Source organism: Phocoena phocoena, chromosome 17, assembly GCF_963924675.1.
Source record: "Phocoena phocoena chromosome 17, mPhoPho1.1, whole genome shotgun sequence".
Taxonomy (NCBI): domain Eukaryota; kingdom Metazoa; phylum Chordata; class Mammalia; order Artiodactyla; family Phocoenidae; genus Phocoena; species Phocoena phocoena.
Genome location: NC_089235.1, coordinates 66,202,102 through 66,778,817, shown reverse-complemented (window position 1 = coordinate 66,778,817; position 576,716 = coordinate 66,202,102). Strand labels below are relative to the sequence as shown.

Sequence of the window (576,716 nt, the reverse complement as noted above, 5' to 3'; positions counted from 1 at the left end):
AGTCCACCTGCCGATGCAGGGGACGCGGGTTCGTGCCCCAGTCCGCGAAGATCCCACAAACCGCGGAGCAGCTGGGCCCGTGAGCCATGGCCGCTGCGCCTGCGCGTCTGGAGCCTGTGCTCCGCAACGGGAGGGGCCACAACAGCGTACCGGGAAAAAAAAAAAAAAAAAAAAAAAAGAACCGGGCTGGTATTGAAGTCCAGGGCTCTGTCACCACATGAGGAGTCCCCAGACTTTTGGCCTCAGGCCCTCTTTAGTGTCTTAACAATCACCGAGGCCCCCAGTGAGCTTTCATTTTTGTGGGTTCTATTTACTGATATTTGCTCCATTAGAAATTAAAATTTAAAAATTTTTCATCTTTATTAATTCACCTAAAATAACAAGAAACCCATTTCACTTTAACATAAATAATACCTTTTCATGAAAAATAACCCTATTTTCCAAAACAAGACAAGAATTACTGAGAAGGGTGGCACTGTTTTACATCTGGCAAACCTCTTTAACGCTGAGCTTAAGAGAAGACAGCTGAGCTTCCGCCTCTGCTCCTACATTCAGGATTGTGCAATACGCTGTTTGGATTAAAGTCTATAGGGAAAATCCTAGGGTCTTACAGAACCCCTGCAAGGGTCCCGAACCAGACTTTGAGAATCACCACGCTACACTGTACTACCTCATTTCTGACGCTCCAAACCCGTTTCTAAATGTGTGCTTTGCACAAAACAGATGCTTAACGTGTTTGTTGAGTGAATAAAGGAGCAAGTCCAGGGCAAAGCTGGGGGAGGAAAAGGTCGAGTCTTAGGTCAAAAGTCATCCGTGAGCTTCCATTATTGAGACTTTGCCTTCATGGGGTGGAAGGGGAGAAAGAGAGTTTGCAAAATGTTCTACGTTGGGGTTGCTGTGAAAGGTTGTATAGGTTGTGGACTCTTCAAGAGCATCTGAGAGGGTGTGTGGAGGCGGGAATCCAGCCCAGGTTCTGTTCGCCAAGCCTTGTGCCCTGTGACAGGGCTAAGGAAGGGGTGCATTTTCCTAATCTGTCCAGTGCTGCAGGGAGTGCTAGCAACAGCCCAGGACTCATCCCGTAAGTATGAGTCTCCCAAACACATCTGGGTGCAGTGAGGGACAAGCAAACCCCAAATTCTTAGAAGGGTGCCAGGAGATGCTACAGCCACCCATGGGTTGAGCCAGAGACTGGACACAAATCCTCATTTCTGTGCCTCTTACACAGCCTGGACCTGCCTTTGGACCAACCACAAACCCAGACAGCAAGGGGCCCTAGCAGGCAGCCCCATGGATTGGCACCTACTGTATATATGCCGCCCTAAACCCTGGGAAAGGAAATCAAAGAAAGGCAGCACGGTCTGCTAATCTTTACTGTATTGCGGTGGTTCTCAGTCCTGCTGGGGTAGTTTGTCCCTTGGAGGACATTTGCCAACGTCTAGAAACACGTTTAGTTGTCACAGTGGGTGGGGGTGAGAGCGCTACTGGCATTTAGCAAGTGGAGCCCAGGGATGCTACTCAGCATCTTACAATGCACAGGACAGCCCCACACAGCCAAGAATATCCAGCCCCAAATGGGAATAGGGCTGAGTTTGAGAAACCCTAGTGCAATGAAAAAACTATGGGCTCTAAACTCAAAGGTCCTAGGTTCAAATCTCAGCTCGGCCACTTTGTAATTTTGGGCAGGTAAGCGGCTTTCCTCTTGTGTAAAATGAAGGGAATAACACCTAACCTGCCAGATTGTTGTGAGGATCAAATGAGGGAGGGGGTTGCTTCAACTTGCCAAAGGAGGGCAGTGATCTCAACCTCTGATTCAACCAAGCTAGGAGTGATAGCGACAGTAACAATAACCCTTGTATCCTGTGTCTGCCACCGGCTGGCACCCTGCTGGCCTTCAGGTGAATGACATCGGTCTCTGCTTCCTTTCAGGAAGCTCAGAGCCCAGCAGTCAAGTCAAAGTTCCACAGTTGCAGCTATTTAAGTTGATATGCATGTGAACAGAGACTGGAATGTTCAAAAATAAGAGGGCTGATGGGTGGAGAGGTTTTTTTCTCTATTTTCCAAAAAAAGAAATCTTTGGTGTTATTTTTATACTGTTTTCCCATCAAAAGGAGAAAGGGGGAGGGGAAGTGAATTCAACTGGTTTTGGAAAAATAAAACATGTAAGTGATTGAATCTGAACACATGTGCCCTTCATTGTAGGCCTTAGTAGTAGCCTGGGCTTAAGTCTCATTTCCTCACACCGAATCATTTTCTAGTGTATGATTGATATTTGACTGGCTCGTTTGTAAAGTGAAGAACAGTCCTCCCCTTTATTTGTCTTCTCTGAGCACCTTCATACTGTGTAAAGCAGGACCCACCTGCAGAAGCCAAGTGCCCTCTAAGCACTGATGGGTAGCAGGTGTGTGTGGTGGGTGGGGGCAATCAGAGAAGGCTTCCTGGAGGAGGCAAGGTTTGGGCCACTTTTGTGAAAGCAGCCATCGGTGGGGAGGAGGGAAGGCGAGCTGAGAGCCAGAATGACATATGCAAAGGCTCAAGGACAAAAGCCCCAAAATGACCAGCCCTGGTGGGGGGAGGGGGAGGCCTTGGAAAGATACTCGGAGCCCCCCAACCCTCGCACCCCCGGGGCTGCTTGGCCTCCAGAGCGCTCAGGTGGAAAAGCCAGTGGGCCAGGTAGAAATGAGTCACAAAGCTTTCATCACCTCAGTGCCCTTCAGTCTCTGCCTGGCTTGCCACTGGGAAGCTGGGAGCCCACCTTCTCACACACAGTCTCCCACACCCACCTGCGCCAGGAGGCCCAGCCCCAGCTGATTCTCCACCCACCCCCATGCCCCAGGACGCCCTGGGTTTTCCTCTGCCCTCCAGGTCCCACATAAACCCCAAACTGTGGCATCCCGAACAATGAGCTTCCTTCCCCTCTCTGAGTCTCAACTTCCTCGTGTTGGGAGGAATGATGATGACATCCACGTTCTAGGGTTCCTCGATGGAACCATGAGGAAAGTGCCAGACAGCCTGCCTCACACCCACTTCTTCTCAAGAAGGGGTGCATCCAGCCCCAACTCCCATACCCCACCCCTCCCGGCTGTCTCCTCTGTGGGCCTCTGCCCTAAAGGGGCCAAACACCGCCCCCTACCCACCCCACGAGCTCCTTTGAGAGACCCTGCCTGAAACACAAACACAGAGGGACCTACGACTTAAAGCTGAATACGAGAGCAAGTTTTTGATCAAGACAGGGATGGGGGAGCCGACACTGAGCATCCCTCCCCTCCTTGCTAAACCCCACTCCCCATATACATTCACACAGGTTATAACAAAAATCCCCTTGGCCAGGCACCAACTAAGTGCTGGGTGCTGTGCTGGGCATTTACACACGGCAGTGCCCGTGTCCTGAAAGGACGAAGCAGACGCACATGGAAACCAGAGCTTAGAAAAGGCAAGCAGCTTGCCAAGAACTCCGTGACTGCATCATGTCTGAATAAAAAGGTCGTGTTCCTTCTGCTGGACCACCTTCCCAACTACCCTCTTACCTACACTGCAACCCATCCCCACAGCATTTCAGTCTCCCATTTGGGGCAGCGCTGGAGTTGGGCCGATCCACACCCACACCCGCCTCCTTTTCCCATGTCCTCCTCTAGAAGATAGGTGGGAAAACCAAATAATCAACTTCCCCATCTCCCTTGCTGTTAAGGGGTTACCACATGGCACAGTCGTGACGGGTGAAATATAAGCAGAAGTTTGCTGGGAAGTGAGGATGCATCTGGGAAAGTTTATGACTTTCCTAATAAAAAGTAAACAGCCCCAGCTGGTGTGATCTCTTGCTCCTTCCTCCTGCCTGGCCAATGGGCACGATGCCCACCTCGTAACCAGAAGGCTGAAAGTCAACACACCGAGATGGCAGAGCGCGAAGATCAAAAAAGCCTGGACCCGGATGACACCGTTGAGTTTCTGTACCACCTCTTGCCCTCCCACCTCCAGACTTCTTGTTCCGTGAGAAAAATAATCCCCTTATTATTGAAGCTGCTGAGTTGAGTTTTCTGTTACCTGTTGCCCAACACACTGTTAATACACTATTCGAGTCATAATCCTACACTCCAGCCAAAACACATATATACCCCCAAGCCCCACCCTAGCACCATCCCTTAATACTACTGACCCATATAATCACTCTCCCGCTTCCCACAATACACCAAACAGCCCACCCTAACCCCAGCACCCAGTACACGCACACACCCTTAAATCACATGCCTTTCTCCACAGGGAGCTGAACAGTTCATCCCATCATCCACTCCCCTCATCCGCCTTCCCACCATTCAGCCTGCGGTAATCACCTCTTCCCTCACCATCCCCAGCCCCCAAGCTTTATAAACTGCTTTATAAACTTCCCATCATTCAGCTGCTCTGGGAAGAAAAATGCTTTCTCCCAAAGGCCAATGGACAGTCTAATCACGTTTGTATTTTCTGAGTTAGGACAGGTTTCTTTATCTATCTGAGATCACGCACCCCTCCCGCAGAGCAGAGAAATTCTCTGTGGGGAAAAAAACAAACAAAAAAAAAATCTTTTGCCTGCTCTTTAAGAACTTTATTTCAAAACACCAGACCATGTCGATCATTTGACAAACATGGTGTTGGGCAATGCCTCCAGGGGCCAAGAGAGACTCTCAGGGAACATCCCTCCATCACGGTGAGCAACCTGAGTTGCAAAGGGCTTTGAAGTAGCTGAGTGGCTCACTCACTTTGATGGGGAACGGACGAATGGGGGAAAGAGGAGGAAGAGTCCAGACCCCCAGACACAGCACCCTGTTCTGTAAGGCCACCGCCCCGAAGACGGCAGGATTTATTACTGCCCTTGGGGTGCAATGGCAAGAGGTTGGTGGCAAGCCCACCTGCCCGCAGCATTTCACCACTGGACACCCCATCCCTTCCAATCCACATCCTGAACTTCTACCCACCTACAGCGCAGTCTTGTCACCCACCCACAGCTCTGATTGCTAAGAGAGAACTGGCCTGCAGGCACAGACCCAGGCCAGAAAGCCCCAAAGAAGGGGCCAGAGACCAGGACAGCACCAGGGCAGGATCCCTGTGCCATCGCTTCCGAGTTACATGGTCTTGGGCAAGTTACTAACTTTCTGTCTCAGCTGTGTATCACTGTAAAATCTGGATACTAATAGTATCTACCTCCTAAGACTGCTTTGCAAATTCAAAGAGATTATATAAAACACTGAGAAGAGCAGCTGGTGCATGTGGGCATTTAGGTACGGCGACAGGGGACAGGCATTCAGTGGCAGAAATGTCTCACCTCCCCCCGAGACATCTGCCTTCACCCTCCTGAAAGCTGAGATAGGCAAATGGCTGGGGAGTTGGAGATCCCGGGTTAAAAGGTCTTGCCCAGTTATATCTCAATCCATGGAATAAAGACAGAAAAAGTGTATAAATGAAAGCCGACGCCAGGATTTCTCTGAAGGACAGAGCTGTTTTTGTTTGGGGTGTGTGAGGAGGGGGGAATTATAAATACCTTGATGGGTACTTGCGAGGCAGGGTGAGCCTGGGAGGGGATTTGCAGGGGAAGACCAGTAAGAGAGAGGTGATTTGCCTTAGAAATAGTAAGACTTGGGAGCGAGCAGGGGATGGGGTGGTGGGGGACAGGGGAGAAGACGGGGCTCCTCCCTGTGAGCCCCAGAAGATCTTCAAGAACATCTCCTAAAGTTTCAAGATCTTGGGGATTTGGGGGGTACAGAGCAAAGAGATGGTCCAAGACTCACACTGAGGATGATGAGGTACAGGATGGAGGCTCCACCTGGAAGTAAGAGAAGTTGGGGGAAAGCTTTGCGTTTCCACCGGCAGAGGGAACAGAGGATTTGTAAACTGGAAGACCAAAACAGCAAGGTGTGCGCAACTGGCTCTCAGCAAGGAAAACTGCATTTGGAATTTGGAGAAACGGAGGCAGAATCCAAGGGGCTGGGGAGATGGACCATGAAGAAGCATGAAGCTTTCTTCCCCAGGGCACCCATCCTTAAAAGGACCATTCCACATCCACGTGGGATTTCCCAATCACCCTTTTTCTCTGCTCTTTGCCAGAAACCCAGGCCCCAAGGATTCCAAAAACAGAGAGATGGCCCCAAATTTGGCCTGGGGGAAGGGATCAGCCCCTTCCTGAGACCATCACCCAAAGCCATCCCTGTTGCAATGGTGGTCTCGTAACAATCGCTTACAAACCCGGTTAGGCAAGTTGCTTTTGCGTGATGGGACTATCTTGAGTAAATAGCATCCTATGTCCCCTGCCGGTCACTTGCTCAAGACATTGCTGGACATTGCATTAGAGTCACTGACACACAGAGTTTTGAAAATGAAAACAGGCCCTCTGGCTTCTGATCAGATAGCATTTAACTCATTCATGATTGCGCCAGGGTTTCCCAAGGCTCTGGGGCCATAGAATGGATATTGCTACAGCGCAGTCAGAGGTTGGTGGGGACAGTTGGAGCCTCAGGCCCCTACAGGATGAGGCTTCCAAAGGTGAACAGGCCAGTTGGGGTCTGCATCACCTTGGCCCCAGTAGCCCCCATGTGGGCCTCCTCTGGGCTGTTTAGCATGTTGGGCTAAACCTGGGAGCCAGGTTCAAACCCCAGGGGGTTAGGGGTAAGTTTTGTTCCAGTCCATCAATTTTGGTCCCCTTATTCTGGGGACCTGTCCTGATGATAGAAATCCTGAGTTGAAAGGGGTGGATAAGATGTATCTCAGACATCTGTTGTTATGTAACAAATCAGGCCAAAACATAGCAGCTTGAAACAATGACTGATGATTTCTCACGCTTCTGCTGGTCGGCTAGACAGCTCCTCTGTTGGTTTTGTCTGGGTCCGCTGAACGGCCAGTGGAGTGGAAGGTCCAAGACGGTCTTCCTGATGGAAGAACATGAGTCTGCGAGATGGTGCTGGCTGTTGTCTGGGGAACCTCATTTCTCCTCCGTGTGGCCTCCCATCCTCCAGTCGGTGAACTGGCTGCCTTACACGGGGGTTCTCAGGGGAGCATCCCAAGGGGCGAAGGTGAAAGCCACAAAGCATCCGGATGCCTGGGCTCCAGAGCTCACACAGCCGCACTTCCGCCACGTTCTGCGGGTCAAAGCGACTCCCCCAAACCAGCTCAGGTTCAAGGAATCGCGAAATAGACTCTTCCTCTTGATGGGAGTTGCTGCAAAATCTGTTTTTCAATCTACCACAAGGTGAGAAAATATTGGGTTGGCCAAAAAGTTCACTTGGGTTTTTCCATACGATGGTACGGAAAAACCCAAATGAACTTTTTGGCCAACCCAATATAAACGGCTCCACGGAAAAGTTTCCTCACCATTAGAAAATAGTTTGGCAAAGTTATATTTTCTGAATCAAAAATCCAGATTCCCAGACTGGCAACTTTCCTCTGATCCGTGAGTGCGCATACAGAGGTAAGTCAACAGGCTCACATCAAGGGCGGCGTTTCTCTGTCCTGGCTGAACGTGAAAGTCCCTTGAGAGGCGTTTCCAAATCCCAAATTCCTGGGCCACACCTAAGACCTGCTGCATAAGAACTCATTAGGGGTGGGGCAGTGGGAGGGTTAGGCCTGGTGATCTGCATTTTCAAAAGTTCTCCCAGTGATTCTGATCCACAGTCAGGGTAAAGAACTGCCGAATTAGCTAACAAGCTTTTAGGGAAAAAAGATCAAGGAAGGAACTCTAGAAATATGGGCTATGAGCCTATCGTTTATAGAGAGGCTTCTGGTTAATCCAACCTAACAGGTCACTGCTGGGGCTACTGGACTCTAACTCGAGGGTCTGGAGTGAACAAGACTCAGCCCCTGCTCCCATGTTAGAGCCATCATGCACTGCGTGCCAAGCCCTATTCTGTAGACCTTCCAGGCATTACCTCCTTCAGTCTCCACAGCTCCATGAGGTAGGTATTGCCATAAGCCCCAGCTTACAAATTGGGGAACTGAGGCTCAGAGCAGTCGCATAATTTGAACCCAGTCACACAGCCAATAAAGAGGTAGAGTTGGAATTCTCCAGCCCACCTGGCTTCAGAGTCCACGCCCTTAACCTCTAGACCACCTGCCTCACTCAGAGCACACCATCCGGGGGGAGCACCCCGGGCAGGTAAAGGAAGGGACCAGGAGGTAGGGGGTCTCTGTTTCTCCGGTCCACTGGCCCTTTTTAAACCAGTGGCTCTCAACTCGAGCTGCACATTAGAACCACCTGGGAGGCTCTTTTACAATAGGGAGGTCCTGCCCCCAAATATTGTATTCTCTGCTCTCGGTGGTGCCCAGTTATGGAAGTTTTTGAAAAACTCCACGAGGAAATTCTAGTGCACAGCCAGAGGTGAGGTGAGGACAGATGCTCTGCAGCTGGGCTAGAATCCCTGCTTCTCAGCAGGGAGGATGGCGGCCCCAGTGTTGGTGACACTTGTGACCACCATATCTCACCAACTTCCAAGAAATCTATCAAGCTTAAGCCAAAAGGGACCCCTCCCGATCAACCAGATAGATGGTCCCAACCTTGGCCAAGCATTGGCAACAAATGGGTAGCTTGGAAATGACCCTGATGCCCCACGCAGATATTCTGACTGAGTTGGTCTGGGAAGGGGTGGGACGTCTGTGTCTTTATACCCGTCCCCCAAGTGGATTCTAATGTGTAGCTGGTTTGGAACTACTGATCCAGCCCCAGATGCTCAGTTCATAGATGAAGAAAACAAGGCTCAGAGAGAAGTGACTTGCCCAAAGTCACACAGCATGCTTGCTCCAGAGGCCAGACTAGAGCCCAAATGTCTGGCCAGCACTATTTCTATGTTGTAGCCCATAGAGTTTGCAAAAGTATTTCACATACATTACCTAGTCGGTCTATAGCTTGCCACACAGTGTTGCTTCCTGCCACCATCCTCTCATTTCACAGAAGATGAAACCAGGGCCCAGAGAAGGAAAGTGACCTGCCAAAGCCCCACAGCGACAGAAACCAGGTAAGAACTCTTATCTCAGGTCGGGGATGTGGCCGCACCTCTAGTGCCCACAGCCAGTCTCCTGCCGACCAAGCTCCACAAGCATGTGGGGTTCTCCTGAGACTCTACACCATTAGCTGAGTCTGGACAGCCCCACTCCCCGCACCCAGGACAGGCTGTGCAGGAATCTCCTGGTGGAAGTTGCCAGTCGCACTGGCAGCTCTACTCAATGATAATCCCTTACCCACTGTTCTGAGCTTCCCTATTTACAACACACGTTTGCCTCTATTGTCTCTGACGTGTATTCATGACAATCCCTATTCTACCAAAGGGCAGACTGAAGCTCAGGGAGCTTTTAAGACTTTGCCCCAGAACCAAAGCTACACCCAGACCCAGAACCAGCTCTGTGGGCTCCAAGTCCAGTGCTCTGTCCACCTGAGGCCAGTCCGTGGGGTCTGGGCATGGGACCTCCTGCTTTGTGCTTTATGGAAGTGTTTTCCGCCTGCCTGGACAGAGGGCCAGCAGAGCTTATAACCAGGGGTCAGGAGGGGGAGGGGGAAGGGGGGTGCAGGGCAGGTGCCCTGGTTTGACCAGTTCTGGTTTCTGGTTACCTGTTGCCGAAAGACAGATGTTCACCAAAGTGGTAGGTGCAGAAAGCAGACCTCACTTCTCACTTTAGATGAAGCCCAAAGCAAGCAGGTAGTTTTGACCTTCCTCCTTTCTTCTCGCCTAATCATTTGAGGATGAGGGACATCGAAGCCTGCTTTCTCCCTGTGTCCTCACTTCCCGACAGTGGCCGGACACAGGGGGTCGGGGCTTCAGGAAGGGCACAAGATGGGTGGTAATTTATTTTACTTATAAGCACTGATGTGACCCTACTCTAAGTGCTCTGAAATTAACTCATTTCAATCCTCAAAATAACCCAAGAAGAGGATACTGCTATCATCCCCACTTCAGAGATTAGGAAATAAGGTACAGAGAGGTTCACTGACTTGCCCAACGGCACACAGCTAGGAAGAAACGGAGCTGGGATTGGAACCCAAGCAGCCTGGCTCCAGAGCCATCTTAACTGACTATGGTTTACTGTGCAACGTCGGCCTGGGTTTCTGGCCTAGGACAGTCTCTCCAGGAAGCACAGCACAAAGCAGGACCTTACACCCTGCTGGCTCTTCAATCCGTACGAAGACAGCATGAGGACTCCCCATTTCCCGGGGGGTGCTGTAGAGCATGCAAGCCCACACGGATGCCCATTTCAGGCCCTGGCTGTGCCCTTCACCCTCCTCACGTGACTGCTGTGATCAGAGTCTACAACCCCAGTGGTTGGTATGATAATTCCCATTGTACAGGAAGGAGCCCTGAGGCTGGGAGAGGATATAAGTCACTTGCTCAAAGGTACAAAGTTAATAAATGGCAGAGCTTGGAGTTTGACCTTCACCTTCTGCCCCTCACTCCATCTGATGCTTTCCAAGACCCCTCGGAAGGATTCAGCGGGAACTGTGCTCACCATAATGGGAAAACTAAAGTGCAAAGTTATGTGATCGGTATGAAAGTCCAGGCCTCTTAGCTGCTGAGTGGGCCCTCTGCCACCTCCCGCTGCCACCATTGGTCTGTGAGTGTTGTTGCCATTTCAGTAACCCCATTTCTGGGATGTGGGAACACATGTTAACCTGCATGGTGTAGGGTTCAGCAAACGGCCTAACAGACACTTGGTCTTAAAGGGAACAGGTCAGGTCTTGCCTGGCAGCTAGGTTAGGGCCTGAGAGCCCTTCCTGCCCCTCTCAGGATGTCCAGAGGACCCGTTCCACCCTCCTGGGTGGATGGTGGGACTGGTCACCAAAGGAAGCGGCAGGGGGCAGAGGGCCCTGTTCTAGTGGAGGCAGAGCTTAGCAACGCCAGGCACAGGGTTCTTAGTAATCACAACAGCTAACACGGCTTGAACACTACGTGCCAGGTGTCACTCTAGGTGTGTTAAGCCTGACATGACCTGGGCTGTGGGTTCTACCGAGCACTTAGACGTCGGCTGCCCTTGGAAGCAGTGGCACCTGAGGATCACCTGTCACTGCAGCTGGCAGGGCACTTGGCTGTTTCTGGAGGGTCTGCTGGGGTCCAACCACAGCCCTGAGATCCTGGGCCCTGCCCCCCACTCACCCTTTCCCAATCTCCATTTTGCAATCAGTCCGCCTGACCCAGTAAACATCCTCAGCCTGAGGAGAACCCATCTTCCTGACCCTTTTCTATGTGTTTCAAAAAAGAGTCCAGGGGTGTGGCACAGAGGGCCCCAGCCATCCGTCGGGAGGCCAGGAGAAGGCCCCTGGGTCCTGGCCGGCCATCTGAACACCAGCCACACTGCCAGAGCATCCCGACCAGCCCCAAACCCCGCGTAGAAAAGGGAATCACTGGAGAGGAAACTGGGCAGCGGTCTTAGATAGGTATCATTGGCCATGCCTCTAGGGCACCTTAAGTGAGTAAGTGAAAAACAAATAATTCTATTGAGAAATGGGCAGAGGACTTGAAGAGATGTCTGCCCAAAGAAATCATACGAACGGTCAAGAGGGATGTGAAAAGGTTCTCACTGTTACTAATGAGGGAAATGCAAGTAAAACCACAATGAGATACAACCTCATATGTGTTAGAATGGCTCTTATGAAAAAGACACGAGATAATGGATGCTGGTGAGGGTATGGAGAAAAGGAAGCCCTCGTGCACCGTTGGTGGGAATGTAAACTGATACAGCCAGTATGGAAAACAGTATGGAGGTTCCTCAAGAAATTAAAAACAGAACTACCATAGGATCCAACAATTCCACTGCTGACTACATGTCCACTGCTGACATGAAATCATTAACTCAAAGAGATATATGCACTCCCATTTCACTGCAGTACTATTTAGAATAGACAAGGCATAGAAACAACCTAAGCGTCCATCAATGGATGAATGAATAATATATATATATTCAATGGAATATATTTAGCCATTAAAAAAGGAAATCCTTCCACTTGCCACATGGGTGAAACTTGAGGGTATTATACTACGTGAAACAAGTCTGAGAAAAACAAATACTTCATGATCTCACTCACATGTGGAATCTAAGAAAACCCAAGTCAGAAACAGAACAGACTGATGGTTGCTGGGACAGGGAGGTGGGGAAAAGAGGTGAAAGTGATCAAAAGGTACAAACTTCCAGTTAGAAGACGAATAAGTTCTGGGGATCTAATGTACAGCATGGTGACTGTAGTTAACAATATAGTACTGTACACTTGAAAGTTGCTATGAGAGAGGTAGTAAAAGTTCTTACCATAAAAAAAGGTAATTATGTGAGGTGAAGGATGTGTTTACTAACCTTATTCTGGTAAATTTCACATCAGATACAGGTATCAAACCACTGCATTGTACACCTTAAACTTACACAATGTTACATGTCAATTGTATCATAATAACAGTGGGGAAATTTTCCTTTTGAGAGAGAGAAAGAGTGTGTGTGTGTGTGTGTGTGTGTGAGAGAGAGAGAGAGAGAGAGAGAGAGAAAGTGCGTCCTGGAAGCCAAAGGAAGAAAGCATCTCCCGATGGCAGACATGGTCAGCTTCATCAAACGCTCCCAAGTGCCTTGACCCTGTGCCTCTTTTTCTGAGTCGTGTTGCTCCTGAGTCCGTTCAGATAAGCTAGTGACTCCCTTCAATTCTAAGATTCGCTTTTTGTTTTCAAATGCTAACACTGAGGGAATCAGGGTACCCCTTGCAGTCAATATTTGTCCCCACCACACACACCAACCTTGCCAATAAATAAATAAAGAGATAGATAAATAAATAAAGGCTGTTACTAAATGAAAACAGCATGTTATAATCAATGGCGGGGGAGGGATATGTTGTCATGACAACCAGGAGAGAAAGGCACTAAAAGAGAGCCAGAAAGAGATCTACCATTTATTAGACGTCTACTGTGGACAAAGAACTGTGCTTGAATTACATTTTGTCTCATCAAACAGCAAGAGAGGGAAGAATCTACAAGGGAAGGAGAAACACTTTTCCAGTTTAGCATGGTAAAGAATCAGAGCCTTATTCCTGAAAAGCAACGGGCTCTCCAGCTCAAAAAGAGGAAATGCCAAGGTCACACTGGTTTGCCCATCCCTCACCCTCACTCCCATCCCCCCAAAACACCAAGAAGTGACACTCTCACCAAATTCAGTGTTCTCTCAGAACTTGTAAAAAGCTTTTAATACATAAACACAGCAAATGCTTCCCAAAGTCATAGGTGTTCACAAAAACCAGGGGACACATTTTTAAAATAGGTGGGAGATACACCACTTGGTTTCCTGAGAGCTGTGCTTAAGACTCTTCCCAAAGTTTTGGCTTATTTCCACTTGACTAACTAAGTCACACCGACTTGCTCTTGGGCTGGGTTTGCTCAGATCTCCAAACTGCTATCTTTAAGTAGAAGACTCTCTGGGGTTGGAGCACCTACGGTGAGGGCAGAGATACAGGGAAATGGACTGGGTTTGTTTTGCCAATTTGTAGTTTTTTACTCACTGTAAAGTGAGGTCGGTAGTTTCGTGAATGACACTGATCTTTGGTTTTCTCTAACTTTTTTTTTATTTTAAAGCTCCAGCATAAGCTGGTGCGTCACTAGTCTTCACAGAACTTTATAGGTATGGCCAATTCCAGCCATAGAGAACAGGAAATAGAGCCTACACTTTTATTCTCTTCAGAGCTAGAAATAAGATCAAGCCCAGATCAATAGTGAAAACACACTTGCCCTTCTCTGGGATCAAATACCCTACAAGGACTTGTCCTTGGCAAGTTTCTTCTTTTCCCTACATCCAGGGAGCGGCATTTCCCTCCTGACCTGGGAGGTGTACCTTTTGATCATTATCAAGCCATCTGTCAGCGCCACTCTACCTGGCCCCAGAGTTTCTCCTTCCCGGAGGGCCCGTCTCTCCCTCTGCAGCCATGCCAAGATCATCCCAGAGACGCAGACTGTCGCAGAGAGCAGCTGTGGGGATCAGCCACCTCAGGAACTGGCTGGGGCACCCCAGTTTTCCCAAACAGCACATCGATGAGCACACCGAGGGCTGGGTCCCACAAGGGCTGCCTTCCCACTGCGACTCCCAGGGCCCCATCATCTCTCCCATCTCCCAGTGAAGCAATCTACATAATTAGCCACATTAATACCCAGGCTACCTGAGGCCACCTGTCTCTACCTGGGGCCCAGGTGCCTGTCACAACGAGCACGTAAATGATTATTCAGCTCCCTTCCAACCAGCTGCACAAAGATAAATGGGGTCTCACTCTGGGATGGCTGCCTAACACCCTGTTCCCCTGGGCTGGGCTCTGTCCCCAGAACAGGTTTTTCCGGAAAGCCGACCCCTGTGCACCACAAGGGTACTGTTCTGACATGGCAGCTGAAATGCCAAAACAGCCCCAGGGATTCTGGACTCTGCTTGGGCTCTGGACATTCTTTGAAAGGCCGTTTTGTTAACCAACATCTTTTGAGCATTTTTGTATGGGCAGGACACTCCCAGGGTTACTGAAATGCTCTAAGCAGGATCCTCTGACCTCTAGTTTCCTACCACTTCATAGAAGAAGTGGTAGGAAACTTTTCGTAAATCTACAAAGATAAAGTGGTGGGTGGGAAGCAGGGCTAATTTCTACATAGACTGAGCACGGAGGGAAATGCCACCCCTGAAGGTATCACGGTCCCCATTTTAAAGGCTCAGATTAGTTAAGCAGAACCAGGAAAGGGATTCTCTAATAATTCTCCACGTGACCTAAGGAGATTTACTCTCCGTCTCTGAACCTTTAATCCTGGACAAATCCAGGACTAGCTAAGTCACTTGCTTAATTCCTCTACCAGTGTCAGTGCAGGTGGGTCTGCCTCCACAGCCCAGATATTACCCAGGGCTCAGCTGGCCCTTCAAGAATGATGTGGATAGGGCTTCCCTGGTGGCGCAGTGGTTGAGAGTCCGCCTGCCGATGCAGGGGATACGGGTTCGTGCCCCGGTCCGGGAAGATCCCACATGCCGCGGAGCGGCTGGGCCCGTTAGCCATGGCCGCTGAGCCTGCGCGTCTGGAGCCGGTGCTCCGCAGTGGGAGAGGCCACAACAGTGAGAGGCCCGCATACCGCAAAAAAAAAAAAAAAAAAAAAAAAAAAAGAATGATGTGGATAAAGGTGCCCACAGCCTGCTGGCTCTGCCCCAGGGAGGGAAGGAGGGCATACAACCGTCACAAGCAGTGAGGGACCTTAAAGGGCAGATGGAGACTGGAGGGGCAGGGGGAGGGGAGAGTAAGTTTCATAGGCAACAGAAAAGGCTCAGAGGTGGAGAAACAGGCAAGGTAAATTGAGGCTAGAGGGAGAAAATGGAAGGGACTCTCAGATCTGCGGCTCTGCCAAACTCCCAGAACCTCCGTTTCCAGATTTTTCCATTCCCCAAGAGATGAAGCTGCATTGCTCAACTGTTGCGCTCAGTTTCTCATGGGTGTTCCGAGCTGTTCCCAGAGATGTTATCAACCCTGGGTGGTGGATTACCATATGAACTGACTTCGAGGTGGGAAGGGTTTGCTGGATACCTACTCATTGGTACCCAGCTGCATGCATCTCCCCTTGACCTTTTCTCTTTCAAAGCCCATTCCAAATGCTACCCACAGCATGACTGCACCCTGCAAAGCTGCATGGGGTAATAGCCTGGGTGCAAATGCAGGCTCAACCATTTAGGAGCTATGCATCCTTATGCAAGCTATAAACCTCAGTTTCCTGAGCTGTAAAATGGGGATTAACCCTAGCACCTATCACAAAGGTTCCCTGTGAGAATTAAATAAGTCTAACACGTGCACAGTCTCTAGAATAGCACATAACACACAGTAAATACCTCATCAATGTCAGCGATGGCCAGTGATTGTGTGTAGCTTTCCTTTATTCCCTCCTCTGGGAATCATTGCATCTCTGTATTAGCATAATGCCTTTGCCAGGAGGTGCCTGGGAGAGGTGTGCTGAGTAACTGATGTAACTTGGGTTGGAAAGCCTGGGACAGCATTGCACAGAGGTTCATGTGTGGGCTTCAGGTCCCACGGCCTGTGCTTGAATTCCAGCCCTGCTCCTTACAAAGAGCGACCTCAGCAAGTTACTTAACCTCAGTTTCCTCATCTGTAAAATGGAGATTAAAATAGTTCCAACCCAAAAGGATCTCTGGGCAGATAAACAAGAGAACGCCATGGAGAGTTTGTCAGAACCCTGGGACGAGGGCATGGTGAGGGCTGGCATTGCTCTAATGCACGTGAACTTGCTCTCCCAGGGCTTTGCGTCTCAGACGCAAGCTGCAGAGAACAAAATAAAGAAAGTGGCAGGTCTGGTGCTTTCTTTGTCCCCTCTCCTTCCCACTCCACAACAAAACACCTCCTTCCCTTAGTCAATCAGGTGGCCGTACAGAGGACAAAAGTCCTTGTTCTGTCAAATACCGTCTGCATGGCCTCGGGCAGGTCCCTGCATATCTTCAAAGCACAGATGCTGGTAACCACTCCACCAAATAAGTCAGTCACATCATTAGTCTACAGGGCCTTCCCTGAAAAGAGCCAGAGAAGCTCCTAGGTGTTGGCTTCTGCACAACCTTTAGTGATCACTGCTGTGTCCTGCCCTGGGCTAGATGCTGGAGATACAGAGCTACGTGGGACCTTCAAGTCCTTTCCAATCTCCTGCAGGAGGCACATGCTTAAGGAGAGAACTACACTAAAGGGTGCTGAGTGGTTGACAGGCTGAGAGCATCCTCTGAGCAAGCCACTACGCCGAGAGCTCCACAGACATGACCTCTCTCCACCTGTCGACATCTCTGTGCTGTCCATACAGTTCCTATCACAGCCATTTTACAGCTGCAGAAACTGAGACTCAGTTAGGTTACACAATATACACGGGGCCACACAGCCAATCAACGGCTCTGAGAGAGCACAGAGCGGGAGCATGAACCCAGCAGGAACAGAGGGTTTTTTGGGAGAGGGGGCTGCCTGGAGGAGGTGACGTCTGCATCTTGCAACATATGGAAGTCAGCAAAGGGGAGGGGGTTTGGGAAGAGTGGACAGTCAGGGCAGGAGGCAAGGGAACAAAGAGCTGTTCTTTGTTCACACTGTTCCCTGTGAACGGTACAAGAAGCATATGATGATGGGTGAGGCTAGAAAATAGAGGTCAGGTGACTGAAGTCTCGATTGCCAAGCTGGTAAGAATTTGGGGTTTTATCTGGAAGGCCATGAGGGCCTGTTGAAGGGTTGTAAACAAGAGAATGACATGATCAGGTTTACAATTTTGGAAGCTCTGCTCACCTGCCCTCATAAACATCCAGGCTTCCTTGAGCTCCCATCTCCAAGAGGGAGGCTGCAAAAGGTTAAGGGCACCTCGCAACCAGTACAAGGCCCATTTCCTTTATGCCACCCCGGTTTGAGCCTATTCCCTCAACTCCATGCCATGTATTGACCAAGCTACTTTATCTCTCTGAACCACAATTTCTTCATCTGCAATGTAAAGTAACAGCAGTTCTGTGGTCAGAACCTGGGATTACATCTGTGAATGCTTAGTCCAGCACCTGGCCCATGAGACAGGCTCAGTAAAGGAGTTTCCTTCCCCTTTCCTTTTCCTGAGATGCATTCTTCCTGTTCCTAAGCTGAAAATAAACAATCTCTAAACATGTTCTTTGATTGATTGATTGATTGATTGACTGATTGATTGATTGGATGTTTGATATTTTCCACAGTCAGTAGTTTTGACTATCCATGAACAACTCCGAAGGCCTCTGACATGGTAGTGACTTTGAATTTAGCTGAAGTCTGGATTAGAATTACAGAAACAATAAAGCTGGTGAGACAGGCAAATGGGTCTGATCATATCAATCAGGTGAAGACTGGGCTGCTGTAACAAGGAAGTCCAAAAATGCAATGGCTTAAATAATAGGGAGGCTTCTCTTTCATGAAACAGTCCTGAGACGAGCTGTCCAGGTCAGCAATGAGGCTATGCTCCACTTGGTCATTCAGGGACCCAGGTTCCTATGTCCTATTGTTCCACCATCCCCTAGACTAGAATATCATTGCTGTCTGCCTGATCCAAGTTGGGTCACCATCACAGCTGGGTTCCAGTTGCCAGAGTAAAGAAGAGTTTTCAAGTAACTCAAGTCTCAGACCCACAAGTGGCGCACATCACTTCCACTGGCAACCACTCAGGCCCGTGGCCACACCAAACTGCTAAGAATGCTGGGAAATGCAATCTAGCTGTCCATCTATGTGCCCAGCCACGATTCTCACAACAGGACAAATGGAAGAATGGATTTTGGAAGCCGACTCACAAACAGAATCTGCCTCCCTGGCTGACCATCGAGCATCTACAGAATACGAGACTTTGTTGTAAGTCACTATAGGTACTTTACAGATGCATTTTGTTCACCCAACACAGGGGTTTACGATCTGGGGGAGTCGATAGGCCATTAGACAGGATATTGTCTCTCCAGCTCAGCTCTAGACTTCACCACTCCCTATTTTTATAACCCAGTCCAAACTCACAATTATTTTATATTCTTGGTCCTGTGGGCATTTGAGTCTGGGGCCCCTGTCCTATAATATAAATTATAATTATTATTGAGGCTGGGATAATATTATGGAGATGTTATGACTGACATTCATACCAACCATCTTGCCCTTAGTGTGATGTTATATGCCACATCCTTTTATCCCAGTCTGCTTGCTGCTCACCAAAACCCATGTCCTTCTCTTCACCCTGGGCACACAGCTAGACTACATTTCCCAGCAGCTAGGTGTGGCTTGTGACTGAGTTCTCTCCACTGTAACATGAATAGAGGTATAACTCAGGCCTGGCCCATGAGACCTCCATGTACTCTTTAACTTCTGGTTGAATAGGTGGCTAAAATGACCCCCAGGGTGACCTTAGAAGCTACATCTGTAAGACGACAAAACCGCTGGAAGCCAGCATCCCCAGGTGACTGCATGGAGAACAGCCAGCACCAACTTGGAACCACCTTAGACTGTAATGTAACCAAAAACACTTTCTTGAACTATGACCCATTTGGGGTCTATTTGTTACAGCAGTTAGCCTAACCTGACCAATACACTCAATTTTATAAATGTACCAATGGACACACGAAGAGGTCAAGACATCTGTCCAGTGTCGCAAAGATAACATGTGGGAATGCAGGGGTTCAAACCCAGACCCACCAATTTTAAAGCCTGTGCTCAAAATAGCTTTTATGCCTCATATTTAGCCAGGTTTATTGAGGTATTAGTTACATGCAACAAAATTGATCTTTTTTAAGAGTACAGTGACTTCCCTGGCGGTACAGTGGTTAGGAGTCTGCCCGCCAACACAGGGGACATGGGTTCGATCCCTGGTCTGTAAGGATCCCACTTGCCGCAGAGCAACTAAGCCCGTGCACCGAAACTACTGAGCCTGCGCTCTAGAGCCCACAAGACACAACTACTGAGCCCGCATGCTGCAACTACTGAAGCCTGCGTGCCTAGAGCCCGTGCCCCGCAACAAGAGAAGCCACCGCAATGAGAAGCCCGCGCACCGCAACGAGGAGTAGACCCCACTCGCCACAACTAGAGAAAGCTTGCACGCAGCAACGAAGACCTTACGCAGCCAAAAAAAAAAAAAAGAGAGAGAGTATAGTTTCGTGAGTTTTGACAAATGCAGTCACGTACCCATTAACACAATCAAGATATAGAATATTTCTGTCATTCCCAGAAGGTCTCCTGGGCTTTTTGGCAGCCAATCTCCTTCTCGTCCCTCTTCCCCCAGCCCCTGACAACGGTTCACCTGATTTCTGTCTCTGTACTTTTGGAATCACATGTGTGGCCTTTGAAGTTTGGCTTCTTTCACTAAGTGTAATGATTTTCAGATCTACCCGTGTTGTTGCTTACATCAGGAGTTTATTCCTTTGCTGAGTAGTATTCCGGTGCATGGAGGTACCACTATCTGTTTGTCTATTCACCAGCTAATGAAGATCTGGGTTGTTTCCAGGTTAGGGCTGTTACGAGTACAGCTGCTGTGAATATTCACGTACAGGTATATGTGTAGACTTATACTTTCATTTCTCTAAGGACTGATGGATCAGACAGAAAGTATATGTTTACTTTCATAAGAAAGTGCCAAAGTGTTTTCCAAAGTCGTTTCCCAGATTTTTACAAAGATGGCACCAAAAGTGAAAAAAGAAGCCCTTGTTTCTACCAAAACCCAATCCAAAGCAAAGGCTTTAAGGACCAGGAAGACAGTGCTGAAATATGTCTAAAGCCACCAAAACAATGAAGAGCCATATGTCACTTACCTTCCAGCGGCCCAAGACACTGTGGCCCAGAGGCAGCCCAACTAACTAAGGAAGAGCATCCCCAGGAGAAACAAGCTTGACCATTTGCCATCATCAGGCACCCTGACCATGAAGTTGGCCAAGAAGATCAAGTTCATACTGGTGCTCATCATGGATATCAAGCTCAATAACCGTGAGACCAAACAACGCTGTAAAGAAGCTCTACTGGGCTTCCCTGGTGGTGCAGTGGTTGAGAGTCCGCCTGCCGATGCAGGGGACACGGGTTCGTGACCCGGTCCGGGAAGATCCCACATGTCACGGAGTGGCTGGGCCCGTGAGCCATGGCCGCTGAGCCTGTGCATCCGGAGCCTGTGCTCCGCAGCAGGAGAGGCCACAGCAGTGAGAGGCCCGCGTACAGAAAAAAAAAAAAAAAAAAAAAAAAAAAGAAGCTCTAATACCTGGGCTGGCCAAAGCCAACACTCTGACCAGGTCTCATGGTGAGAAGACAGTGTGCATTTGATCCCTCCCTACAATATTTTGGATGTTGCAAAAAAAATGGGATCATCTAAGCTGAGTCCAGTTGGCTAATTCTAAATATAGCACATTTTTTTTTTACCACCTTAAAAATAAAATGCAGTCATTCCATTTTGCATTCTTACCAGCAATGTGCAAGAATTCCAGTTGGCATTGTCAGTCTTTTTAACTTTAGTCATTCCAGTGTCTGTGTATTAGTATTTCACTTTGGTTTTTATTCACATTTCGCCGATGACAGTGCAGAGCGTCTTTTTATGGACCTACTGGCCATTTGTACATGATCTTTGGTAAAGTGTTTATTAAAAAATTTTTTGACCATTTCTTAATTAGATTGTTTGTCTTGCAAATATTTTCTCCCAGATTGTGGCTTATCATCTCATTTCCTTAATACTGTCTTTCAAAGGGCATATGTTTTCATTTTGATGAAGTAGAATTTATCATTTTTTTTCTTTTATGGTTTGTGTTTTCTGTTGTCATTTTTTTTTTTCATGATTTAAAATTGTGTTTACATCTCATCTAGAGAGCTTTCTCTGCAAGATGAAATTGGATGTTTTTAGAAGGTTAAATTTACGCATCAGATTTACTTTGGCGGGGGAGTGAGGGAGTGGCTGGGTTTTCATTTGGTATGTTGTGACTTTCTGAAATTTGTGTTTATGACGGTAACCACCACCAAATGAGAAAGAAAAAATTAGGGCAATTTGAAAAGGCAGTTCAGAAGTTTTGTGAGCACAAGACTCTCTCAGCAGAAGCCTGATTAAGGAGGTAACAGAGGAGGGAGTCTTGTTAAATGAACAGAACGCAGCAGACAAGATCCACAGGCCTGGTACCAACTATTTTAAACCTGTGGGCAGGTCTCCAACCCCCGACCTGCACTTGACGGAGAGAAAATGATTTCTACTGCTTAAGGAGGCTCCCTCCTGGAAGGGCCATTTATTCCCTCCCACGTTGGGCAGACTTTAATAAGCAAAGCACACAGCTTCTTGCGAACAGCCCAGACAGGAGGATTAACTCATTCTTTCCTCTGCAGTTACAACCAGCCAGATAATTCTGGAACAATTTGAGTCCCAGTTTAACAGGAAGGCCCGACAGTAGATAGCAGATTTCCCATGGCTCTCACAGTGTCCTGCTGGCTGTGGAGCCCACTGGAGCCTGTCCAAGGAATTTCAGGGTTGACATTACGTGGCTGCCAAGACTGCAACTGCTGACCCAGGCTAATTCGAGACAGTGTCTGTGCCTGCCGCTGTGTTATGCGTCCATTCTGCAGCCATTCCCATCAGGGCCTCATCCCAAAAGATGGCATAAAAGGTCACATGGTCTGGACTCATTGGAACTAAAAGGCCATCTGTCTAAATCTGGATTTTTAAAGAAAGAGATACACAGGGTAATGAAAAAGAGAGTGCCCGAACTTTGGTGTCAGGAGGCTTGAGTTAAAGCTGCCCTACTGGGGCTTCCCTGGTGGCACAGTGGTTGAGAATCTGCCTGCTAATGCAGGGGACACGGGTTTGAGCCCTGGTCTGGGAGGATCTCACATGCCGCAGAGCAACTAGGCCCGTGAGCCACAACTACCAAGCCTGCGCGTCTGGAGCCTGTGCTCCGCAACAAGAGAGGCCGCGATAGTGGGAGGCCCGCACACCGCGATGAAGAGTGGCCCCCGCTTGCCACAACTAGAGAAAGCCCTCGCACAGAAACGAAGACCCAGCACAGCCAAAATAAATTTTAAAATAATAATAATTTTTAAAAAAGCTGCCCTACTTACCAGCTGTGACCGAGGCACTGCATTCCACCTCCCTGGTCCCCCAGTTCCTCACCTATAAAACATGGATTGATGAAATCACAAAAGAGTACATGCAATGACAAGAAGGTGACCAGCTCAGTTAGTCCCTGGCACACAGTGAGTCCTCAATAAATGTGAGTCCCCTTGCTGTACCTTGTCTCTTCTTTCCCCTACAGACAGTTTGCAAGCAAGTCGGTGAAATAAACAGCTGGAGTTAATACTCAGCCCCTTCGAATGTAAATTGGTGCAGCCACTATGGAAAACAGTATGGGGGTTCCTTTAAAAACTAAACATAAAGCTACCATATGATCCAGCAATCCCACTCTTGGGTATGTATCCGGAAAAGATGAAAACTCCAAAAAGATGAAAATTCCAAAAAATACATGCATGCCAGGGTTCATAGCAGCATTATTTACAATAGCCAAGACATGAAAACAGCCTAAGTGTCCATCAGCAGACAACTGGTTTAAGAAAATGTGGTGTGTATACACAATGGAATACTACTCAGCCATAAAAAGAATGAAATATTGCCTTTTGCAGCAACATGGATGGACATAGAGATTATCATACTAAGTGAAGTAAGTCAGACAAAGAAAGACAAATATTATATGATATCACTTATATGTGGAATCTAAAAAAAAATGATAAAAATGAATTGATTTACAAAACAGAAACAGACTCACAGACATAGAAAATAAAGTTAAGGTTACCAAAGGGGAAAGGGAGGAGGGGGAGGGATAAATTAGGAGTGTGGGATTAACAGATACAAACTACTATATATAAAATAGATAAACAACAAGGATTTACTGTTTAACACAGGGAACAATATTCAATATCTTACAATAACCAGTAATGGGAAATAATCTGAAAAAAATATATATGTATAAATAACTGAATCACTTTTCTGTACGCCTGAAAGTAACACAGTATCGTAAACCACCTACACCTCAAAAAAAAAAAGAAAAAATACTCATCCCCTTCATAGTTGTGAACATGGACATATTACTTAACCTCTGTGTGTTTCAGCTTCCATATTGGTAAAGAGTGTTCTGAAATGGGAGACCTGGGCTGGAAATATTGATCTGGGCAACATCAACAGCGGAAGGAGAAGAAACTGTTTAGGTTGCCTGTGTTTCAAGAAGAGGAACAGGGTGAGGTCAGAACAGGGGATACACCAGCACTCGAGGGTCAGCTGGAGGATGGGGTGAAAGTTGAAGAAGACAAGAAGAATGACAAGAAGTGTCTGGGGTAATGTGGATGCCACAAAGAGCACCAGGAAGAGAAAATCTAACACATCTCCAGGGCGCTTGGCTCTCGGGAGCTTATTTATTTCAGGGAAGTGATGGTGGTGAAGGTAGTGGATTGAGGTGGTGGATATACGAGTTGAGAATGAGGGGAAAGAAAAGGAACTACAATTTAAAAGCTAAAGCCAGGAGACTGGGACTTCCCTGGTGGCGCAATGGATGGGACTTCGTGCTTCCAATGCAGGGGGCCTGGGTTCAATCCCTGGTCAGGGAACTAGATCCCACTTGCATGCCGCAACTAAGGAGCCCACATGCCGCAACTAAGGAGCCCGCCTGCAGCAACTAAGGAGCCCACCTGCTGCAGCTAAGACCCAGTGCAACCAAATTAATTAATTAACTTAAAAGAAAAAAAAAGCTAAAGCCGGTAGGGTTAAGTCATAATGTCAAGACAGGAAGAGCTTGACGCATTAAAATGTCACAGGAAGGAAAAGGAGAAGATAAGGACAGAAAGTTACAGAAAGACGTCAGGAGCCAAGAGTTTGTTGGGTGAGTGTGGGAAGCCAGCGTCCAGGCCACTGCGGTGTTTGGTGAAACCATTCATGGCGGGGGTCGGGGGGGACGCGGTGTTGGATGAACTTACACAACATTGACTCCTGAGTGATAGGGAGCAAGGTCAGGGTAGTAAACAGCCCTGGTGACCCCGTGACCTGGCACTGGCCCAAGGAGTGAGTACATACATGGGGATTCCACCTGAAGCTCCAGTCTCTAGAAGGTGCTAAGAGTGGGGGGGGGGAAGATTGGAGACTCACTGTATTTGTCCATGGGCTGCTCAGAAGGCAGAGAGGATGAAGTCCAGTCATGAGGTGGACACTATCTCCATCCCCCCTGGAATCTGAGAAACCTCATGGGCCGTCAGGTACAGCAGGGCAGGACGAGGGGCAGAGAATTTGAGATTTGAGGAGAAAGCTCAATCTTCTGGGGTTCCACAGTAGTAGTGGTTTTGACTCATATCTGTCTTGTCCTTTGCAAAGTGATTTCACTGGCATTATCTTAATTTTGGAAGAATGAGTCCCATTTCACAGAATTGGGAAATAGTTTTGGGAAAGTTCAGTGGCTTGCGCAAGAGCACAGAGTGGGGAACGGCAGGGCTGGGATGGAGACCCCTGTTTCTCTGATTTGTGGTCCAACTCTCCCCACCAGTGTGCTTCTGAAATCAACCCAACCAAACACACATTTCTTAGGCACGCTTGTGCGCTAGGCAACACATGAAGGCATTGATGCTGAATTTCATGAGTGGCAGACGTGTTAGTTGTTGCCCAATACCCACTCCACACTCCTTGCTGCTACCAAGCTCTGATTTCACTTGAGGTAACCGAGTGTCTTTGACTGGACCAAACCACACATGACAATCCTCATGCTCGGTTTCCTGCAACTTGAGGGTGGTAACATGACCCATTTCTGGCCAGTGAGGTATAAGGAGAAATCCCCCAGGTGGGGTTTCTGGGAAGATTCTACTTTCTCCCTCTCTTTTTTTTTTGGCTGTGTCATCTTAGTTCCCTGACCAGGGATTGAACCTGGGCCACAGCAGTGAGAGCACCGAGTCCTAACCACTGGACCGCCAGGGAAACTGCCCTCTACTTTCTTGAGAAGAGGGGACAGATTCAGCTGTGTCTCCCAGTCCTTCTGCTTCCCTAGTCCCCTTTCCCCTGCCTTGCTTGTAACCTGAGGCCTCAGGATGGCGACCTTGCATCCTGCAACCATAATACCACAGCAGGATGTAGAAGATGAAGAGGAGAAACAACTCAGATCTCTGGTGGCACCATCAAACAGGGGAACCAATGCCAGCATCCCCCACCTCCAAACTTCTTGCCATGTGAGGAGAAAAAAATATCTGTTTACTGCAGCCATTGGTATTGGACTTCCTATTACCTGCAGATGGATGTATTCTAATTGATGAACAGGCCCACTCAGGGAGGCAAGCCCTGAAGCCAAAATCAATAATCCAATTGGATTATGTTTATTTGTGTGTTTACTGATACCAGCTGTGATGGCTGATTTGATATGTCACCTTGATTGGACCACAGATAGTCAAACATTATTCTGGTTGTTTCTGTGAGGATGTCGTTGGATACAATTAACATTTAAATCAGTAGACTGAATAAAACAGATTGCCCTCCCTAATGCTGGTGGGCCTCGTCCAATCAGTTGAAGACCTAAATAGAACAAAACCTTGACCACTCCCCCAGTGAGAGGGAATTCCTCCTGCCTGACTGCCTTTGATCTAGGACATCGACTTTTTTTACTGCCTTCAGACTCAAACTGAAACATCAGCTTTCCTGGGTCTCCAATTTGCCAGCTGCAGATCTAGGAACTTGAGAGCTTAGATAATTATGTGAGCCAATTTCAATAACTAAATAATAGATGACAGATAGACAGATAGATAGGTGAGAGATAAATCCTATTGGCTCTGTTTCTCTGGAGGACCTTGAATAATACATCAGCTGTCTTTTATTTTCTACATACAAACTTGTATATAAATAGAGCAGTTATATTCATAATAGCCCAGAAATGGAAATAGCTCACATGTCTATCAACAGGAGGATGAACAAACAAATTATGATATATCCACACAATGGAACACTAAGCAGTAAAAGGAACCACTGCTGGTATACATAGAATCACGGAAGCATCTCAAAAGCATTGCGCCAAGTGAACAAAGCCAGGCACAGAAGACCGCATGCCGTATGGTTCCATTTATACGAAACTCTAGGAAAAGGTGAATCTGATATACAGTGGCTGTAAGCTGATCAGCGGTAGCTGGGACCAGGTACAAGGGAATGTTGCGTGATAGAAATGTGTTCCCTGTCATTATTGTAGCGGTGGTACATGGGTGTATACTTTTGTCAAACTCATCAAACTATATACTTAAGGTGGATACATTTTATTTATGTAAATTATACCTCATTTAAGTTGATAATGCAAAACAATGTTTTTTAATTTGAAGTGGGTCACGTAGATGGAGATAATCCAAATATATATAAACAAAGAAATGAAGGAAAGAAAGGCTGCATGTAAGATAAAGCCAGGGAGAGTCAATTCACAAAGTACATACACATCAATCCCTTGACCGTGTGAAGTTACAAATTAGGATTTGAGCTTCCCAGAAGCCAAAGCAAAAAGAGAAAAAGAAATACAAGCTTTCACATGTCCATAGGAGAAAAATCACAGTGTGTGTAAAATAAAATTGGACCACAGAGATATGGTGCCTTCTGAGTGTGATGGGAACACAGAGAAGGAAGTGACTAATTCTGTTTGGGAAAACCAGGAAATGCTACAGAGATGAGGGTAGGAAAAAAAAATAGCTAATGTTGACTGTTTGGGGAGTGTGGATGTGAGAGGGGTGGGACTGGGCTTCTGGATGGGAAACAATCAGCTTTACTCATTTCCTAGATGTCCTTCAACTCTGAAGTAGGGGGATCAGAGGTTTCATTCTCAGGAAGCAGGAAGAAGCCTGGGGCCTGAGCCTATGTCTCTGCAGGGCCTGAGGAAGGAACTGTTACCCCACAGCCAGGAGGGGTGTGTAATTTATTTACTCACCAGTTTGCCACAGATCCAGCCAAACGAGGTGCAGACCCCAGCTGGACCTCGTCTGGAAGGCCTTTGCCAGGTCAGCACTAACCCTTTTGCTGCTGGATTGTGAGGTGGCGGGGGTCCCTGAGGAGGGCCGGAGCCGCAAGGGAGGCAAAGGGCTCAGCAACCCATACAGAGCACTTTAGTATTTTAGCAGGCGCAGCCAGAGTCATGCCTGATTAGCACCAGCTAATGAGAATTCCTGAGCTTGGTCAACGGCCCACATTCAGGAATTTGCTATTCATGAGAAATGTCAACTTTATGAAAACCCGCCCTGTGTGTCAGCTCTTTTTCCCACATTCAGGGTTTACAGCCGATGAGAGTTGGTTTCACATGATTTGCTGATGGGGGAGAGGTTGTAATCCAGGAAACTGCTCTGGCAAATCATCCCTGAGCCAGCAGAGCCTTCTGGAACATTCTTTTTATTTTTCCCCTTAGAAACCACTTGGAAAGGGAAGTGTTGGGATTTAAGCAAGGCTAGAGTGGAAGACTTGGTGCCCAAAGGAATACTAGAGCAGACCGATGAGGCCACCAGAACCTGAATTCATTTTTCCCAGTGTACATACGAAATGGCTACCAGATTGAGAGGAATACTGGAAACTTGGCAGGAATCCCAGGGTGATGAGAACTGTTATTCAGGAGTGTGATGTTTCATGATATGACATTACTTTCTTCATTTATAGGATTGACAGTATAAAGTCCGCTCTGTATGATATGCGACCTTTCTGGCCCTGGGTACATAACGGGACTCATTTCAACAAAGCACCAGCCCCTTGGAGAGCACTGCCCCACATCTGGTCCCTTGACTTTCTCTTTTTTTTTTTTTTTTCTGGGAGTGGGGGGTGGGAGAGAATTTTAATACATTCACCAAATTAAAGGACAAGAACATACTGTAGACACAACTTAAGACAATTTAGAATCGTGAACAAAATGTGAGGTAGACTAGTGAAATTCACCAAATTTTGGTTAAGAAAATTTTACAGTAATAAAGTAACACAGGTGCCTCCTCTTCTAAAAATCACAAAAAGCATTACAGCCAAAAAAATTGAATACAACAATTCTCATTGTAATTTTAGTTTACATTCAGTATTAACCTATGTGAACTGTCACATGTGGCAAAGTTCAGCAGGTCTAGAGGTCAGTTATTATGCAGGCCTAGTGAACACATTCACACCACAATATTCTTAAGGGATGACAAGGCTCAAAGTGAAACACACCAAGGTACGTATTAACCAATCATGGTGTCCTGTGCTTGTGCAGTTTTATCCCTGCAGGAGAACGACCTAACATTCTCTAAAGACTTATACTGATAAGGTGATTTTAAAAGATCCAAACCTTAGTAAGATATGCATTGAAAAGAACAGGCAGGTCCATTTTAATTCTCCATCATTGCGGTGATGGTCTTTTGGTTTTATTCTGGCATTTCTCTTCCCCAGAGTGAAATAGTATTTAAGAGATCATAATCATTTGAATTTTCAGAGTACAGCCCCATACAGAGTATGAGGTCCCCTCAGGTCAAGTAACTACTTTAAAATTTTTTCCTTAGACTATGAAGCCATAAAGCCTGAAGAAACCCTGAGAGGCCATCTGCCCCAGGTACAACTGTTTTAGGATTATTTCAAGTATTTTATTTGCCCTATATAGTAAATATTTTTGGAATATTGCACAAATAGTGGGTTTCTTGATATCATCTGCATTAGGCCCTTTCAACAAAACAGGAACAACTGAAACACATTCATATATAAATCAGCCTGCTTCAGAACGTACCTCTTTGCCAAAAATTCTGCTGTACTAAAATTGAGTATTTTTAAAGCATCTGTAAGGCAGGTCCTCTTTCAAGGTCAGTTAAACATGGAGTTTAAAGGAATTGTTCATTTCAAGATACATTTAGGGCGTCCCTGGTGGCGCAGTGGTTGAGAGTCCACCTGCCGATGCTAGGGGACACAGGTTTGTGCCCCGGTCCGGGAAGATCCCACATGCCACAGAGCGGCTGGGCCCGTGAGCCACGGCCGCTGCACCTGCGTGTCCGGAGCCTGTGCTCCGCAACGGCAGAGGCCACAACAATGAGAGGCACGCGTACCGACCGCAAAAAAAAAAAGGCCATTTAAAGTGGGAATAAAGTGGTACATATGGGCTAATGAGAAAAACGCCCTTGACTTTCTTTTTTGCTCCTAATCTGACTTCTGAACCAACAGATAATTACCTTCATAAGGAAAACAATGCCATCCTGTGGAATTCCAGCAGGGCCTGTCCAGAGGATGTATATTCTAGGCCACAGGCTGGGAAGGGATATTTCTGAAGGTGAACTTCCTTACAGGCAGAGACCCTGGATTTTCAAGGTTTGGCATGATAACTCTGGACGGAGCCAAGCACAGGAAATACTAAAGCTCTACAAGCACTCAGAGAGAACAGGAAGGGCTGGGCTCCCACTGCCCCAGCCCCAAGCAGTGCCAGCTCTCCTCGAGGGCCCGGCCAGCCCCTGCCAAGTTCCCAAAGGACTGCGACAGCATAGAGCCAACTAAATCCTAATGACTGGGTTTGTATGGCACCCCAAGGTTTTCAAGGGCTCTCAGCTAACCTCCCACAGCCCAACAAGGAAGGTTCAGAAGGCTTTACTGAGATTGGGAAACTGAGGCCCCAGAAAAGTGCCCCGCGTCACACAGCTAGTCAACGGGGAAATCGCCTAGTTATCAATAGCTTGGTCTTTGCAGTCAGAGGAATCTCGCTGAAACCCTGGCTGGCTGCTCTCAGCTTATTACCTCACTCCCTGGAGCTGGTTTCCTCTCCTGCAATATGGCGCACGCTCCGGGATCAGGGTTCCGGGGCCACACTGCCAGGGGTCACAGCTCCACTGTGTAACAGTTGTGCGATCGTGGGCAGGTTACTTAACCTCTCTGTGCCTTGGTTTCCTCATCTATAATGTGGGGATGATACTGGTACCCACGGCACACACAACACACTGACTCTCACAAACACATGTGGGGAGAAAGAAGCCAAGCCCAAAAGGCCACAGTGTATGATTCATCATATTCGGTATTCAGATACGAGCCAGCTGCTTAATGAGTGTAGGGTTTCCCTGCGGAGTGCTGAAAATGTTTTGGAACTAGATAGAGCTGTTGGTTGCACAACCATGTGAATGTACTAAATGGCACTGGATTGTACACTTTAAGGTGGTGAATTTTGTTATATGAATTTCTCCCTAATAAAAATAATTTTTTAAATGGGTCAAACTCGTCTTCAGTGCTGCAAGTCAAAAGAGTGGTCACTTCGGGGTGAGGAGAAGATGGGAGGGGACACGAGGGAGCCTGCTGGGAAATGTCCTGTATCTTAATCTAGGTGCTGGGTGATCACAGAGGTAAAAACTGATCGAGCTCCGTGCTTGAGATGTATGCCTTTAGAGGGTTGTTGTGAAAATGAAATGAGGTCATCCGCAGGAAGCTCTTTAAACAGCCCTAGCACGAAATAAATGCTCAATAATTTGTAACTATTAGTGTGATCATCTCATACTGTTAGGAGGATTGGATGATACAGTACACACAGCTTCTTTAGTAGAGAAGCTGGCTTTTCATATGGCCCCCAAACAGAGGCAATTTTCATTAATTTTAATTTGAACCCAAACCTTCTGGCTCAAGATTCATAACATTTTGCAAAGCAGTGTGCTGCCCACTCCCGGGGGTTGTTTTGACATTAGCTTTCTGGAAAAGAGGCAAGGACTCAAGGATTAGGGGTTGGTACAACATAGCGCTGCCTCTGGATAAACTGGGTTACCTCCCCCAAGCCAGCTTGGGTACAAGGCAAACTGTTTGCCATCACACAGGCAGAACTTGGAAGGGAAATGCATCTCTCGCTCACCCAAAGCCTGATGGTGTGCAGGGAGAGACTGTCCTTGCTAACTCCTGCTTCCATCGGCCCCTGGCAAGCAGAGCCCACCCTGCTCGTTAACATGCTCATTTTATTTGCTTACTATGCTGCCCAATTTCTTTTGATTGGCAAGCTTTATACAAACCCCAAAGAATGACACCCCCCCTCCACTGGGTCACCCAGTCCCAGGTACATCCTTACTTCCCCAGGACCTGAAAGGTGTGACAGCTTTCATTCATTGTGTGTCTCTCCTTCCAAACCCAACTCTCTGCAGGCATCCGTCCTGCTAGGGCTTGGTCATCTTTTCAGCCCAAGCATAGCTCCTGGAACTTAATAACAGGAACTTAATAAATGTGTGAGGAAGGAAGGGAGAAAGTAAGGGGCTCCCTGGCTGGACAGACCTTTGAGAACAGAATGATTTCCCTACCTTCTGATCCCAAGAAGATTCATTCAGAAAGAAAACCCTGAAGCAGAAAGAGCTTGATCTCAGGAGGGAAAGGCAATGGCTTCCTGGTTCATTCTGAGTCCATTTAGAAAAAGTTATCAAGATCCAGAAATTGCAGTAATTGTTGCTTTGCAGGTGGGGAGTTGGGTGTGTGAAATTAGGTGCAAAACAATATGTGTAATTTTTTTGTTTTGTTTTCGTTTGGGGTTCAGGTTCTCTTATCTCTTATCAGCATGGTAATTTTGCGAGCATATAATGTCAACCACAACACATTTTCATCTAAACTAACTGAATTTAGATCTTAAAAATAAGTGCAACTCTTTACCTCCATGGTCTTCCTCCCGAAAACCCGTAACTGCAGACTGATCATGAGAAAAGCATCAAGCAAATCCCAATGGAGGAACATTCTACAAAGTACCAGACTGTTACTCCTCAAACCTCGTTAAAAGGTCAAACTCAAAAGGTCATCGAAAACAAAGAAGGTTTAAGAAACTATCATAGCCAAGAGGAGCCTAAGGAGACACACACACAAAAATGGAATGTGCTATCTGGTACAGGAAAAAGACATTAGATTAAAAACTAAGGAGATCTTGGGCTTCCCTGGTGGCGCAGTGGTTGAGAGTCCGCCTGCCACTGCAGGGGATACGGGTTCGTGCTCCGGTCTGGGAAGATCCCACATGTCGCGGAGCGGCTGGGCCCGTGAGCCATGGCCGCTGAGCCTGCACGTCCGGAGCCTGTGCTCTGCAACGGGAGAGGCCACAACAGTGAGAGGCCTGCGTACTGCAAAAAAAAAAAAAAAAAAAATTAGTGTCTGAAAATCCCAGCCATTTTACTAGCTCATGGTTCTGTGGTCAACAGTTTGGGCTGGAATCTTCTGCTAGTATCAGTCGGAGCTGGAGTTACTTTTGCTACTGTACGTCTCTGGCATCTGGACTGGGGCTGGATGATCTAAGATGGCCTTGTTCACAGTTGGCACAGGATGTCAGCTGGTGGGGCTCAGGGGACACAGCAGGGACAGGCCCGCATACCGCAAAAAAAAAAAAAAAAAAAAAACCTAAGGAGATCTAAATAAACTTTGGATTTTTAGTTGCTAATAATATATCAATATCGGTTCATTAATTGTACAAAAAAGAAAAGAGTCCCATTCTAATTTAAGACATTACTAATAGAGAAAACTAGTTGTAGAATATATGTGAACTCTCCATACTATCATTGCAATTTTTCTGTAACTCTAAAACTATCCTTAAAAAATGAAATTCTTTTTAAAAATTTTTCTACAGAGCATTGTCCAAAATGTCAGTAACCCAGTCCCACTCACGACTCCCCTCCAAAATGTACCTGGTCATCAAGACTTTAACACCTCAGAGACGCCACCTCTCTTGTGTTTCTTACCCCCAAAGCGTCAGACCACCATTTAAGGTTAAAGACAATTGGGGGCAGGATGGGGAAATGACCCCTGCCTGGGCTGCCCCCCATTCCAGAAATTAAAATGACTCTAATATGTTTAGCTACAAACTAACAACTTGCTTATTCCAGGTATCCAAACTTGACAATTTAGTCATTTAGAAGAGCTGTTGCCATTCTATTGCATGTCAAGCATCGAGAATTATCTATGAGAAAGACAGATAAGGTCCCTTCCCTCCTGGGGATTCTGGTTACATTCCAGGATGCATGATAGACAGCTGGGCCAGGGAGGGGATGAGGGTGTGATGGTGACCAAGAGACCCTCTGCTCAGAGTTTGCTCCAGGTGCAGTGATGTGTGGTCAGGTCCCATCTGCACCCTCTGCTCTCACCTCTCTTCAGACCAGAGAGCTGTTTAACTGAGGTTTGATACAGCCTGCAGCATTTGGGTCAGAGATTTTTCCAGCCAAGTGATTGGGGGCTTGAATAGGATGCTGAACGCAAGGAAAGGTATCTCCAGGTGGCTCCGTTACTTTTGGCAAGTCGTTAACAGCTCTTCCTTAGCCAAATACTCCTTGCATGTCCAGTGAGTGTGAGCCACTGTGCTCAGTGATGGTGATCGTGCAAGATACGTCTCAGGGAGCTCAGAGTCTAATGTGAGACACAAAACAGAAAAAGTGATGTGAGTCTGAAAACAGACTGAGAAAATACAGCACGAGGAGGGTTGGGGTATAGAGATAGAGATCTGCAAGGCTTCCCCAGGCCAGACCCCATGAATAAAGTTTTTTTTAAAAAATCAACTTTATTAAGGTGTCATTTACATAAGTAAAATAATCTGTTTTAACTGTTCTATGAGTCTGACAAATGTATACGCCTGTGTAACCACCACCACAAGCATGATCTAGAATAATTTTATCACCTTAAAAATTTCCTTTGAGGGCTTCCCTGGTGGCGCAGTGGTTGAGAGTCCGCCTGCCGGTGCAGGGGACGCGGGTTCGTGCCCCGGTCCGGGAGGATCCTGCATGCCGTGGAGCGGCTGGGCCCGTGAGCCATGGCCGCTGGGCCTGCGCGTCCGGAGCCTGTGCTCCGTAACGGGAGAGACCACAGCAGTGAGAGGCCCGCATACTGCAAAAAAAAAACAAAAAAATTTCCTTTGGGGGCTTTCCTGGTGGTGCAGTGGTTGGGGGTCCGCCTGCCGATGCAGGGGGCGCGGGTTCATGCCCCGGTCCGGGAAGATCCCACATGCCGTGGAGCGGCTGGGCCCGTGAGCCGTGGCCGCTGAGCCTACGCATCCGGAGCCTGTGCTCCACAACGGGAGAGGCCACAACGGTGAGAGGCCCGCATACCACAAAAAAAAAAAAAAAAAAAAAAAAATTTCCTTTGTTAGTTCTAGGAGTCCTTTTGCAGATTGCATAGGGTTTTCTATATAAGTGGTCATTATCTGTGAATAAAGAGCGTTCTACTTCCTTCTTTCCAAAAAAACCAAAACTTTCCTTTGTGCATCTTCGTACACAATCCCTGCCCTCTCCACCCCTAACCCCTGGAAACCACTGATGAATTTTGTTATTATAGTATTGCCTTTCCTAGAACTTCCTGGAATCATACAGTCTTTTGTTTCTGGTCCCTTTCATTTCGCCTCATGTCTCTGAGAGTCGTCCACATTGTTGTGTACGAGTACAGTCCTTCTTGTCGCTCAGCAGCACTCTATCACATGGACGTACCACAGGTGGTTTATCCATTCACCTACTGATGGACACTTGGGCTGCTTCCAGTTTGGGGCTATCCTAAGTAAAGCTGCTATTGATCTCAGTCTTAAAGGGTTAGTCTGTCAGAAAAGAATATTCTAGAAAAGAAGATCAGCAAAGGGAGGAGGAAAAAGAAAGACTGGAGAAAGAGGCAGAGGAACAGCCATGGCACCAATACTAAGGGAAGACATTGAAAAGACACGGCAGGATTTTCAGCAGAAGGATCACTTGATACAGTTTGCTGATTGGAGCCTGAAGATGACCTACGAGGACTGGAACTGGTTGTTTGTGATATGCACCAGACGTCCAGGAAGGGAGGTTTAATGAGAAGTGGGAAAAGATCTGTCTGAGTACACAGTTGGCATACAATGGTTGAAGCCATGGGTGGTGGCGAGATCACCCAGGCAAAGCACATAGAATGAGGAGTTATTTCAGGGGTCCTCTGTCTCCCCCATGGGCACAGAAGAACCTAGTACAGTGGTTAAGAACATGGACTCTGGGGCTAGACTTCTGGGCTTCAAACGCCAGCTGTGTGACATGGGTAAGTCACTTGGTCTCAGCTTCCTTGTCTATAAAATGGTTTAGAATACATGGGGTTGATATACGGATTAACTGAGTTCATTCATGCATAGCTCTTAGAACACCATCAGACATTTGCACATGAGAGGTGCTACTATTATTAATGTGTATTAAGGTGTTAGCTATTATTAATACAAAAAGAAGAAAAGTCCAGGGTATAGGTAGCAGGGAGACCTAAACTTGAATGCCGTCTCCATGCAAGGCAAGCCGAATGACACTGAGAAATCCAACATCTCTGAGCTGAAAATTCCTTACCTGAAAAATGAGGATAATGCTTTCTACCTCAGTAAGTTTTGGAAGGAGTAAATGAGTACCGGATCAAAAGAAGAAACCATCAAAGAATTCTCCCTACAGGGTTAATCTTTGTTCCCTCCTCTACTCCTTTATGTTCCCATGAAACACTGTTTTTCATTTCCAGCACTTCCCTCACCACCATGGTGGACTGTTTCCTGGTGTATTAGTCAGGATGGTCTAGGTTATGCTGCAGTAACAAAGAGCGCCTGATTCTCAGTGGCTTACAACAGCCCAGGTTTACTTCTCACTCACCCCATGTGTCCAGCACAGATTGGTTGCCCATCTGTTCAGCTTCACTCAGGAACTCAACTGGACAGTACATCCCATTTTGGGGACATTGCTGGTCATCATGAGAGAGAGAAAAGAAAAACACATTAAAGAAGGTTGTTGACTTTTAAAACTTCCACCTAGAAGTAATACACATTTATTCTTTTGGCATTTCATTGTTCAAAGCAAGTTAAACGACCACACGGGTGTTTAACGTGGCAATGATGTGCAATCCTACTCAAAGGTGACAGGAATACTCTATCACACCTGGGCCGCTAAACTGAGAGCCTCAGGAAGACAAGAACCAGGCACTAGTCACAGCCACACCTCCACCCTGGCATAGTGCCCTTGAGGTTTGGTGAGTTAAGACTGAGAGCGCCTCCATTTGGCCTAGGTTTACTCTGCTCCAAGGTGAAAAGCCCTCCTTCAGTCACTGCTCCTGTAGAAAGGGGAGTGAACCTGCTGTCATCAGAGGACAAAGCAGGCCCCCTTCCAGGTCACCAGAAGCCAGTGCGTTTGCTGACCAGTGAAGCAACTCCCACAGCCACCAGCTGCTCCCCAGTTTCCCAGGGGACCAAGCTCCTTTTTTATGTGGGCACGAGATAATAATTCACCACGTGCTTTACAAGCATTGTTTCATTTGGCCTTCAAAACATGCCTGTGAACCCTCTGATGCAGGCAGGTAGCAGCATCCCCAGTGGGCAGATGAGTCCATCAAGACAGTGGAAACCCTTGTGCATGGCTTCCTCCTTCCGTCTGTCCATCCTCTGGGGAGACCCCCTCTGTCCTCTGCACTGAAGCTGCCTTCAGCCAGCCCAGCGCACAGGGGTCTGACCTCCAGGCCCAGGATTCCAATGGGATTTCATGGACACCACACAGCACAGCCTTTCATGTCACACTGCTGTTCATCGTGGTCTGAGCACATGTCACAGCTCATCCATCTCCCACTCAGCGCCCGCTGCATAAGAGGCCAGGCCTGCATCTGGGTAAGTCCCCTCCCCCTGCCACCCACCCCCACCTCCCCAACCCTCATACAGACTGCAGCTATCCGTGCCCCCCGGGGTAAGGACAGAAACCTCCCATCCCCTCTCCAACCTACGATCTTGCTTCCTCTCGGGCATCCCCTTCTACCAGAGTCATCTGCCTGAACACAGGTTGCTGACATCACTCCCCTACCTCAAAGCCTCCCAGAGGTCACCAAGGTCACAGGACAAAGGCTGGACTCCCCAGCCTGGCGTGTGAACTCTCTGGGAGCCAGCCCCAGCCTACCTTTTCAATCTGACCCTCCGCCCTGCTGCCCCTGCAAATATGACACTCCTGGCTGACTTCACTTCCCCCTCCAGAGCCTGGGTTTAATATCTGCTCTATCATCTACCAGCTGTGTGACCACCGGCAAGTTATTTAACCTTTCTGACCTACCGTAAAATAACGATAATAATCGTATCTACCTCCTAGGACTGATACAAGGATTTAATGAGTTTGGATTTGCAAGGCATGACAGGTCTTGGCACAGAATAATGCTGGGTGTGCTGTTATTATTCCTACCACTGTTCTCTCCCTCCAGGGTCTTCTTCCCCAGCCCCATATCTGCAGAATACAGGCCTCTGTCTTTCAAGACCCCTCTGACATGCCACCTCCTCCACAAATGCTACCCAGACCCCCCGGAGCACCATGGTACTGTCTGCATTACTTCAATATCATAGTTATTTCTGTTCACCCTTCACCAGACATCAAGGGCCTGTAGTTAGACACTGAGGCTCCTTCCCCTCTGTGACCCCCACAGGCCCCAGAGGAGTTCTTAGTACATAATGTGGCAACATGATTAGTGAAAGTACACAGGCTCTGGGGTCTGAGAGTCTTGAGTGCACACCCTGGCTCTGACACTACTAGCTGTGCAATCTTGGGTAAATTACTTAACCTCTCTGAGCTCCAGTTTTCACCTTAGGAATGAGAATGACCATCTCGGTCTCATAGAGTTGCTGTGGGAATAAATCCGATAACCTCTGGACCCCCTGACACGGTGTCTGGCACAGAGGAGACCCTCAGTGAAGATTAGTTTCCTTTTTACCTTTAACCATGTGAATTCACATCTTCCACAGCTTGAACGTAAACACCTAGAGGGCAGGGGTCATGCCTTCATCCTATAAGATGAAGGGAGAATTTGTGAGCTCGTCCAAGATGCTCCCCAAATGTTTGAGCATCAGTCCTCTGAGTGGTCCTGAGGGAGGTCAGCAATGCAGGGACTGGGGCAGGGGCCGGTGCAAGCAGGAGGGCTGGAATGAATTTTTATTTGTCGCTAACTTTCCTCTAGGCAAAGCTTCTGCACCATACCTCCTTCTTTTTATTTTTTAATAGATAATTTTAATGTCTATATTCATTTTGAAAATTGAGTCAATAATCAAAACCTTCCAAAAAAGACATCACCAGGCCTAGACGGTTTCACCAGTAAATTACACCAAATATTAAAGGGAAGAAAGGCTACAGATCCTCCATAATTTTTCCAGAAAATAAAAGCAGAGTAACACTTCCTAATTCACTTTATGAGGCTAGTATCACCGTAAAGTTAATCAGATCAGTTTGCCGGATGGCACTGCTTAGCGTATCTATGTTCATATGATTTTTTGCCGGCTTGATCTATCAGCGACAGAGGGATGCTAATGACTCCAACCGTATTGGTCCATTTCTCTTAAATTTCTCAATATTTTCCTCGCTTCCTTCTCAAAGTGGAACGAATTACGCAGCTCCCAGGACCTTCCTGTCCCACAGTCACCTCCTGAGGCTGTGAGACACTGAGGCTCCAGAGACCAGCCGGACCCAGCAGAAGCTCTCTTCTGGCTGCAGGAGGGAGAGGGGAAGTCATCCCGTCCAGGTTCCAGCTCTGTTTGACTTGCTGAGCATGGCCGTCCCCGTAGGCTGCATTCCGTGGCCTCAGGCCAGCCTGGTGTGTAATACGCTCCAGCCACCCTCTCATTACCTAATGCCTTCCTAATCTGCAGTTTACGCAAGATGAGTGCGAATCTCTGAGAAACACTAAGAGAAACACCAGACCAGGCACTTCCCCGGCCGGCCTGCACCCTGCATTGGGGCTGGCGGTTTCATCGTGGAGATGCCTGCTTTTCGTTACCATATGGGCCACTTGGTACGGGACTTGGAGCTCCGCTTCTCACACGACGCTCCCCCCAGTCTGTACCTTCACCCCTTCTCTCTCATCACTCACATTGGACTAAAATGTCTATTGTACATGGAATGGTGGGCAAAGCCTTATAACTTTCAGTAAAGCAGATCTTTCAACCAATGGTGCTGAAACTATTGGCCGATCAATATGGAAGAAAAAAAACAAAAAAGCCTTGCCCTTTATTTCATATCATATATGAAAGTTCACTCAAAGTCTCAAGATGTATCATTGACCCAGATATAAAACCTAAAACAAGGAGCTTCCCTGGTGGCGCGGTGGTGGAGGGTCCGCCTGCCGATGCAGGGAACACGGGTTCGATCCCCGGTCCAGGAGGATCCCACATGCCGCAGAGCGGCTGGGCCCGTGAGCCATGGCCGCTGAGCCTGTGCGTCCGGAGCCCGTGCTCCGCAGCTGGAGAGGCCACAACAGTGAGAGGCCCGCATACCGCAAAAAAAAAAAAAACCTAAAACAATAAAACTTTTACAAGAAAATAAATGCGGGATAGAATCTTTGTAACATTGAGCTAGGCAAAACTTTTCTTAGAAAGTACATGAACCATAAAAGAAAAAAGTGGTAAATTGGGCTTTAAAAAAATGTAAAACTGCACCTCCTCAAAAAGCATTCTTTAAGAACATGAAAAGACAAGTTATGTTCAGGGAGGAACTATGTATTTGCAAAACATGTATTGGATAAAGAACTTGCATCTGGAATATGAAAAGAATTCCTACAACTCAACAAGAAAACAAACATCCCAACTGGAAAATAGGCAAAATACTTGACCAGATTCACCAGTTCACCAAAGAAGAGATGCAGAGGGCAAAGAAGCGCTGGAAAAGATGCCAGACCTCACTAGACATTAGGGAAGCGAAATTTAGAACCACAGCAAGCTACCACTACACGTCTACTAGGAAGGCTAAAATATGAATTAATTGATTAATTAACTAATTAACTGACAATACAAAATCTTGGTGAGGATGTGGAGCAACTGGAACACTCATACATTGCTTATGGGGATGCAAAACAGTATGGCCACTCTGAAAAGCAATTCAGTGATTTCTTACATCAAGTCAAACATATGAGCCAGCAATTCCACTTCTAGGTATTCACCCAAGAGAAATGAAAACATACATTCACACAGAGACATGTACATGAATGTTGATGGCAACTTTACTCATAATAAGCCCAAATTGGAAACAACCCAGATGTCCTTCAATTGGTGAAGGGGTAAACAATAGGTTTCCAGCCACACAATGGAATACTATTTAGCCGTAAAAAAGAACGAACTAGGATACATACAACAGCATAGAGAAATCTCAGAAGCGTTTTGCCAAGTGAAAGAAGGTAGACATAAAAATTTTTATCTGTATGATTCCAAATCTCTAGAGACAGAAATCAGATTAATGATTGCTAGGGGCTATGGATAAACAAGGAGAGTGACTACAAAAGGCACAGGGGAACTTTTGTGGTGACAGAAATGTTTGAAATCTTTATTGTGGTGGGACTCATACAGGTGGAAGCATTTGTCAAGTCTCATCCACGTGTACACTAGACAAGGGTCAATTTTACTGTAGGGAAATTCTACCTCAATGAATATGACTTTTAAATAACAGAAAGTAGAATAAAATAAAATGCAAATCTGATGGAACCTGTCCTCATCATGGAGATAAAATGACACCAGTAATTGTAACAGTCAACCTGCAGCAGACACTGTCCTAAGAAATTTACACCCATTGTTTCATTTAAGCCTCAGACAATCCTTGCAGGTCCTCAGACACAGCAAGCACTTTCCTGTCTCAGGCCCTTTGCACTTGCTGTTCCCTTTATCTGGAATGTTCTTCCACTAGATGACTCCATCTCCCACATTCCTTGGGTCTGTATTCAAAGTCACCTCCTCAGAAGAGACCTTCTGTCCCCATTCTATCTAGAATAGTGCCTCAACCTATCACTCTGTATCCCTTACCTAGTTTTACTTTCTTCCCAGATCTCAGTAGTACCTGCCATTACATTGCACATGTTTTGTTTCTATCTCTCCATAAGAATGTCATTTTTTCATTTGCTCCTTCTTCCATTCCAACACCCGCTGCGTGCCTACCCTGCGGTACGTGTGGGCAGAGCAAAGCTCCCAGAGGCAGAAAGTTCCCACAAGGCCGAGATAGTGTTGATCGGTCCTGTCTCCCTCCCAGCACCCCTTCTCATAACCTGGGAGGGGTCTCTGCAAGGGCCTCACCTGTTTAAGAGTCACAGAATTTGCAGCATGAAAAGAGCCCTGGTCTTGGAGTTAAGACACCTTTACACCAGCCTGGGAGCCCCTGAGCCGGGCACATCACCTAACAAGGTCTCAACTTCCCCACTTGCAAAATGATTTGAAGCGTGTTCTTTGGATGTTAGCATGAATAGGAATCCCCTAAGAAATTGATTTAAAATGCATGTCCTTTCCCAAGAAAATGGGATTCAGCAGATCATTGGTGGAGTCAGGAAATCAGCACTCTTAACCCTCACCCGGGGCAATCTTGACAGTCTAGGGACCAAATGTTGGATATTGATAGTTTCAAATAATTTTTGAGCTGCAAAAGTCTTCCTCTAAATATTATTTTATGTAGAAACCATAGATCCAGCGCATAAATTGGAGAAGCTCTGGGCGGGCGAAAGGAACAGAATGATGCTGACTCCTTCTCAAGTGTTTCTCCCTCCCACTCCCGCCAACTCACCATGCAGTGGCCCCAGACACCCTAGCGTTCCTTGGAACACAGTTTGAAAACCACACTCTAGAGCTCTCTGATTCAATCATTGCACAGATATTCATGGGCATCCGCCACTCTAGTCATTCTTCCAGGTACTAGGTATCCAACAATAAAAACAGGTAAGTCCCTGCTCTGACAGATTTCACATTTTATGGAGATGGCCTGCTTGCTTGCCATGTGCCAGACACCGTTCTAAGGGCTGTTCGTGTATTAATTCATTCAATTCTCACCACATCCCTATCAGACGACTACTACCGTTAGCCCCATTTTACAGAAGAGGAAACGGAGGTCTAGGGAGATTAAATAAGTTGCCCAAGATCACACACTAGAAAGTGGCACAGTCAGGATTTGAACCCAGAGATTTTAGCTCCGGCCAACATGTCCTTCTAAACTCCTGCCCAGTTCTCAGAACCTCTGCTCTATGAGCCCAGGAGGTATGTGTGAGCCCACCTGAGGCATGTAGGTGCCTCTGCCTGCCTCACCAAGTGTGAGTTCAAACAAAACCCTTTAGCACCCAGGCCCTGCGGGGTTAAGACTCCAGCACTGGGCTCCAGGTGAAACCGAACCCCACATGACTTCCAGTTGACGCAAGTGGCCTTCTCTACCTGCAGGGACACCGAAAGCCTCATCTCTGGGGTGTGGAAGAATGTTCTCTTTGGCCCGGGTGCTGAGTTTATTCTCACCACTGCACCGCCTTGGCCAGCTCTTGGGAAGATGACTGGGTCCAGCAGCTCTGCTGGTGTTCCCAACTTGACAGGGTGACATTGGTGCATCTGCAACCAGAACGCCAGCACCAAATAAGGAAGCAGCACAGGGACACAGCCAAGTGAATGCTGAGTGAGAGTAGAGAGCACACGGACTGGCAAACTCTTCCAACAGGAGGCTGGGGAGGGAGCTTAGAGGTCATTTACACACAGGCCACTCATTCTGCCAACTGGGAAACCAAGGTCTTATTTCAGCTGTGTTCTCAGGCTCTGGCCGTTGCCTCTCAGGTTGAGAAAGGTGATGGGACTGGAGGCAGGCAGACAAGTCCATATCCCAGTCCTGTCTTTAGTGAGCCCTGTGACCTTGAGCACTTCACATCTGAGTCTCCGTTCCCCATCTGTACAAAGGAGATGATAATATCCCTCAGAGATGCCGTGAGGATCGCAAGAGATGATTCCTTCAACACACCCGATGCCAAGCAGCTACTCAGTAATATTAGTTCCTCGCCGCTCCCCTCTCCTGGATTTACCCCAAATATACCCATTTTCAGGAATGACCTCACCTTAGCTGAGGCTTAACAGGTCTCTGTTTGAAAATGGGTGGCGATCTCATGTTGCCCTAATTGGTCAACAGCGTCAGCTTCACCCAGGAGCTGGTTGCAAATGCAGAGTCTCTGGCCCCACCCAGCCCTGATGAACAGAATCTGCATCTTAACAAGATCCCCAACCCCACTCATGAGAAGCACCACTAAGCATATTTTTTTAATGAGTTGACTTACTGCTTTTGGCCATCATTGACCCCAGTTGTCGGGAGCCAGCACCTGTTGAGACTTTGGTACATGGCAGGCACGTGGGGCCAGCACCTGTTGAGACTTTGGTACATGGCAGGCACGTGGGGCCAGCACCTGTTGAGACTTTGGTACATGGCAGGCACGTGGGGCCAGCACCTGTTGAGACTTTGGTACATGGCAGGCACGTGGGGCCAGCACCTGTTGAGACTTTGGTATATGGCAGGCACGTGGGGCCAGCACCTGTTGAGACTTTGGTACATGGCAGGCACGTGGGGCCAGCACCTGTTGAGACTTTGGTACATGGCAGGCACGTGGGGCCAGCACCTGTTGAGACTTTGGTACATGGCAGGCACGTGGGGCCAGCACCTGTTGAGACTTTGGTACATGGCAGGCACGTGGGGCCAGCACCTGTTGAGACTTTGGTACATGGCAGGCACGTGGGGCCAGCACCCGTTGAGACTTTGGTGCATGGCAGGCACGTGGGGCCAGCACCTGTTGAGACTTTGGTGCATGGCAGGCACATGGGGCCAGCACCTGTTGAGACGAGACTTTGGTGCATGGCAGGCACGTGGGGCCAGCACCTGTTGAGACGAGACTTTGGTGCATGGCAGGCACGTGGGAAATGCTTTACGGGCATGATCTTATGTAAACTGCACTGCCTCAGGAAGTGCGAATGCTCACTAACCCATTTCACAGATAAGACAACCGAGGTGGGTGAGTTCCCTCCGCGGGTAAGTTCTAGAGCCGCGCCTCAAACCCTGGGCCTCTGCAACTCCACGCTCCTCCCTTTGCCACCCTGCTGGCTAGAACTAAGCTACCTCTGCCTCTGCAGAAACTGGGCATGGGTTAATTTTTTTAATCCCTGTTCTCCTTGTGGGGTCCCAGTGAAGCCTCTTGGGTATCTGTGAAATGGCAGTTTCAAGTCCCCCCGGGCTCCCAAGGTGGGTTTCTGAGACGCTGGAGGAGCTGGCCAGCTGGGCGAAGCCAGAGAAGCCAGACTGCTCTCTGCTCACTTGGACTGACTAAGGCCAAGGTCACCAGGCGCCCCCCGGGGAAGCAGGTAGTGGGAAGGCTAATGCTCTGGGCACTGCCCTGCTCCCCGAGACTGGCCCTCCCATCTAAGCTGCCCCCTAGAACAGTCAACACTCTGACCTGGCAAGCCTGCAAGCCAGAAGGAAAAGAACAGTTATGACAAAGGAGAGAGGGGGACGTGTAATAATGACAATGGGAACATGGGAACACTAATCTGTGACCGAAATCCCAGGCCAGGCCCTTTGTGTGTTTTATCACCGATCCTGCCCGCAGCCCTGCAGCTCTGCAAAACACTTATTTTTATGTACCCATTTTACAGATGAGGAAATGATGCGTCAGAAAGATTTTGCAACTTGCTGAAGGCCACAGACCAAGTAAAGAGGGAGGCTGGGATCCAAATCCAGGTCCATCTGACTTCCCAGCCTGGATTCTTACTACTTTGAAGGGATTTGCCTGAATTTCAAGCCACCTACAAGGCACCTTGACCTAGACACTGAACAGCTTTACTTCACGTAACCCTCACCGCCACAGCATTGGGGACAGGTGGCATTATTACTGCAACTGAAGCAGGGAGCAGTCACGTGACTCGTCTGGGTCGTACAGCTAATTAGCTATGAAGCTGGTATTTGCTACCAGGTCTCTCTCACCCCGAAGTTCAAGCTCTTTCCTCTTTCCTGCCAGCTCTGGGAAGTATAAAGTGTTTTACCCCAAGAGATCTCAGGGTCTACTGACGTGATAGGACTTTAGTTGTGGGAATAAATATAAAAGATGAACATCTGCCAACATGGGGGACCAGGTCACTCACACGTTAAGAGCATATTCATTAGCATGAGACGCCTTATGTTCAGATCCCATTTACTAGCTGTGTGACCTTGAGCAAGTTACTTACCCTCTCTGGGTTTTCATGTACCCACCTGTAAAATGGGACAAATAAGAGTGCCTTCCTCACAGAGTTGTTATAAGAATGAAATGAGGCCATGCCTGTAAAGGGCTAAGGCAGTGCTGGGCAGGTATGAGTACTCAGTACACGTGGGCTCCTATCATCACAGTCATTCTAATTATTCCCTTTCTGTGTTCATAGTTGGCACAGGACATCCAGCAGTGTGTCGAAAGCATATTGAGTGTTCAGGGGCTATCCGTGAAATGTCCTCCACAAATTCACTTCCCCAGTGAAGAAGTGAGAAAGGTGCTGATCAGCAAGAACTTGGAAACCAACTCTGACTGCAGCTACTGAGAAAGAAAATTTCAAATACAAGACGAGCGTTGGCTGCGAATCGGCTATTCTTTCCCCTCTCTCAGGCTTGGCTTCCCCATCCATAAAATGGGGGGAGTGTGGGTGAACCTGCCTCCCGGCTGCTGACAGCTACAGCTCCACAGGGAGCGGGTTTGGTGGCTCTTCACCTCCCAAAGGCCTCCTCGCGTGTAACGGGATGGGAAGTCCGTTTGGAGTGTACTTGAACCCTGACCCCACAGGCCCTCGCGGTCCAGCCTTCTACTGGGGATGCGCCTGCTGCCTTCTAGCTAACGAGGCGTGGAGTTGAGATCATGACTGAGCTGCATAGCCACGGGCCTGGCTCGCCGGGCTGTGCTGACCAAGTGTGACGGCCAGGTGAGGGAAGTGCTGGGGACCCTCATGTAGTCACTGTCTGAAAGGACAGACCTCAGAACCGATGTTTTCAAAATGCCGTGCCTTACGTCCAAAATTTTTCTGGCTCACTCCATGGACGTGCCTGACATTGATCTCATTTGGGTCCAGACACATTCTAGAAGGTCACGCACAGCACACCAGCTTGCACCCAGGAAGCTGAGCTGCAGGATGCAGGCGCGGGGGTGGGAGCTTGGTCAGGAGTGGCCCGGCTGCTGTTTGGCTGTGGCTTCCCCAGTCTCAGCCTTGGTGTCCCCTCCTAAAATGGGATAAGTGTGGACTAAATCTTTTTTTTATAGTAAACATTTTATTTGGAATAATTTTAGATTTACAGAAAAGTTGCAGAAATAGTACGGATAGTTGCCGAATATCCCTCCCTCGGTTTCCCCTGATCCTATCATTTTCCATTTCCGTGGTACATTTGTCCCAATTAAGAAACCAACAGTGACACATTATTACTAATTAAAATCCAGACTTTATTTGGATTTCACTCATTTTCTCATTAACGTCCTTTTCCTTTTCCAGGATGCCACGTCGCATTTAGGACTAAATCGTTCACAAAGTCTCCCAGTTCTAAAAACCAAGAGGCAGTAAGCCCTCATGGTTAAGAGCTCTGGATGAATGCTGTGCTGTGTGACTTTGGATAAATCCCTCACCCTCTCTGAACCTCAGTCTCTTTATCTATAAAAAGGGGATGATACCAGTACTGCTTTATAGGGGTGCTGTGAGGTAATTTGTTAATTCACGTGAAGCACTTAGCACAGCTCTTAGTACGCCATGAGGGCTCTGTTGATAAGTCTCAGCAAGTAGACATCATAGACTAAAGCAAGGAGTAACCCAGCATATGGTACACTTCCTGGCAAAAAATCTCCCAGCACAATGGCTGCTCCAAAAAGAAGATATCATGTTGCTGGTCTAGCACATCAAACCCAAAGTGTAAAGCACCGGACTGGAAAAGGCAAAGATCTGGAGTCAAATAGGCCTAGGTTTGAGTCCCATCCACCCACTGCATGAATTTGGACACACCGTTCAGCCTCTAGGTCTTGGCATCCATATCTGCTAAATGGGAACAAATCATTCACTTCACAGGGTTGCTGAAAAGATAAAATGAGACGCATACTGTCAAGCATCAAGCACGACTGAGGTGTGATATTTGTGAAAGGGACCATCTTCCTCTTTTCCTACCTCTTCTAGGAACCGTAAGTCATTGACTGCTACTGGAATCTTTAAGAATCCGCTGAAATCTCATATGGGTAGTTCCCAGGGCTTGGTAGTGAGATCCTACTCCTCTTTTTTTTTTTTTTTGGAGGGGAGCCAAAGTCATATTGAACAGCCAGTTCCATCATCTTCATTGCTACAATGCCCTTTCTCATCCAGTATGAAATTTTCATTCTAATTTCACGCTGCCTGTGACTAGTTTTAAAAGGAAGCATAAAGCTATTCCGATGGTCCCTCTGACAAAGATTATTGTAGGCCCTGTTTTCACAGAATCAGTCTCTTTTCACAGAATACCAGCTGAAGAGGCCGAAGAAGTCAAAGAGTATCACTCCTGTTTAAAGATGAGCAAATGAGAGCCAGAGAGGTAGATCTGCTTGTTCAAGGTCAAATAGTGGAAGAGCTTCAGAGCTAGGAAGAGACCCCAGTCACAAGATCCCAGCTTCTGTGCTCTCGGCTCTCTGACTTGGAGGCCCACTAGGCTCTGAGGTGCTGGAGGACATCCCTCCATCTATCCATCCACACATCCATCCACCCACTCGTCCATCCACTCATCCACTCACCCACCCACTCGTCCATCCGCTCATCCACTCACCTACCCACTCATCTACTCACCCACCCACTCGTCCATCCGCTCACTCACTCACCTACCCACTCATCCATCCGTGTTGGTACTGGACACCTTCCTGTGATAGGCACTGAGCTGAGTGCTGAGAACCAGGGGTGACAAAGACGGTCACAGTCCCCAACTTCATGGAGCTTTCTCTTCACTGAGCTACGACTGAGTCTTGGTCATCTGTTTCCCAAGGGTCTACCACAGTGCCTGGCATATGGTAGGAGAACAGTAAATGTTTTTTGAATAATGGATATCTCTCATTTTCAGTAATGCTCCCACCTTTATAACTGACGTACTGAATCCCTGTGAAGACCTTGAGGGGGCTAAAATCTCAGTATCTGTATTTGTCTTGAACCGTCTTCTCCAGTCGTCATTCTTACCAAAAGAAGTTAAGCAACCGTGTGCAGACATAGCCGCAACATTAGACAAGGAGTAAAAGACCTGAGTTTATGTCCCAGCCCTGAGCTTACTTCTAAGTAGCTCCTGAAAGACATTCGAGCCTGTTTTCTCATCTATCAAATGGAAGAAATAATATTTGACTCGCCTATTTCACTCGGTGCTGTGAATATAAAAGGAGAGAGAGAAGGAGAGGGAGAAGGAAAAGGGGAGAAAAAGAGTGAAAACTTCTAGAGAGTACAATATGAATAAACAGTCATTGATATGTTACTTGAATGATTTATGTTGAGGGTACAAGAGAAAATAAAAGTGATCAGCCTTTTAACCAGTACTCGGTACACTCTCCTTCCAACCTTCTATAATGTAACTGGTTGTGATTGCCCCAGATTTGTTCCAACCTTTGAAGAGATTAAATTTATGGATTTGTGGCATCACGTGTCATCCCAGCCAATCCTGACCCATATTTCTCTCCACTTTGTTCATGCAACGACAGTACAAAAAGGTGCTGTAACCTTAATTGCTTGCAAAGTATTTTGAAATCCTTAGATTAAAAAGCTCTGTGAAGTCCAAAGTATTAGCCTTCTGTGCGCCCAAGGAGTTGTGCAGAGCCTCGCCTGGGTTCATCAGGGCAGGGAGAAATTGCAGTGTATGTTCTGAGGACCCAGGAACTTTGGGGTTTAAGGGTCTTCTTCGTGGAATGGCCCTAGATCAACTCCCAGCTTCCTAGTCTCTTAGCCACTCAGGCATCTGACCATTCCTTGTGTTGCTTTGTGCTTTTTCCATTTCTTAAGTCCCTGGGTCACGAGGCCTGAGTTGCACTTACTTTGGTGTCATAGGTCTCTTTCCTGAGTGATCTCAGCCTAAGTCCTAGAAAGGGTAACTGTGTCACCTGTAATCTCTGTATACCTTTTCATTTAAGCCCAGAGTGATGACTTAATCCTCATTCTAACTTTTACCATTAGAACTTAGAGTTAAAATTCTGTCCCATGGTGGTAACCCTTGGAGGAGGTGTCAGGTAGGGACTGAAACGGGCAGGAGGGGGGTCCTGGGGTCCTGGCAGTGTTTTGTTTCCTTGCCCTGACTGTAGGTTAGGCCAGTGTGTTTGTTTCGTGAAAATTCAGAGCCACACACTTCTACGTGCATTTTTCTATATACTTGTTACACTTACAATGAAAATATTTTTTTAAAAATCACTCTGGGGCATCCCTGGTGGCGCAGTGGTTGAGAGTCGCCTGCCGATGCAGGGGACACGGGTTCGTGCCCCGATCCGGGAAGATCCCACATGCGCGGAGCGGCTGGGCCAGTGAGCCATGGCCGCTAGGCCTGCGCGTCCGGAGCCTGTGCTCCGCAGCGGGAGAGGCCATAGCAGTGGGAGGCACACATACCGCGGAAAAAAAAAAAAAAAAAAAAAAAAAATCACTCTGGATGCTGACTTCATATAGAATAAATTCTGATGTGATAGTGAGGCTATACACCTAATCAAATCAAAATCCTTTCTTTCTCTGCCTTTGTAATTCAAAATAATGTTGCTTTCAGTTTTCCTTCCTTTAGTTCCATTTTCACACTTACAGGAAAAAAGGAAGAGCCTCAGCCGTTTTAATTAAGTCTAATGGGGGAGGTAAGCGGGGAGGTTGGTTCTCATCAGAAGTCCTGTGATGCCTTCAGGGATGTATGTGGACCTCTGAAATTACAACAAAATTCTGTTGGATACACATGTACATTTTTCTGAGAAGTGTCCACGATTTTCATCAAATTCTCAAGGGTCCCTGAACTAAAAAGGACCATAAGTCAGAGGGACTCTTACAACTCAAGACTCTTTTATGTGTGCTCCTCTTGAAATGTTTCTCAACTCTAAATTCAACCCATAGCCCTCACCAACCTGATTCACCAAATTGGTTTCACCCATCAAAATGAATGTGCGCACTTCAATGGAAAAAGTGAATGGGCTCAGCTGTCAAAGGTCATACATAATAATCATCATCTGTTTACTTCTCCGTCTCCTCCTTGAGATCCCAGGCCCTGATGCCAGAGACCTTTGCAGCCTCAGTGTGAAAGTGCACCAGGCAGTGGCAGATTGGACTCCAAAGAAAGTCACTGCACCCATTTACGAAACCAGATTTATTAAAATTTCTCTACAAGTCAGAAACAGCCGTCTCACATATATACACATGTACAGGAAGGATCTAGTGTTTCGAAGCCCCAGCCAGCCCAGAGTCCTCAGCCGGGTCATGTATCACAGATACAACATTCAAGCAACCACAAGAACGTTAGTGGGACAGAGGCTTCTGTCCTCCCTCTTCTCCAAGTCCCATGATTCTGTCAAGGTAATATTGCCAATGATCATTCACATTTCACGTGGCCTTAGACACGCAGGTTATTCAGACAGACACAGACAACAGAACAAGCGTCAGAGCCAAAACAACAACAAAAAAATCGGACATATGTATAAAAGGTACACTATATGTACAAAGTACACAGTACGTGAGGTATACACGGTATTCTCACAATGCATGTTAGTAGTTTGCCTAGGCGTAGCCCTTAAAAGTGACTGCCTGTTTTTGTGCCATTTCTCAAAATACAGTATGTTTGGTTTACCCGTTTAATCACCTGATTTCAGTACTGTCTATTTACTGATATTTCATCTGTACTTGTTTTTTTAATGCAAGTTGCAGTTTCTTTGTTAAGCTCTATCTTTTGTAGGTAGTGAGTTCCCATCTCTGGAAGCATTCAAAAAGAGGTTGCAGACCCAACCTGTGAAAGAAGCTGTGTGTCGGGGGGCGGATTTCTGCATTGGGAGGTGGCAGAGAAACAAAAGAAGTTGGACCAGATGACTTTTAACGTCCCTTTCAAGTTTAAAGATTTGGGGCTTGCTATTTCATCCCAGATACTGATGATACAGATGTATTCATAAGCCACACCACATCTGAAATATTCACAACCTGTCACGCAAAACTGCAGACCATACCCATGGGGGTGGTTAAAGTATAATTCTGGAAGTTAGTCCGAGAACTAAGACTAACCAAAATTCACTTTCTCTGAAGCACAAAGATGTTTAACATTTGCTCTTGGGAGAGGGAGTGGAGAGCCTTCTTATCTTTCTCCTCCTAGACAAAATGCTCCACCCTGAGATGGTCTTGGGGAAAAAAGTGAAGGATAAATGCTAACATATTTGAGGGGAACCAAGAAAGCTAATGGTTTCCAAGTGCTCAAATTCTTGTTAAAAGTCTCCAGTCTCTCTGTCTGAGCTCAGAGTTCTAAAATAGCCAGGAGTTTGAATCTTTTATGATACTTTTCCACAGTTAGCTGGTAAGTGCTTTTATAGTGAAGGGATGGGAGGGCGCATTTCAAGGTCAGAAAAGAAGGCATTAGTGCAAATGAGGTCTTGGCAGGAAATGGAGGAGAAATTCTGGGTTCGTGGTTCAGGCAGGCTTCTCTGCCCCTGAAACAGTCTGCTCCGAAAAGATGAAGAAAGGGTGAGTGTTAAACCAAACCAGAAAAAACAACTTTCCGATCAGAGAAGCTAGGGTAGCAAAAGTCTGGCTACCAAAGACAATTTCGAAGATGGCAGGTTTATTGGCCCAAATTATTTGTCACCCTGTTAAAAATATGGTTATTGCCCAAAATGCCATTGTGCGATTCATTTCCTCTCCCTTTAGAATGTTCATTTCACTTGATCACATGCTGCAGGATATCCATACTCCTTGCCACCTGTAAAAGATGCGGAACCCCCATATCTGACACAGGGACAGCTGGCGAAGGTTCACTAAGGGAAACAGCTCTGCAGGAAAGGCCTGTCCATCTTTAGAAATGGAAATGCCATGTGTGAGAATTATGAGGTTTCTGAGGTTTGGGGATTAGCAGAAGAAGGAACTGATGTCACTGTCCTCCTGGTACTCTGGAACAATCTGGTCGGAAGTTCCTATTTCTGAGTCGACGTACCCAGGCTCCAAGACAGACTCGAACCAGGGATGGAGTAAGATCTCCGGAGCAGTGAGTCTTTCTGAAGGCTCCCGTCTCAGGAGGCTGCGAATGAGGCACCTGGCTTTGGGGGAAATGTGGTCAGGAATGCAGAACTGTCCACGTCGGATTTTGGAGAAAAGGGCACTGGGGTCTGAGTCATGGAAGGGGTAGCGTCCCACCAAAAGGGTGTAGAGCATCACCCCGAGGCTCCAAACGTCCGCTGCCTTTCCGGAGTAGGTCCCTGTGGTGTTGAGAATCTCGGGGCTCACGTAGGCTGGGCAGCCATGTTTGTCTGACAAAGCATCATCTTCTCCCTTAATTATGTGTGTATCTTCTAGACTTTCCAGTCTGAGCTGGGTTCTGTAGGAGAGAGGAAACAAGCCATTACTTCCAGCTACTATGAAAACCAAGGCCTTCCCAATAATAGCGCCCACAAGTACTCATCGCAAAGGCCCAAGGAATGCCAGTTACCCCTTCATCCAGTTAGCAGTGCCTTGCATCACCCTGGAGGACTCAGGATTTCACAAACCAATACAAACTGCAATAAACATTAGCAAAGTATTGAGAGAGAGCCTGGGGTGGAGGGTATGATGCAAAGCCCCAAATACTATTCATTATGCTACAGCTTATAAGACATATCCTAATAGGGGTTACACAATTTACAAAGTTCACATTGCAGCAGTGGGAGCCTGTCTCAGGGGAATGCTGACATTTCTCCAAAAGCTATCAGGGAAGAGCAGCTTCTCCTACTGCTTCAGGGAGAGCCTGGGCATCCTACAAGCCGATCTTATCTCTTATCATGCCACTGACTGCCAGGGCTACTTGGACCCGTTGCTTGGCATTACAGAACACGGAGCCCAAGGTCACTGTTACTGCACACAGGTTGTTAGCACTCCTGTTCACATCGTTATATACACACAGAGGGGATTCTGTCCACCTGAGCCCAAGCCATGACGCCATGACGGGAAATGTACATGGAATGTTAATTACATTTATTGGGATGTTTAATTGCAAAGAATGCTTAGCCTGGACAGAAAGGACAAAGAAAAACATCCGGTGGATTTGAAAGATGCAGGAGCCCTAAAACGCCCTCATATGTGTGCACACACACACGCACGTACACACACACGCACGCACACCCTAGGATGGCACATCAACACCTGAGCTCATTTACTCAGGTAAGGGTTTATCTCTTCAGGTTAACAACTAAGGTTTGAAACATCTTTAGTTAAGGCTCTCTGATGAAGCTGCAGGTGCCTCCTTGTTCAGATCCAACCATTCAAGCCTCTTGGCTCCCCCAAAGCCCAGAGCCATGTGGGGAGTCTCCAATACATGGTGATCACTTATGCTCCCCCCAGCTTCTCTGAAACAGCCCTGTGTCAGTAAGTCACTCGTTGTGAAGTTAGACGCAAACATTTGGTACGGGCTACTGGGTCAATTCCTTTTCCTCTCAAAGGTCTAGTTCTTTTTTGTTTTTTTTTCTTCTTCTTCCTGCCTTCCTGTTCCCTGGAGTGTAGTATACATGTGCTAACTTCAGTATGTCCTCAGCCTGACCTCCCCCGCCCCCCGTCCCCCGCTCCCGTCGTTATGTAAAATACCCATTGGTTCTGTAAACGGAAAATATGACTCAACCCACACTGTCTGCCACTGATTGGCTGCTGTAGTGCTAAAACCCTGCACCTGTGCTGGTTACACAAATAGCGTCAGCCTGTCATTGCTTAACCCTCGGGTTGCCAAACTCCACGCACATGACATTTGCCTGTGCAATAGCAGATTTCAACAGTAAGCAAGGAGGTGTGTAAGGTGTGTTTCAGAAAATACATCACCATATCAAAAGAGAGTGTTCCAGGAATTGGAAACTTCTTCAGTACCAACACTTTGCTTTTCTTTGCTAATCAGTATGATCCAATGACTCTTGCAAGGTCAGACACAAAACCATGCTTTCTGGCAACTCAACCCTATACTTTTTCATAGGACCTGAAGTCAAGGGTAAAAAAAACACAGGTGGGGTGAGCCCTGCATGAATACCTACAACGAAGTAACACACACCCACCTGTGCAATTCTACAATGGTATTGCTTTTAATCTTTCCACAAGGGATGTGGCCCACCTCTTAAAATCAGGTAAGGTTTATCTCCTGTGGCTTCCTGAATTCTCAACTGAAACCTCAACTCTGAATCTTAATGTCACATTATTGTCTTACCGAGCTCATCTTGTTCTTTATGAGGTAAGCCATGATCTATATTTAGCAACCAATTCTAGCCAGCTTCCATTTCTCATTCAACTGTGGCTATCTTCTGAAGATACATCCAAACAAGACGTCTAAAAAGTCAGCGGAGAATGGGGAGAAAATATTGGGGGCCAAGCCTGACTCATAATAGGAGTGTAGTGTGAAGGAAAGGGATAGGTTTCTGCAACTATGACAGTCTGACCAGCTCTGTGATACTTACTAGGTACAATAAATAAATAAATAAACAGGGGGGGAAAAAAACAAGAAAAAAAAACCCACTCGGTATAAACAAGGATTTGAAGACATCCTCTAGGAATGGATGTTGTGAAGGGCAGACTGACATTTGTACCCCAGGAGAACTGACCTTTCTGACAATGATGGGGAATAAACCTGATCCTGGGGTGGAAGCAGGGAGGGCATCCTGTCCTCACGTGACATCCCACAGATGCACCAAGGTGTCCCCAGGCCACGTCCACAAGGGTGCAGAAAAACCAACTTTGGCTTTGGCCCCTCTGGAGAGAGGATTTCTAAAGACTAACTCTGAGACAACTGAGCCCTTGGTGTTGTTTTGAACCAACACCCTGCACCTAACTGCTCGACCTGCACCCTCATTTTGGAGTCAAAAGGCACAGGAGAGGCTGTGGAGGCCGCTCACCTCTCCTCCGTGGAGAAGACAAACTTCCTAAGCTTTAGGTCCCCCAGCACGATGGCTGACTGGTGGCAGTGGGCAACGGCAGAGACGATCTGCTTGAAGAGCCGGGCAGCCTCCTCTTCCCGCAGCCTCTTCCGGCTGCGCACGTAGGAGTGCATGTCCCCAAAGTCCCTCTCAAAGAAGACATAGGCTTTGGTTTCCCCAAGGATCACTTCCACAATGCCAGTGATGTTCCTGTGTGAGGGCAGCTGGATGTAAGGCCGGATTCTGTCCTGGTAGTGTTTAATGGGAAACACCTGCAGAGAGAAGGGGACTCACTTAGGAAGCTAGAAAAGCAGAGGCTGCCTCCCAGATCCTGGGCTGGGCTGCAGTTCTCAGTCTCTGGGCTTTGGTTGAAAGTGAGGCTCCATTCATTTACCCCAACCTCCTGCAACCCCTGTTAGCTCTGCAACCCCACCTGATGCAGCCTGGGCTACTCCTAACACCCAAAAGCAGTAGCATCTAGGGCTAGCAAATCTCCAAAGAGCTACCATATGGATGGTTTAAAAGACATCTTCTAGGTATGGCCTTCCGGCTCCAGAGAGCTAAGCTCCTCAGTCCCCACCCTCTGTGGCCCTTTCTCGTTGGCAGGTAATGCTGTGCAAAGTGGCTGATAGAGGTCTCCCTGGGATCTCCAGGAGCAGCCTCTGGAAATGCATGACCTCCTGCAGACCAGAGAGAGCACAGGACATGGTGACTCTGCAGCCTCCAAGTGGAAGAACATACAGCTGGAGAATGTACCGCTCTGTCATTACTCAGAAGGAACAGATGACTCCAAGCGCAAGACTGTCAACACAGCCCTAAGGAACCTGCCGAGGCTGTGACTCAGGTATAAGTAGTCTTGAGTTAAAATTCCCACAGGAGGGATACGGGATCCTCTCGGGGGGGGGGGGGGGGCGGTTCATTTGTTTACTTATCTCCCCCCCCACCAACTCCCATCCCCACTTTCACTCGGGACATGGGTAGCATCTTCTCTAAGAAGCTGGCTGGTCTCTTTAAGGGCCTTTTGTTTAGTCCGGTTACTCATATCCTAGACTCAACTGGAAACGGTGACACACGGGCTGTCACCATCTGGATTCAGCTATTATCTGCTCGGAGGAACTGGAAGGGGTTGCACAATGACCAGACCCACCCCACCTCTGACGCTCGGTTGCTCCGGCACCAGCTCGAAAAACCTTTCCGCTGCCCCCCTCCTCCCACCCCAGCCCACACTCATACCCTCTGAGCTCTGTTCCCCAGCCATCACGAAGAAAAGATTTTGCCCCCCTTTAAACTGGGCTTGATCACACACGTGAAGTTTCGTTCGGGTCGGACAGTAGGTGGCAGCAGCGAGGCCAGGGAAGGGGAGCTCGGGGGGGTCAGGTGAGTTGCGGAAAACCAAAGAGCGACTTAAACTGAGGGGTGACCCTATGTTTCCGGTGAAAACGAGCAGCCCGGAGGCTTCTCCAGGATGTCTGAGGCCCGGGTGTCCAGCTCGCAAAGGGTGCATGGCCTGTGGGAATGTTCTGCGTCTGTGGGCGCTGGAGGAGAGTGCGGAGGATCCTGTTTGCAAGAGTTGTATCCCCTCCAGGATGGAGCCCCTTATGTTCAAAGGAAAATTGCGGGCCGGAAAAGCAAGACATGAATGGAAGCGAGGGTTCCTAGTCGGTGTGGGCTTTCCAACATTTCTATTCCGGCCAAATACCCCCCGCCCTCGCTGGAAGACCCTCTCAGACTACTCTCTGGGGAGGACAGGGTTCCGGTTCCAGCGCGGGTTCCAGCCGGAATCCCCAAGACCGGAGCCCAACACGGACTTCCCGCCCCCTTACCACCCACGGCTGAGCCCGGGTGCCTCGCAGCCCCAGCAAGAGAGTTGCCAGCTGCTCCAAGCTCCAAGGAGGCACCCACAGCAGGGCGTCCTTCCAGAACGAGGGGCGGGGGAAGCGAGGAGAATGGGAAAGGGGGAATGGCATGGCCCTGGAATCCATATCAATTCCACAACTTATGTGGAACGCCACGCACTAAACTCGGCGCTAAGCAAATAACATAGATGTTGTAAAGCAACTGAGCACCGCACTTCCTCTCGACCGCCAAGCCCCCACTATACCACTCCATCCGAACCCCTCAATCCCCAATAGGGTGACCCTGGTCAAATGCTGCCTTAACGGGCTCAAACCCCCTTATCCGCCTTGCCCCAAGCCCAAGCCCTGATAGCACCTTCGGCCCCCGGGCGACGGTGGGCGAGACCCCAAACACCTTTGCCTGCCACCGGGTCCCCTCACCCCGCGACCCCCCGCCGGGTCCCGGGTCCCGGCCCCTGAGTGCCTACCTTGCAGCGCAGCTCGCGGCCGGTGTGGAGGCACAGCGCCCGGGACACATGCTCGCGCTCGGCCAGGGGCAGCAGCAGGTAGTCGGCGATGCGGCTGGGCCCCGGCTCGCTCCCGGAGCCGCCGCCAGCCCCCGGAGCGGCGGGCGGAGGCTGCGGGCTGCAGGGAGAGCCAGGGGGGCTGAGGTAGTCCGGGGGGCTAGAGCACTCGGAGAGACGTGGGCACTTGGCCGCCACGGCCGCCGCGTCGTCCGCGTCCAGCAGGCGTTTGGCCGGGGCGCCCCGGCCGACCGGGAGCAGCAAGGCCGGAGCGCGGGGCTGCGAGACGCCGCTCATAGCAGAGCGCACGGGACCGACCCGCATCCCGTCCCCGGCCGGGGCGGCCCCGGCTTTGTACGTCCTCGGATCGGCGCGGGAAGGTGCAACTGGGTCGGCGCCGGCGCCGCGACTTACTCCAGCCCGCGGGATGGAGGTTGCAGACGGAGCTTGGTTCTGCCCCCACGGGGGGCAAAGCCGGAGCCGCTCCCGGGCGCTCGCGGTACACGCGAGGACCACGGTGGCCGCGCGTCCGGGGAAAGGAGGCCGGTTCGGGTCCCCGGATCCCCGTGGGTACCGGCTCGGGGAGCCTCGCTATTGTTGTAGAGGCGGCGGCGGCCTCCGAGGTCCGGAGCAGCGAGAACAGGATTCCGCAGGCTCGGCGGAGCCACGGAGCAAATGCGCTTCCCGAAGCAAGAAGTGCCGGAACGAAAGCCGGACCAACTTTTCCGCGGCGCCCGGGATCCTACGCGCTCCGGGCTCCCGGCGTGAGTGTGCGCGAGACAGACGCGCTCGGAGAGGGTAACTGAGTGTGAGTGAGTGTGTGCGCCGCACCGATCCCGGCCAGTGCACTCCTCCTTCTCCTTTTCCTCCACCTCCTCCGCCTCCCGGTGACTCACGCTGTATACACATACACTCACAGGCCGGGCTGTGTAAACAGTTGGGAAGCCGGGTTGTGCAATGAGGTGGCTGCGACGACTCGGGCCCTGCCGCCGGGCGAGCAGTCACCGGAGCGGAGGGGAGGTGCAGCTGGGCCGGCGGGGGCGACGGGGGTGGCCCGACGGCTGGGGATGCTTCGGGCAGAGCGCGCTCCGGCGCAGGTGGCGTGTCCTGCGCGCGCACACGCCCCCCGAGCCGGTCCAGGCGGGAGGAGGCGCGCGCCCTCCCGCAGGCCGCGGGCTCAGCGCGAGAAGCCGGAGAAGGGGGCGGAGGAAAAGTTCCCGTGACGTCAGGGTCCCGGGGAAGTGGGCGGGAGGGGAGGGGCCGTGGGGGGCGAAGCAACCGTTGATTGGTGCGCGCTCCCCATTCACTCCGAGCACAATGGACTGCGGGCGCGCGCACCAGGGCTCTCAGCACCCGCCGCTCGCTGCATTCGCGGGGTGACACCTCTTGCCCCGGGGATCCCCCCAGTGCCCCAAGCCTTGGGACCTCCGGTTGGAGCCGTGGGCGTCGCCGAGGCCCGGCGGTAGCCGGAGGAAGGGAGGAGAGAGAAGGTGATGAATTCCAGAATCAGTCATTCACCCCCACGCGGTGGTTCCGGGGAAGACCTGCGCGTGGTAGTGGATGTGGGTTTTTTTTTTCCTTTTCCCGCCCCCTCCCAGCTCTAATCCCCAGCGTCTGTTCGCTTCCACAAATAGAACCTTCTGTTGGATGAAATAAGAGCAAACACTGGGCCTTCTGCGCTGCCTCCACCTCCACGCCCCTCCCGCGCCTGCCGCCCGCCTGGATTGCACGGAAATAGCTCCTCCGGGCTCTCGGGCCGCCCCTTCGCGGTGACTCGCAGAAAGAGCTTCCTGAGCCGGGGCCGGTGGGAAACAAAGGATGTGGGGAGAGGGCGGAAGGGGCCCACGTGGCCGTCGCCGAATTCCTGCCCTCGCCCCAGCCTCCACACGCGCAGCAGGGTCTAGGACGCCGGGGCCAGCCCGGTTCCGTGGTGGCCGGGGAGCGGAGTCTAAGTCATCCCGGCCACCGACAGTGATGCTGCCTACACCCGGGCAACCCTGCCAGGGCGTGTGCATGCACTCGTGCAACGTGATTTGGGTGAGCTCGAGATGTGTGCCAGACCCCGCACAAAGCTCCGTGAAAAAACAGCCTAGAATCTGTCGGTTTTCTTTCTTTCGAGAACCAGGTCCATTTGGAGTCCCTGGACACCCAACATAGAAAACTGTTATCAGACAGTTACTTCTGTACTTCTGCTAAATACTTCATTTTCTAAAACCAGGTCGAGCCCCAAGGATAAATCCTTTTCCATATCAAATCTCCATTCGTTCAACAAATACTAATGAAGCATCTGCTAAACTAGACGCTAGGGATTAGAAGATGAAAACTAGTAATAATAGCTAACATTAATTGAGGTCTGTAACGTGCACTTTACACACACTGCAGTTTTACAGCCACCCAGTGGGGTTATTTTTTGCCCTTTTTCACACAGAGGAAGCCTGCAAAGTTAAGTTACTTGCTGTGGTCAAATAGCTACTGAATGCATTCAAGCTCTTAAGCATTTGTGGGAACTCAGGGAAGATTACAATTTGTACAGAGAAAAGAGAAGTCAGGGAGGATTCCCCCTAGAAGGCATTTGACCTGGGAGGATGTGTGGGATTGTAAACGAGTTGCTGGGGTGGGGTGGGGGGAGGGCAGGGATGTGGAGAAGGGTAGGGTCAGCTTAAAGAGGCCAGGGTGGCTGCAAGGCCGGAGCCGAGCCTGCACTGCACGTGTCATTGGGGGAAATGTGAAAAGCTCCAATGCCTGCTGAGAAGGCTGCACTTAATCCTGTAACCAGGCGAGAACCCACCAGAGGTTTTCCTTCTTTCAAGTTCATTTTGTGCTATTTATTTAAGATCCATTGAGCTGCCAGCTGGGCATCAGCACTTGGATGGCAAACTCAGCATGGGCCACCAGCATCTTCCTCCAAGGTGTGCATCTCCCTCAGTGCCTCTTCTGAGAGAAAGGTATCACCACCACCCATCCCCAGGGCCAGAATCCCTGGCAGTCTTTTCCCCTTGAATCCACCGTTTTCCTATCCCCCACTCAGTTGTCACTGGGTCCATCCTAGACCTGCTAGGTCTCACAGCCACCCCCTGCCGCCCCCTCCTCAGCTTCTTGGAGCTGCCCCTTGCAGACTATTTCTCATGCTCCCTTGCCCACTGGCTTACAGCCCATTTTGCCCAGAGGGAGACCCTGGAGGGAGATGGGAAGGTGCTGCTTTGGGCACTGGCTGCACCTCCTCTGTGGCCCAGGCCCCGCTAGGCAGCCCCTCTGTGTAGTTGTTGCCATGTGCTGCCAGATCTCCCTACAGGAATGAAGGATTTATCCACCCACACCCCCCCAATCCTCCATCCCGGGACTGCTAGGAACGCCTTTTGGGAGTTTTGGAAACTGCCTCAACTGAGAAGGGCTACCTTGCCCCAGTTCACACTCCCTTCCCAGGAGGTCCACATCCAATGACAAGTGATTGTGGAGTCCAGCCTCCTCGCCCGAACTTGAGCCAACTCTGAAGGGCAACCCAGCTTCAGCCGCCCATTTAGGGTCAACTGAGTTCTTCCTTGAGATTGCCTCCAGCACAGCTCTTCTCTCCAGCCAGTCCTATTCCTTCCCTCCCCTTCCACAGGCACTCCCTGATAAACCTCCTGCATGCTAATCTCCATCTCCAGTCGGCTTCCTGGGGGACCCGACCAAGGCACCGCCTCCCTCTTCCTGGCCCTAGCTTGCTCTAGGCACTCTGGCTCCTGGGATCAAGTGACACAACTTTCATCCCTCCTGCCCTAGGGTGGAAGCAGCTTCGCGATGTTGATAACCTCTGGGCCCACCCCGCACGCTGTGTTGTTTTGTTCTATGTTTGTTTCTACTCTTCCAATACCTTCATAACTAGTTCCTCGCTTTAATTTTTTTCCACTGTACTTCCTGGCCTGGGTTCCATTTTCCTGACTGATACAAACCCTGTACCTTTCCCATGTCAATCCACTCTTCTCTACTCTCATGATCTTAGTTCAGAAGCTTCTCCTGGTTTTCTGCAGTAAGCTGCTAACTGGATCACTCATTCACCCTTTCAACATACAAGGGCACCTACTCTGCCAGTGTACCTACTAGCTGCTGGAGATATAATGGTACACAAAACAAAATGTATCCTTGAGCTCCTTAATCCATTCCCCACACTGCTATCAGAGTACTTTTTCTAAAATTTAAATTTGATCACATCAGGCCCTGGCCTAAAAACCTGGCAGGGACCCTCAGATGATAAAATCCAAACACCCGCTTTCCTGGCCCTACTTCCCATTCCAGTCTCACCTTTCTTGTCTCCTCACTAGCAACATACCCATGCCAGCTCCTGGTAGGGCCCTAAACAGATCTTACTAATTCACACCTCTGCATTTTTGCCTGTGCTCTTTCCTCCCACTGGAATTCCCTCCCCTCCCACTGCCAATCTGATGAACTCCTATTCATCCTTCAAGACCCCACACAGATTTCCCCTGCACAGCAGTCAAATTTAAATGTCCTGCCAAGTGCTGTTGAGTCCTCCATCTAGCTTTTTCTCATGGCACTATCCACTCAGCTGTGTTCCAGAGGGCAGAGGCCATGTCTTATTCAGCCGTGTGTCTCCAGTCCCCAGCCCAGCGTCTGTTATAAAGGAGGGGCTTAGTAAGTGACAACCAAACAAATGTACTCAAGGGCAGAGGGTCACCCACAGGGAGGGCCTGAGATGAGAGACAGGGATGGAGAACAGGCATTTGGGCCAAGACAGGGGACTGGAGAATAGGGCACAGATTTCAGAGTTGAATGTCTAGCCCTGGAAGGCAACAGGATATGGAAAAAGAAAGGGCTGAAGCTTTGGGGGCCTCCAGCCTGCATGCCTGGGAGGACAGACATGTACTCTTGACAGGTCCTGAGATCAAGTCAGCCAAGGGGACAAGTGGGCTAAAATTTTCCTGACTTCATTGCTGGGGCTTTCCCTGCTGGCAAAGTCTAGACTGAACTTCCGTCAGACTTTTCAGATACTTATTTGAGGAAGTCAGTTACTCTTTATAGGCCTCAGTTGCCTCACCTGTGAATGGGCATAACAAAGGCCTGTTTTTCCTCCCCTGCAAGATTCTTATGGGAACAAATAGCTATAAACTATTTGTCTGTATGAGTTATCTACCCACACACAAATATGATTATCAAATATGGGCATGCCTTGATTTTGAACTCTGTTCATTTAGTCAACAAATATTCATTATCGGTTTACCATATGCTGGAGTTGGAAAAGGCCTTTACCATGAAAATTCAAATTGACAAATACAAATATATAAGTAAATAGGATGTGCATTGGATAGTAATTCTTCCTGTCTTAAAAGGGTTCTTTGCTTTATAAAAGGGTCTACCATGTGATGCCATTTAGCAAGCTCCTTTGGCACATTTATGGTGTGGTTTGGTAAAAATATAGGAAACTTGGGGCTTCCCTGGTGGCGCAGTGGTTGAGAGTCCGCCTGCCGATGCAGGGGACACGGGTTCGTGCACCGGTCTGGGAAGATCCCACATGCCACGGAGCGGCTGGGCCCGTGAGCCTGTGCTCTGCAACAGGAGAGGCCACAACAGTGAGAGGCCCGCGTACCGCAAAAAAAAAAAAAAAAAAATATAGGAAACTTGAAAGCAAGAATCACAGTTGGTTGTGCGTGTGTGTGTGTGTGTGTGTGTCCCCTTTGTAGCCTCAGCACAATGCTGAGCTGGCACCGGATGCTCACTGGATGACATGATGAACTGGGGAAGAAATTGATTTACCTCCAACGTCTCAGGAAAGCACATATTACATAATGTGGGGAAAACCTGTATGGATTTTGGGGGGACAAAGTTGGGCTACTGATGAGCTCAGGCTTGATTCATTTCCATTCATGCCCAGGTAGGTGCCTGGCAGCGCCATTAGGAAGGTTCTGAATGTCGTACCCATTCCAAAAAAATCGGGACATATTTAAGAAAAACAATATTAGTGTTTACGATAAGGTTCCAAAAACTGGAAAAGAGATGAACATTTACTGAGTTCCTCCCATATGGTAGAACCTTGTCTATTTTCTTGTTTAACGTTCAAAATTATCTCATAAACTAGTTATTACCGCCATTTTACAGATCCACAAGAAGGCTCAGTGAAGTCGATTAGCTTGTCTAGTATCACGCAGCAGGAAGGTGGCCAGTTAGAATCGGAACCCTGATCCAGCTGACCTCAAGTCTGGCTCTTTCTGCTTTATATACCACCCAGTCTCCCAATGAAGAGAAAGTTTATCCATATATTTCTCCTCCTGTATCTTTCTTTTTTTAGTTCAGTAAAAATCTTTATCTTTTAAGAACTTACCCTTCCCCCACCAAACATTCACATACACAGATAGAAAATTTACATTCATAGAGCCTCAGATCTGACCTTAACATGATGATTTCACATTACTTCTTTTTTTTTAATTTTCTTTTTTTTTTAATTATTAATTTTAAGAACACAGGAAGCCTTAGGTCATCCAGGCCTCCCCCTAACATCTGTGGGGGGCTGGACGGAAGTGAAAATGAGAGTCTGTGACCTGATACCCCTTCTCTCCCCCCCGCCCCAGCTCCTGCCTTCCCCCTGTAAGGTCTCCAGGGCACACCTTGGCCATGCCAACATCTTCATCCGTGGTGCTGCCCTTGGCCCTTCCTTGACCACCCACAGTCCTAGAGGTGCCCACAGCAGGTCACGTTGGGAAAATAGACCCAGGAAAGAACTCTTGGACCCTAGAAGCATGTTCTGGGCATTGGGGCAGAGGATTCCCCAGTCCTGGGTACCTGGAGTTTGGTCTAGGCCAGCAGGTACAGGCTCTACACAGGCACAGCCCCTGGCCATGTGGGGACAGATGCAGCGGGCAGAGGGCCAGGTCAGGGTTGGATCGCCCAGGGCTAAGAGAGAGGCACTGGTCCCCATGGCGGATTCCTGGGAGCTCCACCAACACCTTCTCTCCCACCTCCTCGTATGCTCATTTCTGCCCTTTGCCTTTAAAATGCTCTTCCAGGGCTTCCCTGGTGGCGCAGTGGTTGAGAGTCCGCCTGCCGATGCAGGGGACGCGGGTTTGTGCCCTGGTCCGGGAAGATCCCACACGCCGCGGAGCGGCTGGGCCCGTGAGCCATGGCCGCTGAGCCTGCACGTGCGGAGCCTGTGATCTGCAACGGGAGAGGCCACAATAGTGAGAGGCCCGCGTACCACAAAAAAAAAAAAAAAAAAGCTCTTCCAGTGACCTGATTCATAATTCGCATAATCCCTGCCCTTCCAGAATGAGCCTTAGTGGAAAAGGCAGAATAAACAGAAATATAAACAAATGGCTGCAGTCTATTGCCTAGAAGGCAGAGAATAACTTGGCAGGGAGAGGAAGGAAGGATCAGGGCAGACTTCACAGAAAAGGTGGGCTTGCAAGACCACGGACAATCTATTACTTATCTCCATGATGGCCTGTCCAGGGTTTACATGCACTTGTCAGGGTGGCTGGACTGGAAGCCTCTCAGGGACAGAGGCTGGAAGTTTCCCGGATCCAGGGGCGGGCACAACTCCACAGCTGCCTTAGATGAAATGGTGAAACACCCCTCACTTTCTTCAGAGTTATTTGCTGTACCTTTCATCTGTGAGTTGTCCCTGGCCACTGGCTCTTGGGTCATTTTTGCTTTAATTCTTCCAGCACATGGACAATGGCTAACCCTCTCTACCACTTGGCTGGGGAATCACCTCCCTCCCCCAGCCCAGCCCTTAACTGCTGAGCTGGTGAGTCACTTGCCCTCACCAAGATCACCTGTAGGCTGGGAAGGGGTTGGGGGACAGACACAAGGCAGCACGTTGTCCTAATACAGGTGAGAACACTTTGTCGACTATTAAGCTTCCTGCACATGTAAGGCATTCATTGTATTGCCTGTGGAAAGGGCATAGGTCGTCATGTCAGAAAAGACCTGGGTTCAAGGCCTGGCTTTGCCATTAGCTCACAGTGTGGATTTGGACAGGTCACTTCCCCAGTTTGGGCCTCACTTTTCTCCTTTTTTGCACGAAGATGGTAAACGGGTGGTTCTCGGGCTGGGTTCCTTGGAACCCTGGGCTTCATGGCAGTAACTTAAGAAGAGAGCAGGAGGCCTTCCCTGGTGGCACAGTGGTTAAGAATCCGCCTGCCAGTGCAGGGGACACAGGTTCGAGCCCTGGTCCGGGAAGGTCCCACATGCTGCCGAGCAACCAAGCCCGTGCGCCACAACTACTGAGCCTGTGCTCTAGAGCCCGCGAGCCACAACTACTGAAGCCTGTGCACCTAGAGCCCATGCTCCGCAACAAGAGAAGCCACCGCAATGAGGAACCCGCGCACCGCAACGAGGAGTAGTCCCCGCTCGCCGCAACTAGAGAAAGCCAGCATGCAGCAATGAAGACCCAACACAGCCAAAAATAAATAAACAAACAATAAATATATAAACTTATTTTAAAAAAAGAAGAGAGCAGGAAGCTGATGTGGGTTTCTGGGCTGCCCATTCCAGTTTCCATCACATGTTCCACGTCATGCTGCTTCTGTAAGATCGTGTTTGAGAAAAGGCTTCCACTGTTTTGGAGAAAAAGAGTTTGAAAACCATTGGCCTTTGTATCTCTGAGGCCCCATCTCTGCTACTGATTCTTTTATTTAATGTCAAGGGTTACAAATCAGAAGCCCAGAGGCCAGATCCAATCTGCAGCATGTTTTGTAGGTCATTGCAGTGATGATGCACCGTCTAGTTTACCACAGTCCCCATTGTTCCTTATTGTCTAACACTTGCCACCTCACATATATGTTAGCAGCATGGCCCCTGGAGCTCTTTGAGCTTGCATCCTCAGAAGTGCTCCCTTGAGATCCTCTTTTCCCAAGAGATGCTCCAGATGGCAAAAAAGAGAAGGGCCCATAGCCTGGAAACAGATGTTCCCCATCAGAGGGACTGGGGTAGTCTAGGTATAAGGGGTGCCCCTCTTTCCTCCTGTCTGCCCAGCCCAGAAGACCACTGTGATAGTTATAAAAACATAGCTGCAACTTCTTTGCCACTTTTTTCATTGAGAGGCAGAGTCTCTCACATCTGGACAGGCTCAGGACTGCTTTGACCAATCAGGTACAATGAAAGTGCCACTCTGAGGCCTCCAAGGTTGGGTCACAAAAGTCCATGCAGCTTCTGTCTTGTTCTGGAGGACACTTGCAGTTGGAACCCTGTGTGGCTAGGTAAGAAGTCCGTCTACCCTGAGAACGCTGTGATGGAGAGGCCACAGGTAGACCCTCCAGAAGAAAGACCCAGCTGAGACTGTCCTGCAGCTATCCCAGCCCAGGCGCCAGATAGGTGAGTAAGGAAGCCGTCCTGGGGGTGAATCCTCCAGCCTCAGCTACCCTTCTTCCCAGCTGAGGCCCCAGACATCACAGTGCAGACAAGAGCCGTCCTTACCTTGCCCTTTCTGAATTCCTGACCCACAGAATCATTTACCCCCTAAGCTTTAGGGTGATTTGTTACACAGCAATGGATGACCAGTATAACATTCTGAAACTGTTCTAGGTAAATTAGGAGGTCTGACAGGCAGGGCCTCACCAGCCCATAGGACACCTCTAGAGGCTGACGAGAAAAGGGAGCTCCCTCCTCCGTATGGTCACAACCCCACACCTGGCAGAGGGCCTGGCCAGCCGACTGCAGGCTGGATTTCACGACCAGGTGGCCCTACTGCCTAGAGACACTTTCTTCTCTTCTGCTGGGATCAGCATGAGCTGAGCTGACAGGAAGGAAAAGGCATTTTCTCAAAACTCAGATAATTGGCCCATAAGCTCCTTGAGCATCTCCCAGGATCTGGGGAGGCCCCTGTGCTCAGACCTTGCTAGCTCTGCCTCACAGTGAGTCATCTTGACATATAAAGCATTCATCAAACCACACACACACACACACACACACACACACACACACATCCTACGGGCTTCTTTTTCCCTTTTCTCATTAAAAAAAAGCTCCACCCTACCGTGATCTGATCTGAGATCTTCAGGCTATTTTGAAGTAATTCATCTTGCCTCTTCAAACATACCATTTTCCCTCACTCAGCTTGAATGAGGCCCTGGTGGCAGCCAGCCAAGCCCATCTCCCTTCATTCTCAAAGGAAGCCTGGCCCCGTGTACAGGACTGCTTGGTTTCTGGGATTTCCATTTAAAAAACGCGAGGCCTGTGGCTCTTCTGCAGTATTCCTGAGGAAGGCTGCAGGCAAGAACTGAAGGGCGGAGGGGGCTGGGGCAGATCACGTGGGGTCGCGGCAATTGCGTGGGGTGGGAGGGCCATCTCAGCAGTGTGGCAGAGAGGCCTGCCGGCTCCCAGCGTGGAGGTCCTTTCCCCTTTGGTCTGACTGGCAGCTGCAAATTCAGTAGGGGCAGATGTCAAGGGGTTTGCAGACTTTATAACTCATCTTATGCAAACCTGGTAGACAAAAGTCTGGCTTTCTGTGAAAGATTGCAGAGGGGTAGTCGTCCACATAGCCTGTGGGTTCAGGCCACCTACTTCCCCGGGAGACTGTCCAGTCAAAGATGATTTGCCTTTATTGGAGAAGAAGACCCACCTCTGCTGGATACCCACTCTATGTGCTTTGCATATGTTATGTCGTTTATCCTCACAACAGCCCTACAGATTGATATGATCATCTTCACTTGTCAGCTGAGGAAAGAGAGGCTAAGTCACTTGCTTAAAGTCACACAGCTAGAAAGACTGGGAGCCAGAGTTCAAACCCAAGTTTGGACCATCTCCAGGCACTTGTCCTCCCTTGTTCCTCTGCTCCATTCCCTGATCTCTCCCTCTCTCCCTCTCCCTCCCTCTCTCTCTCTCTCTCTCTCTCTCTCTCTCTTTCTCTCTCTCTCTCCCTCTCCCTCCCTCCCTCACAGTCTCTCTCTATCCATTTCTCTTGAGGAAACCATAGAGTCAGTGCCTCTGCTTAACGTATGGGTATGGGGGGTGAGACTACACATGGCTTCACCTGTGGGTTTGAGGGAGGGCTTACCTAGTGCATGTAAAACACAATTCAACTTATCAAAACTTGTTTCAAGACCTTTGGGGACTATTCCTATTTTGTATATTGGGGTGAATCTGGACTGGGGCTCGGGAAGGGATCTCTGTCCTTGGCCAAAGTCAGCCTTCATTGGGCCCATACTTACTGAGCTCCTCCGGTATACTAGCCACCGGTAGTGGAGTGCAGCCCTGTCCTCTGTGAGCTCCCAGTGGAATGGGAAGGAAGTCAGTAGCACAGAGCACTGTGGTCCGAACAAAATGAAATACATAATAGAAGAGGGACACACAGGAAGGAGAGATTAGTTCTGCCAGAAGCCTCCTCATGGGCCAGGCTCTGGAACCTGACATTGTCCTTGTAGAGTCTGGATACACGTCAGAAGCAGATTCACTTGAACCGGGTTCTGTGAACTTGACACATAGTGAGAACTACATTGATAAAGGCAGGCATCTGGTAGAGCAGGATGTACGCATCAGCAGATCAATGAAAGCGTTCCCTTTGCCTGGACAAGCCGCCCACAGGAAGCCACATTATCGGAAACTTACTTGCACAAATGGAATCCACAAAGGGGACTTGGCAGTATTAAGAAGTCTATTTCAGCCGGGGTGGCTCGAAGCCATCTCTGACCCTAAAGGGAAAGAAAGTCCTCTGCAGGAAACATTTGCCATCAAGTTTGCTCTGGCAAAACTCTCTCCACCTTAGAATAACGATGATGTATTAGTTAAAGCAAAGCTCTACTGCTTTACCAAAGATAGCCAGGAAGAAGCTGTGTGAAGACTACAGAAACTGTTTCTCTCCCCTGTAACTTTCCGAGGTGACCATTACTGATTGACAGATTTTTAGGGACCTAGGTTCCCTCCATGTTGGGGGTCTAGCATATCATCCACATGGTCAAGGCCAGGTCTCAACCACATCAGGTCCTCTCTGGCTAGAGGGGAGGAACGGGTGAAGGAGGCACACCCCCTACAGCCTGGAGAGGGCACATGTGCCCTGCGTTCATATTCACGTTCCATTGGTGAGAACTTGGTCACATGGTCCCACCCAACTCCAAGGGAAGCTGAGAAATGACATGTGTCCTGCCATGAGCCCAGGAAGATGGAGAGAGTAGGTGTAGGTGGACCCCTGACTATCTCTGCTTCAAATGGCAGTTAGGGTGTTTTTCAGGTGTAACCGAAACCTTAACTTAAACCAGCTTAAACCCAAAGGACAACTTTGGGCCGATTCCAGGGTTGGCTGATCCACCGACTCAGCCCTGGAGGGTTCCAGGTACCACCTTCATTGTCGGCTCCAGCAGGCCTGGGTACCACATCCCAACATGACAGTTTTCAAAGGAAGAAGAGAGCATCTCTCCCTGTGCTCTCCCATAGGAGAGATGAGGGTTTCCCCAGAGGCCCCCGCTCCACCCCCAGCAGACATCCTCTCTTATACCATTGCCCTGAATTGGGCCATATGCCCATTTCTGAATCCATTACTGCTGCCGTAAGCTAAATTGTGGTCAACCTCCTGCAACACCCACCAATTCACATGTTGAAGTCCATGATCCCCAGTACCGAAGACTGTGACCTTATTTGGAGATGGGGCCTTAAAAGAGGTAATGAAGTGAAAATGAGGTCATATGGGTGGGCCCTAATCCAATATGCCTGATGTCCTTATAAGAAAAGAAGATTAGGACACAGATAACACACATTCCAAGGGATGACCATGTGAGGACATGGTAGCCACGTGTAGGCCAAGGAGAGAGGGCTCAAAACAAAGCAAACTTGCCAGCACCTTGATCTTGGACTTTGAGCTCCAGAACAGTGAGAAAATAAGATTCTGCTGTTTAAGCCACCTGGTCTGTGGTGTTTTGTCACAGTAGCTCTAGCTAACTGGTACACCTGGCAATCAGAATGGATCAATCCAGTTCACTCCCGGGGTGCAGTCGGTGTGAGACACAGCTCATGGGAGAGGGAGGTCCGGGTTCTGAAGAAGGAAGCTGATAGGAGGGACGCCGGGCGAACAGAGGGCGATGCCAGTGATAGACAGCATGGCTGCCGTCCATGCCATGGGTGCTGCTTGACCCCTGTCCTCGGACCAGCTCCCTTTCTATGCACTCCAGCCCCCTGCCATCCTTCTCCAAACAGACATCAGGACAACTGTCTCATTAGATTTCTGCTTCCCAAACTACCATCACTCTCCAGTTCTCTTTCTAGAAGTTACCGCAGTTGACCTTGCTAGGAGTTTGGCAGGGAAGGGGGCGAAGGTCCCCCAACTCTTCTCTCACACCTGTATGGTCTGCCCCCCGGTTTCCTCCACTGAAAACCAATCCTACTTTAACTCCGACGTCAACCTCATTTCCAAGTTGCTGGGGGACAGAGGGGTGCCGGTGAATGTTTAATAAGCTGTGCAGCGCTGTAGTATTTGCCGATTTCCATGGTGTAAATACTCCCCTGTGGCCCATTCTGAAGGACCCACATGAGGCCACTGAGCACAGAATTGTGGGAAGAGACGTGCACAGTGGCAGCCCCAGCCCGCTGGTGCTTAGGAAGACCTCCGCGTTGCCTTCGGGGATGACTTTTATCATCTGAAAGTCCAGTCCCTCATGATGTTTGCGGGAAAAGAGTTCCTGGGGCAGGAGAGGGTTAAAAACGTTTTATGAGCCCGCGGGTGGGAACCTGCGAGCAAACAGAGGGCATGGGAAAATCCTGAGGGTGTCCGGTGCGGCATCGCGGAAGGGCTCCCTCCCTCGCTGTTCCCAGGCTGAGAGGATGAATGCCGCTGTAGAGAACGAAGTGGAAGTAGGGCTGCGCTGGGCCCCGGCAGCCCAGGACTGTCACTGCCCGCCCCCGGGGAGGCTCCCTCCCCCACTCACCTCTGTACAATCGCTTCCTCTGTTCCCCAGCTCCGCTTCCCTCAGGGTCCCATCCAAGCTGGACTCATGATAAAGGCCACCATTGACGGGCACTTCCTCTGCGCCAGGCACTGGGCCGGGCCCTCCAGACCCATTTTCTCATTGAATTCATACCACTGACCCACAGACTTGGTGAGTATAGTCCCGTCCCTAAAATAAGGTTCACGGAGGTCAGAGGAACGGTCTCAAGGTCATGGTGGCAGGGCCGAGGTGACTGAAACTGCGGGTTTTCCATGGTGCTGCTGGGGTCAAAGAGGCCAGGCAGAGTCAGAGAGTAATAATAACAATGACTGTGGCTAGAGCTTAGTGAGGACTTAATTTAAAAAGTGAGGGTGGGGCTTCCCTGGTGGCGCAGTGGTTGAGAGTCCGCCTGCCGATGCAGGGGACATTGGTTCATGCCCCGGTCCGGGAAGATACCACATGCCACGGAGCGGCTAGGCCTGTGAGCCATGGCCGCTGAGCCTGAGCGTCCGGAGCCTGTGCTCCGCAACGGGAGAGGACACAACGGTGAGAGGCCTGCGTACCGCAAAAAAAAAAAAAAAAAAAAAAAAGTGAGGGTTCAGGGGTTTGAACCCTGGTCCGGGAAGATCCCACATGCCGCAGAGCAACTAAGCTTGTGTGCCACAACTACAGAGCCTGTGTTCTAGAGCCTGCACACAGCAACGAAGGCCCAATGCAGCTGAAAATAAAGAAATAAATAAAAAGTGAGGGTGAAAACACACATTGATCTCCCTATGGGATCCGGGTGAATTTGTCTCCCGTTCTGCCGATGAGGAGCCCAAGGCTCAGAGAGGGCGTGCTGCTTGCCCTGTGTCACAGCTGCTTAGTGGCAGGGCAGGACTGAGGACCCTCTGAGGTGGGGTGGGGCAGGGGGCTGCTGTCCAGTCCATCCATGTTCCCCACCCCACTTCCCAGGCTGGCTTCACTGTCCTGGTTCTCGTCATATCCCCCCAGAGGACCAGCACTTTCCTGGGGGTGTTTGGGTTAGATCCGAGGTCCAGCTGGTCCTGCTGCAGGTGCTGTCTGGGTGGTGGGAGAGGAAGCACCTATATCCTTCCCCGCAATGCCCCAGCTCCGGCTGGCTGAGCCAGCACCTGGGTGGGGAAGAGGGTAAAATGGTCCCACCGAGAGAAAGTCTTCCTGATGCAGTAACTGATTGCAAACCCCTTGCATTCCTGAGTGTTTTATGGAGGGTGGTAATTTCCCACAGCATCAGGAAACCCCAAACTCACCTGACTGCCAGAACAAGGCCCTGCACGTCAAACGCTAGTCTAGAAATACAGTTACCCCAGGCTGGGGCATTAGAAAAACAGCAAGAACACCACCACCAACCCCACAGTTGATCCAATTCTTCCACACCCCTAATCACATTTAATCAACAAAGTCCACTCAGGTGGGAGGGGCAAACCCAAGTCTCCATTTACAGCCAACGACATCGGTTTGCGCAAGGTCAGAGGATGAGGAAAGGGCAGAAGTAAGGCTCAAATCTGACTTCCACACACTGGGTCTAGTGCTCATTTCTCCACAGTTGGGGGTGATGGGTGATGCTGTCAGGAGGGTTCAGAGGCAAACAGAGGTGGATGTCAGGGTAAGAACAAGTACAGGAACCTGTAGCCAGACTGACCCAAGTGCAAATCTTGGCTCTGCAACATCAGGCAGGTTACTTAACCTCTCTGAGCCTTACTTTCCTCCTCTGCAGGTGAGAGAGGGTTGTGGTTAAGAGTCTGAGCTCTGGAATCAGAATGCCTGGATTTTAATCCTGGCTGTGCTACTTACAGCCTGTGTGACCTTGGACAAGTCACTTAACCTCACTATGTTCGTTTCCTTATCTGTCAAATGAGCAATTTTAAACCCACCTACAGGCTTGCTGTGAGGATTTGCTTAGGTAATACCAATGAGGCTCTTAGCACAGGCCTGGCTTATGGTAAGCAGTCATTAATGAGTAACCGTTGTTGTTATCTACAAAATGGAGAAGAAAAGAGCTTTTGTAGATGAAAGGAGAGAAAGCACATTTCCAGTGTGCGTGTGCGTGCGTGTGTGTGTGTGTGTGAGTGTGTGTGTGTTTGGAAGGAAGTGCAGGGGGGTTCTTCACAGATGGAATTGGAACCTTCTAGGAAGGAGGAAGGAGCAGAAGGGGACCTGGGCTGGCCCTGCTTTGGGATGTTTCCTGCTGAAACAACCACCTGGCCTTCACCTGTGTGCTCCATCGACTCTTTGCTATGAGTCAAGTGCAGCTTCTTTCCGGCCACTCCCCAGTCCCAGCAACAATTCCTTTGGGAGAACAACCTAAGGCTGGAAATCTTCCTGCCCAGAGTAGTGAAAGGGTCCAAGTGTAAATAAATACGGGCCTCAGAGTTTTGTGACTGTCCTGAGTCACTTCTCTTCAAGAAGACACGGCCAAGGGACAAGAGCTCCAAGTCTCATCAGTGAGTCTGAACCCAGGTGTCTTTCAGACATTCCTCATTTGGGTCCTTTCCAAGTTCTCTCCACTGGAAGGAGGTTCTCTGGATGTTTATGCTGATGGCAGGTCAAGGTTCAGAAGCAGGAACCGAACACGACTGGGACCCAGGTTTCGAAATTCCCCCGTCAAACATCATTTCTGCCTTCTTAATTCTTAGCTATCCCTGACTCTTTCCTAGTTGCCTCAGAGGCCTGACAACTTGCCGTGTATTAGTGAGATGTTATTTAGTTTGCAAGTAGCTGGAATTATAGTATTGCATAAATACAGGTTTATTTTCTCACGTAAAAAGAAATTCAAAACTGAACAAGGACTGTTGTTATTTTGGCAGCACAGTGATGTCAAAGCCATACTCATCATGATTCTGTTGGTCTTTCCCTCAAGTTGCAAGATGGCTGCTGCAGCTCCAGATATCACATCTACCTTCAAGGCTGAAAAAGGAGGGAAGGGCACAAAACAGTGGCACTGTTGGTGTCAAATATTTCTGTATCGGTCATTTATCGTCACTTAAAACACCACTGTAAAATTTAGTAGCTGGAAACAACAATTATTTATTAGCTCATGTTTCTGAGGGTCAGAGTTTGGGCTGGGACCAGCTAGCCGTTCTCCTACTGGTCTATTGGGCTCAGTCATGTGACAGCAGTCAGTTGAAGGCTCAGTAGGGGCTATATTGTCCAAGAGAGCCTAACTCAAATATCTGGTACTTGATGCTGGCTATTGGATATGTGATGACGGAAGCAGAGGTCAGAGTGATGCCACTGCTGAAAGGCGACCACTACCCACGGAATGTGGGTGGCCTCTACAAGCTGGAAAAGGCAAGGAACGGATTCTTCCCTGAAACTTCCAGAAAGAACAAACTCTGCCAACACCTTGATTTTACCCTAGTAAGACCAATTTTGGACTTGGAACCTCCAGAGCTGTATGATAATAAATTTGTGTTACATCACTTATTACAGCAGCAGTAAGAAACAATCTCCCTCCACTGCTCTCTCATCCTCTAAGGTAGAGGTTAGCCAACTATGCCTCCGCTGCCTGATTTTGTAAATAAGGTTGTATTGGAACATACATTCCTTTCCGTATTATCTGCTTTCATGCTACAACAGCACAGTAGTTGTGACCGAGACTGAATGGCCCACAAAGTCTAACATATTTACTATCTAGGGGCTTCCCTGGCAGTCCAGTAGTTAAGACTCTGTGCTTCCAGTGCAGGAGGCATGGGTTCGATCTCTGGTCAGGGAACTAAGATCCCACATGCCAAGGTGAGGCCAAAAAAAAAAAGTAAAATATTTACTGTCTGGCCCTTTATAAGAATAGTTTGCCAGCCCCTGCCTGCTCTAGGAGGCTTGCTGAGGCCTCCTTGTATGGTGGTTTCAGAATAGCAAGAGAACAAGAGTTTGCTTCAAAGTTCTTGGAAATTCAAAGCCTTGGAAGTCCCACAATGTTATGCTCTTTACATTTTGGTCAAACAAAGCAAGTCACAAGGCCAGTCACAGGGGCGAGAAATAAACTCCACCTCTTGATGGAGGAGCAGCAAAGTCACATTGCAAAGCAGTGTGGGTCCAGGAGCAGGGGATATTGTCCTGGCCATCTTCAGCCAAGAGTCTCAGAGCCCCCTTTCACCAGGAAAGCAAAGCCCACCCACAGACTCCCATCCAGACATCCTTTCAATCTCATTGGCCAGAACTGGGTCACGTGGCCACTCCCAGCCACTAGGGAAGCTGGAAAGCAGGAACAGGATTCTTATGATTGGTTTAGGCGAATGGCGATCCACTACTTGGCGGGCATGCTGTGTTAACGAGGAAAAGGGAAGGGATTTAGAGAGGCAGCTAGCACAGTTTGCCCTATGTGTGCTGTCTGGGTGGTCTTGAACTTCTTGAATTCACCCATTCAACACACAAACATCCAGGGCTTCCCTGGTGACGCAGTGGTTAAGAATCCGCCTGCCAATGCAGAGGACACGGGTTCAAGCCCTGGTCCGGGAAGATCCCACATGCCGTGGAGCAACTAAGCCCGTGCGCCACAACTACTGAGCCTGTGTGCCACAACTATTGAAGCCTGCACGCCTAGAGCCCATGCTCCGCAACAAGAGAAGCCACTGCAATGAGAAGCCCACGCACTGCAACGGAGTTGCCCCCACTCACCGTAACTAGAGAAAGCCCACGCGCAGCAATGAAGACCCAATGCAGCCAAAAATAAATAAGTTTATGAAACAAACATCCAAATATCAGAACCTGCTATGTGCCCATCTCTAGACAGGGCTGGGGGAGGGGGGGGGCTATAATCCCTCTCCTCAAGGAGGCTGCGAGACCCTGGAGAAACTTCCCCATAGACAAGAGAAGGTGTGCACAAAGATTTTCACTGCAGCCCTATTTTTAAAGGGTGTAAGCAGAAGCAACAACACCTCCATCAAGGGTGGATAAAGAAACTCTAGTTATATGATGGGTGCGTTTATAGCAGATGAAGTAAATGAAATAAGTTCTTACACATAAACATAAATAATTCACGAACACGTTAAGTAAAAAAAAGCAAAGTGCAAAATAATGTGTGGTGTATAGTGTCATTGATGTGAACTGCAAAACATAAAACATAAATTGTTTATGGATTAATACTGTATAGTAAAAGAAGATAAACATGGGAGGGGGAAGGGAAAAGGAATGGATATATAGCTGAAACTCTAACATTTTATTTCCTTAAAAAACAGATAAAATTCAAGAGAGAGGGAGGGCATACAAATATCTGATTCACTTCATTGTATAGCAAAAACTAACACAACATTGTAAAGCAATTATACTCCAATAAAAGAAAAAGATAAAAGTAAAATAAAATTTTAAAACAGATTTAAATAGCAAGGGACTTCCCTGGTGGCACAGTGGATAAGAATCCGCCTGCCAATGCAGGGGACACGAGTTTGAGCCCTGGTCCGGGAAGATCCCCCGTGCTGCGGAGCAACTAAGCCTGTTGTGGCACAGCTACTGAGCCTGCAGTGCTGCAATTATTGAAGCCCATGTGCCTAGAACCCGTGCTCCACAACAAGAGAAGCCACTGCAATGAGAAGCCCGTGCACCACAACAAAGAGTAGCCCTCACTCGCCGCAAATAAAGCAAGCCTGTGCGCAGCAGTGAAGACCCAACACAGTCAAAAATTTTTTAAAAATAAAATATGGTGGGGCTTCCCTGGTGGCGCAGTGGTTGAGAGTCCGCCTGCCGATGCAGGGGACACGGGTTCGTGCCCCGGTCCGGGAAGATCCCACATGCCGCGGAGCGGCTGGGCCCATGAGCCATGGCCGCTGAGCCTGCGCATCCGGAGCCTGTGCTCCGCAACGGGAGACACCACAACAGTGAGGGGCCCGCGTACTACAAAAAAATGAATAAATAAATAAAATAAAATATGGTGAATGAACTGACAATGATTCTTAAATATAAAATAAATATGAAGAGTATGTTTATAAAAAAATTTTAATAGCAAAGCAAAAAATAAAATATGATAAAGTTTTTTAAAAAGTAAAAAAGAAAGACATACAGATGGCAAACAGGCACATGAAAAGATGCTCAACATCACTAATTATCAGGGAAATGCAAATCAAAACCACAATGAGTCGCCACCTCACACCTGTCAGAACGGCGATTATCCAAAAAACAACAAATAAGTGCTGGTGAGGATGTGAAGAAAAGGGAACCCTAGTAATGTCATGTGGGAATGTAAATTGGTAAGCTGCTATGGAAAAGAATATGGAGATTCCTCAAAAAATTAAAAATAAAACTACTATACAATCCAGCAATTCTACTCTTGGATATTTATCTGAAGAAAATGATAACACTAATTTGTAAAGATATACGCTCCCCTATGTTCATTGCAGCATTATTTACAATAGCTAAGATATGGGAGGGACTTAAGTGTCCATTAATAGGTAAATGGATAAAGAAGATGTGTTATGTACATACAGTGGAATATTAGCCATAAAAAAGAATAAAATCTTACCATTCATGACAACATAGAAGGACCCTGAGGATATTATGCCAAGTGAAATAAGTCAGACAGAGAAAGACAAACACTGTATGATTTCACTTATATGTGAAATCTGAAAAACAAAACAAATGAACAAACATAACTAAACAGAAACAGAGTCATGGATACAGAGAACAAACAGGTGGTTGCCAGAGGAGAGTGGGGTGGGAGGAAGTGAGGAATAGGTGAGGGAGATTAGGAGGTACAAACTTACAGTTACAAAATAAATGAGTCACGAGTATGAAATGTGCAGTGTGGGGAATATAGCCACTACTAATGTAATATCTTTGTATGGTGACAGATGGCAATTAGAATTATCATGGTGATCATTTTGAAATGTATAGAAATATGGAATCACTCTGCTGTATACCAGGAATTAACATAGTGTCGCAGGTCAGTTTTGCTTCAAAAACAAACAAACTCACTCATAGGAAAAGAGGCAGATTTGTCTCTACCAGAGGTGGGAGGTGGGGGAGAGGAGATTGGAGGAAGGTGGTCAAAAGGTACAACCTTCCAGCTGTAAGATAAACAAGTACTAGGGATGCAATGTACAACATGATAAAGATAATTCACACTGCTGTCCGTTATAACTGAAAGTTGTCAGGAGAGTAAAACCTAAGAGTTCTCATCACAAGGAAAAGAACATTTTTTTTCTATTTATTTAATGTTGTATCTTCATGAGATGATGGATGTTCACTAAACCTATCGTGGTATCATTCCATGATGTATGTAAGTCAAGTCATTATGTTATAGACTTCAAACTTATACAGTGTTGTATGTCAATTATGTCTCAATAAAGGATAAAAATTAATATTTTTTAATTTTTAAGAAAATTTTAAAAATAAAATTGTATTTAGTAAAAAATATATATATACTGGGATTTCAAGGGGACAGCTCCAATGAATATGAGGGTGTTTTTGTTTTGTTTTTAAATATTTTTTTTCTGTCATTTCATTGAGAGTTAAGCTAGAGCTCAATTTTGCCATCAACATTAGAGTAGGACGAGCCAGAGGTCAGCCCAAGTTCTGTCACTGGTGCAAATCCTTACTTCTAAGCCTCAGTTTCCTCTTCTGTAAAATGGGCTTGTGGCAGTGTTGTCCAAATGAGAAATGGACACAATAAACATTTTGGGCTGAGCTGCTCAAAAATGTGCCTTGCCCACCTTCTTGCCAATTTCTCTTTCCTTCTCCATGCCTGGAACCTAAGGTCAGGGGCAGGGAACCCTGAGGTAGACTAAGGCATCTCCCATCTTTACCCAAAATACACCCTCTGAGATGTCATTGCCTCAGGGAATGTGTCCCCAGAATAAGTGACACCACCAGGGCCAGTGGATGCTTCGGTGGGAATTGGGGGAGATTATGGACCACCTGGGTAGATAGTGAGTGGGCACCGCTGCATTTTCTCTTTTGGGGCTGCAGCAGGGATTTCCCTCGAGGAGACGTTCTTTCCTCCTTGCCTTCTGACCAGCCCGTGGAGTCTACTTGCCTGGCGTTTCACATCCCCTAGGCAGCTTCTATCCCTTTCAAGGGCAGTGCCCAGGAGGCCCAAGTCACCTACCCCAGAGCAGCCATTGTTTCCATGGTGTCCCCTGAGCCTCGGCAGAAGCCAGATTTGGGGGGAGGCATCAAGAACATTCCCAGAGGTCCCTAGGCCATCCGGTGGCCTCCCACATCCACAGAGCATGGCTCCAAACACCACCATCATCATCGTATCCATCATCATCATCCTTGCCAATGTCTGCACAGACTTCCTGTCGTGAGCCCCTCAATGTGGCAGATCTTCTGTAGGCACGAGGACACTCAGACTTCACCAAGCCCTGTGAGGAGGGCTCTGCAGTCTCTCCCTCCTGAGCGTCTTCAGAGAGTTAAGCTAAATGGCCAAGGTGACACAGCTAGTAAGAACAGTTAGGACTTGCCCTAGGGCATCAGTAACCATCTAGCTGCAAAGCTGGAGCTTTCACCTCTTACATTCCTCACCACCATATTGCCTCTCTTCCCCGGGGAGAGGCAGGATGTGGGGTCTGAACACGCTCCCCCTTGGGGAGGCAGGGGAGGCCGAGCCTACTCTGGCACTGCCCTGAGGGTGACTCACAGCCCTCAGCCAACTCCTCGCAGGAAACACTAGGTTAATTGCGGTCCATTGTTGCTCTCTCTGCATAAGAATAAGTGTGAGTAACTGCGGAACAGAAAGGAAGCAGTTCCTGAGTAGGGGACACAGATAGAGGAGGGGGGATTCTTGGGAACATGGAGGTGTCCCTTTCCGGAGCTAGGAGGCATGAGGTCTGCCTCATCCGGGGCAGAGAGAAGGAGAGCCAGAGGGCCTCTGCCCCGCACTCAGGGATGCCCTGAAAGTATATTCTGAACACCCTCCGTGTGCCAGGCATGGGGAGATGTGCAAGAGTGGGGACTGGGGCCGAGGCAATTCTGAAGCCTGATGGCAAGGAGAGAAGTTTGAAATCGCTTCTGTGGGCAGTAGAGAGGGTACTTGGGAAACCAAGGAGGTTGCCGGGCAGGCTTGAGAAGCAGGAGTGATGGAGAGCACAGATCTGTGGAGCAAGGGAGGGCCTGCGGGCACGGACAATGCGACTGCATTGGGGAAGGAAGAAATGAGTCCAGATTTACAGAGGCTCTTGACACCCTGCCAGCCTGCTCCCACAAGGCGGGACACACATGTGAGTGGCCCCTGGAATTAAATGAGGCAGCCTGGGTTCCAGAGCAGGTGCTGCCTCTTGCCTGGAGTGGGGGAACTTGAATGAATCAGTGCACCCTCTGTGGGCACAAAAAACACAGACATCAAGGACAGCACGCCTGGCTGGACCCCAATGGTCAATGGCTCAGAGTGAAGCCAGAGGGAGGGAAAGTGGATGGTCAATGGGGGGGCCTAATGCTACCTCTCAGAGCATTCACCAAACACCTCTGTCAAATATAATAAAGTCTGGACGCCTCCACGCCCTCCCTACTCTAACTTCATCTCCTAGTCATGTTCCAGACACACCTTCTCTATATAAACGTGGCAGCCACTTTCTGTCTCACGGCCTTTGCACATATGCTGAGTCTGCTTCTGAAAGCCTCTATCTCACCACCTGCCCATTTCTCCTCCCCACCAACTCCCACTCATCCTTTAGGTTTTAGCTGATATGTCCCTTCCCCAGAGAGACCTCTCTGAACCCCCAAACTAAATTAGCTGAGTCACTGTTACTACTGCTCCCAGCATCCAGCGTTCACGGTTCCTCTATGTCACTGATCATCATAAGAAAATTATCTGTGCAATTGTTCGATTAGTGCCTGCCCCCACTCCCCACTGCCCCAGACTACAAGTGCCGTCAGGCCAGCAGCCACATCTATTTCACCTACCAGTGTATCCTCAGTTATCCTTTGTTGATAGGAAGAAAGGAAGGGAGGGAGGCTAACTGGAATGGTGGTGGAAAGAAGGAAGCAGGGAGAGACGAGGGAGGGGTCCCTTGGTGGGGACAGCGCAGGCCACCTACAGCGCATACACCCCGTTGTTGCTCTCTGCCCTCCCTAGCAGTGTTCAGCCATGGCTGGGTGCCTCAGGTGGGAAGGAGGAGACAGAGAAGGGCAGGCCAGAGTCCACCTCCCTCAGAGCCTCACCTAGAGCCCCTGGCCTGTGTAGCCCCTTCAGAGGCAGCCTCTGAGCTCTGCCCCACAGCAGCTCAGTATGGAGAGCAAGATCCTTGACTTCTGGGAGCCTCACCTGGCTCTTCTGTCAAGCGAGATAAAGCACCGACTTCCCACTGACCCTGAACTCTGGGAGACGGAATGAGATGGTGGCCCTAAGGCACCCAGCACCTTACCTGGCCCAGCACGTGTCCAGCAGCTGTGAAGCCCCCCGGTCCTGTCTCTACACTCTCCTCGGGCCCACTTCTCAGCCCTCGCGACAGCCACCGCCTCCTGCAGACGAGCGTCTGTACTCAGGGCCCAAAAGGGAGAAAAGAAGGTAAGAAAGATTGTGGGTAGCTTTAGGGAACACTTGACAGTAAGGATTCCAGAGACCTGCCTATCCTGAAGTCATGACTGCCCCTCTCCAGCTGTGTGACCTTGGCAAGTGACTTAACCACACGGTGCCTCAGTTTCCCCATCAATAAAGTAAGGATTATAACAGTGCTCACCTCAGCTTTAAATCAGGGCGTGCCACCCACGTTTCCCTTTGCTCATTCCCCTGACCTTGAGTTCAGCTGCTGGCTCCCTTAGAGTTACTGCTCTGTAAACCCAGGGAAGCCCTCGGCCCCTGTTCCTTTTCCTGGTTCAGTGAGGAAGGGTCTGGGAAACAGAGCTTTGGTCTGGGGGCTGGGGAGCCCTGGCCCTCCTCCTAGCTTTTGTACTAAGTCACTTCCCTTCTCTTGGCCTCAGTTGGCCCCATCTCTGAAAGAAAGGGGCTCAACTTGGGAGTGGTTCAAAACCTAAACTAAAAATTAGAATTACTCGAGGGGAGAATTTTTAAATAGCTATGGCTTCCTTCTGTTTAATAACCTGCCTTTTCCACTATTGTATAGACATCTTTCCATTTGAGTAAATGTAGTTCTACATAACTAAAACATAAAATACAAATAAATAATAAAATTAATCTCCCTGTTTGTACTTTTAACAATATGTCACCTAGACAATTTAAAATTACACATATGCTGGAATCTTAAAAAAACAATATAAATGAACTTATTAACAAAAGAGAAACAGACTCACAGACCTAGAAAAACAAACTTACGGTTACCCAAGGGGAAAGGGAGTGGGGGAGGGATAAATTAGGAGTTTGGGATGAACAGATACACACTATTATATATAAAATAGACAACCAACAAGGACCTACTGTAGAGCACAGGGAACTATATTCAATCTCTTGTAATAACCTATAATGGAAAAGAATCTGAATAACCTATTATGGAAAAAAAACTGAATCACTTTGCTGTATGCCTGAAACTAACACAACATTGTAAATCAACTCTATTTCAATTAAAAAAAGAGCCCCCCACCAAAAAAATAAAATAAAATAGAATTACATACACGCTCGCATCTGTGGCTTACATTGCACTTCCTTTGGACAACACTAGTCTAGTTGACCCCTTAGGCTTTGTCCCACTTAGACGATGGGATGACAGCCCGCCCCTCCTCATTCAAAAGTTCTTCCTCCGGGCAGAAGGCAGCTGCATTAATTAGGCTTTTGTTGCATAACAAACCACCCCTAAATGTAGTGGCTTAAAATGAGCATTTATTTAGCTAACAGCTCTGTGAGCCTGCACTTTGGGCCAGGCTCAGCTAGACCGTTCTTCTGTCCATCTCAGCTGGTCATACTCCGTGTCCACAGTCAACTGGGCAGCTCTGATTCTAAGGAATGGCCGGCTGTGGCCAGGATGACGAAGAAGCTGAGTCTGTGTCTCTCATCACCCATCAGGCTAGCCCAGGATTATTCCCACAGTGGTCCTGAGGTTCCAAAAGCTAGAGAATGGAAGCTGCAGGACCTCTGGAGGCCTAGGCTCAGAACTCACTCCATGGCACATGTCCAAAGCAACTGAGAGTGCCAGTCTAGATTCAAGGGCTGGAAAAACAGGCTGCCTCTGTAGTGAGAAGAATTGGGACCATTTTTGCAAACCACTTTCACAAGCTGAGTGGCCCCAAACCAGGAAAGGACTCGCCTTGTTCCCCAGACACTGTTGTCTGCCAGGACCTTGCTGTGACTTTCATGGGCCTTAGGTAGTTTGCCTCCATGGGCCCCTTCCTCCATGAAATAAATTAGTAATTAACGTTATATTTTATGAACACATTGGTATAATGAGGAACATATTCATTTTTTCTTCTGATTTTAAAAGAAATGAAAATTGAACCATTTGCGTGGGCCCCTAGAAGTATACTGGGCCCTAGGTATTGGGTGTTGTGTGCCAGACACACTAGTCGGTCTTGCTTTTGGTGGCTGAGCTGGCACAGGGCACCCCAGGCCTGAGTGGCTCAGAGGCCCAGCAATTGCTCAGCCACCTGGCTGACAGAGGCAGGGCAGGTGTCCTCTGAATGAGTTACATGTTTTCCCAATTAACTGTGTTTCTAACACCTTATGAGAACATCAGTACTTTGTCCTTCCTTCACTTAAGTGATGAGCCACTGTTAGACTCCCAGGGAACTTCCTGGAAGCCAAGTGGAACCAGAAAGTGCATTCAGGGCCTCAAACGGTGATAATGACATCAGTACGTTTCTGGTCTTGTCAATCACTTTCCAGTCTGCGAAGGGCTTACCCACGCTTCCCTGCCTTTGAACCTCACACCATTTCTGCAGAAACTGAGGCTAGGAGATGTAACAGGACTTACCCATGTAGAGGCAGAGTCACCAAGCAGCCCAGGTTCCCAGAGTGCGCTGGGCTTGTTCCCTGACACCCCATGAATCCCAGGTGATGTGACCCTGGTGGTAACTAGTATGGCCCACGGCCCTGGTAACTGGAGCTTCCTGTCACAGGGGAAAGGGGGACGGCCACAGAGCACAGGCCTTGACTGAGTGACTTGTGAGAAGATTCCCCGATGGGCCAGGGGTGTAGGCCACATGAATTTGGGGTGGGGGAGGGCTGGGAGATTCTTTCTTGAGGGAATAATTTATGGCAGCTCTTCAAATTCCAAGCTTGCTTTCTGCTTCTTCCCAGATATGTATACTAGTCTGTTGTTTTTAACAAGGCTATATTATCACTATTCCTATTTATTTTTAAATAATTTTATAAATTTGTTTTTGGCTGCGTTGGGTCTTCGTTGCTGTGCACGGGCTTTCTCTAGTTGCAGCGAGCGGGGGCTACTCTTTGTTGCGGTGAGCGGGCTTCTCATTGCGGTGGCTTCTCTTGTTGCGCAGCACGAGCTCTAGGCGTGCGGGCTTCAGTAGTTGTGGCACACAGGCTCAGTAGTTGTAGCTCGCAGGCTCTAGAGCACAGGCTCAGTAGTTGTGGCTTAGTTGCTCCGCAGCATGTGGGATCTTCCCGGACCAGGGCTCGAACCCGTGTCCCCTGCATTGGCAGGCGGATTCTTAACCACTGCGCCACCAGTGAAGCCTTATTCCTATTTATTTAAAAAGCGTATTAAAAAAGACAGAGCTTGGGGCTTCCCTGGTGGCGCCATGGTTGAGAGTCCGCCTGACGATGCAGAGGACACGGGTTTGTGCCCCGGTCCAGGAAGATCCCACATGCCGCGGAGCGGCTGGGCCCGTGAGCCATGGCCGCTGAGCCTGCGCGTCCGGAGCCTGTGCTCCGCAACGGGAGAGGCCACAGCAGTGAGAGGCCCGAGTACCGCAAAAAAAAAAAAGAAAAAAAAAAAGGACAGAGCTTGAAAGTCAGATGGCCCTGTCTTTCCTGCCCTCTTCCAGCAGGGCAGCTGATTTAACCTCTCTGACCCAGTTTCCTGAACCTGAAATGATCACCCAACGCCTAGGGCTCCTTTGTGAGGATAAATGAGGAAAGAAGTGGCGAATCCCTAGCCCAGAGCTCACAGGCCAGCGGCAGGGTCCGGACTCTCTTGTCTCCGTTTAATTTGCCCAGGCCTTCCATCCAGCATCCATGGGGGCTGAGATGACCCCAGAGCAGGGCAGTCTCAAAACCCCTCCCCACTGCCCTGTGTCTGGCCATGCCCATGTGGCCTCAGTTCATCACCTCGGACGAAGGTAGAGTAGGTATTCTAAGCATTGTGGACATTTTTCTGTGACAACATGAAAAATGGGGATTCTTGCCCCTCAGAGTGCCTGGCAGGGAGAGCTGGGTCCAGCCCTGCCCCCCAGGGCCAGACCTGTGTAAACTGAGATGCAGGGGGAGCGGGGAGGGCGGGAGCAGCTTGGAGCCTGCATACCAGTCATACTTCCCACAGGCGCCTGCCCGCCCAGAGCCATTCCAGCTAGCTGCGAAGGACGTGAGAAGGTCCCCCTCTCCACCGCCCCGCCTCCCCTCCCCCCAAGAAACCACTCTCTTCCTGGCTGGCCCCGGTGTCCCTCAGGCCGTGGTGACAACCTGTGTCCTGCCATGGCAGCTTTGGAGCCTTACGTAAGGTCAGATCCCAGAGCAGAGGAGAGGGCTTCAGCTCAATTTAGTGCCGCTGTCGACCTGCCAGACTCAGGGGTATAGAGACAGACTGGACAGCCAGGCCCCTGGGGTCACCTGCAGATGAGTTCAGTAGAGTGTGGAAAGGAGCAGGGGGCCCTGGAGGCTCAGAGCAGGGCCACCTAATAAACCCAGCTGAGATGGGCTTAGGCAGGGTGAGATCAGGGAAGGCTTCCTGGAGAAGGTGATAGCTGAGCTGAATTCTGGTTATCGCACAGAAATTGGGACGGGCATTCCAGGCAAAGGGCTCGGCCTGAGCAGAGCCTTGGAGGCACCGCGGCTGGCTTAGTGAGGGGGAGGGGACAGGAGAAAATGCGGAGGGGGGAGGGATATACTTGGAGGGGCCTGAGTGTCAGTATAAGTTGTAGACTTTGTCCCAGGGGCCCTGGGAAACAGGCAGGGAGGGGTGGATGGCCAGATCTGTGATTCTAGGTCTAACTCTGGCTGCCTCGAGGGAATGGACAGAAACGGGTAGGAGTCTTGGAAGCAGGGAGGCCGCTTAGGAGCTGCTGTCAGAGGCCAGCCAGCAGGAGAGGGCAAGGATCCCATGAAGGCAGTGGCACTGGCAAGGGGGTAGTCAGAGAGGAGGGGACCCGGATCTGGGTGCCTCGTGTGGGGAGGGGCGAGGGAGGAGCAGGGGACCCAGGGGGGGCACAGCTCCTGACTGGCTGGGCTGAGAGACTGACTCCGCACCTGGAGGGCAAGCCCGTTTTCCAGACTGTGTCGGAAGGTGGGGCTGGAGATGAAAATCTCCTTGAGGTACCAGCGTGCCTCATTGTATTGCACTTTGCTTTATCGTCCTCGCAGATACTGTGTTTTTTACAAATTGAAGACTTGTGGCAACCCTGCATCAAGCAAGTCCATCGGCGCCATTTTTCCAACAGCGTTTGCTCACTTTGTGTCTCTGTGTCACATTTTGGTAATTCTCGCAATATTTCATCTTTTTCCTTGTTATTAGATTTGTCACGGTGATCTGGGATCAGTGATCTTTGATGTGACTGCTGTTATTTTTTGTTTTGTATTTTTATATTAAGGTATGTACATTGCTTTTTTTTAGACATAATGCTATTGCACACCTAATAGCACTACACAGTATAGTGTAAACATAACTTTTATATGCACTGGGAGACCAAAAATTTCGTGTGACCCGCTTTATTGAGATATTCTCTTCACTGCGGTCTGGAATCAAAACCACAATACCTCCAAGGTCTGCCTGTGTTTGTACAGGACTGTGCCGGCAGCTCCTGGGTGTCTGCTGTGAGAGCCAGAGCTCAGGAAAGCCTGAGCTGAGGTGGGGGCTGGCAGCGGAGCTGGGGGTTGTGCAGAGCCCCCAGGGTGCCTAGTGCACGGTAGGCGCTCCCTGCAGCCTGGGAGTGGATGAGACTCAGGGAGACCCTGAGGATGGAGCGGAGAAGGGAGGGCCTGGGAGGGGCAGGTCCTCAGAGGGGATGCAGGTGTCCCTCCAGGGCTGCACCACCTGATTCGAGGTGGCGCTTGAATGGATCCTTTTCATATTTCTGTGTTTGTTTTCATGAGTATTAGAAAATAGAGAACATCACGCCTTTTAAAAGTTGCCTTTTAGAATTGTTCAAGTGAAAGGGAGGATTAATATCATCAAGAGCTGGGACTTCCCTGGGGGTCCAGCGGTTAAGACTCCGTGCTCCCAATGCAGGGGGCACGGGTTCGATCCCTGGTCGGGAAACTAAGATCCCGCATGCTGCATGGAGCGGCCTAAAAAATGTGTGTGTGTGTGTGTGTGTGTGTGTGTGTGCGCGTGCGTGCGCGCGCGTATCATCAAGCACTGATGAGTATGTGGGGCAGGGTGGATGTGCATCCATTGGAGAAAGGGGACAACCGCTCAGGAAAACCTTTTGGCAGCATCTACTGGTGTCAAGCTCAGCTCAGCCAACAAACAAAGAGCTGGTGAACAAATGAAGCAGGCGAGGGGCCCTGGCATTCACGGGGCAGGCAGGGGAGGAGTGAGCAGAGAGGTGGGTAGACACCCGTTGGACATATTATACGATTTTTATTCCTTCTTTTAATCCTCTTTGCCACAGTCATTCATGTTTTCTTCTACTCACAAGTATTTCTGCAGCACCTCCTGTGTGCAGGCACCATGCCAGGCACTGAGCATCCGTTAATGACCCAAAAAGGCACAGTCCTCACCCCCACGCAGCTGACAGACTGGAGTAGAGATAGAGAAACAAGCAGACAGGTACACGGAGCTGTCACATTCCCGCTCAGATGTCTTCCTGGGTACTTCCCTGGAAAGTGGAGTCATATCAAAAATAGTAATTACGGGCTCTAAAGCCCTTTCACTCTGCGATCCCATCCACCTGTCACCATCTCCTTGAGGGTTGAGGCAGCTATGATTATTCCTATTTTACAAATGAGGAAGTAGATGGCAGGAGAGGGAGGTGACCTGCCCAGGGTGACAGAGGCTCTCTGTTACATCTGCTATAGCCCAACCCTGGGCCCCTTATGTAGGTTGGTAAAACCTTCGGGGAAAAGTTGTAAGGAAGTTGTAGGGGAGCAGGCCCTGGCTCTATAGATTTGCTTATTCTGGACATTTCAAATGAATGGGATCATATCAGACGTGGTCTTTTGTAGCTGGTTTCTTTTGTTTTCAATTATGAATTTATTTATTTATTTATTTTTGGCTGCATTGGGTCTTGCTCGCAGGCTTTCTCTAGTTGCAGAGAGCATGGGCTACTCTTCGTTGAGGTGTGCGGGCTTCCGTAGTTGTGGCATGTGGGCTCAGTAGTTGTGGCGCACGGGCTTAGTAGCTCTGCGGCATGTGGGATCTTCCCGCACCAGGCTTGAACCCATGTCCCCCTGCATTGGCAGGCGGATTCTTAACCACTGCGCCACCAGAGAAGTCCCTGTAGCTGGCTTCTTGTACGTAGCACAAGGTTCACCCATGTTGTAGCATGTATCCATACCTCATTTCTTTTCACTGCTGAGTAATATTCCATTGTATGGATAGACTGTTTTGTTTATCCATTCATCCATTGATGGACATTTGAGCTGTTTCCACCTTTTGCCTATTACAAACTATGCTGCTGTGAACATTCGTGTACCAGTTTTTGTGTGGACACGTTTCTCTTTGATAAACACCTAGGAGTGGAATTTCTGTGTCAGATGGTAACACTATGTTTATATTGCCAGTGTTATGAAGGAGGCAAAATCAGTCCCAGTTTTCTAATGAGGAAGTAGAGACTCCAAAAATCCAGTGACCTGCCCAGGTTGTACAGAGAATAAGTGACCGAGGAGGCTTTATAGTTATGTCTGATTTCAAAAGGCAAGCTCTTTCAAGCAACTCCACTGTGCGTTGTAGGATCTCAATTCCTATAATTTTAAGATGTGTGTGGGGGAATCCCCTGGCGGTCCAGTGGTTAGGATTCCATGCTTTCACTGCCAAGGGCCAGGGTTCGATCCCTGGTTAGGGAACTAAGATCCTGCAAGCCTCGTGGCTCAGCCAAAAAAAAAACCAAGATGTGCGGGGGGAAAAAAGAAGATGCTGTCAGAATTAAACCAATGAGTTAAGCAGGGTCTCTGCCTCTGAGTGACTTACCATTACTGTGTCACTCACCATGACCCTTAACCAGCGCCTGCCCTGTGCTAAGCTTTGCGCTGGGCATGATGGTGGCCACAGAGGTAAAGCCTGTGTCCTTCTGGCTCCCAAGGAGCTCTAACTCTATTGAGGGAGGCCCTGGGCATGTCAGTGGGTAACACTGATGGGTGACAAGTGCTCAGGACGTGTGGAAGATCTGGCGAAGACCACCCTGAGGTTCTGGCCAGTCTGCTGGGCACTGAACATAAATAAAAGGCATTTCAAGGTGAGAGGACAGTTTGTCTAAAGGCCTTACAGCTTTGGTGGGTCAGAGTGGAAGGTGTAGGCAGAGGCCTGGACAAGAAGCTGAGCACTGCTCAGGGCCTCAAACACCACACCAAGGAGATTGGACTTGTCCTTTTGAAGTGTCTAACGCAAGAATGATACAGGGTAATTTGAGGGTTAGAAAAATCCCCCCTGGAGCAGTGAAGAGAATGAGAGGAGGAGATGAAAATGGGGCAGGTTAGAAGTCTACTGCACCTGTCCCAGCAATAGAAGAGCGAGTCTGAACAGGACAGCAGTGTTGGAATGGAGAGGAAAGGACAATGAGAGAAGCATCAAGGAGGGAAGCGTCTGTGCCATTAATTGGCTCTGACAGAGGCAACTTCTGGGATGCAGCAGCTTGAATGGTGGCCCCCCAAAAAGATTTGTCCACTGGGAACCTGTAAATGTGGCATTACTTGGAAAAAGGGTCTTTGCAGATGTTATTAAATTAAGCATCTTGAGATGAGATTATCTTGGATTATCCCAGTAGGTCCTAAATCCAATGACAAGAGTCTTTATAAGAGACAGAGAGGAAATGATACAAATGAACTTATTCACAGAAACAGACTCACAGACATAGAAAACAAATTTACGGTTACCAAAGGGGAAGGTGGGGGAGGGATAAATTAGGGGTTTGGGATTAACAGATAGACATATATATATAAAATACATAACCAACAAGGTCATACTGTATAGCACAGAGAACTATATTCAGTATGTTTTTATAACCTATAATGGAAAAGACTCTGGAAACAAATATAAATATATATATATATAACTGAATCACTTTGCTGTATACCTGAAATTAACACAATTTATATGTAAATCAACTATATACTTCAATAAAAAAAATTAAAAATAAATGGAAAAGAAAAAGAGAGAGAGAGAGGAGAAGGCCATGTGAAGATGGAGGTAGAGGCTGGAGTGATGCAGCCAATAAGCCAAGAATACCTGGAACCACCAGAAGCTGGAAGAGCCGAGGAAGGATTCTTAGAGCCCTGCTGGGACTTTGACTTTGGACTTCTGGCCTCCAGAACAGTGAGAAAATCAACATCTGTTGTTTTAAGCCACCACATTTGTAGTAATTTGTTACAGCAGCCCTAGGAAACTAATACATGGGGTGATGCAGGTTCCCAGGGTTTGGGAAGGAGGAAGCACCCTGCTTTCAGCCTGCAGACCCAGACGGGGCAAAGCTGCAGGGAGAAAGCTCTCACTCGGGCCGGGCCCTGCCTCTGGCTAAAAAAACAGTCGCCAGTGTGTTGCCACATGAGGATTAGTCAAATAATGATGAGCTCTGACTTCCCCTGAGTAATTCGGTCGGGCTGGAGACTGAGGCCTCCAGAGGGGCGAGCGGAGTCATTGCCCGGTCAGCCAGCGAGGAAGAGAGCATCAGATACCTCCCAGAAAAAGCTGAGCTCCGTGGGAACCCGCGAGAAACCCAACCAGGCTCACGGGTGGCACACCCCAAACACAAACCAGTCCGGCCACCCGGCCTACACACCGCACTCCACACAGTGAGCTCACCCCCTCGTCGGCCACAAAGCTCTCTTAGGGGCAACCCCGCTGGGGGCAAGGTGAGCCTCGCCAAGCGCTCTCTAGACTGTCTCATGGGGTCCAGCCGGTGGGGGTGGGGGGAAAGGCAGGCAAGGTCGTCCCCTCCTCAGAGGCTGGGGGAGCTCCATGGGGCAGCAAACCAGGAGCTTTGGAGTCTAATGAGCCAGGGTTCAAGTTCCAGCACCACCTCTTAATAGCCCTGTGTCTCTGGATGACTTCGGTCATTTCACTCAGGCTCAGTTTTCTCATCTCTAAAGTGGGGACGATGAGACCCACATTGCAGGATTGTTTAGAAAATTAAACGAACTGTCACATGCCAAGTGCCTAGCACGTAGCGGCTGTTTCGATCACTTGGCAAACACGGGTTGAGCACCAACTGTGTGCCAGCTGCTGGTGAACAAGCAGGTCGCTGCCATGATGGAGTAATCCCATAACAAGGCAGACACAGCCCAGCGTGGGAAGGCTCTGATGGGAGGGTCAGGGGGTCAGGAGGAATCCCAGAGGAAGTTGAGTTAGAATCACATTTCTGTTGTGCCAGAAAGATTCAGGGATCAGCTCGAGGTCATAGGGCAAGTAGTGGCCAGGTCAGCACTCAGACTCATACTTCAGACTTCCACCAGCTGCCACCTCTGCTCCGGGCCTGGCAGTCTCTGAGGTCCAGGTGTGCAGGATTGGACCAGCTCTATGTCAGAGAGTCAGCCCACCTGGAATATCACCCTCAGGCCTCCACCCTGAATGCTGGGCATCTGACCCACTGACGGCCCACTGGCCCCTGACCAAGGCCCTGGTACTCCATGTGATAGAGACACCCCAGTTTGTTTATCCATTCACCTGTGGACGGATAGTTGGGTTGTTTCCAGTTTGTGGTGATTACTAGTATAGTTGCTGTGAATATTTGTGGACAAGTCTCTGTGTGGGCCTATGTTTTCATTTTTCTTGAGCAAATTCCTAGGAGGAGAAAGACTAGATAGCGGTAGGTATGACTGAACCTTGTAAGAAATGGCTTAACTGTTTTCCAGAATGGTTGCACCGTTTATATTCTCACGTGTGTGAAAGGTCTAGCTGCCCCACTCCCCTGACAACCCTTAGCCAGTCTTTTTAATTTTAGCTACTGTCTTGGTCCACTCAGGCTGCCATAACAAAATACCACAGACTGGGTGTCTTAAACAACAGAAGTTTATCTTCTTACACTTCTGGAGGTTGGAAGTCTGAGATCAAGGTGCCAGCATGGACCAGTTCTGGTAAGGACTCTCTTCTTGGCTTGCAGACAGCTGCCTTCTCACTGTGTCCTGAAACATCAGAGAGAGAGTGAGAGAGAGAGAGAGCAAGAGAGCGATCCCTGGTCTCTTCATCCCTTTATAAGGGCCCCAATCCCATCATGGGGGCTCCACCCTCAACACTCTCAACACCCCAATCCCATCATGGGGGCTCCACCCTCCACCTTCATCTAACTCTAATCAATCACCTCTCGAAGGCCCCATCTCCAAATACCATCACACTGGAGGTTAGGACTTCAACATACGAATTTGTGGGAGACGCAAACATTAGTCCATGACAACCATTATAATATGAGTCATGGTATCTTACTGTGGTTTTAACTTGCATTTCTCTGATGATTAATGATATTGTGCATCTTTCAAACCTGCTCACTTGTCATCTGTTTACTGTATTTGGCGATAAAAGATCTGTTCAAATCTTTTGCCCACTTTTTATACTTGTTTGTTTTCTTATTACTGAGTTTTGAGAGTTCTTTACATATTCCGGATACAAGTCCTTTATCAGATGCATGATTTGCAAATATTTTTTCCAAGTCTGTGGCTTAGCTTACCATTCTCTTAATAGTGTCTTTTAAAAAGCAGAAGTTTAAAAATTTTGATGAAGTTCAATTTATCCACTTATTTAATGGGCTATACTTTTGAGGTTGCAATTAAGAAATCTTTGCCTCACACAAGGACACAAAGGTTTTCTCCCATGTTTTTTATTCTAAAAATGTTATTGTTTTAGGTTTCACATTTAGACCTATGATCCATTCTGAGTTAAATTTTGTATATGGCACAAGGTATGGTCCAAAGTTCATTTTTTTGCATATGGACATTCAATTGTCCTAGAACCATTTATTTAAAAGACTATCCTTTCTCCACAGAACTGCATTTGCACCCTTGTTTTTTTTAAAAAAAATTTAGTTATTCATCTATGTGTAGGTCTGTTTATGGATTCTCTTTTTGTTCCATTGATCTATTTGTCTATCATTAGGCCAATACCACCCTGTCCTGTCTACTGTAGCTTTATAATAGGACTTGAAATCAGGGAGTATTAGTCCTCCAACTTTGCTCTTTTTCAAAATTGTTTGGGTCTTCTAGGTCCTTTGCGTTTCCATACGAATTTTAGTTTGTCTATTTCTCAAAAAGAAAAAAGATGTGGTGGGACTTTGTACCAAGTCATTGCTCAAGGAATTGTTCAGGATTTCAGTCTTGACTCTTCACACTACAATAGTGCTTCCTGGTTTACTGGGCTCTTTCATGCCCTCAGCTGAACTCTCTCAACAAGCCTGTGACCCAGGCAGGTGTAGCTGGTGTACAATAAGGAAAACTGAGGCTCAAAGGCAAAGAGCCTTTCCCACGGTCACCTTGCTAGCAGGTGGCAAGTAGGCAAATATGGCAAATAGGCTTTTTAAAAAATAAATTTATTTATTTTATTTATTTATTTTTGTCTACGTTGGGTCTTCGTTGCTGTGCATGGGCTTTCTCTAGTTGCAGCGAGCAGGGGCTACTCTTCATTGTGGTGCACGGGCTTCTCACTGTGGTGGCTTTTTTTATTGCGGAGCACGGGCTCTAGGTGCACGGGCTTCAGTAGTTGTGGCTCACGGGCTCTTAAGAGCGCAGGCTCAGTAGTTGTGGCACACGGGCTTACTTGCTCCATGGCATGTGGGATTGTCCCAGACCAGGGCTTGAACCCGTGTCCCCTGCATTGGCAGGCAGATTCTTAACCACTGTGCCACCAGGGAAGTCCGGCAAATAGGCTTTTAATGCATAATGTCAAACTCCAAATCCACAGCTCTCTGTACCAAGCCACCTCTGAGTAGGGTCTCCAATATATTCTTAGTACTACAGAATTTAATAAACGGGACAAAAAGGAGAACTCACTGTTTTGGTTACTTTTTAAAAAAATGAGTTTCAGATGTTGGTGCCGTCCATGCAAATGTATTTCTGTTGCCCTATTCTGAACTCTTTCCTCTGACTCTCCTAAACTGTGGGTGTCAGTCTGAATAGGAAAACCATATGTCTTTGTTCCCTTTTAACTTTCTTTCTTGGCAAGAACACAGCTCCATAAAGGAAAAGGGAGAGGAAATGGGGATACATCACAGAAGGAGGGATTCCAATTTGAAGTAAGGAAGAACTTCCAGATGGTGAAGGCTGCCGATCACTGGATAGAAATGCCAAAAAAAAAAAGAGAGAGAGAGAAAATTTTCCAGCTTGGAAATCCTAGGGTCCATATGTCCCCAGGGAGTAGTGATGGCCTGGACCCTCTCTGTCCTCAAAGGCCATTAAAAGTCAGTTGTGTGGCTCTCTGAACGCCTTCTCCCAGGTACCCAATGACAGTCCCACGGGTTCCCAGGCCAGCCCACGCTGCCGGTGGGATCCCTCATGGAATTGACTCACCGTGTACGTAACAGTTCAGAGATGCAGGTTTTGCTTTGCGTCAGGTTCCCCGCAGTTTCTGAGACAGAGATTTGCATATGGGGAGTCTGTGGGGAGCATTCTTGGGAACCACAACTGTGGGGCGGGGGGCGAAGGAAGCACAACTGGGCAGAGGGAGATGAGTAATGCACCTGCAACAAAGACTCTGGAGCTGGGGTGGCCTTAAAAAGTTGGCCCCTTTGTGATCCCCTGTCAACCAGCAGCCCCGGGGAAGGCGGAGGGCCTCAGCTCTGCAGCTCGAGCTCCTGGCAGCTGCGGAAACAAATGCCTTGGTCCTGGAGGGGCCTGTGGTTGGTGTACCACACAGTCACCAAGATCTAAGTTTGTTCTGGAACCCATCTTCCTTGGGTCTTCAGCATGTCGTGGAATGAGACCTCTGATGTTCCAACTTAGAACAGCAGGAACACCTCTCCAGAAGCCCTTTCTGAGGCCACAAGTCCATCATCGCCCCCTCCCCCCAGGAAGGGTGGAGTAAAAATTACATCAATGCCTCAATATCACCACCTGACACTCTCCTTCTGGGGCCTTCGCGAGACTCATCTGCACCCACGTGGATGCACGTCTCACCCCCCTGCTAGGACAGGGACTTTTCAAGCTCTGCCTGCTCAGGACCTCGGCAGGCGGACGCAGGTCCGAAGTAAAGCTCAGTTCTCGGCTCACAGAGCTACTCCCCATGGCTTAGTGTCTCCTCGCTCTCACTGTTTTTTCACTAGATTTTTTCGGAGCTTTTGCTTCCATTTTCACTAATCTCAGGGCTCCTCTTGATATTGACGAAAGACAAGATGATTCTGAACTCTGTAATTTCCTTTATGTCACCCATAGCGATTAAGAAAATCCCTCGGCTGGTTTGTGGACAAGATACAGTACCCAGGGGTTCTGTATCCGTGGATGCAACCAACCAAAGATTGAAAATATTTGGGGAAAAAAGTTCTGGAAAGTTCTAAAAAGCAAAACTTGAATTTGCCACATTGGCAGCTATTTACATAGCATTTACATGGTATTTACGTCGTATTTATATCTACATTGTATTAGGTGTTATAAATAATCTAGAGATGATTGAAAGTATATGGGAGGATGTGCGTAGGTTATGTGCAAATACTGTACCATGCTATATAAGAGACTTGAGCAGCCTCAGATTCTGGTATTCCCGGGGGGGTCCTGGAACCAGTCCTCCCCGCCCCCAGCTCCCCATCCTGAGGGAATGTAATTGATTAACCACCCCAGGAAGGACCCACCCACTCTCCACTCCCCCACTGGAGAAGACTGTGCTTCTTCCTCCACCCACACTATCGGGAAGCTTCTGGAGGAAAAAGGAGATGCCCCGCCAAAGTACGCTACCCCAGAGGGCAAAGTTTTACCTGAGGCCTAGAGGGGGTTGGTCCTGATGGAGCTCCCAAGAGAGGCTGTTGGCCCTGGGGGAGGAGACATTTTCCGGCTTTCCTGCGATCCTTTCACAAATACCCTGCCATATGGCAGCGCGAGAGCCTGCTCTGAAGGAACCCACGGTCTAGCGCATCCCTGTGTCCAAGCTGGGATGGGGACCGCGCAGGCTGCAGGGGGAAACCAAAGACGGTACCGCACGCAGACTCCGGTGGGGCGGGGGTGGGGCGGGGATGGGGTGGGGATGGGGCGTGGATGGGGGGCGGTTTACAGGGGCGGAGAGGCTTCGTGGAGGAGAGAACAGCCAGGCTGAGAGCTGGGGGAGGAGCTAGCAGGTGGAAAGGAAGGGCGGTGAGGGCGCAAGGAAGGGTCCAGGCTAATAGAGTAGCACCTGCACAGGCCACAGCCAGGTGAGGGCCTCGGAGCTTCGGGGAAGGCGGAACATTCTGTCTGGCAGAGTGATGGGGAAAGCCATAGACTGATGGGATGGAATAGATGGAATGGGCCTGAGGGAGACAACTGGTGCTGAGACAAAACCTTCCGGGGAGAGTCCCGAGCAGCACGCATCTCCCCCACATAAAGCCCAGCGGGCATGGAGGCCCAGGGCTGCAGCAGTAGCGGCATTGCTGCAGCGGTGGGGGTCTCCCTCGCTGGACCACACTTCCCTCACACCCGCATCCGCGTGGCTAGGGCTTCCTCACCTCTCCCCTGTCTTTGCCTAAACAGCACGTTCTCCTGTGGCCTGTCCTAATTACCGTATTTGCAACTTCTACACTTTTCCCTGGTCCTGCTCTGTTTTTCTCCTCGGCCCTTGTCATCATTCACACACTATGCATTTTGCTCCTCTGCTGTTTATTGCCCAGCAGCTCCCTCACTTCTTGTCTGTTTTGTTCACAGCCTAGATGCTGGGCACATAGAAGGTACTCAATAAAGATTTCTGGGATGAAAACTGCTCATAATAGCTCCTATTTATCGAGCACTTATAACGTGCCAGGCTCCACCTTCACACTTCACATACATTCCCTTATTTATCCTCACAAACACCTCCCCCCATTTTACAGATGTGCAAACTGAGGCCGAGGTCCATAAAGAAACTTGCTCCAAGCACACATCTAGTCAACGGCAGAGCTGGAATTCAGAATCTTAGGTCGGGGATCTGCAATTGCTACTGCTGGGTTCCCTCGGGAGACGGCTTTAGCATTTCCAAGAACAGACGATATGTAAGAAGGGTGTGTATTTTTACATCCCTCCTCATTGTGTGCACACACACATAGTTCAGAAAACAAATTTCAACAACTGCATGTTCAAATTCAGAGGGCAGATTTGCAAATCCAAAGCGGTAGTGTTGGCTAAGTCCTTGGCATGAACCTCCAACCCGCGGACGTTGGTCAAGAATTTTTCGGTAAATCTGTTGGGTGGAACTCCAGTGGGGTGGTTCCCAGGCTACCCTGGGGAGCCTGTTAACTCCTGCATCCCTCCCAGAGTTTCAGGCTTTGCCCCGGACACCAAGAGTCCAGACGGGAGGCTGCCTGCGGGGGAACTGACAGAAAAAGCGCTCTTTCTCCCTAAGAAACAGTCTAACAGCCATGGCCATGACCAAGTGTCTTATCTGAGCTGTGAATAAACAACAAGGACAGAGAACAGTACCCTGACTCATTTCACCCTTTCAACCTCTGCTCGAGGGTGTGAGGGGTTCTTGTCCTGTTATCTCATGGGTGGAGGCTGAGAGGTCAGGGACTCTTGCCAAATCCCAAGGCCAGGCTTGGGGCCCTGGACGGGGACTCAGCCCAGGACAGAAGCCCTCAACGCCCTGTGTGTTCCTTGGAAGGTGTCGGCCAAGCTGGCATCCGTTGTGAGGTCCAAGCGCATCTCCTGCAAAGCTCCTGAGTCTGAGAGGGGAGGGGTCAGATTTTATCTGCTCTCCCTCACCACTTCCCCCATCAGCCAAAGCCCAAGCTTTGAGTGGCTCTCAGTTGGTTTCCCTGGGGGAGACAAGGATGACACAAATGACTGTTTTTCATTTCCCAGACCCCACCCAGTGCACTTTTAAGATGTGGAAATTTTATTAAATCCCTGGGCGCAGCTTCTTTTTATATGTTCTGTGGTTTAACTGTCCCTGGGTCTTTTTGCTTATGGTTTGAACTTTTTTCCCTCCCTCTTAAAACCTGAGAGTTTTCTTTCTCCGCTGTCTCTTAACTGCCCCAAGTGCTAAATTCCTAGTATTTGCTATAGGCCTTGCACACTCGGACAGTACATGCATATTGACCCGCGTCCAGTGGCTCCCTCTGCGGGCTCGAGTCCCCAGTAGGAGTCTGGGCTCCCATCCGCCTGACCTCCCCTCACTCCTGCCCCACTGGGACCACATGGGGCATTTGTTCCTGCTGCTGCCCATTGACCTTTGCCCCCCCCCCCCAGTCCATTCAAATTTGTCCCTTCCTCAAGGCCCAAGGTGAGTCTCTCCGGTCCACAAAGTCTTTTCTGACCACTGATGCCCACAGGGCTTTGTCACTCCTCTTACATCCTGAAGGATTGTGTCTGCCTCACCGAGCTGGTGGCACAATTTGACTCTCGAATTACCCTTGAAAAAAGATGTAATGAATTATAAAGACATGAATGTTTATTTTAGAAAACTGAACTACCCCACCCTCAAACCTGGTCCAAACCCCCCAATCCCAGCCCCCCAGGTAACCCATTATAAATTGGTTGGTACTTTGCATTATTTAATTTTCTTCGTTCACACGCATTCAAATGAACTGTCTTGAAAGCAAGAACAGGAGCTGAGGCAGGCTTCCCTGGTTCCCCAAGCATCCAGCCAGGCTTCAGCCATTAGTGCTCAATTCCTTCTACATGCACTGTCCCCCTGGCTCTGGACAGCCAGCCCCAAGAGCAGGGGGTAAGACCTCCTTTTCACAGGTGAAGCTACAGAGACACAGCAGACTTCATGGAGTCACCTGAGGTCACAGAGCTAGTGAGAAAGAGAGTGAAATTGGAACTGGCGTCTTCTGACAAGCCCAGCTGTTCTGGGAAAAATGCCGAAGGATGCTTGACTTCCCTAAACCTCACTCCCTGAGTGCCCTGCTCTGCAGAGCTGAGGTTAGCAAAAAACATGTTGCAATCCCTCTTCGCTCCGGGGGCAGCCAAGCCGGGGTTCTCATCTGTGACTTGATACGGGCCTTGGGTGGCAGTCCCTTTCACGCCTCTGGTTCCGTGTCCACCTGGGTGAATCATCAACCATCCGCCAGCTGTCACTTCACCTTTAGCTCGGTGCGGTGTGAAGCTTGTTTTCTTTTGCTGGTATTAAACAGTCACCTCTGACATGTGGTGAGATGCAGGACGTTGCCTCCAAGGCAAACACGGATCCGCAGGAAAAAGATCTGTAGAATACAAGTGCTCTAGGGTGCCAAGAACTGGTTTCTCCCTACGAAGCTTCCACGGCTGGCAGGGATGTCACCTGCCTTCAGGAAACAGATGGGATGTGTGGGTAAGCTCCTGGTTACTGACTCGGGGGAGAAGCAGGAATGCCTGGCTGAGTGCTGGGGGCATGAACCAGACCAGGCAGCCCCAGGGGCCCAGAAGGCCCTGTTCCTGGACTCACACTTCTCATGTGAAACTCAGATCTGTGGGTCAGCACAAACCTGGTCCCGGGCCATCTTTCTGCAGTGCCTGCTGAAATCCCAACCACAGTGGGTGGGCGGGTATGTCTTGATGATTAATTGCCATAGTGGTGTCAATGTCCTCTCAAGGGACTTGATTTCAGCGCTGGCGGCCTGTGGAGGGTGGTTCTTAAGAGAACCCTGGTGAGTGTGGGAAGGCTCTGGGCCCTGGCCTGGACCCCTAGCCCCGCTCTGTGCAAGAGTTTCCCAAAGGGCCACTCGGGATGATTGCAGCTGCTTCAAGATACCTATTTCTTTGATTTCAAGAATTACCTATTTATTTTAATATGTTTTAAAAGATACTTAGCACATCAAACGCGCAATTTCATGTATACTATTACTTAGGAGGAGGCTAAACATTTTTTTTAAGTTGGCTTGATTAAAGTAAAAAAATTAAGCAAATGATAGTACAGGTTATGAGAGTGTGGTAAAACCAATGGAGGAGCTTGAACAATTGGCGTTTGGGAAACACTACTTTCTGGGAGAATCCGATATTCATGCCAAACATAGGGACCAAGCCTAGATCCAGATGAGGGGATGGTTAGAGATTTCTCTCTGTGGAACCACATTAGTCCATTTCCAAGCTTTCAACGTGTATGAAAGCTAGATTGGTAAGGGGAAGCCAGTAAGACGGGTTTTTTGTTTGTTTTGGTTTAATTGAGACTTTACAGTATATGGGGCCCTGGGGGATAGAGATGAACAGCTGCCACCAAGCGGGGCGATTAAAAATAGTCTGTGCAGTGAAATCTGAATTGGCAGGGAGGGCGTGTCGCATACAGTCAGGATGAAATGGGTCATCAAGCTTTCAACTCAGCAGATGATTTTTTTTTTTTTTTAAGTAAAGAAAGAAAAATAGGTACAACTCTTTGTATTTACCTACGGTCTTTTTTTGAGCTTTTGACATAAGAATGTGGTGTTTAGGGCTTCCCTGGTGGCGCAGTGGTTGAGAGTCCGCCTGCCGATGCAGGGGACACGGGTTCGTGCCCCGGTCCGGGAGGATCCCACATGCCGCGGAGCGGCTGGGCCCGTGAGCCATGGCCACTGAGCCTGCGCGTCTGGAGCCTGTGCTCTGCAACGGGAGAGGCCACGACAGTGAGAGGCCCGTGTACCACAAAAAAAAAAAAAAAAAAAAGAATGTGGTGTTTAGATAGCTGTAGCTCTACTGTGTATACATGCCATTCTGTTTGGCTTTATTAACCCAACACGAATTCATTTGGGCCTCTCCTTATATGTCAGATGTCTACAGTCCTCATGTGAAGTGTGAATCACAATCAGCTGGAGAACTTGTTAAAACGCAGATTCCTGGACCTGCCTCCCAGGATTCTGACTCAGTTGTCATCTGCATTTTTAACAAGCTCTTCAAATCCCGGGATAAAGGTGTTCCTGGACCTCCCTTTGAGAAACCTTGAAGCTTGGGGAATATACACGGTCCAGATGTGGAGTCCACCCTCAGAACCCAGTCTAGGGAGGGAGATGAGACACCACAGTAAGTCACAAGGTAGAAGGTACCCAGTGCAGCTGGAGAGCATGAGATAAAGTGCAAGGAAGCTCTCACCACCATCTCCCACACCCAGGGGTGCTGAAGCTTGACCCTCGGTTCTGAGAAGTTTCCACACTTTTGCTGGATTGTATTCCAGCCAACCTGGAAGTACATATTCATAGTATTACTTCTACCTCTAGCAGAAGAATCATTTCAGTGATGTGGGAGCTTATCTTTCATTTTGGTGAAGGGTAGTGGGGAGGAAAACACTTGTCTTGGATAGAAATCAGACTCGGGTTGCAAGAACTGGGTGCTCTTCCGAAGCTGTATGGAGGTGACATGCAGCCTGAAGAAATACAGCCTCCCAATACCCCCCACCCTCTACTGCTTACCAACGGAACCAAGAAGGAGGTCCGGAAGGCTCCTCTGAAGGGAGTTAGAGATCTTGTGAGAGGCTGAGGCAAGACCAAGAGCTGGGACCTCCTCTCACAATATCTGATTCATCACCACCCACCACCCCTCCCTGAGGGTCCGTGGCCTAATAAAAGGGAGTTAGACCCGAGTGTTAGAAGACTCTGGGGACTCCATCTGAGAGGATCTGAACCACTAAGGCTGGTTCCTCAGGGACTTCACACACTTACTTCATGGTTTGGCCCAGGACTTGGTCTGCCTTCACCCAGCAGTTCTTTCCTGTCAAACCACAGCCCTGACACAGGGGAATGTGCTTTGGGGGTTCTGGTTCCAACCCCGGTCCCATCACTCACAAGCTCAGAGACCTGGGAAAAGACTTCATCTTTGGTCATCAGTTTTCTTATCTGAATCCAGGGCAGTTGGGAGGATTAACGGGATAATGTATGTGAAATATGTCAGATGAACTCTCACAGATGCTAACTACCACGGGTCTGGGAGAAACTTTACCTTCATTAATTTATGCATACTCCTTCTTATTTAATCTTCCAAGGACATAGAGAACATTCTTCTTTTTTCCAAGTCCTCTTTACTAATCAGTGAGCATCTGTGAGGTGCCAAGGCTCTGTGTTAGGGGCTGGAGATGTGTGAATTCAGCACACCCCGCCAGAGGATGCCCCAGAACTGTGGGAGAGAGAGGGCCACAACAGAGACAGGTACAAGTGTCCACAGGGCTGTAGACCTTCACTGTGCCCTGGACTCCTGGGTGGTTGAGTGAAGTGTTCCACCCCTGTTTAGAACAATGCTTTTGAAAACATAAGATTACAAAGGAAACCAATAATACTGAAATATAGTTATGGAACCATTTTGAAAAATGAATTTGTGATCTAGTAGATATGGTTCTCTTTTAACACAGTAAATGAGATCTAGCAGATTCAGTAAGTACTGTGTTTTATTTCTTCACTTTTTCTGCTTCCTATCTGTCTTCCTTCCTTTGGGGGCTCCAAATACATGTGTGCCAGTCTGCTTGATGCTGTCCCTCAGCTCACTGATGCCCTGTTTACTGTTTTCTGTGACCTTTTTCTCCCTGTGTTTCCACTGAATAGTTTCTATTGCTGTATCTTCAACCCCACTAATCTTTTCTACTACAGTGTCTAATCTGCTGTTAGTCCCACCCAGTGTAATTTTTTTTTTTTTTTTGGCGGTTCGCAGGCCTCTCACTGCTGTGGCCTCTCCCGTTGCGGAGCACAGGCTCCAGACGCGCAGGCTTAGCGGTCATGGCTCGCGGGTCCAGCCGCTCCACGGCATGTGGGATCTTCCCGGACCGGGGCACGAACCCGTGTCCCCTGCATCGGCAGGCGGACTCTCAACCACTGCGCCACCAGGAAAGCCCCCACCCAGTGTAATTTTCACTGCAGATATATTCTTTTATTTCTAGGAATTTGATTTAGCCATTTTTATATCTTCCATGTCTCTCCACAACATTCTGTGCTTTCCTCTAACTTTCTAAAGCACATGGAGTATATTTTTCGATAGCTCTTCTAATGCCCTTGCCTACTAATTGTATTATCTGTGTCATCTCTGGGTCTATTTCTATTGAATAATTTCTCTCCTCATTACGGATCATATTTCCCTGCTTCACTGCATGCCTGGAACTTTTTCACTGGATACCAGACATTGTGAATTTGACATTGCTGGGTGCTGGCTTTTTAAATTTCTTTTATATTCTTTTAAATATCTTTGAGCCTTTGTCTGGACACTGTAAATCAGAGACAGTTCAATATTTTTGATCAGAGGTCAACAACCTGCAGTCCAGGGACCAAATCTGGCTTCCCTTTCTGTTTTTGTATGGCTCATGAGCTAAGGAAGGTTTTTCTGTTTTGAAATGGTTGAAAGAAATTAAGAGAATATTTTGTGATGTGAAAATTGTATTAAATTAAAATTTCAGTGTCTATAAATAAAGTTTCATTGGCACACAGCCACGAGCATTCATTTCCGTACTGTCTGTGGCTGCTTTCGTGCTACCATGGCAGAGTTGAGTGATTGCAACAGAGAACCAAGCGATCTGCAAAACTGAGGATATTTACTGTCTGGCCCTTCACACAAAGAGTTGCCTACCCTTGCTTTTGAGGCTTGCTTATAAGCACTGTTAAGCAGATAATTGCATCCTTTAGTCCAGGGCTAACTCTGCCCCGCTTTGGCTGGTGGGAGAAGGAACATCTTAGGCCTGTGTGAGCTCTGGTTTTTGTTCCCGCTGATCCTCTGGGAGGTTCTTTCCCAGCCTCAGGTAGTTTCCTCACAGGCACGAGCTGATGATGACTCAGCTGAAGACTCCAGGGGGACCCTTCTGCAGGTCTCCAGAGCTCAATCTCTGAGCAGCTCTCTGCTCTCTAGCTCTCTGCTCTGCGAATTCTAGCTACTTGGCCTCCCTGATCTTCAACTCTGTCTCCTCAACTCAGACAGACCTCCAGGCTCCAGCTAGGTCCCTCTCCCTCTATGGTAGCCTGGGAGCTCTTTAGGCAGGAAGCAAGGGCAGCATCCAATGTCTGAAAACCACAATTTCATACATATTTTGTTCAGGTTTTTAGTTGTTAAAGGTGGGAGGTAAATCCAATTTCTGTTAGTCCATCATTGCCAGAAGCAAACTAAATACTGTATTTTAAAAGAAGAGATGAGTATAAACTTATCTTTACAGCAACAAGAATGCTATGTGAAAATGTCATTTTTATTGGTGATGAAGTCAGATACTGCTAATTCTCCTGGAGTTCACTGCCTGCATTCATAATTGTAGGGAATCAAATTCCGATTAGAGGTTAGTAAAAGTAAAGATGTCCTTTTCCTCCCCGTACTAATTTGTAAACCTTCTGAATTTTTTTCACAGTCTCATGGTTTCCTGGATAAGAGCTCTTGTGCTGAGACGCTAACAGTAATTATTTTCTTCTGAGTACCAAAGGACTTTTAATTGGCCCTCTTATGGAGCTTATTGTCAATTGTCCTTGGAGTATTTCAAAAAGTCCCATGTTTTGTGTAAAACAGAAGCCTCAGTTTTTTTTCTCCGTGGGCAAAAACATCCCAGTGCCTTCCAGCATAGCATCCACGTTTCATCATCCTGAGCCTTGTTTGTGCTGATCTCTGGACTCATCAGTGTCGCCGCATTCCTTGTGAACTGTGGGGACCGTTATCAGCTCAGGGCCCACACAAAGCCTGACGGCCAGAGTCTTCCCTGACTCTGAACGACAGCTTTTCCCGTACATTCCAGCAGCCTTCTGACTTCTTTCTTAACAGCACTGCACTTCTGGTTTGTATTCTGGTTATGACGGAGGATGGTCCTTGGGCTGCGCTTCCTTTCGTAAGTGTGTCTTGCTTTTTCTTTTTGTTTTAAAACAAATTCTGTATTTGTTCATGAAAACAAATCCCCACTAAATGTTCCTTTTAGTGGTCATAAATGTTTATGGTCTTGTTATAAGTTTGGGTCATTCTGCCAACCACTAAATGGTTACGGGGTCGTTTTTGGAGACTCAGTTTCATCCTTCCCAATGGCAGGATGAACAGAGAAAGGAACTAGCCAGGGTTTTCACTCCATTATGCTTAAAAAAAATAATAAAAGTAGCTAATTAGAACTATTGATTACTATTAGTGATCACTGCGGATAAAATGAATCTACAATTGGGAGATTAAGACATAGAAATAGGTAAAATCAAGTTCCTTATTGTTAGCAATCCTATTTATCTTATCCTCTCATTAACCCTTAACAGATTTTTTGTTTAAGTAATTGCTTCTTTTTTCTTGGATTTCTTGAGGCTTGAATAGAACTCTTTTTTATTTCACGTTAATCTTTAAGATGCAAAATCGATTCTCAGAATATTGATAGAGATGTGGTTACCAGCTGAACTGGGGGCATCAATGGCTGTTATAGCTGTCCCGTCTTTTCAAATGACCAGGAGGAAAGGCCTCCCCTCCCTCTCCTGTAAAGCAGTGCCCCCCTCAGCTGATTAATATCATTTATACCCCATAAAATTCACCTGTTTTAAGTGTTGGATTCAATGACTTTTAATAAATCTAGAGTTGTGTAATCCTCACCACAATCCGGTTTTAGAACATTTCCTTCACCCCAAAGCAATTCCATCCTCACCTCCAGCCTCAGGCCACCAATGATCTACTTTGTCTTTACAGAGCTATCTTTTCTGGACACTTCATGTAAGTGGATTCATACAATATTTGATCTTTGTGACTGGCTCCTTTCACCAGCATCACATTCAACCATGTCACAAGCATTGATACTTTATTCCTTTTTATAACCACATAGTATCCCATTTGTATGGACCCACAGCTTCTGTTTAGCCACTCACCAGTTGGATATCTGGATCGGTTCCACTTTTTTGCTATTCTAAAGCATGCTCCTTATGAACATTTACACACAAGTCTTTGTGTGAACATAGTTTTGACTTCTCTCGGGTAGATACCCAGGACTGGAATTGATGGGTTGTGGGGTGAATTCATGTTTAACATTTTTTTTAAAAGCCAAACTTTTCAGTGACTGTACCAATTTGCATTTCCACCAGCAATATATGAGAGTTCCTGTTCCCACTCAGATTTAACTGCCTTCCTTTCAGAATAGTTACCCCCTTCCACAAAGCTTGACACAAGCTAGAAGGCAGATTTCCAAAACATAACAGATTTCCAGTACCACTGGATTATCCACCCTCAGGATTTATCCCCCATATCCCAATCAGAAGGTTTCACAAACTTTTGATTAACTTATTTTGAATCTTGTGACCTGATTTACTAAAACACAATTTTTACTTACTCAATAATTTTCCTGTATTTCCTTTCTTTGTTCTACTGTTCCCCAAACATGGCACTCACATAACCCTTTATGCAATTTATTTTTTTACATATCTGTCTACCCCAACTAGACAAGAAGCGCTCTGGAAGGAATATTTTTGTATCCCAAGTGACCAACACAAAACGTGGCATAAAGTGGGCCTTAAAAAGTGTTTGCTGAATAAATACTTAAAGATGCAACATATACATTGGGTTCAAATATACTCTAATTTCCAAGTCAGCTTGTTTTCCTTCAAAAGGGCCATATACTTTGCATAGGACTGATTCATTGAAGAGGAATCTTAGGGTTTAAGAAAACCTTGGCAAGAAGTCCAAACCTTTTAGCTTATGTGACAAATCTGAAGGCTGGATCAGTAAAGTGACTTGCCCAAGGTCATCTGCATGTGCTGGTTAGGAATATGCCATTACTTCTGGAAGAAACCCTGCCATGAAGAGAGCAGGTGAACTGAAGTGTTGGGGAGACAGAAGTGGGGCTGGTCTGTGAGTAGAATCCTGAAGGCCAGGCCTGAAGTTCATTCGGTAGGAAAGGATATAGAATTACCCAATCAGTATTCTAGTAGATTAACATGGGAGGGGGCGGCTGTGAGGTGGGAGACCAGCTGGAAGGCTAGAAGAACAGCCTAAGTGCGAAGCCAGGAGGGAGGGCCTGGACTTGGTGGGGTGTTTGCAGAGGGGACAAGGGGAGGAGCACAGGGCTATGCAAAATGCACCCGAGACTGGAAAACGGTGCCCCCCTCCTCCCCCGCCGGAAATGGCGGTCTCAGGAGCAGAAATAAGGAAGATGGCACAGAAGTGCAGGTCTGCTGACCATTTATGCATCCTCTACGGCCCTGGGGCAGGGAGCCCAGTGGGAGCCCAGTGGGTGAGAGCACTCCCTCTGCACTCATGGTTCCATCCCAATATAAGCTCTACCACCACCACTCACAAGCCAGTGACCTCAGGCCAATGACTTAATGACCCCGAGCCTCAGTTTCCTCATCTGTAAAATGGGGCGATAATGCGTCCCTCTAGGGTTGTAGGGAGGATTCACTTAGGTGATACGTTTAAGGCACTTAGACCTGAGCCTGGTGTGTGGCCAGCGATCAGTTCCCAGTGGCCTTGGTTCCCCCAGTCCTGTAATCTCTCTGTCCTCACAGAAAACTTGAGTTGAGGCATGTTCAGTTGGGAGCAGTGCTCCCAGCAGGAGTTGCTTCAAACTGGGCACTCCATGTTTGAACTTCTATATAAGGTGAGAGAGAAATCATCTGATTCTTTGGAGTTTGTGGTAATGTTTTAAACTTACTCAATTGGAAATTTCTTAAAGGAACTAGCAATTTTTTAAAAATGCCATGTTCACACAATTATCCAAGTCCTAAACCAGTCATCCGAAAGAAATGGTTTAGCTACAATATCTGGTGCAGTTTTCAAATGTCACTCATGGGGCCTTGGGTGATCTCAGATAAGACTGGGGCTGCCCTGCGGAAAAGGGGATTGAACTCCCACCTCCTCTTTGACTAGAACTGCTCCCCTTCCAGCTGTCATATTATTATTGGGTTTCTCAGTAAGACAAATACGACTTCATTTGAAGAAAAGGTTTCACTTTTTTGGAAAACTCTTGTAATGGTAATTTAACAAATATACCAGATTGATAATGACAACCAAATGGTGAATCTTCAAAGATAAAAATAAGTTTTATATAAAACTTCAAATTCGTTAATTGGCTGGACAAGTATATGTTTCTGGAGACTAAAGAAGGAAAAATGTCACAGGATACAAATACCTCTTCCGTAGTAGAATGGTGTTTGCATTTTTCTAACCGATATCAGTGTCCACACCAATATTCCGGAATCCTCTTTAGAAAGAGTAGGGGAAAATGCAAATCCAACCTTGGGCAAGCATTTCATGCTTGCCCCTATCTGTTTAGGAAACAAATTATTTCACAAAAGAACCACATTCCATGAAAAGTATGTTTGTTCTCTATTAAACATAATCATTTCCTCTGGAAGTCTGATTCAAGTAAAGCATCTTAAGAAACTCAAAATTAGTTTGTAGACAACTGAATGTCATACTCCTTTCTGAATTTCACGAAAGTGTTTTCAAAATTAATTGCTCCATTTTAGACTATGCTTTGAAACTCAAATGTGTTATTATTTCATGGCCTTTACTGCCTATTAGATATCAAATCCAGTTACTTCCTGCATTTTAGTGAACTTTTTGTTTTGCACAAACATGTATATGCTTGTTTATTTACAAAAGGTTCCATTTTTAAATGTGGACTCTGAGTATATTTTTAGATTCTAACTAAATCGATAGGGAGGAGGAGAGCATACGATTAAGAATCCAGGGCTTCCCTGGTGGCGCAGTGGTTGACAGTCCGCCTGCCCAGGCAGGGGACATGGGTTCGTGCCCTGCTCCGGGAAGATCCCACATGCTGTGGAGCGGCTGGGCCCGTGAGCCATGGCCGCTGAACCTGCGTATCCGGAGCCTGTGCTCCACAATGGGAGAGGCCACAGCAGTGAGAGGCCCGCGTACTGCAAAAAAAAAAAAGAATCCAGACCCTGGGACCAGATGATCTAAGTTCCCATCCCAGCTCAGCCACTTACTAGCTCTGTGACTTTCCACGGGTCACTTCACTTCTCTGTGCCTCATTTAGTGGGAACGATAAAGTGGGAATAATAACTGTACCTCTCTCATCGGGCTGTGAAAATTATAGGAGTTAATATATATGTAAAGTGCTTTGAATAGCACCCGGTGTACAGTAAGTGCTCAATAAATGTTAGCCATTATTAGTTATTCTTGGTTTCCTAGTGTAGTCAGGGTATGCTTTGGTAGGTTTAATTGATTATTCTAGTTGATAAAAGGCTGCTATGTAGACTATGAATCGATTAGCACTTTTTATACAAATGGAATATAAATCAACGGTATTCAATTTAAAGACCCTGCTGGTCATAAGTCTACAGACTTTCGGGGCTGAAGGGACAGTACAGAACATCTTATTCAATATCTTTATGTCGTGGCTGAAGACCCCCCAGCCCCACGGGGCTGAAGCCACTGACCGAAAGCCACGGAGCAAGGCCGAGAACAGCCAGGATGTGGTTGCTTCCGATGACGCTTCAGGATCTCAGCAGGCTGCAGCGAAGTTTCCATTATGGCATCAATTATCATCGCACTGATAAGCCAGCTACTGGAGCATTCTGTGCCCATCAGAATGACAAAAGCATTTACATATTTGGAACTGTCAATATACAAAGTAAATATAGGTAAGGAAGCCAGCTTTGCTTTACACCCTCATGCTATTCTTTACTATCCTGATAGAAAATGCTTGCAGTTGGGGGTGTTTCTATGTGTTTGCATTTCAAACATGCCTTGCAAGACATTTTTTTTGTTAAAACTATAATAAAAAGCAGTCTGAAGGATTAGAAATAGAGAAGCCTGGCACCACCCAGGCTTTACCACTGGAAGCATTTACACCTCGGGAGGCGCACAGATAGGGCACACGCAGATAATCAAAGTTTTATTTAAAATTGCAGAACACTTAAAAATAAACAATATAATGTGCTTGAATGTTTAGTGTAACATAGAAAAAGGCTTTCAAATACACTAAAACCTTCAATTTTACCCCAAAGTATGCTATGCAGCCAGTCGAAGTGCTTTGACAAGCATCCCTCTCTACAGATGGCTGGGGTAGGAGGTAGGCTGCGGAGTTCCCTGCAGGCAGGTGGTCTTCCTAGTCAGACTGACGACGTTTCTTCTTGTGGCTCTCAATCGCCCTTCTCAGCACCTCGTCCTGGATGAGATCAGACATTCTCACGTCTGTGTGGCTACAGCCAATTTTCGGGCAACTGTGAGGGATGAGAAAATCAAGTCAGGCCGCTTCACCTTAATGCCTTCAGCATAAACTTCTCTCACATGGAAGAATTTAAGTGAGAGCATTTTTTTTTTAATTGAATGAAAGATTCTTTAAATTCTATAGTGTTTTACAATTTTCGGAAGTTTCTCACAGGTGATTTCATATAATCCAAAAATAACCCCTTGTTTTTCTTCTCACCCCTATCTTGCCCCTCCCCCTCCCTCTCCCCACCGAGAGCCACGAGTTTGTTTTCTGTATCTGTAAGTTGGCTTCTTTTTTGTTTTATTAGTTTGTTGTATTTTTTAGATTCCACAGGTAAGTGATATCACACAGTATTTGTTTTTCTCTGACTTATTTCACTTCGCATAACGTCCTCCAAGTCCATCCATGTTGCTACCAATGGCAAAATTTCATTCTTTTTTACAGCTGAGTAGTGTTTACGTGAGGACATTTTACCAAAAAAGGAGCACACTTTAAAAATCAGGACCGATATACACTTATTCATTTGTTCACCGGGTCATTTGTTCACTGAGCCAGGGCCTGTCCAGCACCGGGGGCAGGGCAATGCCCACTTCACAGCACTCACTTTGCAGTGGGGGAGACAGACCTTCGCTAACTCAACTGCATAGATGCTTGCTGTGAGTTCACGTGGCATTAAGTGCTACAAAGGCTAAAAAGCAGGGTCAAGGGAGAGAGTGTGAGCTAAGGGGCTTATCTAGAGGGGGTCAGGGCAAGGCTCACTGGGAGGTCTTATCTAGAACAAGGGCTGCGTGAGGCTCTGAGGCTCGGGCTGGGGCAGCAGCACGTGTAGAAGTCAAGGAGATAGTCGCTTGGTGCCCGGGAGTAAGAACAAGGTCAGTGTGGCTGGAATGCCCAGGGCAAGAGGGAGGGCATTTGGAGACTTGGTTGGAGGGCGTGTGGGGCTTTGGATTTTATTTTAAATGTGAAAACAATGGAGGGGTGGAGATAGGGGAGGGATGGGGTTTGGCTTACATTTAGAAAACATGATTCTGGCTGTTTAATACAGAACACAGGCAGAGGGGAAGCAGGGGAGAGAGGGGGGGTTGTGCAGCAGCCAGCAGAGTGAGGGCAGCTTGGATGAGGGTGTAGCAGTGAGCAGCCTTGGGATACAACCGGAAATAGAACCTATGGGACTTGCTGATGGACCCGATGTGGAGGGTAAAGGAAAGAGCTGAGCTTTGTGCAGAGTCTGGCCCGAGCCGAAGGGGACTGGTGATACCCTTCATCTCCATAGAAACAACAGGAAAGCTGGGATGGGATGGAGTCAGGCAGGAGTCCTGGTTGCTACATGTTGCCTCTGAAATGCCCACTAGTCCTCCCAGTGGAGAGACTGAGTGGGCTGATGGGGACTCAGGGGAAAAGCTGTGGCTGAAGAAATCAGTGGGTGAGTCACGGTTCTGTTTACATGTGGTCTCCTCTGAAGGCAGTGGGCTGGATGAAGTCACCTGATTTCTTCTCAACATGAACCAGACTCTGGTAGAGTGCCCAGTTTTGGAGTCAAGCCAGCCTAGGTCTGAATTCTAACCCCAATGCCTACTTGCTTATTATGAGACCACCGGCAACTCACTTGACCTTTTGGAGCCTCTGTGTCCTCAGATTTATAATAGGGGCAGAATCCCAATTTCACGGGGCTCCAGGCAACACAGTGCTCAATAACTTTCATTCCCTTCACCATCTCCTATGACTATCACCAGTCTCCTGATGAAAGTTGCTGATCTGTCTATAGATTGCATACCTCCAACACAGACGGGCGCACATTCGTGCATTCATTTGACCCTCTTACGTGATTGGCCCTGTGCTAGTTCCAAGCACCCAGCTGTAAAATACAAATATAGGTTCTTGCCCCACACAGAGCTCTGGCCCAGTGATCTGAGACAGCCCTCCAAAAAGCACAGATCAAAAAGAACAGATTCAAGACAAACGCTATAAACCAGAAGGGGAAGGAAGCGGATCATGGGAGCTCTAATTTGTCTAGCAGTAGAAAGCTCCACAGTTCAACACAAAAGTGACACTTTTTCTTGGTCTTGATTTCTGGACCAAGGCCTCTTTATATTAGAGGAGCATTAATCAATGTACTGAATAGTATGCTTGCTAACAACGTTTATATTCAAAATACTGAAATGTGTCCTGTATGGTTGGGGACACGTGTTAAAATGTGATTAAAGAAAGGCAATCATATGAAAGACGATGGGGGTGATTTGGCCCAGGTATGATGATTTGGCTTTGCGTTAGGGGAAGGATTGGAGGTGCCTGAGAAATGCTTTACACTGGTTTACAACACCCTGCTGTCTCAAAGTGAATTCTTTCTTTCAGTATGAAAGTAAATAAGGTGAGATTATGAAAAGGATACGACGCTTTCCTGACTTCAGCAAAGGCAGTTTTCATCACTTCAACTTCCATGACATGGAAATGCAACCTGAAGTCGGTGGCTGGGATGACCCTCCATTAATGCTTATCAACCCACTGATCATTCGCACTGACTGCCAGGCTGTAATCCCCCCCACTTCACAGAACAAAGTCTTTAATACCAATAGTCAGACAGTGAATAAGCTGCTTTAGGGAAGTGGAGAGGGAGGTGGGGAGGACTTCCTGATGACATCAGTGGTTTTAGTCAGTAAATGAGAGCATTCTGAGAATGTGTGATGGGATTAACCACACCAGTCAGTTGCAGAGCTGGCGTGCACTTTAACCCAGGGCCACCCGTGTCACACAAAGAGGTCTGAGCTCACTTAGGGTATCAGCCCAGGGGACAGAGGCATTAAGCAAAAAGCCCTCCCAACGGGAGCCAGATGGCCTAAAGACACAACTACAGGCTCAAGGGTGAAAAAGACCTGGGCTCAAGCCTCCTGGCTGTGACACTCTGGGCAACTGACGTCATTAATGGGTCTCAGTTTCTTCCTCTAGGAAGGCAGAGCATAGGGTTGCTGCGAGAATGAGAAGGATGCGTGTAACAACGGTCCAGGAATTCACTCAGGTGCTTGATAAGCTGGTTCCTGCTCTAGGATACAACTTCTGTTCTCTCTCGAACCTTGTGGAGAAGAACCGGGCCCACCTACAACGCTGGCAGGAGGCAGGCGTTGTGGGAGCACAGGGGCGGGGCACCTTGTGCAGTACAAATGGGGGTTCCAGGAAGGCTGCCCAGAGGAGAGGTCGCTGCAGGAGAACCTTGTTTCTCACGCCGTCTCAATTAAACAAACACAAGTTTCTCAACTAAAGAGGAGAAGACAAGGTCATAATGACATGATACTGAATCAGGGCACTCCTCCTCCGGAGAAAGAACACTCTATAAGCATTAGTGCATCCATCCCCACGACATCCTGGTGAGCAAGATAGGCGTGGCAACACACAGTCTTAAGCTCTCGTGTCATTACTGTGAAAGAGTCAGACCTACAGGCCTGGAAGGAGAGGCTGGGTCCTGAACTGGGGTCACTGACGGGGCAGAACATTCCACTGCAGCAGTGGGCAAGCGTGTAAGTGTCTGCTGAGTGAAGGGACCGAGTCTTAGGGGGTCCCAGAGGCTCTGGGGACCCTAGGCCTCAGCATCAGCTCAAAAGTACAGGATTCTGGGTCTGACGAGCTCCTGGATCTGGGCCCCAAGAATTCCAAAGTCCAGCCCAAGCTCTAGAAAGCAGGTCTGGAAATGTGAGTGGGATGGATTCCCATCATACCTAAACACAGAGTGTAACTCTATCCTACATCCTCTGAGTCTAAAATAATGTGTCACCAAGCAGTGAGGTAAGTAATACAAACATGAACGGTCTTGACCTCAATAACCCGACTGCTGTTTGTTCAGCGCGCTATAGTCCAAAAAGAGCTTTCTCCTGAGTGCTTTGCTTCTCCACTGCCAAGAAATTTGCTGGTCCAGACCTAGACCGGAACTCCCCACTGTTCCTTTGATCCTGAAATTCTGTGAGACGTCGGTATTTCCATTTTACAGATGAAGACACTGAGGCTCTGAGAGGTTAACGGACTTGTTGGTAAACGGTTAAAATAGGGCCTCCAAGCGCAATGCTGGAGTTCTGCTATTCAACGACACCTTTCTGTTCAACTTAATTGTACTCTCCGTACTCTTAAATGTGACTGTTTGTTAATATAGCCTCTGTTCTTAAACAGAAAAGGAAAGAAATGACTATGGATAACAGGAAATATCTTATTAATATGAAAATCATAAGGCAGCTTTATTAGTAAGATAATAAACAGCCTGATTATTAAGAGATGTGTTTTAAGGAATTATTCTAACTATTGTATTTAGTTAGGGCTAGAGTCTCAACAATGGAGACTTTAAAATGGGGTCAGTGCCAGTAACACAATGTAACTGGAACTCCTGTCTGACAAAACATAGTTGGAACCAGCAAGGAGGAAAAACTGAGATTTCTCAGACTGGATGTGTCATAGACATTTTTAAACAAGGGGAAGCTAGAACTGCTCATCGCCCTAACATGTGTCCTGGGAAACAACACGAATTCGCGTTTAATCAGGAACCTCTGGAGTAGGATTTGAAGAGGCCCTGGATTCTAACCTGTTGACGAATACAATGTACCTCATCCTCAAGATCCTGGCACTCCAGCACTGGCTCCTGTGATACCCAACTCGCTTATCTCTCATCCCTTCTCTCCTGGCTACGTCTCAGACTGCTTGGTTGGAGTCTTCTTCCTTTGATTGCCCTTTCAAAATGGCAGAATGCTTTTTTGTGGGTCTATGTTAGGTGCTGGGGGAACGCGGTAAGCAGAGCAGAGCTGGATCCTGGCCTCGCGTTGCTCAGAGCCAGGCCAAGGTCCCGTCCTTGGGGGTTCTCAGCTGGCTGTCACATCTGGTCCAGAGCTGTACCTGTGCTGCTCTGACTCCTCTGTATCAATAACCTTACAGTCAACATCTCACACTCAGAGCTCTCTCCTGAGCTCAAACACCCACATTTTCTGTGCCTCCTGGATACCTCCAGATGGCTGTATTGCTAGGACCTCAAACTTAGCATGACCCAAACTGTGCCTCTTATATTCCTTCCTAAACGTGTTCCCCTTACGACCTCTCTGTCGGCTAATGACATCGCCATCCTTCTAGACACCCAGTTTAGAAATGTCAGTCGTCCTTCCACTTGTTCCCTTCAACTTCCGGCTCCCAAATTCTGTCCATCGTACCTCCACGATCGTGTTCCTCCTCATTTCCCTCCACCTATGACTCCTGCCTCAATCCCAGCTCTCATTATCTGTAACTTAATCTACTGCAAAAGCGTCTGAATTGACATCTTCACCTCATGCCTTTATTCATCCATCTCTTGAACTGCTACTGGAGTAACTTCCTAAAACCCAGGTTGACTCGCCTTATTCCCTCAAAACCCTGCAGTGTTCTCTCATGCCTACAGAATAATGGTGGCAAGAATGATGATGAGGATAATGATGATGGGGGATAAAGTTTACTGACCACGTGACAGGTACTTTAAGTGCTCTACATATATCTTATTCAAATTCCAAAGATACCAATGAGGCAATTACAACTATTATCATCAATTTATAGGTGAGGAAACTAATGAAATCATGACATTTAACACCCTCTACAATGAGTATAGAATAGAGAGAGAATTTACATACACCATTCCCCTATTGCTATTGTCCAGAGCATCCTTCTAGTCACCCACTAACATGCAATAACCATTGCTGCACCTACTATCCCCCAAGGGGAACAGACTCTGAATAGGGCGAGCCTCTTGGCTAGAAAGAGTCTTCTTCACCATTCTCTGAAATCCTTCTCATTTTTCAAGGCCCAGCAAACATAGTACCTTCGCTGTAATCCTTCCAGACTTCCTCCACTTGGACTTAACTGTTCTTAACTAAGCTATGAGAACCTGCAGAGTTTGCGGAATCTGCACCCAAGTTATAGAAGTACAACAGAAAAATACCCACCTTTTCCAAATGACGGGTGTTACTCAAGTGCTTCCAAACATCATTTACAATTCAAAAAAGGCAAACGACATTACAAAATCAAAGTATATAATCAAGAAGATGCACTTAAATGTGAGCCTGCTCTGGGAGTTGCTCCCAGCCATCCTGGGACTTGGGAGAAATGTGCTTTTGTATCAGTGCCTGCCCTTTTCAAATCTGACTCGAGGAGAATGTCACAAACTTTAAGGAAGAAGACCTGTGACATAGAACTATCTGGGATACCTATTCTTAGCAATTATGTCAACAAATTAAAATTTTGTTTTTCAGAGACTAAACATAGAAAAAAGGAGAAAAAGTAGCCTTAGAAGTCCAGAAACAAAGAAAATTACACTCATAAGGGAAAATGAAAGGTTCCTTAGGGAAATATGGTATCTCAGTTGTAAGCTGGAAAGTCAAAACAGATAAAAATGTGCTCAAACAATCTCGATTTTGTAGTCATTAGGCAGTTCTTCTAGAATAAATAGGCCAAGCTACTTGACTGAATGACCATCAAGATATCTGCAGTCTCAAATGCCCTATCTTTAAGTCCACACCCAGATGAGGAGTGGTGGGGAATTCCAGTTCTAGGTCTGGACCAGCAAACTTCTGGGCGATGAAGAAGCAAGCCACACATCAAAGGGACCTGTTATCACAAGTCCACTGAGAACTGGTCACACCTGCAATTCCATTCCTTCGACAAATCTGTGATAAAAGCATAAGAAATGCCAACCAAGTCAAAGCTAGGCTAGCCAACTCAGGTTTCTAGGTTATTACAGGAACGGAGCCATGGTCCTCCAGGGTTGGAGCATGTGTGCATGTGTGTGTGTGTGTGTGTGTGTGTGTGTGTGTGTGTGAGAGAGAGAGAGAGAGAGAGAGAGAGAGAGAGAGAGAGAAAGGGGTAGAAATATATATATAAAAGAAAGATTCTCTAAACGTTCCAATTAAAATTTTTTTTCTCATTGCAGTCATCCATGAATTTACTTAAACCATTTGGGAAGTTATTTACGTAATTAAAGATATGAAAGGTTTTCCCAGACAATCAAATCTTGATCATCAAGACCAATTGGATACGAATTCTTATCTTAGGATGATGACTTAATATTTTTTTTAAACAAACTACCTGTGTTGCAGGATGCAAAAAAAAAAAAAAATTATTCTTTTAACCATTCCTTCTTGTTTGGGTAAGTGCATACAGAAAGGGGAAAAGAAATCTCTCGGTATCACAGTTCTCTATTTTTTTCAGGCTCCAGCACAAATTCATAAAAATTCCTATTATCTAATGATTAACGTTACATCCAATTCCTTTTTCTTGTGTTCTGAAGGTGTGGTTGAAGCTCCTTCAGTTTCTTCCTGAACAGATTACTAATTTGTTCCCTCATGTCCTGCTTTTCCATGTTGACACTATCCCTCCGGCTGAATGGACTTCAATGGAGAAGTTTAAACGCCTTTTCCTCCAGCATGAACGCACAGCCTCGGACTGACCACCCCTGGGAAGGTGTCACTTCCCTTCCCGTGGCAACTCACCAGGCCTTTTTCTTCCGCTTGTGCTTGGACTCAATCATGCGAACAATGGCTTCCTCTTCATAGGTGTGGCCACACACTTTATTTTTCACTGGCTTCTTCATTTCCAACTGCAATCAAGGAGACATCAGGCTTTCAGGAATGATAGTGATCAGCTTCCAGTAACTTCTCCAAGCCAACAATTATTTGGCACTATGTTTGCCTAGACCTGGGGCTTCCGAGGTTTAACCTCCCCGTCTCATGGCTCTAGATAACTCTTAGGGCAGATGACCACATCAGAAAATGCAGGGAGACCAGTGGCACCAATGACACTTGGCCTGTGGGCCAGGAATTTATTCCTAGATCCCTAAGGGCATCACTGACTGAAAACTCTTTCCCAGGTATACTCTTCAACTCTCATCCCTTTCCTTTCCTCCCTCCTCAACTCTAGACATGAAATGAAGTCAGAAAGCAAACAGGAACCCTTTGCCTCTATGAAGTGAATCGCTTTTTCTTTCAGGGGAAGGAGAAAACAGTACCTGTGTAATGGGGCAGATGAAGTTGGTCTGACTTTGGGTCACAATCATATCTTCATCAACTCCTTCTGTGCCGTCAGCCTCTCTGTCTGCTTGAAGACCATCTAGAGGGAAAAAAGGGAAGTTGCTGAGTCTCGTTGGTCTAACATGTCAAGGACAGGAAGGGATGGAAGGGTCTCTTTGGTGTTAGCCCCTGTGCTAGGCGCTTGGATGCATATTAACTCTTCTGCAGGGGAGGCAGGACTCTGCCCATGTTTGGTAAGGAAACAGATTTGGAGCAGCAAAATAACTTTTTCAAAGTTACAGAGAGTGAATTTGTGAGGGAGTACTGTTCACTAATCAAGAATGTGGCTTTGGAGTCAGAAAGACGTGGTTATCTTTGTCACTTCCAGCTGTGAGACCTCGTGCTAGCAAGGTCTGTTTTTAACGTCTCTATAACTTTGTTGCAAAGATTAAGAGGTGAAGAATTTAGTGTGCTCTGCATAGCTCCTGGCACAAAGACACATTCAATAAATGATAGTTACTGTTGGACAATATAGCAATTCTCAAACTTTTTGGTCTTAGAACCCTTTTGTACTTTTAGAAATTATTGAGGATGCCAATAAACCTTTAAAATGTGGTTTATATTTATCAAGATTTGCCATGTTAGACATTAAGACTTAGGAATTTAAAAATATGTATTTATTAATTCATTTAAAAAGAACAACCCCATGACATGTGAACATAAATGACATCAAAAAAATTAAAAGTAATTATATTTTCCAGAACAAAAAAAAGTTAGAGGTAAGAGTGGCATTGATTTACATTTGTGAAAATATCTTTAATGTCTGGCTTACTAGAAGAGGTTGGATTTTTTTTTTCACGGTTTGCATACTATATATTTATTTTTTCGTCAGTCTAAAAATGATGTCTACACATTTAATTTCTGTCCAGTAAGAAGTGATAAGAGGTTTAAGAAGGCCTAGTTTAAACAATTTCAAAGAACGAAAATAAGTGAGCAAAATTATATTTATCCTAAAATATGTCTTTCCATCCACTCCATAGTGTAATGGCTCCTTGAGGCAACTTCCAACAACAATGACGTTTCTGATGCTTTCTATGGTGGCAGAGAGGTGAGTATCACGGTCTGCAGGGCAGAGCAATAAATATAACTCTAGTAATCCATTGTACATCGAAAGTCAGGGAATACTTCATTGGAATTATTCTCATTTTGGGGGATGAATAAAATTAAATCAAAGGACACAGTACCTGATAAAGGAGCAAAAAGTTTGTAGGCTTTGGTCAAAGAAAGAAAAGGGCCTAATGAGTGAAGAACTTCACTAATGAGTGAAGAAGAAGTATGTATTATAGTTTTCTTCCTTCAGTTTCTCAGCTAGATTCCATTAGTGGAGTTTTCTAAAAGATTTGGAGGAGATTCCACTTCAGATATTATCAGAGATCATCATAAGGTAGTTGGATTTTGATATCTGTGTATATGTGTCCGGTCTGTCGTGATATCACATCACATAGCCTCTGGAAAAACTCACTTATGAAAAGAAAGAGAGTGAAAAGGGCAAATGACATCTTGGTATTATTATGAAGATAGTTTTGACCTTGTGGGTACCCTGAAAGGCTCTCAGAGTACCCTAGGCGTTCCTGGCCCACACTTTTGAGAACTGCTGAGTAAATGAGCGGTAGGGCTAGCTTTGAATACAACTTATTTGATTCTGGTATCTGTGTTCTTTTCATGGTCCTTGCCCCTCACCAAGGGAAACTAGATAATAGATGGCTTCTGGATGGGGTACTGAGAGAATCTCATATGAAAGCCTTTCCTTCTGGAGAAGGCAGACTTGTCATTCTGCACTGAAATCAAAGATCAGTAGTGTTTTAAACACAAGTGTGACAGTGCAGTGACAGTGTAGTCCTTCCTCCTCCTTTTTCCCCTCCCTTTCTCTCTTCTCCCTTCCCTTCCTTCTTTCATTTTGGCAAAATATTGAATATAGACATTAAAAAGTGCCTCGCTTTTAATGTGTGAGGGAGACCCTTTTATTAAGTTGAGATGGTTCTGCACATCTTTTAGTTCCTACAACTGCTGGCCCTGGCCTTCCCCCTTGGCCAGATGAAGTATACGCTGGAAAAGTACTACTGGGGACAGGAAAAGGGCCACAGAGCACTTGTTCAAGGTCACCCAGTGAACTTATGGCTGAGACCCAGGGATTCTGCCCCCAATTACTCTGTTTTTTTGGTAGGGGTTTCTCTTTGTTTTAGCAACTAGTGCTATTTATATGACAGCTTGTTGTATTTTCTTAGAGAAATGTCCCCCAAACAGCGCTTATTCCTTGAAGAAGGCAAGAGTGAAGCCCTCAGAGCTTAGGATTTCTCAGACAGAGCGTTTTCTAACCATTGGTCATTAAGGTATGATGCCTGGGGCCTTTCAGCTTTTCAAGGGCCGATAAAAAGGTCTGAGACCTTGAAAACCATTTACTGGTTTCAAAACAGGATAACTACAAAACGGAAAATAATTTTAAAGGTCTACAAAATGTAATGTTGGGTTAACTTCATTAATTGTTGATTTGGTAACCAAAAATATTTCCTTCGGAAGCAATATATACGCTGGATTTAGGTTTTAATTTAATAATTCCCAAGTATGCTAAGATAATTGCTGAGAAATTAATAGCCAATTATAGGTTAAATCACTTACTTGTAGCCAACCGTTTTCCAAAGCAAAATTGTAAAAATACCTTCAAAAAATTTTGCCAGCCATAAAATTATATTTAATGTGGAAGTTGCCATAGCTTAGTATGTTTGCTATGATGTGAGTTGCGGCTTCTGAAATAATTTTCCTTAGATCTATGAAGAGTCTTTGTGCTTCCCAGGACCTGTCTTTGGTATGAATAGCGCAAGAGTCAGACTCTTAAAAAAGAGTCCTCTTACCAACCCAATGATTCTTTTTTTTTTTTTTTTTGTGGTACGCGGGCCTCTCACTGTTCTGGCCTCTCCCGTTGCGGAGCACAGGCTCCGGACGCGCAGGCTCAGCGGCCATGGCTCACGGGCCCAGCGGCTCCGCGGCATGTGGGATCTTCCCGGACCGGGGCACGAACACCGTGTCCCCCGCATCGGCAGGCGGACTCTCAACCACTGCGCCACCAGGGAAGCCCCAACCCAATTATTCTTCACGATGGTTCAGGAAAGTTGGACAGGTAAGGAGAAAAGTCAAGGAGCAGAGCTGAGAGGTATTCTGATTCTCTTGACTTTCCAAAGCCTCCTCTTGCGGGCTGCTGCCGCCCATTTCTGATTGTGCGTTTGACAGTCAAAATAAAAGTATCTGTTTGTCCATTTCTCACAGGGCTTCCTCTGAACTGATAGATTTCTGACCGTATACGTTATACTGTGGAATTCACCAGAAAATCTGTTGGATGAATAACAGGGTTCAGCCAATGTGAAAGACTGTGGGTTTTTTTTTTTTTAATTTTCTATTTTTAAATTTCAAAAAGTAGAGGAAGCAAGAAAGCGCAACTCAAATGCAATGCCAACCACTAGGGAAGGCTGAGTGGGGAACTTAGAAGCTGTAGGTGGCTATCAACAGCAGCGATCACGAAAGAAGAAGGTGACATAAGTGAGACTGGGAAAGAATGCCAATGGTGAGTAATAGCCCACGGACCGAGAGTCTAAAAAGAGAAAGAGCCTCAACAGCTAAAGTTCTCTTGAGCTAGAACATTTCCTCACCCGAAATCTATATTTATCGAAAGTGATATTAACGTTGGGATTCTACAGTGTGCTAAAACAAAAGGTCACATCTGGCAATAAATGTCACTTAACGCTAATCTATACAAAAAGACAAAACTTCTTTTTTTTTTTTTTTTTTTGCGGTACGCGGGCCTCTCACTGCTGTGGCCTCTTCCGCTGCGGAGCACAGGCTCCGGACGCGCAGGCTCAGCGGCCATGGCTCACGGGGCCAGCCGCTCTGCAGCCTGTGGGATCTTCCCGGACCGGGACACGAACCCACGTCCCCTGCATCGGCAGGCGGACTCTCAACCACTGCGCCACCAGGGAAGCCCAAAGACAAAACATTTTGATAAGGCCGCTGAAAGGAAGATTGGAGAGAAAAAATACAGATCGTCTACTAGAATCACAAAAGTTTTAAACTGAGGTTATTTATCCTTATTCTCTCATTTATTGGAGAAAATGGAGATCCAAAGACATTATAGGTTTTGTCCAAAGTCAGGCAGGGAGTTAGTACAGTAAATCAATGTATAGCTCTACTTTCTTGGCCTGCTTAATTTGAATACTAAAACCAGTGTATAGGTTCTGGGAGCCATCCCTCCCTCCCCCAGATTATTATTTTATTACTAATAATACCTCAAGTTTACTGACTGCTACATAGCAGCTACTATGCCAAGCACTTTATATACATTATTTCATTTAATCTGCACAAAACACCCACGAAGAACAACTCTATTGTTGTTCCTACTGAATAGACAAGAAAACTGAAGCCTCCACGATATTTTTAAGGCAAAAGTAGAAAATATCACCATTATAACAAAGAAGTAAGCAGATTAAATCCGTTTGTTATTCAAGAGATCTCAAAAAGAATTTCTGATTAAAAAAGGAAGAACAAGATGATGAGTCACACTGTTTTCCATCCACATAAACAAGGCATATGCTGTCAGAAGTATACGCGCCAGCTGTCAGCTTCCGCCCAGATGGGTCTCAGACCCACACCTAACATCCATGCCCGGGGCCCAAGGCACCCAAGCGAAGTGCTGAGGAGGGAAACCTGGGCAGGAACTAATATCTACAGAGCACCCAGGAGGGATGTATCAGGACTGAGTTAGTAACTTGAATGGGATTTTTTTTGATGTCATAAAATAAAAACCAAAAGGAGAAGACATGAAAATGCTTGTAGTAGTAATTAGGTAAACAATCAAGGATTTCCAAAAGTCTATGAATATTCCCCAGTGATGTGAGGTTAGGAGGTGGGGGAGGGCATTTATTGGATCCCAAGATGTGGGTTCACGGTTAATCAGTGATGGCTGTCAGTGAACAGCTAAATCCTCATCTCAGTCATCCTCCTCCTAGGTGCTCGAGCCCAAACCTTTGGAATCTATCTATCTATCTATCTACCTACCTATCTTATTTATTTTGGCCGTGCTGTGAGGCATGCGGGATCTTAGCTCCCCAACCAGGGATCGAACCAGTGCCCCCTGCATTGAGAGCGTGGAGTCTTAACCACTGGACCGCCAGGGAGGTCCCTGGAATCATTCTTGATTATTCCTTTCCCTTCATTCCTCACATCCAAACCACTGGCAAGTTCTGTTGACTGGTTCTCAACTATATTCCCTAAATCGAAATCTAGCCTCTTTTCTCGATTTCTACTGCATCTTAGTCCAAAGCACTATGGCCTTCTGCCCAGACCTCTTCAGGAGCCTCCTAACTAGAATCCCTGCTTCTTACAGGGGGCACGACCTCCACCCCTCCACCCCCGCCTGCTTCTTACAGGGGCCTACACAGCCAGCTCCTCTGACCAGTCCCCCTCTCACCCACCGTGCTCGAGCCGCACCGGTCTTTCCTCTGCTTCTGGAACATGCCAAGCTCTCTCTCGTCTTCGGCTGCTATCTTAACCTGCCTGGGATGTTCTGCCCTCCGGATCTTTGCTTGTGCTACTCCTCCTTGTCATTTTAAAATGTCGGTTTCAATGTCATCACTTTGGAGAGGCTTCTCTGACCTCGTAAGCGAAAGAAGACACCAGCCCTCCTCTACCCCATCGCTCTGTTGTGGCTGCACAGGGCATCTCTTTAAGGGCTACTTTCTTGTCTGTCTCCCTCTCTTCTACTCTCCCCTACTCCTGTTCTCTTCCAGGAAAGCAGGGACTTCACTGTCTTGTTCATCGCTGTTTCCTAGGTTCTAAAATGTCCTTGGCATGTAGTGGTAGGTGTTCAATAAACATCCCATTAGTGAAGTGCTTCATCCAACAAGGCAGGAGTGGGCATACTTTTCACAAGGATATACTTAACATATTTAACAGATGCGGCAACACAGACACACACAGACACAGACACACACACATGTCTCACACAATAATGATTTTATAGGTTTTAGGCAAATAACAGAGAGGACTTCACTCTAGCTTGGGGTACAGCCTTGGACCCTGAATTCCACGTCAAAGGCAGCAAGTAAATGTAAGTGTTACGATTATAGCAGGCCGTGTAGTAATTACAAAGGAGAATCCAGACATGGTTTTGTGGTCAGAAAATACACTTGGGCCTGGCCACACACAGCCCTAGTATTAGTCACTTGTCTGTCTTCAGGCAACCCAAATTTGGCTGACAGACAGTCTTACGTCAGCTGGGAATAAAAGTTGATTGCTATGTGCTTTTTCAATTAAGCCTCAGACATTTTTCTAAAAGCACTTTTCCCTTAAAAGTTAGTAGCAAATATTTTACAAATATTTGTTGCCTGCCTGAAATGCTTATTGGGCTGCCTGGATTATTTTACTTGCACTGTTCTGGGATGGCGTATTTGGAGCAGCTCAGCTGGTACATGGGTGATCCCCTCCCTGACCTGCAAAAGAAGGTTGATTCCAAGTTGGAAGCTCTGCAGTCACAGTGTCTGCATATGTGTCTGTGCCGACTCCTGAGTTGTTGCCCCACCAAGCAGCCCACAGGCGGCGTTATGAGTGGCCTCATCTGTGAACTCGGACATGTCTTAGACTCCAAACGGAAAAAGAAGTGGGTCAGCAGGCTCAGTCTCTTTGGCTTGGAATTAAGAGAAGTGTGTGTGCGCGCGCGTGCGTGCGCATTGTTTCAGGGTCTACTCTACTACTAATGGGTATCTAGCCTTGTTCTTAGTTTCTTCCTGGGATGAGTGGCCTGTCCTGAATGCTTCTTAGTTTCTTCCTGGGATGAGTGGCCTGCCCTGAATGCTAGCACTTTGGTTGGGTCAAGTTATTATTGAGGGAATCCTAGTTTTGAAACTCTCTGGCACTGGCTAAGAGCTAAGACTCTTCTGTGTGTGAACAGCTTTTGCAGAATTAAAATGCAGATCACGTCCAGAAAGGGCCTACAGAATTAAAAATTTCCTAGGTGTTATAATCTTCATAGGATAGCAAAATTCAACAAACACAATTTCAACAAAAAATATTCAGCAAAGGTAGATTGAGTTAATAATCAGAACAATGGATAGAACATAGTTAGGTTCTGATAAACGTTATTTATCATGTATATATTTTATTATAAACCAATGCTTTATAACTGTAAATTGTTGCTGCTATTGTTATTTTTATCACTACTTTGTGCCAGGTTGTATGCTTGGTATTGGCAAAAAATAATCCTTGCCCTCAGGGAGTTCAGTCACACAGGACAGATACATACAACACAAAGCAGTCTTGTGAGGGCTATGCACATACAAGATACTGTGGCAAGAAGCTCCCAGGAACGAACAGGGTCAGCCTCTCTGAGGAGCTCATAATTGATCTGTGACAATGAGGAGGACCTTTCAGCTCACATTGTCTGAAACAACTCTGCTGCCCCCTTAAACATGAGCATTTAATTCGCAGCTACCTCAGGTCAACATTTTGATCAGTATTCTTCCTTCTTCAGTTAGCTATAATCTACATTCATCTCAGATTCTACGCATTTGGAAGAAGCTATATATATCCAATACAATTCAATCCAACCCAATCCAATCCAATCCAGTCCAACCAAACACAATCTGATGCATCCAAACTCAACCCAACCCAATCCCTGCAGCCAATCTCCTTCCTTTGAAATCCTATAACACCTACTGTATATACCATACTCTTTTAGCTTAAATTTCTTCATTATTCAGTTGTTTCATGTGGATGGAACTTCTTTTCTAGGTAGATTGAAAGCTCCTTGAGGACAAGCATTGTGTGTTCAAGCCAAAACAACTCAACTCAAGTTGTATTCATCGAACACCTGCTCTGTGCCAAAGGCTACACAAATGCCCGTGGATATGAAGAGGATTAAAATCACGTCTGGTGGGAGAGACAGATACAAACACTTATATTCTGTGCAGTGAGTGAAATAACAAATATCTTTTGTACAAAGAAGAGGAGTAACCTAGAAGATCTCGGAAGGTGGGGTGAGGAATCAAGGTGAACCTCCCTGAGAAAGTGATGACTAAGCCAGGCTCTCCAGGGAGGTGTGATAAGAAGAGGGAAGGACACTCAGGCAGTGAGGATTAGCGTGTTTAGGAACATGGGCTCGGAGACAGCTTGCCCGGGTTTAAATCCTGGTCCCATCACTTTATCAGCTGGGAGCTCTTGGGTGAGTTACTTTACCTTTTTCTGTTTCCATCTTCTCAGCTGTAAAGTGGAGTTTACAGTCTACTTCACAGAGAATGAACCTACTTCACAGAGCTGTATGAGGATTAAATGAACTAATGTATGAAAAATTCTTCGAAGGGTGTCTGGCAAATAGCAGGGGGTCAATAAATATTGTTATGATTATTAATATTATTACTCAGAATTCCCACGGAGCTAGCAGAGTGGGTACCTGCAACATATATGCTCTAGTAAATGAAAACGATGTGCTATGGACTCACCCAAAGAGAAACCACAAGATTGCTCGACCCAGGATTCTGAATGGGATGAGCCCTTCCATGCCCAGGGCAGAGGGAGGCCTAAATTAGCCCAGTTGTAGTTAGCTGACAGGGCACTACCAACATCTTTAGTTTCCTGGCCGCTTTCACTTCCACAGCTCTTTCAACAAACTCCTCTAAAGATCTTGAAAGTAAACTGAATAAAGAGTTTCAGCTTGTAACCTCCAAATGAGCTGAGATTCTCATAAGATGTACCCTGTCACATTATCATGCACTTGTTAATTTATCTGCTGTTGTTTTAGACACGTTCTTTGTCCTCAGCTGACATCATGTATTAATTTGCCTCCATTTCTTTAAATACTGTCAAAATACGTCATATGTCAAAATACGAGGGTTTTAAAGTAATCAGAACCCGGTGCATTCTACTGGCGGGACAAAAACCAATCCTTTGAGATCTGGTCATACAATATCCACTTTAAGTCAATAAATACTGAAAATATCCCCAAATTCAGTACATGCATTTAGTACTTGTTATGCAAGTACAGAGAAGGTTTGATGCCCATCTCTAGGTTTCTAAGAAAAAGCAGACCACCGAATGCACACATTCTATTTCTTTGCTTTGGGCAATTAACTAGAAAACCACATGATAGGAAAACTGACTTGCCAGCATCGAGAAGGTATACAACTCTCAATTGTTTAGATCCACGGAAGAGTATGAAACAAGCAAAGATCAGAAGATGAGAAATCCCATCTGGGTCCATCTTACGTTTCCTTATTTTAGAGGGTTGCGAATACCACCTATCCAGGTACCCAACACAGTAGATGCAACTTATTTCTATATGCTTTCCAATCTCTATCTTTAAACTACCTTGACTCTGTCTCCTTCTTTTTTTCATGCTCACTGCTGCTGTCCTAATTCAAGTCCCCAGCCTTCCTATTTAGAATATTGCAAAAGTTCTTTATTTATCTATCTGCCTCAGTCTCTCCCCAACCTCCTTCTACACCCTAGCTCATCTTTCTAAAGCCATGGCCGCTTAAACACAAGAACAAGACTTTTCATTAGTTGGCCCAGAGCATCTTCATCTCCCTCCTCAATCCCATTCCCCATATCCATCCCAAACTCATTACAGTTTGCTCACACTTGCCAGGCTATTCTACTTCTCTGCTAGCCCTTCCCCTAGCAATCTGTGACCACACTTCAAGACTAAATTAATTCAAGTATTTCCTCCGTGAAGCCCCAAAGCAGAGGTGATACCTCCTTCAGCCCCCAGAATATCTTTGTAGATGCTGTAACCATTTGTTTACTTCTCCATCTTCCCTATTAGACTATGAATTCCTTGAGGGGAGGAGCTCTGCCTTATTTATCTTCATATTCTCAGGGAGCCAGGCAAGGTGCTGGAACTTAATAAATGTTCACTGAGTGACTGGTTGCCAAAGCAAGAGAATGCTTTGATTATTGTTATCTATAAACTGACTGTGATAATAAGATGAAAACAGTAAAGAAGGCTGTTCTGTAGGCAAATATTTTAGAAAAAGACAAGCCGGTCTTTGATCTAATTACTTTTTTCCAGAAAGGCAGCCATTTTACACCGTCTAGGTCATTCCACTCTCCATTCTCTGTTCCAAAAGAGAATGCAAAAGCAAACTACCAAAAAGCAATAGCAAACTACCAAAAGGCAAGATGATAGAGGTCGGATTCCAAGAAACAAACTATTCCACACTATGTCTTTATATCATCTCTGATTCTATTCCCTTGCCCAGGGGAAAGTACAATAATGATCAGTTATGAAAAATGTGTAAATCATCTTAAGTCTATTGAGTTTAGCCAGACTGTACATGTAGTGACATTCAAGTACAGCAGTTTTTATAACAGAGAAAAACACTGGGGAAATCTAGATATTTGACTGACAGACTGAGAATTTCAATGAATGGTGACATCACCACTCAAAATCTGATAGAAATTAAGAACAATCTTTATCATCAGAAAATGCTTATAACAAGAGGTGGGAAAAATGAAATTAAAACTATATATGTAGTGTGATTAAATAATCTTAAATATGGTATACAGAAAAAAGACTGAAAGAAAATATGACAAAATATTGCAGTCCACTGTGTCCTGGTGGCATAACTACTGTATATGTGAACGGGCAGTAGAGAAGGAATCAAGGGCATTTTTTAATTTTTGAAGAATAATTATTTCATTTGTACTTTTTATAACCGGTACTGTTTATGAGACCAAGTAATATTTAAGAAGAAAGTAGGACTCATGGCAATGGGGATGGATGGATTTGTTTATTCAATTTGTCAAAATGAAACAGATAACGAAATCAAGTCTAGAGATCATAATATTTTAAAAAGGAGCTTTACAATTTTTAGTTGCTCAACCTTAAAACTGCAACACTTCAGCTTTGGGTAAGACAGGGACTATGACACCATTTCCATCCCTGATACATTCGAGATTTATTATCCTAATGACAGTTGTAATATTTCAAACTTATCTGCTCCCCTACAAGGTAATCCAACACAACGTAATTTATATAACATCTTCTCTTCCACCTCCTCTAATTTCGAAGCTCTAGACAAAACAAAAATGAAATTCCTGTGTAGAATGCAAGACTTTAATAACAGAATAAAGCCAGCACCAATATCATACTTTGTTTTGTAAAGCTTCTCAAAATAAATGATAAATTTTGATCTTCAGACGATAAAAGGTAAAGAGGCACTGAAGACGTCCATTGTGGGATAAAGCTCAGTGAAGGGGGAATTATTTGTCTTACTAAGTGAGGGCAGGCCTCAAGTCTAATCAGGTATGTTACTCCGTAGGATTTACCCAGCATGGTAGTTACAAGACGCCTCAGAATCTGGCATTAATTAAATATGCTTATTTTTCCTTTCTACATGCATCTGATAAAGAGTATCAAGGTTTATTTTTGATCCATTTAAAAATTCTTCTTTATGGTGGCACAGTGTAGTCATTTTTAAACAAGAAAAAAAAAAGAATAGAAAAAAGAAAGGGGAATAGGGCTTCCCTGGTGGCTGAGAGTCCGCCTGCCAATGCAGGGGACACGGGTTCGTGCCCCGGTCCGGGAAGATCCCACATGCCGCGGAGCGGCTGGGCCCGTGAGCCATGGCCGCTGAGCCTGCGCGTCTGGAGCCTGTGCTCCGCAACGGGAGAGGCCGCGGCAGTGAGAGGCCCGCATACCGCAAAACAAAAAAAAAAAAAAGAAAGAAAAAAAAATAGAAAGTGGACTAATCCCCAAAGTGCATTCCATATGAAAGAAATTTTAAAAGGTGAGAGCCCGAGGGACCAGATCTAGTGAGGCTCAACAGTCCTGTCAGCCGCAAAGTCAGCGAAGCCACCCAAAACGCAGCCCGGCTCCCAGCCTGCAAAGTGCGCAGAGCCGGTCGGGGTTTCAGAGAGTGATGAACCCACAAGACGCTCTGCGTCACCTCGACATCTGTTTTCAGTTTTCAGGGTCTTGTCTGAAGTTAGCCTAACAGAAAACATACCAAAGGGGGAAAAAATCCCTGCCAACTGGGAGGAAGAAGAAAAATGACAGAGACAGAGAGAGAAGGAGAATGGGGAGGAGGATGAGGGGAAGGGGGAGGGGGAGGGAGGGAGGGAGAGAGAGAGAAAGAAGAAAGGAAGCAAGGGGTGAGGGGTATGGGGCATCTTCCACACCACAGAGCCCGAGGAAGGGCCCTGGCGGCGCTCACACACCTAGAACCAAGTCCTGTGGCCAAGCCTTCCTTCTGTTCCCCGCTCCCCTTTCCACCCTCTATAAAACCTTCCTCACATGCAAAGGAAGAAGACACATGACTTCAAAATCGGGAGCAGCTTAGGACACAGCTCTTGTGAATGCGTGTACAATAGATCTGAGTCATTTGTTCGTTTTGTAAACATGGAGAAATCACACTTTTAAAACTTCCTCGTCCAGTGACATTCACAGCACTTGACAATATGCTTAGCATTTACTCTTTTCCATATTCACACCTAAAGATGTCAGGAGGGATAAATTTTCTTTCTCAGTGAGAGCTCACATACTCCAGGCCAGGTGGTAATTAGGAGCGAGCTTGCTAAGGGAGGCAGAAGCGGGCCTGACAGTGGCTGGGCCACGCAGAAACACAGAGAATCTCACCAAGGCCACTGCCTTCCCCTGGGAAAGCTTCTCACTCAGGGGCTCCCCCATCCCTCCCAAATTTAAATCCTCGGTAATTACCTGTTTCTGCCACTGTCTCCCTGACTAATCTGTAAGCCGCTTAAGAACAGGGACCACCTTTGCTCATCATCTCTGCATCACAGTGTGTAGCGCATGATAGGGGCTCAGGGTTGATACCTGGCATCCAATCTTAAGGGCGGCTTAAAAATTACACCGTTCACCCCCTAGCTCTTCTGCAGAAAAGCGGTTCTGCGCAAGACCCAGAGAAGAGCTCTGTAAGGCATGGACTTCAACGGGGTGGGTTAAGTCTAGACTAGGTACCACGGGGCTCTAACCATAAATTGGGGGATAGGTGTTGAAGTTCCTTCAGGCGAACACTGTCTCTTCTCAACTATTTCATTAGGATACAGTGAAGATGAGATGAAACGTTTTGCCCTCTTTGGAAAAAAGGACCTAACAAATACATCCAGGCAGTAACAAGAACATCATGAGGAAGGAGAACCCTGGAGACAGTTTCTGAAAGCGCAAAGCAGGGCGACTGGCTGATCTTGTTCATTTTCAAAGCCTTTGTGGGGGTCCAAGTTCTAGTGCTGCAGTGTACGGTCTACGGACATTCACGAGCTCCAAAAGGTAGCACTAATGGGAGTGAAAGATGGTAAGGAGGGACAAAACAAAGGAAGGAAGGAAGGAAGGAAGGAAAGAAGCAAAAAGGCTCTCAGAACTTGCTTTACAAACTCTATAGAAAAACTGAAAGGTCTCAACTAACTACCTTTCTGAGCTTCTAATGAGGGTGATGCTGTTTGAGCCACAGTCTCCAGCCTAGAGTGTGGACCTGATCTGGACTGTGCAGGAAGTAGTGAGACAGCATCGACTCATTAGCACACATCCCCCAACATCGCAGAAGGACAAGGCTGTACAGTAGCTCTCCGGTTTCCCTGAGGACAATTCTCTTCCTCAGCTGAAAACTGAGACAAAAGCCAAATGTGGTGAGACAGCAGGTTAAGTGACCGGGGAAGACTCACTCTGAGTCCCTCAACCAGCAGCCCTGTGAGGGAAAAGGTAGCAGGGAATTCAGGGGCCGATAGCGGAGGAGGCTAAAAATACATAAAGGGGGAACATCAAGGAGCAAGAGACACTGTGCCGGGGAGGTAATGAGCACACTAATTACAGGGCTCATAATTAGGAGCGATGGAATGAAATTAAGAAAAGGAAAGTTTTAATTGTCGGGAAAAACGTGGTTGGGTTCATCGTGAGGGAGAGATGAGTTCTCTCATAATCTTCACACAGTCTGAAGGCCATTCAGCTGTACAGAGTTGGTTCAGAATGAGCTAGAAATTATTTAAAAGGGAATTTTATTTTTGTTACCAAAAGTAGACGAGGGTACTTGATGACACACAGAGGGCCTCTCGTATTTAATTTTATCATTCTGTTCCCTCTTCTAAATTAAATTGTAAAATAGCTAATGATAAAAAAGCCTATGACTATTTCATTCCAAAAATATGATTCAACATGTAAGGAGATTGACCAGCAAAGTGAAAACAAGTGAGGAGAATGGAATACAGTCAAACGTGCTTCAACTGACAAGAGATTTACAGATGATGGCAAACTAGAAAGGAATAAGTGCTAAAAATACGACTGGTTTCTCTTATTTTTCAGAATGAATTCAGTTACTTTATTTTTCAGAATTAATACAAAGATGGCAATTAAACTTAATTAATCATTGTCAGGACACGGTAAAGAGCATCAGCTTTCAAATTTTAACCCAGTTTCAGGATGGCAGTTCTGGTAGCAGTCTCACAGCTGTCAGATAACTGAAAGTTGTAGCCCTAAATAGGGTTAAACCTTAGGTTGTAAGAAGAGACTACAGTACTGAAAGCTTATGGATTGGGAATAAAATGTCAAGAAAATCTATTTTCTCTTCCTCATTTGGGGGCTCAAGGAATGATTCATGTAACTTTCACTGAGTAAATGTCTGCTGACCACCCCTGTTTCCTAGGCACGGAGGATGCCAAGGCCAGGGGTTGAAATGGACCAGAGAACACATGACTCTATCCTGGTGGGCTGAGTACCAGGATGGACGTGAGCTTAGGGGGTCCAGGGGAGCTTACCGGGAGGCTTCCAAACACGACTGCAGGAGGGACAGTGATGCTGGGAAGAATCGTGAAGGAAGAGGAGGTAAGATGAGCACAGGCAAAAAGGTGAGAGAAAGCAATGCTTGCCATTCCATCATCCTCAGCGGATGGGTTTAAGAGCAGCAACTCCAGTGATTTGCACAGATACCCTATTATGTATATTACACTAAAGGAAGCAATATTAAAGTCAGGTTTTCTGATATTACCCCAGTATTATTATTATTACTATTATTATTATTTAAATGCATCCTAAAATGTAAGCTACCCAGGAGGTTGTCTGCTTGCTTCTTCCTCTTCCCCCCACCCAGCCACCACCATGAACTGAGGGCCTGTCATCTTGGTGGGTACTGTGTTCACCAACATCAGTAAGGCTGAGCAGAGCTCCTGACCTAAATGACTCACTGTCTAGCGTCAGGGGAGAGAGTGCCGTTAAAATACAGTGGAATAAGTTCTACGGACTTCAGCAATGGCTTCCAGAGGAGAAAGGGGATTCCAAGCAGGGTGGGGAGCTCCCGCAAGGCCTACAGGCAAGAGAGGTCCAGGTACATTTGGAGAACTCTAAGTGCTTGGCTCAGGGATGCTGGGGGAATGAGGCAGACCTGGATGACACCAGATACTGCTAAGCAGTGACCCTTCCAGAGCAGCAAGGTGTCAGGGCGCTTGTTAAAAATTTTTCCCTCCGTATGTGAATTATCAACGTGTAACATTTTGGACAAGATTTCTCAGGACAAGTTATATCTTGTGATGAGGTACTCTGTGTTCTCCCCAGTTGTCGGCTCATCCTTGCCCCTTCAGGTCAACTGCAAATTCAGGGACAGAGCTATAAATAAGTTTTCAGAGACTCTCTTAAAAAACCTTTGGTCTTATTTCATAACCAAAGATGTCTTGAGCATTGTGATGGCCTGATTCGGTCCTTATCAAAAAACCTTTTCCATAAACATTCAGTTTCACCATACACACTGTATTTATTACTCCTGCAATGAATTTCATTTCAAATCCTACTCCCGCCAACAGGCACCACATTTTGAAAGGACAGACAGTCTGAAGGCAGATTCAAAAGTAGAGTTTACAGCACTCAGGATTTTCTAATGCAGGCTTTCATCTTGTATAATGTTAACTATATAATTGCTAACTTGATTTTTCTTTTCTTCTCTGGATTGCTTCTGAGGTTCTGATGAAATGTTTGCTGCCATTGCTAATGAAATTCAGAAAAGGACTGTTGGTTTTTTTACTCTGCTTGGGAACTGTGATGCAACAGATGTTTGCATACTGCTGTCAGGACAAATAAGATTCGTTCTTCCTAAGTGCAAAGGGAACACGGCTTTTCAAAAGAAAAGTGAGAAGAAAATTCAAGCAGAGAGGACTTGGGGACATTTGGCAGGAAGAAACTTTTGTGTTCTGCTGATATGATGTATGAGAAACATTTTCAAGAGCTTTTATGTAAAAGGCAGCTTCTTTTTTTTTCCAGCCCAACATCTAGGGTAGAAAAACACAGTGCCTTCAAGTGAACTGTTTGCCAATGAGAGGAAAACAGTACTTTGGTGGATAGTAAGTGGAAATGACTGACAGTTCTGGGTTCTGCCACTTGGGAGGTCATATGCCACTTAAGCTATTGTTCTTTCTCCAACCTGAAAAATAAAGGAATGAGAAGAGGAAGGGAGGTGGACTCTATAGTTTTAAAAAACCATTCCAGTTTTAAATCCTTTATCCTTATAATAACTATCAAAGTTTACCACTCTCTGAAAACCAAAAAAACAAAGATTTTCATGAATATTTAGGTAGTCAACTCAAATGACTCTTCATACTGATTCCAAGGCAAACTTGTTGCCTTCAAGAGTCAACCTATTTGCAAACCAAACTTGCACAACATCCTAATTTATGTTACAGAAATAAGTGGCCATTACTAACCCAGCAAATAAAATTTGGATTTCAAGTGATGAAAACATGTTTCACTATGACCAATGTTAAGTATAAATTGAGCAACAGAGATGTTTACCCAAGTATAGCAGATAGGTACAATGCGGTTATTACTAACATGTTGAAAACAGTATTCAGGAAGCCTTATAATCACAGCATTATTTTACAAGAGTCAATGGACTACAAAGAAGAATTATGTTCAGACCTGACACATACTTAGAGGAGGAGTAGGGCTATAAGTCAGCAACAATAACAGAAATTAAGTCAGTAGCTGAAATACATTTTCTTACTATGCCACAGACACTTAGGTACTTTTAAAACAAAACATTTGCCCATTCTTCTTTTCATACTCCAGATATAGACAAACCTCATTTCCCCAAATTATAATTATTTTTTCACCAGTTAGTTGCAATTCACACAAACCCATAATCTCACAAACATTAAGTGGCCCACCGGTCATTGAAAAGGGCAAGGAGGTCAGACCTGGGGACATTACTGAGCATAGATGGCCAAATCACTGTATTAGTTGGGGGAAAGGATTCCCATAACTTCCAGATGTCTTGCTGGTGTGAATGTCTAGGTAGCCAACAGGACCATCAGTTTAAAAATATGAAAACCGGGCTTCCCTGGTGGCGCAGTGGTTGAGAGTCCATCTGCCGATGCGGGGGACGCGGGTTCGTGCCCTGGTCCGGGAGGATCCCACATGCCACGGAGCGGCTGGGCCCGTGAGCCATGGCCGCTGAGCCTGCGTGTCCGGAGCCTGTGCTCCGCAGCGGGAGAGGACACAACAGTGAGAGGCCCACATACCGCAAAAAAAAAAAAAAGAAAACCACACATTGGAGCCAGTATTTCTCTTGGAACTATTATATGAAGAGGTACCGATCTGGAAGCCCAAAGACTAAAATGTGGCTTGCAAAGAATTTTCAAACAAGGAACTCACATTCTCCAAAAGCACAAGTTGGATGCAGCTAATATTTACTCTTCCACGTTTCAGACAGTAAAATGCCACACATGGCAAATGAACCGTGAACCCGACCACGTGAATTTCCCTGTGGTCAACTTCTCCCACTTCTGTTCCACAGCAGTTTCACTCAGCGAGACCACCAGCATCCTCACTTCTCTGAATCCATTCTGATCCTCGTCATCCTTTCATAGCTTCTGACTCTGCACCTAACCAGTCCCCCCCATCTCCTAGCCAACTTGTGACTGGGGCAGTGAGGAAGGAGCAAGGGCCTCAGAGTCAGATCTAGGTGGATCCTGCCTCCCCTAGCTGTCTGATGGCTGGAAAGGCACCACCTCTCAGAGCCTTAATTTCCTCGTCTGTAAAACGGGACAACACTCAACTGGCAGGACTGTTGTGAGGACTGAGAATTTAACTGAATACCTTATTTAATTTGAGGAAGTTGATTCTTTAATGTACGCAGCACATAATAATTCACCCATCAGGTCTTCTCTCCCTTTCTTCTCCCTTGGATTCCAGGAGATTGGATGCGTTTGCTTTTGTTTTCTGCCTCAATTCTTTCATATCTTCTTCAAAACCGCTTCAATGATCCCCTCTTCCTGGCACTGAGGTCCTGTCAGGGCTTAACTTTCCCTGTTCTTCTCCCTCCACTACAAGGTGCTGTGTGATAATATGTGGCCTCTCCTAGTCTGTTATTTTCCTAGTCCTGACTATTCACTTCCTTGTTATAGTGTCTTAATACAGTGCCATATGCACACAGGGCCATAAGTGATGTTTTCTGAGGATCTAGCTCACCCAGTGCCACTATATTATTTGTTTAGAGGATACATCAACCAACCTACCCACTTTGAACTTTCCCCTTCAGTTGAGCAATGCTTAGTCCTCAATCTGAAAGAGCCTAAATCATCAGTAACTCTTATTTATTATTATTATTTTTTTAAGAAGATGTTGGGGGTAGGACTTTATTAATTAATTTATTTACTTTTGCTGTGTTGGGTTTTCGTTTCTGTGCGAGGGCTTTCTCTAGTTGCGGCAAGCGGGGGCCACTCTTCATCGCGGTGCGCGGGCCTCTCACTATCGCGGCCTCTCTTGTTGCGGAGCACAGGCTCCAGACGCGCAGGCTCAGTAGTCGTGGCTCACGGGCCTAGTTGCTCCACGGCATGTGGGATCTTCCCGGACCGGGGCACGAACCCGTGTCCCCTGCATTGGCAGGCAGATTCTCAACCACTGCGCCACCAGGGAAGCCCAGTAACTCTTATTTTATATGACATCTGCTTATCTTTCTTCTGTGAGTCTTCCTCTCCTCTGTCTCACTGTATCATGTCCCATGTTAATGATCTGACAAATAAGTAACCTTTAGCCATGTTCCACTTGTCCTCTCTGGGGCATAATTCAGACTACTCCAAGAGCTGGTGTTGGTTTCCCACCTCTCAGCCTGTGCAATATCCCCTCTATTGTTCCCTTCTTTGTTTACAGACAAAAAGGGACAATTTTAATTTCCTCCTGGCTGGATGTCTATAACTTTCCTCCCAGTGTTCTCAGAGAGACCTCACGGAAGGAGACAACATGAGCTTAAATCTTGCCTCCCTCAGTACTTCTGTGTTTTTGAGCGAGTTACCCAACCTTCTGAGTGTTTCCTCATCTGTAAATGGGAAAACAACACCTGTGTGGTAGGGTGGCTCTGAGGATAAAAACATTTTGCGTAAAATGCTAAATATGGGCCTCGACATATGACAGCTGTCAAGAAACGGGGGAAAAGATTTTTCTTAAACCTCCAGATCTGCTTCCCATCACCCAACCACTCCATCCCACCCCATCCCAGACCTTTTAGTGGCAGTAATTTTGAGTGTTTGACCTTCCTTTCACCGTCCCACCGTGACTTCCCTCTGTGGTACAAAACATGCCCAAGAACCTCATCTACTGCTTCAAGACTTCTTTCTAGGTTGTTTCAAGTTATTTCATAATCCTTTTTGGCCCAATCCTTCTCACACACACTCTGCCCACCATCCCCTATGCCCACATTCTGAGCTCTCTCATCTCAAGATGTCCTTGAAATGCCAGCTCCCAACTTTCCTGATTAAATATAATAGACACTGTTACCTTCTAACCCTTGAGAAAAACAATTCTGCTCCAGCAGGGGGAGGTGGGGAGAATGCTGGTCAGATCAGGTAACCTGCTCCCAACTTGCTATGTGACCTGGGCTAAGGCACTTCACTTGTCTAAGCCAGGGAGGCAGACTGGATGTCTCCAAGCTCCCTCTAGGCTCAAAGATTAGATTCTCTGAATCCGGTATATTCGGATGCCCGGTCTTGTCTGCCTATCTGCCCATCTGTGTTGTTCTGCTGCTGTGTGAATAAACTTTAGGCCCCTTAGCCTCAGCACTGTTCTCAAGGGCAGAGACCATTATCTGGGCAACTCACTTAGCGCAGCCTGGAGCGAGGTGCCACAGACAGTACTTAACACACGCATTTAGATGACAATGATCAAAGCACCTCCCGTGAGGCACAGACAGCTGCCACTAGATGACTCAGACCTCTCTGCAAAATGGCTTAGTTTAGCACTCTTTCAGTCTAAAGAACAGGCTCTGAGTGAAGAGCGAAGTGAACTGAATACCCTTTAACTAATTTAACCTCCCAATGGCCCTGTAAGGTCAGGAGTTTTTATCTCTATAACACCGATGAGAACGTACAGACACAGACAGCTCCATCCACTCCTCCGGAGTCACCAGTGGACCCAGGGGTCCGAGTGAGTAGTGGAAAAACCCTAGACTGACTGGGAGGGAGACCTGAGTTCCAGGCAGGTTTCTGCCATTAGCCATGTGTGTGATCTTGGAGGTGGCAGTTTTGGGGCCTTACTTTCCTCATCTGGAAAATGGCCTTGAGCAGTGGTTCTCAAGCCTGGCAGTGTATCAGGACCACAAAGAAAACAATATTAGAAACAAATCTAGACTCCCGGGCCCACTCTTGGAGACCCTTATTCCATGGATCTGGAGTGGGGCTCAGTACACTTTATTTTCTGCATGTGCCCCCCTATGGGAACAAAGATCACTGGCAGCTATAAATGCCTATGACACTGACGTCACAGCTTAGCGTTCCATTCAGACAACTTTGTCTCTTCCAAGTTCCAAGGCCCATTAGATCATCTAATCCTTCTCTTTGTCTCTTGAGGAGAACCCAAACTGGACTATTTCCAAGCATATTACATGGGAGCTTACCACATGCAAGAAAACCCAAAGAATTTTGAAATCAAATGTTGGTTCATGAGACTCACAGGGTCAGTAAAGAGGTAACCTTGTTTTGATAGAAATCCAAGCTAAAGTGCAGCGAGTCCTGCGTAGCCAGCCTGAAAGGCTGAAGAGGAATGGGAAAAGGCAACAGGCTTGCTATAGCAGCATAAGAAGCTTCTTTTTAAAACAAAAACCTGTAATACATCTGGATCTGCTTGGCGAAAGCTTGAAGATTCAGTGAAAGTCTTATTAACAAGGGAAGAATGAACCCAAGAATCGGTTTGCTTTGTAGTCTGAGCGCTCTTATCTATTGAAGGCTTATTATGTGTGCCAGGCCCTGTGGTAAGCATTTTCCACACATTACTCCGTTTCACTGAACCAACTCTGATGCAAGTATTCACATTTTGTTGAAAACTGAAGTTCACAGAGCTAGCCAAACCCTGGTATATTTGACTCCATAAACCACGTAATACTACAAGCATGACCTTAATATCTAATAAGCTTTAGGTCAAAATTTCTAGAATATCCAACACTGAATAGGAAAGCTCAGCAAATCTGCCAGGTTTCTAGGAATCTATGAATTGGAGACAAAAGTATGTCTTCTATGGAATTCTCAGATGTGCTTCACTTAGAGGAATTTGGACAAATGGAAAGAAGATAATAAATATATTTTAGAAAATTTGAATCCACCTCCCATTCTTGATGTTGGTTTGATGGTGTGAGTGCCCTTGAAAAGGCAGTTTTCATATCTGGCTGTGGGTTCCATATCAGCAGAGTGAGGGTGATAGGAGCTACTTACATGGCAGGGATGTTGTGAGAATTAAATAGATTTAAGTCCACAAAGCAGCTTTGATCTCTTCAGAGAACGGTGACAAATAAATGAATTAGGGAACTATTATTTGTCCTTCTAAAGGCCATAGCTGACTGAGGCTTATAAGAAGCACCCTAGAGATCAGACATCCTCCATCATTTTCTAAACTTTCCAAATTTTACCCCTGCAGATAAACCTGTGATTGCAAGAGGTGGACCAGACTATAGGCTGCAACTTCATTATTGATTGGAATTTGAAATACAGTAACAAACTAGTGGGTACCAGTGGGGAGAGGGAAGGGGGAGGGGCATGGTAGGGGTGCGGGATGAAAACTATTATGTATAAAATAAGCTACAAGGATGTACTGTACAAAACGGGGAATATAGCCAATATTTTATAATAACTATAAGTGGAGTATAACCTTTAAAAACTGTGGATCACTATATTATACACCTGTAACTTACATAATATTGTACACCAACTATACTTCAAAAAAAAAATACAATAAGTCTGTCTTAAATTCTTTCCAAGGGGATTTCGGTTCTGAAACCCAATTTGGATTCTGTTGAAGTAACTTCTTACAACACGGTCTGATTTTTGAAGGTCGGCCCCCAAACTGTGCTATTATATTCATAGAAAAGTGTACAAAAAGCATTCAGTTGTTTTCTGTTAAAAAGCAAAGCGGAAAATACATATTTTTTAAACTTCAGGAAGAAGAAAAGTTATAGTTTTCATCTTTCGCATGCTGTTTTCCTACCCTATTTGAGGTTACTCTTTCCCATTACACGGCTCTTGACATTTACACAGTGTTTTACAATCTTTTTATTATCTCATGTTCATAGGAGGCACCCTATGAGGGAGAGCCCTGGGTACCGATAACCCTTTTGCAGGTGAGGAAACAGTCATAGAAGCCTAATGACTTGTTCAAAATTATGAGAAACCTTTCTTCCTTTATATATAAGACATTTTACCACCTCTTTGAGAGTGTCCGCACAAACTCAAAGACTGAACACATAAGGGGAACAAGATTTGGGTTTCTCTTTTAGTGGACTCAGTATTACATTAAAACTGAAAGGAGCCTGTGGTCATCTACTTCAAACCCCGCACTTTACAGATGTGACCTGGAGAGAGGTGAGCGCTCAAGGCCTCGTGCTCTTTAGAGCCAGTGTCAGGACGCCCACCACTCATCCAAATCCCAGACCCGCAGGCTTCCCATGTGGACTGCCCCTTCTTGTTGGGATGTGAAACTCTAAAGGGTTAGATCTAAACTGTTTTCTTTAGCACCTAGTATACATTCAAGGCTGAAGAGATGAATGTCATTAGACGTGGAATTAAATCTAGAGTCCTCCAGGTGCCAGCTTATCACTGGTCCGTGAAGTACTCAAACCTCTGGAGCAGATCTGTGTTCCTCTGAGACTAGCCTTCCTTCCCAAGGAGATTATCAAAAGGGCAGTGGAGCAGATTGCCATACTTCTCATGGTGGGTCACAGAACGAGTTCTGCTTTTCCCTAGCAAGAGAGCAGCTTTATTTCCACCCCTCTGAAAGCTACATGCTCCAAATCCTTAAAGCAACCCATCCACTCCTGTTCCTACATCATCATTCCTCCCCGTTCAGCTTACCCACTTTTGACTCTAACTCCTAACCTCATTGGCCCCAAAGTCAACAGTTTAGGTGACGGTGGTTCTTTTGTAGGGATCTGGAGAGAAGTGCGAATGATGACCATTCTTACTACTAGTATCAGCACCATCACTACCTCTACCCCCCATCGTTTTATTGAGTGTTCACTGCGTTCCATGCCGTGCTAAGTGAGCACTCTGTGTGAATTAATCCAACTCATTATGTGTCTCACTACAACTCTATGAGGCAGGTTACAAATATACCCATTTTACAGACAAGGAAACTGAGGCACAGAGAGGACCACTGCTAATTCTGGTCCAAGAGGCCACACTCGTTACCAGTCTCTATACTGTGATGGGGTCACAAGATAAGGAAGGGCCTCCAGACTCTGAGTTTGTCCAGTGGAACAAGCCGGACAGGTGCGCTGCCGGAGAATAAGGCCATCTGGCAATGAAGTTGTCTATAATCAAAGGTTGATGTGGATTCCAAGTAGAAATCCACACAAACACCTAACTTCAAACTAAACAAAGCACAGTATTTGTTCAAAAGGAAATGTTCTTGTTAACTAAAAAGAAAGGAAACAGGATATTAAAAGACAATGGCAATTCAAAGGGGTTGTGGCAGCTTTGAAGGAAGAGCCAAGTTGAATAGCCCTGCACACAGCCTAGGGTTCCTGCAGTGCTGAGCTACTGCAGTTCCCTGGGCTGAACAAACCCGGGGTGCAACAGCAAGGCTGCGCTGGGTTTTCAAACACTTCCAAGAACATCTTTATTGCCTCACTGAGAGAACCTATTAAGAAAGGATGCCCTGCTGTGGATTGAGGTCAGCCTGGTCTTGCTACACTTCAGACTTGGTTTCCCAGGTGGCAATGTTACTGAGAACATCCTTGATGCTGCAACATGATTCAAGAGTGGTTTGCTCTGCAGCTAAACTCACAGTTCAATCTTGGGTGAGTCTAAACAGTGCTCTTCACTTTTCTTTGGCTTGCAGACTGTTTGTCTGAGGGGACAGGCACGACATAGGTAGCAGAGGAGGCACTGAGCTGGGGTCAGGAGATCTGACTTCAGGTCTCGCTGACGCAGTAACCAGACATTTCCTCATCTATGAGAGGGTTAGAACTAGATGACCTGGGATATTATTTCCAGCTATAACATTTGAAGACTGTATCTCCCCTGTCACTAAAAAGAAAGAGGAAAACCACAAGAAAATGGAAACCCAGCTGACTGGAATTAATGGAAAGGCTGATACTGTTTCTGATGAAACAGTGATGATGGATATCCTATCACTGATTCACATAAGAAAACAAACAGTAAGGTTGAGATTCTGTGCACCCGCCTCTGAATCATATGGAGGATCCTCAAGACCACATTTTGAAAATCCCTGAGTTGGGCTTTCAGGAGAGACCTACTCATCACCACTTCTGGCCTGGCAGCTAATCAAGTTACCAAACCAATAGGGCTCAGCACCCCGAATTTCTCCAATGAAAATGTGCATCAAGATACCCCTTTGCCGGGCACAGAACCCAGTTCCGGCTCTTGAGGTGCTCAGTCATTCACAGGTTCATAGCTCTCCGTGTGCTTTTATACACGTTTAATTTCTTTTCACTAGAAGCTGATGCGACAGCTATGGAAATTGATCTTTAAATGGGGAATATCATTATTATACTTAGCTCCACTTCACCCTTGCATTAATGCATGATCTTATAAACAGTTTAGGAATCACTTGTAAAGACAAATGCATCACGAAGGTCTCTACCATTGGGGTTAGAACATGCTACTTGCAGACATGATTCTGACAGTCAATTTCAATGTGAGAATTTTTAAAAAGATCAAAAGAATCTGTAGAAAAGGGCCAGTGAAGGGTCTTTGGGGGATGTTTGCCTCTTAAAAGTGACTAACAAACTTGAAAAAATGACCAGTGCTATTTCCTTAAAAGTTACTTTCACTAAAGCACACAGTTTTTAAAAATGTATTTCCCTGTGCTGGAAAACCTCACCCATAATTAGAACAGTTCACAAATAGGCAACCTTTTATTGAGGAGGAGCTCTTTAATACATACTAATCTCAAAAGATTCAAAGGGAGTTCCCAGATTATCTATTTATAATCCATTCAGACCCATTTAGAGATGTTGAGAACCTTTGTTAAACCCATTTGTAATAATCCCTATGATAATTAGTTACCTAATACAGTTTTGCCTTTAAATTCTTTGACAATTATATACCTATATTTCCATATTGGAGAAATGAGTCCTTCAGGTCAAACGTTCCAATCTATAATATTCCTAAAGAAATATTACTTTCAACACCTTTTATTTCTGGACATTCTGTGCCCAATACTTGTATAAAATATACCCCCAACCTCCTTACTTCTGCACCTGCTTTCTTGTAATATAGCTGTCCCTCGCACACAATACTAAGAAGTTTGTTTTTTAGCTCAGTGAAAGGGCCTTTTGAAAACTAATACTCTCTTGCTTTCAACTTGACCAAGAAATGAGGCACAAAATATTTATTTCGGACAAACCCATAAAATCAATTTCTTAACCCGGAATAATCTTTAAAGTCTCCTTTAAAGGCAACATTCTGTAATGGTTCAAAGGAATAAAAAACAAGTATTTTTCAGTTGGTAATTAATTCCCAATTTTTGTTTTTCCCTTTCCTTTCTCTTTCTCTCTTTTAAACCAGAGTTTTCTTTTTAGGCTTATTTTAAAAAATTATGCATGCATATGGTTAAAAACTCAACAGAAGTGAATAAAATGAGAAATAAAAGACTCTCTCCCTGTCCACAACCCACAATTCCAGTCCTCAGAAATAACTACTGTTAGGTTTTTGTGTATACTTCAAGAAATCCCTTACACACACACACACACACACACACGTGTCTACTGTTCATTCAAAAGAGAACCATATATATGTTAATATATATTGTTGGGGGCTTCCCTGGTGGCGCAGTGGTTAAGAATCCGCCTGCCGATGCAGGGGACACGGGTTTGAGCCCTGGTCCAGGAAGATCCCACATGCTGCAGGGCAACTAAGCCCGTGCGTCACAACTACTGAGCCTGCGCTCTAGAGCACGCGAGCCACAACTACTGAGCCCGTGTGCCACAACTACCGAAGCCTGTGCACCTAGAGCCCGTGCTCCGCAGCATGAGAAGCCACCCCAACGAGAAGCATGTGCACCGCAACGAAGAGTAGCCCCTGCTCACCACAACTAGAGAAAGCCCACGCGCAGCAAGAGACACAATGCAGCCAAAAATAAATAAAAGAAATAACCTTAAGAAAAATATATATATCGTTTTGCACCTTGATTTTTACATCTAATAATATATTCGGGGATCATTTTATACTGGCACACACAAGTTGACTTCATTTTTAAAAATAGCTGCTTAATATTTTATTTTATAGGTATCTAGAATTCACTTAATGAATCCCCTAATAAATAACACTTAAGTAGCTTCCTGTCCCCCTCTTTTACTGAGGTATAACTGACATGCAACGAACAAATATTTAAAGTGTATAATTTGATAAGTCTGACATAGGTATGTATCCGTGAAACCATCACCACAATCAAGATAGTGAATCAATCATTCCCCAAATTTCCTTTTGCCCTGGGTTATCCCTTCCTTCCACCCCTTCCCACTCCCCACTCCCAGGCAACAGCTGATCCATTTTCTGCCATTCTAGATCAATTTGCACTGCAAAGAATTTTATATAAAGAATCATATAGTATGTGCTTTTTTATTTTTTATTCCTGGCTCCTTGCTGCATGTATCAAAAGTTTGTTCCTGCTTTTTTGCTGAGCAGTCTTACATTCTATGGATATACCATAGAATGTTTATCCATTCATCAGTTGATGGACATTTAGATTGTTTCCAGTTTTGAATGACTACAAATAAAGCTGTTATGAACATCCGTGTACTAGAAGTCTTTGTATGGACATATGTTTCCAATGCTTTTGTGTAATACCTAGGAATGGGATGGCTGGATCATATGGTAGGTATACATTAACTAAACTGTTGAATTGTTTTCCAAAGTGGTTGTATCATTTTACAGTCCCATCAGCTGTGTAAGAGACTGACATATTCCATATCCTTGCTACCACTTGGTCAGTTTTGTCTTGTTTTGTTTTTAAATTTTAGCCATCCTAATAGGTGTGTGGTGATATCTCATTATGATTTTAATCTGTATTTCCCTAATGACTAAAGAGACTTCACATGTACTTATTTGTCACCAGCATATTTTAAGTGTCTGTTCACTTCAATACTTTCTGTCCATTTCAATATCTTTTCAAAGTTTATTTTTTTAAACATATGGATAGTCAATTGCTATAGGACCACTTGTTGAAAAAGACTATCCTTTCTTCACTGAATTGTTTTTGCATGTTTGTGGAGAATTAACTGGTTGCCTCTATATGGGTCTACTTCTGGACCCTATTCTGTTCCACTAATTTGTTTAACTGTGTCTATCTTACTACATTTTCTTGATTACTATAGCTTTAAAAGTCTTGAAGTGAGATAGAATAACTTCTCTAAATTTGTTCCTCGTTTTCCCAGTTATTTTGGCTGCTCTAGGTCCTTCGCATTTCCAAATGAATTTCAGAACAAGCTTGTCAATATCCACGCCCTCTCCCTCCTCTCCCCACCAAAAAACTTGGGATTTTGATTGGGGTTGCTTGAATCAACAGATCAATTTGGTGAGAAACGACTTAAGTAAATTGAGCCTTCCAGCTCATTTACATGGTGTGTCTCTCCATTTATTTAGGTCTTCTTTGGCTTCCCTCGGCAGTGTTTTGTAGTATTTAGTGGACAGCTCTTGCACACTTTTGTCAGATACATTTATAGGTACTTCATATTTTTTGATACTATAAATGGCATTTAATAATTTCCAATTTCTGATAGTTTATTGCCGGTATTTAGAAATATAATTTCTGTTTATTGATCCTGTATCCTGCACATTTGCTAAACTCACTTACTGGTTCTAGTAGCTTTTTTGGAGATTCCATTGGATCTCCTGCACAGATGATCATGTCATCTTCAAATAAAAAGTTTTACTACTTTCTTTCCAATCTAGATGCTTTTTATGCTTTTTCTCACCTTATTGCACTGTTAGAATACCCAGTACAATGCTGAATAGAAGTGGTGAGGGTAGACATCCTTGCTTGTTTCCTGAGAGGACAAGCTTTCAGTTCTTTTTTTTTACCACAAACTATGATTTTAGCTACAGGTTTTTCATAAACACCATTCTTAGGTTTAAGAAGGTCCCTTCTATTCTTAGTTTGCTGAGAGCTTTTATCAAGAATCAATATTGGATTTTGTCAAATGCTTTTTCCGCATCTATTGATCCATTAATATGGTAAATTACACTGATCAATTTTCAAATGTTAAACTAAATTTGCATTTCTGAAATAAATTCTACTTGGTCATGATGTATTATCTTTTTAATATATATTTGGATTCCATTTGCTAAAAATTTGTTTAGAATTTTTGTATCTATGTTTATGAGGAATATTTTATTTGTAGCTTTCTTGTAAAAACTGTTTTTGGTATCTGGGTAATGCTGACCTCAAAGAATGTGTTGGGCAGTATTTTTTTTTTTTAATTAATTAATTATTTATTTAATTTTTGGGGCTGTGTTGGGTCTTTGTTGCTGCACGCAGGCTTTCTCTAGTTGCGGTAAGCGGGGGCTACTCTTCGTTGCGGTGCACGGGCTTCTCATGCAGTGGCTTCTCTTGTTGCAGAGCACGGGCTCTAGGTGCGTGGGCTTCAATAGTTGTGGCACACAGGCTCAGCAGTTGTAGCTCGAGAGCTCTAGAGTGCAGGCTCAGTAGTTGTGGCGCACGGGCTTAGTTGCTCCGTGGCATGTGGGATCTTCCCGGACCAGGGCTTGAACCCATGTCCCCTGCATTGGCAGGCAGATTCTTAACCACTGCACCACTGGGAAATCCCAGTATTTTCTTTTTTGATTTTTTGTAAAAGTTTGTGTAGGATTGGTATTGTTTCTTCCTTAAATATTTGGTAAAATTCATCATGAAGCCATCTTGGCCTGGAGTTTTCTTTGTGGAATTTTTTTTTTTTAACTGCAATTAAATTTCTGTAAGAGATGCAGCACTATTTAAGGTATCTATTTCTTCATAAGTGAGCTTTGGTAGTTTGAGGCTTTAAAGGAATGTGTCCATTTCATCTATGGTGTTGGATTAATTGGCATAAAGCTGTTCATAATATTCACTTATCCTTCTAACACGTGTAATGCTTATGTTGATGTAACATCTCTCATTCCAGATACTAGTAATTAATAGAATCTTTCTGTTTTGCTTTGTTTTTTCCTCCTTGGTCTGGCTAGAGGTATATCAATTGTGTCGATCTTCTCAAACAAACTGCTTTTAGTTTCACTGAGTTTTTCTACTGATTATCTAACTTCTATTTGACTAATTTCCACTCTGATCTTTATTTTTTCTTTCATCTGGTTACTTTTGATTTCATTTGTTCTTCTTTTCCAATTTTTAACATGGAAACTGAGGTGACTGATTTGAGAACTTCCTTCTTTTCTAACATGAGCAGGTGTCTAATGCTACAAATTTCTCTCTATTACTTTAGCTGCACTCCATATATTTTGATGTTATGTTTTCATTTCATTTAGCTAAAAATCCTTTTAAATTTCCCTTTGATCTCTTTGACTACAGGTTATTTAGAAGTATCTAGTTTCCAAATATTTAGAAACTTTCCAGATATCTTTCTGTTACTGATTTCTAACTTATTCCACGGTGGTCAGAGAACATACTTTTGTAACTTGAATTCTTTAATTTTATTGAGACATGGTCTCTTTTAGTAAATACCGCATATGCACTTGAAAAGTTGTTACTTGAAAAGTAACAACTGCTATTGTTAGGTGGAAAGTTCTATAAACGTCAATTAGGTGAAATTTGGTGGTAGTTTTCTATATCCTTACCGATTTTTGGAGTACTTGCCTATCAGTTGTTGTGAAATCTCTGACTACAATTGCGAATTCACCTATTTTTCCCTGCGGTTCTATCAGTTTTTGTTTCAATAATTTTGAAGCTTTTTTATTAGATGCATCAATGTATGCCCTCTTTTTTTTTTTTTTTTTAATGTATGCCCTCTTGATGAACTAACCTCTTTCACATTATAAAATGACTCTCTTTATCCCTGGTAATATTCTTTGCTGTGAAATCTACTTTCTCTAATTAATATAGTCACATCAGTTTTCTCTTGATTAGTGTCAGCATGTGCTTCCATTCTTTTACTTTTAGTCTATTTGTGTCTTTATATTTAAAGTGATTTTCTTTTTGTTTTTTTTAAAGTGAGTCTCTTATAGATAGTATATAGTTGGAGTCTACTTCTATATCTAGTCTGATAATCCCTGTCTATTGACTGCTATGCTTAGACCACTTATATTTAATGAGTATTGATATGATTGAGTTCAAACCCACCATCTTGCTATTTGTTTTCTATTTGGCCCATCCGTTCTTTATTACTTCTTTCCTCTTTTTCTTTTTTCTGGGGGGGAGGGGAATGGGTGCTAGTAACTTTTGGATTAATTGAGTATTCCTTATGATTCCACCTTATCTTCTTCGTAGGTTTATTAGCTATAATCCTTTGTTGTGGTATTTTAGTGGTTGCTTTAGATTATAGTACATATCTTTAACTTATCACAGTCTACCTTCAAATGATACTACTATACTACTCCATCTATATTATAAGAGAATTAAAACAGTATACTTCCATTTCTCCCCTCCTGGCCTTTGTGCTATTGTCATATATTCTATATTCTATTTCTACATCTGATATAAACATTGTTGTTATTTCTGCTTTAAAAAGTTAATGATTAGGGACTTCCCTGGTGGCACAGTGGTTAAGAATCCGCTTGCCAATGCTGGAGACATGGGTTCGAGCCCTGGTCCAGGAAGATCCCACATGCTGTGGATTAAGCTGAGTACAGCTCAACTCAACTAAGCCCGTGTGCCACAACAACTGAGCCTGTGTGCCACAACTACTGAAGCCTGTACAACTATAGCCTGGGCTCCACAACAAGAGAAGCCACCGCAATGAGAGGCCCACGCACCGCAACGAAGAGTAGCCCCCGCTTGCCGCAACTAGAGAAAGGCCGCACGCAGCAACGAAGACCCAATGCAGCCAAAGATAAAAATTAAAAAAATTATTTAAAAAAGTTAATGATTAAAGAGGTTAAAATAATAAGGAAAAAATGTTGATATATACCTATATAGCTATCATTTATGGTGCTCTTTATTTTTTTGTGTGTAGAACCAGCTTTACATTTGGTATCATTTTCTTTTCCCTTGAAGGATTTCCTTTAACATTTCTTGTAATGCAGGTCCTGCTGATGAATTCTTTCATATTTTGTGTCTGAAAAGGTCTTTATCTCATCATTTGTTAAAGATATTTTTAAGAATTTTAGAGTGACAGTCTTTTTCCTTGCAGTACTTTAAATATTTTGCTCCACTGTTTTTTAGCTTGTTTTTTTTTTTTTAATGAGAAATGTGCTGTCATCTTTATATTTGTTGATTTGTATGTAATGTATCCTTTCCCACTCTTGTTGCTTTTAAGATTTTTCTCTTTATCACTTGTTTTAAGCAATTTGATTACAACATGCCTTGGTGTAGTTTCTTTCATCTGTTCTTGTGCTTGGGGTTTGTTGAATTTGGATCTATGAGTTTATAGCGTTCAACAAATTTGGAAAAATTTCAGTCATTATTTCTTTAAATATTTTTTTAGTCTTCCTATCTCTCTCCTCTCATTTGGGAACCTCAATGACACATACATATGACTCCTTGAATATTTCCCATAGTTCACTGGTGCCCTTTTCACTTTTTTAAAGTCTTGTGTGTGTGTGTGCGTGTTTGATTTTGGATAGTTTTCATTGCTGTGTCATCCAGTTCATTAGTCTTTTCTTCTGCAATGTCTATGTTGTTGTTAATCCCATACAGTGCTCTTTTCTTTCCTTCCTTCTTTCCTCCCTCCCTCCTTCCTTAAAAAAATCTTAGCCATTGTAGGTTTCATCTCTAGAAGTTTAATCTGTGTCTTTAAAAAGATGTATCTCCTTACTTAATATGGGCAATCTTTCCTCTAGCCTTCTGAACATATGGAATGCAGTCATAACAATTATTTTAATACCCTTGCCTACCTATTTTTATATCTATGCTATTTCTGGATCAGTTTCAATGGATTGATTTTTTCCCCCTCATTATGGGTTGTCTTTTTTTGCTACTATGCTTGCCTGCTAATTTTTGACTGGATGCCAAGCATTGTGGGGTGACATTTATTTTTGTCTTCTTGTAAACATTCTTGAGTTTTGTTCTGGGATGCAGTTAAATTAACTGGAAACAGTTTTGTCCTCTGGGATCTTGCTTTTGAGATTGTTCAGGGCGACCAGAGCTGTGTTTAATCTATGGTTAATTTTTGCTCCACTACTGAGGCAAGACTTTAACAATACCCCTGAAATATGAAATTTTGTCCTTTCTGGCTGTTGAGAACAGACATTATTCCCATCCCTCTGTGAGTTCCAGGCACTGTTCTCTCTGATCCTTTAGATTTTTCTTTCTCTGGCCTTGGGTCATTTCCTCATATGCATTCACTCCTCTGTACTCAATACTCAAGGGAGACCTCCTCAGCTCTCCAAGTTTCTGTCTTTGCACAGCTCTCTACTCTAGACTATCTTGGCTTCCTTGGACTTTTAGCTACATCTCCTCCAATAAGGCAGACAACAGGGATCTGCCTATATTCTGCTTCTTGTACTATGGCCTGGAGACTCTCTCCAAGCAGTGAGCTGGAGCAATCAGGGGTTCATTTTCTTTTCCTGTCTTCAAAGATCATTGCTTTCTGATGTGTGATGTACATCTTAGGAGCTATTATTTCATATAATTTGTCCTTTTTTTTTTTTTCTTTATTAAAGTTTCAGGTAGAGGTCAGGTGGAGGTAAATGTGGTCTGTGTTGCCTCATCTTGATCAGAAGCTGAAGTCTTACTTCTAGTTTTTGGCTGATATAATAGATGTGGCAATATACATCACTGCATACATACCTTTGGTTCTGTGAGTGGATTTATTTGTTGAATAAATTATCTAAGGTGTCTTTGTTAGGTTAAATGGTAGGTGCATTTTAAGTGCACATGATTTTGCCAAACTGCCCTCCAAAAAGGTTTTACAATCAATACTCCTACTGACAGTTTTTGAGAATGCCTACTTTCCCATATACTCTACGACACTGAGTATTATCAAATGTACATCTTTACTACTTTGATAGGCAAAAAAGTGATTTTATTTTCATTTCTTTTGCAAGGTTAAACATCTTATTATATGCTTACTGGTGACCAGTACTCCTTTTTCTGGAACTATTTATGTCCTCTGAATTTTTAGAAAATTGATTTTTCATTTTCCTATTGATTTGTAAGAGCTTGTGCAGGAAATTAATCTCCTACCATATGAACTACAGTTTTCCCCTTCAGTCAGTGGATGGTTTCTCCTTGACTTCCCTCAGGTTGTTGTTGTTGTTGTTTTGCCATGAGTAATTTTCAATTTTTTTTTTTATGTAGTCCAAGTTATTAATCTTTTCCCATATGGTTTCTGGAATTTTCATAGCTCCTGGATATACACATGTACATGACAGTAACAGGAGTTTATATCCTAAACTCATAATTAATAAGTGAGACAGTTTAGTTTCTTGTTTTTTTTTTCTTCAGTAAACTGAAATTAGATAACAGTTTGCTATACTGAGTTCCTGTTTCTTATGCTGATGAAGATCTCTGTTGGGCAACTGTCTTTGATTAATGAAACACAGAAAATACAGACTATTACTTATAAATACAGTTTGGTAAACAAGAATTTCAAAGCATGGAGGAGACTAGAGGTATAAAAAAGGGATCTTTGGGGGAATCACTGGCTTTAAATCATAGTCTTATTTTTCCCAGGATGGACTCATCTTTAGGGTTTGCTGGGAAGCTGGAGGGATGATATGAAACCAAAACTGATGGTTATTTTCAGATATGTTGGTTGGTTATAAGATAGTTCCCAAAGCCTGGTGCCTCCCCTAAAAACTCCAGCAACTTCTCCCCCGCTGTCCCCACCCTGCCCCCCATGACCAATGTACTTACTGCCAGTGTCATAAACATATTTAGAATAGACTTTGTACCTTGTCATACTTTCTTCATAAAATTGCCTAATTGTTTTCTGTAAGTTCTATTTTCCCAACCAGGCAGTCAGCCACTTGAAAGCAGGGCCTTGGGCCATATGCTTACCACAATATTGAGCTTAGATATATATAGTTGAGTTGTACTCAGCTTAAGCATGTGCTGTTAAAGGTAGTAAAACTGTGTAGAAACTACCAAACCAGGAGAGTAGAATCCGAGAAGAAAGTACGCTATTTATTGCCTGGGGATGACGCTTGTCACCATCAGGCATTTGGCAAAAATGAGGCTACTGTCCAACAAAGGAAAATGAATGCAGTGAGGCCTGAAAGGAAGACCCCTTCCGAGGAAATATAATTGCTAAACAGGCCAAGTTCTCTCTCAGCATAGTCAGAGTGAATAAATTACCAAGGGACTGAAAACTGCAAACCATTATACTTCCGTAGGGGAAATGAGCTAACCTTTGTGAGGGTCTATGACATGTGGTGGTGAAGGAGGAGGACAGCTAACATTTAATGCTTATCGTGTAGCCAGTACTGTCCTAATAAGCACTTTCCATGAATTAGCTAATTGAATCCTCTTAAGTCCATGAGGAGGATACTATTATTCCCATTGTACAGGTGAGAAAACTGAGGGTCAGGGACATGCACAATTACTTAGGTAACACAAGAAGGCAGCGTGATTTGAACACAGGTCTTTCTGACTCCAAGTCCAGCCCTTGATCATTCTACAGATTATGCTATAGACTATGCACCTCATTTCATCCTCAGAGGAACCCAGATAGAAGCTTTCCCACATTGTTGATGTGGCAACTGCAGTTCTGAGGTAAGGGAACCGCCTACAGGCCATCCAGGTCTTTCTGACTCTAAACCTCATATATTCCTCGTATGTGGAGCCTCCCGACCCCTACACTCCTCCACTCTGCTTGTCCCAGTCCCTCTATCCCTGTAACTCTCCTTCTACCTGCTCCCAACGCACACTCTAAAAGGAAAAAGGAAAAAGGTCTAGTCACATGAGAAAAGTCAATGATGAAGGAACATGCTATGCATGGTCACTCTTCTGTATCTGTCTTGGCTCATGTGATTTCCTGTGCCTAATTATATCTTCTTCCTTTAAACTCATCCATGTGAGTCTACTTACTCCTGAGGCCCTCCTTGATTCTCACCTCCCTTCTTGAATCAGTTGCTCTCACTCTGCCCTTACATACCACCTTGCTTACACCTCTGCTCCTATAGTACTTCTCACACTCTGCCCATTTCTCCATCTAGACCCCATCTAGCATCTTATTTAATCGCGGTATCACCAATAGCTAGCACGGTGTTCAGGCATGGTGTACAATGAAGGAACTCAGTAGCTTAAAAGAAAGCCCACAGGTCCCTGTACAGCACTTGCTACTGAAAAGAAAGCAACTGCCAGGATCACAGCCCCACTTCCAAAGGCGTAAGAAAGACAACTGGCAGACAATCACTACCTGGGCTGGGCTGGGTTATTTTCAGGGAGGGATTGAGTGTCTAAAAATGCAAGTCTCCTTGAAAGGAAACTGCAAGCTTAGAAAGGCACGTTACTGATTTATGGAATCTGTATGAGCTTTTAATGGCACAGAAGAGTTGGCCTGCTGCTCCGAATATCCACTCAGGCATTAAAAGCTTTGCTTCTAGTTGCTAAAGTATTTTGAACAAATCATCTCCTACATCCATCCAACTCAAATCTCTGTATGTTTGCTACCCTATTCAAATACCAGTCTTTGAATACCCCATGCCTTTGAATACCACATGCCAATCTTTTTCACTTTCCACTATTCTAAAGAACTAGAAATGTGGTATAGTAAGCTGCTCACACAGGGCTCCCCAGGAGGTATTTGTTGGAAGACGAGAGTAAGAAAGCATCAGTCGCTTTCTGCCACTTTTGGTATTGGTAATTGCTGGTAAATTGAATCTTGGGTCTATCATTTTGGGTCTCTTGGATTTTTCATTTTGTCCTGCAAAACCAATATCTCTAACCTGTTGAGAGAAGGAGAGTAAAGTTGTGGGGTTTCCCCTTTGTTTGTCGTCACAGTTAGCTGTGCCCCACTTTGTCTGTGAAGGAACAGGGGGCGTTAGGAAACTATTCCTAACTACAGGGGGCACATGTAGCACAAATGCTGGGGTTTAGGGTGAATGCAGAAGAGCAGTCACAAAGCAAAACTGATTTTGAGGATTTGCTTCGGTGTCCTTAGTTTATGTGGAAGTTGACGACAACAAGAGAGGTGTAGCTGGCAAGTCACGAGGTCCTGCTCTTTACAGCTAAGAGTACAGCCTATCTGTCATCAGACACAAATCTGGAAGTTATAGCTGGCTCAGAGTTGGCATACAGGCTTTTTACTATTTCTTCAAAGTGTTTTTCACATGCCATATTTAGAGTTGGGATAATCTGAAACACACTAGTAAGAAGCTTTCATAAAATGAACACAACTGCTAATTCTTTTCTCCCAGTGATGGACTTTTATCAGAGCTGCCCCTTCCTACCTTTCAGGTCCTGCCTCACCTCTCCTGCCTTATGCTCCAGCTACATCTGCCTCCTCACTGTTTCCGGAACAATTCATGCCAGCCCCAGGGCCTTTGTACATGCTGTTTCCTTTTCCTTTGTACCTGCTGAGTTCTTCCCTGTGCTCTATCCCTGACGATTCCTTCTGTTTCAGCTAGAGTCACTTCCTCTGAGAGGCTTTCCCTAACCACTCTTCTCAAACAGGTCCCCCACTCTTTATCACACCAACCAGCTGTCTCCTACTCACCCCATCCCATCCTGTCACTGGGCAGAAAGCTCATTACATAACCCTTGTGCCTGAAATAGATCTGTTTCCTTTTGTCCTGTCTAGTATATTTAATACTACCCCAGTCACCATCCTTGTTCTGGTGGCACTATGGATGCAACATGGATTGACACTTCAGAAAGTTTTCTAACAATGTCTTAAAACAAAAAAGATTTCTGTTAACTCCAAGTAAATCAAGAAATTAAGAAACCACTTTCCAAGCATCTGAAATTTTATTTTAATGTTTCTATTTCAGAATAGCTCCTAAAGTGTAATAAGTACATCTTTTGAAAAGCACAGAACAGAGATAATTAGTTTATTAAATGTTTTAAAGACTTGATTATTTCTAAAGTTTTTCTAATTCCTTCTGTAACTCTATCTTATTTTCAAGAAAAACAATCCTCTCTTGATTCTATTTCACCATTGAGATTCACACAAGCCCTTCCAAATTTCTTAATTTCCAAGCAACACATTAAATTCTTCAGACTTCTTTCAGAACAGCTAAGGGGAAATCCCTGATGATTTCAGCTGACAATTCCTTAATCAGGAAAAGACTTTAAATGCCAATCACCAGAAAAGTTACAGTTTACAGGAAAGAAAGGGGAAATGCTGACATATTACACAACAAAGCACGAATAAAGCATGGCTTATGAACTCAATGGCATACTCATGCTGACAGTTTTATCAAGAATTTCTGGTGACATCATAAACTATGTTGGAGCAATGAACTGGTTCTACTGTCCATGTTTCTGAGAGTCTAAGGTGAAAATAAGATTCCCTTCTTTGGAGATTTTATGGGAAAAGTGAAATAACAGTTTGTGTACTTTCCCCCCACCCAGACTTCTACAAAGACTCTGGGTTTTAAATGAAGCAAAGAACTGAGCTAAAGGGAATTCTTATTTGACGCCTAATTTCATCCAGAATTGAGGAGCGCCCTTTTCGTCAAGGTTTCTATTAGTTAGTAGAGGAAAGGAATGATCTGCTTCCGCCTCTAGCTGTGGGTGTTCAGATCAAAGTTCTCTGCAAGGGCAAATGCTGCAGCAGTAGGGTCCCCAGAACAAAATCCTCCCCGAAGTTACAAAAAGAAGATAGTTTGAAGGTAGCAACTACCAGGATGTAACTCTGACCCCCAGTGAATCTAGTAAAATCAATTACTTTCAGTTGTAGTAATTATGTAACATATTAGAGATGAGAACACCACGAGCAATGGGTTTTCCCCCTTGTAGTCTATATAAATTCATCAATAAACTATACTCTCTATTAAGGCTTTATTGTAAGTGATTACAAACACAAGGCATTTCATAAGCGTTCTGTCATTTGCTACACTGTAATTCAGCAGAAGGAATGACGCAAAAATTATAATCTTCAGTAAATGAACAGGAAACAAAAAAAGAAAAGCTCCTGAACGCTGAAATAAATCAGTGACTCAGTCCCAGAGTCAGCCTAAACCTCCATTCAGATTGGATCTTAAGCATTTACTCATTAGAATGGTATTGGCCGAGAGTGAAAAATGACTGGAGAATGAACGAGATACTGGTAAGTATACGCAAAACTAAGGAAAGGGGCTGAGAGCGACTGGAGATTTAAACATAATCATGGAAAACTTAGAAATAAACTTTGGTATTGGCCTTTATTTCGAAAACCATATTGAATATCCAAAATAAAAAGTGATTGCGAATTTCCATGTAACCGAATAGCTATTGCTGTCACTTATTGGGCACTCATCATTTACTAGGTACTGCCCCAGGAAGTCTCCACACGTTATCTCTTTTTAATCCCCATGACAATTCTATAATGTTCCAATTCCCATTTTAGGGATTAAAAAAAAATTGAGGAGCAAAAAGGTTACATAACTTGCTTCAAATCTCACAGTGGAGGCCTGGGAATGGAACTCACTTCTGACTCCAATCTGAGTTCTTAACCAGTAGTGATGTATCTTCTCTATTTGGGCATTTTGGAGCTAGCCTCTCTGAGTATCCTTTGGGGCTCTAACAAAATGTTTCAAGTATTTTCTGATGCTTCATCCTACTGATTACACAATTAGAGTTTCCCAATAGAAAGATACTATCTATTGTTTCTGTTTAATCACACTTCATTCCACTGCCTTTGTTGCTGCTTAAATAGGGCGATGTCTCACCTATCAGAGTAGAAATGAAAAAGAAACTGGCTTCCAACCTGTTTTATTATCTTTCTGAGGTTCTCACAGCAGAGCTTTAACATTTTCTTCTTAAAAACCTTGTAATCACAGACTGGTGCTTCTTGTTTTGACAGTCCAATCTTATTAGATCATGTTCTAGCTCAGTGTAGGCCTTGCTCAATACTCCAAAATTTCAGACCTACCAAAGCTACTAAAAACTTTTCAGACGAGGAGTCCACGACCTCATGTGAAATTGGAGTCATGGGAATTTAAACGAACTAATAAAACATCTCTATGGTAAACTGAAACAGTGATGACAATGGAATGAATGACTAATATTCACATATGACTTTTTTATCCAAAGCGCCCAGTGTTCAATGCATTTTTGCAAACTAAACTTCTGCACAGTGATAACTACACTTTTACTTCCATGACACAATTCTTTCATGGACTGCTGTGCGCTGGCCTCATGTTACCACGCTCTAATTGCCCTCAGGTGGCTGGCAGGTGGTACAAGAAATGTACTCTTCGTTCGTTCCATCTTCAGAATAAATAAGTGGTACAAAGGAAGAAGAATTCGAGCTGGGGCAGATTTCAGCAACTGAGGTATGCTCGCCTGAATGGCAAGGGGTGGGGGGCCTGCAGAACCATGCGGGAAGGGCTAGCCATGCAGCTCGGAAAGAGAGAGAGGCAAATGACTTCCCGGTAAAAGCAATTTACAAATACTTCGGCATACAACACCTTTGTGTTATGTGGCCCCATGACTCAGTGGAAGCGAAACGTGTACCTTATTTCCCCCCTAGATCTCCACGTTCTCTTCCCCAGAGCCAGCCTATAACCTCAAATCTCTCAGCAGCCAAAAGGAGAGGACTAAGGACAAGGCCGGAGGGTTCTACTTTGGGTTGTTGTTTAGCCCGTATTCCTGGTAGTAACCAGAACAGCATAAAATGCTACCATGAAAAAGGTTAGAGGACAAAAAGGACTGTTCTCTGGCTCAGGAAAAACATCAGGCAAGGATAATTTTCAACTGTGTGATTTTTAAATAAATGACACAATGAATGTTTTACTTGTGATTCTTCATCTTAAATCAGAGAGCAAAGGCCCGAGACTCAGTATTTAGCATCTTGTTACATTTGGGTCATGGAATGTAATGAGAAGATTTTTCCCTTTTCATTTGGGATTATATTGTGAAGAAAATGGCACCAGGCTCTAAGAGATTTATAAACGTCAACACCTCTGGGGCTAGGAAATGAGCAAGGGTAAAGGATGTGGGCCAGGTGGGGACCCTGCAAAGTGGAGGGGCCGATGGGGGCAGCTCTCCCACTCAGGCAAACTGTTCCCCATGGGAAGGAGGGAAGACCCAGCGTTGTCAGATCTGGCACATTTAAAATAAAAAGTTGGAAATGTGGATTGCTATGTGAAATCTCCCAATTTTTTATGTTGCAACTAACTGATATATGTATATGCAACTATGTGGGCCAAAGCAAACACATCTGGGGGCTGGATCCAGCTCACACACTCTGCTGTCTGACCTCTGTGGCCACAGTAGTGGTTTTTAACCCTTAAGCAGTTAAAAGGAAACAAGATCTGACACATCCTCCAGGGAGTAAACTACACTGTTGCTTGGTCAAAAGGCCCTTTATAACTCCACTGTGTGGGGTTTTAGAAATAAGTCCAAGAAGTCGATGATTTTATTCTACTAACTGTATCAAGTGTACAGCTTTGCAGCTTCCTGTTGTAAGGAGGTCAGTATCAGAGGATCTTAGGGCAAGTCAGGGAAGGGGTTTAGCAGGGAGATGCTCTGTCGCATCACAGTATGAGGTGTGAAGCTGACTCCAAGCTGGAGCTCATACCACCTGTTTAAAAATCTAGGGTTTGTTCTCTGCTGCTCTGAGACAAAGGAGCCCAAGAACTGTGGCAACCAGGGGCTTTCAGTTGGCAGCTCAGTAGGACTGACACAAAAGTTCAGCTAGAGAGAAAAGAGTCATATCCCCCTTCTGATCTGACAACACACTACGGAACAGAGAGAGCACGATGGCTGGCTGGCTGGCTGCCCATCTTCCTTATCATACACGAGGCACCATTCCATATACCATGCCTTCAGCTATCTTCCCATCCTGCTCCTGGAAGATTTCTAAACATAGCCATTGCACATGTGTTTGGAAGGAAGGAGGTTTCTATTTTAAAGGAGAGAGAGTTCCTTGTCTCTGGCTATGGGGCTTGAAATTGACTACCCTCTCAGTTAGTTCTACCATGGCCCATTGATCCTCAGTGTTGAAAGAGAATAAGAGGAGATAAATGCTGGACTCTTCCCTCCACACTAAGTGAAAGGAGAGCTGACCTGTGACTGATTTGCAGTGGGTTGGGGAAATCTATCCTCACTGGCCTGGCTACCATCTTTTTTTTTTTTTTTTTTTTTTTTGCGGTACGCGGGCCTCTCACTGTTGTGGCCTCTCCCGTTGTGGAGCACAGGCTCCGGACGCGCAGGCTCAGCGGCCATGGTTCACGGGCCCAGCCGCTCCGCGACATGTGGGATCTTCCCAGACCGGGGCATGAACCCGTATCCCCTTCATCGGCAGGCGGACTCTCAACCACCGCGCCACCAGGGAAGCCCTGGCTACCATCTTAAAATGCTGTTTTATCCACTAGCATAATACAGTAATAACACTAACACCAAACCTTTATGGATTGCTCACTACATATGCCAGGTACACATGCTTACTATGTATATGCCAGGTACAGTTCTAAGTGCTTTATATATATTAACTTATATTCCTCACATAACCCTAAGGATATAGGTATTATTATTACCCTCATTTTACACATATGGAAACTGAAGCACAGAGAGGTTAAGTAGCTTGCCCAAGGTCACAAAGTCAGTGACTGGTGGACTAGGAATTCAAACCTAAACAGTCTGGCTCCAGGGCTGTGCTCTTAACCATTATGCAAATAACCTCTCCAAAGGAGGAATGAATATCAAGGTAAAGGCTGTAATTTGAGACTGAGCTACTTATGGTACAATACGAAGGCTTGGTAATTTCCTGTTCTGATGGAAAATAAATTTTCTATTTCCACATTTTATGCAGGTATCAGAGCAATTATACATCCAGGAAAAAAAAATCTAAGAAATTTCAGTGTGCCCATTTGACTCTCAATATTTGTTACAGTGGATGCATCATATCATTTTATATACAGAGATTCAAGCATCGTGGGGAGGAGAAAGAGTCAGAGACAGGATTTAGATTGGACAGCGGGGTCCCAGAAGGGGCCTGGGGCGGCGGCAGCAGCCGGCTCTCTCTCAGTTGTGCTAGCTCCCCGTGTGCCTCCCGTGCTGTGCAGGTCTTGTTGTGTGGAGTGCAAGTCTGTGATTAAAAGATATGTGTTTTCTAGTGTAACACGGCTCCTCATGGCAAGCCGACGACTTCATCTGGTGCTCACCTGAAAAAAAACTGCAACCCTTGAGAAAAAACTGTCTGTGGGAGACTGACTTAGAGATGGTGCCTCAGCCTGCCTCAAAGACTTGCAGAAGTCATCTTTTGTAGATTTAATTTTTGCCTTACACACCTAAAAAACCCAGCTTCCTGTATAACCTGTAAACAAATTAATTTCAGTATATATTATCTCAAATTTTCTTGTAATCATTCTCAAGCATTTCTGCAGAGATAATCTTTAGTTATTTTTAGGTCCAGCAATTGTTTCTTAATTATAAACTTATTCCATATCACGACCTGTGATCCTAATTCCTTGGCTACTGACCCCCAAGTCTAGCTTTGGAACCAATCTTTCACAGGACTCTAAAAGAGCATTCTATAATAACACAGAAACCTATACTGTACTTGATAATGACTTGTTACTCTTTAATTACTTCTTCATTTATGGCTCTCTACTAGACTACAAGCTCTGTGAAGGCAGGGACCAACTTCTAATAATGACTGACACGTAGTGACACTCAATACCTAACTAACGAAAAATAAAAGGCAGTCAAATTTATACACCAGAGCACAGTGCTATACTTTGGCCAGAAAAAATTCCACTGCATATAGGTATATGAGTGTTTCTGAACTCCTAAACTAGGTGAGCATTCAACGTCTCACCTTCATTTCCTTAGGGTCTGTTTCTCTTTAACTATACATCCCTTGCTGCGTGACCTCATTCACTCCTCCATGCCAACCATATGCCAACAACGCACAAATTTCTTTATCTCCCCCCACCCCCTCCCCGAGCTACAGGCCTGATTTTCCAACTGCCCTCAAGATATCTCTGCCTGACATAAGTGACTCAAGGTTAACGTTTCCAGAACTAAGTTTTATCTTCACCCTCCCAACCCTACTCCATTTCCCCTTCTCTGCAGTAAAGGCCTGTTTCTTGCTGCAGTTTCAAGCGAGGCTTTTGTGTCAGAAGAATCCACGTTCCAATCTTAGGGATACATTGACTGGTCATACAGCATCGGGCTTCTCTGAGTCTAAATTTTTACAACAGTCACATCGCCCGATATTACCTACTCCATAAAGTCGGCATGATGACTAAATCAAATGATGTATTAAATTCCTTAGCTCAAATCTAAGAAAAAAAATGTCATGAAGAACCTAGGGGTAAGACGGGAATAAAGACACAGACCTACTAGAGCACGGACTTGAGGATACGGGGAGGCGGAAGGGTAAGCTGGGACAAAGTGAGAGAGTGGCATGGACATATATATATACTACCAAACGTAAAATAGATACTAGTTAATTCAGTATCTCCATAAGCTAGAAAACTTCAAAGTCATCCTTTACTTCTGATGACCCTTCTACTCCCCCTTGATTCAAATAGTCCCCAAGTTCTCTCAATCCTATGTTTAAAACCTCTCCAATCTGGGTTCGTCCTGCATCTCGGCTGACACAGCCTTCACCCAGGCCCTTGTCTTTGTCACCATTTATTTGCTCATTCATTTCCTTGCTTTAGGTCTCTCTATATTTAGCTCACACATCACAGTGACACCAAAGTCATCTTCCTTAAAACCTACATGAATCACGTCACTCCCCAGCCTAAAAACCTTCACTGGCTCCCAGAGGTACAATCCACATCCATCTACACTTCTTACGAACGGGGTGGAACTATCACTTACACAAAATGACTTGTCGGGATCTTTATATATATTTTTCACTTACTCATCACAACAATGCCATTATTTAATGAAAAAAATAAATTTGGAAAATGAGGCTATTCACTAGCCACTAATGGAAGTCAAACAATTTGCCTGTGTCTAAATCTTGTCAGAGACTGGAATTCACAATCAGGTTTGATTCTGGCCCGTATATGTGTCAATACAATGAATTCACAACTTATCTAGAGAATGAACTCTAAAGTCAAATATAAAATAAAAGTTTCATATGACTCAAAGCCAACTTGACCATCTCTTAGAAAAGTGGAACAATTTCTCTTTCCGTGTTGGAAAGAGTGCTGTTTCTTTGGCTGATATAAGCTTAAGTAGTTGATGGGCATCACCTGTACTATTTCACTGTCGTCCTTGTCTCCATTTTTGCTGAGTGTGAACAGCTGAATCTATGTACAGCAATTGAAATATATGGCTAACAGAACACCTAGATAGAGTGCACCATAATTGAACATTATCTGTCCCTCCCAAACAGCTGGAGGGGGGCAGAGACCACTTAATTTGCACATATTAGGTGGCTAATTTATACGCTTGGAAAAAATTAATCTCCTCTTCTTTATCTTACAGTTCACCTCCTTAAAGAATCATCACTGATTTCAAAATAGCTGAATATGAATTAAGAAGCTGATTGTGTAGGTCATTATTTGGTCTCACAAACTGCAAAAGAAATGATCTCATTCCCAACAAGACTTCTGTTTGTCCTTTACGTTCTGCACTGCAGTTTGGTCTTGAACACTCAACCTGACTTTGGGGGTGTCCATTCAGTTGAGAACAACTTCTTTCAGAGTAAGGAGTCTGAGTTCCCACAGGCTCCTGTGAGTCAAAGCTGAACTGCAGGTTCATGGGTGGGGACACCTGCTCTGAAAGCTGCCTCATTTTCTGGTCTAAGGTGGTTAGAAACAGGAAGTTGAACCTTTGGTATTTTGGGTTTTGATTCTACCCTGCCCTGCCCTTAAAAAGCATTCACTCAGGGCTTCCCTGGTGGCGCAGTGGTTGAGAGTCCGCCTGCCGATGCAGGGGACACGGGTTTGTGCCCCGGTCCGGGAAGATCCCACATGCCGCGGAGTGGCTGAGCCCGTGAGCCATGGCCGCTGAGCCATGGCCACTGAGCCTGCGCGTCCGAGGCCTGTGCTCCACAACGGGAGAGGCCACAGCAGTTTGAGGCCCGCATACTGCAAAAAAAAAAAAAACACAACCATTCACTCACACCAGGGTCTTTAAATGTGGAGTGACCACATTTACAGCATCCACTGGAGAAACCGAAGACGCTGGGAAGTGTGATGCTGGAGCTCCGACATTGTGTCCTACTGCTTGGTGTCCCGGAAAAGCACTTCTGTGTGGTGAGCGCTGTGCACTCCGATTCTCTGTCCCTGATTTCTGAAGTCCTTTGAAAGCACGGACACCGAGTTTCTCCCCAGTTCCTGGGCACTGGTCTTGTGGAGTGGTCAAGTAGATGCTGAAATCAGTCTTGCTACAGCCAATCTGGTGGCAAACACATCCATACGCTCATTCAATTACAGGAGAGTATCAGGAAGTCACACGGATCCGGGTTCCAATACTGCTCCAGGCAGCCCCCCTGACCCCACTTAGCTCAGATTCCTCCCTGGGGACAGTGTCGTTTGCCTTACATCATCATTCTAATCTGTTCTCTCTCTCTGATCGAATCAGATAACACAGGTGAAGCACTTCTACAAGCTCTGTAAACAGCAGTAGTTGTTCTAATTCCTTCTGGTTCTCACTCCATTTTGACTTCGACCTCAAAGTCTTCACAATGGTCTGTGAGGCTCTGTGAGATCTGCCCCTTGTTGCCACTCTGATCTCATTTCCTATATTGCTTCTCCTTGCTCATTCCACATGGCCCTCTTGGCCATTCCTGGAACATTCTAGGACTCCTCCTTTGCATGGACTGATTCCTCTCATTTTTCCCCAGGTGCTCAGAGCAGTGCCTGGCACCTAGGAAACATCCAGCAGGTATGTGCTGAGTGAATGATGAATGAATAAATTGCCTTGGATGGTCAACCAGTGCCCTGTAGAGGAGGCGAGCTCAGCACTAAACACCTCACTGCACTGCACAGGTACCGATATGCTTAGGTCCCCTTCAGAGAGAACTGTACTCTGTCTGCTAACAGCGAACAAGAAACTGTTCCAAGCGCTTTCTATGAATTAGTTCCTTTAATCCTCACCCCCATTACTAGTCCTTACTTGAGCGAAAACAAAGCACTGAGAGGCGAAGGAGTTTGCTGAAGGTCACCAAGGTAATAAGGGATGTAGGCTGCCTGTCAGGAGCCACTGCCTACTATTACTTTTGGCCAAGGGACCAACCTTCAGGGCTGATGACTACTTTGAATGATGCTGTCCGACTCTGGCCGATTCTACAATTCCCTTGGGCTGCCGGCCATACAGGCGGGCCATCTCCCCAGGGCCCCCTTTCCACCAGCCCGTGCCACTGGAGTTCCAGCGCACTCCCCAGCCAATCCTGCTCCAGTTACGATGGAGGAGGTCAGGCCAAATGGGTAAGGCAGACTGTTCATTTCAGGGACCAAAAAGCCCAACTGGTTTTGTTGTTTGTTTTTTTCTTATAACTTATACTTCACAAAATCAGCTAATCATTGAGACACAGAAATGAATTTTTTCTGTAAGAGTCAAATAAAGATACGATTTGAAGCCAGTGAGTCAGGACATTATTTGTCACCTGGCACGTGCTAATCCACCCTTACGACTCATCTCAGCACTCCATGCCCCAGGAGGCCTTCCTGGGTGAGCCCCATCCTCATGCCCACGCCCCCTCCCCCAGGCTAGATTAGGTGACCCTCCTCTCTACTCTCAAAGCACCTAGTATCTCCCTCCACCGTAAGGTGCGCTGAACCGTACTGAAACCACCTGTTCCCGCCTTCCCCACAGACTGGACACTGCGTGTGGGGACAGTGTCCACTGCATGCTTGTCTCCGCAGTGCCTAATGACTAAATTCAACAGATGACTGTTGAAAAGAACAGCGTCACTCTACTGAGATACCACGACCTCTGACATCTCTGAACCTGCCTTGTTATCTTTGATCTGGCTTGGAGTGAGATCTGAATGACAAAGCCCCTGAAGTGACCCAGTTACAGTTCAAGAAAAGCATGACTATGGGGTCAGAGTAACAGTCTTCAAACCACATGGCATTCTCTTGCCATACACTCAAAAGTTCTCCAGCTGTTCTCGATGAAATTAATTAGCCCCTAATTCTCCTTAAATAAATGCATAAAAGCAGTTGTGGTATTTTCTCTAGGGGTCTTCCTTTCTTTCAAAAAAGGCAGCACAAGGATACATTATCTCGTGATTCAGCCAACACTTATGATGATAACCCACATCAACCAAAATATTTATAACCTCCTGAGTCTCACCGTGTACAGATTTAAAATTCAAAATATTTGCAGGTGATGCTATTCATACTTTTAAAGGTTTGCTTTCAGAATAGTTCACTGGGTCAGAGTAAAGGAGCTATGAAATAGAGGGAAAAATAACGACACACTCCATCTTACTAGCATCACTCATGAAATGTGCTGCCTTGAGTATCCACGCAGATAAATATTTCAGCGATAAATGGAGCAAGGAAGTGCATTTTAAGTATCCGAGGAACAACCCCCTTGGGATTATGAAGTCAGACTCTTTAATATCACCCCAAACTTAATCCTACCCATGCTGACTAATTCTGTAATGAATTCTGTAGTTATCAAGAAGATTAATTTAAAAAAAAAACCCCACCCTGCTTATTCTGAAGCAATGTTGACGAGTCTCAAACCGGTGACAGCAAACCACACACCACAAAGTATTTAAAAAAAAGCAAAACCAAACTCACAGATGTTAAGAACCATTGGTCATGTTCAATGGTATTCCATTTAATTCTTATAATAATCTTGCCCATTTTTAGAGATGAGGAAACTAAAGTGAAGGCGGTTTAAGGAAACTCCCTGCATCGCCTGGCTTATAAGGTACAGCCGCAGGACTAGATGCTCTGGCTGAGTCAGCAGAGTCTAGGGGCTGAGAGAGGGGTTTCTGCAGCCAGAATGCCTGATTTCAAATGCCGGCTCTGACACTTTCTAGCCCGGTGACTTTGAGCAAGTTTCTTAACTCTGTGTCTCAATCTTCCCATCTGTAGAAACGGGGACATCAGTAGTACATATTTCAGAGGGCTGTGGTCAGGATTAATTGAGTTAACTTATAGAAAGTGCTTACAACAGTGCATACGGTCAGCATCATTTCTGCTCTTATCTGACTTCAAAGCCCGTGCTTTTTCTCCCACATCAACGGTTAATGTTACAAAGTACACATATTACTATTTTGAAGCATTTCATAATTGCCTATTGTAAATAATAAATGTTTGTTAATTAAGATATTCCACCCTAGTTTGCACCTTGTTTCATTCCAGAAAGGTTAGTGGTGAGTAAAGCAGGTATCAGAGAACACAACATTTGGCTCAACAAAGGAAATCATTTTCACCACTTAGAACTTCCTGAAAATGGAAGGAGCTTCCTGTCCCAGGAGGTACCTCAATCAAAGATGACTACTTAGTGGAGATTTTATAGAGCAGATTGAAAAAGGGCTACCTTCACAGGAGAGGGGGAGGGCTGGGTGAGATAAACTCTAGGGAGTCTCTTTTACACTGGAGGAGATTATGGGCTTAAAGAGCTGCCGTTTTTTTTTTTTTTTTTTTTTTGCGGTACGCGGGCCTCTCACTCTTGTGGTCTCTCCCGTTGCGGAGCACAGGCTACGGACGCGCAGGCTCAGCGGCCATGGCTCACGGGCCCAGCCGCTCCGCGGCATGTGGGATCCTCCCGTACCGGGGCATGAACTCGTGTCCACTGCATCCGCAGGCAGACTCTCAACCACTGCACCACCAGGGAAGCCCCAAGAGCTGCCTTTTGGCAAGCCATTTTTATAGGAATCTTACTTCAGCTACTTTATACTCAGACACACCTTGAGTAAAAAGGATGAATGGTATGAAATAGAGGCTGTTAAAAATGGGTGTGTAGGAAGCGCGTGTGTGTGTGCGTGTGTGTGTGTGTGTGAGAGAGAGAGTGAATGTGAGAGAGATGTTAATTAATTCATTGATTTTAGGATATCACAGTAAAATGGCCCAGCGAAGTGATCATAGTAATTTAATTAAATAAGTGACTATAAATAACTTTATGCTTGCAATGACAAAGAAAATGCTTCCTGAATTTTAAAATATACCCTATATTTTCTATGCAAAATAGGTAATCAGAGGTGCGTGGCTTTCTGAAGGAAAACCAGTATAATATTCTTTTTTATTCTAATTTCTTAACAGAAAAGAGCAAGCAAAATCTCTGATCCATTTTTGTTCCATGGAAGATATACCTCGCCTTTTCCTATAGGAATAACCAGCCTCGGGTTTGCCTCTCCTAAGCAGTTATTGCTTCACGTTTGTGTGCAAGAATGTGAAACAGGGAAAAGGAATCTTAAAAGCTTTAATAAAAACTACCATGACAAAAATAAAAACAAACTCTACTACAGCAAAACTCATCAATTTTCTTCCCTATTTGAGGTCTGCTATTCCATTCATTCATTCATATTCTCTCTCACATTTCTCCATTGCCCACCCCTCTACCCACCTCCCGCTATTTCTAGTATGTAATTTGGTTGAGGGAAGGGGAGGGCTATAGTACTCATTAATATGGCATGTACACAGGGGAAGTCGTTTGTTGGAGAGCTCAGGGTGCGAGCTCTGGATAAGGCAGGCACTAAATTTCATTAAACCTCAGTTTGTAAAATGGGGATATAATAACAGTACCTATTTCAGAGGGCTATGGAAGGAATTAAATGAGATAATCTATGTAAAGCTATTAGTATACACTAGCACATAAACCAATGCTCAATGAGTGCTAGCCAGTATTATGTTTTATTACTCAAGGGCTAATCATTTGCAAAAATAAGGCTCTAAACTATAATTCTTACTTTAATAAACACTCTTTAGTTCTTCTTCTATAGTTCTAAAGGCACGTGGGCACGGATATGCAGTAGTTTAAGATTTTCATTAGAGGCAACAATTATCATTGGGTCATCATATGCTTAAGTTTTAGTCAAAATAATATTTTAATTAATAGAATGCTCATAATAGAATTTACTAAAGCTTCAACAAACAAACATACCCAGCTTGCTAAATGTATAAAGTTATTACTTCCCTTTATTTTGGGAGGAGGCAAAATTCAAGCTCTGCCCATAAGCCTGGCTGATATTTCCAATCTCCCCTCCTCCACACCAAACCAAGCTACAAAAATGCATATTAAAAGTTAAGGAACAGGCCTTCCCTGGTGGCGCAGTGGTGGAGAGTCCGCCTGCCGATGCAGGGGACACAGGTTCGTGCCCCGATCCGGGAAGATCCCACATGCCGCGGAGCGGCTGGGCCCGTGAGCCATGGCCGCTGAGCCTGCGCTCCGCAACGGGAGAGGCCACAACAGTGAGAGGCCCGCGTACCACAAAAAAAAAAAAAAAAAAAAAAAAAAAGTTAAGGAACAAATAAGGCAGAACATATGATGATATATTATGAAGGGATTAATTACCCACTCATAGTTCTTTTTCTCTCCTTCCCTCCTTTGTTCCTCCCAGACCTTCTCCAAGATGTGCTAACTGGAAACAGGCATGTAGAGCCTAATGGGGAGAATCTGGATCTATGTGGTCATTCTCTCTATGGGTCAGGGAGGATGATCAGGCCATTAGGGTCTCTTTTTTTTTGGGGGGGGTCTCTTTTTTGGGGGATGCTTTCTGAGGGATCCTGAGACCTCTGAAGAAAGCATCCTCTCATTCTGATCAACTTTTTATTTTTTTCTTTTCTCACCAAATGGCCTTTGGTGATGTTCTTTTTAACATATCTGCTAACTGGCAAAATCAAGATGGTGAAACCCTGATACCTTCTAAGCCCCTCATTTTTTTTTCTTTGACAGAAAGACAAAGATAACCACAGTAGAAGCCTCAATCGGTAAAGAGACGAAAGGTACAACTGGTACAGAGTAAAGTCTAGGCATATAAGCAAAGGCTAAAAATCACAGTGCTTTTACTGGAAACAAGGGATATGGAAGCAACCAAAAGTCATAAAACAGTGCTTCCCCTCTTCTGCAGCCAAACCCCAATGTCATCACAGCAACATGACATTCAAGAAAGTCCAACCTATTTTAAGTAGTTTCAGGTGACAGATTATTGGCCCACAATGAGAGACGGACTGATGGATCACAGAGGAGAAAAGTTCACTGTGCTGTGAACCACACTGCTAATCTACACTGATAAAACCAGAGGAGACATGCATCTCCACTTTCAAGCGTTTACTGGATGACATCACACTGTGGATTTAACCAAAGTGCTGTCTAGATTATCCAGCAAATGTCACATAAGAGTACTTGAGTAGCTTAGATAAAGGTCTCAAAACACTGTGAATGAATTCATCCTGCAAAACAAATTTCCCATATGAGTTCATAATCTGAATTCCATGTCATTTCACGTTGTATTCTTCCAGGTGTAACTCAAACCCCATAAATGACATTCGTCTTGCATAGAACAATGGTTTTGTTTTAGAAAGTCAAGCCAGTAATGTAAGGCAGTTTCCGTTATGTGCATAAGAAAGCATAAGATTGAAGCTTTTGTCTTAGGTTGGTAAAATAAATATTACAATATTAATCCGTCAGGGAAACACACATCAAAACAATGTGATACCAATTCGCAACCACTAGGATGGCTACAATCAAAGAGACAGATAATAACAAGTGTCGGCGAGGACGTGAAGCGATTGGAACCCTCACACATTGCTGGTGGGAGTGTAAAATGGCGTAGTCGCTTTGGAAAACAGTCTGGAAGTTCCTAAAAAGGATAAACATAGAGTTACCATATGACCCAGCATTTACACTCCCAAATACCACGAGAAATGAAAATGAAAACATATGTCCACTTGTACACGAATGTTCATAGCAGCATTATTCATAACAGCCAAAAATTAGATACAACTCAAATGACCATCAATTGATGAATGGATAAATAAAATGTGTTCTCTCCATACAATGGAATGTTATTCAGCACTAAAAAGAAAGAAGTTCTGATTCATGCTACAGCATGGATGGACCTTGAAAACATTATGCTAAGTGAAAGAAGCCAGTCACAAAAGACCACATATGCATATTTATATGAAATGTCCAGAAGAAGTAAATCTATTAAAGACAGAAAGTAGATTAGTGGCTGCCTAGAGCTGAGGGGGTTGGAGGAAAATGGGAAGTGAATGCTAATGGATACAGGGCTTCTTTTTGAAAATGTTCTAAAATTGATTGTGCTAGGTGCTTGGTTTCACAACTCTGTGAATATATTCTAAAAGCCACTGCATTGTGTACTTTAAATGGGTGAACTGTATGATAGGTGAATTATATCCAATAAAGCTGTTAAAAAAAAAGGAATATTAACACATCAGACAGAAGGAAATATGGTCATCTAACTACAGCAAGGGTAACTTCTGGCACAACAGTCAGCGTGTAACCTATCAGCTAAAGGCTCAAGACCTAAATAATGGCCTTCAGAGTTTCAGGGACCTCACTAATGTTTAAGGTAATCCTGCTACCTCTACAAATCAGTACCCTTGATGATTAAGCATCCCTCCTGTTTGTATTCCCTGCAATAATTAGCATAAAGCTTTCCACATAGTGGATGCTCAACTATGATTTATTGAATGGAATTTAAATACATTTAAAAATAACCAACTGGAGTTGGTAAATAAAAATCAAACCAAGAATGTTTTACCCTACATGGGGAAAGCTTATCGGCACCAATACAGCTATATGCCAAATTAAATCTGGGGCATCTAAAATGCAATCCTGTCTCCCAAATTTTAGTCAGTCATTCCTGGTTACAAAAAGATTCATGCTCTTCATTTGCCTGGGTTGCATTTCCCTGAATAAAATCTGGAACTTCCTGGGCAGGGGTTACTTCCAATGTGGATTATCAGACAAGACCCCTGAGTGTACAAGGTGGGACAGTACTCTTATTTCCTATTTGTTGTCAGGAAATTCTCAGGCGGTCTTTTGCAGTTGTTATTTTGGGTTTTCCTATACTCTAGCCTAGTGTTTAAGAGGATGAGCTCTGGAGCTAGTCTGCTTGCATTTAAATTCGAGTTCTGCTCCTCGCTGACATCTCTGTACCTCAGTTTCACTATTTGCAAAATGAGAATAATTGTAGTACAGGCCACAGGAATTTCTATGAAGATGTAAAGTACTTCAAATGATGCCTGGAATCTAGCAAATCTCAATAGTGTAGGCTATAACTGTAATAGAATTTAGATTTACAGAATCCCTGAAACAGAACTCAGGCATAGCTACTGTTATCACAGAGAGGAGCATATGGTATCAGATATAAGCCAGCCCCACTGGGACAGGTCAAAGTACAACTATGGAATCTCATTCTTTCCCAAATTTCTGGCTGGGAAATGCTACTCCAGGTTTTAAGCAAGTATGACCTGCCAACAGTTAAATTTTGTTTTTCATGTTGTAAAACCCTCCTGGAGGAGATGATATTCTTTGATGGGTATGTCACAATCATAATTGTGCTTTGGGTGGAAAGACGAGAACTACCGCACTGTGATTAGATATGGTACTTTTCAGAATCTGTATGGTCTTAATTTTCTTCTGGATTTTCCATCACTGACAGGGAAGCACATAAGTGGCCTATAGAAGCCAATGATAATACCAGTGGTATGAAGCTTCTGAGTGACAGTTCCTAAATTCCTATTTTTTTTTCTTTTTTAAGACAACTTGTTCGAAAAAATTTAAAATTTTATCAACAAAATTCTTTTGGAAATACAAAGGGCTTTTAAAAAAATTATTTATTTTAATTTATCTATTATTTTTGGCTGTGTTGGGTCTTCATTGCTGCACGTGGGCTTTCTCTAGTTGTGGTGCGTAGGCTTCTCATTGCGATGGCTTCTCTTGTTGCAGAGCATGGGCTCCAGGGCGTGTGGGCTTCAGTAGTTGCGGCACGCGGACTCAGTAGTTGTGGCTCGTGGGCTCTAGAGTGCAGGCTCAGCAGTTGTGGAGCACGGGCTTAGTTGCCTTGCGGCATGTACGATCTTCCTGGACCAGGGCTCAAACCCCGTCCCCTGCATTGACAGGCTGATTCTTAACCACTGCTCCACCAGGGAAGCCCCAAAGGGCTTTTTCATGACATTTTTTCCCCCATGTTTCCACAGCTTCTTGAATCCACATATTGCTAGTGTGGTAGACACTGGGAATGTTCACCTATATCCACATTCTCCTCTTCCTCTTGGGTCCCTAACTGTATGACTTTCCAGCCTTTCCATAGGTAGGTGTGGTACATGTGACGCAGTCCTACTCAATGAAATGTGAGTGGAAGTGATGTGCACTTCCTTGTCTAGATCTGGCCCAATCTCACTCTTTCTCCATGGACCAGCCTTAATGGAGGGGACTCAGAAGGAGCCACAAGATGGAAAGAGCCTGGGTCCTTGAGTAACTTTATGGACCAGACCCATTCTGTCCCCATCCAATCTGCATTGAACTTTACATAGGGAAAAATACACAATAATAAGCCACTGGGGTTCTGTAGCTGTTTATACAGAAGCACCTGTTAGTTACTCTAATTAATATAGCTCGGTAAAGGCTTTGTTAGTTATTGTTTAGGAGAGCTGTTTTGCTTCCAGAATAGTTCTTTCTCTGTTAGATACTGGCAACAAGCTTACTAATAAAACACATTTCCTACATCCCTTCTCCTTTAGTCTCTTTTACTATCACTAAAATCACTGGATACAATCTTTCAGTCATATCCACAGAACACATCCTGGTGTTTTGTGGATATGATTGAAAGATCATCATCTGATCCTGCCAGATTCTTCTTTAGAGAACATGTCTTTTGCATTGGATTATTTGTAATCTTAATCCAGATCTCTTTGCAGAGCTGGCCAAAGTATATCTCTAATTGTGCACTTGATTAATCACTCACCACCTCAGAGAACTGTTTTATAATTATATCAAGTTCTGAGTTAGGAGCTGAACAATCACAAATTGTCAGATAAAAATTAAAAGCTATCAGCAAACACTAAGCACATTTATTTATAATTCTTCACATAGTTCTTTACAGCAATCTTTTAGTAGCCCATGTATTTAATATAAACCACAATTTCTTTGTGTGTGTTAAAGTTATAAATGGAATGAAATGTAAATGGAATCTTTTATGATTATTGTCTCCAGCCTCTTGGGATGAATAAACAAAGTTGGTATATAGCTACTTCGGGTTTTAACACCATCAACGACCTTCTGAAAGTTCTTATTCTTGCTCACTAACTACTCCTTTCTCTCTCTCCCTTTCTTAAAATGTTTTTAATGCTTTTACTACCATATAGCTTTTTATTTGCTTGTTTGCTTATTGCCTGCTTTCATTACCAGACTGTAATTCCCATGAAGGCAGAACTTATATCTGTTTCTGTTCATCCAGTAAATATTAACTGAATGCCTATTGTCAGGCATTGCTCCAGGTACTAGGATTAAACATAACTTAAGATTAAACATAATTAAGATATAGTACCTGGCCTCAGGGTGCATATAGTTTGGTGGAGGAAACAGGCAATAAGCTTATAAATGATATATACTGGGATGAGGGCTACTATGTTGTACTTTTCACTTCATGCTTCCTTGGTTTTGGGTGCTAGTCAGGGTTGTCTGTCTAGCTCGTAATGGCCCATCCTGCCTGAGAATTGCCTCTTTCTGCATTCATACGGGTGCCAAGGTAACCACGTATGTATCACATGGCTCTGTCTCCTTGACCACAGTGAACTTCTGGCCTATGCTATATAGAACAACATCTCTCTTCTAAGAGTCTGGAATTGGAACTGAGAGATTCTAATTCAGTCTGAGCTCTTCAGCTGAAATGAAAGAGGATATATGACTTAGAAGGCTATGCCGTGGCCATCTTCCGCCAGATGGCCAGGGAAACTGAGAAAGCTAGTCTAGAGAGAGAGAGAAAAAAGAAGCAAGTCATGTAAAGCAGTAGTGATGGGAGATTTTATGGTCTGAGGAAGACCTAAAGAGCCCACTTCATATTTTGGTTCTCATCCCTTTTCCCATGAAACACCCTTACTTCCTTGTAGCTTTTTTTTTTTTTTTTTCACTAAAGCTATTTTGTGTTAGGGTCTTTTGCTTTCAATCATGTCTTAACTGAGACATTTCTATTTAATATGAAAATTAATATTCTATTTAATCTCATTCATTTTCATAGCATAAGACATAGGAGCTATTCTCCAAAAAAGTAGCTTTTCCCCTATGTTATAAACAATGCATCTGTTGGATTTTAATACTTACGAATGCTAACAATGCTTCTAAGGTGTTTGCCTAGAAGTTTCGCATTTTCCTCACCAGTGATTTTAAAAAGTAGGCTCATTTCCATTCAAGGGCAGAACATCAAAGGCCAACATTCTTTAAACTCTGTGAAAAACACTATCACATGTGTATACCAGCTTTTGTGGCTAGTTAACATTCAGGGCAGAAAATAATTCTTCTTATAAACATCAATGGTGTATTTGTACTCATAAACAAAAAGGCTTTGATAATGAATGTTTTGATTTAAGCTCAGTAGTTGATCAGCTAGTCTGATTAACAACTGTTTACTGGCGACACCAGAATTTGAACACACCTAAAATACATGGCTTTAAGGTCTTACTCAAGAAAAGAAACTTAGGGTTTGTATTTGGGTCAGGGGGATATGCAGGGAAAGGGATGGATATACTTGAGAGATTTCAAAACAGCACACCCACAAACATCTACTTTTAAAGTGTATTCTCTCATTATTCCTCAGAGATACGTCAGGCACTGTGAACGTTAAGGAGTAAGACTTGGTCTCTGTCCTAAATGAGCTCACCGTTTACTGGGAAAGACGGACAAGGAAACAGGAAACCGTAATGCCCTCTGCTAAGTGCCATGCTAGACATACCAGCACAGATGAGAGGCATCTAATCCATCCTGAGGTCGGCCTTTGAGCTGAGCCCAAGAGAATAAGCAGGAGTCAGGCAGACTACGAGTAGAGGCACAGACAGATGTGCTAAGAGAAAGGAGCATATAAAGTTCACGTACAAGGCAAAGATGGGGGAGAAAAGAGGGTCTACATGTTAATATCCAGTAGTCCTGTAAGAGCTGCACGAACAAGGTGCTTGGGATAACTGTCTATATTTTCCTCCAAAGCTCCTGTTCCCAATGCTGTTCACGTGTCCTGATTGCTCTAGAAAGTTTGATTCAGTTCAACAAATATTTATTGAGTCCTTAGTAAGTTTTAGGTTGCAGTCTCTGGGAGCATGATGATGAATAAGACTAGGGAATAGTATTTGTACTAAAGAAGCTCAGCCTAGTGGGGAAGACAGATAAACGGTATCTGGAGAGTGTTAAGACAGATATGTACATAAAGTAAAGGGGCAATAAGGCTTATAATGGGTCTTTAAGAATGAGTAAGAAGACACTAACCACGTTAACAATAATAAAAACAAAGGTGAGAGAAGCATTTCAGACACAAGGAAGAACATAAGACAAATGCCAGGAGAAAGGACCAGGGCATAGGGAGACAGCAGATTTGAGAAATTATCTAGGAGGCAAAATAATTGAGATGTAATTAGTGGGAGTGAAGGAGGGGAGTTGGTCTATTAAGACTCAAGGTTTTTTACTTGAATTGCAGGAGGAAAAGCTGATTTTTGAAGATAAAAGGCCATGTTGAAGCTGCAGTGCTGCGTCACCCAAGTGGAGAGAAGGGTAATAGGGCAGGGCTTTGGCTGGAGTTGTCACCCAGCAGCATAAAAGTGGTGGTGGTGGGGCGACAATAACTGAAGCAACACAAGGGAAGTCAGTAGAGAGGGCGGCAAGCAGCCAGAGACACAATCCCAAAAAATATTATTTTAGTTGAAGGCAGAGGGGTCAGGAAACTCAACAAAGGAGATGAAGTAAGGGGCAATGCACTTCTAGCAGCATTAAGTCGTCAGCATTAAGATTTGAAACGAAGCAAAGAAACTCAGTAAGATACAGACTAAAAATCCGTGCAATCTGCAGGTTGCTGGAGATTTGTGCACTGGCGCGGTGGAGGAGACCAGGTTGTCGTGACAGAGGAGTGAAAGAAGAGAGGAAGGGGACCCTGGGTACTCAGACCATGCTTTTAAGCAGCTCGCTGGAGAAGGGGAAGCAAGGGAAGATGCACCAGCAAATGCAGGATGATCTCAGCCTCTCTCTCTCTATTATCTATCAATCATTGTAAAGGTAAAGATGGAGAGACTCGAGTGGGTCTCCAGGCTGAGAGGAAAGCCGGCAGAGATGGAGAGACTAATGATACCGCGGAAGAGACATAACTGAAGGAAAAGGTCCCGGAGGAGAAAGTTGTCCTAATTACGTAATCCATGTTAACAAATTTTAGCTTCTAACTGTCTCTAGCCGGGAGAGTTGTCAAGCAATATGTCGTAGGGTCAGGCATCTGTGGGAAGCAACAAATCAGGCATGAAACAGTGACACTGGGCTTGAAGCAACATCAGAGAGCAAGAGACAAACTCTGTATCTTATCAGTCAGAAAGTTTCTTACATGCTCAATAAAGCCCTACAGAGAAGCACTCAGGTAGTGAGAGGAGAGAAAGTTTACCTCATCGGTGTCTCCTGAAGTTCTGGGATAAACAATGAAAACTATCCCTCCATCCAGGGGATTACAGTCACTACACAAACATGATTTTGTTAGGAGTCAGATCTCAGTCTCAGCTTTGCTAGAAACTACTGACTTTGGAGCAATTTCTGTGCTCTAGGCCAGGGTGATGCTGTAGCCCAGAATGTGAGGCTTAAGCACGTTCTTAGACATGAAAGTGTCTTGTAAAACATAATGCTCTATGCAAACATACGGTGCATGAGGTACATATAATGACATTATTTGGAGTCTCTGAAAATTGTGCAAATCTGGAAGAGATCGCCCATTGAATAGTTTTTGTCATTACCACTGTAAAGTCATGTATCAATACAAAGGAAAGTAACTGTTAAAGCAAAGACCTTCAACTTTTGCTGATGATTAATTCCTTTTGATTTTCTGGTAGCCCTGTGATTCTGAGAACCAGAAGGTTAGGGAAGGGAAGTACAAATTAGTTACTCCAGGCACTGGAGGGTGGGGAAACTAGTGCTACTAGTGGCAGGGTGTCTGGGGTCAGCGTGCAGCAACAGGCAACGGAGACTGTACAAATAAGACTTCAAAGTGCATCTTAATGGTTAACGGCTCAAATTTTAGTCAAGACAGAGCTGGGTTTGAATCCTGGCTCAGTCACTTATTAACCATGTAATCTTGGACAATCCAACCTCACTGAGCTTCAGTTTCCTCATCTGTAAATTGGGATAATGACATCTACCCTTAGAACGTTGTAATAATTAAACACAACACTGGGTAAGTATCTATGTAAGGGTGTGTGTGTGTGTGTGTGTGTGTGTGTGTGTGTGTGTGTGTAATTCCTGGCATATTGTAAGTGTTCCATAAATAGTAGCTATTATATTGGACCTGTTGTTACAGGTTTCATAGAATCTTGCATTCTTTTCACATATAGCTGTTTGGTTTTTTTTTGCGGTACGCAGGCCTGTCACTGTTGTGGCCTCTCCCGTTGTGGAGCACAGGCTCCAGACGCGCAGGCTCAGCGGCCACGGCTCATGGGCCCAGCTGCTCCGCGGCATGTAGGATCTTCCTGGACCGGGGCACGAACCCGTGTCCCCTGCATCGGCAGGCAGACTCTCAAGCACTGCGCCACCAGAGAAGCCCCACATATAGCTGTTATTTATTGATACTTACTAAGAGTAAGTAAGTACAAGTACAGTGTTATCTAAGCCTCCATCTTTAAAATCTACTATGTCACTTAAACACTCTGTTGAGAGTAAAAACTGTATCTATCTTTTTTTTCTCTGGCTCCTCAGGGTGTAATAAATTACTCAGCACAGAGTGGGTATTTAAGAAATATCTGTTGAAGGAAGGAAGGAAAAAAGGAAAGAAAGGGAGGGAGAGAGAAAGAGAGGGAAGGAAGTAAGGATGTTGAGAGTTGCTAACTCAGGTGCTATAAAATTCAAGGGTTGAGAAAAATAGAAACAAGGCATTCTTGAGCTATCAAATGTGATGAAAAATAGCTTATAAAAAGCTATGTTCTTGGGCTGATGTGATTATTTTTACTCCTCTAAGCTCTGGTATTTCTCTCCATCTGGCAAATGGGAATGGACCAGTTATATTTCAAGTTTGCTACCTTAAGCAAAGATTGCTTAAGATAAATATTTGGTGCTTTCCAGAGAAAATCATACCATTTTAGTTCTAGGTTATTTTAACGACAGCTCCTTCAGATCTAGTTCCATTGATACTTTGTAGTACAGCATAGACATACATTTGACTCCAATTCCAACTATATTTAGAATCCTTTTCACATGGCATCATTCAAGCAGATGTGAGGCCAGCTGTTGCTATTCTTTCCTAGAATCTTACCGAGATGGAGATTTCAGTAAGATTTTTAAAAATAAATTACACAGGTGTTATCTCTGAGCCCATTAGCACATTAGCTAGAAAAAGAATATGTACAAATGAGGCTCTCTTTCCACAAGCTCCAAGACGGGAACAGGGTTTTCACTGTTCTTATCTATCTATCCTCACTTGGCTGTATTAAGCTATTTTTTGTTTTTCACAAAACAAAAAGAAAGTGCTCCCTGGACTGTGGTACTACACTTTTTGTTGCTGTTGTTGTTAGTAGTTACACTAATATTATCACAGAATAAAGTGATGCAGGAAAGTCTTCTCTTTAGATTCAGATTCAAGTCACATCCATTGAGCATGGCACAGAAGCTCTGTAGGTGCCCCCATATCCACTACGTCATTTTTTCCCCAAGACATTTAAGGATATCAAAACAAACTTGAAAGCTGTCTTCAAAAACGTGGGAAGTCAGAGAGACAGCTGAAGTCCTAAAAACAACTGAATCTAAGTATCTTGGGGGTGGTACAAAAATCACTGGTTCAACAGTTCTGGATATGGGTGGAATCTCTAATCCTGTTTCCTCATTTCGGAGACAAGGATTAATGGATTGGTTGGTCTCAATATACTGAGCCTCTGCCCGATCTCTCATGCCTTCTTGTGGATTACAGCCTTAGCTCTGCATCTTCATGTCATCCTGAGTCTTAGGCACAGTCTGGAACTCTTCTAAAGCAAGTTGAATAAAGGAGTTGTGAGGGTTGGGGAAATATTCTCTCCTTAAGGGGGTATTTTTTTACAAAGTGGAAGTACCCCAAAGTAAAAAAAAAAAATTTTTTTTTGAAAAATAGGCAAAATCGTCCTTGGGTTCCCCTACGATCTACACATGGGTTGTGCTGTGTCCCCTCCCCATGCTGTTATGCTGATGGCCCTTTCCCACTATTAAATAATACTTTTCATCTGTGTATGTGTTATAATACATAATTACATTTAATCTTCACATTATCCTAATCTTACTGATGTTCACAGAGGTTGATTGATTTCTAGTTGGTCACAGCTACTGAAAGAGGCAGAGTGGGTGCCTAAACCCAGTTCTCTTGATTCTGAGTTCAGTGCTTTTTAAATTAAATGCAACAATAGTAGCAGTAGTTAATAATTTACTACATGTCAGGCATTGTGCTAAGAGCTTTACCTATAACATTACCTTATTTCATCATCATAATAACTTTGTGATATAGATAGTATTACTATCCCCACTTACAGATGTGTAAAGTGAGACCACAGAGAGATGACAGAATATGCCCAAGGTCACACAACTATCAAGATGCACAATCAAGATTCTAATTCAGGTAGTTTGCTTTATGACTTGCTCTTTCAACAGCTATGCTAGATGGCCTTCCTACAACGGCATAGCTGCCCTCATCAAAAGTGTTCTCATAATTTCCATCCATAATGTAGGTAAAAATTTTGCAAGAAGGAGAGTCCGGGGCTGCCTCACATAGTTCTACACTGGGGCTCCAAGTCCTACGTAACACAGGTCGTCCTGCTCTCGCACAGAGGACAGACACTTTGAAGGCGTGGGCTGTAGAGCATTGCTGTCATCATTTTCAGTGCCTGAGCACAATGTATGATCTATAGACGATGCATAGTAACTGTGTGCTGAGTGGAATTCAGTGGAAATTACCAAGTCTTCATTGATATACCGAAGTGCTGACTTTCTCAGGGTTATATCTGTGTTTTAAAATTAAGAGACAAAAGCCCCAAATCAATAGGGTAAGTTCTGCCTCTCAAATCAAGGAAATTAGTGAAGCAGAGGTAATACGCACCAATCACACACTGTCTGCAGACAAGTTTTGTTCGGCTACATATTGCTTTTAAATTTCCAATCAACAGCCAATATTTAAAAATTAAGAGATTTCACTCAAAAGTCCCAATTTTCAAATTCTCTAGAAAAACTGCAAATTCTGCCACTAGACTGGGCATCTATTCTCTAGCTTGCCAATTTCAATGGAACCAGCTCTACCCATTTACTTTCCTCCTTGGCCCCTATAGGGTCCTGAGTTTGTAAACTATGAGCTAGATAGAGTGTAAAGGAAGATTTGGAAGGGCATCAGAGCCTTCTAAGATTCTAAATCACCCCTTTGATATACCCAACAGACTACACTGCCGGCCTTGCTGTAAAGTACATTGAAATTTTAGTCATTTAGTGACTGAGATTTCATCTTTGCTGCAGATAAACCGACAGCTCTCTCTCCACTTAGTTTCGTTGTCTCCAAAACTAGAATGTCTCCAGCGTGACGGCACCATCACAAAAGTTACAAATTGGGCTAGCATCCTCTCATTGGCTCCAGGTCACATGGCCCATGCTGTTGTTTTGCAGCGCTCTGCACAGTGTGGGCAAATAGCTAACTATATCTCACTCACGTGTTTTAAGGAAGAAAGGCTGTCACCGGTCAAAGCTCTGATTCCTTTTTAAGGCCACCTTAATCTGCTTATAATTGTCACATGGGTTATAGGCAAAATGTTGACATTTGCACTTACTGACCCCTTCTGGGTGGGCAGGATTTTCTTCCTGAAAAATTCTGTGGTCTCTGCAGTTGTGCTACTATTTAGGAAGACTTGAGCTTAGTAGAGCAGCAGCCAGGGAGGCAAGTATGCATTTGAGAAAGTCTTAAATTAAACATGTCTATTCAATCCAAATATAGTTACAGATAAACTACATCAGGATAAAGTGAGATTTCCCTTACCAAATTTTGGATTTTATAATGTAGTAAAAATATTTCCTCAATTAGTCAGTGAATTACTATTGAATTCTGTGCCTTAGTTAAAGAATCTACAGGACTTTCCTGGTGGCTCAGTGGTTAAGAATCCGCCTGCCAATGCAGGGGACACGGGTTCGAGCCCTAATCTGGGACGATCCCGCATGCCGCGGAGCAACTAAGCCCGTGCGCCACAACTGCTAAGCCTGTGCTCTAGAGCCCAGAGCCGCAACTACTGAGCCCGCCTGCCGCAACTACTGAAGCCCACGCGCCAACATGCTCCACAACAAGAGAAGCCACCGCAATGAGAAGCCCGCGCACCGCAACGAACAGTAGCCCCAGCTCGCTGCAACTAGAGAAAGCCCGTGCTCAGCAACGAAGACCCAACGCAGCCAAAAATAAATAAATAAATATATTTAAAAAAACAAAACAAAAAAAAGAAACTACAGACATTTAAGTGATTTCTCCTGTCTAGGTCCCAAACAAAAACCTAAAAAAACATTTAAGGAGCCAAAAGCACTGCTAGAATTACATATTCGGTAACATTTTACATTATAATCAGCTAGACTTCAAATAGAGACCTTCTTTTTCTTAAGGAGGTTAACAGAATCCTTTCTGAATAGGATTTTTTGTTTTAATACTATGTATAATGATAGGGAATATGTAGTTTCTTTCACTGTTAAAAAAAAAATCCTGCTTGTTAGAAAGTCTGCAGTCAACTCTGCTTTATTGCTTTGAATAAGCAGTTTGCACACAGAACAATAAAACTGTTTAATAAAAGAACATAATGGGCTTAGCAGATGTTGCAATCACAGAACATTTTAGGTAAATGGTTTTAAAAGGACATTTCATCAGTTTAGAAATACTCTTTAGAAAATCAAATTCAGTTGCTGCATTTATGTAGGCTTTCTCTGAGGGGATGTTTGGACCTATTTTTCTCCAACAGAAACACAAGACTAAGTTTACAATGAACCAACTTCCAGCAAAGGTGGACTGGAAGAAGTGTGACTCCTTTAACTAACTCACATGACCCATGTTCCTGCTTGTGTTGCTAAGAAAGAAACCTTGGTTTTTCTTGGTTTCTTCAAAAAAATCATCTTTACCATTTGTTTCCTGGATAGCTTTTAAGGTATTCAAGAAAACTGTCACCTTCTTAGCAGTAAGTCCTTCAACATTTATTCAACCACCTCTACATGAGGACATAAAGACAGTTCCTGCCCTCAAGGAACTTATACTCCAGCAGGAAAACAAAAAGTGACAAATGAAATACATGCTCTTGGTATAGAGTTCAAGCCATTGCTTGCTAATTTATGAAGAGTATAGAAGACTGTGCTGGGTGTACTATGTCATCTTTCTGCAAATAAACAATGCCACCTTCACAAGGGCAAATTTTTTTAAGGCTGATGAAAGCCAAGACTTTAGCTCAAAGGAAAAACAAAGTGTTACAATTTAAAAATGTCACTTCACACAACTGATTTACTGAGAAGATAGGCAAGCAGCCAACATTTTATTTTAAGATTAAAAAAATTATTTATTTATATGGTTGCATCGGGTCTTAGTTGCACTTTAGTTGCAGCACGCGGGACCTAGCTCCCTGACCAGGGATTGAACCCAGGTCCCCTGCTTGGGAGCACGGAGTCTTAGCCACTGGACCACCAGGGAAGTCCCCAAGCAGCCACCATTTTAAATGTGTATGTTTATTTGCTAACAACAAAGTTGGTGGCATACTTGATTATTTTAATAAATTATAAGTTATGATTTAACCCTGCTTAGTGTTTCAACTCTAAGCTTCAAAAAAAAAAAAAAGAAAAATCAAAGTAGCAACCTTCCCCTCTTAATGTATCTTTCAGGCCTTACAGCTGGTAAACATTCCAACCCTAAACACTTAGGTTGTATCTGGTACAAGTTTAGCAGACTTTACTCATTCCAGTCTAGTAACTTGATTCTAATTAGGCATCTTACTCAACAAAATGCTTGAATTGTCATATACTCCGTTGTAAATTTATTTGAGAGAAGTCTTAGCATGGTCATTATCATTCTTAAATAGTAAGACCATTTTGCACAAGGAAACTACTCTTCTGACAGTGGCAAAGAAAATGTTTAACGTTCATGCCACCACAACCAACCATTTGCAATATACACGGGGAGAAAAAAAAAGACCCTTGATCTATCTCAGCACTGCATCTGTGCTCACTGCCTCGGGCTCCCAGGTGCACTGAACCACATCTATCAAAATATTTACCCAGAAAATAGCTTTGTAAAAAGAGTGGAATGTCCTTTTTGATGATTTCCTTCGAAAAATACATATGTATTTAACTGGCAACTATAAACTTTCAGTGATGGTAGATCACATGAATCCACTTATTAAAAAAAAAAAAACCTCCTTTCATGGTGGTTATAGTTGGTGTATTCTAATAACTATACCAACTACTCAACGCATGGAATAGGCTTTACAGTTTCACCTTGGACTATGGCTCTGACCTCCAGCTGACTGTTCCTCAATTCCAATCACAGCCTGGTTCTCACTGTGAGTTGAATCCTTGCTAGAGATTTAGCAGGGAGGTAATATTAGGTATGAACCTCCAGCTTAATAACATACTAACATTAGGAATCGCTAGTGAAAGCTATGAAGGTCTACAGCAGTTTTTGAACAAGTTAAAGCGAATATCAGCTTCTAGGATGGCAATTTATATTAGAGAATGAAAAACAAAAGAACATCCAAAAAACAAAAAGAAAAAGAAAAAGAAAAATATCCCTCCTGATCTAAGCAAAAGCATGTCAAAAATCTACCTAAGGGCTTCCCTGGTGGCGCAGTGGTTGAGAGTCCACCTGCTGATGTAGGCGACACGGGTTCGTGCCCCGGTCCGGGAAGATCCTACATGCCGCGGAGCGGCTGGGCCCATGAGCCATGGCCGCTGAGCCTGCGCGTCCCGAGCCTGTGCTCCGCAACGGGAGAGGCCACAACAGTGAGAGGCCCGCGTACCGCAACAAAACAAAACAAAACAAAACAAAAAAAACTACCTAACTTTTAAATATTCAACACTCATGTTACCAACCAGGGTTCTTGGCCTTCCTCCAATCAACAGAAACTGAATAGAGGCCAGACAAGAAATTCAGGCCAGGCTTTATTGGGGCCCCTGCTGCAGCAGCAGGGAGTGAGAACAAACAACAGGTTCCCTGGCTTGCTTGCTCCCTGAAGGGGTGGCAAGCTTGCTCCTTATGTGAGGAGAGGGTAGGGGTGTGTCCAGGGCTTGGGCCAGAGACATGGCTTAGGTGGTTTGCTCACCCCTCTGGTGGTGGTGTGTGCAGGGGGGCATGCTCAGTACCCTGCTTTGGCTCCTGACACCCTTGTTTTGCTACAGGCCCCTCAAAATGGCAGTTCGGTTTTTTGGTCTTTTTGTATCTTTTGGGTCCAGAATTTGTCCCAACTGTGCATGCACGCAGTTATTTTTAGTCCCATACAGTTTCTTTGTATTTTGGTGCTTGCGAAGAATTGTGTCTGGGTGCAAGCATTGCAGCACTGCAGCAAAGGGTGTCCCAGGTCCCAGCCTGTCTCACTCATTGCTGACGAAGTGCCTCTACCATACTGTCCACAGGGTCGCTGCATACTCAGCATCTACAACAGTGGTTCAGGTCAGCACTTTGAGTCACCCTGGCGGTGACGGGCAAGGGGAGAGGTCAGTTCCACATGTGTTAGTATGGCTTGTACTTCTGCTCCCCGGCTGCTCCCACATCCTGGCCTCACCATTCCCTTGCTTCATTAACTCCAGCCTTCTGCCCTCAAGACTTCTGTGCCGCCCTGGACTTCCTATTCTCAGAAGGAACCAGACAGGATGGCAAGTAAACCTGAGAGCAGGGCCAGGACAGAGCATTCAGGAAGCTCTTACTGGTACCACCTGAGAGCCCCAAAGATTGCTGAGTATCTACATAGGAATGTGGCACTCATTCTGCATAAGACGGGAGAATTCCCTTCACTTTCTTTTTTTTTTTTGCGGTACGCGGGCCTCTCACTGTTGTGGCCTCTCCCGCCGTGGAGCACAGGCTCCGGACACACAGGCCCAGCGGCCATGGCTCACGGGCCCAGCCGCTCCGCGGCATGTGGGATCTTCCAGGACCGGGGCACAAACCCGCGTCCCCTGCATCGGCAGGCGGACTCTCAACCACTGTGCCACCAGGGAAGCCCCCCTTCACTTTCTTTTTCTTTTCATCAATAAGATAAAGTAGAACAAAACAGAATAAAAGTAAGATAACAAAATATTCATGCTTCCTTCCCTCCATAACAACAAAACCACCATCATTTAACTGCAATCAATTAAAATCCAGCAAATACTTCTAGGGCTATGTGCATAGCATTGTAAACCCAGATGCTTTATTTTTAAGATCTCAAGTATGTTTAATTTTTGGAACCCTCCCCCCACAAAAAAAACCACATCGTATCAACCATACTAAAAGCTGTATTCATAACCCAAATTAAAAATAATTTTATTGCCAAAATAGTTTTGCAAGAATTTTTGTAGTCTTGTTTTTTAAATTATTTGGCCATCGGCTACTCATTTATAGTTTGCTATGACTTCTCAGTAATCACTGCTAAATTTAACATTTTATGAGGATGACAAAATATTTGGTTTTATATTTGTTTGCTTTAACACTTATTTTTGATCCTGTACTTTTTTGTTTTAGAGCCAATAATTTTTCTTTTGAGATCGCCAACATTTTTGAGGTTCTTGAAAAGTACAATAGCATTTAGTCATTGTGCCCCTAGCGGTTAATGAGTACTGTGATGGCCTTGACCATAATAGCTAGAGAGAGGCCATCTGAGGAGGAGATGCCTTCCTTGGGAACTGGCAGGAAAGATACAGGGTGAGCATAGAGGGAGGGAGCACAGAGGGAGGAAGAGGATGGCTGATAGAGCTCATGTCACAGAAGTTCAAATTCAGTAAACCAGCAGACAGGATGTCCGACCATTCAACAGCCACTCTGCGGACGTCCAACAGGAGACACAGATGCAGAAAGCACTTTCCCGCCCCGCAAGGAATTCATCGCCTAGTAGGGGAAACAGGACTTTAATATAGGATGTAAGGCAGAGTGTGAAAACTGTTGTTAGAAAGACCTCAAGTACCATGAAAACAAAGAGGAGGGAGCTATCACCAGAGCCACCAAATGGCACAACTCCAGGGGGCGCCATTCACAGTGTCATCTATGTGGATGGTGTCCCCTACATGTGTGTAGAGCTGTGGCCATGGCTGAAGGGATAATAAAAGGCATTCCAGAGGAGATGGCATTTGGGCAGGTCTGTGAAAGACATTTCACAGGTTCTTCCATTTACTAGCAGAGTCACTTCTATGAGCTTCCATCTTCTCATCTGGAATAGAGCTAATAATACTGACTTCTCTGGGTCATTAAAGGAAATGAAAAGATATATGTGCAGTACACTACCTGTGCCAAATCCATCCTTCCTTCCGTTTTTCTTTCCTTCTTTCTTTATTCAGATGCTCGTTGAGTTTCTACCATGTGTATTCTATCAGGCACCGTATAGACAATGAGGGACAATACACATGAGTTTGCCTTCATGAAACTTACAATAAAACGGGACTACTCTGTTACTAATTATACTACCAACAGTGATAGGAGGAAGATGGGCCACATAGAAGAAGCAGTGAGAGCAAAAGCAAGGAAAAGGTGTGTCCAGAAAACAATCAGGGGTTTCCCTGGTGGCGCAGTGGTTGAGAGTCTGCCTGCCGATGCAGGGGACACGGGTTCGTGCCCCGGTCCGGGAAGATCCCACATGCCGCGGAGTGGCTGGGCCCATGAGCCATGGCCGCTGAGCCTGCGCGTCCGGAGCCTGTGCTCCGCAACGGGAGAGGCCACAACAGTGAGAGGCCCGCGTACCGCCAAAAAAAAAAAAAAAAAGAAAACAATCAGTCACCCAGTTTTTCAGGAGTAAGGAGGAGGGTTTCATGTTAAGTTCCTTCGTTAGTGGTAAGACTAATAGAGAAGAGTGGGAAAATGACTCAGCAGCAGCAAGTCAGGGAGTGGATCAGAGTGACAAATAGGTTTTATTTCCTACCTCAATTCTCATCAATCAGTAATGGCTTCCTGGAAGGCTGTATCGAGAATGTGCTCATGACTGTCAATGTCACCGTAGGTACTGCAGGGGCTGGGGGTGGGTTGGACATTCTCTGTCTAAATAAACTGGGTGGCCTGTCTTTGTAAAAAGCCATGTCTGGAAGAATCTGTGTGATTTCTTTAGCAGAGATCCAGAGCACTAGAGCAGGACAGGAGACCCAGAGGGGGAGGGAGACCTCTGGCTGACGGATAGCACAGCACAAGACCAAGAGATCAAAGGAATATAGGGTGGTGGCGACTGCTTTAATGAATTGGCTTAGTGTGGAATTCATGTTGGGCTGAGTCACCAAAATGGAGCCAATGGATTAGAGAAAGTGAAAGAGGTTGGGTTTTGGAGACAGAGAGTCCTGTGTTCAGATACTAGGTCTTCTAGGGGCAGGACAGGAATAAAGACGCAGATGTAAGAGAACGGACTTGAGGACATGGGGATGGGGAAGGGTAAGCTGGGACGAAGTGAGAGAGTGGCATGGACATATATACACTACCAAACGTAAAACAGACAGCTAGTGGGAAGAAGCTGCATCGCACAGTGAGATGAGCTCGGTGCTTTGTGACCACCTAGAGCCGTGGGATAGGGAGGGTGGGAGGGAGTCGCAAGAGGGAGGAGATATGGGGATATATGTATACATATAGCTGATTCAGTTTGTTATACAGCAGAAACTAACACAACATTGTAAAGCAATTATGCTCCAATAAAGATGTTAAAAAAAATACTAGGTCTTCCAATAAAATGAAGCTAATTCATTGGCTGGCTGTCCATGGGCATGGTCTTACATGTTGGATACCATGAGAAGATACAGGGAGGAATAAGGAGTGGTTTACCTCTGGGGGAGCTTGTTTTTAACTCAAAGGAAGATTGCTTTTAACCCAAAGTTATAAGGTACGATGTGAAGTATGCCCCAAGAATTAGGTACAAATGACATGGGAGAGTCAGGGGACAGGGAACATGGTGGGAGAGAAATAGGGGCAAGTTTCACAGAAGCTGCAATGAGAGTTGCATCAAAGAACATCAAAAATTTTTTCTAAATGGAATGAAAAATATTATTCTTTGAAGAAGGAAGCATATGTGAAAGAGAAGAGAGGTGTGAAGAGTCCTTCCAGCGTAGATGCCAAACTCATACAGGATAAAAGCAAAAATGGGACAGATGGGGGAAAAAAAACAAGTGAGTCAGGTGCTGAAGCCACCTGGGATAACTTATCATTTATTTATTACTTTTATTGTCCGCAGACTGGCCAAAAAAATTTCATGACCAACCAAGCACAAATAGATTCTTATCATTAGAATTCTAACCCTAGTCAGTGATAAACTAAAGATGCATTTATCCTATATAGAAATCAAACTAATTAGGCAAATAAATATGCACAGAACTGGAAATGTCATGGCCCCCGAAACATTTGCCCAATGGAAAACTGGTAGGTGACATCCAGTTAATTGAGAGAAGAGCTTGCCTCACAGCTCAAAAAGCAACTAGTTTTTAAAAGCTAGTCTTGTCTTTAAACAATTAACTGAACTAAAAATAAAATCATTACGTTGACAGGAATTAAAACGAAATTAATACAAGGAACTTTCACTGAATTTTTAAAAACCCTACATTTACTTTGGAATTTTACCCCTCAATTGTAGTAAATAAGTTAAAGCATTTTTTGGTTTCATTTTCATTATTTTTGTTTTGAAACGTTGAAAGCTTGAAGCTTTCCTTTGTGCTCAGGATCTCTCACCTGCCAGACAGTATGGGTTACGCTTTGCCTGTATATTGGGGGTGAGTGGGGAGGGTTGTAGAGTAGATATGCCTTTCTTGAACACAGTTTGAGAGGCCCTGGTCTCAAGAGCTCTGGAAGTCCTTTGAGAATGACATCATTTCGGTGACTCATCTGCTGTACAATCCATCTTGCAGAAGGAGAGGAACCTGAATGCAGCATGAGTTATGCTAGTCAGGGCAGCAGAGGCACCTGGGGCCGGGGTGTGGGGGGGGTGTACCTGAGAACACCTGGGCCCCTACTAGCTCCAGGTAGGTGGTCAGAGGACCAGCAGGTTACCAAGAAATGGCCACATTCACGAGATCTCAGGATTCTAACACTTAAAATGCAGCAACCCAATTTCACAGGTATAGAAACTAAGTCACGGGAAGGGCACCAGCTGACCCCGATCCACAATGAGTCAGAAACAGGGCCTGAATTCAGAAACTGGTCTCTTAACTTCAGCACGCATTTCCTAGCCCACTCTACTAAACTGAAAGACACTTCAGAGGATAAGCTGATGAATCACGATCATACTGTGGTATAAATAAAGCATTAAATAAAAACCAGTTGCAACCTCAAACATGTCCCTAAACTGTAAGTTGGAAAGGTAGTTTTAAAATACACTTTCCAATTCTTTTGAACTAAAATCAAATTTAGGACACTGTAGAAAGGCAGTTCAAACAAAAGCTAATTTTGTTTAATGAACTAACCAGGAAGGCATTGTGCAAGTATTGTGCAACTAAATGCTTAGCCAATTACTGTGAGATCAAATAACTGTTACCATAGTTACTGCACGCTGTTTTCCATAATAACTTTTATCACTTCAATAAATCTTTGTGATGCAACAAATATAAAGTTTACTGTAACATGACTATAATGTTTTGGAAGGCACACACTGATGACTGACCCACCGAAATTACCTTCCCATATTTGTTAGTGAACAAGGGGTGATACTGTGTCTAGTTGGCTCAATATCAAAATGTTTCACTGGCTTCTTTAAGAAGCTGTCATTCCTCAAGAGTTGAATTTACCTGGTCCAGTCATTCAACAGAAAAATCAAAAGGCCCTTAGAGCATTACATCTTGTCTCTGAATGAGAATAAAAATAACAGCAGCCATTAATGAAGCCCTAATTGTCAGGTTCCATGCCAGGCAGTTGACATACATCATCATCTAATCCTTCTTACACTGCTGTGGGATAAGGATCTGGCCCAGTGTCATCCAGCTCCGTTTTGGAAGAGATGTCAACCCAGGTCTGTCCAGCTCTAGCTGAAAAGTCAGTTTTCTTTCCACCACACCACACAGTATTTTGGTATTTTTTCTTTTTTAAAAAAATTTATTTATTTTATTATTTATTTTTGGCTGTGTTGGATCTTCGTTGCCGTGCGCGGGCTTCCTCTAGTTGCGGCGAGCCGGGGCTACTCTTAGTTACGGTGCGCAGGCTTCTCATTGCGGTGGCTTCTCTTGTTGCGGAGCACGGGCTCTAGGCACGCAGGCTTCAGTAGTTGTGGCACGCGGGCTCTAGAGCGCAGGCTCAGTAGTTGTGGCGCATGGGCTTAGTTGCCCCGTGGCATGTGGGAATCTTCCCGGACCAGGGCTCGAACCCGTGTCCCCTGCATTGGCAGGCGGATTCTTAACCACTGTGCCACCAGGGAAGCCCAACAGTTTTATATTTATATAAAAAACACAATTTCTACAATAACTGTTTTCTTGCTGCTGTGTATAGTGTTACACCAACGGCCACAGGAGACTCCCTGACAGAATGCCTGGCTGGTCTGTTAGCTGAAATGATGTCGCTTAACTGCATGTCATTGGAAAATGGAAATTCTTTCCCTGGCTACACTGGAGTTGAGACTTGGTTATAATTACTATTCCCAGTAACCCCTGCCCTCCCACCACCCACATGCAGGGCTTAGTCATTTTGCCACTTTCACTCTTTCCTGTATCCTACCCTTTTCTAGGTCTAAATGCTAAGATTTTTGAATAAGTGAAGTGACAAACATAGTCTAATAGGTTAAGACTGACAATAAACTTGTAGTATGAGTACGATAAGATAAAGGCAGCTGAAGACTCACATATCAGTTCTGTCAATGTGAGACTATATAGCCTTGGGCAAGTCACAGAGTATCTCTCTGTGTTTTCCCATCTGGAAAATGGGGCAATAATCCCCACCTACTAACTCACAGGGATATTATGCAGATTAATTATTCAATGTGGTTGAATTCTTTGAAGATACAAAGTGCTAAGTATAATAATCATTATCAAGGTGAAACGTAAAACGTACATATGATTACAGAGTATTAAGAAGGAGGACCGAAAGCCACTATCAGAAGAGTGTCCCACTGCAGTAAAAGCAAGCACTTTTACACATTCTCCAGAACCTTGATGTAGGAACTCTAAGGCTCCTACCTTTGAAACTTGATTCATACCTATTCAGCACTGTTCCAAAGGTCTCAGTTTTAAGAGGCCAAAGTCATTTCATCATTGGTTTCAACGATGAACAGGTAGGATTCATGTCAGAGACTGAATCAGCCTTGGATGACGCATTGGCTGTAATCTCCCTCCTGTCAGAGATAGCCAAAGGCTGACACCTCTGTCTTTTGGCCCCGCCCCGCCCCCCCCCCCGCCCCCCACCCCAATGCCTGGGGAATTTAAGTTGGAAACTTGTCCTTGACTCTACCCTGTCTCCCCATTTCTTCCATCCAACCAGTTACTGCCCTCTCCCAAATCTCTCCCCAATTCAATTACTCCCCTCTGGGCCCATCTTGATAGTGCCTTAAATGAGACCCTCCTCACTTACCGCAATGACTACAACAGTCTTAGATCCGTTTTCCTACCTCCAGTTTTCCCTCCCCCTTCAATTGATTGGTCATCCTACCCCACATGTAACACAATGCTAATCAGGATTTGCTTCTGTATAAAACAATTCAACACACACCACTGCTTTCAGAATAAAATTCAGATTCTTTTGCAAGTGATAAAAGAATTTTTCTACACTGTCTCCAACTCATTTTTTTACCCCTCTCCTATGATCCTCTAGTCACTCTCTCCCTTATAGCTGGCTCGCTGCTTACTGCTACTACATCTACTACACTATAATGATACTCTTGTTACTTGTAAAGATACTAGTCCGGAAGAACCCTAAGGGCAGCGGCTGGCCTTTACCTCAGCCTGCCATAAACTACATATGTACCCAATAAATGTTAAATGAATGACTGACTGAAAGGCTTCCAGAGGACATGGTAACCAGTTATGTCGACTTTTTTTGTTACGCTCTCAGCTTGGTAAAAGGCTCTTGAGCAACTAATTTGATTGATGTTTTTAAATACAGATGATGATGATGATAACTGATTCAGAGTATCTTGTTATTAAGATTCAATTGAACTAAGTTATCCTTTGCAAGACAGACCTCAATGATTCAAGTTTGCCCTTTAAGCTTTTAGATTTGGTCAGATTCCATGAACTATTGCCAAGGAGCAAACACTCAAAGCATAATACTAGAGTCTTAATGATTTTGTAGGAAGCTGTGATCATAGAATGTTCACACCTATCAGAACCCCTGCTGTAAAAAAAAAAAAAAAAACCCTTCATTGAAGTTTTGACAGGAACAGGAAATATATTAATCAAATACTGAGTGGCATACAGAGGAGTATAATTTTAAAGTGGTATGGTTTTGTTTGCTCCCCAGATATAGGAGAAAAAGTGAATGACAAAGAGCATCTTACTTCCCGGCTCTGGAATGCTACTGGACCCATAAAACCAAATCAGTCATACATAAACCAGCTTCTCTTACTTAAAGTAAGAGCACCAAATCTATCTTAATCCATTTTGGAGAATGAGCAAAGACAGCTGTGCACAAGAAGTTCCTATTTTGTGGAAATAAAAAAGAGAATTATGAAACTTAAAAATACATAAAAAATAAGACATGCTCTCTCCCCAATATCTGCCAATTTTTAAAAAGTCTTTGAAATTGATCAAACATGAGCGATTTACTTGTCCACCAGTCATCCAGGAACAGTGTCATCTGTCGAGTTAATGTCAGTTAAAGTTCACGCAATGGTCATCCAAGAGAATCACCTCTTATTTTAGCTTCCCACTTTTTGACACTCTTCCTCCTCCTGGATCTCAGTTTTCATCTTCTAAGCTCAAGATGACTCCTGTGATTACTCATTAGTTTTGATCTGCAGGCTCTGGCACTGCTGGCCACATCATTCTTCCTGAAATTACTTCCTCCCTTGGCTCCTGCAAGACTATGGGACCTTGCACCTCCTCCATCTCAGACCATTCCTCCTATGACACTTCTTTCCCATTTTTAGCCAATGGATGTGTGTCCATCTCAGCCCTCTGTGTTGTTCCTGCTAAAACACCAACATTCTATCTGGATACACAACTTCTAAATAATTCACTTTTAGCCTTGACTTGCTTTCCCAGTTCCAAGTCTGTACCCTCCACAACCTAAGGGATATACTAATTGCTCATCACACCACTGCTTCAAAGAAAACATGCTTGAAACTGAATATACCATCCTTTCCTTCACACCCCAAATCGTTCCTTTTGCATTTTTTGGTAATAGATTGACCATTATTTATGGAACTCATGCTAAAAACTTGGGGTCCTTTTTCTTTAACCTCTTCCTCCTTCTAACAACCAATGTTAAGTCCCAGTGCCTAATTCCAGTGTCCTCTGTCACATATCTCACAACCACCCTTTACTTGCTTTTCTAATCTTACCAACCAAAAAAATACTGCTCAAAGATACTTGTTGTTTTAACACACAAGTAAGCACTCTTCCTGTCTCCAGTTTCTTCTCTTTCCTCCATAATGCTACCAGGTTAAACTTCTAAAAATATTAATTTGACTAGGCCCTTCCCAACTCAAAAGTTCTTCTGTAGTTCAATATCACCTTTATAAGATAAAGTATTGACTTCTTAGACTAGCTTTCAACTCCCTCAGCAGTTTGCTCCTGAACTTCTGGCCTCATTTTTCACAATCTTCCATTAAAATGCCATAAGAATAAAAGCCCCTATACAGATCTATACTCATTAAAGTAAAGCAATAAAAACAACATATGCTTAGGAAAGGGACCCCTTTCTGCTTCTGTGTCTCTTCTGCAAAGTAAATATTCAATGTCTTTATTTATGAATCAGAGGCTTTTATCCTATGATATTCCCAGAGACATCTCTCCTCATCCTTCTGAATAAACACTGGAGTATAATTCCAAGGTCTGTTTCCTTGCCCTCAACTCCCTTTACCTCTGCTAAGACTTAATTGGAAAGAAAAACAAGTCTATTGCTGCTCTGTCTTTTATTTTTCCTTCTATTTCTAATCTTAAACTCCCAGCACTTTCCTTTTTTGTGTGTTCCTAACAGGTATACCGGACCTGAAATTCTCTAGGATGCCCATAAATTGTTCAGAAGTAAGGCCAAGTGTAAGGAAAATGATCAGGGACTTCCCTCATGGTGCAGTGGTTAAGAATCTGCCTGCCAATGCAGGGGACACGGGTTTGAGCCCTGGTCCCCTGCCAATGCAGGGGACACGGGTTCGAGCCCTGGTCCGGGAAGATCCCACATGCTGCGGAGCAACTAAGCCCATGCGCCACAACTACTGAGCCTGCGCTCTAGAGCCCGGGAGCCACAACTACTGAGCCCACGTGCCACAACTACTGAAGCCCGCACGCCTGGAGCCCGTGCTTGGCAACAAGAGAAGCCACTGCAATGAGAGGCCTGTGTACCGCAAAGAAGAGTAGCCCCAGCTCACCGCAACTAGAGAAAGCCTGTGCACAGCAATGAAGACCCAACACAACCAAAAATTTAAAAATAAATAAAAATAAAAATTCTGTCTGGAAAAAGTTGATAAAAGAAAAAAAAAGGAAAATGATCAGATGGAAAGAGTTTTCTTTTTCTGTTCTTCCCAACTATAGAGGAGGACCCTCTGATACACACTTAACAAAAGCAAGATCTTAAAAGAAAAAGATCATTTACACCTCCATATAGTCCTATGCACTCTCCTCCCATAGATGGAGAACATGGATGGTATTGTTTGTCCTTATGACCATACACCATTTTCATTATTTAAGAAACGTCACTAAAGAACAAAGTCTGTACAGAACATGAATGGAATAAAAAGTCTACAGTGAACATAAAATGAAGATTAAAAAAAAAAAACTTCAGTGAAATTCCACAGTTGTAGCAGGCCATTGGGCTATGCCTCAGACTTGCTGGGACTAAGTCCCATTCTTGCTTTCAGGGCTTACTCAAGGGAGAGACTGGGAAGTCCTGATCTTGGGGCATCCATCATGGCCCTGGGTTATACTTGTCCATGTGTTCATTTGACCAGCATCTAAACATCAAATATGTGCCAGACACTGGAAATCCAGAGACAAATTATAGCCCTTGCCTTCAAAAAGCCATCTAGCTGGGGGTATCAGAGTACCAGAACACTACCTGGTAGGTAGACTGAGGCTTTCACTCATTAAGAATAACTTTAGTGAGTGTGAGTTGTTAAGCACGGTTCTAGGCACTGGGGAGACAGCAGTGAGTAAAACGCAAAAATCTCTCCATACTCTAGAGCTAATATTTGAGAGGGATTCTTGAGTGCATCTAGGATTGGGTTTGCTCTAGGAAAGATCAGACCTCTTATTGCATTCCAGAACATAAACACGGTAGACCTAAAACCTAACAGTAAATCAAACATGAAGCTAGAAGTAATTTTTTAGTTTCCCCATATGATGATTTATTCCATGATCCAACAGGGATAAACGGGCATTCCAACGTCTAAGAGAAAAGACCTCCCAAAACGTTATAGGACCAAGTGGACATTTTTGCTAAGGCTGACCATCATAAACATACAGATCTAGTTCCGGAGAAACTAGATAAATAAATATGTACTCATCCTCAGCCCTTCTCAAAGCGGCAACAAAATGATCACAACCACTACCATGGTCTCAAAATTACTACTTGTCTTTATATAATGCCTGATACTTTTTTTCAAAGCTCTTTCAAAATCACTATTTTATTTCTTTCACCAAAGCTATAAAATAAATAGGGTGAGCATTATCACTTCAGAGATGAGGAAACGGACACAGAATGGGCCCTACCTAAAGTCATACAGCTTACCAGTAAGTTTAGGAAAACAACTGGATTCTCAGTAAATGGCTCATCCATTACACCAGACTGTGGAGCTATAAGCATTGAGTCCCCAGGCTTCAAAGTACCTGGCACAGAACTGGCACATAGTAAACCCTGGCTGTCTTATTCATCTGTTACCCCAGGTGTCTAGAGCAACATTTGGTGAATGAAAGAATAAACAACGGATGGATGGGACTTCCCTGGCAGTCCAGTGGTTAAGACTCTGTGCTTCCAATGCAGGGGGCATGGGTTCAATCCCTGGTCAGGGAATTAAGATCCCACATGCTGTGCAGCGTGGCGTGGCCAAAAAAAAAGTAATAATAAAAGGATGGATGAATAATAATAAGTGGATGGAGGAGGAGTGGCCAGACTAAGTGAAGGTTTGACTCATACATCAGCTATACAGACAGCAGCTTTCATAAAATTACATAAAATTGATTTCACAAATGCTTTTCAAAAGCTTCTAAACTGCTTTTTTTTAACTTCGTACCTGATTAGTTTTAAACCAAAGTAGACGGTTTTCCCTGACCCATTTTCAAAGCTAATCTCTAAATCCCTTGGTTACAAAATCGTACGGATTAAATATTTGTTCTGTGAAAATGTATAATGGGTCAGGCAAGAAAAAATTCAAAAGTGTAAGTATACAGATTAAATTTCCAGAATTCAAGATAATAACAAAAGAGTTAACATTCAAAGGCCTTCAGTGTGAGGAATCTCCAATGAGAGTTTAGTTGGCAATATTTCAAAAGCTACTTGTCATAAACCCAATTACATGAAAATACTTAACAGCAGAGCACAGCCAAACTGAAAAAGGGAAAAACAGATGCTTGCAGAAACAATGAAGGCTCTATGATTTTGGATCTAGACTACATTTGAACACCTAACATGGTTTTCTGATAGAAAACCAGAAGTGCAGCATTTCCAACCTTGTGAACTGGATCACCCTTGCATGCTCTCCCCAGATTAACAAAGCTGGGGTGCGGCTTACATACACTTGCTCTGCACAGTATCCAGCACAACGGTGACTGTCAATAAACGTCAAACTAATTGGGATAATTCCACAAAAAATTGCAGGTAAGAACATAATTCTGCGATGACTATGGAATACTTGGGTTGACTCATAAAACAGAGATTTTTTCTCCCTTTCTTCACTAAAATGTAAATATTAGGATTTCTTTGCCAGCGCTTTTGTCTGCAGCCGTCCTCAGCACCTTATGCTCCCCTGTACCTGTGGAGTAAGATTATTCATCTATGGGCTAATAGCAGCCGTGCTTTGACTTAACGTACCTGTGCTGTGTGGTATACTTGGAAGTAAAGAACTAAACCATGAGAGAATAGGATGGGGCTCTCCTAGACCCAAATCCTCATTTTATACAGGAAACTGAAGCCCAGAGAGGGAGAGTGAATTATCCCTGGTCCAGAAACCAGTAAGTGAGGGAGCTCACAGGACTGGAATCCAGATCTGCTGGGGATGCACAAAAATGGCATACATATATATATATATATATATATATACACACACACACACACACACACACACACACATATGGCATATATATACACTGTAATATATACACTGTAGATATATACCGTATGTATACATATATATGGCATATATATATACTATATATATATATACTATCTATAGTGTGTGTGTATATATATATATATATATATATATATATATATATATATATATATATACACTATTAGATATTATTATATTTAGCCCCAATGAATCAAAGCACTTTTTGCCGCAGTGCTGTTTTGCTGAGGTGCTGCTACTCAGATGACTTCATCTTTAATTTTACCCTCTTGGTTCCATTCTGAAAAACACATCTGCACACTGGGCTACCACCAGTGACTTAGCCAAAGCAATGACTCTCCCAGGTAAAGTCACATTCAAGGGCCCACTTCCTTCCACAGTCACACCCTGACTCACCATAGAGGTATCTCCTCCCATATTCCCAGATTTGAAGCCTAAACCCGAGAGTAGTGTAGTACGATGCATTCCAGCCCTGACTTTGGCCTCTAGGAAGTCACTGAGTCTTTCTGGAACATTTTTAAATAAAATACTTATGGAGCAACTTTCATGGCAAGTATTATGTATCTGGCACCGAACTACGGTGTGATAATAACAACTAATTTCCTAAAAGTGGCAGGTACTCTGGTAACTTTATAATCTCATTGGATCCTCTTAACAACTTTCCCCCAAAGGATGGTTCAATTATCTTCCTGTTTCACAAATAAGGAAATCAAGGCTTAGTGAGTTCTCACATTATTTCTTTCCTATTTTACAGGAGAGGATCCTGAGGGTTAAAGAAGCTTACCCAGAATCTGCCAACATTAACTAGCTAACAGAGCAGCTAGGAAGCAGCAGAGACAGGATTCAAACCCATGGGTGGCTGACTCCAAAGATGCTCCTTAGGAATGAGGGAGCCAGGAGTAATGCTGGCAGAAAGCTCTCTGCTCTCAGTCTCCTTTGGGGACCACTTTAGCTGAAGAGAATCACCTTGCCCAAGATTATGCCCCCTTTCTGGGGTGACCAGCATCCAATGGCCGATCAGTAAGGTATAAAGGCCTGGCCCCATTTCCCCCACTCAGGACAGCTCTGAAGGGTCATCCTTCTTCAGAACTCCCTGCAGGTCGGCTGAAGCTTCTGCTGAGGCTGTATCATCACAGCCTGCCTGTCCCCCCTGCCCAGTCCTGCTTCCTTCGTTTCCCTTCCAGGGGTGCTCATCCCCAGAGCACTCCCTGACGAACTTCTCCACGCTTATCTCCACCTCAGAGTTGGCTTCCCAGAAAACCTGACCCGCAGTATCCACATTCTTTTCACTTTACCAGGCTGCTGACTCAGTTGCTTCATCTGTAAAAGGGGAGGTTGGATTCGATGAACCCAATCTAGTTTCAGCTTCAAAACAGCAGTGTGGCATAGGTGAAAAAGGTTAGGAGTCAGAGGATCTGATTTCTATTATCATCTCAGCCACTAACTAGCAGCATGACCTTAACCCCTGAGATTCCCACTTTCTAGTCTATAAACTGGAATGACATGATCCATCTTTCTTTCACAGTTGTTGAGAGCACCGATTTAGAAACTACAAAGCCCATATTAACAGAAGTTACTATTTTCTTGATAATTATTACCGTTAAAAATTTGTGGGAGCTGCTGTAACAGGAGCAGACCAGCAAAGACTAAAATGCTGCTGTTCTACAATTCTCTGGGGAGACCCAACCAAGGTCCCTGGCACTCCACTGCAAAGCTCGTGGCAGCCCTGTCCAACTCATATAACACCACGTACACCTACGCTTATGGTATTCCTCCAGTCTCAAAGGACTGTCCTTGACCCTATGCCCCTTTACCTCCAACTGGATGTTACTGCATGAATCACACCTTTTTCTTTTTTTTTTTAAAATATTTTTATTCGAGTCTAGTTGATTTATAATGTTGTTAGTTTCTGCTGTACAGCAAAGTGAATCAGTTGTACCTACACACATATCCACTCTTTTTTAGATTCTTGTCCCATATAGGTCATTACAGAGTATTGAGTTCCCTGTGCTACACAGTAGGTCCTTAAAGTTACCTATTTTATGTGTAGTAGTGTGTATATGTCAATCCCAATCTCCCGATTCAGCCCTCACACTTTCTTCTTCTTCTCTCTTCAACTTCCTCCCCTTTACTGGCACGAGCCCCTTGGAAATTTACCTATTTTCTATCCCCCTAAAACCACCAGCCGCAGCAACAGCACCACCAAACGCTCTCATGTCCCTGTGTTCTTCTCCAATTACGCTTCATCCCTTAGCTGTACCATCTGTGACCTTTTTTACTTCCCATTCACTTAACCATTGATACATGGCTTTGCCCTGCCTGGTTAAAGTCATCAGTGACTTCTCATCTATCCTCATCTTACTCGACTGGCTGATGACATTTGACACACAAGATAATCCCCTCCTTGAAACTCTACTCATTTGGTTTCTGAGACAACTCTCTCTTGGTTCTCCTGAAACTTCTTGGATTATTTTTTCCCCTCAAATCTGTTGTGAGCTCCTTTTCCTTTGACCATCTTTTAAATCTCAGGGTACTCCTAGAGCTTCATCCCTAGGAGCTCATCCATTTAGTGATTTCAACTACCATCTGTGACAGTGACTGCCAAATCTTTATAGTTTAAATCTCTTAATTTTTGACTTGTATAGTCTTCCTTATGCTCTCCTTTGCTCCCTTCTGTGGCACTGGCATCTAGCTGGTCGCCTAACTTAGAAATCTACGTCTTCCTTTGCCCTTTCTCTCCATGGTTACTGAGTGTTATCCTTTCTGTCTCCTAAATACTTCTTTTTTTTTTTTAACCCCCTAAATATTTCTTGAATCTACTTTCTCTTCCCCATCGCCACCACTGTAGTGTTAATTCAGGCCTCCCTGTCCTTGTCTACACTTCTGCAATGACCACCTAACTGATTTTCCTGCTCCCAGTTTCAAAACCCTCTAACCTATTTTCTCCATGGTGGTAGAAGGATCTGTCTAAAACACAAACTCTGATCAGATTGCTCTGGTATTACCTAGAACAATAACAGAAACACCAAATTGTCTGGTTACAGTATGCCTTCATTGGCAGCCTGCCATGATTCAAACTTTGCCCACCTCCCTGGCTACTTCATCTGTACTTCCCATTCCCAGCTTTGTGCTCCAGCAACACTCAATGCTCATAACTCTTCATGCACACCTCGCTGCTTCGTGCCTCTGCTTCTCGTCACACTGTTTTCCCTTCTGCCCAGAACACCCAACCCTTTCTCCCCTGACCTGGCTAACCCTTCCTCACTCAAGACTCAGTTGACTTGTCATCTCCCTGAGCAGGTCTTCCTTGATAGAAGGATTAGGTGTCTCTCCTCAGTGTTCCTGTGATACCCGGTGCACGTTGCCATCACTGTAACTCTACATTGCTTCAAAATTGCTTGCACGTCTACTTCCTTGTTCTGACAAAAAAAACTTGGTGGCTGAACACATGAGTCACGTATTTTGCTCACAGATTTCCAATTTGAGCAGGGCTCCGTGAGAATGTCTTGTCTTTGCTCTACTCAGTGTCAGCCAGAGCAGCTCTCCCGAAGTCGGAGAATCTACTCCCAAGATGGTTCATTCATAGCACTGACAAGCAGGTGTTGCCTGTTAGTTCCTCTCCACCTGGGTCTTGCCACAGGGGCATTTAGGCTTCTTCACAGCATGGTAGCTGGGTTCCAAGAGTGAGTGTTCCAAGAGACAGGAAGTGGAAGCTGCTAGTTTCTTAAGGCTTGGGCCCAGAAACTGATATAGTTCCTGAGTAGAAACAGAATAGACTTCTGCTATAATCTATCTTCAGGCAATCACAGGGCCCAGATTCAAGGGGTGGGGGGTGGGGGTAGGGGGTAGGTAGAGCTCTAACTTTTGTCAGGAGGAGTGTCAAAGAATTTGGGGGGCCATGTTTTAAAACCATCATACTCTTCTATTGGACCATGAGCTCCTTTAGGACTCACGGTCATGCCATGGGTCTGATGAATGAATACATTCATTCCTGGACCAAACTACCTTCACAGAACTTCACAATAACTTGCATCAAGGAGGCTGATTCCAGACCACTCAACCACATCAATTAGCAAGAGGAACAAGGCTCAAAGGAAATCAGTCCTATAGCATTTTAGAAGTTGGAGGGATTTATAATCTAGTCAAATCATAGTCTTTCATTTTACCCAACCAAATCAAACCAAAACAAACCTGAGGCACATAGACAAAAGAATATGGCAAAGATTCTGTGTGGGTCAGTTATATAAAAAATAGCAATGATTCATAATTTATTATTTGTGGGAAGTACATGCTACTTATTTGCTCACTTTCTTTCCTTTAGCAAGTCAGAGTTAATTAAACCTTGGTGTCTGAGTGATGAGCACTGTTCATTTTCTTTCTTTTAAAGGAGGACACTATTTACTTTTGCAAATTGTGTCCCATTTACAGCTGTCAGTATAATTCAATCATTTGATGATGCACTATGTGTCTTGGTAAAATGTTTTGTGGCACACCGATGACTCAAATACTATGCACTGACATGCAGCTAGACATTAAACAGAATATGCAAGAATGCATAAGACCTTAATTTTTAGGCATCTAAACATGACTGATCCAAACACAAATGTGAACTGAGGTATTCGAGTTTGAATTATTAAATGTAATTATTAAAGTCAAAGGAAATGAAATAATTTGACATTGATAAGGTTGAAATTACAAGCCTAATTCTAAAAGTTGAATTTTGAGCAAATTAAAAAAAAATTAATTTGTTGAATACAGAGAGATAACTAATTATAGCTTTAGAAACACACAGTTAGACCTGAAAATATTTAATTTCTTCTAGGCTTTCTCAGGAGCTTCCAAAACACTAGATCATCTTATAGAAGTTATAATGACTACAACTACCAAAAAAAAAAAAAAAAATGGTGGGAATTGTCAATTCACTGAATACATAAAAGCATTTTACCAAGAAAGTAGTATCAGTTTTCCCCAAAGGAATGAATTTTTTTTTCCCTCAGAGTTCTTTTCCTGCCTAGCAGAACATTTAGGAAATGTAACTTCCTAAATGCAATTACCTTGGAAATCAGACTGCCTATATGACTGCACTTTAAGCAATGTGGAGGAAGGGCACAATGCTAATTTAGCAATAAATAAATAATAAAGATAAATCACATGGGATGCTGGTTTACTACACAAACTAAGAGGTATATTTATAACATTATCTGCACTTCCTACCCAATGTTTATGCAGTGACTACATCTTGCCCAATACAACATCTGAGAAACAACAAGATCTCCAGGAACAGATCAGAGATAAACAGGAAAAAAAGAAAAAGAAAACGAAAAACATAAAACTCTTGCAAGCCATCTGAGACATACTGCAGGAATTCCCAAACACCCATCCACAAAGGCTGCATCTTTTTTGTTTAGAGCAAAAAGGAAGGCTGCCCCTCGGGGTTAATCATTATCACAGTACTTTAGGTACCAACTATAAGCAAGGCTTTGGGTTGGGCACAAAATGGTTCAGAATCTGTGTACACCTGCTAATTCAAATTCTCTAGCAGGTAACAGTTGAACAGTCTTCAAGACAAGGCAACATGGAGCTTACATAAGCTTCCAACATATTTGCCTACTTCAGATGGAACCTAGCTTTACTTAAAGAGACGTGGCAGTACCCTGCGGTGGGAACAGAAGGACAGTTATTTCTTTGCAACCTGAAATAGCAATACAGAATACAGTAATGATAGCTACAGTTGACTGACAGCTTACTCATTTGTCAGGCACAATGTTAAGTGCTTTATGTGTATTTTTCATTTACTCCTCACAACAATCTTTAGAAACAGGTATCATTTGTGAATCCTTGTTTTACAGGTAAGAAAAGCAAGGCTTAAGGCAGTAAAGAGATTTGCCCAAGGGATAGGTGAGGATGATTTGAACAGTCCTGCTCTGCTCCAGGGCTTGAGTCCTGAACCTCTCAACTGCTCACTCCATGTTTAACCATCCATTTAATCTAATTTATGCACTGTTTATATAAGCTATACAGGTGAAACATATGCTTTCATTATAAAATAATTTAGAAATGGATAAACACAATTGATTTTTAATTGACTGTTAACTACCACATTAAAATACAGTTGACCCTTGAACAGTGTCGGGGTTGGGGGCACCGACCCCCGTCCAGGTGAAAATCCAAGTGCAAGCGGACCCATGCAGCTCAAACCTGCGCTTTCAAGGGTCAGCTGTATTCCTTCAGTTACGAAATGCCCCATTATTTTATACAGTAAGCAAAAACAAAAAAAATCCATCAATTATAAGATGATAATAAGACATATGCCAATCTTAGAGATATTAAAATACAAAAACACTCGTCTTAAATCTGATGAAGTACAGTGTGTTTATTTTACCCGCTTGTTCCTCTTTCTTCTATTAAGCATCCCTTTCCAGTTTCATACATTAGCTTCTCTTTACTTGCTTCTTAAAGGCTGGTGTTCCCAGAATTAGTTCCATCCTCTTTTTTGCTGACTGCTCCCTCCCCTTGGGCAATCTCAGCTATCTTCAAGGGTTCAACGACCTTCTGGTAAGGATATCTGTAGCTGAGTCTTTCTCCAGACTCCAGACTGCATTTCCAATGGTTTCCCTCCAAACTGATATTGTGTTAATCTCTTAAGCTCAATATGTTAAAAAACCAAACTCATGGTCCTAACCCAAAGCCTGCTTCTCCTTCTGGGTTCTGCCTGGTGGTGAAGGCATAGTGGAGTATGCTGTAGGAAGAAAAGACTTTAGACTACAGGTCCAAGTTCAGATCTCAGCTCTGACACTTAGCCTTCTGTCAGACTTTAGGCGATTGATCTATCCTTGCTCAAAAAGTCTGCTTCTTTATCTAGAGTGGGGTTAATAACTTTCAGATGGTGGTAAAGATTAAATCAGCTAACTTATGAAAATAACTATCACATTGTCTAATACCTAATAAGCCCTCAATAAACGGTTGCTATTCAGCTGTTATTAGTTAATGATATCCTCTTCTGCCTAGGAACCTAAGTTAGAAATTTGGAAATATCACTACCTCCTAGCTTTTATTCAAGGTCCCTGTCTACTCAGGCACCAAATGCTACTGATGCTACTTGAAGAAATATCATTCCTTCCCTTGTGTGAAAAATTTAAGTTTCTTCTTTTTTGCATTAGAATTTAAACATGTTCAAGTCACTCCCATTTAAAAAACACTGTCTCGAGGCTTCCCTGGTGGCACAGTGGTTGAGAGTCTGCCTGCTAGTGCAGGGGACACGGGTTTGAGCCCTGGTCTGGGAGGATCCCACATGCCGCGGAACAACTAGGCCCGTGAACCACAGCTGCTGAGCCTGCGCGTCTGGAGCCTGTGCTCTACAACGAGAGGCCGTGAATAGCGAGAGGTCCGCGCACCGCGATGAAGGGTGGCCTCCGCTTGCCACAACCAGACAAAGCCCTCGCACAGAAACCAAGACCCAACACAGCAAAAATAAATAAATTAATAAATAAACTCCTACCCCCAACATCAAAAACAAAAACACTGTCTTGGGGCTTCCTTGGTGGTGCAGTGGTTGGGAACCTGCCTGCCAATGCAGGGGACACAGGTTCGAGCCCTGGTCCGGGAAGATCCCACATGCCGCGGAGCAACTAAGCCCATGTGCCACAACTACTGAGCCTGTGCTCTAGAGCCCGTGTGCCACAACTACTGAAGCCCGCGCGCCTAGAGCCCGTGCTCTGCAGCAAGAGAAGCCACTGCAATGAGAAGCCCGTGCACCACAACGAAGAGCAGCCCCCACTCGCCGCAGCTAGAAAAAGCCCACGCACAGCAAAGAAGACCCAACGCAGCCAAAAATAAATAAAATATTTAAAATAAAATAAATAAAAAACACTGTCTTCCTATTGAGGCCTGTGATATAATTTCCCATTGTTCCAAGTACCTGAGAAAAATTTAAGTTTGCTTTTTGAAAAGATCTACATATTTCTTAAGCTCATTTCTGGCATTTTATATTATTATCGAGAATTGGGTTCTCTGCTTGTTAATTTTGTCCCTCCCTCCCATTATACTTTCTAATGGGTATGGCTGGAGTATAAGATAGCTGTTGACATTTGTCTTTGTCCTACAGTTTACTGTCTTAGTCCCTTATTAAACTTTTTAAAATTAGGAAACATAACCTTTTTACCACAAAAACTTTGAACATATATATAAATAAAAATTTAAACCACTTGTAGTTTCAACATCGAAGATAGACCACTTTTAATAGCTGTGTGTTAGATTCTTTTCCATATGGCATATCAGAGATTTAAGTCTATTCTATAAAAATGGGGGTCATATTGTATATACTTTTATTATAATATACATAAACATTTAGTATATGTAGGTTAATATTGATGTTATAAATAACATTGTTGTCAACTGTCAATGTAAACCTCACTATTTAAAGATCAAGATTCAGGGTTTCCCTGGTGGCGCAGTGGTTAAGAATCCGCCTGCCGATGCAGGGGACACGGGTTCGTGCCCCGGTCCGGGAAGATCCCACATGCCGCGGAGCGGCTGGGCCTGTGAGCCATGGCTGCTGAGCCTGCGCTCCGCAAAGGCAGAGGCCACAACAGTGAGACGCCCGCGTACCGCAAAAAAAAAAAAAAAAAAAAAAAAAAAAAAGATCAAGATTCAGACTGATTTAAAAGATAAAAACTAATAAATGTTTGGAAGTGACATGACAAATAAGTGATAATCAGAAGAAATTATAGCTATAATAATTTCAGATAAATGTCAATTCATGAGAATAAAAGTAAAAGAGGGTTATTTATTTATTTTGCAGTATGCGGGCCTCTCAGTGTTGTGGCCTCTCCCATTGCGGAGCACAGGCTCTGGACGCGCAGGCTCAGCGGCCACGGCTCACGGGCCCAGCCGCTCCGCGGCACATGGGATCCTCCCGGACCGGAGCACGAATCCGTGTCCCCTGCATTGGCAGGCGGACTCTCAACCACTGCGCCACCAGGGAAGCTCCAAGAGGGTTATTTTTAATTAATAAATGTTCATCCACAATAAGGAAATAATAGACTTATGCTATAAACATTTCAATAGCAATCTATCAATAGAGATACACTACACTTATTTTTAAAAAGAGAAGGATAAATAGAAATTCAATAGTATCATGAGATTCCAACAGCATCTCAGTCCTTTTCAGATGAGTTAGAGAGCTAGAAAAATCTGAGAGGATGTAGAAGGCTTGCTGTTTTTGAAAAATCCATTGTGAGCATCTTCACATTTCCATACCAATAAGCATACATATAAAATAGCTTCTCAATGTTTTTTAAAAGTCCATGCCACCTTCAACTAAACTTAAAAATCTCAATCCTGCCTTTAATGTTTAAAATATATATTTTTTAATCCCAAACTTAAAATATTAAAACAATGGCAGATTTGGGGGAACCATGTTTTTAAATTGAAGTAGAATTGACCTACAATACTATGTTAGTTCCAGGTGTACAACATAGTGATTCACTATTTCTATACGTTACAAAAGGATTACCACGATAAGTCTAGTTACCACCTGTCACCATATAAAGTTATTACAATATTACTGACTATATTCCGTATGCTGTACATTTCATCCCCGTGACTCATTTATTTTGTAACTGGAATTTCGTACCTCTAAATCTACCTCATCTATTTAATTCATTCCCCCACACCCGAACCCTCTAGCAACCACCTGTTTGTTCTCTGTATCTATGAGTCTGTTTCTGTTTAGTTATGTTTGTTCGTTTTTTTTAGATTCTACATGTAAGTGAAATCATACAGCATTTGTCTTTCTCTGTCTTATTTCACTTGGTCCATTCATGTTGTTGCAAATGGCAAGATTTCATTCTTTTTATGGCTGATTAACATTCCATTATACGTGTGTGTGTATGTAATTTCTTTATCCATTCATCTACTAATGGACACTTAGGTTGCTTCCATATCTTGGCGATTGTAAAGAATGCTGCAATAAACATAGGAGTGCATATATCTTTTCGAACCAGTGTTTTTGTTTTCTTCAGAAAAATACCCAGAAGTGGAACTGCTGGATCATATTGTAGTTCGATTTTAATTTTATGAAGAACCTCCATACTGGTTGCACCAGTTTACATCCCCACCAAGAGTACACAGGCTTCCCTTTACTCCACATCCTCTCCAGCATTTGTTTTTTGTTGTCTTTTGGATAACAGCCAGTCTGACGGGTGTGAGGGGATGTCTCATTGTGGTTTTGATTTGTATTTCTCTGATGATTAGTGATGAGCATCTTTTCATGTGCCTCTTGTCCATCTGTGTGTCTTCTTTGGAAAAATGCCTGCTCAGTCCTCTGCCCATTTTTTAATTGAGTTGGGTGTTTGTTTGATGTTGAGGGAAAAAAATTTTTTGCTTAAAAGCTCTGATCAACATAAGCACTGAGTATTTTTGCTTGATGAAAATGTTTGCCCCTTCTAACCTAAGTGGTGTGGGAAAGAGAATCTGACGTGGGCCATGCTGATCAAACCACTTTGCTTTCACAGTCACGGATGGAGAAAAACCAGCCTTGCAAATATATGTGGATGAAATGAGTGACATTCAAAGTCCACTAATTTGTTTTGGAGTAAACAGGGAAATATTTTACTCAAAAATTCTCCAAAGTGATTTTTCTGGAAGTTATTTTGGCAACTGAACAAAACTTCAGTTCTAAACACTTGCCACAAAGACCTTCCAGCACAGACTGCATATATGTGAGAAAAGTATTCCTCACAAGCTCCCAGTGGATTTTCAGCTGTGAGTTGAAAAACTATCATCCAAATTTATTCTTCACACAGATTAAGTTAAATTTATCTCCTCCCTGAATCTTTTTTTTTTTTTTGATGATTTTAACAAATCAGAAAATTAAGAGACATGTTTGGTACAACATGTCTTCCTACTTTCCTACTTTCATTAGGAAAGTAGACTCTGGCCCTAGACTGGGTTGCAAAGCTGATTCTGCCAATTATTAGCTGGGTGTTCTCGGGCAGGCTACTACGACCTTCCTGTGTCTCTGCATCCATACCTGTAAAATACGTAAAATACTACCTGTACCTATTTCAGATGACTGTTGTGAGCACTACATAAGATAATACATGTAAAGCATCAGAACAACATCTAGCTTGCAAGAAACACTTGAAAAATGTTCGTGAGTCTTATTAGTACAGCTGGACTTTGGCTGCAAAAACTTAATGTATTAAGTAACAATGGGTTTTACCCCTTGAACTTTCAGTTTTTTGTATATAAAACTTTCAAATACATCTTCCAAATGTTATGCTTTGCTGAATGTTTGCAAGTTTGAAGCAGTTGCTTTTGTCCTTATCGTCTCAGAAACAGAGCGACATTATCCTTCTGCTCGTTAATCTTTCCAAGCACTTTTCCTTCTGACATGATTGAAAAGGTCTAACAGAACATGAGGCAATATAAATATTCATTGATTACTTCTTCTGATAGTTCGGCTTCAATTTTTAACATTAAAACCTTCAATTCATCTGGAATGTATTTTAATGTAAAATATGAACTTTGGATTTAAAGTAGTGTCATTAAAACATTATCAATGGTTCCAAATGTTTTTCTTGAATAAGCCAACTTTCCCCCACTGATCTGAAAATCTATCACACACCAAAATTTTACATGTGCTTATTACAGTATCTGTCTGTTTATTTCTTACTGTTCTCTCAGCGGAACTTATGTTTCACAGAGAAAGGGGCTTGGTTCCTTTGGTTCACCACTGGATCACCAGAGTAATGCTTGGCTCATAGAAGTAAACGGCTGGAAGAGGCTTTCCTCTTTTGACCTCAACACAGTTACTAATTAATTGATTTTCTAATGATAAATGCTACATTATTGAAACAAATCCAAATTTATCATATGTACAGTTCTTTCAATATGCCGCCAGATTTTATTTGCTAATATTTGACTTAAGATTTCATATATCTAGTTTTATGTGAAAGTGTTCTTAACTTTTAAGAAAAAGACAAAACATGGAATTTGGTCATAAGTCATCCTAGTTTCCTAAAATAAACTGGGAAATGTTCTGTATTTTCCCATGCTTTAAAATAGATTAACTAGCACAGAAAATATCCGTTCCTTTAGGATCTGACAGAATTTAACAATTAATATGTCTAGGATTTGCACATTTGGGGAGCAAAGAATCTTTCTTTTAATCTTCTTTTTGTAAACGTCATTCACAATTTTGGCCATTTTGAGTCAATTTTGGTTATTTTTTGTTTTAAATCTATTTTCAGTCATTCATTTTGCAGATTTAATTCATTGTCATAAGGTTAAACATATTACTCCTTTCAAATCTATTTTTTAAAAATTCCCTCTGCATCTATGGTTACAGACCTCTCATTTTTCCTTTTAAAGGTGTGCCTCAGGATCATATTATAGTTGGATTTTTTTAAAAAAGCGAATCCTTGTCATTTAACAGAACAGCGTAGTCACTGTGTGGTAATAAGTTCATTTTTAATTTAAAACTATATTCTGTTTTTTATGCTTCCAAAACTTCTGCTTTCCCCCTCATTCTTAGCCAATTGATTCGGAAGTTATTCATCCTATTTCTACTCAAGTACTGCTTGACTTTACTTTCTTTATCCTGTATTTCTTCCTTTTTAAAAAATATTTTTTTATTTGGTTGTGTTGGGTCTTAGTTGCGGCTCGCCAGCTCCTTAGTTGTGGTATGCGAACTCTTAGTTGCGGCATGCATGTGGGATCTAGTTCCTGGACCAGGGAGCGAACCCGGGCCCCCTGCATTGGGAGCATGGAGTCTTAACCACTGCACCACCATATCCTGTACTTCTTAATAGATGCCAATAAGAAAGTAACAGTTTCTGGAATCTCCTTGCACTCTTCCATCTTCCTTCTGCTTGCCAAATTGTTGAAACACTTTATAATCGCAGATCCCCATTATTATTAGTCTGTTACATAATTCTTTTCTGAGGACTCATTTATCATTAGTATTATGGCTTACTACTATATTAACAATTCTTATTCACAATTAATCCCCTACCACTTAAAAAAAAAACACCCTACTATCATTTCTTCCCCTTATCAGGTTCTTTATTCTTGCTAATTACTTATTTGGTGCTGGCATGTCTTCGCATAATTTTTTTTCCAGGTCAAGTACATGAGTGGGATATTCGGCAAATCATTCAATATCAAAGATGACCTTTCTGATGCCCTTTCAAGAAAAGATGCCTCAGCTGGCCGTAAAATTTGAGTAACAACCCTTTCCCCTGGATGTCTAAGGTGATGCTCTGTTGCTTTTTGCATATATAGTGCTACCAGGTAACCGGATACAAATGTATTCTCCTTCTTTTGTGGATAACATCTTCTCCCTCACTCCACTCTACCCCGCCTGCACATCTTCTCCCTCACTCCACTCTACCCCACCCGCACACATGTGATGCTTATAGTTTATTCTTTTTTTAAATACAACAATTTTGTTAGAATATATTTAAAGATTGAATTCTTCATCATTATTATTCTCTTCACCTAATAACAGCTTTCTTGAGATATAATTCACATAGCATAAAATTTCATTATTTTCTGCTGGCTACCTGTGATGTGAAGATTCATGATTCCCTTTAGCTAAGGTGGTGGTGAACGTGTGAGTAAGCTCAGGTCATCATCTTGAACCAGAAGCCTACCCTGATGCTGACTGCTGCTGCCATACTGCTACTCCTCCCATCTGTTCCACTGGCTCCATCTAGGAACACACTTTACATACTCCTGGCTTTCTCACTGGGTTCCTCTTCTTTCTCCATTGTTTTGCCAGGTCCAATCCTCACCCTTCCTCTCCTCTCACTCAATACACTCTTTCTGGGTAATCTCATCCACTTCCTGGCTCCAACTGTCATCTCTATCAGTGGTTCTCAAGTCTCTCCTCAAATACTGTTCATATGGAAACATTCTACCATCAGTAACGTCTCTCATTAGACACAGCAATTCACAACTGCAGGGACATCCTGGGATCTCAGCAGGTGCACTTATAGCTTGAAGAAGCACTTCTCCTGTCTAGGGACCTTCAGTCGGAGACACGTCTGTTCCATCTCTGGAGGACAGCATCACCATCCACTGAGCTGTCCAATCTAGAAGCCTGGAGGTCATGACTACTAGACTTGAAGATAGAGATGGTGTCTCTACAATTCACCACCATACCTCACAGAGTGTCCAACACACAGCAGCACAACAAATATTTGTTGAAGGAATTAATTCAATCACTAAATTCTGTGGTTTCTAATTCATATCCTTTCAACTCATCCTCTTCTTTTCACCGGCACTGTTAAGGTCACTATTAGTGTCTACTGGTTACTACTGAAGTCTCCTAGCCTCCAGTCCTGCTTCCCCCAACCCATTCTCCATGCTACAGTCAGTTATCTTTTTCAGTTATAGCAGTACTTATCATCCCTCAACTTAAGGCCCTTTAATATCAAACGTAAAGTTCTCAACAGGCATATAAGTCTATAATTCTCTTGACTATGTACATAGCATTCCTTCTACTTAGAAGAACAACTCAGGTATCATTGTAAAGAGAATTTCTTGATGCCCCAAAACGGAATTAAGCATTCATCTTAACGTGCTCTCTGAAGTATCCTGTACTTTCCCTGCTGCTGCATCTATTCTGTATTGTAGTTGTCTGTTTATTTGTCTGTCTCCTCAGCTACACTGTAAATTTGGACGGGTGCGTCAGTGTCCTGGTCACTGTATCTCAATGCCCTGCAGAGTTCCTGGCACAGAGTAGGCATTCGATGAGCATCTGGTGAATGAATATATCTTCAAATATCACCAGTGACCATGCAAGTAGATAACTGGAATTTTCATCATGGGACAGGGATTCTGAACCCAGTTGGGATCCATAAACAGGTACGAAGAGGGCACGAACGCCATGAAATTGTACCCAACATTCTATGTGTATATACGTTTTTGAGGGTAACTTTCAGACTGCCTAAAGAGTCAATAATCCTAGAAACTTAAGAAATATTACCGTTGGAGTTTATTTGGTTAGAAAGGAATATTCTAAATTATATTACAAACAAAAACAAAATGTTGATACATACACACAACACAGACAAATATACCCAGAGACTGACTTAATGATATCAAGCCTTATGGTGAACCTTTTACTGAAAAGGGACAAGAATCAGAGAAGTTAGACAGCTGCAGGAGGACTGAAGAAAACCAGAGGATGCCAGAAAAAGAATTTAGAAAGGTAGAACAGAGAATGAAAAAGAAATTCTGTCTACTCTGCCATTTTATATACGGTCCTTACGCAGCCAGGGTGTGAAAGGTTAGCGCCTCATCACAAAGGATGTCAAAGTCTGAAGATATCTGTACAGTTCTGAAAATTGCATCTTCAGCTTGCCATAACGCTGCCTAACTTCAGGATAGTTCTGTTCCACCACTCTAGTTGTCTTTGCAGTTCTGTCCAGTGAATCCCTGTCTAGACACTGACCTTCAACAGAAGGAAAAAAAGAAAAAAGGAAGGCAGCGGCCTGGGCTTATGAGAAAAGAGGGGCAGGGAGAGGAGTAGGTCAAATGCTCATTACTATTCAGGTGACCATCTTTCTCTGGCTCACTCTACTCCTTTGTCTTTATTCAGGGTAATTTATGCACTTCAAAATTTGCAAGAATCTTGCCAAGATATCATGCACTTTGGTAAAGTAAGGAAATGTACTTAAGTTCTGAAAAATACAGGTAGTTTTGAGAGTTGTAGGTGTTTTTTATAAATGTTGACTATGGTCAGCCTCTCCCCACTAATTTAACATTTAATGAAGCTAGGGAATATGATTTTCCTTTCTTTCTTTTTATTTTTGGGGGGGTGGTATTTCCACATATCAGCATATAACATACTATACTGCCTGTTTTGCTTTAGAAAATGCAAACTTTCATATTATAACATGTTGTTACTAATCTACTAAAGTAGGACAAGTACTTCAGAGGTGACAACAGGCTTGACTTTGAGTGTTTTGATGCTACCCAGCCTAACTTCCAATACCGTAGGGTCCACAGTGTAAACCTGATCTTACATTCAAGCTGCCTCTGGCTGTGAAACAAACCTTGCCCACGTGGGGATGAAAAATGGACCCTTTCCTCGTTAGCATCATCTTTCATCCAAAGAAAATGAAAGCCAGAGGACAGTGAATTTGGTCAAAAGGCCTGAGGAATTCATTGACTGGTTAATCAGCCTCTAAATAATCAGGAATGGTCCACAAACCTATAAAGCAATTCATCCCCATACCATCTAACATCAGTCTACAAGAACAGCTCTGAGTAATGTACAGATACAGGAGCCTCATGAATTTAACACAATAATCCAATAGTGTCTTACTTTGCTGCAGAACTCCATTGTATAAAATGGACAAAATTGTGATCGTCAAAACAATAGTTTCAAAGAACCAAGTTTGTACAAAATAAGTCTTTTAAAGATTCTATATTTACCTGCGCTATCTGAAATCTTTGTGAGGTCCTAATCTACTAATAAAAGATATATTATTTTAAATCAGATTGATAATGAGGATTGCTCTGGGTACATCCCTGATAAATTTATGGTGAAATTTAGTGATCAATTATTCTGGCTGGAAGTTGGGGTGAAAGGGGAGGAACAGGAGAGAAAGGGGAAAAATTACCATTTATCAAAGTCCCACCTAACCGTGTACTTATTTGATGCAAGAATCAATTTTTTAAAAATTCCAGGATTCACTTAAGAGTTGTAGTTGAGTTTTGCCCTGTTATCTACTCTGATATCCTTTTTGGCAAGACACTGATGTTAATGATTTTCTGAAATCTGGTTTACATGCCGTTGTACTCATAGGTAAGCGGAACATGGCACTGAGAAATTGTGCTTTATTTTTTCCATAGCAGTGTGTGGGATTCTGAAACCCTTTCAAATGCTACTGGGACTATTTTGAGGAAAGAGAGAAAGATGAGAATGGAAGAAAAAAATTCTATAACCTCGTTCATTGCCTGCTCTACTTGCATCCTTATCCTTAATCTGGTCGAAATCATTGTGTCCTCCATCTTCTTTAGGTTTCACTGCTGCAAGAGAGACCCAGGTTAGGAAGTGACTTGAGTATGACGCCAGGATCAATGCTGACAATGAGATGAGAGCCAGAAGTGAAGCCAGAAGAGGCTGTGAAGCCAGAACTGTATATGAGTTGTTGGGGGTCCTCACCATGTGACATCTACAATATACATTCCATTCATCCATACAGGTATGAAATTTACAAAACCAAACAGATAACACTCACCCAGAGGATAAGGGTCTACTGTCATTGACATAATATTATTTGGTACCCTCTAGCTGAAATGTGCAATTAAGATGTTCTTAACATGTTACTTCCGGGAAGACTTTTTCTGGTGAAGAGTGGAATGGAAAGGGAACATGGAGCAAGACGACACGGATGGGCATCACCTGGGAAATCCAGCAGTCCGCTCCATCAGATGCCCACAAGGTAGTATTTACCTTGATGGGCCTTGCAGACTCTGATACCCGATTCTCATTGACTGGACCCAGGAATGCAGACTCATGCTAACAAAACTCACAAGACACTGATGTATTAAAAAAAAGAAGGCGACTTTATTATTTACAGTGAACACCAGAAGAATCAGGCATACTGAATCTGCATCAGTCTGTACCAGCCTGATAGTGAATTATCTCCTTGGGAAGGCAAATTACCAGAGGGAAGCTTGGTGTGCACGGAAGCAGAGCAAGTGGAGTTAATTATGCAGGATTCCAGTGCAAAATGGCATGAGGCTCTGCAGCTCTGTACCACAGGGTTATCCACCTGCCAGGCAGGTTGGATGCTTGCCTCAACCTGGCAGGTGCTGCTGGTCAGACAGTGCTTTGTTAGGTATCATGACGATTACATTAATAGCTTTTCTTTTTCTCTGTTTTGGAGACAGAGAAAATGCCCTTCTGACGGACATTTTATATGTTTGTGTGTTTTAAAGATGTCAATACCCTCAATTAGGTTATAGTCAAATCTTTCTGCCCAAGGAGTCTTTATGTCTCGTAAGATCACACTGCCTCCCTTGGCTTTAAACTATTAGCTGTTAATTTCTTAGTTTAATTTTCAGAGAGTATTTTCATTTTCCAGCTTTCTGGGATCAAGAGGGGCATGACATGGTAGACTCCACATTTGCCTACAGGTTCCACAAAGTGTCAGTTAAATTCAAATCGACCTGTATTCACTGTGCCAACTTTACGCCCACTGCTGTGCCAGATACAAAATAATATTCAAAAGTGTAACAAGAGCCTCTAAGGAAACACATCTACTGGACACCTACAGCCCTAAGTTCTACTTAAGGTATACTTTTCATTCATTTTTCACTAGCATTTATAGATCCTCTCCTATATACCAGGATTAACTAGATATAAGAAATACAAAGATAAAAATTGTCTTGTTCCCTTTAAGAGCTTACAGTCTAGCAAAGGAACAAGACATTAAAAAATAAGAAAAAAAGGTACTTTGCCAAGTGGTATGGAGCCCGGTGGAAAGCTTACTTTTATATATAAGGGGCAGAGACAGAAGCCATACTTTTTTAAAATCTATTTCTAAAATACACTAAATAATAATGATTATTTTAAAAAAGTAACAACAGGGCTTCCCTGGTGGCGCAGTGGTTGAGAGTCTGCCTGCCGATGCGGGGGACACAGGTTCGTGCCCCGGTCCGGGAAGATCCCACATGCCGCGGAGTGGTTGAGCCCGTGAGCCATGGCCGCTGAGGCTGTGCGTCCAGAGCCTGTGCTCTGCAACGGGAGAGGCCACAACAGTGAGAGCCCCACATACCGCAAAAAAAAAAAAAGTAACAACAGTGGTTTGAAGCACAAAGTGTAGTAAGTTCCTTTCTCGCTTCTTCCCCCCCCATTCTACCTCTCAAGGTTGTCTTCAGTAGTTGGAGAATACTCTTTCACATCTTTTTCTCTGTATTTGAAAAGTGTACACACACACAAACATTTGCATCCCCCAAACACACATATTTTTACACATATATAAACATAAATTTCTATATTTTATCAATGTGTGAAATTTATATATTACACATTCTATTTATATAATATACCCACATGCACATATACATTTATGTAATATACACATGTGTGAGATCATATTATTGTTTTATAACTTGTTCTTTTATGTTTAATTTTTGGTTATAAATTATAACATGTATACAGAAAAGTACACAAAACAAATAAGCTCAGTTTGGAAAATACCCCACAGAACTCCCACCAGGTCAATAAACAGAGAATTCTGAGTACCCCAGAAACTCTGCACCGCCCCCAAAATCATTACGCTAAATTTTTTTTTTTTTTTTTTTTGTGGTACGTGGGCCTCTCACTGTTGTGCCTCTTCCCGGACCGGGGCACGAACCCGTGTCCCCTGCATCGGCAGGCAGACTCTCAACCACTGCGCCACCAGGGAAGCCCTACGCTAAATTTTATGTTAGCCATTTACAAGTTTTCTGTGTAGTTTTACTACCCGTGAGGCAGGCAAAGTCCAAATTTGCCTGGATCAGCAAATGTCCTCAGGGTAAAAGCAGCTTTAGTTCTCTAAAGAACTCTCGCTGACGTAAAAAATAGATAAATAAATACCCTAACCCTAAAAAAAAAAAAAACAAAAAACTCTCGCTGAACTCTTGCTTTTCCTTATGGTTCCTTAGATTTTCAGGTCTTTGCTGCTCTGAGGATGTTTTCTTATACATATTCAACAGTTTCAATAATTTTCAGCAAGATAATTGTTCAAATAACTTAATCAGCCATATTTCCAGTAACAAAAATTGGTGTCACTTCTCAATTTCTTCCTGTGTTACAGTTCTGTGTATAAATGTAGATTCTTATCTACTAGATCTTAACTCCTTAGGGGTTATGAGAAGTAAACATCTTGGATTTCCCACAGCATGAATAGTGAAATATGCAATAAATGTACAAAGAACAAAGAGTAAAGGATTGGAAAAGAGAATGAATGCGTAATTACTCCTGCCCTTGAGGAGTTTCTATTTTCTTTTTGTGAGGGAAGATCAGATGTATAGGTATAAAACAATTTGACATGAAACAATTTGAGGCGATAAAGATATATGTTTAAATGAAATCACTTATATTCACTGACATGAAGAGACTTCCAAGATATATCGTTAAGTGGGAAAAAAAATGCTGTAGGATGGTGTAGGTGCGTAAAATACATCTAAATCTATAGCTATCTCCATGTGTGTAAATAGGTGTGTGTGTGTGTGCCTGTGGATATTCTTGCTTATACACAGAAATACGACCCTAAAGACACATTACAGTAGTTACTTCTACAGACTGGAATTGGGAAGCCAGGAGTGATCTTTTCACTTTCAAATATCCTATATAATATTTGTACGTGAAGCATATACTACTTTTATAGTTAGGGGAAATTTTAAAAATTCTATTCAAGGGCAAACATATACGACAAAGGATATCAAGAACTAAAAACATCCAGGAAGACAGACATTATTGGGGAAGGCTTCTTTGAAAAGGTAGGACTTGAAACAGGTCCTGCAGGACTGGTAGAGTTTAAGTTAGAGGGCAGGAGTGGGGGGAAAGTGGGCTTGGTGAACAAGAGTTGTGCTGCGAGCAGACGTCAGGGGAGAAATTAGAATGGTACCCAGAGAGGACCATAAAGAAGTGCGTTCACCTGGCTAAAGCTAACTCCAGTTTACATCGAGAGGCAGGATTAAATGGATGTAGAGCCAGGGCATAAAATGTAGAATGTCATTAATATTAAGAGTTTAAAATTGGCGTGATGGGAAACAGAAGTCATTACAGGTTACTTTATGAAGTAGTAATATGAGATAACATTAACCTCATGGACTAGTCTGTGCAGAATGAAATGAAACGTCCCTGGTAATTTGTAAAGTGCTAGATCAGTAACTACTGGTTTTACTAAGTAAGTTATTAAATTAAGAGTCACATTTTAGGGAGACCATCTTGGTATTCTTGCACAGAATGCATTATAGGGGGAGAAAGACTCAGAGCAAGGAGATTCCTTAGCAATATCATGTACTTGAAAGAGCTTACCCAGTTTATACAATCTGAAAAATGCAGATAACTGTCCTACCTCACAGGATTGTTTTAATAATTAAATGTACATACAATGGCATGGTCAAAATGGATCAGTTCATTTCTTCTCAAATGCTAATTGTCCAGATGTACACTGATAAAGATCAGGACTGATGCCCTGGTCGCGGGAATGGAAAAGATAAAGCCCGGAGATTTTTCTAAATAAGTAATCAATAAAGATCTATTTATTGGATGTAGAGAATGAAAGAGGAAAAGATAAAGACTTTGTCTTGGTTTCCATCAGGGAAGACTGGAAGAATGGTGATGTCCCTGACAGAAACTGACCTAGATGTGCAATCTACAACATTTTTGGAGTTGTGACACTCTTACCATGTGAGTTTCACCTCCTCCATCTCTCTGTCACTCTCAACCCACAACCCTCCCCGCTTGGGTATAAGGCAACCTCCTTGTATTAGTACAAATATGGCTTGAAATATTTTAAAATAAAAGTGCATTTATATTCATTTTACTTTGGAAACATTTTTTCAAGAACACATAAAAACCTCAAAACAATTGAGACATGCAAAGTTTCTGACTATTCAATGGTTGCAGTGGGCAAAACTTAGCAATACCTTGTTCAAAATCAAAACAAACTCTACATTTGACTTTAAGGAAGAAAAATTCTAGGCAAATAAAATTTGACAGAATTAAATATCTTTAGGGTTTAAAATTATGTGGATTTGTATTTTTATCATATTAGGGGCCAAATCACAAAATTATGAAAATCAAACAAAGATCAATATAAACTAATATAAGTGACGCTTTAAAAATTCTTTTCTGGATTCCAAGTGGATTTTAACTGCTGAGTGGCATGTTATAACCCTGGGCTGTAGTCTTAAAGCACAGTTTATTATAGTTTTAACAGTATTCCAAAAGTTTCAGCTAGATACTTTTTGTTGCCTAGCTAGAGGTCAAAAGCTTGAGGATTATTACATGATAGAAAACAAAACTTCAAAAAACTTAAAAAGTGACCTGTCATACTTCAGACTCCTTACTTTGCTGTAAGGTCACATTTCTGAAGAAGATGACAGAGTTGGTGATTGTGTAACTAAGCCTCCAGAACTACTTACGACTCTGGAATGTGATCACTGTTTTGCAATGGAGTTGGTCACCATCGGATGAAAATCTTGGGAAATAAAATATCTTGTTTACCTGCTAGTTCCTGTCAGAGAATAGCTCATTCACACACGGTACCACAGTACTTTAGTCTAAACTCCTAACCTGCATTGCTTGGTACTAATGATTCTATTTTAAAAGAATGTTAAGAATATTTCTACATACTTGAAAAGGTAAACAAAAGAGGGAGGAGGGTGGGGGAAGAGAGAGGAATGAGAGAGAAGAAAAGAAGTGCATCTTTGCTTCACAGTAACGTGGAAAGGGGGAGATAGGAAAGGATGCAGATGAAACGAAATTGGCTCAAGCTGCTACTGCTTGGTTGAAGGTAGAGCTGAGTGCACAGAAGCCCATCTTCTGTGCCTACTTTGTATGTTGAACTGTTCCATAAAAACTTTAAAAAGAAAAAGAAAAGGCACATACTTAATTTTTGAAGATTGTCTCCTAACTTTTTACCTAAAAAGGGATGATAATACAGTACTATTAATAGTACTGCAATAAATATGTCATCTTTAGAACACTGATTTAAGATTTCAGGAGTTCCTGAGGCTTCTCTGCCCAACAATAACAAAATTTTTGCCAGATAACAATCCTTATTCTGCACATCGTACTTACATAAAGCACTCTCGCATCCATTATCTCAGCTGCTCTTCACATTAACACTCTGAGATCTGGCGGGTGACATTCTAATTTATGAAAAATACAAGGCTCAGAGAAGTTAAGTGAATTTCATTTCTTTCTTTCATTCATTCCACAAACATTCACTAAACACCTGTGTCAGGCAGATCTGTCCTAGGTATTAGGAATTAAAAGACAAAGAAAATGCAATTCCTTTTTTCAAGCGGACAGATTTATAAAACAATTAAATGACGACGTGATTCATGCTACAATGAAGTGTTTTTCAAAACAGGATTTTAACTATGACCTACAGTAAGAAATACATTTTACATTACAAACCCAGGATACACAAACACGTTTAAGTGAAACAGAAGTTTTATGAAACACTACTCTTCCTATACATGATTCACACTGTGGTATTTTTTAATCTACCCTATTCAGTATCTTTTCTTTTTTAATAAAATGCTGGTCACGACCTTTTACAATTGGGTTGCTGCTTAGAACATTTCATTATTCATTAGTGGGTGTGTCCTACAGTGTGCAAAAGTGTCAGGATGAGTATGATCAGAGTTCTGTGGCAACACAAAAGGAAACAAAACTGTTCTAGGGAAAGAGAAGGGCCTGAAATAGGTTAGTCTCTGAGTACTTATCAATATTAAAATGGCAGGTCATAAAGGTCTTAAAGGTCATAAGGGTCTTAAAAGGCTTTAATCACTTTGCTCTTACAATAATTGTGCTGTTGCATGCTGGCCAAATACAAAGCAGCAACAGACTGTGAACTCACTGAAGAGCTACAGAAACAAGTTGTTTTCTTGAAGGGATGGCAGCAATCACTCATTCATATTTACTAACTCTTCATTATGTGGCACAGCACCTCCTGTCTACTGGACCATCCTGCTACTACCTGTAAAACAACTATAAACATCCTGAGACTGTAAGGTTTGCTCTGTGACTAACAGTCCTAAATATCTGTTTTCTCAAAAATTCTCTGGAAGAAAGACTTAAAAACAAGAGACCAGGACGATATGTGTGAGATGTAAAATCAGATACTGTAATTTTTATCAACCACAAATCTATACTGTGATTGTGTTCAAGGCCTTAATCTTGTATCTCAGAGTCTCAAAAATTTGCTATCCGTCCAGGCAGTTGTGTAGCTGCTGTGTACAGAGCTCAGGGGAGAGAAGAGGCAGCAAAAGCACTAACATCTCATGCAGCTGCCCCCTGCTGTCTAACAGAGACAGGGTCAAGATCAGGGAGACCCATCGATTCGATTTTGCTTTGTCATTTCCTCCAATAGGAAGGTTTCCATTTTCAGGTACTTGTTCTGAGAATCTATTTTGCCCAAATGCACCAAAGACTCATTTTGTGAACGTGACCTAGTCTGGCAAGTCCTTTGTGCCTTTTATCCAATAAGCAATAAAAGAGAAAAGGTGCTTTTCCACATCAGCATGTGCTCAGCTTACATGAGTGCTACTATTCCTCGGGCCTTCAATAAATATTCATCGAGGATACTGATATTGACACTGAGCAGAAAATAGACAAAAGGAAGAAAGTTAATTGGATTTCATGAAATGTAGAGGAACTACAGCTGTTTCTCATCCCTACTTCCCCAAAGGGAAACATGGTTTGAATATCAATGATAAAAGATTTTGTTGGCTGACGTATTCGTAATTAAAATCAAACCAAACTGAACCAAACCAAAAACATCAACCACCCTTTGTGCCTTTAATCATATAATTGGAAGGTTTTAGTAAATTGAAAGTATTCTGGGTTAGGCCTTATAAGTATTAACTCAGTAAGAGAGCTATGGCCAGAAGGAAATGAAAATTATAGTTTTGAGAAAGTCACTGAAAAGCATAAGCCATTTGTAAAGGCATTCTGAGCTTTGGATGAATCTCTGTTTGGAAGACACGTTTAGGGTTGATACCTTTGAATATTCTGAGAAGTCTTAAATAGGTGAATGAACTACAGTCTAAAAGACCTTCATGTTTTAGACTACACAAAAGATTTATTTGAAGAATACTCTTTAATTTAGACCAAGTATAACAGTTTCAGAACTCTGTAAATATTTAGTTGAGAATCAAATGATAAAACACTAAAACAATCAACCACCAGAACATAAGCTTGGTATTGTTCTCCTTCTATAATCTTTAGGACTCACTTCCAACTTTGTGTGAAGCATCTTCAAGGGACTGCACCACCTTAGGCATCTTGAACCCATCATGTCCAAAACCAAACTCTAATTCGCTTCTACCCTTTCCTTCCTCCTGCCAACCTCCCAGAACACCCATTCTTCTTAGTTAATTCCAGTGATCCCTGAAATGAGTATGCACAAGAAAAATCCACAGGAGAGGGGCTTAAATATTAAAACTTTCATATTGGATTCATGCTCAAAAGTATTTAACTATTTAGAGTATGTGATTTTTAAAAAGTTGAGACAACTAATCTAATCTAGGCCTCCTCACTGCCTTCAGAGCATCAGTCTACTAAGGGCTTACATTCTTTCTCAAAATCTCTTCCACTTCTTTTCCTTCCATTTCCACCACCTCTTCAGTAGCTCAGTTTCTCCATGTCTTGCTGGGATTTCTGCAGGAAATGTCTTGCCTCACTTCTTGCAATATCTTTTTCCAACTCATTCCTTGCTCTGCCACTAGAAGTATCTTCACTAGTCAGATAATATCACTCATTAAAAAAAGAAAAGAAAAAAAGCACTATGTACACAATATTCCAAACACTGGAATGTGGTTTTTACAACTTTCTATACTCTTAGCTCAACCTAGGAAAGTAGTGGGAAAAAAAGCATGACTTTCAGGCCTAGGTTTGAGTTTTGGCCCTGCCTCTTACGAGCTCTGTGACTTTGGGGGAAATCACTTAGGCTCCCTGACCTTTTATTTCCATTTTCGAATGGTGGTATTAATAGCTCACAAAACTGTTACGTAAATCAAATGCGATCATCTGTGTATGAGAAGGAAAGTAACACAGAGCCAGACACACACTAATCGATCATCAATTGTTTGATCCCTTCGTGCTCTAGGTTCACTACTTCTACTGCCCTCTGCCTCGCTCCCATTACACCTGACCCCACGACCCTGGCACATCACACACCGACCCATCTGCAAGACATGTTGCTCTCAAATATGACATGCGCTCTCAGGCCCCTGTGGTTCTGATTATATTTTACACCCTCTGCCTCATATGTCCTTTACTGCGGTCTCAAGTGAAATTCTACCCATGCCTCAATGCCCAGCTCAAATGTCAACTCTTCCAGGAAGTCTTCCCTTTATTCCACTGATCAGAACTAACCACTTTTCCTTCGCGTTCTCCCTGCACACTGTTTACAGCTTTACTTTCGTATTTATTTCTTTGCATTATAATATTACTATTATATTTGAATTAAATATAAACTTATGTTTACATGTTACCTGCATGAATTATAAGCTTCTTGAAGGCAGAAAGCATGCTTTTCTTCTTTTAATTCTCAGCAATTAACACCTTGTACTGGAAGGGATTTAATAAAGGTCTGCCAATTGAATAAATACATGTATCACAACATTTCCAAAAGGAGTAAATTTTTACCAGAACAAAACACCAATCACTTGTCTCAACTTTTGAAGTAATTTTTAGAAAACAACTTCTACCTGAAAAATACACTATTATTTAATCTTTACAATACATAAATTAAAAACAAGAAAGAAATGACTTAAAAATGGTAAATTTTTGACATTTCAGACTCAAAGAACAAGATATTATTTTTAAACTATTAAACTGATAATATCAATTGTCATCCACTGACAGCCTACTAGTGAGTGAATATTAATAGAGGGTAATGATTCAAAGAGGAAGATCATGATCCATACATAAATGGAATATTAGACATCAATTAAAAATCATATTTTCAAATACTCAATGAACTCACACTATACTGAGTGAAATAATCAGAACACAAAACGTATCCCAATCTTGCAAGGACATATTTTATAAGAAAAAAAAGACTAAGGAAATACAGAAGACATTAATATGTGGTTATCTCCAAGTGGTGGGACTACAGGCAATTTTTATTTTTTGTCTTTTATATTATCTAAATTTTCTACAACACATACATTTGTATAGTTAGAAAAGTAGTTTTTAAAAGGATTGAACGTCAAGAAATTCTAATTAAAGCTTAACCAGATTTGCAAATACTAAAACAGTTATTAGCCCAGTAAAAGACTTCCTGCTTCTTAATATTAATTGCAACATATTTGTGTAGACATGATCAAACACCGAGAGTTAATGCTGTAGTTTAGAGAAAGATATGAAGAGAAGTTTTCCTGAATTCTAAACAGAAAGCGGAGTAAGTAAACATCTGACTGGTCATTCAGTAGGCAGCAAAGCACCAGCTCTGGATGGGGAGAGACTCGGTTAGCTCCAGCTCAGCCGCCTGTCAGCCACGCTACTTGCTTTGTCTGAGCTGTAGTCACCCTCTCCACAGGTGAGGGACAATCCCCATGCTTCCTCACCGTTACCTGCAGAAGCCATGCGGACACCGTTAAGGAGACCTCTACCCCAATGTCTAGGACATGGAAGGTCCTCTCCTATCTCGCGTCTCACAGATCTGGAGGCTGTCCAACCCGACTGGAAGATGGACGAGGATGAGTACAGGGGTTCATTCTGACGTGAAGGGAACCTGAAAGGTTGGTTAAGCTTGCTGGGTAGTGAAGGCTGATTCTAAAAGAGACCCTGAATAATTTCGGCCGCACCAGCTGTGGCCGTGAATGTGGCGCTCCCTGGTGGAGCCCTCTGCAAAGTGGGAAGGGGCCACTAAAAGGAAGCTGATAGAGGTGGGTGAACGGGTGAAGACGGGGGACTGGGAAGGACACAAACAGATGACAGAGAGGGAGGAGGGAACAGGTTTCGGAGGGCAGTGTCACTGAAGGGGCAGGGAAAAGCGGAAGCTAAGGGAGAAAGTGGAAATAACCAGATTGTGGAAGGGGGAGAGGGAAAGTTGTCTCTTCCTCTCCACTGTCTTCCTCCCTAAAGTTTCTCCCCCATTCGTGTTTATTCCTCTGCTTCTCCCTCTTTTCTACGCCCCCCAACTTCACTTCCAAAACCACACTTTTATTCTCAAGAGTCACTCCTACTCCCTCTCTGACAAGTGGCATTCCTTTCTCCAGGAGCCAGGAAGTGGAAACCTAGAAAAACACTGGAGCACTCTGCAATGCCCAAACTGGCTGCCCAAACCCTCAAGGTCCCCAAGCTTAGAGGATAACATCTAGAACTGACCCTGGCTGCAGGTATGAGGGGGCACAGCATAGACAGAGCAGCTGTTCACCTCCCCACTTTCTGTTCCTGGCCACCCGGTGTCCTCATTTGCACTATCTTCAATCACAAAGGATGCACTGTCTTCAAGTACAAACGGCCCACGCGAACGTCCCATGATTAGAATTTACCCTCTGCTAATTGTATGGTCACCTTCCTTTCCTGGCAAATTTATAAAATGTTATTTTAAAACGCCAGGATCGGACATGTTTCAAACAAAGAACACACAAAGACTGGGCCACGAGAATATTAAGTCAAAAATCATAATGTCCTCAGGGTAGGAATGCATTTATTTCCAAAGTACATCACCTCGACTCCCAATGTGGCAGTTTAATGTGCCAAGGAAAAGCTCAAGACAAAATGCTTGATTCTGGTTTTCTTGAAGAAAATTTTATGTATTCTTTTTTACAAATAAATATAAAGGTTGTACTGAATCGAAAGTGTAGATAAAGTGTTACATATGTGGGTGCTGAGTGGGGGCAACTTCAGAGACTGAAGGATATACTTTGATAAAACTGGAACAAGTCTATTAAAAAATCATTTGGAAAATAAAAAAAAATCATTTGGAAATCATTACTTGAAAAATAAGAAAATGCTAATATTGTACCAGGAAATGCATTCAATCCCTAGTTAAGGTGTGTTATTTTAAACCTCATCAAACAGTATGATAACCTGTTTACAACTGCCAAAGGCTGTGCCCCCTCTAGTGAAAACTCAAGTGTCCTTGCAAACAGCTCTGTTCAGCAAAGACGTATGATTTGCTCCCATGTTAAGAGAACACTTCCTTGTAAAATGTACCAAGAAATAAGAAAGGGAGCATCTTACTAAATAAAAACAAATGTACCCCAAAGCACAATACGAAACAAATATTAACTATCAGGGACCTCCCTGGAGAAACTTCTTCCCTCGCTGTACCTTTAGACCCTGCGTTGTAGGGGATGCTGGCAAACTACTGGTTACGGGAACAGGGTGGGCTGGTGATTTTTTACTTCTTCCACTTCTCTTGCAGCTCTCAGGAACTGAGACAGGGCCAAGGAAGAAACAAGAGCTGCAGGGCTCTGAATAACTGGTTAGTAGTGTTGACTATAAAAACGGAATTGTTGGGTTTGAGGTGAATGGAGTTGAAGGGACAGAAGGAGGTTGTCAGAGAGCTTAAAAGAGCCGCAAGATGAGAAGTGGCACTGCCTTCCATTGAAGGAAAAGGCTTTCCTGTTAGCTGAGTTGTTTCCAGGCACTGCCCCACGGTGCCTCTCTGAACGGCAGAAACCAACACTGGTTTAAGAGCTGATTTTAGTCTCTGAGGTAATGTGAAAGAACATTAGGTTCTCAGACTCAGCTCATTTTAGGGATCAGCACATATAGCCTAAGAAAGGTAATGCTGGGTAAGCAGTCCATCTTATGAAGCCACTTCGTTTTAGCAATAGATTTTACAAAAGTACTCGAAAACAATCACTAATTAAAAAAGAAAAATCTCACAAAAGAGATCATATTATCACTGGTGTGCTGACTTCCCGTTTTCTCCTACTTCTAAAGAGTTCTTTCTTTTTCCTCAACAAAGGCAGTCAACAAGAGGCAGTTTACGTAATGGCTAAGGGCATGGACTCTGAAGCCAGATTTTCTGGGTTTGAATCACGAATATGAAGTTGGGCAAATTGCTCAACTCAATATCCTCAATATCCTACTCTGTAAAATGGAGATGATACCACCACCCGGCTCACAGCACCTTGAACAGGGCTGGCTACACAGGAAGTGCTCAAAGAAGGTCAATGATTGTCACTGGTTTAAAAAAAAAATGTTACTACTGCAAGATAACAACATCCTTGTATCTACACTTAAAAAAAAAAAAGCATATGACTAATGTATTTAATAACTTGTACACCTGCCTTTCCAAGTTAAGAATGTACTTCTTGAAGGCTCACTAATTTTTTGTCTCAAATATCTCACAGTTTCCGGCATATAACAAGAGCTCATAAATGTCTGAGTACAGGAATGAATGAAAGAAAAGGAACAAAGCTTTGTGGATCAAATAAGGCTGTAATATTTGCCGTATAAATAAATTCAGATTTAGTGAGCTTTTAGTAAGTGCCAACTTTATGCTAGACCCTGAGTGAAGTCTTAATGTTGTTTTAATTAATACATTTCTATGGAAAAAGACACATCTATGTAACTGCATAATAACAGAGTGGCTACTGGGCTGTGCTGAGACTCATTTAGACTAGGCCCTTTCAGTTTACAACCCAGAAAGGGCTGGTTAACTAAACCTTGCTGAACTAATTTTCAAGCCACACAAATCACTAACTCATTTATATGCCGCCAAAATGTAGCAGCAGAGGGACCACATGACCAAGACACAGGGAAGGCTACAGCAGGCCTGGCATTCTCTCCTCTAGATCTAGGGCAGGGCGATGGTACTCCTTTGGGGTACAAAAAGCACCTTGGGGATATTTTTAGCACCCATAAGGCCCAAGTCGGAAAGCCCTGCTTTAAAGGATCTCTTTAACCACAGAATAAGGAACTACATTATTAGATTCAGGACTTGGCAGCAACTCCATTTCCAAATGTTAGTTCTTCATGAAATCGTTATGTATCTCAGGGAAATTTCACATCGATCTCAGCTCTTTCATGTTTTACTTTACTGGGAAGAAAATTCTAAGCCAGCATAAATGAATAAGTGGATTTCAGTCTTCTGAAAGGGCTTTTTGGGTGTGGTTGAGATAGCTAACTTTGCAAACTTAGCAACACAGGATACATTATGAGTAAGTCCTTTCCTTTTTTTTTTTTTCCTAAATAATGATGTTAACTCACCAGATCCTTCTGAAAGAGGTCCTTTTATTAATTTCAATGAAGTCAAGTACAGAACAAGTTGTAATATGAAGCACCATTTATGCAACTATGTTGAAATTCTCTGCCAGAGTTACATCTCCTCATGTAAGAATTTTATGGTAAAACAATTTCAAATATCAATCATTAGCTTAGGCTCATTTTGGTTTTAGGCTGTCTTTCTATACAAATCACTGAAATCCTAAGGCATAGTGACAGTGCCCTTCAAGAGAAAAAAAAAAAAAATCCTGTTCCCCACAGTTTATAATAAAAGAGCTGAAACCAAGCCTCAATTGAAATTATATTGTTAGGCAACTCCAGAAACTAAACACAAAAACATGTTAAAGTAAAGATTGCAACATCAAGGGAAAACCATCCTCATATATATACTTTTAGATTCCCAGCCATTCCTAACCCCAGCCCAGATGAGATCAACTCAACCTTCAGAGGCTTTCCTGCAGTGAGCCAACAAGCCACTCACTCCTTTCTCAACCACACGGGTTACCCAGGGAAAGGCATGCAATGCATTTAAAGGGCCAATAGAAATCCTGTGGGTGGGTTTGGTCTGCCTTTCAAAACCAATGAACTTCCCATTATATAACCTTTAATAACAAGAGAGAAGTTTACAGTCATACACCCAACTAAACTCCAAGGCTGCATGCCTCACCGTACTTTTTTTTTTTTTTAGAAGAAGCAGTAAGAAAAAGTAAAAGAAAAAGCTTTCTGAATGGCACAATCCATCTTGTCAAGTAATGTCGGAAAATTAATGAATCCAACTTGGTACAACTTAAGCTTGTCTTTTTGCAATGATTTTCATGGCAGTCTGATGTTTTCGATCAGAAAAGCCCAAGCATCTATTAGGCATTGTATTAATTCTTTATAAAATAAAGTAAGTCCTTAACCACAGGAGAATTCTGAGAATCTGGCTTTTCCAGAAAGCCCAAGAAAAATACTTTAGTTTCACCATTCTCAAATTCATTTGACTTTGAAACAAAATAAACATATTACTCTATTTAATATCTTGCACAAGCGAATTCACAAGAATGAAATGTGTTCAGAGTTCCTAGAAAAAAATGTAGCAATACAGGCTGCCAACTTGTTCAATGTCAAGCTCTAGGCAGTATAGCCACACTAGCAGTAAATGACTCAGAGTGAGTCACGCTTAAGCTATTTTTGCTTTTAAAGTACTGCCAGGCACTGTGTTAATATTCAACCCAGAGTAAATTTAGCCCAACAAGAAAACAAGTGTTTCCATGGTTGCTTCTTCACAGTGTTTATGGTATATATGCAGCCATTAGGCACAGGAATCTAGCCAGATAAATTAAGTAGGAATGCTCATCTTTCTTTCATTTATAGCCAGGCTTTGGAACACTGGAAACACTAAATGCAACTTAGGCTGTTCTTTCATCTCCTTCTGTCTATCTGCCCCTCCAGAACCCTAATAGCCAACTACACAGAAAGGATACTATTCATGATTCATTTAAAAGTTTGTACCATTAAAGTACCTTTAGTGGATTGTTGTTCATGGATTTTATTTGGCTCCTTGTTGTTTATAAATAAACAACAAGGACCTACTGTATAGCACAGGGAACTATATTCAATATCTTGTAATATTTTATTTGAGTCACAACCACTTACATGTCTCTGATGGTGCAGCCACAGGGGACTGAAGTGCTTAAAAATTATCTAGCAAAACCAGGAGGAAATGTGGACTATAGATACCAAATGGAATCATTATATAGTATCATGCACAGTGAATGGTCAGAGTCTGGTAATATGAACACTCACAGGGTATTTAAAGAATACTGGTTGTTCTAATTCGAAAGATACATGCACCCCAATGTTCATAGCAGCGCTATTAACAATAGTCAAGATATGGAAGCAACCTACGTGTCCATCGACAGATGAATGGATAAAGAAGATGTGGTATATATACACAACGTAATATTCCTCAGCCATAAAAAAGAATGAAATAATGCCATTTGAAGCAACATGAATGGATCTGGAGATTATCATAGTAAGTGAAGGAAGTCAGAGAGAGAGAGACTAATGTCATAAGTATCACTTATGTGTGGAATCTTAAAAAATGATACAAATGAACTAATTTACAAACAGAAACAGATTCACAGATATAGGAAACAAACTTATGGTTACCAAAGGGGAAAGCGGGGGGGAGGGATAAATTAGGAGTTTAGGATTAACAGATACGCACCACTGTATATGATATAAATAAACAACAAGGACCTGCTGTATAGCACAGGGAACCATATTCAATATCTTGTAATAACCTATAATGGAAAGAATCTGAAATTCTCATTCTGAGAAATGAATGGCTAATATCTGACTGATCTAAAAAAAATCTCAGTTTTTCAGAATATGCTATTTCTATTGCAAATGCACATGGAGTTCTTGCACTTGAGTAACACAGTGACTACGAAATAGATGCCAAGACCTTCCCCTAATTAAATCCGCCGTCTATTTATAGCTGTTAGAATCCTCAGCTTTATCTACAGAATCTACGCTGCAGTCGTATACCATGGTTAGCTATTCTGCTCAGCAAAGAAATATTACAGCTAGCTATCCCAGCCCAGGTTTCCAAAGTAGGATGCATGCACCCCAGTATGCAAACTCTTAGAACTTTTATTCAAAATTAACTTTTGTCTAAAAAATGAGGGGGAAAAAAACTTTGTTTCACTAATCATGTATATACCGACATTATGCAGACCGTGTATTAAAAATGAATGAACAAAATATCAGGAAGTGCATGCTCCTCCGGATGGGGGAGAACAGTCAGAAATACGTGGAGACCACTGCTTTCATGAACACAGCCACCTGAAGGACGCAGCCTTCTCCTCTTCATGTTATATCCCAGTAGATGTTTGTTTGTTTGTTATATTTAACTGGTCACCGGCACAAAGAAAGTAGAGTGGAAAGGTCTAGGTCAGAAAGCAACTGGAGAAGATAGAGAAATGGTAATCCGAGCAAGGAAAGTCTGGAAAACAGCCACACAAAGCACCCAGTAATGACAGCACTGGGCACAACGACAGTCCCTTTGAGTCAAAAAGCTGACCAGTTAGGTCTGGCTTGCGTGAATGGCATCTTAATTCCCACAGAAGGCACCTAGCGCAAGGCTTGACATATAGTAGATGCTTAGTAAGTCTCTGTGGAATAAACAGATAAATTACAAACCTGTATCCCTACAAAACATCTCATTTGAAACCCATGTATTCTAAAGCTCTGTATTTGTTACCTCTCTGTTTACTGTATAGGTAACTTTCACAATCTAAAAGCCTAAGGGCCGAAAAACAATTTATCAGAATTTCTTGCTTCCTCACAACCTTGATCACCGATTTCACTAACTCTACCAATACCAGGGATCCTACTTATCTGTACTTGGAAGTTCCATATTAAGAGGAATATAAACAGTAACTAAATCTTCACAGAAGGAGCATACTAACATTTATTTAAGCAGAGGCAAAGATGGGGAGGGATGAAGAGTTGAAGCATGAGATTTTCAGGGCAGTGAAACTATTCTTTATATTATAATGGTGGATACAAGACATTATGCATTAGTCAAAAACCCACTGACCATTTGATCCAGTAGTTCTACTTCTAGGTGTAAAGACTTGAAAGCAGGAATTATAAGTAGGTACTTGTATACCAACGTTCATTAGTAGCATTACAGCCCTGCGGTGGAAACGACCCCAGTGTTTATTGATGGATGAATGGATAAACAAAATGTGGTATATACAGGCCATGGAATCTTATTCAGCCTTTAAAAGGAATGAAATTCTGTTACATGCTACAACATGGACCTTGAAGACACTGTGCTAAGTGAAATAAGCCAGGCACAAAAAAGACAAGTATTACATAATTCTACTTATAGGAGGTACCTAAAATAGTCAAATGTACAGAGACAGAAAGCAGAACAGTGGTTACCAGTGGTTAGGGGTGGGGATGGGAACATTTAATGGCTACAGTTTCATTATGGAATAGTGACAAGGTGCCAGAGATGGATAGTTGTGATGGTTGCACAACAAGGTGAATGCACTTAACGCCATTCAACTGCATGCTGAAAAAATGTTGGAACGACAGATTTCATGTTATACATATTCTGCCATCGAATCCCCCCACAGAACAATATAATACAAAGAGTGAATTCTAATGTAAATGGTGGACTTTAGCTGACAGTAATGTATTAATATCGGTTCATCAACTGTAACTGACAGACCACACAAATACGCAAGACGTTAAAAATTGTAGCTGCGGGGGCGAGGCAAAAATCCCTGTACTATGTGCTCCGTTTCTCTGTAACCCTAAATCTGCTCTTTAAAAAAAAAATGTCGATTAATTAAAAAGAAAAATCTAAACAAATGAGGTTGCTCTGTGGCAAACTCCTTTCTTTCATGTTGTGCCCTGCACTGACTCCCCAGTGATCTGTTTCCTTATCCAGGACCCTTAGTCCCTTTGTCTGGACCCTGGGCCCCGCCACTCAGCCTCTTTGCCTGGTTCCAGCCTCCTTTTCTGCCAACTCTGATCTCACCCCTTTAACGTTCACGTATTTCCTGGTGTCCTAGAGGCCCAGATTCCGGGTTCTCTTGTTCCCATGGGCCCTGGATGCTAATACGGTTTCCCAGTTTGTCTACCTTGCTCTGACCTATGACTTGTCTTGACCTCACTGTCTGTGTATATTCTGGCTGGAAGTGACTGGTTACTACTGACCCTTGGTACTCTAAACCTTGATATAGTTCCCTAATTCTGTCTACCAACCTTGTGTTTATCTGGCTATTAAGCCCAGCCCAGCCTAATGGTAATCAAATATGAAGAGGGCTTGGGGGTATGATATTGGTACGAAATGAAAATATTCAAAAACATTTCTTAAAACTAGAAATAAAAATGTTCTTTATTCAGCGTAAAATGCTTCTCTATTAAACTCTTAGGGGCAGATCTTTATTCTACATTCTAATTTCCTGCTTTAATTCTATGATCACAGGGTATCCTAAATGTAAAGCAAGAATTGCAAACTTAAAGGGCTACCAAGGAAACACAGTTAAAGTGTACCAGAGATAAGACAAGGGAATGGTCAGAATTGTGACTGAGAAGCACAGAGACAGAGAATAGAGACAGAGACAGAGACAGAGACAGAGAAAAGAAAGGGGGCAGCATGAGTGCCTTATGTAGACTCTACTGTTTAAGACACCGAGTTTGAGCCAAACCAGCCCATAAAATGTTTATTTATCAAAATACCAGAGAGAAGCTTAGGCCTAGGAAGGATATGGGCATTCAAATCACATTTCAGAATGGTGAACCCTTTGGCAAAGTGAGGATGCAATTAATAACAGGACTAGTTTCATTACACTGTTGGGATGGAGATAACCCTATGAAGGCTGAAAAGACATTCTTCTAAGGCCTGATGCATTTTGCTGCCAGTGTTCTCAAAAAAGAAAATTGTATGGATGAGAATAAAGGCTTAAAAAGAAAAAAGAGCACAAATGTCTCAGATTTCTTTTTCATAAAGGGGTTTACTCTTTTAAAGCCAAATACTTAAGTTCTCTTCTTTCCTATCCTCATTTTATAAAAGGGAACTGAACTATGACCAGTTGTTATCATTTACTGCCAAAAGCAATTTTTGGATCAGAAAATATTATTACACTTTGATCCCAGAAGTTTTAAAAACAGATTAGAGAATGTTCTTCACTTTGAGTCCACGACATGAGACGAATGGAACAAAGTCTCTGCTTGCCTACCCTGAGCATTTGAAATGAGCAGATGAATTAGAAAGAGGCACACATTCCTCCGGGCACATGGGGCACATGCCTTGGAGATTAGAACACAGACCGGTATTTAGCCACCCCTTGCCACCTCACCCAGGAGCTTTTGTGTAGTGTGTAATAAACTGTACAGCTGTATACAACAAACCTCTCCCATCCCACCGTTAGAAATGTTATTTTAATAAAGGAGTTAGTTTGATTCCGTGAGTCAGTACTTTCTAGCCCGCTGTGTCTCTGTATCTGATCAACAATCCCCAATTTCCAAACTATCTAAGCTGTCAAAATAATTCATTCCCTGGCAATGACTTTCGATGGTTTGATACTGAATGACTTACCCGAATCCTTCCCTGCCTCAAACTTCAGCCTGGCTAACAACTTCACTGCCCGCTCTACTCTTCTCACCTTGCTGCCTGGAGGGGTGCACGTGATAACCTCGTTAAGAACTAGGCCTCCCTGCCCAGCTACCCGGCTCTCATGGCCTTGGCTCTGCAGGGGCAGCCCATTAGCTCAGCCAAGTCCCTGAGCTTCTCCATTACCCAAGAAAGGCATCTTTTATGAGATTCTTCCCACCTACCTCACCTAGCTCTGCAGAGTAGACCCAGAAAGGCTCTCTCTAGGGCTACTAGGAAATAAGTCATAAAATCTTATTGGTATCTTTAAGCGAATTTGTGTTAGCATCTCTGACAAGGTAAAAGCCAGTACTAGTAAATAGGCTGGGTTTGAGTACCGAGAATGAGTTGTATATATAGTAACAGACACCCGTCATGTTAATTAGAATATTTAACACAAAGGCAGGAAACAGTATAAAATAAATTACATAAATAGGTAGATTCTGCCCACTTAGGATAACATTCATAGAGCACTATGACATGTAACTAACTGAGGGGGAAAACAATGCAAAGATGCATGAAAGAATGAGTGTATTTTTCATGCCAAAACTTGGGATACGTGGTCTGACAAGTATATGTCAGTGGAATAGAACATCAGAAAGTAGAACTCTCCTAAAAGTTAAGGAACATAGTCAATGAAAATATAAGATTATTCAAAATTGCAAAGAGTTGCTAACGTATGGGAGAGAGACAGAAATGTTCTAAAGGATAACAAGCGATATGAAGCAGAATAAGAGCAGTTTCCCTGGGTTATGTACATGGCAAAGACCAAAAGGTTTAATAACACCTGAGTCGGCCAGTATGTTGGAAATGGGCTCTCCCATACATTTTTGATGGGAATTTAAATTAATATAATCTTTATGAAGGGCAATTTGTCCTCCAAAGTAAAATTTTTTAAATTTATATATTCTTTGACTCAGCAACTTCCCAGGATTTAAATCTTACAGATACAGACCTACTTGTGTGGAATTTTGTATACATAAGGATATCCACTGCAGTAATGTCGGTAACAAAGAACAGTTATCCCCACCATCAGGGGACTGGTTAAAAATTACGAGCTGCTATGTAGCCAATAAAAAGAATGAGGAAGCCCTAATGTACTGATATGGAAGAATATCCAAAATCTATTAAGTGAAAAAAAAAAAAAAAAAGCAAACTAGAACAGCGTGTCTAATATGCTACCATCAATATACACTCACGCAGATACACATACTTCTAACAGGGATACAAAAGAAAGCGGCAATAGTAACTGCCTCTCAGGAAGGCAAAGACCCTTCTCTTCACCACAGTCTTTTGTACTTTGTCTATTTTACACTATGTGCATATATTACCTAATCAAAAGATAAAAACAGTCAAAAAGGCCAGGAATATATATGTATATTGTGCATAGAAAAAAAGAGGCAATCTCGGGCAGCAGTGGTCATCAAAGCTTTCCCACAGAAGGCACTGTAGTGAAATCAGCCTGACGGGGAGTGGCTACGTGAGGCTGAAGAGGTTTCCAAGAGGACAGACTGGAGAGGCAGAAAGGAACGAGAGGAAACCATTTTTTCTCTGCAAAGAGAAGGTGGATCAGAAAGAGAGACTAACAGTATACAGACACTGAATGCTACCCCCTTTCCCATACTCCTTCTATAGTACTTCTCTCTGAATAGGTCATGTGTGTGATTATATAATGTAATCCATTCAGTTATTGAATGTCTACTATGAGCCAGGAACTATGCTAGATGCTGAGGACATGAAAATTGATGAGACTCAGTCCGTGATCTCAGTAAGCTCTCTGTCTGATGAAACTGCAAGTCATAGAGTAGAAGAATTCCATAGCGAAAAACCTGATTAGCATGGATCTAAGAGCAATTATCTATCCATTCTACATCATGCGGTGATGATAATGCTGGTGATGAAAACAACAGCTAACACATATAACATTTACGGTGTGCAAAACACTGTTCTAAGTGACTTTCATCTATTAATTCATTTAATCTTCACAACAACCCTATGAAGTGGATATACTCTTAGTATACCATTTTAAAAGACAGAGAAACTGAGGCACAAAGAGTTTTTTTTGTTTTTAACTTATCCATAGTTACACAGCTAGTGAGGGGCTAAACCCAGACTTGAACTCAAAAAGTGTGACTCTAGAACTAAGCTATGAACTACTATTAGCGAACCTGAAAGAATAAGTGCCAATCTCAGAACAATAATATGATCTCACAAATATCTGCATAGGACTTTGCAGTTTACAAAATACTTTCATGTGTTATTTCATTTTCAATATATAGTAGCCCTGTGATACATTCTCTTTGAAATGAAAACACATTCCAGCTATTAAGATAAATGAAATAATAGAAGCTACTATAAATTCTCAAAATTCTCATCACTGAAAATAACTGTGGTAGTAGGAAAGTTTCAAAAAATTCTATACGAATTCATCACATCGTAAGGTTCAAGTTAGTATTAGTCAAGCATCACTGCTTTCATAGGACAAGGCAATGAGAGACTAGACAATGGGATTTATGTATTTTAAATGCCACTTAAACAGTGAAATACTGGCTCTGATTTACTAAAATAATGATTCTTAGACTCGTGTTAATTATACAGTTATGTTGACCACTTTGGCAATTGGTATATATTTAGATATTGTACTATTCAATTAGCATTAAATGAAATGCATTTTTTAACATGGCGGGATTCTGACTTAGAGGCCTTCAGTCATAACCCCAATAAAATGCATTTTAATCAATCCTCCTCATAATAGTTTAAATTGTTTAAATAGAACAAACTAGAACAGAAAGTTTGAAAAGCAAATTTACTTGTCAAATTTAGGAAAGGAAATTCCCAATTAATTTCTACCAACTTAGCTCTTAAATAGATCCAGACATGCTTGTAGGAAGTACCAGTCCCCTTTACTCAATGGGGGTTTCCTTACTTTTGTTAATTTTGGATTTCCTTGTCAGCAGGGACACACGATATTTATTTCTACTTTTCCAATCAATATATAAGTAAAGTGAGCACTACTCAGTGAAAATGAAGTGTGCATAGCCCTTATAAAGTAAAATAGATATTCTATACTCAGTTTTCCAACCAAGGTACACAAATATCGGATGAAAGAAAATTAAGCCTCGGCACAACTGGAGGGAAAAAAAAATTGCCATCCATCTTCCCAGCACAATGTTTTCTACAGGGTCTTTCTACAGTATTATCGCATGCTCTTTAATATCTGTCACTTTAAAAGGCTCTCTTTAATTAAATAATTACTTTCTTGGGAAAACACAACTCAATCCTAAATTGAATAGGATTCTCACCTCTCCACTTAAATTCTACCTCTTCTTCAAAGTCTTGTTCAAAACTCATTTTCTCTATGAAGCCATCAGCCTCTGGTTTCAAAGCTCTCTCCCTTCTCAGGTGTTAATTATATGAATCACATATCCTGGCATTTGATCATTTGCCTCCTATTCTTTTTCTAACTCAGCGGCACTCAGTTTATATTTCTCTCATGGCACTTATTACTTTGCTTTGAATTACAATGATTTTAAGTATCTGTTTCTCTGTTCCACTAAAAGGACAAAGTCACAGCCAGCTGTGTGCACTATCTTTGATTAAAGCCCAGTCCTCGACACATCAATAATAAATGCTTGTTGGATTGAATGGATATAAATTTTGCCCATTTTGTAAGAATACAAACTTCTTGAAACAAAAGAATATGCCACATTTCTTTTTTCTCTATTCTTAGATACCTGGCCTAATGCCAGGCACTAAATAGCCATTTTCGAATATAAATTTGTTGTATGTATAATTAACATATACCACGTAAGTAAACCAGTTGTAATTAAATTTTACTTATGCTAAATTATCTCTTCAGTTGCTTTGATATCTGAATAAACACGTCCCTGATCAAAGGGATGACTCAAAAAAGTGAGGTTACTTCAATTACCCCTTATTTCGAGGGTTGCATATTGAGAAGAGAGGTTAGTAACACACACACACACACACACACACACACACACACACACACACACAGTGAAAACCTGGCCACAGCACTTTCTATCTCCTCCCATTAAGAAGCAGTGTCCACTCTCCCATCCCTTGAATCTGGGCTGCCTGGCGATTGCTTTGACTAATAGCCTAGCAAAAGTTACACTGTGCAATTTCCAAGCGGAGACCTCAAGAGATCCTCTGCTTCTGCTCTTATCTCCCTTCTACCACTCTGTGGACAAACCTGAACTAATCTGCGGGAGGATGAGACTGCATGAAGCAGGGACAAGCTGTGCTAACGGAGGGTGCCCTAGACCAAGAATCCCCAAGTCAACCAGGCAGCTGGCTGCAGCTGTGTGAGTGAGCCCAGCCAGACCAGCAGCAGAGCCACCTAGATAAGCCCAGTCCAAGTGGCCAGTCTACAGTATCAGGATCCAAATGAACGGTCTGTCAAGTCACTAAGTTCTGGGGTGGCTCATTCCACAACTAAAGCTGACTGAGAGCTGGAAGCCCAACACCATTTTTTAAAACTGAACGCCTACGTGGTGTCACAATGCCGATTGTTATTCCACAGCAGTTTTGAACTTTAGAGCCAATGCAAATCATTTTTATATGTTTAATTATAATTGAATAAAATATTCCAATTATGATTAAAGCACAATTTCTAACTAAAAAGTAATTGTGAGCTTTTTGATTGATTTTAAAAAATCTATTATCTAATAAATGAATACAACTCATCTCCATCCCCTCATGTACCATGAGAATTTTATTTTAAAACTACACAATGTGTTTCTTGCTTCAAAATTGGATAAAAATCTTTATTTTTAAACACCCCTATCTGGGAGGGGCAAAAGAAGCAGTGAAGCAAACTCTTACATCAATACTACCAACAAGAAGGAAAAACAGAAAATCAAAAGCAATGGCTAATTCTGCCCCCCAATCTTATTAGATTATGGAATTTAGTTTATGAATTTTGAAATACGAAAAATATGAATAATTTTTGGTCTAGGACTGAGAAGTTTGTGCATCCTTGTTAACAGGAAATTCAACTAAAGTAAGAAAATGATACTAAGAAGAGACACTCTTTCTCCCTTTAATGCTTTTGGCCCATGTGCCCCTTGGTCCTCCTCTCAGCCACCCGAGCATCCCTTGCTGGCTCCTCCTTTTCTTCCACTCCTTGACTCTCTTGGACTCCTCCCCCTGCATGGGTCACCTACTCCCACTGCTCCAGCTGTTGCTCAGGAACGTGTGAAGAGCCTCTCTCCTCCTCTCCTTAGCCCCGGTCTAACACCAGTGCTTTCCTCATTTCCAACCATTTGTTGAAGATCTATGCCAAAACCTAGGCCCTTAAACTCAATATACTTGACAATTGAGTCTTCCTCCCCACCTGAAGACCAGCTCTTCTATGAGACATCTTGCTGCTTTTCATGGTATTATCTTTTCCCCAGTTACCCAAACCGGAAACCTCAGAGCCATCTTCAACTCCTTATTCTCTTACGTCTATTATTGTTTTAAACGAGTGGACAAGTCCTAAAGATTTTACTTCCACTACACCTCCTGCGTTTGACGTCTTTTCCAATTGCCCCACTGTAAGTCAGAATGTCATCAGGGGGCTTCCCTGGTGGCTCAGTGGTTAAGAATTCACCTGCCGATGCAGGGGACATGGGTTCGGGCCCTGGTCTGGGAAGATTCCACATGCCGCGGAGCAACTAAGCCCGGGCGCCACAACTACTGAGCCTGCGCTCTAGAGCCCATACCACTGAAGCCTGCACTCCGTAACAAGAGAAGCCACCACAATGAGAAGCCCGCGCTCCGCAACAAAGAGTAGCCCCCGCTCACCACAACTAGAGAAAGCCCGTGCACAGCAATGAAGACCCAACACAGCCAAAAAAAAAAAAGAAAGAAAAAAGAATGTCATCAGTACTGAACTGGACCACTGTAACAAGACCTCTTCCCACCCCAATTTACCCTATATACCACAGCCAGACTTATCTTCTTACAGTTTGAATACAATCAGATGGCTCACCTAATGAAAAACTTAATGCGCCTAACCCTAACCCTAACCCGTGGCTTACTAATTAAACTATCCTATTTAAGGCAACAAGTAACTCCATAAATCAGCCCCAATTTACCCTTGTAATCTTATGTCCCAGGTACTTATGCTCTAACTGGATTACTTGCTGGTAATCATGTCCTGTGCCTTTTTCCACTTCTGTTCATGGCTTACAGTATTTTCCTACCCAGTAATGGTAATCACAATACATATGCAATATTTATACTGCGTTAAAATTTAATATTATATTATAGAGCATTTTCTTAACGTTTCATTATTTAGATGAGTGATTTCCCCAAATCTCTTGATAGTTTCCAAGTTTTCCTATTGAATATCACTGAGAAATATCTTTGTATAAAAGAATTTTCTTTGGGGGGTTATTTTATTAGAATTAATTCCCCAAAGTACAATTACCAGAGAAACATTTTAAAGAGTCTCACTATATATTCTGTACTTTTAATATTCAGTTGATTATAGTTATCTTAAATTATTATTGTAATATCAAAGCTTACGCTTGATCCTCAGATACAGTGGTATATCTCATAACTACATTGTTGGTATTTATAACCTATAATTTTAACACGCTTCTCCCAACCTTCTGCCCCTTCGGGGCCTCCACCTCTCCTCCAACTTCAAACTCTAGTCTCCAGCTCGTGCAATTACCAGAATTCAGCTGTAGGCCAACGGCCATCATAGCAAAACCAGAATAGCTTATTGCTTCTCAAAGCCTGGAATTCTGAAAACATAATAATATACTTTCTATTTTTAGAGGTGGGGTCCTGGGGGAACTTGCTATTCAAGTCAAATGAGTCAGTCAAGATGAGAAAGTTAATATATTTCAGTCAGTTTGTCTGTGCTGGCATGCACCATCGCCTAAAGCAGTGAACACAGAATATTTTAAAGGACAGTACGCATACACGTTCAAATATCAGAGTATAAATAGGATATTTCAGTATTGGTTTCCATTTTGCACACTATTTAAACAAAATAATCAGCCTATTTCAAAGCCGCTATAAACTTTACTTCAAATTCCTCTCTTGCCAAATAATCTCACATGCTAAATAACCTTCCTAATCTTTGCTATTAGATATCCCTCTCCAGATTAAATCTTCTTTAAAGGTCTCACATGATACCTGTGCACTTACTCTGCCGTGGGGAAGACTCCAAGAAGTCAGTGATATCTGTATTAAGACAGAAGGGTAGACTCTGTTGTAACCAAGTAAAGGGAGAGGTGGATAATAAGCAGAATATTCCATGAAGAGATCTAGTAAATGTGAAGGTCTGGAGGTGAAAGAGAACACAATACTTTCTGGGGACTGCAAGTGTTGGGATCAAAGGGCACAGAGGAAAGTGGTGAAAAAGTAGAACAAAACAAAACAAAACAAAACAACCTGGTTGCAAAAAGGGCCTTTATTCTAGGAGGGTTGGGGGAGCCTCTGAAAGACCACATGGTGGACAACCATGGCCAGATCTATACTTTAGAACGATCAATCACTCTGGCAGAAACTGACAAGAGGCCAGTGTGGAGCAGGGAGCACGGAGGCTGAGAGTAAAATGGGAAATTGAGCAGCAGTAGCAGTGAGAGCAGAAAGAATCGGAGAAGGGCTTGGTAGAGGGTTCTAGGAATGGGACTAGGTAGCCCATCTTGTTAACTGGCTGAAAATTCTTACTCATCTCTTTGTAGGAATAACTTTCTGCTTCTGCTTTTGGTTAATGTAAAATAAAGCCACTGTCCTCTAAAGCAGAAGGAAAATATACCTAAATAAGCAACCACTATATTTTCTTGACTCTATACTACTATCGAATGTAAGAAGCATCATCAACTTAATGTTTTATGTGCGGGTGGAAAAGTCAATGCTATCACATGAACAGGAGAGATGGAGGTTACTAAGCCTGATGGTTGGGGGAAGGAATTAAAAATTCTTGAGTCTAACTTGTAAGTTTCCTGCTTTATGCAGTTGAAGTCAATGAATAGTATCCCCCCCTAGGGAAAGAGGAAGGAAGGACCTTCTACCAGTAAGCAGCCAATGGTCAAACTGGGCAAGGAAGGTTGCCAGAAAGTCTGGGAACACCTCCAGCCAATTGGCAGCCACACTTTGTACTTAGAGCATGGTTGTTGCCCAGACCTACCAAAGCAACCTTGATGAAAAGGGACACAACGCCTTACTCTGTCCTCTCATTCCCAGGACTAGTGTGCATCACAGGATCCGTCATGGAATACCTGTCCCACGGAGGGGAAAAAAGCTTCCATAAACTAAGCTTTAACCCCGCTTTGCAATCCTTCAATCATTCCCCAAATATACATGAAGCACTGGTTCCATGCCAGGTGCTGTGCTAGGCGCTGCGGATAGTGCCAGTCACCGTGGACAAGTGCTGCTCTGGCTCAGGTGACATTCCAACCAAATGCAAACTGCATGATGAAGACTAAGCACCCCATACTAAAGAAAATTGATTAATTTATCTGACCTGGGAAACTTTATTATTTTATTTTAAAAAATAGACTGATTACATTTATTTTGGAAAGCTCTACTCAGTACCTTTCATCAACCCCCTCCACCCCACTCTCATTTCCTCTCCAAGTTCTGTGAGTCAAGTCCTAGGACCCTGTGATCTCAAGTGACCAGTATCCTTTTTCTCTCACTCCCAAGACATTAATTACTTGCCTGTGGTCCTGCTGCCTAGCCCAGTGTTCTGCCTAACAGAGGTGCTAGTTCACTAAAAAATATAATTTGAAATAAGTCAGCAGGTGATTTAAAAAAAAAAAAAAAAAAGGCTAAATAGCCAGGTTCAAACACAAAGCAGATCCTCTGCAGTTAAACGTAGAGTGTACCTGTAAGAGAATCCCTAATATAGTAAAGACTCATGCAGGACACAGTCATAATAGCTGCAGCTCCTTTTTATCTGCTCCATTATGTCCACTCACGATGAACACATTTCACCAGACGCAGCATGGTTCATTATGTGACTAGGGCTGTTCCTGACACTTCACTCCCTGCCTCCCTAACAAGAAAAGGTTGCCAAAACCAATATTGTACTGAAAAATGATTTGTTACCTTATCAACATTTTTTTTGTTCACACCCTTGTCAATGACAGAACATTCCTTAACTACTTGACAGCCTATTTTATCCTTCATTACAATCTCTTAACACTTTTACGAAATGACTAAAACACTCTGAGCTTGTTTCCTTGCACTTGAGGATTTATGCCAACTGCTAATGATGTATAAAATGTGTAACTTTGGAAATAGAAATTATTAAAGTTATGCCTTTAAGCAAGTTAAAAAAGATTAGGAAATTAATATTTGGGGAGTATATTACAGTTTATAAAACACTTTCACTTTTCATTTTAAAATATCTGGTTTAATCCCTATACAACTCTGTGGGCTAGGAAGCATTATTATTATGATATGACCTACACTTTACAGAAATGTAAAATTCTATTGATTTGATCAAAAATACAAACTATTATTTGGTTGAGCCAGAATCTGAATGTATATTTTCTGATTCCAAATTCCAGGATCTTTCTATGGGTTGGACAGTCTCTGCCCTTAACATTGTTATCAATGGAGCTGATTAAATACATGACTTTAAAAAGTTATCAAGAAAAAGGGATTTCATGACTAATATTAACAAATACAAGGCAGATAACTCTGAAGGACAATTCTTGAATATAACAAAAATAGGAAAATATGATCGTTAAGGCTATCAAATTATGCATATGAATCGACAACATCTTTTTAGAACTATTAAGATGTGTACCGCATTCCACCTAAACTCTGTAAAGTGAGTAGATGCTAACTAGGTGCCAAAGATCAGAATGTAAGCTCCATAAGCACAGGGACTTGTCTATTTCCTTCACTGTTACATTCCCATCACACTCAATAAACACTGGTTGAACGAATGAATGTGAAGTACAACATGGAGTACAAAAATGAGGCTCTGAGATAGAGAATTATAGTTTCCATTCAAACCCAAGACACCAAGTACACTTTAATTTATTAGATAATTACTGAGTAATTTATATGTGCCTATGTCTACGCTGTGTATTTTTGGATCTTCCCTTTTAGACAACAAGCTACATGAGATCTGGAATTAGAAGTCAGATTTGTGTCCTCTACAATGCCTAGCTAAACAACCTTTGGTAGATCATTTTCAACCTTGATTGTACATCAGCATCGCCTGGAGGACTTAAAAAAAATGCCTGGAGTCCCATCAGACACCAGCTAAATCTGTATCTTTGGCAGGTGGTGACTGAGCTCTAATTTTATTTTTAAGGTGCACAGCTGATACTGATATCCAGTGATGGGTAAGTGCCACTACTGCAAACTAATGGTCCTCAAAGTCTGGCTTAGTGGAGAATCACCTGGAGGGCTTGTTAAAATTCAGCCCCATCCCCAGAGTTCCCAATTCAGTAGCTCTTGAGTGCACCTGAAAATCTGTGTTTTTAATAAGTTTCCAGGTGATGTTGACGCTGCTGGTGTGGGAACAGACTTTGAGAACCACTGCCACAAACTATGATGATTCTTGAATGAATTAAAGGATAAATGTTCGAGATACATGAATAGAAAAACATGAACGTTATATGAAAAACTTAAATATAAAAAATGAACTTCATGCTCAATATCACTGGTCGTTAGAAAAACATAAATTAAATTTACAATGAGATAACATTACATACTTATTAGAATGGTTAAAATTAAAAACAAAACCAAAGTAACCCAAGTGCTGGTGAGGGTGCACAGCAGCTACAACTCTCATACACTGAGAGAGGAACGCAGGAGGGTATCATATTGGAAAACAGTCTGTCAGTTTCTTTTTTAAAGTTTCTACAACTTTATTAAGTGAGAGCTGAAGTCTAATGAAGATAAGATACAGTAAGTCATCCTTAGATACTTAAAATGTGTTAAAGTAAAATATATTGAGTGAACTTTCAGATACAATTGAAGAAATATTGTCAGTAATCTTTGTGTTAAAAAAAACCCTGGATATAGAGAGAGGTGTTGGGTGACTTTAGATTTACCAATGTCACCATAATATTTTTTCAAAAGGGGATGAAAAAAAAGTTGTGATATTAAATATTGCCAAATTTCACATCAGTCCCCAGGAAAATTCTACAAAGGACTGTGAAAAAGATGATTTAATAAATCACTTAAGAAGCTGATCATCAATATAAACAAACATACAGGCATAAGGAATAAATTCTCATGGACTAACGTAATAAGATAGGATTACTGACTAGATCAAAAGAAACTTACAAATACTGGGAAAGTATCTTAATTTTCAGTAATTCATGTAAGTATTGTAGGGGAGGAAAACTTTTCTTCTTCCCTTCTAGGTCCTTTGACTGGTCTAATAACTATGTTGACATAAGACAGATTAGCAGGAGAAAAACAAATTTAATTTTGTATGTACAGAATCTATAAAAATAAGACTCAAAGAAGTCACCCAAGCAGGCAGCTTTTATACCTTTTAGACAAGGAAACAATAGATCTGTGAGAAAATGACAAGTAAAAGGGGTTTGGGCTTGGGGTAGCAAGTTAGTGAAGGAGTAACAAGGTGTTTTTACACAACTTTCTTGGCCCTAAATTCCCTATCTCTGGTGAGAAGGATGCCTTCTGCCTGTGGTATAGGGAGGGTACCCTTCAAGTGGGAGATTTATTTCCTGCTTCCAGGGAGGGGCAAAAGAAGTCAGCGTGTCCACCTTCCCCTGGTTGTTTCTTAAGTAACTTTAATTTAAAATAATCAATGGAATATTACTCAGCCACAAAAAAAGAACAAAATAATGCCACCTGCAGCAACATGGATGGACCCAGACATCTTCATACTAAGTAAAGCAAGTCAGACAGAGAAAGACAAACATCATATAATACCACTCATATGTGGAATCTAATTTTAAAAAAATGATACAAATGAACTTATTTACAAAACAGAAACAGTCTGTCCGTTTCTTATAAGTTAAATGCATACTCACCATAGGAGCCAGCAGTCCCATGCCTGGATATTTATCTAAGAGAAATTAAAACTTATATTCACATAAAAGCCTGTACGTGAATGCTTATAACGGCTTTATTCATAATGGCCCCAAGTTGGAAACCACTGAAATGTCCTTCAACTGATGACTGGATAGATGAACAGATGAACTATGGTACATCTATATGATGGAATACTACTCAGCAACGCAACGCAACAACAAACTGTGGACGAAACTCAAATGCATTCTGCTCGGTGAAAAAAAGCCACTTACAAGGCTACACCCTGTATGATTCCATGTATGCAACATTCTGGAAAAGTAAAAACTATATGGAGAAAAGGGAAAAAAAACAAAGAACAGTGGTTGCCAGGGGCTGGGCTGGGGTGGGTGTCAACTACAGATGGGTACACATTATATACTAATCTAACGACTATAACACGTCAATCTTCCAGCCTCAGGGACTAATAACTTGACAGGACAAGACAATTCTTTTCTTAAGCATTATGTGCATCGTCCCCAGGACATTTACTCCTATTCTCGGTCGGGCTGCTTTCTGGGCACAGATGGCATCACACACTCTCAAAATAATCCACCAGGAGAGAAACACCCATAGTTCACAGTCTGTTTAAACTTGCTGCTGACTCATTTCTCCCTTGATAAACTCAATCTTGCTTCCCTAATAACTTTAATTATAGTCATCTCTCATTCTAAAGCTTCCCAGTTTCCTCGGAGATGTATTTGTTATCCATGTGACCTCCTGACTGTGAGACACTGGGTAAATATGTCACCTCCAGGATTCAGTCTGCTAAAAACAGAACCTGCATTTTTCACACATTCCTCTCCCGCACGTGGATGTCTCAAAGATTAAAAGGGATGATGTATGTGCATGGGATTATTGCCGTTATGCTTGAAATACATTTCCTGGAATTTGTTCTAAACTTGTGGTGCAATAAATATCCTATTCCTCTCTCCCTAGGCACGGCAACTGTTCACACCGGAAATGGCATTCTTAGGCACTATTTACTGGGATCTGGAAAAGAAGGACTTAGTTTCAAGTCTCACTCTGTACCTTACTTTGTGACCTTGACCAAACCACTTGCCTTTTGAGTCACACTTCTTTATCTACAAAATGGGCTTCAGCTACTACGTGTTTCTCTAGGGGCTACCTTGAAGGCAATATCAAGCACATACAAAGTACTATATAATGCCTGAGATGATTCCTACTCCCTGATCTCTAAATGGAAGTGACTAAGCAAGAGATTCTCTCTCAGCTAGATGAAACAGATTCCATCAGTGTCATCAGAGGACATCAATGTAGATCTATAATCTGGGAGACCCAAACAAACTCTTCACTACTCAGGAGTCCTAGGTCACATCAATTTTTAGAGATGCGTGAAATGCTTGAGTTGAGAGAAGAGAAAAAACATGGAAGTGTTTTCAAGAGTTGGTGTGGTATATAAGGGAAAGAACATGAACTTTGGTGTCACCTAAACCTGGGTTTGAATTTCAGCACTTATGATCTAAGGGAAGTTATATTACCTCTCTTTGCATATTTTCTAATCTACAAAATGGTACAGTTCTCTTGTAGAGTTGTGAGAAATAAACAATAATGTATATAAAGTATGCAACTACCATACCCCTTGTGAGAAATAATAATGTATATAAAGTATGCAAATTCCATACCCCTTCCATAGGTAGGCCCTCCAACAATGCCTGTACGTTATTCATTAATCCAACAAGCACTGATTAAATACCGTACGTAGTAGGCACTGTACAAAACCTGGTTATTACTTCTAATATTACTATTTTCCAAAAGGACCAGGGAAAATCTAGAGTGAAGGCGGAGCAGATGGGCATCTTTATTGTTTATTACAATGCACACGTAGAAAAGCCAATTTTTCACTACCAAAGAGCTCCCTGATAGCTTAATGCCCTGACTAAAACTCTACCACAACAGAATCAATCTAATTTGAATTAATATTTTTCTTCACTAATTATTTATTTGGTACCTCAAATGTGCTTTAAGATGTAAAAATTCCTAGGAAATAACTTTATGAAACAGAAGAGAGAGGATAGTTACACCTCTTCCTAATACTCTCTCTCTACCCTTGGCATCTCCTGTCTTCTGGTTCCACTGTTTACTAGCTTTGTAACCTTGGGCATATCACTTAATCTCTCTGAAGCTGCTTCATCATTAAGACGGGAATGGTAGCACTTAGCTACCACTTACATAAGTAAAGACCTACAGGAAAGAGAAACCATATGGGGTGGGAAACACAAAGAAAGCAGAAGGGAGGAGAGAGCCACAAAAGAATCAGACTGAATGACTCAAAGAGGAAGAGGGAGAGAGGCAAACACACAGAGAATGAAACATCAGCATAGAGATAAATTTCACTCAAGGAGCATGAGTCCTTAGGCCAGCAATGCAATACAGCCTGAAAAAGTCAATCTCTGTTGTGAAACTTACGACTTTTTAGCATTTCTCAGCAATTAATGGTCATCCAGCAAATGAATGGTGATGGTGTCGTCAACAACAAAGAAAAAAATGAAGATGAACTGAGGGCCACAGAGATGATAAAAATGTCTATAGAAGAGCCAGCAAACTTAAATTTGTATAAATTTACTTAAATGTTCTAAGCAATCACACTAAAAGTGAGCATCAATTCCTAAGCATTATGCTGCTATGATATTAAAATCTATGTATTACTACATATACTATACATTTACACCAACGTATCACTATAATGGGTTAGAAGCACAAAGTCATGTATGTTGTCTTTTCTGAGTAATTTAAAAAATAAAGCATTTTCAAAGACAATAAAAGTTGTTAACCTTTGCTGCTGATTTTAGATCCCAACTCTATACATGCTAATTTTCTTCCTCTTCTTTTCTTCTTTGCTGATGACACAGTATTGAAGGGAAAAGACGTTTTATCATCAGACTACGTTAACTAGGTTCTGACCCTCTCTTCCTAGTTGAATAATTCTGTTCTGTAAATATTACCTGAGCCCTGATTAGATGAAGAACAAAAGAAACATAGAGATGTTTCTTGGGCTTGGGCTTTGGTTAACTGCCGGCCAGCAACACACGTTGTTTGGATAGACAGTTATGCTGTACAACAAAGAAATTTACAGGTTGAAGGGGATCAGGATTAAGTCAGGTTGATCAACACCTGGCGTAGTTTAAATGCATCCAACGGATTTCTAGGCACAACCCTTTTCCCTGTTGGCACCACCACCTTTGTTTCTTCCTCATCTCTTTCCTTCCAGGCTTCAAAACTCACACACAACTTCCCAATCTTCAAAGATGCTAATCTTCTCTATACCTCCACTGCTCACCTGCAAGTGGGTTAGGGACTCCCATACCTGGCCCCTCACCATAAAATCTCCACCTGCTTTTCAAGAGAATCCACTGGGTTTCTACTCCACATTCCCAAATGACGTCAAATACATATTCTGGCCTTACCTCTTGAAGTGTGTTGAAGCAAAACCATCCCTTTCTCTGAAGAAATCATAATCTACTGTTAATTGGCCAAATTAAGGCTGATGTCCCTCGTTAAGTGCATAACAAGGCACTGAAAAATGGTATTATGAGAAGGCAAAATCAAAGATCACAAACTGAGTTTGCACAGTGTTTTTAAAATTTAGTAACTGAAAAATAATCAGCTAAGCTTCTGGGTTTTCCAAAAGAACCTGAAGATCTGGCAACACCGGGTCCACCCTCACTCATAGAAACAAGGGACTGGCACAGGTGGCAGGGGTCTCCTTTAAATACAGCCTAAGCTCTCAAGTATATGACAGTTCTCCTGAAGACTCTTGTGACTATCAAGGATCTGTGCTATATACATTCCATGTGCCTAGACCTCAAGGGATACAGCAGTAGGCAAAACACGGAAGTGCCTACCCAATGGAACTACACTGCGGCTTTGAATAGATGCTGAAGGAAGGGGTAAGCAACCCATAAGGAACAGTAAAGTAAAGGTATTCTATTGTTCCTAAGAACTCCCTATCTAACGGGTTCCTTGAGGTGAATCCTTTTGTGAAGTGAATGGCCACTCCCTATTTTATCAGTTTTGAGAGCTATAATGAGCATGTTTCAAGTGAAGGTACATAGTTATTTTGTGAACCCATATAATTACAAGATTACAGTGTAAATTCCTATGTCTGTATAGATATATCCGGATACAAATATCATTATCACTGAAATTGATTTCTGAGTTTCACTCATGGATTCAAATATCTCTGTATCTTATATTCTGCATATCTCCTATATGACCTAAATATACTGTTAAATTTGTGAACATCTTCAGATTAGCAAATTTGCATTAAAAAAGACATACTCTTACAACTTTTTTTTTTTTTTTTTTTTGCGGTACGTGGGCCTCTCACTGTCGTGGCCTCTCCCATTGCGGAGCACAGGCTCCGGACACGCAGGCTCAGCGGCCATGGCTCACGGGCCCAGCCGCTCCGCGGCACATGGGATCCTCCCGGACCGGGGCACAAACCCGTGTCCCCTGCATCGGCAGGCGGACTCTCAACCACTGCGCCACCAGGGAAGCCCGCTCTTATAACATTTAAAGGTACCATCAAAATTACATTTCATATTAATTTATTTTAATACTAAAGATCTCAGATTTACAGTAAACTCTATTATGAACACAAAGTGAAGCCCTTAAACTGTAAGGGTTTCTAAGTATGAATTATTGTCAAATGCCCTCAATTTCTGCCTTGATGACCTACACTAAAGCTTCTGATGCCTGCTAATCATACAATGGGTAAATGAATAAAGGACGCCAAAAAGATTACTTGATAACTTGAGAAAGTGTCTGTATAGAGGTGTCTGCACATTCTAATTAAGTTCTCCTGATGTTAAAATTGCAGGAGACCATGAGTTGTAATAGTGTAAACTGTTTAGGTAAAAGAGGCAAGGAAGAGAGAACATTATGTGAACACGTTGGTCAGATAAATGAAAATAATTTCATGTAACAAAGTCTGGTTCTGTCTGCCCTAAACCAAGTCATATTGTTTATTTTACAACTTGGGTTAGTAAGAACATGATTACCATTTAGGGAAGTAGTTTTCTGTGAAGTTATTCCCTAGCTCATTTATCATCACCACCGCCAAGTATAAAAATTATCTTCAATCACAATCTCGATTTACATGACTCCAAGAATTAGAACTAAGAAAAATGGGTGGCATTGGTAGGGAGACCAGGCTACTTACTTATTAAGTGACTCAAACCCAGGGCTTCTGGCTGCTAAACTCATATTCTTTCCACTATGCTGTACTAGCTCTTTCTCAATAATAACTTAAGTCTAAAGTAAGCTTTCAGAGTTTGCAAAGATCTACTATCTCATTTAATCTTGGTAATAATCCTGTGGAGTTGGGGCAACATAGTATCTCTAATACAGAGGACACTGGGTACCCAGGGATAAAATACTTTATGCATAGAAGATGGACTGAATGCCTGGCAATATCCATAAGATGCAAATAACTACTAAAAAACCTTACTGTGTGCAACTGAAGTATGGGACCTTTAGAGTACGCATATTCTTAAATGAGTACAATGTATCTGTTACCCTGATATTCTAGGGATGGTAAATACCAGCTATCTGTAATGCTCCTCTTCTTTTCCACCGTAATCCTCCAGCACACTCTTTTCTGCTAGGCCCGAACCCAGCCTCAGAATCTTTTTGAACACACAGTTCCAGGCAGCCCCTATCAACTGACACAGATAAAATCTGCATTCCTATTCTGACTCTCTCCATTAGGGCCCACATTATATAATATTGTGGAATATATAATATTCTATAACATCTTACGGAAAAACCCAAAGGAACTTTTTGGCCAACCCAATATTTGTTTTTGACATTTTGTCTTTGCCTTTGATTGAATATTTGTTTTCATGGCTCTCACATTATTTCACATTTGTATATATTGTCTTCTCCAGGTACCGGGACTCTACCTTATTTTGATCTCAGAGCACCAGCTGCAATGATTCACACACAGCAGGCACACAAGGTGTTCTGAATATACCTGAGACAAATGCATGGTATTTATGAAAAAAATCTGAAGTTAAAACAACAACAACAAAACAACAACAACAACAAAAACCTTCCCTTGTTTATGATTTTAATTTAGGCCAGGAGTTGGTAAACTTTTTCAGTGAAGAGCCAGATAGTAAATATAAGTTTCGTGGGCCAAGTGGTCTCTGATGTAACAGCTCGCCTCTGCCATTATAGTGTAAAGCACCCACAGACAACATGTAAATGAATGAGTGTGTCTACATTCCAACAAAAATTTATTTATGAACACTGAAATCTGAATTTTATATAATTTTCACATGTCACATATTATTCTTCTCTTGACATTTTCCCCCAACAATTAAAACATATTAAAAAAAAAAACATTCTTAGCTATCAGGCCATAGAAAAAGAGGGGGTAGGCTGGATTTGGCCGATGGGCCATAATTTACTGATCCCTGGCCTAAATCTGTGGTTTTCAAAGTGAGAACTTCAAGTGGTCTGCAAGATCCTTTCAGCAAGTCCAACCACCTGTATGTGAAGCCAGATTTTCTTTGTATGCTTCAACCAAAACAGTGTACAACAGACTGACTGCAGGAGCAAATACGAGGATCCAGCTGCCTTCCATTAAGCCAGAAACTGAAGAGATTTGCAAAAATGGAAAACAATGCCAATCTTCTCACTAATTTTTCTTTGTTTGGAAAATATATGAACGTTAGTCATAATGTTCTTTGTATTAACATGTAATGGGCATATGATTGATTTTTTGAAGTGGATTAATATTTTTTAAATTCCTCAGTTTTGATTTCGAATTAGACGTCAACAGCTATAACCCATGGAAACAAAAGCTGTCTGGGGGGCCCTCAGTAAACTGGCAGATGTAAGGGGATCTTGAGACCAGAGAGTCTGAGAACCGGCTGCTGAGCTAGAGTGGGGTGAACGGATTCCTGCCGGCAGGGCCGCTTAGGCCGAGTGGGAGCTCGTCCTTAGGTCAGGGCACCTGGCAGACGGCCTCATTTCAATCTCCTTCTCGACTTCCCCCACCTGAGAGTTTCCTGGCATTTCTTTCATTAAATCCTGATTTGGTAAAATTTAATCCCATAAAATTTATGTCATCGTAGAATAAATCTGGTGAAAATGTGGGGTGATTTTCATGAAAGAACTCTTCTGCTATGTGCAGACCATAAAAACGCTTCAGCCTTTGTCAAAATAGACAACTAGATGCAAGTATCTCTCCCTGGCTTGTCTTTTCCAATCTTTAAAAAAAAAAAAAAAATTACTATTCTAATTCTTTGCCTTCAGAACATCTCTCAAAATAAACAGATTCACTGGCCTCTTTATAAATCACAGTCCCTTTGACTTGGCTCCACAAAAACTGTAGGAGCCCCGTGCTAATCAGCATCCTCACTGGCATTAAATCTAAAGAAAGGAAATCCAGTAGGCATGGTGCAAGTTTAATTGATAGCGTTAATAATAATGCACAAAAAAGTCACATTTTGCAAGTAAAGTATATGCATCTTATAGGACATCTTAAGAGAGTCTTAATATTTTGCTTGTTCTACCATTTGAGACTTTTTAAAAGACTACTTTAGAAGAAATAAAAGGGAAAGCTGTCTTAATTCTAGTGTTATCATATGTAAGGAAACCTTACATAAGGGAGCTCTTCTTTCAATATAAGTTTACTTTGTCGAAAGTTTTAACTGTCTAGACAAATGATGTATATACTGCTGGCCTGGGGAAACCTCTCCCTCACCCCCAATTTTAGAGAGAATTAAAGAAACAGTAACTATAATTCCAATAATAATCACTTTGTTGAATTATATATCTTTAATTATAAAGTGTTTTCACGTGAGCATATGATTCTAAAGATCTTTATAGTTTTCTCTTATGGAATAGTAACTTTGTAAACAATAACAAAGTGGGAAGAAATTTCTATTTTTGGGTATTTGTCCTTTAATCTGTATTATAAAACATCTAAAAAAATCAAGAATTATGATCAGATGGATGCTAAATCTGCCATAATTTGTGATTACTGGCTCCAAGTAGAAAAATAAAATACATTTGGCTATTTTGACCAAGACCAAAACTTCAATTCCCTAGCATCTTAAGACCAGAAAGGCACTAACAAATTATTACCTGTTTGGGGGATTATTACCCATTTGGGGGAACAGTGCAAATTATATTAGGGAGATTTTGGTAGCTGTGTTGTTCAATGAAGAACAAAAAAACGGATTTAAAATGTGGGAAAAAGTGCTTACGGTTTAAATCTACAGTAAAAGCAAAAGTCTCATCATGATTGCAAAACATTCCAAATTGTGAAACTTAAGTTATCTGTAAAATAGACAAAAGTAAAGCAGCTTCCTCAGTCATTTTTTGAGATCTCAGCATCAATTTAAAGAAAATGCTTATATTTAAAAGAAAGCCTATTTCAAAATATGAATCCCTATACTAAGTACAAATATGAACACGAAGTAAATTTATATCTTATATCATGCATTCCTGTTCCATGTGTATGCACAAATGAAGGTGATATGAAACTAAAGTTTTTAAAAAAATTTTATTTGCCTCAATTCTTTAAGGAATAAAAGAGCCTCAAACCTAAAAGAAAGAACAACAGTTGATGCTAATGTAAAAACAGTAAAATTACATAAAATTGTTACGTGGACTATATGGAAAAAGAGGGGGGGAGAAAAGGACATATGTACTTCACTGTACAGAAAACATATATTTCTGCCAACACTGCCTACAAGATTTTTTGGGTACAACTAATAATTTTTTCCACTCTCATTTTTAAATCAAAATTATGTTCATTAAAAACCTGAGTATAATAAAGTTTCTTAGGAAGGCAACGAATCTAAAGCTCACGTGGAATTTATACTACCACCAAGATAGAGGGACCAGGAGAATTCTGGTCTCATATTTGAGAAGACACTGCTCCTGCTACTCTAAAACAGCAAAACTAGAATCAAGGTATGGTTGTTTTAAAGCTTGGCACAGCAGTTTAAAATGTGAAAAAACACCACCGTTATTTTAATAAAATAGCTTTCAGTTTTATCTTCCCAATTCCCCTCCCCAGCAGTAACAGTGTAACTTTCTCTACCTGCTGGGGAGTTTTCTTAGCACTTTGTGGAAACTGTTGGTTTTCAGAAATGGACAGGCTGATGTGAACCAAAGTTAGACCAAATACAGAATTGCAACAACAATACAAAAGCAATTTAGAAAGAGGATCAAGCCAAGCAGATAAGCGAACTCTATAAAATCAGATTTCTGGGACTGTTCATCCAGTCAGTTCCCTAATTTCAAAAAGCCAAACCAAAGCAAAGCATGCTGACTTACATTGCTTCTTTAGTTCTTTCAGCTGTTGTTTAAATTGTGCAAATTTCTCATTATTTTGAAAGTCTGCGTCAGAATTCTTATTCTGTAAAGCCAAAAACTTCTTCTCCACTAATAATTTTAGATCGGGTATTTTTTCTGGACGCTCTTCTTTTACCTGAGGAAGACAATAAAATTACTTTAGTTAAAAGTTAACAATGACACAGTCTTGTAACAGTATTTTTCTCTCATTTCGTTCAAATAAAAGTACAACGAGGTAGAAAACAGAATTCCTCCCAACAGAGAACAAGAAACGCTGGGACTTGTTCCAGGACAGACTGCTAGTGAACAGCAGAGGGAATCTTTCATCCCATCCCATAGTTTCCTTTCTTAAGCTATGCCTTCAATTGCCCTGCTAGCTTGCTGCGTCCAGACAACTGCTGGGGAAAAATTTCACACCAGTGCAACTGTGTCCTCCACCTTCACCAGAACTTGAACATGATGGCTCCTTCCTTTTACTTAGGTCTGTTCAGTCCCCTCTCCTTCCTCCCGAGGGCTCATTCCATCCTTCATTCTCTTCAGCACTCCTCTTCTCTGGCCCCTGGTCCCAGCAGGTGAGTGTGGCTCCTACTTCACAAAACAGGTAAGATTTCAACCTTAAACTTCCACCACCTGCTGCCACAAGGAAAAAGTGCCCCTATTCTGTTCAAGGCTAAACTCTCAATCTTTATTCTTTTTTACCCTTCACAATATTTTATTATAAATTTTTCAAACAGGCAAAAACGTGGAAAGAATTGTGCTTTACCATTCAAAGTCAAAAGACTATCTGCAAGTCCTCTGCTTCGATTAGCTTTTGTCATGGAGGAAAGAATTAGATAATCTTCTTTTGTTCAATTGGTATGCATTTTAATTAGCTGAATCGAAAATGAAAATTAAGCACGAAACCAAAATGCCTAAATCCATATTTAAAGTACAGAGTGTAGGAACTGACTGTCTACTCATCGTACTGATGAAACTCAACCAGTGCTGGATCCACCATCAAAGAGCGGTGTGAAAAAACATGGAGAGGCCTTAATGACAAGTTATACGTAATTAAAAATCTAAACCAAGTCCTGTAAGCCTAAAAAACCAATAAAGCTCAGTTTGGCTAGAGAAGGTAGAAATAATGCCTTATATCTCAAGAATAAGAGCTATTATACGTGGTGACTGGCTATCCTCTGCCTCTACACTGGACAGAACAAGTTCAAGATAGCAGCATGAAGAGGTCAGAGTAGATAGATACAGAAAATAAATTATGAGTTTTTAGAAAAGAATTATGGGCTCTCTTTCTGGATTTATAAAACAAAGTCAACTCACATCCACCTGAGATGTTAAGGGGGACATCACAGGCAGGCATACAGGTGAACCTTCTCAAGGTCTTCGATCAGTATGAAATTATTATTTAAGCTGCAACGGTCAGAGAAGATCTGATCTGAGCAGATTATCAACAAATGCAGATGTTCTCTTCCAACAAAGTCTCTAACCCACTCAGCATACTTCATTTCCTTCGTTCAACTACACCACAGCTGAGGAGCTGGGCAGAAGAGTGCGGGGTTGAGGGATGGAGAGGGTAGGCATTTTGAGGATGAAAACACAGCAACCTGAAGTATGACTAGGAAAACCTGAACACACCAAATTTAGCGATTCAGAGTACTTTCTCCCCCCACAGCAGAACCTCAAGAGAACTGCTCTAAAGCACATAAAATTCACCGCGGCAAATATCTTCTCTGGAAACTTGATGCTGCAGTTGGCATAGCTATCCATTGCAAAGAGAACTTACTGTACTCTAGCTATCAAAATGAGAGCCTGGAAAATACTAAGCTCACTACCTGTTTAAATCAACGCAATAAATGGGGATTAAGCTATATTTTTAATGGTTTCCTGCTTCGTTTGTATCTTCAAGATAAATAGATATATAATCCCAAAAGGGGAAAGAAAAAAGCCATTCTTTGAGTAGTTAGTTGATCATAAGTGTTACCTAGTCTGGAAAAGGTAAGGATGGCCCTCTTCTCCTAGGACAAATGTAAAATACCTCAAAGAAATTTGAGATGGCAGGAGAGGATCTATTAGATCCTCAGTCCATCACTTTCCTACGGATAAAGTTCCTAGATACGAGACACAAAACCTCAGTTTTAAGTCACTGGGTGTATTAGTTTGGTAGGGCTGTCATAACAAAGTACCACAGACCAGGTGACTTAGACAACAGAAATTTATTTTCTCATAGTTCTGGAGGCTAGAAATCTGAGACCAAGGTGACAGCAGGGTTGGCTTCTTCTGAGGTTTCTTTCCTTGGCTTGCAGATGGCCAGCTTCTCCCTGTGACACGGTCTTCCCTCTGTATGTGTCTGTATCCAAATATTCTCTTCTTAAAAGGACCAGTCATTGTATTAAAATGAGACACCCCCATGACCTCATTTTAACTTTCATTATCTCTTTAAAGACCCTATGTCCAAACACATCCTGAGATATTAAGGGTTAGGACTTCAACATAATGAATGTTGGAGGAACACAGTTCAGTTCATACACTGGGCTAAAGAATTTTGAAAACAGAATTTTTAAAATAGCTTATAACATCTTATGGAAAAACCCAAATGAACTTTTTGGCCAACCCAACAGATTGTTAATCTTTACACCATTATAATTTTTAAATGATAGACACTACTGAGAAGTAAACTTATTGGACACCATACTTAGAGAAAGAATTTAATACTGCCCTGGGGAGAGAAAGGGTCATATTTTTAAGTACTACCTACTTACCCAGTGAGTTCCCTCTCCGTGCTAAGCTTTGTAGCTAAACAGGAGAGAGGACCAGAAAAGTTGGTTGGGAGTAGGGTGGTGAATAGCTTTGGGAGCCAGGCTATGCACATGAGGCTTGACCTGATAGGCAGCAGGGAAAGACACTAAAATATTCTAAGGAATAAAGTAATAATACCATGAGAAATTTCTTTCTTTTTTTTAATGACGGCTGTAGTTAAAGCATAGAGGATGCACTAAGATAGGAAGGGAGAAAGAAGTTATTGGACTATGTTAACTAATGGTAGAGGGGCGGGCAACTTGACCAAACTGTAACACTATTTTTGAAGCAGAATCGCTGAGTCATTTTGTGAGAGGAAGATATGAAACTGATAATGACCTCAAGATTTTTAACATTTAATATGGGCAACTAATTAAATTTAAAATGAGAGCATGTGAAAAAAGAGAAGAGAAATGCAAAAGGACCTCTTAAGGAAAAAAAAAAAAAAGAGCAAAGAAGAAAACCAGGAGTAAGGCATGCCAAGAAGAAAGGAAAAGAGAAAATTCCTTAAGAGATGCTTGTCCTTTGGAAAAAATGATGCAAGAGAGCTTAAGTAAGATAAGGGCTAAAAAAGAAACCACTGGATTTAATTACCAGGTACTTGGTACACTGCACTGGAACTATTTATCTGTTTCAACCTACTAGCTTGCAAAGCTTCTCTCGGGCAAGGATTATTTCACTGGTGCCCAGTGTACTATCTGTTGTACAGTAGGTGCTCAAATGACCTTGATGAACTAGTGAATTACAGGGACACCAAATTCTACTGTAGTGACATGAGAAGAGGGACTAACAGAGTTCCGTGTGAGCAAGTGAACAAAGTCTGGCAGCAAAGGAAGGAGAAAGAGATGGGAAGCAGATCGTGGGAAAGAGACAGCAAAAGACACTTGTTTATTTGTACAGAGGTCAACAGTAGCTTGGAGTGAAGCTGACATGATGGAGGAGAAAGAACATGGACCTCAGGATCAGGCAGGTCTGGGTCCCTAAGTTGTGGATTTGGGGACAGTCCTTCTAGGCCTTGAGTTTCTCTCACTTCATTAGGAATCAGGAACACCCGTGTCAGTGCCATGGAGACTTAATTACACCATGTTTGTGTTTAACTCGGTACACAGTAGACATTAAATTTTCTTACTCTTTCCTTCCAACTTTAGCACAGAGCTTTCAACATGTTTGTGGACTGAGAAGCAGCCAGTGCGGAAACACAAATCAGAAACACTAAGAGAAAGCAAGTAACAGATTTCATTTGAGAAAATCCTTCAAGTACTAGGGCAAAAACTAGAGAGGGGAGAAGACCAGCTGCGAAAGCACAACAATAGTCTTTACCAGAGCTCATAAATGCCCACAAGGCTGGACACGCAAGGATCTGAGGAAACCCCCAAGAAGTGTAGGACAACAGGCAATGGTGAGGACCGTGTCAAAGTATCCGGCAACAGCCCCAGGTGAGAGGAAGCCGCTGCACAGCTCCGGGTGACTGCTGCCACGTGAGAGAGCAAGCCCAGGTTTCTAAAGAAAAGTTACAAATCTAGATTTCTGTGACACCTATTTTTTTTGGTCTCTAAAACAATGTATAGTCCAAACAATACATCAGCCTGAAGCCAGGAGTTTGAAACCTCTGTTTAGCGCAAACAAGATATTTTGCACATAAAAAGCAAAGTACTATTGTGATCCGCAATCTTTGGAGGTTTAGTGCAATTCCCAGACTTCTACTTTAGGAATGAAATATGGTCCTTTCAAATAGGACAGAGAAGGATGGGTGTGGGGAAGAAAGGGGAAAGTAAAGGATTCCATTCTGACATGCTAATCCCAAGTATTAATGAATAACTTGGGCTTTAGACTTGAGATTAAAAATTAGGCTCTTTGCTAACTGAATGACCTTAGAAAAGTTACTAAATGCATCTAACCTTAATTTCCTCACTTGTAGATAGAAAGTAATGACAGTATTTCCCTCACAGTGTTGTGGAGAGGAATAGATGGGATGAAACAATACAGCACTGATGAGCTATCTGTCACAGAGAACAGTCAATGAGGAGTAAGTGTTATTGTTGTGTTTATAATTATATATATCTCCAGGGTGGCTGGATATCCAGGCCTGCAGCTCTGTGGACTGACATGAACACCCACGTGGAGAAATCAGGGTATGGATTTTAATGGAAACCATGGAAATGAATGGGATTACCAAGGAGATGAAATAAACAGAAACAAAAAAAAAAAGAAGTAAGGAGAGAACTCTGGAGAATACCACATGTATGGGATAGCTAGAAGAGTCTAGAAAGAAAAAGTGTAAGAGTTAAGAAGACAACCAAAAGAAAGTGTCCCAAAAGTCTAGGACATTTCAAGATCTGTCCAATGCTGCACTGAAGTCAAGCTAAATAAGGATTGAGAAGTGTCCGCTGGACTCTATGATTGGCTCACTGAGGACTTTAGCAAGAGCCCAGATGCACACGCACAAAGTGCTGACTCCAAAATATGCAGATTTTTGTTGAATGAATTGTTTCAAAAACATGGAGCAGTGATAGGACAGAACACACAGATCGCCAAATGTGCCAGAGACTTTCCAACTAACTGCTCAGTTTGAGCTCACAATCACTGTGAATGTTTAGCTGCATTTAACTGGAACCCAATACTCCTGTGACTGCAGTATTTCTCTGACGTCAGCAAAGGAAGGCAAACCACAGAGCTGACTGTAACAATGAAGTCAGACCTCTGGTGGCTCTGTCCCTATGAACAGAGGCTCAATGTTTTAGGAAAAGAAATAATGGTAGGAACCAATGGCAAACTTGGTCCTTACCCATACTGAAACTATGTATTATTTTCAACATGCTTTAAAATAAAATTTTTAATATTTATATGATGGTAATACACTTCATTTCTTTCAAACAATACTGTACACATATGCAATTACTCAAAGTGTATTATTTTATTGCCACAGGGCAAAGTCAAGGTCTCCTCCTCCAGTTGTCATTATTGCCTGATAGCTATTATTTCACTGGGAGGGGAGATCACAGGAGCTAAGGATATTAAATGGGCTGAGTCATTCATACACTTTTGAAATCATGTGAGAATCTAGTATAAAATTAGTCACTCTTGCAACTGAACCAAGACTCAGATGGATTTACTCTCTCCAGAACAGCCACTGTTAGATGTTTAGCTCCCAAAATAACATATACCTGATGATTTACATTTTGGAAATCACACAGCCTTTAGAAGTTTATTATAGGTACATAAAAGAGATAAGCACTATGCTTCGTACGTTAAGTATTCCAAGTTCTAATTCATAGTCAGCCTGATCTAAGGCTATCCAGAGAGAATTGCCTCAACTGGTCCTAGAACATTCATTCAACAAACATTTAGAGCCCCAACTGGGTACCAGGCATTATGCTAAGCACTGAGACATTTATGGAGGTTGGCCCACACTTACGACACACCACCAACCCAACTGCACAGGGTAAATTTATATAGGCCAACACTGTCTCCACCTTTATATAGCAAAAAAGCTTGGAAAAGTTTTCAATGAAAGACATGTCCAGGCTAAGAATCATTATGCTTTCACTGACTATAACCTAATTGCAATGGAGACACATCATATTTTCTACAGAGTTTACTACACTGCCTTTGCCCTGTTAAAAAAAAAAAAAAAACATATATCACACACGCTAATGATGACCAGCATGGGTTACACCCTTCATCTCATGCCCGTCTCTGCTGTCCGTTGCACAATCTGCACTGAACTCTGCTGGACCCAGTTATTTGTAGTTGAGTCAGTTTCCTAGTGCCATTATATAGTTTGACTTCTGACAAAAACACCAAAGAGGGAACACTTCCTCGTTGAACATTATGACACACTGAATGCACTTCTCAGTTTGCCAAGGTGTTGTAATACACCATTACTGGGCAGCGGCCAACCAGACATGGAAACATCTTTCCTCTTTCAAGCCTTTCAGAAAAAAATGGAAAACGAATAAACTTAAACCTGTGAGAAAGTGCCATTGGTCTAGTTCTAAGGGACCAGTCCTATTGGAATAGACAGTTGTCTAACAGATGGCAGTTGAATGAGGCAACCTGCCATCTATGTGCATCTGTTACTAAACATTTATGCTGTTGAAAATTACTCCAATAATTTCTCATGGCACCAATCCCACTATAAGATTATGAACAACAGGAGTCGCATATTTATACAGTACAGTAACAGGATTCCCATATTGGTGGTGGGGGGGGGTGTGGGCTGGGGGCAAAGGAACCAAACTTCTGATTTGTCTCTCTGGGCTTTGTTGCTGTTGTTGTTTGCTTTCTTTCTTTCTTTCTTTCTTTCTTTCTTTCTTTCTTTCTTTCTTTCTTTCCTTCTCTGGGCAGAATTCATAGAAATATGCATTATTTATTTATTTATTCATTTATTCATCCATTTAATAAATATTTACCAAATGCCTACCACATGCAGGCATTGTGCTAGGCATTGGAGATTCAATAGTAAACAGCCTAACCTGGTCCCTGTTGGTCTCATGGGGTTTGGGGTATAGTGGGGTAAAACAGTACTATTCAAAGAGTCAAACAAATACACTATCACCAGCTGTGAGAAGTGCTGTGAAGGAAACGTATTAGATGGTAGGAGAGCATGTAACCACAGAAATATAGAGGACATCATTTCATAGGCAATCTTTTTAGGCACTGCTCCATTTAAACACAGGTCATGCTGAGGGGAGGGTGAGATGAGGATTTTTTACTGTTGTTATTAACAAGCACTTTGCAATTGCACAAAATCTTTCATCTGAGTGGTTCAAAGCCTTATATACCCAAGTGTCATTATCCCAATTTGACAGATGTGAGGAACGGGCAGCTCACAGGTTAAGCATCTTGCCCAAGGTCATACTGAGTCAGTGACAGATGGCTGCAACTAATTCAAACCCCCTTTCTTTCTTTTTTTCCCTGGGGACTTGCACATTTGGGACCTGTCTAGAGTGGGGGGAGCGAGGGAGGGGGAGGGGCAGAGGACTGTTTGAAGAGAATGAAAGAATGAATAGGGGCAGTCAAGCTCTAAGCGGGGGCCCTGAATTAGCTAACTGATTTTACCACATTTCCTTACAAACAATAGTGCAGTCACAGGGGACTGGTTCCAGGAGACCCCACATATACCAAGATCTAAGGATGCTCAAGTCCCTTAGATAAAATGGCACAGTATGGTCGGTCCTCCCATTTTGCAGGTTTCCTTTCCGCAGATTTAACCAACTGCAGATGGAAATTTTGATCCACGGTTGATTGGATCCAGGTTGCGAAACCAGTGAATACAGAGAACCAACTGTGTATTTATTGAAAAAGATCTGTGTGTAAGTGGACTCTTGCATTTCCAACCCCTGCTGTTCAAAGGTCAACTGTACATTACCTGAATGCTTACTATGACTGGCACCTGCTAAGCTTGACATCATCATCTCAGTTGATAATCCCAACACCCCTTGGAAGTTTGTTAGAAATTGTGTTAGAAACCCCCTTTCAACTTAACTTTGCTTTGCATGTGCCTCCAAGTACCAACTCAGAATGAACTTTTATACCTCATCTTAATTTTATGAAAACATACTTGACTTCAGGCAGATATCCTCAACCTTCAGTGGTCATTTGTTAGCTCTCACATGAAAAGACACTTATTCTGAATTTGGAATTGCCTTTCCTGTCTACCAAGCCTCTGTCATCTACAGAATTACTCAATGCCTTATTTATCATTATGGTATCTCACTCAAGATTTGAGAATAAAAAGTACAGCAATGGGTTGATGCTAATGGGATATACTGGTCTCACCAAGTACCCCATTATCCAGAAAGATGATCTCCTAAAATGCTAAATCATCTACTGAAGATTCAGTTCCAGTGCTGCCTGGGAGACAGCGCCTCATGAGGTTAATGTCCCACAGGATGCCTGTAACCAGTGAATAATATGTGACATTGTTTCTCTGATAGTCAGGACACATGGACCTAGGAACCAAGGGATGAAAGTAGAATGAGTTGTAAATCTTCTCCCCCTCATCACACCTAATGACCAACTTGCATTTTTTCTCCCACGGCTGCAACTCGAGTTCTGCTGGTCTAATAGTCTTAGTACTCAAGAGAAGAATGATTTCACCAAGGGACTCAACAATGCCTTCACTGATTTGGAAACTTAAACAGCAACCTAGCAATTTTGAGCTTCTCATGACACTGACTAGACAGACAAAAAGTGAGGTTACAGAACTGGTTGGGGCACTGAATCTGAATTATCAAGGGTAAACAGGACTGCTGCTACAGAGTGAGGAAAAGGAGGTGTGCATCTGGAACCTGGACCGTCTCCTGGTTTTGCCACGTCTAGTGGTAAAAAATAATGAAAGTCCGTAACAACTCCATACAGGTAGAACCATCAAGAACACAGATATCCCAGGAAACAAAGCCTAGGTGTTATAGCCAGATAAAAACCTACCTCATTCAGGAGTTGGTTGACGGTGAACATGAAATGGGTATTGGAGAAGGGAGTTAAAATGCCAACTACGGCTCAGGACCAATAGGAAAAGCTAAGTATCCCGTCATATTTCTTCCTTGGTCTGACATGTACATATTTATGTTTTTAACTAATTTCTCCCTTTCCTTTCCTCCTAACATTTTATAAAAAGTAAGCTGGTGGCTCACTAGTTACAGAGTACCATAATGGAACAGTATGGACATAAAGGAGTAAGTGTGGCCCAAATATCCTAGACTTGGAAACAGTAACTTAAGACGTCATATCTTTCCCCCTTTGGGGGGAAGACAGAGCATATTTTTCACTTTTATGAGAGAGGGCTGCAATATGTTAGTAGGAAGCATTTTCTTGTTGCACGGTTTGCAAGATTAATAAGTCTGGAAGGAAATCGTATACAGAGGCTGAGCAGCCATACTGGTCTAGAATCTTTTGAACCTTTCCTCTGTTTGGGCAATTTCCCACCTTATGAGTGATAACCTCACTGGGGCAGGAACCAGAAATGCACTTTCTCAGCTTCCCTGCAACAAGAACACAGACGTGTCAACTTGGCCCTTGGCCTGTGGGACTTCAATTCTTGAGAATGACATGAAGGAGGTGCCTTGGAACCAGATTACCTAAGGATTTAACCTTTAAATCCCAGCTCTGCCTCGTACAAGCTGTGAAATCTTGGGCAACCTCTCAGAAACTTGATCTCCCCATCCATGACTCTACCAAAGTCTTTGCATTGTCATGAATGCTAAATGGATTCATGCATTTAAAGAATTTAGAGCTTTGAACCGCAAATACGGTAGCCGCTAGCCACGTGTGGTTATTCAAACCTAAATTAATTAAAATTAAATAAAATTTAGTTCCTCACACTGTCACATTCCAAGGGCTCAAAAGCCACACGTAGCTAGTGGCTACCTTTTTACAGTGCAGATATAGAACATTTCCATTACCGCAGAAAGTTCCACTGACAAGTGTTGACTTACAGAATACTTCCTGGCACTCAGTAAGCACTCAAATGATAATTGCTCCTATTATTAATAACTAATATTGCTATCATTATTATTATTTTACATTACATCCCCAGAACTTATTTATCTTACACCTGAAAGTCTGAGCACTTTTGAGCCCTTTCACCCAATCCCCCTCCTTCATCCCCTCCCCTCGCCTCTGGCAACCACACTATCATTATTATCGCAATAGCAAGTTTAAGATACAGCTGAATTTAAAATCTAATGGATAACCAATTAAATGTGGTCTTCTAATAAGAATTAGCAGAGCATCAGTAGCAACAACTGCTCTCAGTTTATAGTTTATTATGGGCAAGGTACTGAGCTAAGCACTTCCCAGGGATATTTTATTTAATCTTCCCCAAACCAACAACCTGAGTGGTAAGAACATCCCTATGTTACAGATTGGGAAACTGAGGAAAGGAGTGGTATAACTACAAGCACTGGAAATGCTCATCAGTATGGGATCTGGGACTCACTGGATTGGCATGTCTGCAAAACTACTAAATCCATGACAACTTCTTCTTAGACTTCACTACAGAGTTACTGAGTGCCCACTAGGGGTCATGCACTGCGCTAGATGCTGGGAATACAGTGGTAAACAGAGACCAAGGCTCTGCCCTCACAGACTTTTAGTTCTAGTTGAGAAGAACAGTCAGAAAAGATATAATTAGCTGGATGGTAATAAGTGCTATCGAGAACAGTTAAACAGGGTGGGGTAGGTGAGCTCCTGTATGATGGATGGCTAGGGAAGGCTTCACTGAAAAGATGACATTGGAACAGAGACCTGAAGAAAATTAAAAAGGGCAGGGTGGAGTGGTAGGAGATGAGGTCAGAAGTGAAGATGGAGTAAGGGGCCCAGGCCAGGGAGGCCAACGTGGGGCCTTTAGCCTCTAGGCTAAGAGAGATGGGAAGGTTTTGAGCAGAGGAGTGAGAAGACTTGGTTTTCTTTTTTATAGGATCACTCTGGCTATTATGATGAGAATAGATTTTAGGGGAGGAAGGGCAGAAGCAGGAGACCAGTTAGAAGCAGACCAGTTAGTAGGCTACTGCAGTCATCTAGGCAAAAGGAGACAACGGCCCACATTAGGGTAGCAAGACGTAGCAAGTAGCAAGAGGTGGTCAGATTCTAACTATATTTTGAAGGTAGAAACAATAGGCTTTATTGATGAACTGGATATGGGCTGTGACACATTAAGGAACTTAGGACAACTTTGGGTTTGGCCTCTCTAGATGAAATGGTACAGTTGCCACTTCCTGAGATGGGGAAGTCTGGAGGAACAGCTGGTTTTGGAAGGTTAAAAGTGAAATGCCTATGGGAATGAAATGAAGTGGGAATGAAAAGAAGACAGCTGTATATCTGAGACATGGCTTTGGAGAGACGATAGGGTTATAGTTACAAACGCTATGGAAAACGACTAAGTGTATGGTGTTATGAGAGCACAAGACACATTCGGCGGACAGAGACCGGGTGATGTCAGGGAGGGCTGTTGAAAAAGAGCTAGACTAAGTTTATGAAGGGCAGGAAGGAGTTAGCTATTTGAAAGTGAGAGAAGAGCACTCCCAGCAGAAAGAATAATGTGTACTAAGCCCAGAAGCAAGAGAACATGCCAAGAACTAGCATAAAAGAATGGTAAAAAATGAGGCTACCAAGTTAAGCAGGGTTACAGACCAGGTAAAGACGTCTGAATTTAATCCTGAAAGTAATAAGGAATAAGTGAAGAGGGCAGAGTTGTGAAAAAGGCAGGTAAAATAATCAGATTTCCAATTTAGAAACAGTTTTTGGGCTACTAGCTAGAAAACATACTAGAAGAAAGCAAAACTTCATGCAGCAAACTATTCATGGGAGAGTGGAGACTGTGAACATGGGGATGAGGCAGGCAACCTCATTTGAGAATCAGTAAGATCTGGTGATGGAATGCGAGCCATGAGGAGCTAGGAGAAGGGAGGATAATAACCAGGTTTCTGATGTGGGCAACTGTGGGGGAGGATATCGCCATTTCCTCAGTTACAGAATCTCAGAAGAAAATCAAGGGGGAAACTCTCTGAGTTGCTGAATTTAAGGAGCACACTGAAGCGAGAGATCAAATAGGTGATTGAATTCATGTGTGTGATTCTCAGACTCATGCTCTGGAATGGAAAGAAGGATTTGGGACTCGGCAGCACAAAGACAGTAATTCAAGTTAAAAGCTCAAGAAGAGAGCGCAAAGAAGACAAAGAGTCAAAGAACAGGTAGGAATACCAAGATTTTATGGCTGGAGAGGTGAAGTAGGGTCCACCGGCAGACTCTGGAGAAGTGGCCGGAAGCAAGAAGAAAAGTCAGACGTGTGTTGTCATGAAAGTTAAGGGAACATAACAATTCGAACAGGAGGGAGTCCTCCATAGTAGCAAAGTCAAATAAGGGAATGATTGAACAATGTCCTCTGGATTTTTCACCAGGTGTGTAACCTAGGGCCATTCCCTCAACTCATTCAGCCTCAGCTTCCTCATCTACACAAGACAAGAATGTTATGGTACCCGCTGTACCCAGCTGTTGTGAGGATACATGGTGATGCATACAAGGTACCTAGTACAGTGTTAAACACACTAGGCACTTAAAAGAAAAAAAAGCTCTATTCTCAGTGCACCACGTCTTATGTGATGTCAGACAGGCAGGGCGAGGTAACAAGTAGACAGGGGGTTGAAAGCTTGAAGCCACAAGGAACCAATGGCCTCGGAGTGCACTGTGCATTTTGAAAAACAGGAACGGGGAGAAAAGAACTACAGTCTTTCTCCTTTTCTTCCTCTCCTCTCCCAATGTTTCCTTTCTCTGCACCGAATGCAGTTTATAAATGCAGAAATTCCTGAGAGCCTGTCAAAGGGACCTTTTAAGCATACCTTAGTATTTACACAAAGAACTGTGTTCAGTGTCGATATTTACCACAATCATCATGAGTTTGTGACACAGACGTTATATTCTTAAGAAGGGTGGCTTAAACTCAGGAGCAGTCCCCAAATAAATAAACGAATAAATGCTCTGTAGAAACTAAATCTATCGATTAGTGATTTCAAAATTTCTTCCAACAGTTTTTGTCACGATAAGCCAGGTAATGTTTATCAAATGAAATATTCTAAGTACATGATTAAGGAGACCTTTGGACAACCAAACTGACTTTCAGGTTAGTTTCGACACTGACAAAATGATAGTCAAGGAGAAGTTTCCCAGATGGCGTATACTTTACTGTCAAGGATTAAGGTTCTACCCTTTCTTGCTCTCACCTCCTCAAGGACATGGAACTGGGAAAACGGTCCCAATGTTTGCTTCTCTAATGGAAAAAACATGTGCTTTACAAAAATGAATCTCACTGATTTTTTTTTCATATCTAAACTATTCCCACCCTTCTAGCATAATTCCTTTCAAAACCTCTGCTTTAGGACTGACTTAGCAATTCTCTCAATGCAGCTCTCAATGCACAAAGCCTGTATTATATAGTCCCTCCCCTCCCTGCTTATTTTCTGTTACATCCATCAAAATCAAGGCTCCTAAGGAAAGTTCTAACTACTGGGGATCTTGATTTTCTTATACTCATTTAGATAAACTTTTCCATTCAGCTCAGCAGTGGTTGGTGATACTGAAGCTTATTTTGCTTTAGAATCTGAACAATGAAAGAAGTATCTCTTGCTCCAGTCTGTGTGTGTGTGTGTGTGTGTGTGTGTGAGTGTGTGTGGAGGGGAGATGATAGGGGAAGGGATATACACACTTGGTGCTCTCTCTCCTGAAGAAAGCAAAAGACCTGGGAGGAGAACGGGGCAGCAGTGCTCTGTTTCGTGGAGCATTCGAGACCAGAAGACCAGCCTTTGGCACCTGGGCCATTGAGGAGTACCCAACCCATTACACACTCGCCGACGTGAGGACAAGAAGAACTTCTCTCTCACGTTCCATGTCTTTCCTGGGTCCTCCAGTAACTCCCTCCATGAACTAGAGGATCTGAATAACCAAAGGAACAAATTCACCATTTCTGTTGTAACCAAAGAGAAATGCTAATTGTTTTCTTCCCTCTGTTCTTGCCAAGTTTCCATCAGAAAACCCATTTAATGTGACTATAGGGCCTGAAAAAGAAAGAAGCAAAATATCTATTTTTGCTTATATCTATTTGCTTACATCTATTTTGCTTATAACTACCTATATCTAAATGTAAAAATACCTATTTTTACATTTTTGAAAAATCCATAAGTTATCTTCTAACATTCTGATAAACAGTAAGTTTGATTTCAAATCCCTTGTCTTTATATCATACCACATATCCATAGCACAGAATGAGGGCAATCCAAGGATACAAGGCCGGATCCTTCTCTCAGTTATCACATCTCACCCGACACAGTAAAGACTGTGGAATTACTAATAATCCAGCGGTTTATTAATGCTCCTTATCCTTTATCTACTCCATTCATTCCCATCTAGCCACCTATCAAATTCTCTGATGTTGCCTTCTCTATAATTCATAGGGCGTCCTTTCATTTGAAATTATTTCCCACTACTAAAGCTATCAAACTGATTTTCACCTTCCATTTTGTCACCTATGAGAAACATTTCCTGAGTAAATGAAAATGAATTCTCTCCATCTTATCTAATCAAAAGCCACTGTACCACAAGAAAAAAATAAACAGGTGCTTCATAGTACATAGAGCACTTGTGAGAATAATTTATATAATTTGATTCTCACTGCCAGAGAGAGTAAATAATTTCCTTGAATGGAACACCGAATAGATAACAAAGCTAAAACTACAAAGTGGCCACCAAGTCTGAAGGCATAGACAATACGATTTCATAATGGGCTATAATATTATATCATTAAGCCAGTTATTGCATATTCACCTATGTTTCCAGACTTGGTGGCCACCCTGTAAAACCCAGATCTTCTAGCCATAACCTGTTTTCCTTGATTCCCTGCACGTTACCCTGAAGCACTAAAGAAGGCAGCAAAGGAAAAGACCATATTTAAATTGGATGATATTTAAAAATTTATAAACCAGGTTTCATAGTCTGTTCTCCAACTTAAATTCACAAACACATTGTGCACGGAGATTAAAAGAAGCAATTAATATTCTCTCAATGCCTACTATATAAAACCTCACTTCCTGTGAGGGCACACGTAGTTAAGAACTTTACCTACAGTATCACACTTAATCCTCGCAGTAGTCCCATGAGGTATCATTATCCTCTTTTTATAAATAAGGAAGCTGAAGGTTCTAAGAGGACAGATCACTAGCCCAGTGTCACACAGCTAGGCAGTGGAGGAGCAAGGATGAAGCTACGTCTTCTGATTCCAGCTGCAGTATTATTTCCACTACCCCAGTGAAACATCCTTTACATGTTCCATGACATGCCACTTACTGACCATTTCACTGCCTTATTCCACAGAGAGACTTCTTCCTCCCTGCTTCTAAAAACTAATCCATGAGCAAATCTGTAGTCTAAGCTGGCAAGAAGAAAAAAGTTCCTCAACAATGCCTGGCACATAGCAAGCACTAGAGAAATGTTAGCTAGGCTTACTATTATTATGGAAAGACTGACCATTCCATCTTTTAATATAACAGTTCCATATAACAATATTCTTTTCCTCAAGCAGTTCTTTAATATTAACAGAATCCCTCCCTATGCATGTCAAATCAGTGTGAAGAGTCTTTTTCACTCAGACTAAAATTTTACCTTTGGGAAATTTACAGTTAGATATGTATAAGATCATAAGCATATTTTATAACCAAGACTACACAAAAACACTCTTTCTCCCAACTAAAACTACAATTCAAAGTGCATTCAACAAACTACATCTTTCATATATATATATATATATATATATATTTTTTTTTTTTTTTTAAGATTTTGTTTTTTTTTTTGATGTGGACCATTTTTAAAGTCTTTATTGAATTTGCTGCAATACTGCTTCTGTTTTATGTTTTGGTTTTTTGGCCCTGAGTCATGTGGGATCTTAGCTCCCCGGCCAGGGATCGAACCTGCACCCCCTGCATTGGAAGGCGAAGTCTTAACCACCGGACTGCCAGGGAAGTCCCACTACATCTGTCTTGAGGTATGGAGATGTCATGAAGAGAGCCTTGAATGACATATCAAAAAAACAAGATTCAATCTCACCTCTTAAGACTAAGCATGTGACCTGCGTATGACCCTTAACCTTCCTGAGGCTCAGAGTCCATCATCCACCTTACCTAACTTGGAAGGTTACTGTGATCATTAAAGAGGTCAGGGATCCCAGAAGGCTCCTCATCCCTTACCCAGGGCAAAGAAAGTTGGCTTCAGATTCTTTTAGTCAAAGGGCCAGGGGACTGAAGTAGAAACCGATATTTCCAAATCTGGTTTAAGTAAACCATCAACAGCCTGTAGGCAAATATCAAGTAACTGGGGAAGCCAGAGGAGAAGTGAATTCACTATCATCCAATAGGCTAGGTCCTCCAGAACATCTGAAACACCAAACTGAAACCAATACCACAAACGGGCTTTGTTACAGTTTATAGAAATTGGATCACAATGAACTATTTATGATTATATCATTTTTTTAAAAATTGGCTAGCCTGGAAACCTAGCCACTGAATGTTATTTCTATGGGAAACTGTATTTCATGATTCAATTCAGAAATCCAAACACTGGGAATGTATCTTATTTCTTTCCAGTTCCAAGAGCTAACAGAGACTCCCTTCTGATCCTCTTTGGCATATTTAGGCAGTCTCTTTCACTCTTTGGGCCTGTGGCCATTCAGATATGAGATGTCAGATGGGGACAGTCAGGACATAATAACTATATACTACCTTTCACTTTTTTTGGAGGGGGCAGTATCACAACACATTCCTATTTATAATCTCATTTTATCTACAATTGCCCAGTGAGGTATGTAGGGCAAATAGCATTATTCCTCATTTTAGAAATGAGGAAGCTGAAGCACAGGTTTCCGTGACTTGTCCAAGGTCATAGCCTGGCAGAACAAGGATTAGAAGTCAGATCTTTATTTCCCAGCCCAACGCTCTTATCAATGAAACATCAACTGTTGAGAAAAGGGGGAAAGGAAGTGAAGGTGATTATGATTTACTGAGACTTTTTGTCTAATTTCGTCTGACATTGTGAATTTTCATTAATTTCCTTCTTCATTGTTGCCTGATGAGTTAGTCACTAAAACCATAAGATCAGAAAGTATAAATTGTTTTATATTATTTCCTCATTGTTACAGATAGATGTTCAAGTTTAAGTGTTTCATAATAAAGTGACTCAGAGACTAACCAAGCCCAATCTACATTAGTCACTTGTTGAACTGTTACATGAGATTTCTGCAAAACTCTTGGGGCCAGGGGGCGGGGGGGCGGGGCAGAAGTAAGCATTTACCAAAAGGATGACTAAATTAAGGACAAAAGGTGAGTGTAAAACTTACACATTTTTTCCTTCCAGTTTAAGCTGTGGCATGAGAAAATAAACACAAGGAAACAAAACACAAGTCACCTATTACCATTTATTCCGAATTTAGGAGGTTTAGAAGAGTTCACCAGTTTAAATCAGCATGTGGTGGACATTCTCGAGACAAGAGAAAGAAGTTAAAAGTTAACAGGACAGAACAATGAGCCTTTGCCTTTATATAGCACTTCTACCTCTCAAGTGCTTTCACATAGGCTATCTCATTTCTTAATCAAGAACTTGCTCTGTCATAGGTAGGTGCAGATATTACTAGGTCATTTTGCAAACGTGCTTAAGGTCAACACAGCTTTTCAGTACACAGGTGTAGAAAAAACCACAATAATTAAACTGAACAGTAAGACCAAACAATTTACTATTGTAATGGGATCATACACACTTTACCTTACAAAGCCAACACATTTTCATTCCACATTCTGGCAGAGCAATACCATTACTATTATAGGAAATGTGGCATGACATATTCTAATTTCATCTATATTATTTATAGGTGCTTTAAGTAATATGTTAAGTATTTCTTCTAAGAAAAAATTGAGCATATGATATTTTTGCTTAGGCTTTTTAAAACACTGTGTAACTATACCTCATGAGCCATATTTAATTTCTGATTTTGTAAGAGGAATGCTCTGAATACACCCAGCATTTAGTCCATTTAGAGTTCTGATTTAGCATTTCATGTGGTTTTACTGGCTTCTGTGTCATGGTAGGGGCTAAAATAAACCTCAGGGTGACAGAGAGTAACCTGATGGGTGGAGAGGGTTTGCTCCACACTACCAGTAACATTCCAAGAATCACAAATAGATGAGACAACTGGAAGGCACTGAAGCATGTGAGACCCCTGTGTGTCAGCCAAGGAGAAAGTAAAAAGCAAGCAAGTCAGGACGTCTGGAAATCAGTCACGTGATGCAATCGTATTAAACTATTCCTGGTTACTGTTTTCAATTTTAAGTAACAATGACTTGGTCTTTCTAAATATCATTTTCTTTTTTTTAAAATTAATTAATTAATTAATTTGGGGGGCTGTGCTGGGTCTTCGCTGCTGTGAGCGGGCTTTCTCTAGTTGCGGCAAGCGGGGTCTATTCTTCGTTGTGCAGCATGTGGGCTCAGTAGTTGCAGCACGTGGGCTCAGTAGTTGCGGCACGTGGGCTCCGTAGCTGTGGCACGTGGGCTTTGTCGCTCCACAGCATGTGGGATCTTCCCAGACCAGGGATCGAACTCGTGTCCCCTGCATTGCCAGGTGGATTCTTAACCACTGGACAACCAGGGAAGTCCAAAATATCATTTTCTATTAGAAGATAATTGAATGATTATTTTAAGATGAAATAAAGGAGAGAAGAAATAATTAAATTGATTTGGTGAGGACAGCACATAAGGATTTTCACTATTTTAAAGAATCCTGTATTATGTGACACAAATTTCCCTTAAAAAAAAAAAAAGAGGATGGGACTTCCCTGGTGGCGCAGTGGTTAAGAATCCGTCTGCCAATGCAAGGGACATGGGTTTGATCCCTGGTCCAGGAAAACCCCATGTGCCGTGGAGCAACTAAGCCCCTGCGCCACAACTACTGAGCCTGCGCTCTAGAGACCGCGAGCCACAACTACTGAAGCCTGCGTGCCTAGAGCCCGTGCTCTGCAACAAGAGAAGCCACCGCAATGAGAAGCCTGTGCCCCACAAGGAAGAGTAACCCCCGCTTGCCGCAGCTAGAGAAAGCCTGCGCGTGCAGCAATGAAGACCCAAGGCAGCCAAAAATAAAAATAAATTAGGGGGAAAAAAAGCCCAAAAAGAAATGAAATTTCAGAAAGTTCAAGGGGTTAAAAATATCAGGCTGGCCATGACACAAAAGAATGAAAGTCACTATTGCTAGAAGCTTTATGCTTTAAGGGAGAAACAGAATGAAAAGAAATCCTCACCATTCTCTCAATGACAGTTCACTGGGCACTGGCTCCACTTCAGAATGAAAGAGCTTTCCTTACCAGTACAACTGCAAACTCACACAGGGCTTGAAAAATTAAATCCATTTACAGTCTCTCCATTTATACACTTTCTTTTCTTTCATTTGTCAACGATTCATACAGATTACACATTTGAAACAGAGCTGACAACTTGCATATGATACATCAGAGGGGTAAATCCAACACATTTTTCTCTCCCAATATTTGTTCAAATGGGTGCTACTAATAAAAAAATATTATTTAAAGATGGAAATGTAAGTGAAGATATATTTCTCTCTGTGCACTTGGGTATATATAATTATGCTATTTATTGAACTATCTTGCTTACATCTTTAAGTAATTTTTGTTTACTTTGGAAAACATCAAATGTTATTCGTGAATTACCGAAGTTTTCACTTAGTTGTCTGGTCCGTATCTCTAGTGTGGCTCCCCCTCCATTGCCATTAACTAGCATTTTTTTTTTTTTTTTTTTTTGCAGTACGCGGGCCTCTCACTGTTGTGGCCTCTCCCATCGTGGAGCACAGGCTCCGGACGCGCAGGCTCAGCGGCCATGGCTCACGGGCCCAGCCGCTCTGTGGCATGTGGGATCTTCCCGGACCGGGACACGAACCCGCATCCCCTGCATCGGCAGGCAGACTCTCAACCACTGCACCACCAGGGAAACCCTAACTAGCATATGTTAAAGGGAGCAGTCTCTTTGTCATTGCTACAGACAGAAGTAGACTTATTGATCAGGGGACTTCACATCCAACTGGCCAAATGCCGTGCATCTCACTGGCCTGCTCCCCCATATTCTGCCCAATCCTTTTGGCTTACAACAGTATGAGCACCAACTTCCCCCCAACATCCTCTCTGCCCCCATTACCAGAAGACTCCTTCTAAGGAAAGAAGCCCTTCCTTCAACCTCTCAAGGACATAATCATCTCTGCCCTTTCCCAACGGTTTCCTGCAGCCTACTCTACTGTCTAAATTTTAACTCAAATTTCCTCTTCAGATACTATTTAAATTTGATCAAAGGAAATGACTTCTCCTTTACAGAACTCTCTGGGCAACTTTATAAACGAGTCTTGACAGAACTGTTTTAGGTGCTTTCATGCTATCACTTTTCATCGTTTCCAGAACTCTCTGACCTATATTCTATCACCCCCACTTTAAGAAGAAATTGAGGCTCAGAGTGAGAGGGTAGAAAAGCCGGAATTTAAGCAAAGGCTCTTCTCCCTTACTCTGAATTTCTTAAGCATGTTTTTATTGTCTGTGTCAAACTATTTCACTGTTAGTACTATTTTGTAGCTATTTTATATACACACGTCAAGAGGCTTTTTTCTCTTCATTAGACTAAGCATACTATTGGCGCTAACTGAACAGCTTAATTATGAGATTAATAAACAAGCAACTGCTTTCAACTCCACACTCTGCAAATGCATTCATTTTACAGTGAATCTTAACATTTGGTGATCCATTCCGTGGTTCAAACTATTTTCCCATCTCTCTTCTGCAGTTAGCCTACACTCTTTCACTGCCCATGAGCACCACTGCTAGGTAGTGGGGAATGGCCAACATCTCAAGATCTTTAATACTTATCAAGTACAGTGAAAAGTCTGACATGGAAGGAGGCTCAAGTGATTATCTAAAATAAGGGTTTGATGCTACATGCGGACTATGCCCAACGTCAGAAATAAGCAGGAGTTTGCTATATTAAAGAACATTCACATCATTTAAATAATTCAAGTGGGACTTCCCTGGCAGTCCAGTGGTTAAGACTCCGAGCTCCCACTGCAGGGGGCGTGGGTTCGATCCCTGGTCGGGGAACTAAGATCCCTCATGCCGCGTGGCACAGCCAAAAAAAAAAAAAAAAAAAAAAATTCAAGGAGTTACCTGCCAGAATTGCCCAGTACCACTGAGGCCAAGGTGTTCAATAAGCATTGAGAGTTGTGCTGAACCAGGTCTTTCAAAGTCTGTATGCTTTTTTCTGTCCACACTGCTGCTGTGTCCTTTCTACCTAAACTATCCCCTCCTCTCTTCATTTCCTTGAAAACTTTTCCTTCTCTCCACTTTCCTGAACCAATACCCCACACTGGGGGTCTTGTTGGCTTCAAAGAGACATAGCCAAGCAACCATTGAATGTTTTTAAAAACTTTTCTTTCCTCTCTTTCACTGTTGGAATAACACATAGTCTTTTCAGAGTCCTGGCCCTTTCCTGATCTTCTGCATAGAAACATCTTGTAGGTCCATTTTAGGTAGGGGGTTTGATATACTCCCCAGTTCCCTGGATGTCACAAAAACTCTACCACAAATTGCTGAATCCATCTTTTAGCCTCTTCTGTAAGGTACAGGGATTGAGACTACAGAAGCGTTTTCCAAACTGGGTTCTGTAGAGTACCAGTCCTTCCCCCAAAGAGGTTTTCAAGTAAGGTTAGGAAATTACTAAATATTCCTCCTTTGGAGAATCACAGTGCATAAAAGCATATTAAGGGCTTTGGAGTCTTTAAGGAAATTCTTTTAATCAAGCACTCTCCAAACTTATTTGACCACAAAATCCTTTTTTCCTATTATACTTACTCACATCGCGATTAATTAGTATTACAGAGCAAACTTCTGAAAATGCTGCATTAGAGGCACATTAAGACCCAGTAGAGTGTAAACGTTTTTATAATTATGAATAAAATCCAACGCTTAGTACCTAAAAAACACGAAGATGGATTTCTATAAACTACCCATGATAAGAAGTCTTAATATGGCACAAGACCAGAATGTTCACCTATTAGTAGCTACTTCACTTGGTAACCTAAGAGATTTATATCTGGATTCTTTCCTATAGAGACAACTCAATTAGTGAAATACTATATCCAGACCTAACTCTCTCTGTTAGCATTAGAAAAAATGCTACCAAACACAACCTTAATTTCGGAATAACTACAGAGGGAGTTCTAAAGGAACGGAATAGAAATTAATTACCAGTAATCACACATTCCAGGGCCAAGAGGCTGAAGAGCGAATACCTACGTCAACTTTTTTTCCCCCTGGTTAATTTCCACATCTGGGCAATATTCCTACAGATGAAAAGGCTTATATGTGGAGCATCTGTTAACTTTGACAGGAAAGGTGTTAAGAGACCACACACCACCATGGAGGGCGGGCAGTGGAGAAGAGGGGGATTCCACAGTACTTTCCCACTTGGCTCCAAGAGATTCTCACTAATTCCACTGTCCTCTCTCACCTTCTTGCTATTCTGCTGACAACAGTCATTTCTCTCATGCTCAGGAATCTTCTGTCCTCAACTGTCATAATCCCAAATAAATTTACCCTGCTTCCTCTTCTGTCAATGATTCACAATGTGAGGTGCATTCTTAGATGCAGTCAGAAGATGGTGATAGCCAATAAATCACATCCTCTGCCCTGGAACTTTCTTCCGATACTATAAATTTTTAGCTTTCTAAGTGAGAAATGCTCCCCAAATCTGGTATAACTAAAATAGTAACTCCCAACTTACAAGATAGCTCATAAGATTTCATGTTAAAGCAGAAGATGTTAAGGTAACTTTAAAATAAGATTTACGAAAGGCAAAGCTTACCAGTTGATGAAGGGTGAAGGGTGAAGAGGCATAGGGAAGTGATATTAAAAACATTCTAAACTAGTTGCATAATGTCAAGGCTGAGGTAAGCTATACCTTTGACCCACCTTGTTCTTTTATTATATCTGAGATTGTGTTGGTTTCAACAACTTACGTGAGGTATATTTCCACTCTTCTAACTCTCAACATGCTACTTTTAAAATGCAGACTAAATGTTCAGGTTAGCTTAGCAAGTAAAAGTCACAGTACACAGGACATATCCATGAACAGATTTATAAGAAACAACACAATAAACCGATCCAGCAACTAACTGCCCCTGTTAGGTTAAGAAGAAAAATATCCTCCCTCCCTACGCTTTTGGTAGGAACTGTTATAAAAAACTGATTTAAAAAACCGCAACAGGGACTTCCCTGGTGGCACAGTGGTTAAGAATCCGCCTGCCAATGCAGGGGACACGGGTTCGAGCCCTGGTCCGGGAAGATCCCACATGCCGAGGAGCAACTAAGCCCGTGCGCCACCACTACTGGGCCTGTGCTCTAGAGCCCGTGAGCCACAACTACTAAGCCTGCGTGCCACAACTAGTGAAGCCCACGCGCCTAGAGCCCGTGCTCTGCAACAAGAGAAGCTACCACAATGAGAAGCCCACGTACCGCAATGAAGAGTAGCCCCCGCTCACCGCAACTGGAGAAAGCCTATGCAGCAACAAAGACCCAACGCAGCCAAAAATAAAAATAAATAAATTTATTTAAAAACACACACACACACACAACAAATATGTGGCAGCAATCTGATTCAAATGCTTCCAAATCTTAGATAATCTCTAAGATGCATGTAGCCCAAAACAGAGTAATAGAGGAAGGTGAAGAAAATTCAACACTCTGGATTTTCCATAAAGTAACATGCTAAGGTAGCACCTACTAAAAGAACCATATATAGGTAAAATCTGACAATTCTTTTAAGATTTGAAGTTTGTTGCAGTAATATTGCACTATTAAGTATCATGATAAAGAAAATGCAAAGTATAATGTGAATCCTAAGCTTTAGTTATTTTTGCTAAACTCTAGGACTAGGCTGCTCATCAAAAAGCACAGGAAATATATATTTTACCACTGACTGCTAATATTATCTACAACTAATCTGAACCTGTTAGGTCATTTGTCATTTAGCTTCAGGGGGCCCATCCTTTCTCACTATGAGAATTAACACTATAAAAAAGTTGCGAAGACCACCCCAACGATACTGGTGGACGCTTTATCATCTCTTATTTGAAAAAACACATACCTGAGAATAGATTTGAAGATTCCTTGAATTAAGCTGGTGCCCACCCTCTGGAATCTGAAGCCCACGATGGACTCCACGTTTAGTTTAAAACCACCACATAAATCCAGAACCAGAAATACACAGTATTACCACTGTTTATTCAATACATGATAAAGAGTCTCACTTCAAGAGGGATAACCCATTTGACCAGTGAACTGGCTTGAGAAGCAGAATACTGGTAATGAAATTATTCTTAAATCAACTACTGCCATAACTTGCTTTAATAAGCACAGTTCCTGGCACATGGTAGCCGGTCACATCTGTGGATGAATGAATCCTCGACCAACCTTAGGTAGGTTACTCAACTACTCTATAGACTTTAAACTTTCTATGTATAAAAATCGGCTTTCTCTGGCTTAATTTTCTCAAATTAAGCCTTTGGATTGATCAAGGCACTCTGACACTCTGACACTGAGGAAAAAAAAAAGATGCTTCCATTTCATGCAAAAGTCACATAGACAGGGAAGTTATATATCATGATCCCCATATTGAGGCTCATTTGACTTTCATCTTAGATTCAATATCACTTCATCAGGAAGGAGTCCCCTAACCACCAACCCACTCCCCCCCCAGCAGATATGCCCCCTGAGTTATTAACTCCTTGAAAACTTTATTTTCCCTTTGTAGTACACAGCACAACAATCATTAAATAACATCTGTATTGTTCTTTGTTAAATGTTTGTCTCCCTCTCTAGGCTTCAGACATTCTGAAGGTGAGATCATATGGGCTTTGCTGATTGACCTCCTCTTTCTTGCACCTAGAAGTACCTGGCACACGTATGTTTAGAAAATATTTGTTCAGTGAATGTTTGAGAACAAAAAGCCAGCCAATGGTGCCCCTTCAAGATACTCAAATAACAAAAGCTTAGAAATCAAGGAAGGGAACGTTAGGTCATCAAAAGCTAATGTTCAGAACATCACTCTGTTCTCAACATGAAACTGAGAGAAGTTTTTCCTCAGCAGTAACAGCAATAAAAGAAGTAAGTGTATCATAGCATATCTATGTGCCATTTTATACCTTTCAAAACACTTTCATCACGTGTAGTCTCATGACTGAAAGTCTCCAAAGCGTTCATACAGAAATTCTGTTTACGGTTCTACATGTTTTAAAGAGTTGTGACAGGTATATAGCCCACTTATCCTGAAAGATTTTATAAATAACTTATAGACTGTCTGGGAATTTTTTTTTCCCCCCTTAGGTGCTCACTGCATGATATTCCCTCTACAAAACAGCTGGGACAAAGTCCCTTTTTTTTTTTTTTTTTTTTTAAGTTTCAGAGCGCTGAAATAAATACTGATTCCAAATAAAGTCTTCAGCTCTATTCTTCAGCTCTAGCAGCTCTATTTTCTTAAAGGACAAAGAAAGGCAATCTGAGAGCTTCTGTTGGATGCCAAAGGGACTTCCCAGGGATTGTTGGTAAATTGAACCACATCTAAGGTTCCAAAGTAAACTTCTAAAACCTTTTCAGCGGTGTATAACCTTCAGAATTCTGTGAAGGTGAGAGCAGGAGCGAGATCTTTATTTAAATGATAAACTTTAATGCTCTTTGATGATGACAAAAATTTTTTTAACTTTCTATGACTATATGAAAATTCATAAACAGAAAGACCACGGGGTGGATGAGAATCTTGGCAAATGATACAGGAATGGAAGTACTGCAGCTCTTAAAAGTCTATGACAGAGCAGAAGTGAAATGAGACTCAACAGGGGCTCCTATTTTCTGTATTCTTTCCTAATAATCTGACTTAAAACAATTTCTTTGTTTTAGAGATCATAAAGACCTCATATTGTAAACTTTACCCGCTTATAGCTAATCCTATATGATTCCTGAATTCCAGAGGACAGGTCAAAGCCAATAAAAGTTTTATTTCAAAGCCCTGAAATAAAGTGAGCAAAGTACTCGTTAAGAAAGATCCAGTTCCACCTTCCTCAGGAGTATGTTTGGAAATCTGGGTTTGTAATAAAATAGTATCTTTATCTCCATCAAATTTTATGAATGTCAAAGTGTTTGATACACAATATCTAATCTGATTCACATAATAATCTTGTGAAATAGGCAGGCCAAGAATCTTATAGATGAAGAACACGAGATTCCAAGAGGTTAAGTTTCTTGACCCGGGATCATAACTTAGAAAATGGAAGCACCAGGGTTGGAAGAATTTCTGATCCCTAGACCACTGCTATTTCTATAGCACAGAACAGCTATACCATTCTGGACTCTCTGAATCTGCTGTTCATTCTTTATTCCTCATCAAAACAGGCAATAAGATAGCAATGTCCATAAATGTCCATACTATGTAAAGAGTACACAGTATATAAAGAGGGTAAAATATTCCCCTTAATATAATGGTCACATCCCCACTATGTCCCTATATGGTTTTAGGTCTTAGAAATCTTATTAAACTATGATTTGCTATTCTTGGCCTCATATCAAGCTTATATAGAGAGCACAACTTTGCATGAGAAAAAAACCGCAATAAACATGTGTTCTCTTATTAAAGACCAGGGACCTTCCCGACAAGCATTAGAATCACTAAATCCAAGTTACTCCATAGTCTAGCGTAAGGTTAGGGCTGAAAAGCTGGATAAAACTCCAATTATATTCTTTCCTGATTAGTAGGGTGGGTGTAATGGGATGAGGCCTCAGGATGAAAGAAATGCTATTAACTACTGAATGTGCATGAGGGTGAGCGTTGCTTTTTCTTTTTTTATGACTCAGTTTTTTGAAGGGGGAAAAGTCCAATTCTTCACGTAAAAATACCTTACATATCTGTGAATCCTAGGGTTTAATAGAAAAAAAAAAATCCACATTAAGTTCTTCAACTTCCAAAATCTGTTTTCTTATCTATAATGTACATCGTGCTGTTATATTTGCAAAACATCAAGGTTAAAGATAGAAAAGCCTATCAAATAACCTCCATAGAATGTTAAGGGTCAAGGCAGGATTGATCTATACAATAAGCTTAACTCTGATCTTTGGTAACGAACACACTTTATTCTATAAAGTCAGCCTTGTTCTTTTAAGGCAGTGGTTTTCAACCTTGGATACATAACAGAATGGGTTTTTAAAAAATACTGGTGCCCCAATCCTTCTTCAGATCAATGAAATCAGAATCTCTTTAGTGTAGGGTAGGGACTGGCTGTTTCTAGGGGTCAGCTGGAGTTGAAAACCTCTGGTCTAAGTGCTTTGCTATCTAGTTGAAGAATCTAACATGACATCATTTTCATTTTCCTATGGAAGGAATATTCACAGTCCCAAGACAGTCACAATGGTTAGAAACACCAGAAATGTACAAGTTGAGTGAGTGTATTACTTGGCTATAAGCAGACATTCTTAAGTTAGTCACAACTGCTACACTTAATAAATATTAACCATTAAAAAAAACAGAAAAAAAATTTTAAAGAAAGAAAACAGAAAAACTGCATATAACCATGAACATATATACCCATTTAACTATAGCTTAGTATTAAACCATATTCAAAAATTTATCTCCCACTGAATAGTAGCCAATCTTATAAAGCATTTTATTTTTGGAATTTTCCCATAGATAGAAGTAAGAAAAAGCAAATAAAGAAACCAGAAGTACAAGACATCCTATTACACAGGTATATGAAATCAGTTCAAAGGGGAGTTTCCACTGCTCTGAGGACAAAGCACTTCTCAGAAGCATTACTGCAATCATACTGCTCATTTCTTGCTCAACACAGTACTGCTGAAAAGGATGTTGCTGTGTTCCCACCTTAACTGCCTTGTGTGCTGTTCCTGTGACATGCTGGAGCCAACAAAGACAAGTTTGGCTTCTGGAAAAACCAAAAGGCCATGCTTCTCTATTTGTAACCTTGCTCTAAAACCTCTCCCTATTATCTGATTCTATGAATTTTGCAATAGCTGCATATTCGTTAAAGCTGGAGAATGAGTAACTAAACCTGGTCTCAATTGTATGCTTAAGCAAATATAACAATAAAAACAAGTCCTACGCAATTTGTAGCATTTTATAAAAAACTGCTCACATTCGAAGGAGGCTTAGACTAAAAAATTCGAGACCAAAAAATGCAAGGAAATCTAAAACAGATGTAATATCCTAATTAAACCTAGGTGGCCTATCTGGGAAAATATTTAAGATTCCTATTCTATGAACTTCCTGATTAAGAAGAGATTAATAGCTACTACAGTAAGGATAAGAAATTATTAAAGGTTAGAAAAGAATTTTGATTTGTGTTTCTAAGTCAGTGAGCTGTAACCAAATATAACTAGGTGAGTGGTATAAACTTACATGGTTTATTGTAGATTGAACAGCCTTTAAATAATGGTTTAGTTCCCGATCCATCATTGCGAATTCAACCATTGCCTTATCCATACTGTATTCACTACTCACTTCAGCTGAAAAAGAAAGGAAAGCAATGATCATTTTCCATTTAAAATGCCGTATTTGGAAAAAGCTGTACCAACATAATTTATCAGTCAATGGTCTATCTAAACGATTTTGTAAAGGTATTGCATATTTTTTTAAATGCCTTCAATATATGCCTGCTTCATTCAAAATTCAAAGAAGACACCCAGTAGAAAAAGTCTCAAAGGTGGAAATGTAGACTCAGACTCAGGAGTTCCAGGCTGTGCCACCTACCTGGACAATCTTAAATCAACCACTACACTTTTCTCAGCCTCAGTTCCCTCATCCATTGAAGCAGCCCACTTATATATCTGCACATGAACCTTGTAGTATTGTTAAAGATCAAATAAGGAAGATTTCCACTTCTAGTAATGGTAGGTTGGGTTATGTGGACCAATCCTCCTACTGAAGACAACTAAAATGACTGGAGGGCTTCCCTGGTGGCTCAGTGGTTAAGAATCCGCCTGTCAATGCAGGGGACACGGGTTCGGGACCTAGTCGGGGAAGATCCCACATGCCGCAGAGAAACGAAGCCCGTGCACCACAACTACTGAGCCTGCGCTCTAGAGCCTGTGAGCCACAACTACTGAGCCTATGTGCCACAACTACTGAAGCCCGTGCACCTAGAGCCCGTGCTCTGCAACAAGAGAAGCCACAACAATGAGAAGCCAGTGCACGGCAGTGAGGAGTAGCCCCCCGCTCCCCACAACTAGAGAAAGCCCGCATGCAGCAACCAAGACCCAACACAGCCAGAAATAAATGAATAAATAAATTTATAAAAATGAATAAATAAGTAAAATGATTGGATAAAATAGGAAAAAGAGCAATCTCCTTAAAAACAAAAGGGTCACAAGATAGTAAGAAACAACCAGGGCAAAATTAGGGAAAACCAAAAAAAGAGAAGCTGAACACAGGAAATCAAAGTTGCATACCCTCCCCCAGTAAACTGGGTCCCCACTCATCAGAATAAAGATGAACCGTAAGTAATCCCACTCTGCTCCTCCAGGCTGCAGGGAGATTGGCCTTGGCCACTGAGCAGAACAGAGGGAAGAGAGAGAGAGAGAAAACAAACATGTTTCTGAAAAACTGTATCAACAAGCCACAGCCTGGGTTTGCAGCCTGGGTTCCCCTCACCTGAGTGGTGCTGGGAACCTGAGCTCTGATGTTGGTAGGAGGTGGTCTCACAATGAAAGTACCTACACGTACTCCCCTCTGGAAAAGACACTTGTATCTGAGGCCTCAAATAACCCTACAAATAATTGTTAAGGATAATGAGTAGATTACAGGGGGAAAAAAATAAAAACAAAACAAAAAACCTTACAAGGAAAAACACAAGAAAACAAGCCAAAAAGAGTAAAAATCAGCAGAAACAGATTCCCAAATGTTTCAGATATCAGTCAGAGCATGAAACAACTATACTTACTATATTTAAAAATTAAAAGACCCTCAGAAAACAGGAGACTATAGAAAGCGACTAGTAGATCGGAAAAGCAAGATAATATTCTTCAAAGTGTTTTTAAACTTTTTTTTTTAAGCTCTAGACACACAATTTAATAATAGATCGGGAAAAGATAGAGAACACAGGATAATAAAAACGTTAACATTAAAAAAGCTGAAAGAAATGAAAATAAAACTGGAGTCCTTAAATCATATTAGGGGATGCACACACTCAAAGACTCTTCATTCAAATAACTTGGCTCAGACAAATGGCAGTATTTCCTGTCTACTCTGAAGAACAGTACAACAGTTCATCTCTAAGTCATGAAATAATATAAAACCCACATGCATTTGGCTTTTAAAAAATGATTTTCCTGGACTTCTAAATTATGCTTTAGTTTTACAGTAGTCAATTATAAGCACCCTCCATAAAATATCTTCTGGTAGAATATCTCTTGGCTGGTAACACCCAGACTTCACAGAATATTCATATCCCTCAATATAAGCTTTTTTTTTTTTTTTTGAGGAGTGGGAAGGGGCAATGTTTATATAAGAAAAATTTGTATTTACATTCCCCAAATTAAATACATTTTTAACAAAGCGGTATATGAGAAAGGTCTCAAGTCATATTCCATATAAAATTGTTAGACCGTTTGAAAATTTCCAAACATCAATGAAAGAGACATGTTGCTTAGCTGTTGCTGGTACCAACGTGTATCTATTGCCATATATACAACAAATGTTTGTTAAAAATCCTATTAATTGCTTGATGATCAGGAAGAGAATTTTAAACAATTTATATCCTAATAATGATGGGTTGTGACTTATACAGGCATTTTACTGTATATAGTTACATTTAAGTAAATTGGTTAGGGGTTTGGGGTTGGCCTGTAATTTAATTTTTTCCCATTTAAAATAATGAAAAAAAGAAAAAAAAAGAAGAAAGAAAGAAAAATAGGCCCCCGGTTTCACACAAACCTTATCTAGTTAAAGGAAATGATGATGTGTGTGTGAGTGTGTTTTTTTCCTTTTCTTAGTGGAATCAGTATATTTTATGTGTAATAGATTCTGACACTGGGACCATTGAAAAAGTGGGTCAAGCTGGTAACCTGAGCAGAGACTAACAGCATAAACTGCTTTATCAAAAGTGCAATAATTAGTGGCAACTTCAACCTAAACAGAAACTCACTAAAGGATGTATCAGCAGCAAAAGTCTTTCAAGTATGAGAAATAAAAATGTGTCAGGGGCTTAAATCAGTAGGAATTGACATAACGTTGGCAACCTCCCTCTGGAATTAAATGAGTTAATTTTTTAAAGCACTTAAAAATATGCCTTCGACATTAAAGTTTTCAGAGTAAGCAGGATGATGATTCTCATTATCAAGGTCCATAGACAACAGCAAGACTTGAACCAGATAACAATTTTAAATACAAGGCCAAGGAGACCTTCCCTGCAAAGGAGAACGTGAGCGATGGCTGCCAGTATTTGATGGCACGAAGCCTAAGGGAAGTACCTGAGGAGGCCAACTGCGGACATGCAGCCTCAGCTAAGGCTCCAGGGCCCAAGAATGTTGGGACAAGCTAAAGAACCTAAGTGATGAATAGTGCAGCCTGAGGCGACAAAGGGGAAACACCAGAAGAGAGCAGGAAGCTACTCCTGAGAAGAACCGAGAACCACACCACACCACACCTGGAAGTGATGCTCAGTCAGATAACTTCCGGCTCAAGTCAATGTTTTCATCTGCTGGGGAAAAGGGCTTGGAGAGACTAGAGACGGAAGACAAGAGACTCCCACAATGGCATCTGGAAGACAGGTCATGAGAACATCCGTATCAAGTAGTTGTTAACCCCTGTCTCCCTTATTATTACAATAAAGCCTCTTTCTAAGTATGTTATTTGTGTTCATGTTTCAGAAATACCAGGCAAAGGAAGGCACAGGGAATGTGTCCTGTTCCACTAAAGAACTGAGGTGGGGAAAGAGCATAGTGTTGCATGAAAAAGGCTAAATAAAGCCCTGAAGAACTCAGGAGGAAAAGAGGGATAAACACATAAACAGGGAGCTGGCTGTTGACTAAAAAGTGGCTGGGGCGTTGGGGAGGTGCAGAGAGAATGACCAGCTAGAGGTTCCCTGCTCCTTCATTCCACAGTATATAATCCCACTACCAAAATTCTCCCACTCTCACAGGGAAAGCCCTTCGTAAAAATCCACACCAACCAAATCCTACACATCCTTCAAGGGCTGAGCTCAGGCCCTACCTGCTTTTAAACTCTGCCAGCCTAGAAGGATCTCACTTAATTTATCTTAAAAACTATACTTGATACTTTGGCACTTTGAACCATAAACAATCTTGTTTTCTTATATGAATTTGTCTCATTTTTCCAAACAGACTTTAATCCATTTGAGGGCAAGAATGATGGATCCAACAAAGAACTATAGGAACTCTTCCTTCAATATTCTTATATGGCTATCATATAATAAATTTGAAAATTAAACTTTCACCAAACCAGAAATTGTCCTGCCTCTGATATTCAATTGAATTAAAATGCAAAGAAGACATGTAATATAAACTTATTTGCCTGTTCTATTTTCAGTGTGATTTTTCCACAGGAAAAAGGTTGGCACCAGCGCTGAGTGTGGGGGGGAAGATTACAAAAATGATGTTAAAATTCACAGAATGACAATCTCAGAGAGGCAAATATTACTGTAGCACACCTCTGCAAGCCAAAAAGTAACTGCAATGATAAAATATATATACATAATAATAATAGCTGTACCTAACAATTGGTAAGCACTTTATCATGAGCCAGGACTACTTAGCGTACTGTGTTTACATTAAACCTCACAGCAGCATTAAGAGAAAGGTAGTTTTAGCTCCACCTTATATATGAGAAAACCGAAGCACCAAGCAGTTGAAGTAACCTGCTCAAGGACACAACGGTAGTGAGTGGCTGAGCTAGGCCTCCAACTCAGACCTTCTAGCTGCAAAGTATGTACACTAGCCTCCTGTGCTAAAAGGTGCTTAAACGTGAGAAGGACAAGCACCTCCAACTCCTCCATGGATATCCAGGGAACAAACCCTTGGGGTGGGGGGGACTGGGGGGCAAGTCATGGCCCTGAGCTTCATCTCAGCTCCCGGTGGTCTATTCCAAGTAGGACACTGGCCAACGCCACTCAGATGTGATCGGGCCCAGTCCGATCACATTTGGGAAAAGCTTTCCCAAATTCCTTAGTAGAGGAAACCGACAACAAAAAGAAAATGATCTTCCCCTTTTAGAAGATTGCTAAGTTTTAACACTGGTGAAGAGAGTGATCTTTCCCATCAGCAAGGCTAACTGGAGGGGCTATAAAAGTAACCAAGTCACCCACTGAATGCTAGGAGAATAACTAAGTCAGCTCTAGCAGCTGGCAAGTCAATCTGTACCAGGCCAAGAGCACCAGCAACAACAGAGATGGAAGTAGCAGCCATGCAAGGGCAGCAACAGGGAACTGTTTCAGGGGAAGGGAAGAGCCCTGGAAGGCTTCACATGCAGAGGTACTTCTGAGTGGAGCCCAGTGTCAAAACCATTCCTATTATCCGTGTCTTTGACTGTCCTCCCCTGGCCAAGCGGGGTCTGGGAGTCTAGGAAGATTCTCCTTTCTTCAATGTGCCATTCAAGGAGCATTAATTTATTATAATCAACCCTTGCTTGTGTTAATCAAATGAACCTAAATGATACACTTGAACATTCATTTACAAGCCAATAAATATGTGGGGAGGTCTCCTGGGGAGAGCTCAGAGACTCGGTGGGACCGGTGTGACACATCTGGCACACCGATTAAGAAACTGCTCCAAGAAGTTAGTTCGATAACTCGCTGAAATATGTCCCCCTAACCCCTGCCCCAGCAAATTAAGTCCAGAGGGCACAGATAATCTTTGATTTGTATTAAACAATTATAACTGCTTCTGTAAGGACGCCAGTAGCGTGGCAAACGTGCCTTGTCTGTACCAGTGACCCTGCTCAGCGCTATCCCAAACACCATGCGCTGCTAACAGGACCTGAAGAACTCACAAAGTGTCATTTAGACCAGGAAGGGCCACAGAATTAAACCCATTCTTTAAGGATGGTTTCTGTTTCATTTTGTTTTTTCCTGTTCATTGGCAAGCCCTAGAAAACTAAAGAGTGATAATCGCTGAAAGAGGACCTCTTTTTAGACTGAAGTGCTCTGATATTTACCTAGCATAAGAAGTATCTGAATGGATGCAGTTGGCCTGCATATGATTCTCCTAAAGTCAAACAAACCTGTAATTATGCAATCTAGGCAGCCACGCTAATCATTAGACATGTCACCTGTTGTTCAATGTCAGAAAGCACTAACAGCAATATGAGAACTATTACTATTCTTTCATTTTGAAGTGCTGAATAAGGCATTAAAGGTACATGTTACATAAAGAACATTAAGCAGAAATGGGTGATTTAGTGTTGCAATCAAATTCAACTTAAAATTCATGAGACTTCAATGGGAGGAAGATAATGGCTGAGGCACGAACACTTACGAAAGCAAAACAATTATATGGAAACTAGCAATCAATGCGGGTTGTCTCAAAAGTGAAAGATGGGCAAAATGAGGGAGAAGAGGGAGGTCTGAGAGAGGAGAGCAAGGGAGGAGACTAGCTATTTTCACAGATGTAGGCAGACTCAGGTGAGACAAATTTCAGGTCCCCTGTGGCTAAACAAGGTATCAATAGGTAGTAAGCCTTTAACAATATGGTAATTCTTATGTAGCACAGTTCAGACTCATGAGAGTTTATCCAGGGTGAGTTCCAAGATTGTCTAGTGTCTATTCCCGCCTTATTTGCTCCACATAATGCCACTTTCTTGGCTACTGGTTAAAAAATGGGGATAAAGAAGATTCTTTATCTTGGCTTCCCCAAGTCCAGATGGGCATGGTCAACAGACCAGTCAAGCTCTTCTTCCATACCAGCAACCAGTTCAGCAAGAATGGAAGGTAACTGATGCCACTAAGAGGTGCAGCTTCTTGACCAACTATTCTAAGTAAGGCCCCTCCCAAGCCACAGCTGTCCTGAGGAGCAGCCTAAGCCATGCACTGGAGAGAAAATAAATTCTCTTCCCTGAGGCCTAGCCCTAAGGTTTGGGAAGCACAGCTGAAGCAGGTCCGGGAGCACACAGGACCCAGAGCCAAATAAGTTCCCTCAACGTCCTTCAAGTCTTCAGCAGAACTGCCTTCAGTGAAACAAACATGACGATGAAGACACCTGTCCTCCTCCTTCCCCTAGCATGTCCATCCCAGCTTTATCTCTAGGCTCCCTCTCTACACTACTGGATGTCTTTTTCCTTTGCTCTGCTGTTGCCTATGATTTCAGCCACAGGGTCGTTTTCCAGAATTCTCCCTAAGCTCCAGACTAGGACCGGACGCGTCACGCCTTCTTGGGCCATAAGCCCTCTTTACCTTTACAACGAGGACACGTGTGCAGGTGTATGTGTTCAGGCGGCACACCCTCAAGACAAATTTCATCTACTTGTCCTTTCCAACTTTCTGTCCCTGATTCAACTGCAGTTTTGCCCATGGTCAAGTTGCTTCCTGAGATTTTGTCCTAACCAAACAAAAACCACAGAAGCAGGTGTTTTTTATTCTACAAAGTCACGCATAGGCATGTCTGAACAGGAACAATACCAATTATATATAGTTGAATAAATTCAACTCCATGCATTTTATTAGGAATATACCAAACCTTTCAGACAAAGCAGTCATTTAGTGTTCTTCTGGGGCTGTGACTCCAATTCCACATGAATCACACACTCAGAAGGATCTGATAAATTCTCAGTGCCATAAAGTATATGTGTCCGTTTTGGAAAGGAGGAAGGAAGGAGAGGAGGCCAGGAATCGCCCGATTTATGTTTTAAATTTCCTAGAATAGGTGGCACATAGGGAGATTTTTACTTTCTGAAACAGGGAATAAGTATTTCCTAATCTCTTCCAATTAAAACTTGATTCTTCTATATTTTGTAAGCAAGAAATTTCTTCTTTTTGGATGAACTCAAATAAATGGCAGTATAAAGCATATTGCCTCTCCCTCCTTCTGTGGAAAAAAACCCCTTCCACTTTTAAAATATAGCTCCAACTATCTCAAGCAATATATATTACACACACACCTTCCTCTATGAGTGGGTGTGTGTATGTTTTTCCTGGCAGCCTAGTATTAAGCAATCATTATATATTCATCAGAAGTCAAATTTAATGACTTATTCACTGCTTGAGCAATATTTAATAGAAACTTGCTTACTTCTCACTACCCCGTACTTTAGTCCCCATTATTCCTCCACACAGATATTATTAGTGTGGTAAAATTAAAATTGAATCCACATTACATAACTGCCTCCCACCAGAAATAATAGTGAAAAGTGTAACAGTTTATGACACAAACTAGGAAGCAACTGGCTCTTTTATAAGCTCAGTGAATACGGGGGAAATCTTTGTGAAATACTGACCTTTATAATCATCTTTACCCCCTATACAATTTTCTTATCATAGTCATACAGAAGAGGGAAGTTATATAATACAGTAACTCAAAAAGCCAGCTCTGGAGTCCATTTACATTCAAATCTAGGTTATGTTACTTGCTAGCTGTGTAGTCTTTGGCACGTAACTTTGAGTCTCAGTTTCCTCTTCTGTATAATGGGTGCAATAACAGTATCTAACTCACAACATGACTAAGTGAGAAAATGATCAGCACAGGGCCTGGCCCACAGTATGCACTGACAAAATGTTATCTGCCATTATAATTATTACAGAATGGATAACTACTCTGCAAATGTAGTTAGTCTAAACGCTGAAAGCACTTTGCCCTTAGAACCAAAAAGAATCAAGTGAAGATCATCTCTTTAACTCTCTCAGCTGTTTCTACTAACTAGAGACCAAAAGTTAAACTCACAAGACTGCAACGCTCTATGAGAAGCTTTGTCAACAATCCGCTATCCTACCCACCCACACACTACTGTCCAGAAACTCACTTACCTAGCAAATGCTTACTGAGCACTTACTACAGGCCAGGCAGAGGGGAAAATGCTTAGAAGCAAGAAGGAGCAGCTAAGCCTGCCCACAGAAGGTTTAACAGGTTTAACAAGTGAGGGGGTGAATGTGTCTGGAAGGGTAGTGTGCATCAGATGTTTACCGGCTTGTGCAGAGGCTAAATAAATGCCCTCGGTCCTCTCCACCTAGGCTGATTTACAGTTTAAATGGTCAAACAAAAACCCTGGGAGGCATAGATGAAATCTTCACTGCACACTGACTACGCGCCAGGCACGATGAACACACTACTCAGCCTTTGTCGCAACAGCGGAGTCGGTATTAGTAAACATCACTTCAAGATAAGGAAACCGATGCTCACTAGGGCTAAATCATTTGTCCCAAGTCACACAGTTAATAAGTGGTAGACTCAGGAACTGCCCTCAGGTCTGGCCTGAAGCATGGAAGGCATGTGCAGTAGTGTCTGAACTACCACATAGAAATAAGTAAAACGCACTTCATGCAAAAGTCATGGAGTAATGAATAATCGGTTCTCTGGCTAAAGAAATTCTCCTAAACATTACCTTCTTTTAAGAGTGAGAGAAAGTGAAGGAGAGACTGACTGACTGACTTAAATAATTCTACCCCAAAGCAATGGAGACCATCTTTCATTATATAGATAGATATTTCCTTAGAATGTGTATAAACCACCATAGTAAAGGTATAACTCAAAATATTGCTTGAAGTAAATTCTATGAAGAATTAAACTTAGAACTCAATCTCTGGATACAATCCAGTCTCTACCAGTCACCAAAAGCACTACGAATCTCAGGCTATGGGCATCAATCATTGTAAAACATATCCACAGACCTCTTTTGGCTAGCTATTATAAGCCCCTCGAATCTTCAAGGTCAAGTCTGTCTTTTACATGATTTAAATCCTTTTTCTATACCCTTCCTGTCCATTTGTTCCTATCTAATCCCTGGCAGACTGGAAAGAAACAGTGAATTCAAGGCAGCAAGCAGTATTTACAGCAGCATTCCAGCCAACATATTTAATTTCAATGACAGCCATTTCTCTCTGGTTTTCAAATCCTTGACTATGCCCAAGTTTTAGCTACAGTGGGAGGGCTGAAGGCCCAGGAGGCTTAAGAAACAAAGCCTGGCTTTGACTTCTGGTTCAACATCAAAGCTCTGGCATGAAGTTATGGCAGCAAAGACCAAAGGAAGTAAGGCTTAAACCTCATGTGAACACTGAAAACATTTAATGAGAATGTAGGTAAAGCACCCAACAGGATGTCTTAAACATAGTGGACCCTAAATAAAAGAAGGCTATTTTACTGTTAACTATGTGTACTTTGCAATATTCCCCAATACAAACCTATTTCACTTGAGCTAGTATCTATTAAAAACAAATAAAAAATACAAAACACAGTGAGGCAAGAAAAAGACAAACTGCCCAATGAAAAACTTAGCAAAGAGATATAAGCATAAATTCTCTGAAAAGCTTATTCAAATGGTCTAGTATCTATTGAATTATGGAGTCATCGAGTCACCTCACTTTTGCAAAGTAATAGGGCATATAGTTAAGAAAGTAATTAAGCACATGGTTGAAAAATTCAAACAGAACAATAAGGTGGTGTCTCCAATCCCCAAATTCTCTCCCCAGAGACAATCATTGTTATGAGGTGCTTGGGAATGCAATCCCCTGGAAATATTCTACATATAAGGCATCCTCTCTTAAAAAGGTCTACAGAAATTAAGATACTTACAGAAGCAGAGAAATAAGAAATTTTAAATGGCCATACTTGGAGAAAGACAAATCTCACAATGCCTGACATTGAAAATCATATCAGTATTCTCTCTGTGCCCTAGTCGCCAGTAAATGTACCTGAATAGAAAGAACCATGAGTGGCTGCTTCAGTTTAGTCAAAATATGCTTTGATATTTAGTCAAAATATCCATTCTAAAATAACATAAAGGCAAACAAAAACAGCTGGGAAAAGAACACAAACATTAAATACAAGAAAAGAGTAATGCTAAACAAAGAATACAATATGAGTGTTAATGGGGGAACTTCCATCCACTCATTGAACAAATACCTACGAAACACAGACCATGTGCCTGGCGCTGTGTTGGGTGCCCTGGAGAGAGCAGTGAACAAGATAAACACTGTATCTTCCCTCAAGGAACTCTTACAAATTTCCACTCTACACAAAAATTTCTAAAAAGCCCTGATATAACTATGTGGCCTTTGTTTGGCTCTTGGTATTATGGGAAAGCTTATTACTCTGCTGAGCGGTTCTAATTATTAGAGTTGGTCCAAAGAGAGAGCTGATTCAGGGCCTCCCTAGAATAATTCTAGGCAATGACAACAATAAATCTGAATTGCTCTTTCACACACATTCACTCATTTACACCTCATAACCTCCGTGTAGAGTTATTTTACTTTGTTTTCTACGGTTGAGGAAATTGAGGCTCAGAGAAGTGAAGTGATGCCACTGAAGTCATGCCTCAATGTCAGTAGAACTTGAACCCCGGTCCTCAACTCCAGAGCTACAGAAGAGCCACCTGCTGGGCCACACAGAGTCAACTTTTCCAGCTCACAGTCCTTCAAAGATATGAACGACTATTGAAGGTGGCTATTAAATATCTCCTACTCTGCGAGTCTTTGCTTCATCAGAATAACTAATGATCATCAAGTTCCTTCAAGTTCCTGCCTTCATTTAAACACGCTTCATGTACCAGTGTCCCTTTTTAAAGATGGACTCTGGAATAAAAAAAAACGATAATTACAGCCACAGGCTAACCAATTAAGACTATGATAATACTATTATTACATGTGTACCACTGTGATCCTGGGTTGACCTTGTCAATTAAAAACAAAACAAAAAACTCAACAGGAACTGCTATTAAGCCAGACCTCTCCCTTCCTATATTAGTACCATTGAATTTTTCAATTAAAGATTCAAAACTTAAGATTGTCAAACTTCATGTTTCTGAAAGCTGTTACTCCATTTTATTCAGGAGGCGGAGGTCTTTCCGAATTTCAAAATGTCATCTAAATATCAGGTAGCCTCCCTTATTTTCTGTGATCCATAAATTTGACAACCTTACCTTAGTTTTTTTCCCAAGAAGTTAAATAAAATAATAGCTAACATTTACTGAGCATTTACTATGTGTCAGACATTATGCTAAGCAATTTACATGCATCATTTCATTCAATCCTTGCAGTAACTGTGGATAAGACACTGTCATTCCTTTGATGGAAGAAAAAAAATGGGCTCAGAGAGGTTAAGTACCTTGAAGCAACATCATACAAGTAACAAGCTGCAGAGGGAAGATGCAAATCAGGGTCGATTAAATAACAGAGTCCATTCCCCTAACTGCAGTTATCATCAGTAATCATCATCCTTTTGGCATAACCCATTTCCATGTCATAAGACTTTGCCGAATGCCTTCCTAAGATCTATGCAGAAAGCATCCCTACTGTATCAGGGTAGTTGCTCTGGTCAAAAACAAACAAACAAACAAAACCAAACAACAACAACAAAACAGGGGATGGGGGAGTGGAGAGAAACTAGGATGACCAAGAACAAAAACATCACGTAAGTTCATAAAATGAGATGGCTACTCAAAATAAGGGTAATGAATAGCAACTACCTTAGACCAGCATATCACCGTACTCATTTCAAATACATTTAAACCAAGAAAAAAATTACAAATGGGGTCAGCCTACTTTAAAATAGAAAGTTAATTAAGGAACACTTTAATTAAACAGAAATTAAGTCCTCAAAAACTATAAAATTAAGTTCAAGGAGATATGATAAGAAGTTTATTAGATCACAAGACCTATGGTGACAGGGACTGTAATCTCTGTCATTTACCTAACTCTCAAGTGTTGGTCTAAACGAGAAGTATTCTGTCTGAGAAACGTTTCTTTAAGAGTGGAAGCGCCACAGTCACAAGAGGGAACAACTGTATTCCTCGTTCCTACCTGTTGCAGGATAATTGCTATGTTAATTATTTTTGGGAGGTAACATATATTTGATTTCATGAAAACAATGGCAAATCAATCTTAAATCACTGACAGCGCCAGAAAATACGTCTATCATAATTTACTACAAGCATTATAGTAACTGTCCCATCTAATCAGCATTTTTCCTTATGTTTGTACCTCCGCGTAGTACAAGATCCTGAAAAGATGTCTCAGAGATTTTATAAGGTCATTCTTATTTTTCTCATTACTTATCTCATCATTTCTAAGATGTTTTATTTTCACTTTGCCTGACTTAAATCAGTAGTGACTCCAAATACTGTTTCTGTCTTGCCTTCTTTAAAAGCCTACAGATGTAGAAAACAAACGTATGGACACCAAGGGGGGAAAGTCACGGGAGTGGTGGTGGTGGGATGAACTGGGAGATTGGGATTGACATGTATACACTCATGTGTATAAAATGGATAACTAATAAGAACCTGCTAAAAAAAAAAAAAAGAACCTGCTGTATAAAAAAATAAATAAAATTCAAGAGTTCATAAAAAAGCCTCTTTATCAAAGAAATAATAATCTATAAACACCTAAACTGACTAGAAATGTCTCAGAGAACTCTGCTGGATGAAGTAAACTACTTCTGTAATGGGAATTATCTCCCACTACTGTATCGGTTTCTGGATGACAATTACAATGAACTGCAAAGTAAGAAATAAAGAACTATTAATATTAAATGAGTAACTAAGTGGCTCTGGAACACTGCAGTAGTATTTATAAAATGGGAGGGTCCAATCAATCACATCCCACATACAGGCACTCAGTCTCTGCATCCAAACACAAATAAACCACATACAAGACCTAATCCCTGAAGTCATCTTGACTCCTCTCTTTAGCACATAATACATTTAACTAGTTCCCTAGTTCGATCAATTCTGCCCGCTCAAGTCAACTATTATCTCCTTTCCAACTACAGCTGCCTTAATTTCAATCTTTATTGTTTCTTTCTCATATTATTGGTTTGCTTCCTTAATGAGTTCCTTTTCCAATATCTTTTCCCCTCTAATCCTTTTCCCATGTTGTTAACAAATTCTCAAGTACAAGTGACGTTACTCTTGTTTATCAAAAGTTTACCATAGTACTTCCACTTCTGGCCAAGACAGAATAATGGGAACCAAATTTATTCTCCTGCCTGAAACACACAAAAAATTCAAAATAAAAACAGATGAGGGGCTTCCCTGGTGGCGCAGTGGTTGAGAGTCCGCCCGACGATGCAGGGGACACGGGTTCATGCCCCGGTCTGGGAAGATCCCACGTGCCACGGAGCAGCTGGGGCCGTGAGCCATGGCCGCTGAGCCTGTGCGTCCTGGAGCCTGTGCTCCACAAGGGGAGAGGCCATAACAGTGAGAGGCCCGTGTACCGCAAACAAACAAACAAAACAAAACAAAAAACAAATGAAAAGTGGTTTGCAAGACAACAGACTTATGCAAGGAAGAAGGAAGGAGAGTGATTGGAACCATATGAGATAAGACCTATAACTGGCCCATCTTACTATCTTGAGGGAGTTTCCAGGCTGCAGGGCATACAATATCAAAATCTCTGCAGACCTTTTGTAGAAATTGACAAACGAATTCTAAAATCTATATGGAAATGCAAAGGACCTAGAAGCCAAAAGAACCTTGAAAACGACAAAGTTGGAGGACTAACACTATCCAATTTCCAGACTTGTTATAAAGCTTTAGTAATCCAGGTAGCATGGTATTGGGATAAAGACTGACCAACAGAATAAAACAGAGTCCAGAAGTACAAACATACAACATATATGGACAACCGATCTGACAAAAAAGCAAATGCAATTCAGTGGAGAAAGGATAGTCTTTTCAACAAATGATGCAGGGACAACTGGCTATCATATGCAAAAAGAAAAAAACCAGGAAAAGAAACTTTGATCTATACCCTCTACCTTACACCACATACAAAAATTTAGTCAGAATGGATCACAGACTTAAATGTAAAACTATAAATCTTCTAGAAAAATTATAAAGAAAATCTTTGGGAACTTGGGTTAGGCAAAGATTTCTTAGATACAAAACCAAAAGCACAATCCATACGACAGCAAATTGATAAACTGGATGCCATCAAAATGTAAAACTTCTGCTCTTCAAAATAATCTGTTAAGAGCTCAGACTGGGAGAAGGTATCACAAATCATATATCTGATAAAGAACTGTATTCAGAATACAAAAAGAACTCTCAAAACTCAAAAAACTAAAAAATAAAAAATAGCTCCAAACAACTGGAAACAAGATTTGAATAGACGCTTCACCAGAGATGAACGCCAAATAAACACACGAAAAGGTACTTAACAGTATCAGTCACCCGGGAAATGCAAATTAAAACACTGTAAGATACCACTGCGTATCTAACAGAATGGCTAAAGCGTACCCTGACCAAGTGTTGGTGAGCATATGGAATGACTAAAGTATTCCCTTAATATACTCCACACACAGATTCCTAATTTTCAGACAACTATATTACCAAAACAGTACCTTTAACCATATAATTTAAACCACATTTAATACAATTTAATTTTATCATAGTGACTCAGAAGGGACCTCATAACATTATAATGTCTCTCAGTGTCATCGTTACGGTTTTACTAGTAAAATATAGAAACATGAATCAACAGAAATCTTTTATGTAACAGATACCGAAGAGACCAGCTTCCAGTCTGTAATTACCTCACCGGAGTATGACTGCTTTTTATTGTAAATCATTTTCTTGACTTCAGAGTTCTCAAAGAGTGGTTGCCTGACATCAGCATCAACATCTCCCCGGAACTTGTCAGAAATGCAAACTCTCAGGTCTGACACCAGACAACTGAATTGGAAACTCTGAGGAGGGGACCAGCAATCTGTATTTTTAACAAGCCCTCCAGGTGATGCTGAAGCCTGGTAAAATTTGAGATGCATCGTTCTAACGTTTTTTTGTTTTATTTTGTTTTGTTTTTTGCGGTACGCGGGCCTCTCACTGCCGCGGCCTCTCCCGTTGTGGAGCACAGGCTCCAGACGCGCAGGCCCAGTGGCCATGGCCCACGGGCCCAGCCGCTCCGTGGCATGTGGGATCCTCCTGGACTGGGGCATGAGCCTGTGTCCCTTGCATCAGCAGGCGGACTCTCAACCACTGCGCCACCAGGGAAGCCCTGTTTTAAAGTTAAAATGATAAATTGCTTTTCTCTGAGATTCTTTCTGAATTCAAAGAATTTTTAAGACAAAAAAGGAAATGTTACTTCAAATCCATGTTTTCAACAAATCTATAACTCAGCCAGCTGTTTTCCTATTTTTATACTCCTGAATTATTTTTGGCCCTTTATTAAGCTAGAAGACTAGAACTGAATGTAAGATCCCATAAATAATGCATTCTACAAAAGCCTTCGTTTTAAAACAAACTTTTCGGGCTTCCCTGGTGGCGCAGTGGTTGAGAGTCCGCCTGCCGATGCAGGGCACGCGGGCTCGTGCCCCGGTCTGGGGGGATCCCGCGTGCCGCGGAGCGGCTGGGCCCGTGAGCCATGGCCGCTGGGCCTGCGCGTCCGGAGCCTGTGCTCCGTGGCGGGAAAGGCCACGGCGGTGAGGGGCCTGCGTACCACAAAAAAAAAAAAAAAAAAAAAAAAAAAAAAAATTTCTACTTAAATATCACAGTCATTTATTCATATCTATTTTTGCAACTGCATCCAACATTCCTTGCAAATTTACAAGATTTGCTTCTAATTTCAGCCACGAATTGTCACCCCCAGTGAACACCTGTGCAACTTTTAATTAGGTTCATCTAAATGTAATGGACTTGAAAAATAATCCTAGTTATAAAATTTTTAATTGTTTCATAAAGATACTCAAGAAACAGAATGAAAGTGGAGATGGTCTTGAACTGAATCAGGACAACTGGGGCTGTCGATAATTTGCTCAGAGACTTTGAGTTAATAATTTCATCTTTCTGGGTCTCAGTTCCCTCACTATAAGAGAGAGTTGATGACCTTAAGGTCCATTTCAGGTCTAAGAATCTATACATCTGTGATCTTACTCTTATCCTCTATGTACTGTACTTTTACATTCATGTGACACTGTCAAATTATTTTAAGTATTTTTAAACAGTTTTAAAATTGTTTTAGGATACATGCCTCTTCTCAGGATTCAGGAATATAACTCTAACACTGAATATGAACAGTAAAATATGAACACATGCAAACTTTTAGTTGTTGAAGCACCAAAATGGTAGTGTGACTTTAACAGTCTCTTATTCTTTCTTAGATGGGTTAATTTATCTCTGAAACTACAGGGATGGCTGGCATGAACTCCTAAAAGCAGAGATTTCAAACATCATTAACAACATGGACTCTGGAGGCAGAATGCCTGGGTATGAATTCTGAATCTACCACTTAAGAATTATTTGTCATCTTGAGGAGGTTATTCAAACTTCCTAAACCTTAATTTTATCAATCTTCTGTTAAGAGGATAATAATAGTATCTTCTCCATACAACTTAAATGAGCTAATCTTCTGAAAGCACTTAGCACAGAATGAACACTCAATAAGCCTTAGATATTTGTATTAACATTACTTGCGAAGTTGGCTCTCTGCTCAGAAGGCATGAGAACTCATTGCAATTCACTTTGTAAAGACAAGTATACAGCTACTTTGTGCAAGGCATCTCACCCTCACTACAGGAGGAGAGGTTCTCAAACTTCAGGATGTATCAGAATTGCTTGGGATGCTTTTTTAAAATACAGACTCCTGTGCTCTGCTTTCAGAAGCTCCAATTCTGCAATTTTAAATAAGCATCCCAGCTGTTTCTAAGACAGGCTGCTGAGGACTACAGTTTGAGAAACATTTCTGTATGGGTTTCAAAGAGAAAGAATGTTTCCCTTCAAGTACTTAAAATCTCCAAGCATTCTTTCCATTTCAGAGCTCACGGCAGCTACCACAGTGCTGCTCCTGTTGGCTGTGTACCACATACACCTAATATGGTCCTTTCATGTAGATTCCATTTGCCATCACTTTAAGTTCTAATATCTGTGTCCTGATTCAATGACATAACATAACTCTTTACCTTGTATTTGAGATCTGCCTAATCCTCTAAACCCCACCACCTCCAAACCTGTGACTACTGATGGCTCCTGATATACGGGCTATTCCTGACCTCTGAACATGGTAGATTCATTAACCCTGGATGCTGACCTACAAACATGACTACGGTCTCATTCATAGCCCTGGTCTCAGAATAACACTTCCAATACTGCTGTCAGCAAACATGTCTTCAGTATAGCACACATTTTCAGACAGAGACTGCAGTGTCAAAACCTATATGAATTTAACTCACAAAACCTTAATGCATACAAAAACAACAAGAACAACAAGAAAGCAACAATCAGGGATCAGAAGCATCCTGGGATGGAACGTAGACTATGACAAAGGAATTTAACTGTATTACAAATGTTTGACATAATAAGCTCACTGAAGGAAGTGGGGGGAAAAAGGAGCTGACCCAAGTAACCTTGAATGGTGTTTTGACTGAAAACTGTTAATACTAAAGACAAGAAGAACTGTACATAAGCATTGTATGCTAGCTGATGAAGCTGTCCATCATGGAGGTATGGGTTAATAATTCTGAAACTGCTTTACATGTATATTGGGGTAAACAAATAAGTAAACGGATGGTGGGTAGTGGGAACCAGATCTCTTAACATTGAAGAAGGAAGTTACAGATAAACAAGGGAAGAATACTACTACAATTTAAGCACGTGGTACTAGGTTAGAGTTGAAGACGTCAGTATGAACACATAGTTACCTTAATATAAATGCAGATGGATAGATACAGAAATAATGACAGCTATGTGTGTACACGTGTTAGTATCCATACATATACTTCCTAACTCTGCTGCTGAAAGGACCTAGAAGCAGTGACATTCTGGTAGCAACAAGCACACCCAGAGCTCAGATCTTAGTTTCTAAATACCATTTTCCGATATAAGGAACCAGAACTCCTTGGAGAAACAGCTGATTTGGGGGCTGGGACAGGGAGAATACAATTCTTTATAAAAGAATTCCAAATAATTTATGTTGCTATTTGTCCCTCTAGGAGGTGGAGCTTAACTCTCCCCGCTTGAGTGTGGGTGGAGTTAGACTTGCTTCCAAAAAACAGTATGTAGAAGGAGAAAAAAAAAAAGTAACTTTGCAGTAAAGAAACCTGATAAACACTACTGGGGCCAGGTGATGAAGGTCAGTATCACCAGTAAATCATGTTGATGACATGTATCCCCCGGTATCATGTGATGAGAAGGGCACTAGACTTCTGTGGTCTTCTTGCCAAAAACACATAACCCAGATCTAATCATGACAAACCCAAATTGAGGGACATTCTACAGAAAATCTAACCAGGATTCCTCAAAATTGTCAAGGTTATAAAAACCAAGAAAAAATGAAAAAAAGAAACAGATGAAGAAGACTAAGGAGATGGTGACTAAATGCAAATGGTGAGTAAATACAATATGACAGCCAGGACTGGATCCTGGACAATGTCTTGAAAAAAGACATTAGTGAAATCCACAAAGTCTGGAATTTCCTATTTGGTTTAGTCAATAGTAATGTACCAATGTTGTTTCTTAGTTTTGACAAACGTACCATGGAAATGTAAGATCTTAACAACTGGGAGACCTGGGTGAGTGTATATGGGAACTCTCTGCGCTATCTGCAACTTTTCGTAAACCTAAAATTATTCCAAAATAAAAAGTTTATTTAGAGAGAGCAAGCACGTACACACAAAATGAGGTGAAAGAGAGACTGCCCAAAGAGGTGAAGCTACACTTAGAAAAGTCTACATGATTAAAAAAATAATTCTTAACTGTTATTTGGTATAAAGAATTTACTTGCATATAATTAAGGCATTAGCTAGATAACATTATTACTGCAACTTTCTCTCTTGGTATTCAGAATCCCAACGAAACACATACACACACACACAGGCAGAATCTTTTCTCAACACCACCTTCAAAATAAAAAGATTAAACAGACTCAGGCTGCAGTGTGGCAAACAAACTGAAGCAGGAATCAAGAAGCAAATCTGTCAACTAGTTCAACTATCTTAGACATGTTATTTCATCTCTCTGGCCCTCAGTTTCCTGATCTGTAATAGAAGTAGGTTAAAAAAGATGTTTAAGGATCCTTTCCAGGCAAAGATACAACAAGCTCCTTGAAACCAAATCCTGCTAGATTTGCTCCTAACCCTCCAGTAGCTCCTCCTCAATCTCATCTGTCCACACCAACCCCCCCAGAATGCTGGCCCAGGCCCTCTTTTCAGTTAACATATTCTCAGAAACAAATATATATTTCACAGCTTCAAATCCCACATGTAGGCTATTTCCAAACCCTACCTTTACTTTGAACTCAAAGACCAACTGCTTATTGGTCATCTCTACTCGGGAGACATGTCTAAAACTGACTTCATTTCCCCCCAAAAATTTGTCTTCCAGTTCCCATTTGTCAGAGGCAGAATAACAGCCCCCCAAAGATGTCCATTTCCTAATCCCCAGAACCTGTCAGTATGTATGTTACGTGCAAAGAGAGAATTAAGGTTACTTATCAACTGACCTTGAGATGGGGAGATACATTATCTTGGGTTACTCTGCGTGCACCTAATATAATCACAGGGGTCTCTATTAGTGAAAGAGAAAAGCAGGAGAGTCAATGTCACAGTGATGCGGGATGAGAAAGACCTGACTGGCCATTGCTGACCTGGAAGATGGAAGGAGTATGAACAGCCTCTAGAAACTGAGAGAGACGAGAAAATGACTCTGCCCTACAGCCTCCGCAAAGGAACACAGCCCTTCTGACAGCTGGATCTTAGCCCAGGGAGACCCATTGCAGACTTTTAACCTCCAGCTCTGTAAGATAATACATTTGTGTTGTTTTAAGCCACTAAGTTTGTGGTAAGTTGTTCCCACAGCAATAGCAAAATAATGGCCACCAGGCTAGAAAACTGGGCCTTCCTTTTCTTTTCTTTTTTGAGGTATGCAGGCCTCTCACTGTTGTGGCCTCTCCCGTTGCGGAGCAACAGGTTCCGGACACACAGGCTCAGCGGCCATGGCTCATGGGCCCAGCCGCTCCGCGGCATGTGGGATCTTCCCGGACCGGGGCACGAACCCGTGTCCCCTCATCGGCAGGCGGACTCTCAATTACTGCGCCACCAGGGAAGCCCAAACCGGGCCTTTCTTAACGGGGATACTTCAGTCAGAAATTTGAGTATCATTGTTGACTCCTTCCTTTCCCTTAATCTCCATATTCAGTAGATCACTGAATTTCATCAAGTCACTACTATCTAATGCCTGGGACCCCAAGAGCCTCCTGACTGGTTGGTCTACCTCTAGGCTTATTCCTAGGAAGCCATTTCCCACATTATAGCCAGAGAATTAATGCAAAATACAAATTACCTTATTCCGATTTTAAAAACTTTTTAACAGCTTCCCACTGCCTGAAAGATAAAAGTCCAAACTCTTTAATTTGACTTATGAGAGCCTTCTACCCCTGCTGCGGCCCTCTCCTATTCTCTCCAGCCTCTGCTCAGTACACAAATGCCAGGTCTATTTTAGTCACTGCTATATTGGCAACACCTAGCACAGGAAGTATTAATCCTTTCGGCCCTCACATGAACGCTCCCCCCTAACTGAGATGTAGAGTTTATTTTCTCTATCCATAAATTGAGGCTGGTCCTGTGACTGTTTTGACTGATTAGACACAGTAGAAGTGAGGTTCTGGAATTTCTGAGCCCACATCTTAACAGGTCTGGCAGCTTCTGCTTCCTTCCCCTGGGAACAGCTACTGTGCTGGAAGAAACCCAAACCATGTGGAGAGGCTACGTGAAGGAGAATCCTAGGGCTCTGGTCAAAAACTCCAGTTGAGCATCCAGCCAACAGTCAGCACCAACTGCCAGCTGTGTAAGGGAGCCACCTTGCAAATTCTAACCCAGTGAAGCCCCCAAATGGCTGCCATCTTAACTGACCTCACATGGAGCGGAAGAACCTCCCAGCCCAGTTCAGTCAACCCACTGAATCATGAGACAGTAACAAAAGAAAGTTTACAGTTTTAACACATTAAGTTTCAAGGTAGTTTGTTTTACAGCAATAACGGCATATGCCAACGTGGGTTTAAACTCTACTCCTGGTACCAATTTCATCTCTTGCTCCTTAACAAATTACCCCAGTAAGCTCCATCTCTTGATAGGAGGAAGAGCATGCAATCACAAGGATGGGAAGACTTGCTGGGGGCCATCATTGGAGAGTAGTTATACAGCACATGAGAAATACTCAATATCTCTAATAAATGTATGAGTGCCTGTCCTATCTCTTAAAACCTCATTTCTTTTCCAGATCCAGAGTTAAAATGTACTCTTAATGAAAAAGAGAAGTTAAATCAGTCACCTGTTAAACTTTAACTGATAATTCAAATCTGGGTAAATGTATTTTTTGAAGGTTCTTTTGAGAAATCTACTCCCATGGTGCTCAATTGCGACCAATTAAAAGCATTAAATATAGAACAAAAGTATATTAAAATCCCTATTCACATGGCAGTCATCTGCTCCACTTGTGCTATAACTGTACTAAAATGTGAGGGACAGATTATGTGAAGGATTTTGATTATGGGTTTTTTTTTTTTTTTTGCGGTACGCAGGCCTCTCACTGTCGTGGCCTCTCCCGTTGCGGAGCACAGGTTCCGGACGCGCAGGCTCAGCGGCCATGGCTCACGGGCCCGCCGCTCCGTGGCACGTGGGATCCTCCCGGACCAGGGCACGAACCCGTGTCCCCTGCATCGGCAGGCGGACTCTCAACCACTGCGCCACCAGGGAAGCCCTTGCTTATGTTTTCAGAGGTTCCCCCACCGGTGATATTGCCAAGAATGGTTAAGGATGAGAAGCAAAAACAATATCATTGGAGTGAAAATGCAAACATTCATTAAATACCTGAATGAGAGGTAAATTAATGGAACATACAATCAGTTAACCAAAAAATAAAACAGTAAAGAAAAGAAAGTGCTTCACAGTTGAGCATGTGAAACATCTCTTAGACCTGCATGGTAATCTCTGACAGCCCTCTGGGTCTATGAGAAGCCTTCTGGGTATTATAGGAATTTGATATGTGAATCTGGTAGGATTCGTTACCGGACTAGTGTTGGTATTTCGCTTCCCAATTAGTAAGTATCTAAACACAAGTGCATAGTGCTCTTTGGAAAGATAAGGCAGATATAGGGCAATTCTTTCAAATTCAACAAACTCCAAAACTACCTAAGGACTCTGGAAGTCTCCCTTCTAAGAGAGTAGAGGGCACTAACAAAAACTGCATCCTCTATGTAACAGTTTACATAATCTTTCTTTGTAACTGGTTTAAATGTCTATTTTAGTCTGTCCCAAAGGAGCTCTGATCCTTTTTGCTTGAAATTAAATCCCATACTAATTTTTCTGAAACTAGAACACATTTCTGCTTCCGAAACCATCACAGATGTCACTTCTTTCCTACTAAGAAGGTAATGCCCATACTCCCTCTCCCCCTCCCCCTCACAAACACACTTGGTCCTCACTCAACACACACTCTCAGTGCTATTCTCCATCCCAATAGGAAGGTATATACTTTAAAGTCATTTTTTCACTTATTCTCTTTATAGTTGAAGTACGTGTTTACAGGCTGACCAGCCAAGGTGAGAAGTAGATCCGGCATATGACAAAGCATATAAACTGTTTTGAACTAGGAAAAGGAGATATTGGCCATATTTTACACACACAAAGAAGTGAAGTAACTGGTTCAAACTTACACAGCTAGTAGATACCAGAACTTGCATTTTTAACTCAGGGCTATTTGTACATTATTAAATTTGTACAATACTAATTTTATACAATACTAATTCTCAACCAAGAGCTCCGAAGGATCCACCTTTCTACTCTGCAAAGGGCCCAAATAACTACAAAAAAACACATTTTTGGGTTGTTATTTGTATTGGTCAAAAAGTAATTGACCCCAAACTAATACAACATTGTAAATCAACTACACCTCAATTAAAAAAAAAAAGATCTAATAAAAATAACTCTTTGGACTCTTTGGAGACTGAATAAAAACTACAGCTGATAGTAATAAATAAATAAATAAAAATAATAGTATGTGTTTAATAAAAAAAGGTAATTGACCAATAAAATGTGAGTGTTTCGTGCCAAGCATTGTGGAGAGCACTTTAAACACATTATTCAATTCTCACATCAACCCTAAATAAGGTGGGAATAAGGGAGATGTTTGTCGGCACACAATTAAACATTCATTAGATATTAGTTCCTATTTTACAATATTATCCCCTATTTTACAGATGAGGAAACCAAAACCTAAAGTCACTATGTTATTAACTAGCATAGCCGAGTCCGAACCCAGTTTACTTGATTCCAGAACTGGTCCTTAAAGTCCTAAATTATTCTGCCTGGCCAACCAAAGTATTTTGCTGTCCATCAGGGAAAAAAGGGAAAGAAGAAAGGAACCTGGCAGTAACCAAGGCCTTATTACTATATTGTGAGATGTACGACATCTTCTCGATGTGACAGTACTAAAGCTATAACACATGGTGGTAAAAATCTTAGAAAGGCCCAAACTGAAGATAATCTTCAATCTGAACTACTTGCATCTCCCTGAATCTGCCAGGCATTGGGAAACAATTCTTCACGGGTCTCACACATCTCTGAACATCTTGCAGAAGCATGCACTGCCCTTTTGTTCCAGCCTATCTTTTCAAGGATGTTTGCATAATGAACAAAGCTTTGGAAGACTAGATAGTGTCTCCCTCCAAAGCAGAGGGCAGTGTAATAAAGATAATGTCTTCCTCCAGAGCAAAAGTCAGGCAGGTTTACTGCCCATTATAAAAACCTGGGTTCCCCATGCTCAAGGTTCCTCAGCTCCAACCCAAGCCCACCACAGTATCGCCCTGGGCTCTTCCATACCACCCCTGTAAGGACTCGGATGGGGAGTGAACCTACAGGACCATAATACTCACATGGCTTGATGTACAAGAAAGGCCTTTGTCTCTTACCTAGGAGTCTCCTGTCTTCCGCCAGCATCCACGAAACTGTGGCAGGCTAACTTGATAGCGTCCATGTAGGGTAAAAACCCCAGATCCTTCACAGATCTTGATACCAAGTTCTTTGGACTACTTCTCACCTTTGCTTTCCTCAGAGATACCCTCTCCCATTCTATAGGAGACACTATTCATCTTTTGGTCATCATCTTTGGCATGAAATTTCTCCTAAAGGTCCTCAGCTAGAATCTACTATTAACTCCATGATGCCCCCATTGATTCCTGCACACAGGTTTCTATCACAGCCCTTTTAAAGCTTTATTCCACTTGCTTATTTGTGTGCTGTGCCAGTTAATCAATTTATTGCCTCTCAGCTCAAAATTTATCTTTTTATACATGCTCTGTGATAATGAATGAAATTGCTTTAAGCATTTCTCCTTACAGTGAGCATAATGTTAAGCTTTCTCAATAGAGGGTGCTGCCAGGACACTGCAGGAGGAAGGGAGTCCTCCAGAGACCATTACACTTAATGATGAAAGACTTTTCTTTTGCCCTAAGATTAGGAACAAGATAAGGATGTCTGTTCCTGCCACTTGTATTCAGTATTGAGTAAATAACTTACTGCAGGTTCTAGTGCCAGGCAAGAAAAAGAAATAAAAAGCAAATAGATTGGAAAGGAAAAAATAAAACTATCTCTATTCACAGATGACGTGACCTTGCATAAAGAAAATCCTAAGGAATCCACTAAAAAAAATACATACGCACACACACACGCACACATGAGTTCAGCAAGGTTGCAGGATACAAGCTCGATTTTATACACTTGCAATGAATATGAAAATGAAATTAAGAAAATAATTCCATTTACAATTGCATCAAAAAGAATAAAATGTTTTAGAATAAATTAACAGAAGAAATGTACAACTAATATTCTGAAAACATTGTTGAAAGAACTTAAATAAGATCTAAATAAATGCAATCTCATCAGAATCCCAGCTGGCTTCTTTTTAGAAACTGACAGGCTGATCCTAAAATTCATATAGAATTACAAGAGACCCCAAAGACCCAAAACAATTTTTAAAAAGAAGAGCAAAGTTGGAGGACTACACTTCTCAACTTCAAAACTTACTACAAAGCAACAGCTACAAGACAGTGTGGTACAGGCATAAGGATAGGCATACAGAATTCTATCAATGCAATAAAATTAATGGAGAGTGCAAAAATAAACTTGTGTGTCAATGGTCATCTGATTATCAACAAGGAGGTACCAAGACTATTCATTGGGGAAGGAATGGTGCTGGGACAACTGCATAGCCACATGCAAAAGAATGAAATTGGACCACTTACTCAAACCATATACAAAATTAACTCAAAATGATCTAAATATAATAGCTAGAGCTATAAAACTCCTAGGAATAAATTTGCATGACATTAGATTTGGCAATGGATTCTTACGTATGACACCAAAAACATGGGGAACAAAGGAAAAACAGATGACTGGACTTCCTCAAATAAAAACCTTCTATGCTTCAAAGAACACTATCAAGAAAGTAAAAAGACAACTCACAGAAGGGGAAAAAATTACAAATCATATATTTGATAATGGACTTGTATCTAGAATATATAAAGACTCTTATAACTCAAAAATAGAAACAGAAATAACCCAACTCGAAAATGGGCAAAGGATCTGAATAGACATTTCTCCAAAGAAGATACACAAATGTCCAGTAAGCACATGAAAAGAAGCTTCACATCACTGTCCATTAGGGAAATGCAAATCAAAACCACAATGAGATTCCAATTTGTACACAAATGTTCAGAGTAGCATTTCTTAATAACATCCAAATAATAATTTATTAACAATAACAATCCAGTGTCTATTAACTGATGAATGCATATACAAAATGTGGTATATCCAAAGAGTGGAATATTATTTAGCCATAAAAAATGGAACAATTAACTGGGAGGGATTAAAAAGAAAGCTAGGTTACTTATGATAAGTAAAATCCCATCAAGGGATATAATGAAATAGTAATGGATTCATTTTTAATCAACTTCATTATGGCAGATGGTGCTAGAATGCAGGGGAAGGATAGACCCAAATGTCAATGAAGCTTCCTCTCAACTTCTGTCTAGGCGTAAGTGCTGACTTTAAAAGGTCTTCAAAGAAATTCATGCAAGGAATGCCTCCTGCAACTTGGTCACATGCAAAAGTGAAGCAAGAAGCACATCCGTTTGGAGCTTGCCCCAAGGGCCTCTAGTTCTTCTCCAAACTGGGTTCATAACTCCCACCCACAGAGGGAAAGGCAGTACCTGAAGCAGAACCCAGGGATAAGCAAATTAGCATTTCCAAGGTCAACTGCTGACAGGCCTAATTGATTACAGCAACCAGTATATTCTGGCTGAAGTTAAGAGGCTTATCCTCTCTAGCTTGCTCAACACTAGCAAGAAACTAATTTACCACATCAGTTACAAAATATGGAAGTACTGTAGGTATGGAGTCAAATTAGGATGCGACATTTCAAAAAGAGGCAAATATTAATAGGATCTGGAGAAGTAAGTGATTTTAAGGGGGTTAAACAATTTTGGGAAAAACCTAAAATACCAATCATGCCAGCGGTAAAGGACTGACAAATACAAAAAAAAAAAAGGAAAAGAAATCAATAGATAGTATTATCTTGTTTTACCAACTGGTTCAATGTTTCAATGTGAATATTCACCAAAACTGCTAAAAAGCTGCAAAACTAAATGATCTAACTACCATTACAATTTTTTGCCCTCCTCTGATAGTCACTGAAAAGTGAAACGCCCTCTGCCATTTCCCACGTGTAGCTATTAAGCATATGAAATGAGGCTAGTCCGGACTGAGAAAAGAATGTAAGTATAAAAATAACTCAATTTTCATAACGATTACAAGTCGAGGTAATATTTTAGACACATTAAATAATATATTACTAAAATTAATTCCTCTTTTTTCTTACCTTTTGTAATGAGGATAGTGGAAAATTTTAAATTACGCATGCTCACATTATAGTTTTACTGGACAGTGCTGCTACATACAAATAACACATTACATTTATACAGAACACATTTTTTTTTTTTTTTAGCGGGGGGGGGGGTACGTGGGCCTCTCACTGTTGTGGCCTCTCACATTGCAGAACACAGGCTCCAGACGTGCAGGCTCCGCGGCATGTGGGATCTTCCCGGACCGGGGCACAAACCCGGGTCCCCTGCTTTGGCAGGCGGACTCTCAACCACTGCACCACCAGGGAAGCCCCCAGAACACACACTTAATTTCAGGTGTGAAGTACAGAAAGAGGGAGAAATAGGTCTGGATAATAAAAAAATCTTCTCTAGAATAATCACATTGGTTTCACCTGTTAATCACCAACCTACTAAAAGTTCCTTTCTGCTTAGGGAAAGACAAACTTTTATTTCTTTTAAAAAGGATCTAATGTTTCAAAAATGATCCTAAAGCCTGTTCTACTTCTGCCATGAATTGTCATCTTTGCCTAGAATTAAACTAGTCTTAATTCTTTTCAATGATCAAAGATATATGATAAAGTGCTAGTCTAATTTTAAAATCTGATCGAGTGACTCCACTTCGGTTTTTCCTGTAATAGTCATTTTCATACCTATTAGGTCACTGAAACCTAACTCATGCCTCTGCTCCAAAGGTTTAAAAAAAAAAAAAAGAAAAGAAATGAAAAAGAAAAAATAGAATCAACACAAATATTATTCGCAAGCATCTAGAAAAACCCAGGCAGTATTTAGGTACTATACGTATTCTGTTTTAAAAACTAAAATATGACTCATTTACTATTTCAAAAAGGGACATCCCAGTGTGGATGGGAGCTTAGCAAACAGGAGAGTACAGCAAGCAATTATTTCCACACATTCCATCATGTGCAGAAACCAAGCCAACCTTCAGGTTTTTACAGTCTGGGGAAGAAAGAAAATCTGGAGGTGTTGGAAGAGTTGGAAATTCACGGAGTGAGAGTGCACCGCAACAGGAGGGGAGGGGAGGGGAGGGGAGGTGAGGTGAGGTGAGGTGAGGTGAGGTGAGGCCAACAACAGCTCAAACTTTCCTCTCCGTAGCTCTCAAAAAGGAAACTACTCAACTTTCTGACTAAGGAAGTCAATAGGAGAGGAAAATACATTTCACACTTTTTAATATCCCCAAATTGTGCCCCATACATTTGGCCCACTGATAGAATTTAAAGTGGTTTTTAAATGTTATCAACAACAAAAATCAAGATCACTAACTCAGAATAATAAATAATAAATATGAGATGTACCTTTCTATTTTGTGACAGGGCCTGCATCTATTGCTGGTAAATGAACTGAGTAACCGTGATAACTAGAAATAAAGCTAGTGGAAATGAGCGGTCTAGCCCTCATTCCTGGAAGAGCTGATCTTAAAATGTTGTGATCCTAATAGCCCTACAGTTTTTCTGGTCTGATAGAAACAGCACAATTTTTGTATTTTGAGATATATGGAATAATTCAGGCTCCAAGCTACTAGATTCCAATAATTTAGTGATTGTACTTCTTACACAATCCTGAACCCCGCAATCAACACACACAGATCAGTACGGCGCCAATGGCTACCTCATGAGAAGTGTTTTGGTGCCACCTAGTGGCATAGGTTTCTCCTGTCAAAGGGGAAATAACGATTAGACCAGGGTTCTCAAAGTGTGGTCCCTGAACCAGTAGCATCAGCATCACCAGAGAACTCATTAGAAGTGCAAATTTTTGGCCTCATTCTAGATCTACTGAAACTTTAGCAGTGGGGCCCGGCAATCTGTTTCAACAAGCCCTCTAAGTGGTTCCCTCCCATGTTTAAGAACCACTGGATTAATCAGTCCTTACACAAAAATTAAGTGTAAAGTTTTAAAAACTTAGGTTCATCAATGAACAAAAGTGCTCAATTTCTAATTTCTAAAGACCAAACACATTAACAAAACAAAAATACAATAAAAAAGCAAAAGCCCTGTGAAACAAAGAAAAGGCATTTATTGGTATCAGGATATCAGGTTATGGCATCTTAAGGGGGCTCACCTGAAAAGGGGGAACACATGAAAAGCCAAGGAGGTAGAACACTAGTGACCTTTAAACTGAGTCACCTACCCTAATGATTCCTGTGCACCTATGTTATAAAGTAATCAAGAGAAAAGAGAAAAACCTTTCTCTTGATTCCTTGCTAAACTTTATTTTCTATTTAGGTCTTAGAGGAGAACTTGGTTACTTTAAATAACTTAAACTGACTTAAACTGAGGTTGAGTAAGAGAAGTCCCATAATGCACCTAGATGTTTGCAGGCCTCTCACTGTTGTGGCCTCTCCCGTTGCGGAGCACAGGCTCCGGAGGCACAGGCTTAGCGGCCATGGCTCACGGGCCCAGCCGCTCCGCGGCACGTGGGATCTTCCCGGACCAGGGTTCGAACCCACGTCCCCTACATCGGCAGGTGGACTCTCAACCACTGCACCACCAGGGAAGCCCAAAAAAACCCTTTTAATAAATATCTATTTATTCAAGATTAAAAAGTTATATGCTTGAAGTAAGAAAACTGGGTCATGAGATATATGCCCCGTATGGCCACTGGTCCACACAGTCACAATTAAGTATATACCATCCCTTACTCCATGGCTTAAACGGCAAACTTACCAGTTAACAGAAAAAAATCAACTCTGAGAGGCTAACCATGCAAAACCAAGCCTCCAATATGACAGGTAACATCACAGACATTAATATCGGCGGCATAAAATATAAAGAAATTTCAAAGACTTGCTCTATTAATTTTGATTTTGTCCTTTCAAGATATAAATTTAGATATCCACAGAGACCAACTATTTAATTCTAACATTTTAAGAGCAAATGCCCACAATAGGATGAGTTTCTGACAAAACTCTTCTTTCCTTTTTCTCTTCAAACCTTCCCTCTACCCACAAGTGAGTTCATAAAAATATGTCACAGAAAGATGGGTCAAAAGCAAAATGTAAATAATAATAATTTTTTAAACACGAGAAAAAAAGTCTTGGAACTGATTTTTTACAAAGAACTTTCCTTGTTGTCACTATCGTTGCAAAGACGAATCTGTGTTGAGCCACCGTACGGGGCTAAGTGCCGTACTACTTTGCCAGTTCAAATGCTCAATTGTTCACTAATTAATCTTAAGATGGATTTAAAATTTTCTCATTTGTAAAAAAAGATGTAAAACCTCATATAATTGCAATAAGAAGTAGAGAAAATATACTAAGAAGTAGAGAAAATATACCCAAAAAATGCCTCTCACATCACTAACAGCTAGAAAGGATTACTGCCATCAACTGAGGGCCATCAGAAAGAGAAAGGGGCGCCAGATTAATCTAGGTCAAGGGGCTGAAATCAGGCCAAACTGGTTTCAAATTCAAACTCCCTGGCTGCCACTTCGGTGTGTGCCCTATGGTAAGTTACTTCAATTCAGTGAGCCTCATTTTCCCATCTGTAGAATGAGGATACAGCTACGTCTTTCAGTGATTTTCAGTGATTTTCACCGCACGCACCTTTATTTAATAGTATCTGCCTATAGTCAGCTCTGGCGGCTCTCTTTTCCTCACCCACTTCAACACTTTGAGAAACGCTTACATCAAAAGGTGAGGCATGTTCCCAGGTCAAGAGTAAACAATACAATTATGGTAGTGATACATTTAATAGCAACATCTCACACATATTTCGAAGACACAAGTCAATAGTACCAGGAATCTCACCAGTTGAGGAAAAAGGCTGACCTTGAAGTTCCCCCAGCATTCAGGCTTTGTGACCTTTGGAGTCTTTTTACCAACCGTACCTACCAAATGCAAATATGTTCCAATGTGAGAAATGCCCCGTGGCATGCTGGTAACCTGAAAGTCCAGCTCTCCAGTTGATGAGAACAGCTTCATTTGTGGCATTTGCCCATTTCTGTGAGTGGGGTTAATTCTCCTACTATGGCTGCTTCAACCCAACACCCAAATTCCTTAATTACTTGATTGATTGATTGACTGATACATCAATAAGCATTTGCAGACGACCTAAAATGTATAAAGCCCTCTGCCAGGCTCTGAAGGTGGGGTATGAGGATGACTATAGATGAATCCTACCCTCAAGGACCTTACAGACCAGACAGGGAAATACAATAAACACAAAAAAGAAATATAAAATATAAGGAGAACATGAAGAACCTCTGAAAACAGGGAAAAATCCCTAACTTCCAGCAAGCAGTACATACAATAAAAGTTCAGGTATTATTTACCTAAAGAACCCCTAATATTGCCTATGCTTTCTACTAGGCAAATTTCAAAACCTCTCTGGGTGAAAAACAATATTTTCCTTTTACCAGAGTTAATGAATATGTGCATATGTGTATATCACAGTTCCTCTGCCTCAGCACTGCTGACATTTTAGGCTGGATGTTGCCCAGGGGCTGTCCAATGCATTGTAAGATATTTAGCGACACCTAAACACCTAGAGGCTGGTAGAGACCAGTAGCACACTCACCACGAGCCTCTAAGTTGTGACAACCTGAAATGTCTCCAGACGTTGCCAAAGGTGCCTTGAGGGCAAAACCACCCACTACTGTATATACACTATGCATATACGGCTATATAGATGGGGTCTACATAGGGATGGAGTGGATATATGGATCCACGGATATGAACCTGTGTGCATATATAAATGAGCTAGATACTCAATTAGAGGAAATTTTTATATTAATTTTCCTACTAGGTTTTAAATATATTCATTCACTTCTTGAGTGCCTTCTATATACCAAGTGCTGATAGAGGCAACAGCAGGGGAGAGGGCGGGGGAATTAGAGGCACCTGGCAAAAATCCCTGCAGTCATGGTGCTTACGCACAGGGCAGACAGGCAACAAACCAAATAACTATACCAATGATATAGTATGTGAGAAGGTGGGGTGACGTTAAGTAGTAGGGAGAAAAATCAAGCAGGGCAAAGAGTTAGATTCTGAGAAGAGGACATGTTGCCCTTCTAAATTTCAAGGACCTAATTGTGCCAGACAAAACACATGCTCAGATTTTCAGATCATGTGCTCACAGGCAACTTCCTGAGCACAATCTGAAAGCAAGTCTAAATTTTATTAATGTTAAGAAGAGAGGGAATGTACTCATTTTGTTCTCATAACCAGTAAGGGAGCAGAATGGAGGGCTGTCACACACCCCCACTTCCTCATTCCTATTCTCTGCCCAACCCTAGAGGCTGACAAACCTCACTCATTCTGAAAAGCTCCCATTCCCTGAAGTAAGAACCAGTGAGTAAAAGCATCAGAGATCACCTAACCGCTAAGGTTCCTTTCAGCCTCAAAATGGCATTAATGGATTATCAATATGAATACTGCTGATGACAAAGAAGAGGGATTGAGGAAAAGGAACAGGAAATTTCATTCTGGTAAATCTTTTTGTGGGCCTTAATAGATGTTACAAGGCTGTTTTCTCACTTTATTGCACTGCCCTAATATATACATCGTTGTCAAAATCTTCCCTGTGATTCTTTTTATTAGCATATTTCAATCCTCTCCAAAAATGTATTTCATCACAAGTTCTTTTCACTTGATTAACTGTAGAGTCTACAAAGATGCCACTACAATGAACAAACACACACAGTCCTGGTGTGACATAATAGGAAGAAATATATATTTGGTCTCTGCCCCTAAAGCCCTTGGAATCATCAAAGTGATAAAAGTCTTTTTGTATTCTAATGAGATGACTGGTGGCTAGGGGTTATCTGGATAGCCTCAAGATGGGGGCTGGTTGCCATGGAAACCAACCAGATGATTAGAGGGCTGGAGATTGACTCAATCACTAGTGGCCAATGATTTAATTGCGCGTGCGTGGGTACTGAATGACGCCTCCATAAAAACCCAAAAGGGCAGGGTTCAGAGAGCTTCCAGGTCGGTGAACACATGGAGGTGCTGGCAGCGAGGCAAGCTTGGAGAGGGCATGGAAGCTCGTGCCCCTTCCCACTTACCTTGCCCTTTGCATCTCTTCCATCTGGCTCTTCCTGTGATGTAGCTTTTTATAATAAATCGGTAATCTAGTAGATAAACTGTTTCCCTAAGTTCTGTGAGCTGCTCTAGCAAATTATAGAACCCAATGGCAGTGGGGGCAGTCTTATGGGACTGAGCGCTTAACCTGTGAGATCTGACACTAACTCCAGGTAAATAGTATCAGAATTGAATTGAATTGTAGGACACCCAGTTGGAGAATTGGAGAATTGCTTGGAGTGGGAAGTGGAGCTAGAAGTGTCACAAGCACTGTGAGTAGCAGAGTAGAAACAGTGCAGTTTTTCCTTACATCTGGGAAATATGAAGATATAGGCAAAACAACTGAGCTTTTTGAGAGAGCTGGATTTTTACCACTCTGTAGGCAATGCCTTTATACTTTTAACACTACAGATACCATAATTTTCAATGGCCTTCATTTAAGTTATAATAACATTCTGCTTTTATAATTGACTCCAGCTTTAAAAGCTATATAAGAAATACAAACATTGGCTTCTTATGGTTATTTTTATTGTCTTTGTGGCCACCACCCCACTATTACTACTTTTTTCCAATTACTGCTTCTACTCAATAACATAATTATGGAATAAAGTATAAGAGCAAGGCCAAAAAGAAACCTTCCCACTTTAACTAGAGTCCTGGCTATAAGAAGCAGTTCTCTAGATGGAGAAATTTATTACAGCATAATGAAAATCCATAATGTAGATCTTCCTAAGAAAAGAAGTCTTAAGAATGTGAGGTCAGTATGTGCTGGCTTCTCAAACCATTAAGTAATTTTCAAAATAAATTTAACATAAAAGATTTAAGTAAAATAATTACTCCTTTTTCATAAAATTAGGTGATGGGTGATAGGGTTATGGGTGTTCATAATTTTCTTTTTCTCTCTATCCCTCAAATTTTTAGATTTTTAGAATGCCTTATATCAGGGGAAAAACTAGAATATTACCCACCAAAGCATCCAGATTCAGAAGTATGCACTGAACTGAATGCTTAAGGTTTGCAAATCTGAAAGTTCAGTTATTCATGAGAAGCACAAATTTCTAAGGCCATGGAATTTTTAACTCTGATGGCTGTTTTTTGTTCATCATTAACTCTAAAGTAACTGTCACAAAGTGAAAGCTCTGTTTATTGCCTAGGTGGAGACCAAGGTGAGAAAAAAAGGAATCGGGTTTAAAAAGATGATGATTCTTAATGAGAATACAAATTCTGGATACATGAAAGAACAGACTATCATTCAATCAATTCACTGTATCACTTCTATCAGTCAGGACTGCAACTGGCTGCAATGGAGAGGACACCTGACAGCCATCACTTAACCAAAAAGGAACTGATTTTCCTAACATTACAACAAGTCCATTAATAGACAGACTAGGGTCAGTACAATGACCCCAAAAGTTCCCAGCTTCTTCCTTCCATGACCAGACTCAACTCTGCCTTTACAAGTAGAAGACACTAAAGTCCAGGGAACGCGTGAGTGTCCAAGGGAAGTCATTGAGAACTTCACTAGCAGAACAGGACAAGAGCTGATGGGCTGTTTAAGAAAAAGCATGCAACCTCATTTCGGAATTCAAAAGGGAGAAGGAAAGGAAGAAGAAGAGGGACAAAAAAGAAAAATCAGATAATGTTAACCTCAACAAAATAACCAAAATTTTCTGAGCTAAATACCACTAAATGTTATTTCAATATTATCCAATTGCTGCAAATGCCATTAGACGAACACAATCAATTTTCAATAAAGTGTAATGGTTACGGGCAGAAACTGCAATCAAGTCCCTTATGCTCAAATCTCAACTCCCACCACTTACTCCGTAACTGTGTGACCTTTGGAGAGCACTTAACTTCGCTAAGCCTCAGTGGCTCATGTACCCAGTGGGGATAACAACAGTCCTTACTTTGAAGGATTAGTTAGGACCAAGTGAGAAATCACTTGTGAAAACAGCGCAGTGCCTGCACACATTTGACGTGTGTAGCCAATCAAGCTATTATCATCTTTTGATCATTATGGCCATCATTATCATCACCGTACCTCAGAATAGTTCAACAAACATCCAATTACCTGCCTGACCATAATAACTGAAGTCTCTCTGCTCTGTTTCTTTCAGCAAGTCACAGAAAGAAAAGCAATATAGAGAGTAAAATCCAGAAGCTCTCCAACAGTCTTCTCATCTACTGGACCCTTGGGCAATTTAAATATACATCTTTTTACTCTTTTCTTCCAAACGTTCTTCACAAATATTCAGCAAGAATCTGATAAGAACTGTCAATCCTCAGGCACATACATTTTCCATGGAATCGCAGAATGTTAACCAAACCTCTGAAGGCCATCTGAAGGCAGGACGAGAGGATGCAACCCTGAGGTACACTGACATTTTAGGGAAGGGGCATTCCTCAAATTTACTTGACTAAACTTAAAGGGCTTATGAAAATTCAGTTGCTTAAAGATGATGTTGATACCTACAGCTCTGATAAATTAGATCAGTACATTCTGCTTAAGAAGACAGAAAAGTACATAATAAACTTTAAAATCTGAAAAGTAAGCTCCGGTTATCTGAAAAATCTCCTAACGTAACAAATTTCATTTCCCAGTTAGTTCAAATAAAGAATTACTAGAATACCAATAAATTTAGAGAAAAACTAATAGATAGGGTGGCAGCAAAAGTCTAATTGCCCAGACACCATATGCTGTAACGTAACACGAGGAAAGGTGACAATTTCAAATATGCTAGAAAGTTGAATAGGGACAAGCACCTGTATAGGAATATGCAACCAACAGGAAACAAAACGAAACACATCACCACCCAAGTTCTCGGCAGCAGGAATCCCCTCCACCAATAATTTAATAATATAGTGACAAGAGAATTGTGGTGCAAAGTGAGAAAATGATCCCCAAGTGATTGTTACCACCTATTTTGTCAAAATTCATTCTAATTTGTGATGAAACTGGGCAACCCGAAAGGTCAACAGAAAGTGTGTCTAATCTTATAAGGCTAAGAAGAAAAGGGAATATTTCTGCTCTGAAGATAGTTGATGGACTTTCCCACTTGCTCTTCTGCACTTTAATTTCTCCCAGTCCATGGACTATTGCCCAAGAAAATAGTCAACTCAAATGCAAACCAAATGACTAAATGATAGCTAACATTTACTGAGCACTTATTAAGTATTAATGACTGCTCTATGTAATTTGTAAGCATTATCTCATTTATTCCCCACAATAATGCCATTTACAAATCAGAAATCTAAAACAGAGGTTACAAAACTTGTCCAAGGACACAAAAATAATAAGTGATGGAGCTGGGACAAGAACCCAGGCATTCTGTACACAAAGCTCTGCACTCTTACATTACCCTATCCTGCCTATATCACAATGTAGGGGCATAATATAAGACACAAAGCACACAAATCGAATCCTCTTCACCTCAACTATGATATCTTAGTTGAACTTACTTTTTCCACCTGAGCTACTGAAATAACTTCATTAGCTACTTGAGGTATCTCCATCCTCCATAGCATCCTCAGTATTGCCATGAGGTTATCTTTCTAGACCTGGATCTTGCCACATTCCTCCTCTACTTTAAACCATCCAATAATAAAGTCCTAACTTCTTTCAGGACCTTAATGTTCAATGTTTAGGCCCTCAGTGTTCACTTAATGTTTGAACAGCATGTATATGTCTTGCTTCCCAGCTAAGCTGTAAACAACCTGAAGGAAGAAACCTTTATTAATCGCCGTAACGCTGGCTAACATCAATTACTGATTTAGCTTCACACAAACCAAAAGCCTTAGACTCCAAACTCATCCACCTTTGCTCCCCTCTTCACATCACAGGTCCTTCTTCTAAGCTCTGACCCTTAAATTTCTAATTGCTGGCTATACTTTTTGATAGTTATTGAATAAACACTATGCTAAGAGCACTTTGCACATAGTATCTTATTTAACTCCAACAACCTTATAAAATGGGCATTTTTATCTCTATTTCACAGATAAAAAATTAGAAGTTCAAAGAAATTACCTATCTTTGAGCAAGTTATAGAACTAAAGCTGGAACTGGGACTAGAGACCGTATCAGGCTGATTCCAAGTCCTGCAATTAAGTAGCAATATTGGCTCTGTCTCCTAAAAGTCTTTCATTTACTGTTAGAGGCTGAGTTACTTTCAAATTTACTTAAATACCAGGTATTTTTCTACTCTCTGGGTCCTCAGACGGCACCTCAGTCGGGTGTCAGGTGAAAACTGCTCTCCTAACGAGCTCTTGTTCTATTACTCCAGTGGGGGTCACCCTAGGCATCCTCTCCGTAGGGAGTTTCTCCTGTCACCAAAGTCCTGCTCATAAGCACTCCAATTCAGGTTCATAAGCAGTTCTCAGGATATGGTCCCCAAGACCCTTCCACAAGGTCCACAGGGTCAAAACTATTTTTATAATAATTGTCAGACCTGCAACAGAGACCACATGGCCCACAAAACTGAAAACATTTGCTATCTGACCCCTCATGGAAAAACTTTGCCAATCCCTGCTTTAGAGCATGAATCTTTCAAAACATGATGCTTATATTTCTTTTTAAATGAAACAGATGCTGCATTTTGCATCAAAATATACTTCTTATTTTAAAAAAATAAAACAAAAACAAACAAAAATGAACTCGGTATCAAACATACTAAGAAGCCTTCAAAGCAAATCCTGAAAAACACTGACTACAATCCTCCAGGAGGTTACGTACCAGCCCTTCTCTCTTATGATTTAAGATCTTATTATGAGTTTGCCCAGGACTACCTACCAAAGCCGAATATCTATCACCATCAAAAAGAGACTACAAATCAGGCTGGACAGGGGTAAGACCTTTAGAGGCCACCCACTAAAGATGATGGGTGACTTCTGCTGCCAGCTGTGAATGAATATCTAGTATGGAACTGGCCTTTCTGCCATGAGTGACTATAAGGCTGGACAAAATATATGAAGCAACTGCTTTCAGGCAGTGGGACAATAGGCAGAGCAGAACTGGGATGCCTGCGAAAAGGAAAACAAGTGAGGTAAGTCCTCCAATTGCCCTCTTGCTTGCAAAACGGAAGAGGAATCCAAGAGGAGCACAGCAGTCTTAAAGGACTGAGAAGACAGAGACTGGAGTTCAGGGAGGATGAGTAGCAGGGTTTTGCAAGACAGAAGGGGGCATGCAGGGAAAGCCCGTGAGGGATCTGCACAGAGATGCCCTTGAGTCTGATGCTGAATCCTAAGCTGCTGAGGAACAACTGCTGGGAGCTGTGAAGTGAACAATTCCCAGAATTTACGCAGGACTGGAAGACATTCAAATTCCATCCAGCAGAGTAGAGCTTTTTCGCTGAACTCTCTGGGCAATCAACAGAGACTCCAGAAAGAGCAAGCTTTGTAACAAGGCTAAATTAGCCCTAAAGTAAAGCTACACTAGACCTGCCCTAAGGAAGTTTAACAACAAGCCTGGGATGGATCAGCCTAATCCACAAATTACTTAGCTGCCAACCAAAACAAAGGTCAATACTCTTTAAAAGAAGATGACAAAATCCCCAAACTCAACAACATAATACACACAAGTGGCAACAGAGATGCCAGAATTAGCAGACAAGGATATTAAAGTAGCTATTATAAATACGCTCCATGTGCTCAAGCATACAGAGGAAAACATGAGCATAATGAGGAGAGAAATAAGATTCCATTTAATTCTTTTTCATGTCTTCTAGAGCTGAAAAATACAGTCTCTGAAATTAAAAATTCCCTGGATAGATTTAGTCAATTAGACACTTGAGAAGACAGGACTAATGAACTTGAAGACACAGCAAAAGAAACTATTCATACTAAAGTCAGAGAGAAAAAAAGACTTGAAAAAAATCACCAGAGCCTCAGTGACTTATGAGACATTACCAAGCAGCCTAACATACATGTAATTGGAGCCCCAGAAGGAGAAGAGAGGGAAGAGAAATAGCAGCAGAATTTTTTTCCAAATTTGATCAAAACTGTAAGCCTACAAATCTATAAAGCTCGAAGAACACCAGGCAGAATAAACAAAGAAAATCACACCAAGGCACATCACAATCAAATTGCTGAAAAACAGTGATATTAAAAGAAAAACAAAAAGATTATGTTGCTCCCCTCCTTCCATATTTAATATAAAATAAAAACAAATTTAACCCAAACAAATAACATCTTTCTAGATCTTCTCATCAAAAAATTGTGGTCAAGCGCAGCAAGACTGAACTTTTCTCATCTTTTGTAGAGGCCTTCCTTTACCAGTACCCCTAAGTCCTAGCATCGGCTTAGTCTGTCTACTGAGTAATTAAGCATGAACAAAATATAGTTAAATTACTGGAAAATAACTATCATAATGCTGTATACTGTACAGTTCACAAATGTCACATCCTTTTCTTTTTTTGGCTGTGTTGGGTCTTTGTTGCTAGACGCAGGCTTTCTCTAGTTGCGGCGAGCAGGGGCTACTCTTCGTTGCAGTGTGCAGGCTTCTCATTGCGGTGGCTTCTCTTGTTGCGGAGCATGCACTCTAGGCACTCAGGCTTCAGCAGTTGCAGTGTGTGGGCTCAGTAGTTGTGGCTCACAGGCTCTAGAGTGCAGGCTTAGTAGTTGTGAAGCACAGGCTTAGTTGCTCAGCAGCATGTGGAATCTTCCTGGACCAGGGATCGAACCCATGTCTCCCACATTGGCAGGCGGATTCTTAACCACTGGGCCACCAGGGAAGTCCCACAAATGTCACATACTTTTGATTGTATGTTCCTTGAGGTCAGATACCTTCATGTTTCAGCCCATAAATTTCTAGTGCAGTCTCTAGTGGCTCATGGGGGTCTGAACACATATGAATGAGTCAATCTCATCTTATCCGCAGTACATCACTATGTGGTATGTAAGAGAAGATGAGAAAACAGATGCCCAGAGGGATTAAATGATTGTCCCAAGGTTACCCAAAAGGTGAGCAGTATCTTGCATCCCTAGAGCAATGCCACCACTCAGGGTTACATCAAAATAGACACAAAGAAATAAATTTTAATTATTACTTACTCTGAGTTTCCACAAGATCCAAAGCAACACTAGAAGCCGTGTCCATTCCAGAGCTGACGCAGGACTGGAAGTTCTTCAAGGAGGAGAGTGCAGATTCTACACCACTGAAGGATATAAAACCAGCTGAACCTGAACTTGAAGTGGAACGCCCTGGCATCTTGAAATTATTACCTAAGTTTTCAAACACAATGAAACAAAATTTATGAATAAGAATAATAACTGCATAGGAAAACAGAACCACTATAAACATCCATATGAATGTATCCAATATCCCACAAGTGCTACACAATTATCTACATTCTATATCACTTGAAAGGGTATCAAAGCATTGTCCCATCATCTGGGCCACCAAACACAATAGATGAATTTCAATAAATAAAGAAGATGTACTTCAGTATATAAAGGAGGGAGAACACCCTCTTCCAAAAGATTCCCTGATTCTCTAAAGAATTCAACAACAGCACAGTTCCTAAAAACCTAAAACATAAGTGTGTCAGAAAAAGTACATTGCTCATATAAAGCATTCTTCCAAAAAAATGAAAATAGTAGCAATAAAATAGTTTAATAAGGGAGAATTTTGAAAACCTGTAATTTTTAACTTATCTGATACAAATTGAATTCTGAAAACTATAAGAAAACTTTTATTTCTGACAGTTCCTCTGGGTTCTAAGATTTATAGACTTGGTGAGATCCCAGATTCTGTTTAAGAAAAAAACAGAATTTGTCTGTAAATTCTTATCTTCTGGTAGCTCACCCACTGTAACAGTTTCAATTATTATCTTCATATTAAAACACTCCCTAATCTGTATCTTCAATCAACAACTCTTTAAGCTTTGGACTACTTACGTAAAGCTCCCTACAAAAAGACATCTTTGCTTAATTCACAAACCACGTGAAATTCAGTCCACTGAAACCATCCAGAAAAGTGGAGAGAATTTACACAGGCTTAGAGGAAAGGCTGTATGGTAGCAAAAGGTATTTTCTCATAACCATACTGATACAGCATGAATTCAGGTTCTGCCACTGTACTGCTGAGTGACCATGGACAGACTGCTTAACTGTCTCTGAGCTGTCTAGTATCTGTGGCCCTTCCAATCCTCTCCACTGCCACCATGTTTACCTCACAACTGGATTACTACAGGAGTTTCTCAATTATAGGTCCCTTTTCATTAAATTCATCCATTCATTCAACAAGTAGGCCTGTCAATCATTAGATTCATTAAAAATGACACAGGGTATAAAAAGGGAAGGTCACAGAGAAGATGTATAAGATGTTAATTTCTATTTTTGAGGTGTTAGTCTACTACAAACATCCACAATACAACTCGTCATCAATTCAAATTATTCAATTAACAAATACTCAGCAAGTATTTTTTGGAACATAGCATAGAGGGTCTTAATGAAGGATAAAGGTCCAGGTAGACCTTATAGGTCCAGGGACTTTATCTGTTTTTTTTCTTTAAATGATCTTAAAAATCAAGACCTGAAGCAAATATGGCAAAATGTTACAGACGTTAAAATCCAGATGATGGAACAAGGGTTCTCATTATGTTATCTTCTGGGAGTTTCTGTGGTGTTAAAATTTCACACTGAGAGAAGACATGACCGTGTATATGAATGAAAAACCAATAATGACAAGGGGAGAAGCAGTGGGGGGGTGGGTGGGATGAACTGGGAGACTGGGGTTGACATATACACACTAATATGTATAAAGTAGATAACTAATGAGAACCTGCTGTATAGCACAGGGAACTCTACTTCACTGTACAGTAGAAACTATCATGACATTGTAAAACAACTATACCTCAATAAAAAAAATTTTTAAAAAAACAACAATAATGGTGTTTTGAATATGTGTGTTTTGGTGAAAGAGAGTATTTATTTACAATCTCACTTTATTACACCAAACAAGTTGGGATGGTTAACACAATATAAACACAAACATATGCAATAAGATGGGAAAATATGTAAATTCATAAAAATCAGGACCAAAAAACAGATTAAAGGGAAAACCAAGTACATGAGAAAATTTAGAATGTAATCATATAAGCTTTAGGATTCTTTATGATTCTACACAGCACTATATTTGTAAATACAAATTTGGCTATGAGATTTCCTGACAAGCAAAACAAAAAGTGAAAATTACAGAATTCTCTTTCTCCATAAAGTACACCAAGAACTCAAGAAAAATAAGGCTTTCCATGGCAATCAAGGCAGAATGGATCATCACGTATGAGATAATAAGAATCATACTGAAAAATGTCCTTAATAATATTCTTACGATACAGTAATAGTAAGCTTCTGAGGACTGTTTCTTAGATTATGTCTCAAGGTAAGCTAAGGACAGGCAGGACATGTGTGGCAGATTCCAGCTCAGTGCCCACCAAACCCATTTCCTCTTCAACCTGCTCGTACAGCTAGACCACAGTTTGCAGCCTTCCTTGCAGTTAGGTGTGGCAGTATGATTGAATTCAAGGCAGTGAAACAGAAGCCATTTCCAGGCCCCATCCATGAAAATGGCACTCTATCTCCACACTCTTTCCCATTTGTCAGGTTGAAACAGGCAAGCAATGACCTTAGAAGCCACATACTGAAGATAGAGAACCACCAAATGGAAGGAGCCTAGGTTCCTACTTCACTGCTTGGAGGAAAACTGCCCACCAATCAGGCTCCATGCATGAAAGAAATAAAAAACTTCAATTGTGCAAAGCCATTTAGATTTGGGGGTATACCTATTATAACACCAACTGTTACTCAAAAAACACAATCCTGCAAAGATCAAACGATATGGTTCAAGAATTCAGTTTTCTAGTCAATCTTGATTCTAGTGTAAGTCTAAATTGTCTAGAGCAGCACTGTCTAATAGAACTTTCTGCCATGACAAATATGTTCTATAATCTGCACTGTCCAATACAGAAGCTATTAGGCACGTGTGACTATTGATTAGCAGTGGTTACTGAGAGTCATAATAGCATGACTATTGATGTGATTAGCGTGACTGAGTTTTAAATTTTATTTAATTTTAATCGACTTAAATTTAAATAGCCATATTGCAAGTCAACTACACTTTTAAAAAATAATAGTAACATATAACTACATGCATTAAAACAGATTTAGAAATCTTTTTATATTGATTACCAAAACTTAAAAAAAAAAAGAAACTGTCATTCTTGGTACATATTTACATTCATTAATCAGTTTATTAGCCATCTCTGTCTTTAATACTATGACACTAGTATTTTTCTGAAGATATATTATCTCAATGTGGTCTTATTATTTTAATTTTTCATAGAATTTCCCATGATTCTCTTCAAAATTGCATGTCATGATATGAATGTGAAACTGTTGACACCTTCATATGACTCTTCTCTGAAGACCATTTTTTTTTAATTGTGAAACACTACAGGTGCCAGGGAACCTGGTAATCTCAGAAGTAATGCTTCTAGATGGAGAATATTTTCTATTCTAATTTTTGAAATAGATATATGTAAATATTTCATCACTAATATTTTTACATACTGTCTTTTTGCCTCTTTTCAAGCAACTCTGTTCAACAAATATTTTTATAAAACCAAATTTATCAAATAAGTTGCCTATTTATTATTGTTGTCAATGCTTTGCTATATTAAAATAACGCAAAATCAAAAAAAATTTAAATAGCCACATGTGCCTAATGGCTACTGCATTGGATAGCACTGTTCTGGAAACACAATTATCAAAGTGTATACACACACACACACACACACACACACACACCAGGGGGTAAGCCAGATGGAGTAAAGCCACAGTATGAACATGATATATCCTCCTGGAATATTAATTTTACTTAAAGATAACATGAAACACGTTTATATTAAAAATAAACATTAGTTACATTATAGAGTAGAATATGGAGGTGATATAGTAGGGGTTAATGACTAAAAACTCTAGTAGGGGTTAAACACTGTAGCCTCTGGAGCCAGACTACATGAGCTCGAAGCCTGATTTTGCCAATTAAGTAGCTGAATAACTTTAGGCAAGTTATTTAACCTCTCAATGCTTCACTTTTCCTTTCTGCAACATGGGCATGATCCAGTGCCAACTTCAAGGATTACTGGGAGGACTGAATGAGTTCATACGCATAACAAAACACTCAGAATAATGTCTGGCATATAATCTTTTACAATGAGAGCAAATATTACCATCAAGTTAATCATACAATACTGTGAGCAGCAATACAGAATAGCGCATAAGTGAACTGACCTCGGACACGAATGCCTGGAAATTCCACCTTGTCCACCCCACTTAAAACTGCATCACTCTGGTTGAGTTGCTTAACTTCTCTATCTTCAGTTTGCTCCCGTGTAAAAAGGAGATAATCACATCTATCTCACAGCATTATTATAACAATAAATTAAATTTTTAAAAATAAATTTATTTATTATTTATTTATTTTTGGCTGCGTTGGGTCTTCGTCGCTGTGCGCGGGCTTTCTCTAGTTGCAGTGAGTGGGGGCTACTATTCGTTGTGGTGCCCGGGCTTCTCATTGCGGTGGCTTCTCTTGTTGTGGAGCGCAGGCTCTAGAGCACAGGCTCAGTAGCTGTGGCACGCGGGCTCAGTAGTTGTGGAGCAGGGGCTTAGTTGCCCCGTGGCATGTGGGATCTTCCTGGACCAGGGCTCGAACCCGCGTCCCTTGCATTGGCAGGCTGATTCTCAATCACTACGCCACCAGGGAAGTCCCCTAAATTAAATTTTGTAGTTTTCTCAAACTTGTCTGATCTTAAGAATCAGTTGAAATATTTGCTAAAAATACAGTTATTAATGGATACTATCTCAGACCTACTGAATCAGTCTCTAGTGGACACTGAGGAAACTGTATTTTTATGAAGCACCCCTAATAATTCAAGTATGGAGAACACTGAGGTAACTTTGTCCCCCCCAAATTTATGTTTACCCTAACTCCCAATGTGATGACATATAGAGATGGAGCCTTTGGGAGTTGATTAAGTTTAAATGGGGGGGGAGCCCTCATGATGGGATTAGTGTCATTAGAAGAGGAAGAGACACCAAGGTTTGCTCTCTCTGTCCACCATGAAAAGATACAGTAAGGTGGCTGTCTACGAACCAGGAAGAGAGCTCTCACCAGTATCCAACCATACCAGCACCATGGTCCCCAACTTCCAGTCTCCAAATCTGTGAGAAATAAATTTCTGTTGCTTAAGCCACCAGTCTATGGTATTTTTTTTAATAGCAGCCTGAGCTGACTACGACACAGTGTATATAAGGATTAATGTAATCCAGGATAAATGTAAAGTGTCTACTACATGGTAGCCATCCTTATATGAATGCAAAATTCACATTACTCCAATGAAACTTTACACTTGCAGAGAGGTGGGGAAAACATTCGTCTGTTAATTCTGCACTATCAACAGGAACGACTCAGATCGAGGAGCAAAGAGAATGGCTGGAGGCGAAAGATGGACTAAACGCACTTTTCCCTATTTCTCCCACTAAGTACAGCTAAGTACATAATTCACAGGACAGCCCCCCACAGCAAAGAATTATTTGGCACCAAATGTCAACAGTGCAGTGGTTGAGAAACCCTGGTTTAAACTAACCCCCTTTGGAGCCTTCCCCAGGGAACTGTGACTGTTTTATTCTCTGTACCTATGGTCTCAAAGAAAGTTTAAAACAAGGTTATGCACTTCCTGAGCTTTTCCCTAGCATGTTATGTTGCCTTCCCTAACAGGCCTTGTCTTGTCTGTTGGTGCCGCTGTAACAAAATACCAGACACAGTAACGTATAAACGACAAAAACATTTCTCACAGTTCTGGAGGTTGGGAAGTCCAAAGGTCAAGGCACCAGCATAGTCGCATTCTGGTGAAGACCCTCTTCTGGTGATTCATGGCCAGGGCCTTCTAGCTCTGTGTCTTCACGTGGTAGAAGGGGCAAGGGAGCTCTCCGGAGCCTCTTTTATAAAGGTATTAAGCCTACTAGGAGGGCTCCATCCTCGTGACCTAAGCTCTTCCCAAAGGCTCTACCTCTTAATACCATCACACTGGCTTTAGGAATTCAACATATGAATTGGGGGGTGGGGGTAGGAAGAGGACACAAACATTCAGACCAGAGCAGGTTTATAAGATTCTCTGTAGGTGAGGCCAATTATTAGCTAATGTAAAAATAAAAATACTCCTCTCATCTTTCTGTACAAGTGGTAAGCACAGAGCAAATAATTTAGATACTGTGCTGACCTCCTTTAAATCCACAGGGCCCTATACAAGTTCAGCCATAACTGTATCTTCTTTTCCAATATGCAAGGTTACATCTTTATGAAGCCCTCTCAGTTGCTTGTTCTCTCCTTTATGCTACCACTATCCCTCTCTCTCTCTCTCTCCCCCTCCCCCCCCACCCCGTTCTATTTTAAAAACCGTCATAACTACTTGCTCCCGTATCTGCCACTCTTTCACCCTGGGAGCAACTTAAACTAGAATTCTGACAGATTCCACATAACATAGAACAGCTCCTCACACAAAATCGGTGACCAATAAAGATTTGGCAGAGCTACATCAATAACAGAAAACACCATTTCTAGGTTCCCTATAGCAAGCCATAAACTGATGCCCCTACACAATTCGTTCTCATTATCGTTAATCCTCACAACCATTTATAGGAGAGAAAAGGAAACTGACGCCCAGAGAGTTTATTTAAACGATCTGCCCAAGGCCCTGCTTTGAAAGCCGGCTCAAACCAGATTTATTTAGATCAAGAATTCGTGATCTCACACTACTATATATAAAATAGGCAAAACAAGGTCCTACTGTATAGCACGGGAAACTATATTCAATATCTTAATAACCTATAAAGGAAAAGAATCTGAAAAGGAATATATATATACACATTTACCTGAATCACTCTCTCTATATATATATATAATTATACATATATATTTACCTGAATCACTTTGCTGGACACCTGAAATTAACAGATTGTAAATCAACTATATTTCAATAAAAAATAAAAAAAGAATTCGTGATCTTTGCCCCACACACATAGAGCCCAAGGATGGAGAGATGGCGTCTTGGAGAGGGAGGTAAACCGCCCCAGCCTCATTGCTGTGGCGTGAAAAGAACCAGGACCATAACACAGGTCCACAGACCGTAGCTCGGGGCACCGGCGAAGAGCCCGAGAGGGAGGCAACACCTCCCATCACCCTCCCCATCGCCATGCCCCGCTCTTGCCTTACCTGGCTGCCCGATGTAGCTCCGTCTGGCTGCGCCCAGACTTCCCACACCAGGACCCCCAACTACTTCCTTAACTCCCTTCCTCTGTCGCTGAAACGGCGAGCGCGGGCTCAGGCGTCATCAGTCGTCGCCGGCGAGTGGTCACATGACGCCCCGCCCCGCTCTCCGCCCCTTTGTCATGTGACGGCTGAGGGAGCCCCGGGCGGAAGCCGGGGTCTGGCCGGCTGTGGATAAGGGCTGGGGGTAGAAGGGAACCCCTGCAGAGACGGAGGGGTGGTGGCCGGGGAGCTGACTCTGCGTGCGACCGCCGGCCCTGCGCGTGCGCCCTGGCGCGGCCCGCGTGACAGGTGAGTAGGGGCGGTGTGCGCGCGCCCACTCCTTCACGTCCTCCGTCCCCTCCCCCGCCCCAGGGCTGGGCCGCGCTGGCCTTGGTGGGGGCTTCTGCGGCATGGGGTGGGGTCTGGATGGGAGAGCCTGGCGTGGAGGACTGAGGGTTTTCCTGGAGCTGTGCTGCAGTCCGGGCTCTGCATCTCCTCCACTCAGGTGGAAACAATTTTCCACACCTCTTTGGCGCTTTAGGAAGTGATGTACAGCTGCTTAAGTCTGCATCTGAGCCTTCCAAGTTTCCGGGAGCAATGTTCTGTGGACGTCGTCATTTTTCCATTTACTCTCCAGAAACCTGAGTGGTTGGTGGAAACTTCTACGGTCTGACGGACCCGGGTTTGAATTCCATTTCTACCACGGGCTGTGAGTTTGGGCAAATCATTGCTCCTCTCTGCACCTTAATTCCCCCACCTATGTACGACATGCCAAAGTCCTTTGAATTTCAAAAAATAGTTTCGAGGGTCCTAATTTGTCTGTGGTCGTACAGTTAAAAAAACTAAAAAACACAGAGCCGGTAATGGAACCGGTTCTCCTGATTGATTCCAAGTGCGTGGAGCTTCCTCCAGCCTAGGAGTTGCTGGGAGAAGGGGGAGAGAGAGGCTTTACTGCCTTTGCCCACAACAGGGAACACCTTCCGGTTTTTCTTCTTTCTTTTTCAGGATTCTCAGACTAGAGTGATTAGGCTTATTTTAGAACTTTTCTGGAAGAGATATGCCGGTCCCTTTTGATCAACAACCGCTATAGTTTGTTCCTGATAACGGATTGGTGGAGACCAGTGCTTCTTTCTTTATGGAACTGCCGTTTTATAAAAGGATTAAAATAGATCAGTCTTCTTTTGTCCTCTGAGTAGGATAAAGAGTGGTTCTTCCCAGGGCAATTTAATTTTCAGAATTCAGTTCTGTACTCATTGGGTAATTGGTATGATGGTGCCATGCTTTATTCTTGAAGGCATGTTGTCTTTTGTCTAGGATTACTTTCCTAACTAAAAATCATAATTCCGTACCAAATTCTTGAAAATGAAGTTACAACCACTTTTCTGGGTGCCTTGTAAAAACAAAATTAGGAAATTGAGTGGGATCTCTGGTTTCATTGCATGTCAAATAGTAAGAGAGCCTCTACTGAGAAAGCTGGTCTTTATGAGTTGTCTTCATCCCTAGCACCAGCAGAACCTCTAAAAGGAAGATTTGTTGGGGGCGGGGGAGAGATGAACTGGAAGATTAGGATTGACATATATACACTAATATGTATAACATAGATAACTACTGAGAACCTGCTATATAGTACAGGGAACTCTACTCAGTGCTCTGTGGTGACCTAAGTGGGAAGAAAATCCAAAAAAGAGGGAATTAGGGGATATATGTATACATATAGCTGAGTCACTTCTCTGAACAGCATAAACTAACACATTGTAAAGCAACTATACCCCAATTAAAAAAAAAAGGAAGATTTAATATAGCTTCTTCTACCATGTTTATTTGCATCTCATTCTAGAGTGAATTTTTTTTTTAATCTCAACTAAGTCTTAACATCTTCTATAAAGCCACCTACCTCTGAGTTCACTGCAGCATGATTAGGCATCTTTAATTATGCTTCTTAGATTCTGTTCTTTAGGACCAGTTTTTCAGCCGACAGTGAGGCTATTTACCAAAGACTTTAGCCAAATAATATTTTGAAAGTTGCCTGCAATATAACTCTTAGGTAAAAAGGATTAAAATAAGACTTGGACACACAAGAATTTTAACTTAAGTCATTATCCCAGGCCTAAGCCTCCCTGACCACGTGCGTGCAGGCACTGAGTATACCTGTCTGTCTGTTTGTTGGGAAAGAAGGCAGGTCATGTCGCCTTGCTTTAAGCTGTTTTCTCTTTGGCCACATTGTCTGTCCTATCTTGATATCCAAATGGTAGCAGTTAGACCTGTTCATCATAGCCTTCCCTCCTCTGAATTGAGTCTAAAGTTTCATCCTCCTGAGACCTGGGTTAGTTTAGTGGTCTTCAGAGGACTTCAGGTGACTTTTGTTCTCATTTTCCTTTATTTTCTCACTTGTCTTATTTTCCAAGGCAGGCCGTTTCAGTGGGAAAAATGGAATGAAATTATCTGAAATTCAGCCTGTTAGAGATCAACGTGTCTTAACAAGCAAGCATCACAGAGAAAACTGAACACACTTGTTACTAATTTATGCCTTAATGTGTATTATACACAACCCTCGAGAGAGAGTTGTGGACAACTGTAGTGGCTTCTCAGTGATCTCTACTATGGGACCCAACTCCACCTCCCCTATCTCTGCTTCTGTCCCGTAGTACTTACTTGTAACCCCTTCCTGGAATGCCCTTCTCTTAGATCACTATCAGTAAACTAACAAATTACCCTCAAACCTAGTGGCTATAAAACAATAAGCATTTATTGTCTTATTAACGTTTGTGGTCAGGAATCAGCTATGTGGCTTAGCTGGGTGCCTTTGGCTCAGGGGCTCTTGGGAGGTTGCTGTGCTGTGAACACAAACTGGGGTTGGGGGGGTTCATTTTCCAGCTAACTCAAGTGGTGGTTGGCAGACTTCTCCATTGTCCCAAGGGCTCCTCCACAGGGCTGTCTCACAACCTAACAACTTGCTTCTCCCAAGACACACACGCTGGAAAGGGCTCCCAAGCCAGAGGTCACAGTATTTTTTGCAATCTCATTTCAGAAATGGTATCTTTCACATCTGCCCTATTCCCTTCTTTAGATGGGAGACAGTAAGTCACACTCAGGGAATGAATAGGAAGGTGGAGGTCATTGGGGACCATCTTAGGGGCTATAGATACCCTTACTGCTTGATCCCTCACTTGCTTCTGGCCTCTGCTCAAATATCATCTTACCAGAGAGGCTTTTACACACTCCTGTATGTTAAATAACACATGCTCCATCCCTTTGTCATGCTTTCCTTTACAGCGTTATCAAAGCCTCATATGTAATATGTTTATTTGTTTATCTCTTTCCCACTCCCAATAGTATGTAGGCTTCATGAAAGCAGGAAGTTAGTTGTGTTCACTACGGTAGCCTCAGGTCCTAAAACAGTGCTTGGCACATAGTAGGCACTGGGTAGATATTTGTTGAGTAAGTGAATCTGTATCATTGGAAATGCTTTCACCTGCATATAATCCAGAACCCAGTTAACATTCGGTAAACCATAAAGCAGTCCATTTAACAAGGATTACAGAGGTAGGTAGTGCCACAGTTGAATCAAGGAATCAGTAACATCAATAAGAATTTAGATTCTTTCCTTCCGCACCACAGTCTGCAGGTTCCTGGCGTTTTTTCTCTTAGGCCTGTTACCTCATGGTCTCAAGGTGGCTACTGCAGCTTCAGGCATCAAATATTCATTGGACCACACTCAAAGGCAAGAAGAAGGGGGATAGCCAGAGCAACAAGAGAAATTTCTCTTGACATGCCTCTCTCCTTGTAGCTGGAGAAAAAAAATATTTCCTAAAAGTTCTACCATAGACTTCTTCTATCTCATCGGTCACAAGTGAGTCACATGTCTAACCTGGCTTCAAGGGAGGGAAAGTGAGGATCTGAATGTTTTGTCCTCTAGAATAAGAAAGGAGCAGGTGAGTGGGAAGTACTGTTGAGGAGCCAGCAGTTGCTGCCACAGCATCCCAGTAAATGAAGACATTTCCAAATTGTGAATCAATGATAGAAACTTCCAAAAGGAAAAAAGAAAACCCTGAAGGGTTATACAGAGCTTCCAGGTAATAGATACCTACAGTAGGTGGCTCATCACGTGGGTGAACTTTAAAAATGTGTGACAGGCATTGAGGAATGTTTTGCTGTGGCTACAGAGGAACTCAAAAGTGGCATTGATGTAAACATCTTAATAAACTGACCACTTGTAACATTAGTCCTCATTCACATATCCTTGTCCAAAGCTGTCTATTTGGTCATTAAATTCTTAATTTTCTTACTTTTTGGTCAGTCTTTTTTTTTTTTTTGGCCAGGCCATGTAGCATGTGGGGATCTTAGTTCCCCAAGCAGGGATCGAACCCGTGGCCCCTGCCCTGGGAGCACAGAGTCTTAACCACGGGACTGCCAGGGAAGTCCCTTGGTCAGTTTTCTTTATTGTTGACATCACGTTGATAGAGCAGGATCCTAATGCCAAGTGAAAGTGCAAATGTTGGGAAGTCACAGGCCTTTATGAAGTCGAAAAATAATTTAGGCTTCTATGAAGTTCACAAATGATGACCTAGCTAAATTAACAATTAGAGGAGAGAAATGCAACAAAGATGGTGACACAATTAACACTTCAAAAGATAATGAGGTGAAAAAGAATTGGGAGGCCCTTTGGAAAAATGAAGGATGCCTTGGAAACTTTTTGCAAAAATTACCCATTTAAAGCTCATACTATGAAAGACAACTGTGGAGTACAAAACACTGTATTATCGAAATCACGATTTGATGAAGTCAGCTTTTGACTCATTCTTGGTTTGTCCATTGAGTACAGAGTTTCTGCAACTTTACTCTCAATTTTGTTAAGCATAAAACTTATTGTCAGAAGTTTTGATGATATCATTTGAAGATACATTCCTAATCAGAACTTCTCCACTGCTTAGTATGAAATAGTTGTCCTTACGTTTAGAGTCACCCTGTCACATTTCTCAGGCATATATTAGTCTCAATCACAGGACCTCCCATACTTGACATATGAAAAAAACTTTTTTTCTCTTTTTTTGTTGGCTGTGCTGTGCAGCTTGTGGGATCTTAGTTTCCCAACCAGGGATTGAACCCAGGCCCTCAGCAGTAAAAGCGCAGAGTCCTAACCACTGGACTGCCAGGGAATCCCCTGAAAAAAACATTTTTAAAGGTTGTTCCCTCATCTAATTCTAGTAGATTTTAGGACATAGTTATCTTTTCCCAAAGGTAAAAGAAGTGGTACAATTCCTGTAAGGAAAATTTAATAATCTGTTCCCAATTTGGGGCACCTTGGAACCTTCTCACAAGCTCAGGGATCAGCTACATCAAGTCTTTTCTCATGGAGAGAAGTGAATAAAGTGTTGAGAAAGAGGCCAAGAGTAGCAATTTAGCAAAGTTCCTCTACAAGGAAAACATGAAGAGTGGAAATTAAATGCCCTCCCTCCATATCAGAACTCATTATGTGTTATAAATTTTTTTCAGTGAGTTTGGAAGAAAAATATTGTGTGTGTGTTTCACGTGGTTCCTTAAAAAAATGGAGATTTTCATACTTTTTTTGTGGGGGGGGGATACAGGTCCTTTAATGGAGCGGCCAGTGTATCTGCAGACCTGGTTTCATCTGATGATTTACAGACCCCAGCTCTGAAGCCAGTTACACATTTCCCTGTGGCCGGGCACAGAGTAGTTGATTATCCTCACGATGTTGGACTTTTTGGCTGAGAATAACCTCTGTGGCCAAGCAATCCTAAGAATTGTTTCCTGTGGCAATGCCATCATTGCTGAACTTCTGAGGCTCTCTGAGTTTATTCCTGCTGTATTCAGGTTAAAAGACCGAGCTGATCAACAGAAATACGGAGATATCATATTTGATTTCAGCTATTTTAAGGTAATCTTCCTCAACAGCTTTTCTTACCAGTCTTTTCTACAAAAGCATGCTTTCCTTGGAAACCAGGAGACTCTGAGAGGTTAAGTAATTATGGAGAAGGAGTTAAAAAGAAAAGCTTTTCAACCAAATTTAGTATCAGCTAACTTTAAAATAATATACTGTGTGGAAGCCCTAACACAATATAATCAAATTTTAAAAAGTTAACTTTGGTATAATGTGTTTCACATTGAAGTACCCCACACTTAAAAGCATGTCAATTGTGGTTGCAATTCAAGTCCATTTCTTTCAAAGGGATTTTATATCTGTGCTTCTGAGATCTTCATTACTTTCTGTTCCTCTGCTTTCAATTTTTGATATCCCTTTTGAGGCATAAGAACAAATTTTTAAAACACTGTTTTGAAATTGTTACCGATAGTTCTATTGGTTTGTGACTCTTTTCTTGATGTTTCACATAAATGTGTTTTTCTTCTTAGGGTCCAGAATTATGGGAAAGCAAACTGGAAGCTAAGCCAGAGCTACAGGATTTAGATGAAGAGTTTCGGGAAAACAACACAGAAATTGTGACCAGATTTTATTTAGCATTTCAAAGTGTGCATAAATATATTGTAGACTTAAACAGGTATTGACTAATTTAGTCATAGCTTATTTTGATAGTAAATAGTGGAGAGGGAGAAGGGATGGACTAGAATGTGTATATCTTTCTGAGTTACTAAGAAATTTACTAGCTTCTACCGTGGATAATTGTCTTTTCCTTCCTGTGGCACTAGTCATCTTAAGTATTTTAGAGTTTTAATATAATTTCCTGCTCTTGTTAAGGATTATAATCATCTTGCTTTGTACCAAGTCAGTTGGCTTTCAATCTTGATCCTAATTTAGTTTATTATGTATGAGAAGTGAAAAAAAAAGGAACTTATTTTTGTAGCGTTGGTAACCATAGTCTTCCTTCTTATCCCTGACCAGACAATATTGTCTTCCTTCTAGCCCATAAGAATTCATTACTCATTAGCTTTTAAACTAACTAGTCCATGTTTTTATGCCATTATTCCCAAGATATCTGTAATTCATAAATCAGGACTATGGAATACTCCTTTTACTTGGAGTGGCCATAAATAATCTGTGGCCCTGATCACTATGAGTTCCTGCTCACCAATCTATTCCCAAGAGCATGAATGGCCACAAACTATTTGAAGGCCAGAATGCCTGGTATCTTGCCTAATCTTTTAAAAATCTTTACTGTCCTTCTTCAGAGATATTAACATTTTTATTATCAGTGAATAACTTGCTCTGGGGTTTCATTTCTAGGTATCTAGATGATCTCAATGAAGGTGTTTATATTCAGCAAACCTTGGAAACGGTGCTTCTCAATGAAGATGGAAAACAACTTCTAGTAAGTAGTAGTGACCACTTAAAATTTAAAAATCAAGAATGTCAAACTTAGCATTACTTCTTTTCCTGTAAGTCACAAATACATACAGTGTATCCTTCTTTAAGGAGAAGCAAAATAAACTGATAATTATCTTCTAACTGGCAGGTCTTTGTCTGAATTTAGAACATAGTAGACATGAGCAGAGCTACAAGTGAATAAAGATTATGTGCAGGTTATGAGCTTCCTCAGTGTAACAATCCTATCTTCTTTATCTTTTGCATCCCAGACATCTAGCCTGGTACCTAGTACATCTTGATCACTTAAGAAATGTTTGTTAAATAAGTGAATGACTTATAATGTATTCATAATGTTGGGATTCCATTTTGGTATCCCAAGCAAAATAGGAAAATAGACCAACTGAAAGATAGTCATTGTAAATTAAACTTTACTTTGCATAAACTTTTCGAAGCTCATTCTGTACAGAAGGTGAGATCCCTTTGGGGGGAACCTGCATTCTCCCTGTAATATAGAGTTTTTAGGAGGAACCAGAGCAGAGTGATCCTTCTACACATTATCAGCTTCACTCCATAAGCGTGTGTACTCCTGTGAACTTGGCTGTTGTCTTTTTCTCATCATAGTGTGAAGCACTGTACCTATATGGAGTTATGCTCCTGGTCATCGACCAAAAGATTGAAGGAGAAATCAGAGAGAGAATGCTCGTTTCTTACTATCGATACAGGTATCCCTCCAAAAGCACTGCTATTGTTAAAGTACAGTGTAGGTGTCCATCCTCCTTGTATTGTGAACAGCAGCTATATGATCTAGAATGCAAAAGTGTAAGATTCTTATCACTTCTAAGTATAATACATAATGTAGAAATATAACAATCTGTGTTTTAGATCATCATTGTAATAGATTATATGTCCTATAATCTAGTATATATAGAGTAATTTATTGTAGATTATTAGCGATATATAGCTTATCATGTCCATCATGATACCTCAGTTTTTTTTTAAAAGGAATGTGAATTTTCCTTACCTGAAAGATGAATTTGGGAATTTTGGCAGTCTAATGAATTTTTTTTTTAAGTTTTCAAATACTCCTTGGCAGATGTAAGGAAATGAATGAGTTTTCTGTTATCATTTTCAGGTTGATACATTTTGAAAAGTTATCATTCAGGGCCAGGTTGAAAATGAATTCTTACCCATGTATATGTAGAACCAAAAACAGAACAAACAGTAACACACATCCCAACCATGTGTTACATGTGTCTTTACAGAGCTATGACTTCAAGAAGCAGGGTCTTAAAAACAGGACCCACCTTAACCAGCTGTGATTTCAGTCCCTAATATACAGTTTTCAATTTGTTAAATAAATGAGTCAGAATCTGGATACAGGTTTAATGTCAGAAATAATCAAGATTTGGGGAAGAAACAGTCAATAAGCAGGAGTCAGGAACTTGGGCTAAAGATGTGCAGGCTAGAATTAACATTTTCAGACTTACAAATTAGGACAAAATAAATGGGGCAAAAATGCAGATCCTCAACAGAGAGGGATTGTTTGGGGATGTTGTATTTTCAGCCACACTTGGTACTGCTGCCTTCTCAGCAGTAAATTAGGCTACTCAGCTGGCCTGTTCCTTTAGCTTTATCAGGATGTGAGGAGAGTATCCACCAGCATGCGTAATTCATTCACATCAGTTTGACCATCCATGTTTTTAAAAATGGGCTATGAATGGTCTTGCCTCTATTTCTGAAAGTACCTGGAAAAACAAAAACCATAAACAACATGAAGAAGAAGAAAAAAATCTGCTAATCAAGCCCAGCTTTGACAATCTGGCTTTGTCCCTTAGGGTATAATGGCTAATTCATTAGAATGTGAGGATCCACTACTGAAGAGACACTGAGCAATTACAAGTCAGAGCAGTAGTAAAGGAGATTCTTACATCAGATAGGAGGTCATCTTCAAGTCTAAGATTGAGTCTCTTTGGGGGATTACTACTTCAAGCCACCAGAAAAATCACAGATGTTCTGCTTAAATCTCTGTAGAAGGTACATCTTGCCAAGAAAAACCAGTTGGTATATCCCACTTGAAATTGATAGACTTTTTAAAAATTATTGTTTAAATTTATGAAAATTGGTGCAGGTTCGCATTCTTTATCCACAATTTTGAAATCTAAAGAACTCTGACAAAAATATATGAACATACACACATGCACAACATGCATACAGAGCAACTGCGTTGGCAGCAAACCTGACCTAAGTTGAAATCTTGGAGTCAGCACCTTTCTGGAGCAGACATGAGGCTATAGACAGTCTTTATTTATATCACTTGTGTGAATGTTCATAAATTTTAATGTAGAAATATTAATATATCTTGATCATGGAATGCCATCTAAGACCCTGCTGGAGTATTATATCGTACATGATATATGTATCATTACTTTCTTATATTTGAAAAACGCTGTATCCTGAAACAAATCCAGCTCCAAGGATTTTGGGGAAATGGATCATGGACCTTCACATAAAACTGTACATACATACAGGAACCCATCTTATCAGTTTGGTATATTACAACAGGCTTGTTGAAAATATAATTTTGAATTTTAGGGATATAAATTGACCTACAGTCATATCTAAAATTATATAAAGTCAAGTTTATACTGAAATTCTTCTGCTTTGCTGGACTTTGCATTTCTGATATATGCGGTTTCTTTGGCCCTTTATTTCCCATTGTGAACATGGCTCAGTGCTGCTCGATCTTCTGCTGATTCGAATATGGATGATATTTGTAAGCTGCTTCGAAGTACAGGTTATTCCAGCCAACCAGGAGCCAAAAGACCACCCAGCTATCCTGACAGTTACTTCCAGAGGGTGCCTATCAACGAGACCTTCATCAGCATGGTCATCGGTCGGCTAAGATCTGATGATATTTATAACCAGGTGGGGATTAAGTCTATTTTTAAATCTGTCCTAATAGTTTAAAAGACTGATTTCACCTTCCTCCTCAATTGCTCCTTTCTTTTCTCCTTCCTCAGAAGAGTAAAAGCAGCTAGAAACTATTTAAAACTTTCTGAGTTGTGCCTTGGAATTGTTAAGGAAAGAGGGATATTAATTAGGGCAGTATTAGAGGTTTCAAGGAGGAGATGAGATTTGAGCTATATTTGGAAAGAAGATGCATTCTTTTAGGGGTTCAGTTAAATGATTGCTGAGTGTGCAGTATGTGCCTGTCCGTGTGCTTGGTGCTGGGGATGCATTGCTGAAGAAGGCAGGCCCTGGTCCCTACTCATAATGAGCTTGTAGCTGAAGAAAGAAGACAGACAAAAGAATTCCAGTAAAGCCAGATGGGTGTTACCTTAGGGGAAGTGCAGAGTGTTGTGAAGCATGTGACAGGGGCAGCAAGATTGCAACCGGTGACAAAGGGGATATCCGGGCAGCCCAGGCAAATGAGGCAGCATGAGCAGGGTTGGAAAGGCTCACTTTCCTCTCCAGTATGTGTACCATTCACTCACTCAAAATGGTACCAGAGAAAGTTACCATTTGACTTCATTTTCCTAAAGAAAACGTAATTTTAGGTATTATATATATATTTTCTTACTAGAAGAGAGTAAAGAGTTGGACCTGTGATAACTGGATATCATTTATTACAGAGCACACCTGTTCTGTACAGTTCTTAGGTAGGCTGCTAGTTTTTTGTATGAACATGTTAAGTGTAAATAAAGAGTTTTTGGTTGTTATTTGTTTTGTTTGGTTTTCTTTTTTTTTAACATCTTTATTGGGGTATAATTGCTTTGCAATGGTGTGTTAGTTTCTGCTTTATAACAAAGTGAATCAGTTATACATATGTTCCCATATGTCTTCCCTCTTGCGTCTCCCTCCCTCCCACTCTCCCTATCCCACCCCTCCAGGCTGTCACAAAGCACCGAGCTAATATCCCTGTGCCTTGCGGCTGCTTCCCCCCAGCTATCTACCTTACTACGTTTGTTAGTGTGTATATGTCCATGACTCTCTCTCGCCTTGTCAAAGCTCACCCTTCCCCCTCCCCATATCCTCAAGTCCGTTCTCCAGTAGGTCTGCGTCTTTATTCCTGTCTTACCCCTAGGTTCTTCATGACATTTTCTTTTTTCTTAAATTCCGTATATATGTGTTAGCATACGGTATTTGTCTTTTTCTTTCTGACTTACTTCACTCTGTATGACAGACTCTAGGTCTATCCATTTCATTACAAATAGCTCAATTTCGTTTCTTTTTAAGGCTGAGTAATATTCCATTGTATATATGTGCCACATCTTTTGTTTGGTTTTCTAAGACAACTCAAAATGAGGAGCTACCTGCAGATACCAGGTCTCCATAATATTTGTTGCCGTTTATTGAGAATTCAACATGAACCAGAATCATAGGAGGTTTTTTTCAAATACTGTTTTCTCTGTTTTTCACAATAATCTTTCAGAATAGACAGCACTATCCTCATGTTGCTGTTGAGAAAAATAAGGCTTAGAGAGCTTACATAATTTTCACAACATCACATAAGCAGGCAGCAGAACCATAATTTGAATGCAGGCCTGTATGACTTCAAAGCCCACGCTGTTTCTTTACTGCCTCTCGTTAACCCTTCTATTAACCCTTCTGCCTCTTAGGCGGTCCACTTTGTCCATATCTCAAGGGAGTGTGTTTCAATTTTCTCCTTGCCCTGTGACCTCTATTAACACCGGGGTTGAGCTGTGGTTGTGCTGTGTGTCCACCCCTCTCTGCCCTCCACCTCCTCTGTTCCCTAGCTGATTGGACCAGGGCCGGTCACTTGACCCAAGATGGATCAGATTCCCTGTCTCCAGGTAATTTGGAATTGGGCCTGAGAAACGATTTCTGGACGTGGATTTACCCACAACATGCAAGACTTGGAGTTTGGGCAGCCTCATTCTGCCATGTGACAGAGAACAGTCTGGAGAGAGAGAAAAGTTGAGCAAACACATCCAGGGGAGAAACAGTGAAGGCTTTCTGGTTCGAAGCTCCAGGCCCATCCCAGGACCCGACCACATTCCTGCCCGCGGGCTCCATGAGGCATTGCTGTGTCTGTCCTTGTAATAATTACCTCCCTTTCTGCTCATGGTCCTCGAGGCGCCATGTACTACGTGGAGCCAGAGATTCCTAATACATGAGGCAATGGAGCCCTGGGACTCAGCAGCATATGAAAGACAGAGAGAAGCAGAGCACAAAGCATGCAGACTGAGAAGAGAGAGTGGTGTCTGGGAAACCAGAGGAGGAGAGAATTTCATTCCTCAGAGAATTTAAGTGAGAGTGCTAAAAAGAGTCCATTGAACTAACTGACTGTGAGGTCATGAGTGGCCCTAGGGAGTTCCATTGAGGTAATGGTGGAGATCAAATGTCAGTGAGTTGAAGAATAAACAGGAGGTGAGAGCACCAGTGAGTGTGGAATCTGTCAGTTCTAAGAGCTTGTCTGTGATGGGAGAGACTCAGAAATGGACAACTAGTGGGAGACACAGGGTTACATTTTTTTTCTTTTTTTAGGGAAAAGAGTTAGAATTGCAGCAGAGTCAAGGATAGTCAAGAGAATGTCATGTGGCTAGAGATAAGAAAGAAGGCCCTGGTTCCCAGTGCCATAATCCGAGAATTGTTTCCAGTGCCCGGGATCCTCAAAGGACACGGACTTTTGAGAGGCTGATGTGTCCTAGAACTAGGTCATTTATTTGGCACGTGTAAGTTCAGCTGTTGCTAACATCTGCCTCTCCTGGTCTGGTCTCTGTCTTGCAGGTCTCAGCGTATCCATTGCCAGAACATCGGAGCACAGCTCTGGCAAATCAGGCCGCCATGTTGTATGTAATTCTCTACTTTGAGCCTTCCATTCTTCATACCCATCAAGCAAAAATGAGAGAGATAGTGGATAAATACTTTCCAGATAATTGGGCAAGTATTGCTATCAGTCTTTTTTTTCTCTATGATAAGCTTGCCGGAGAACTGATTTTTCCATTCTTTTGGCCTGTAATCCAAAGGTCATAATGTTGAAATAATGAAACATAAACTCACTTAAGTAAAATTGCTTTAAGCCTGTCGAGAATTTTATAAATCAGGAAGGAATAAATCAGTCAGTAAAATTTCCTGAAACTTCCATTTGTGTTTTTTTTTTCTTTAAATGGATAGTCTCAAGGTAAAACCTCGTGTTAAAATGTATCTCGCTTTAGCTACTGAGATTCAACTAAGTTACATAGCATTTCTTTATTCTTTTCTATTTTATGAATCTAAGTTAGCAGAATTTACCTAATTTGTCACTTTGTGAATAGGAATTGCACATTTATAGTAAGTTTTATCTATAAGCTAATGTTGATGGGGCCAAGGTTTACATTACTGCAAGGATGTGCTTATAACTTTTTAAACATTATTTCACTTAAAAATATTGATTCTTAAAGGTTTAAGACTGACATTGTACTTAATATGTATGCAATGTTTTCTTTGCACATAGAGTTTCTAACAGAGGACAGTGAATTGGATCACGTCCTCAGGGAGCAGATTTTATTTCACTTCTTACCAGCTATTATGAGGGGCCTGAATGAGGAGCTTTACTGGGGAGGAGAGCAGCCTATAATTAGGAGATGATGCTTCCTATCCACAAATGAATCATACCCATGTGCTGGGAGTTGAGTAGCCAAGAGGAAAGTTCCGAGAGTCTGGCTTCGTTTGCCTAAGCTTAACAAAGAGGTTCTGTCCATAATGCTATACTCAGAAACACTTTTAGTATTAAGGAAGGTCAAAGTCCAATTACATGATAGTTACAAGGTACATTCCTGAAAAAGCACCCTGGCGCGCTGAAAATAAAGGAATTTTTAAAAATAAATAAATAAAATAAAAGATATGCCAGACAAATGCCAACCAATAAAAAGCTAGTGAGAAAATATTAGACCACAAAGAGTTTTAAAGGAGAATATTAATAGGGATAAAGAGGGACTGCATATAATTTTAAAAAGAATGAATGTGAAACACAATGCCACTCTGCTCACAGAAATTTGGGGGACAAGTTTAGTTTGATTTTAAGAGTATAAAGGTGAGATGAAAATGTTTGGGAAAACCCCTACTCCAGTCAAAGTGTCTACTTTTCTTTCCCCTTTCATTTTTGTTCATCCAAGGAATCCTACACACAGCAGTTTGAAAGGAAAACCTTGTTTTAGTTATTTTCCCATGAATAGCAACATTTAATAGTCACTCTTGTTCCCAAGTGCTCATAAGGAAAACCACTTCCCTGTATATTTGGAAAATCTTGGTTTTTCACCGGAACGGCATTTAAACTTGAAGGAGTGGGTGATGTCTTCTATAACTTTGTATTTTCCCAGCCCCTTGCCTTGAAGCGAGTAGATATTTAACAAATACTGAACGATTGTCTCTTCTTTCAGGTAATTAGTATCTACATGGGGATCACAGTTAATCTAGCAGATGCTTGGGAACCCTACAAAGCTGCAAAAACTGCTTTAAACAATACCCTGGACCTTTCAAACGTCAGAGAACAGGTAGGTTCTGGCTAATCGGGAGGATTCTCAAACAACTGCACACCAGCTTTAATGGCGTAGGAAACGAGCTAAGTAGATTTCCTAAGCGATTTGGAAGATGCCCACATAGACATTTTAGTGCAATGATTAATGAAAGGTGAATTTTGCACATTGGAATAAGAGAGGTAATTGTAGAATTTTAACTTATGTGGGCTGTATAAATTGGAGACTTGGATCCTGAGGAAGAGTCAACACCCTAAAATGAACCAGAGTGACATCTGGCCCCAGGTGACTTCATTTACTCCTGCTTAAAGACTGTCCTCTTGGACAGAGCTCCCTTCACTAGTAGCTAGAATTTTAATGCTTTCATAAGGATGAGTGTTGAAGATGGTAATTGGATGTGGACAATAGACCCTTTCACTGTAATTTAAGCTCATCATTTCGGGTGTGTGAAGTAAGCAACAAGACTAAAGACAAGCATCTCCTTAAAGTTGAAATGGCTATATTCTGTCTCTGTTGAGAACCCAGGGCAAAAGGAAATAAATATCTGAGTAAACAGAAGAATCAAAATAAAATCTTTTTATTGGGGAGCATACTTGATATTTCTAAACAGTGATTATCTTCCTCAGCCTATCTGTCTGAGTTTTTGAGTTTCCAAATGTGCATAGAATAATACTGACTCAAGGAACTTCAGCATGTTTTAGTCAAGCAAATTGAATTCCATAAATAATGCACAAAATAATTTCAGTTTTGGCACATCCCCTAGAAATATATTAGAGAAAGTGGCGCTCCCATACTTACTGGCCCCAGAGCATTAATTTTTCATGACTGAAATTCCTTTCCAAAATCACATCTTCTCGTTCATGACATTACAAGAAGTTCTTCAGAGGCTTCCAGTGCCACATCTTGTGGTGGTTTTAAACTAACCTGACTAGGTTAATGATGTTTACCATTTAACTCTTGCTTTAGGTAAAGCAGAATGACCAAATTTCCAAAAAGGTTGGTCAGTTTTGATATGCTGAGATGTATTTCTTTTGTTAAGCTTTTATATGTAGAAACTCACCTTTTGAGTATTTCTGCTCTGCTCTGCCTTGTTAGTCGATAATAATAGGAAGAATGGTCAATTTAGCTTCTGCCTTTGTGTCTCTTTCCATCCAAGTTACGAATAGAAGCGACACCAGGAGCCAGCGACTCCAGTTCTCCAGTTTACGTTTGAAGAGACCAGTACTCAGAGGTTAAATCCAAAGTCACACCAATATTTCTAGATGTTAGTCTCTCAATTCTAAGTCCAGTGCTCTTTTCAAAAATATCCAATAAGCCACTTGCCTTTGAGCCTTATCAACTACAGTCCGTGTGCTGTTTGTCTCATATGGAAATGTTACTATTTGTCGAGGGATTCTTTTGAGTGTGATTCACTTTCAAGATAAGTGATTCTCTCTTTCTCTGAAATGTAATTCAGGTCTTTTTTTCTTTTCACAGGCAAGCAGATACGCTACTGTCAGCGAAAGGGCGCATGCACAAGCGCAGCAGTTCCTGAAAGAAGGTTGTTTGAGGGAGGATCTGGTTCTGGATAACATCCCGAGGCTTCTGAACTGCCTGAGAGACTGCAATGTCACCATTCGATGGCTGATGCTTCATACCGCAGACTCAGGTAACACACGAAAAGGTGTGACCATCTGCATTCATCCATATATAGGCGTCCGAACCCAGATCTGCGTGATGCAAAGTGGTTTAGCCCTTCAATGAGAATCACGCTGCTTTTCTAAGTTAGTCATTTTTGTGTCAATTTGGATAAAGCAGTGGCCAACCTGAACAGCCCCTGTGTCAGGTCCTGTTAGGTGCTTGAGAATATGAGGAAATTTACCTCCCAAGTTTGAGGAACTTGTCACTGGTCAGACTGAGGAGATCAGATGTCTACATATGAAAAAGTATAGCTGCAGATCTGTAGTAGGCAGAATAATGGCTTCCCACCCCACCCTCCCAAAGATGTCCATGGCCTAGTCCCTGGAACCTGTGGGCATGTTATATTACATGGCAAAGGGGGATTCAAGTTGCAGATGGAATTCATGTTGCTAATTAGCTGACCTTAAAGAAAGGAGATTATCCCAGTGGACCCAGCATAATTACAAGTGTCCTTAAACTGGGATATCCTTAAACTGGACTCTTCTGGAAGCAGAAGAGTCAGAACTAGACAGATGGCATCATGAAAAAGACTCAGTAGACCATTGCTGGCTTTAAAGATGGAAAGGGCCACAAGCAAAGGAGTACAGGCAGCTTCTAGATGCTGGAAAAGACAAAAAAACTGTTTTCCCCTGGAGCCTCCAAAAAAGAACACAGCCCTGCTGCTACCTTGATTTTAGCCTAGTGAAACCCATTCCGATTTCTCACCTCTGGAACTGTGAGAGAATAAATTTGTGTCATTTTTAGGCCACTGAGTTTATGGTAATTTGTTACAGCTGCAATAGGAAACTAATACAAGGGCCAGGGCAGCACCTAACAGCCAGATGTGTAAAATAGTTGGTAGGATTTGAGTCCGGAGCCCAGAGCAGAAGAGAAACATTGCTTGGGGTAGAAGGGCAGAGGTGGTCTAACAAGGCTCCACAGAGGAGACAGGAACTGACTAGCCCTTGATAGGATTTTATAGTAAAAAGCAGAAGAAATTCTAGTCTGGGGAAATGATGGAAGAAAAGTATGATGTTAGAAGGACAGAGAAGCGTGGCTCCACTTTGCTGAGGAACTGGCTAGACCCGGGTGCTTAATTACGGTAGATGGGGTCTTAATCTTTCCTGGGTCGTGATCCTCTTAGAGACCCTATTAGCCATCAGGCTCAGGAGCTTTTCTGCCGCACGGCTTTCAGAATCTTAGTTCCCCAACCAGGGACTGAACCCGGGCCTGTGGCAGTGAAATTGCAGAGTCCTAACCACTGGACCACCAGGGAATTCCCTAAACCCATGAGTTTAAAACCCCTGGTTTAATAGTACAAAATTAAGTAGGTTGGACTAATACCTGAGCTTATTCGGAGCTGACGCAGTCCTCATACTTAGTAAATGCTCGGTCAATATTAATTACTAAAGAGTTCCCTCCTCCAGAGCTGCACGCTCCTTCCCCTAAGAGTGGTGTCATTTAGCAGCTCTGGAAAGCCAAGCCTCTGCTTTTTGTTTTTCACTCAGCTAACTTTTCTTGAGCACCTACCCTGGTCCCACTTTCAACACCTCCTTGTTCTTTCAAGTAAGACTGTGTCTCTCAAAGAAAAACTGTCCACACGCCAGATAATCCTGCAGCATACCTCGGTAACACAGTGGCCCCATCTCCCAAACCGGCCAGGCAAGATGCCCTTGACACTTCCTCTAGCTGCCGCCTGTCTCCACATCCTGTGAGTGGTCAGCAGTGAGAACAGCAGGTGGACTTCCTCATCCTTCATCTCTTTGAAAACGTGGAATTTCTCTTCAGCCTTCCCTCTTCACACCAGAAATCTCCAGCTTCTTAAATCTTTCCCACAAATGCTGCTTTCCAGTTTTGTTTTTTTCATCATTTCGATTCTTGGCCTAGATCTCTCTCCAATTTACAGTTTACTCTCAGCATGAATACAGGGCCGAATCATCTAGTGGACCAGTCTTTAATTAGTCGAGTTTATGTTTAACATGAAATCCAGTCCTAATTTGAGGATTTTACTACGTTGACTCAGCTTGTAATCTTCTTTACCAAAAGTCTTACATTCTGAAGCATATAAACAACTCGAGCCCTCTCTTTATCCTGTCATAAAGGCAACTGTGGGTTTCTAGTGACTCAGCCTCCTCTTTGTCTTCTGGACAACTGTGCCTGACAGCCGTGCCTGTGTTCTGGAAGCCAGCGGTCTCCTGGATTTGTGCCCCTGCCAGGGACAGCCTCGGCTTGCCAGGTTCTCTGCTTTTCGGCCACATCTGTTTCCACTTCTGAGCTGGCAATTGTCTGACCTGATCGCACAAGTTCAGAGTTTACAAGAATCAAATGATTTGCCTATCTGGCTGTGAGTCATATGTGGGGAGGGTAACTGCTTATTTAGCTTTCATGGTGTTTTGGCCGTGGCGTGCAGAAAGGAAGGTGCAGATTTCTCGTATTCCCTCCTGTTAACTCTCTGCAGCTAATTGTTAATGCACAGTGATGTCTCCTGTGCAACAGTGAAAGCAAATTAGTATCAGAAGATTTCTTGTTGAATTAGAGTTAATATAAAGACAAGTGGAACTCCTTCCAAGTTTGTTTGTTTTTTTCTGTTTTTTTTTTTTTACGTTAGGCAAACATGAAGCTGAAAAATTGTCTCTGTGTGATCCATGTCATCAGTGCCAATATATTTCTTCCTAGGGAGTTCTGGAGAATGCATGGTAAATCAGAACTCTGCAGTTTCCCGTGAAAACTGAGCCCTCCTCCAGGTTGTCATGAGTCTCCTTCCGATGGAGTAACTTGGAAATCAATATGTAAAATAGCCTTGCTCGGGCTTCACTGTGACTGAAGCACCAAAAACACCACTGACGTGCTCGGAAAGCGTGGTCGTTCTGTACATGCCAGACCTCCTAAGATGCTGATAGGAGGGCTTGGAAAGCAGGAATAAGCACGGGTGATATTAGAGCAACTAACAGGGTCCTTGTACCTTATCAGCTGTGAACTTTCTGACAATGTTTATTGTCTTAAAGTTTTTATTTTGACTTTATTTGCAATCTAAGTAGCTTTTACTTGTAAACATTTTACCTTATCCTATTTTATTTTTCTTTCTTACATAAATAATTGACCCCGTAAACCAATTTCAGCAAATATCAGTATTTTTTATCCTATATACTTTTTTAACATAATGTTTATTTTATTTGAAATGATTTAGCTTGGCAACTGAGAGGCTGACCAGGGAATCAAGACATCTAGTGTCTTACCCCTGGGTCATCACTGCCTAATTTTGTGAATTTGGCCTAGTAGCCATAAGCTCTCTGGCTGAGAGGGGTCTAGGTGGTGGATAATCCAGAAAGCTCTGAGTGCCAGTCATGCCTTTACAAAGAGCAGAATGGTCTCAGGTCTGGTTCTTCCTGTTTGGAGGTGCCACATCTTTGTGTGGGTAACCCTGCTTCCCTGTTGTATCAGTGGTCCCCAAGACCACCCCAGGTTCAATGCTTTACTAGACTCGGCATATAATAGTATTTATGGCGATGATTTGTAACAGGAAAAAGATAGAAAGCAAAATCAGCAGAGGGAAAAGGTGCCTGAGGTGAAGTCCAGAGGAAACCAGGCACAAGCTTTTAAGAGTTCTCTCCTGATGGAGTCACACAGGATGCATTTAATTCCCCTAGCAATGAGTTGTGGCAGTATGTGTGAAATGTTGTCAACCAGGGAAGCTCATTAGAAACTCAGTGCCCAGGATTTTATTGGGGGCTCATCAAGGCAGCCTCTACCTGGCAGGTAACAAAATTCCAAACTCCCAGAGGAAAGCAGGTGTTCATAATAAACCACATTGTACAAAGAGTTAAAGCATGGTGGGCCATTCTTACCAGTTCTCAAAATGGTGGGAACTCTTCCAAAATCCACATTCCCTAATGCCAGCCAAGAGCCGGCCTTGCAAACAAGCCTTTTTGAAGACGGCAGTCTTGGGCCTGCTGTGTTAAATCTTTTCTGCACACCTGTCCGTAGTTGAACGGCAGAGATCAATGCTTAAAACAAAAGCAGCTTCAAACAGGACACAAGGAGGCCACGCACTTAGGAAATGGTGCCAGAAGGCTCGACCCATCATATTGGACAATCGATAATAAACCACCCACACAACGCTTAAAAAATTGGGCAGCACTGTTCTCAGTTTGCTGTTTTCATTCAACAATACATCACGGTGACATTCCATGTCAGATTCAGTGTCATGTTTAACAGCTCAGTTGTGCATACTCCATAGCATAGGTGTAATATAATTTATTTTACTACCTGTTATTGATATATATTTTGCTTATTACTTTTTAAATGCTTAAAAGGGAAATGAAAGTATTTAAGAATTCATCTTATTTATTGTAGATATTTTCTACACGTTTAATAAATTGGAAACTCTTTTCTCTTTTCTCTCATGTCTAGCCTGTGACCCAAACAACAAACGCCTTCGTCAAATCAAGGACCAGATTCTAACAGACTCTAGGTACAATCCCAAGATCCTCTTTCAATTGCTGTTGGATACTGCACAATTTGAGTTTATACTCAAAGAGGTAAAACTATTGAATGAATAATCACCAAATTCTTAGTTTTTTTATGCTTAAAAATTTTTTTAAAGATTAGGATTTTATAGCTGTGTCTCTGATTCAGGCTACAGATTCTAGCTGTCTGAGATCATTCTTATAGGAAAAGGGCAGGATTAAACAACAAGTCATTAGGGATACAGTGATAGGAAAAAATGCACCAGATGGTGGAAGTTACAGTCTAATGAGGCATGCGGACAGTAATCAGAGAATTACACAAATGAAAATGAATAAAAGCAGGTATACGCTCTATAGGAGAGGAACATAGGTCTCTGGGTACCTAAAATAAAGGATCCTGTCCTAGCTTTGACAGCTTCCCTAAGAAGACAAGCAAGAGTTTCAGAAGGGAGCTGAGGAAGGAACCTGTTAGTTAGCTAAGACAAAGATGGGGGAGCATGATGAAGAACATCCCAGCGAGAGGACAGATTATGTCTAAGTCCTCTTGGGTAGGGAAGAGCCTGGCCAGTTCAAGGATCTGAGAGACCAGTTGGCTGCAGGGGAGAGAATGCAAGATAAAGGTGGTAGGAAGTGAGGTTGACAGGTGGGCAGCCTGCGCTGGGCCTTGCGGGGTGTTATTCTTCATCTTAAAAGCCACGAGAACCTGTTGGAAAGGGCCTAAGTAGGGTGGTAGTTTGCATTTTAACAAGGTTGACCTAAGGACCTGGAGGATTTGAGTTCAGTCAAGGAAATTCTGGGCTTGGTCTTACTCCTAAAAAAGCCTCTATGGACATAATAAAAATCACAGACGCCTGGGAATGTCCAGGTTCTGTAAAAGTAACTTTGGGGGTTTGGATCAGGTGGCCTCAGGAACTAGCCCTAGACATTAATGCCAATTCAGAACCAACATTCACCTTGCCTCAGTTGGTCTGAGAGCCACTGTCTTAGAGATGGTCTAGCTTTTGCCCCCCAATTTGTATAAAGTAGTAATGCTTAAGAGGTGGCATCAGACTGATGTTAGGCACCTATTTTTATAATAAATTGGGTTTCGCTCAGGCTTTCTTAGTAAACTGCCTAAGCTGGATTTTCTCTTAAATCAGTAAATCTCTTCTGTCTCTTCAACAGATGTTCAAGCAAATGCTTTCGGAAAAGCAGGCGAAATGGGAGCATTACAAGAAGGAGGGCTCAGAGCGGATGACGGAGCTTGCTGATGTCTTTTCAGGAGTGAAACCCCTAACCAGAGTGGAGAAAAATGGTAATTGCTGAAGAGGAATTATTGGTGTGTTTGAAAAGTATACACAGATTATTAGAAACCAGCAGAGTAAAAAGTCATTACTGTGTCCTCAATGTATGCTGGGATGTTGCTAGTGAAGATCAGAAGTTTAGTTTTGGCTGCTCTAGCCTGTGCTCCCTTGGTCAATCTCATATTGTCTCTAGCCTGTGCTCCCTTGGTCAATCTCATATTCTCTCTGGACTTCACGTTTCTTATCTTTGAAGTAAGAGGTTGGGCTAAATCATGGGTTCTTGTACTCCGGTTCGTAAATACAATAGTATTTTATAGAGTCATATCCTCCTCCTACCACCATAGTATGCAAAACTGGTGTGTCATTAGTGTGTAACTTTATGTGCATGGGGATGGGGGCATAACTTTCATGATCTTCTCAGGATACTTCACCCAAGAATATTACCGACTGCTAACATAAATGATATCTAAGAGTCTTGTGTTCAGTCCTATTTGGTTCTTCTTCACTGACGCATCTGCCATCTAGTGGCACAAGTGGGGACCTGCAGACCGTTTTGAAACAACATAGCTCAAGTTTTACTTTAACAATTTTAATCTTGCTTCTTTTAGGAAATTTTATCTATAGGAAAATTGTGGTATCACTTCAGATTTTTGAAGGATCCTGTCCTATAGATAGGATCCTTTCAAATTGCCCCTGAAAGACCATTCTGAATTTTAAGGTGACAAATTAAACTATTTTTTTTGATGCTTAATATTTGTTTTAACTGTCAAATTTATTTCTGATAAAGTTAATTATACAGTAGAATTGATGAATAATATAGATTTTTATTTTAAAAAGCTTCACTATTGTTAATACAAGCTTATGACTATTGTATTTGATTTATTTGTTGCTGGTCAAAAAATATGTCCAAATTTCATTAATATTCCTATTGGAAAAACTAGAGCAGTTTTTAGTGGTGTGATATAAATTAGCAACATGTTTTGCAGGTCAGCATATTGTATCTAAAAAACAAAGAATCACCAGGACCAATCTAACCAGATTAGTTGTCTAATCAGACACATTAATCTGTATTCTAGTCTCTTTTAAGTTCTTATAAATACCAGCAATGTTTCAAAGCTTATTCAAAACAATATCTTATACTTTTTTGGCTCTATAGCATATTTCAGTTAGGAAGTACTTTCACAGATATTTCTCATTTGATCCTTACAACCCTGTGAGATAAACATCTTTATTATTTTATAATCACTTGCCGAGGGTAACAAAGGTCCAGAGCCTGTATCTCACTCATTACCTCCTATGTTCTTTTAGCTACTCCATAGCTGTCCCTCGGTCCTAGAAAAAGTCTTAAAAATTATAGCTAGTTCTTTATGTCAATTCTTAAAATAACTTAGATTATAAGCCCTTAAGTGCTTTTATTAAAGTGAAATCATTCCATTGATAAAACAAAAAACCTTTACAGAATCAACTTGGTGAAGTGAAAAGAGCGAAGCCTTTGACGGTTTGCACGTCCTGGCGCTTCCATTTAGTAACTGTGTGGCGCAGCAGAGGGTTCGTAATATCTCTGGGCATCAGCTTCCTCATCTGAGAAATGGCTTTTAATTCCTACTCCATAGATTTTTGTGAAAATTAAATGAGACTAAGCTTAAACCTTGGCCTGATTCACTGAGGGTCCTCAGAGCATGTTAACGGCCTTCCCCATCTCTGCCTTGAGAAATGCCTGGCTGGTTTGTGAGTGCAAATGGCGCCACTTAATCCATTCAGACTCCCCACAACTCACCACTCACACTTCACTCTCCTGCATGTTGGTCCCTCTTTGCCCTCCAAGACGCGCCATTGTCATTTTGCCCCAAAGCCTCTGCTCATGTCTGTCTCTTCATCTAGGGACAGATTTTCCCTCTTCCTCCCTCTGCCTGTCCAGACCTCTACCCATCCTCTTAACTCTGTGTCACATCCTTCAGTTCCTTCCTGACTCCTCCCTACCTGCACTACTGTCTTTGCACACATCAGTTTACAACATTTATTGGGTGGGCCAGTTCAGTTTTTCCCGTAAGGTGGCTCTAGTAGGCCAGTTCAGTTTTTCCCGTAAGGTGGCTCTAGTAGCACTTAGTTGTCTTTAACTTCATTCGAAACAATTTTGTTAGATTGTATGTGACACCTGTCACATCAGCATGCATTTAAAAAAACACTTATACAAATTGGTGAATTTTTGAATAGCCATTTTAATATTGAAGATGGAAGAAAAACAACATTTGTGGCATATTGTTTCAAGAAAGGTATAAAACACAACTGAAACGCACAAAAAGTTTTGTGCAGTTATGGAGAAGGTACTGTGGCTGATCGAACATGTCAAAAGTGGTTTGCAGAGTTTCGTGCTGGAGATTTCTCTCTGGATGATGCTCCGCAGTCAGGTAGACCGGTTGGTTCAATAGCAATCAAATTGAAACAATAATTGAGAACAATCAACGTTTTACCATACGGGAGATAGCCGACATACTCAAAATATCCAAATCAAGAGTTGAAAGTCTGGGCTTCCCTGGTGGCGCAGTGCTTAAGAATCCACCTGCCAATGCAGGGGACATGGGTTCCAGCCCTGGTCCGGGAAGATCCCACATGCCACGGATCAGCTAAGCCCGCACGCCACAACTGCTGAGCCTGCACTCTAGAGCCCACTAGCCACAACTGCTGAGCCCATGTGCCACAACTACTGAAGCCCATGCTCCTAGAGCCCGTGCTCCACAACAAGAGAAGCCACCGCAATGAGAAGCCTGTGCACCACAACGAAGAGTAACCCCCGCTCACCGCAACTAGAGAAAGCCCACGCACAGCAACGAAGACTCAAGGCAGCCAAAAATAAATCAATTAAAAAAAAAAAAGTTGAAAGTCATTTGCACCAGCTTGGTTATGTGAATCGCTTTGATGTTTGGGTTCCACGTAAGTGGAGCAACAAAACCTTTCTTGACCATATTTCCACATACAGTTCTCTACTGAAGTGTAATGAAAACGTTCCGTTTTTAAAACAAATTGTGATGGGCAATGAAAAGTGGATACTGTATAATAATGTGGAATGGAAGAGATCGTGGGGCAAGTGAAATGAACCACCACCAACCACACCAAAGGCCGGTCTTCATCCAAAGAAGGTGATGTTGTGTATATGGTGGGATTGGAAGGGAGTCTTCTGTTATGAGCTCCTTCTGGAAAACCAAATGATTAATGCCAACAAGTACTGCTCCCAATTAGACTAACTGAAAGTGGCGCTCGACGAAAAGCGTCCAGAATTAGTCAACAGAAAGCGCATAATCTTCCATCAGGATAAGTCAAGACCATATGTTTCTTTGATGACCAGGTAAAAACGGTTACAGCTAGGCTGGGAAGTTCTGATTCATCTGCCGTATTCACCTGGCATTGCACCTTTGGATTTCCCTTTATTTCGGTCTTTACAAAATTCTCTTAATGGAAAAAATTTCAGTTCCCTGGAAGACTGTAAAAGGCACCTGGAACAGTTCTTTGCTCAAAAACATAGAGTTCTGGGAAGATGGAATTATGAAGTTGCCTGAAAATTGGCAGAAAGTAGTGGAACAAAAAGTGTGATTAGGTTGTTCAATAAAGTTCTTGGTGAAAATGAAAAATGTGTCTTTTATTTTTACTTAAAAAACCAAAGGCACTTTTTGGCCCACCCAAAACTTGGGCCTTTAACCCTTTTCTGCCAGGTGTTATAAACTAAGCTATTTATATAGAAAGTTTCATCTCTTCTACTAGGTCACATGCCCGAGGCATTTTTGTTGTTGTTGTTTGGAAAATTCCTAAGATCAATGTTAGGTACATAGTAAAAGCTCTGTGACTAAGAGCTAGATTTGTAGAGGATTACTTAATTAAATTCAAAGCCACCACTGCAGGAATTCTGGGATTTCAGTAGTCTTTTCTTGTTTCTGTATTAATAGAAAATCTTCAAGCTTGGTTCAGAGAGATCTCAAAACAAATATTGTCTTTAAATTATGATGATTCTACTGCTGCGGGCAGAAAAACTGTGCAACTAATACAGGCTTTGGAAGAGGTAAGGCAAGTCTTTTCAAATGACAGTTCTCGGATCATGAATCATACTTTTTGACCTACCCAGCAGTCTGCTCCTGGAAATATATTTAAGAGAATATTTTATCAGAAGCAAAAGCAATATAAATTAATGTGTTCACTGTAATATTATGTGCAGTGCCCTAAAATTGTGAAAATAATTAAATGACAATAATAAAGAGAATGGTAGTAAAAATTATGATACTTCAATTCGCAGGAACATGTAGTCTTGGAAAAAAAATTATGAAGACAGTATAGAAACATTGGGAAAACTGTGGTAAGGAGGTAAAAGCAAAAACAAAATTGCACTGTATGTGCTACTTTTAGGTTTGTAAAAAGTGTGTGCCTTGGGGAGAAAACCTGGAAAGGGATGGATACACAAAAATGAGAATAGTTGTATAACGATCATATGCTTTAAAGTGATGTATTTTTTCTGAAAAAAAGTTTTCTTTTATCTACTTAAAAATGATTGTACAAAAAAAAAAGGAATTATACCTCCACAATCCTTTTTTTTTTATAATATCCTTTTTTTTATTTTTTAAATTTTGACCACACCACGTAGCTTGCGGGATCTCAGTTCCCCGACCTGGGATTGAACCCAGGCCACAGCAGTAAAAGCGCCAAATCCTAACCACCAGGGAATTCCTATACCTCCACACTCTTAAAAGTTTAATTGTATGTTTAACCAGGAAAATAAACAAAAGCATCAGAACAATAAATATATAGATTATATGAAACATCATCCATCCTCATCTGGAACCCTTTCCAATTGATATAAGTGTACATTAAGACTTTTTTCACTTGCAAGACTTTCTTATAGGCTCTTTCTTACTTTTGCAAGGATTTTAGGATGGCCACTATTATAGCAACACAGTATAATGCTCCATTGTTAGCATGCCAGTTTCCCTAGCTATTCCAGAACAATTGCTCACTTGTGCTATTTCTGTTTTGGTTGTTTTTTGGATTTTCTAGTCTATAGTACCACTATAAGCAACTTTGTAAATCTCTGATACTTTTTCTCTTTTGCATTATTTCTTTTGGCATATAGCCCAGGCCCCTTGAATTATGTACTTAAAATGTCAAAACGCTGTGGAATCATTATTTTGTTTTAAAGAGCCCATCAAAAGAACTTAAAGATGTGCAAGTGCCAGCACCTTGGTTGTGATATGACTTATTTTGTTTTTTTAACAATCCTGCAAATTTTCAGAATTAGAAGGATTTCTCAATACATGTTTATTGATACTGAAATGGAAAATGGGAGTATTTGCTTATTACGTCATATATGTACAGGATAAGAAATTGTGGAACATTTTCTAATCTCAGAAATTATGCATTGTTTTCTGACTTGGCTTATACATTTCTGAAATTATAATTTGAAATTAAAATTTTGCCAAGACATTCTTAGTAAGTAGTGCGCTTTATTGGAAGTGTTTTCAAGGAAAAGTGAACACTATACAGGCCATTCAGAATTTTAAAATCCAGTGTGTTTATGTAACTCAGGTTCAAGAATTTCACCAGTTGGAATCAAATCTGCAAGTGTGTCAGTTTCTTGCTGATACTCGCAAGTTTCTCCACCAAATGATCCGAACCATTAACATTAAAGAGGAGGTCCTGATCACAATGCAGATCGTTGGGGACCTTTCTTTTGCTTGGCAGTTAATTGACAGGTAATGTGGACAGCCTGGCATTTGTCCTCAATGAAGGCCATTATGAATGTTTCCTTACCATTTATCTCTTTTTACAGTTTCACATCTATCATGCAAGAGAGCATAAGGGTAAACCCATCCATGGTCACTAAACTCAGAGCTACATTCCTAAAGGTAAGCAGATAACAGTAAGATTGCATTCTCAGTTACTAGGGAAGAGTTGGCCTTCATTATTACCTCATTCATTAATTCAGTTCAAGATTTCACCTTTTTAGAAAGTTGGTTAAGTATTTTTATAGACTGAAAATTGTTAGGAAGTTTTTCATGAGAGCATAGTTGCAAAAGATGCCGGAAATAAAGTTTGAATTAATAACAGAAGTTAGTGTCTTAGAGAAAATTGTTTTTAAATGAATAGATTTTTTTAAAGTTTTACAGGATACTAAAAATGTGTGTCCTATGGGTCCTTTATTCGCTAGACATGAATAAAATCCTTTTATTCATTTAAAAAAATTCTTGTTGAGCCTCTGCTACAATCTAGGATCTCCTCTAAAGGTTAGGGAATAATGTTAAACAACACGGGCATAGATTGGCCCTTCTCTCAAGGTAATTTCATTTCGTGATAAATGAACAAATAATTTACTTAATGTCTTCTGATGGAATTACCATATATATCAATTCTGAGGTGCACTTTCATATTTTAACATCTCTGTAATTGGGATGTGTTGTATAATTGATGGTATATCATAGTTGTCGGCATGATTTTTCTTTTTGAGCAGTGCATAAAATAATGGCACTTCTTACAAGCCATGTCATCTTAGATTAGACTCAGTATGGTAGTCCATCAATCAGAATGTCTGATTTCCATAGAGGAGTAGCTGCCTTCTGTAGCTCAGTGGCTCAAATTTGAGCATGCAGGAGAATCACCTGGAAGGCTTGTCACAGCCCAGATTGCTGGGCCCCAGCCCCGGAGTTTCTGATTAAGTAAATCTGCGTGGGACAGAGAATCAGCATCTCTGACAAGGTTTCAGGTGATGCTGTTGCTGCTGGTCCAGGGACCACAATTTGAGAACCACTGCCGTAGCAGATGACTGTCACTTTAAAAAATTGTATCTTGTCAGAAACTATGAATGACATTGATGAAGTTCAGTAGTTGTTACTCTCTTTTGGGCAAAGCCCAAGAGTTTTGTTGTATGTTACTATTTCTGGAAAAAGAGAGATTTCTAGGACTTTTTGAAACAGAGAAACAGATACATCTTATTTTCCTTCCAGCTTGCCTCTGCCCTTGACCTGCCCCTTCTCCGTATTAATCAAGCAAATAGCCCTGACCTTCTCAGTGTATCTCAATATTATTCTGGCGAATTGGTGTCCTATGTGAGAAAGGTAAGAAATGCATCAAGATGGTGTTTATTTTAATGGCAAACTAACTGCTGTTTTAAATACAAACGATGTGCTTGGGACCCTGAAAAAAGTACACCTGTGTTCCTTTCCCTTATCCTTTTTTTTTAAATTGAAGTATAGTTAATTTACAATGTTGTGTTAGCCTCAGGTGTACAGGAAGGTGCTTCAGTTTTACACATATGTAGGTTATTTCAAGACATTGAATATAGTTCCCTGCAGCAGATCCTTGTTATTTATCTATTTTATACATAGTAGTGTTGTATACCTTTCCCTTATTCTTAATTTAATTCCAGAAATTTGCAATACCTGAAAATAAACTTATTCTTACCGGTACTGTGGGTGTGCAGCTGTGTTTTTACTTTCAAAGAACTTTCATACCTATTTTTTAAATGCTGATGGTATTAGCCCCCATTTTATAGGTGTAGAGATGGAGAAACAGAGATCTTAGTGACTTCTTCAAAGTCATAGTTGGTAAAAGAGCCAGATCTAGATCCAGCACATTCTAGTTGGAACTTAAAGTTTTCAGGAGCATTTTGGTCCTTGTTTCAACAACTTATGGTGTAGCATAGAGCCAGACAGGCCTGGATTCAAAATTTTCCTGTGTCACATCCTAGCTGAGGGCTTTACAGCCAAGTTACTTAACATCTCTGAACCTCAGCCTTTTAGAAACTTGTAATGTGGAAATGATACATCTTTTGCATCATTTCTATGAGAATTAGCTCTATATCCTGTGAGCAATTAATGTTTGAAGGAAAGTAGCCCTGTGCCTGAGAGCAGTTGTTAAAATAGCTCTTGTGAGGCCCTTAGCAGCCCTTCCTGCAGACGAAGGGCTGTTCATATACACGGGCACTGTGCTTACTGTCATCATACCATTTACCAGCTAAGAAATAAAATAGAGGTTCGTTTGTTTTTTCCTCTTTTCCCTTTCATTAAAGGTTTTGCAGATCATTCCGGAAAGCATGTTTACTTCCCTTCTAAAGATCATAAAGCTTCAGACCCACGATATCGTTGAAGTGCCAACCCGGCTGGACAAGGACAAGCTGAGGGACTATGCCCAGCTTGGCCCAAGATATGAGGTGCTGTGTCCCTTTGACTTCTGCCTTTTGATTTTGAAACCCCCAAACCATGAAATAGCACAGGTCCGTGTCACCTGCCATATCCCCAGGACCACCAGATCAATTCTGGCTTATTGATCTTTTCCCACACTCTCAGCAATAACCAGGTTTTGCCATTTTAGTGCAATTATACCTTCATTCGTTAACTTGTCCTGGTGTCATTCACGGCCTCGCCTGCCAGAATGTTTTCAGAGGGAGTAGAGCTCAGCTGGTTACTTTTCTTTTGAATAGTCTCAGCATATCAACCTTTTTTCTCTTTGGGCTACATTGCCTAGACTTTTCCCATTCAGGTTCCTGCTTTGTACACAAAATCAGTGGCTCAAAGTAATCCATATTCCATGAACCACTTCTTGCAGCCAGACTTTTAAGGCCACTCCACAGTTGAGCAGCCTCAGAAATTGTTCTTCCCAAAACACCTCTGCTTTTCTTTTTCCCTGAACTTAAAGATGTGAAAAATAAAATCAAGTGAAATTTGAAAATGTGATAACAAGCATCAATTTCATATCCTCTGACACAGCTCCAAAAGTTACATCAATGTGGAATTGAGATTGTCAAGCTCAGAATTTCTACATTGATTCTAACTCAAAAGTATAGCCTCAGTCAACCTTACCAATGTCTCCTGGTGTTGTTTGAAAAGAATGTGGATGGCAGTAGGAGATTACCTTCTCAGAATCCCCTTGAGCCTTTTCTTTTTGGAAGGGATCATCCATATCACTGAGTCCTGCTTTCATCTTATGCATGAAATGCTGAGGCCCAAAGAAGGGGAAATGATTGGTCAAAGGGTAAAGAACGATTTAACATCTTCTGACTCAGCCACCCAGTATGTCTAACAGTGGTCAACACCACAGAACCTCATTTCTGACCAGGACGTGTATACACAGGTGTCCTAAAGCTGCACGCTGCTTCTCTTGTCTTTGCCCATTCCAGAACTGTTAGTCAATTATTTTAGCTTCCCATAGAAGTGATGGGTCGTTTATGAGAAGTACTTCATTAACCTCTTTTTCTTTGTTAAAGGTTGCCAAGCTTACTCATGCTATTTCCATTTTTACTGAAGGCATCTTAATGATGAAAACAACTTTGGTCGGCATCATCAAGGTAATGGTCTTAATGCTGGCCTTTGTGGCCCCGTAGTAAGTCTTCGTCCTTTGGATTATTGCAGAATTTATCCTGTGGGGTAGTGTTACCATCTTATGCCTCTCGCTGTTTCACATGCAGGTTTCACATCTTCACTTTACTCATTTCACATCTTCACTTTACTCATTGACAGAGGAAAAGACAGCATTATAATCCTTATTTTTCATAACACCCAGGAGTTCCTTAACTCTAACAAAAATCTGTTTTATTGAATTTTTGTAATAACACAGAAAACAAAATAGTTCAATTCCCTTAGACAAAGTAGCTCGCTCAGTCACTGTTTCTCCCTTCCCTGCCTGCAGCCTTTCTTTCTTTTTAGTGTTTTTATACCGCACTCCAGGTGCAGAGAGCTGAGATCATTGTACCCCTCTGACCACAGGCCATTGCCATCACTGAGGCATGCAAGCTCCTCTCTTATTTTTCTTCCTTCTCTTCTCCTGGATGCCCATGCCCATTCCCATGCCCCATAGCATCCACTCTATATGTTTGATTTCTTTCCATAAATATGCAAGTATCCTTATTTTTAGCAAGTGGTGTTATTTTATGTATGCACATGGTTTTGATTTATCTAAATCATATTCTTCTCTAAGTCTCATTCTTTTTCCAACTTTTCCACTAGTTACTGCTTTGAAGTTAATTTATGTTGCTGTGGGTCAGGTAGTTGGTTACTTCTTGCTGCTGCAGAGAATTCCATATTTTACTTAACTGTTCCCCAGGGCACAGACACCTATGCCACTCATTTTCACACCTGTGCTTCCTGTTACCATAAACAGTGTCAAGATGAGCATCTCTGAACCTGTTCCTAGCACAGACCTGTGTAAGAATTGCTCTGAAATCTGCTTGCCCAGGAGTGGGTCACTGAGTCTTAGGGCACATTTGTACTTACTTTGTCTCAATAATGCCAGAGTGCCTCCTCACATGACTTGTTTCCTGTGTATCTTCCCCCATTTTTGCCAATACTTGCCATTATCCACTTTCTAATTTTTGTTCTCCAAAGGGGTCTAAGGTGGTATCTCATTGCTGTTTTAATTTGTAATCCTAAAATGCTAGTGATGTGATGTGACCCAGTCACACAGTTCATGGTGCTTTTATTTATTTTTCCATTTGTCTGATATCAGCAAAATCTTAACATTTCTGATTTTTAAAAAAATTTTCATCGACATAACATTTGTGTTAATGAAATGCAAGAAAATACAGGAAATGAACCTAAATAGAAACAGAACCTTACCATGTGGTTTCTGGAAATGTGTTAAAGAAATACCATTGTAGTCCTGGAATATTAATAGATTCTATTAAACATGCTTTAGGCCTGGTGCCAGTTTAATTCAGTTGATATTCAGAGAGTACACACACAGGTTATCACTCCTAACTCATCCTTAAATGATGATAAATCCTAGGACCAGGTTAGTCTTAAATGCAAAGTGACCAGTAGGATGTAATAAAACCTAGTAATTAGCAATAATTATCAAAGAAAGGATTGCTTAAGAAAAATGTAAGTCTTTTGCCAGAATCTTTCAGATAATAAAAGCAGAGGGAATATCATCTTGACCTCATTCAAACTTAGTAGACTGTCTCTGCCAGTTTAACAACTCAGGGCTTTTTGTGGGATCCTGTGGCTTTCACTAATCTTTAACCTTTGAATGTTGAGGATCTATTTCAAACCCTTACAAAGAGTTTAAAATCACTTCAGTTAATATGACTTAAAACAAGTGAGATATACACAGGGATATACATATAATGTTCATTGTTAGATGTAGCCAAAAAAATAGAAATAACCTAGACATTTTATGAGTAAGAGAATGGCTAAATATATCATGGTGCATTCATACTGTGGATTGCTTTGCTGCCATTCAAAAGTAACTTGCCACTAGGAGATTTCCAAAACGTAAAGTGAAAAAAGCAATTGCAGAACAGTGTGTGTATGTATATGTATGTATTATGATCCCATATAGTTTTTTTTTTGTTTTTTTTTTTTTTTAATGCGTTACGCGGGCCTCTCACTGTTGTGGCCTCTCCCGTTGCGGAGGACAGGCTCCGGACGCGCAGGCTCAGCGGCCATGGCTCACGGGCCCAGCCGCTCCGCGGCACGTGGGATCCTCCCAGACCGGGGCACGAACCCGTGTCCCCTGCATCGGCAGGCGGACTCCCAACCACTGCGCCACCAGGGAAGCCCCCATATAGTTTTTTAAATTAAATATATTTAAGGACAAATACGTATATAAATTAACAGAGGAAGGTCTGGAGGATCCATATGAAAACTATTAACTGTTGTTAACCACAGGGGGTGTGGACAGAACTGCGAGGAAGGGACTGTGTGAAGGGGTCTTTCCCTTCCCTGGGAGCACTCCACAGATTGGTGGAAGTCTAGGAAGAATTGGGTAGAGCCATTTAAGACCATGAGATTCATAAAACATTTAACTCTTTTCCACTAAATCTGTTTTTATAAGGAATATTTCTTTGGAAACTTCATGTTGCTTCTTTGATTTTGTTCTCATTGACTATGTTTATTTGTAATTTACCTTTCTCTTGTAAAATAGAGCACAGATGCTGAAAGCTACAGAAACAGTTATGTAGCTTGATCGGTCATTATAAGGTAAAGACCACTCATTCTCACCACCACTCAAGCCCAGAGATATAATTCAGCCACAGCTCCCACCGCAGGATCCTCCTCATGGGCCTTGACCTACTCCCAGTCTCTCTGTTTAGTTTTATTATCCAAAAATAAATTTCTAGACACTCTGGTTCAGACTTGCAATTCAAAAAATATACGTCTTTTAAGGCTGATTTACTCCTCAGATTTCTCCCTCATTCCTTTCTTTCCTTAAAATTTGTCTATTGAAGAACCCAAGGCCTTTGACCTGTTATCTCTACACAGTCTGGCTCTTACTGATTGCATGGTCACGCTGTAGTCCAACAAGTTCCTCTGGCTTTTGTATTTTCAGCAACTTTTTCATTCCAGTTATCTTCCTTGAAATTTAAATATTATCAAACCCAGATGGAACACATCAATTGTCTTTATAACTTTTAAAATAGTAGCTCTTGACAAATTTAAAAGTAAAAGAAACAAGTCTCAGGGAATTCAAAGGAGTGTGTTAAAACTATATGATGTTTTATGGATTTGACAGGAGACTGTTTTTTAGGGAATAACAAAAGCTTTCTCATTACAGAAAAAAAGAATCAGCAAAATAAGCTATATAGTTAGATAGCAGAGTTGCTTTCCTATTTTATCTCCCTAATTACTAACAACATCCCAAGAATGCTGAAAGAAAAGAGAATTGTTAAATCTTCAGTGGTCCAACCCCAAACTTGATTCTGCTCATACGACTATAGATGCCCTCAGATAACTTCCATAGGAGACATGTGCACTGACTTCAGATGCAGGCCCTTCAATCTACCACCTCCTCCTGGTGATGAGAAGAGGCACTTTTAACTTTTAATGAAATGATTAAAATGTGAGGCAGTTTAAAACTTTCCATACCCACCATCTTTGAAATGTCATGTTGTAAAATTATCATGAATTTTACTGAGATAAACCAAGTCTTACAGAGGTGACAGGTTTTAATAATTCTATCCAAGCTGCACAAAATCAAAAAAGAAATCCTAATTGTCAAGTAATGAGATAGGAAAGTGCTCCCTTAAGGACTCTGGAAACTATCTTTCCTCCGGATTTCTTCAGGACTGAGCTTTTCTTTCCTGGAATTTATTGCTTTTTGATTTGCACTTAGGTGGACCCAAAACAACTGCTGGAGGATGGAATAAGGAAGGAGCTGGTTAAGCGTGTGGCTTTTGCTCTTCATAGGGGATTGATCTTCAACCCTCGAGCCAAGGTACCAGATCACCAAAGTGGGTCTGTCCTTTCCCTCTACTCGGCTTGCAAAATGTTCTAGAACACCATTTTTAACTGTTATGAACAAGACCTTTCCTACCTTCTAACATATATCTACTATGTCATGTTCAGTAACAGTCAATTGATATGTTTTTTGATCCTATATTATAATCCATTCATAAAGAAAATCCTTTTTAAAACCAGTCCTTTCCTTCACCTGTTGATCCCCAAGTTTAAGAATTAAACTTATGTTTATGATTCCAGGTTCCTTCTCATAGCGAAAAGAATTTGTTAAACCTAAAACAGATTGGCACTATAAAGGCTGTAATTTTTTCTTTTGCTTGATCTTTCTGGGAATAAGGTCATTTTTCTCAAGAGAAAAAGAATAGGCCCGAAATTTACATCTAGAGTACCTTGCACATCAGTAAATTCAATTTAAAATGTTTTAACTCTTAAGATTAGAGTCATCAAATGATATGAGAGAAATCACTGACATTCTGTTTTTATATATTCTTTTATATGAGGCTTTCTTTCCAAATGAATGAAATCTATTCTTTGCTGGATGTCTGGCATAAATTACCATTCCTCCTAGATGAGGTAGGAAATGAGTATTTCCAGAGCTGTCCCAAACCGTCACTGCGGTCTCTCACTTGGGGTATCCTTTAAAGTCTAATGTAGGTATTAGGGAGTGACAGTCTATGCCAATATAATAGGTTTCTGTTTCTTATTATGCACAGCCAAGTGAATTGATGCCAAAGCTGAAAGAGCTGGGAGCTACCATGGATGGGTTCCATCGTTCTTTTGAATACATTCAGGACTATGTCAACATTTACGGTCTGAAGATTTGGCAGGAAGAAGTATCTCGTATTATAAATTACAATGTGGAACAAGAGTGTAATAACTTCCTAAGAACAAAGGTATCTAAATAGATTTTAATATGCTTGACTCTATTTGTTACTTCTGACATGCCCCAAACCTCAGAAATGCCAACAACAAAGTTTATTTCAATAGTTACTAAAAATCAGTAACCACTACACAGTCACGAATACCTTCAGAAGCTGTGAGGGTCACAGAAAAGTTTATATGACACCTCACCTCTCGGAATTTACTTTCCTAAGGAGAAAGCAGACTTAATTAATTAAATGGCTACAGAATGAAGCTATCTGGTATAGTCGTTATAACTCGAGTGATCAGGAGTTCCAAAGAGTTAGGAGGTCAGCTGGGTTTGATCAGAGTGTATACCTAAGAGCAGAATTGCTGGGTCATTTAGTAATTCTGCATTTAACTTATAAGCCACCAAACTGTTTCCCACAGTACCTGCACCATTTGTTCATTCCCACCAGTAGTGTCTGAGGGTTCTAGTTTTTCCACATCCTCGCCAACACTTGTTAATTTCCTTTTTTTTTTTTTAAATTATAGCCATCCCAGTGTGTGTAAATGGCATCTCATTGTAGTTTTGATCTGCATTTCCCTCATGACTAATGATGTTGAGCATCTTTTCATGTGCTTTTTGGCCATTTATATATCTTCTTTGGAAAAATGTCTTGGTTTTTTTGTTGTTGTTTTTTTTTGCGGTACGCGGGCCTCTCACTGCTGTGGCCTCTCCTGCTGCAGAGCACAGGCTCCGGACGCGCAGGCTCAGCGGCCATGGCTCACGGGCCCAGCCGCTCCGTGGCATGTGGGATCTTCCCGGACCGGGACACGAACCCATGTCCCCTGCATCAGTAGGCGGACTCCCAAGCACTGCGCCACCAGGGAAGCCCCATGTCTGTTTTTTTATTGGGTTACTTGAGCACCAAATTCTTAAGTGTCACAGCTGAGAAGATTGATTTTAGTTGGTAGTTAACAAGAAGCCACTCTGCAAGTTTTTAATTAGGTGACTGACATGATTCAGGTGACATTTTCAAAAGATTATGTATCTTCCAGCCTTATATTTTTGATTTTATTATTACATTGATACATGTTAACTTACAAGACAGAAAGCCAGAAATTCTTGTCTTTTTCCACTTCTCCTCAATCACTTCACTTTTTCACAGATATTTCTTTTTTTGTATATATTATATGTGGCATTTCTGAGAGGCTATTAATACAATTTAAAAATTTTCTTCTTCAAAATCAAGGAGCATTTATATTCACTGTTCATGCAACATTGTCTTTGTAAAACTATATGAGAAAAGGATAAGTAGGTTACCTTATCAAAGATGTACTAAATATTTATGTTCTTGGGGTTCTTTTTTTTTTTCTAGATTCAAGACTGGCAAAGTATGTACCAGTCCACACATATTCCAATACCAAAGTTTACCCCTGTGGATGAGTCCGTAACATTTATTGGTAGACTCTGCAGAGAAATCTTGCGGATCACGGACCCAAAGTAGGTGTATCTGAATTCCACCGGGCTGTGAACACCATGGACAGTGTCTCTCTAAACGTATATCACATCTACTTAGATCACACCCTTGTTCCTGCCACAATTGGAGCCTTTCTAATGGGTTTATTAACTTCACTTTTTCTGAGACTGCATGTTTTCCTCAGTGTGACTGAGGAGACCCCAGTCCAAAGACATATAGGTGAAAACAATTATAAGGTCTGTTCGGCCACCTCTTATTTTAGTCTGCTTCTCTTGCTTTCCAGCTGACATTTTACTCACTTGGGTTTGTGGACTCTCTGGTTTAATTAAAACTTTTAAAATTCCAAATTGCTCCTCTGTGCCTGTGTACCTATGGCACACTCCTGCATTGCAGTCACTGGCTCTTGCACTTGCCAGCTCATACCCTGACCTTTTAAGATGACCTCCTTGTTTCTTAGCCCCACCCAGGCACTTCTGCATAAGGACCAGAATTTTTTTTTTTAATATTTATTTATTTGGTTGCACCAGGTCTTAGTTGCGGCAGGCAGGCCCCTTAGTTGCAGCACATGGGCTCCTTAGTTGCGGCATGCGGGCTCACCAGCTCCTTAGTTTCGGCATGTGAACTCTTAGTTGTGGTGCATGTAGGATCTAGTTCCCTGACGAGGGATCGACCCTGGGCCCCCCCTGCATTGGGATCGCAGAGTCTTATCCACTGTGCCACCAGGGAAGTCCCAGGACCAGCATTTCTTGAGCACTCACCTTGTGCACTCTTCCTAGCCCCTGGCACACATCCCTTCACTTACTCATCACAGCAGTCTTAAGGGGTAGGCATTGTTATTCGTCCCACGTTAAATCAAAGTAACTGAGGCACAGAAAAGCTCAATCACTTGCCCAGAAGTTAATAAACAGTGGACTCAGAATACACATCAGGTGCTCTGACTCTGGAGCCCAACTGTTAAAGCATGTGTCATTCAAGGGCAGACTTGCAGCCATGACTCACAGTTTATATACAGTCACATGGGTGAAAATCTCATAATCAAAACAGCCCTGAGAATATTTCAGGTGGGCACCACAGTGGAGGCTTGATGCTGCCTGTCTCAGAAGTCCAGCTGAGCTAGTTTTCCTCATTTTTTTTCAGTTGAGCCTCTGATGAAGCAGTTAGTACTAAGCCCAACCAAGGGGAAAGCAGGCTCCTGCCTGCTGTCTTATGTTCACCCCTGGGTCGTGCTTGTTCGGTCATTCCGCCTGGTGTGGTTACCCATAGAAAGATGATTTCTCTTCTTTTTCAGTTCAGCTGTGCGTGCATAGTTGGCTTTGTGTAAGTTGAATGTCCGTATCACATGTCTTCTTTATACTACCTTCAAATTCAGGCTGATTTTGTCCTTCGAAACTTATGAAGCTTCACAAACCAGATGTCACCTTCAGCAGAAATGAGTTCTGTCTATGCCTCATGGGCCAGAAAGCATAAATGATCCGAAACACTTTGTGACTCCTCTTGGGCACCGATGGGTTGATCACCGAAGCCCTCCTAGAAAACTATCCGCCTGACTCACCTAGTGCCGTGTTAATACTGGCAGAAAGGATTAAGCATGATTGGGATTTCCATGTCGTATATGATTTCATCATCAGAATTGGGAGCCTCTCAGCTGACGCATTCAGAGTGCCAGCACTGAGCGCTGGAGGCAGGACACTGAGGCCTGAAAGTAGACTGTGGCTCTGGAAGTCATCTTGTTCTTCCATTTACTTCCAAATTTAAAATTCCCTGCTCCTGAGCCTCTTTCAATTCCCTCCCAAGCCTCATTTCAGTAAAGATACATATTGGCTCTTAGGATTGAGGGCATATTATTTTGTGGAGGCTGTTGAAGGTAGAGGCTGGGACTCCACCCCAGACCTACCCAATCCAACTCTCCAGAAATGGGATCTGGGCGTCTGTTTATTAACACGCTCTACCAGTGATTTAAGGTCCGTACGCCAACATTTGAGAACCATTAAAATGGTGGTTATGGGTATGGTGTTGGAAGCCTCGGTTATTTCATCTATAAAATGAAGGTCAAACAGCTCGTACCTCACAGCTATTCTGAGGATGAAGAGTGAGCACACGGAAAGGTCTTGGCCCAGTGCCTGACACATAGGAAGCACTCGGTAAATGTTGTTGGTGGTTATCATTGCCATCTTCACACTCCTGAGTCTAAAAGGGAATCGCTGGTCAATGACCAGAACTGGGAGGAAAGAGGAAATGGCTTTGTCATCATAGTCTCAGATGTGAGGACACAAGGATTCGAAGTTCCTTTCTTACCAAATTGGAAATGACACAAGACTGTGTTTTGTCCCTAGTCTCTGGATATTTAAAGAAAGACCCTCCAGAGAGACAACAGGGCTCTAAAGCCTTCCAGCCTGATGGCTGAATCTAGCCTTGTCCTCAAGACAGGGCTCCAAACAGCAGCCCAACCCAGTGGAAATGAAGCAGTCAAACTGGTCACATAGCAAGGGCAGGAAGAGGTGATTTAACTGAATTTTGCCTTCCTGGCCCAGTGAACGTTCACCGTGAGATGTCTTGGGTGCCTAGATGCAGAGGTTGTTAAAGCGCAAATCATGAAACCATTGTTCTTCGTATCCAATGCCCCTAATCCTGTTGCATCCCACATCCCTTCAGGATGAATTCTGAGCTGCTTTTGGGTTTTGAGTTTGTTTTGTTTTTGTTTTAGAATGACATGCCACATTGACCAGCTGAACACTTGGTATGATATGAAAACCCATCAAGAGGTGACTAGCAGCCGCCTCTTCTCAGAAATCCAGAACACCTTGGGGACTTTCGGTCTGAATGGGTTAGACAGGCTTCTGTGCTTTATGATTGTCAAAGAGTTACAGGTGAGCTTTTTGGCATTTGTGCGTGTTTTCTGCTACCCTGGTGGAGAAGAGAGTAGTTCGTTTAACCTTTCTTTCGTGCTTTCCTAGACTGATATCAGGCATGTGTATATGACTCCTGTTAAACAGATAAGAACTGAGAATAAATGAGTTTCTTTGGCCAGCATAGTATTTTTATGGGTAGACTGTTCTTGTGAATTTCATCTTGGAAACCAGCAACTCCTCCTGACTGTTTCTGATGGGAACCGGAAGTTGCTGCTTCCCCGTCATCCTATTTGTAGCGTTGTGTGAATGCAGCTAGTTTGTGTTCTGCATAGCATTTTAGTTAACTGGAGTATTTATTCATTATGTTTTGCTCTTCGATCCTGCCTTCTTGTTTTAGAATTTCCTCAGCATGTTTCAGAAAATTATCTTGCGAGACAGAACTGTGCAGGATACTTTAAAAACCCTCATGAATGCCATCAGCCCCCTAAAAAGCATTGTAGGTAAGTGTTCTAAAACGAGGCTGAGGTAGAGAGAACACTGTAGCCTTTCCAAAGTTACTAAATAGAAAATCATATTTTAACCTTTCAGCAAATTCGAATAAAATTTATTTTTCTGCCATTGCCAAAACACAGAAGATATGGACCGCTTATCTGGAAGCTATCATGAAGGTATGTTGTGGGAGAGAGGGGAGAAGCAAGGCTATGGTTTTTTAATTATTATTTTCTTGTAACTTGGTTGCCCAAAGAAAGCCACTCTTCTTTCTTTGGCCATCAAAACAAAAACACATCATTTTAGTTTGTCATTATTTCTGAGTTCTTTTGATCTTTGGCTGTTCTTGACTGTGCTTTTCATTGGCCTATTTATTGTTTTTCTTTCACTGAAGAAAACTTTCATTTTTGAAATGACTTTTGGCAAGAGGTGCTTTCACAGAAGGAAATAGAAGTTTTCCTCCCTCAGCTATATTCCATCCTTATGTAACAAGTTCATTAATGAGCTGCTGTCAGTTTGCCACCCTAATCTGGACTGGCCTGAGTCTCACCTCTGTAGGAAGCCAAGAGAGATTACAGAGATGCTTAGAAGAGGCTTTGGAGGTTTCCCAGTGACTGTTATGGACCACTGTTAGTTGTATCAATAATTGGTGGTAATTCAATAGTAGTCAAGTCTTGGTCTAAATCACTGATCTTTACATTAAAACCCCCAAGGACCAATCTGTCTTTTTGTCTTGAATTAGGGAACCTGCAGTCACTAAATGGGCATAATAATCTGGAACAGCATGGAAATACTTGTGCTGTTCAACAGTGACAGCAGCCACTATCCACATGGAGCTGTTGGGCGCTTAGAACGTGGCTTGTCGGGAGTGAGGACCTGAATTTCAAATTTTATTTTATTTTAATCGTTTAAATTTAAACAACCACAGGCAGCCAGTGGCTGCTCTCTTGGTCAGTGCAGCTCTAGAGAAATCACAGAGAGAAAGAGTGACAGTCCAAAGCTCTCTAATAGGCGAACAAATAGGTAGAATGAGCTTATCACCTCCCAGGCTCCTTAACCTCTCCAGGATCTTATTTAAATAAGAACAAGTTACCTAAAACTGCCTTTATTTCTGTTTCCATTTCCAGATTGGTATTTTCTAGGGAATCCTTGACATACAGTATCTAGAATTAAGCAGGGAATTATATGGGCAGAGACAAGGTTGGAGGGACATTTTTGAGTGGCCTGGAAGAACCCACTGTTTTCTTGTCCTTGCCCTATTCTAATTTTTAAATAATAATAGTTTTCTATTAATAAAAGGTTTCTTACTTACAAATAGCATTTTTTTGGATTGACTTTTATTTTCTTGACATAAGTAGGGTAGCCTCATAAGAATAGTGGGCAAAGGTAGTACATTTGAGGTCATTTGACACTTTTAACTGTTATAAGCTCCATTGATCTAAATGATACCTTTCCTTCGCTCTTAGAGAAGACCACTCTTTTTTTTCCTTTCTCTGCTCCCAACAGCTCAGAGGAAATGTGTTCATTTCTTCTTTATTGTTGCCATCATTACTAAACAACCTCCCTTCGTATTCCTTCTCTCCCCTTTGCTAATCTTTTAGGGATAGCTTTTCTAGAAAAGAGAAAGAATTTACTGCATAAAAAGTTAGGGTATACTGTTGACTTTATACCAACAAATTGAACTTGTCAGAGCCAGCTGAACTCTTACCTCAAACTGACCCAAAGATAGTTCCCTAACACCTGACAGTCGCCATGGATACCTCCAAATATCCTTTGTGCTCATCACTACTTGGAAATTACAATGGTTGATCCACCATGTTAGCATAACTCCAGGTCACAAATCCATTCTTTTAATAGCTTGCAAATTACATTTTGTTACAATTGGCTTCCATTGTTATCCTGTATGTTTTATTTCGTACATTCAAAAGAATTATTCTGAGACAATGTCCATAGTCTGCGCTAGATTCCTTAAGAGGTCCAAGGTGCCAACAAAAGGTTAAGAACCTCCGGATTCGGGGTTATCATTGTTAGAAGGGCCTTCTTGGAAGATTGTATGTAGACTATTTTATTACCTAGATTATTTCTTGATCTGTAATCCTGAGTGATGTAGACAGGCTTATACTGACCGAATATTAGAGTGAAATGACATCCTTAGGACTTGAGAAATTTCAGTTTAGGACAAATAAAGGAAGTAGGGCTTCTCATTAGTGGGTAAATTCTCCAATTTATTCCAAAAGATCAAAAATAGAGCTTCAAAACACACACCTTTAATCCATGGACAATTGAGCATGAATGGATCACTTTGTAAACTGTTAGACGTCAGGGCTATTTTGAAGTTGGTGTACAGGAATCTCTCTAGACATTTCTTGAAGGGTCCTCTGCTCCGTTAGGGATGATGCTGGCCTTAGCCATAAAGGCAGTCCAGGAAATCCTTGAATGTTTCTTTAGAATGTTGTGATCCTTCCAATAAAAGCTCGTCATCTTTTTGTTTGTCTCCTCGCTGCTTGAAATGCTTGTGTATTTTACCTGTTCTCTCTCTTGCTTGTTCACAGGTTGGGCAGATGCAGATTCTGAGACAACAGATTGCCAATGAATTAAATTATTCTTGTCGGTTTGACTCCAAACATCTGGCAGCTGCTTTGGAGAATCTCAATAAGTAAGTGCCGGCATTTGAAACAGCCAGCTGTGGGCCTGGATTGTTCATCATCAATTAGCATTCCAGTTTCTTGTTCAATACCTGCTCTTTTAAGTTCTTCTTGAGTGAGAAGGCTCTCTGAATTTACAGGCTTTCTTCCCATAGGTAATCAAATCTGTCTTGGTCTGTCTCTCATTTTTTTTTCTTTTTTTTTGATAGACTCATTTATTCAGCCAACATATATTGATCACTTAATACACACCAGACACCATGCTAGGTACTTGCACAGACTGAGAAGGCAATTATTACCAAAATCCACACCTGGCTTTCCACAGGACTGAGTCACTAATTCTCCTGAGGGCGGGTGGAAGCGCACTGATGCCCAGGTGTGGCTGTGAGAACGCATCCTGGTGCACAGCCACACCCTTTACCTCTCCTTCAGCTTACTCTCATTTCGAGCCTCCTGCTTAACGATAAATAATCTGTGCTTTTTGGTCACAAAGTCAGTGCTTTTGACAAAGTAGGTAGTGAAAAAACAGTTCAGTCAATTCATAAAACTTTGAATGGTGAAAGCATTTGATTTGGGTGAACTCCAAAAGATAATGTAATTCTAGGTCAAATTTTCCATTTGTAACCAATCACAGGTATGGAAATTGAGAATTAGAAGGATCAAGCCCTTGTTTTACAGGTGAGGACACTGGATCCCTGGAAGATCATAGCTTGTATTAACTGTTGTCTAGATTCATTTTATCTCTAATGTTTATCACTGTTGTTTTGGTTTTTGTTTTTTTTTTTTCCTTCATCTAGGGCTCTCCTAGCAGATATTGAAGCCCACTACCAGGACCCTTCACTTCCTTACCCCAAAGAAGATAACACACTCTTATATGAAATCACAGCCTACCTGGAGGCAGCTGGCATCCACAACCCACTGAACAAGGTTAACGATTAAAATATATGATGGTGTGGTGGGGGATAGGGTGGTACCTAAGGCCATCTGGCCCAGATCGCTGTGCTCAGGTACTGGGAGGACCTGGTTCCCATCCTGGAGCCTCCCTTCTCTTGAGTTCCCGCCCTTTCTGGGCTCCTGTTTCCCACGTGTAATATGAGGATGATCACACCGTCCCTGCCTGACTCGGGGCTGTGGGAATCAAGTGATACAGTGTTTGTCAGAACTCGTTGAAAAGTGAAAAGCGCTATATCTATAGGAGGTGCGTTTTAGGTTTCTCTGCGGGTTGGTATTTGAACTGCAGCTAAATGGTGGCATTGATCCTTCTTGCCCAGAGATACTTCCCTCTGTGGCTGGCAGTAATCACAATCATAGTCTTGGGCCACAAGTCCTTTTCTGCAATTCTGATCTCCATAAACCTCTGAGAACTGAAAGTTTTTCCACAAGTTGGTGCCAGATCTCACTTGGTGCCAAAACCTGTCCCAAACTGTCTTGGGGCTGTTTATACTCCTGTGAATTTTCATGTTTTGATGCCGAAATACTGATAACTTTCATTACAGGTTGTTACCCTAGACTCTATATTACCTTTCTAAAATCTTTATTGTAATATGAAATTCTGAAATCTGTACAATCCCCTGGGTTTGGGGTAAAAAATTATGAACCTAAATAGCACCTATCGTTTTGTAATTATGTGCCAAGCACTGTGTTAACACCACGATGGGTGCTCTCACTTGATCTCAAAGCAGTCCCTTAAATGTGCCCTTGTTGGGGGAGGATCCTGAGGCTCAGAGGTTGATAACTTCCCAGGGCTCCACACTAGCCAGCCATGGAGCCTGGCAGTCTGACCAGAGCTGGCGCTCCTGGCCAGGATGCCACCCCACCTCCCAGGGAACCAGTCTGACGGGGAGGAGGGAGACGGCTGGGTGTGTTCTGACTGTACTTTTCTGCCCCGTGAACTGGGGTGATGCTACATCCAGAGACTGCTCTGTGGCATTGCCTGCGGGAAAGCCACTGGACAAAGAGACATCTGCTTGCTTTCTGCTTACATGCTGCCACGCACTGCTCTGCGGATCTTTCCTTCTTTCTTTCTCCCTTTTTCTCTTTCCCTCCCTCTGCCCTCCTTCCAGCTTTGCCTTGACTTTCTTGCTAATCGCCTTTTTCTCCCCTCCTTCTGTTGCTGACATTAACAGGATTCAGGGGGGAGGTAACTGCTAATCTAAGCAAAATTGTTCCCATCCCAACAGGGCTAATTGTCAAGTGGGTATCTGTTTGGTGGGGGAATGGTCAGTGGTGTTAAATAAAACTCTGAAGGCAGCAAGTTAATGGAACCATCCTAGTTTTCAGCAGTCAGAAGAGCAAACAAATAAAATGGCAGCTTTCATTTGAAAGTGTGTTCTGTGGTATTGTGTGATGTGAAGAACCCATCTCTTCCCTTCTCTTTCCAGATATACATAACAACAAAGCGCTTACCCTACTTCCCGGTTGTCAACTTTCTATTTTTGATTGCCCAGTTGCCAAAACTTCAGTACAGCAAAAACCTCGGTACTGTATGACATTTATTCTTTGCAATAAGGAACAATAACGGTAGATTAACATCTAACCAAACAGCTCTTGGTATAGAATGCTATGTCACCCATGAGGTCTTTCATAGTTAATTGCATGTTTATAAAATCCATGTCTTTGGGCCTCTGAAATATGATGCAGACGGTGGACTTAATATCAACCAAGTATAATCCACCTTTAATTTACAGTGGCTGATTATCCAACTTGTAAAATGTGTGGGACCTTTGCTTCTCTCTCTTCTTTAAGGAGCTGATTATGGTGGGAAAGAAACTTCTTTTTGGTTAATGTTCTTTCAACAAGTGTCATGTGCCTACTGTGTATCTGGAACTTTGGTATGAAGAGTAAAAATATAGTTACATACAGGAGACTAATCTAGGGATATCCAGTACTTTATTTTTGAAAATACTTGATACAAACAATAGATACCAAAGGCTATCAGTATATTTGTCCTGTCCAAGGATATAACCCAATGTTTTTTTGTCATTGACTTTATCTTGAACATTTTTATAAGATTCCCGGGTATTTCCTCTGTCTCCAAACTTTATATCTAAGTAGAGATTTTTAGAGTCTGCTGTAGAGTTTAATTTACTTTAAAAGTATTGTAAGAGCTTTTCCATGAATGTAACCATATACTTTTTTTAACCAGCAATTCCAAAATATATTTCTTCCTTCAAGTATTTCCCTTCCTATTCCAAAAGATTTTTTTTTAGGATAAAGATGTGGATTCTCTGTAAGGTTTTTATTCCCTCATTCAAAAAGATTCCTTGATTCCAGACACAGCCCCAATAACAATACCTGCTACAGCCACAGAATGCAGGGCATGGTGGCGCCCAGTAAGTCCTTGCCATAAGAGGGAGGGAACACATGTGTGTTTGGATTCTGGCTTCATGACTTATCACCTGTGTGACTTTGGCCAAGTTACTTAACCTCTCACGCCAGGCAGATTTCAAAAATACCTATGACAGTACCTCTCACAGAGCAAATGCTTATCTGATGCTGGATCCTTTCCTGTATGTTGGTCAAAATCAATGTAAAGAACCATCCCAAGATGGACTTAAAAGTTCATCTCAAGATTCAGAGATTCATGACCTCCCTCTCTTGTCCCTGTGTTATTACAAAATAAGAATATATGCTTCTTTAAAATGGTGAATTGTCAGTGCATGAAGATACCTTGTTTTCATTAAGACAGTTTGTTCAGTGGTCTCGTTCTTAGGTAATATTTCTTTCATTGCATGTATGGTTAAGGTCAGGCTCCTTGATTATACAACTCCTTATGGGAAATATGTCACTATTCCAGTGGAATAGTGATAGTGGAAGATCAGAATTCCCAGATCTTTAAACAAAACAGAACAAACTGTTAAGTGTCTTAGAAATGTATGTATACCTGACTACAGTTCTTTTTTTTTTTTTTAATATTTATTTATTTATTTTGGCCGTCTGGGTCTTAGTTGCAGCACGTGGGATCTTCATTGCGGCATGTGGGAACTTTTTAGTTGCGGCATGCAGACTCTTCAGTTGTGGCATGCTGACTTCTTAGTTGCAGCATGCTGACTTCTTAGTTGCGGATCTAGTTCCCTGTCCAGGGATCAAACCTGTGTCCCCTGCATTCTGCCCACTCCACCACCAGAGAAATTCCCTGTCTACAGTACTTTTCATGAATTAGGCCGATGTGTTAAGTCGGGGATCAAATTAAAGAAAAGCAAGACTGAGGAAGGAACATCAGCATGTTTGTGGACCCTAAAAACATTTATTTAACCTTGTAAGCATTGTTCTCAAGACTGATCTGAGAAACGCACGCCTGCCTTGGTCTTTTAAGGAAGAATCTCTGGTGCTCATTCAGAGGAAGTTTTTGTTGTAAACATCACTTTTGTTCTCCACCTGGAAAGGATTACTTCTCCATGTTCTGAGTATGGCAAGAGTCTTTTGCAGTGGGCATTGAGTAATTTGGAATTGCCAAGGCCTGGGTTAGGTAACTTGTTTTGGCATCTTAAGTAAGTTTTTCCAGTCTTCACAAAAACCCAAATATGGGATCTGCGGGTCTGTCTGACCAGTTTAACTTTATAATCAACTGCCAATCCTTTTTGCAAAGTGGTTGTACCATTTTACAACCCATCAGCATTTGGCCATCTCAGTCTTTTTAATTTGAACCATTCTAATGAGTGTGTATGGTATCTCATTATAGTTTTAACTTGCCTTTCCCTGATGATTAATGATGTTGAGCACTTTTTCAAGTGCTTTTTGGCCGTTCTTTATATCTTGTTTGTTTGTTTCTTTATATTTTTCTTTGCTAAGTGTTCAAGTCTTTTGCCTATTTTTAAATTGGGTTGATTGCCTTTTTTTAAAAATTAATTTATTTTTATTTTTGGCTGTGTTGGGTCTTTGTTGCGCATGGGCTTTCTCTAGTTGTGGCGAGAAGGGGCTCCTCTTGGTTGCGGTGCACGGGCTTCTCATTGCAGTGGCTTCTCTTGTTGCAGAGTATGGGCTCTAGGCGTGCGGACTTCAGTAGTTGTGGCATGCGGGCTCACTAGTTGTGGCTCACGGGTGCTAGAGCACAGGCTTAGTAGTTGTGGTGCACGGGCTTAGCTGCTCCGCAGCATGTGGGATCTTCCCGGACCAGGGCTCGAACCCACGTCCTTTTGTTTTGTTTTGTTTTCAACATTGTGGTCTGTCTCCTGTTCCCCATACAGCCATTCAGGCAGAAGGTCAAGGTCTCCAGATTTGGGCAGAAATCCTTAGTGAAAAGGCCAGCTTTGGCACTCACTCACTCACTTGACATATTTCCTTCTTCGACTGTCCTGATTTCTGCACGTTCTTTTCTTTTGTAACATTTAACCTTGTGTTTAAAGATACTTTTAAAATTTTATCCAGCATTTTGAATGTTTTCATTTAAGAGAGTAGTTCAAGGTATTTAGTATGCCATGGTGCCATTAACAGAAGCCAATTCTAGGCAATTTTTATTTCCTCATTTACGTTTATCTATATCTTTAAATTTTTCTACAGTTGCATCCATTAATTATATAATCCAAAAGAAACAGTGATGGTAATTATAAAAATTAGTACCCATTTTAGGATGTTGAATCCTTCAGACCACTAGAAGCCTCCACCAAATCCTGGGCCTAATTCAAAATGTAATCCTGGATTATCATTCCCTCACATAATCATCTGCCAGTGATGATGTGGGCCCCAGACATTTTGACATTGACGAACATTCATACTAAATGAATGTTGCCTAAGGCAAGCAGTTCGCTTGGTGGTAATTTGTAATTTGTCGGTCCTTGCAGGCATGGTCTGCCGAAAACCTGCCGACCCTGTGGACTGGCCGCCACTCGTGCTGGGACTGCTCACCCTGCTGAAGCAGTTTCATTCCCGGTACACAGAACAGTTCCTGGCATTGATCGGCCAGTTTATCCGCTCCACAGTGGAGCAGTGTACAAGGTACAGAAGGCCAACCAGGAAAAAATGGAATTGATGTTACAGAATGGGCTGGGAACCTCGCATGGCAAATTCCTCGTATCATCCCCCTAGTAGAGACAGGAACTGACTGCTCACCTTGCTCTGTAAAGCAGGTCGGGGCACATCTCCTTGTTTGGGGCAATTAAAGGTGTGCCCGTCCTTAGTCACTCTGCCGAGGAGCCCTGGGAGCACACATTGTGAATGAGTCATAACCACCAGCAGCAAGCTCCGTGGGGAGAAAGTACAGGCCTGCCCCTCTGCCATCCTGGACCCTGTGCTCAGACCTCAGTGAGCCCGTGTCCTCCCACGGGGCCACTCCCCAGGGATGGCTCCACCCTCCAGTGGAGTGTCGGGGAGCACCTCGTGGGCAGCATAGCTCGAGTTCCTGGTGTGTAATGGAACAAATTGCACGGAAGTTCCTACGTGATATAAAGCTTGTAAACCTTTAGTTCTCCCCTCCCGCACCCCAAATGTGGCTTTTCTGGGATAGAAACAAGTTATTTGCTTGAGATGCTCGGTCCTGAGTCTCCTTCTCCGCTACCCTTAAGGGTCAGCAGGCACCATGTGGTGAAGGCCCGTGTAGGCCGTTCAGAGAAGTTTGATTCCGTCCTCCGGGCTGTGTTCTGAAGATAGGCCAGCAAGGTCTGGCTTGCTGTGACTCAGGAGGAGGTGCTGTAGATTTGTTTCTACTTTGGCTTCATTTAGTCATCTGTCATTTTTTTAGTCTTTCAGTATTTTGACTGAGGGTCCACTGTGTACAAAGCAGTTAACTGATCCAGACTGTTCTCTGTTGCAGCCAGAAGATACCAGAAATGCCTGCAGATGTTGTGGGTGCCCTTCTGTTTCTGGAGGATTATGTTCGGTACACAAAGCTACCCAGGAGGGTAAGCAGTAGATAAAGAACAATATTAATGCCCTTTTTGTAGAAAGATGGTATGAAGCATGGCCTTGGACCCATGAGGAGTGAAGTCCAGAGGCTCATTCCCAGTGGACACGTCTGAGCCCCTTGCCCTGCTCTACTCCCGGCTCGGCTCTAAGATGTTCCCCCCTCCTCCACGTGTTCAGTGCTTTGCGAGAAGACAGGGTTGAACACAGCTTCCTCCCTCTTCTTGCACTCTACCACACCCTCGTGCGGTCTGCAGCTCAGCCTGTTGAGGAGGAGCTAAGATGAGCTCCAGGGGAGGGGTCGGGGTAGAGAATGATTGTGTGCTTCGTTTTTCATCTCTACAGTAACCTGGTTCCCACAGCAAGTTGGGCTAAGTTCACACTATGGTTGAAGTGCTATACAACCACCGTTTCCAAAAATGACAGATTACTTTCCACCTTCTAAGATACTCTTTTCTTTTCTCAGTAGTAATTCCACTTTGGTAAGTTTTAGCTGAGAGTGGAGAGCTTGACCCTGAAATATAAAAAAACCTTCAATAGATGCTGAAAAGCCATTCTGATTTTGAAAAATTAGTAGGTTAGGAATCAAAGTTACTTTTTTATAACAAAAACCAAAGATGATGCTTTTAAAATTAACTAGCAAGGTCAGACTTAATTCTAAGTGCTACTGGCATTCTCATCAAGGTCAGGACGATAAGAGTTACATGGTGATGCTGACGCTCACTGCTGCTTTTGTTGTACGGGTTCCAGACAGTAGAATAGGAAATGAAAGATTTAAAATGCATAATGAAAAGACAAATTTGTTTTATTGAGAATGAATTTGTCTTCCTTGAATACCCGATAGAAACTTGTGGAAAACTATTAAAACAATAAGAATTCAGAAAGTAAGCTGATTACATAATATACAAAGTGAATATACTAATAACCAATTCAAAACTATAATGTGAAAAAGATCCTATTGACAGAATTAACAAGGAAATAACATAGCCAAGAATAATAAACTCTGTAAGAAATATGAAAGAATATTTAGGAAAAAACTATAAAATTTTGAAGTCCACATTTCTGAATGAGGAAACTCAAGTATTAGTTCTTTCTAGTTTATAATCTTATTGCAGTTATAATTAAAATCCCAGATAATGTTTATAACTTGGAGGGGGGTTAGAATTTTTAAAAATTTCATAAAACTGGGCTTCCCTGGTGGCGCAGTGGTTGAGAGTCCGCCTGCCGATGCAGGGGACACGGGTTTGTGCCCCGGTCCGGGAAGGTCCCACATGCTGCGGAGCGGCTGGGCCCGTGAGCCATGGCCGCTGGGCCTGCGCGTCCGGAGCCTGTGCTCCGCAACGGGAGAGGCCACAACAGTGAGAGGCCCGCGTACCGCAAAAAAAAAAAAAAATTCATAGAACTTAGGCTAAAGCAGAACATCCTATATATAACACCAAAGGAGGAAGCCACAAAGGATTTAGAGATTTCACCTCTTATAAGTGCTGAATGTAATGAAACAATTCTCTGTCAGATGTCTCAAAATTTTTTTTAAAAAATTGGGAAAACTATTAACAAAAGAACTTTTTTTTTTCTAACTTATAGTGTGGTCTTCTAGATCAATAAGAAAAAGATAACCAATCCAACCGAAAAAAAAAAAATGGGAGTTTTCAGGAAACAGGCAGTTTTCAGGAAAAGAAATACAAGTGGCCAAGAAACATTTGTGAAGATGTTCAACCTTACATTAAAGGGACATGAATCAAAATAACAGTAAAATGGGCAAAAAGTAAAATGTTGGGCGCCCAGTGCTTGGGAAAGTTTCAAAGAAATGGGACTTCTCAGTACTATCAATGGGAATGTAAATTTGCTTATCTCTGGAGTGGGCAATTTGACTTTATCTATTTAAAAAAACTTTTGTAATATCTTACTGATCCCAGCAATTCCACTGCTAGAAATTTACCTGCTGGGTATATATGCAAAAGTTCACCAAGATGTACATGTAAGGATATTCAGAACATAAAATTTAGCAGAAGGACAGAAAATTATGTGATTCTAGTTTTGAGTGTGTGTGTGAGTGTGTGTAAACTGGAAGAATTTGATACAAAATAATTAGCAGTTTTAGTTTTCTCTTAAGGAATTGAGATTAGAGATTATTCCTTTTTTATACTTCTCTACATTTGCTAAATTTTCTCTAATTAGCAGGTGATAACTTTATAGTCAGAAAAGAATTAAATACTGCTCTTAAAGACTACCAATTTCCAGTGCTTGGAGATCACCTAGTTCTACATTCCACCCCATTTACCCAGTCCCACCCCTCTGAGGGCTTCCCCAGCACAGTTAAGGAATGCCTGCCTTTGAGGGTCTTCCTCCTCTGGCCTCAGTCACTTGCCAGATGTCCCGTTCTGGCAAGTGACTGAGGTTGGCCATCAGTTAATTATGAGGTGACCTGAGACTACTCCTTAGTAATTCCCAGAGGCATGTGCATCCTTGCATATCCAAGTGCCTTTAAGAGCCAAGGAGCTCACGTCTGCGGCGGGGGTGGGGGGACAGGGAGCTGGATAGCATCCCTTCAGATGTCAGCAGTGCCAGGAAGTTAGACGCCAGCGGTAGGACACCAGGAGCAGAAGGTGGCGGTTTCAGTTAGTGGCCCAGTATTTCCCCGTGATTCACTTGCTCCAAAGGATGTCTTCGCGTCTTTACTTTTCATATGGGAAAATCTGAATTGCTTCTTATAACACTGTGAAAGTTAACTCTTATTTTTTTTAGGTTGCTGAAGCACACGTGCCTAATTTCATTTTTGATGAGTTCAGAACAGTCCTGTGACGTTTTTTGACGTCTGCGTCTTCAGTGGAAGGATTATCCCTAAATCTTCCCACCGTCACTAAAATGAACTTGGAAATGAAAAGAAACCCAACTGCTCGAAGAACTGCATTTTTTTCCCCTTTATTGTGGGAAACGTCAGACGTTCTGAGTAAGATGTATTTCACGGAACTAATTAATTAATATTGTTTAAATCATGGTATTATATACAGTTTATATCATGTAGAAGCAGAACACATTTTATACTGCCTCTTATAAATGCTGAGTGTAATTGTTGTGTCTAAATCCATTTAGTTTTATGTTCTAAAGAACTATTTGTGCAACTCCAGATTTTCAGTAAAATAGTACTGCCAGTACCCAAAGTCATCCTTCTGCCTGTGATTCAAAAACCACATATTCACCCTGCAAAAAACCTTGTCTGGAAGGTAAGAGAGGAGCCTGGTAGGTCCAGTGTTGTGTCCATGGTCACATCCACGACAGGCTGGCAGGCACATGGTGACCAGAGAGACTAGTAGCAGATGCAGAGACCATGCAATCCGTGGACCACGTACCATGGAAGTTTGTTCATGTCTGAGGCTCAATGTCCTCTTCCAATCCAGATACCTTGGGGGTTCCCTGCAGCCCTTCTGTAGGACTCCCCAACTTCAGCTGCTCCTTCCTCAGCAAGCCCTGAGCCCCACCCCAAGTCCCCACTCCCTTTTTTTTTTTTATAACAGCTTAGCCATTAGCTTTTAACTCCTCCAAAATTCTAAATCACTCCTGAATGAAAATTACCCTGAAAGAGGAGGTGCCATCCTCTTGTGGCAATTTGGATAAGAGTAAGAAAGGTGTTTTAACTCTGACTGTATAGCTATGTCCTCTGGAGAGGAGAGGAACAAGCAAAAGAAACAAAAAACACCCAGTATCTGAAATGTGCTTGACAGTCAGTTAGCAAGTAGTAAGAAAAGCAGCATTAATTTGTAGTCAGGAGGCAAAGCTTGAGTCCTGATTCTGCCACTAGGTAAACTTTGTCCCAAGGTAGCCTACTGGCATCATCTATAAAATCAGGGCTAATGATTTCTCTGGTTCCCTTCAGTTTTCTGATTTTATGATAAGTTATTTCTTTTGTCAGAAGGTCTCAAATCCTAAGATACTGGAGGAGAAAAAAATGACTTTATATGCTTCATTTCACCATCATTGTAGAAAGGATTTTAAAAAGCATCTAGTCAGCAGAGGGAAGCAGAAGGCTTATCAGCCCAGCTTGGTGGAAACCCAGGGAGGAATTTTAAAAGTGAACTGAAAGTTGCCTGGCATGTAAGGAGTTTGGGAGTCTCACCCACCGAAGCTGACATGTGAACTCAGCTGGTAAGTCTGTGGCCATCGTACGTCCACTTCTCAAAACTATCTTGCTGTTTCTCATTTGTAATCAGATGCACTGCAGTAACTGCATGAAATGAGAGCTTTAGTTCTCTGTGAAAATGTTCCCCGCATAGAAAGCCAGCTGCTAATAAAAAGGTGAGATCTAAGAAAGTGTATTTTTTTTTTTTTTTTTTAATTTTTATTTATTTTTATTATTTTTTTGCGGTACGCGGGCCTCTCACTGTTGTGGCCTCTCCCGTTGCGGAGCACAGGCTCTGGACGCACAGGCTCAGCGGCCATAGCTCACGGGCTCAGCCGCTCTGCGGCATGTGGGATCTTCCCGGACCGGGGCACGAACTTGCGTCCCCTGTATCGGAAGGCGGACTCTCAACCACTGCGCCACCAGGGAAGCCCTAAGAAAGTGTATTTTTAACCAGACAATTGAAGTGTATGATTTATCAGAGGGGAATTTCACAAAACCAAGCAAATGAGTCCACATACACTGTGCTAAAACAAGGCGAAGTGATCTGGCTAGTGAAAATTTTCCTCAACTGAAAAAATTTCAACTTAAAAGTTGAACAAGAGAAATGTTAATTATAAAAGCTTTATTTTATAAATAAAATTTTAGCCCTAATCATTAGAATCTGAAGTAGTTACTTAAAATTCCTGGTTGTCTTTTACTGCTCTTTTCATGGAAGCAATTTACTTTGGTGATATTTGGGGATTTACTTAAGTCTCATGATACCCTTCTGAATGTCCATAATCTCTTCAAATGTACTGTAAACTCAGTAAAGTCTGACTGATTTTAAGGCATTATGCCAGATATTGCAAGTGCTTATTTGTTCATTCACTGTTTCTTGAAATAAGCCTAGCCTGGCTTATTAATGTTACACAGTGGAATTTATATAAAGCCCTCGATTGCCTTTCCATATAAATGTGATATTTTCCAAGAACTCAGAAAAGAACCTTAACCAGTTGCATAAGTGAGGAAAGACAGGTGGATAGATGAGGAAAATAAGGTCCAGAGATATTAAGGCAGCTTCCCCAGCGTCAGGAGTTATTTAACAGAATAGGTTTCCCTCCGCATTTTCCATCCCACTTTGGTTTCTTTTTCATGAAGTTACGTAAAGAAGTCCACAGCACGAGACAAAAAGACATGAGAGTTCGTTCTTCATTTTATTTGCATGCCCCACAATAACTCATCCCAAATACTGAATTCAAAAGACAAACTGCAGTTCCTCAGTGTTAGCACTAATTTATGGTAACAGTCATTTCTTTTACATGTCTATCTTATTGTACCCTTCATTTGAAATTGCAAACTAAAGTATATATTTACATGTTTATATACAAATAACTTCAAAAACAAATTAATCCCAATCTTGGTCCAAGAGTTCCCACTTTAGAAGAGGTATAGTACTGTGCTATGTACATCTCTTCCAAGTCTCTTCAGACTTGGCAAGTTCCCAGTATTCATTCACAGATGGTTCCCCTTGAAGCTTAATGAACCAAGTACTTCATTTCTGAGTAAATTAGAGGAAATATTACAGAACACGCTCTGTACAATACAGCACCACTACTGAAAATGGCTCGGGGTTTTGTGATCCAAGGTTCTGATTTAAAGCAAAAATATGTGGCATAGGCTGCAACGGCAAAGAAGTGTCCGATTAAAACCAGAGGATTAGGAGTCAATCTGTAATAAATAGGAAAGATAAAAAGTATCTATATTAGTAAGACCTGGAAATGAAAGTTGACTCATAAAGAGGTTCCAATTATATATCATCTGTAAAGGTAAACACACACTCTACATTTTAGGGGACTTTACAAGCTTGTATCTGCCAGCTAAGGGACAAATTAAAAAATTTTTTTTCTTACAAGAAACTACTTAGACTTCACCCCTGTCAGAGAAGCCAGTACCTCCTCTTCGTTTATTAAATTGTCTGTTTTGAGCTGTTTCTCTCACTAGTCTTGAGATCTCGGTCTGAAATAGCTGGATTGCCTGGCTTGTTGAGTCTAGATGTTTCAAAAGATAACAGTGTTGACATTCAGATAGCAGACGAAGGGGAAAAATCTTAAAGAATTTCATTTTGCAGACTTTCCAAGAATAATTCTACATATGTCTGCACCATCAGAACTGTTACTGAGTTTCATTGAGTCCCAACAGAATTAAATTCTAAATATAAACTTCTATTAATCATGGTTCCCATAGAATCAACCCTGTTTCCTAGAACAAAAATGCAGCACTAACTATTGCCTGTTTTCATTTCTCTGGGCTACGTTTTGTTTGGGATACTACTGAATGATAAACTGAAGGATAAAATGGTACTTGCAGTCACTCATAAACCCAACTGTCCTAAGAAAACCTGGAACACGCGTTTCCTCTGTGTCATCGAAACAACTTACACAGAAAGCAGCCCAACTGGACCAGCAACACATTCTCCACCAAGTTTGAAGTAAAGAAAACACGCTTTTCTTAGTTGATGTAGGGAATCTAAAATAAAAGTTAAAAATTACTCCCGATCAAATTATCCACACATTTATGTTGGGTATTAATGAAATGTCAGAAAAAAATGAATGTGTAACATTTATTACACCTTACAGATAATTTCTAAAAAATCTAGTGCTGGCATTTCAGCAACCCAAGATTTCCTTTAAATTTCATAAGTCACATTACACATAGTAATTTAAGTGTGAATAAACTTTTTCTGCTAGTAAATAATTACTAAACATGCAGGTCTTAGAAGTTAGTTATTTAAAAGCTATTTCCTTGACTGTGTTGTAAATTCATTAAATGATGCAAACTACTTTGTTGTAAACACTTTTCTTATAAAAACACAGTTCTAGAAACCAGATTCCCAGTCTCTAAGATGCCTGATCCATATCTCTGAGCAGTAAATTATCAAGTAAAAACAACAGCTGTGAAGAGTAAATAATAATGCCTTATATGTGTACATTTTTTATACTTTTCAAAATAATTCATTAAACCCTCACAACATAATATAATCAATCAATAACCTTTTTAATAGTACAGAACCAATGTTCTTCTCAAGTATGTCTAGATTGTTCTTCACAAAAGATGAAAAAGGGTACAACAGGTAACGTTTTACTCCAATAAAGCTCATTCCTCCTCCACTATTTCGTAACTTTTTTAATGTTGTTTTGTCGGCAGATTCAAACTCATCATGTACGAAACTCAAGAGCTTAGAAAAGCTTAGAAAGAAGAGCTTAGAAACACTCCAAATTTAGTTCTTTTCTTGCCCAACCAGCCACTGTAACTTCCATGCTCAACTAGAGAGATTTGCTTGGCATATCACAGTAAGTTGTCTTTTCTTTTAGCAAGAACGATGGCTAGAGACTCTACAGGAAGTATTTGTACTGTATCATCCTTTGTAATCAGATCACCAAAGCACAGATCACTAGGGCCTCAGCCAGGTCATAGAAATAGCTTTGTCGTAAACACCTGAGGTAATGAGATTCAAGTTATATTTATTCTTGAAAACGTAAAGGTCTAGTTTTACTAACCTACCACTCACTAATTTGTACACAGCCATAGTTGGGAGGTGGCACAGATGCCTTTTCCTCCATTTCTACCACTGTTTCTGCTTAGTCATGTTTTCCTTAACATATAGATTGACCATCACCTCATATGGAAACAAAAACAAAAGCGTGGGAATATTTCTGCTTGTGCACTTTAACAAAATCTAGGCTTGACATGAAGCTCATATTCATTTTACAAAATACTACTTTGAAAAGAAATTAAAACTAGTGTTCAGGAAGAAAAAGATTAACAACTCTATTGCCTTTTAATTCATGGCCAGAAAGATCTTCCATCATTTGCATAAGATCTGCATCGCAATCTTATGCATCTGATTTGGACCAGAGGGCTGAATAATGACACATTAGTGAGGTATTGCTATTAAGGCTGTCTTCGGAAGCAACAGCCTTCCACACAAAGTGGTGGCTACATGATTAGAAAAAATCTTGCTCAAGGGCTGAGTCAAAAAGGACTACCAACTTGGAAGTTAGCAAACTCAGGAAACATTTCTAGTTCTGGCCTAATCACTAACTTTTTTGTAATTAAGTTCCCTTCCTGTGCTAAAACCCTGCACTTCAGCAATATTCTTTTAAAAATATCTGCACTTACCATCTGTGGCAGAAAATAATTCATAAAGAGCCTGAGCAAGGATATTCACAACAAAGGAATGAGACGTTTTTCTTGTCCAATAGAATGATTTTTTGGCCTAAAAAGGAAAAAGATCACTTATTATATGGTAAAGGGAAGGAAGAAAGGGAGAGAGGGAGGGAGGGAGGGAGGGAAGAAGGAAGGAAGGGGAAGGGGGGAGAGGGAGGGGGAGAGAGAGCGAGAGAGCACAAACTGATGTTTATAATCCCCTGAACTGATAGTTATCCTGAGGACTGTTGTACAGTAATTATGCCTTGTTCAACATATACACACCCACCAAAAAAAAAATCTCCAATGAGTTACATCTCTGAAGCTAAGTGGCCCATGTAATCCAATGTTATATAATATCCAAATACAGAGATTCTAAAAGATTCATAGGTTACAAGTCAAGTTCTTAATCCTGAACAAGACTGCTTAAGAATCACTACTAAGGACCAGGCTCCTAGGTACAGACCTCCCCTTCAAAGCCCCATTCCTCTTAGGCCCCAGAAAGAAATGTGTTTTGTGACATTTTTGTCAAAGAATAATATCTTACCTGGAAAACAGCTGCATCATCATAAAGGTCAGGGATACCCTTTAGCAATTTTCTCCATAGTTTTATATCATTAAAAACAACAGTCATTCCTCCTCCAGTAAGAGGATGCCTCATGTTATAAGCATCTCCCAAAAGAAGAACACCTATAAAAAGAGAGAAAGTAGATTATGACATCATCCTGGAGCATCCTTTAAGACAAACAAAAACACTACTCTGGTAATTTATAAACATTTTGAATGTGAGCTAGTAAATGAGAATGTGAAAATACAAGGGACTAAATCATGACTAAAATTTATTCAGGCAAAAATTCAAGAGTTGAATCACTTAATATTTATTGGGTAACTAATATATGCCAGACCCTAGGGATACAGTGAGAACAAGAGCATGGTCCCTGCCCTCAAGAAGCTCACATGTACGGGCTTCCCTGGTGGCGCAGTGGTTGAGAATCTGCCTGCTAATGCAGGGGACACGGGTTCGAGCCCTGGTCTGGGAGGATCCCACATGCCGCGGAGCAACTAGGCCCATGAGCCACAACTACTGAGCCTGCGCGTCTGGAGCCCGTGCTCCGCAACAAGAGAGGCCACGATAGTGAGAGGCCTGCGCACCGCGATGAAGAGTGGCGCCCGCTCGCCGCAACTAGAGAAAGCCCTCGCACAGAAACGAAGACCCAACAGCCAAAAATAAATAAATAATAAACTCCTACCCCCAACATCATCTTTAAAAAACAACAAAAAAAGCTCACATGTGACCCTAAGATTAAGTCAAACAATGTCAAAATATTTATAAGGCCTCTTCCACGAAAAAACAAAGAATGTACAGGCATCCATGCATAAACAGCAAGCCTTCCACAAGGGAAAAAAATCAAGAGGTCGTTGACGTTTCACAGTAATATTTGCTGCCAGCATGTTATAGAGAGATGTCTGTGTGGTTCCAAGGGAATAGGCAGATATCCCAAAACCATCAGAAGTTAATTTAGGAGAATAAGCCTTGATTGAATCTTAGCTGAAAATTAGGCCCCCTTAAAAACAAAACTACGGAAGCAGAAAGCTCTGCACTTTGACTCGAGATACACCTCCTGACCAAGCTCCTGACTAAGGTTCCCATCAGTTGTCAGCCTGGCTAATGACCTATGACTTAGAGGGAAGTTAAACAAAGTATTTATTTAATTTTGTCTCTGAGAGAAATAGCCAACCATAATAATAGTGGCAAGGTAGCAGAATTATGGATAATTTTTTTCTGTAATGTCACAATATACTACATTTATAACTAATTATAGAATACACATAATATATGTTAATTTATGAAAAGGTATATTCTAATATTAATCCAAGTTTTTTATGTATTAGTCTAACACCTTCACTAAAAACCACGAACTATAACCAGCTTTTATTCCTCTTTCTCCATGGAACATTACCAATCCCACCAACTAGGATATGTTCTCACAGCATGCTGTTTATATCAATTTGGCACTGGCTTTCATTCTGCTTTGCAGTGTAGTTTGTTCATATGACTGGTAGTTTATGATGCATGTTTTTCCATAGCAAATGATAGCTGTTAATGTTCAGGAGCCACAGTATATCGACAGCTCCCGTTCACACCTCTCCTCAGGGCTCCACCCTCCTGTTTTCAGTGGGGCTCCACCTGGCCATTCAAATGACCTCCCAGCCCTTCACACTATGTCCAAAAGTGAACTCATCATCTCTCCACACTTCCCTAAATTTACACACTTTTCCCTACATTTCCGATGTCAGCAAATAGCAAAATGGCAAAATTATCTAAGCCTGAAACCTGGGATCCATCAAGAGACCTCACTGTTTCTTACTACCATTAATCACTGAGTTTCATGCATTCTTCATCTTAGATGCTACCCAAATCCATTCTCTACCTTCCATTTTTATTGCCACACCCTAGTTCAGGCCCTTCATCATCATTTACATGGAATAATTAAATAGCCTTACTATAGGCTTTAGTCTGAACTTTCCTCCAAACCACCTTCCACAACATATCAGAGTAATATCTTTGAAACAAAACTCTAGTCGTGCCACTACCTTGTTTAAAACTTTTCAATGAACTATTAGAACTAATAAATGAGTTCAGCAAGGCTTCAAGATACAAGTTAAATATGCAAAAGTCAATGTTTTTCTATACACTAGCAATGAAGAATCTTAAAATGAAAATAAGTCCACTTATAATAGCATGCAAAGGAGTAAAATACTTAGGAATAAATTTAACAAAAATGTGAAACTTACCCTCTGAAAACTACAAAATACTGTTGAAAGAAATAAACTATTACATTTACAGTCAAATTTTGACAAGACTGCCAAGGCACTTCAATAGGGAATAGTCTTTTCATCATATGGGGCTGGTGCAACTGGATATCCACATACAAAAGAAGCTGAACTCACCCTTCCTCACACCATACATAAAATGTAACTCAAATGAATCAAAACACCTACCTGTAAAAGCTAAAGCTATAAAACTCTTAGAAGAAATTATAGGAGTAAATCTTCATGACTTTGGGTTGAGCAAAGACTTTACATATGACATCAAAAGTGACAAAAGAAGAAACAAGATAAACTGGACTTCATGAAAATTAAAAACTTCAAAGAATACCATCAAGGAAACCAAAATGACAATCCATGGAATGAGAGAAAAACTTTGCAAATCATATCTAATAAGGGATTTATATCTAGAATAAAGAATTCTTAGAACTTAATAAATTTTTTTTAATTTACCCAGTTAAAAAATGTGCAAAGTCTGAACAGACATTTCTCCAAAGAAGATACACAAATGGCCAATAAGCACATGAAAATATGTTCACCATCATTATCCATCAGAGAAATACAAATCAAAATCACAGTGAGATATCATTTCACATCTACTAGGATGCTATGAGCAAAAAGGCAGATAATAACCAATGTCAAGGATCTGGAGAAATAGGAACCCTCATACATTGTTAATGGAAACGTAAGATGGGTCAGACACTTTGGGAAACAGTTCGGCAGTTGCTCAAAGCATTTAAACAGAGTTACCCTAAGACCCAGCAATTCAACTCCTAGGTATATACCCAAGAAAAATAAAAATAAATGTCCACACAACAACTCATACACAGGTATGAACCAAAAGTAGAAACAACCCAAATGTCTACCAATTGATGAATGGATAGTCAAAATGTAGTACTGACATATCCATACATGGAATATTATTTGGCCATAAAAGCAGATGAAGGACTGATACATGTTACAACATGGATGAACCTCAAAGAAGCCAGTTACAAAGGATCATATTGTATGATTCCATTTATAGGAAATATCCAGAAGAGGCAAACCTATAGAGACAGAAGGTAAATTAATGGTTGCCTGGGGACTGGGAGGAAAAGAGGCGTGACTGCTAATGGGTACAGGGTTTCTTACTGGTGTGATAAAAATGTTCTAAAATTAATTGTGGTGATGGTTGCATAGACCTATGAATATACTAAAAACTAGTGAACTGTACACTTTAAATGTGTGAACTATGTGATTTGTGAATTATATCTCAATAAAGCTATTATAAAAGAGAATTTTTCAATGACTTTCCATCGTCTATAGGATTAAAACTAAACTTTAAATAAATATCTTACCTTTCTACCACTCTGACACCTATCCTATGCTCCAGCCATAGGAAGCTACTTGAGTTCACTTAGTGCCGCCATTTCTCGGCCATCCTAGCTTTTGTAGATGTTGTTCTGCCTACTTAGAAGTTCCTCATCTCTCGGGACCTCCCTGGTGGCACAGTGGTTAAGAATCCACCTGCCAGTGCAGGGGACGTGGGTTCAATCCCTGGTCCGGGAAGATCCCACATGCCACGGAGCAACTAAGCCCGTGCACCACAACTACTGACCCTGCGTGCCGCAACTACTGAGCCTACGTGCTGCAACTACTGAAGCCCGTGCGCCAAGAGCCCGTGCTCCACAACAAGAGAAGCCACCGCAGTGAGAAGACTGTGCACCGCAACAAAGAGCAGCTCCCGCTCGCCGCAACTAGAGAAAGCCCGTGGGCAGCAATGAAGACCCAACGCAGCCAAAAAAAAAAAGAAAAAGTCCCTCATCTCACTGTCCACCTGATGAGCTCCCACTCACCCTCCGTGCCCCAAGTCCAGCTTTGTTTCCAGGGCAATGTCTTCCCTAATCACCCTTCCCAGTTCACAGGCTCCCCTCCCTGCCTTGTACACCCCACCCCTTCACAGTGAATCTGGGGTACCACGAGTGGGCTTTCATTACAGCATTTATGATCAGTGTTCTGAAATTATATGTCTATATCTCTCACTAGAAAACTGCCTTCTCTAGATTAAGGACTGTATTTAATTAACTGTTGTATCTCCAATAACTAGAACAGTGACCTATATGTACTGAATATTAAATAATAGATATAAAACTAATTTTGGTATTACTAATGCATTAATCCACAGTAATCAAGTTTCCATACCACATGTTACAAACTGTACCACATACATGTCATTCTGAATATTTGGAATATCTTTTATAAAATCAGTCCAATAAAATAATACCTCGTTTGTTTACTGGTGAAGAAGGGAGGAAGCTTGCTGGCATCGACCTCAGACGAGAATTCTGAGTGGCTTCTAGGAATGGTTCTTTGAGGTGATCTGCAGTAAAGCCCACCCCACCAAATAAATGGTTTATAACATTCCAATTTCAAGTTACCACATTTTCTTATCAAGAATAAACAAATACCTACTACACATCTGTTATGGTTGTTACATATATTCCTTGCGAAAAATCAAGAACTAATTATTACTAAAATTGTTCATTAAGCACCTAGTTATTCAAGCTAAGGAATTACTAAGGAATCTAAGAGAAAATTAATGTAAATAGATAAACATAGAGCTGGGTGAACCAGAAAACTTGAGGAAAAGTGAAGCAAATCCAGATGAGATGAGACAGGGAGAAAAACCACCCACCTCTCTTCCAAATGTTAAATGCTAGGTATCATATATTTAACGCCTAATTTACTGTCACCACCATATTCTATAAGATCAGATGAAATATACCACCAATTCACAAACAGCAGGAGGGTATGTACAGTAGAAAAAGGGTAAGGTGTATAGAGCACTACCTTTCTGAGCTTTAGTTTCTTCATCTAGAAATGAAACAGTTGGATTAGCTTATCTCTGAGATACTTCCCAGTTTTAAAGTTTTGTGCTTCTACCTGCATAGAAAATAAACTTTCTTTTCATACAATTCGTAATCTGGCAATACAGGAGCAGAATGCCTACGCTGAAACTATTCCTTCCTACAATGAGTAGAGTTTCCATAACTTAGCTAATTTGAACATAAAATTACACAGGGCAGTCTGCTGCAACTAAGTTTCGGATTGGGGGAAAAAAATCTGTATAAAAGAAAAAAATGCTAAAACTATCACATTATTAACTATCCTTTTCCTAAATATGCATAACTCATTCTTTCCATCTGAAAGCTTCAAAAATGGCTTAACTGAGTGAAAATGTATTGAAGTGCTGAAAATGTCATTGTTAAAAATCTAAATTGGTCCATGTATACCTTAATTTCTGTTAATATTCCATTAATTATTAAATAGAGTGCTTTCACTTAAGTTTAAAAAATAACTTTGCTTAATTTAAAAAATAACTTGAAAAACATATTTAAATAAAATGTAGTCATACCAAGGATAATGTGCTATTACTATAATCATATCATAACTGGCAAGCAGGGTTTTCCTTCAATTTTATCAATATTCTTAATAATTTGTTTACATTTCTTTCTTACATCTTCCTATTCTCAAAAAATAATAATTTTAATGAGTGTTTTACAAAGATGTCTGAAAGACCCCTTATAACCCTCATGTTCTGAGGTCAGAGATGTATGAGCCAGACAGACCTGCTTTCCACCTTGGCTCTGCCACTTACTAAAGGTTTGTATTTGGAGAAGCTAAGTAACCTCTCTGAATCTTAGTTTCCTCATCTGTAAAATGGGGATCATGATAATGCCTACCTCATAGGGTAGTTGTGTAGACATTCAATTATGTTTGTAAAACACCTCTTATATGGTAGACATTCAATATATGGTAGCTACCATTTCTACAAAAACCAAGCACAAGAAGTAATTAAGTGTAAGAGCTATTTCAAGAATTCACATACCTACACTGCTATCCAGACTACCTTAAAAAATACCATATATGCCACTATTAATGATTATTCAGAAAACTATAAATTATTACTAAGAAAAAATACATTGAAACTATTTTTTTTACTTGGAGATTTTTTTTATGTGCTAGTTTAAATAGTTCATTCAGCTCCAGTGTAGCTGACTGGATGAATTTTTCACCTGCCATCCTTATCTTTGGCCTAATTTAGACAAAGCTTCAGTGAGAACTGGAAATGAAGGGCCTTTTGTGAGACTTGCTTGCAGACAGTAGGTTACAATGGCAGTGAAATACTATTTCTTACCAGGTAATTGTGGGTAAATGTTTTCAGTCATGTATTCTCTTAAATTCCTTGGCATTTCTCCTCGGACGTCAACAAGTACTCGAGTTTCATTAGGTGAAATCTGGTAGATGAGAACTGGACTCGGATTAGCTAAAATAAGTTCAGCATGATTTGCTTTAAACTGTGGTGCATTCTAGAAAAACAAATAAATAAAATATTTTAATAATTTTCAAGTTTCAAGTTGCTTTTATTTCCTACAATTGCATTCCTATGGTACCTTCATAAGGAAGCCAACAAAATATGAAGAAACGGAAACTTTATTGGCAACCAGGTTTTTCCTGAACTTGGAAAAAAGTCCATCTGCAACAACGGTCAATGGAGCATGGAGTTCCTACAACAAAAACAAAGAATACTCAGCTAAATGGTTAGAAGTACACAGTGAAAAGGACATTCTTTTAAAAGGTACACGAACAAATTTAAATACATTATGGGGCATTACAGCGTATTTGAAGATGATGCTATTGAAGGAGCTGTTACATGGGCTGAAGGTAATGCACGACCAATCTCTAGAGACCCTTCCCCTTGAGTCCCTGAGGATCACCTTCCTCCAAAGCCCTACCATCCAAACCATCTGGGATTAAGCTACTTTGATGGACACTGGGGGAAACTGCTACAAAGCAAGCACAGCCCATAGAGGATTGAATCTCATTACAAATTCCAAGGACTAACCACATTCCTTTATTCTAGAATTTTCTAACTTCACAGTTAGTGGCTAGTGGCTAGGGCTTAGAAGAATTTTTGTACATGTAGATGTATGTATTTATATTATTTTGTAATTGCCCCCATTAGAGTATAATTCCTAGGACGTGGTTACCCTATGGAGCAGCTGGGAAGAATCAACAGATAAGCCTTGGACTTTCTCTTCTTTACTAAACCAACAGGAGCAAACTATTTTATTCTGCTATTTCCCCAGACATTCTCTTACTTTTTGCCTTTCTTACTTAAACAATATCTTATTCTAATTATTTCTTTTATGCTGAATCCTTCCTTTTTGCATCTTCCAGTTCCCCTCTGCTTCTCTCCTAGGGTACATTTCTCATTTCAGTTTTTAATACAGTTAAAATCGTGGTGTTTGTTTCTGAAGTTATTTGAACAGCATTCTGAAGTGCTCTAAAGAACATGTGTTCAGTTTGGTGCAGAGGGCTTAGATCTTGGTCCCTTTGATGAATAATAAATTGGTGAGCCTACTTTTTTAAAGGAGTAGGAGAAAAAGAAAATAAAAATCTCTTAGGAAGAGCTAATATTTGATATACCTCACCTTGATGTCTCCAGTCTCTTTATCCCTGTACTGAACTCCCATCACAGCATCATCTTCTTCTAGTAACTGCAGCACAGTGCCCTCAATAAACTTTGTGCTAAAAGATAAATAAACAGAAATAAATTCTCCGGTAGCACAACTGAACAATTTAAATAAGGAATGAAAAATTCCCTTTTCTTTATCTCGAGTTTACCCATGTAAACTGGACACACATGTACATAGAAAAAAGTCTGGAATGACGAAAAGCAAAAAGATCATTAACGGATTTTAGAATTGGTGTGGTTTCAATTTTCTAATTTCTTTCTTTTTTTTAATTTATTTTAATTTTGGCTGTGTTGGGTCTTCGTTGCTGTGCACGGGCTTACTCTAGTTGTGGCGAGCGGGGGCTACTCTTCGTTGAGGTGTGTGGGCTTCTCACTGCGGTGGCTTCTCTTGTTGCTGAGCACAGGCTCTAGGCGTGTGGGTTTCAGTAGTTGTGGCACGCAGGCTTACTAGCTGTGACGCACGGGCTTAGTTGCTCCGCGGCATGTGGGACCTTCCCAGACCGGGGCTTGAATCCGTGTCCCCTGCATTGGCAGGCGAATTCTTAACCACTGTGTCACCAGGGAAGCCCTTAATTTTCTAATTTCTTAAAATGGAATACATATTACTAATGTAATGATTTTTTAAAAAGCATTTTAAAAAGTAACATGAGGTTTTATCTCATTCGTTAAAAAATAAAGTACATGCAGAAATATTTTACATACCCACACAAATTCATACACGGAATTGGAATTTATCTACCAAATTATTCAGAGTAGTTACTTCTAGTTAGAAGGATCATGGATAATTTTTACAATCTTCTTTATATTTTTGAGTATTTTTCCATTTTTCTACAGTGAACATATACTACTTCCATAGATATCAAATTCTTTCAGTTCTAAGAATAATCCACTCATTTCACTTGCTTTGTCTACACTTAAGCCTTTGCCAATGACATGAGGGTTCTCATGTTTAAAACTTAAACCTCCATTATAATGCATAGGGCTAGAGACAAATATAATTTAATAGTTAAGAGGAGAAGCCCTTTAAAAACTGTGAATCATTATACTATACACCTGTAACTTACATAATATTGTACATCAACTATAACTCAATAAAGAGAGAGAGAGAAGCAGCCAGTTCTGTCAGTCTAGGTCCTTAATATGAATGGAACAGGGATCTTCTCTTGAAGTTCTCTAACCTGACTTTTAATAAAAAGTACCATAACCACAAACCCCAACTCCCAAATGGGCACATATGAACTTAAACCTTAATTACAACAACTATATCCTCTAAATTCCAACCACATAAAAGATCACATATTTAGTCAAAGGATATGTCATTCAAAGGAAGGTATCTATATGATACTCTTAACAAAGGCATTGAAGAGCTAACATTCTTCTAACTTATGGTTTATTTTAGTATAATAGCTATGTTCTAACCCCTACCCAAACACTTATGAAATGTATAAAATAGTATTTGTACGAAGGCCAAGTTTAAATGTGTTTCTTTAGCATCATGTATTTGAAGCTATAGTCTTACTTGGGCTCTGCCATAGCTGCTTTCCGGAGACTCATGATGAACCTTCCATGATGGAAAGCTCTTCCACTCTGCACATGACTGTTTTCTGACAGAGGGAAAGGAATCTGAACCTCTGATTTGCTCTCCTGATCATGAATTATGTAGCCATTTACAACCTGGGCATCAATACCTTCCACTGTATCTGCAAAACAATTCAGGTCAAAAAAATCAATTTTGTAATATACCCAGAGTTACACTAGGCACCAAGAGGACATGGACCATTGAAAATGAGTTTCTGTGTTCATAAAGCTATGATACCATTTGGAGAACTGGACATTAATATAACTATTTCAGAAATCTTAATGTTTCTGGAAGACAAGTCTTAGCAAATTCGTAATATCACAAAAGGTAAATATTTACATATAAAATTCACTCATTAAAATTCATAGGAAAAATATTAAGACCCTAACAATAATGGGTAAAAGTGTATAGATGATTCACACTAAGCAGTACAGAAACATTGAACATATCAGGGAAAGTGTTCAAAACTTGATTTAAAAAAAATCAATGAAATAAAACTGAAACAATAAGACACCAGATCTCTCAAAATTGCTAGTGAGCTAAAGATAAAATGGATAAATTTATATATTACTGGTCATATTATAAAGTAATAACATTTTAGAAAATAAGTACAGCAATAATTATCAAGAACCATGAAGAAGTTAGCATCCTTTGATATAATAATTTTAGTCTTGTAATCCATCTAAGATATTCATCCTAAAGATATAATTTATATTTTTAATAATTATTAAAGGTGTATACAAAAACAGGTTCACTACAGTGTTACCTCTAATAAGAATAACTGTAAATAACCTAAATATGAATCTAAGTTAGGTAAAGTACATTATTAAGTATGAACTGAGAAAATACTATGTACAGGCTTAAAATTATGTTAAAGAATGGCTAACAGAATTGGAAATACATTTCTGTGAAAAAGTGGACTTTAGCATGTATATTAAAATAGTCACATAATATATATTTAAATACATTAAAATATATTAGGATTAAGTACATTAAAATAACTTCATTTCTGATGAAAGGAAAACTTTATAATAAACAATTTTTATCACACATCTATGCTAAGATCAAAATAAATCAGTTTCTGATATGCTTTTTAGTCACACTTAAAAGTCCAGTCAGGGACAAGCTGGATGAATACTTGTCACACATCCGACCTAGGACCAAAGTAAGTTAATTTTTTGGTATGGTTTCTAAATTATTCCAGTTAAAATTCATTCAGAGAAAAGTACACATACATCCTAAAAGCTTCCAGTTAGCAGTGTATTCACTTTGGATCTCTTTGCCAGTGTTTACTGACCTAAATGTTTAAAGCCCATCTAGTATTTCTACTTTTGTTTTGTCAGCTACTGAGATAGCTTGTTTTTCTTAAGCCATAATTATATTATGGAAGAACTTTAAATGCTAAAACTGTCCAATTTAGAACACAACAGACAATGTGAAAAGTATATAGACGATGTGAAAAGTATATAGTAGCACAGTAAAACTTTTCCTTGGGTAAATTATCCTAAGTCAAGTATATAAACAAGGTCTAATTTAAGATTTCTTGAAAAATCTTTCTCTCTCTTTCTACTTTATTGATGAAATCAAACATGACAGACTTTGGCACTTTTACTTCCTTAAGCAGGCAGGAAGATGGCACCCTAAACCTTAATGAAATTCAGGCTTCACAAATACTAGATAGTTAATAACTTTGAAGACAGTGATGGGACTTAGAGCTGTCACTAACTATTAACCATATAGCTCCAATATTAGACTACTACTATCAACATATCAGATAAACTGGCATGGAAAACTCTTCCACATTGAAAAATGCAGAATTGCTTTCTATGAAAAGGCAAGCTAAAAAACAAAACCAACAGAAAAACTGCATATGCTAAAAATGAAAAGCAACTTCAAAGTCAAACCAGTGAGCAAGTTTTAAAGGCAATAGCATAAGGGCATCAGAACCACAAGCCTAAAAGGCTGGAGTTACAAGGGCCACTCCTGGATAGGAGGTAGGGGCCCCCACAGGCAATGGACGTTGGAACTTGGCACCATACGTAAATTTCTTGTCAATACGACAGAGACCAGAAAAAATCAATTCAACGCCCTGAGACATGGCATGGAAGTAAGCCATCTACCATAGGCCATGGGTGGAGTCATCCATAAGAAATCCAATCATAACTTTGTACCATGACCTGGTGTGAAGTCTGAACCTCAAAATGAGTATACAGTGCATAATAAAATAGGTATCACTTATGGAAGTCCAAATATAAATCAGAGTCAAGGAGTAAATATAACAAAAGACAAACAAAATTTATGACATTTTATTTAAATACACTCAAGACCTAACTGAAGGGAGAGTATACCACATTCATGGCTAGGAAGTCCAAGACAATTTTTCTAAACCTGAGCTAGACATTTAATGCTATTTCAGTCTTAATCTTGACAGGGTTTGTTTTCATGGGAATTGAAACCTGATTCTAAATTTTATACACAGAAAAGCAAAAAGGCCAAGAAAAGTCAAGATAATCCTAAAGAAAGTGAGGTGAGGAGGAGGTTCCCCACTGGATAATGAGACTTATTATAAAGATATAGCATTTAAATTATAATGTATTCATTTGAAGAGTTCTAGATATTAAGCTTAAGCCAAAGGGCAATCAATTCACTTATTAAAAACCCACACACCAGGATGGGTCAGTCAGTATTATATTAAAAGTCCACACTCCGAAAAGTAACTATTTCAAGGGCTTCTATTATCCATAGCTCATCACACCTGAGGGGGAACTGATAGCATAATGAATGTTAAAAAGGACTCTTGCTATGATACTAAAGGTACACATGATGCGTGGACTGGCTAAAATACCTCAGTGGCTCCCCTCCCTCTTGCACGGCTCTCCTCACCCTTACATGAACTACCCGTAAGAACCCATTGAGGTTTGCTGCCACAACCTTGGACATATCCCCTGAGGCTGGATTTCTAAATGATTCTAAGTCCAGTCATTAGTCTGAGGGCATTTCCAGTTGCCTGATGTTCAATGATAAAGGTAACAAAATCCTGTCTCAGGATACTGTCACATCTGCCTCAAGTGACCGTCTCATGAAGGGTGGTGGTTAGGAAACTTAAAAGGACAGAGGTGGACCTCCCTTCCTCACAATGCACTCTCTCCACTTGGGTCCAGAGCCCTGCAGTCTTTTGCTTTTCCTCCTCACCTGCTCCTTCTCGGTCGTCTTTTTTGGCTCCGGCTCACCTCACTGACCTCTATACGTTACAGTACCCCAGGGGTCGTCCTGCACCTCTTCTTGGCAATGTCGTCTAGTCTCATTTAAATACCATGACTCCTCTCTTTCTCTCATCCCTCACATCTGATCCATCAGCCGGTCCTACTGACTCTTCCTTCCGAAGATAAATATATTCCCAGAATGTGACCACTTCCCCCACCTCTACGGCTATGACCCTAGTCCAAGCCAACAACTCTCACTGATTCCGCAATAATCTCTAACAGGTCTCCCTGCTTCTGACTTGATCTACTCTTTTTTCTACACAATAACAAGAATATTTTAAAATAATATTTCTAATCATACTTCTAAAATGTGAAATCTAATAACTCTTCTTCTTAAAATTCTCCAGTGGCTTCCCTTTGGAGTAAAAGCCAAATCCATATAGTGGACCACAGTGGAATCCAGCCCCCATTGCCCATCTGACCTTTTCTCTATAACTCACACCACTCAAGTCAACACGATTCTCCTTCCTTGCTCTTCAGAGAGGCCAGGCTCACTCCTCCCACCAGGCTTTTCCCCTTGATTCTCTCTGCCTGGAGAGAGAGTCCTTTCCTCCAGGTAGCCCTAACTCCTTCATCACCTTCAGTCCTTTACTCAAATGTCATCTCCTCAGCGAGGCTTTCCCTTCTCCCACTTCATTATTTAAAATTACACGCCACCCTCAACTCCCTATGTCCCTTTTCTGATTCTTCTCTAAAGCCCTTATAACCATAATATACACTCTAAATTGTATTTATTCATCTTTTATCACCACCCTCTACACTAGCAACTAGAATGTGTGCTCTATGAGGGCTGGAATCTTTGTTTTGTTCACTACTGTAGCCTCAGCACCCAGAACAGTACTTACAATATGGCCAATGCTTAATAAATATTCGTTAAATGAAGCAATGAATGTAACCCCCTTAGTCGCCTCCCTCTCAACTTTATCTTCTCTGTCACCACACAAACATGCTCTATCTAGTATCAAAATACCCCTCCTTTGGGGACTTCCCTGGTGGCGCGGTGGCTAAGAATCCGCCTGCCAGTGCAGGGGACGCGGGTTTGAGCCCTGGTCTGGGAAGATCCCACATGCCGCGGAGCAGCTAAGCCCGTGCACCACAACTACTGAGCCCACACACCACAACTACTGAAGCCCACCGCCTAGAGCCCGTGCTCTGCAACAAGAGAAGCCACCACAATGGGAAGCCTGCGTACCACAACAAAGACCCAATGCAGACAAATATAAATTAATTTTTAAAAAAAACCCTCCTTTATCCTCACATCTGCATCTCACCTCTGCCGTTTCTGTATTCTGTTAGAGAAAAACTCCTCGAGAGTAGTTCTCTAGTCTCTAGTAGTTCTTTAATCTCCCACTCACTTCAGTCTAGGTTTCATCTACACAACTCCACCGAAACACCGTCAATGTCACAAGCAACTTCCAAATGGCCAAATCCAATGGCCCTTTCTCTACACTCATCTTACCTGACCCTTCATTAGCAAACCATGACATGGCTCCTTTCCTTTCCTGATACGTACCCGTCCCCTCCAGCTAGAAACATTTTCCTCTCTTGGATTAAGGACACCAAACTCTCCTGGCTCTTTCCTGCCACTCTGCTGGCTCCCACTCGGTCTCCCTGGCAAGCTCCTCTTCTTCTACCCAATCTCTAAACATCAGTTTCCCAGGACTTGGTTTATTCTGTCTTCTCTTTTCTCCCTACACACTCTTCTTGTCTGGTCTCCATCACTGCTGTGGCTTTTAAGTATTACCAATATGCTGACATCTCTGAAATGTCTACTCCAGCCAGCTCAAATCACTCACTCCTCTGCACTCGAGATTCATATATTCAACTTGACATCTCCACTTGGATATCTCAACAGGTCTCCCAACTTCCTACCAGTGTCTGTTCCTCTCTAGGTCTTCTTATCAGCAAACAGCACCGCCATCTACCAGTTGTTCAAATCAAAACCTAGGAATCATTTTTTAATACCCCCTCTCTCATACCTCACATCAGTCCTTTAGTAAGTCATGCCATTCCTGCCTCTTAATTTGGTCATGAATCTGTCCACTTCTCTTTACATCCTCTCTACCATACTAGTCCAAACCACCATCATCTGTCATTTGGACTTAGCAATGAGCTCCCACCAGACTCCTTGAGTTGACTCTTGCTACCGCACCACTACAGTCTTGGAGGCTATTCACCACACCATATCCACACGTTCTTTTAAAACAGCTTTCTCCAAACTGCAGGATGTGACTCAACGGTAAATTGTGAAATGACTTTCGAGCTGTGAATTGTATACTTGGGTAAAATCATGACAAGTATTTAAAAAGTAAAATTTCAGTCTGATTTAGGTATGTTTGTAGGTACTGAGTCAGGATGTAAGGTGTGTCTGTCATTGTGAGTAGCTGTCAAAGGTCTGAAGCCTTTATAGAGGCGTAAACAGGATCCTGTCATATTCCTGCTCCACTGCCTTCAAAGCCCTGCATGACCTGGCAGCTGCCTACCTCTCCAAACTTAATCTCAAGCCACTCTCCTTTCCCCACTACCCAATACTTTCTGGCTACATGGGTCTCCTTTTCAGTTCATTGAATAAAATAGCAAACATTCACATACTGCTTACTACATACCAGGAACTGTTCTGAATGCTTTGTCTTTATGAATTTAATTAATCCTCTTAAACTACGAGACAAGGACTGTTTTAAGTGTGCCAGTTTTACAGGTGAGGAAACTAATACACGGGAGGTTAAGTAACTTAGCCAAGATCACACAGCTTTTTATGTATCTGAGGTGGTAGTCAAACCCAGGCAATCTAGTGCCAGAATCAATGCTGGTAATTACTACAACATACTGCCTACCCTACATACCAAGCCAGCTCTTTCTCAGTTCACAGCCTGGGCCTATATTTATACTTTGATTCCCAAGAGTAGATAGCTGATCTGTCTTGTTCACCGGTATAGCCTTGGCACCCAGTACAGCACCTCATAGAAAGCATACAGCAAATATAAGTATTTCCTAAATGAGTAGTATTTAAAAAGCACTGGGTTAATGGATGAATGATGCTTTAAAAAAAAGGTTCCATAACAAGTACATCATAGGCACTCTACAAATGATAGTTCCCTTCACCTTTCACTAAATTTCATGTCCTCATTCTGGTTTTCCAGTCTTCAATTTTGACCATTACAATGTTTTAGCCACTTCATTTATCTCACTAAGGCTACTTCATATCTCCTCATGCTTATTTTCTCCTTTGCTCTCATTTTCATGCAAATTTGTTGGTAAATGAATAGAGTAACTTTTATACATGAAAATAAAATGGAATACCTTTTTACCAGTCATAGCAATGAGTGCTTGCTTATGCCACGTAACTCCTAAAAATCACTATGAACCTACCTTCAAGACCCAGGTCTTTAAGGACATGATAACCGCCTGGCTGCAGAAATTCTCCAAGTATCCTGTCAGGCTCTTTTAAATCTCTCTCAATTACCGTCACCTTTCTCCCATCTCTGGAAAGCACTGCTGCCAAAGCAGAGCCGAGTACACCAGACCCCACGATGATAATTTCTGGATCATTTTGAGAAGATATCAACGTAGAGGCAGTTGCTCCTATTAAGGTTGTTTCTGAAATACTGGTTCCTTTTTTGCACTGTTTTAAAAAAAAAAAGTGAATTATGTAGCCACATTTGTTGTCTTTAAATCATACTACTACTATATAGACACACTGGACATTTGCATCTTAGGTAAAAACTATACCCTAAACATTATCAAACCAAATGAACTGTTATGTTTTTAAATCCAGATCATATATAAAAAACGATATCAAAATATTGGTTAAACAAAAATGTACAATAATATCCCAATAAAATTAAATGTGTCTTCCATCATTCAGACATATTTAGAAAATGCTGTCACGTATTTATAAATCCATAATAGGCCAAACATAAAAAATGTTTACAAGGGGCTTCAAAGACTTACAGGGAAAATTCTATCATTAATTACTCAACGCTTCAAACATATACTGAGCATCTACCAGATGCAAATCATGTACAACTTTTTTTAAAATTAATTAATTTATTTTATTTTATTTTATTTTTGGCTGCGTTGGGTCTTCATTGCTGCGCGCGGGCTTTCTCTAGCTGTGGCGAGTGGGGCTACTCTTCACTGCGGTGCGCGGGCTTCTCATTGCGGTGGCTTCTCTTGTTGCGGAGCACGGGCTCTAGGTGTGCGGGCTTCAGTAGTTGTGGCACACGGGCTCAGTAGCTGTGGCTCGCAGGCTCTAGAGCGCAGGCTCAGTAGTTGTGGCGCACGGGCTTAGTTGCTTCGTGGCATGTGGGATCTTCCCGGGCCAGGGCTCAAACCCGTGTCCCATTGGCAGGGGGGTTCTTAACCACTGCGCTACCAGGGAAGTCCCATACACAATTTCTGATATGACTTCATGTTGCAAATTATTCAGCACCCTGTAAATATTTCAACTATTCATCTTTATTTTCTCCCTCTGGATTTTCATCTGAAAAATCTACCTTAATCTAAAATCACTTTTATATAACAAAAAGACTGTCAAATCCTGGCTATTGATCTAATAATTGAGAATATTTATCGTAAAATTCCAAGAGAATAACTCATTCTGTCCCTTGGGATTCGACCTGTTCACAATTTTAGTCCTTACATATAAGAATATATTTAATTTACCTTCCTTTTCCCCTATCCTGATACTCTTATGAGAGCCTGGTCAAACAAGTGGCCCTCCAGTTTAGGAATAAGGACAAACATTAAACCTATCACTCATTGGGCTGACAGTAAAAACCTTAACTTTGATTATAAGAAGATGAAAAAGGCCTGTTTTGAGAGATTTATGCCCACTGAGCATAACAGTGCCTGTTACTTTTTTTTTTAAGAATAATTCAATATTGTTTGTTTCTTTTGTTTTGTTTTTTAGCCGTGTGTACTGCACATGTGTGATCTTAGTTCCTGCACCAGGGACTGAACCCTCATCCCCTGCATTGGAAGCAGAGTCTTAACCACTGGACCGCCAGGGAAGTACCAATTCAATACTGTAATAAGTATTTTCTCTTGGTATGTGGATTCACAAATATGGATACAATTCAGATTCAGAGTTGCAAGGAACCATCCTCCTTGAGTTCTCTGACCTTATCGATTAAGACTAAATGCAATTTTGATGGGGTTTTAATGCCATTTTGACAGGGTTTTAATAAAAAAGGAAGGAGATAAAACCTAAAATCCTTTAGAATTTTAATTCTCTGTGATTCTAATATTCATTCCACCTGTATAATGGACTGGGGCATTCCTATCCATTCTACTTTTTTATAATTTCTCTTAGACAAATTATCTTTTCACAATAGAGTCTACTCTTATTCTCAGTATTTCTTAATGGCCAGAGCAACTGTCTGTATTTAAATTACTGTTCTGAGAGCAAGAAAAGCCCCTTTTGTCATCTTAGCCATTTGTTATTAGTTTTTCTTCCTAAATTTTCCCTGTTAAACACACACACACACACAATCCTGGAAGGGGAACTCTGGAGAAAGTTACGTCTTTCAGAGCCTGGTCAGTAGATTAGCAGTTTCCACTAATGGGAACTTAGTACTCATTACAGTCTACCAATTCCCAGGTATTTAGGAAATAAGCAGAAAGCCTGAGGTATTCACAAAGTGGAACCAATAGTGACTGCTGGTAATCCGATTTCCTACCCCCAAATTTCTCTACGGTATAACGACATTCCAGCCACCTGGACTAGTGCTCAGTGACCTCAGAGGGACACTATCTCAAAGATACCAAAGATGTCAATTTGAGGATTTAAGATTCCCTCTCCCTCCCCTCCCATTCCTCCAACCCACACCCACCCTATCACTGAATTCAGCACCACTTCAGAGGTTCCTGACAGAGACTACCTTTAGACTAATGTTAATAGCTACTATTTATCACAGTTATGAACAAGGCATTTTGCAAACATTAACTCATTCTACCAGCAAGGTTAGTGCTGTTCCCACCTAAAAGAGGCAACGGATCCTTACAGAAACTAAGCAATTTGCCAAAGGTCTCACAGTCAGCAGTGGTGAAGCAAAACTTCTAAACCAAGCCCCCCCTCTTCTGCAAACCGTGCTGATCTGTACTGCAGATACAGGAAAATGATGTGGATCCAGAACCCAAAAAGAGTGAATTATTTTGGCCACGCACCCTAACGTCAAGTCACTGTCGTCCCTCACTTGGCCTACTGCTGGAGTCTCTTACCCCACATCCCTGCTTCCACTCTTGTACTCCTACAATCCACTCTCCACACAGAAACTGGAATGTGCTTCTTAAAAAGTAAAAATCGAATATCATTACTCCCATACTTAGAATCCTCCAGTGCTCTTGGGAAAAAGTATAAACACCCAAGGGCAACAAATTTGAAATGTTCTGACCTCGACAACCTTTCCCCCCTCATCTCCCACCACCGTCCTCCTCTGCTGTCTTTGCAGGGATCATCATAACTTCACGTGTATTTGAAGACCCACCTTGGATTTAGGAACGTGGCTGAAATGCACACATCAATTAGTCTCTTGATTTAGGACCTTGATTTACTCAAGGCTCCGCAGACGTGGGGAGGGGAGGGTGTTTTGCCTAAAACTTTAAAACACAGCATTTTACTCTGCCAGCTCTTCCCACTGTTCTGTGACTTTCCCCAGGCAGCTGTGTCCCTTCTTATAAGCCGCAGACTTAACCTGCAGCGGGTTTCTTTCTTCCCACGTTCAAACATAATCCTTACCAAAGGATTTAAATTAAAAAAATATTTTTTTCCAACACAGATGAATTGTGATTCTGTCCTAGTGATTCAAACATTTCAACTTCCATCATCAAATCAACATCCATAATCTAACCAATTCTATTTAGCATCGGCACCACCAACACTAAATGAAACAAAGGTTTTTCAATCATTCCTAAGAGCCTCAAGGATTCAGCCAAGGAACAGTCAAGAGCTTTTAAAACAAACAAAAAAACCCAGCTATATGAGAATTCCTACCACAGTATCTAACCTGCAGCCTTTCGCCCTTTAAATTAGAATATTTACATTTGAGTAACCCCAGTCCTAATTTTAATATAACACACTCATTCATTTGCCCACTTGGAATTCAACCTACCCTCCTAGACCCGAGCTGCTCTTTATTTTCTGATCCAGGGGGGGATTTGGCCCAGAAGAAGCCAATGAAAGGCAAGGCTGACAGAATATCCGAGAAGACCGCGAACTGGGAGCCGCTCTGCTGGCGCCCGAGGAGGGCCCCGTTCCGGTAGCGACAGCGATAGGACAGCACCAGCCCCAGCGACAGGAACACCAGCACGCACAGCAAGAGCTCCTTGTTGGCCAGAGAGACGAAGTCTCCGCATTTCTTATAAAAATAGGTGAAAGTGGCAATGCCAAGAAAAGTCCACATGGTTTAAAGGCTTCTTCGGTGACACCGGGTCAATGTTCAGATCCGATCTTTTCTGGTAGGGTTTTGGTGCTTAGATGTTCTCCCCAAAAGGTGTTGCCAAAAGTAGCACGGGGGACCGGCCAAAGTCCAGTGAACACCGTCCAGGATTACAATTCAAATCGGACTAATTTACAAAATCACATAAAGTTAGTATAAAAGTATCAGAAGAGGGGAACGTTCTCCAGGATTTAAAAAACAGTATTTAAAAATCTCCTGCTCCAACAGCTCCCGACGAGGCTCTCCGCTTTCAAGCAATCCATGTATTTCCCCACCCCCTTTTTTTTTCTCTGGAAGGCGAGGAGGGTCCTGGGGGCTATTCCGGATGATGTTTTAAATTTTGTTGCTGGCTCGTCGTGCAGTAAAATTGCTCTTCTCTCTCACCAGCAGCAGGTGCCCTTTCAGAAGAGGAACAGGGGGAGAAACATCAAAGAAATATCTCGCGTTGGGAAAAATGCGGCTTCGCCTCGTCCGACAGCGATGGCCCAGCCGGGTCGGAAAGCGCCAAGGGCTGCGGCGGTGAGGAGTGAGCTTCCTCTCTCGCCGGGACCGCCTTCGCCCACCAAAGATGGCCTCGGACTGGAGACTGCGGCTCTAGGGCAGGGAAGCGCAGCCCCTACCTCGAGATCTCCACCTTACCGCGGCTCCCGAGGCACCAGCCCCCGAACCTTCCAGCCGCTGCACGGCAGTTTCCACAGCGCTACCCTTAGAGGGCAGCGGCGGCGGCGGCGGCGGCGAGGGCTCCCGACGGACTCCTCACCAGCATCCCTCGCGGGCGGCGGCAGCCTTCCAGCACGGCGCTTCGGCAGTAACCAGAGTAACCGCCTGGAGCCCTAGTCGATGGTCAGGCCCAGTGCGCCTCCGCGGAGGATGGGCTAGGCCTGGGCCAGGGACCAGAGGACGGGACCCCGCCCACCGTCACCGCCCGCCGCCTCCGCCAACCAATGACGGCGCGCACCGCGCCGTAGGCCGAGATGGCGCTATGCCGTGTTTGGCCAATCGTAGGCGGCGCGGCCCGCGAGGTGCCGCCCAGAGAGGAGCTGGGACGAGGTTGCGTGGAGTGGGGTGGGGGCGTGGGGATGGGGGCCCGCCGCCCGTTGGGCGGATGGGAAGATACTGGCTGGCTCGGGAGGGAGTGTGGCTGGAGGGGGTGATGCCCTGAGTGCCGCGGTCCCAGCCGCTGGGATTCTACCCGGAAAGAGGTGGAGCTGGTTCCAAGGAAACCCCGCCGTAGATCCGCCGCCTAATGTCGGAAGGTCTCCATTCATCCGGCGAGCATTTGTGGAACGCTTACTACCTGCCAGGCCCAGGTGTCACAGAGAGGAATCAGACACAGTCTTTCTGTCCTGTGCCTACTGTGTGCTGGGAGGCGGTAGAAACAGCTACAGGTGCATGGAGAACGTGACGTTCACAGCTGAATCTGGAAGGAGTAGGCAGGCGTTTGCTGGCGGAAGAAAGGAGAGGATATGCCAGGTGTTCCCTTCCTTCACCCCAAATTGTCGGGCAGGTGTGCACTTGTCACTGTACTCAGGCTGAAGCTACGCTGTGCGCGTAGCCCTTGTTCTCTTAACATCAGAAACAGGGAGGAGGGTGCGGGGCAAAGAAGTAAAATAAATAGAGATGTGTCGTAAGTGCCCTGAGAAAGTGGGTGGGCAGGGAACCATGGAAACGGGAAGCAGCCCTTCACTCGTCCTGGAGTGAATCAAGCAAGGCCACCAGGCAAGTTACATGAATTGTTTCCAGGGCAAGCATTCTGGAGGGAACAATAAAATCTACACGATTCTCAGGGTGAGAGATGGCCCTTGTTATGAAAAAATGAAACTTCCTAGAATTTACTGAGGCCTTTGCTCACCTTATTGTAACCCCGGACTGCCTATTTTAAACCCTAAGACTTATGTACAAATCCTTTCTGCCATTTGGAGCATGGCTGAATTGTCATCCCTTCTACCAAGTCTCCATTGATCCTCACCAGGTCACATAAGCGTTTATCCATACCTTATCATCCCAATCTCTGACTATACACTTACGGTTATTACCCCACTAGCTCCTACGTTCCTTGAGAGAAGGAGGATCTGTCTGATAAATCAGAATCACCCACAGCACCTGGCACAATATTTTGCGTTTAATTTATCGTCCATAAAAATGAATGAATGAATGATGAATGACAGTGGTGTAGTAGGAAGGCCAGGTGACTAGTATCAGGAGACCTATATTCTGGCTGCCACTAACCAGCTTTGTGACCTTGCACAAGTAAAATCAGTCAGCCTCTGAAGGGAGAAGGCAAGGTCTTCATGAAATTTAAAGTTCCTTGCAGTTTACTGATTTATGTAAGTGTAGTACTTATCATTTCTTACCCCAAATATTATGTTTTATCTGCTAATGAAATAATTATGTGTCAAAACACTTTCACAGGCATCATTAGACACTCAAAACCACTGTGATTTAAAAAATAACAAATATGAAACAAAGAGGTTAAGTGGCTTGGCCGAATCAGTTTATAAGTGATGAAACCAAAAGTTAAACTTCTGGTATCCAATCTTGTGTTTCCCCAATACTTTTTTTTTTGCGATACGCGGGCCTCTCACTGTTATGGCCTCTCCCGTTGCGGAGCACAGGCTCCGGACGCGCAGGCCCAGCGGCCATAGCTCACGGGCCTAGCCGCTCCGCAGCATGTGGGATCTTCCCGGACCGGGGCACGAACCTGTGACCCCTAGCATCGGCAGGCGGACTCTCAACCACTGCGCCACCAGGGAAGCTCCCCAATACTCTCAATCAATAACTTCTTTAACTTTTCTCCATTATAAAACCAAGACTTTGATTTTTTCCTTGACATTCCTCACTGGTATCAACAAATTCAGCTGCTTGAAATACACATCAAATTAAAAACAACTCAAGAAAAGAAAATCAATTTAACGTGTGGGAAATCGTTTTCCTGAAGATAATTCTTCAATAAACTGCTTGTTGGTATCTGTGAGTTCCTATACTGCTAAAACGACAGACGACTTGGTCAGCTGACTCTTGTAGAAGAGAATACAACTATCACCAGGATGATTGTTACTTGATTACCCTGTACTAGAGATTATCATAAGAGGATTTTTTTCATATTAAGTAGGTAACTTTTTTTTTTTTTTTTTTTTTTTGTCCACGGCACACAGGATCTTAGTTCCCTGAACAGGGATCCAACCCATGCCACTGGAGTGGAAGTGCAGAGTCCTAACCACTGGACCACCAAGGAATTCCCTAAGTAGATAACTTTTTAATCCTTTGAAAGTCACTTTCTTCATGTGTGTACGGTCAAAGATACACTTCCAAACTGGGGGCAAGAAGAGCATTTGTGATACCTAGCATAAGGCACGTCCTAAATGCCTATACTTTCTGAACTGAATTAAATGCTATATAACCATCACTTAAGTATGTTTGAATGTTGGCCTGGCTGCACTTATTCCAAAGCAAAAATCTGTCACTCAAGCCTGAAGCGAAGGCAACGAAATATGACACAAAATCACCCAATTACTGGCAGAAAGTAATAATACTTTCGTAATCATAACAAGAGCTGACACTTTTATAGTATGCGCAGCATTCTAAAACTTTTTTTCGTACATTAGCTAATTTTGTCCTCACAACCACACTATCAGGCAGATACTATTTTTAGCCCCATTTTACAAACAAGGAAACTGAGGTACAGAGAACTGGTAACACAGCTAATACATACCAGAGCCTGAACCCAAGCCCAGGAAATCTGGCTTAGGAATCTAGGAATGTTTGACTAGAATGCATTTTTTTTCTCCTTTAAGGTAAATATTCAGTTAACCTTTAAAACAAACAAAAAGCACATTTGGTCTTTTCATTCCATCATTTAGTCTTTCTGCAACAGTAACATCAAAGATCACAGATGACCAAAACAAATATATTAATAGTGAAAAAGTTTGAAATATTGTGAGAATTACCAAAATGTGACACAGTGACATGAAGGGTGAAAATGCTGTTGAAATAATGGTGATGATAGATTTGCTTGATGAAGGGTTGCCACAAATATTCAATTAGTAAAAAATGCAATTATCTGTGAAGCACAATAAAATGAAGTATGCCTGTATTTCACTTAGCATAATACCCTCCAGATCCATCCAGAAAAATGAAAATACTAATTTGAAAAGATATATGTACCCCTATGTTCACTGCAGCACTATTTACAATAGCCAAGATATGGAAGCAACCTAAGGGTCCATTGGTAGGTGAATGGATAAAGATGTGGTATATATGCAGTGGAATATTACTCAGCCATAAAAAAAAGAATGAAATCTTGTCATTTGCAGCAAATCCAAGGACTTGGTGAAACTCTTGATCTTCTGCACAGATTTGCCCAGCTTCTGGGCAAACTCTTTGACTGGTTGCTTATGCAAACCAAAATGGCTTCAATAAAGGTTCAAGCAGTTCTGTTCAGGCAAATCCAAGCCCCTGATGAAAATCTTTTCATTTTCTTGGGATAAATACCCAGAAGTTGAATTGCTGGTTACATGGTAGTTCTATTTTTAGTTTATTGAGGAACTTCCACACTATTTTCCACAGTGGCTGCACCAATTTACACTCCCACCAACAGTGCACAAGTGTTCCTTTTTCTCCACATCCTCACCAACATTTGTTTCTTGTCTTTTTGATAATAGCCATTCTAACAGGTGTGAGGACATATCTCATTGTGGTTTTGATTTGCATTACCCTAATGATTAGTGATACTGAACATCTTTTCATGTGCCTGCTGGCTATCTGTATGTCTTCTTCAGAAAAAATGTCTATTCAGGTCCTGTGCCCCTTTTTTTTAATTGGGCTGTTGTTTTTTTGATGTTGAGATGTATGAGTTCTTTGTATACTTTGGATATCAACCCCTTATCAAATATATCATTTGCAAATATCTTCTCCCATTCAGGAGTTTGCCTTTTTGTTTTGTTGGTGGTTTCCTTTTCTGTGCTAAAGCTTTTTAGTTTGCTGTAGTCCCATTTTTAAATTTTTACTTTGTTGCCCTTGCCTAAGGAGGCATATTTTTAAAAAATATATTGCTAAGACCAAGGTCAAAGAGATTACTATGTTTTCTTCATGGAGTTTCATGGGTTCAGTTTGTACCTTTAAGTCTTTAATCCATTTGTTTTTTTGTGTGTGTGTATGGTGTAACAAAGAGGTCCAATTTCATTCTTTCGCATGTAGCTGTCTTGTTTTCCTAACACTATTTATCAAAGAGACTGTCTTTTCCCCATTGTATATTCTTGCTTCCTTTGTCATAGATTAATTGACCATATGAGTGTGGGTTAATTTCTGGGCTCTCTATTCTGTTTCATTGATCTATGTGCCCGTTCTAGTGCCAGTACCATCCTGTTTTGATTACTATAAATTTGTGGTACAGTTTCAGGTCTGGGAGCATGATACCTCCAACTTTGCTCTTCTTTCTCAAGATTGCTTGGCTATTTGGGGTCTTTTGTGGTTCCACAGAAATTTTAGGATTATTTGTTCTACTACTGTGAAAAATGCCATTGGTATTTTGATAGGGATTGCATTGAATTTGTAGATTGCTTTGGGTAGTATGGACATTTTATTGATATTGATTCTTCCAATACATGAGCATGGTATATCTTTCCATTTATTTGTGTTACCTTTCTTTCCTCATTATAATTTTGAGAGCATAGGTCTTTCACCTCCTTGGTTAAATTTATTCCTAGGTATTTTATTCTTTTCGATGCAATTATAAATGGGATTTTCTTAATTTCTCTTTCTGATCGTTTGTTATTAGTGCATAGAAATGCAATAGATTTCAGTATATTAATACTGTATCCTGCAACTTTACAGAATTCATTTACTAGTTCTAATAGTTTTTTTGGTGGGGTCTTTGGGGTTTTCTGTATATAGTATTATGTCTTCTGCAAATAGTGACAGTTTTACTTTTTCCTTTCCAATCTGGATGTCTTTTTTTTTTTTTTTTCTTGACTATTTGCTGTGGCCAGGACTTGTAACATTATGTTTAATAAAAAGTGATGAGCATGGGCATTCTTGTCGCATTCCTGCTCTTAAAGCTTTCAGCTTTTCACTGTTGAGTATGATGTTAGCTGTGGGTCTGTCACATATGGCCTTTATTATGTTGAGGTATGTTCCCTCCATATCCACTTTGTTTTTATCATAAATGGATGTTAAATTTTTTCAGATGCTTTTTCTGCATCTATTGAGGTGATCACATGATTTTTATCCTTTGTTTTCTTAATGTGATGTATCATGTTGACTGACTTGTGGATGTTAAACCACTTTTACATCACTGTAATGAATCCCACTTGATCGTGGTGTATGATCTTTTTAAAGTATTGTTGAATTTGGTTTGCTAATATTTTGTAGAGGATTTTTAAAAATTATTTTATTTATTTCTTAGTTGCAGCAGGCGGTCTCCTTAGTTGAGGCTCACTGGCTCATTCATTGTGGCACATGTGCTCCTTAATTGAGGCCAGTGGGCTCCTTAGTTGTGGCTTGCAAGCTCTTAGTTGCGGCATGCATGTGGGATCTAGTTCCCTGACCAGTGATCAAACCCACATCCCTTGCATTGGAAGGTGGGTTCTTAACCACTGCACCACCAGGGAAGTCCCTTTGTTGAGGATTTTTGCATCTATGTTCATCAGGGATATTACCCTGTAATTTTCTTTTTTTGTTATGTCTTTGGTTTTGGTATCAGGGTAATGCTGGCCTTGTACTATGAGTTTGGAAATATTCCTTCCTCTTCAATTTTCTGTAATAATTTGAGAAGGATAGGTAATAGCTCTTCTTTAAATGTTTGGTAGAATTCACCTTTGAAGCCATCTGGACCTGGACTTTTGCTTGTTGGAAGTTTTTATATTACTGATTCAATTTCATTACTAGTAATTGGTCTATTAAGATTTTCTATTTCCTCATGAGTCAGTCTTGGAAGATTATATATTTCCAGAGATTTATCCATTTCTTCTTTGTTGTCTAATTTGTTGGCAAATAATTGTTCAAGGAATTCTGTTATGATCCTTTGTATTTCTGTGGCATTGGTTGTAATTTCTCCTCGTTCATTTCTGATTTTATTTATTTAGGCTCTCTCTCTTTTTCTTGATGAGCCTTGCTAAAGACATGTCAAGTTTGTTTCTTTTCAAAGAACCGACTCTTAGTTTCATTGATCTTTTCTATTGTTTTATTAGTCTCTATTTCATCTATTTCCACTCTGATCTTTATTATTTCCTTCCTTCTACTAACTTTAGGCTTTGCTTACTCTTCTTCTAGTTCCTTTAATGTTAATTTAGATTGATATTTTTCTTGTTTATTGAGGTAGACCTGTATCTTTATGAAGTTCTCCCTTAGAACTGCCTTTGCTGTGTCCCATAGATTTCAGAAAGTTGTGTTTCCATTTTCATCTGTCTCTTTGATTTCTTTGTTGACCCACTGATTGTTTAGTAGCATGTTTCTAGTCTCCATGTGTTTGTGAGGTGTTTTTATTTTTCCAGTTTTCTTCTTGTAATTGATTTCCAGTTTCATATCGCCAAGCAGTTCTTAAAGTGTTTCAACCCAAAGTGAGTCTCAGCTGATCCTAACCCAAGACAGGGTAAGAGGGATGAGGAAAAAAAAAAAAAAAAAAGGAAAAAGATTATCCATATCCAAAGAAGCTGCCTTAAAAAAAGGTTTTCATCAATTAGATGTATTTGTCTTGAATTACATGTTTATCTCCCCCATTAGCTCCATAAGATGTTTAACAAAATTATTTCATTGGGGCAATTTAAATTGATACACATTTCTGAAAAGCAATGAAGTAATATACCTTTAAAAACTTTTATGCCCTTTGACTCAATAATCTTACTTCTAGGAATTCACTCTAAGAAAGGAGATGGACAGTAAGATTTGTACACCAACAAAAAGCAAAAAAGCAAAACCAAACAATCACAACCACAATACCAAAACAAAAACAGCCAAAAAAAACCTATTCAAAAAAGTGTTATTTTTAATAGCAAATTACAGGAAACAATATAAACATACGTCAGAACACTTAAATTGTTATGGTACATCATTCAGTGTAATATTATCAAGCCATTAAAAACCTCATAACTAATTTAAAACAATTAGTTGGAAAATTATATGATTAGGAAAAAATGAAGACAATGCTATATACATAGTCCATATTATCCATTTTGTAAAAATATTTATTCAGATACATGCTCAGAAAAGAGGTTACTGGGAGATTCCAGAACATTCCAGAACTCTGGAGAAATTGATTATGGGTCATTTGTATTTTGGTCTTCATATTTTTATGTATTTCCTACACTAATACTTGCTAATTGTAAAATATACAAAGAAGTACAATTTAATGATCAGAAAGTAAGCTATTTTTAAGGGGAAATTTTTCTCACCTGTGTTTGTCAGTCTAGTCAATATTTTCTTTAATCTGACCATCTATCCATATGACTTAGCATGGGTCAAAATTAATCATGATCCCTTTTCAACCAAAGCTTCCACTTCCTCCCTCACTGTGTCAGATCCTAGAATATCTACTGATTTTACCAATTAAGCAATGTTAGATCAGCAAGCTAGCTATCTTAGCACCCATAAGCTACCTCTGCTTGTAAGTGACTACGTGCCCACTATGTCATGATTACCAAGATTTTGTTTCCATCTGTTATCTTTACAAGCAAGCATTTGGACCATCCTTAGCCTTGACTTGATTGTCTCTGAGGTTAACTTCAAAGATAATCCAAAGACCCATTGTGGTCTCGAGCCACTCTATGATGGTAACAATAGCTAATATTGAGTGATTACTAGGTATCAGCAATGCTAGGCATATTATATATATTATCTCACTGACCCTCACAACAAAGCCATGAACTAAATGTTCTTAATATCTTTATTTTAGAAACATAGAAACAATCAATCCGAAAAACGATTGAACATTTCCATGCCTAGAGCCTACACTTGGCAAAATTATAAGCAAATGAAGGTGAACAGGGAAGAAAAACATTTCCTTAGCACCTATTCTATGTCAGGTATCTCACCTCATTCACTGCTTACCAACTCTTACAAGGTGAGTACACAGTACAAAGCTAGTAAGTGACTGAAACATGAATTTGAAACAAGTTTTAAACCCCTCCTAGACAGTCTGAACCAAAAGCCCAGGGTCTTACTTCCATAGGATTCTGAACAATTGGGACATTTTAGGGTCCTCTAGCGTTAGTGTGAGGATAGGCCCAGCTTCCTAGGACAGTCACTTTCATTTCCAAGTCAGCCCCAGCCTCTGTGGACTGGGCAAGCAATGGTGTTATAGAGCCCAGGGGGACACTGAGACTATACAGCCTAATCCAGTAGACTTTATCCATTGGTGAATATCCTTCAACCAAAACCAACACACACTTCACATGCCAGGCTTTTTGTCAGGCTCTGGGATTGCAAAAAATGAAGTCCATTCTCTGATTCAAGGAGTTGACAGTCTAGTAGAAACACCCATCCTGGAAGGACATACTCTTGGACGTTACCATAAAACATATAAGCACGTGACACCCACTCAGTAACTATTGAGCACCACTATGTGCAAAGTATTGTGTCAAACTTCACCAAGCTTGCATTTTCGGAGCAGACCTAACCCACTTTAATCTACAGTTATCTCTAGTTCCTCAGATTATCAAATTATTAAATCTGAAGATGGAGGGTTCAGCATAATAAACATAGTTTAGGAGTTGGCAAGGAGAAAGGAGTCATCTGAAAAGCTGCACATTTTCCTACTATTAATCTATCCTTACATCTGTCCCTCCTACTGTCATTTGACCTCTGCTAGACACATATTAGGCATCAGGTAAATTTTCGCTGAATGAATGATTATGCTGCTTGAAAGGAATTACACAAACTCAAATACAGAATAAAAAGCAATGAGTCTTATCACTACAATGATTACCAGAAACTGAGAGATGGGCAAAGGTGAATATGTGGGACTAATGTATAAGGAGCAATTGTCACATACCATACTCTACTACCTCTCACCATCAATAAGGAAACTTCTACAGCACCAAGGAGAAGACCATTTGGTAGATCAAACTTCAATGGCTTAGAATGATGGAAGTAAACTTTTATCTCAGGTACTTAATAGAGACATACGTTTGCATACCTCCTTGTAGGCTATAAAGCAGCTGGGGAGTGAGTTCCCTGCTCCATTTGTGAATATATGCATTAACATGAATTTCCCCACTCCACTGTAGGGAAAAAATACACAAACCCTCACTGTGAGTACGAAAAAATGAATACAGGAAGGAGTCTTCTTTTTAATTAAAAAGAAACTATGAAACACATCACTTGTAAAAAAGAATGCTTTATTTAATCAGGTGTTGAATCCTTTGTGCTGGCAAGAAAAATAGAGAATACAGAATATTTACTTCTTCGGGAGCTAAACAAAGAACGTATTTGCTGATGAATGAAAGTGAGGCAAAGGCATCAAATAGGATTAAATTTGACTATGTTAAATTCTCCATTGTAAGTGACAAATCTCTCTTCTGCTTTCCTAATTTTTAATCCAAAGAGACAATGATGCTTGACAAATTGTTTTACTAATAAAGCCCATCTTAACCCATCTAAAATGTGAATGTCTATGCTCCTACAGACATTTGAGGTTTGTGGAGTGGGTTTTATATAATTGTGGGCAGTCATAAAACATAGTGTAGGGATGGTGATAAGACATAAATTGTACCAATTGTTAATCTCTTTCAGATGCAAATTAACTGAAATTGAACTTGCTGTTTTGTTCTTTCCTGACTTAAACTGAATCCTTTGTTTCATGAACAAGAAAATTCAATTAGCTGAATCAAATAAAAGTGTTTTCAACAGTCTGCAAACTTAAAACACAATACAGTCTTGTGTTTTTATACTACCTTCTTCCTCAGAGTTCCTGAGGTTTGTCACAAAGAATCCCCAAGTAGGAAAGCTTGGGGCTGTACTGCTGCTTCTGAAATGTGTGGAGGATATTTTTCAATTTGTTTCCATTAATAATAAACAATTACCATTTATTTAGACCCATTATATTTTAAGCACTGGGCTAGCTGCTTTACAGACATTTATTTAACCCTTAGCGAAACCCCACAAGCTAGACATTATCTCTGCTTTACAGATGAGGAAACGGGTTCAGAGTGGTTACTTGCCATACATACTGGGATCGATGATTGAGCACCACCTCATCAGCTACTGCCTTGCAACTGATCGTTAATCAAACTCTTATCAAACATTAATCAAACTCAGTTGTCTGTGGTAAAAACTACTATGAACACTTATCCTCAGATATTAGAGTTTAAGACAATTTGCATAATACTATGTAACATACATAGATAAAAGTATGCTTAGGTAAGGGTCACATTAAAGCCAATGATGCCCAGTAACATTCTCCCCCCTTTCTGAAAGCAGAAAATCACCCCCAAAGACTTCTTGAATACTTATAATTGTTAGCTTTTGCTTCATTTTTAAATCCTATCACAATATAGAAAGACACAATTGCCTCACCAGTATCAGGGGCACCACAATCACAAAAGAAATAATCCCCATGCAATTCAGCTACCCACCAGTGATCTATAGCCCTTTGCAGCAGCTGTAATTGGCCCCTTCTGGCTCCACATTCCTAATATGCATCTCTACCTATTCTTCATAAAATATATTTTTGACTCCAAAAAAAAGATGAAATCCTAGGCAAGTCCTGACCATCCTGTACATCCACCTTTTGCACTGCAGGAAGAACTGGAGGTGGGGGCATAGGGAATATCTTAATACTTTACAAAGCACCATTCCCATTGGACAGACGAGCAGGGAGGATTATGTCTCAGTTACCAGATCCACACACCACATAAGCCAAAGGGCAAAAGAAAATTGTCAAGGCTGGAACTAAGGAATTTGGGGCTCCAATGACAAACTGTCCCTGGACACTGGCTCAGACTCAGTGAGTTAATTATTAGAAAAAGAACCCAGTTTCTGACCTGATGAGGACTTATAGAATAGTAAAACTGAGGGGAAAGGACCATTTGACAGGAAACCTTAAAATAGAATTCAAGAATCCTACATCCTAATCTGGCTTTGGCCGAGACAATGGGATCATGTCACTAGATGACTGAGATGGCTGAATATGAAACATACAATCATCAGAATAGCCAATTTTTGGACTGAGTACCTTCAAACCTCTATCCCAGGGAATTCCCTGGAAGTCCAGTGGTTAGGATTCCACACTTCCACTGCCGAGGACGCAGGTTCAATCCCTGGTCAGGGAATTAAGATCCCACAAGCCACACAGTGTGGCCAAAATTAAAAAAATAAAAACAACTCTATACCATTTCTAGTCTATATTGAAATTCCTCTTGGAGAGCAGAAACCCCAGAGCACATTTCTTACAGTCTTATAGGAACTAGATCTGTCAAGAATGATGATCTTGAAAGAACTATTTGTGATATTTAATACAGCATCCACCAGTCATGTGTGGCTACTGAGCACTCAGCAAGTGGTTTATGTGACTACGGAAGTCAATTTTAAATTTCATTTCATTTTAATTTAAACTTAAATATCCATTACGTGGCTAGTGGCTATTGTACCAGGCAGTGCAGTTCCAGATACTGTAAAAGTTAATTTTCAGCAAATAAAAACACATTAGAAAAAAAAAATTAGTCTTTTCTTCCTTAAGACCCAACAAAATAGCCAGGAAATCACATTATTTGTTCAAAATGAACCTTTCTCTGGGTAAATCCCCGAGGACAGAAATGATTTGCTGCTACCCAATCAGGCAACAGGAAATAAGGAAATTCAATGACAATCTCATCTTCAGACTCCCAGGATTTCTCTCCATGTTTTTCTTTGAAGATATTCCTATCTTACCTTAAATAAAAAATATTCTTCTTTCTCTCCATCATTGGCAGTATCTCTCACTGGGCAGATCCGATGACCCGATGACCTGGGTCTTCCCAACCTCTAAGGTGAGAGGTTGACTTTTCCCAAATGTTTTGGCAAACAAACCAAAGAAATTTTATAACCCTGTGATCAGAGAACACCTTAATTGTAATGCTCCGATAAGAAAAGAAAGGGGAAAAAAACCAAAACAGACTTTGGGACTCAGGAGGGAGATGAATTTGGGACTGAAAATGAAGAGATAAGAGCCATTTCCCCAGAACAGTTTTTCCAAGTCCATTCATGAGGAAAATCTTCAACTTCAGGAGACACAGAAGACTTTTCTATATGAATTTTCTGATGCTGAATGAGGTAGGCACTTCTGCTGAAGCATTTCTCACAGTCAGTACATTTGTAAGGTTTTTCTCCTATGTGGGTCCTCCGATGCCTGATAAGGTTAAAGCTTTGACTGAAGCACTCACCACAGTCAGGACATTTATAAGGTTTCTCTCCTGTGTGCGTCCTTTGGTGAATCACCAGGGTGGAACTCTGACTAAAAGTTTTCCAACACTCAGAACATCTGTAAGGTTTTTCTCCTGTATGTGTTCTCTGATGTCTTATGAGGTGGGAGCTAAGGCCAAAACTCTTTCCACATTCACAACATTTATATGGTTTCTCTCCTGGCTGGATTCTGCATTCGTCTATCACACTGCAGTTCTGACTCAAACTTTCTTTATATTCAGACGTTTCACAGGATTTCTCACCTGTGTGCATCTTCCGGTGTGTAATAAGGTTTGAACTTCGACTGAAATTCTTCCCACATTCTGTACACTGATAGGGTTTTTCTCCTGTATGTATTCTCTGATGCTTTATTAGAGTAGAATTGCAACCAAAGCTTTTTCCACACTCAGGACATTTGTAGGGCTTCTCACCTGTGTGTGTCCGCTGGTGGCGAATCAGACTAGAACTCTGACTAAAACTCTTCCCACAGTCGGGGCACTTATAAGGTTTTTCTCCAGTGTGGGTCCTCTGATGTTCTACTAGGACATAACTGTGGCTGAAGCATTTCCCACAAACCGGACATTCGTATGGTTTTTCACCTGTATGTGATCTGTGATGCTGAATAAGGTGAGAGCTGCTACTGAAACTCTTCCCACACTCAGGACATTTATAGGGTTTCTCTCCCGTGTGAGTTCTTTCATGGATAATAAGATGGGAGGTGTTGCTGAAGCTTTTCCCACATTCACCACACTGGTAGGGCTTCTCGCCTGTGTGTGTTCTCAGATGCTGAATCAGGTGAGAGCTGTTACTGAAGCATTTCCCACACTCAGAACATTTATAAGGTTTTTCTCCTGAGTGGGTCCTCTGGTGAGTTCGAAGATGAGAACTATTATTGAAGCTTTTCCAACATTCAGAACATTTGTAAGGTTTGTCCCCAAAGGATGAAGTCTGCTGGATGGCAGCCCTGGTATGTTGTCCTGGGTCCCATTCCCAGTGATTGGGTTTTTCCTCCTCTTTTCCTGTAGAATTTCCCTGATTCTCCAAGTTGCCATCATTCTCACAGGAATCATCACACTCAGTTTCACGTCCCTGGGACCATGTCAATGGCATTTTTTTTGTGTCCTCATGCTTACAATTTTGTGGGCCATCACTTTTAGACCATTTTGAGGCTCTCTCTTTATCTGCCTTAGAGTTACTGTGTTGAACAGTTTCCAAATTATTCTTACTTTCATCTCCTGCAAGAATAAACAAATAGTCTAAACACATTCGCTAGTCTCTGCCACAGGAAAGAAATTCTGAATCATGGTGAAAGAGAGGGAATAACAAACTCAAACCTCGTAAACTATTTTATATGAAAAAAAAGTTTTTATAGCTAGTTTTAATTCTTTTACTCTATGTGTTCATCAAGTAGACGAACGTTTTGTACTTACAACAACACTAATGAGGTATCTGAATAGTTCTCACCGATTGCCACAAGGGATATCAAGCTAAAAATAAAGACTTAATAGAAAAAAGTAAGGGAGAAGATGAATAGAACACTATCTGAGGTGAAAACTAGATAAGACCTTAGTTAAAATCTGAGCATGTTAACAGGGGCTTCCCTGGTGGTGCAGTGGTTAAGAATCCGCCTGCCAATGCAGGGGACACAGGTTCGAGCCCTGGTCTGGGAAGATTCCACACGCCATGGAGCAACTAAGCCCGTGCACCACAACTACTTAAGCCTGCATGACTAGGGCCCGTGCTCTGCAACAAGAGAAGCCACCACAATGAGAAGCCCAGGCAATGCAATGAAAAGTAGCCCCCACTCGCCGCAACTAGAGAAAGCCCGTGCGCAACAACGAAGACCCAATGCAGCCAAAAATAAATTAATTTAAAAAATTTCTTTTTAAACCTAAGCAAACATAGAAATAACAATGATACCCACTACTTAGCAAGAACAGTAACTTTACATATAGTGTATCATTAATCCTAAAAAATACGTGAGACAGATATTATTATTCACTTTTCTTAAGGATGAGAAAACTGAGGCTGTAGGAGTTTTCATAGCTTGGAAGTGACAGAGTAGGGAGTCAAATTAAAGTCTGTCTCATTCTAATGCCCTGATCTTTCTACACATTCTACAGCACATTGTATAACGAATTTCCAAAGGATTCAGATCTTCTTGATCCCTCACCTGTAAAAGTGCTTTTCAAACTCTCCCTCTCTGTGAAGCCATTAGAATCTGAGACCAACAGTTTTTGCTCTTGTTCCATCACAATGGTCACAGTCAGGTTAGGGATCAGAAATCCTGTGGAAGGAAACAGGTTATGCTTGAAGGCATTTGTTAACATTTCTCCTTCTTCCTTCCTCTCCAACTACTGCAACGTAACAACTGTAAGCATAGAATGTTCTGTGGACCATACTAAAAATAAGAAACATGGGCCTTAGAAATCCTTTTAGAAAATCTTATCTCAGATGCAGGTATTTAGAATTACGAGTTTACCTGATTTACCTTTCCTAGGGAAATAATTTAAAAATTAAACCTTCACATTAAAGTCTGAGGATCAAGCTTCAAAAACAGAATGAATACCAATACTCACTGTCCACTTGGAATTTAGAAACACTTTTAATTGAAAAAATGAAGTAGTTTTTTGGAAAAGGCACCAATAATAAGACATTAAGGAATCAATATGCAGGTATAAGAAGCAGCTAAAGAGAAAGCACCCTGTTTCGTTTACAAAGAATAAGTGGGTCCTTGACAGAAGGATGAAACCTTTGAAGTCAATTTCAAAAGAAAGTTAGGATTTACTTAACTAGTAACAAGAAATTAAGACAAGGTAGGGCTAGAATAACTATAGCCAATAATCTCTAAACATAAAAGGGAGGCCAACGAGGAAACTCTTCCTTGCCTCTTCCTCTCTATCATAATCACAATATCCTTTTCAGCCTAAACTTTATCTTCTGGACCCAACTACAATCCCTGAGCTACTTTATGGGACTGGAAATGTGACCTTTCACTGGAAGGCAGTTACACATGGACTTGGCATTTCAGGATATAAAGAATAGCACAATTCAGGAAAAATGGGAGCTTAAAAGAAGGCACACATATGGAAAACAAAAGATGGTGTACTTATAATTTTCACCCTATTACTGCCTATTATGTGGCATGCAGTGAACTAAATACCTTACACGTGTCTCATTTAATTCTTACAACAGCCCTCTGAAGTGTATAAACAGATACCAGCATGCTGTAGGTGAACAAAATAGACATTACGAAACTTTCCCAAGGACACACAACCAGAAAGTAGTAGAGCAGGATTCAGTCCCAAACCTGTTTGGACACTGACTTCAACATTCTTATCTGATACAGTAAACAACTAGAGCAGAAAGCAGAGCTGGGCATAACCCCAACCTGCAAATGATCAGGACCTTTATTTTGGAATATATTGACTTCCACCACCACTCCCCACACCTGGCCCCAGCAGTGAAATCGCCAAGCCCTAACCACTGGACCACCAGGGAATTCCTATATTGACTGTGTTTTTAGAAAGCCAATTCACATCCCTAGACCTTATGCCAAAGGAAGCTGACATTCTCTAAGCACCCTCAGTCTAAAAGAAACTTGTCTAAATTACAAATATGCCCAGTGTTTAAGTGGGGGAAAAAAACATATACCTGAATGCAAAAAAAAAAAAAAAAAAAGGAAAGTTGTTCAAATGGAGTAATATGTCTTGCCGTCTGAATTACGTATTTCTATCAAAGTCTTTACAAAAGAAGCAAGAGTCTGGGTAACAGATACCCATGCTACCATTTTCCCTGCTAAGAAACTATTAATTTTGGTAACAGAAGAGCCCTCAGGTTCTTCTCAGCAAAAGGGTAGCAAACTCAAGGGCATAAATGGTATTAAGAGGCTGTCCTTAATATGTCATTCCAGGGACTTCCCTGGTGGCTCAGTGGTTACGAATCCGCCTGCCAACGCAGGGGACACGCGTTCTAGCCCTGGTCCGTGAAGATCCCACATGCTGCAGAGCAACTGAGCCTGCGAGCCACAACTACTGAACCTGCGAGCCACAACTACTGAGCCCGCGTGCTGCAACTCCTGAAGCCCACGCGCCCAGAGCCCGTGCTCTGCAAACAAGAGAAGCCAACGCAATGAGAAGCCCGCACGCTGCAATTAAGAGTAGCCCCCACTGGCCGCAACTAGAGAAAGCCCGCCCTCAGCAATGAAGACTCAACACAGCCCAAAAAAAATTAAAATAATTTAAAAAAAATGTCACTCAACAGAGAAAGGCTGTTTTCACTCTCCTAGAGCAAAGAGGTGATTACGATGGGGCGGTGCTTTGGATTAAAAAGACTTCCAAAGAAAATGCACTGCCTGAAGCTTAGCTTTAAGAAGCGCTGGCAGGGAGCACAGGCGGGGGTGCACTACGGGGTGAGCTCCAGGGGAGCAGATCATCTCCAGTCGACACGGTCCTTCAAGGGACCCCGCAGGCGAGGCTGGCGCGGTTGCCCGTGCAACGAGAGATGCTGGCTGGGCCTTCGCCCCTCACAGCAACCGCATCCCTCTCCGGGACTGACATCCCTCTCCTGGGCGGCGCAGCTTCATTCCTCTGGCCCGCAGCCCTCGGCTCCCTTCCACCCGAGAAGGAACTCACTGTGCTGGGGGTTACACACAAGGCGCCCCGCACCCCCAGCAAGCCCAGCCGTCCCGGAATTAAGCGTCCCCTCTGCTTCTGACCCCACCAAGCCACGTTCCTAACCTCTCAAACCCGGAAGACAGAAACAGGAAGTACCCCCATCTCCCCCAGCGGGCTCGCTGGGGCCTCTCTAGGAAACAGTGATGGCTCGTTCTCGTTGGTCTTAACCCTTAGGTTACCGGACAAGAAGGAGCGTCCTGGTGGATTTCTCTTCCTTGTGGCCTTTGTCTTTTGCCAACTCTGATTCTCATCCCTCACGCTTATCAGGCGCCTTATCATAGGGGCCCAACTGGAGCTTATACTTTTCTTTGCCATCATTAGATTTCTCATCATCATTAGAATTAAAATGAAGCGAGTATTTTAAGCGCCTTCTGTGTGTGTTCCCACTGCTATGAACTAGGAGGTATATTTAGCTACCTGTGAAACAGTGGGAGAGCTAAGGCATCCATCCACATATAAAACAATTAGTTTAGGAGGCAACGTTATGAATAACACTTAGAGAAGCAGTTAAACTCTCCTCTTTCATTACAGAGAAAACAGAAGCCGTCATCTCCCGCACATCAAACATGCAAATCTACTAAGTACGCACCGCAACCATCTCTTCCTTCCTTCCTATTACAACAGAGCCTTGGTGCTTGGCACTGAAAATGAGCCCTCTACTACCAGTCACTTTACTTCCCACCTTCATGGGATCCTTACACCAGTGGTCCCCAACCCTTTGGGCACCAGGGACTGGTTTCGTGGAAGACAATTTGTCCACGGGGTTGGGGGGAGGGATGGTTCAGGCGATAATGGCAGCGATGGGGAGCAGCCGAGGAAGCTTGCTTGTCCGCCTGCCTCTCACCTCCTGCTGTGCCGCCCAGTTCCTAAAAGGCCACTGACCAGAACCCATCTGTGGCCTGGGGGTTGGGGACCCCTGCCTTACACTATCAACAAAACCCTTGACTCTCCCACCTCCACACCAAAACAGTCCTTCAGTTTTCCTTTTTTTTTTTTTGCAGTACGCAGGCCTTTCACTGTTGTGGCCTCTCCCGTTGCGGAGCACAGGCTCCGGATGCACAGGCTCAGCGGCCATGGCTCACGGGCCCAGCCGCTCCGCGGCATGTGGGATCTTCCCGGACTGGGGCACGAACCCACGTCCCCTGCATCGGCAGGCAGACTCTCAACCACTGTGCCACCAGGGAAGCCCCTATGGTATTTTTTTTATGGCAGCCCAAGCAAACTAATATAGTCAGAAAGCTACAATTACATTTTAGCTTTACCAGACTTATCTGAAGTAATGGCAGTAGCTGAAGCAGCAGGGTTTTTGTTTTTGTTTGATATGGACCATTTTCCAAGTCTTTTTTGGATTTGTTACAATATTGCTTCTGTTTTATGTTTTGTTTTTTTGGCAGCAAGGCATGTGGGATCTTAGCTCCCCGACCGGGTATCGAACCTGCACCCCCTGCATTGGAAGGGGGAGTCTTAACCACTGGACCGCCAGGGAAGTCCCGAAGCAGCAGTTTTGAGAGGCATTCCTGAAAACTCAGCCCCCAATCTGTTTCTTCAGCCCTCCCAAGGATTCCAAAAGCCATTTAATGGTTATAGCAAATCTTCTCCTTATGTCAAATCAAGGAGATTCTGTTCTCTGCAATGGAAACTAACTAAGAATGAAAGCTACTAGTAAGGAAGCTACAGAGATGGATTTAAGATTGGGGACACGTGGACAAAGTTTATAGAAGTTCCATGGAGTGGCAGAGACCTTTGGCTAGCTTGGAGACAGAATTCCCAATGGGAGGATGGCTGGGTGATACATGTAAGGTGGCTGCGGCCAGCACCACAGTCCGAGTTAGGTGCTGGATGAACAGAGCCGCTTGCCTTCTAATTGAATACTCTGGCCGTGGCAATCTGTCAACACCAACCACTGGACAGAAAAAGACTTTACTCAAAATTTCTGGTTTGTACAAAGACTCAGAGCTCTAGTTTAACTCCAAGGGAAGACAAGAACGGGAGTGAATTTGAACTTTCCACCAACCCTTGTCAGTGGGGTGCACCAAGGCAAACCACGATTTGGAAAAGTAGAGAAATATGACATTTCTTGTAGACGAGCAGCAGGGTGTGTAGCACTGTGTTTTCCCAAGATGGTCACCACAGTGTATCCCAAACTACATGTTATTTTTGCAAGGTGATGTTGACACTCCTTATATCCAGTGATGGCTTCTGTGTCTCCTCTCCTTGAACTGAGTAATCCTGTACAACTGTCTCAAACTGTGGAGTCTGAGGGAAGTGACGGAATGTGACTTATTCTTATTCTCTTGTGATGCCTGCTCTTAGAACCCAGCCACCATGCTGCAAGGCAGCCCAGGGCACTTGGAGAAGCCACGTGAAGCTATTCTGGCTTGAGTGAGAAAGACTTTAAATGACTTCAGCTCCAACCAACATCATACTGCAACCACGTGAGACCCCAAGTGAGAACAACCAGCAGAGTCCAGTCTTCCTCCAGAACTATGAGAGGAAATCATAAAATGATTATTTTTACTCAAAGCTCCTAGGTTTTGGAATGAATTGTTGTGCAGCTATGGACAATCAGAATACATTTAGTACATTGAAGAATGGTACTACTTTTAACAAAAACCTAAAACATGTGATATTGCCTACGGAGACAGGTGGCAAGCAGAAAGGGAAGGTCCTTGAGCAGTTAGTGGAAGACTAAGGATCTTGAGGAGATTGTCAGTGAGGGTTTAAAGGAAAATGAGGAGACGTGGAAGATGGAGGAAAGAGGTCCTTGTTATGTAGTGGAAGAAATTTGGCAACACTGTCATCTGTGCCAACATCGAAAATAAGAAATATACCTAGTGGACTAAACAATCTTGGTCAGGAGTCAGCAAACTCATTTTGTAAAGGGCCAGATAGTAATTATTTCATGTTCGAGGAGCTACTCGACTCTGCCATAATTGCACGAAGGCACGAGTCTACAAAATTGGCAAATAGACACCAGTGTGTTCCAATAATACTTTAGTTACAAAGAAATGGACAGCCTACCCATCAGTGGTATTTTTCTGACCCTTGTTCTAGCTAAAGAGATTTCAAGATAAAATATTAAAAGTGCCACATGGCCTCTTCTTGCTGCCTATGATAAAATGTGAGAGAAGAGAGATAAGTTAAAAGTACCAGCCCTTGAATATATAGGAGTTAGAACCTGCTGCATTTGAAAAAAATTTCTTTTCTCATCTCAGCCTCTCCAGATGGAGAACATGTTAAAATTAAGAAATAGCTTCTGGGAAATGTTCAAATATCAGGTGCTCCTAGGGAAAAAAATATAGTCTAAATAAGGGTCAGCAAATTACAAAAGACCTTTTAAGGATCTTAAGGGTTTGTATTGAAGAGCTCCTCTCAAAGAGTCTCTAGGGCCTTGCCCGCAGCAACCACCAAAGAGGCCAGGGTGGAAGCAGGTTATTTCATGATTTGTGGGTGTTGCTTTTGTCTAATAGTGTGAGCGAGATATATGTTGACATAACAAAAGCCTCAAGATTTCTGAAAGTATTATGTCAGCTGGGACTGAAAGGCACAGAGTCAGAGGAGGCTGAACTTGGGAGATGAAACTTGAGCTGAAATGAGGAGTGGACGTTTTCTGCACAGACAGATGGGAGCTGGGGAGAGTGATGAGGGTAGGGATGCCAGGAGCAGTGACATTGTGGGGGAGAGTAAGGCACAGAGCTGTGAAAGAACAAGCTGTGTTCTGAGAACCACAAACAGTTTGGCATTCAGTAGGAAGAGCATGGTGGCCAGAAATAAGACTGAACAGAAAGGTCCTAAAATTTAGATGTTATCTTGTTGCCAGTGTAGGAGAGGGGAAAAACACATTTTTCTTCTCCCCTTCTAAGTTCTCAGCTGGGCCCTCTGCAACAAAAACAAAAATGAAACAAAACAAAAAAGCAAACAGATTAACAAAATAAATAGAAGTTTATTAATATGTACATTTCATATATACATGGGAGAGACTCAGGGAAAGAGTAACTCAAAGAGATGGCGTAGATCTCTGGCTTACATAGCATCTTCAACAAAGCACAATAAATCAGTAGAGAAATGATAAGACAAAGGAAAGCAGTTTAGGCTTCGAAGGGCAGCGAACTGTGAAAAAGTAAATATATGGGAGGAACCTAATGGAGTGAGGTTTGTTTGTAGATTCCTCTGGTACTGATAAGAGTCTAGAGTCATCTGCAGTGAAGGAGAATTTATATCCTGCCTTTCAGCAGAAAAGGAGGAGGGTAGAGAGAGCATGTTTTACCTTTGCTCTTTCTTAACTGCATCAGCTTAAAACAATTTTTATGTCAGAGGCATATTTTGGGGTGTCATATTCTGGTTCCCTTCAACAGTAGCCCATGTTTGTGGCTGAGTAGTTTTCATAGCCTGTTTCCTGCCAGTAAAATTTGGGGATTCCCAAGACCTCTTTATCATGTACTTTCTTGGACCCAAGACTTTGGCCTTGGGTCCAAGGTTTTCTATGTCTTCCCATGCATTAGATGGGCTTACTCTCCCAGTTGCAGGGCAGAAAAGCCCTGCCCAGAAATGTTACTGATCATATGCACAAGAAGCAGAGAGCAAGTGAAAAATGAACAGGAAAATCTTAGCCCATGGTGGGTTGAACCACACACACATGTTCAGTCTTTTCTGCCCTATCTCACCTCTCAAATAAGTTGCTTTTCCTGACCCCATAGATGAGTAAGGGGTAAGAATTGAGGCAGGGGTATAAAGAGCAGAAGATACTTTATGCTATTTCCAAAAAAATGGAAGTTCTTATTTTATGGGGCTGCAGGAATGTGGAGAGCAGAAAAGAATGGCTTTTCTTCTATATCTACAAGCTTCTTGAGGATGGCATCCAGTAAACATCTTGAAATGGATTCAAGAATGAATAAATGAATGAATTTGCTTACCATATTGTCTTACGATGCAGCAGGCTGTGTAGATATCTTTACCCAGGTGAACAGGTGAGCTCTCTGAGCACAGGAATCCTGTCTCATTCTTATATTCCAAGCACATAGCACATAGTAGGAGGCAGGGAATATTGAATGGTTAAATTAACTCCTTAGGATACAAGATCTGGAAGGCATTGAGGGCATATCCTATTTTGAAGCTTGAAAACCTTATCCAGTTCTTTTATTTCTCCTCTCATTTCTCTTATTTCCTCTGTTCTTTCACTCATTTATTCAACAAATATTTAGTGTTACCTGATCTTGACTTCCTGAGAGGGTCAACTTGAACAGGCGTTTGAATAGATTGCCCTGACCCCTGGCTGGCTGATACAGGGGACTAGTCAAGTGAGCTTCTGCCTTTCTTCAACCGTGGCTGTTCCCAGGCACCAGAACCAATGAGAATAACAGTTAAAACTGTCTTCCATGAACATGGAAGTACTGATATGTCTTCAAGATAGTGATTTCATTGACTTTGGATATATACCCAGAAGTGGAGGTGCTGGATCAAATGGTAGTTCTATTTTTAATTTCTTGAGGAACCTCCATACTGTTTTCCACGAGTTTTCATTCCCGTCAACAAAGTAAAAAGGTCCCCTTTTCTTCACATCCTTGTGAACATTTGTGATCTCTTGTTGTTTGATAGGGAATCCACTAACACCACAGTCGCCAACACATTGTAACCTAGCAGTGGAGGGTGAAAGTAGTGGAGGCATGGGGTAGGGGAGAGGGGTTAGGGCTTTGCCCATATCTTCCCTTTTTTCTTCTCATCAAATTTTTTCTCTCCCATTGGGTGTGGTACAGAGTTGGAGAGGAAAGGGAAAGGGAAAATGACTAACCTGAGAGGCAGACTGGGGAAGGAGGCTCTCTTAGGGGAGTTTGATGTTTATGGCCAGGTGTGATCAATGGCACCTTTAAGTTGAACCCAGGCTCATTTCCAGTGAAACAACTGCCCCATTGAGACCTTCAGCAAAATTACAAGTGTAATTGGCCATTGTTTGCTTGGTGAGTTGCAACACTGACACTTGTAATACACAGAATTTAATTACAAGTCAGGCCAAACTTCACAGGTAAAGGGCTTAGTCATCCACAAAACTGCCTTTATTTCAAGACACCAGTCCCAAATTAGGGGGTCACCAGCACTTCTGACTAAGTTTAGGCTTCCCACTATCCCCTCAGCTTCAATAATTCACTAGAATGACTTACAGAACTCAGGAAAGAGCTATACTTGCTATTACAGTTTTATTATAGGAAAAGGACACAAATCAGAACCTACCAAAAGCAGAGATGCATAAGGTGAGGTTCTGGGAGGGCCCCAGACATGGAGCTTCTGTGTTCTCTCCCTGTGGAGTCAGGACACATCACTCTCCTGACACATCAGTGTGTAAAAATACACAGAGTATTGTTAACCAAGGAAGCTTGTCTGAGCTTCAGTGTCCAGATGTTTTATTGGCATCTCGTTATGTAGGCACGATGGATTAAATTAGTGCTCATGTGGTTAAACTCAATCTTCAGCCCCCTTCCCCTCTCTGAGGTTGTACTGATATCATGTGGTTAAAAGCCCTAATGCTCTGATCACATAGTTGGTCTTCCTCAGTGTGCCAACCCCCACCCTGAACCATCTCATTTGCATAAGCTCTCTAGGGTCCTACCAGGAGTTTCCTCATTAGCATAAACCCAGGTGTGGTCCAAGGGGACACTCCTATCACTTGGGAAATTCCAGGTATTTAAAGGCTCCCTCGCAGGACCTGGGGACAAAGACCAGCCAAATTCTTTGTTATACAACAGGAACCTTCCTGCCTACAAATCCCACCCTCTTTCCCTGCATCCTCCTGCTTGCCTAAGATGGTGAGAAGTGTCCCACCACTGCTGATTCTCCACCACTATCACCATCACCACCGCCACCACCAGCAGGGGAAAAAAAATCCTCTCTCTTCTTTTCCAAAGCCCAGGAATAATCCTGTGCCCAAGAGATAAACTTGGTACTTGCTATGGAGTGAATTGTGCCCGCAGCTTCATTCGTATGTTGAAGCCATAACCCCCAATGTGATAGTATTTGGCCATGGGGCCTTCAGGAAGTAACTAGGTTTAGATGAGGTCATGAGAATGGGACCTTCATGGGATTAATGCCCTTATAAGACACCAAAGATTGATATCTCTCTCTCTCCCCACCCCACTCCCTCTCTCTCCACACCATGTGAGGACACAGTCAGAAGGCAGCCACCTGCAGGCCAAGAAGAAAGCTCTCACCAGAACCGGACCACGCTGGCACCCTGATCTCAGACTTTCAACCTCCAGAACCATAACCACTGAGTATACGGTATTTTGTCGAGTAATACAGCGCTGATCTGATTGTATGATCAGAACAGCTCACACTAAATTGTCCACTGTCAGGTTTTAGCCTTTGCAGGGATATTTGCATTTTAAAAGAGAAGGTGGTTTAAATGATGGAATCACTGATTGGCAGATGGCACACAGCCATGTGGTGAGTAGCAGTGTGATGTCCTAATCATTAAATTCTTTGCCTCACATACAAGATCTGTGACTCTTTACTAAGAAATTGAACTACTCTAAGCCAAAGTAACTTGGGTACCATCTTCTCCATCCTGAGGATTATCCTCATTACTTTTAGTGGTGGGCTTTCTGGTGCTTTCAGCAGATCTTTGGCTCCTTTTCTTTGTCATTCCCCTTCCCACTTCTCCTGGCATTATTTGGCCTGGGAATATGTGCAGAGATTTTCTACTGAAACAATCACTGCTTCAAGTACCTGTGACTCAGCACCTCCGAGGTGGAGTCTAATGGAGGAGAGACTCAGCTTTAGGGAAGGAGGAGGAGCTGGCACAGAGCGCCAGAGATATCAGAAGCCCACGAACCACAGACTCCCACTACAGAGGATTTCCTGATTGAAACAGATACCAAGGAAATTGCAACATCTTTTTTGAAGGTGGGTGGGAGGGTTGGGTGTGTGGGTTGCGAGGGGAAAGAAATGTCTGTATGGATTTGCTTCTGGTGTTACAGTAAGTCAAGGGGATCAAGAGAGCAGGGTGTAGATTGTGCCTTTCTCATATTAGCCCGGATGACTCTTTCCTTACTCACATTAAATGCTCGGGATCCTAAACTGTGTCAGCAGGTGGCTCCAGAGGCAGCTGTTTGGTGAGCCTGCCACAGAATATAAATTAAGCAGATTAACCCATCCCTGTATAATCTCAAAGAATATTTGTGCAAACATAAGGTGCTATTTGTAACAATTAGATTTAACAAAAATAAACCTGAGTGGATTATGAGCATGGATACTTTCTAATATGAACCATTTGGAATTAAATACTGGAGAGACAGACAGACAGACAGAGACAGAGGGAGAGGCAGAGAGAGAGACACACAGAGAGAGAGAGAGTCTCCAGAATATTAAGGGTCTGACCTCTCCTCTTTGGCCAGATTTTCTCTAAGGTTAGTTGTCTGCAGTGTTCTCATCTTGGCCACTACCCTACTGCAAACCAATTTTCCTCCAGAAGACAGAAGATCAAGAAGAAGCAGGCCTCATTCCTGGCTATGGAGGCGCACGCTAGTTCTTAGAGCCACAGAGCTGTACAACGTAGAAAGCTGGAAAACTGGTCTCGAATTATGCAGGAACCTAGAAGAGGAGGACACCGTTTGGAAATCTGAGGTGTGAGTACACATTATGAAACCTGGTCTGTGGCTAAGAGTACTTCATTCATTTCTAAATACACCAAATTCTGGAAAGCAGAGTGGTTACCAGTCAGAACTGTGAAAGCAGCATAATTTCTTTGGGACATTTTTCCACTTGCTCTTTTTGGATACCACTCTTCATCTGAACTCTAATTTCAGATTGATCTACCAATATACCAGATGTTACCTCATCCAGCCTCTGCATTTTACCCTTTGTCTCTCAGCCCATCCCTACAGATGCTGATGTACTCGAGGGTATCTGTAGAATCACAGACCCAGAGTTGACAGGAAGAAAGAAGGTGAAGAAGAAGAATATTTGATCAATGCCTTCCATGCCCCAGACACTGTCACGTATCTTCTCTCACCTCATCCTCACAACCATCCTGTATGATGTAGGAATGAGTATTCCAGCTTTTCACATTTTGAGGAAACTGACACAAAGAGCTTAAGATAATTACAAAGCCCCTAGGAAGTAGAGGGAGTGAAGGCCCTCAACAAAATCTTTCCTGCCCAATGGCAGCCCTATAGATCTCTTTTGAATTCCTGAACCCATTCCTTCTCCAGTATTTTATTCTGCAGTGAATGCCAGCCCCTGGCAAAAAGTTGCCCCGGGCACCATCTTGGACTATTCATTTTCCCTTAGCCCGTAAACAACCCAAAGTCACTAAATTCTGCTGAGCCCACCTCCTAAATAAGTCTCAAATATGTCCACTTCTCAGCTCTCCCACTGTCACTTTCCTAGGCCAGTGCACCATCATTCTCATTCATGGTATCTCTGTCTCCAAATTGGATCAAGAGGTGTATGTGTGGAGGGGGAAGGGGGATGTTGAGGAAGAGTGAAGAGCTGCAGAAATATCCTTATATTTTAATTGGCTTTTAACAATATTAAATCAAATAACAGCATATATGGAACGTTCATATTACCATGCTTGGCACTGTAACTACTCCATACATGGGGCTGGTATTAATATGGAAATCACATGCAAAAGACTTCCTGGTTACCGTGTTTAATGTCTTAACTTCAGCTGGCCGGAGGGTCATGCTTTGTCTTCTCCTTGTATCTAGAACTCACGTTTTATTCCCCTGAGACTCTTCCTCCCTCTACACTCCTCACTAAATACTTTTTGCTTTAGATCTCAAAACAGATGCTACTGACTTTTATGATATTCATTTGTCAAAAAAAATGTATTCAGTCTAGGGAGGCACTATATAAATAACACTTTAAGTCTATCTGCCTGTGTTTAATAGTATTTTAATTTAGGGCTGCCAAACTCTGAAAGAGAGTTGATATTATCAGCTTTACCTAATGATATAAGTACTGCATTGCATTTCTACTGGAGTTGGTTAAGAAAGCACTTTTCTCAGAGAACCATCTCCCAGTCATCAGAAAATGAGAGCCAAAGTTGGCAGGCAAGCAGGTATTTGTAACTATGTAAAGTAGATGTGGAAATCCTCAGCATTGTAGAACATAGAACAGGAATTCCTCTTAGGTGTCTAGAAGACATTTGAGAATATGTGAGAATATATTTGACTATCTTTGGTTGGTGCTACCAGTAGTTAGTTGGCCAATTGCTATGAACTGAATTGTGTCCCCTCAAATTTCATGTTTTGAAACCCTAACCCCCCTGATGTGACTGTATTTGGAAACAGGGCTTTATGGAGGTAATTTAAATGAGGTCATAAAGGTGGGGCCCTAATCCTAACGTCCTTATAAGAAGAAGGGACAAATACCAGGGATGCAAGTGTACAAAGAAAAGGCCATGGGAGGACATAGCAAGAAGATGGCCATCTGCAAGCCAAGGAGAGGGGCCTCAGGAGAAATCAAACCTGTTGACACCTTGGTCTTGGACTTGCAGACTCCAGAATGGTGAGAAATAAATTTCTGATGTTTAAGCCATCCAGTCTGTGGTATTTTGTTATGGCAGCCCTAGCAAACTAAGACTGCAAGGGATAGGAATGCTAAATGCCCTACACAGTACAGGATGGTAGATTCTACACACCAAAAATTTGTCCTGTCCCAAATGCAAAAGCATCCTGTTCAGAAACACCGATCTGGTCCCAGCTCTTCATCTTATAGATGACTCCATGAGGCTTGTCTTTGAGGCAAAGGACCGTTATCTTATTTACATTGTTCTGTCGGGAGCTGGCACAGTGTCTACAGCTCAGTAGGAGCTTAGAAATTATGAGGGTGCTTATGCAAATTATTTACCTGCTTATGCATTTTACCTTTTTTTTCAGCTCACCTGAGCCATTCATCTGCTTGGGGGGATATCACGACTTATTATTGAGGGACTACAAAGAGACAGACTGGGGTAATATTTAGCTTTTGACATTCAAAACTAAGATTTTGCTGCAAGACAATAATTGCATTCTTTACCAAGCTCTTGTTTTGAGAGAGGATTATCTAAAGTCCTTTAGCATATCAAGGGCCTGGTTTGGGACTCAGTCAAAGAGCTCTTCCTAAGGGCGTTGCAGAAAGAAGATGAAGCCCTTTGGCTGAAGGCAAAGGTAACACTGTTATTACCCACTCTGTCCTTCCCTGGCACCCCTGTCTAATAATTGCACCCCAGTCACTTACTGTTACCTGACATTCTGTTTTGTACTTGTTTCTTTGCTTTTCCCCTTTCTCTTTGACTAGAATGTTAACTGCACGAGGCAGTTCTTTGTCTATTTAATTACTACTGTATTCCCAGCATCAAAAACATACCTGGAAGCTCAATAAATATTTATTGAATGAATGAATGCGTTTTCTTTCCTCTTCCTCTCTCTTTCACATCTAAAGAAGGAGAAGAAGAAACACTTCAATTTGAGAGGATATCTTTAAAGCTTTTGAATTCATTCACTGGATTTCTCTACTTGTAGATGAAATCCTGAGAACTGACTTCATTAAATCGCATCCTGAAAGATCTAAGGAAGGAGCATCTCTGACTTATGGTTCATTGTTCTGCTCTCCAGGTTTGCTTCCTCTGTGTTCTTTTGCAAAGTTTATAGTGTGACAAATGACGTCTCTAATAGCACTGGGCCACTAATTGTTCAGAAAGTCCAGATAAAATAAAACTGATGCCCTGGGTGCCTGCCTGCTTCTGGCAAGCAAAGCTGGGGATATATTCCATGAATGGTGACCTCTTCTCAGGAGTGGAACCTCATGGGTCCTAAGTCCTAGTGGAGCTGCCCAGACAAGCCTGTCACGTCCCTGAAGGAAGTCATGCCTCCTTGTCCACCATCTCTGTGGGAAGCGCATACGGGTGAAAAGGTGAAGATAGGATTCTGCACTAGAAAACAATTCTATCAGGAAATCCTGTGTATTCAGATCACCAACGTTTGGCAATCAGTGTTGAGATTTTTCTTTGCCACAAAAGAATAAATGTCTTAGGAAACATCAGGACAAATGACCAAGAATGTGAATTTTCACAAAGGATTGGGACCATCAAGTTCTTTGTTTATTAGTATCCAGAAAGATCAACCATGTCCTTTGGGATGAATTACATGGAGACTCTTTATTAGGGTGGGAGAGGAAAGGGGGGAGGGGAAATCCACAAAGGGTGTGGCACTTTACAATGTGACACCTGCATAATGTCAAGTTCATGTGCAGAACAAGTCAGTTGTTACCTATGACAGTCCCTATTCTAAAATGGATTCTCTTCCTCTGCATGAAGGAGAAAACGCCTAGTGAGGTATTAGATAATAGGATGAAATAATCTGATCTATATTGTCATCATAAAAAGAACTTTCATCTGTGTGGTAGTGCAAAGCTGATCAAGTGCTTTCATACCAAAATGCCACCTATTCCTCACTGCAAGTTTGCGAAGAGAACAGAGCAGGAACCATGTCCATTTTGCAGACAGGAAAACTGAGGTTCTGAGAGGGTAAGTGAGTTGCCCAAGCCCATGGCCCAGTGGTGTAGGTGGGTCTAGAGCCCTGGTCTTCCAGCCCCTACTCTTAGCATGTCTCACCCTATATCAGGATGCAGCACTCCACGGCTGTTCATAAATAAAGTAACCATATGATTTATTGCCCAAGCCAGTACACTTCAGAAAGTGAGAAAAGCTCTATGAATAATTATTCTGAGACAATAACTGGAAACCAGGACGGTCTCAGGAATACTTGGATGCATGTTGACCTTAATCAGTGGGAAGAAGCAGAGGGGACAGGTACACTGCACACTGCCCTGCTCATTTTTTTTCTTCAGCAAGAGACATAAATCTTCATCTCTTTTTTTGAAAGTTACTGCCTTTTCAGTTCTGAATAACACAGTTCAAAAAACAGAGCTGGTTGGGTCAATGAAGAAGCAGTTCTCTCTTTGTTTTGTACCACTGTGGCTGATCAGTTTGGACCCCAAAGCTCAAGAGAGATGACCAGTACTTGGAGGATGCACTGAAGAATAAAGGAAGGAAAGATGACATGGCTTCTACAGGACAGAGAGTAAGAGCTGGTGAAAACAGTCAGAAAGGACAACCTGGACAATGTATGGTCTGACAGCTGGGCAGCAAGCAGCTTGGGTATTATCAGTGTCCATGCCCTTCTGCTGGGAAAGGCAGATTCTAGCATGTGGTTAAGGCCATGAGGCTTCCTAGAGTGAGGATAGGCTGCCACGTCTGGCTGGCTAGATCATTTTGTTTCCTGGTCACCATTAGTATCTCAGTGGTCACTGCCATATTTGTTATAGCAAGAACTTGCTTCTGGATATAGTTACTTATGCAAAAGTGCAAGATAACACTGATTAGTGATTATGTTTCTAATACTAACCACGTTACTTTTGCAGAATGCTATAAGTTCATACATGTAAAAGTGCTTAAAACAGTGCCTGGCGTGTAATAAGTACTATGTAAGTATTTTCTATTATCACTGTTATTATTATTTCATTTGATTCTCACAAACACCCTACAAAATAGGTTGCCCAGATTTGACAGAGAAGAAAATTAAGCATGGGTTGGCTATGTTTATGTTCCATTGTTACCCAGCCTGTTTCAACAGCATGGCCCTGGTCAGAATCCTTTGGGTTCAGCTAAGAACAGTATCTTCAGTCCTATGATCCCGTAATTTTAGCACATAAGTACAGACTTTGGAACCATATCCCATAGGGTTAACAGAAGCTGGTGCCTTAACAGAAGTCCTCAGGTGTGTCTTACAGAACAGCAGATTATGGAACAGCTTGTTAAAAACTACTCTGCTTGTAACCTGCCTTTACTAATTAAGCCCGCTTTACTTGTTTTTCCTTTTCTTTAAGTGCATACCCTCCGAGCTTCATGAAGCCTAAGTAATATACCATCAGACTTTTTTTTTTTGAGTTTATCCTTCCTTTTTTTAAAAAATATCTTTATTGGAGTATAATTGCTTTACAATGTTGTGTTAGTTTCTGTTGTACAACAAAGTGAATCAGCTATAAGTATACATATATCTCCATATCCCCTCCCTCTTGAGCCTCCCTCCCATTCTCCCTATCCCACCCCTCTAGGTCGTCAAAAAGCACGGAGCTGATCTCCCTGTGCTATGCAGCAGCTTCCCACTAGCCATCCATTTTACATGTGGTAGTGTCCATATGTCCATGCCACTCTATCACTTCGACCCACCTTGCCCTTCCCCCTCCCCGGGTCCTCAAGTCCATTCTCTACGTCTGTGTCTTTATTCCTGCCCTGCCACTAGGTTCATCAGTACCCTTTTTGTAGATTCCACATATATGTGTTAGCATACGGTATTTGTTTTTCTCTGAGTTACTTCACTCTGTATGACAGACTCTAGGTCCATCCACCTCACTACAAATAACCCAATTTCGTTTCTTTTTATGGCTGAGTAATATTCCATTGTATATATGTGCCACATCTTCTTTATCCATTCATCTGTCGATGGATATTTAGGTTGCTTCCATGTCCTGGCAATTGTAAATAGTGCTGCAATGAAAGTTTTGGTACATGTTCTTTTTGAATTATGGTTTTCTCAGGGTACACGCCCAGTAGTGGGATTGCTGGGTCATATGGTAATTCTATTTTTAGTTTTTTAAGGAATCTCCATACTGTTCTCTATAGTGGCTGTATCAACTTACATTCCCACCAACAGTGCAGGAGGGTTCCCTTTTCTCCACACCCTCTCTAGCATTTATTGTTTGTAGATTTTTTTGATGATGGCCGTTCTGACTGGTGTGAGGTGATAACCTCACTGTGGTTTTGATTTGCATTTCTCTAATGATTAGTAATGTTGAGCATTTTTTCATGTGTTTGTTGGCCATCTGTATATCTTCTTTGGAGAAATGTCTGTTTAGGTCTTCTGCCCACTTTTGTATTGGGTTGTTGTTTTTTTTTTTTGATATTGAGCTGCATGAGCTGCTTGTAAATTTTGGAGATTAATCCTTTCTCAGTCGCTTCCTTTGCAAATATTTTCTCCCATTCTGAGGGTTGTCTTTTTGTCTTGTTTATGGTTTCCTTTGCTGTGGAAAAGCTTTTAAGTTTCATTAGGTCTCATTTGTTTATTTTTGATTTTATTTCCATTACTCTAGGAGGTGGGTCAAAAAAGATCTTGCTGTGATTTATGTCAAAGAGGTCACCAGACTTCTTAACCACCCTTATAGACAATGCCTCTGACGTATGGGTCACTATAGTAATGGGGCAGGAGGAGGCTTAAGTTGTTTTCCAGGAATCTGTAATCAGCTTTTGCCCAGTTCCAGCCAGCCAACACTGCTTGGACCCACTGATCACAAAACTGGGCCTGTGCAGCTGTCCAATGAATGACCTTTTGAAGTCAGAGGGCTGAAAACTTCACCCTCAGATCATGCTAAGTGCCTCTAATTTTGAACATGTGTCCCATGAAGAAGTATGTAACCCAGGTATGTCTGCTTAGGACACCAATTACCTCACCTTTTCCCTACCTCCAATCCCCTTTCCCTATGCCTAAGACCAGCCTGCTTCTTTATTCCATAAATATCTCAAGTTCCTCACCGGGGAGGTGGATATGAGACTTGTTCTCCTGTCTCGTCTCTTGGCTGCCTTGTGAATAAACTCTTTCTCAGCTATGAACTTCAGCATCTCAGCGTTTGGCTTGCTGTGAGGTAGGCAAAGGAGACTGGTTGGTAACAACTCCCTCCTGTGTCACAAAGTAACATAGTCTGGGAACACTTAGATATATGGAAACTTGAAGCAAGTTTGCCTGCCTCCAAAAGCTCATGGGCATCCTAAGGCCACAGTTGTGATGGGTGATTGTTGTGTCAGTGTATGCTGTGTCCTATCTAACTCATTCTCCATCACCAGTGCAGTTAAAGCAACATCCTGTCACTTTTTTGAGCCTACTCTATATAGCTGTGTTTGCAAAGGGAGCCAAAGGCATCTGTCAGAATACATTTTTGCTGCATTTCTAAAAAAAAAAAAAGCTCACTGGGCTAGGAGAGAATTGTCCTCTCTCAGTCACATAGCAGGGCATTGCTGTCTCTTGCTGATTGCCGATTTCCAACACTGAAAGTGGAGAAGTGAAATCAATACAAAAGCAAGTTGAGGTTGTTTCTAGGGTATATGTAGACAGTTTGCCAAAATCATGTCTTTAGAGTAAAAGAAGAAGCAAAGGGAAAGGTCACCTTTGCCCTTGAGCACAAAGGCTTAGTGTGGGTTCACCCATTGAGAAAGGTCAGATCTGAGTAGTGATAAGCAACATGGTGGGCCAGCCCAAGGTCAGAGCCTTTTAAAAAAATTAATTAATTAATTTTTGGCTGCGTTGTGTCTTTGTTGCTGCGTGTGGGCTTTCTCTAGTTGTGGCGAGAAGGGGCTACTCTTCGTTGCAGTGTGCGGGCTTCTCATTGCGGTGGCTTCTCTTGTTGTGGAGCATGGGCTCTAGGCATGCAGGCCTCAGTAGTTGCAACACGCAGGCTCAGTAGTTGTGGCTTGTGGGCTGTAGAGCGCAGGCTCAGTAGCTGTGGCCATAGGCTTAGTTGCTCTGTGACATGTGGGATCTTCCTGGACCAGGGCTCGAACCCATGTCCCCTGCATTGGCAGGTGGATTCTTAACCACTGTGCCACCAGGGAAATCCCCCAAGGTCAAAGCCTTTTGAGAATTAGACATGGAAACCAGACTAGTGGGGGCTCGTGTTTGATTCTGATGAATTTACAAGTCTGGTGACACCTTGTTTGGACTTCTCTGGAAAGGCCCAGTTTGAACCTGGAGGTGAAACTTTGCTGGTGTATTAGGGTTCTCCAGAGAAACAGGAGATAGTATGTAAATAGTATGCAAATAAATAAATAAAACAAATAAATAAATAAAACAAATAAATTCCTTATATTATAACAAATCTATATCTATCTATCTATCTTTGTAACTATCGCCTGCTGGTCCTGATGGCTGACAAGTCCCAAGATCTGCAGACGGATTCAGCAAGGTGGAGACCCAGAAGAGCCAATGCTTTAGTTCCAGTCTCAGTCCAAAGACCTGGAACCTAGGAAGACCCGAGTTTGCGTCCAAGTTTCAGTTTGGGTCTAAGATGGGAAAAACACCAATGTCCTAGTTCAAGGCTGTCAGGTAGGAGAATTCTCTCTTACTCAGGTGAGGGTCAGCCTTTTTGTTCAATTCAGGCCTTCAACTGATTGGATGAGGTCCACACACATTATAGAGGGAAATCTGACTCACTCAGTCTATTGATTTAAATGTTAATCTTATCCAAAATTACCCTCACAGAAACACCCAGAAAAATGTTTGGCCAAATATCTAGGCACCCTGTAGCCCAACTGAATTGACGCAAAATTAACCATCACAGCTGGTATCAAAGGTGCACCAGAAATTATAGACCAAGTCATCTGGGAACTGCTATAAGCAGAAATTGGTGGTCCTGATACACACATGTAGGGAGATGTACAGCTAGCCAAGGGCACTTTGTGGAGTGCTAGAACTCAGAGGATACATAAGGGAAATTAAGACCACACATCCACCCACCAAGGTGAATTGGCACTGCCACCGAGTACTGCTGTTCCTGGACTGAAAGCTCTTCCTAAATCTGTTCAAAAGGCACATCTTAAAAATGGGCTGTATTGGGCTTCCCTGGTGGCTCAGTGGTTGAGAATCTGCCTGCCAATGCAGGGGACATGGATTCAAGCCCTGGTCTGGGAAGATCCCACATGCCGCGGAGCAACTAGGCCCGTGAGCCACAATTACTGAGCCTGCGCGTCTGGAGCCTGTGCTCCGCAACAACAGAGGCCACGATAGTGAGAGGCCCGTGCACCGCAATGAAGAGTGGCCCCCGCTCGCCGCAACTAGAGAAAGCCCTCGCATAGAAACGAAGACCCAACACAGCCATAACTTAAAAAAAAAAAAGGGCTGTATCTACTGCTAAAATAATTAGAAAGTCTGAGAAAAGAAATTACAACCAGAATTCCATCAATAATCATAGCAAGTGGGCTTCCCTGGTGGCGCAGTGGTTGAGAGTCCGCCTGCCGATGCAGGGGACACGGGTTCGTGCCCCGGTACGGGAAGATCCCACGTGCCGCGGAGTGGCTGGGCCCGTGAGCCATGGCCGCTGAGCCTGCGCGTCCGGAGCCTGTGCTCCGCAACGGGCGAAGCCACAGCGGTGAGAGGCCTGTGTACCGCAAAAAAAAAAAAAAAAAATCATAGCAAGTATTATTCCCTCTTGTTTCTTCCACTTTTTTTTTCATTTACATATAGGTTTTTATATAGTTGTAGACAAAACTATATATGGAAAATTGTGTTATATGTTGAATATGTATTATACTTGATCAAAGGCAAATTTGCTCCCCGGGAGACATTTGGCACCGTGTGTAGACATTTTTGGTTGTCAAAGCTAAGCAGGAGGGTGTGCTACTGACCCGTTGGTAGAGGCCAGGGATGTTGCTAAACAACCTGCAATGCACAGGACAAACCCACACCCGCCAACAAAGAATTATCTGATCCAAAATGCTGAGAAACTCTCTTATACTTTTTACAACTAGTTTTACTGCATATACAGTGTTCAACATTACTACATTGTCTTTGAACTAATTTAGTCTATGTGGTAGGTTGTTGGCACATTGTGGGTACTGAATGAAACTTATTAATGAATGTGTAATATTCCATTGAGCTAATACGAAGAAATTTCCATAACTATCCCCCTATTATTGGACATTAAGGTTAAGAGATTTTGTTACTAAAAATTATACTGCAGTAAACATTATGAAAATATCTTAATTTGAAATATATCTTTTGGATTAATTCCCAGTTATGAGATCAAAGGTCCACTTGCAGAAAAAGGAGACTGGTAATGTTTTGTGATCAATAGTACATGTTTCAGATTCTTGAAAGCAGAAACTTGTCTTATTTAATGTTTTAGTCCCTAAAACTTAATGCACTGTACTATATCTCAGTAAGTGTTCATTTAATATTAATTTTTATGATGTTAAGGAAGTATTCCTCAAGATACAGTTTACTAAGAATTTTTTTTAAATTAGGATGATCATATTTTTCTCCTTTGATCTATGGAACATACTCATTAATATTAACCAATTTTCTAATGTTATGTTATCCTTGTATTCTTGAAATTAATCCTACTTGATCATAAGTATTAGTCTGTTTATATATTGATTTAATTGAGCTGTTGGTATTTCATCTAAGTTTTATTCCTAAAAGAGATTGGTTTATAATTTTATTTTTTTGTGCTACCTTTTCTTAGACATGTACAAAGGGAGAGGTATGGTGGCAAAATGTCCACATAGAGTAGAAGTTATAGAAGGAAGCAGAGAAAATCACATGGAGATATAAATGTATGGGGGGGAAAAGACGATAAATCATACCTTAAACACGTGGTCTCACTTTTTGGTGTCTTTAAGGCTCCTTTAAAGAGATCTTTTAAAGAGAGCATTGAACTAATTGTAAAAAAAAAAAAAAAAAAGCATGATGCCAGACTAACATAAATCTTTCTAAGTAACTAAATGGATGAATAAATAAACAGCCTTTTATACGGAAGGAATTTATTCAATGTGCTGCCCATACATCAATTATTCAACAAATATGAAGCATCTGCTGTATCCATCCATTGTGTTAGATGCTATGGATATCACGGTGAGTAATTCATTCTGCCTAGTGGATACAGCCATATCTTGGGAGTAGGTAATGCTACTCTTAACCCAAAGTGCTAGGGGAAAATAAGTGTTTTCTTTAATTACAAATTTAATAAATGCTTAATGCAAAAAAAAAAAAAAAAAAAGAAAAGAGAGAGAGAGAGAAACAAGAAGTTTATATATATCATAGTTCCATTACCATTCAAATATAACCACTGTTCTTGTTATATACAAATGTGTAACAAACCCAAAACGTGGTTAAAACAAGTTATTATTATCTTTCAGAGTCCTGGGCCTGATGGGCTCAATGGGGCAGTTCTTACTTGGTATGCCTCAGATGGTGACAGTCAGAGGGCATCTTTTTCTACCTGATCCTTCCATGTGACTAGCTTGGGCTTCCCCACAGCATGGTGGTTTCAGGGTACTCACACTTCTTACATAGCAGTTGGCTTCCCTCAGAGCAAGCATTCTGAGAGACACAGGCAGAAGCTGCGAGACTCCTTGGGACCTAGCCTCAGAAGTCACACAGCCTGACTTCAGTAGTATTCTGTTGATCAAAACAGTCATAAGTCAGGACACATTTAAGGGAGCACATTTAAGGGAGCAGGCTGCAACTCTGGCTTGCGTGTATAGGGGAGAAAGAATTTGTGGTGGCCAGCCATGCTGGAGACAAGCTACCGCAATCACCTCTCTTTGTCAGTATGATTTTTCAGTAATTTTTCTACATAACCAAAATATAGGTGTTAAAATCAGGATATTAACATTGATAATGACTACTATCTAATTCTCAGAACTCTACTCAAGTTATGTCAGTGATGCCAACAAAAGAATCCAGTTCAGAATCACATATTGCATTTAGCTGTCTCAGCTGAGACCCACAGATGAGAAGGAATCATCCTTACAGATGGGGGTGTTCTAGGGACAAGGACTAGCCTGTGCAAAGCTCCTGTGGTGCAGAGACTTGGAGGTGTTCAAAGCACAGCAAGAGGACCAGATCGGGTAGAGGATGAAGAGGAGAGTGGTAAAGATGAGGCTGGAGGAACAGAATCCAAATCCTGAAGGGCCTGGAGGCCCAGGTAAAGGAGTGCAGAGCTTGCTCTAAGCACCGGGAAGCCTGGGGAGTTTCCAGCAGGGGGAGTAAGACATTCTGATTTGGATGTTGAAATCCCAGGGTGGGAGTCAGGCCAGGAGAGTGACTGTGAGTGAGCCCCACCTTCCGAGCTGAGTCCTGGTCCAACTGGGCTTCCAATCAACATTTGTGAGGGAGCCAAGAGCTAACGACAAGAGGCCATGTCCATAAGAAATTTGTGAGATTTTCAACTTCCCTATGTTTGCTGTTTTTCTAACCTTACGTTCTATAAAATCCTAAGATTCATGGATTTCTCTTTGGAGAATAAGGCAATAAGGTGGAGCCAGAGATAAGACACCTTGAGGAGTAGGGTAGGAGGCCTACAGCAAAACAAACAAACAAACAAACAAGGAAGAAACACCAGAACCAGCAGGTTTGCACGTGAGAAACAGAAAGGAGAGGAAAAGGGAGCTTTTACATCTAATTACACCCATTTAGTTGTATAGGCAGCCCCTCTGTCCTAGCATCTTATAGCTCAGCTCTTCCAACAGTATCCAATCACATTGCCAAATTAACACCTCTATATCACTTACCAACACTCTTTGACTCACTCTTTGATTTTGGCAGCAGGACCCGGCAGGGACAGTGGGTTTTATTGGCAATGGGAAACCAGCTTGACGTACTTAAGATGCAACGCTGAAAAGCAGGGTCGAGAAAGATTTTAACCTAATAGGTTGTGGAAATTTCTGGATGCAGAGGAACCAGCTGAAAAGCGAGTCTAGCAATCCAGGCCCCCAGTCGCCGATGATCTGTCACCATCTGAGGCATACCAAGTAAAGATGCCCTCTGACTGTCACCATCTGAGGCATACCAAGTAAAAATGAAGCCAACCTGGATGCAAGGGAAAGGGAAGGTCCAAGAATCTTCTTAATTTTCCTTCTGATTTTTCTACCTGGATTGAGAATATTGCTCTGCATCATTTGAAGATACATTTTTTTTTCCATCTCCAAGTTCACGAATGCTACGCTCAGCATGTGGTAGTTACTCAGGGAAGGTTATGAAATAATTCTTCAGGAAAGAAATAGGCCAGAGAGCTAAGTGGGTGAGCAAAAATAGGTCATGGCGTGAAGAGAGACAGGCTGCTGGCCAAGGCTCTGGAATCGGAGGGCAGCCATCTGCTGGGACACTGGGCAGTGCCCACCCTCACTGTCCAGGCTCATTCCCACTTCTGGCCACAAGCCTGTCCTAGAACAATTGTACAGAAAACAGCCACTGCTCCTCATCTCCTTGGGAAAGTAGTATCTTTCTGCTGTTCAGCCACCTTAAAAGGTGGAATTCCATCTCAGCATTCAAATCCTGGCTTGCCAAAATAAGTCAGAAAGAGAAACACAAATACCGTATGATATTATTTATATGTGGAAGCTGAAATACGACACAAATGAACATACCTACAAAACAAACTCACAGACATAGAGAACAGACTTGTGGTTGTCAAGGGGTGGGGTGGGGGGTGGGGGAGGGAAAGACTGGGAGTTTGGGATTAGTAGATGCAAACTAGTATATATAGGATGGATAAACAACAAGGTCCTATTGTATAGCACAGGGCATTATATTCAATATCCTGTGATACACCATAATAGAAAAGAATATGAAAAAGAACATATATATGTATAACTGAGTCACTCTGCTATACAGCAGAAATTAACACAACATTATAAATCAACTATACTTCAATAAAAATTTTTTTAAAAAGTAGAAACCACATACTTCCCTGGTAGTGCAGTGGTTAAGAATCCACCAGCCAGTGCAGGAGACACAGGTTCAAACAATGGTCCAGGAAGATCCCACAGGCCACAGACCAACTAAGCCTGTGCGCCACAACTACTGAGCCTGCATGCCACAACTACTGAAGCCCACGTGCTCTAGTGCCCATGCACTGCAACTACTGAGCCTACATGCCTAGAGCCCATGCTCTGCGACAAGAGAAGCAACCACGATGAGAAGCCAGCACACCACAATGAAGAGTGGACCCCCGCTCACCACAACTAGAGAAAGCCTGCACACAGCAACAAAGACCCAATGCAGCCAAAGATTTTAAAAAATAAAAAACAAAAAATAAATAAATAAAAAGTAGAAACCCAAAACAAACAAACAAAAAAACAAATCCTGGCTTGCTAGCTCTGTGACATTGGTAGTCACTAAATTTTTTTTTTGAGTCTTAGTTTTCTTATCTGTAAAACAGAAGTTGATAATACTTACCTAGGATTTTTGAGAGTTTCATTAGAGAATTAGAGGATTGAATACCTAGGTACTCAATGGACATTACTTTGCATACAGAAAAATGGTGATAACATGTGACACCCAGCTTTGCCACTCTGTAACCACCTGGCAAACTTGCCACCTGGGCAAGCTATTTAACACCTGTATCCCTCAGTTTCCTCATCAGTCATGTGGGGATGATAGTAATAGAACCTATCTCATAGGGTGTTAGGAGGTTTAAAGGAATTAACATGGGGAAGTGCTAAGAACAGGGTCTGGCATACAGTAAATACAGTAGGTTTTCTTCCTCCTGTCCCCAGAGTGCTGGACGCAGCATCCATGTTGGGACTTCCCCATGTTTGTAAGCATGAAATCATGTGAAAGTGTTCATGTAGAAAAAAGTCATGGAATTCCTTTCCTGAGAATTGCCTTTTGCACTTGTGTTTCTGTTTCCTTAGAAAACCACTGCTGTCATCAGAATTTCTAATGAAGTTACTGGAAATTTAAGTTGAATAAGCTTTATACGAACAGACTTGTGTTAGGCCACCAGCCATACCTTCTGTGCTCTCCTACTTTTCACCAGCCCATCCCTCCTGCCACTTCCCAACCTGTGGCATGACTCCTCACAGTTCCTAGGGAGGGTGGTGTTTGCTGGTGAGGTACTGAGCCCCTCCCCAGCTGCTAGAATGTCCGTCCACAGTGGATGTAGCCTGTGAGAGGGGTCAGGACAGAGCCAGAGGGAGACAGGCTCCAGTAGGGGCAGCCTATTAGGGGTTCTGCAGGAAGAGCTTCCTAGTACATTAGCAGCCTGGTGGAACTGTCCTAGAAAAGAGGCAAAGTCTGAGAAACAATGCAAACTTTAGGTTAAGGTGTCAAACCACAAAGAACACCTAGTCATTGTGCTGTTAGGGTGCATCATCTTGTATGTATTCTGTCAACAGGATTCCTCAGAGGAAGGGAGTGGTTGAACCCACAGTTGCTGGCTGTGACCTGGAACAAAGCTCCAGAGGAGAAAAAGGGGCTGGAAGTTGATCATTTGGGGGCAGAAAGGAAAAGGATGGGATGAATGGCTGCTTCTCCTTCCCCTGGGAACAGCAGACAGAGTTGTTTGGGTCGTGATTTAGGAGGCAGGTGCCAGGGAAGAAAAGTTCCTGATAACTCTGAAGGACTTTTGATATAGCAGGTGACATCTGACATGTCCTGACAGCTTCAGGTAAGGTTTTTCATGGCAGATTCTGGAGAAATGCATTGATCTATTGTCAGAACTGGAGGAGAAGCAAGAAGAGAAGTCTCCTAAAAAATTCTTTCAACTTGCATATTCCAGCTCCCAGACTGTGGTCCAACCACATTCCTGAGCTCAGGGTCACAGCAAACAGGCTGAATGGCTGTAAATGTGACGGGGTTTGAAGATGGAAAAAAGGGTTCAAGAAATGGATCTCTCTACACTGGCCTGTTCATCTTGGCTGAACTTGGGACAATCCTGAAAGGCCATTCTATTGATAGTTCCAGAGTTCCAAATGGCATCAATGCTATGTGAATAGTGTAATTAAGGTTTGATCAAGGTCTTTCCAACTCTATCAAGACTATTCTCTGAACTACTATGCTCTACTGTTAACATGCAGCCATGGAGAAAAGAGCAGGCAGTGAAAGAAGGAAGAAACATCACAGTGTCTTCTTGGTGAATACTTGGGCTAAGAGCTGTTGCCTGAACCTGCCTTTCTCCCACTCACATGTGCATGGTAGGTGGGAGGGTCAGCCACATTGAAGACATCAGGGACAGAGCAGACAGCTATTGTGCCATGTTTCCTATTGTGTTTTCCTGGTTAGTCTACATAAGTTGCTGGCTCACGGAGTCACACAAACAGCAAAATCTAAAGATGATGTTTTAGGAAGTGCAGACTTGGATGGCAGGAGCTAGAATATTATGATATGAGGTAATCAGCTATGTCCTACACGATTATTTGGATAGCAGTGGAGTTGATGAAATCAGAGCCCACAGTGGCATCCATGTGAGTTTTGTTAGTGCATGGTTCTATCCTGAGGAATCTATGCTCCATTTTGAACTCACAGTATCATTCTAAGATCCTACTGGTCATCCATCCCTCCTTCCATCCATTTATCCAGTCATCAAAGATTCATTTGTTACCTATTGTATGCCAGGCACTCTGCTAGGCTCTGGGACTGAAAGATGGTAAAGAATAGTACCTGCTTGAGGAGTCTAGTGTCCCGTGGAGTTGACCAAAATTTCCAATACAATGGCATAACTGCTTGAATCTGTTGGCTTAGGATAAATTATGGTGCAATAACAAATGGCCCCCCAAATCTCAGTGGCTGACAAAAATAAGGGTTTATCACATTACTTGATCTTTATAGGTTGCCTAAAACTCTGCTCCACATCTTCATTATGGGACCATGCTAGTAGGAGAAGCCTGTGTCTAGAAGATGCTGATCTCATGACAGAGGGAAAAGAGAGAGAGTGGAAATAAGAGAGTAGCTCTTCAAAGCTTCTGCTGGTACCTAGTACATATCACTTCTGCTCACATTTCATTGGCCAAAGCAGGTCACATGACCAGGCGTGATATCAGCACGGCAACCTTGGCCAGTTAGCAGTTAGCAGTTGGCAATTAACAGTTGGAAGGAAAAAATACACTCCTCCATGGTGCTATAACAGAGCTAAGCACCAGGCACAGACAGCAGGCAGAAAGGCACCAACATTTTGGAGTTCCTCTTAGTTCTCTTTATTGATTGATACACTTTAATTGAAACCACAGGTGTTTTTTTTCCTTCTCTACAGCCTTTAAAGACAACCTTGGCCAAGAACTAATATAGTGGAGAGGAGATACTGGAATGAGTGTTACTCAGTGTTTCTATTTTAGCAAATGGGAAAACAGCTTTCATGACCACCTTATGTGGTCCACAGATGTTGCTATCAGCTGGGGCTATTTTTACGGAAAAGCCATTGGGCTTAAAGTCAGCCTTACCTGGGTCCGAGTCCTGCCCTGCTACTTACTAGCTGTGAGATTTTGAGGAGTCATTTGACTTCTCTGAGTTTTAGTTCATCTATAAAACAAGGGTAATTGTGAGAAAGGGAAGTTGCTCTGTAAACAGTGAAGCACTATTCAAATGTTCAACCTTTGTAAAAATTTGACGGAACATGTCAGAAGTGGGCAGTTCTGTTCTCTTCCATTGCTGTGGGAAGCTAGCGCACAGAATAAGAAGTTTACTGACAGCAGCCAAGACGTGCTGAAGCTGGTCACGAGACCGGCTGAGGTTTGATTGTGAGTGTGCCTGGCAAACCTATCAATGAGCCATGTGCCTTGATGAAATGCTGACAGTCTATTTACACAGAGGTAGCTGTGATATTATAAAAGAATGAAAGGCATGCTGGAGGTGTAAGTTGTTGTGGAGGATCTGACTTCCATGTATCTGTGTGGTTGATTGTTCTGGGATGGTAAAAATCTGGTATAAACATGAGCAAAAGAGTTCCTGAATTTTAATAATCCAGTATCTTAGAGATGGATGAAACCTTAGCAATGATGGAGTCCAACCCCTTGCCTGAAATTCAAAATTCAAAAGTTAATGAACTAGCTTTTATAACACCTATTCTTGGCTAGGCATAGCATTAATGTCTGAGTGGCTATTAATAGACAGAAAAGTTCAGCTGTCTTTTATTTAATGCATGTATTAACTCATTAACCTCTAAAACAACATTTCTTTTAATATTTAGCATTCACACTTCTAAATATTTATTCACTATTTACACATAATCAACTAAAGCATTAAAAATTAACATTAAATTTCCCGACTTTTAAACATTGATTTCAAATTTGTAATCAAGCTGTTATATAAACAAATAATTAAAACTATGAATCTAATAAATCAGATTCTTTTACGTGCTCTAAACACCTTATGAAGGAGACAGCACAAGCACAGCATGTCACTTTGACTACAGAAATGATTATACTCCAGGGAAATGTTTTCTGAGACACTGGAAAGCCAGAGGGGAGATACTACTCATAGATGTGAGGGAAACTACTGTTTCCACCTCCTCTTGTACAAGGAGCGGACTTGCTGCTGATATATGGCTCAAAAACTAAGAGGAGAGGGCTTCCCTGGTGGCACAGTGGTTGAGAGTCCGCCTGCCGATGCAGGGGACACGGGTTCGTGCCCCGGTCTGGGAGGATCCCACATGCCGCGGAGCGGCTGGGCCCGTGAGCCATGGCCGCTGAGCCTGCACGTCCAGGCCTGTGCTTCACAACGGGAGAGACCACAGCAGAGGCCCGCGTACCGCAAACTAAGAGGAGGTCTACGAGCATATTTTCAACTGAGTGCATGGATTGTTGGTATACATTCTTCTTGAAATGATGATATAATCCCATAGCAAAATACTCCCACAGCAGAGGCTGTGGTGCCTTGGAAATGAGCCCCTTAACTCTGTCAGTCTCCTACCCTGGAGATAGTACTGGAGGGACACATTTCTTTTGGGAGTTCTGGGGGTAAGAGCTGCACTACAGATGTGTTTAGCTACACATCCAGCTCTTTATGGCCCCAGACTTCCGATAACATTCAGTATATTTGGCTAATTCTATGAGGAATGTTACAGAGAGATGGAAAGCAAGAGTGAGAACAAGAAAGGTATCTTACTGGTAGCCCATAGGTAGCCCATCTGAAAAGTTGCATACACTTGCATTATTAAAACCAGTAGTAAAAGCACTAATACGAGGAATTTAAATTTGTTTATTTTCTTCATTGTAATCTTTACTTTTAGTTTTATAGCTTCCCAAGGCTAACACTTTTATACCTTTCCAGTATTACAGTAATTTTTATAGGATATGATTTTTATACTTTCCCAGACAGAGTTGCTGAATTTATAAAAGCCTCAAAAATGAAAAGATTCTGTTCTGGTCAGCTGAGTTTCTATAGGTTCTGAAATTTGGACACAGAATAAGCTGTTCCTAAGATCACCCTTACTCTGCATGGTCCAAAATGGCTCCCAGGTACATCTGAATTCCAGCAGCAGGGTGGGGTAAGGGAAGGGGAAGGGAGATATGCCTCTTCCTTTTAAGGGCATGACCCAGAAGTTGTTTTTATCATTTCCACTCATTTTCGTTTGGGAACTTGACCACACATAGCAGCAAGGGAGGCTGGAAGTATGCTGGCCAGGCACCCAAGAATCAAGAGTCTTATGAGTCTAAAAGAAGGGAAGAACTAGCACTGGGTGGTGCCTAAGTGTTCTGCCACCACCCACGCTTTTGGCCACCAAGTGTTTGCAGGCACTCCTCACACACAGACACAACTACCCCTTGTCTAAGGGAGACAAGCCCCAAATCTCAAGTGTTTTGATTCAGCTCAAAGACCAGGAGCTCCTGAGTGACAAGAAGTCAGGGCCAGGTGTAGCTCCTGGTGTCACAACAACTTGAAGAGACAAGTGATCTCCCTGCAACTCTTCCAACACCCAATAGACAATGGCTGCAGAGGAAGAGGAAAACTGCAATAATAAGTCCCACTCAGAAGGGGGATGAAAAGAAAACACACGAGTCGCTGGGCCATAGCAATGATCAAATCATACCAGGCAGGGACTGGAAAGACTGTCATCTCTGCCAGTGAGTGAGTTGCTTGCTGGGTCCATCTGGCAACCCTGGTTCTGCTCTTCATGGGAACCTCCCTTGGCTGACACGCTCCGTGGCCTTTGACTTTTCCCTTTGGAAGCATCTGCCTGGTTCATGTGAAACAGCATTCAAGGTCATGTCCCTCTTGGGGACACAGTTCCTTCCTGCAGGTGTGGGGTTGGAGCCTAGACCTGCTTCTGGGTCAAGTGCTTTGTAAGGGCAGAATGGTAGTTTCTCAGGCAATAAAATTCCCCAAGAAACCCCAAGTAGGCTTTAGTCTATTTCCTTCCAATTCACTTCATGTGCAGGTAACTATAGCCACGATCTGATTTAGCATAGGTTTAGCCTGAACACTTTGTTTACTGACTCCCATGCTCTGCCTAGCCCCCGTGTCTCAATCTAAGTACAACTGTCCTGAATCCAGCAGAACAAAGAAGCTTAAGTGGAAAGGCAGCATCCTTAGCTCTGGCAGAGAACTCTGGAGAGCGGTGCTAGAGAAAGGCTTGGGACAAAGTCTTAGTTTTCTGCTAAAGCTCCTTAGAGTCCCCACTAGGGACTCACATGTGTCGTCAGATTCCTCTCCCTCTCTCACTGTCCCATTTCTCAGCTGTGCAGTCCTCTGGGTTTATTCTCACTCAGGCAAGCTTCACCAACTTTCCTAAGCTTACAGAGTCCTGACAGCTTTTGGAGGAGGTTGCACATGATCTCTTCCAGCATCCATGCATAAAATCTTAGGGTAGTTCCTGATTGACCCAGATTATGTCACATGCCCACACGGAAGCAGCCATTATGCCCAGGAGATGGAGCTCTTTGGTTAGCCTGAGTCATTTATGTACCATAGCGTAAAGCATCATGATTAGGGGACCTGGCTAGGACCACATAAAGGGCAAAAGAGTCAGCTTCCCAAAAGAAACTGAGGGAGGTGCTATCAGGTGCAAAGGGGAAGGTATAGCTGGCAAGCAAAAAATGAAAGATACCCGGGACGTCTGGCCACAAGCTAAGGCAACAGTGCTCTTCAGGACCTGGGTGGGTGGAACTACTACTTTTAGTTTCACTTAATAATATTTGTTAAAACTCAGGCTATAACTCTTCAACTTCCCGTTACCAAGAGTTCACTGTTACTACGGAGATCCAGAGAAGGCCAGGGTGGAAACCACATGGAGACAAAAGAGCACCATTCACTCCCCAAAACTGACGCTGGTCCAGTTGTGTGTGCTATGTTCCTGCCCATGGTCCTGACCCTGGTCCTGCCCCGGAGCTGCACGAAGCTCAGACTGAAGCTCCTCTCTCCTCTTCAGCTGCTTTCTCTTTGCCTCCGTCTCCAAAAGAGTCCCTCATGCTCCTGTGCTTACTCTGATCGGGGCCAGGGGTGAGCCTCTGAGTGTGGGGCTGAAAGAGAGGTGCTGGGCTTGGCAGGAAGTAAGCATGGTTAAAGCTAAAGCTTTTACCCCTGGAGGTAGTTGAATATATGGGTGAAGGGCAGAGGCCGGCCATCTTCCACACCAGCCCCACTGGGGAGTGTTGGGCCTGCACCCCACTCCTGTCGACAGTCCCTCCGCTCCCCCAAATGATCCCACTTTCTCCAGCTGGCTCTTCCCTTCACCCATATATTCATCCCTAGAACTTTCCCAGCATGAGCACTACACTGACAAAGCTGCTGATCTCCACGGGTTTGAGTGGCTGCCGGGATGATAAAGCACTTGGACAACATTGTTCCTTTAAAGTTGTGTCCCTCCATCCCACCATCCTTCCTGCACCCAGCTTTCCTGAGTTCCCCGAGTACCCATCTTGCTCATTTTCCAGCGTTTTGTCTTCTCTCCCCACTCCCACCGGCGGGATGACTGAGAGGCAGATGTGGGCCAGAAAGCAGAGCGGAGCAGGGGAAGTACAGTCGCTGACACATTGTGAGCGATGGTTTTCTGTCCCTGCCCCTTTCCCCTCATCAGCAGCCTGCAGGCAGCATTCACCGTGAGGATTCAGATCAGGAAGAAAACCTGGTTTGGGGATTTCCTGGTTTGGGATTTCCAAGCTCAGCATCCTCCAGTGCACAGGTTGCTGTGGATTTCCTCTCTCAGGTCCGCGACACTGCCCTCAGAGGAAATGGAGTTGTGTCTGGAAATCAGGAGTAACTCAGAGTTCTGGGTCTTTGTTGCCGCACGGGCCTTCTCTAGTTGCGGCGAGCGGGGGCTACTCTTCCTTGTGGTGCATGGGCTTCTCACTGCGGTGGCTTCTTTTGTTGTGGAGCAGGGGCTCTAGGCGCACGGGCTTCAGTAGTTGTGGCTCGCGGGCTCAGTAGTTGTGGCTCGCGGGCTCTAGAGCACAGGCTCAGTAATGGTGGCACACGGGCTTAGTTGCTCCACGACCTGTGGGATCTTCCTGGACCAGGGCTCGAACCCGTGTCCCCTGCATTGGCAGGCGGATTCTTAACCACTGCGCCACCAGGGAAGCCTGAGGAAGATTCTTGATGAATCTGAACGGGTTGATAAGCTAATGTCAGGTAGATTGGAAATTTACCAATTTCCAAGTCAAGTGGGTTGGGAATTTGCCATTCCTTGAGGTGCCTGGATTCAGAAGCCCTGTTTGTAGCCACCAGTGGGGAGGCTGGGCCCTGACTCGTCATCATTGATCATGTTTTTTTTAAGTTGGCCACACAGTATCTCCCACCCTGCACACTCTTCTGTGCCACGGCCTTGCTGCCCCTCCATCAAGAGGCGGAGCCTGTTTCAGCACCTCCTTGAAACCAGGAAGCCTTGGAGCTGCTTTGACTAATAGAACCCAGTGGAAGAGAAGCTGGGTCATGCTCAGGCATAGTCGTAACTAGCCTGGGGGGCTTTGCTGTCTGCCTCTTGGATGCCAGCCACTTTGTAAGAAGTTTGTCTACACCCTGAGACCACTCTGCTGTGAACCCAAAACCCACTTTGGAGGGGCCCTGGAGGATGAGCTGCCCAGTGGAGAGAGAAAGGCCAAGGACCACTGAGACACCAGGCATAGGAACATTTAAGATTATAGCATTTTTTTCTCAATGATAGATACTTACTTGATTTGGAGGGAAAATGATGTATTTTCTATACATTAAATGTTTTCTAAAGAAAATATATATTTTATAAAACCTCATCTTTTTATTTTATTTTTTTTACATCTTTATTGGATTATAATTGCTTTACAATGGTATGTTAGTTTCTGCTTTATAACAAAGTGAATCAGTTATACATATACATATGTTCCCATATCTCTTCCCTCTTGCATCTCCCTCCCTCCCACCCTCCCTATCCCACCCCTCCAGGAGATCACAAAGCACCGAGCTGATCTCCCTGTGCTATGTGGCTGCTTCCCACTAGATATCTACCTTACATTTGGTAGTGTAGATATGTCCATGCCTCTCTCTCGCTTTGTCACAGCTTACCCTTCCCCCTCCCCATATTCTCAAGTCCATTCTCTAGTAGGTCTGTGTCTTTATTCCTGTCTTACCCCTAGGTTCTTCATGACATTTTTTTTTCTTAAATTCCATATATATGTGTTAGCATACGGTATTTGTCTTTTTCTTTCTGACTTACTTCACTCTGTATGACAGACTCTAGGTCTATCCATCTCATTACAAATAGCTCAATTTCATTTCTTTTTAAGGCTGAGTAATATTCCATTGTATATATGTGCCACATCTTCTTTATCCATTCATCCGATGATGGACACTTAGATTGTTTCCATCTCCGGGCTATTGTAAATAGAGCTGCAATGAACATTTTGGTACATGACTCTTTTTGAATTATGGTTTTCTCAGGGTATATGCCCAGTAGTGGGATTGCTGGGTCATATGGTAGTTCTATTTTTAGTTTTTTAAGGAAACTCCATACTGTTCTCCATAGTGGCTGTACCAATTCACATTCCCACCAGCAGTGCAAGAGTGTTCCCTTTTCTCCACACCCTCTCCAGCATTTATTGTTTCTGGATTTTTTGATGATGGCCATTCTGACTGGTGTGAGATGATATCTCATTGTAGTTTTGACTTGCATTTCTCTAATGATTAATGAAGTTGAGCATTCTTTCATGTGTTTGTTGGCAGTCTGTATATCTTCTTTGGAGAAATGTCTATTTAGGTCTTCTGCCCATTTTTGGATTGGGTTGTTTGTTTTTTGTTATTGAGCTGCATGAGCTTCTTATAAATTTTGGAGATTAATCCTTTGTCAGTTGCTTCATTTGCAAATATTTTCTCCCATTCTGAGGGTTGTCTTTTCGTCTTGTTTATGGTTTCCTTTGCTGTGCAAAAGCTTTGAAGTTTCATTAGGTTCCATTTGTTTATTTTTGGTTTTATTTCCATTACTCTAGGAGGTGGGTCAGAAAGGATCTTGCTGTGATTTATGTCATAGAGTGTTCTGCCTATGTTTTCCTCTAAGAGTTTGATAGTTTCTGGCCTGACATTTAGGTCTTTAATCCATTTTGACTTTATTTTTGTGTATGGTGTTAGGGAGTGATCTAATCTCATACCCTTACATGTACCTCTCCAGCTTTGCCAGCACCACTTATTGAAGAGGCTGTCCTTTCTCCACTGTACATTCCTGCCTCCTTTATCAAAGATAAGGTGACCATATGTGCGTGGGTTTATCTCTGGGCTTTCTATCGTTTTCCATTGATCTATATTTCTGTTTTGTGCCAGTACCATACTGTCTTGATTACAGAAGCTTTGTAGTATAGTCTGAAGTCAGGGAGCCTGATTCCTCCAGCTCCATTTTTCATTCTCAAGATTGATTTGGCTATTCGGGGTCTTTTGTGTTTCCATACAAATTGTGAAATTTTTTGTTCTAGTTCTGTGAAAAATGAGAGTGGTAGTTTGATAGGGATTGCATTGAATCTGTAGATTGCTTTGGGTAGTAGAGTCATTTTCACAATGTTGATTCTTCCAATCCAAGAACATGGTATATCGCTCCATCTATTTGTATCATCTTTAATTTCTTTCATCAGTGTCTTATAATTTTCTGCATACAGGTATTTTGTCTCCTTAGGTAGGTTTATTCCTCGATATTTTATTCTTTTTGTTGCAATGGTAAATGGGAGTGTTTTCTTGATTTCACTTTCAGATTTTTCATCATTAGTGTATAGGAATGCTAGAGATTTCTGTGCATTAATTTTGTATCCTGTTACTTTACCAAATTCATTGATTAGCTCTAGTAGTTTTCTGGTAGCATCTAGATTATAGCATTTTAACTTAATGCCTCTGATTTTGTACTTGTATCTCTTTCTTTTATGCTCAAAATCTTGAAACCTAATGACAATGACATAATCACTTACGTGCTTTATCTTACAATGTACCTATAAACACTTCAACACCTATATTGTTAGTAGAACATTGGTATGGTGATCTTGAAAAGACAACTTTTAGTTCTTTTTGCCTTTACGATATATTCTTTATCTTTATTTAAGAATATCCCTGTGCATCGTAACCCCTACCCTGTACCCACTTAGAGGCCAGTAGCAACCCTTCAGTTGTGACAACCAAAAATGTCCCCAGACATTGCCAAATATCCACTGGACGGGGAGGAGCAAAAGTGCCCCAAGCTAAAGACTACTGCTCAAGGGATATACAGCCAAAACAGAGTTTAAAGTCTTCTGAAGTTACTCTTTTCTCTGTGTGACTATGACACCAACTTGATATATAGTTAGGTTTTTTTATTTCAGTGGTTTTCAGCTTTTAGAGATTGCTTTTTACTTGTTTAATAGTTTTTAAACTTATGTAAAACATTTACATCATTCCAAAGTCAAAACAGGTAGCGAGGTAGTTGGGTTTTTTTTTAAGTTCAATTTTGTTTTTTAATCATGTAAAACATAACATTGAAACTGGTACTGCCAAAGAAGTTTCAATTTCATCTCTCTACCCTGTTCCCTCCCTTCCTCTGTGATAACCGTTTTCATTAGTTTGGGGTTATCCTTTCATTGTTTCTTTTTGGAAATATAAGCAAATATGTGTTTATACATGTTTATATGCATATTTACTTATATTTATTACCCCCTTTCTTATACAAAAGTTACCATACTATGAACACTGCTGTGTATACCCAAAATCAAAAACTTCTATCCGTAGTAATTGAAGTATCTGAGTGACTATTATATGCAAAGCTCTGTCCCAGGCACTAAGAGTCTCTGCAGTCAATGGAGAAGAAAGACTGACGCAGGACGTGACTCAATGCCAAGTTTTCAAGGTCTCCAACCCTATGGCTGACTTCTCCCATGTGATTGAGGGCCAATCTAAATTTGACTTCTAATGAAGGGGTCATCTCTGGGGATAAATGTGCCTGCCAAGAAGCCTTCATGTCACCGTGAATGAGGATGCCCTTGATAAGGAAATAACTGGGGTGAGGCAGTTTGCTTGGGACAAAGTTCCTTTAGAGAATATTCCCTGACCTGCTTGGGATGTGTTCATAAAACACCTCAAGTGAGGCTTAAGCAAGTGTAGAAATGAGTGTAGGAGTGACCTAGACCCGGACCTCTGCCATTACATGTGTGTTGGCTACTGGATTCTATTAAATGAATCATCAAGAAATCTCAGAGTCAAATTTAGCCCCCTGACCTCTGTATTCCTTAACTCAAAATATTTATGGGTAAAAATGACACATGAATAAATTTCCTTTTTATCATAAAAATTTCCAAACATAAACAAAAATAGAGACCACAATGCACTACGTAGTCATCACCCAGTTTCAACAACCATCAACCTTTCGCCATGCTTGTTTTATCTAGCCCAACCTATTTTTGGGGAAGTATTTTAAAGTAAACTCTACATAATAAGTCATTTCACTCTTAAATAGATCTTTAAAAAAAAAAGTAGGTGGTAGGAGTGGGACAGAGCATTTTCCTGCATAACTGCAATGTCAGTATCACACCTATTAAAAATAACATGAATTTGTTAATATCACCCACTATCATTTCCAAATTTATATTTCTCTGGTTATCTAAAACAAAAACAAACAAAAAATCCCAATGACTGTCTTTATTGTTAGTTCAAAATCAAGGTTTAAACAAAGTCTGCTCGTTGTATTTGGGGAGGCTGCTATGGAACCTGAACTGATCAACTATAACCCAAAACACTCCAGGTGGCTGAGAACAAACCATCAAGCATCAGGAGATATCCAGACTCCTGCTTGTTTTGACCCCAGATCCTTGGTGTTGTTGAAAACACCTGTGTGCCCCCTCAGATTTCTCCAAGTTGAACATTCTCAATTCCTTCCATTGTTCCTCTGTGACATGGGTTCTCCTCTTAACAGGCTTCAGATGGTTAATGTCTCTGGTGAGCATGTTCCAAGGAGTTGCTAGCCTCGGGGACCAAGCCTCAGATCAGCACTGAGGTCCCCACTGTAGAGATAAAGAAAACTAATGACTTGATGGGTGGGTGCCTTGGTCTCCAGCTCAGTATTAGTTGGAAATTCCAGAGCTCAGCCAACAGCTCATAGCTTTGCCTAATTCTTCTCTTTGGAACATGAACAAGCCATTTTGGTTCTAACCACCCTTTGGTTCCTACTAAAATCCTGTTATACCACTTGATCATTTACGAATATCCAGGTACCCACCCAGCAGAGTATGGTTAAGAGCATGGGTCCTTCCTGGAGTCTCAGAAGCACTTCTTAGTGGTTGGACCCACAAACTTTGCAGTCAGGCTTTCCAAGTTCAAATTCCAAGTCTGCTGACTATGAGCTGGAAGACTTAGGCAAATTATTTAATCTCTATTTCTCCATTTGTTTCTCTATAAAATGGGGATGGTGATAATACCTACCTCATTAGGCTGTTGTAAAGATTAAATAAATCATGACATGTAAAGCCCATTATATGGTTCCTGACACAATAAGTGTCACTTGTGTTTGCTACTGTTATTACATATTCGGCCTCCACCACTTAGAACTAGAACTTGGAGCGAGTCATCCAGCTAGACTATGTCACCAATTCCTCATCCCTAAACTGATGACTACAATAGGACCTCCTAATAGGAATATTGTGAAAATTAAAAGGGACAATTCACTAAAACCTGAAAGAACAGTGTCTGGTACATAAGAAGCATTCAATAAATATTAGCTATTACTAATCTGGCACTTCATACTTAACCATGGTACAAATCTTAAGCCCGGAAGTCCTGTGTGCTGGAGATACTGGCATCTCTTTGTTTTCAATAGATCAACTTGATTTCATCTCCAGCTTCATACTGCCTCAGTCATTCTTAGAGTTTCTCTTCCCTGAGTACTCCAGAGTTTGTGCAAGGGATCTGAGATCTTACATAGTGCCCAGGTTTCCACAGGGTCCTGCTGGTCACCAGTACCCCTACCCCCACTCAGATGCCTATTATCTCAGGCCAGGTGGTCTCTGCCACTTCTGTACCACACTTGGGACCCAAGGTCTTGGCCAAGCCGTGGGCCTCTGCCCAAGATCATGTCTCCTGGTACATCATTTCCAGCCTTGGGACACACTGACTTTTCTCTTACCTCTTGCCCAAGTCTCTGGAAATCTCTGCTTAATCCAGAGGAAAATCGTTTTGTTCTCAAAGCCTGTTCACCTTCATGGATTTTTGGTAACAATTTTGGGCACAAGTCTTTCCAGAGACAAAGAACAGGGCCTGCTACATACTTGCATGGGAGGAGGAGAGACAATAGAGGGGAACTCTCACAAAGCTCTCCATTCCCCGCATCTACAAACATGAACCATCAGAAAGAAAGTTCATCTCACAGTCACCGTGCAGACATCAACGGAGTGCCAGGCATTGTGCGAAGCACTGGAAGAAATAAGGAGCCGAACTAGACGTGAACCCCGCCCTCAGAGAGTCTTCCCCTAGAGCAGTGGGTGACAAGCAAAGGAGATTTGGGCTGTGCAGGGGACATTTGGCAATGCTGGGAGGTATTTTTGGTTGTCGCAACTGGAGGGGGTGGTACCACTGGCATCTAGTAGGTGGAGGCCAGGGATGCTGCTAAACAGCCTTCGATGCACAGGACAGCCCCACACAGCGAAGAATGATCCGGCCCAAAATGTCAATAGTGACAAGGGTGGGACATGAAAACTGCCAGCAAGGCAGAGGGAAGTGCCGGAGGCTCACCTGACAAAGATCACTGGAGGGAAACTCCAGCCAGAAAGAATCTTCCTGGGAGGTTTCCATCACAGCAGGATGTGATCTGGGACAAGGAGGAGCTGAGACTTGAGCTCACAGCCGTTTCCATGCAATTGCAGACATCGGTGGCCTGGAAAAGATGCGGAGAGCTGACATGAGCCAGCTCCGTCCGGCCTGACAAATGGAGCTAGAGCCAGCTGCTATCACCGAGGGCCTGCCACATAGAGAAGTGGCTTCTCCGTGAGCCTGGGGACTGGGGTGTGCGGCGGGGCTGCCCTTCTTCACCCAGGTCTGTGGTGCTGTTATCTCCCCAGTAATCAGTGACCAGGCTAGTCAGTCAAGGAAAACGGGTCCCTGGTAGCTCTCCATCCTGGCCTCACAGCAAGTCTACCCAGGGATGCTGATAGCTCCAGGAAAGGGCCCAGACGGGGTTTTTCGTTTTTTGTTTTTTAACTCCACAGGTAACTTTAATGTGCAGGCAGAGTGAGAGATTTGTTTTACCAAAAATCACATCTGCTTTTGCTGTGGAACATAATTCAGAACGATTTCCACGTTGGCTGCGTTGGATGGGAGAGGAATAATGGCAGGTGGGTCGGGTTTAGAAAGATAGGTGGGCTCTGGCTCAGCAGAGTAGGGAAGCACTTCTGTCATGACCTTGACCGCAGAGGGTATGGGATTAAAACCATGGGATGTGGTAATACCCCATTTCAAATTTCAAATATTAGAGGGGTCCTGTTCCCCAAGATATGAAGATCTGTATGTGGAAAATAGACCACATTAAAAGTTTGTGGGCTTCCCTGGTGGCACAGTGGTTAAGAATCTGCCTGCCAATACAGGGGACAGAGGTTCAAGCCCTGGTCCGGGAAGATCCCACATGCCACGGAGCAACTAAGCGCATGTGCTGCAACTACTGAGCCTGTGCTCTAGAGCCTGCGAGCCACAACTACTGAAACCCGCGTGCCTAGAGCCCGTGCTCCGCAACAAGAGAAGCCACTGCAATGAGAAGCCTGCGCACCACAACGAAGAGTAGCCCCCGCTCTCCACAACTAAAGTCCACACGCAGCAACAAAGACCCAACACAGCCAAAAATAAATAAATAAAATAAATAAATTTTAAAAAAATAGAAAAGAATTATCTGTGTAAAAAAAAAAAGTTCGTGATTCACTTTTATTTTCAACCACTTCTAGGGCCCAGAAAATAAACTTTAATTTACAGAAAACCCAGCATTCTTAATGGCCGATACAGCCAAGGACTTCAAGCGTCTCTTTAGTTCCCACTCTTGTTGTGGGTGAGAGGAGGCGTCAGCCCACCTCCTCAAAGATTTTGGCAAGCTTCTCTCCAAGGCTACACACAGTCCCTGAGCCATCTTGTCTTCTCTGGTCGCTTCAGATGCCAGCTCTGTGCTGCCTACTCTCAGTTCTGTTCCCTGGGTGACCTTCCTCCAGCCAAGGTCTCCCAGTGAGTCAACATCCTCAAACTCAACACACCAACAACCACTATCCCACTCCCCTTCCTGGTCTCCCAAGCTGTATTTTCTACCTCGGTGACTAGCAGGCAAATCACATCCACAACTCTCCTTCACCACCCCCACTTCCCAAGAGCCACTCGTTCCAGAAGGTTCTCAACATCTCCCATTCCAGCTCATTGTGGTCTTTCCCCAGTGCCTCCGTGTTAGCTCAGACCATCATCACTTCACACCTGGGCTGTAGCAAGAACCTCCTATGTGGTCCCCCTGGTCCATTCCTGCTCTTTTCTACTTCCTTCTCCACCTGGAAACCAGAGTGATCTTTCAAAAATGTATCAATGATAAGAGTTTATGACTCCTGGAGCGTTTACTGTATATTAATCACCGTGCTGAGCTCTATACATGTATAATCTCTTTACACATACCATCTCTTTTAAAAGCTAAAACCCTATGAAAAAGATACTCTCATTATCCCCATTTCACAGATATGGAAGCTGAGGCACAGAGAGGTTAAGCATCTTGTCTGGGGTCATACAGCCTTTAAAAGGGAAAGCCTGCTCCAATGTTACTCTCTGGTTTAGAACCCTTCAATGACTCCCCAGATCTTGACCTTCAGGGCAAAGTGCACACTTTCAACTTGGTCACAGGATCCTTTGTGACTCAGGCTCTGCCTCTCTCCAGATTTATCACTCCCCGTGCTCCATTCTGACCCCACCCCCATGGAGCCTCCTAAAGCTACTCAAAGGTGCCTGGTGTGTCTTGCTGCTCTTTGTTCAAGCTGTTTCCTTCCCTAAGACCCTTCCCCATCCAGTCTGTTTGGCAGACACATTTCCCAAGGTTCAACTTAAAGGACGCCTCCTCCATGAAGCCTTTCCAGAGTGCGTCCTGCCCCCACCCCTTGGAGAACTGAACTCTTCCTCCCTTGGGCTTTGCTGTAGCCGGTCCCACACATCATGACCTCACTCGTCACCATGGGTGAGGACAGGGACAGAGTGTGCTCGTGTTCCATGGAGATTATTACTGTGGGGGCTGTGGCTTGACTGATTCATGCCACCTGGAGAGGGAGGTTTCTCACTGTCTCAGTGGTGTGGGCGACAGTGACCAGGGTGAAGCTGTTGTCCCTTAGTGTAAAGAAGAGTTCATGGGGGGGCCAGCTGATATCCTTGGGCTGCACTATGGGGTGCGGTGCTGGGGACCCTCAGAGCCTGTGGAGTGGTTGTCCTGAGATCACAGGGAGCTCAGGAGAGGTGGGAGGAACTGGTCTCTGTCCTTTGGTTTCTAAATTCCTTGACTCCTCAAGGAGTCTTGTGAGACTAGAGCCCGTCCACGATGGGGTGGGATGTACCAGGTGGGACTGCAGCCCAGGCTCTGCCAGGCTCTCCTCTAACGCCCCGCAGCCTCGGCCGGTCCCCTCCTTGTGGGGCAGGCGTCTGCTCCTGCAGGCCCTCCTCGGGCTCCTCCTTTGGGACTCTGTTCCCAGGTCATCTCCCGGGCCTTTCCTCACCCTGGCTTTGGTGCATGGAAGCCCTGCCTCCCTCCCCAGCTCACTGCTTGAACAAGTCTGCTATTGCCTCCTGGCTTCAATGCACTTCACTTTAAAATGAAGCAACTGCTTGCTCCTGCACTTGCTGTGCTTGGCAATGGGTGCCAGGGGAGAACATGTGAGAAGGACTTCCATTTCCTTAGGACAAAGGATGCGGAGGAAGCCCCAGAGAGAATGAATATGAAGTCATCATTTTAGCTCAAGATGTTGGGAGCTGGGTCTCGGAAAGCCCGGCTGCTGCTGTTCCTATTCTCCTCCTCACACTTCTCCACCCCTTGGGCAACATCTGACACTGCTTAAGAAGATCAGCAAACCGGAGGGGCGTCCAGAGCCCACGTAACTCCTCTGCCACTACCCCACCGACCCTATGTCAGGGGCTCTCCCCTGAGCCCCTTGGGGGTGAGGGGTGACGAAGGCATGCAGGAAAGGTGTTGCAAAAGACTGAATCCGTCTAGAAAAAAAACTGTGCCATTGTTGACAAGGGATCAGGTTGGTCTGAGATTTTCTCAGCTGGTTCTTCCTCCAAATGTCTGCAATAGCGCCCTCTTTTGGCCCTCTGAGTCCTTGCCATGTGCCTCTCAGGGAATATATATTACAGTATTCTGAAACGCATCACAATACTTACAAACTATTGTACTTACTACAAAGGCATGTGCCTTTGCCCTATCCTTTCATATTCTTAGCTGCTTACAAACCAAAGCCATCCACGTTATTAATCTCTGCATTCCCTGCACTTAGCATAGAGCCTGGCTCCTGATAGGTGCTCCACACGTGTTGACTAGACACAATTGTGAGATAGTGAAACAAGACGTCATTCCGTCATTTGCTTTCAACTCTTCCCTCATTATTGTTTATTATTATTATAGTACCTATTATTATATTCTTATTATTACTCTCTATAATGCTATTATTACTATAGGCAAGGGCACTAATGAAAGTCTGATGGATATAAAAGGGGAATAAACACAACTCTGATGATACATCTCTCCCTCTCTCCTTTTCACCCTTCCTCTGTCTCCCCTTCTTTCTTTGGACCTTTGCATATGTTCTCCCCCTTCTTTGGAACTTCCTTCCTTTCATTCCTCCCCTGGATACTTCAATTCAGCCTTCAGAACCCCGCCCACATCACCCATTTCAGGAACTCTTCCCTCATCTTGCCCTGCAGTGCACTGAAGACACCTCCCTGGAATTTTTAGATCGTCTTCCACTGTGCGACACAGAGCTATAAATATCTCTTTATGTATCTATCTCTTCCACTAGAAGCCCAACTCCTTGAAGGCAGGGCCTGAGATCCTTGCAATGCCTAGCATGGCAACATAAGTGTCCATTCACAGATTCAACACATGCTTTTTGAATGCCGAGTGTGTATCAGGCACTGGCGTCACATTGACAAACTACCCTTGTGGTGGCCAGTCTCCAAGATGGCTCCCAATGGTCCTCACCTCCTGGGATTCACGCCCTCATATGGTTTCCTCCCAACTGAACTGAGATTGGATTGTGTGACCGATAGAGCATGCGGGATGACGTGTGGCTCTAATGCCCCGTAGCATAAGATTCTGTCATAAAGGCATTTTCAGCTTCCTTCATGGTCTCTTGGATTGTTTGCTCTAGGGGAAGCCAGCTGCCGTGTCAGGAAGGCAGTCAGTGCAGCCCTGACAAACGTCCATGGGGAAAGGAACCAACCTGGCAGACACTGTCAGCCGCATGAGTGAGCCTCTCCTTGGAGATGGAGCCTTCAGGTGACTAAAAGCCCACTGGCACCTGAGGTTCAACCTCAGGAGAGACCCCGAGCTGGACCACCCTACTGAGCCCCTCCCAAATTCCTGACCCACAGATATCATGATTCTCATTGTTTTAAAGTTTTTATATCACTAAGTTTGGGGGTGATTTGTTTTACAGCAATAAATGACTGATATAATCCTGTTGCCATGGAGTTTACATTCTAGTGGAAGAGATTACATGAATAGAATTTATTTGTTCATTTATTCAGCACCACCAGACACTGCTGGGGTGCTGGAATTACAGTGGCACACAAGACACTGGACGAAGTCCCTGCATTCCTGGGGTTTACGTTCTATTGCAGACAGAAGAGAAAATAAACAAGTAAATCCTATAAAATATTAGATCAGAGTGCTAAGAATAAAAGAAAACTGAGCAAGTTGGTTGAGAGGGAGGGAATTGCAATTTAGACTATTTTTACTAAACATTTTCCGTCTTTATCTCAATACCCCCAAACCTTTCGAAGTAGGTAGTTTATCCCCATTTTACAGATGAGAAAATCGAAGGTCAGAAAAGTTAGATGATGAAGCCAACGTCAAACGGCTAGTATTTGGCTCACCCAGAGTGTAACCCAGGCCACTAGGACTCCAAAGCCAGTGCTCTTTGCAGTACCCCAAGCTGACCATTGTGGATTTCCCTTTCAGTGCTCACCCTGGCGCTCACCCTTCAGCGCGGCAGTGCTGAACATCAGCTAGGTGCTTGTAATGTCTTGGTGGAAGGAAAGCAGGGAAATGGCCTTTAGATAGGATTACCTCAAGTTGGAGGTGACCCTCAGCCTCTACTTCTTCTAACTCTGGAAAATGCCACGGTGCACTCAGATCCACTGGCAGGCTGGGAATATCCACCCAGTCCCCTCAACGTCAGCTGCTCTAATTGTTTATAAAAGGTGACATCCACTCCCTCAAGCTGTTTCCTGCCCACTTCCCTTCCTGCTCTTCACTGAAAGAGCTACAGCTCTTCAGACCAAGCTCACCCTGTCCACCCTTCCTCATCCATCCTCACTCCCCTGGTGCCTCTTGATGCTCTTTCTTTCTTTTTTTTTTTTTTTTTTTGGCCTTCTTTTCTTGTGCCAAGACCACTAGAGGGAGATATACTAATACTCACTGGATGCTTACTATGTGCCAAGCTCCACATTCTCTGTGCTTTTCTCGCATGATTTCATTCGATGCTCATGACAACCCTTTGTAGAAGCCCCATTACTTTCCTCATTGAGGTTAAGGCTCAAGGTCATTTGGCTACTAGATGGCAGAGTTGGGATTCAATCCCATGTCTCTCTGAAGCCAGACTTCATTCTCTGGCCAAGGTCACCCACCAAACTGGAGGAGCTCTGAAAATGGGTGATTTTTGCGTTTAACATTCTTATTAATGTCTAACACAAATGATTAATTTGATAAACATTTATTAAGTGCCTAGTGTGTTAATCCCTGTGCTGTGATAGTGCTGTTAAGTCCTGTGCCCATGGGTTATCATGGAAGTATAGAGAGGGATGTTGAACAGACTGGCAAGTCAGGGCTGCCACCAGGTGATGCTAAGCTGAGCCCTGACAGTCTCAGAGGTGCCAGGCAGCAGACAGATGGAACAACATGTGCAAAGTCAGGAAGAGGGGGCTGAGAATGGCTCATTTCAGCATGTGGCTGGAGCTTACAGGAAGTATTAGGGAGCGATGAGCAACAGAATTAAGAGATGAGCAGGGGCCAGGTCTTCCCTGGTGGTGCAGTGGTTAAGAATTCACCTGCCAATGCAGGGGACATGGGTTCCAGCCCTGGTCCGGGAAGATCCCACATGCCACGGAGCAACTAAGCCCATGCACCACAACTACTGAGCCTGCGCTCTAGAGCCCACGAGCCACAACTACTGAGCCCGTGTGCCACAACTACTGAAGCCTGCACACCTAGAGCCCATGCTCCGCAACAAGAGAAGCCACCGCAATGAGAAGCCCACGCACTGCAACAAAGAGTAGCCCTGGCTCGCTGCAACTAGAGAAAGCCTGTGTGCAGCAGCGAAGACCCAATGCAGCCAAAAATAAATAAATTAAATAAATAAATTTATTTAAAAAAAGAGATGAGCAGGGGCCAGATCTGTGCCAAGGTAAGGAATCTGCTCTCCATCTGGAAAGCGATGGAGAATGATTTAAGTGTTTTAGGTAAGGTACTGATATAACCAGATCTGCATAGTAGAAAAATTATTTCGTCAGTGGTATGGATGATACAGGGAAGACCAATTAGGGAGGATATTACAATGGTTTAGGCAAGAGATGCTGACTAGAGAAGAGACAGACAGAGGTGGAGGAACAGTGGGGGAGATTTATGAGAAGACTAGTTAAGACTTGGCACCTGCTTGGGTGTGGGGCAGTGGAGAAGGAAGGCACAGAGACTGAGTCCTCCAGCTTCCTGGTTTGGGCACATGGGTGGATGGTGGTCCCATGTGCTGAGATGGGAGTCAGGAGGAGGAGAAGGTCTAGGAAAGAGCTACTGTCATCTATTACCCCAGGCCCCTTAGGGCAATCCTTACTCCAGATGAGGAAAGCAGACTCAAAAGGCTGAGGTGATTTGCTCAAATTCACATGGCCACCCTAGTGTCAGAGGTGAGACTCAAACCAAGGTCTTTCTATTTATGGAAAAATTAGTGTCCCAGGCCTCAGCAGGTTTGCTTTGCAAGGAATGTAAGGAGACTCTTTGAGGTCTGGAGCAGGGCTGTGACATCATCAATCTATTCATTTAAATTATACTTTTTATTTCAAGATACTTACACATTCACATGCAGTTGTAAGAAATAATACAGAGAGATCCTGTGGACCCTCTTCCCATGTTCCCTCAGTTGTAACATCTTGCCTAACTATAGCACAACATCACAACCAAGATATCTCAGTGTGGTTTTGTGTTTTCCTGCGGGTAATGATGATGAACATCTTTTCATGTTCCTGTTAGCCATCTATATATCCTCTTCAGTGAAACGTTTGTTTAGGGTCTTTTGCTCATTTTCTGTTTTATTTTCTTACACTGTTTTATTGTTCTTTTTTTAAAAATAAATTTATTTATTATTTATTTTTGGCTGCATTGGGTCTTTGTTGCTGTGCGAAGCTTTCTCTAGTTGTGTCAAGTGGGGGCTACTCTTCGTTGCGCAGCTCGGGCTCTAGGTGCGTGGGCTTCAGTACTTGTGGCTCGTGGGCTCTACAGTGCAGGCTCAGTAATTGTGGCGCATGGGCTAAGGTGCTCTGCGGCATGTGGGATCTTCCCGGACCAGAGCTCGAACCCGTGTCCCCTGCATTGGCAGACGGATTCTTTACCACTGCGCCACCAGGGAAGCCCTATTGTTCATTTTTTAAAGTTCTTTATATATTCTAGATACAAGTCTTTTGTCAGATAAGTGACTTGCAAATATTTTCTCCCAGAGTACATACAGATTGTCTTTTCATTCTAACAGGGTCTTTCACAGAGCAAACTCTTTTAATTTTGATGACGTCCAACTGATCAATTTTTCGTTTTATAGATTGTGCTTTTTGTTGTCAAGTCTAAGAACTCTTTGCTTAGCCCTAGAGCCCATAGTTTTTCTCCTGTGGTTGTCTTGGACAGTGGAAGAGTAAACTGATGAAATAAATGTAGGGTTGCTGGGTAGAACTGAGAGCCCACTTGAGATTCAAGCGTGGGAGGCAAAGGAGTGAGAGAGGGAAGAGGCTTCAAGTTACTTTCTATTCCCTGGAGAGTACACTATCGGGTAGAAGTTCCTTTCCCTTCTAGCCTGACTGATGTGAGCACAGCAGAGGCCATCTTGGCAACATGACTCAAGGCCTGGGCTTCTCCCTTCCCTAAGGATACTCATAGACTCTGAAAGAATCTAGTTCTTTTTATTCACAACAATGTACTTTCACTACATCATCATGACTTACTTCTCACAACAACTCTGTAAGGAAGATATTATTACCCCCTTTTAAAGAAGATACAACTGAGACCCAGAGAAGGGCTGGGACTAAACACAAATCTCCTGATATCAAGAGGAATGATTATTCTCCTCTACCAGCTGACTCTGAATCTCTACTGCTAGTTATTGCTTGAGGTCAGTGGTTCTTAACCATCAAATGATGGTTCATGGACCCCCAGCATCCCCAAGACCTTTTTCAGAGGGTCTTCAAGGTCAAAGCTATTTCCCTGATAAAACTAAGATGTTACTTGCTTTTTGCTGTGTTGACATTTTAACTGATGGTGCAAAAGCAAAGGCGGGGGGTGGGGGGCAGTGAAACTGCTGGTATCTTAGCACGAACCAAGGCAGTGGCACCAACCTATACTGGTTGTCATTGTATTCTTCACCCCCATGCACTCACAGGGGAGAAAATAGCCAGTTTCACACTAATGTGTAATTAAATGGGAACTACACAAAGAGCATTTCTGCTGCATACCAAAATAAGATGGTTTGTCTTAAGGAAAATCTTCTGCAAATATATGAGTTGCAAGCTAACTTGTTCTCTCTTTTTTCCCCCATGGAATACAATTTTGTACTTGAGATAATGACTGACAAACTATAGTTATTCAGACTTAGGTATCTAGCGGACATTTTCTTAACAAACAAAGTAAGCCCATCACACAAAGGAAAGCAACTGACAATATTTGTTGCTAATGATAAAACTTGAGCTTTTGAGTGAAAATTAGAATTTGGGGGAAAAAATTCACTTGCTGCTATGAGCCTGACAGCTTTCCAATACTGAAATACTTTTTTGATGATATCAGTGGTAATATTAATAAATGTGATTTGTTTGATATTGTGTAAAGAAATGTGCTTACACGTAGAGGAGCTGTATAACTCAGTACACTAATAGCTTCCAAGTGACCAATGCATGATGGCACAAATCAGCACGGGTCAAAGATCCATTCAAAGTGTAAGATCAATCAATGGGTTTTAATATGACAGAATATGAACAATTCATTGGTATAATTTCAGACTCCACATTGCAACTAATCTTTAGGAAACTTTCATTTGTCAAGTTTTGCGGGTATCAAAGAGGAATATCCACAGTTATCTGAAGAGGCTGTTAAAATACTCCTCCCTTCCCACTACCTAGCTGTGAGAGGTTGGACATCTTACATGCGTTTCAACTAAAAAGAAAAAAACATGTTGGAAGAGACTAAACGCAGAGGCACGTTGGAGAATCCAGCTGTCTTCCATTAAGCCAGACAGTGCAACGGACAGCTGAGCCCCAGCCAGCGCTGGCTTCCCCTCACTCGCAGCTCTTGTCTGGTGGGTCTCTCAGTTTCCTCAATCTCTTTACAACTCCCTCCCCAAACTGGGGTCCCAGTTTGACCCCGCTGACCCCAGCAAATCTCTAACATTTCCTAGGGGTGAGGATCAGCCTTCCCTAATCGCTACTGGCTCCCAGGGGGTCAGGGGTGCCTCCAAACTTCTGTCTCAGGACAGGGGTCCCAGGGTCCTGCAGCCAAGAAGATGAAATCTAACCTAACCTGGGGGAGGGTTATGGGCCCTTCAAATATATCTCACACCCAGTGGGGGAGTCTGAGCTTGAGGACCTCCCAAGTCTCTGCCTCCAACTCCCAAAGTGAGTTCTGGGCCCCTTCACTTGGGACTCACTTCCCATCGGGGACAGGAAGATGATATTTGCTGGAGATAAAAATCAAAAAAACAACTAACAACAATGACAAAAGCATCTTTTACATTAAAGATGTAAAACTGCAAAATGATCTTTACACTAAATTTTAATTTTTAAATTAATAAATATTTTAAAAATTCCTCTGCTTCAATTTTTATTATTGCAAATATAGATAGGCACAACCCATATAAACAAAAGCTCTCTTAGGTCTTCAGTAATTTTTAAGCACGTAAAGGGGACCAAACAGTTGGAGCAGAACTGCTTTATGCTAAATTGGTGAAGGCTCCTATTAGCCACTGTGACCAAGTGATGCATCCTTCAGCATGAGCATCCTTTTCTAGATTATTCTCTGACCACAGGCTTCAATCTGACCCTGAAATAAGGGACTTTATTTCAAAGGACAGCTGAGCATGTTAACAGGGGACCCAGGGTTCCGATAACGGTCCGCACCCTTTCTGTCTCCCTTTCCTGCTCACTCTCCTACTGGAAAGAACGTGGGCCTTGAAGCAAGCAGACCTTGGGCTCAGTGTCAGCCCTGCTTTCAGCCAACAAGGGGACCCTAGGCAAGTCTCTTAATTCTCTGTTCTCCATCAAGTAAGAAGTAATAGTGCCCACCTTCCCTTACTGAGATTGGTTTGAGGATTAAACAAAGTAATGGAGACAAATCTGGAAAGTGCTTATAAATATAAGTGATGACCACTTTCCAACAAAGAATTGTCATGTAGATTTACGGCCATTCATTTAATATTTAGCAAAAATGTGGCCTAACGCAGGCCCTGAATGCAAAGACAACAATGCAGAGTTCTAGCCTGCATCCTGCATCTTTCGGTCGAGCGGGGAAGATGAGTATAAACAATAGCGAAACAGTGTGAAGAGGTAGAAGATCTTTGACATCTTAACCCGAATTTCCCCCCAAGCATCCACTCAAGCTTCTTCCTGCCTTGTGACCACTTTCTCTTTATAAAACGGCTGGGGCTGCATCTGTACCTCAGCACAGGGCTGATACTGAAGAACTAGAGAGAAAGTTTCTGAGTGTTTTGTCAAAAGCCTGTCCTTGAGGAAACTGGAGGTTTAGAAATCCAAAGGGAAACAGGGTAAAGCTTCCCCCTCCTCATCCGAGCCTAGAAACGAGTCTTTGGGGGCACCCTGAAGGGGAGATGTCAGTGGAGCCCGTGGGGCCCAAGATGAAAGCTCTCAACCAAGAGGCACCATATAAAGGAGCCAGCGTTCTAGACCCAGCTGGTCTCCATCCAGCAAACAGCACCCAACATCAGAACCAGGGAGTTCCTGGAAACTTGAGCAGTGTCTGTAGCCTGTGCCCTTTCTGTTCCTCAGAACATCACAGATGGCCAGTGCTGGGGATCAATACTCTTTGTCCTTCTCCTTGGCCTCTGAACTTCTTACTAGCAACCAGCATACTGTCCTTTGCTAATCAGCAGAAGTGGTGCCCATGTGCGCCCGCAAGACTTTGCTCAATCTCATTCTGATAATCTTGTAGAGACAACCTTCTTTCTAATGTCCAAAGGCTCTGAATAGTTGAGGGTAGAAGGACAAGCCTCATAGGCTTGTGCCTCGGTGATACCAAATGGAAGCAGCCCAAGGTCTCTCTGTTTCCAGTGGGATAAAAGCTCAAACAGAAATGGGCAGGGAGCAGCAAGAGTACAGAGGAAGTGATTCATTCTTCCAGGCCTTCCTGGGCAGGAAGCGAGTGGGAGGAAGAGGGTCAGGGAAGCCTTCACAGAAGAGGTGACATTTGAACTGGGTGTGGATGCTGCTCTGAAAATCAGCCACCAGTCATCTCACAGATGTCAGCCTGTCCAATCCAAGAAGAAGAGGCTGTTTCCTGGGAAAGAGGAGCCCGTGGAGAAGGCACCAGTAGGAACCAGAAGCCAGAAGAAGATCCAGCAGACACCGGTTCTTCTTTAGAAAATGTTGTGTGGCTTTTTCAGAGCATAGATACTTCCCTATTTATGTAGCTACCCACTAACAAATAGTGACTGACACTCCTTGTGCTGGGTTCTAGGACGGGTAAGCAGTATAAGGGCACAGGTGATTTATTGGCTGCTCAATACACGTCAGGCACTGTGCTCCAGCCCTGAAAGGAAAGGGTGTCACTGCCCCTTCCCCTTCTGTCCCCTCCACTGGCAGGAATGAGGATATGGCTATGAGCTATTTTGGGCCATATAAATGAGGTGACACCTAGGGATGGCAAAATAGGTGACTCTGTGGAGCAGAGACACTATACCAACTTCAAGTTTTACCTGAGAGAAAAATAAACTTCTGTTATGTCATCTGGAGTTTCTCATATATAATATATCTCTATATCCTAATATATTATAGCCTAAAAAATATAGGGGAAGAAAACATTGAACAAATCCTCACTCAAGTATACAATTTGTATAAATACAAATTATAATAAATGCAATGAAAAAGACACACATAGACTATTTCCTGAGAGAATGTAGTTGAAGGGGGGCTAATAACTGTCACCCAAGGAGAGCTTTTGTCTTAGTTCAGGCTACTATAACAAAATACCATAGACTGGCTGGCCTAACCAACAAACATTTCTTTCTCATAGTTCTGGAGTCTGGGAAGTCCACAATCAAAGTGCTGGCAGATTTGTTATCTGATGAGGGCCTTCTTCCCGGCTTTCAGGCAGCTGCCTTCTCACTGTGTCCTCACATGACAGAGGGAAAGAGGGCTCTTGTCTCTTCCTCTTCCATCACATGGGCCCCACCCTTGTGACTTCACCTAAACCTAATTACCTCCCAAAGGCCCCACCCCCAAATAACACCACCTTGTGGGTTAGGGCTTCAAGATATGAATTTGGGGGCAGGGGACACAAATATTTATTCATAGCAGCTTCTCAGAGAAAGGGATTTTGCTGAGACCGATGGCATGGGTAGGGTTTTGGTCAGGGAAAAACAGAAGAACAAGGAGACAGCACCTGAGCCACAGAGCATTTGAGCACTGCTGGGACCCCAAGAAGGGTCAGGTGAGCAGAGCCCCTCTGTGCTGAACCTTCAGTCTGTCCTCCATCTCACAATCCTCCATCTCACCATGGGTGTCCCCCACCCACGGTGATGTAGCCTGGGCACCTCAGAACCTAGATGGAAGGCAGCACAGCTGATTCCAGTCCAAATACCTCTTGAAGGGATGGCTGAGGTGCCTCTGGAGGACGAATACAAACCCTCTTCCAGGAGGGAGCCCCAAGCCCAGCCAAGAAGCTGGATGTGCAGCTGGGGCCCAGGAGCGACTGTGAGCCCAGCAGGAAGAGGAATGGGTCAGGAGATGAGGAGCCAGACAGGTGTGCAAACTGAGGCTCTAAGGATGACTTCAGACGTGACCTGGCTGGACACCAGGATTGCTTTGTATTGGGGGCTCGATGTGTAAGCGTGGCTTGTGGGCTCACTGCCATTTCTAAGTGTGGGCAGGATGCAGCCACAAATGCTCTCAGTACAGAATCTCACCTCACCCTCACACACTGAGTTTATGAGGTGGGCGTTGTCTCCATTTTACACATGAAAATACTGAGGCTCAGAGAGGAGAAGATAATTGTCCAAAGTCACTGAGTGGGTAGTGGGGCCTGGGGTGGGGGTGGATCGAGGGCTTGTCTAATCCCCCCATAACTCAAGGCCATGCAGGGGAACACAACACATCCAATCTGTCCAGAAGAGCATCTGGGCAGAGTGTTGCAGACTCTTGGCCTAGTAACCAAAGATGGGCTGCAGCTGTGTTCGATTTCTCCGGCCAAAGATTTAAACAAACCAAACCACTGAACGTGAAGCCTGTAGGCAGGGCACGGTCTGCATCTGTCATAATCTCCCCCATTACTCTCTCGTTCACTGGCTGCCTGGTCCCAAAGGCAGCTGAGTGTCAATGTGGCCTCCATTCTAGAAAAACCTTTCTTTAGCCCCAGAAGCCAGTTGAGCAAGTTTTCCTGAGGCCTTCTCCAGTCACTGTGGGATGCATCAGAGACTGGGAGCCTAAGTACTCACCTAAGCTTTTAGATATCTGCCATCTAATATGCACAGACCTTTCTCCTATCCAAGAGGGTAACGCATGTAGGCAAGGACTCTGCTTTGTGAATTAGCCATGATGTGCACCCTGCAAGCGAGTTAAGAAAGACCAAACGGGCTGGGTTCTTTCCTGGACTTCTTCAGGAACAGGAGGCAGTCGCATTTTCCAGAGCTAGAAGGCTACAGGTCAGCAATTGGGACATGTTGAGGTGGATGGTTTGAGGGAGTGGGCTGAGAATCCTCTCTGTGTCTTCTTCCTGTGCTTTGCCAAGCTTGCTAGCTCCCCATTGGCCAAGCACTTGGGTTTCCATTGTAGACCCCATCTGTCTGGTCTGGAGTTTAACCAGACACCACCAACAGGCCCACAGTTTCCTTTGCAAAGCTTTGGCCTCTGAATCCCTGGAGTGTTTGGAGGCACAATTTGCAGACCCCATCTTGTCATCTAGGGTAGCAGCCACCTAGCCCACATGAGAGCTAAAGAACTTTGAGTTCTGCTTCCAAGATGCCATGGGCAAGGGACATCATTTTCCTGAACTCAAAATAGCTGTCTGCGTGTTAACCACTTTTGTTTTTTTAGATGAAAGCAACTACTTAGAAAAAAAAAAACCAAAACCAAAATAAATGTGTCAGTGGTATGTCTAATGAAAACCTGGAAATGAGGGTTTTATGTCCCATGAATGCCTTGAAAATTAAAGTTTAGCAAAAATGATTAGATGGGGGGGTGGAGTCACCGAGAAGACAGCACTTGTCTCTGTGAATTTGGGCTTCTGATGAGGGGACAGCACTCATCTTTAACCCAAGCCTCACCCCTTGAAAAATAGTTTATGCTCCAACGAAATAGGCAGGAATGGGTGGGGCTCCCAGGCTTATGAAATTTCAACTCATTCAAACAATAACAGCAAAGTGAAGCATGATTTGCCCTGGGTCATAGTCTAACTGCCTCTGAGTAAGCAGGTCCTGAATATGCTATTTTTCAAAATCTCAAATCTGTTTCCCTGTGTCTCTTTTGAATTTCCTCTTCTATAACATGTATTTATATCCTGCCTATTATAAGCTGACAAGAACAATCACTAGCATTATCTGTTTCCTCTCAGATCCTGCTGTAATTCACTTACCTTCTTCCCACGGTTGTTTTTTTTTTTTTCTCCTTGCCATCAACCTAAACTGTCTTATGATGATGAAGGGAGGAGAGAGGTGGCACCTTTGGACATTATTAAACACAAAGTGATTTGGTCCTGAATACCTGGAAGGAGTTTGGTAAATTCATTCGCTCATTTGTTCATCCCATCGAGAACTTACTTAGAGGTTACTACACATAGGCCATTTGCCAGGCAGTAGGAATGAAGCAGAAAACAAGATACAGTCCCTTTCCCTTAAGAAACTCACACTCTAGTGGAACATGCAGACAAATACTCCAGGTATTTACAAGAGAGGGTGCTGTGAATAAGCTTGACTGTTACTGCTGGTTTTAGTTAAAGAAAGAAGAGGGATGATTTCTGTTGATTTGACCTGATTGAAGTTGTCAAGGCATTTTCATTACTGACAATAATGTATTAAGGACCCTCTAAAGGCAAAGCAAGGCTTTGATGTATAGTCACGATTTGCCCAAAGATCACCAGTGCCTTCAGTTTTAGCTCTAAGGATACGATCTTTGACTCCTTCTACTAACACTAGGAGGAAGGGAGAGGAGGAAAAAGCATAGTAAAGTTAGGAAGTGAGTGCAAGGTGGGAAACTTCTTAGGCCATCAGACATTAGAAGGACCCTCTCTCTTACGTGTTCTGCGTGCACTGCAGTGGAGTTCAGTGCAATCGCCCACCTGGGAGATACTGAAGGAGAGGAGCTGGTCTGCGATGGTGATGCACCAAATCCTGAAGGCAGGGAAGCAGGGATGGCAAATTCACGGCACCCACGCTATTACTCCCCTCACCAGCACCCATGGCAAACAACAGCAAACGGGTCAGGCCACCTGATCTCAACTGGAGCTACTCATCAGAACCAACTCTTCTCTGACTCTGATGAGGATCCTCATCAGAGTCTCCTAAGTATGTTACACAACTCATCCCACTGTAGATGCATAAGAAAGAAGTGAATCCATTACAATTAGTGCCTTGGGGCATCGGGGCTTAATTCTCTGAGGAACCCCAAATACAGCTGGGCAATCCTCCTCAAAGGGCAGCATTCAGCACCAGCTGCCTATCCCAGCAGCTGAAGTTTATTCGCCACCTTGGACACCTGGCTCCCTGAGGGAAATGTAGGAAAGGCTACAAAAAGAGTGAGAAATAAGTTTTCCACTAGGGGCGTCTGAGAGTCATTTTGGATACTCAGTGCTCAGGTGGAGGAGGAAGACACAAAAGGAAAGTCTCCTCATCGCTCTGCCGTATTTCCTAGACTTTTAGATGCTGTGGTAGAATTCTAAGATGGCCCTCAGGATTCCTGCCCCCAGGTGTCCGCACTAGGGATAACCCCCTCCCCTTGAGGGTGGCCGGGACTTGAGAGCATGAGGCATTTCACTCCTGTGATTAGGTCATGCTGCTGCGTGGCAACCGTGAAGGGACTTTGCAGATGTCCCTGATTACCTGACTTCGAGCTAATCGAAAGGGAGATTATCCTGGTGGGCCTGACCCAATCAGGTAAACCCTTTAAGTGAGGGTTTAGAGGCAGAAGAGCTCAGAGAGGTTCAAAGCAGCAGACACCCTCTCCATGGTCCTTGAAGAAGCAAATTACCATGTTTGAAGAGGGTCGGATGGCAGGGGACTGTAGGCGGCCTCAAGACGCTGAGGGACTCAGCCCTACAGCTGCAAGGAACTGAGTTCTGCCAACAACTGGTGCGCTTAGAAAAGGACCCCTGCACTCAGGGGAAACAGCAGCCCTTGCTGCCAACACTTGGATTTCAGTTTTGTGAGACTCTGAGTTGAGAAACCCAGGCGAGCCCACAGGAACTGTGAGAGGACAAATGGGCATTGTTTTAAACTGCTCAATTGTGGTCCACAGTGATAGAAAACTAACAGAGACTGTATTTACTGTAAGATATGCCACTGATTCTAAGACGTACCATTGACTTTATAACATTTGGGGAAACAACACAACTACAGCATTAAATGTTCCAATCAATTATAAGGCATAAATTGAAAGATATTCTGATTTAGAAGTAATAAAATGAAAAAATGTGTATCTTGGTATTAAAGAAACATGTATTATTACATTTGTGAAGCACCAAAAAAATTTCCAATCCTTTTCACATATGACTTACTTAGTCCTCCTGACAACTCTGTGATTGTTGAGAGGGGAGGTTTCATGATGAGAAAGCTGAGGTACAGAGAAGTTAATGACATTCCAAGTGATAACACTAGACAGAGCCTGGACCAGAATCCAGGCTTGCACTTTCCGTTATACTGGGGCCTGACCATCACGTCTCATTTTGCCAACATCTAACACCACTTCAAGGAGAATCTGTGCCACCAACAGGCTTGCTCAGGGGACAGCCACCGAGGCCAAATTTTCCTCCAACTGAGCCTGTCACTTCTGAATGAACCTGATTAGATTGGAAGTATGTACCAGTCCCAAGGCAGCCAAAACACAGTGTAAGTTATCACATATGGAATGGGTCAACTCAAAAAGATGAGCTGGGCTCATCAGATTCCCCCTCGTGAGGCATTAATTCAGTAGTAGAGCGGGACCGTCACATGCGCCATGGGCGAACAGAAGCAGTGTGGGAGCAGATGCCAGGTGTAACGAGAGGCTACCCAAAGGCATGAGGAAAGCAGAGCAATGATGGAAGCAGAGGAGCCATATGAATGAGACAATGGAGCCCATGAGAAGATCATCCCTGGAACTGCTTCTGTTTCAGACATGCCCCCAAAATCCCAATCACAGCCCTTCTGTGTCCTTAAAATCCTCTCTGCAACTTTTCTGAGAAACTTGGGCAAGTCTCTGTTCATTGCAACTGTATCATTTATAAATTCATGATCCATGTGGTCCAGTTCAGAAGTAGAGTTATGGTTAAAGAAACATAGTTCATGCAAAAAATCAATGTCAAAATAACCTGTATTTATCAAACACGATGAATACTTTTCTCCCCTAATGGCCACTGTCTTCACACACTACAGCTGCACGTGTTCTCAATAATCCCCCATGAACTACTCCTAGCTCTGCTTCCCGCATGCATCTTCCTGTCTTCCTGTCTTCTCCATCGTCTTATGATTACCCAGCACAAAAGCCCAAGAACTGGTCTAGCGAGACCAGGTCCTCCTTGGAGGGTGGAGGCGGACAAGGACCTAAGTAGTCCAAGTCAGAATCTTCCTTAATGAGCAGAGGGTGGGAAAACATATGAGAACACTCATATTTCAATCATTATTTACCCTGTCATCACACAGCCAAGGGAAAAAACCATAACTAAAACAATCTAATTTTGAAATCATGGCCACTGTAAGCATATGCCATGAATATTAGGGACTGTGTTTACGGGTTGCACATAGACTTATTCTGAATTTTCTGGGGGTAAGACTTGTCAAATGATCTGGTGAAATGGCGAAGACGATCATGTCATCCAAATAAAGCAGCTAGTGAATATGCAACAGGATTGGGGTGGGTGGGAGAAGGTGTGGCTGAGTGTGAGTTCCTGTTTGTCTTAGGAGGCTCAGAATATCAGTTCAAATGCTACCACCAATAATACGGTCACTGGAAGCAGCTAAAACATTTTTTTGAAGTTATTTCTGTCCTTAGAGTATATCTCACTCGTGATGAATAGTCAAATCAGTGAGTTTTAAAGAACTAGTTCCTTTCTGAGTGATTACAACACCAGCTAGATGCACAATTAGGTTCATTTATTTCATTTCACTTTTGACATTTATAAACTGCTTTTTAAATTTAGTTTTCTATGAAATGAAATTTCAAATTTTAATTTTTTAATAATATATTTACATGGTTCCAAAGTCAGACGTGCAAAACTGATTTTTCATTTACTTCATCTCAGTTTTATGTGACCACGCTGGGGCTTTTAACAGCTTCCTTCCACCCAGCAGTGTGGTTACAATTAGTTTCCATTTCTATTAGTTTCCATTTCAGAGTCTGCTTCCCATGGAACTGAACATGTGGCAACCTGTGTCAGAAGAGTCTGAGGAATGGTCTTAGGAAACAGGCTCTGAGAACTCCATCCTGGGGGTGGGTGGAGCCTTAACCCCCAGCACATGTGCACCAGTGCAATTATTAACACAGTCTCAGCTGTGAACTGGGATGGTTCACCACATGGGGACAATGTATCAGGCTGAGAAATATGTGGACAATTATATTTAATATAAGTATAATAAAATAGAATTGGATAGCTATTGATGGAGAAAATGGATGCTTTAGAAAAGAAAAAAAAATGATAAAATACTAATGGTGGTTTATTAGCAATTAAAGGCTAAGTGTGAAAGCCAGAGGGCCTCTTGCCAGCAAATAAGAAACTCTCATCTCTCAAAGCCAGGAGAGAAGATGGAGCTGAAGATGAGGACGAGGCCTTAATCATAAGAGGAGTCAAGCTCCCAAGGAGGTTAAACTCCCAAATAAGGCAGGTCTGCTATGCCCAAGTCAGGCTCTGATAAGAAAGAATGGGACCCTGAGATGAGACAGGGACACTGATGTTGATGCATTAGAAAATATGGGATACCCTGGAGCCCTCTGGCCTGCAGAAGTTGCCCACTCCTCCCTGTTAAAGGCTATCCCCCCAACCTAGGAGATGACTCAGAGGCCTCCCCGTCTTGTAACTCACCCTCCTCGGGATCTACCTCCACCTTCCTCCTAGCACTAGACCAGTAGCTGTTAGGGTTAAGTCACAACATAAACCAGACGGGGGAGTTCTGAGTCTACTAGGGGAGAAATGGAATTATCCACTCAATGAACTGACTGCATGACGCAGCCAACATGTACAGGCAGAAGCAAGAGAGTGGGGACTGGATCCTGAGGGTCCTGGATCCAGGGGGTCAGAATATCAGGTTGGGTAAGGTGGAGTTTATCAATGTGAGAGCACTCTATCATGATACAGGATTTAATATCCTGGCAAGGACTATAAAAGATGGTGCTAGCATACCGCTAGAATAGCCCTTGGAAGCTTGGAAAAAGCAATAGCCAACACCAAGTGACAGAGAAATACCAAATCACCATGGCAGGTATGGAAGAAGGAATCAAAATTTCAGGAAGTGGGCATGTTAGAAGGGATCTACTCTTAAGGTCTGAAAACCTCCTGAGGAGAGGAAACTCTACCAAAGTGGTAGGAAATGTTCCGGTGTAAGGGTCACTGGCATTTCTGAGAAGCTCGGTGGTGACCCTCATCTAATGACCCAAGCTGACCACAGGAGATGCAGTAACAGAACTGGGCTCCCTGGGGGTGAGCGATTCTAAAATAATAGAGGCCAGGTAATGTTTAACCAACAAAGGAAAGTGGATGCAGTTGTTATAATGAGTGGCAACGTGGTAGTGCATCCTGGGGAACTGGGGGAGTCCAGGGTGATGAACTATTTTGTTTTGCACGGGAACTAAGGGATTTCCAGGGATGCAGGAGGTTGTTCAGTGTTTAAACAGGGACAGCCCTGGGAAAATCAGGATGGTTGACCAAACTAGGGGTGACCCATATAGAGCTATGGAGACCTATGGCCATTTACTCAAGTAATCCTACCTTGGGGAAAGGCAGATATCCAAATATCTCAAGGACTGTTGGACACAGGTCTAAGTTATTGGTATCTGAGAACTGAAGTGTCAGCTGGCCCCTCAGGATATTAGGGGCTTATGGGGACCAGGTAATAAATTGAGTCTGGCTCACTGTGGGTCCAGTACGTCCACGGACAAACCTAGTGGTCAGTCCCCAAATATGTAATTTTAATAGCTATACTTGGCAGTTCACTGAGCATCCACATTGGTTCCTTGGTTTGTGGGGTAAGAGCTATTATAATGGGAAAGATCCAGTGGAAGCTTTTGAAATTGGCCCTCCCCACAGCCAACATGGTTAATCCAGAATAATCCCAAATATCATTGTATCCTTGGGAGGACAGCAGAGATCAGTGCCTCCTTTAAAGACCCAAAGGCTGAGAGGCAGTGAGCCCTACCGTGACGCCTCCAAAGCCAGATGCATCCCGGAGGATGCCAGTGGCCTTCTGCAAAACAGTGGCCTCAACTGCAACTGCCATGTCAGAAATAGGATCTTAATTAGATTAGACTACATGCTCCCAGGCACACAGTGTGTTGCCATTGACCTAGTGAATGCGTTCTTTTTGATCCCTACTAGAAGGGAGAATGAAAAGCAGTCTGCATTCACTTGAAATGGACAGCAGTATCCATTTACAATCTGGCCTCATAGGGAGGAATGAAACTATATGCCAAGTGAGCATCAGGACGGAGCTAATATATGCCAAGGTGACCTGGACTGTCTAGACGTTTCAAAGTGTGTCACACTGGTTCACGGTACTGATGACATCATGTTAATCAGACCAGATGAGTAAGAAGTGGCAAATACATGGGAGGTGTTGGTAAGCCGCAAGTGGTCAAGAAGGCAGGAAATACGTTCTGTGAAGATCCAGCGGCCTATCCCGTCAGTGAAGACGTCCCAATGTAGAAGGCATGTGGACAAATGCAACAGTTACAGAGAACGGCAGGGTGTCCAGGGGCTCAGGCCACTTGCATGAGGGTCTGTCACTCCACCAGGTAAGCCAACTAGATCAGCAGAGATGTTAGCTGAGGGCGAGGGTGATCCGGGATGGGTATTGGAGAAGGGGGACTGTGCGTATAAGGTGCTACCTCGGGCCAGGCGACAGTAGTAGGGGCTGAAGTTCACCCCATTCACTTTTCCTTTATATTAAATAAAAGAGTCTAAGTGGCACAGGGTAGAGTTTAGGGGACTCTGAGTTACACCATCCAGACCCTCTCCTTCGGGACTGAAGCAGCATTTCTCTGGTGGCTGAAAGTGTTAATAACAGACAGCTCAGCTGGGCTCCCCACTCCACCCCGCGACTGCCACAATGGTCCTTAGGTGGAGAGGGCTCCTCACCCGAGGTCACAGCTCCTTCCCCGAGTGGCCTGCATGCCATGACTGCTTAACACAGGGCTCTAATTGCTGGGTCCTTTGCCCCAGTTGAGGACAACTCCTCAGTGCCATCCTCAGCTGTGGGGTCTCCCTGGCTGGGCTGAGGTTTCTGTTTCGACTGGATCACAGACCAACATTTTCCTTTGCTCCTTTCACTCTTCCACAGGCATTGATCCCCAAAGCATCCCACATGCAAATCTCCATCTCAGACTCTGCTTCCCATGGAACCGAACCTCCAACACAATAACCTCACACATCTAATTTTTTGTTAGAAAAGATATATTCAAAAAATATCTGAAACTTCAGCTTTTCAAAACCTCAAACATCACATATGAATGAGAAGCCTCTAATGCCATCACATGGTAATACAATTACCATTATTGGCACTTAAAGAACAAAGAAAAAGCAGGGGGCTTCCCTGGTGGCGCAGTGGTTGACAGTCCACCTGCCGATGCAGGGGACACGGGTTCATGCCCCGGTCCGGGAAGATCCCACATGCCGCGGAGCGGCTAGGACCGTGAGCCATGGCCGCTGAGCCTGCGCATCCCGAGCCTGTGCTCCGCAACGGGAGAGGCCACAACAGAGAGAGGCCCGCATACCACAAAAAAAAAAAAAAAAGAAAGAAAGAAAAAGCAGGGGTGGGGAGAGTGCAGGGAGTTATGTCATTGCCAGCATGTTACCAGGCATGAGAGACCTTTCTGTTACCCCTGAAAAGAGGGAAAGGAATGCATGACTGATATGATCCTGGAATCATAAAAGTGCTTCAAAGGAAAATTACAGCAACACAGGCTCTATATGGAAAACAACAAATTGCTGAGGGCTAGGCCCTAAACAAGGCTCTTTCCCGAATCATCTCACTTAGTCTTTGCAATTACTCTTGGAAGTGGGTAAGACAGTCACTGTCACTTTGCAGATGAGAAAACTGAGGCATAGCAAGGCTAAGCCATTTGTCGAAAATCACACAACCAATCAATGGTGGAGTCTGTGAACCCCAGACTTTGATTTCTGAGCCTGTGAGCTACAAGAGGCTCTCCTGCCTCCACACAGGTAAACACCAGGACACCTGGGCACTAAGCATTACATTGTCTAATTCCTTTCCAAGCCAAACTCTTCTATCTGAATTATTTACACCCTAGGAACACATACTTTATTTTTATTAGATACTACTAATGGGAAAAGAAAAGGATTCCATTACAGAAGTTACTTTACATTCTTGCTTACTGCAACATACCAATTCTGTGTAAAAAATGCTATTTCTACGAATCTGGCTCAACTACTCAAACTCTGGCTTGACAGAGAGGTAACACCCGTGATGGGCTTTAATATTATCCCATTCAATAACTATCCATATGGTGAGCTCTGGTGTTCAGGAGCTATTGGCTTACAGTGTTTTATTACGTTTAAAGAAAATGTTTTATTGCATTTTTTAAAAAACTCGTAGCAATTTACACTCTCATCAGAAGTACGTATTTACAGGGATTGTAATTAATGAAGGAAAAAAAATTGATGCAGATACTAGCAATGCCCAGGGACTCATGAGATATGTCATTGTCATAATTTTTCCTAAGCAAAACTTTTCTACCAAATTATTTCTCCTTAAAACATATACTTCATTTTTTTGTAATGGAAGCTGATTTTAAAAAGGATTTACTGGGTACTCCCTGGTGGCGCAGTGGTTAAGACTCCATGCTCCCAATGCAGGGGGCCCAGGTTTGTTCCCTGGTCGGGGAACTAGATCCCACATGCATGCCACAACCAAGGTGTCTGCCTGCCACAACTAAGACCTGGCACAACCAAATAATAAATAAATAAATAAATAAATAAATTATTTTAAAAAAAGGATTTACTTCACAGAAATGTACTTTGTATAAATATATGTAGAACATATAAATTTTGCATGATAAATGATATTTCTATTAATACAGCCTTAAAATTAATATGTAATCTACATATAAATGTATAAACATTAAATAATATATACATATACTTTAGCATTTATTGAGTGTTTACTGTGTGCCAGGCACTGTTCTGAAGTGTGTTAACTCATTTAATCCTCACTCTCAAATAACTCATAAATAAACTCATGAATGACTCAAAAGATAATAACTCATAAATCCTATGAGAAGAGAATGTATTACATTTTATAAAGAGAATATAGGGCTTTGTACAGAGGAGGAAACTGAGGCACAGTAAAGTTGATGAACATGACCAAGAAGCATACAGGCAATGACTGGCAAAGCTGGGTTTCAAAGTCAGGCACTCTGACCCCAGAGGACTCCGTTCTTTGGGTTTAGAGTTACACAACCAAAGGAAAACAAGGGCATCATTTTCCTGGTTGTTGTTCTCCTCACGTCCTTCACTTCTGCTTCCAGCCCAAAGATGTTTACTAGTGTGTGTGTTACAGGATGAAGCCCCCGCTCCCCCAGGATTTTGAACTTGTCTCTTCATAGCTCCAGGAAATTATTTTACCAACAGCAGTGAAATTAACTCACAAGCAGATGTTCAGCCAAAGCTAAGGGTCCGGGAGAATTTGCGATACTTCCAGTGAATCACGTGCTTACAGGTGAGACGGGCAGGTGAATGCAGCAGCTGTGGGAGGCTGGCACAGACTGGGGCGCTCACACCATCTAAAGGGGGAGCTGTTCCTCAGTCCAGCCTAGAGTTGCCGGCAGCAAAACGCGTCCAGGGCGGACAGACCTTCCCATTTTTTTTCAAGGGAATCCAGAAATGTAAAATCTCTTGACTTTTAAACATTGGTGAACTTGTGTGTGTGTGTATGTGTGTGTGCGCGCGCATGCACGCGATATTTTGCAAGCCAAACAATCCATCTGTAGACCAGCTATGGTCCACAGGCCGCCATTTTGTAACTTCTGACCTGAATGAACATTGAGAGGGTGGTCTCCCAAGTGTTATACAGGAGCACTGGGGACGTGACCTCATTTCTCTAAATATCTCCCCCAGAGTGGCCTGAATTTCCACTATTATTAACTTATCCTCTACGTTAACATTGAGTTTTCCATGTTCATTAAAAAACTACGGCAGAGAGAGAGAACCTGCACAGTCCCATCACCATGCTATGAAAAACAGTGATCAGATACTTCAAGCACCCCCTTTTGAAGGTGACATAGTCCATTTTTAAAACTATCTAAGTGTGCTGGACTGAGGGGCCAAAGGAACCAGATGCTGCCTTTGGCTATGGTGCCTCAGACGTCTCTCGGTAAAGACCTCTCCTGCGCCCAAGGAGTCCTCAGGCCTCCCTCCTCTACTCACCTGACTCCACCCCTTTTTTGTGAGAGAGAATTTTATGAGTTCAGACTTTTTTTTAGCTGCAAGTAACAAAAGCAACGCAAAGTGGCCTCACTGAGAAAGGAGAGAACGAAAGGAGGAGGAGCTAGAAAGAACGTGTTCGTTCCAGAAACTGGAGACTGATCTCTAGGAAATCTAGGTCAGATAACGGCTGGATCCAGAACCCCAGCTCTCTCGCTCTCCATCCCAGCTCCACGCTCCTCTGCATTGGCGTCACTATCTGGCAGAGTCTCCCAACGAGGCGGGCCTGGCAGCCAGCAGCAGCTCCGCTGTAACTTATACCCACTTAGCAACTCTGCAGAAAGAGGTGCCCTCTTTCCCAATGCGCCCCGAATTACTGCCGCTGACATTGTGGCCTTGGGTCATGTGTCTAGGCCTAAGCCATTCTTACTATTAGAATGGCGGGGGGGTGGGGGAGATACTCTGATTGGCTAAACCTGGGTTGCGTGCCCCCCCCCCCCCGCCCCAAGCCAGAGTATAGGGCCAACTCCTAAAAATTCACGCACTTAGAGTCTGATGGATGGGGGCTTCCACAGGCTGCGCTGCTTCGTTTTCTTCCCTCAAAGTTCTCCTGTCGTTTTCGCTGCTGTTGTTACAGCGCACTCAGCACCGTGCAAGCGCGCAGAGAAAACAGATGAGAAACACAGCCTCGATCTAATCTCTCCCAGGCATGTCTGCTTATTTTCTCAAAAGACTTCTGCCCCTGCGCTTGGCTACAGCATAAGGTCTCGACTTTTACTCGTGGCATTTATAAGACCTTCTGTGATCTGGGCGCAACCTATCTGCCTTTGTCTTTCAATATAACTCTTACCGCGTTGCACCACGGCCTGACGGCCCTGAAGTGCCTCCCATGAACTTTATTCCTCCCTTACCTTTGCAGATTCAGTTCTGTTCCGGGCCTGCCTCTGATGCCCGGCCACTTTCTACTGTTGGAATCCTACCTCCCATAAAGGATGGTTGTCTTTTTTTGCTGTCTGGTTCCCAGCATCACTTACTATTAGAGTACTGATCCCCCCAGGGGAATTCTCCACGTGGATGGTCTTGATGGAAAAGAACGGGCAACTCCCACTAAAAAGCCTTCTCTACCCCTACCCTGGCTTGGCCAGTGGCTGATCATGTGACTTTGCTCAGCCTGTCATACACGCTGTCCTGGGACTCTGACCTCGAGAGAGTGATAAAGGATCTTCTCAGCAGCATCAAAGCCAAATTAGCCCATTCCTTCTGTGTGATCTCTGCTGGGGGTCATAGTCTTCATCTTCCACAGCTCCCTTGATTCTGCTTGTTTACCAAATCTGGTCATTTCAGCCTGCTGACAATTCCGTGAGTCCCTGGTCTCCTTCCCACACTTTCCTCTTTTTTGTTTGAGCTAGCTAGAGAAGCTTTCTGTTGCTTGCAACTGACATACTCCCCTTAAGGCCCAACTTAAACCTCAATTTCCCACACAAAGCTTTCCTTCAAGATAGCCCTTCTTCTACATTCCCATAAATTCTTTAACATAAAAGCAAATCCTTGGAATTGGCTCTGATTTTGAGTTATTCACTTACATGTCTGTCTCCACACCAGACCGGGAGCTCCTTGACGACAAGGACTATGTCTTAGGTGGCTCTGTAACTCCACACCTATCTCAGTACCTGGCACATAGTATAGGTACTTTGTAACTGTGCATTGAATGAGTAAGTATGGTTTTAGTTGAATTTAGGCAATTGTTTCTTTCAGGACATTGCACTGCTGCAGATATTTTTCTCCCATTTCTATTTATTTAGGAAGGAACTGAAGACTGCAAGGGAAAAGAAAATTCATTATTATGGTGCTCTCATTTTGACCAGTCATCTTCACTTTATACTCCTTCACCCTTTTTCCAGAGTGTTAAGAAACATATCAGAGATTTCTGTGTCCTTTTCTTTTTCCTGGTGTTGCCAGACAGGCCATGGAGATAATGATGACAACAGTCACGTTTACACAGCTTTTACTGTCAACCAAGCCCTAGGCCAGCTGCCTTACATGCAGTGTCAGGTCACTAAGTATAATTATGACCTAACCAAGATTCAGGAAGCTCAAGTGACTTTCCCAAAGTCACAGAACTGGCAAGAATGGAGATGCTATGACTCAATGTGTTTTCATCACTATCTACTTATGGGTGATTCTCTCATGTCATGAAATGTCTAAAAGGTTGGAAGAAATGGAAGGAAAAGTATGACACTGAATAATCCTCAAAAGAAAATACCTAGCTCTCGGATGGATGAGAATTATGCATTTTTTTGTGCTTAAGTTAAACTTTTTACGGAAGCATCTCACCAAGACTGTCTTCAAGGGTTTAGTTGTTATGGGACCTTCTAATTCGCTAAATTTCAGTTCATTTTAGCCCACATGTATTTCACATCTCCAGTGTTTAAAAAGACTTGGAAAGGATCTGGAAGTGAGAATGCCATGGATATACAGATGGACACACCAAATTCCAGTCCTTTCAAAGCTCCCTGCTGGTAGGGGACCAAGGCTAATAAAAACCCTGCCAATGACAAATGAATCCTTGAGGGACCAACAAAGTGCTCTGGAAGCACAAAGCAGGATGTGGGCAATTCCCAAAACACATATCAGGGTGACTTCACAGGGCAGGAGGCTAAAAGCATCTATAGGAGAGAAGCAAAGCAGGGGGGTTAAGAGGGCAGACTCTGGAGCCTGCTGCCTGGATTCAAATCCTGCCTCCAGCACCAGCTAGCTCTAGGATCTTGAGCAAGTTTCTGTGCCTCCGTTTCTTCATCTGTAAAATGGGCTTATAATCATGGTATCAGCATGGTATCAGTATCAGTTCCTGTGAGGAGTCAACATTTGTCAAGTCTTAGGACAGCAACCTGACACCAAGCGAGCACTCTGTAAGTGAGAAGCTAAAATGTAGGATGAACAGGTAGAGAAGAACCCAGCATGGTATCCCAGCCGTAGAACCACCACTCCGTGTTAGGAGCTGTGCATGGCAAGTGGGGACAGTGCAGGATCCAGGGAGCTAGAGCACTGAGTGCACGGAGGAGGGGATGAGTGATAGCAGTGGTCTAAGGTGGGAATGGCGGGGGGGGGGGGGGCGCACAGGATGGAGATGAGCCAAACCACTGGGGGAGGGCTCACCACACCCCAAGAATGCGAACCCTCCCCCATGTACACAATGTAGCAACTTTTCTAGGCAGTAATCCCAATTTGGAGCCAGAGACATTTGCAGGCACATGAGAATCTAGCTTTCTGAGTTAGGGCATAGATAGGAATAGACCCTAGGAGAGAACTTGAGTGTTTCTAAAAGGAAAAACCCGGAGAAAATTATTTTGACCTGACTTTTTAAAATACGCTCACAGGGGAATTCACTGGAGGTCCAGCAGTTAAGACTCCTCGCTTCCACTGCAGGGGGCACGGTTTCCATCCCTGGTCTGGGAACTAAGATCCTGCGTGCCATGTGGTGCGACCAAAAAAAAAATATATGCTCACAGAAGGGGAGGGAGGCCTGTCCTGCTTGAGGCAGCCTGTGCATGTCTGAAGCAGCCCGGAAAGAAAATGACTGGCACCCAGATAGGGCACGGAGTCAAGAACCCTAAATCACAACTCAGTTCTTGCTGTGCACCCCTCAATGAGTCACTTAAGATTTCTAGGTCCTGAGCATCTCCACCCTCCAAGTGTGAGCAAAACTATGTTTCTCTGCTAGGAAACTGATGACATACAACATTTAGCAGTGAAGAGGCTGCAGCGTGCCTGCTGGATAATAATACCACATGTAAATATTCCCATAGTCCCACCCACTAGCACACACAATTCCCAAAGCCACGATTAATCCCTTTGGAAAGTTCTGTACACATATCACTCTGTTTGCCCCTTTCCCAAGAGGGCACAGTTGATTAATTCTGATTTCTCAACTGCCCCAAGACCTATTTAAACTTGTAAATGGTGGTTCTGTGATTCTCATCAGTTCAAGGTTATAAGGCCTGGCACACCTAGGAGCCACAAAACCACAGAACAAGTTCACCTAGTCCCAGACACCCTCAATGATCCTGAGAGATGCCCCTAGGAAAGACGGAATTTAATGCTCTGATTACAGGTGTGGCAAGGAAGGGCTGTTTTTTTTTTTTTCTCACTTGGGAAACTTCCTTTTAAAATATTGAACCAATAATCTATGCACATTGTTAAAACATTAGATAATACAGGCAAAAAAGAAGAGAAAATACAAATTATCTACAGTCCCGCCACCCACAGAAATCCAGAGTTAAGCTATGTAGCACATATAACCGTTAACATAGATATCTTTTGCTAACCTATTGTCATAGAGCCTTCCAGACTTCTTTCAATAGTTATGTATTTTTTATAAAATGGAATCTCATTCTTATTGATATCTTGTTATGCTCTAAGGTGTTTTTTTTTCAATTAAAATATTTAATAAGCATCTCTCTGTGTCCCAGTACGGCTTTATATCATCATTTTTGATGGCAGACTAGTATTTCACTATAAAATCTAATAGTCATAACTCTGGGTGAGATAGAAGCCCAGTTCACACTGGCTTAAGCACCATGGAAGGGATTTATTGCCCTGTGTAACTGCAAGTCCAGAGGCAGATTTTAAACATGGCTGGACACAAGGACTCAGATCTCAACCTCCCTCAGTCCCTCTCTTCCACATGCCTCTGTGTTGGCTGCTCTCAGGTGGGCTTTGCTTAGGTCCTACCAGCCCCACATCCAGTGGAGGACCTCTCTGTCCCAACTGTTCCAACAAAAAGCCCCTGAAGAGACTCTCATGGACCCAGCTTAGTTATGTGCCCATCCCTGAATCAGTCACTATTCACTATGGTCAGGGGTTGGAATGCTCCCACTGGCCAGGACTGGCTTCCCGTGACTTCCCGTGGAGTAGGGTTAGGGATTAGCCCCTTCCAACACTAGGAAAAGAGCTGATTCTCAAGTAAAGTTGGGGTGCTATTCCTGAATGAAAAAGAACAATTGCTAGACTGACCAAAACGTGTGATGTCTGCCACATAATCACTCTCTTCTACTGAGAATTCCATATAGGTCCGGCACTATGCTAGTCACTTTACAGTATCTCATAATAATCCTCAAACAATCTTATGAGTCTGCGGCCATTGTTGTCACTGTTTTATAGGAATCTGAAGCTTATCAAGGTTAAATAGTTATCCCAAGGTCACAGAGCTAGTAGTGGGCAGCAGTAAGTAAGATCCCAGGTTGTCTGGCCCTGGAGTCAGTCTTTGCCAAGTGCTGTACTTTTCAGCAGACCATGGTTTATTTGACCAATCCCTACCCTGACAATGCTGAAAATGCTGAAAAGTTGTTGACATTGGATACCAGACACAGTGAGCTGGAAAAGTCAGAGGTGGTGATCAGGAAAGAGGGATGGATAAAATTAAGGTTGTAGTCAGGTTGCAAATACTGATGATGACAAGGTCTAGGGTATGACCATGGCAGTGGGTAGCTAAGACATAAGGTCCTTGGAGGAGAGGAAATCAGGAAACTGAGAGGCCAAGGGCATTGGAAGCATTATTTACCTACATGGACACTGAAATCACCACAAGTTAGGTTAGGAGTAGTGACGGAGAGAATGACAGTGGGTTAAGAACTAGAATCCTCAGGAAATTACGGGAAGTCACTTGGGTCTGGTGAAGACTGCAACCAGGAGGGTGGTGAACGGTATTATCTCTTCACATGACCTGCAGAGTTGCTGGTCCTCAGGGAATCACCAGGTCATGGTCAGAGCAAGAGCATAATGAAAACAGAGAGAAGAGGTTCGGTGAGAAAAAGATTTTGCTGATTATGATCAATGGATTTCAGAAGATGCGCTGGGAAGCGGGAAGATGGGAGATGGGGCAAAATCAATGGCTGTACGGAGTCTGCGTGCTGACCTGGGGATTTGGACCTTTGTGTAGGGCCTCTGGTAGGCAGGGCTAAGAACATGACGGGTGAGTCCTGATGATTCTAAAATCGTGGGGCTGAGGCTGTGAGTGTTGCTGGGGAGAAGATGATGAGAGCTCTGAGTCCCCTTTTCACTCCCTCCAATGAAGATGTCTTATTTTTCTTATTTATGGACAACTAAACAGTGCCTCATTCCAGTTTCCTCCTCCACGCTTCTCTAGGCCTAACACATATTCAGTTTGGCAAGGCTGCATTAGAGAGTCTTGACCAAAAGTCAAAATTCTAGCATCAAGCTCCAGTCAGAATAGGAAATGATATGAGAGTCTGTATAGAATACAAAAAATATAAAATATCAGACTTTTACCCTTAAGATCTTTAAAAAATTGAGGCATGACTCACATATAATAAAATTCAGTCTTTAAAGCATATGATTATGTAGGTTTAGTATTCTTGCAAGGTTGTGTAACCATCACCACTATCTAATTCCAGAGCATTTTCATCACCCCAAAGAGAAAACCCATCCTCATTAATAATCACTCCTCATTTCTGCTCCTCTTAGCCCCTAGCAACCACTAATCTACTTTCTGTCTCTATGGATTTGTCTATTCTGGACATTTTATAAAAATAGAATCATATAACATATGGTCCTTTGTGACTGGCTTCTTTCACCTAGCATCATGTTTTCAAGGTTCATCCATGTTGTAGCGTGCATTAGTACTTCATTCCTTTTATGCTGAATAATATTACATGGTATAGACATACCACATTTTGTTTATCCACTCATCAGTTCATGGCCATTGGGCTGTTTCCACTTTGGGGCTGTTGTGAATAAAGGTGCTATGAACATTCATGTGCAAGTTTTTACATGGGCATATGTTTTCAATTCTCTTGGATATATACCTGCCCTTGCGAACTTGGTGCCTAGCTGGAGACGGACTCTGAGGAACTAAACTCAGGTCTCATAAATAATATGAGATTACCTCCCCTCAAAAATTATACTTTCAAGATGATGTCTGCCCATTATGGATGGAAGTGCAAAGTTCCAGTCCATTACCAGAAAGAAAGTCTTACCTTGAGCTGATCACCTGTCTATGCAGAGTACAGAGGAGGATGAGGCAGTTCCTTCTTTCCCTACTGAATCACGTATCTGTCCATGCAAAGTCCACCTTGGATGGGCCTCTGGGAGCCCATCTGGTAGTTCGTACCCCTCTACTCTCCTCCACAGACCTGCCCTTCAATTACTTTAGGTGTTGGAGAGACAGTGAAGAACAAAATAAATATAGTTCCTGCACTCGTGGAGCTTACAGTCTAGTGGAGAAGAGAAAGAGTAACCACATGGTTACATGTAATGAAGGCTCATGGGATGGCTCATGGAATAGAGAGGAGAATTGAGCAAATTCATCCCAAGCTTGGCATCAGCCTGGAAACCAGAGCCAGGGTGTTCAGGGCTGTGTGGAGGACTTGCTCCCAGTATCTTGTTTCTACTTGTCTCTCGGAGTTGGTTTATTTTCACAGGGTGTAAAATGGCAATTCTGATCTCTAAACCTCTCATTCAACTCCAATTTGAAAATCTGGGCGCTGGGGAAGAAAGTAAAATCCTCTAACTAGTCAGCATAGGTCACATGCCATCTATGTTCTTAGAAGGGTAGGATATGTTACCCAAAGAAGGAGAGAAGGAGTGAGCAGACAAAAACAATAAATGCCCAACACATGGCTGGTCCTATTTGCCTAAGTAGGGTTGGGACGGAATGTACGACCAGAAAAAGTACAGATTCTGAGAGGCATCAAGACAGCAGAAATGGGCAAGGCTAGCTTACGTAGAACGCTTTATGACATGAAAGAAGCTTGGACTTTATCTCACTGTTGTTTGGAAGCTACCGAAACGTTTTAAGCCGAGGGAGGGATATGTATTTTAGAGTTACCAGCCTTGAAGACAGGAAAAGGTATTAGGGGGCTTTTGTAATTGCCCATGTGAGAGATGATGGAGTCTGGGCCAAAGGAGTAGAAATTATGAAGAGAGAATAGATTTAGGATACGTTAGGAGGAGATGCTTGAAGAGCTTGTAGATGTGATGGATGAGGGAGAGGGAGGAGCCAGGCATACACTTGCTCCCATTTGATATGAAGTCAAGTTCGCCTGTGATGAACTTCAGGCTCAAGGCAATTCAAACCTTGCCAGAAAGAGTTGGGTGCTGCAAATAACAAAGCAAAGTAAGGCATGGTCTTTGCCCCCAAGGAGCTCCTAAATGTTAGGAAGCTAAACTAAGTATATGAGAAATGCACAGTGTAAGGTCAATTAAGTCAAATGCAATCAGTGAGATTGGAAGGAAAGGATACTCTCATTTCGTTGGCTGATGGGGCCAGACATTATAAAAGAAAGACAGCTGAGATGAGGCTTAAAGCATGGGAAGCATTCCTACAGGTAGGGAGTTGGTGGCGGGAGTTGGTGCATGAGCAAAGACATGGTAATGGAAAAACACATGGCATATTTGGAGAGCACAGAATGACTCATTTGACTGGATGTCAAGAAGTTGTGAAAGATAAACCAATAGGATGAGGGTACAGGGTGGGGTGAAAGACTGTTAGATTTTTTTTTCAATCGTCCACACATGGTTAAGCTATTCATGGAAAGAGGAATTTAAGTAAAAGAGACCATTTACGGGAAAGATGGTAAGTTTCGTTTAGAGCATACTGCATTTGAAGTAACTGTAGGACATCCAGTGGAGACACCCAGTGATAAATTACTTCTGAGAAATGAAGTAATAGTATTTCTTCTGAGAGATGAGCACGGAACTATTGTACGGATGTGTGGTAGGTGTATATGCATGCATTTGTTTTTACCCTGGTTCATTCAAATAATGATCTGAGTGGCATACACAAATTTGCACAACAAAATTTAAAAAAATACTATAGCAGACAAAGGAAAACACAAGGACATGAAATAAAATTAAATTTAAGCCATAAGGTTAACATATAACCTTTATGCCATAGTTCCTGTAAAATTGCTAGAGGTGGACAGCAAATTTGGCTTTGAACTTCCTAGCAGCCAAAGCAAAGAAGGAAGCATGATTAGTTGTAAGATTTCTAATGGAAAAAAAAATACATATTTGTAAATCTTCTAGACAGAGGCAGAGTTGAGGACTCTGATGTGTGTATAAGATGGCTCCAAAAGAGATACCCAATGCTCTCCTCACCTGGGGTTCCTCTCATTCAAGAGTACATCCATCTTGAAGTTAGATATGGACCAGTGATTTGCTCTGTCCAATGAAATGTGAGCACAAGTGGTGTGTCATCCAAGTGGAAAATTAAAAGGCCAGTGTGAAGTCCCTCTTTGCTCTTTCCCATGCCACAGTGACTGAGACTGCCAAGGAGAAGGGAATATAGAGAAAAAGGGAAGAAAAGAGGAAGGAAAATGGACTGTTTGACAACATCCAATGTATGAGGCAAGAAGAGAAGCCAACAAAAAAAGAAGAGAAAGAACAGTATCCAGAAGGGAGACCCTGAGAATCACAGTATCCCAAGAACTAAGATGAAGACTTTTTCCAAAGGGAGAGCCTTACAGAGATTAAAAGCTTGCCCAGAGCCACACAATCAAAAAGTGATGGAACTAGAATTTGATGGAACCAGTTCTTAACAGCATGAAGAACTGTCCTCTTAATTGCTACATTTAGCTTCCTTCTGAGAAGGGAACTACAGCCTCTACCACTTTCCAGCTGTATAACCTCAGGCACAGTTAACCCACAGTTTATTCACCTGTAGGTACCCCTCATGCAGTATTGTGAGGATAGGATCAGATACTGCCCACAATGTACAAGGTTTATGGTTCTGTGCTTTGAAGACCTGGGATTTGCAAATGTGACTTGAATACTCAGGTTTACCTTTTGAACTCTAGGAAAGGGGAATGGAAGTTCAGGCATCCCTTCCCAGCAACCACACATCTCCAGACTCTGCAGTCCACAGAAGGCCTGGGACCTTAGCCTCTGGCAATGTTCACTTAACCTGCACAAGGAAGATGGAATGAAATCACAGGGCTTGCCAAGATCCACTCTTTCAAGAGCCAAAGGACAATCTCTTGGCAGGAGAGGAAAATAATCTATTCTTCCTCAACCCCTCAGATACCAGTTTGACAAAAAGCCCTCGTTTATGAAATAAAAGCAATGATCTGGCAAAAAACAATTTTAAAAAATTGAGCACCCAATAAGAAAAAATCTACCACCTATTGAATGCTGAATCTAGGCAGTGTCCCAGAGGCTCACAACCACCTCTTCTGTCTAAGGCCATGGTTTGAAAGTCATTTGATATTCAGGTGGTGGCTGTCTTTCCTAATGTCTCTCACGCTGTCTGGCTTCCTTCAGTGGCTGCCAGCTCACCCTTCTACCCTCATTCAACTTAGGTTTCCACTTAGGTAAGAGGGTTTGGGAACTGGTGAATTTGGGGTGCTTGTTTGCAAGAATACTTTATATTAGATAAGGTCCAGAATGGAAATATGTAAGAAAGATAATTTAGACCTACTGCATTTTCAGAGGTAGGCAAAGTGTTCATCCTGTCTGAACTTCAATACCTTCTAATGACCAAAGAGCTCACTACCTATCAAAGAAGAGAATTCTTTCAAGCAGCATCCTCACTCAAGCCAGGCGCCCCCTGCTGGCTTTGCCACTGAAATTCCTTCTTCCTGAAACCCTTCCCTCTCTACCCACTGCCGATATACAATCTAGCCATGCTTCTCCCCTAAACATGGGAGCCTTTCTTCCCCCTCAATACAATTTTATTCAGTTTAGCGTTTATATAACAGCATTTATCGACATCTACTACATGCCAGGCATAGTTTAGGCTTTAGATACAAAGACAGTTCTGCCCGCAGGGTTAAGAGCCCAGGCACTGCAGTTAAAGCTGAATTTAAATCCTGCTTATAAGATATGTGACCTTTCATCGGTTAATGGACCACTCTAAGTCCTACTTTCCAAATCCATAAAATGGACCAAACAATTTCTATTTCAAAGGGTTGAGGTGATATCTAGATGAAATAACAACATAAAGTTATTATCAGAGTGCCTGACACAAAAGTCAGTGCTTTGTAAATGATAGTTAATGGATATTAGGACATTGCTTGGAACTCTCCTAACTTCCTAGTTAACACACATGCATTTGAGACCTGGCTCGAGTGTTACTTGCTCATGGAAGCTCCACCCCAGACCAGAGTGTTGCCTAACTTCACAGGCTTACAGCACTGTATGCTTTTCTTGATCGCACCACCGCAGCTGGGACTTCACCTGCATCCATCCCATATTATAACTGACCTCTGTCCCACACCCGCGCCCCCCACCCCATCCCGATTAGACTGTCAGCTCGGTGAAGACAAGGATCCAACCTATTTTTACTGACCATTCTATCCCTTGGACATCAATTTCTAAGGACCAAGTAGGTGTCCAGAAAGTATTTGAATGAATGAAGAAACAAATGAACAAATAAATAATATGTAATATTAAACATATTCTAATGACACTGAGGTATTATTCTGGAAAAATATAAAAGCTTTTAGCCCCCGAGAAGTCAATTAACAGCTATTAAGGAGCAGGAATGGGATCTGGATGGGATAAATAACTTCGTTGTGACCTCCTAGAAGAAAGAGCTCGCAGCAATGCACAGAGCAGAAAGAAGCTTATAGCTCATTAGGGTAGGCCTTTTAAGAAAAGATAATAATAGCTAATATCTATGTAGCACTGTGCTAAGGGCTTTATACATATTAATTTATTTATAATCCAATAAGATGGTAACTATGCAGAGGGGTTAAATAATCTGCCCTAGGTTTGTGTGACGGAATTATTTATGCTCCCTTTGGGGGTCTCGTTGCTAGTACTTGGGTCCTCTTCTCTGTGACCTTCCAGATTCTGACCATTAGTGGTTTCATTTCCAATGCTCATGAGGGCATCAGTCCTCAGATGGCCCTGGAATATTTCTATCTTATTGTTACTCACATCCTAGTGGGGGAGACCTCAAATATCCTTCTTTCACTCAAAGACCCTTTTCTAACTTTAACAGAGTTGCTTCAATCACTCCTCTGTCACTCCTTACAGATACTCGTGGAATTGGATGGTGTCTTCAAGGTCATTTAAGGTAACCCCACTCCCCCCACAGGCCCCGCTGCAAATGAATTCAGTAGTTTACTGAACAGTATCCCAGAAAAGCCGTTATTAATCTCTATTTGTATACTGCCATTGATGGATAATTCATCAAACCCAAGATAATACATTCCATTATTGCCTGTCGGAAAGATCTTTCTTTACCAAAGTTGAAACTTAACTCCCTATAATTTCTCCTCATTGGCAGTAGTGAATCAAGCCAGTAGAGGGGCAGTGGGAGCTGTCTGTCCTGGGGCAAGAGAATATTTTATCACTAAAGTTGCTTAGAATTTCTACTGTGCGATGCTAATAAAAGCATATCAACTGTTCATGAGTTTTATTGTTGTTTTAAGTTCTCCCAGACAACACCTCAGCTCATTGCCTGCGTGGGGAGGCCCTATCCCACCAGGGCCCACTGGGCCTAGTCCCACCTCCTGGGGCCACACCATAAGTCTGCTCCCCCTTCCTCGTGACAGCTCTTTACATGTTGAAGGTAGCCTGTGTGGCCCCCTAAATCTTTCTTTTTCTTGGTTCTTCCTGGTAGGTGGTAACCTGGGCTCCACTGCTTAGGAGCTGGGCAAACTCAGCAAGTTGTTTAATCGTTCTTGGCCTTGGTTTCCTCATTTAAAAAGGAGGCATGGGTCAAATCAGCCATGTGCTGCGTGGAAAATGGGAAAGTGCTGCGCACACGCTTGTAACTGTCCTTGTGCTGACCATCTGGGGCTGCCAACAGGAAGTGGCCTTGGAGCTCCAGCAATGAGGGTGGGTGCTCAACCCGGAGCCAGAGGGTAAAAATAGCAGGGGCTGATCAGGAAATTATAAACCCAAGAATCAGGGGGCTGTAAAAAAGGGCGGAATCTGACTCACGAGGACTTTTTTATGCCCATGGCCACACTAGCCAACAGGCACTGAGCACTATGCTCTAAGCACTTTGCATGCATTAGTTCACTAATGCCTCACAACAGCTAAGAGGGACGGTGACTGTTACCCCATTAGGCAGATGAGGAAACCGAGGCACAGAGATTCTAAGTGCTTTGCCAGGTTGCACACTCTGTGTTAGGGTAAGGATTGGAACCCAGGCGGTCTGGCTCCAGAACCTGGGCTCTTAAGCACTCTGCTCTGATACTTCCGGGGAGCAAGGCCAAGGTGAGATAGCAACTGGGCGGTGGATGGGATCAGGTGGGAGGTCCTGAGACTTTACCTGACCAGGCTTTGGAGAGGCCGTGGAGCCAGTGGGTTTCCTAGAAGGGAAAGGAGGAAGTTCCCAGCAGGGGGAGGGGAACACCAAGAGCAGAAACAGAGGCATTGGATCTCAGGTTGACTGGCGCCAGAATTTCCCCAGTAAAATCCTCCCAGAAGAGCATCTGCTGCATCCAGACACCATAATTCTTAACACGCACTGGGCCCTGTGCTAAACACTGTTCACATTATCTTGTCTACCCTGCACAACATCCCTGTGAAAGAGATATGAGTGTCCCCACTTTACAGTTGAGAAACTGTCAAATAATTTGCCCTTGGTCACAAAGGTAGACACAGAGCTGGGACATGAATATAATTTAGTCCTATGCTACCTGCCCCAGATCCCTTTGACTCCCTTTTACAGTTTCTGAGAACCGATCCCCAGCTTCTATCCTATTTTGCTGTTGATTGTCTGTACTGGAGGCTCTCATCCCAGGCCTGCCCTTGGGCTACGAGGCTACTCTACCCACAGGAAGTGCTTGGGAATTTATGTCCTGAGGCAGCCCTTAGCCAATGCCTAAGTGTGGGAGTGTGAGGGCCCTGCCTCTCCTGTGGGACCAACTCTGAAAGTATAACTTATTCTCCAGAGCTCTCTTCCTGGGATCAGGAGGAGGCTGGGAATTTGCAGGAAATCAGTCCATCCTTCCAAAGGATGAAGGTTCTTTGGGTTCAAGGTCAGCCTCTCCTTGTTTAGCTTATTCCTCTTCCCTGTCCCATGTCTTTCATTCCCATTCTGGTTTTTCCTGGGAGCACTTCCTTAATGAGTCTCCTGCACTTGAACCCTTTTCTCAAGGTCTACTTTGGAGACCCTCGCCCAGGACACCCCTTAGCTTCTTAAGCACCAGCCTGGGCACCATGTTTTTGCTCAGCACCCTCACTTTCTAAGAGCTGCTCTCACTCCCCCAGGGAGCTGAGACGAGCTTTCCTTTCCCACCCCTCTCCGGCTGCCTGCACGCGCCACAAGGCTTCTCCTCTGGAAATTCCGGGGGCCACCTCCCAGCCACAGCCCAATGTCTGAGGCTTGTGCCCAACTCTGAGCAGGGTTTGAACTGGGCCAGCTCCGTCCACCCAGATCTTGCAGTTCCCAGACTTGAGTGAGCCCAGACGCAGCCCATCTCCCAGGGTGTGGGACACTGGGCCATGAAGTCAGAGGTGGTTTGCAGGGCCTTGTTCAGACTTGTGGGTGGTGCTGAGCCAGACGTGTGAGGGATCAACCCTGGTGTGTCTGGGGCGAGAGAACCAGCCAGAGCACTCCCCAGGGAAGGGAGCCAAACGAGTAAATAAAGGCCCTGCATGAAGGAATAGGTCCTGGGCTGACAAGTTTCGCGAGGAATATGTAACATGAAATTAGGCATAGTCACCTAAGATCGAGTCAAATTTTTCCCATCATTTGGCTACAGTTTACAGAAGAAAAATGCTAGGAACCTAGTGGTCCCTTTAAGACGGCTGACCCAATGGTTCCCATATATTGGTCCGAGTGGAATAAGGAGTCAAGACTTTAAGTCACCAGGCACTATTTGCAAGCACCATGCTTGACTGCCTAACTGACCTACTTTCTTTCTTTCCTTTTTTTAAAAAAAATTTTAATTTTTAATTTTTTCTTCTAGTCTTATTGAGATATAAGGTGTACAGCAGAATAATTAGACTTATATACATCAAGAAATGATTATCACAATAAGCTTAGTGGACATCCATCATCTCATATACATACAAAATTGAAGAAATAAAAAAATATTTTTTCCTTGTGATGAGAACTCTTATAATAACTTTCACAAATAACACACAGCACTGTTAATTATAATTATCATGTTGTACATGACATCCCTAGTACCTAACGTATCTTAAAACTGAAAGTTTGTACGTTTTGACCTCCTTCATCCAATCCCCAATCCCACCCTCTGCCTCTGTTAACCACAAATCTGATCTTTTTCTGAGTTTGTTTGTTTGTTTGTTTTTGAAGTACAACTGACCTACAACAGTACATTAGTTCCTGTTACACAACATAGTGTTTTGATATTTCTGCACATTTCAAAATGATCACCACATTAAGTCTAGTTACCATCTAAGTGGTTTACTTTCAACTCAAATAGGAAAGGGTGGGGTAAGGGCAGCTTGACATGGGAACTGAAGGGTGGTCAGTATCCATCTCTGCTGGACCTCAGTTTTCTCATCTATAAAATGGGTCTCTTTCTCTCTCTCTTCCCCATCCCCATACTCTCCCTCAAAACCTTTTTTTTTAATCCATCTTTTCCCCTACACTCCCTTGCTTTTTCCCTATGCCCTCCTCCCAGAGCACAAAGACTTTTTTTTACTGTCCAAGGTCAACCGGCTCCCTGATTTTGCCTGATTATATCCTATTCATCTTTTTAGTCTCAGTTCAGACCACATCTCACCTGGAAATCTTTTCTGATCTTTTGCCCACCACTTGGTTAGGTTGGGTGCCCCTTCTCAGTGCTCCCACATCATCTTGTATATATTTCATTAACTGCATACCTGTTTGTGTGTTGGTTGGTCTCTGTGACTAGACTAGACCTTTTAGATACCATGGCCGTGTCATTTTATCTCTGAAACACCAGGACCTAGCACAGCACCTTGGACATGATGGGTGCTCAGTAAGTGATGAATAAATACCTAATTTACAGGGGTGTTTGAAAATCAAATGAGATAAAGGATGTGAAAACAAAATTACTACTATGTTTGTAATTATTTTCCATGGATATACAGTATTTATGAATTTTATACAAACTCATATCGTGTGTATATATTATTATAATAGTAATGTGTACCAAAACCTAGGCAAAAAGATGTATACAAAGTCAAATGTTGAGAAAACAATCAGAAATATGCATCTATATATACAACTTTGTATTCATCTCCAAATTCATACCATCAATGACAAGAAATTATTATAACTCCTGGACAACAGTCAGATCTCTAAATTATTCATCCAAGAGGACAGAGGGGTGCTGGCCTGGGGAATGAATATCACCATGTCTGCCTTTCCTGTGTTTAAGACTTTGATTCCAGGAAATACTGTACCCTTGGCTCTTACATTTGCCATGTAAACGAGTTTAAGAAATCAGACAATGAAAGGAGAAAACATGGCAATAGGCTCCTCCTTTTCTGTCTGTGCTCTTTTCTCAGGAGAGAAGGAGTGTCAACAGGCTAAGCCTGTGTTGTCCTCTCTGGGAGTGGCAGGGACCCCAGAAGGGGGCCATGAGTGTGGGAGCAGCTGCTAAAAAGAAGGGCGAGCCGCAGCCCTTTCTGTCATACCCCTGTTGAAAGACAGCCTGCCTGTAGGGCTGCCAGACCTCTCCCAGTGCCAGGTTCTATTTGGTAAGTCAGCGTCCCCTTCCTTATCATAATCAACATTCAAGCTCAGCCAGATGTGGTGAACTGTGATGCTCAGCACGTCCGGCCCCTCCTTGGCTGGGTAGGCCTGCTCTTCTCCTGTCCTATCTGATAACTCTACTCCGCCCAGGATGCTGGGAACAGATTCCTCTCCCTCCTTCCCTCTGTCACCCTCATCCCCCTCCTTCCCTCCCACCCTACCTTCCTCCCTGCCTTCCCCTTTCTTCTTTCCTTAACAAAATTTCACTCTACTTAATTTTTTGAATAGTTAATACATTCCCAAGGTTACAAAAATAATTATAAGAAGATACAGTGAAAATTCTCCCTCTTCTTAACTACCTCTCAGGAACTCAGTGCCTGCTGTGGAGCTTTCCACAGATTTTTTTTAATGCATATACAAGCATTTATGTGCTTATATGATGATATGCCTCCCCTCCTTTCTATGCAAGTGACAAGCCTTGTATAGTGGTACATAGTGTTCTGCTCCTTAATTTTCTCAACTAATATATCTTAGAAACCTTTCCATATTAGAACATGAAGAGTTTCCTCTATCATTTTCATAGCTGTATAGTTTTCCAACCCATAACTTATTTTAGTCAGCTCTAAACTGGTGAACATTTGCAATCAGTGCTACAATGGATAACTTTGGACATATATCATTTCCTGACTATTTTGTGCAATTGGAAGTGGTGTTGCTCGGTCGAGGGGCAAATGGACTTCTAGTTTTGAAAGCTGTTGCTAAATCGTCCTTCAAAGGTGTTACATGAATTTACATGCTTCCCAACAATCTACGAGAAGAAACAGGTTTCTAAAACTTTAAAATAGGAATAATTCTACCACCAATATCCATTGACTAAGCCCTCACTATGTGCCAGGCACTGTGCTGGGAGAATTACAGTTCTGATCTCATTTAATCCCCATCACAACCTTTTGACATAGATTATGGTTGTTCCTGCTGCCATGGGGAAACCCGAGGTTCACAGGTGAGGGACCTTTGGCTCCACCACACCCCTTCTCACTACCCTTGGCCTCTCATCTAGAAGTCAAGAAGCCAATAGGCATTTGTTCCCATAATCATAAGAGGAAACTAACAGCCAGCATTTAGTGGGCACTTAGTTATGCCAGGCACGTACTCTCACCTAATCCTCACAGCAGCCCACGACGCAAGCTCTGTTCTTATGCTCTGTTTTTAGTCAAGAGAAAACCAAGTCTGGAGAGGTAACAAGACCGGGTTAAAGGTTACACAGCGAGAAGGCAGCAGTCCCAGGGTTTGAGCCCAGACAGTCTTACCGCTCAACCCAAAGCCTTCACAACACCACACTGAGGCCACAGCTTAGACATTTCCAGAACATGCTGACCATGGCAATCATCACCTGTAAAACCTTGATCTATGAGTGAGGAAATAGAGGCCCAGAGGGGAGGGGAAGGGGTCCGCATAGTGGCCACGCTGCGTTAGGACCCCCTTCTCCTGACTCCCAGACACTGCTTTCTTTTTTGTACCTTGCTGTCACACAAGTGCCGTGACGTCCTCGGCCCTGGGCTGGTACAGAGTGCGGGTGGCAGGTCCAGGCTGCAGACCTGGCCTGTCCCAGGTGCGAGGTAACAAAGGTAGTCTAAGCACAACTCACAGCCAGGCTGGCAAGAGCTGGCATCTGGCCAGGAGTGCAGCCCACCTGGCAGGTTCTAGCCAAGGGATCAGAGGGTGCGGGTTCTTGGGTTAGCTCTCCTGCATACTTGCCGCGTGACTTGCCGCGTGTCATTACAGTGATAACAAAAGCCAATATTTATTCAGTGCCTACTATGTGACAGCACTATAATTAGCAAATCACTTCACGTCATCCTTACAACAGTATCCTTACAATTTAGCTCAGAGAGGCTAAGTGACTTGCCCAATGTCACAATCAGTTCATGGCAGAGCTGGGATGTGAACTCAGATATTTTTAACGTTAAAATCCATGTTTTTTAGGGGCATTATGGTTCAATGGTTAGGAACCCTGTCTCTGGTTCTCCCACTTATTATTGATGAACCAGGAGCAAGTACTTAATATTACTTAATATCTCGGAGCCTCAGTTTCCCCTTCTGGAAAAGGGGGATGCATAATATCTGTTTTCTTGAAGAGATATTTGTACACCCACGTTCATAGCAGCATTATTCACAGTAGCCAAAAAGTGGAAGCAACCTAAGTGTCCACCAATTGATGAATGGATAAACAAAATGTAGTGTATGTATATACAGAGGAATACTATTCAGCCTTAGAAAGGAAAGTAATTCAGACACATGCTGCAACACAAGTGGACCTTGAGGCCATTATGCTGAGTAAAATAAGCCAGTCACAAAACGATAAAAACTGGGAGGAGGGAAGGTTGACAGTTGTTGAACGGATATAGAATTTCGGTTTTGCAAGATAAAGAGTTCTGTGGATGGATGTGGTGATGACAGAACAATGTGAATGTACTTAATGCCACTTAAAGATGGTTAAAATGGTGAATTTTATGGTAGATGTATTTTACTGCCATTTTTTTTTTTTAAAGAAAAAAGACCTGTTTTGCAGAATTGTGAGAATTAAAAGAGATCGTGTTTGTCAAGGGCTCAGCACAGGCCTGGCCCGGGGGAAGTAGTTAATCGATGGAAGTGATGCTCATTACATGACTATCAGTAACCGCTGTGCGTCTGCCATGGGAACCATCCCTGGTGAGATTTCAGCCTCCCCACGTATCAAGCGGAGAAAGTCGCTGCTGCTGTGTCGTCTGTTTCCCCAAGTGCTTGTGAGGAACAAGTGAGCTCTTATGTGTGAAAAAGCTTCATAAACTGCTGCAGAAAAAACGTTGGGAAATGACGTCTCTTACTGAGGCTGCATGTGGGATAGACAGCTGGGTCAGGAATCATGTCTGGCTCTGGGTCTGTGCACACTTCTTAGCTGGGCCTTTTGTCTGCCTTCTCTTAGCACTTTGTGTTTATCCCATCACATCACTTGTCACCTTCCACGGGAGCAGATTCCTCAGAGGCCTCTTTCTGCCTCCCCTGACTGGGACCCTCGGGCAGGAACTCTGTCCTCCTACATTCACGTCCCAGCACCCAGCCCAGCACCCACACCCAGAGGTACCTTTGTAAATTTCTGCTGACCTCAACTGAGTTTGGGAGGCTTGAAACAACCCTTTGGAGAATTTTAGCCAGGAGACCTGCTTCTGAAGTCAGAAGCCAGCGGTTTGGTCCTGCTTTATAAAGTGGTGTCCTCTCCCCAGTGCAGTTTCACACAAGGGTCTGATTGTCCATCCCTGTGCCAACATGCGCTCTGCAGACCAGGGGGCATGGCTCTGTGGGGAGGGCAGGGAAGAATTCAGGGAAAGTAGAAAGGATGCTCCTGGACCTCCCAGGAAGAGGTGACTTAAGGACACAGGCTGCCTAGTTGTTTTTGATGGTTTTCATTACTTGGTTTGAGCTCCCATGGAGTAAAGGTTTCTCAGGCATATTTGGGGGATCTAATTCTGGATTCCTTAAGCACAAAAGAATGCAATAAAATACCTGCTCCAAGGAAGTGGAGACGGCTGCCCAGCAGGCTGCCTGTATTCACCCTTTGCAGACAGGGAGGCCCCCAAGTGGGTGAGTGACTGGCCCAAGGTCTCACAAGAAGATGTCAGGACAGGGACAACAGCTCAGTTCCTGGCCGGGATGGATTCTACAAACCCCTGCAGACTGAAAAGGCTGAAGGCTGAGGTAAATTGAGGAACAAAGGCAGTTTCTCTGGGTCAGGCAGGCAGTTTTCATATTAAAAGACCAAGTGTTTTCAGCTAAGAGCCTCTTCACCTTTCAAGGGTTGGAATAGCTCACTTTTGAGTTGAACTTTCTCTCTAAATACCAGACCATAAAAATCACTTTTTGGTCATTCTTTCTTTTGACTCATAATCATTCCTCAGCATGTCCTACAGAAGGGAGTGTTGGTAAGCTGCAGAGAAGAGGAAGAAAATATGATGACATAGCAAGAGGGGCTTTCTCAGTCATCAAATGCCAAGGAACAAGCTTACTCAGATTGTCTCCATGATTAACAAGGGAATTTCTCCTCAAGGAAGGAGAGAAAATGGCAGCCACAGGGCTTCCCACTTACAGAGCACCACTTGCCAACGAGTTCCAAGTGTCTCCATAGAAACGCCATCCTGTTTCTTCTGGTGGGTTTGATGGGGGTCGAGGGGGATGGTAACTCATGTTAGACGGACACAATGAAGCGATGCCTGGAAGTTGTTCAAGAGCACACGGCAAAGCCGTGAAGTCAAACTCAGGCAGCCTTGCACAGAGCTCAGGCTCCTTCCTGCTTCTAGAAGATTTCACAAGGCCAGGAAGCCAGCAGTCCTGGGGTCAAGGGAAGGGGAGGCAGCTCCAGGACACACCCGAGAGCAGTTTCTGGTCAGGCATTCCTGGCAGCATGGGTTACCCTGGCCTGCCCACGCCCTCAGTATGAAAGCTGATAGGTCAGGCCCACCAAATGCCGGGGCAGGGCAGTGTCTCCAGCGTGGTTTAAGGGCACTGAGAGGTCTCCCTGCTAAAAATATCTCCCTCCCCTTTCCTGCGGTACAAGCTGAAATGGCCACATGGAAGTCTTACTCCCTTGGTTTGAGGCATCACATGCCCAGTAGATTTGATTTAAACATTAAATACCATTATGTGCAGAACAAACTGAGGTCTGACCATGCCGTGACACGTTGTTTGGCATTTATATATGCCTGCATAAATCCAGAGAAGGATCTGACAGCATCACAAATTTACTTCTCAGATTAGCCAGCGGGGGGAACCAGATCTTGTTCCGGTGAATCCATGGAGCAGCTAGAGAGAACATCAGCTCTGCCTTGTACATTTCATTTTTCTGCTCAAAACACTCCGAGTGTCCCACTGCACTTTAAGAAGAACCCTCGCCCCATACCATTCACCGTCTTGCTCATGCATCCCACTTCACTCAAATGCACCAAGCTCTTCCATGCCCCAGACTTCCTCCCAGCTGCCCCTCCTCTGCTGGTCGATCTTTCCCTCCTCTTCTGGCTCCCCTCTACCTTCAGGCCTCGGCTTAAAATGCCACCACTTATCTGACTATGCCAGCTAAGTGTTCCCTCATCTCTCAAATACTCTATCCTTTTCCTTCCCAGTGTTTCTTATAATTTGAATGTGTGTGTGTGTGTGTCCACAGTCCATCCTCACTATTGCAGATTCCGTATTTGTAAATTTGCCTTCTCCCTAAAATATATTTGTAACTCCCAGATCAATACCCCCAGTGCTTTTGAGGTCATTTGTGGGTACGTGCAGAGCAGTAAAAAGTTTGAGTCCCCCAACGCACACTTTCCCAGCTGAGGTCCAACAAGGTGGCACTCTGCTTCTTGTTTCAGACTCTAAGCATTTGTCCTTTCTGCAGTCAGTTTTGTGCCATGTTTTTCGCATTTGGGGGCTTTCAGTTGGTGGTTTCCCAGTTGAAAATGGCCTCCAAGCACAATGCCAAAGTGCTGTCTAGTGTCCTAAGCACAGAAGGCCATGATGTGCCTTATGGAGAAAAGATGCATGTTAGATAAGATTCATTCAGGTAAGAGTTGTGTTGCTGTTGGAATGAGTTCAATGTCAATGACTCAACAGTACTTATTAAATAAGACGTCTTTGAATAGAAGCACACGTAGAATAAGGTTATGTATTGATTGGTTGATGAAAATGTTGTGACTAGAGGCTCACAGGAACCTAACCCTATATCTCCCCTAAGAGCAGTGGTTCAATATTCACAATTTGGCACTTGAGGTGACTGTATAAAATGTAACTACTGCGAACAGTGAGAATCAACTGTATCTTTATTAGTTTCTTCAGGGCTGTTATAACAAATCCCACAAACTGGGTGGCTTAAAACAACAGAATTTTATTCTCTTATAGTTCTGGAGGCCAGATGTCCAAAATCAAGGTGTCAGCAGGCCACACTTCCTCCCAGCCTCTAGGGAAGAGTCCTTCTTGCCTCCTCCTAGTTTCTTAGTTGCCAACTATCCTTGGCATCCCTTGGCTTGCAGCTGCATCTCTGCCTCGGTCACCACAGGGCATTCCCTCATGCGTCTCTGTCCGTGTCTCCCCTCCTCTTCTTATAAGGACACCAACCATACTGGATTTGCGGCTCAGCCTACTTCAGCATGATCTCCTCTTAACCAATTCCATCTGCAAAGACTTTATTTCCAAATAGGATCACGTTCTGAGGTTCTGGGAAGGACATCAGCTTTGGGGAGAGGACACCACTCAACCCAGATATATATTCTGTATATTACATATATTTATATATATAACTTAAATATATATATATTTAATCAATATCAGTATTGAATACATTATTTATTTAACTAATATTTCAACTCCCTAACTAGATTGCAAGCTTCATGAGGTAGAGCAATGGCTTTCTTTCTCATCTTTTTATCCCCAACACCAAGTCCAGCCTGATATGTGGTAGGAGCTCCATAAATATTTGTGGAGGATGAATGAATGAATGAATGAATGAATTTCAAAGCTTAGAATATTAGACACTATCAAGCCAGCAATGGTCAAACTCTTGTGGAGCCCTAAACTCCTGGACATTCTTCATCCATCACGTCAGACTGAGAAGGAGGCCAAGCCAGTGGGCTTTCAGTCTCAACCCCTGTACCCCCTCCACTTCAACCAGTTACACTGCTTGTATCTGTTTTACATACTCCACTTCTATGCAATATTGTTTTATGAATGAGCTTTAATTAAAAGTGTGAGGGCTTCCCTGGTGGCGCAGTAGTTGAGAGTCCGCCTGCCGATGCAAGGGACACAGGTTCGTGCCCCGGTCCGGGAAGATCCCACATGCCACGGAGCGGCTGGGCCAGTGAGCCATGGCCGCTGTGCCTGCGCGTCCGGAGCCTGTGCTCCGCAACGGGAGAGGCCACAGCAGTGAGAGGCCCGCGTACCGCAAAAAAAAAAAAAAGTGTTTAAAAACACTGAGCCCAGTCCCCTATTTTATAGATGAGGAAACCAAGGTCCAGAGACATAAAGGGCTTTGCCTCGGGTCACCAGGCAGTCACGGGAGAGAAGAACTAGGAGTCAGGTCTTTTGAGCCGCGTTCCAGAAGTTTTGCCTCTACACTCGCTCTCCTGCCAAGACATACAATGGGAGTGCTTTGGAATTTGCTCTCCCTGGGACCCTGTTTTTCTATCTGGAGCAAATTCTGGGAGAAGGAAGCAGAGCCCGTGGCATGTGCCCCTTCCCCAAAGCTCTGAAAGGCCCTTTGTGCCAAGTTCCATGGACATTCCACAGGCCTGTTCTAGGCAAATCCATCTGCCAGTGGGTCACAATCCTTGCCTTCATCTCTGAGCTGAGGTATTTTGGCCTTTCTGCTTTTAAATGCACTCCTTGCTTTCTTGGAAACTGAAGCTGAGAAAGGGAGGCCGGGCTGGGGGGCCCAGGGCAGATGGGGTGGGTGGGCTACCGAAGGAGACGGGTCTGTTTTGCAGACCTGGCTTGAGAAGAAAACTGTGCTGATTATCTCCCAGGCCCAGCTGCAAAAATGCCTTAACTCGGCAGCAGATTATAAATAGCCCAGAATGCCCTCCCAGCCGCTTGAAAACAAGGATATTTTTTTCCTGTGTTGGAAGAACAGCTCTTCACAGCTATCCTGGGGCCCCTCCTCAACCCCACCTACAAAGAGCTGTGATTTATGTCTTAGCACCATTACTAGGACCAAGGATCACACAGCCCAGATGAACAATGATTAATTCATTACCAAGTTCTATGAAAAAAGGAGGCATTCCTTTGGAAGTCCTCTCTTTCATTTGGGCAGAGACATGCCGACCCAGGAGACCAGAGGGGCAGTTTTGCTACAGTTTATTGCCCTGGGCTTCATCTGGCTCTCTCTGCCCTTGCACGCAGTGGGGGCCAGGGAAAGTCTGGTGGTCACTGACCTGAGGGCAGGAGGAGGCAGAGGACAGCTGCTCTGAACTTGACTGTTTGCTGAGATGCTCCAAAATAAAAAATTCAGGGATGCTGGCCTGGTCCATTTATATTCTAGCCCCTCTCTAGAGGGAAATCTATCTCTATCTGGAGGAAATTGGGTCTCAATGCAAATCTCTTAGATATCTTTGTACATCATCACACTCACAGGGACTTTAAGACTGAGCAGCAGCTCCCAGCACACAAAGCGCTTTTCAGGTTCTGCTCTTATCTGACCTTTATGACAACTGTTTTATTAGCTCATTTGTTTTATTGGAATCAAAGATAATGCCTGCCTATTGTTGAAAAGTTTAAAAATTTCAGAAAAGCATAAAGAAGAAAAAAGTCCCACCCAGATCTCACCACACTAAGACAACAATGTTTTCATGGAAGTCTTCCTTTCAAATCTCCCTTATTGGATTATAGGTGGATATAATTTTACCTACATGGGATTGTATTATTGTGTTAGTTAGGCTCTTGGTAGAAATAGATGGAACATTCATGTGAGTAATTGAAGAGAATTTAATAAAGGGACACAGGTTAGGAACACCAGCAAGGAATAGTGCAGTACATCAGGGACAACAACAGGGGAGAGACACTGTCACCCCTAGGTCTGAAGGCCAAGGGAAGGGAGTGGTTACTGCAAACGAGAGCTGTATGGAGAGGGTTGCCAGTTAGGAACTGTACCTGTCAGGAGAGACAGTCAGCTCTGGAAAACCAACAGAGATGGAGCAAGAGGAATAAATACTCTGACCTCACTCCCCACCAGCCTCCAACTGTCGGTGGCTCCCACCAGCCAACCCAGCCAGAGTTAGAAGGCATGGATGCCCACTGACAGCAGTCCAGACAGGCCAATACTCCAGGGCACAAAGCAGGGTGGAGACTGGCAGAGAGTAGATAGGAGAAGCAAGGAGAAAATATCTATTACATCCACTATAATGCTGCTTTTATTCACTCCATGGTAAGCCAAGACGTTTCTAACTCAACAAATATTTGATAGAGTGACATCATACTTTTTAACGGACCTTGTTTGGATATACCAAATTTATTTAACCAATCCCTTATTGATGGACATGCAATGAGTTTCTAATTTCTCAAGAGCGTAGACAATGCTGCAATAAGATCTGTGGATACAAACTCTGTGCACTCCGGATACATATTTTTGATCCACTTTGACACTTTCTAGAAACTGAGGCTCATTGCCAATGAGGCTTGCCCCCAGTCACATAGTGGTAAAGAGGCTTTTAGGAATCTTCTAATTTTTTCAACAATGAAATGGAGCATTTTGTAATAGAAAAAAATAATAAAGTCAATTTTTAGTTTAAAAAAAAAACCATGGGCTTCCCTGGTGGCGCAGTGGTTGAGAATCTGCCTGCTAATGCAGGGGACACGGGTTCGAGCCCTGGTCTGGGAGGATCCCACATGCTGCGGAGCAGCTAGGCCCATGAGCCACAACTACTGAGCCTGCGTGGATGGAGCTTGTGCTCTGCAACAAGAGAGGCCGCCATAGTGAGAGGCCCGCGCATCGCGATGAAGAGTGGCCCCCGCTTGCCACAACTAGAGAAAGCCCTTGCACAGAAGCGAAGACCCAACACAGCCAAAATTAATTAATTAATTAATAATCTCCTACCCCCAACATCTTAAAAAAAAAAAAGCTTATTCCCTTTAAAGTCCTATCACTCACACGGCTCTGAAAGCAAGGGGACTATTAGGTCCCAGTGAGGAAGGAAGTGGGTAGGTCACAACCCTTAAAGAATAACATAGCCGTTGAGTAAAACTGGATATGACAAAAACTGGTTAGAACCGATTAGGCCCAAGATGGCAGAAGATTCGATTTCCAGTAGACCTTGAGCCTCATTACACTCACCGTAATGCACTAGCATATGCGAAATGACACACCCACAGGCGCCATGACAGTTCGGAGGCTGACCTTAAAAAGCCAAAAAGTGGGTGGTGGCCCAGTTCCCAGACATCTTCACCCCTTCTCCAACATAGTTCGAATAATCCTCCCACTCATTAGCCTATGAAATTACCCAGCCCATAAAAACAGACCACGTCATATTTCAGGGCCGCTCTTGTCTTCTGAGACGAACCACATTCAGCCTATGGGATGTGTATCTCTCAGTCAACCTGCTTCCACTGTACCACGGCTCGCCCCTGAATGCTCTCCTCACTCGGCGGCCCATCCCAGAAACTCACCCGAGACCTGGGACGTGACCGGCTTCTCGCACCCCGTTTTCCTGCAACATCTCTACAGAGGAAGAGGAAGAGGAAGAAGGTGCTCTTCTCCCCCTCCGCACTTTTCCTTTGATTATAAAAACGTAGCCCACTTAGTTCTCAGGGCAGAGCACTCTAGCCTGTCCAGTTATTATTTCCTTCACAAGTGTCCTATATTAATAAATCTACTTCTTACCTATCACTTTGCCTCTTGCTGAATTCCGTCTGTGCGGAGACTTAAAGAATCCGAGCCTCATTAAGTCCTGAGAGGAGTTCTGTGGTTTCACCAGGAGATCAGGGTCTTGGTGGGTCATGGGAAGGGGGCAAGAGGAACTGCTCAGAAGGAAGAGGCAGGGATGTCACAGGACACCCCTCCGCTGGCTTCACAGTTGTCACCTCAAGAGGTGGAAGCACCTCCAGAGGCCTTACTGTGGTAAAGGGGGGAGGAAACGGGTTCAGAAGGGAGTGGGATGCGTAACGCTGCACTTCCGGGTTGCGCTCAGTCTCGCGACTGAAAAGCGGTGACGCTGCTCACCACGCAGACGTGTCCTGAGGTTTGATTGACGTGCACACGTGGAAGGGCGTGGCTCGGAGCTGGAGCCCCGCAAACAAGCGTTTCTTTTTTCCGTCTTTCTTTCGTAAAAGCTAGGAGGCAAGCTAGAGGAAATCTTTAATTTTTAAAGATTCAACAAATATTTATTGCCAAGTGGATAAACAAAAAGGTAAGCAAGACTTTTTTCTTACCTCCAAGCCTACAAACCATTGTGTGTATATGGAGCCACTCGGTACTTTCAGGCCTGCGTGCGTTTGTCTGGACTTTCGTCCCTCTCTTTAATGCCCTTGTCTCTTCTACCTGGTGGAATCCCTCCCATCCTTCATTTTCCACTCACGTGCGAACTCACGTGTTACTCCCTCCTCTTCACCCCTACAGCCCTGTGTCCGTTCTTCTCTTTCTCAGACCTTATCGCTTGATGGAGTCGGGTGGGTTTGGTTTCTGTTTCAGCCCTGTCACTCACTAACCTGGTGCGTCTCAGTCTCCTCATCTGAAAAATGGGGACAAGGACATTTTCTACCCCAGAGGGTCGTTGTGAGAACTGAGAGGGTATGCACATGCAGAGCGCATAGAACAGAGCCGGGCACAGAGGAAACGCTTCTCAGTAAGCATTGGAGTTGTTATTCATCGCTGCCCACCTGGCACAGAGCCGGGTCACCGGGGACGTTTGTCAAAAGAATTAATGACGTGTATTCATTACCAAAATAGCAACCAAAATATGATTCCAAAATGGCCCGGAATCAACAACACACAAAGGACAAGACACGAAGTGGAACACACTGCATGAGCAAAAAACGGTTTCTCTGATAAGCAGCCTGAGAAGAGGGTGCAGGTGGGGCCCCGTGCCTGATTACCCCTTAGGAATTCGCGTGCTGGGCACGAAGGAAGAACAGGAGGAGCAGGGGCACCGAGTCCCAGTTCCAGCACTTCTAGACCGTGTGACTTTGGATAAGCCCCTCCACCTCTCTGGCCTGCAGGTCCCGTTTTTAAAATGAGGATAAATAGCTCCTTCCTCGCAGAGTTGCTGTTGTAGGATGAGGTGGGGTAAGCTAAGTGATGCTCCTGGCACGCAGTGAGAGGCCAGCTGGCCACTCTGATTTCACTGTTCTTGTTACCGCTCTAGGCTGCATAATTATTGCATGCTCACCTACAGCCCGGCTGCAGGGCTGCCCTCTAGCTGGTGGGGTTCCTCTGAGCTTTACTATCCAGGATTCCGTGATTCTGGACGCCTGTGTTGGCTGGAGAGCAGAAGCCTGGACAGTTGTCCTGCACGAGCACAGCCTGTGCCAGCTGATACGCCGGTCCCTGCCGGGAGCCCATCTGCTGGGTTTGCCAAGGCCAGGGCGATGAGGTGGAAGGGAAAGGAGTCCCAGTGTCTGAGCTGGATGCCAGCCTGGGCACCGACTTTCTGCTTCCCCTGGGGGTCCTCCCCCCACCGACTCCATCAGCTCGCCTGCCTCCTCTGGCCTTCCCCCAAGAAAAGCCTGTGGCCCGCCTCTGTTGCCGTGAACACGACCTCCCTCAGAAGCCTTGCCTCCGTCTCTGACTCCTGCATGTTCTTTACAAGGAGCCTTCCCCACCCAGGCTGACTTACTCCTCCCCAAGGGAAGTCTCCCTTTTCATTCATTCATTCACTCAGGTAACAAACGTATATTGGGTGCCGGCTATTATGTCTGGTTCTGCTTTAGGTGCTGCAGGTACAGAATTAAACAAGAGAATGGAGTGCCTGTCTTCGTGGAGGTTATATTCTAGTGGGGAAGAGAGAGAGTAAACATATGATACAAAGAAATTAAGGCAGGAAAGACCTCTCACAGGAGATGATGTTTGAGCAGAGAGGCCTGAATGCAATGAGGGAACAGCTACATGGGTATCTGGGAGAAGAACCTTCCAAACAAAGGAACAGCTACATGAAGACTGTGCATCAATAGCACACATGATGGTGTGTGAAGAGGTTGGGATGCAGAAAATGAGGGGATCATGGGTGTGAGAAGAGATTGGACTGATGTCAAGGGGTCAGATGTCGTACAAACTAGGAGGTGATGCCAGAGATGTTGCATTTTATTTGAAGGGATGGTAAGCTGTTGCCACTGGAGGATTCAAGCAAGGAAAAGGGATGCTGATTCCATTTTACGAGTTTCACCCTGGATGCTGTGTGGGGAATAGGTGGTGAGGGTGGCAGGGAGGGGGGCACAGGTGGAAGCAGGGTTCTTAGAAGGTTGTTGCAGTAATCCAGGTGAGAAGAGGTGGCTTGGACCGGTGTGCTGATGGTGACACTGATGATGGATGGGTGGCCTCCAGCCTTATTTTGAAGGAATAGTCAACAGGACTTGCTGTTACCTAGGAAGTGGAGTGCAAGAAAGTGTACTTTCTCAAGAATGGCTCCTGGCTTTAGACCTGAGCTAAATGGTGATGCCTTTTCTTAAGGTGAGGAAGCTAAGGAGGGAGAAGATACTTAAGTAGAATTCGGAGTTCAGTTTGGGATATATTAGGTTTGAGGCATCTGTGAGCCAGGAAAGGAGATGTCAGTCAGGTGTCTTGATGGTCTTCGAATCTGGAACTCAGGAGAGAGATTGGGATTGGAGACAAGAGGCCAAGGACATATGGAGGGCAAGTAGCCTGACTGGGATTACTGGAAAGTGAGTACAGAGGTCTGAGGACTGAGCCCTGGGCTCCTTGGACATATAAAAGTTGAGATGAGGGCTTCCCTGGTGGTGCAGTGGTTGGGAGTCCGCCTGCCTTTGCAGGGGACAAGGGTTCGTGCCCTGGTCCAGGAAGATCCCACATGCCGCGGAGCGGCTGGGCCCGTGAGCCATGGCCGCTGAGCCTGCGCGTCTGGAGCCTGTGCTCCGCAACGGGAGAGGCCACAGCAGTGAGAGGCCCGCGTACCGCAAAAAAAAAAAAAAAAAGTTGAGATGAGAAGGAAGATCCAGTAAAGGAGGCTGAAACCACTTCCGTAGGGGAGAAACAAGGAAAGAGTAAAGTTCTAGAAGCTAAGTGAAGATAATTTCTAAGAATCAGTGTAGTAGGTAGGATAATGGCCCTGGACAGATATCCACATCCTAATCCCTGGACCCTGTGAATATGGTACCTAACCTGGCAAAGAGACATCACAGAGGTGATGAAGGTTAGTCCCTTAATGGGGAAATTATGCTGTATTATCCAGGTGGGTCTTAAAAGCAGAGGACCCTTCCTGACTGAGGTCAGAGGGAGCTGTGGCTACAGAAGAATGGTTGGTGAAATTCAGTGTTGCTGGTTTTGCAGATGGAGGAAGGGGGCCACAAACCAAGGAATGTGAGCAGCCTCTAGAAGCCTCTAGAGTCTGGAAAAGGCAAGGAAGTGGATTCTGCCTTAAAGCTTTCTGACAGGTACACAGCCCTGCCTGCATTTTAGCCTAGTGAGACCCGCCCAGCAACTTGTAACCTACAGAGCTGTTTTGTTTTCAGCCACTAAATTTGTGGCGATTTGCTACAGTAGTCATAGAAAACTAGTACAATGAGGAAGTGATCAGGTGGTCAAATCACAAGCCAAGCTTTAGTAAAATGGGAGTGAAAATTTTCCAGTGGTTTGGGCAAAATGGAGATCATGGGGACCTTGACCATGTTAGTTTAGTGGGGATGAAAGGAGATGGGAGAGGACCAAGGAGAACATGGGAGGAGAGGCAGTAGAGTTTGGGGATAGGCTAGTCTTTGGAGGAAATTTTCTAGAAAAGGAAGCTGAGACATGGGGTAGAGATGGGTGTGGCCTTAATAGAAAGTTTCTGTTCTTGGTTTGTTTGTTTTTAGTCTGTGAATTATATTATAGAAGTATAGTTGAGTTTCGGTGTTTTAGGTATACAGCAAAGTGATTCAGTTATATGTGTATATATATATATTCTTTTTACAGATTCTTTTCCATTTTAGGTTGTTACAATATACTGAATATAGTTCCTTGTGCTATACAGTAGGACCTTGTTGTTTATTTTATATATAGTTAGTGTATCTGTTAATCCTGAATCCCTAATTTATCCCTCCCCCCTGCTTTCCCGTTTGGTAACCGTAAGTTTGTTTTCTATGTCTGTGAGTCTATTTCTGTTTTGCAAATAAGTTCATCTGTGTCATTTTTTTAGATTTCACATATGAGTGATATATGATATTTGTCTTTCTCTGTCTGACTTAACTACATTTAGTATGATAATCTCTAGGTCCATCCATGTTGCAGCAAATGGCATTATTTCATTCTCCCACCACCTGTATTCCAGGGGCTGCGAAGTCTCCCAGGTTCCTGTTTTGCATGTTTCCCTGAGCAGCACGGCTGCATCTCTCTTGTTGTCCTTTGTGTCTCCCCAGCCAAGCCTAGATACCGATACGCAGAGGGCATTGGATCCATGTTTTGTTGCATGATGGTAACAGCCATGTCTACTAAGTGCTCACCAGTGCCAGGGGCTTTACTGACCACAGTAAAGTCACATCATCCTGACAGCAGCCCAGTCATCCCCATTTCATAGGCAAGTGAGCTGAGGCCCGGGGAGGGTAACACAGCTGGTAAGCGGCAGGGCTGGGAGTTGACCCAAGAGACCCCTTTTGCAACCAGCATACTGCATCACCCATGGCATTAACAGCTGAAGTGAGTCAACTCTCCAGGTGCTACAGGAGCACAGAGGAAGGAGCCTGGTGAAAACTATGCAGAGTGCCAGGGCACGCCTGACAGGGCTGGGGTCCGGGTTTGGGCACGTGCTAGAGTGAGGAGCCAGAGGCAGCAGCATCCCAAAGCCAAACCCGGTCCTTCACCATCAGAGCTGACTGTAGTGTCTCCAAGTCTACCGAGGATTCAAGTTCATTTCAGAAAAGCAGTGGCCAGGGTCCAAAGCCTGAAGGGGGCTGGGGCAGTGTCAGAGAAGAGAGCAGAGACCAAGCCTCTGTGTTCCCGCAGACAAAGGGAGAAAGCAGGCTGAGAGATGGGGACAGCACGTGACACCTGGGCCACAGGCCTGGGCAGCAGCCGCGGCAGCCCTGGAGATAATGGCTCCTTTTGTCCTGTACATAAATTCTCCGGAAAAGAAAGGATTCCAGGACCCGCTTCTCCTGCTTGCACAATGCTGGCCGCTGGGGCCCCACTGTGAGGGCCTGCCGTGGCATTCAGGGAGCATTCGGCCCCTGCACTGCCTCTTTCCTCCCAGGCATGCAGAAGCAAGAAGTTGAAGCTGTGTGCCAGACATTCTGCAGGGAGTTGGGAGTCTGGCCTGAGCCACAAACTTTGTTTCACAGCCAGGAGGAAACCAAAGTGTCTTGAAGCTCTGAATTAGAGTCTTTGAGGGCATCTGTGCCAGTACCTCCTATGTTTGCCCTCCCCCACTCTTACCTCCCTGCCTTCCCTCTTCCACCTTCAGCAGACTTACAGTGGTACCACGCACAGGCTGTGGAGTCAGAGAAAGCTGGGTTCAAGTTCTGACATTGCCACTTGGCAAGCTATTTAATCTCAACAAACCTCAGTTTCCCCATCAGTAAAATGGATGTAATGATGCCTAATTCATAAGATTGCGAAAAGGAGTAAGTGAGAAAATGCATATAACATGCTTTGCTTGGAGCACAGCCTTCCAGAAGGGCTTGATGAGGATAGACAGTCCAGGGGGTCATCCAGCCTGTGCTTGGAGTCCTCCAAGGACAAGGCACTCACTGCCTGTATTACGTATTCAGACCAAATGCAGATCTGCCTCTTATACCCTCATTGGTGCTGAGGGTAAAGAGACAGGGGGCCTGTGCTTATTAAGCATTTCCTATGTGCCGAGTGTTATCATAAATGACTCAGAGAAGCTAGGGCCCTTGCCCAGGGTCACATAGAGGAAGTGACCAGGATTTGAACCTGAGTCTGTCCAACCGTCTGTACTATGACACTATAAGAGAATTCTTCACATGTGTGGAAACAGCTTCCATGGCCCCCTCAGTGTCTTCTCCTCTCCAGGGAAAACATCCCCTACACCTCAGGGAATATGCTTTACGTTCCCCTACCATCTTGACCTCTCTCCTCTGGGCATGTTTAATTTTGTCACTCTCCCTCTTTAAAAAACTAGCCTCTAGACATAATATTCCTACCGTCTTCTGATCAGTACAGAATAGAAATACACTCTCATCTCCTTCATTCTAGGTGCTATGTTTTTGCCAGTAAAGCCTCAGATGGTGTGGCACTGGCGTCATCCCATTACCCTGATGTCTCCCTCGTACTCATTATAGTCAGCCGGCAAGAAAGATACGGCCCCTGCCCTTTGAACTGTTTGCAACAGTCATTGCAGGTAGTAGAACGCTCTCCAACTAGTTCAGCAGTCAAGCATATTATATTTGGTTGCTCACAGAATCTCCAGCAGGGCCGAAGAGTCTGGCGTGGAAGCGACAGAGCCAGGAACAATTCATGAACCACCCCTGACTGGGCTTCTCCACTGGCGACATTGCTGCCATTAGACAGGAAGGCACCATGCTGCCAGTGCTGGCGTGGAGCACTGCCTCTAGGACCTCTGAAATCTGGGTCTCCTCCACGTAGCACCTCCTTCTTCACCTGTCTCTTCTAATTAACTAAGCCTCCCTGAGCATGTTTCAGGGGTTAAGTGAGTTAATGCATGCATGGCCAGCCTCCAAGATGACCTCAGTGATCCTCGCCTCCTGGTATCCATGTCCTTATCTAGTCTCCTCCAACACTGGATGGGGCTGACTTGTGTAACCAACAGGATCCTGCAGAAATGACAGAGTGTGATATCCAACACTAGGTCATAAAAGACATTGCAGCTTCCAGCTCTCTTGAAGCACTCGCTCTAGGGGAAGCCAGCTGTCATGGCATAAGGACACGTAAGCAGAAATCTGGAGAGGTCTACATGGCAAGGAACAGAGGCCTCCTTTCAACAACCAGCACAAACAAGTCAGAGATGTGAGGGAGCCATCTTAGAAACAGATCCTCCGGCCCCAGTCAAGCCCTCAGATGATCCTCCGGCCCCAGCTGACATCCTGGCTTCAACCTCACAAGAGACCCTGAGCCAGAACCACCCAGCTAAGCTGCTCCCAGACACCTGATCCACATAAACCGTGTGAGTAAAAATAATGTTTAACATTTATTAAGTTTGGGGGGAATTTGTTACAGAGCAATAGATAGCTAATACAAGCCATGTGAAGACTTAGGACTCTGCCTAGCATGTGGTCAGCATCCCTCCAGTGCTGTCATTATTTTTATCCTCACTCACCTCCGTGCCAAATGTCAGAAGCCATCACCGCAGCAAACTGGGGAGTCTGGAAAATGCAACACAATGATGATTTCCCCTAACCTGCACGGCAATCCTGTGACCAGGTTTATTGGTACCTTTGTTTTCTGGATGATGAGAGGTTGAGTCTCTTGCCTTAGGTTCCAAAGACGAAGGTCCAGGATTCGAGCCCTGGCTGTCTGACTTCAACCCCCCATCCGACACTGCACAGCATATGGAGGCTGAATTTCACTGTGGGAAGCCCCCAGCTTCGTGCATTGTCACTTCAAGTCTCCATGACGTCGGTGCGTGGAAGCCTGGGCAGGAGGAGGGGGCGAGCAGAAAGGGAGAGAAGCCAGGAAGTATAACGGAGTCCCATGGGACTCAAGAAAAATGCTGTTGACACCAGAGCTCCATTTCCTCACCACCACCCCTTTGGGCAGAGATGTCAGAAGGACCCCAGGTAATTCAGCTAATAGGAAGGATGCGGAGCTGAGAACGCCTTATCAAAGATTTTTCCAGATGAAGGTGCAGGCCATCTGGGCACTTTCCAGTTGTTCTCCCAGGAAGCCTCCAGGGCTTCCTCTTAGGCTGAGCTGCTGTGCTCACACCTCAGAAACTCAGCCTTTCTTCATCGTATTTAAGCTACCGCCCCAGCTTTTGTCTTGGGGAGTTGCCATGTCCCCCTCCCTGTGCCAACCCTAGAGTGGAACTCCAGCCCTCCCACCCCCGACCCACTTCTTTTCTGTCTCCCAAACAGGTACCTTTCATTGTAAGGTTTTTTCTTGCTGGTTGCTCTGGGGTAGGGAGCAAAAAATAAACATCAGAGGGTCACAATGGAAAGATCTTCAGGAATTTATAGCATAATGGAGAGAACAGAGGTTTGAAGACTGACCCGCCTAGACTCAAATTCTGGCAAAATCTTAGCATTGATATGGTTCAGGGGCAAGTGACACAACTTCTCTGCAACTCACTTTAGTCGTTGGAATAATAAAGGGACCCTTGGGGAGGGCAATTCAGTAAAAGCTCTCACAATCTGAAGTACACTCTTCCACCACCAAGAACCTGCCCTGCAGAAGTGCTCTTACCTGTGCTCAAGATCCAGTGCACCAAGAGTTCCATGGCAACAGTGTTCATAACAAAAATTTGCAAATGTTCAGGAAATTCATCAGGAAATAGGTAAATAAATTACGGAGCACTCATAGGATGGAATTGCTTGGCAGCTGTCAAAAAGAATGAAGGAGAAAAAAAGAGAATATCTCAATAGCTCATTGCTTCTCCTCCAGCAAGACTTCGTGTGCGGTGTTGCCATAATCCCTGCTGCCTCCCTCACTACCGGTGATCATGCCTTCTCATTATTTGCCCCACACCTGGAGGAGAACCTTGAGACCAGCGGATGTTCTACAAAGAGCTGGGGATTCGTGGAGTGATGCAAAGCTGGGTTCATGCTGTTTGAGAGATGGTCTTCCGACCCTTCTGAAAGCAGCTCCCTTTATAGACAAGCTAGTGGCAGAGTGAGAAGAGGAGCCCACCTCTTCCGACTCCCAGCCCAGTCCTCTCCTCAACAACTCAGGCTCTCCATCTCTCACCTTTGCTATTTTGTCAACAGCCTTCACTGCCTCTGTCTCTTCCCCTCCAACATGTCCTCCATGCTGCTGCCAGAATCATCTTCCTAAAGCACAGCTCTGCCCTACCCTAGCTCCCTGGTGGTTACAGAGCAAAGTCCACATGCATTAGCAGAGCAGACACATACCGCTATCCCAATCCCATATTATCTCCCTCTGATCGCCTTTTAGAAGCACCTTTGCTCCAGCCACCCTCATGCCAGCCTCACGCTACCGCCTTTGTCTTTGTACCATTTTCTCCTCCTGTGAAGTTCTCCCTTCCCTCACTCTGCTTCCCTACTGGGACCCTTTGTGCATCTTTCCATACCCAACCTGCTGATCCTTTAATGCCGCCTCTGGGAGAACTTCCCAGATCACAGACTCTCCCACCATTCTTTCCACCCTGCTGGCTCAGAATTCCTGGGGCACCATTTACAGGACTGATGTCCACATTAGGCAGGAAGAATAGTCACCACAGCAGATTTCCCTGAGTTCCCCAGGGGATCTGCTATTTCATAGGCAGCAGACGCTCAATAACTACTTGAAAAAATGATTAATGAGTAAATGAGAGCAATGGATTACTACAGAAATAATTTCCAAGTGAATGAAAGAGTGAATAAATTCCAAGTGAATAAATAAATGAATTGCCCTGAATTAATGAAGGAATGATTACAACTGACCTCTGAGTCTTATGGTCACTGGTCCCTTTTCCCCAGACAGTTGAAAGCCAACAATGTGAAGATCTCTGTCTTGGTAATACAAGCAAAGGTTATAATTTCCTCAAGATCCTGTGAGTACACCCCAGGAGACAAACAATATCACCAGCAACTACAGAAAAGTACAGATAGCCAAAAAAAGAAAGAAAGAAAATATGGTCAACCTCATTCATGATTTTTTTAAATGTAATTTAAAATAAGACATAAATGTACAATGTACAGTGCTCAGTAGGCAGAGGAGGGGAAGCAGGTCGTCTCAAATAGTGTTGGTGGGTATGTTACCATATCTAACACTTACAGAGGTCAACCTGGAAATACACACATACACATCAGATTTTTTATTTTAAATACGTTTATCCTTTGACCCAGCAACTCCACGTTTTTAAAGTTGAAGTATAGTTGCTTTACAATATTGTGTCAGTTTCAGGTATACAGCAAAGTGATTCAGATATATAGGTATTCTTTTTCAGATTCTTTTTCATTATAGGTTATTACAAGATACTGAATATAGTTCCCTGTGCTATACAGTAGGTCTTTGTTGTTTATCTATTTTTATACAGTAGTGTGTATCTGTTAATCCCAAACCCCTAATTTATCCCTCCCCCTTCCTCTCCCCTTTGGTAACCATAAGTTTGTTTTCTATGTCTGTGAGTCTGTTTCTGTTTTTTAAATAAATTCATTTGTGTCATTTTTTTAGATTCCACATGTAAGTGATATCATTTGATATTTGTCTTTCTCTGGCTTACTTCACTTAGTTTGATAATCTCTAGGTTCATCCATGTTGCTGCAAATGGCATTTGCACCAGATCTTCTTTATCCATTCATCTGTCGATGGACATTTAGGTTGCTTCCATGTCTTGGCTATTATAAATAGTGCTGCTATGAACATTGGGGTCCATGTATCTTTTAAAATTAGAGTTTTCATTTTTCCCAATACACAGCAACTCCACTTTTAAGACTTAATCCTAAAGGAATAACTGGTCAAGAAGACAAAGACTTATATACAAGAATTTTTATTTCAATATTGTGAGAGTCACAAATAGGAAACAATATAAAAGTCTGTAAATTCCAGTTAAATAAATCGTGCTTTTTCCACACAGTGAAACAATCAAACTCTGTACAGCCATTAAATAGAACTGCATTCTGTATAGACAGAACATGATGTGCCCATATCATTAAGTGGCAAAAGCAGATGAAGAATGATACGATCCTTTTTATTGACTATATGTGTATATAATTTTGATTTCTGAACAGAATAATTGTGGAAACCTATGGCTAGGATTGTGAGGAGAACTGTCACTTTTTATTTTATATACTTTTGTAGGTTTTAGAATACAATAATTGATAAAATTACTTTTATAATCAGGAAAACATTTGGAGAGCCCAAGAGGCAGCCAGAGGGCCCTGGCTTGGGTCCCTCCAGCCCCGGCCCTGCTTCTACTGCTCCCCAGCCTCTGCTCTGTCTCTGACCAAGGACTCAGCCCCTGGGAAAGTCTGTCCCAGCCCACTTTCTGGAACAATTAAAACAATGGTGTTTTCTTCAGCAACCTCAAGAGCGACCTCCAGAATAAAACCTTGGGCTCACTTCAGTCCTGCATAGGGAGCAGAGTGTGTAAAGGTCCCACAGCTCAGGGAAAACTGCACAGGGTGGGCCCTTGTGGGCAGGTTTCCTCTTCCGTGGCCCTGCCCAGCTTTGTTCCAAAGGCACATAGCCTGTGGCTACTGTCTTTGTAACTCACCAGCTTCATCCACAGCCCCAGGGTATGAACTAATCAGGCCCAGGCAGGGATCCAAATCAACCAGAATAGAGGGAAGGGGAAAAGGGTGTTATCCTAACCCAAAAGCTCCATGGGAAAGGAGGCCATGTAGTAAAATAATATTTACTCATGTTTCATAATTGTTAAATGCCAGACACCATGTTGGTTAAGCCTTGGGGTCAGTTTTTTTGAACAAGAACCTAATCTCTATGAATCTAGGTTTTTTCATCTAGGAAATGAAAAGGTAATATCTATCTGTTAGGGTTGCTGTACAGAATAAATAGATGATACGAGCAAATTACCTTACTCAGTGCCTGGAGTACAGTAATTCATCAATCAGTAGCCATTGTTTTCTCATTCTTGTTGCAGTTACACTTTGATACACAGAAGGTGACCTGTCGCCTTCTCTACCTGCCCTCCTGTCATGCCAGCTGGTCCATCCCAGTGGGGAGAGTGGCTGGCACCACTGGGACTTTCCTCTCCAGCACGGAACAGATTTTTCCTCTCAGCCTGCCAGAGAAACCAGCCCCACTGACACCTTGATCTTGGACTTCCGGCCTCCAGAACCGTGAGACAACAAATATCTGTTGTTTAAGTGACCCATCTGTAGTACTTTGTAAAGGCAGCCCCAGCAAATGGATACAGTAGGGTATGATGAGAGAGGACAGACCTCTGCCTCTTGCCAGCTCTGTGACCCTTGAGAAGTTATTTAGTCTCCGTGAGACTAGTTCCTTTATCTGTGAAATGGGTTTAACACTAGTGACCGCCTCATGAGGCCGAGTGGGTTCCTGCATGGAATGCTGTAGATCCTGTCCCTGGCACACAAATGCTCAGCGCTTATCACAAATATGCAAATTGGTCACCACTGGGGATCATAGGAGGAGGACTTGAAATTTACTTTAAGTTGCTTCGCAAGTATGTGCTTTTCCTTCCCTTTAAAATTCTAAACTTGTGGGCGGGAAATGGGCCATTGTATTGAGTCCCCAACAACACCAGGACAGTTCTCTGAATTCCGTAAATGCTCAACAAATATTTCTTACTCAGTAAAGTGTGTTCTATGGTAAGATTGTATCAGAGTAAATTCTAGAGGAAGATCTTGATGTCTTTGCATCCTCAGTCTGGGATGCCACACCTAAGACATTCAAAGAATATTGATCGATCGGTAACAAATGAATGAATGAACTTTACGGGGTACGTGATTTGGCCTGTGGTATAATTGAATTTCTGGTAGGTAAGGTGTGATGTTTTCATCTAGCAACAATTTTAGCTAATATCTGCTATGATCTTGGCAACATAATAGACTAGAGAAATTCAAAATAATAAGCTAAGGATTATTGAACATTTACTGAGTTGGGTCCTGAGCTCCACGGGGATTCTCGCTTGCATTTCTCATGATATGGAGTAAACACAATTCTTACCTTCACTTTGCCAGTGTGGAAACTGAGGCTCAGAGAGATTGAAAACCTTGCTGCCAGAGTCACAGTGTGGAAAGGAGAGTCAGGATTTAAACTCGGGAAGTCTGATCCCAGGATCCACACGCTTCAGCATTGTGGCTCACTCCCTTTGTCTTACTAAGGAAGCAGAGCCCTGTCAAGGCTCTTACAGTCTAGATCTAGAGTCACTGGTAGGCCTGGCAGAGACCTTGAAAAGTAGCTAATCCAATACCCCATAAGAAAATGAAACTGAGAACCGGGGAAGGCATGTGACTAGCCTTGCAATGAGAAAGTGACCCAACTGGGACATGAACCCAGGTCTCCTCACCCCCAGACTGGTGTGCCCTGGTGGGAGGGGGGACTTGGACTCTAACTGGTCATTCACCCAGGTCCCTAGCTCTCCATCCCACAAATGGGCAGCAAAAGTCAGGGAGGTGTGAAACTCTGGCTTCTGCCCATGGAGAAGACTTGGGCCAGGAAGGAATCCTACTGAATGGCCCTGCACATCTGTCTTTCCCTCCTCCAGGACAGACTCCAGTCCCTCTATCCGCACCTCCTCTGAGTTTTGGGTCAGTCTGGGCCAAATGTGAATAGAATCCCATGAGCACAAGGCCCAGGCTTCATTCTGAGTGATGAGCTGCTCGTTATAACTCAGGACATGGACAGTACAGTCCCTGGGCTCTAATGATGCAGAGGACTGTGGGGTATCCAACCCTGCTCCTAAAGGAGACAAAACGATCCTTATCACGCCAGTTCCAGCCAGAGGAGGCTGCAGTCAAGTCCACAGAAGTCGAGATGGCGCCTTTCAGAGCCGGGGAGGGACACCGATCAGCCTTCCTCATGTTTCACAATGCGGTGTGTGTTGCACCTGACCTCTCCTCTTGCCGCCACCTTTTCTCCAGTGGCCTTGTCTTCCTGCTGCCATCCCAGAGCCATAGCTCTGGGTCAGGGGCTGAAGCTGGGGCTGGAGGATCTGGGCACAAAAACCTGGGACTTGATTCCCCTGAAAAACACCCATGTATGGTTCTTCCAAAGACCTGGGGTCCTTACAGAACTCTCTAGAAACAGCAATGGTCTCCCTGGAGCCCAAGTGTTTCCCTGAGCTATCAGACAGCTGCCAGGCTGTGGGCTTAACGCTCAGGGAAACATTTTGCTAGTGCAACTTGTTACACGTGAGCTCTCGGTCACTTCAGATCTCCCAGTTATTTTCTACTCACTTGAGAGGCAGTACAGCTCTGGCTGGTAGATTTGGTTCCTTGCCTTCAACTAGAGTCAGAAAATGTCAGTCCTGATAATGGGTCTGGGGCACAAATGGTTGGGTTGTTGACACACTTTCTTGTTGGGTTGTTTCATATTTTGGTCTTCTACATACAAAAATGCATTTTCAAAGAGAGGCCCGATGCTTGGAAGTTAATAATAAAAATGCTTATCAACTGGTACTGTAGCTCAGCCGCCTCATTACAAGAGGAAACTAGGGCCCAGGGAGAGAAGGTGATTTGTCCAAAATCACACGGCTAGTGTCAGAGGCAGCAATAGAACCAACAGAACCCAGGGATCCTGGGTCCCAGTGAATATGGACCAATCTATTTACTGGTGCCTGAAATTTCACCATTAGGAGTCGTTACTTATTTTTTTCACACTATTTGATAGTCTTATTTGGGTATATGAGTAGTAAACAAATATTTCATCATCATAAAACTTATTTTTGTTTTTTTTTGGCCACGCCACGTGGCATGCAATATCTTAGTTCCCCAACCAGGGATCGAACCCACGCCCTTGGCAGTGAAAGCGAGGAATTCTAACCACTGGACGACCAGGGAATTCCCTATAAAACATTTTTAAGGCCGAAATATATTTACAGAGTCTATAAATGTTCTCTTTTGCCCCTCGTTCTCTCCCCAATCCCATTCCCTGCCCCAGGGGCACCCAGTGTTAGCAAATAGGTGTCACATCCATCCAGGCCTTGTTCAATGCAGTTAGGAAGACATTTTCAATATGTGATTGGGTTTTAAAACATGCACTTATTATTATATATTGTAAATGTAGGTATATATTTTAAAATCCAATTCATATATCAGCCCATTCATAAGTATAAGATCAAATTATACCGTTTTGAGACTTCTTCTGTTCACTTAACCTTGCATCTTGGAACTCTTTTCGTGTTGGTCTTTCTAGAACCTTGCTTGGCATTTTGTCAATGGCTCCATAGTATTCCATTGTATGGAGGTACCACAATGTGTGTTTAGCCATTTGCCTATCCTGGGGCATTCAGGTTATTTCCCATCTTGTTCTATTGTAGTCACAACTGCAATGAACTTCCTCATATATAAACCTCTGGGCCATGAGCCAATGTTTCTGCAGAAGAGATATGTGGAAGTGAAAAATACAAGATCATTTGTCTAGAAGACATCGCTTCAAGTTGTAATGAGTCACCTTAATGCTGTCCGAAGGTTTCTCTTCTGCACCTTCTTCGAGAACCTTCAACAGCTATAAATGTGCATCTGGAATCATCACAGCAACCCTGTAAATCCAGATCACAGCTCTTGTCCTCATGCCAAACTGGCTGTGCTGGGAGATGTCCCCTCAGCCTGGGTCAGTCCTCTTACGGCAGGCCCTTCCACCCCAACAGAAGGCCCCAGCCTGGCTGAGTCATCAGAACAGTGAGGCTGAAGGAGTGAAGGACCACAGCCCGCTGTCCAAACTGTGGGCCGAGAGGCAGATGCTGGCCCAGGGGCCCTGGGGAGGGAGTCCCACCACCAGAACAATACAGAGGTTAAGGACACAAACTCTGAAGCTGGGGACTTGGATTCAGATTGCAGCTCTATGACGTTCCAAAGGCGTTTTCTTGGAAATTTAAGGTTTCAGGTTTCTTGTCTATAAGATGGAGACAATAATAACATTTACCTCCTAGTGTAATAAGGATGAGTTGATTCAAAGTGTAATTATGCGAGAGCAGTTGGTCACTGATGCTTAGCGACCTGGTGTTTCCAACCAGGTTCTAAATAGCAAGATTGAGAATGAAAAGATGTGCCTTAAAATTATTAGAATTGTTCCCTTTTCTTTTGTTCTCTTTTCATTACCTTCCCACCTCCAACAAATCAATCCCACACAGATATTTAGTTGAAATATCAAGTCAGTGCTTCGAGGAGGGGACCTGGAGCCCTAGGTCCCTGAAGATCAATATTGTAGTTTCATGACAGGACAGGTGTTACAGAATGAGAACACCTTAGGCTGTGTAGCAGAAAAAGTATGGGCCTCAGCGTCAAGCAAACCTGGAGAGAAGACAAGTGCCTCTGCTGATTAGCTGTGTGACTTTGTCAAGTTTCTTAACTTCTCTGAATCTCCATTCTCTCCATCTGTGAAATGAGGATTTTTAAAAAAGATAGCTACTTTGCTAACTAACTGTGAAGTTTACAGATAATGAAGCAATGCTCCGAGCATAGTGTTCAGCTCTCAAAGTTCGTAGCTATTATTATGTATTACTTTCAGTTGACAGTCTTGCTTTCTAGTCCACTGAGAACATTGGCATAACCAGAAACGATCACAAATTCCAGCCACCAGTCTATTGCCTCTCCTGCACCTGTTTCCACAGACTCTGCCTTCCCACCTTTGGCCCCAAAGGAACCAGCCTTTGCATTTGTGCACAAGATCCAGTCCCCTTCACCTACCCAAGAACACTGCTCCAGCAATTCATTTTCAATTTTTCTCTCTCTACTGGATCAGTCCCATCAAGTGAAAACATGCTGCTATTTCTCCCATATTAAAAAACAACAACAACAACAAAACCTTCTCGTGACCCTACTTCTGCTGTCAGCTACACCCCCCCACCCCTTTTTTATGCTTCCCTTTGCAGCAAAACTTTTCTCTGCCTCATTCAGCATTTCCACTTCTGGGTATATACCCAAAACAATTGAAAGCAGGGTCTCAAAGAGATATTTGCATACTCATGTTCATAGCAGCATTATTCACAGTAACCAAAAAGTGGAAGCAACCCGAATGTCCGTTGATGAATGAATGGATAAACAAAACGTGGTGTATACATCCAACGGAATATTATTCACCCTTAAAAAGGAAAGAAATTTTGATTCATGCTACAACATGGCTGAACCTTGAGGAGATTATGCTAAGTGAATGAAGCAGATACTGTATGAGGTATCTAAAGTGGTGAATTCTTAGAGGAAGTGGAATGGTGGTTGCCGGGGGCTGCGGGGAGGGGAGAATGGGAAGTTGTTGTTCAACGGGTGTAAAGTTTTAGTTTTGCAAGACGAAAAGAGCTCTGGAGATGGGCTGCATAACAACGTGAATGTACTTAAGACTCCCGAGTTGTACACTTAGACGTGGTTAAGATGGTAAATTTGGGGGACTTCCCTGGCGGTCCAGTGTTTGGGACTCCGCACTTTCACTGCCAAGGGCGTGGGTTCCGTCCCCGGTTGGGGAACTCAGATCCTGCAAGCTGCAAGGCGCGGCCAAAAAAAAAAAAAAAGGTAAATTTTATGTTTTGTGTATTTTGTCACAGTTAAAAGTTAAAAATTTTTTTTTAACTTTTCTCTCCTCCCATTCTTCCTTCAAGCCACTCCAGTCAGCTTTCATGCCCACTACTCCACTGAGACAGCCCTTGTCAAGGTCACCAGCGACCTCCACGTTGCCAGGTCTCACGGGCAGTCACTGCCCTGGCCAGACTGACCTGTCCGTAGTATTTGCCACGCGTGACCACTGCCTCCTTCCTGACCCCCTGTCTCCGCTTGGATTATTCACACACTCTGGCGTGTCCACCTAGCTCATCTCATCCCATTGGCTCTTTCTTCAGAATGTGTACAGAAGGCAACACTTGCGACCTCACTTCTGGATTACTGGAAGAGCCTGCTAGCTAGTCTCATATCCCCACTTCTGCCATTGCCACCTACATCCTTTCTCAATTCAGCAGCCAGAATAATGCCTTTACAACAAGCCCGTCTATGTCACTCGTCCGAGTCAAACCCTCCAGGGGCGCCCACTTCTTTCAGAGTGAAAGTCCACATCCATACAAGGCCCTAAAGTGTCCCCCTCCCACGCCCCCATCAAGTCCCTAATCTCCTCTCCCGCCGCCTTCCCCTGGCTCCCTTGCTCTTGGGCACCAGCCCCGCTGGCCTGGGACACCTTAGACATAACTCTACTTTACCACCCATCACATTCTTCACCCGGGAGTCTGCAGAGCTAACACCTTCACCTTAAAATGTCAACACAATGTCACCTTTCAGCAAGGTCTACTCTGAACACCTGACTTTAAATGACAACTTGTCCTCACCCCAATCACCCCTACCCGTCTCTACTTTTCCTTTGTTCCATAGCTCTTATCACCTACATGTATATATTATTGGAGCATACTTTAGAATTTTTACCTACTTACTAGATTTCCTGTTTACTTTCCATCTCTCCCTGATAGAACATGAGCGGGGACTTTGCTTACTTGGTGCACTGATGTATCCCCAGCACCTAGAACAGTGCCTGCTACATAGTAAGTGCTCAGTAACTATTGGTTGAGTTAACTGCTGAACGATTTTCCAGGGTACTAATCTACTTCCAGTTAGCCCATTATCCCATTTGACCTTTTCACAGAAATTTTGTGAAGGCTGCCGAAAGATATTATTGCATCCATTTTACAGATGAAGAATTGGAGTCTCAAAGAGGCTCAGGGTCTTCGTTCATCTATTTAAAATGCAGTCATTCATTTACTCAGCAAACATTTATTGAGTGGCATCATGGTAGAGCTGATGCTTAGAATAGAGATTTGTTCATGTTAATTCTTGGTTTTTTTTTTTTTTTTTTTTGGCTGCATCATGGGCCATGTGGGATCTTAGTTCCCCCACCAGGGATCGAACCCACCACCCCTGCAGTGGTAGCACGGAGTCTTAACTACTGGAATCCAGGGAAGTCCCAGCTTTTTCTTCTTTTAAACATCCATGCTCTCTTTTGAGACACTTTAAAATCTTACACACCCCCAGTTAAAAGACAATCTAGAGCAATAACTAAGAGCGGGGGCTTTGGAGTCTGTGCTGCAACCCCATCTCCCTGACTCCCTGGCTCTGTGACCAGGAGCAGGTCCCTCAACCATTCCCTTTCTCAGTTTTCACACCTGCAAGGTGGGAATGACGATAACACCACCTCCAGAGAGACTGCCCAGAAAGCACTGTTATCAGTCAATGCATTTTTCTGCCTATCCCTATTGGCCAAGAGGATTTTATCCCATCTGCTTCCTATAATTTACATGACAAAACCAATAGGCTTCTTTTTTTTTTTCATTTCCAAATATAAAGATATATCATAATATTGAATAGGCTTTTTCAAACCCAAGAGTTTGGTACGCCCACTCTCCATTACCCCAGCGCCTCTTAGCATTCACAGATGCCAAGTGTGACCCCAAGTCAAGAGAGGGTCCTGGCCCATTCCTTCCTCTTTTTGCATCTGTTCCCAGCAGAGGAAGAGCTACCGGTTTCCAGCTGCAAGGTTGAAATGGAAACCAGCAAAAGTGCAAGCAAAGGGCTCAATTTCCCGATAGCTGCAGCTGTGTAGTGCCCTGAGCTATTTTTAAACCCCTTTTCAGAAACCCCAGTGCTTGCAATGGATCTATTTTCTTAACTGCCAAGAGATAATGCTTAAAAGGGATAGCTTGAAAATATTCCACAGCACTCATAAAAATGACTGAAATAGATGGTGCATAAGACGGCCTTTGTCTGGAGCCGCAGAGGAAAGCGAGATGAAGTCTTTCAGACCCCAGGGCGGCCGCGCTGCTGGATCTGCTGCTGACAACCATGGCTTTGTGTCTTGAATGTGCAGTACGGCCAGAAAAGGCAAGAAAACCAAGCAGTAATTGTAGAGAACATCAGAGACCTGGCACTTAAATTGGTCATCAATTCCAGGTAACGGGACCCCAAAATAACTCCCCAAGAATCCCCTTCAGTTTGAGTGCCACCTTATCTGGTAAACCTGTCCACACTGTCTAAAACTAAACTAGTCTTCTGCCCCAGCCCTGAACTCCTGAATGTTCCCTGCCTTGTCTGGTGGAACCACCAGCCATGCAGTCATTTGTGTTACAAATTTAGGAATCATCCTCAGGTCTACTTTTTTTCACCTCCTACATTCAATAAAAGCTTACTAATATTGTCTTCTAAGTAGTGCTGAAGTCTATTCTCTTTGTATCCCTGCAACCACTGCCCTGATTCAATCCTTCATCATCCCTCATCTGGATTTTTCAAGAGCATCTTTACTAGTCTCCCTGCACCTATTTTTGTCCCTCTTTGCCAATTGACATTAGGATTTCTTTTAATTCCAAATCTTATATGTCACTTCTTGCTTAGAATCTTTCAGCATCTAACTGACCTCAGAAGACCGTCCACACTCTTTAGCAGGGCACACAAAGCCTTCCATGAGCTGCCACTGTGACATCTTCCCCAAGCCCTGCTATAACCTACCTCACATTTTATGCTCCAGCAACATCCAGCCACCTGTAATTTTCCACACACCATATTATTTATTCGTCTGTGCCTTTGCTTATGCTATCTCCCCTGCCTGGAATGTCATTCATCCCCATTTTTTAATAGGTAACACTTTATTGACATATGCTATGAATATAGCAAAGTGGACAAGCTCTAAATTTACAGCTTGATGCGTTTTTAGAACTGACATACTCAAGTAACGACTATGCATAAAAAGGATTAGAATATCATCAGCAGTCCGGAAGCCTCCTTCCTGGCCTCTCCCAGATACCATCCCCTAAAAGGTAGCCAGTATTCTGACGTCATTCCAAATGGATTTGTTTTGCCCAATTTTGGTCTTCATTTAAACAGGATCATACAGTATATGCTTTTTTATCTGGGCTTCTTTCATTTCATATTATTTTGTGAGATTCACCCATGTTGTTGCATATGCAGCCATTTGTTCTTTTTTCTTGTCTTATAGTATTCGATCACATAAATATACCACCATTTATTCAGTCTAATATTGAAAAAAATATGAGTAGTTTCCAGGTTTTAGCTATTACAAAAGTCCTGCTATGAACATTCTTTTACGTTTTTTTTTTTTTTTTGGGTGAACATGTGTATGCATTTCTGCTGAGTAGAATTGCTGGATTGCATGCCATACATGTATTTAGCTTTAATGAGTATTGCCAACCAGCTTTCCAAAGTGGTTGTACCACTTTACACTCCCACTAACAATATATGAGAGTTCTAGCTGCTCTGTATTTTTACCTATACTTGGGATTGTCAGGTTTTTGAAATTTCACCTATTTTACTGGATTTTTAAAACTATGTCTGACAATATCTGCCTTTGAATTAGAGTGTTTAGACCATTTACACTTAAGGTAATTATTGATATAGTTGGGTTTAAGTCAACCATTTATTTATACTCCATTTATCCCATCTGTTCTTTGTTCCTTTTTTTCCTCCTTTCTTGCCTTCTTTTGGATTACTGAATGTACTTTGTGTGGTCGGTCTAGGTTTTATATTATGTATCTTTGACTTACATTCTATCTTTAAATAGTATTATAAAACTTCATGTGTAATGTAAGGAGCTGATAAGAATACACTTTCATTCTCTCCCTTCTGTCTTCTGTGCTTTTATTGTCATATTTAAGCTCCCACATATAAGATCTACAATTTTTTGCTTAAACAGTTGATTATTTTTTAATTAAAAATAAGAAAAATTCATTGATACTTACTCCCATATTATTTCCAATGCTCTTTATTGCTTTGCTTAACAAGTTTGCAACTGATGGCAGTCAATAAATGTTTGCCGAGTAAATGAATGACTTCATTTTAAACAAATGAATGAAGATCCTTAGCCTCTCTGAGATATAATAATAAATGTAAAATGTATATAAGAATATCTTTTGTTAGCCTTCACAAAATTGCCATGAAGATCAAATGGGATAATGGACTTAAGGTAGTTTAATTCTCCAGAAAATCATTCAGCCTATATATCTTCAAGTATTTCTTTGCCCTTTTCTCTCCCTTCTTCTTATGGTACTTTAATTGCTTACATTTTAGATTTTTTACCACATCTTATATGTTTCTCTCTTTCTTTTCTGTAGTTCATGTAGTTTTTCTTTGTGCTTACATCTGGATATTTCCTATTATCTCTTCAAGTTTACTAATCTATTCTTCTGTCATGCCAAATCTGCTGTTAAACACATCTATTAATTTCTTAATTTCAGTTATTGGACTTTTTAGTTCTATATTTTCTATTTGCTTTTTTCTATATATCCAATTCTTTACCTTGTCATCATTCTCTTGAAATAATTTCACAGTTATTTTAAAGACCATGCTTGTTAATCTCAGTCTGGATCATCTGTGGGTCTATTTCTATTGTCTGATTTTTTTTTCCTTTGGGTTTTAATCTTTTGATTCTCTTTTATCGGAACATCTAGTAACTTTTTTATTAAAGGCTGGGCATTCTCTTGAAAACTTGTAGAGAATCTGGATGTTATATTTCTCCAGAGAGGCTTTACTACTCTTCCTCTTGGATGCAGTTAGTACAGAACAATCACCTTAATCAGATCAGAAATTGAGATGGTTTGAGTGTGAGTTTGTTTTTGTAAGGCTTGATCTATTTCCAGTTGCCCTTACTCTTAGGACATGGACCTTCAGTGGTCTCATTAAAAATCTGGCCTGTTTACCAGGACCTTTCCTTTTGGGCAGAACTCGAATTCCCTCAGTACCTTGAGATGGACAAAAAGTTTGCTTAGATTTTTAGACTTCTAGCTCTTAAAGTCTTCTAATTGACTTTCCCGATGAACTACAAATGCCTTAAGGGGAAAAGTGGTGTAGAATATCACTCATTTCTCTATGATCTTGTTCTTTCAAGTTCTGGTTATGTTGGTTGCTCGCCAATCATTTCAAACAGCTGTTTTAATTTGACTGATTGTTTGATTTGTAATCTAGCCTTTCCAGTTATTCTTGGCAGGAGACTTGATACATCATAAGCTAAATCTAATGCATAGAAGCAGATGTCCCTCCACCCACTTTTTGACTGGCAAACTCACCCTTTTAGCCTTAGTACCACTTCACTAGAAAATCTCCCCTTAGTGTGTTCACCAACTCCACCCTTCTCTCTTGGTTCCTCACACCCCCTCAGCTATATCTCATAGTATCTTCATATCATTTCCACTCAACATGTAAATCATTGTTAATAATTACCTGATTTTTTTCTCTCTCTCTTCCCCACTAAACCATGAGCATCGTGAAGGCAGGGACTAGGATTTATTCATCTCAGTACCCTCCATGCCTATTACAACGCCTAGCTTAAAAAACATGTGCATTAGTGTGAACTTAATTGGCTCTCAATAGATGCTCAGAAAAGCATTAACATGTCAGCCAAATGAACAAGAAATGGGATTTCCTTGACCGTGGAAGTTACCACCAGGACTTCCAGACCCACTCTCATGACGCTCTTCAACTTCTCAGGCATTTCCCCATTGGCCTCAAGAACACGGCCACTAAAATTCAGATGATGTGCTCTATACATCCCAAGCCACCACCTTAAAAATGCAGCAGTGACTCACCAAGACAAGTCACTTTACCTCTTTCATCTTCAGATCCCTCATATGTAAGGTAGGAATATTAAAATCTACCTTCCTGGGTTGATAGGAGTCAGTTATAGCTTTGTCATTAAGCACAGACTTTGAAACTAGGTTGCCTGGGTGCCAATCCTGGTTAAGCCCCTCATAAGCTGTGTGACTGTGGGCAAGTTAATTAACCTTCCTGTGTTGGTATGGAATTAACATACATAAAAGTCATAAAGCAGTGCCTGGCACAAAGTAACTAACTATTAGCTGTTAGTATTCTATGAGGCTCAAATGAAATACAATATAAGTAACCTATAAAATACCATGTTGGTTATTACCGTAATGACTTAGTATCGTTATAATAACACCCTGAGGTGTTGGTGGGTGCTACCGACTGACATATTTAACACTAAAATACTAACATCCAGTCTTTTACTGTTGGCTTCTTTAATTTGTTTAAAAAAAAAAAAGGTATTTTCAGCCTTAACACTTAACTCTGAGTGATTCACATATGAGAATTGAGGTTTCCCCTGTAGTTCCTAAAATCCATAAACCAGAAACCCAGAGCACTACATGTCTCTGCGACCACAGGCTGTGGGCAGGAGGCCTGGGCCAGAGACAGCAAAGAAAACGTACTGGGGACGGGGGATGCTGAGAGACCTCCCCAGCCAGTATGGTGTTCTCTGCCACAGCTCTTGTGCCCCTGGGCATCCACACTCAGGACCAAGGTGCACTCTGAGGGTGTCACAGAGATGGGGGCTGTAAGATGGAGTGTCTCTGTGGCCAGGACGTTGACCAGGCCAGAGGGGACTTGGAAATGAAGTTCCAGAGGAGTTAGCAGGATCCAAAGGCTTAGGCAAGAGCTAGGGTTCCGAGCAGCCAGCCAAGGCCTGCGGTGGGCCGGGATCTGCATCTCCCCACAGCCAGGTGCCACCCGAGGCAGCACAGAGCCACAAAGGTGCCAGCTGAGTGGAGAGTCCCAGACGGAAAACCAGGCTTCTGACACAGGCCAGACTGAACACCCACCAAACATGGAGGACAGAAGAGGCCACAGAAGGGTCAGGGACAGAGCCCAACATTAGTTTGGAATTGGGCAGCCCTGGGCTCAGAGCCAGAGCCGGGCAGTCGGCAGGAAGCACGGAAGAAATCTGCTAGAAGGCAGAGAAGTGCTCTGGGGTACTTGTTAAAACACAGATTATCAAGCCCAAGCCTCAGAGAGACTTTGTACAGCATTCAGATCCAGGTCTAGAAATCTGCATTTTTAACAAGCCCCCAGATTATTCCGACATAGATGGTTCTCGGGCTCCATTCTGAGAAACCAGTGGGGTCCATTTTTGCCTAAGAGTCAAGGGTGTGGCCTCTTGATAGTTGTGCCTGCTGGGTGTGGGTGGCCCCAGGCACCCAAGGGTTGGCAGTAACCAGTAGGAAGTCAAAGACAAGCAAAACCAACCATAGGCCCCTCCATACCCTGCCAGGGGCAAAGGGCAGCAGTGGTCACTGGGTGGAAGTGGAAGAGCGGGCAACCAGGCAGGTGCAAGGTAGCAGGATCCTGTGTGAGCTGAGGCTCCAAGCCTGGGACATACATCATTGTCCCATAAGACGTTGCTATCAAAACACAGATTCAAAGACAAAAGTATTAAGAATTTCAAGACTGTGGGAAGCCGTTGTTCTGCCATGTTGCAGATAACGCTGGAAGCCGTTGTTCTGCCATGTTGCAGATAATGCTTATCAGGGAGTAGCCCCAAGGCTATGTGCAAGGCTATGTGCCAGGCTATGTGCCACACATGCGCCACGACGAGCCAATATGCTAATGAAGGATCAGAATTGCAACCAATAAATTGTGAACAGCACATATCTTGTTGAGTTAACCAGCCAACCACAGGTTGAGTTAACCAGCCAACCACAGGTTGAGTTAACCAGCCAACCACAGGTTGCCACAGGTTCTAGTGCATTATAAAAAGCCAGTGTGAACAAAGCTCGGGGTCTTCCTTCCATCTGTCTATAACCAAGCTGTACTCCAATAAAGTGTGATACGAGAAGAATCTAGCGTGTGGTGACTTGTCTTTCTGCTGGTCAGAAGAGGCTCGCCGCACAAGACCACTACTGCAGAGCATGAAGCCCCAAGCATGGGACCTCCTACTGAGTGCAGGGCCCTGATGCTGGAACTCAGAAAACTCAGATGGAGGGCATTCAACATCCCTAAGTGAATCATTATTTTCCTAATTCAGTAATACCACAGAAGTCAATACGGGAGCACCTGGGACAGCGTTTTACCCTTAACTGGTGCTCAAAACTATTCAAACACTGGGATTTGGGAAGTTCAGATGACTGTAAATAAGCCTAGATAGAGAGAATCAATGTAAAATTCACATGAAATAGAACAGCCCAGATCAGGGTTTCTCAGCCTCAGCACTAGGGACATTTGGGTAGTTCTCAGTCGTGGTGGCCGTTCTGTGCATTGTTCAGCCGCATCACTGGTCTCTGTCCGTTCAATGCCAGCAGCACACCCCTCCCCCACCTTTATGACAACCAAAGCTGCCTCCAGGTGTTGCCAAGTATCCCCCCGGGGGGCAGAATTGCCCCGACTGTAAAACCACTGGTCTAAAATTTGGCACTTTGGGGGTTATTTTATGTTTGATGAGTAAATTATAGATTGTACTCCCACACTGAAAAGTTAAATTTGATGGGCTATTTATATGGCATTTGAAAAATTTTAACCTGAAAGTTGTCCATGCCTAAACTGTGCCTTCTTTAGCATCCTGCATCAGCTGTTGATAGTAAGTAGAGAGAGGGTATCTTTTTGAGGAGGAAGTGTGGAGTACCTTTCAAAATACTCAACAAAGACTCACTGATGGGACCGTCATATAATGAGCACTTGATTACCAAGGTTTGGAGGCAAGCAGATGTGTTGATATCCAGAAAAAAAAAGAACAGATTATGCAAAAAATCATTTCTATTTGGCTTAGGGAAGCATGCTGTGCTTTTGTGTTGGTTTGTTTTTGCTGTGGATCAATCTAGCTGGGTTTTGTTTAGGCCGATATTGAAATGAAAGAGGAAACCATCTGGGCCGGTCAGAATCTGGAATTCAGAAGGAATACAGGAGGTCAACAATTTGGATTTGACCAAAGAAACATTAGTGAACTAAAGTCTCCCCTCTCCTACTTTTTGAAGCCTTCTTGGTGATCACTCTTGGAATGAGAGATTAATAGAGTTGACTCCGTGATGGACACTGTTGGTGCCCCACCCAGAACCCCCATGTCCCTTGGACCAGCGGTCTGTCTGTGCCTATCCCTCACCGCTGTAGGCGAACTGATCACACCTGTGACTTTCCTCACAGCACTGCCCTCGGGTAATGGGCGGGCATCATTGGGGCACAAGGGTACAGTTCCTTTGACTGGAGCTGGGACAAATTATGAGGTGTAATTTATGCTCGAGTTCCCCCAGGGGATATGGGTGAGGCTGGGACGTTAGCTGAAATCACACCCTTTCCTACCTTCTTCCTCTTTCCTGTCCTGCTTCCTCCACTCCTTTTCTCGTTTCTCCTGGGAGGTCTTCTTTGATGAATTAGTTACACGCAAATCTCTGGCTCAGGGTCTGCTTCTGAGAAAAACTGACCTAAGGTATGTTCCTTTTACCCACAAGACCATGAGGGAAATGTGACCTGTGCAGGCCCACCCAGATGCGTCTGGGCCACACAACAAAACCAAGAAGATGTGCTTTGATTGCAGGGCACCAATAAGACCTTACGGTTTTGAAATATCTCCTCACTTTTCAGGAACTGTCAATGTAGGGCCAGAGCCAGAGAAGGGGCCTGAGCCAGACCCAAAGGCACTGCCCAAAGAAGGATGCTGGGGTCAAACTGAAGAATCAGGTTACATGAAGTTCAGTCTGAAGCTCATGATGAGGGCAGAAGACAAGCTTGAGCCAGTAAAACCGTGCCACTCAGATTGGGACTTGAACCCACGGTCTTTTAACTGAGATCACACACCTGGTCTCAGGACTTAATGAAGCTCAGGTTCTTGATGTCTCATCACAGAAAGAATTCGGTGAAGGACAAAGTGATGGGTAAGAAGTGGATTTATTTAGAGAGACACACACTCCACAGACAGAGTGTGGGCCATGTCAGAAGGCAAGAGCGGCCCTAGGGTATGGGGTTGTCTGTTTTTATACGGGTGGATAATTTCATAGGCTAATGAGTATTCCAGCTATTTGGGGAAAGGGGTGGGGATTTCCAGGAATTGGGCCACCGCCCACTTTTAGACCTTTATGGTCGGCCTTGGAACTGTCATGGCACCTGTGGGTGTGTCATTTAGCATACTGATGAGTTACAATGAGGGTATACTGAGGCTCAAGGTCCAGTGGAAGTCTGACATCTTGGACCTGTTTGGTTCTAATCAGTTTATGTCGTGTCCTCAAGCTATGTCATTCTTTAAAAGGTTGTGCCCTGCCCTCTTCCCTCCGGTTTCACAGAGAGCCAAGGAAATTGTCAAAGTTGAGCCCAAACTGAGGAGGCTGGTTCCCTCAACCAGAGGGAATTTAATGCAGGGAGGTGGTTGTACAGGTGTTACAGGACTGAAAGAGCAAAAAGAGATGTTGAGGCAAACCCAGGGGAAGAAAGTGGCAGGAAGCGATTGCCAACCTTAGGACTAGGGAACAAAGAAAGGAGGTGAATTTCCCAGAACCTAGATGCATGGAGCTACTGCTGGAACATCTGAAGAGGCACTGCAGGCTGGTTCTGGGGATGGGAGCCATCTACTGCTACAGTGGAGTAGGGGCTCTGCAGAGCTGGTGCTCAGTCCTCTGAGAGGGGGGCACCCCCCAGATGCAAAGATTGGCAAGAACAAGAGAACACAGGAAGTGAGTTCCTTCTCCATCCCTTCTGCCTTCCAGTTTCCTTCTAGTGCCTCTTATTAGCAGAACCTAGCAAAAAGACAGTGGGCAAGGGCACCTGGGAAATGTAGTTAGCAGAGTGCCAGCCCCAGCATCTTAGAGCAAAACATAGAAGGACAGTTGTGGAGCTGAGAGATAATAGGTAAATTACTAGAACTTTTCAGTTATATTTTCTCATAACTATACTTCTGACACAGTGCTAATTATAATCTTAATTGTATTTTGTGTGCGTGATTGTTTAGTATGTGTCTCCTACCACTAGACCATATAAGCTCACTGAGGGCAAAGCCACGTTTATTTGATTCACAACCGCATTCCCTACACATACAAACATATCTATAACATGGCTCAATACGTTGTTTACAGAAATAAATTAATGAAAGAAGGGTGTCTGAGCTCAGGTTTTCTAGACGTAGAACCTAACCTGGGGATTCTTTTGCATGAGACTTGTGAAGGAAGGACCTTCAGAAGAATGGGAGTGAGAGAAGCAGGAGAGGCCAGAGAAAGAGCTGAGTAAGGATGTGGACTCAGTCAGCCTAGCCTCAGCCTGATCCCACAGGGGGCTCTGGGGCATGAACTGATCCACAAACTTGGCGCCTCCTTGAGACCCTGTGTCAGTCATTGACTACAAGTGGCTGGGAGGGTGGGGGACTGGAGGAGGGTAACCTCCAGGGGAAGATGGTTTCTGACGGCTGAGGGCAGTTCTGCAGAGAAGGGGGCAGCTGTGAGCATTGGCAGCCAACACTCACAACAACAGAGAGATGTGGCTGCACCCACCCTGCGAAGGGAATCAGGGCAGTGCATCCACCACAAACGGTGACTGTGTACTAAGTGGGGAGTTAGAAGAGAATTCTAAAATAGGATATCTTTTCCCACTAGACAGGTCTGTGAACTCATATTTTTTGTTTTGTTTTGTTTTGTTGTGGTACGCGGGCCTCTTACTGCTGTGGCCTCTCCCGTTGCAGAGCACAGGCTCCGGACGCGCAGGCCCAGCGGCCATGGCTCACGGGCCCAGCCGCTCCGCGGCATGTGGGATCTTCCCGGACCGGGGCACGAACCCGTGTCCCCTGCATCGGCAGGCGGACTCTCAACCACTGCGCCACCAGGGAAGCCCGAACTCAGGTTTTTTTCTAAGAAACCTGTCAAGGAAGGAATGGATTTCTTTCCTCCTGTTGGGATTTTATTCAGACGTAACAAAGGCTGAGAAATGAATAGTCTGTGTCTCTAGGCAGTGGAAATCTGGGTCTCGGCTTCTCTTCTCAAGCCTGAAGCACCTGCTGGCATGGCCTCAGCACCCCGGGGGACCCCAAACAGCTGATTCCTACCCCCAGGCTCTCTCCTCTCTGGAAGGAAGGTGGGCCTCTCACTCCTTCCCTCGCTGGCCCACAGGTGCCCCTCTCAGCAGTGGCCTGGCAGCCTCCACCAAAGAATGTCACTCTGGCCTGGGGCCCAGCCTCAGACAAAAACCCTTTTGGAGCTGGGCCTGCATCCTCTGGCTGACAGGACCCTGCCCGCCTCCCCGCTGCCAACTAGGGAGGGCAGCTAAATACGTCCCCCTCAAATTGATGGTTTACACAGAGCTAGGCCACTTCGCTGTTCAGGAAGTAAAATGAGTCCGAGCCCTTGATATCCTGTCCTTGGCTCCAGGACAGATAGCTGATTGTCCTCACACAGAGGAGGGAAGGAAGATGAGACAGCCCCACTGTTGGAGACCAGAGGCAGGGAGGCCTACAGACACGTGTGTATGGGGGGCGGGCAGGAGGGAGCGCAATGCCCCAAACAAACAAAACCCTGAGCCCCAACCAAAGCTTTACACCCAGGCTTGACTCTGCCCAGGGCTGCGAATTGGTCCGACCTGAGTTTGAATTCCTGGCTCTGTTATTTACTAATAGTACAACCCCCAGCAAGTCATTCCCTGAACCTCAGTTTTCACAACTTCTAAATGCAAAAGGATGACCAGATAGATAAAAATCATATGACTTTTCTGATCATAAAAAGAAATACATGGAGAGAATTTAGAAAATGAAAAGATGTAAGGAAGATAAAATTTAAATGGTTAAAATTATGCTAATAATTGTATACTTTTAGTATATCCCTTTCCAGTCTTTTTTGCATTCATGCACATAAGTGTGAATGTTGGAAGTCACAAATATGAAGCCCCTCAGAGTCTTTTGTTTGAATTCATGTTCAGTGTGTACATACATACATACATAAGGAGAATGAGACTTACCTTGTAATTTCTTGTTTTGAAGATTAAATAAGATAATATAAAGTCCTAATGTAATGCCTACCACTTTCTTGGCAAGCCCACCTTCTAATGTCACGCTATCACATTGCACATCTAAAGCCTCTTGTTGGGGTCCAGCACTTAACCTATTTGGAATCTTCCAAATGTACCCATATACCTTCCTTAACCAAGACCACTTGTGCTGCTCATCCTTACCCTTCTACCTCAGGCCAAGTCTCAATCTCTTTCAGATTCTAACTATTCCTTTTGAAGATTTTCCTGGTTGTTTCTGGGAGGCCATCAGCTATGGTCTTATCTGGACCAAGAACAATACATCCCACCCATTGCCCATCAGATGTAGTCATGGAAAATACTGGCATGCTGTTGGAGGAGCTGTTTTTTTATCGCAGACTTATCTAGAATGGGAGACCTGTCATTACGGGAATTTGCTGGTACATTGTCTGCCAGACCACTGTGCCCTTTGTGGCCCCCAACCCTGCTTGCTTCCTCCTCTAGGAAATGAGAGAAATTAGAAGTGGACATGGCCATAAAGATCAACCCTGTCATCTTATGGATAAAAAGATGGAATTCTAAAGGCAGCAAGAGAAAGAGAGTCATATACAAGGAATCCCCCATTAAGGCTATCAACTGATTTTTCTGCAGAAACTTTGCAGCCAGCAGGGAGTGTCATGATATATTCAAAGTGCTGAAATGGAAAAACCTGCAACCTAGGATACTCTATGCAGCAATATTATCATTTAGAATTGAAGGAGAGATAAAGAACTTCTCAGACAGGCAATATCTAAAAGAGTTCATCAATACTAAACCTACCCTAAAAGAAATAGTAAAGGGTCTTCTCTAAGTGGAAGAGAAAAGGCTATAACAAGAAGCAAGAATCTATAGGAAAGGAAAAATCCCACTAAAAAAAGGCAGATGCATAGTAAGGATTGAGGATCAACCACTTAAATAAGCTAGTACAAAGATTAAAAGATGAAAAAATCATAAAAGCAACTATAACTACAATAAACAGTGAAGGGATAGACATGAAGATGTAAAATATGGCATCAAAAACATAAAATGTTGGGAGGGGAATAAAAAATGTAGATCTTTTAGAATGTGAACTTAAATGACTACCAGTTTAAAACAAGTAGCTATAGTTATAGGTCAACATATATGAACCCCATGGGAACCACAAATCAAAAACCTACAATAGATACACAAAACCTAGAAAGAAAGGAACACAGGCATACCACTACAGAAGATTATCAAATCACAAAGGAAGAAACAAAAAGAGGAATGAATGGAGAACTACAAAAACAACCAGAAAACAAGTATAATAAAATGGCAATCAGTACACACCTATTGATAACTACTTTAAACGTCAATGGACTAAATGCTCTGGTCAAAAGACATAGGCTGGCTTGATTGGATAAAACAACAAGACCCATCTATATGCTGCTTACAAGAGACTCACTTCAGAGCTAAAGACACACACAGACTGAAAGTGAGGGGATAGAAGAAGATATTTCAAGCAAATGGAAACGACAAGAAAATGGGGGGTAGCAATATACATATCAGAGAAAATAAACTTTAAAACAAAGTTTATAACATAAGGGAAAGAAAGTCATTGTATAATGATAAAGGAATCAATAAAGAAGAGGATATCATAGTAGTCAATATTAACAGATGTAAAGGGAGTAATTGACAATAATACAATAATAGTAGGAGACTTTAACACCCCACTTACATCAATGGACAGATCATCCAGACATAAATCAATAAGGAAACAGTGGTCTTTTTTTTTTTTAATTTATTTATTCATTTTTGGTTGCGTTGGGTCTTCGCTGCTGCACGCGGGCTTTCTCTAGTTGTGGCGGGGGGGGCTACTCTTTGTTGTGGTGTGTGGGCTTCTCATTGTGGTGGCTTCTCTTGCTGTGAAGCAAGGGCTCTAGGCACGTGGGCTTCAGAAGTTGTGGCACGTGGGCTCAGTAGTTGTGGCGCGCAGGATTAGTTGTTCCGCGGAATGTGGGATCTTCCCAGACCAGGGCTCAAACCCATGTTCCCTGCATTGGCAGGTGGATTCTTAACCACTGCACCACCAGGGAAGTCGGGCAACAGTGGTCTTAAATGATACAGTAGACCAGTTGGACTTAATAGATATCTACAGGACATTCCATCAAAAAACAACAGAATACACATTCTTTTCAAGTGCACATGGAACATTTTCCAGAATAGATCACATGCTAGGCCACAAAACAAGCCTTGACAAATTTAAGAGGATAGGGGGAGGACCTTCAAGATGGAGGAGAAGTAAGATGTGGATTTCACCTTCCTCCCCACAAATACATCAAAAATACATCTACATGTGGAACAACTTCTACAGAACACCTACTGAACGCTGGCAGAAGACCTCAGATTTCCCAAAAGGCAGAGAAACTCCCCACATACCTGGGTGGGGCAAAAGAAAAAAGGAAAAACAGAGACAAAAGAATAGGGGCAGAACCTGCAACTCTGGGAGGGAGCTGTGAAGGAGGAAAAGTTTCCACACACTAGGAAGCCCCTTCACTGGCAGAGATGGGGGTGGGCAGGGGGGAAGTTTCAGAGCCACGGAGGAGAGCACAGCAACAGGGGTGCAGAGGGCAAAGCGGAGAGATTCCCACACAGAGGATCAGTGCTGACCAGCACTCACCAGCCTGAGAGGCTTGTCTGCTCACCCGCTGGGGTGGGTGGGGGCTGGGAGCTGAGGCTCAGGCTTCGGAGGTCAGATCCCAGGGAGAGGACTGGGGTTGGGTGCGCGAACACAGCCTGAAGGGGGCTAGTGCGCCACAGCTAACTGGGAAGGAGTTCAGGAAGAAGGCTGGAACTGTCTAAGAGTCAAGAGACCATTGTTTCCGGGTGCGCGAGGAGAGGGGATTCAGAGCACCACCTAAACGAGCTCCAGAGATGGGAGTGAGCTGCGGCTATCAGCGTGGATTCCAGAGTCAGGCAAGAAACGCTAACACTGCTGCTGCAGCCAACAAGAATCCTGTGTGCAAGCACAGGTCACTATCCACACCTCCCCTCCGGGGAGGCTGTGCAGCCTGCCACTGCCAGGGTCCCATGATCCAGGGACAACTTCCTTGGGAGAACACACGGCACACCTTAGCCTGTTGCAATGCCATGTTGGCCTCTGCTGCCGCAGGCTCGCCCCACATTCCATACCCCTCCTTCCCCCCCGGACTGAGTGAGCCACAGCCCCCCTAATCAGCTGCTCCTTTAACCCCCTCCTGTTTGGGTGAAGAACAGACACCAGAGGGCGACCTACATGCAGAGGCTGGGCCAAACCCAAAGCTGAACCCCAGGAGCTGTGCAAACAAAGAAGAGAAAGGGAAATTTCTCCATGAGCCTCAGAAGCAGCAGATTAAATCTCCACAATCAACTTGATGTACCTGCATCTGTAGAATATCTAAATAGACAACGAATCATCCCAAAACTGAGGTGGTGGACTTTGGGAGCAACTCTGGACTTGGGGTTTGCTTTCTGCCTCTAATTTGTTTCTAGTTATATATTTGTGTTTTGAAAAATATTTATTTATTTGGCTACATTGGGTCTTTGTTGCTGTGCGTGGGCTTTCTCTAGTTGTGGCGAGTGGGGGCTACTCTTGGTTGTGGTGCACAGGCTTCTCATTGTGGTGGCTTTTCCTGTTGCATAGCACAGGCTCTAGGTGCATGGGGTTCAGTAGTTGTGGCTCTTAGGCTCAGTAGTTGTGGCTCATGGGCTCCAGATCGCAGGCTCAGTAGTTGTGGTGCACAGGCTTAGTTGCTCTGCAGCATGTGGGATCCTTCAGACCAGGGCTCGAACCCATGTCCCCTGCATTGGCAGGTGGATTCTTAATGACTGTGCCACCAGGGAAGTCTCCCTAGTTATATGTTTATCTTACTTTAGTATTTAGAGCTTATTATCATTGGTAGATTTGTTTATTGATTTGGTTGCTTGCTTCCTTTTTCTTTATGTATACATTTTTTTCTCTTTTTCTGAGTGTGTATGTGTATGCTTCTTTGTGTGATTTTGTCTGTATAGGTTTGCTTTTACCATTTCTCCTAGGGTTCTGTCTGCCCATTTTGTTTTAGTGTAGTTTTTAGCACTTGTTATCATTGGTAGATTTCTTTATTGGTTAGCTTCCTCTCTTCTTTTTTTATTTTTTATTTTTTAAATAATTAAAAAATTTTAATAACCTTATTTATTTTACTTATTTTTTCTTTCTTTCTTTTGTTTTTTTCTTTTCTCCCTTTTCTTCTGAGCTGTGTGGCTGACAGGGTATTGGTGCTCCAGCCGGGTGTCAGGCCTGAGCCTCTGAGGTGGGAGAGCCAGTTCAGGACATTGGTCCACCAGAGACCTCCTGGCCACTCATAGCATCAATCTGCTAGACATCTCCCAGAGATCTCCATCTCAATGCTAAGACCCAACTCCACTCAATGATCAGCAAGCTCCACTGCTGGACAGCCCATGCCGAACAACTAGCAAGACAGGAACACAACCCCACCCATTAGTAGAGAGGCTGCCTAAAATCATAATAAGTTCACAGACACCCCAAAACACACCACTGGACATGGTCCTGCCCACCAGAAAGGCAAGATCCAGCCTCATCCACCAGAACACAGTCACCAGTCCCCTCCACCAGGAAGCCTACACAACCCACTAAACCAATCTTACCCAGTGGGGCAGACACCAAAAACAGTGGGAACTATGAACATGCAGCCTGTGAAAAGGAGACCCCAAACACAGTAAGTTAAGCAAAATGAGAAGACATAGAAATACACAGCAGATGAAGCAGCAAGGTGAAAACCCACCAGACCAAACAAATGAAGAGGAAATAGGCAGTCTACCTGAAAAGGAGTTCAGAATAATGATAGTAAAGATATCCAAAACCTTGGAAGTAGAATGGAGAAAATACAAGAAACGTTTAACAAGGACCAAGAAGAACTAAAGAGCAAACAAACAGTGATGAACAACACAATAAGTGAAATTAAAAATTCTCCAGAAGGAATCAATAGCAGAATAACAGAGGCAGAAGAACGGATAAGTGACCTGGAAGATAAAATAGTGGAAATAACTACTGCAGAGCAGAATAAAGAAAAAAGAATGAAAAGAACTGAGGACAGTCTCAAAGACCTCTGGGACAACAGTAAACTCACCAACATTCGAATTATAGGGGTCCCAGAAGAAGAAGAGAAAAAGAAAGAGACTGAGAAAATATTTGAAGAGATTACAGTTGAAAACTTCCCTAATATGGGAAAGGAAATTGTCAATCAAGTCCAGGAAGTGCAGAGAGTCCCATACAGGATAAATCCAAGAAGAAACACGCCAAGACACATATTAATCAAACTATCAAAAATTAAGTACAAAGAAAAAATATTAAAAGCAGTAAGGGAAAAGCAACAAATAAAATACAAGGGAAACCCCATAAGGTTACCAGCTGATCTTTCAACAGAAACTCTGCAAGCCAGAAGGGAGTGGGAGGACATATTTACAGTGATAAAAGGGAAAAACCTACAACCAAGGTTACTCTAGCCAGCAAGGATCTCATTCAGATTCGATGGAGAAATTAAAACCTTTACAGACAAGCAAAAGCTAAGGGAATTCAGCACCACCAAACCAGCTTTACAACAAATGCTAAAGGAACTTCTGTATGCAGGAAACACAAGAGAAGGAAAAGACCTACAAAAACAGACCCAAAACAATTAAGAAAATGGTAATAGGAACATACATATCGATAATTACCTTAAATGTAAATGTATTAAATGCTCCAACCAAAAGACATAGACTGGCTGAATGGATACAAAAACAAGACCCATATATATGCTGTCTATAAGAGACCCACTTCAGACCTAGGGACACATACAGACTGAAAGTGAGGGGGTGGAAAAAGATAATCCATGCAAATGGAAATCAAAAGAAAGCTGTAGTAGCAACTGTTATATCAGACAAAATAGATTTTAAAATAAAAACAATTACAAGAGACAAAGAAGGACCCTATATAATGATCAAGGTATCAATCCAAGAAGAAAATATAACAATTGTAAATATTTATGCACCCAACATAGGAGCAACTCAATACATAAGGAAAATGCTAACAGCCATAGAAGGGGAAATCGACAGTAACACAATAATAATAGGGGACTTTAACACCCCACTTTCACCAATGGACAGATCAACCAAAATGAAAATAAATAAGGAAACACAAGCTTTAAATGACACACTAAACAAGATGGACTTAATGGATATTTATAGGACATTCCATCCAAAAGCAACAGAACACACTTTCTTCTCAAGTGCTCATGGAACATTCTCCAGGATAGATCATATCTTGGGTCACAAATCAAGCCTTGGTAAACTGAAGAAAATTGAAATCATATCAAGTATCTTTTCTGGCCACAATGCTATAAGACTAGATATCAATTATAGGAAAAAACTGTAAAAAATACAAACACATGGAGGCTAAACAATACACTACTAAACAGCCAAGAGATCACTGAAGAAATCAAAGAGGAAATCAAAAGTTACTTAGAAACAAATGACAATGAAAACACGACAACCCAAAAGCTATGGGACACAGCAAAAGCAGTTCTAAGAGAGAAGCTTATAGCAATACAATCCTACCTCAAGCAACAAGAAAAATCTCAAATGAACAACCTAACCTTACACCTAAAGCAATTAGAGAAAGAAGAACAAACAAACCCCAAAGTTAGCAGAAGGAAAGAAATCATAAAGATCAGATCAGAAATAAATGAAAAAGAAATGAAGGAAATGATAGCAAAGATCAATAAAACTAAAAGCTGGTTCTTTGAGAAGATAAACAAAATTGATAAGCCATTACCCAGACTCATCAAGAAAAAAAGGGAGAAGACTCAAATCAATAGAATTAGAAGTGAAAAAGAAGAAGTAATAACTGACACTGCAGAAATACAAAGGCTCATGAGAGATTACTACAAGCAACTCTATGCCAATAAAATGGACAACCTGGAAGAAATAGACAAATTCTTAGAAAAGCACAACCTTCTGAGACTGAACCAGGAAGAAATAGAAAATATGAACAGACCAATCACAAGCGCTGAAATTGAAACTGTGATTAAAAGTCTTCCAACAAACAAAAACCCAGGACCAGATGGCTTCACAGGCAAATTCTATCAAACATTTAGAGAAGAGCTAACACCTATCCTTCTCAAACTCTTCCAAAATACAGCAGAGGGAGAAACACTTCCAAGCTCATCCTACGAGGCCACCATCACCGTGATACCCAAACCAGACAAAGATGTCACAAAAAAAGAAAACTACAGGCCAATATCACTGATGAACATAGATGCAAAAATCGTCAACAAAATACTAGCAAACAGAATCCAACAGCACATGAAAAGGATCATACACCATGATCAAGTGGGGTTTATCCCAGGAATGCAAGGATTCTTCAATACATGCAAATCAATCAATGTGATAAACCATATTAACAAATTAAAGGAGAAAAACCATATGATCATCTCAATAGATGCAGAAAAAGCTTTTGACAAAATTCAACACCCATTTATGATAAAAACCCTCCAGAAAGTAGGCATAGAGGGAACTTTCCTCAACATAATAAATGCCATATATGACAAACCCACAGGCATCATCATTCTCAGTGGTAAAAAACAGAAACCATTTCCACTAAGATCAGGAACAAGACAAGGTTGCCCACTCTCACCACTCTTATTCAACATAGTTTTGGAAGTTTTAGCCACAGCAATCAGAGAAGAAAAAGAAATAAAAAGAATCCAAATTGAACAAGAAGAAATAAAGCTGTCACGGTTTGAAGATGACATGATACTATACATAGAGAATCCTAAAGATGCTACCAGAAAACTACTAGAGCTAATCAATGAATTTGGTAAAGCTGCAGGATACAAAATTAATGCACAGAAATCTCTTGCATTCCTATATACTAATGATGAAAAATCTGGAACACTTCCATTTACCACTGCAACAAAAAGAATAAAATACATAGGAATAAACCTACCAAAGGAGACAAAAGACCTGTATGCACAAAACTATAAGACACTGATGAAAGAAATTCAAGATGATACAAACAGATGGAGAGATATACCATGTTCTTGGATTGGAAGAATCAACATTGTGAAAATGACTCTACCACCCAAAGCAATCTACAGATTCAGTGTAATCCCTATCAAACTACCAATGGCATTTTTCACAGAACTAGAACAAAAACTTTCACAATTTGTATGGAAACACAAAAGACCTCGAATAGCCAAAGCAATCTTGAGAAAGAAAAATGGATCTGGAGGAATCAGGCTCCCTGACTTCAGATATATTACAAAGCTACAGTAATCAAGACTGTATGGTACTGGGACAAAAACAGAAATATAGATCAATGGAACAGGATAGAAAGCCCAGAGATAAACCCACACACATATGGTCACCTTATCTTTAATAAAGGAGGCAAGAATATACAATGGAGAAAAGACAGACTTTTCAATAAGTAGTGCTGGGAAAACTATACAGCTTCATGTAAAAGAATGAAATAAGAACACTCCTTAACACCATATACAAAAATAAACTCAAAATGGATTAAAGACCTAAATGTAAGGCCAAACACTATAAAAACTCCTAGAGGAAAACGTAGGCCGAACACTCTATGACATAAATCACAGCAAGACGCTTTTTGACCCACCTCCTACAGAAATGGAAATAAAAAGAAAAATAAATGGACCTAATGAAACTTAAAAGCTTTTCCACAGCAAAGGAAACCATAAACAAGAGGAAAAGACAACCCTCAGAATGGCAGAAAATGTTTACAAATGAAGCAACTGACAAAGGATTAATTTCCAAAATATACAAGCAGCTCCTGCAACTCAATATCAAAAAAACAAACAACCAAATCCAAAAATGGGCAGAAGACCTAAATTGACGTGTCTCCAGAGAAGATATACAGATTGCAATGAAACACATGAAAGGATGCTCAACATCACTAATCATTAGAGAAATGCAAATCAAAACTACAATGAGGTATCACCTCACACCGGTCAGAATGGCCATCATCAAAAAAGCTACAAAGAATAAATGCCAGGGAGGGTGTGGAGAAAAGGGAACCCTCTTGCACTGTTGGTGGGAATGTAAATTGATACAACCACTATGGAAAACAGTATAGAGATTCCTTAAAAAACTAAAAATAGCACTACCATAGGACCCACCAATCCCACTACTGGGCATATACCCTGAGAAAACCTTAATTCAAAAAGAGACATGTACCACAATGTTCATTGCAGCACTATTTACAATTACCAGGACATGGAAGCAACCTAAGTATCCATGACAGATAAATGGATAAAGAAGATACGGCACATATATACAATGGAATATTACTCAGCCATAAAAAGAAACAAAACAATTATTTGTGGTGAGGTGGATGGACCTAGAGTCTATCATACAGAGTGAAGTCAGTCAGAAAGAGAAAACCAAATACCGTATGCTAACATATATATATGAAATCTAAAAAAAAAATGGTTCTGAAGAACCTAGGGGCAGGACAGGAATAAAGACGCAGATGTAGGGAATGGACTTGAGGACATAGGGAGTGGGAAGGGTAAGCTGAGATGAAGTGAGAGAGTGGCATGGACGTATATACACTACCAAATGTAAAATAGAAAGCTAGTGGGAAGCAGCGCATAGCACAGGGCGATCAGCTCGGTGCTTTGTGACCACCTAGAGGGGTGGGATAGTGTAGGTGGGAGGGAGATGCAAGAGGGAGGGGATATGGAGATATATGTATACACATAGCTGACTGACTTTGTTATACGGCAGAAATTAACACACCATTGTAAAACAATTATACTCCAATAAAGATGTTAAAAAAGAAAAATTTAAGAGGATATAAATTATATTAAGCATTTTTTCCAATCAACAGTATGAAACTAGAAATCAAAAAGAAAAATGGGAAAAGAACAAACATGTGGAGACTAAACAACATGCTACTAAAAAACTAAGGGGTCAGTAAAGAAATCAAAGAGGAAATCAGAAAATACCTCAAGCAAATGAAAATGGAAACATAATACTCCAAAATCTATGGGATGCAGCAAAAGTAGTTCTTAGAGAGAAGTTTATAGCAATGCAGGCCTTCCTCAAGAAAGAAGAAAAATCTCAAATAAACAACCTAACCTACCATCTAAAGGAATTTTAAAAAGAAGAACAAGCAAAGCCCAAAGTCAGCAGAAGGAAGGAAATAATAAAGATCACAGAGGAAATAAATAAAATAGAGATAAAAAACAATAGAAAAGATTGATGAAACCAAGAGTAGTTTTTTGAAAAGATAAACAAAATTGATAAACCTTTAGGCAGGCTCACCAAGAAGGAAAGAGAGAGGACCCAAATTTAAAAAAAAAAGAAATGAAAGAGGAGGGTTTCCCTGGTGGCACAGTGGTTAAGAATCCACCTGCCAATGGAGGGGACATGGGTTCGAGCCCTGGTCCAGGAAGATCCCACATGCCACAGAGCAACTAAGCCCGTGTGCCACAACTACTGAGCCCGTGTGCCACAACTACTGAAGTCAGCGTGCCTAGAGCCCACGCTCCACAACAAGAGAAGCCACCGCCATAAGAAGACCGCATATTGCAACAAAGAGTAGCCCCTGCTGACCGCAACTAGAGAAAGCCCACGCACAGCAACGAAGACCCAATGCAGCCCAAAATAAATAAATTTATTTTAAAAAAAAGAAAAAAATGAAAGGAGAAAAGACAACCTATACCATAGGGATACAAAAAATCATAAGAGAATACTACCAACAGTTATATGCCAACAAACTGGACAACCTAGAAGAAATGGACAAATTTCTAGAAACATACAACCTGCCAAGACTGACTCAAGAAGAAACAGACAATTTGAACAGACCAATCGCTGGTAGTGAAATTGAATTTGTAAGGAAGACTTGAATTTAACTCCCTACTCTGCTACTTCCTGGCTGTGGGAACATGAGCAAGACAACTTTTCTGAGCCTCTATTTCCTCTTTTTGTAAAATGGGAATCATCACTGATCCTCTGTCATGGGACAGTGGTGAAGCGCAAAGATTATGTCTGCAAAGCATCGAGCCTGGAGGAAACACCTGGATCAAAAAACTGATGTTGCTCTGACAATGGTGATGGTGAACATGAGGGTAAAGACCACTCAGAGGGTGAAATGGAGGAGACAGATGCCTCCGTCAAAACCACCAATGCCTTGGAACCCTCCCCATAGCTGGGCCTGGGAGGGGAAATCAGATGAACAGACTTCAGCCCTTCAAATCCATTTGCCAATTCCTGGTTCTAATGGGTGTTGGCAAAACCCTTCAGTTTTGTTTCCCTGGGAAATGCTATTGAAATTCTGCCTGGTAGAACTCCCCATTCGATTGCATGAAAGACCTCCTCCGAGAAGGTTGATCCTAAAACCAGCATCTCTGGTAAACACGGCCCTGTTGTGTGAGATGCTAACAATTACTGCAGCTCTTTGTTCTGTGTCTTTTGGCTGACTTTCAGTTCATGAGAAAGTGTCTGTATTGAAACCAATTTGAATTGATTTTGCAAGTAAAATTTCAGGGGACAATGTGCCAGGTGCATCAGAGAGCTGGAGTCTGGTGGATTCTCTGTCATGCGCTCATAATAACCCCAACTCACATTTGTTTGATGAGCCACAGCTTCCAAAGCTCTAAATTTTCACATTCCATCTGTGCAATAACCCCGTGGGACTAATATTGTTCTCCCCATTTTGCAGTTTTCCCATTTAATAGATGAAACAAGAAGAGTTCAAGTGAAGTGTCCAGGCTATATACGGAGCACCTGGCTGGTCTAGGACTTGGGCACAGGATTTTATTTACAAGCACTATTTCAACAATTTAGTGAGTATCTACTATGTCAGGTGTGTTGTACTAAGCACTGGAAATACAGAGGTGAATAAGCCATAGCGAGCTGTCTGGGTAGGAGCAGAGACAGCCATGGCCACCACAGTGTGATTTACATTATAATATACACACATGTAAGAGGTTAGTCACTTCCTCCTCACCACAACTCTCTTCAACACATTCTCAACAGGCTTCCATTCCCTTGAGACACTGTTCCTACTCCCACCCCAACCGAAAAAAACAGAAAACCTTGCTCTTATTAAGGTACCAACAACCTCAGGTTGCCAAATTCAAGGGTCAGTTCTTCATTCTCATTGAACTCCAATTCTCAAAACAATTAACAGAGTTGGCTATTCTATTTCTGTAACACTTTCTTCTTGGGCTTTCATAGAACCAAACACTCTGAGTTTTTCCTTTGCAGAAAGCTAAACTCCTCAGTCTCCTTTACTGAGATTTTGCTTTTCCTTTGATCAGTTTGGGCTCAGTCTGGGGCTCCCTTCTCCTGCCCATCCAACTGTCTCCCTAGGCTCTCTTCTGGTCCCATGGTTGCAAATACTATCCATATGCTGACAATTCCCAAGTCCTTATCTCTAGTCCCAATCTCTCCCCCCCCACCCCAGAGTCTAGACTCATGTATCCATTTAGCTTGTTGATATCCCCACTTGGATACGTAATAGTCATCTGAAAGTTCATCATAAAGTTAGCAGGCTTAAAACAAAACTGATTTTCTTCCCTGAACTTGTTCCTCTGTGCTTGCCCATCAGTTAGTGGCCCCATCATTCACCCAGTAACTCAGATCATAAATAGTCGTGCTTGATTCCTCTATGTCCTCATAAACCACACCCAGTCTATCAACAAGTCCTGGTGGTGCAGCCTCCAAATTACGTCTGGAATCCAAACACCCTTCTCCACCTCTACCGCTATCACCCTGGTTCCAACCATTGGGATCTCTCTGAGACCAATGAAATAGCCTCCCAGCTCCTGCCTCTGTTATTCCCCTTAACAACTCATGGAGCAGCCAGATGGATATCTTAAAAGCTGTAAATTAACTCATATCATTTTCTGCTTAAAATCCTCCCCCGCCTTACCATTCGCTTTACAATGAAATCTAAACTCCTTAGCATAGCCTACCAGGCTTTTCATGATCTCATTCACCCCTTCCTCTCTGATCTCATCATCTACAACCCTCACCCTGACTCTGTCACTACCCTCTAGTCAAACTGCCCCAGGGCCTGGGCACTTACTCCTCCCTCTGCTTGAAATAATTTCCATCACATCTTTTCAGGAGTGAATTCTTACCGTTCTTTTGAGTTTCAACTCCCCTTCTTCCGCATTGCCTTCCTCCAGTTGCCATTTATTTTACTTCCTTTGAAGGATTTAAAAAAAAAATTATTGGAGTATAGTTGCTTTACAATGTTGTATTAGTTTCTACTGTACAGAAAAGTGAATCAGTTATATATATACATATATCCCCTCTTTTTTAGATTTCATTCCCATTTAGGTCACCACAGAGCACTGAGTAGAGTTCCCTGTGCTATACAGTAGGTCCTTTTTTTTTAAAATTTTTATTGGAGTATAGTTGCTTTACAATGTTGTATTAATTTCTACTGTATCCTTTGAAGGATTTATTACCATCTGCAATCATGTTGTTTGTCTGTCATATCCCCAGTAGAATGTGAGCTCTATGCATGTCTGAATGCTGTGAGTAGAGCTCCACATCTATGGTCTGGCACCCGTGGTCCCTGCATTTATAGGGAAGACAAACAACACAACATTATACAAATTTAGAAACTTGTTAATCACCGGGAAGGAAAAAAAACTGGGTTCTAAATGGAGCTCAGAGGGCATGTTTTATAATGAGTGATGGAGAGGGCCTTTCTGAGGAGGGGTGATGAAAATGAGGCCTTCAGCATGAGAATGAGCATCTGTGAAAAGAGTCGAGGGAGAAGCATTTGGGGCAGAGGGATCAGAACACCCTAGGGGTTATAGAGAGAGGAGGGAGGTGAGGAAGAGAGAGAGGCACAGATTTCTTTCTGTCTTTCTCTTTTAAAAAAAAATTTAAAATGGGTTTAATAGAGTTTTATAACTTCATTTTATTTTTTTTATTTTTATTTATTTACTAATTTTGGTTGCGCCAGGTCTTAGTTGCAGCATGCAGGATCTTTGTTGCCGCGTGCAGGATCTTTTTTTTTTTTTAAATAAATTTATTTATTTTTATTTAGTTATTTTTGGCTGCACTAGGTCTTTGTTACTGTGCGCGGTCTTTCTCTAGTTGCGGCAAGTGGGGGCTACTCTTCGTTGCGGTGCGCTGGCTTCTATTGCGGTGGCTTCCCTTGTTGCGGAGCACGGGCTCTAGGTACGCAGGCTTCAGTAGTTGTGGCTCGTGGTCTCTAGATCACAGGCTCAGTAGTTGTGGCACACAGGCTTAGTTGCTCTTCAGCATGTGGGATCTTCCTGGACCAGGGCTCGAACCCATGTCCCTTGCAATGGCAGGCAGTCTTAACCACTGCACCACCAGGGAAGCCCTGCATGTGGGATCTTCATCGCAGCATGCAGGATCTTTAGTTGCAGCATGTGAACTCTTAGTTGCGGCATGCATGTGGTATCTAGTTCCCTGACAGGGATCAAATCCGTACCCCCTGCATTGGGAACGTGAAGTCTTAGCCACTGGACCACCAGGGAAGTCCCTCTAACTTCATTTTAACTTAATATATGAAAAGCATCTTTTCATTTCAACCATTTCCCGTTTTTGTTTCGTTTTGTTTGCTCTGATGAACAATGTGGCACTAAATATTTTATTCTAAAATATATCCACATACACTAGAATGGTTAAAAATAAGGCGAGAATACCACGTGTTGCTGATCATAGAGAGCAACCAGAACACTCATGATGAAAGTGTAAATTGATACAACTACTTTGAAAGTCTTGGGCAGAACCTACTACAGCTGAGCATACACTTTCCCTGTGATTCAGTACTTCTACTCCTGGGTGGATAGTCAGCAGAGGTATGTACATGTATCTAACGAAAGACATGTACTAGAATATTAACAACAGCACTGTGTATAGTAGCAAAAACCAAAACAGAAACAACGCAAATATCCACCAGCAGTAAACTGTGGAACAGCCACATAATGGAATCTGTACAGCCATCAGAACTGAACAAACTATGGCTACACATGACGTGGATGAATCTCACAAATGTAATGTTGAGTGAAAGACACCAGACACAAAAAAGTAGACTCTACATTATTTCACATGTATTGGGTTGCCAAAAGGTTTGTTTGGGTTTTCCATATGTTGCAGAAAAACCCGAACAAACTTTTTGGCCAAGCCAATATTAACTTCAAAAATAGGCAAACTGGGGCTTCCCTGGTGGCGCAGTGGTTAAGAATCCACCTGCCAGTGCAGGGGACATGGGTTTGAGCCCTGGTTCGGGAAGATCCCACATGCCACGGAGCAACTAAACCCGTGCGCCACAACTACTGAGCCTGTGCTCTAGAGCCCGCGAGCCACAACTACTGAGCCCATGTGCCACGACTACTGAAGTCTGCGCACCTAGAGCCTGTGCTTCACAACAAGAGAAGCCCGTGCACCGCAACGAAGAGTAGCCCCCGCTCACCACAACCAGAGAAAGCCCATGCGCAGCAACAAAGACCCAACGCAGCCAAAAAAAATTAATTAATTAAATAAATTTTTAAAAATATATATAAATATTTTTTTAAAAAATAGGCAAACTGCATCTGTGGTGTTGGAGGTAAGGCACAAAGGAGGGGACGACAGGGGGACTTCTGCAGAGGGTCATGTGCTGCTTCCTGGCCTAGGTGCTGATTAGATGGGTGTGTCGCTTTGTGACAATTCATGGAGCTGAACGCATGATTTCTGCACTTCCCTGTATTATATTATACTTCATTAAGGAGTTTTAAAATATTCATGATTATTTTATCAGGAAAATTCCCAAGTATGAATTTTCTCTGTTAAGGCCACTTATAAGTTTTTGGCAGTTGGCACTACTGTGGGTTGGGTTGAATTGTGTCCTGCCAAAACGTTGAAGTCCTAATCCTGGCTACCTGTAATATGGTCTTTATTTGGAAATAGGGTCTTTACAGGTGTAACCAAGTTAAACGAGGTCATACTGGATAAGGGTGGGCCCTAAATCCAACGACTACAAAACAGGGAATGCCAAGGATTGCCGGCAACCATTAGAAGCTGTGAGAAAAGCATGGAACAGATTCTCGTTCAGAGCCCCCAGAAAGAACCCACCCCACCAGTGCCTTGACTTCTGACTTCTTGCCTCCTGAACTGTGAGACGATACATTTTTGTTGTTTTAAGTCTCTCGGCTTGTGGTAACGTGTTAGGGCAACCCTAGGAAACTAATATAAGTACGAAATTCTAAGCAGGATTACTTTTTGATCCCTACTCAGCCTCTTGGTAGAAGGCAGAAAATGTTCCCAAGAGGTGGTTGTAAAGTAATCATTTTGATAACCCTCTTGTTGACCAAGCCCAGGTCATCTCCCTGACCTTACAATGGAAATGATTGAATCAGCCCGTTCCCCTGAGCATGAAAGTCATTACAGAACCTGGAGGCACAGGAAGGAGGAGAAAGTGAGCAGAGGGAAGAAATGCGGCACAATTTTCAAATATCATCAATCCTAATTCTCAACTATTAAGGTTATGCAAAGATAGCATTACCTTTTCTACTTAACTCCTTGCTCATTACATAATAATTCAGGTTTACTTTACAAAAATCAGAAAATATAGGAAAGCAGATAAAAGCTATTCATAATCCACACCCCAAAACATCCACCATTCACACTTGGACTTATTGCCTGCCAGATGTTTTCCTTTGCACGTATCTATATTTTCATTTTTACAAGAGAAATACCATCACTTCCTAATTGCCTCCATGTCTTTGCTTCCTTTACCTTGATAAACACAGATTTTAAAAATACTCCTGAGATCCATTCTACCTCCCCACCACACATTTCTGCTTTTGATTTGCATCGCACCGTCCTCTCCCTGGGCCCCTTCCTGTGGCCACCACATTCTTTCGCACAAGGAGTCAGTTCTCTCTCCAGCCCTGAGTTCACATGGGGAGGCCTGGATTACCACGCAAACAGCACCAGGGAAAAGGGTGATCTCCAAAGGCTTCTTTAGAATAGTTGCTACCTTTCCCTAGATATCAGATTTGCCGTTTCTTTTAGACCTCAGGTGCTGAGAGTTGAGTTAATTACGCTCCTCCATTAAAGACATGATTATCCGCCACACCTGCACCAAGAACTCCTCGGTTTTAGTATGTTCCTTTACACACGTCTCCATTCCTTCTCCCTTCCCCCCATTCACATCCATCGTAATGTATTTGATTCAAGTCCTGGAAGATTGTGCCGGGCAGCTTCTATTTGCACCTCCAGGGCCACTCTCCATTTCTCTTGGTCCAGCTCTGAGTCCCTGGCGGCTCATCTGTCCGGTGAACATCAACAGCTTGTTTGCCCCCTGGGTTTTTACTGGGTTTGGCCAATGAAAAGCACTGTCAGGAGAGCCAGAAGGTGGCAGGAAAGAGAAGCTGGGGTATTTGACCCCTTTACCTGCCAGCGAGTAAGGTCCTCTGGTGGGAGAAAGTGTTGGCTGCATCCTCCAGCTCCCGGGGGCTGGTCCTCTCCAGGGAGCTCTCTCACCTCATTCAGCTCTTCAGGTGTAGGGCATGGGAAGGTCCCAGCGCTGCTCCTAGCTCCTGGACACTTTAACACTGACTGTTGCTTTTCCTAACACTGCTCCTGTCTTTGTAAATAGTCCTTGTATTAGTTCTTCAATTCTGCAATGTGTATGCCTATCTTTTTCTTGCCTGGATCCTGTCAGATGCACAAATGTATGTGTCATTGTAAATTATGGAATGTTCCTTTGTATGCACATGTGTGTGTTCCTATGTATTTAATGAGTAGAATATTACCTGTTTCTTATGCATTTAGCATAACACTGTTTATACGGCCTGCATTCTCGTAAACACGCGAGGTTGTTGCTTCTAACTGCATGCAGCATTGCTCCCGTGCATCTCTCCTCTTACTTCTCCAGCCCCTAATGAGGAACCGCCTCCAACTTCCAGCCTTCACAGGCAACACCACATTAAATCCAAATTTTCATCAACTTTTTTTTTTTGGCTGTGCTGTGCAGCAGGTGGGGTCTTAATTCCCCTACCAGGAATGGAACCTGTGCCCCCTACGTCGCAAGGGCAGAGTCTTAACCACTGGACTGCCAGGGAAGTCCCGAATTTTCATCAACTTTTTAACCCAACATTTTTCAGTTCTTTTCTTGGTGTCAGTTCTGTATTTACGCCAAGAACAGTGATTTTATGAGTAAATCACATTGCATAAACCTCAAGTCTATGTTGCTCCTTTAAAAGGTGCTTTTGGAATGTGTTTTTTCCACTACGATCTTAAATTGTGTAAAGAAAATGACAAGAATCACATAAGCTACCATTCATTGGGCAGTTCCTATGTGCTGGGTTCTCTCCTAAGCCGGTTCTGAGCTGTAGCTCATCAAAAGCATGGGAAGGAAGGCAGCTTGGACTCGCTCGCCAGGGCTGATTGTTAAATTTTCAAGAATTTTGCAATGCAGCTACTAAACACAACAGTTATTAAAAAATTAAATTATGTTAACCCACAATGAAATAAGTTTACATTAACAACAAATGTACTAGAAACCGAAGACTCATCAGTTCCTACTTATTTTACTACCCTTAACTGTTCTCTAGGCTTAAATTATGTCTGTTGTACCTGGACAGGGTATAACAGAGCACATCTCTTTCCAACTCCACATTCAAAGATGTTACATTTCTATCTTAAAATCAGCTGTGGTGGGAGTATTTGTACCGTGGAAATTAGCAAACGCTATAATAAATCAGGAGTTCCCCCCATCGGCACAGCTGGTTAAGCATTTATCAGCAACACAAAAGTCCTATGAGACTGGTACATTTTCATTTTACAGATGAAAAAGTGAGGTTTAAAGGAGTTAAAGAACTGTCTCAAATCTTAAAGCTACTGAAAGCTACAATTGGGATTCCAATGAGAGCTCATATAACTCCAGGCCACACCCACCCAAGGGTATCGTAGAACAATAGGGGAAAGACATAGTAACTAAAAGGTAGGGTTTTGTTGTATAGCGCCCGCGGGGCAGACAAGGAAGCTAGGCACAGGGGGGTTAAGTTATTTGTCCAAGATTATATGCTTAAGAGAAAGGCGGGGTGGGGTTTAATCCAAAGACTCCTGGCCCTAGAGCTCCCCTGCTTCCCCACCACTCTCGGATGCCCTTAGGCACCGGAAAGGGCAGGGCCAAGGTACCATTTTCTTCCTCTGTGTCTCTCTCCCGGCCTCTCGCTCTCTCTTGCCACGTGATACCCTCTTTATGCTTCTCCCTGCGCTTTCTTTATTTTCCTCTCTCTGCTTTTGTGCATCCATTTCTGCCTCGCAGTTCCTAAGTCCTAGATTCAAGAACCTGCCCAAGCTGACAAGAGAATGCCTGTTCCAGAAAATACCAGGTTCCCAAGGCAAGGTCTTACTGGCCCAGCCTGGGCCACGTAGCTGCCCCTGGTTTCATCTAAGAGTCCAGCAGGGCTGCTGGGCCTGCACCCCTCCACCATGGGTAAGGGAAGCAATGCTGGGAGGGGGTGGGCTGAGCAAACACCCAGAGGGTGTCTACACCCTTCTTACCAGGTACCCAGCCAGTGGGACCGCTGGGACGCTGGGGCAAGAAGAATAATAGTGATAATATTAATCACTCTTCGAGTTCCCAGAATGTGCTTCACAGGTACTGCTTCATTTAATACAATAACCCCATGGAGTGCATCTTACTATTATCATCATCCTTATTTTACAGATGTGTTAACTGAGGCACAGAGAGATTGATAGTGAGGGGCGAGGCCAGGATTCCGGCCCAACTGAATATCCTCAGGGCCGGCCAGCACGCTGATCTACTACACCTAACTGCTCACATCTGCCAGACCTCGCTTTCAGATCTGCTGGGAGGACCAAATTAGATAACAATGCCTTGGAGAGCCTTCTAAGCTCTATAAAAACGAAGAGTCTCTCGTCTGTCCCTGTGTCGTCCTTTATGCTGGAATCAAGGCAGTGATACAGAAACAGACGTGGGGCACATTTTAGGTCAGTTTGCCCTACCTAGCTCTCCTCCACAATTCCCGCCAGGAGACTCACCCTTTGGCCTTAAACCATATCTGTCAGAGGCCTCCAGTAAACCTTAAACATGTAACTTAGAAGAGGCAATAAAGCTTTTATTAGACCAATAGTCGTGGCTAAGTTTTCTCCAGTGAGGGCTTTGGGGGAGTAGGAGGGAGGGTAAGTGTAGCTTGCATATTTAATTAGGACAGCTGGGGGAAGCAAGATTCAGGTGGAGAGGATCAGGGCTGAGAGAGGAGCTTGGTAGCAGGCAGGGGGCTGCAGAGCAGAGGCAGGGCTCTGCAGCAGGGGAGAGGGCGCTCCACAGGCAGTGGCGTTAAGTGCCGGCCGCGTCTTTTCAGGATCTTAGCTGTCAGAACCACTGTGAGCCAGACGAATCCCTGCATTGTACAGATGAGGAAACCGAGGCCCAGACCTACTGACGACCAGGCTGTCACGGTCTCTTTTCTGGTTCACTATGTGACCTCTGTCGACCCCTGAAAAATTCCCTTGAATGTGTTCTTCCAGGAAGGTTTCCCCTGCTTGTGGCAGACACCAGAGAGTCACCACCCGGGATACAGGGATGCGAAAAAGGACACAGGCAGAAAGACACGGGACTCCCAACCTGAGCTTCCTCAAGTGCCTTCACCTCCATTGCTGTTCTTGCTTGATTGGAAGTTGTGCCAGTGTGGTAAGAGCCTTCGTTCCTCCCCGACACTTTGCAAAAGTGCTGCTAGCCCCCCTGCCTGACAGTCAAGACCTCCTACCTTCTCTATTTGTCAGCCTGCCTTTTCTCTCCTTGCCAACAAGGGCAACACCTCTGACTATCTCGGCACCCGGAGCTGCATTCACTGTGATTGAAGTTTCATGATTTTTTTTTTGCGGTACGCGGGCCTCTCACTGTTGTGGCCTCTCTCGTTGCAGAGCACAGACTCTGGACGCGCAGGCTCAGAGGCCTGGCTCACAGGCCTAGCCGCTCTGCGGCATGTGGGATCTTCCCGGACCGGGGCATGAACCCGTGTCCCCTGCATCGGCAGGCGGACTCTCAACCACTGCGCCACCAGGGAAGCCCTGAAGTTCCATGTTTTATATTCTGTCTTCACAGCGAGCTCGTCAGCCTGAGGATGGCTACCAGGTAAGTCTTTTCAATGGCGCTCAATGAGGGTTTTACTTATCCACTGTCACGTTCTTCTCCTCTCCTCCTCCATATATTCCTGTTCCAAATCTTCTCTGTTCTTTTCACACCCGTGGTAACAACAGGGAGGGCGGCCCAGCACAGAGCCTCCAGCCTGCCAGGCACTTTATACACAGCTGCTTACAGAATCCCCAACAGGAGGGGACGTGGTCTGTTTTGCAGATGAGGAACCTGAGGCTCAGGGCTACTAAGTGGCAGCTGGCAGGGTGTGAGCAGCGGGTGAAAGTTCAAGTCCCTGTCTGCCTGCCTCCAAAGCCCCTGCTATTTCACCCTCCACCCGCTCACTTTGGTGAAGAAAATCGAGACCACCAGGTGTAAAGCATCTTAACTTCCTGCCACCCACGTCTAAAGGCATCGATCTCCACATTCATCTTCACGTCCCTTCCTGTCTCAGAGGATGAATATCCCAGCTCCTCCCTGAGTCCAGCCTCTCCGTCTGCACCCCCATCCCGCTTAATGCTTGATCCCCTCCCACTTGCTCCAAGGTCCTGCTCCATAAATGAGCTCCCCTCTCTGTGTCCTCTGTTTCCTCCTCTCCAAGAAATGTCCCCCCTCAGCCCCTTAGCATGCTCAAGTCTCTTCCATTATTCTTCAGAACAAACAGACAAACTTGATCGTGGTTCCTCAAAAAGTTAAAACTAGAATTACCCTATGACCCAGTGATCCCGCTTCTAGGCATATACCTGAAAGAATTGAAAACAGTTAAACATTTGTACACAAATGTTATAGCAGCACTATTCACAATTGCCAAAAGGTGGGAAAAATCCAGATGTTCTGAAACTAGAAAGAGGTGGTGGTGGTACTACACTGTGAAAGTACTAAATACCACTGAACTGTACACTTTAAAACAGTTAATTTTATGTCATGTGAATTTCATCTAGATAAAAAAAAAGAGGGGGGAAATCTTGATCCTGTGTGAACCCCTGTAGCTATCACCCATCTTTCTCCTTCTGAATCACCAACTCTCTTGCATATTAGTCCATATCCACCATCTGTGCTTTCCTGTTCCTGGTTCACTCCTGAACCCACCTCAATCTGGCTTCTCTGCCTCCGTATTTCCCCCCAGGCTATCCTGTCAAAAGCTACTAATAACTGCATAATTATCAGATCCCATGACTACTTTTCAGCTCTTACCATAATAGTACCTATCAGACTAATACACCCAACTGTGCTTTGGGTGTCTGGTGGGTAACTCACACTTCATGTGTGTACACCTGAAGCCTACCACCCACTCAGACAACCTGCTTGTGCAGTCACTTCTTCTGTTGGCGTCAAGAAAAGGATACCTAACTGAAAGGGATTTAACCAGAGGAGTGCATTATCATGTGTATTTAGAAATCCAGAGGAAAGCTTTTAGAATTGGTTAATTCAGTAGTCCACGGGCCCAGGCATGTAATTTCCATCCTTCAGTTCAGCCATCTGCAGAATACTGACTCGATCCTTAGGTTTCCCTACCGCCTCCACCTCATGTTTGAAAGATGGTTGCCACAGTTCCGGGTATCACATTGTGGACATGGCAGCAAACAGCAGAAGAGGGGGAACATATCCAAGCAGTTTTTTCACTCAGGCCCTTTGGTCAGGACCACTGATTTAGGCCTAGCTTCAAAGGAGACTGATAAAGCAAGTATTTGACTTTTTTTTTTTTTGACCTGCACTATGGGGAGGAAGTCTGTGCCATTTACAACAAATTTTGGAGACCCCCTGCTCTAGCCTATCACCAAATCCTGCATATTTTATCTTCTAAGTAATTCTCCAGTCTGCTTCTTTCTCTCCATACTTTCATTGCTCTACTGAGGGCTTCTCCATCATCTCTAATTTAAGCTAATGAGATAGACTCCTCTTAACTGGCCTCCCTGCCTCCAGTCTTGCTGTCCCCCCCACCCTCAATTCCACCCCCAGCAAAGCTAAAATGCAAATGTGATCATGTCATACTCCTTAAAATCCCCTTTGCCATCAAAACCAAGTCCAAGCACTTGGCGGTGCACAGTAAGTCCTTCGTGACTTGGTGCCTGCCCCCCTGTTGAAGGCCACAACATTCTTAAGGCTTAGGAATATCAAATATAGTTAGTTCTCTGCTCCCCCCATGGTCTTTGCACCTCCTGGCCTTTGCATGAAACACCTTCCTCCATCCCTCCCCACTCCTCTCATCTGGCAAACACTGTTCATCCCACTAAATTCTGTTCAGGTATCACCTCCTCCAGGAAGCCTTCTCAGAACTCACCACCTTCCATGTACCCCTGTTTCCCTGCCTATATTTATCTCTTCACTTTGTGCATTATATAAAAATTACCACCCCACTTCCTTAGACTGAGCAACAGGAGGGCAAAGATAGTTTCTGTTTTGACTTGGTATCACTAGCATCTAGGAGGGGGTCTGGCACATAGCTCTTCAGTAAAAGTTAATTGAACAGAACAGAGACTATCTTTCAGTCGCCTCTGTGTGCTTACAGATCTCTCTAGCTCAACCCCTGCAACTTACAAGTGCAGCAGGTAGTTGCTAATGTTGCCTCCTCACTATTGGGACAAGGACCCTGTTTTATACCCTGTGCACCCTTCATAGCAGATGGTCCAGTGCCTTGTACATG

General features: G+C 42.8%; 5 protein-coding genes across 5 annotated transcripts; 1 reads left to right on the top strand and 4 right to left on the bottom strand.

Annotated features, from left to right (window-relative positions):
• Positions 1-52,173: 52,173 nt before the first annotated feature.
• On the bottom strand, positions 52,174-57,867 carry TRIB1 (tribbles pseudokinase 1). The gene is made up of 3 exons (XM_065895525.1): positions 57,508-57,867; positions 55,164-55,456; positions 52,174-52,639 (listed from the first exon to the last, which is right to left on the bottom strand). Exons 1-3 carry the CDS (start codon positions 57,865-57,867, stop codon positions 52,174-52,176), a joined length of 1,119 nt encoding a protein of 372 aa, XP_065751597.1.
• Positions 57,868-110,557: 52,690 nt separating this feature from the next.
• NSMCE2 (NSE2 (MMS21) homolog, SMC5-SMC6 complex SUMO ligase) lies at positions 110,558-327,170 on the bottom strand. Its single transcript, XM_065895641.1, has 6 exons — positions 327,014-327,170; positions 286,311-286,417; positions 257,469-257,622; positions 118,656-118,756; positions 118,141-118,247; positions 110,558-110,672 (listed from the first exon to the last, which is right to left on the bottom strand). Exons 1-6 carry the CDS (start codon positions 327,168-327,170, stop codon positions 110,558-110,560), a joined length of 741 nt encoding a protein of 246 aa, XP_065751713.1.
• Positions 327,171-339,981: 12,811 nt separating this feature from the next.
• WASHC5 (WASH complex subunit 5) lies at positions 339,982-387,949 on the top strand. The gene is made up of 28 exons (XM_065895260.1): positions 339,982-340,167; positions 340,641-340,786; positions 341,470-341,554; positions 342,172-342,272; positions 344,283-344,475; positions 347,302-347,454; positions 348,933-349,046; positions 350,505-350,676; positions 355,098-355,225; positions 356,318-356,447; positions 360,375-360,487; positions 362,002-362,168; positions 362,246-362,321; positions 363,417-363,527; positions 364,481-364,621; positions 365,675-365,755; positions 369,520-369,621; positions 370,358-370,537; positions 371,867-371,991; positions 374,673-374,835; positions 375,215-375,317; positions 375,406-375,485; positions 377,859-377,962; positions 378,749-378,878; positions 380,333-380,429; positions 383,732-383,885; positions 384,700-384,787; positions 387,534-387,949. The coding sequence occupies exons 1-28, from the start codon at positions 339,982-339,984 to the stop codon at positions 387,588-387,590; spliced, it is 3,480 nt and encodes a 1,159-aa protein (XP_065751332.1). The 3' UTR covers positions 387,591-387,949.
• A 2,133-nt stretch (positions 387,950-390,082) lies between these two features.
• On the bottom strand, positions 390,083-414,275 carry SQLE (squalene epoxidase). Its single transcript, XM_065895027.1, has 11 exons — positions 413,395-414,275; positions 409,652-409,904; positions 402,960-403,140; positions 401,397-401,493; positions 400,356-400,469; positions 400,100-400,271; positions 398,186-398,281; positions 393,641-393,783; positions 393,067-393,163; positions 391,326-391,413; positions 390,083-390,615 (listed from the first exon to the last, which is right to left on the bottom strand). The coding sequence occupies exons 1-11, from the start codon at positions 413,683-413,685 to the stop codon at positions 390,423-390,425; spliced, it is 1,725 nt and encodes a 574-aa protein (XP_065751099.1). The 5' UTR covers positions 413,686-414,275; the 3' UTR covers positions 390,083-390,422.
• A 12,541-nt stretch (positions 414,276-426,816) lies between these two features.
• On the bottom strand, positions 426,817-429,344 carry ZNF572 (zinc finger protein 572). Its single transcript, XM_065895245.1, has 2 exons — positions 429,266-429,344; positions 426,817-428,327 (listed from the first exon to the last, which is right to left on the bottom strand). Exons 1-2 carry the CDS (start codon positions 429,342-429,344, stop codon positions 426,817-426,819), a joined length of 1,590 nt encoding a protein of 529 aa, XP_065751317.1.
• Between the last annotated feature and the right edge of the window lie 147,372 nt (positions 429,345-576,716).

What these genes read in the sequence shown, in the direction of transcription:
- TRIB1 (XM_065895525.1), bottom strand. Translation starts at nt 57,867, where the DNA reads ATGCGGGTCGGTCCCGTGCGCTCTGCTATGAGCGGCGTCTCGCAGCCC. An exon ending in GCCGCGAGCTGCGCTGCAAG is followed by an intron (nt 55,457 to 57,507) that starts GTAGGCACTCAG and finishes TTCTCTCTGCAG; the next exon opens with GTGTTTCCCATTAAACACTA. An exon ending in GTCTTCTCCACGGAGGAGAG is followed by an intron (nt 52,640 to 55,163) that starts GTGAGCGGCCTC and finishes TCTCTCCTACAG; the next exon opens with AACCCAGCTCAGACTGGAAA.
- NSMCE2 (XM_065895641.1), bottom strand. Translation starts at nt 327,170, where the DNA reads ATGCCAGGGCGTTCCACTTCAAGTTCAGGTTCAGCTGGTTTTATATCC. An exon ending in TTCAATCTACAATAAACCAT is followed by an intron (nt 257,623 to 286,310) that starts GTAAGTTTATAC and finishes TGTCTTCCTCAG; the next exon opens with GTAAAAGAAGAGCGTCCAGA. An exon ending in AAGCGGAAGAAAAAGGCCTG is followed by an intron (nt 110,673 to 118,140) that starts GTGAGTTGCCAC and finishes CATCCCTCACAG; the next exon opens with TTGCCCGAAAATTGGCTGTA.
- WASHC5 (XM_065895260.1), top strand. Translation starts at nt 339,982, where the DNA reads ATGTTGGACTTTTTGGCTGAGAATAACCTCTGTGGCCAAGCAATCCTA. An exon ending in TGATTGTCAAAGAGTTACAG is followed by an intron (nt 374,836 to 375,214) that starts GTGAGCTTTTTG and finishes TTCTTGTTTTAG; the next exon opens with AATTTCCTCAGCATGTTTCA. An exon ending in GCTTTGGAGAATCTCAATAA is followed by an intron (nt 377,963 to 378,748) that starts GTAAGTGCCGGC and finishes TCCTTCATCTAG; the next exon opens with GGCTCTCCTAGCAGATATTG.
- SQLE (XM_065895027.1), bottom strand. Translation starts at nt 413,685, where the DNA reads ATGTGGACTTTTCTTGGCATTGCCACTTTCACCTATTTTTATAAGAAA. An exon ending in TAAAGACCTGGGTCTTGAAG is followed by an intron (nt 403,141 to 409,651) that starts GTAGGTTCATAG and finishes ATTGTTTTGCAG; the next exon opens with ATACAGTGGAAGGTATTGAT. An exon ending in ATGATGCAGCTGTTTTCCAG is followed by an intron (nt 393,164 to 393,640) that starts GTAAGATATTAT and finishes TTTCCTTTTTAG; the next exon opens with GCCAAAAAATCATTCTATTG.
- ZNF572 (XM_065895245.1), bottom strand. Translation starts at nt 429,344, where the DNA reads ATGGAACAAGAGCAAAAACTGTTGGTCTCAGATTCTAATGGCTTCACA. An exon ending in TTTGAAAAGCACTTTTACAG is followed by an intron (nt 428,328 to 429,265) that starts GTGAGGGATCAA and finishes TTATTCTTGCAG; the next exon opens with GAGATGAAAGTAAGAATAAT.